This window comes from Pelodiscus sinensis, chromosome 5, assembly GCF_052426305.1.
Source record: "Pelodiscus sinensis isolate ZL-2025 chromosome 5, ASM5242630v1, whole genome shotgun sequence".
Lineage (NCBI taxonomy): Eukaryota > Metazoa > Chordata > Testudines > Trionychidae > Pelodiscus > Pelodiscus sinensis.
Genome location: NC_143056.1, coordinates 78,279,795 through 78,856,510, shown reverse-complemented (window position 1 = coordinate 78,856,510; position 576,716 = coordinate 78,279,795). Strand labels below are relative to the sequence as shown.

Here is a 576,716-nt window from a genome sequence, read left to right as displayed (position 1 = left end):
GATAGGCACGGGTCCCTAGTTTGGAAGATCTAGGTTGGTTCAGATGCCCTATGGGTAATCCCTTATGCTGGAATTTTCAAAGATGCCTAAGGGAGTTAAGTGCCCAAATCCTGTATGAATTATGTAGAAACTGGGTTCCTAACTCTATTAGGCTCACTTCAAAATCCCACTTATGGCTTCTCTGTGCTTTGTGACATGGGGTTTGCAATACTTCCCTATTTCAAAATTGATGGCTGGTGTTTGTATACTACAGTGATGAGGGCTATATAAGTACTTATATAAATGGATATATTTTTACTTCTTCTTCCAGTCCTGATATGAATCAGGGCACCGAGCCACTTATGAAAATAAAAAAGGAGGGGGGAAATCCGTTAAGTTAAATATTGTGTTAGGAGTCCTTTATTCTATCTGGTTTAGGCAGCCTAAATTTTTAATCCTTTAAACACCTTAGAATATGACCTAGAATGGGATTACTATGAATCCTTGTAACAAAGTATCTTGCCTCATCGTCAGCTGCTTGGGACTAAGCAAACTTGATTGCAGAATGAGCTTCACATGAGGGTGATCAGGCAATTCCTCATAAAGAGCAGAAGGTGGCTGCAGTAAAGCAGGTTTCAGGGGTGATAAAGGTGAAATATAGAAAGTGCTAGAAGGACACCTCGTCTGGGCAGGAAGGATTTGAAGAGATCTTGGCAAAATGGAGAAATCCCACTAGCAGAAAGACTTAAGGGAGAACCTGATTAAGCAAGGAAGATACTAGGAACCCCAGAGGGAATTTAAGAATCTGAGTAGAAAGAGGTACAGTGAAAATTTAAATAGACCTAGTGGTTCCAGCCCAAATCATGTGCTGAGTAGATGTGGGACTGGATTTTGCTAGCGACTCCTGAAAAAGTATATATAAGCCTCTCATAGTTATGGAGACTAGCACAGAATCTGCAGGCTAAGCCTTGAATACAGGTTGAGGAATAGCTCTGCCGAGGGTAGAAGGATTTTGTTTTACAGGCTTTTGGGGACTTTTATTTAGACATTTGTGACCCCAAGGAGGGTGGACTTAAGATGATGACCTGGCACAAGGGCCAAATCGTTGGAAGAGAAGTCACTTACAGGAGCAACTGTTAACGGGGCTCAAGAGAAGTAAGTGGCTACAGCAAATCATGTGTGGTCATGGGTTGGTGAGTGGACTCATGTATCTAAATTTGTCAACTTTGGTTTGAAATCCTCATTGCATGACATAAAGATTAAACTTTAATTAAAAATTAATTCCTGGAGACTCCAGGACAACTGTATTTATAATCCTAAGGACTTTCATTGTGTAACTTTTTAAAAGATGTTCTAAACCTAGAGAGAGGCATGATTCAGGAAGGTTTAAATGAAACACTCCCCTTGGAAGCATAGTACTTTGTTATCTTGCCTCAGTTTCCCTGTAGGTTTTCCAAAAACTCATGGCCAAGAGTAATTAAAATATTAGTTCCAGTTTTAGGGTTTAATGCATAAATTCCTTCTATCAACTCTGTTCTGGTGGACTTCCCAGTTTCCAAATCTAATTTCTGTGGCTTCAGACCCTGGATTTCTTGGCTCCCATTTCTCTGTAGCAGCAGAAATTAGCTAGTGTAATTCAGACCTATGCTTTCTCTGGAGAGTCTCTTCCCAGCCCCAATACTGGGTTTAAATTTCTTCTCCTTGGGAGGATTCTGAGTCTCAGTTCTCTCTCTGTAAGGTCTCATCCTTGCCCCAGACGTGGACTCAACCTCTTCTCCATGGAGGCTGGGTAGCCATAGTTACTGTCCTTGAAACAGTGTTTCACTTTTGGCAGGCTTCTCCATCCCAGGAGTGTTCAGTTTAGTTCTACCCCTTGAATGAAGTGACCATGTTTCCCTAAGCTGAACTCAGGACACATGGTAAAATTACTGTAATTGTCTTTGAACTTGTTTGACTATATCATACACATGTTCAGACTTACATCAAGTTGAGTGAGCCTCTATTAAGAACACTGCATGGCTGGATTCTTTTTATTTACTTACCTTTATAACTTTCCTATTCCAAAGGGGAGGGAGACATGCATACACTTCTGTACATCTCTCTCACATGGGGGAAAGGGGTGGAAGGAGGTGATGTCCTGACCTAATCCTGCCTTCTTGGTGCTGTCCACACTTGGCTGAGCTCCTAGGACAGACTCACCTCTGCTGGTACCTGGCATGGCATCTTTCTGGGGCAACATGTGTGCTGGGTGGGTATGTAGGATCACATGTACCCCTGCCCAGATTGCTGTCAAAGTTCACACCAGCATGTGGCCATCAGCAGCCTTTTGACACTTGTGTGGGGAGGGAAGGAGAGATGGAAATTGATTCCGGCTTCAGGGGAGGTGGAATGATATTGCAAGAGCTTATCTCTTCTCCCTCTCCTCCCCTGCCACTACCCTCATATGCCTGGAAGCTGCATGTCCCTTGCTACCTGCACGGTGTTGAATGGCAGCTCATATCTCCAGGCTGTTGCTGGCCATCAACATAAACCAACTGTTCACTGGCTACAGTGTAGACAGGAAGAGGTTGAACCCCAATGATGCATTGTACCCCAGAGAACCTGATTGCAGGGGGCTTCAGTGAACCCAGCCAGAGGTGGCTCAGAAGAGGAGCATGCTTAGGGGACAGAATAACCTTAAATTTCCTGGGAGCAAGAGCCAGGGTAGGGGGTTTAGTGGGGATGGGGGCAGGTGAACAAGCACACAGAGCTGTTATGGAGTGTACAATTCTGAGGTGTGAATAAGCTGGAAAGTGCTCCTTCTACCCCCCGCCACTTCAGAGCTTAGCTGAGGAATAGAGAAACTTCCCCATGTCAGCATTGTGTAAAGCTTTGGCACATGCTGGGCTCAGTGCTTCCTGGCCAGCACCCTAGGCTGGAGGGTGTGGGGCTTTCCCAGGGTGTTGGCCCAGCAATAGGTAGTAGGGGAAACAGGGAGCCTGCTAGCCAGGCTGTTTGTGAGCTCAGTGCTCTGAGTAGGGACTGATTCTCTGTGCAGTGCTGAGAGCAGGATGCATCTTGCCAGGAGACACATAGTGGGTTTGAATGGGCAAAGCAGGGAGAGGGAAAGCACATAAAGGGCTGATGGATGAGTTGCAGAGGTGACACATTACTAGCCAGTACCTGGCTGCACTCACCGTACACCACAGCTTGCCTGCTAGAAACAGGATGGGGACGGGCCTTGTGGTAGGAGAGCTGGCATACAGTGAGAGCTGTGCTCATGACCCATTGGATGGAGCAGTGAGCTCCATATGCTGTGGCTGTGTCTAAATTGGCACCCTTTTCCAGAAAAGGGATGCTAATGAGACCAGTCGGAATTGCAAATGCCGCGGGGGGATTTAAATATCCCCTGCGGCATTTGCATGAACATGGCTGCCGCTTTTTTCCGGCTCTGGGTTTTGCCGGAGAAAAGCGCCAGTCTAGATGGGATCTTGCGGAAAATAAACCCTTTTCCGAAAGATCCCTTATTCCTTGAAAGTAGGAATAAGGGATCTTCCGGAAAAGGGTTTATTTTCCACAAGATCCCGTCTAGACTGGCGCTTTTCTCCGGCAAAACCCCAAGCTGGAAAAAAGCGGCAGCCATGTTCATGCAAATGCCGCGGGGGATATTTAAATCCCCCGTGGCATTTGCAATTCTGACTGGTCTCATTAGCATCCCTTTTCCGGAAAAGGGTGCCAATGTAGACACAGCCTGTATCTTTGCTTTGCCACCAGTCTTGCACATCCACCTCCATCAACTGCTGCATCTTTACCTCTTTCTCTCCCTCCACCCCATTCACTGCTGATGGGAAGGTGGCTAGTAAGCAAGGACCCACCCAGCAGGATCTACCAGTACATATGAGGGGGAAGATAAAAAATATTAGGCAACTTTCCCATTTTTAAGAAAGTTGGAGGGCATAAATAAGGGACTGTCCCCTTTAAAAAGGCACCTCTTGTCACCCTATCATTGGATAGTCCTCCAAGTATGTAGTGCTAGGCTCCCATTTGACTAAGCTAAGGGCAAGGCTACATTATAGATTCTAGAATCAGATGAATCTGTTTTCTAGTGATAATGCTGAGTAGCTGCCATGTCCCTCTCTAGAAGCAACTGTGTGTCACTGGTGCAAGGATGGTATCTATACTGAAAAGAAAATTCTGAATGTTTTGGTTCTATATAGTTTCTTACACTATACTCATCACCAGACTATCTGAGCACTTTTGAATAGTAAATTAAGCAACATAACTGTCTGTGACCCGCTTTTCTATGTAAACTGCTGTTTAGAGTGTGTGCAGGGGCTGCCCGTCCATATAGGTGAACTAGGCGGTCGCTTAGGGCACCAAGTTAAATGGGGCACCGAATGGTGGCGCAATATCATTGAGGGGTTTGGAGGTGGGGGCACTGATGGCATGGTTCGTCTAAGGCGCCAGTTGCTGGTAGTTAGTCTAGGGCCACCCCTGAGTGTGTGGAACTTTGTTCACTCTAGAAACACATTGACCTTAGATGTTTTGAGTTAGGGAGGGCTGAATGAGTGGAAGTACAGAAGGAGGGAGATTTATCTTAGGGCATGTCTACACAGCAGGGCTAAAGCCGGAATAAACTATTTTGACTTCAGCTATGTCAATTGTGTAGCCTACGTTGCATAGCATATTTTGGCTTTTGATGCTGTCTATGCAGAAGGAAGTCCAAGGTAGAGCACTCTTTCTTCAACTTCCCTTACTCCTCGTAAAATGAGGATTACGCAAGTTGGAGTAAAGTCCTCCAGATAACATAATGTTGAAACAATGGCTAAAATAACTGCTTGTACTGTAGACACTGACTATTATTTCAGAATAATGTCAGGGGCTGCATTTGGGACCATGGCATCCACTTTATATTTCTGATACCCTGAAATACTTTTACTGATGTAGATTCGGTCAAGGTGAAGGGTTCCACCCTAAATTTCAGAACCCCGTTTCCTACAGGTCAGCTCCAATTCTGACACTGGGTAGACTTTTGTGTCACTCGTGGTACGTGGTATTGGTATTGGCAGCCTTACCAATTCTGTTGTGAGGTACACAAATTGACAGCCCATCCTGAGAACATAGCTTGCATATGCTTTGTGTAGCTGCAGGAATGCCTCAGAAGATGTCTGGAATCACCTGGGGAGATAATTCACCACTTTCATGATTTAATTTGTATCTGGATTACTTTGAGAGAGACAGATAGTAGTGCTGCAGAGAGAATAATGAACAAGGGCAGCTCATTATTGTAACCGCTGTCTATTAATAACCAATGTACAGTATGGATCAGATGTCTACAATTAAAAAGTTTATATCCTGTGATTTACAATTTTTCATGAAACTTCCATAACTCAAATGCTTTTTAATGCCTCGTCTGAATAATGGAAAGGCTTGAAAGGGGGTGTGCTTGCACAATAGTTTTAGCTGCGATCACCTATAAATACAAACTGGATCAGTCTAGTAAGATTTGTGATGTGGTGATGGTGGTGTGTTTCTCTCTTTGTTCTTGTTTCTGTAGATTAAATAATACACAACTTCAGTTAATTTCCAAAAAAATTTATACAGCTCAAAGTACAGATTGAATCCTTCTATATGGGCTTGATCATGCCAGACTCTGAGTAATCTCTGAGTTGTGTTGATGGATCAGCCCTCTATTTTGACATCTTGGGCTCTAGTGGTTCAAGCTTCCTTCATTTGTGGTCTGGAAGGGCTCCCCTTACCTGTGAAAGATTTGAGTTGTACTGAAGCTGCAGCTAATAGCGGTTTTGTGACTCTGAATATCACTTAATGGCTCACGTACCCTGAAGAATAGGGATTTACACCCCCATATATTCTTTCTAATTGTAGATGTCAAAATTAGCCAGGTAAATGTGACTTATATAATCTAACCCTTCTGAATTCTTGCCTTAAATGACTTCTAGTGGCAATAGGTACAGGTGGGCAAACATACCTAGGGAAAAACGTGTTAAAATGCTACCGCCTTTTTGCCAGTTTCGGGGCAAAAGGCTCTGTACTTCTGGCATCAAAGATAAAGTTGTCAACATTTTTCAAGTTATTTCAGAGCCTACATCTCATTGACTTTAAATGAGATTTGAGTTCAGAGAGGCCTAGAAAAAATGACCTTAATACTCTTCCCTTCTTTTTCCCACTGTCAACCCTTCCATATGTTGGCACCATCAAGTATTTTGAGAATACAGGTTGAACCTCTATAAACCGGGACTCTCAGGTCCAGCAACATCCATGGTCCAGCAAGACCATGGATAATCCAGGACTAGAGAGTCCCAGTGGAGGGTTGGTGGCTGGGAGCCCTGCAGGGCAGCAAACTACCATCAGGGCAGGAGCTTGTCTCCCCACAGTGGGGCTGCCAGGCAAGCTGCAGTGGGAGTTGCCTGGTGATGCTGGGAGCCCGGGCATGCTGGGAGTTTGGCTTTTGGTATGGCAGACAAGGGGAAGTAGTGACTGGCAGATCAGTGGGGCTGGCAGCAGGGAAGCCAGACCAGTCCAGGGTTGGGAAGGCTGGTAGCAGGGGTGGCAGATATGACCTCCCCTGGTCTGACAAAATCCCTCATCCGGGACCAGTCAGGTTCCGAGGATGCTGGACGAGGGAGGTCCAACTTTTACTGATCATTTTGTTGTTTATAGGAGTAATAGATGGACCTCATAATAAGTGTATTAACATTTTATCTCCCTGGCGGATAAAGACACAGAAGGAAAAGATAGTCTCTTGCTTAATACACATACATAAGGGGCATTGTGACCTATTGGGTTAAGAAGGGGTTTAGTGTCAATGCAGTTAGGTTCTACTCCTAGTTTTATAGACTTCTTTGTACATGGGATCATCCTTCTATGTCTTTATTTTCCTTGCCCTTACATCTTTATCACTCAATTTGATGATACCTGTAGTCATTATAACAATGCCAATCAAATATGTTGATGGTGTTGGCCCATTTGAAACTGAAAAGTAGCTAGAAGTTCAGGTGGGAAATCTACTTGGCAGTAAATGCAGTTGGCCTGCCTAAGTTTTTCTCTGCCAGTATACTATTGTCTTCTAAAACTATAATTAAAAGTGTAGCCAATTAATGCAAATTATTAAATGAGTTTGTTAGACAACCAGCTCAAATCATTAACTAAAAAAGTCTTAAATGGAGGTAATGGCCAATTTCTTGGGGATTATTGCTTCATTAATTATCCCATCTCAGCACTTCTATTTTATTAGAAATAGAAGTGGAAGTGTTTCTTCAGGCAAGCACTGATTGTTAGTGCATGCAATGAGCTCTGTGCATGGCCTTGTTTTTAAAGTGTAGAGCAAGGAATCAGAAAAATCCGAATTCTGTTCTAGCTTTGCCACCGTCTTGCTGTGTGAACTTGAACAAACTTTTTGCTGTTCCTGTTTCCTTCTATAAAATGAGAATTCTAAAACATGTCCACTATAAAAATAAATAACTGGAACAGATAGTTACCCATTGTTCTATTTTAAAAGCATGTTGTCTAAAGAGACAGGACTTAGGAAAGGATGGAAAGAGCAATGGATAGTTATTTTTTCATAATACATATCTGCTAGGTGCTGTATGGTAGGCTTTTCAATGCTGATTTGGATCATTATCAATTGCTACAGCATAAGCAACAATAACTATAAATGTAATCTTCCTTTCTAACAGCAACTGTATTATAACTACACACTGCCAGGACAAGATTAATAGGTTCTAAAGCCTGATCTATTGCTTAACACACTTTTTAGAACTTCACAAAGTGATTTCTGCCTGTTGGTCTGCAATTTGTGACTGAGGCAGCCCTTTTTGAAATTTTGGTTTAAAAGCATAAAGTGGTGGAGAAATTAGTACATCCTTTGGTGATCCATCTTAATTGTTAATTACCCTCATTTTTCCAATTTGCATCTTTTCTCTGATTTGAACGTTTCTGATTTCACCTTCCAGCCACTGACTCTTAGTTTCTCTTTATCTATTAGATGAACAAGCCCTGTGGTAGCACATATTTCTGCTTTTGTAAATCATTATGGACTGCGATCAAGTTGCCTGATATTTCTTCCCTTCCTCCTCCCCCTGAAAATACAACAACAAAAGCTGCTTTGAAGACTCTTATGGACTTGTTTCATGAACCTAAACAAACTTCATAGGAGGGGTACTAAGCCATCAAAGATGAGCCAGAAGCAGACCATGTAATTTCTGAACTAATATAAACTTAAAACAACTATGACTTAACCAGGTGACCCTAGCACTGTTGTGTGCATGTGCTCTTTTGTGATACACATTAGTTAGTTCTGAGAGAGATGGTGACACTCCTTGTTTCATTGAGGAGTTGTTCTAATTTGTATCATATCAGTCCATCTGGTGTATGTGTAGGTACTCCTATAGCAGCAGTAAGGAAATATAAGATTAGAACATACCACAACAGATTATAGGAGTGATGAGCGATCATAAATATGCATGCAAGGGATTCATTCCAGTTCAAGCAATATTATGCTTCTGGTAACGTTTCACATTCCAGTTTGATAGATTACCAATTCTAGAAATATTAACTACATTAAAAAAAAAATTGTAGGTAAGCCTGCTGTATTTTAGACTTCCGGTCATTTATCATTTTTTGTTTGTTTTTGTTAAGCAGTATATCCCACTTGTTCACTCTTTCCTGAGAGAGTTCAATTCTTAGCCTCATATATACAGGAAGAATTTATCCTGGTTTCCAGAGTGGGTATTTGTAGTTTTGCAATCCTAGTGATAGTGTATAGTGGAATGAAATTGATTAGTTGCAGGCATCAGAATGCTAATTCTCAAGACACTGGGATGCATGACTTTAACTTCAGAATTCTGTGAACAAAGGAGAATTAGGTATCCTATAAGCACTTCCCTAGATCTGTATTTGTGCCCTGGTAGGGTCTAGTCTATTTTAGGAAAACTTCCTTAAAGCCTCAAGTATGAAGTGGGATTAGGTTAGGAGAAAAGAAGTAGCCTATACCTTCACCAAACACTGCAGTTAATCGAATCTGAACAAGTTTGCCCTTCTCTTCCTTGTTGCATTACTTTTTATTATTATTAGCTCAGGTCCAACTTGGGCCAGAAGTGAAAGACAAACTTCGGGCTTGTCTATATACTGTGTGGCTACGTCTAGACTGGCATGATTTTCCACAAATGCTTTTAACGGAAAAGTTTTTCCGTTAAAAGCATTTGTAGAAAAGAGCATCTAGATTGGCACGGACTTTTTTGAGCAAAAGCACTTTTTGCGAAAAAGCGTCCATGCCAATCTAGATGCGGTTTTGTGCAAGAAAGCCCCAATCGCCATTTTCTCCATCAGGGCTTTTTTGCGCAAAACAGTTTTTAGCTGTCTACACTGGCTCTCGAGCAAAAGCATTTGCTCAAGAGGGCTTTTTCCCAAGCGGGAGCAGCATAGTATTTGTGCAAGAACACTGACAATCTTAAATTAGATTGTCAGTGTTCTTGCACAAATTCAAGCGGCCAGTGTAGACAGCTGGCAAGTTTTTCTGCAAAAGCGCCTGCTTTTGCGGAAAAACTTGCCAGTCTAGGCACACCCTTTCAGTATTCATTAAAAGTGTGAAGCATTCTGAAGCATCATACTCTAAGTGCCCTGTATAGATCCTCCTGTCCTAGTGATCTTGATGCAGTCTATTTGAAACCCTAGCTCATGTTAATAACCTTCGGAGTGTATCAGCTAGGACTACACAGAAATTAGAGTACAAGACTTTGGAGGTCTGTGGTGTGCATTGCCACACGTTAGGCAAATTCTTGAACAGTATGCTCTCGCAGCTGAAAAGAGAACTGCAGATAAGAGGACTGTGTGTTTTGCTATAAGATTCTCTTCAAATAAGTATCTTAGAGATGGTTGAAATATTAATTGCAGATGTAACCACTTGTTTGTGTGAAGAATTTTGTGAATCAGTCCTAGTTGCTATGAATTTCTTAGGTTTTCTGATTAAGATAATTTATGCAAATAAATTTCAGGGAATAGGTTGTCAATAACTGTTAGCTCTAAGTATTAACTAACCTGCTATCTGATGTTTCCATTCCCTGACTGGATGTTTGGGGAAAAAAGAGACAAACAAATGGGTAATGGTATAATTTGCAGCAGAAACTTTCAGATGAATGAATATTTCTGTTTCAAATTCATTCTCATAACTACTACAGGCAGCCATCCAGATACATGCAAACTCCAAATAGTTTGCAATCCCAAACTAATGAAGAACTGAATTTGCTTTCTTTTATTCACACAATAGTCATAAATCACTTGAGTATCACTTGATGAATTCCAGATTATCATTAATTGTATTACTGTGGTGTTCCAAATATGCTAGTGTCTGGGTAAAGAAATAATTAAAATAATGGGCAAACATTTCAAAAGTATGTTTATGATCTAGGAGCATATAACTCATTTTCCAAAAGGCTGTAATATTTTGGTCTCTTTTTTCATTTGTATGATTTAATAAGCATGTTTGCTGGGTGGCAGTGTTGGCTTGATATATAAGAGGTTAGCCCAGATGATCTAGTAGCCTTCTGCCTTTAAGCTGTATGACTAGGGGTCAGATTTACAATCTTATTTAAGCATTTAAAGATGCAGATAGGTACATAGTAGAATTTACAAGATTTAATTGTAAGGGAAAGTCAATGGAAGTTAGGTACCTTGGGGAGCTAGGTGTCTTTGTAAATACGAGTAGTAATCTGCATCTTTAGGTACTGAAATGCCTTTGTCCAGTAAAAGGTCTGTTATCCGGTATTCAGGTAACCAGAAATAAGAAATGTCAATTAATTGAGCTGTCTCCCAATACAAATCTTCAGTTTAGTAACTGGGGGTATGTCTACACTACCCTCCTAGTTCGAACTAGGAGGGTAATGTAGGCATACCGCACTTGCAAATGAAGCCCGGGATTTGAATTTCCTGGGCTTCATTTGCATAAACTGGGCGCCGCCATTTTTAAATCCCTGCTCGTTCGAACCCCGTGCCGCACGGCTACACGCGGCACGAACTAGGTAGTTCGGACTAGGCTTCCTAGTCCGAACTACCGTTACTCCTCGTGGAGTAACGGTGGCCCTGCAAGAAGGTCTCTCTAACAAAAGTGCAGATCTTTTTGTGGTGCCCACTTAGGCTGGGGCCCTGGGCTGTAGCCACTTAAAACCCCTGCTTTCCAGCTCTGCATGACAAGGGTGTGTGTGTGGGGGGGGGGGGGGGGGGAATGTAGCTCCATGTGCTCTTTACCCCACACCCAGACTGGAGCTGTAAGCACTGGGAAGCTCCATTTGTGCACTTTCCTTGCCTGCAGGCACGGCTCTCCACAGCTCCCATTGGCTGGGAATTGTGGCAGAACTGCCCATGCCACTACAGGAGAGTTATCACAGATAAGCACCCCAAACCCTGTCCCAGTCTTGCTCCCCTCATGCACCCTCACTCCTGCCCAGACCCTGCACCCTCATTCCCACCTCCTGCATGCCAAACCCATTGGCCCCAGTCTCGAGCCCTCTCTTGCACCACAAACACCTTATCCCAAGTTCCATGCCTGGGCCCATACCTCCAGTCAGAGCCCTCTCCCCCTTCTGCACCCAACTCCCTAATCCAGCCTGTGCTCCCTTTCACACTCTGAACCATTCATTTTTGGCTCCATACCAGAGCTAGGGAGCTCACAAAGTCTAACAGCCCAGGCCCCAGAGCAGCTAATTAGTCCTTTCCATATTCTGCACTCTACTTTCATGCAAAAGAGGCAGAGGACAGATAAGCAAGTTGAAATTAGGGATTTATTTAAAAAATCGCTTCCAGCATATGTCACAGGGTCATTACAGTTTCAGCACAATCTCCTACACCTTCTACATCTACAATGATCATTGATGCTGCGGATAATCCGGAAACACTGCAAGATCCTGAAGTGCCCTCTGAATCACACCAAAGAAAGATTAAATTATGTTCAGTGTAGTTTTAGGGTTAAGTGTATTTCAGGTGGTCTGGGTGTATGCCATGCACTGCCCATAGTTTTATATAGTGTCATAAGATAACTTACTGTACAGGAAACTTTACCTGTATGATTCAAGAAACCAGCCATTCTGCAGTGTAGTACTGCTACAGGATTGGTGAGTAACTGTGTTCTATTTTATGTTGTTCATTTTATAATATTCTAAATTTTTGAAAGTTGGCACTCTATTGGTGAGTTATAACTCTGTTTACCAGCGTCGACAAAACTGCTGAGTTCTGTCGATGTTATGTCGACAGAACTCAGCGGTAGTGTAGACACAGGTATAGTTTTGTAGACAAAAGTCCACTTTTGTTGACAAAACTGTGTAGTCTAGACACACCCTAAGTCTCATTTAAATAATTGAGATTTAGGTTTTCCCATATGTCAGAAGCTGTGCACAAAAATGACTGACCCAAAAGTCTGTATACGTGAAGGTGTTGAGGAAGTTCTTTGTACCAACCATCACACATAGTTCAAGCATCAAGTTCAAGTGAGGCTTAGTGTATAGATTGCCCAGAAAACTATTCTGATCTTGAGAACTTGCTGGAGAGGCTTTTATCAGAGATAACTCAACTGCTCCTTTCCTTTCAGTTCATCTGAGATTTGTCAGACTGCTGCAATAGATTTAAAAACTAGAGTGAAGCTCTTGGAAAGAAGCAATATTTTTTCTAATGGATACATAAAGGGTTAAGTGTGTAGCTACCACTAGGTGTCATGCTGGGATTATCTATTGAAGCAGGATTGACTATGTGGGGAAAGTGCTGAATGAGGCAATGGGTCCTCTGCTGATAGGTTACTTTCTATCACTATTTATCTCCATTCCTACAGAAACTCCTCCAAGCAGGCTAATTTTGTGGGCTGTAATCACAGTGGGCATGTCCAGTGTATCAGGAATATTTGTGGGAAGCCAGAATCATTCATGCATGCATCAATGAATTAGAAATGATCAGAGAAGAAGACACAAATCAATACACTCCATGTCTTCCAGGAGCTATGTTCTCTTGACTTTTTAAAAGGCAGGATTGATGGGGAGGGAGGAGTTCTGAGACACCCACAAGCCAAAATGACCTTTTCCTAAAACAAAAATGTGCTGTGCTTCAATTTCCCAGACAGTTGATACATTTTTAAAAATAAATGTGTACTTGTCTGATTACACAAACTCGCAAGGATTTTTTTTTAAACTCCTAATTTACTCTTCTTAACTTGTAAGATGCTTGGGAGAGGAATTATCTCTGATACAGCCCTGAGCACGTTGTCAAATAATTATTGCTGTTCTATCAGTTTAAGTATATTAATTGCCAATCACCGTCGAATTTAAGTCTCTAAACCCAGTAGGAGAGCATAAATCTTGGACTTAACTCTGCTTATGTCATGTCCTGCTTGCACTTATTCCTCTTGAATAACTAAATTCATCAGTTTCAGTCGGCTTGTAAGGGTTGTTACAGCACTTTATATCTTCAAAAAACAGTGATGCGCCAAGTATTATACTTAGTTAAACTTTACTCATCATAGCATAATCTTCGGTTTTAAGGGAAATATTTTGTTTTAAAAAGAATGCCAAGTTTATACTGAATTAATAATAAAACCGCACCATAATTATTAAAATGTTTGTATCTATGGTAAACCAGTGTTTTGGCTCAAACTTTAACCTCTCTTAAACTATTCAAACACAATAGATTGTCCTTCTATATTTTTAAACTCTGTTATTAACCCTTAATGATCTGACATTTTCCACATTGCAAATGACATTATTAGGTTTCCTTCCAAGTAATAGGAAACATAGCATAGACACAGTAAGCCAACCTATTGTCAGAAAATGAATGATGTAAAATGCTCCTTTCATGGTACTTGGTTTTGGGTTAAGCCTATGAAGAGCAAGTACTGAGATGCAACAATATTTAAAGAGGGAAGCAAGAAAAAAGCCCCCCCCCCCCACACACACACTCCCCTAATTTGCAGGAAATGTTCAAGTTTGTTTTGGTTGTGGACAAGTGTTTGGGTAAGTCCTTACTTCTACCTGGCTGGAAACAGTGATCAGTGGCCATAAGGAGTGCAAGCAGTTGTACCTGCGGATGCACAGATAAATAAAGTGCCAATGTCCAGCCAGGAGCTAACCCTTACAAACCATGCCCAACCCGTTAGCCACTTATTGCCCAACTCTGAGTTACACTGATAGTCATAAAAGCTTAAGGCTAGAAGGGACCATCAACACCACCCAGAAGTGACTCACTGATACTGTTTCACCTGTTGTAAAACCTTCAGAAGCTTCAGCAGCCAGAGAATAGGAAGAAGTGAGGAGGAAGCAGTACCTGAGACCCCAGAATGGCAGGGAACAGATGAAGTGAGATGGACCCTGATAATTCTTACAAAAAAACAGGCAAAACTCTATATTTCACTGCCAGTGAGAACATCCCTTCTAGACTCCCCCTAGGAAGATCAGTTAGACCCTAAGCATTTCAGCAACAATATTCCAGCAAAAACCCTGAGAAAGAGACTGCTTGTCAGCACCTGAGCGCCTTTGTGGGTTCACCATTCCATCTCCAGCTGTGGCCATCTCTGAAACTTCAGGGGGAGACTCAATCCTTCTGTCTCTAAACCCCAAATAAAGTGTGTGTAGGGAAAGGGTGGGCTGCAGGTGGTGGGCTGAAACCTGGAAGCAGAAATCTTTAGGAACATAAGATGTGAAGTGAGCCCCTAAGGTACTGAGAACTGCCTTCTTTTATCAAGAGCAGTGGGGCTGACCGCCTCCATGGGCCCCAGGGTAAGATGAAGGAGGCATCTCCATGCCCCTGGAAGGGATGGGACCTCAGGCAGAAGGAGCGGGTCTGAGGGCACAAAGCCCTTAGCATCACCTAGACTGTTGCACCTTCCTCCATGCTCAGTCTTGCAGAGCAGCATTCTAGCGCCCCAGCAGCAATTCATAGGGGTATGGAGCTCCGGCCACTGCTGAAGAAGCAACAGTGGTAACAGGGAGCACTGGACCCTGGGACAGTTGCTCCTTTTGCCCTCTGTCAGCAGGCCTGACCATGAGTACCCCAAAAGTACAATCACACTTAGATAAATGTTCAGCTCTCTTAGAGCTAATTAAATTGTTGCCTGCCCCAATTCTTCTTGGAAAACTGCATTCTTCTGATGATTGGAAACCTTCTAATTTCCAGCCTGAGTTTGTTCATGGCCACTTTAGAGCCATTTGCTCTTTTGAGAGTGACCCCTCCTTTAAATAGCTCTAGCCTTTCTGGTGTTTACCTTTTTGAGACATTTATACAGAGGCGCTTATATTTGCATAGCTAATTCTGTAAGGGAAAGGGAATGGTGTAAAGGTGTTGATTGTAGCTGCATTCACACTAGGGGTCACAATGGTATAATTATTTCTGTAAACAATACCCTGCCCCTAACGGAATTGGTTATATCAATACAGAAACTGCCCATGGAATAGGCTTAAGTGAATTTATTGTGGGGAGGTATTAGTCAACTTCCCTTTCTGAATGATTTATTGCGGGTCAATTCCTTGACTCTTAATGATGCTAATAGGACTTTTGTGGGGGCCATCATTGCACCTTTCTCCACTCCCATGGGAAATAAAAGCAGGGATACTCTGATGGACAATTCCCCTTTTGCAGAATCCTGTGGGTCTTCGTGTGTGTGTGTTTGGGGGGGGGGGGGGGGGGAAGCGTTTCAGAAGTTGTGGGACCAAACAGTGTGTCTTGATTTACTCCTTTCTCTTTCTTTCTCTTTTTAGACTGTATGCCTTCAGGCCAGAGAGACTGTTGCTCTCTGTTTTAAAAGAGCACACCACATCTTGAGAGCTATTAAAATCGAATTAATAGTAATTCAAGAAAATGAAAGCCATTGTGCTCCTATTATACTTTGCTAAAGCATAAAAATTCCTGCAATACAGGCAACAAATTGTAGAACAGAGTGAACCATTTAAATAGGAACAAACCACCTCCCAAGAGGTCCAGGATATAGTTCTGAATAAGCTTTGGGGAAGCTTTAAATTTTTATGATTCTCTGAACCGAATTTGAATCTCTACACTTTTTAGAAATTTACCTTTTTGCTAGTTATTTATTGAGCCAAAAAGATCAAAAGACAAATCTTTTTGTTTCCTAAAGCGATATGTATGGAATCTCTGTGTATGTGAGCATCTCTGCTTCCCTCTGCTGAATGGAATCCTAATATGTTGTGTCAGAGGCTATACGTTGTTGATGCTTGGTGGAGATTCTCTGATAGCAATTGGTGTATGTGAGGAAAACTTCAATTCAGCCCCTTTGAGAGTATGCAATATAATATACTCTTTAATTATAGGGCCGCATACATTATTTTCCTCAAGAGCCATGCTTCATTCAGTACATAGAATGGATGGTTCTCATTAATCAGTAGTTATTGCACATATTTTTTCTTTTTTGTTCAGTGTGTGTCCTCATGCTTTATTTAACTGCACATAATTCAAACTCTGCTCTGAATACAGAGTTATTTACTTCTTTATGGGATTTTTAACATGATCAAAAAATTGTCATAATTAAAGCCAGTCAGGTATTTTCTGTTGGAATAGTTTTCCAAAATATATAGCTTTTATAAAATTGAAATGATCCAGTTCAAGTTTTTGATATGGTTTCCCACAATATTCTTGCCAGCAAGTTAAGGAAATATGGATTGGATAAATTGACTGTAAGTTGGCTAGAAAACTGGCTAGATTGGTGGGCCCAATGGGTAGTGATCAATGGCTCAATGTCTGGTTGACGGTTGGTTTCATGTGGAGTGCTCCACGAATAGGTTCTAGAGCCGGTTATATTCAACATCTTCATTAATGACCTGGTTGATGGGATGGATTGCAAGTTTGTGGATGACATTAAGCTAAGGGGAGAGGTAGATACATTGTAAGGCAGGGCTAGGGTCCAGAGTGACCTAGACAGATTAGAGGATTGGGCCAAAAGAAATCTGATGAAGTTCAACAAGGACAAGTGTGGAGTCCTGCACTTGGGACGGAAGAATTCCAAGCATTGTTACAGGCTGGGGATCAACTGGCTAAGTAGCAGTTCAGCAGAAAAGGACCTGGGGATTACAATTGATGAAAAGCTGGATATGAGTCAACAGTGTGCCCTTGTAGCTAAAAAGACTAATGGCATATTAGGGTGAATTAGGAGGACCATTGCCTACAGATCTAGAGAAGTGATTATTCCCCTTTATTTGGCACTAGAGAGGCCACATCTGGAGTATTGCATCCAATTCTGGGGCCCCCATTACAGAAAGGATGTGGATGCATTGGAGAGGGTCCAGCGGAGGGCAACCAAAATGATTAGGGGCCTGAAACACTTAACTGTGAGGAGAGGTTGAGGGATTTCTGCTTATTTAGTCTGCAGAAGAGAAGAGTGAGGATTTGATAACAGCCTTCAGCTTCCTGAAGGGAGGTTCCAAAGAAGATAGAGAGAGGCTGTTTTCAGTAGTGATGGATGGCAGAACAAGGAGCAATGGTCTCAAGTTACAGGGGAGAGGTCTAGGTTGGATATTAGGAAAAACTATTTCACTAGGAGGGTGGTGAAGTTCTGGAGTGGGTTACCTTTGGAGATGGTGGAATCTCCATCCCTAAAGGTTTTTAAGTCTTGGCTTGACAAAGCCCTGGCTGGGATGATTTACTTGAAATTTGTCCTGCTTTGGGCAGGGGGCTGGACTTGATGACCTCCTGAGGTCTCTTCCAGCCCTAGGATTCTATGATTCTATAATACAGATATTTTTCCTAACACTTTAAAAAAGGAGAATAGCCAGTTGTAATCAAGATGCATAAGAACAAGGAAGTCAAGTTAAGGTTGAACAGGAATTTAATTGTCAGTTTCTGACTTTTGAGTACTTCCCTTCACAAGTTTAATGTTCTCTTAACATATGTGTTTTGTGTGTGTGATTGCCTAGGTTTTTTTTTTTCTTAAATGGAAACTGACAAAGAAAAACTCTATCATCTGGTATTCTATTAACACACAGGCAACTGGAAACATCGGAACACTTAGATTTACCACATAGATCTTAGACATTTGAACTAATGAAGTGATAGAAAAGTAGGCTGTCAATCCGTGTAGACCAGCACTACAAGGGGATGAGACACACACTTTGGCAGAGGTTTTATAGATATTTGTTGACAGCAGAGGAATAGTGGGACTCAGATCTCTTCGGTTCTGTTTCAGGTGCTGGAGGAAATATGTTCTAGTAGTCAGAGTCTTCTGCCCTATCATCTGAAGCTTAGCTCCATTTCTTTAAACTGGTCCTAGTCTATCGTGGGTCTTCCCACCCTTGACTCCTTGTCTCAGCCTCATACTCCTTATTTACTCAAGACTCTGTTTCAACTCCTTGAGGTTCTCATTTCATTTCCAGTCTCCTTTCCCAGCAAGTCTCAGTTCCTCTGTCCCAGCTCACTGTCCAAGAAGTATTTTCCCAATTCATACCACTGACTACTAATGCCAGTCTCTCTCCCCAGGCTTCTCATCAATTTCAGCCTTCCTCAAAACCTCTGTGGCTTCTGTCCCAATCTTTTTGAGATGTTTTGTGTGACCTAAACCATTATTTTCTTGTTTTTTGAAACTTCTAGTGAACACACACACACACACACTCACACACACACACGAAAATATTTGCAGTGCTGCAATTGTGAGAAGAGACTGTCTCCAGGCTATTTGAGGTTGCCACTTAGTCAGATGCATGCTATGGAGGAATAGGTGCATGCTATCGAGGGATAGGTAACACTTCCAAACTCTAGAAGGGAGGAGATAAGGGACACTCTGTTGGCTGCATTGCCTGATAGACTCTCGGGCTATGTCTATGCTGCAGAGCTATTTCAGGATACCAGAAGTATCCTGAAATAGCTATTCTGCATTGTGACGGGGCAGACAGGCCCTGCACTGAAGGGCATGGGGTAGCTCAGGCCTAGCTGGCTCAGAAGGCCCCGCCCTTCCAGCCCTGCTGGGCATGCTCCCAGCAGAACCCAGGTATAAAAGCAGAGAGATCCCTGCTTCCAGGGAGGCCACAGGAAGAGGGAGTAGCCCAGGCTGGGCTTGTGTTTCTGCAGCAGCTGAGACGGGAGTTGCCTCCCCACCCCGCCCCCTCCTTCTCCTTCCGCTGTGGTGCTCAACTGACTTCTACACCGCTCAGCCAGGCCACCGTGGGGGAGCAAGCGGCGCAAGCGACTGTTTGGGCTCCACATTCCCCATGCAGCACAGGCCTCCCCAGAGGGAACAGCCAGCATTTCAGGCAACCATGTCACCCAGTGGGAACAGCCAGCGTTTCGGCGTTACAGACTCTCAGACACTGGGCTACTATATATATGATAGTAGCCCAATGTCTGAGAGTCTGTAATGGTGAAATGCTGGCTGTTCCCACTGGGCAGCGCTGTTGCTGAAATGCTGACTGTTCCCTCTGGGTGACGCTGTTTCTCAAATGCTAGCTGTTCCCTCTGGGAGGCCCGTGCTGCATGGGGAGTGTGGGGCCCAAATGGCAGCTTGCTCCCCCGTGGTAGCCATGCTGCACGTCACCGTCCTGCTCCCCTTTGTCTCCCACCGTGGCGCTCGGCTGACTTCTGTGCCGCTCGGCCAGGCAGCCGCAGGGGAGCATGTGGCACAAGCGACTGTTTGGGCTCCGCGCTCCCCATGCAGCACAGGGTGCAGTCCCCTGAGTGAGAGGCAGGAGGGGGAGGAAGAAAAAAAAGAGACAGAAAGAGAGGCAGGAGGCGGAGGAGAGCTAAGAGAGAGGGGGAGGCAGGAGGAGGAGGAGAGAGAGAGAAAGACCAGAGGCTCAGGAGAGAAAACCGACATGGAGGAGACACCTGAAAATCCCATCTTATGACAGGCTAATTGGTTAGTCATATATAACATAGTAGCCCAGTGTCTGAGAGTCTGTAATGCTGAAATGCAGGCTGTTTCCTCTGGGCAGCGCTGTTGCCTGAGTCACATTCTTTGCCTCCCACCTTGGCGCTCGGCTGACTTCTGCACCGCTCAGCCGGGCCGCCGTGTGGGAGCAAGCAGTGCAAGTGGCCATTTGGGTGCCACAGTCTCCAGGCAGCACCCCTGTGGCGGCCTGGCTGAGCAGCACAGAAGTCAGCCAAGGGCCATGGCGGGAGGGGAAGGAGGTGGGGTGGTGACATGCAGGGCCTGGCCGTGTATGTCACTGCCCTGCTCCCTTTCACATTCCCCTTCACCTCCTGCCATGGCACTCGGCTGACTTCTGCGCCGCCCAGCCGGGCCACCCAAATGGCCGCTTGCTCTGCTTACTCCCCTGCAAAAGCCTGGCTGAGCAGCGTAGAAGTCATCCAAGCACCACGGCGGGAGGCGAAAGGGGATGAGGCAGTGATGTACACGGCCAGGGGGCGGGGCCTGGATAAGCGTGCATCCCCGACAGAGACAGAGTAAGTGAGAGGCAGGAGGGGGAGAAGAGAAAAAGAGAGACGGAGAGAGAGGCAGAAGGTAGAGGAGAGCTGAGAGATAGAGGGGGAGGAGGAGGAGGAGAGAGAGAGAAAGACACGGAGTGAGAGACTAGAGGCTCAGGAGAGAAGACTGACGTGGAGGAGAGACCTGAAAATCCCATCTTATGACAGGCTAATTGGCTAGTATATATGATAATTACCAAATTTCAAGTTCAAGGTCCAAAGCAGGGGAGTGCTACAGCTGTTTAAAACAGAAAAGGCTGCCCCAATTTTTTAAACAGGGGAAAATAAATGGTTTTCCCCAAACTTTGTTCTTCAAAATGTCTGAAGTATCTTTGAAACTTTCCATAGTAATACAGCTTGAAGTAGACAGCCAGCATGGAGAAGTTTAATGCAAATTATTAAAATCTGGCAACATTATAAGTTGCTGATGTCTAGGGTCTTACAATTAGAATTATTGGGAAATCTTCACAGTGCTATCCATCCTGCCTGTAATACTATATCAAGTGAAGACTGTTGAACTGGAGCTACCTGTTTTCAGCTATCCATAACATGCTAGAATGTTAAAGAAATTTAGTTTAAAAATATTTGTGTTGCATTCTCTTTTTAATCAAAATAAACTATGAGGTGAGGCAATTTGAAGATACTATTTTATCTGCAGGAGAAGATGATCCAAATATTTTGATGGAACTGTAGTAACAATTTTGGATAAAAATGACAATAATAAGGTAGCTTGGTGATTCCTCTGTGCTCATTACAATTAGTGAAATTCAATTGCTCTAATTTGCAAAAGCAGTTCTTAATCTCTAAGTAGGCTTGAGTTTTCTCTTATGGAACTTGAAATCTGATTCTAGAAGTAGTGCCAACATAACATCATCTCTTGTTTGTTCAAAAATCTATACCATTAGAGGTCTTATTTCTTGTCTCTATTCAAGAAAGAGGCAAGCAGGAGAAAAATAAGACTGAAGATTCTGAGCTCCAGTAACTTTGTTTTGTAATGCCCCTGAGAGAAATACCCAGGGAAAAAGTAAAATAAGAAATTTCAGCTCTAGGTAGGATGACTCGAAGAGAAGGTGCACAGCTTCCAACAGAACAGTGACATGAATTCTAATAAAGAATACAAACTCTGTACTACAAGGGAATGGAGAACAGGATCTGTGTTAGAGAAAGTAAGTGAAATATTGCAGGATATTTCAGACCAAATTCTGAAGGAAACTGAGACTCAACCAGTTAGCACTCTGACTCTGTGTTTCTAACCTTCTTCCAGCTCCACAGTTATATGCTGTCATACTTCAAATAGAATAAATCCCAAAATTAAATTAAAAGAAAATTGTTTATGTTGCAAAGTAAAACATGCACAAGTGATAAAATTTCAGGGTTAATAGCTTTCCATGGAATTTGAATATTGTGTGTCTCTCCTGTCCACCAAAAGAAGCAGAGTTCGTGAGGGGAAAATAGTATTAGCTCATGTAATTAAAGACTGTACCATAATGTAAAAAAATCCAAAGCGGTTGAATTCTGGTTTAATGAGCAACAGTGGAGCTGGTGCTTCCTAACTCTCCAGTTCTTCAATTTTTAGTCTACATAGCTTTTCTGATATAATTTTTTTAATTTTTACAAGGTAAAGTACAACACATTGTGTTACGTTTGTCTGTAATAATAATCCTTACACCCCATATTAATAAGATCTAAATGCTAAACCACCATGATCACAGCATTGATTTCTACTGTGTGATCTATTGGACTGTATATATATTAGCAGACATCAAAAGAAGTTTGTTTGTCCTGAGGGTTTGGGTCAGATACTGTGTCTGTAAGGGTGATTGATGGAATCTGAACTGTCTAGAACAATCAAGGAAGAAAGGAAATTGACAGGAGGGTTTCAAAATTGGTAAATAACATAACTCATTCCTTACTGAAACTTATATTTTCTCTCCCCTTGTACTCCTTTCCTCATTGTGTAAGTTTGGGAAATGGCTGTAAGTAGGTCTAAAGAGAATCTGAAAAGTCTGAGCATAACGGTATGTCTTCCATGTAATACCTTTTTAATTTTACTTGCTGGGTATAAACAGGATAGGTAGTGATTTTTTTCTCTCCCTCCTTCTCTATTTTTTGAGCTGACCTACCGGTATTCAAAAATATCATGCCAAAACATGCTTTTAGACATTTTGCCCCTCATGGTGCTGACAGTTCTGGTGCTTTGAAGACTCGTATGCTCTTGTGTCACAGTGAGAAATGTCTACGAAAATGCTGCAGTTGCACTTAGTGCTGTGCAGTCTCTTTAGCAATTATTTCTATAGCTGCAGGAAGATTTGGTTCAATTTGAAATCAGTCCTGGTTTAAATATGAATAACATTTTTCTTTGTTTCAGCAGTTTACCCATGAACTCTATCCAGTCAGGAAGGGTCTTCCAAGCTTAGAATCAATTTTCAGCTATTTCTCAGAGGCTACATCTAGCCTCTTGAACCATCTAGATGCACTTTGGATTTAAATACTCTCCCCTAATCTACCTGGTGTTCATTTTTATGCCTGTCTGACTCAGCAAGACAGTGCTATGAACACCTCTGGAACAGAGATTGGTTGTGACTCTTAACAAAATATTGTGGACGTTTTTTCAAAAGTTTGTAACTGAAAATTCACTTAACTCAGCTTTTCCAAGCAGAAGGAAATTCTGCTTTAAACCATTGTAATTTAACTGAACGAAGTACAGAAATCGTTTCCTTACCTGTCAGATCTCTGTAGACTTTCCCTTTATTTTTAGTAGTTTATGTTCAACACAGTGCTGTACTGTATTTGGGGTTGGTTGGTTGGTTGGTTGGTTGTGCTGCCTGACCATGCACTTCTGGTTCCAAATGAGGTGTGTGGTTGACCGGTCAGTTTGTAACTTTGAGATGTCTGTTCTTTTATTGAACCTTAACAGTGGGTTAAGCACTGTAAAGAACTGTCTAAATAACACCTTACTGCGTGGAACCGTTCTTCTGGGAACAGTTGGTAATGGGAGCATGGAACGTCCATACGCTCATGGACCGTGAGGACACAGTAAGACCTCACCGGAGAACAGCCTTAGTCGCTAAAGAGCTTTCACGCTATGGTATTGATATCGCTGCCTTGAGTGAAACCAGGCTTGCTGAAGAAGGATTTCTCACTAAGCTAGCTATTGGTTATAACTTTTTCTGGAAAGGGAAAGCGCAGAATGAGGATAGGATTCATGGAGTCGGCCTGGCTGTTAAGACGAGTTTGATTAAGCAACTTTCAGACCTGCCTGTTGGTATTAACAAGAGGCTCATGAAGCTATGCCTACCCCTTAGTCACAAGCGGCATGCAATAGTTATCAGTGCATATGCTCCAACCATGAACAGCACGGAGGAGACAATTGAACAGTTCTACATCGATCTCAGTTCCATTCTATGCTCAGTGCCGGCTAACAACAAGTTGATCTTGTTGGGAGACTTCAACGCCCGAGTTGGCTGAGACCACAGTCGATGGGAGGAGTGTTAGGCAAACATGGTGTTAGTAAGATGAACAGCAACGGCTTATTGCTGTTGAGCAAATGTGCAGAATATGACCTCCTCATTACAAACACAGTGTTCAGGATGGCAAACAAATACAAGACTACCTGGATGCACTCTAGATTGAAACAATGGCACATGATAGATTATGCCATTGTTCATCAGCGTGATATTCGGGATGTCCTTATCACCAGAGCCATGCGAAGAGCAGAGAGCTGGACTGACCATAGGCTTGTCCGCACTATTTTTAAAATACACATTGCTCAGCAGCACCCAAAGCTCATTCAAACTGCCTTTAACATTGCCAGACTCCAGCAGCCTTCTCATCTGAGGAAATTCCAATCAAGCCTTGATGAAAAGCTGACTGTCAACAGACCATTGATTGGAGGTCCAATTCAGAAGTGGAGCCAGTTTAGAGAAATGGTGATGGAGACAGCGAAGTCAGTGCTGGGTCCCAAGAAACGCAATCATCAAGACTGGTTTAATGAGGACCTGCTTGCCAAGAAGAACAAGGCATTTATGGAGTGGCAGAATGACCCAGGCTCCATCTCTAAGAAGTTTCTCCAGGCCCAGGCTCAGCGAGAAATCCGCAAAATGCACAATCAGTGGTGGGAGAAGAAAGCTGAAGAGGTGCAACACTATGCTGACTTAAATATCTCAAGAAATAAGGGAGTTCTTCAGCTCCATCAAGTCAGTCTTTGGTCTTTCCGAGTCTGGCTTTGCCCGCTTGTTGTCTGCAGACGGAACCACATTGATTAGGGATAAGGCTGGCATTAATAACCACTGGAAAGTTATAAGTTTCAGTCAGCTCCTGAATCGTCCATCATCAGTCCATCAGTCAGCACTGGAACAGATTCCTCAGAAGCCAACTCTTGAAGACCTGGGAGATCCTCCATTTATTGATGAAGTTAAAAAGGCCATCAGGCAGATGAGTTGTGGCAAGGCATCCGGCAAGGATGGAATTCCTGCAGAACTGTACAAGGCATTTAATGTGGAGTCACTTAAGGTTTTTCATAGTGTCTTGACCAGTATTAGGGAAGAGGAAGAAATGTCATCTGATCTCCGTGATGCTGTGATAGTTGCTCTGTACAAGAATAAGAGTGCAAGAGCTGACTGCGGGAGCTACAAAGGTATCTTGCTGCTTTCCGTTGCCAGGAAAATCTTCATCTGCATCATCCTGAGCAGGCTGATTTCGACAGTTTCAGAAGTGAGTCTCCCTGAGTGACAATGTGATTTCCGCCCTAATCGCAGTACTGTTGATATGATCTTCGTAATGAGACAGGTGCAAAAGAAGTGCCTTGAGCAGAATATGAACCTCTACTCTGTCTTCATTGATCTGATGAAGGCATTCGACACAGTTAACAGAGATGCATTGTGGATCATCCTCTGGAAGCTGGGTTGCCCAACGAAGTTCATCTCACTCATCAAGCTGTTTCACGATGACATGACAGGAAAGATACTCCTGCATGGTGTGTCATCTGAGAAATTCAACATCTCCAATGGTGTGAAGCAGGGCTGTGTACTCGCCCCGGTGCTTTTTAACCTGTTCTTCACTCAAGTCCTCATGCATGCTCTCAGAGACTTAGATCTTGGTATTTACAACAGAAACCGTTTTGATGGTTCACTGTTTGATTTGAGATGCCTTACTGCAAAGACCAAGACACTGGAGAGGCTTATCACCGAAACACTGTTTGCTGATGACTGCGCCCTTATGGCACACCAAGAGAACCACCTGCAGACCATCATTGACAGATTCTCTGAAGCATCTAAACTGTTTGGTCTCACAATTAGCCTCAAAGACAGAATTCCTCTTCCAGCCTGCACCAAACAGTGCTCCTCTACAGCCATGTATCACTATTGATGGTACACAACTGAAGGTAGTGGACAGCTTTAAGTACCTGGGCAGCACAATATCAAGTGATGGATCCCTTGACAAGGAGATTACAGTGAAGATCCAGAAAGCTAGTCAGGAACTTGGGAGATTGCGTATTAAAGTTTTTCAGCACAAAGATATTTGCCTGTCAACTAAACTCAAGGTATATAATGCCATGGTCCTCACCTCTCTCCTGTATGGCTGCGAAACATGGACTCTGTACAGTAGGCACATCATGTAGATGGAGCAGTTCCACATGTGCTCCCTACGATCAATCATGTGAGTATGCTGGCAGAACCGAATTAATAACCAAGAAGTGCTTGATAGAACTACTTCCACAAGCATCGAAGCCAAGATCCTCCAGATCCAGCTTCGATGGTCTGGCCATGTTCTCCACGTGGACAAAAGCAGGATCCCGAGGAGGCTGTTTTTTGGGGAGCTGGTACATGGTAGTCACAAACAGGGATGCCAGAGTAAGAGCTATAAGGATAACCTGAAGACCAACTTGCAGTGGAGAGGCCTTCAACCTTGACAGTTTTAACTAGCTGCTGCAGACAGGACTAATTTGTGTTCCCTTATGAGAGAAGCAATGACAAAGTTTGAGGACAACCGCCGCCAACACCTCGCAGCTGCATGTGAAAGATGACATAGAGCTGTGTTCTGTCCTGTCCTGACAACCGGCATCCCATGCCCTATTTGTAGCCGCATGTGTGCTTCAACCTTTGGGCTCCAGAGCCACATGCGTCTCCACAAATGAAATGCACAACGTGTCTTCCTTGGCTCCCGAGAGACAACCAACAACATCAATAGGAGATAGGACACACAACTACCCACTTAGTTAGTACCCAAATGTTGTCTGGCATTATGAAATGTGTCATTAAATGGAATGATGGGTATTCTGTTGATGGTCCTCCTCATGCTGCTGCTAAGCAATTGGTATACTCAGTACCTTGTGCTGGTAGATGACAGAGACTGGGCAAATACCCTTCCCCCCGCCCCCCCTCCCAAAATCACATGCTTATCTCCGATAGCACCAGTAATGAGCTGTATGGTTTATACCCATCAAAACAAAATGCTTATTGTAGAAGTGTGGTTTTGTGTACATACAGATTCAACACCTTCGCTGCAGAAATCAAGATCTTGGCCAGCAGAATGTTGAGTGAAAGCAGGTGTAATTCTGTTTAGCTATGGATGAAGGGTAACCCACATGATCCTAGTATAGTGTCAGGACAAGTGTTTCTATTATGGGTAAAGCCCAGTAGTCACTGTGCTAGCATGATACATATCAAACTTCAGGTTGCTGCTCTTTGCTGTTTTTTTTTTTCCTGCTGTCTTGTAATCAGTGACAATATGGGTGGTGCTGGTTAACAGCAGTAGCTGTATCAGGAAGGGTTTCAGACACTTGACAAAGAACTGCAGGCACTACTCATGAAAACAATGGATTTTGTGCTTGTAGGAATGTGTGTCCTCCTTTGAATTTGCAACTCAAGATTTGTACATGGCCAGTGCTGTGAGGACAGGCTTTAATAAATAGAATTAAAAGTATTCATTGGACTACAATTATAGGTATGTAGGACTCAAAGGGATCTCCCTGGCCAGAGTCCAAACCTCTGCTATCATAAGTATCTTAGTCACAAATCCTGTCCATAAACTTAAGTTAAATCTGTTTGTTGACTGCTCGTTCTACTGCTACTGGGAAACTGTTTCAGAAAAACTTCACTCTGCTGGCAAAGTTCTGAAATTATAGAGCCTTTCTGGAATTTCCAACCTAAATTTGTTCATGTCCAATATATACCATTTGTTCTTGTGCCAACATTGTCAATTAATTTAAAAAAGCTCTTTTCCCTTCCTATTATATTTATAGGAGTGTTTGTATCACCCCGTCAGCCTACAATATTTTGGAATTTAAGTCTGCATAGCATATAAGAAAATAGGCTATACAATAACAGTCCATACAGAATTAATGTATTGTCACTTGACTTAATATTGCATACTGTTTTTTGGCAAGTTTCAGAAGGGTAGCTGTGTTAGTCTCTGTCTGTAAAAACAAGGAGGAATCCTGTGGCACTTTAAAGACTTCAGAGATGCACCTGACGAAGTGGGTCTGCAACAAATTAACAAGTCAAGACATGGTGGTGATGGCATCTGTCTTGTCCCACTTCAGTCTCCATGCTTGAGATTCAGGTTTCATAGAATACTAGGACTGGAAGGGACCTTGACAGGTCATTGAGTCCAGTCCCCTGCCCTCATGGCAGGACCAAATACTGTCTAGACCATCCTTGATAGACATTTAATCTAACCTACTTTTAAATATTTCCAGAAATGGAGATTCCACAACCTCCCTGGTCAATTTATTTCAGTGTTTGACTACCCTGACAGTTAGGAACTTTTTCCTAATGTCCAACCTAAACCTCCCTTGCTGCAGTTTAAGCCCATTGCTTCTTGTTCTGTCCTCAGAGGCCAAGATTTCTCCTTCCTCCTTATGACACCCTTTTACATATCTGAAAACTGCTATCATGTCCCCCCTCAATCTTCTCTTTTCTATGCTAAACAAACCCAGTTCCTTCAGCCTTCCCTCATAGGTCATGTTCTCTAGACCTTTAATCATTCTTGTTGCTCTTCTCTGGACCCTCTCCAATTTTTCCACATCTTTCTTGAAATGCAGTGCCCAGAACTGGACATAATACTCCAATTGAGGCCTAACCAGCGCAGAGTAGAGCAGAAGAATGACTTCTCGTGTCTTGCTCACAACACACCTGTTAATACATCAGAATCATGTTTGCTTTCTTTGCAATAGCATCACATGACTGACTCATATTTAACTTGTTGTCCATTATAACCCCTAGATTCCTTTCTGCCATACTCCTTCCCAGACCGTCGCTTCCCATTCTGTATGTGTGAAACTGATTGTTCCTTCCTAAATGGAGCACTTTGCATTTGTCTTTATTAAACTTCATCCTATTTATCTCAGACCATTTCTCCAGTTTGTCCAGGTCATTTTGAATCATGACCCTCTCTTCCAGATTAGTTGCAATCCCTCCCAGCTTGGTATCATCTGCAAACTTAATAAGCGTACTTTCTATACCTATATCTAAATCGTTGATGAAGATATTGAACAGAGCCTGTCCCAAAACAGACCCCTGCAGAACCCCACTTGTTATGCCTTTCCAGTGGGATTGTGAACCATTAATAACTACTTTCTGAGTATGGTTATCCAGCCAGTTATGCACCCACTTTATGGTTGCCCCATCTAAGTTGTATTTACCTAGTTTATTGATAAGAATATCATGCGAGACCGTATCAAACGCCTTACTAAAGTCTAGGTATACCACATCCACCGCTTCTCCCTTATCCACAAGACTCGTTATCCTATTAAAGAAAGCTATCAGATTGGTTTGACATGATTTGTTCTTTACAAATCCATGCTGGCTGTTCCCTATCACCTTGCCACTTTCCAAGTGCTTACAGAAGATTTCCTTAATTACTTGCTCCATTATCTTCCCTGGCACAGTCTAAGAAGTCTAATTCTCATTTTGTGTTCACATCACATGTGCCCCCTTTGGATTATCCAATACTTCACTAGTGTCTGAATATTTCCAAGGGAGTCACTGCAATGGGAGTGGTGGTTTTTGATGAATGTGTTTTTCTGTATCCTTGACTGTGAAGGGGATCTGCAGGGATAGACAAGGTGAAATCCTATAGATACATTATAATTTTTCTAGTGCATGTAGGTGTCCTCCTCCTTCACTCAGAGCAGTAGTACTCTAAAGCTCCCTGAATGTTACTGTTGTGCTGTGCTCCTTTGCACATATAAGTACAGTATCTAAGAAGATATGAGCTAAAGCATTATCCTCATCTTACTAATGAGACACTTAGGTATATTCTTGCTCACTAGACCTCCCTTTTCCGAGTGGGCGAGAGCAGGATGACACTGTTCAGACATGATCTTTTATCATACAGGATTGGGTTACCCTGCTCCTCTAAGTATTTCTTCTAAACATAATATTTCACACTTGCATTGGGCAGTATGAAGACTTACAAATCTATTGTACACGATGATTTCATCATGATAGAATAATAATTATATTTTAAAAACATGCTTCAAATATTAGTGTGCTTTTAGTTCAGAAATTAGGAAGAAACATGACCTGTATGTTATCATTGTGTAGTAAAACATCAGTACTGTAACATTTTGCAGGTCCACTAGCCGCAATCACACAAACTTATTTTCACTTTTTTAATAAAAGGACAATCAGTTTTTTCTGGTGTTCAACATCTTGAACTCATTAACAAAGAATTTTTTTAAAAAGTGCAAAGCCACCAAATTAAGCACCAGTTGGTTGGCTCATTTTACAGCCTTTCTGAATACACTTGACTGAAATTCAATCTCTGTTCCCTCCATTTTAGTGCTATTTTGTGCTGCTGCATGCTATTCAGAATTGAATGCTAATCTTACAATCATAGTCCCTTGCACATAATGAATGATGGATGGCTGTGTAAATGTTGAACTGCTCAACTGCAAATGCACTGTGAGGTGTCCTTTGCAGCAGCATAGAAAATGGTCCCAAGATAGATGGAGATAGTGAGCATTAGCTACTTCCCTTTCCCATCTTAATTTCCCCCATAATCGAAAAGGCTTTATCGGCATTAAAGGGCACCTCCTTGTGTCTTCCCCTTGCATCCTGACTCCCTGCTCAGACCCCCAACTCCTTTTAGAAATGACCCCCATGTTGGAAAGTGAAGAGCGGCCATGTCTCACGATGGAATAGGTGGTATTTTGCAGATTGCATGCACATCTTGGGATGAAGATGATGCTAAATAGTAATTGTACTTTCTAAGGTCCAGATCCTCTCAAATACTTATTGATCTGTTCATCTCAAGGCATGGCAGTCACCCTTAAAATACATCAACACTGCATGATAGCTACCTCACAATGCACCATCACCATAATTTCCTATTTTGAGGAAATGGAATGCAGGGATATACCGTAGGAACTGCTCGGTGGTAAATTTTAGGTGCATATTGGGTTTTAAATGCAACCGCTGTTTTTGATCCACTTGAAAGTAGAAGTAGGCAAGTCTTCAATTCTGTTCTTGAGGAATTGCTTATCCAATTCTGCAGACACGGGATGAATTGAAGGGATGTATTGCACACAGATGCTTTCAGCTGGGATCAGTAAGTTGGGCTGACTGTTAATACTGAGAGGATAGGTTTCACTGGGATCTCCTAAAAAAGAAATAACCTGATGGATCTTATTGCAAATCCTTAATACTTCAAAAAGCCACTTAATACTTCAAAAAGCTGTGATAGTATATAGCAGAGACAACTTAGCTTTTCATTGCTGCAGTATGCTGCAGTCTATTGCTAAAGTATAGGGAAACAAGCAACATTAATTTGCATTGTATTATGATAAAGTATCAGTGTTTCAAAGTATGTAATTACTGGACCTGGTTTAAAATTTGAGTTCAAAAGGATTATGAGGGGGAAAGGGAGTGAAGCCATTTTGACCAGAAATAAAAAAAAAAAAAAAAAAATCCAAGTGAAGATTCAGGAATTGAGGGGGGGATGTTGACTACTTAATCTGAAATGGTTCTCCCATCCTAATTCTCACTCTGTCAGTTTGGCAAATAGCCAGTAAGAGGAGAGCCTTATGCAGTCTTGGAAACATATCTCTTTTTTTTGTGTGTGGATGTTTTCCCCCTTTCTCCTAACTGAAAAAAATGTTTTGCTGTCATTTGCTGAAGACAGTGGCCTTTGGAAGAGTTATCTATGCATTTGATATTGAAAGCTGAGCTATCCCTTTTCCAAAAGAGAGATAGGAATATTGGAGAAGGAGAGATCCTCTTTTATAATTGCATGTCATTTTGAGGAATGAAGGGAGTGTTGAATGGTAAGCCTTTGCCTTTTATTACAAGAAAACTGCTTTCCAACCTATTCTTAGCCTGTCAAAGCTCCTGTGGCATTTCCCATTGGGACTTCACTGGCAGAAAATTCAACTTTATGCATCATGGGAACATGAGCTGAGCCATCCTAAGTAAAGCTTTTGTGTGTGTGAGAAAAAGAATGAGAGCACAAGAGCAGGGAGGTTGTACAAGGGAGGGTGATGTTTGTGTGTGTTTTTTCCACTGTTACCACCTAACTGCTGGTATTTTTCATGCTGATTGTGACTGTCAGGCCTGTTAACGAGGGGTGAACAAAGGGGGAAACTGCCCCAGGGCCCAGCAATTCAAAAGGCCCCGGAGCCCAGGCTCTTAAAATTACTGCTGGAGTACCACACAGAGTGAGGCCAAGGGGCAGAACTCAGTCTGGGCAGTGCCCCTTCTGTCCCAGGCCCCACTCCTGCTAGACGTGCAGAGCCACCTCTACACCTTCCACAGGGGCTCAGCGAGGCTGTTGGTTCTCCTGATCTGTATTGATCATAAGAATAATCTCTGGAAGTTTATTAATGTTCCTAAACCAGCCATCCAGATGTTGGACATCTTTGAAATGCAGGGTGTCCTATATGCAGATCCAATCTGCAGCATTAACGCAGCTCTGTTTGTAACACTTTCTGATGACTGTGAAAGGATATAACCTTTAACATACGTACATGTGCTAAGTCCCAGATCTGTAGAAGGCTAAATAGATCTGACTCTTAAGTGCTTTCATGGAGATGATTGTTGATTTGAGCACTCTTTCTGAAACGTAGCATTTCTGCAGTAGTGCTAGACTTTGAAACAACTGTCATGAATGGAGATTCTTCAAGAGGAAAATATGGGCAACCGCTGGAAAAAATGGGGTATGTTTCTAGTCAGAATTTGTGATGCTCAGAAATTTTCCTCTGCTTTTTTTAAAACGGAAAAATGTGCTACACTATTGAAAAATTTGGATTGTACAGTAAGAACATAAGAATAGCATAACATAAGAATGTCCACTGGTTCAGACCAATCATCTGTCTATCCTAGTATCCTGTCTTTTGACAGTGGCACAGTGCCAGGTGCTTCATATGGAATGAAGAGAAAAGGGTTATCACTATTAACCCCTTCATCCCCATCATTCACTCCCAATTTCTGGGAATCATAATATTTGGGACACACAGAACACTGAGTACCTTTAAGTATTCTAGCCCTTGGCTCACATCCAGAAAACCAAGCCTCTGATAAAGGGAGAGGTTACTGAAAACCCATTTGACCATATATGAAATTCTTATTAATCCCAAAGGGTCAGACACTTATACTGGGTCAATCTATATTTCAGCTCTTACCCAAATATCACGTTCTCAGCCAATCCTTAGTAAACCAACAAGAGACTTATTAATAAAAAGTGTGTTTATAAATGGTTAATGGATAATATACATACAAATAATTGCGAAATCCTGATGTCAGGCTTGCAGCAGTGATGGGAATAGATTGATAGTATGCAAATATGTCTGATAATTTCTAGATGTTTAAAGGGTCCTCGGATCATAATGCAGGTCCTCAGATCTTTTTAACTGTAAATACACAGTCCAGGGTAATTCACAGGAAAGAGGCAAAACAGTGATATTGCAGAGGTCTTTTGTATCCTTTGTTATGTGTGTGGAAGCTTTCTGTTCCAAGCAAAGCCCACTGCCAGGTGCATGGAAAGTTACAAGCCCAAGATGGAGTTCAGAGTCACATGTCCTTATCATGTGTGCTGAAAGCTTTGCTGACTCACAGGTTCAGCTGTTCCACATATTTCTTCTCAGTTGTCCACAGGAAAGGCTTACTGGGCAGGATGAATTTCTTCACTAGCTCATTTTGAGCAGAATGTTTTTAATCACACAGATTTATATCTGAGATAAATTGTGATCTGGGATATGTACATGGGGGAATACAACACATTGTTGAGGACACACAGAGGCAATATTCATAACTTCAATTGCAAAGATACGTGCCTACAAACAAGATCCTTGTTATAACTTTTCTAGTGATATCTTACCTAACACAGTGTATGTAAGTCTTAAGGAAATGGCGTAATAGTGGTAAAAGTGATCTAAATCGTCACCTTTCTTCTTTACGGCATTACAGTTCCACGCCATAGTAAGTAATTCTGCAATTTTATGTCAGTGCTTTCTGAATTCTTGGGTGAATACCATCTGTCCCTGGTGACTTATTACTGTTTGTTTAGTCGATTTGTTTCAAACTACCTCTTTTGGCACCTCAATTTGTGTCAGTTCCTCAAATTTGTCCCCTAAAAAGAATGGCTCAAGTGTGGAAATCTTTCTCCCAAACTTAGTTCCCATTAAGAGAAACAGTCAGGTTATGTCTACACTCGTGATGGCTTGCACGAGAAATATGCAAATGAGGCTAAATGTGGAATATCCCCGAGCCTCATTTGCATACCTAATGAGCCACCATTTTTTTCAGAAGAGGCTATTGTGTAAGAAGGAGCAGCTACACTGCCCCTTCTTGCGCAAGAAAAGCCCTCTTGCGCAATGCTGTTACACCTATTACTTTTCAGGAAGAACGGCATTGCACAAGAGGGTTTCTTATGCAAGAAGAGGCAGTGTAGATTGTCCTCCTTGAGCAAGAGCTTCTTCTGAAAAAAATGGTGGCTCATTAGGTATGCAAATGAGGCTCGGCAATATTCCACGTTTAACTTCATTTGCACATTACTCGTGCAAGAAGCTGCGAGTGTAGACATAGCCTCAGAGTGTTCAGCACTAATGAAAAATCAGACCATTCAGGCTGCATCTTCCTAGCCTGTGGCAGTAAGCCTTCTAACCCATTCCAAGGCTTGGGCTTTGAAGCCCACGGAAGCAAATAAGGTTCAGCAGCAAAGCCCACGGTAACAAAGCTCTAAACAATTATTTTTACAATATTAGCAAGTCTATTGAACTGGGTTGCAAGGCTCACTGTTCCGCCCTATATAGAGATATAGCCTGAAAGGGCTGTCTTTGTTTTTTCACAACACTAGTGCTAAGCACTCTCAATTCCCAGTCTTATTATTAGGAACGTGCAGTGCTCAGTACCTTCTATAAATCTGGTCATCTCTAACCTCCCAAGTCTTGAGAAGGTATTTGTCTCCACTCTTTCCCCCTACCTGATATTATCCTCTGGTTTTCATAATTATTTGGTAACCAGAGCCACATCTTTGGAAAGCACCTACACCTGTGACTTCATTAGCACTTAACACATGATAAGGTTAAAAACATGCTTTAAGTGCATGTCACAGACTGGCTAACTTTTTAAGGGGGGTTTCAGGCTCAGCCTTGCTTGTAATAATGGGCAGTCCTTCCCATCCAATCCTCACTGGATGTGTAATGGATAATCTTGAATAATGATTGGACCTAGCTGAGAGTCTGAAGGTTTGCACAAACAGCTACAGGAACTCAATTAGGGCACCTGGTTGCATCTATAGGGAGGATCAGGCCCAAATAATAGTAAGCCTAGCAAAGAGAGGATCTGGGTGGTTACTTCAGGTTTCATGTCTTTATAATAGAATGAGAGTGTCAGGGAGAGAAGACTAAGAATTGTACAATGCCTCTTTTGGCAGTAGGGAATGGTTCCATGAGAGAGATGGAGAAGACATCAGGGAAGTTCTGCTGGGAAGTCTTAACTGAAGAGAAGAACTCAGATATACAATCCAGGGAAGAAGGCCAAAGAAGTGTTCAACTGCACAATGAGATACAGGGTAAACTTAAGTAGGAAGAATGTTCGAGCCAGTGGGCGGCAACAATGGTTTAAATCAGGGGTGTGGAACCTAAGGCCTGGGGGGCTGGATGTGACCCCTGGTTTGACTGGACTCAGCCCCTGAGGGACCCAGCCCCTGCCCAGCATTAGGGAGCCTGTGTTAGTGCTCCAGCCCCTCCACTACCCATAGCAGAGCTGGAACACACAAAATCTACTAGGCTGGGACCCCTGAGGCTCTGGTGTACAAGGGCAATTTGTGAAGTGTCTTTTTCTTTCTCAATCAGGGGCCATGTTAGTGCTTTTCACTTGTGTACAGCACTGTTTTTTTTTTCTGTGGGGTAGCAACTCCCAAACCAAAAATGTTACCTATCCCTGGCTTAAATTCATGTTTTCATTTGACATTTGTGGGAGGAGTCCTATGAGCCTGAAAGACAGGAAACCTTAGGGGTAGTATGTAGCCAGGAAACAGAAAAGTCATGAAACCCTGAAGTAAAGTGTGCCAGAAACACTGGGCCTGGAGCCTGGCAGAAGATCTGATGGAAGGTCTTTGTTATTCATTGAACTCTGTTAGCCAAGAAGGGAATGGATGGAAGGATCTGTAAGTGCGCTGGCTGGCAGACCAAGTCATAAGAAGCAGACCATTTACATGAGGCCCTGGACTGGAAAAGCCTGATAAGTACTACACAGCTATGAGGGGACATGCTACAGAGAATCCACACATATATACTGACCTTTTAAATAAGGAGGTTTTTCTGAGCTTGTTTGCCATGTTGTTTGCCTTATCTATAGTCTTCAGACTTTTTCATTGCTCCTTCTCTCCTACAGACCTTCTCAAATCACCAAGGGGGGAAAATGAGTTACTTGACTCACATTGTGCAATGGGTGGGATGTCATTTCACACCAATAAGGGCTCATCTAGACTACGTGGAAGATTCAAAAGAGGGATATGAAAATTCCGCGGGAGCTTGCATATCTTCTTCCAATCTCACTTTCGAAAGCTTTGCTTTTGAAAGTGAAAGTAGTCAAGGTCCTTTTTTTCACAACCCCCCCCTTTTCGAAAAGCCATGTAAACCTCACTTTTTGAGGAAAAGTGGCTTTTTGAAAAAGGGGGAAGTTGCCAAAAATACGTCTTGATTACTTTCACTTTTGAAAGCAAGATCGGAAGAAGATAAGCAAATTCCCATGGAATTTGCATATCCTCTTTCAAATCTTCCGCGTAGTCTAGATGAGCCCTGAGAGTATTGGGACCTTGTTTTGGCAGGAAGGAAAGGGAAAGTTAATACACTTATGTAATAGTGATTACAATTACTGTACAGCAGGTCTAAAATGCAGCTTATGGAAAAATGCCATGGGGACAGGATGGAAAAAGCAGAAGTGAAATGTTATTTCTCAGTGTTTGATAAACTTTCACCTACAATCTGCACTTTTCGCTGCTTTCTCTGTTTTTATGAAACAATAGTTATTGAAATATATATGACCAAAAGTTCCTAAGTGGTTGGCTTTTGAAGGTGACTGCCGTTCAGGCGTTTATAGATTATGGATGCCTGCAAATGGCTCTTTGTGATAGGATGGTTGTCGCTCCCCTTCAAAAATAGTTCAGCAGATAGTCCTTTGGATCACTGTTGCAGTTGCATTTCCCAAGTAGTGTTACAGATAGAATATCCTGAAATATTAAAGAAAGAATTCATTAAGAAAATTAGAGAAAACCAGACCCAGCTTTTACACCAGAGCATTTAGGAAGAAGAAAACCAAAGTGTAAAATAACCTCTGATGCGCTTCATTTTTTGAAGTCCTAGGCTGAGAAACTTGAGTGCCCATTATGATGCTCTAGTCTGACCTGGAAAAATACAGCCCAAAGAATGTCACCTAATAACTTCTCCCACCTGTCCATAACTTGTCTTTGAGTTACAGCATGTCTCTTAATATTTTGACACGTTTTAAAAACATTAAATACACACTTTAGGTAGTATTAAATGTGGGATCCCTGTTCACTATTTCTGTAGGAACAATCATCGTATATAAGTAATAATCTCTAATAATCTCTAACTGCTAAAGAAGTTTGAAGCTCAGTGCATTGATATTGATTAGGTTAGGTTAGGTTGTGAAGGGCCTTCAAAGTAAAGACAAACAGCTTATGTTAAGGAAGGGGAAGACCATGTATAGATCAAAAGAGAAGGGTAATGAGATCAAAGAAAGACGGAGAACTATCTTCTGTAACATCATGCTAAATGGAGATGTGTGGGGCAAGGTTGTATTTGTCAAGGCTGGAGAAATTGATGATTATGTACTAATCCAGATGAGACAAGGTTTTTTTGTGTGCATGTGTGAATAACTAAGGGTATGTCTACACTACCACCCTAGTTCGAACTAGGGTGGTAATGTAGGCATACCGCACTTGCAAATGAAGCCCAGGATTTGAATTTCCCGGGCTTCATTTGCATAAGCCAGCCGGCGCCATTTTTAAATGCCGGCTTGTTCGAACGTGGAACGAGGTGTACAGATAGTTCGAACTAGCAAGCCATTCCGAACTATCTAGCCCGTGCCGCGTGTAGCCGCGCAGCATGGGGTTCGAACAAGCCGGCATTTAAAAATGGCGCCGGCCGGCTTATGCAAATGAAGCCCGGGAAATTCAAATCCCGGGCTTCATTTGCAAGTGCGGTATGCCTACATTACCACCCTAGTTCGGACTAGGGTGGTAGTGTAGACATACCCTAAGAGACTATTTTAGGGATCTTGTATAAAAAGAAATTGCAAGCCATACATATAGCTTGTATGTGATAATTTATATGATAAGGAAAGTAGAAGCATTGTGGACTAACATTCTGATGTGAGAGGAAGTAAAATGTGGGTCAACAATCAGGATAGAATTCTAAGGTGCTCTGCTTTTTGTCAATAAATAACCTAGTTTTGGTGGTGGTTTTTGTGTGTTACTAACTGGACCAACACCCACTTTTTTCACAGAAGCAACAAAACTTTCTCAACAATTTCATTCACTATAACAGCAAGGATAAATCTTGAATGGTCGCTGCCAGAGGTTAGGTTTAACTTTAAAATCTATTTCAGAATATAGAGTAGGCAGATGTAAGAAGAAAACTATGTTTTTAATCTTACAAGATATCTAGATATCAGCTGAGTGTGGGCACTGCAAAAATGAATGCCAATTTTTTTATAAACAATTTTATGAATGATTCCTTGTCTTGGTTTTTTAAAAAATATGCTTTCTGGGAGAATGGAAGGAAGAAGTGCATTGCACAGAATATGAGTCAAGGAATAGAGAATATTTTATAGTAACATTATCAGCTTGAATCCAGCAACAAGATGAAGTAGTAGTGACCAAAAGTCATTACCTTCTGATGGCTGTTCAGTGGCCTCTGTGAAGTGATTTAGAGTCCCATACAGATTACTAAGGACATCTTCATAATTCTGAGTCTTCTTCACAGTCTTGAAAGAATGCCCAAGAAATGGGCTATAAAGTGTGTGTCAAGCTCCTGAGCAAGATAGGTGGGACTAGTTCAGTAGCTTGGTATACAGAAACCAAAGCCAATGGTCATAAAGAGTGTCAGGATCAAGTGCAGGCATGGGACACAGTCAAGGGTCAATGTGAGGTATCAGGGTCTGTGTGGGCATTTCAGGGGTTGGGTCAGAATCCAAGTCGAAGTTTCAGTCAATAGCTGGAGTTCAGCACTAGAGAAATATCACCTTCGTAACAGCTAGCTAGGGATCCTCAGTGCTTGGATGCTTCCAGCTTCGTCCGCTGTGCTTGTATAGGTTCAAGGAGCCAATTTGGCATCACTAAGACAACGGTCAGGCAGATGACTTGAGGCAGAACTTCCCATGGTGTGCAACCTTTGCAGATTGTGAGTGTAAAGGGACAGCCAGGTGGCAATGTACCTAGTCATTCCAAGCAAAACATCTCCAAGTCCCACTGATCCTTACATAATGATCTACCATCTAAGCCTTTTGATGGGCCCTTTCTAGGTCAACACTGAAGCATGCTGGCAGAGCAGCACCTGGGGAAGCTTGTCCGTGTTGTGCTAGTTCAGAGGATAAATAAGAAATTGTTTGCTTTCAGTTTGGCATCTCTTCACCTGCAGCAAAATGTTAGGATATTAAAACAAATACAAAAAGAAATACAATATAAAAAAATCCTTCCCTCAGAACTCTGCATGTGGAACTGGATTTCTGTTTTCTAATCAATTTAATTGTATATGTTTTTTTTAAATTTGACTGAATAAACCCACAGGAATAGTCACACGGTGTTTATTTAGATTATCCCAGAACTAACATTAGTAACCTTGCTATGGGCAAACATACTGCTCATCATATCTACTACCCTGACTCTACTGGGCTTCTTTTGGAGGAGGCAATGTCTGGTAGCATTCATAGACTCTAAGGTCAGAAGGGACCATTATGATCATCTAGTCTGACCCCCTGCAGAATGCAGGCCACAGAATCTCACCCACCCACTCCTGGAATAATCTTCTCACTTATATCTCAGATATTGAAGTCCTCAAATGATGGTTTAAAGACCCCAAGATGCAGCGAATCCTCCAGCAAGTGACCCGTGCCCCATGCTACAGAGGAAGGCAAAAAACCTCCAGGGCCTCTACTAGTCTACCCTGGAGGAAAATTTCTTCCCAAACCCAAATATGGTGATCAGCTGAACCCTGAGCATGTGGGCAAGACTCAAAAACCAGACACCCAGAAAAAAGTTCTCTATAGTAACTCCTATCATCCCACCATTGGCCTATTTACCGCTGATAGTAAAAGGTCAATTAATTGCCAAGATCTAATTGCCAAGATCATGTTATCTCATCAAACCATCCCCTTCATAAACCCATCTAGCTTAATCTTGAAGCCAGATGGGTCTTTTGCCCCCACTGCTTGCCTTGGAAGGCTGTTCCAGAACTTCACTCCTCTGATGGTTAGAAACCTTTGTCTAATTTCGAGTCTAAACTTCCTGATAGCCAGCTTATATCCATTTGTTCTTGTGTCCACATTGGTATTGAGCTTAAATAATTCCTCTCCCTCCCTGGTATTTATCCCACTAATATATTTAAAGAGAGCAATCCTATCTCCCCTCAGCCTTCTTTTGGTTAATGTAAACAAGCCAAGCTGCATGAGGGTATGTCTACAGTACCCCGCTAGTTCGAACTAGCGGGGTAATGTAGGCATACCGCACTTGCAAATAAAGCCCGGGATTTGAATTTCCCGGGCTTCATTTGCATAAGCCGGGCGCCGCCATTTTTAAATCCCGGCTGGTTCGAACCCCGTGCCGCGCGGCTATACGCGGCACGAACTAGGTAGTTCGAACTAAGCTTCCTAGTTCGAGCTACCGTTACTCCTCATTCCACGAGGAGTAACGGTAGTTCGAACTAGGAAGCCTAGTTCGAACTACCTAGTTCGTGCCGCATGTAGCCGCGCGGAACGGGGTTCGAACCAGCCGGGATTTAAAAATGGCGGCGCCCAGCTTATGCAAATGAAACCCAGGAAATTCAAATCCCGGGCTTCATTTGCAAGTGCGGTATGCCTACATTACCCTCCTATTTCGAAATAGGAGGGTAGTGTAGACATACCTGAGTCTCCTTTCATAAGACAGGTTTTCCATTCCTCGGCTAATCCTAGTGGCCCTTCTTTGTACCTGTTCCAGTTTGAATTCATCCTTCTTAAACATGGGAAACCAGAACTGCACACTTCTTTATGTATATGAAGGCCCCAGGCCAATTTGCATAACCCTATAAAACTCCTCTTGCTTTACTGGCAAAGGTAACAAATGGGATTATAGGGCACTGAATGAATTATAAATGAGCTGCAGAAACCTCTGATGAATGAGATTATCCAAGCTGGCGAGCCTTGGAAGGCAGCTACTTCACCCTCTGTTCATTCAGGCTTTCATCCATCAGTGTTAATATCTGAACTCAGCATCTCTGCACTTAACACCACCATTAGCTATAACTGCATACAACCTTGCTATGCAATGATCTTTTGTGGTAGGGACCCAGCTGCTGTACTTTGACATACCAAACAGCAGAACCATAAAGTGAACCACAAAACTTTGTGAGCCAAAGGATGGTCTTGACAGCAACCTTGGGCACTCTGCTCTTCAGAGACAGTAGAAACTCAGTTCTTCAGGTTTCCCATGAATAGCCCTAAATAGAACTAATGGATGTGAATAGAAGAGATGCACCATGAAAACAGAGATAGGACCGCTCAGGGGCGGATATAGGGCAGGATGAACGGGGCGGCCGCCCCACGCATGCGCCATGGCACCACCGTGCATGCGCATGGCGTCACTGCGCATGCGCCGTGGCAAAGGGGGGGCCCGCGGAATTATGCTGCCCGGGGCCCCGCAAAACAGTCATCTGCCCCTGGGACAGCTAAACCAGCTCTACAAGCCAAATACACAGAGCAGCTCTGGAATCCCAGTTCATTCACAACATGCTAATGGACTCAATCATGATATGGGCTGGTGGGGACTCTACCTACTTAATAACCCTGGAATGTGCTAACAGCTCCCTGAGTGGCATCATTTCTGTTTTAGGAATCTATCTATTAACTTTGATTTTTATCTGCTTGGGTTTCAGTACCCATTCTCCAGATACTTAATGATGCTCTGTCTCCCACCCCCCTCCCCTTCTCCTTTCCTATTGATTTCAAGTTTTCATATCCCCAACTCATAACTCTGGTCATCTGAAGAAGTGGGCTGTGCCCACGAAAGCTCATACCATCTACATGTTTTGTTAGTTTATAAAGTTCTACCAATTTGTTTTTTCTGTAACAGACTAACACAACTACTCCCTGAAGCTTATGTTTTCCATGTATCATATTAGCTGCTAGGGTTTCTTTATTTGACTTTTTTTAATGTGATATCAGCTTCATGAAAAGGTACAAGACACTGTGCAAGATTATCAGGTACTCTTAAGAGTGTCTGTCTGTAATTTGGGCATGAGGCTTATTGATTGAGAGTGTGGGGGGAAAAGATGAAGAGAAGGGGAAATAAAGACGTAGATGAGGAAGAGCTTCATGGTAGGGAAAAGACAGGGAAAAGCCACATCACAGGAAAAAAGGAGGACATAATTTCAGGGTGCATGTGCAGGATAGGGGGAAAGGGTTAGGAACTGAACTTCTGAGGTCATGTTGAATTATCTGTTTAATGGAATCTGTAATATTCTGGCCTGGGGAGCGAGGGGATTATTGGGTGTGAGGGAGGAGCATTATGGGCCAGATGTTCAGCTATTATAAGTCCGTTTGGTTCCAATGACACTATACTGATTTACTCCAATTGACAATGTGGCTCCAAGTAAATGATGGAAGACTTTTTTTGGTTTATTTTTAATGAGGAGGACATTCTTATTAAAGTAATGAAGGAAAAGGGAGTTTCACCAGTTGGATGGTATAATTCACAGTAGATATGGCTGCATTATCACTGTGGCACTTTGTATGAGTTTCTGAAACATATTGGGATCCTTTGGGATGAAATGTGCTACTTGAAGGTACAATACCATTGTTGTTCCCAGGTCTACATTTTGACTGCTCCAAATGAAAATCCACAACAGTGAATGTTCTCACCGTCATTAAAATGAAAAGGTTAATGTAACAGTGACATAGCACTTAAATAATCCAGTTGTGGATTATTAATAATAATAATAATAATTAATAATTATTAATTATTATTATTATTATTATTATTATACTATTATAATATAATAATTAATTAATAATCTGGCCCCTTCAATATTCAGGCAAAGGAGTATGATATAAATGTCTAGGTAAAGAAATAGCTTCACTGTCTGGCTGCTTTGCATTTCATAACTGAATCCAAAATGCTAAGAGTGTTCATCCCTAACTCCCCAAAGGAGGAGGCTGGGTAGTTAGTCAACAGGAATAACACACTCCTTTGATCATTATAGACTCACGGGTATTTGAACTGAGGTTTGACCATCATCATTTCTTCCAGCCATTCTGTTTATCAAGCTGGAAACAGATTATTGCTTCATTTTGCATCACTTTGCAATTTATAGCAGTAAATGTTTTCTAATCGCAGCCATAGATGTCAGGCCATAATAATAAAGCAGCAATATAATGAATCCCAGCCTGATCTGCAAGGCTCATAAGGTAAAGCAAAAATAGATAGATCTAGATGCCCTGCCAAGTAAGGTCTCTTTCCTCCCTCTCAGATCCTACAATAAAACAGTTTGGATGCACCAGCAGACATTTCCTTGATTCCAATTTGGCGGTCTTAGACAGGTATTTATTTTTTAAACAAAAATGTGAACATTCATTTACCTTTGATTATTAAGAGAAGTGTTTGGTGTGCATGAAACTATCAAATCTAAAACCAACTTAATGTTAACATTGGGATCTGAATCCAGATTGGTATCTAGTCCCTATCTTATTTCAGAGCAACCTGTAAGATTGAGTGAGCAATTTACTCTCAATAAGCCATTCAATCATTAATTGCATGTGCTTAAACAGCCAACATGAGTGTCAGTTGTGGGGTGGACAGTTGTCCAAAGAGAGTTGGTCTTAATACCAAAAACTTAATTCATACAAGTCACAAAGTGAGGCAGTTAGTTCTGGCTTTCAGCTACTATGAAACACTCCTACAGTTCTGTGTTTTGGGTGTGTGGGGAAGGGGGAGTTTAAAGACATTCCTTCTGCTATTTGATCAAGTAACAAAAATATGATTCTAAAATACTAGTATATGAAGGCAAGTCTACAGGCCTGAGTACTCTCAGGGTTTCCTTTCAGGGGGCTTCTCTTCAAAACCCTATTTCTCACATCTTGAGGTGGGGTTATGATCCAACTGCTCCCAGGCCCACCAGGGGCGGGGAGAGAGCGGAGGGGGCAGTTGCCACAGAACCCGGAAATTCAAACGGGCCTGAGGCTCCAGGCTGCCATGGCTGCTACCACAGGAGTTGCAGAGACGAGAGCCTTGGGCCTTTTAAATTGCAACTGGAGTGCTGTAATATAGTCTGAGTAACTCTCAGGACTGGCTAGAGGGTTGGGGTGTCAGGGTGGTACACGCCGGGCAGTCCTGACAGCTGGCTGCCCCAGCTCCTCTCCTGCCCAAGGTCCCACCTTTTCTAAGAGCACAGAGTTGGACTCCACCCCTCTCACCTGGTCTAGGAGTCCAGTAAGTTGGCCTCCTTGACTACTCCAGTAAGTCAGTAAAACCTTTTCCCTTTTAAGACCACCATTTACTATCTGGTGTGTTTCAAGTAAATGCCGCAAGAATATTACACTCCGCCTATTGCTATGGTATATGTGACCTCTGGTATATGACAGAGAAAGTCAATGTCTTATGGCATCTCTGACTGAATTGGCATGATCCAGTACCTGATTCAGAACATCACATCAGACATCCTTTTGCTTTTATCCTCACAATGTCCAGCCAGCTAGAAAAATGTTTCTGTAGTTAATGGAGCAGGAACAAAAGAAATAGGAATAACAAATAGCTTAAGAATTGTTCAAATAAAATATCTTCATTTTCCCCCTTTATGTGTAAATCTCTCTAGTTTAAGAAAAATAGAATAGCCTTTTCATGCAGACAACTCCAATAAAAACAAAATGGTTGACAGACAAAGGTGTGAAAAGGAACCTGTTAAATGAATGAAACTCTGAAAAACATACTTCAAGGACTATCTCCTAGGCTACATCCCGGAAAAGCTCTGCCACATCCAAGGAACGTGTCTGCTTCTCTGGAAAAAAAAAATTGGAAAAGCAGACATGGTGTTTTGGCATCCCTATGAACCTCGTTTTACGAGGAAGAAGAGATGTTCTGAGAGAGGGTTTTTTCCCCGACATTAGGCCCTGTGAAGATGGACCAAATGTCAGAAAAGCTTCTTTCAGAAGAAGAGCGAGAAAAGATATGCAAATTTCAGCTCTCAATTTGCATATCTTTTTCTGACTTCTCTGTAGTGTAGACAGAGTCCTAGAGAAGGAAGAGTGAATTAAATACTCGAACTCTAAATCCCCAATGAATTTGAGCCCATTATCCTCCCTCAAAAATGTTTTCAAGATTATATTTGATATTCAGTATTGCTTGAATGCTGCAAATATCTACTGACCTCTCAGCACCAGCTCTGTCAGTAGCAGCTGTAGATCTTCAGCATCCATAAAATCACTTCTGTGCTTAAAATGTGAATCTTAAAGATCAAGGACCCCTAATAGTGCTCAGATGATAACATAATAAGTAAAAAGCGTAGGCCAGAAATGGGCAAAAGGGCCTCTGCAGGCTGGATCCGACCCCCCCCAAACAAGTTGAACCAGCCTGCAGAGATCCTGCCGCTTCTCGCTCCCAGTCCTAGGGACAAGGAAGTGCATGGCACTTAGTCAGTACTTGCGGTTGACTCTGAATGCCATGTGCTGGATGGCAGGGAGTAAGAGACTTCGTGCTCCCCCCCACCTTCAGGCCAATCCGGGCCTGGGGTTGGGAGAAGCACCCAAAGTTTCCACCTTCCCTGCAAGGAGTGTGTAAAACTTAGAAGCAGCATGCACTCCTTGCAGGACAGGGCCAGGGTGGGAGAAAACTTCACACTCCCTCAAACCCTGATTGGCCTGGGAGCATGGGGAGTGCATGAAGTCTCCTCCCGCCCTGCAAAGGGTTTGGCACATAGAGAAATCTAAGTGCAGTGCTCCCTTTCAGGGTGGGGGCAGACTTCATGTGCTGCCCCCTGCCCCACCCTGATTGACATGGCGGGGGGGAGGGGAAGAATGAGCAAAGTCTCCTCCCACTAACAGGGGCACGGGCACCTAGAGGGAACCATCAACTGTTCAGAAGAGCTGGAAATTCTCTGGGAGGGTTGAAGATTTCATGTGCTCCTCCACCTCTAAACCAATCAGGGTCAGTGGGTGGGGAAGCACAGAAGTGTCCTGGCTCTGCCCCTTCTGCCTGAAATTTCTGAAGTGGCCCTTGGTCAAAAATTATTGCCCACCCGTGTGTAGACAAATCATTGTAACACTTGAATTATAAACTACCTGTGAAATTCAGATCACAAAATTGTTAATTTAGGTTAGCTAGTTTGAAGATGCACATGAAGCTTAGTTAATATAGGAGGCCCCCGACTTGCAACGCGATTGGTTCTGGAGGAAGCTCTGCAAGTTGGGGGCATTGTAACTCGAACCTGCATTTACGGTAGGCGACATGAGCTATTGTAAGTGTGGGCCAAGGATGTAAGTTAGAGGTTTCCTGCCCCTTCTGGCCTTATACAAATGATTGTAAATGCAGGGGGTAGGAAGTCGGGAGGTCGCATCTTGGGGGGCCTCCTATACCTCTGAAAGATTTTTTTAGCTACAAATCAGTGTTTATATGCTCTATATTGTTGCTAGAGAAAGTAAACACTTTTAAAATTAAAATTAGGTATATTGTAGAAAACAGGAATTTGATAGTAGGATTACAAATAATCTGAGCACTCTCAATCTTTGTAAGGGATCAAGATAACACTATTATGCCTGGGGGAAAAAAATCTTTCAGTTTTGTACTGGGAAGATATAATCAAATGACAAGTTTTCTTCATGGACAAATACAACTAGATGGCTCATTCCTATAAACCCCTGCTCCCAGGTGTAGCCATTGCTCATAGGAGCAATATTTGTTCCATCAACAACAATGTAAATAAAAAAGTAAGTAAGTATTAGGACAATTGGGACTCTCTTTATGTTGAGCATTTATCATAAAAAGTACCCAAAAGATTTCAAGGTGCCAGATAATAATAGGGGAAGATTTAAGTAAGATAACCACAATGGAGGGGGTGAGAGAAACAATGGCAGGGATGGAGGATTCCTTCAAGTGAAATTTTGAAAATAGATGAGTGACAGAAAAATACAGGAAAGGGGCTACAAATGGCAGGGATCAACTGTAGAAGTACATCATGGGGAATGACATTACACTGTCACAGAACTGCCCTTTTACTGTCCTTTCATCATGCCTTGAGGGGGCTAAATGTAGGAATGAGAGAGGACTGTTCATTCTAGAAGGCCCATTCAGTCCTCATAGTTGTTGGTGAAGCTATGAAAGGGAGAATCAATTATGAGAGAGTAGCTTTTGTGTCGCTGTCTGCTAAGAACTGGATTGAAATTGTCTCTAGGATTTTTAAATGAATTACAAAAGCTCCATGAAGTCATTGACAGCTTTTGACAACCAACAAGCTTTGGGGAGAGAATTCCAGGTCAGTTATGTATAGATAGCAAGAAGCAGAGAGAAAGGAAAAAGAACCCTTGATCTTTTGCACATTTCTGCTAAACTTACTTGCATTCAGTGTAGTGCTAACTTTCAGGGCTCCCTGTTAGCCAGCTAAAAGAATTTCACAATCTGCTTCAGGTGAAGCTATAAACCTAAGCTAAGAACTTTTAGTGGATGAGAACACAGTGGCTACGTCTAGACTGGCATGATTTTCCGCAAATGCTTTTAACGGAAAAGTTTTCCGTTAAAAGCATTTGCAGAAAAGAGCATCTAGATCGGCACGGATGCTTTTCCACAACAGCACTTTTTGCAGAAAAGCATCCGTGCCAACCTAGACGCGCTTTTGCGCAAAAAAGCCCTGATCGCCATTTTTGCGATCGGGGCTTTTTTGCACAAAACAAATCTGACCTATCTATACTGGCCCTTTTGCGCAAAAGGACTTTTTTGCCCGAACAGGAGCAGCATAGTATTTCCACAAGAAGCACTGATTTCTTACATGAAATCGTCAGTGTTCTTGTGGAAATTCAAGCGACCAGTGTAGACAGCTGGCAAGTTTTTCTGCAAAAGCACGTGCTTTTGCGGAAAAACTTGCCAGTCTAGACACACAGCCCTTGAGAGAGACTGCAGGGCAAATGTTCAGCTGGTATAAATCAGCATAGTGTATTAGCTAGGATAGCATGATGAGGGTTTTCAGTTCCTATACTCAGTACATAGAGATCACTATCTAGGAAAAAAAATCACCATTTCTTGGCATATTAGCACTTAGGAGGATTAGTAGGGTTTAAAATTCCTTTGAGCATCTAGTATTAGCCACATTCTGACACAGGATGCTCAACTTAGATGGGTCATGGGTGCATTTGGGAACAAGGGCTCTCAAAAGGAGCAACTATCAAACTGAGTACCACTTTGTATTCCTCCTGTGATTGTGGGAATTAATCAGTGCTAAGTCCTGGATATATGAAGAAACCCCTGAGAACTTGATCTCCCTTCTGATTAAGATGTAGTCTTCAGAGACCAGGGACAGTGTCTCCTCTCCCCTTCCCCTCCCCCCCCCCATTACAGGCAGTCCCCGAGTTACACGGATCCGACTTATGTCGGATCCGCAGTTACGAATGGGGCCGTCTCCCTGGTCTCCAGCAGACCAGGGAGAGGAAGCAAAGTGGCGGAGCACGTGGGCAGCGGACAGCCCAGACACGTCTGGGCTGTCCGCTGCCCGCGGGCTCTGCAGCTTTGATCTGCTTTGCTCCCTGTCCCTCTGGTCTGCAGACCAGGGAGAGGGGGAGCAAAGCAGAGCAAAGCCGCGGAGCCCGAGGGCAGCAGGACAGCCACGGCGCTTCTGGGCTGTCCCGCTGCCCCCGTGCTCCGCGGCTTTGCTCCGGACACCTGTGGTACAGCAGCTGGGGTGCTGCTGGTTGGTCCCGTAGCACTGCTCTGGGCGCTACTGGACCAACCCGGCAGCACCCCAGCTGCTCTGCCCCAGGCGTCCTGATTCAGCCACTGCTGGTTAGTTTCAGCAGCGGCTGAATCAGGACGCCTGGCGCAGAGCAGCTTGGGTGCTGCTGGGGTGGTCCAGTAGCGCTGAGGAGCGGCGGCGCTACTGGACCAACCCAGCAGCACCCCAGCTGCTCTGCCCCAGGCGTCCACAAGTCAGCCGCTGCTGAAACTGACCAGCGGCTGACTACAGAAAGCCCCTACCCCAGGCTTACTGGAATCAGCTGCTGATCAGTTTCAGCAGTGTCTGAATCTGGACGCCAGTTCCGACTTACATACAGATTCAACTTAAGAACAAACCTACAGTCCCTACTTTGTACGTAACCCGAGGACTGCCTGTATTTGTAAATTCTATGCTCAACAACTTGAATAATTCTGTCACATACCCCAAAGCTTCATGTGGAATGAAATTATTCAGTGACATTTTAAATATATGTCCTTGTCTCTCTATTTGTGTTTCTAAAGTCTAGTGAATTTATTAGCAGTGAGATATGGTTCACTTTTTTTTTAGCCTGCTGGAAAGTTGTTAGATCAGCTTAAAATTTGCATTGATTTGAAACAAATAATTAAAGTTCATTTAATAACAAATTGATTTGAGCTGAACAGCAGCCGAACAGCTAAGAATACAATAAACAAAGTGAGGACACAAATGAGTTCGGCTATCAAGCCTTTGTCATTCATCAACAAGCTAATCTGAGTCATCCTCACTTACAAAGTAATAATTGCTCTCGTTCATCCTTTGTGCTGCTGTTTGTAGTTTTGGTTGTTTGCTTCCCCCCCCCCCCCCCCCCAGGTAAATTGATTTTTACCAAGAAAGATGGCCAGTTTGTGTGTTTAAATTTTGCTTTAGAGCAACTTGGAGGCAATGCTCTGGCTTATCAAATAAATCATATTTGATTGACAAGATGTTCCGTGTCAGACTATGCTGGACTTGGATTGAATTACTTGCCCATTCTAGCATACATACTGTGATCCAAATAATGGTTGTTCCAACGCTAGAGAACTGAGTTCTTCTTTCTGCTGGAGAAAGAGAATGGCTCATCTAAAGATTTGTTCATACTAAAGTCTGTTTCGTTGAGCTGTGAAGTACAGGCAGTCCCCGAGTTAAGCGGATCCGACTTATATCGGATCCGTACTTACGAACGGGGCTTTTCTCACCCCAGAGGACGCAGGTGGCGGGACCGCCCAGACACGCTGCGGTCCTGCTGCCCGCGTCCTCCGGGGCAAGAAAAGCTGCTCCGCGTCTCCCTGGTCTGCTGGGCCCCCTCCCCCACCAGCAGACCAGGGAGACGCGGAGTACGGCCGTGGAGGACCTGGACGGTGGGACCACGGCGCGTCTGGGCGGTCCCGCCGCCCGCGTCCTCCGCAGCTTTGCTCCGCGTCTCCCTGGTCTGCTGGGGACCCCTCCACCCAGAAGACCAGGGAGACACGGAGCAAAGCCGCAGAGGACCCGGGAGGCAGCACCGCGGCGCGTCTCGGTCCCACTGCCCGGGTCTCCATGGTCTAGTTCGCTCCCCCTCCCCCCAGCAGACTAAGCTTTTCTCGCAGCCGCCTGGGGCAGAGCAGTTGGGGCGCTGCCGGTTGGTCCTGCAGCGCCGCTCCTTGGCGCTACTGGACCAACCCGGCAGCACCCCAGCTGCTCTGCCCCAGGCATCCTGATTCAGCTGCTGCTGGTCAGTTTCAGCAGCGGCTGAATCTGGACGCCAGTTCCAACTTAAGTACAAATTCAACTTAAGCACAAACCTACAGTCCCTATCTTGTACATAACCCGGGGACTGCCTGTACAAAATAATATAGTACCATTGTCATTTTGGACTCAACTTGTGGGCCAGCTGGTTCAATGTCCTGTTTCTTTCTTGAAGCAGGTAGTACTGGCAAAAAAAAGTGCAAAAATTCAATGTAATGTGCAAATATAAAATAATGTATCCACAAAAAAAAATGTATCCACAAAAAATGTTTCTTCCTTTCCCTAGTTAGTTATTGGCTTTTGCCTCCAACCAAGAAGGTTTTTATTCTTATTATTTTTATAATTCTGCCCAATGTAATTGTAGATTTGCTCATTCTAACTATATTTTAAAATATTTTAAACCTATTTATTTATTGTTAAAATTGTATCTAGTGGCAATGAGATCCCCAGCATAATTGTGGAATATATGTTTATAATATATATTTAGCAGCTTTTCATTTGTGGTCTGATACAATGCCTGTTTGCCAGCTTCCCATCAATGTGAGTGGGCTTTAGGTAAATTTCCCGTTTTTGTATAGAGGAGTATATAACGCTAATGTACCTGTTCTGTATAATTAATTTCTAGATTCCTTACATCCCTTCTTAGGCCATGTTTCCATTATTTTTCCTTTCTTAAAATTTCCCACAATTGCTATGATTGGTGCAGCTCCATCAGTCATAGCAACAGTGGGATCTGCAGTGTAGGCAAGCTGCTAGTAATCAATCTACCACTAATGCCATGGAGGAAACATATTAGGGAAAAATGCTAGTGATAATGCACCTTATTCACCTTCTTTCTAAAGGAAAGAATATTAATTTTTTTCATTTTTTGGTTGCATAAGTATTTCCATGTCTCTCATCCCTTTTGTTGCCCATCGCTTGACTCTTTCTGTTGAATGTATATTGATTTTTTTTATTTGACACTTTGAATTACAGAGCATATCCATCATGTAGCTATTCTTTAATTACACGGTACTTTAACTTCACTCCATTGTTGTGTTCAGCAGCATCTTTGGCATTGAAATGAATGAAGGTGGCATTCCTTTAAGTGACAGCAGAATGCTGACACTTGAGAGGATATATACTCGATAACCTAGGGCAGACCTAAACATTTTTTTCCTGTGTACTGGTTCCTAGAGGTAGCTCTGAGATGTCTAACAAGTTTTGCCAGCAAATGTCAAATAATTAAAGAGTATGTATGGGCTCTAGTGGATTGCAGTATAATTGTGCTTAATGGAGCTGAAATTAACTAGTATGAAATCTGCACTTGTTTCAAAACATTAAGTAACTTGCCACATTCCTATGATGTGGCATTGATTATGGCCATCCTCAGTCACTGTATGTCAATGTCGGTGTCTGCAGTTAATATGTTAATGAGCAGAATATCAAAAACTGGCATTAGTAATTCAGTACTGTTGGGTACTTTCTCTTCTGCCAGAAGAACTGAACTGATTTCTCAGAATGGTACATGGTATGTATGGGAAGTACCACTTTTTTTTTATAAGATGTACAACCAAAAATCTTGAACTTGTGGCCATTAAAAGTCCCATGCCACTATTTCAATCCTTTTTTTCATGATGTCCTGACTTAAATTCTTCCTCCCTATGTCCTTCATAAATTTTATATTGTCCCATCAAAGTAATAATATGTGAGAACCTCTGAGATATTTAGGGTTTAATCTTCATGATAACCATATGAGACTGGGAAATATCCTTAGTCCCCTATCTGCAAAATGGGGATCACACACAAGGAAATTAATTGTATTGAAATTATCTCTCAGAACATTGTACGACACTCCTGGGATGTTAACTTTTGAGATCCAACCTCAGTGTCTTAACTAGAGCTAGTTGGAAATGTCTGTGCTGAAACTGAAATTTTTCATGAAATCATTTCAATGTTGACAATTTCTTTTCAAAATGGGAATAGAATAGGGCACTTCAACATCCTTGGAATTAGAAGTTTGAATGTTTGTTTCAATAGAGAATATATTTTGAATTTTTGAAAAGTTGAATATTGAAATGAAGTGTTTATAAAAATGTAACATTTTGACTGACTCAAAACACTTTAAAAATGCTGCTTTTCCTCCCCCCAAAAGGAAAAAATTGGCTTTGTCATAACTCAGGAAAAATATCTACTTTCCCCCACAGAACAGAAAATCCATTTTCTAACTATATATAATTTTTCCCACAAGACTATCCTGATACTTTTTAGCTATGGTATTCCCCACCTTGTCCTAAATTATTTGGTGGTGTTGCTATATTGCATATTATTGGATAGCTGCTATGTTCCATCCCATTGGTGACTTCCTTTTCATGATGACACTTGTATATGTAAAAAATACAGAATCTGCTTTGGAATTCTGAAGGATAACCAACAGTATAAAACTAAAATGTAATACAGAAATTGTTTAAAATTGCGATGTGTTCTAAGTGGAGTGAATTTGAAAAAGGGCCCCCAAAGTGATAAGTCACTATTTCTCTAGATCTTTTTCCTTAGTTTGCAGAATTCCTTCTCTTGGTATGTTTCTGTATGATGTAAACCAAAATGTTTGCCCCAATTCTATCCCAACATCCTATTTTAACATTAGCATGCAGGCAAACAAGACTTTTTTTTTCCCAAAACCAATAATACAACAGCTGCCAATGTGTAAGATACTATGCTTCTGATTTAGCCTGGGGTTTTGCTTCCTTTACATGCATGAGATATAATGAACTGGTCAGGGTAGTGTCACATCTTTCTAAAGCATTTCATTTTTTCCCTTGATCACTTGAGATATGCCTCATTAATAACATGTTGTATTCTGGTATGTAAATGCCTTTTGTTTTTCAGCCACTGCTACAGCTCTTTATCTTTGTGAAACCTTTTGTCTGTAGAGACAGGCAGTCATTTTGAGAGACAGAGCTGCTGAAACCAGTTAACAGAGAGACTTTATTTTCTTTTATGCTGCCTTCATGTCTTTTTCTTTCTTGCGTTATTTTCTTTAATCTAAAACCAATATTCCAACTGGTGTTTCATGTACTGTGTGCTTGGGAATACCACAAAAGGACTCTTTATTAAGAGAACTATTTATAGAAATACTACACCAGCAGCTAGCCTTCCAGTCATGTACACACAGACTGGCTCCCTGGTGTCACCTTCAACCTCTTTCCTTTTGCAATCTATGCTCCTTCCTCCTGGTTCCATGAGGACTGATTCAGCTGGAAGTGTCTGCTCTTTCTGTATGGTGAAACATAAGGTAGTCCTTGAAAGTGATTATTTTTTCATGTGATAAAACTGATTCACAAGGGGCAGCAACAACAGAGGTTTTCCACACATTTCCGTGAAAGAGTTTGAACACTCACCTCGAGGCACCACGTCTAAAATGAATCCTCTGGACTTCACATCTATTCACACCTTTCCCTTCTCCATTGTTGGGACAAGTGCAGCAGCTGTGGTGCTGGTTTTTGTGATGTAGATTCCTTATGACAGAAATCCCCTCTTTTGCACTGAGATACTACTAGTGTCACCCTAGAAATACCATGAATGAATGACAGATGATGTACAAAATGTTAGTATATCTCACTGAAAAGCAATCTGATAGTGTTTGATCATAGTCAATTTGAACACAGCGGTGACTATGGGACTCTGTTACCATTCTGTGTGCCTCTGTTAAATACTTAGTACATCTTAAGTTGTGTGCTTGTGATGGGATTTTCGAAGGTACCTAAATGTTCAAACTTCATTGGACTTCTTCAATTATCCTAGCCATTCACAGTAAGGATTAGGTATAGGGTATTTGTAAGGGATTCAGCATACACTGGACATTGCTGTCAAGAGGTTCAGCACTTGAATGTCATTAATTTCCAGGAAATGTCCTCCATTGAATTATTGCTATTACAAATTGAATTTAGATCACCAAAGGTCTTGTGTTATGGGAGCTGCAGTTTCAGGTTTCATACAGGCAATATGATGTGATAAAACTGGCCATTCAAATTCTGTGGCTTTCTCTGAATTCCATTCTTTTTCTTATTGATATTTGTTTATTATTGCATTAGGGAAACATGCCTTAGGATAGCCTATGGCCATATTGATTTAATATGATTTTTGTATTGTTAAATAAAGATTGTGATTTGATTTGTGATGTGATCTCATCCAAAGTTGAGAGCTATTTGAGTTGTCCTTGCCAAAACAGTTACTTCCCACCATCATTTTCTACTGATGATGATGATGAAGCTTGAATTACTTTAGAGGAGAAGTGATCTTTTAGAGCAACACAAAAGCTGTCTTAATGGCACTTCTCTTTTAGGCTCTAAGACTGAGTGGGCCAGTAAATCCAGTGCACCACAATCAGTGACTCATATCAGGCATCAGGAGAATCATAGAACTGTAGAGCTGGAAGAGACCTCAGAAGGTCATCAAGTCCAGCCCCCTGCTCTAGGCAGGACCAATTCCAACTAAATCAACCCAGCCAGGGCTTTGTCAAGCTGAGACTTAAACACCTCTAGGGATGGAGGCTCCGCTGCTTCCCTAGGTAACTCTTTCCAGTGCTTCACCACTCTCCTAGTTAAATAGTTTTTCCTAATATCCAACCTGGACCTCTCCCACCACAACTTGAGACCATTGCTCCTTGTTCTGCATCTGCCACTACTGAGAACAGCCTTTCTTCATCCTCTTTGGAACCTCCCTTCAGGAAGTTGAAGGCTGCTATCAAATCCCCCCTCCCTCTTCGCTTCTGCAGATTAAACAGACCCAACTCCCTCAGCCTCTCCTCATAGATCATATGCTCCAGCCCCCTAATCATTTTGGTTGCCCTCTGCTGGACTCTCTAATGCGTCCACATCCTTTTTGTAGTGGGAGGCCTTGAACTGGACACTATACTCCAGATGTGGCCTCACCAGAACCGAATAAAGGGGAATAATCACATCTCTGGATCTGCTGGCAATGCTCTTCTTAATATAACCTAATATGCCATTAGGAGGAACTGTAGTGATCCCATCTTGAATGGCTTTGTGAAAATCCTTGCCTGAACTTTAAAAATAACTTCCAATAAAAAGAAATGCAGGGAATGGGTCAGACTTGTTTGTGGGTATTAGCTGTTTGCACACACAACAGGAGCATGCTGGCAAATGAATGGCTTCAGACTGCAACTGCTGCAGCCATTTCTGTGAATTGTAAATATGCTTTGTATGAAGCAGTATAAAGCACTTTACAGAGCGGGATGCAGTCAGAAGTTAGAGGCACTGCCTGGTAAAGAATGTTGTTATAAAAGTTTTTTCTTGTCTTATAGTTAATAACATTGTGTGCCCTGGAAACTGAACACATTCAAGTCCTATTTTTTTTCAAGCATTTGGTGGTGATTATTTTCATTTCAATTAGCTTGGATAACGAAATTAGACTAGTGCCTTTTGCATTCACTTCTGTTTATTTCAGATCTTAGTTGTCCTCCACTGTGATATCTTATGGCAAGGGTTCAAGCAAACAAGTTAACTGGAAAGAATTAAAGAAAAAAACAGCAAATTTTAAGTAAATATTAAGTGATTGTAGAACATGTTTGAGGATTAGTGTATATATACTAGAAACCTTTTGAGAGTTACATTAAATTGTTCCTGGAACCTTTGTGTGAAATCAAAGCAATCAACGACAGTTTAAATATTACATATGCAATGATCACAATGAACTGTTCCTGACTGATCTGTAGATGAAAAGTTTATTCAAAAATGTTATGTACAAATAGAGGTCTAATAAACATACAACCTAAAAGATGCGTACAAAGATTGGGATTCTGCAAAGACTAGAAGACTTGGGGTGTCATTTTTTTGTTGTTCATATAAAGTCCTCAAGAGCTCTCTAGAAAAAAGGGAATTGAAAAGAGAATTGAATATAAGGAGAAGGCTTTAGAAATTGTTTCAAACAACAAATGTATGAAAAGCCTGATGTAAACAGACAGTGAGGCAAAAATCATCCAGTAAAAATGCTATAACCTATTTACTAATGCAAATTTTCTGGTAGAGCTATTTGAAATTTTTTGTACTAAAAAGACTTTTCTGTGAGATTTCTTCTCATTAGAAAACTTCAAACATCTTCAGAATGTGTTTTGTTTCTTACAAAATAATCCATTATTTAATCAATATTTTAATCAACATTTGTTGAACTCATGCATGAAATCATCTTTCATTTACTGGAAACATGATTTTAATAAAAATGTTGATTTAAAAACATTTAAAATCTTCAGGGGTAGCCGAGTTAGTCTATAACAGGAAAAAACTTAAAGAACAACAAATGGTCTAGTAGCACTTTAAAGACTAACAAAACATGTAGATGGTATCGTGAGCTACAAAACTCATTTTTGTTAGTCTTTAAGGTGCTACTAGACCATTTGTTGTTTTTTAAGTTTTTCCTGTTACAGGCTATTTGTTGTTTTTTAAGTTTATAATTTAAAATACCTTTTTTTTCCCCCACAAAATGTATAAAATGGATCCATGTCCAGCCCTGTCAAATAAAAACAGTTTCAAAATTTAGCATAGAACACTTTCTCCCCTCTTACCCCCCCCCCCCAGATGCAACCCACCTGACTTTTTGGGGAGTGTTTAAGAATCAAGCATAAACGATTTCACTGTATATTGTACTAATTGTACATAATATTTATCATTTTTTTTATAAAACTTAAATTTTCATGATCCAATGATGAACCAAAATCAAACTGGAAGTGCAGCTTTTAAAGGGAAGATGATACTTTAAAGATCACACTTATAGGGAATAAATGAAAAAGTCAGAGAATTCAAGAAGCATGGGGGCGTAACAGATTAAAGATTCATCTATCCAAATTCCAACTCCATGTGGAGTATCATCAGGTCAAGGGGGAGGAAAGAAGAGTAGGTATCTGGGGCTAGTGCCCTGGAAAGTTGTGCAGTCTTGACAAGTTCTTTTATGTATGTATTTATTTTTTAACACATTTGACTTTAAAACTATTTCTACCATAACAGCAGATAATGTTGTGAATTCAGTATGGTATCATGTGACAGGCTCAGGAAGCATGAGAGAACAGAGTGGAGCAGAACAAAGCTTTCTTTAGAAATTAATAGTGAATAACAAACACTGCAGGAAAAATTATGAAAAAATGAATTGGAATTTATATTTAAAGTAGAATATTCTTTGAAACCTACCATTAATAGTTCTAATTAGCATTTGTGTTAGGGTTGCCAGATACCTTCACAAAAAATCCCAAAGAGGCAGGGAAAAATTGGTTGAAGATCAAAAAAAAAAAGAGACCAGACTTAAGCCAAAACAAAGATGTTGCTGTGCCTTTAAATTACCACGTTCCTTGCTCTCCCTGCCCTCACAGACACTGCTGGCCTTCTGTCCAATGAAAACAGAAAGCAACGGACATTTTACGTGTCCGGTATTCTATTTTTTTTTTTTTTTTTTTTTTTTACTGGATGGAAGGCCAAAATACCGAACTGTCCGGGTGAAAACCGGACACCTGGCAACCCTAAATTGTGTAGTATTTATTTCATAGCCAGAGGTCTTAACAAACAGCTAATTATTCCTCATTGTAGCTCTGTATTTACAGGGGTATTATTACCCATTTTAATAATGGGGAAGTAGAGAAAGACCTGTTACTACAGAGGTATTGGGTAACATTTGTCAAAGGCAGGATTAGATTTTGGGCAGTTCTGTTGTCCCCTCAATTTATATCTTGCTAAAACTGCTCGCCCAGGCCACTTTCTCTGAATACCGCAGCCAAGTTTGTCCTGGAAATAGCTGAACACCTTTGAGATCCGCACACTGGGTAATCAGCTGCTGTATGAAGTCAATGGAATTAAGCCAGAAAATAATTTGTCGGTTTGTCACTTCTAAATTGGCATACAAGGAAAATTCATGGGTCATAAAAATGCCCAACTAGCTCCACTGATGTCCAATGGAGTAAATTTGCTTGCTTTTTTTAATCATAGCTTTTTGTCAGTATTGACCTTTCCTCTCCCCCATTTTCCCAAAAGGCCAAAGCATAACAAAGTGATGATAACTTCCTTGGTATACCCAAAAAGTGGTGATGGTCAATTCATTTTTAAAGCAGAAGTTATTTTTCTTTCATACACTCATCTGTCTTCTACTCCTGTGTATCTCAGTGGTGATCGAGGGCACTGTAGCATTTTCTCCCTAAATCCACCTGTGCATAGATTTTGAACCTTCAAGTTGATTTCCATTTTGAACATAGGCAATCTGAGCCTGAATACACCTCCACTGTATACCTACTGTGACCATCTTTTGCTTTATTTTTTCCTAAGGTATTTGTGTTAATTTCATGAAACCAGGGCTCATTCAATCAGTCCCATGCAATTCTAGTTGTTAAAAGAAAATTTTCCTGCACAGTGCTGAAATTCTCCCTCTGACTCAGAGATCCCCTTTCCTTCCTTCATTTTGGTGAGTCATCCTGAAGATTTTTTTTTAAACAGATTAGTTAGGATTGCCTAAAATGTGCACAGTACTTTTAAGGAAGTACAGATTGTATGGAAGAATGGGTGGGACATGCCTATAAAAGTTCTTATTATGAAGGCTGTGTAAGACTAATCTTCTCTTCACATAGATATAGTTCGACATTAAATATATACTTAGAGGCTGATCCTGCATGAACTTACTCACATGATCAATCTGATTCCAGTGGGACTAGTCATGGGAGAAAATACTACGGACTGAATCTCTCTAGTCTGAAAATCTCAATGAGGGCTCTCCTGGTCAATATTATGAACCCAGCTAATTCCTGTGTCTTCCATGCTGTGTCCACATTGTGATAATCTAAACACCCTCAAGGCTATACTTCAGGCAAGTTATTTGAAGGTATTCTGTTACGCCCTATGGTTTTTTTATGATATTCAAGTACAATGGCACAAAAGATAGCAACCACTTTTTGATTGTTGTGGAACGCATTATTACTAAGTGACAGACAACAGTGTAACAGGCTGAGATAGATTATATCAGTAATGCCTGCAGTTTTGTGAGTCCCAAAGCAAAACTGTATGAGCCATTTGTGTAGGTCATAATGTGAGTATGACAGGTGACATTTAAATGTCCAGTTTCCATTCAAAGTGATTTGAAAACTCTTAAACGAAATACATTGGCTGATATCCCAAAACATTAATTAGTAGAAGGCAAGATTAAAAGATGACTAATAAATGTGAGAAGAGAACAGTGTCTGCCTTTGTTCCCGTTTTTCTCCACCCAAACCCCTTTCACTATCACTTGTGTGACCTGGAAACATCTGAGTTGATCTGAGCTGTCATTTGTTTCTAGCTCTTTTCCTTGCGGAGTTATCCTTGGAAAAGCAGCCATTGGTATTGATCACTAATGCTAAGAGTTTGGCCCTGATTTTCATTAAAGGTCACAATTTATCTGCAATTTCCCCTTCTGTTTTTCTCCCATGCCAACTTCCCAGGGCTTAAGTTTGGGTCCCATGAAAATGATAGACATGGGTGGATTCATTTTTTCAGGGCACTCCTTGCTAATTTTATTGCTATCTGGGGTGAGCTGCAGCTGCTGGCAAAAGCCTCCACTTAGCTAATGGTCTGAAGTTTGGCTGTATGCTGTGCTGGGTAACTAGTGAGGGAACTCTGGCTAGACAGTGAAGCCACTCAGTAGCGTGAGGGAATGTTAAGTGGGGTAACTGTGGGATGGAATGCTAGGTATACTCTACTTTCTAATCCCATCTCTGACGCTGTCTCCTCTTAACCAAGCCATTTATCCTCATGGCCTTAGTCTTTCCATCTATAGAGCATGTTATTTTATCTGTTGTGTGTGCATGTGCCCTGTGCGTGCAGAATAGGAGTTGTGTTGCTTAATTAGATAGCATTTGTAAAGCTCAGTGTAACTACTACAGTTAATGAGGACACATGTACAACCTTTGAGAAGGACACAAACCCGTAGTTCATTTAGAAACTGTCCCTTCAAAAACTTGCTTTGACTCCTGCGCAAACAGCTGAGTTCTACTTTTCCCCACTGTGATAGCAGAAGTACATGGTGGAAGGCTGAAGAAATGATACTTATCTTTGGGCTGTTATTTTGAATGTAAACAAATCTCTAAGCTGCTTTTGTTTGACAATCATTAGCTAGTATGAGAAGAATTTAATTAGGCTGTAATTTTGGAAAGTATTTTCATGCACATATCAAATTTATAGAAGACACAACGCACAGGACTATGAACATCTACAAATTGAAAACATCTTCCAACATCTCTGGAGGAGTCCTACCATATGTCTTTTTCAAAGATAATATTTAGCGCTAGATAAAACACAAGTCTTTTGTTCAGAATAAGGATTAATGTGTGATACCAGTGTGCATTAGCTAACACATGCCAGTTAACACATATTAAAACTTAGGGTGGATGCTTCCATCAACATTTGCTAAACTGCTCAAGTTAAGTTTACAGGAAACCTAGGCTCTAAGCGCAACGTAATATCTGAATTTTAGGCCCATTAAGATTCTGATCCAGATCTGAGATTCATGGGGAAGCCCTAAATAAGTGTCTAAAGCAGGTAAATTGAAACTATAGACCCTTATGCCAAGAACCCATGCACTTGATTTGATAGTGACCTCGTTGAGATGAGGGTTCTTCCCAGAGAGGCAGGGATAGTAGAATGAAGTCCTTTTCTGTTCTTCCCAGGAGTAGTAGGTGAGGTCTATCTCCAATCACCTGTATTAGCCCCCCAGTACTTGTCCCTGCAACTGCAGCCTCTGGTATATCTGTGAGAGTGGACAGATTGGTTCAGCTGTTCTTTCTTCTTCTTGCCACAAACATATGTCAACTCTACCATCATCTTTTTAATTTCAAGTAACTGGATCCCAAAGTCCTGCTCATCTCATCCCCCTGGCATAGTGGCATCAGTTAAATAGCACTGTGAAGCACCACATAAATACTAAGGGCCCACAAGTCCAAGTAGCTGACATGGGCTATTGTACGGGTATCTGTTTGCAGTGTAGATGTACTCTCAATGGTTTGCGTGACTTTCCATCCCCCAAATAGGTTTTGTACTTGCTTCTCCCCACCTCTTTTTAACCAGAAGAATAGTGAGGGGGCAGATGGAATTGCTGGTTTGTCTGAGTGCCTCTGTGTGGGAAGATTTTGTTTTACTGGTAATTGTCTTTGTTAGAGAGCGCCTTGAACGAGTAAAACGGTTCATGGATGCAAGTGTGTTTCCTTCACTCTTTTAAACCTATCATTCTTCTTATTTGGTTTTCCATTTTCTTTCATTTCTTCTGATTCAGGAGAATTTTATCTCTCACAAGTTTGTCCGTTTATTTAATCTACAAGCAATTGCAAGCAGAGTTCTAAATCGCTCCTCTGCTCCCTGTTCCATTTGCACTTTTGCCCCTACAGATTGAACTTTGTCTCTCTAAGTATTTTCTCCCTGTGAGATGATCTTTTTTTTTCATCTCAAGAAAATCTTATGCTACAGTTACAGTGGCATTCAAACTTGGTAATACTAGCTAACAGTAATTTTATTCCCAACTGTAAAGTTTGTGGAAATAGCCAATATGTTATCCTCCATCTTCAGATGAGATTTTCCAGTGGCTTAACACCCTTGAGATTTAGGTTTACTCTTTCCTGGTACAGTGTGCACATATTTTAGTTGGTAATTAAAATAGAGGCTCAGCTATCATGCTAGAGGGTGTGGGGTTTTTTTTTGTTTTTGTTCTTTGAAATGATATTCCAATAGAATGAGCTCTTGATTCTGGTTTTGGGATAGGAGGTATAGAGAAAGCTTCACATCAATGAATTTGGGGATGAGAGGGAATGACCCTCTTTAAGAATTGAATACTCCAGAAGGGTAGCAGAGTTAGTCTGTAACTGGAAAAACGTAAAGAACAATAAATAGTCTTGCAGCACCTTAAAGAGTAACAGAACATGTAGGTGGTATCATCAATTTTTGTGTGCACAACCCACTTCTTCAGATGAATGGAGCTATTAAAGGTCCAGTTTCTAAATTAATAGGGGATGGGGAGAGGGGGATGGAGGGGAGAGGAGGGGAAAAAGGGAATAAATAGCCAGTTAGAATGTCCATGCTATATGAAGCCGATAGAGAAGGTACTAAATGTTCTTAAGTGTACTCATTGTTTGGGTTTTTTTTAATGTCCTTAGGATGTGGTCTGTGGTGGGCCATCCAGTCAATGTCTTTATTCATACCTCTGTTATAGGAATCAAACTTGTAAATGAAGTTAAGTTCTAAGGCTTCCCTGTGGAGTTAGCTTGTGAAATTGGCCTGAAACAATATGGTGACTTTGAGATCCATTAATGAGTGCCCAGGTAAGTTAAAATGTTTCCCAACACATTTCTGTGTGTTGCCTTTTCAGATATCTGATTTGTGTCCACACTCATCAGTCTGTTCCTCCCCCCCCCCCCCCCCAGCCTACTAAGTACCTGGCCCTGCTAGTTGTTTCAAGGCATCATATAGGTGACACCTATATGCAGGCTGTGTTGGGAACATATGCAGCATATTCATCAGCACTCACTGGGAGACAAAAAAAAATCCGCAGTGGAAGCGTCATAATTTGGTTTGACCCATGTGTAGGTCACATGAGGTGCACTCCATATCTCCTGTCTGCAACAGTGCATTGCTCTGTGGAAGTGATCTCTGAAGTATATAGATGGTGGGGGATGTTGTGGCTGGGGACTGGAAAAAAAATGGTGAGGATAAATCTAATGGATCCCAAAATCTGAGCAGACACCCTCAGTGTAATGGTTTAATTCAGGGGTGGGGAACCTAAAGTCTGGGGGCTGGATGCAGCACCTGACTTGTTTGGATCCAGCCCCCAAGGCTCAGGGCTCTCACCCTTCACCCCTCCACCCCCGGCAATGGGAGCCCACATTGGCACTCCAGGCCCACTGCTGCCTCCCTTCAGGGCTAGAGCACACAAATCTACTAGGCATTTCCCCTAGGCTCTAGTATGTGAGGGGAATGTAGGGTATGTCTTTCTCCTCAGTTGGGGGCCACATCAGTGAGGTTTGGTTTGGTTTGTATGTTTTACTCCTCACTTGTGTATGGCCCTTGGCTGACTTTTCTGTGGGTCGGCAGCCACCAACCCAAAAAGGGTTCCTCACCTCTGGTTTAATTGAATGCCACAGCTACTCTTAAATCAGCCAGGTAGAGATGCTCTTTGTTCTAGCTCTAGATGGGAATGGGATTTATCAGCAGCTACTTGTTACGGAGGCTGTGTCTACATTGGCGCGATTTTGCGCAAAAACATGCTGCCTGTGTACACTGGTGGGGAGTTCATGCGCAAGAACACTGACGTTCTAATGTGTGAAATCAGTGCTTCTTGCGCAAGAGGCCAGTGTAGACAGGCAACATGAATTTCTTGCACAAGAAAGCCCGATGGTTAAAATGGCCATCGGAGCTTTCTTGCGCAAGAGAGCGTCTACACTGGCACGGATGCTCTTGTGCAAAAGCACATCTCTTGCGCAATGGCACATGCCAGTGTAGACGCTCTCTTTCGCAAATATTTAAAACACAAGAACCCTTGCGTTAAAGAATATTTGCGCAAGATCATGCCAATGTAGACGTAGCCAGAGAGTAAAAAGGTTAGTCTGCACTCTGATCACCCAGATGCTTATTAACTGCCCAGAGGAACTGACTGAGGTACCAATCAGACTGACTATGATAAGGAGCCAGTTAGCCTATCAGCCCTAAATGTGATACAGAGGCACTGGAAAGAGATGCTGGGAGAGGGTTACCTGAGCCTAATTATGCAGAAGTCTTTGAGGCGTAGGACTCTGTTTCCCTCAGGTTTTGAGGACGGAAATTTAAAATGAAAAAATTCTGGGAGTGTCAAACCACTTCACTCATCCCAGCAAAAATGGAATAAAGTCATGACCAGCAAAAATGGAATATATGTCATGTTTGTGGGGTGGTGGTGGGTTTTGGGGTTTATTTTATTTTATTTTATTTTTTTTGGACTAGGCTTGTTCGCACCAAAAGCGTGCGAGATGCTTGTTCCAGGATAACCTTGTTGACTAATAATTGCATTATTGACTGTACTGAAATATCTTTTTTATTGTCTTTTTGAAACATGTTGTTTTCACATTAGTTTCTTTCTTTTTCAAGATTTTGATATATATGATTGACTTTTCCTTGTAATAATAATGTTTATTTGGTGATTCCTTCTAATAGAAAACTATATTTTGTCTTTCTTAACTGCTTTCCCTTCTAACAACTAGAGAGTTTGGTCCTCCACTCCCCATTGTCATATATTGTGAATAAGTAAACTTCTTTCTCCTTTTCTGGAGGATCTGGACTGAAGATGATTCAGTTATATAGTGCTCAGTGAAAATTCTTTCGGTTCATCTTTTTTAAACTTATCCCACTGATATTTTGGGTAATTTTCTGGTAGATTGGTATTTCTTAAACTTTCCAAACCACAAACCCAAGTTACAACAGAAAAAAAGGTTTTAGATCACATCACCTGTCAAGCCACAAGGAAAAGGAAGCTGGAGACAACCCCCTGAAATTGTTCATGACCCCAGGTACATAATCTGTGTTACCAGATTATTCTTTCCCAGCTGTCTGAAGGGTCTAGCCAACATGCCCAGGGTCTAATTGATCACTATATTTAGGGTAGGTAAGAAATTTTCTTCTGGGAAAGATTGGCAGACACCCTCAGGTGGTTTCATGTTCCTTTATAGTAAGGGTCATAAATCACCTGTAGGTTTAAACTACTGTAAATCATAGATTCTCTGTAACTTGAAGCCTTTATATTGTGATTTGAGGACTGCTGTAACTCAAGCAAACATTAGGGACCAATTGCAAGAGTCAGTGGTAAGGCCTACACAATGTGCAGGAAATCAAATTTGATAATCATGATGGTCCTTCTGAGCTTAAATATTGAGTCTGTCACTTCATGGTAACCTATAAAAAGGCAAATCTTATCCTTCCTTGGGAAAATTTCCAGTTTAAATCAGTTATTTCTGAAGCTGGATTGAGCTTAATTAAAAATAACCAAAATAAAAGATTAACCATCTCCCTTGTCTCCTAGAGATTGCAATAAAGTCAAGCACACTTTCATTGAAAAAATCTTCAGTAGTGAAAATCTGATTATGGTAGTTGCTTTCCCTCTTCTCATTTAAATCTAGCCCCTCATTTTTGGATCAAGTTCATGGTTCATGAACATTTTTTGTTTACTATTAGTTTCCTTTCTGTCCTTTCATATTATCTCTTCTTTCTTGCTGAAAAAGCCTTCTCTTCCATAGCTTTTTTCGTGTCTTCTCATCTCATCCTACCAAGTTTTTTTGCCACTTAAATAGAGCTGGTCAGATAATAGAATCTGAACCCAAAGGGAAATTCTGATACTTTCAGAAAAGAAAATCTTTGAAACTGGGACAAAAACTTGACATTTTTAATGGGACAAATTCAAAAAAAAATGATCGAGACATTGAAATGTTTCATTTAGCTAATGGAGGCACACATAACATACAAATATATTAAATGAGAATGAAGAAAAATAGTCCAATTTTTAATGTTTAAAAAATGTCCAATGAAAACTTCATCTAAATAGACATTCTTCTACAAAATGATTTCTGATTTTGACTAAACAGTATTTTCAACTGACTATGGTTTTTAGTTTATTTCCTGCTACCTTTAATTCTAAAGAACCTTGGGAACGTGAGTATGAAAGCTGCCCTACAAGACACAATGGTCTTGTATTTTAAGTGCCTTCTCTCTCTCCTGGTACCAAACGTGCTCTGAAATATCCAGAGAGAGAACGTGTTCCTTTGTTAGGAAGCTCTATATGCAAGCCTGGATAGTTATGTGATTGTGAAAAGGGGTGGAGTGAAGCCAGTCATAGTTTCTAATATCTCTGATACTTACACGGCTTATTTAGAAATTACATTAAAAGATTATGTGAGAGAGGGGGACTTTTTGTAGGCTTTGAAATTCTCTTTAAAGCATTAGGACAAGAAAAAGTCTGAAGCTTTACACAAACTCTTCTGTGGGGGAGGGAAGAGTCCAACATAGTACTTTGTTGAAAAGGAAAGTCAAAAGTGTTTGCTAAATCTTTCACAGCTATTAGGAGAGAGAAGTGTTCTCAAAGCTTTAGAAGTCTCTCTTAAAAGTCCTTTGTTTCAGTTTCAAAGGAAGTTTAATTACAAAGGAAAGCTTGAATTCTCCCTTGAGGGGATAGTATTTTTTTATGGCATAATAATCTTTTTAATGTAGCAATCCTCTTATAAATAAGAAATCTTCCTGGTTTTGGAGCACATGGGCACTTTTGAAATGTACACACTCCCACTGGGCAATTCATGAATGAAGATTGATATATTCATGAGGCTGACATCTGTTACAATGGAATATTTACAATTTTGGCTTCCTATTCTTGTCCTCAAGAGATTGAAGAATGCTGACACAGTCTTTATACCAGTTGTGGATGGATAGAGATTTTTTTTTAACTTGTAGGCAATTACCTGTTACATCCATAAAAAAATCTAAGAACAAAATGATGGTGGTTTTAACAGTTAAATGGTTCATTCTGAATACTTTACTTCATTTTTATCTTTTTTTCACTGTACTACATAATGCTCATCACGTATTGAACGGTATCCAACATTGCTGGAAACACTTGGCTTGTGTCTATACTGGCATGAATTTCCGGAACTGCTTAAAATGGAATACTATTCCGTTTTCAGTTTTTCCGGAAAAGGAGCGTCTACATTGGCAGGCTGCTTTTCCGGAAAAGCCCGTTTTCCGGAAAAGTGTCTGTGGCCAATGTAGACACACTTTTCCGGAAAAGAGCCGCGATCGCCATTTTCGCAATTGGGGCTTTTTTTCCAGAAAAGACTACTGGGCTGTCTACACTGGCCCTTTTCCGGAACAGTGTTCCAGAATAAGGACTTATGCCTGAGTGGGAGCAGAATAGTTTTTCCGGAATAGTGGCTGATTTTGTACAGTAGAGCGTCGTTGCTTTTCCGGAAATTCAAGGGCCAGTGTAGACAGCTCGCAGCTTATTCCAGAAAAGCGGCTGATTTTTCCTGAATAAGTGGCTCAGTGTAGACTCAGCCTTGGTTACTTTCTTTATAAGGTGAGGAATGGCTAATTCTGCTGAATGCTTAAAATAATGGTATTACCATTTTCAGAAACCTCTGAAAATGTTAATCTTCCTTTCAAGGCCAAATCTTGGATGAGTTAATACCAGCAGTTACATATAGTCACTAGCCATGTGCCGCATATGCAATAGGATTTAGCTATTATTTTTGGCTAATTATTACTCTTAATATGATGCCCAGCGCATAAATTCTGGCATTCCAATAAAGTGGAGCCAAAAAGTTATCAGAGCTTGGGACAAGAATCCAGATACTTCTCTGAATAGCTGTGCATTAGAAAACCAAGTTGAAATTTTTCAGAACCTAGCATTCTTGCGAGACTTCTTGGTTTCCGCTGGGATGAAAGTACATGTGCTGACTCTAATCCTCCTCTCACCTTAAAGATAATTTAGGGGATTTTTAATCTGCTGTCTAATCCCTTCTACAGTCATATAGACCCATGCTGAGGGAGGTAAACATCACACAAGATCAGGCCACATTATGGCATTGTCTAGACTATGAGTTAAATGTGGGTGGTTTTTTTTTTTTGTAAAGTTAAACTAATTTGACTGAGAGCATGATTGGGGAAAAAAACCAACAACCCAGCTTTTTCTCTTAGTATAAATAAGGCCTTATGAAAACATATCCACTGTACCATCAAGAAAATACAGCATTTCCATTCCCTGGGCTGGCCTTAAAAAATAGTATAGCAAAAAGGTATGATCCACAACAAATATTCAGGTTTTAGGAAGAGGCCTTCAATGACTAGGAAAAGGTGTGGCCTTATTTTTATAACAAACAGCTTCACTATTCTCTCACTTCTTGGGTCTTGGCCTCTCTCTCAAATCCATTTTGATCATTGCAACTGAAGCTATGCAGGTATTTTGATAACAAATAAAAAAAGAAAATATAATTAAAAATGAAATTGTTGTGATTGCGATGTAGTTCCTGACTGCTACCCTTGTTCTTCTGTGCACATTTGTAAAATTGTAACTCTTTACAATTTTGTGAATGAATGTCATACTTTTACAACAAACGCTCTGGGAAATCGGTAACATTTTAGTTTCATTAACATTTTTCTAATGTGGAATTTATCTTCAAAGGAGCCTCCTAAACTGGGTCTCAGTGAAGTTTGTGCTGGCTCTGCATTAGTATATGAAAGTAGGTACTTATGCATATAATTATCATATTGTGCCCAACAGTTTGGCATATGTTAGGAGCTTCATTTAAAAGAAGCTTGCATTTTCTGAACCTTCTGCTCACCCAAAGAGAGAATAAAGTATGGGCAACAGCACTTGCTGATTCTTCAAGATCTGATGAGAGATGGTTGTATCCTTTCTGGTGACATGTCATTTAGGCAAAAGATGCTGGTTTGTCAAAGCCAAATTGTTTCATCAAAAAATATCTGTCTTTCATTGGACAGGGAGAGAGGAGAAACAAAGAGAGAGCTATCTCCCAGTTTGTAGTCTGGTGGTGAGGGTACAGGCCTATACATTGGAGAATCCAGATTCAAGTCTCTTCCTTGCCTGGTTTAGAGTAATCTGGGATGAAAAAACAGTGCTGAGGATCAGGCAAAGCCGTGATTCTCCTGCATTCTGGCTAGTCTCTCTCGCCTTAGGTGCCCACCCTCCTTACTTACCTCACCCTCTGGAATGGAAAATCTAAGATTTCACTCTGAAAAGAAATTTTCACTAAAATGTCAGTGTTTGCAATATTTTTATTGTTTTAAAAATTCCAGTGCATAATGAAAACAAATTATTAAGCATCAAAAATTGACATAAAACAGAATTGATATATAACAGCTAGCTCTAGGCATGATGTCTAAAACAGAATGCCTGCAGGCTTATGAGATGGCAGTCTTGTCTCTGGGCTCACTGCCAAGCTCAACGTATAGAATGTATTATAAATATGCCTCTTGTGATACGGTCACCTATCTACTAAAAACTATGCTTTGGTGACATCAGCTAATCAGTCATCAATGAGTCTAAAATAGACTGTGAGATTTAGATTTAGGACACTTTTAATGTGCAGTGGTGGTAAATTGTCATCTCTTATATTTGTCTAATCTATAACTACAGCTGCTAATTCTTCAAGAAGGACATCTTAACCACCTGTTCATCTTTGATTTGTGAACAATAACAAATGGGCCTATTTATTTGTGAATGAAGAGAGAGGTGATGCATAAAGAATAAAACATGTGTGATGGAAATTCATTCTTAAAAGGTGATGTGCACTGCTTGCAAAAGCTGTACCTGCCCTAGACAATAGGATGTTGTTCCCCTATGTGTCCAGTGTAAATTAAGCCAGGTCATACCTCTGAGGACAATGCAAAATACATTTACATACAGGTAAACCAACTAATCACCCTATATATGAATGGGGTAGGGCTTAGATTACTTAAAGTTCATGACAGGGTATGAAACCATGAATAGATTTTGAGATGCACAAATGAAGGCATAATGTCATTTTGGCATCCATCATGGAGCAAGAGATAAGGTACAGCACCATTTGATCTTTTAAAGTCTGGGTCCTGTTTCTGGAGACTGAGAAACATACTAAGACGAGGATTGTAACTTGCTGAAATTTGTAGTAACTAGAAAGTTTGCTATGGTTTTGTTTTAAATGAAATTGTCATCTATTAATCATTATTTAATTATGAGTTCTTTGTTTTGTAATAAACCAGGTGTAAATATATTCACAATCTTTGTACTATATATAATACTATATATAAAATAAAATGGTAAAATTCTCAGCTTAACTAAGCTTCACACCCATACAGTGATTAATGAAGGATAAACAAAAGAAATATATTTAATCAAAGAGAGGGCCTTGGATTTTTAGTTCCCAACTTGGAAAGAAGACATGTAGAATAGATTATTTTATCCATTATATATACTGAAAGCTGATGAATAGGACAGTACTTCAGTAAATATAGTGAAAAAGGAATAGCTAGGCTTGAAATGTGTTTGTGTGTTAAACCAGATTTTCAGGCTTCATTACTTACTAGTATGTTAATATATTTAAAGGCTTTTAGAAGTTTTTAAGCTTATTTTCTGGAAGTTAGTATTTTTATCAGTACTTATCCCCTAGATAATATAGTATAATTATGACAGCTAAGTTTACTGTAAATATCTTGGATTTGATTTCTGGAGTAGCTTTTTGTCAGTTTTTTCACTACAGGTTGAACTTTTGTAGTTGGGCACTGTCTAGTCCAGCAACATCTGTGGTCTGGTATGATTTTAGTTAGCTGGATATCCACTTACCATGGGTGTGGCCAAGTTTACCACAGTCTCAAAGTTTGCTTATAGCATCAGTCCTGACTCTGTGTTCTGTGCTGTTCTTTAGCTCTGATTTATTCCTAAATGTCTTCTAACAACCGAGTAAGCAGTGGAAGTGTTGGTAATGCTTCTAGACAATATTGGCCTTCATAGTTTGGCAAATTCTCTGATTCAGCACCAGTCAGGTCATCTGAGTGCCTGACTAGAGAGGTTCAACCTGTAGTCAATAAAACATTTAGCATTGTATTTCATGGTGCATAAAGTGTGAAGATATGTGAGACTGCAAAACGAATGGTGCACCCTGTGTCCAAGGGAATAGATACACAGTTAATGAAATGATAAATGAACAGAAGAGAGTGAAGGAAGAGTGGATATCCATAGGACAAGGAGTAGGAGATAAAAGGAGGGGGGAGGAAGGGAACATAACAGAAGTAACTAGTTGTGGAAGAACAGACAGAGGGATGGAGGCTCCTAAAAGTTTGGCAGAGAAGTTTTTGAGATAGGAAGACTAGGTAGGCTGCTTAGAAGTAAGGTAAAAGATAGAACAGGGGTTCAGATTTATGAAGAATAGGGAAGTCAGAACAACCATGTGAATACTCCGCTACCAGAATATGCTTAGCACATAGCCAAAAACAAGCCAAAGTACTCATCAGCCATTAAGTTAAAACAAGACCTAATAATCAAGGGAAGTCAACCATTAATGGAAAGCAGGAACATGGCCTTTTCATCCTATAGCTATGGAGACATCTGAATTTGGCAGCAGCAGAGATTTGTGACTGCAGACAATTGGGGCCAGAGACCTGCCAGCTAGCCTAAAAGTGAAGGTGCATGCTCCTTTTGACTCCAGACCTCTACATCATCTCCCTTCAGTTGCTCTCTTATGCCACCAATGTAGGCCATGTCATACTCTCCATGTTCATTTAGGCAGTCTCCCTGTGTGCTAACGTAAAGAATTGGATTTCAGAAAAAGAAGCTGTTTTTCCAGTAATTCTAATGCTGGGAGGAGGCATGTTTCAGGAATTCATTATCATATTGAATTCTTCGCATAAAAGACAGAGAAAATCAATTACCACAGAGGGGTAAGATAAGGGAAACTAACCTTAAGCCTGGATGAAACCCTAATGCTTTAAAGATGAACATTAAGAATCAGACATCAGAATAATAGTGTTCTCCAAATCCTTGTACAAAGGGAGATATTGTTCAACTGACATTGTTGCTGATCTGGCAGCGTATAGGCAGTGGAGTAAGGTTTGCTTTACATTGTGACTCACGCAAAATATAACGCTTGAGGGGAAATTTAGGCTTTACCCAGAGTCCTCTGAAGTCAATGGAAAAAAATTGAGCTGAGTTGAGGGTCTTTGGATCAGGGCCTAATTTTGCTCCAGTATAAAATTTTAATTTTTTCTTTCTCAGTTTAGGGTCTGAGAGTACTTCACTGATAGAATAAAATATTCCTAAAATACACTGTTTTGACACACATTCTCGAAAGTAAGCTCATTTGAAAGAATATAGAATGGAAACAGAACCAAAGGGGATGTGAACAAAAAGTGTTTGTGTTTAATTAGAATTAAGGCTTTAAGTAATTTTACTTTATTTGCTCTACTCTACTAATGAATACCTCTAGTGATGCACGCTTCAGAACTGCTAGAGTAATATTTAAATGGCTTGAACACTTAGGAACCCCAAGAAGCAAAATTCTACTAATTCATGGTTAGAATGTTCAAAAATGTATGCACCTCAAAGAAGTTCTAATCTCATTTTAAGACAACAGTGTGTTTGGATAAACAGATGGTGGTTCCTAAAACAATACAGATAATATCTGTCAATATGATAGTCATTGGCTTCAGTATCATATCACAACAAAGTTTCTGGGCCCTCTAAAACAGGATCATAATGTACTGTAGGGGTATTTTTTTCACTTGAGTCTGGTATTGTTGTCCTACCACACTTGGTGATAAAACAAGAGAAGCAGTAAAGGGACTTTAGCTACATTAGGATGATGACATCTAGTGGAATACTTTGCAATTGTGCTTTTACATTTTTTTCTAAAGCCGAGGAGAAATTCTAGAGCACTGTATGATTATGTGTAATGGCTGTTGATAACTAAGCGGGGAAGAAGTTGCTTGTGGGCAGACTCTTAAAAGTCACTGCCCTCGCAGCTTGGCTCTTATAGAAAAGAAGTTCAATCCTGAGACTAATATAGTGCCAGAAAAATTTGATCATTTTCTATTTTTTTATTGGATATTATCTGTAGTGATTCCCACTCCCCCCCCCCACCCCCAAATGATAAGTTTTTTAGTAGGCGAGTCCCAGTGTTGTCCTTTCCAACTGAACAAATGGTGTTTCTGGTAGGGTGGCAAACTTGGACAAAGAAGTCTGTGTCTCTTTCAATGGAACTGATTGTGCAATGCCATCCAATGAGAAGACCTCTGTAGATAGGTATAGAGACCCATTTATCAGCTCACACTTCATTCTCAGTTCTGTTACTTGCTCACATTCTTGTGGGTAATTGTGCTGGAATGTGTATATTTTGTATTGCCAAAGTCACGAAGGGGTTAATGTACAAACATCTGCAGCTAATTATTTAAATAGAACAGTTAAATTAATTAATTAGAACAGTTAAACAGTTAAATGAACAGCAAAAGGCTGCAGCTCAGGCAGAGAGGCTGAACGCTTACACTAGACAAACTCAAACTAAATCTGAATCATCAAACACAGAATCATCAAACTAGAAGGAACCTCAAGAGGTCATTAAGTACAGTTCACTGCACTCATGGCAGGATCAGACATCAGTTTGTCTATCCTGCTCTTAAAAATCTACAATGATGAAGACTGCACAACTACCCTAGGCAATTTATTCCAGTGCTTAACAACCCTGACAGTTAGGAAGTTTTTCTTAATGTCCAACCTATATCTTCCTTGCTGTAGTTAAGGCCACTGCTTCTCATCCTATCATCAGAGTTAAAGAGAATAATTGTTCTCCCTCCTCCTTGTAACAAACCTTTAGATACTTGAAACTTTTTATCATGTTCTTCCCCCTGGCTATGTCTACACTGCAGGTTTTTTGCGCAAACCAGTCGTTTTTGTGCAAAAACCCGTGGAGCATCCACATCTCAAGCGCATTTTTGCGCAAGAAAATTTACAGTAAAACCGCAGAAGAGAGGGCTTTTTGCAGTGTAAATATACTTCTTTCTACAAGGAATAACTCCTTTTTGTGCAAGAGTTCTTGCACAAAAAGGTGTGTATGGAAAGTCAACAGGGGTTTCTTGCGCAAAAAGAGCCTATTAGTAAAAGCCCGGGTACTCGGATTGCCATTCACAGAATGGCCATCAGAACTTTCTGGCACAACAGCGTCCCTGCAGTGTGGATGCTCTCTTGCGTAAAAGCACATCACTTTTGCGATGTGCTTTTGAGGTATGGACGCAAGCCTCTGTCTTTTTTCTTTTCCAAAGTAAACACAATTCCTTCACTCATCCTTCATAGGTCATGATTTTTAGACCTTTAATCTTTATTGTTCCTCTTCTCTGGACCTTCTCCAATTTGTCTACATCTTTCCTCACGTGTGGTACACAGAACCGGGCACAGTACTCCAGTTGAGGACTAATCAGCGCAGAGTAGAGAGTCATGTTTAAAATACTCCTGTTAATACATCCCCAGAATGATGCTTGCTTTTTTGACGACAGTGTTACATTGTTGAGTCACATTTAGCTTGTTGTTTTCTGGCTTCTAGAAGCCTTGCTTCAGTACTCTGGTCTATGTAGTCTCTTCCATTTTGAATGTGAAGGTGATAAACTATTGGAACAATTTAATGAAGTCAAGTGAAAGAGATAGTTCCATGTCCTTTGGGGGATATAGAACTATCTCCATCAGTTGATGTCATTAAATTGCCATTCGGTATCTTCTAGAGTTCAAACTGAAATTATATTTCAACATATCATGCTTGATGCAAGAATCACTTAATGAAATTCTGTGGCCTCAATTGTGTAGACTAGATAATAACAGTGGTCTCTTTAGTCTTAATACCCAGAAAGCTGAAAAAAGAAAGAAGGTGATGAAGTAAGGAGAAAAGTTAAATGGAAAGAGGAGACAAAGCATTAAAGGAGGATTACAAAAATGTTAAATTTTATTTTCTCTTCCACGAATATATTTCCCTTTGCTCCTACCAGTATGCAGCACACACCTTACATATCCTATTATCCATCTACAGTGATTCATCATATCTCTCACATATAGGTTTCCAGCTAAGATTTAGAAGTTTTTGATTCTTCTTGACAAGAATGTTTGAAGGGAACTTAAATCCCAAACCCAACAGGCCCTAATATTTCTGTCGTCTTTCTCTATCCAAATGTCTGTAGCTATTGCTTCTCTTTAAGAAGTTATATATATTTTCCTCTCTCTAAATTTCATGATCAATGCTGCTCATTATTCTGACATTAAGGGAATGAAAATGCAAAAATCCAGTCGGGAACAGAGCAACAATGACTCTTCTTTTTTTGTTTGAAGAAAGCATTAATTTTATTTCAATCAGCCACAATCAATTAAGCATAGTTTCCAGGAAGTGGCTTTTAACCTGCATAAAATCTAGAGTTAAACTGGTTGTTACCAGAGAAATGGAAGACATTGTTTAAGGTTTGTTGATGGTATCTTTCATAAAGTGAAAATTCTGATGTGTGTTCCTAATGCCATAAAGATGTATCATTTGGGTGGATAAATATAACTGTGATTATCGCTCTCACCTTTGCACTTTTAAATTAAGTGTTAAAACCCTAGAATCGGAATTTTGATGACATGCAGTATCAAACATAACAGCCCTTCAAAACCTTTTGTTTTTAATGTAATATTTGTCCTTGTGCAGTGGGCCACCGTAGGGCATAGTAACCACTTTTGTTCTTATGTTGTTTTGTTTTGAGGATTTAAGTGGAACTTAATTAATGCTATTTAGGCCTCTTGCTGGCCCTCTGGTCAGAATAAAGACAAATAAGTGGATCTTCAAGAAGGAATTGAATGAGGAGAAAAATGGTGTTTGGTAGTGTGGGCACAGGAGGCTGTTTTCTACAACAGAGCAGCATGGGAGAGTGAACAGAAAGAAGGGAGGAAGGAAGGCTAACATCACTGCAAGTGGTGAAGGAGTGTTAGGAGAAGATACCTGAGATTTAGGCCAGTGTGGGGTGTGCAGAGCTTTGAAGGTGAGATTTGATCATCATATGGATGTGGATGAATCAGTGCACAGATTTAAGGAAGGAAGAGTAACATGGTTTGACCAGCAGACAAGGAAATTCATAACAGCAGATGTCTTTTGGAAGGAGGAAGTCCCAGTTTGCTTTTTTTCCTACTGCTAGAAACTGTCATTGACTCCTTGGGTAATCTCGGATAATCAGTCCCAGCTGACTTGCCTTCCAACTGCTAGTTGTGATTCAGGTGGAGACAAACTTAACAAAGGTGTTTGGCAAGGTAAAGTAAATATCTGGGTAAACAGGCACTTCAGCAAGATGCAGGCTGCTGTCAAGAAATTATAGAAGAGGAAAGGAGCTAGGAGGGAGTTTGTACTCCTGTTAGGGCCGGGTAGGACTGATCAGTGCTTTGTGATAGGGCTGGCTTCAATTTCTTTGCAAAGTTCATTAGACTTAAAAAGGGCAATAAACACTCAAGTTATTTTTCATCTAAAACACAAAGTAAATGGAAACACAAAGGCTGTGTCTAGACTGGCAAGTTTTTCCGCAAAATCATCTGCTTTTGTGGAAAAACTTGCCAGCTGTCTACACTGGCCACTTGAATTTCCAGAAAAGCACTGATGATCTCATGTAAGATCGTCAGTGCTTTTCCGGAAATACTATGCTGCTCCCGTTCGGGCAAAAGTCTTTTTCCAAAAGACTTTTGCGCAAAAGGGCCAGTGTAAACAGCACAGTAGTGTTTTCCGCAAAAAAAGCCCTGATCGCAAAAAAAGTGCTTTTGCGGAAAAGCATCCTGCCAATCTAGACGTGCTTTTCCGAAAATGCTTTTAACGGAACAGTTTTCCGTTAAAAGCATTTTCGGAAAATCATGCCAATGTAGATGTAGCCAAAGGAACCACATAGTTAGAACTTTGTTAGAAATCTTAATGGAGTGGTCACTAGAAGCATTTTTCACTTTCTTGTTTGTAATAATTTCTGAAATCACTCCTTATATTTGAACACTTTTAAAACATCATTTTGATTAAATTGTTTTTCTTTATTCTGACTCAATCTAGTAATGTGTTTGCCTTGAGAAGTGGCTCACACCAATTAAAGCAACATGCTGCTGTGAACCAACAGACCTTATTCCTCCTCCTGATTATTCTGAAAGAGAGCTGCCATTTCAGGGCAGAATGTCTTGGAGAAATGTGGGACTGAGGATGTGCTAGGGCACTTGGCTGGCATTAACCCCATCAGCCGGAGACCAAAGTATAACTGTGTGGTATAAACAAGCGGGCTGCTAGAATCAGAGTTATATATGCTTATTCCCCACCCCTATCCCCTCATTGTATGCTGGCTAGGATTGTCCAGATAGGAAGTTCCAGCACCAGAGCATTTTTAGGCTCTCAAGGTTACAGGACAAGAGAGACCCAACCTCTCACTGTTCTGAATTTTACTCCTGGAGCATGACTGCTCCTTAAGACCCATCTTCCCTTTCCAAAGACAAGTGACTATTGTACTCCTTACATCTGGTACTTTACCCTCCAAATGGAGCCTAGCCTTATGCAGATGGATCCAGTCAGCATGTTAGTATTAATTTTATATGGACCTCCAGGCTGAGCTCTGGAAACAACACTATAGGGCCTAAGGAGGAATCTATAGCAAAGCTGTTATTAGGGAGGATGGGCTATGATGTGCTATACTCTTGAAGCAAGCTTCTTGCTGCTCTGATCCATTACCAAATGCTCCAGTTCCAGAATGGTGTTAAGGAACAATGGCAGGGAAATATGCAAGTTACAATTTCTTCCACTGAATAATAATCATTTTTAGTTACACGCACTGTAAATAATAAAAAATGCAGAATAATCTTCTATTATGTTGATTTCTAAGTGACTCTCAGAGGCCGTTCTGCCTGTGGCACAGTGTAGTCAAACCCATTATCTTACCATACAGCGTGATAATGACAGAACACACGCAGTGCAATGTAAACTTACAACCCAGTTCTAGGCAGACACGATTAGTCTGTCATCTTTTCCAGCAGCAGCAATGAAATCAGTAAAAATAACCTTATTCATATTTATTAGATGACTTTGCATTAGCTGAAGAAAGGGAAGCCTTGTATGGACTTTACTTTGGTTTGGTTTGGTTTTTCTTGTTTCACTAGCTTGGGTTTCAGATAAACCCAATTCACATAATCTTGAAAATATGACCTTCAGAGAGATTTTTTTCCTCCTAGAGAGTTTGTACGAGAGAGTTTTGAAAACAGATTTTGAAACAGATTTTTTTTTTTTTGGAGGATAGAGAATGAAGTTTGCCCTACTAAATACCGGTCCAATCATAAAACATTGGCCCTTCATGTGGGTTCAAATCCAGGTCCAGACAAAGACTGTTTAGTTTAGGTATTTACATGTCCTCTATTATCATGGTAAATAAGCATTTCCTAATCTTCAGCTAATTTAACTTCAAAACTCCCCTGTGAGGTAGGGAAGATTTTTACTTATCACTATATTGCCCATGATAGCCCTGGAAACTTGTGGCCAAACAAGACATTGAACCTGTGGGTCATCTTATTCCCCAGTTTTGCTACTTCATTCTCTTCCTGGAGACCAGGTTATCGTGCTAAAAACTGACATGATGGGCAGGCCTTTGTTCTGGTCTTTAGATCTGGTGTGAATGTTTTCCTGCAGAGCTTCATGTTCCCATTGCTTGAAAATGTGTTTAATTGTATAATCCCATTGCTGCTCTGTTCTTGTGTGTTCATTGGACATGTGTGTATGATTTAAATTGACAGTTGTGGAAACTGAAGCTCTCTGCTGACAGGAGAGGGACAAGAGGACAAAACATTTCCCAAGTGTTAGCCTTACCCTGACTGAGGGGTAATCAATAAGGGAATGAGGAAGAGAGTTTTAGGCATGAGGAAGAGAGTTCAATCTTCAGTCTCCATGGGCTGTCCTGTACTAAGTCTGTGTGCTGAAACTGGCAATGCATGTGTCTAAAAAATGCTGTTTGTCACGATTCCCCTTACCTCTCACGTAGTGGTGAACCCTCTAAGAACTAGGTCAGACAAGTTAGTCACTAAACCCGTACCCTTGAACATATGATTGTGTGATAGATGGATACATTGGAACCCATTTCCTATGTCATGACTCCATGGATTACCTTGTTTGCCTGAAGGAGCCTCCTTGTTTTCCTGCATCCTGAAATATTTTATTTTTCCTCTAGATCCTTCCTGTAAACTTCCTTTGTTGGACTGTCCTCCTACTAGCCATCTCTACCGAAGAGTGATCTATTGTTTCTTATGGACTTGGTCCTATAAACAAACAAACAAAAAAAAAGATGTGAAATAGAGTCACTTTGTATGACCTCTTTTCCTGTTAAAATGAAGCTGTCCCAAAGGCAGGCTTCCTTCTTTTTCCTTGCTATGTTGTTCTCCTCTTCTCTAATTTCCTATAAGTTTGTTCTTTTTGGAATGTCTGTATAGGCAAACTCCTGGGCATGGGATCTTGCCTTATTAGAGGTCTTTAACATACCATACGGTGTAAACAAATAATCCAAGCATGTAACTGGATTATGATATCTATAAAATGTGTTTGCCTTGGTTCCGAAGATGTATGGAGAATAGGGCACATGGGAGCTATCCCAATCAAATTATTGCAAAGGTAGACACGTTTATAGTTACCTGTGCACAGTTCTACATAGCCATTAGTAAGTACAAGCCCCAAATGTAAAAGGAACTCTTTGACTGCAGTCCTACTCTTTGGAAGGTAACCTATAAAATCTGCCATTCCCAGCCATATAGATGTAGTCTTCTTCAAATAGAAGTCTGTTACTTAAGCAACCTGAATAAAATCTCTCTATCACATAGTGATATTTGGCCTTTATTTTGAACATTTATATTTGAGCTTGGTTTAAATTATTAGGCTTAGTTTTTTACATTTCCCAAAGTTACTAGTGGCTTCTGAAATCCTTATGAAGATGTGATCTGAGTGCAATAAGGAAAATTCTCTTGAAATCTGATTCAAATTTCCTCTGTTCATAGAGTGTGTAGATCTGTGAGTTTGGTTTGACTTGATTCTATGGATAATTTCTAGCTCCAAAGCTCAGATGAAGTCAGACCTTCTCCTGGTTTACAGTAAAGTTCTTAATTATGAATGCCATCAATTGGCAAAACAAATGCAGCCCCTTCAATAAAATCTCCACAACCAGCAGTAAAATGGAATAATACACAGCTTCTTCACTGCTCGAGGTTACATTGCACTGCAAGAGAGAGCACTGTTATACTGTCTGAATATTGAGTGATCTGATGGGCTGAACTCTCTTTAGGTGCATCATAATATGCATTAAATCTTCCAAATCTAAGGCACACACAGGGGTTGGGGCAGAGGGGAAACAAATAAAATAGCAGGGCTGGGAAAGGAGACTGTGTAGCCCTCAGGACCTGTAGAAGGGAAGGAATAGTATTTTCTGTAGAAGCATTTTCAAACCAGGAAATTGTCAGTTTGACACAGTTGGGGGAAAAGTTCCAAGATTTTACCCTGAAACAGGGCTGGAGAAAAGGGAAACATTTCTTTATAAAATGATGCTGTTGCCCATGTTCAGAAGAAATGGGCCAGGATAAGAACTTTCCATTTGAATCCCTTTGAATTTCAGGGGGGAGGTTCTGAAATCTTTGATCAGAAGCCATCCTTTACAGTTTCTGTGCCAAAATGGGGTTGACATTCTAGTTCGGGCACTTCTGAAATTTTGTCAGATGTTACAAGGTTTTTGCTATTTGAGAATGGCTAACACTGTTCAAAATTCACTAGTTTTCATCAAAATCTGATGAAAATTGTGTTGGCTGTGAAATTACCTGCTATGAGATCCATAACCAAACTTTCACCTTGACTCCAAATCCTTGTCTAAATCTAAAATAGCTGTGTGATGGAGTGTCAGGGAGCCTCCGACCCTGAACCCCCATCCTCAACCAGATGTGACTTTCAGCTAGCCAGTAGAGTAGAAGATTTTATTGTTTCACAGAGACACAGCACAGCATAGCATAGGATCAATGTTAACACAAGAGCCTTATTCCTCTTGAGGGGAAGGGGCTTCGTCCCTTTCCTTGGTCTAAAACATCTTGCTCATCCTAGCCCAGCCGAGACTGACCCAATTCCCGGGCCCGACTCCCCAGCCTGGTGGTCGTCCCCACATCTTCTTTTGTCTCTCCCTCTGGGAACAGAGTTATCATCTGCTCAGGCTGGAACTTAAATGTCTATGGCCAATACACATGTGGAGTGAGTCATTGGGAATCACACATCACACAATACAGCCGGCAAGAACACTGGGTTACAAAGGAGACAGCACCCCCACTACGTCACAAGCTGTATGTCCAAAATGTTGTGTCTTTATGTTTGTGGTGTATGTAGTGGTGGTTTTGTGGTTCTATTTCAATTGCAAATGCATGGGGGAGAGGGAGAAAGAAGAGAGTTGGGAAAGAAGCAGTCTTGAGACATGTTGAGATTAGAGGGTCTTACAAGAAGCTCACTCAGCTTTCTCTGTCACAGGTAGTTTATATATACAAAGTAGGGGTCTGCGTCCCCTCCTTACTATGCTCACCAACCCCCTCTCTCTGGGGGGTAGGCAACCACAGATCTCCCCATGGCCACTGAAGAGGGCCAGGCTGTTGCTGCACCAGCCCTGGCCCCTTCTCCCTGGTTGCGGCCGCACCAGCCCTAATTTATGCAAATTAGGCATGGGATATTTAAATCCCTGCCTCATTTGCAATGTCGACCTGCCTAATCTGTCAGCAGAGGGATGCAGATTAGGCAGGTCGACATTGCAAATGAGGCAGGGATTTAAAAATCCTGTGCCTAATTTGCATGAAAATAGCTGCCGCATTTGCCGACTCAGCACTTTGTTGGCAAAAAGTGGCAGTCTAGAGGGCGATCTATCAAGAAAGAAAGCCTTTTTCGACAGATCCTGTAAACTTCCTTGCAGACTGCCACTTTTTGCCGGCGAAGTGCTGAGTTGGCAAAACGTGGTGGCCATTTTATGCAAATTAGGCAGGATATTTAAATCCCTGCCTCATTTGCAATGTCGACCTGGCTAATCTGCATCCCTCTTCCAACAGAAAGATGCAGTCTAGACATACCCTAACACCCTACCCCCACTGTAGCAGGCCCAGTGATGTTGTTAGATACGTGGCTGTTACCATTCCTGAACCTTTATTTCTAAAGATTCTGCTGTCTGTAGCAAATGGCAGCCGCTTTGTGTGAATCCAGTTCATTTAGAAAGGGCTCGTGTGGTGCCTGCTGTCTCTTGTAGACTTTACTTTGTTTTACCAAACTCTCACAAATTCAGTGGATAAAAACATCTGCTTATTCTTCCACTTGCTAGTACTGTAAGTTGGACCAGTAACATTAGCTGGTTAAGATGAGACATCCAAATGATCATTTCTTATCAACTCCAGACCACCCCCTTTTGAATACGTGCCAGTCAGTCATCACCATCCACTGGAACTCCCAGTATGTTTTCTGCCTAATAGACCATATCTGTGCATGCACTCTATCTTTGTGTGCCAAGCTGAGCACACTGTCAGTGTTTAAATGACGAACTATAGTTATTTTCACAAGAATTCATAAGTTTGGTCAAGGTGTCTAATGTTTCACGTTCCTACCTGAGTGTTCATGGTGAAAAGTTATGGATCCCACCAATGAAATAAATGACTGTTTCTGGAACACAACCACAGTATGTGCTCTTGTCACCATTTTGTGGCTAGTCCGCATCAGAAAAGTGCTTCTGCATTGCTCTGTTAGTTCAAGTAGAAATTGCCACTTTTACTTCTGAGATCTGAGCTCAAACTTCATTGATGGTTAGGGGAGTGTTTAAAGTTACAAACTTGTTGCATAACAGAGAAAATGTTGCATAATGGAAGACAGAAGACACAAGACAAAAAGCAAATATTGTCAAGTCATTTCAGAATTCATTTGACATCGTTGGTAGCAATGAAGAATACATCTACAAAATGTCTTCTAAAATAATAATTATATGTGGCCTTTCATAGAGTATCCAAAAGTGCTTTAAAATGTTAAATCTTTAAAAGTCATGGGCTATGTTAAGATTGGCATGATTTTCCGCAAATGCTTTTAACGGAAAAGTTTTTCCATTAAAAGCATTTGCGGAAAAGAGCGTCTAGATTGGCACGGAGGTTTTTGTGCCAAAGCACTTTTTGCGGAAAAGCGTCCGTGCCAATCTAAACGCTGTTTTGTGCAAGAAAGCCCCGATTGCCATTTTCGCCATCAGGGCTTTTTTGCGCAAAACAGTTTTTAGCTGTCTACACTGGCCCTCTTGCGCAAAAGCATTTGCGCAAGAGGGCTTTTTCCTGAGTGGGAGCAGCATAGTATTTGCGCAAGAACACTGACAATCTTACATTAGATCATCAGTGTTCTTGCACAAATTCAAGTGGCAAGCTGGCAAGTTTTTCCACAAAAGCGCCTGCTTTTGCAGAAAAACTTGCCAGTCTAGATGCAGCCATGATGTTGCTGTGTCAATTTGCCCCGTTCTTCAGAAGGATATGTAAGTCCCTATTTAACTCAGGCAAAAAACCTCATATAATAACACTAGCTGCTAGGAAACAGTGTATTATAGCATTTCTGGCACTTGTGCTTTTTTCTTTGGAGGGAGATAGTAATAATTTCTCTCTTATTTTTTCTCTCTCTCTCATTCTCTGGTCTAACAGGGAAAGCTAAAGATAAACAAGGTTGAGAAATGGCTCAATTGTCTGTAATGAAACAAATGCTCTCAGTGGACACTTTCATTTTATAGCTATTACCCTTAGGACCCTCCTTATTTTCTGAACTAGCTTTTGCTGATGATTAAAGTCTTGACTGATGATTATTCTCTGGGTTTCTTTGGCAGGATTTATGGCTTTGAAGTGACTGCCTTATTTTCTGCTCAACTATTTCACTCCTCTTTTCCCACCCCATCACCTCCCCAACCAAAAGGGGCGGGCTGAGGTGGAGTATTGGAATTTGAATCATGGCAGCTTTACCAGTGTAAATGTCCTCTAACCGAATTGAATACAAAGGCAAGCCAGGGAACCAAATAGGTTTACCATGTTTTAGATGAAGGTGAAGGTTTAATGATATTGTTTGTGAAAGTCTTTGTTTCTTTGTTTTACATTATTGGTGAAAGATTTGAGCAAATTTACAGTGGGACTATATTTGTTTATTGTAAACACAACAAGAAAGTAAAGATTTCTTTCTGGCTTGTCTTTAGTAAGATTTTTTTAAAGTGAAATTGAGCATGCTACATAGGGCATATTAAATAACTTCAGTGACTTGATTTGCGATGTGCACCAGAGAAAGTTCTCAGATGATTTATAGTAAGGATCTTCTTTTTGATGTATCAGATGGAAATGATTTAACTCCATTAAACCCAGAGGACTCAGATGTGAACTTGCATAAGTCAGAGGCAATGTCCCTAGAGCAAGCTCACTCTTCATCTTGGTCAGGGAAACTAGGTCAGTTCTAACTGTCCATGGACAAAACACATAGTGGATGTGGGGAAACTGAGGCAGGGAAAATGAATGTTGGTAAAAATGATCCTGATGTTTTGATGATCACTGGAGACCCAGATAAGTGTATCAACTGCTTGGAGAAATGCAGGGGAAATGAACACCAAAGTCTATAGCTTCAGTTGGTTAGTAAAGATGTAACCGAACCTAAAAGGAGTGAGGGTACACAGTCCACCTCTCCTCAACAGATGTAGAATGGGACTTGGCTCAAAGGGAAGTGGGGAGGTTATACCTCAGCAAGAGTCAGGGACCTGTCAGCTGCACAAGGCACAATTTTAAGAACACATTTTAAAGAAGCTAACCCTACTGTGGCTTTTCACCCCAGTTACAAGTACTGGAGTCATGACATCATGTGGCAAGCATGAACTCTGCCCTATTTATTCCTTTCCTGTGGATATTTGCATGATGTAGATGGGAAATGACTTATGATTTCAAGATACTGTATATTGGTCTAATCATTAGACTTTCACTGTATGAATATATAACAGTTCAATCCATAATGGGAAATAGCAGATGTTCCCTCACAAAGAGTGGTGTAAGAACTTCCCCTTGATGCAATGTTTTCCTACACCAAAGAAAGCTTAAGAAAACATGGAAATAGTGGGTAAGCATTGAAGGACAGAGTCCAACTAGGGTTGTGACGCACAACAAGGGAACTGTAACTGACTTAGCATCAGACAGAGTCTGGGAGATGAGTACAGAAATGGGGTGAGGAAAACGGAAGCCAGTAGTTAGGAAAGGGGGGTGAGGAAAACGGAAGCCAGTAGTTAGGAAAGGGATGTGATGAAGAACCAGCAAGGAGATTGGGACTGCCTGGATAAGGGGACCGGGCTGGAGACTAATATTGGTGGGTATTGAGACAAGGGAAATGAGTAAAGGAGGGTGAGGTACTGGAGGCCATGGAGCAGGAGAAGGACAGATTGGATGATGACACAGAAAGGAATGTACTGGAACTTGCAGCATCTGGGGGAAGTGGAAACAGCTGGGAAAGGAGACTGATGCTGAGAGGGGACACTGGGCTAAGGCAGAGCCAGGCCAAGGTACAGGCTAACCGGGATACCTTCTGGGGCCATTGTAGGGGGTGCCCCATTATAGGGTGGGACCACACATGTGCGGGGGGGGGGGCGGAGCTGCACATGTGTCACACTCCCGGGGGTGGCACTGCGTTCCCGGGGTCTGGGGCGCACAAATGGCTTGGGCCAGCCCTGGGCTAAGGAGTATGAAGGGACACTCCTAAGATTTTCAGGACAAGAAGTCTAGAGACTGAAGAATGGAGACTGGGACTGGTGAAGTGGGGAGAGTGGGACACACAGTCATGGATGAGGAAGACACAAGTCTGGGAAAGAAATTTTAGATAATGGGGTAGGAGGAGTCATATTGAAGGGGAATGGACATAAGAGTCTGTTTTCACCCAATATTCCTGGGAGATACCATTCCTCTGCCAATGGCAAATCTCCCTAATTCTGGTCTAGACAATCTATTGCTGATATCAATTAATACATTAGTTCAAGTTCTTTGCTGGATCTAAGACAGGGATGGAATAATACCATCTTGCAGGCCAAATCCAGTTTCCCAGAGTTAGCCCCTGGCAGACTACCACCACTATATTTACCTGGCTTTCATAGGTATGGGAGTGGCCCAGGACACTGCTTCACACAGCTCCCATTGTTCAGGAATGGTGATCTGCAGCCAAAAGGAGCTGCCGCCACTTGTAGCTGCAGAGGCACAGGTAAATATAGTGGCAACAGACCACTAGGGGCTAACCCTGGGGAACTGCTACCACTTTATGGCGCACCCCTGATTTAAGGGTTCCAAGCCTGCTGATAACTTGTGTGGGCATCTGTGTGATAGCACATGATAGAATTTTTCAGATATTTTTTCTAAAACACTATATTTGTGTGGAATTACCTGTGTTAAACCATATTACGGTTGCAAATCAAGGTTTTAAAAGATAGGAAATTAAAAATTAAGGTTGCCTATACAATCATACAGAAGATACTTCAGGAGCACTGCCATGTTTCTTCTACTCAGTAGCTATCTCTCACATCCTTCTCCATGTGACAAATCTACAGGGGATCATCTATGTAGGTCAAAGGGTAGGTGTAAATCTCCACATTCATCCATTCTTGTTCATCCTAACTGAAACTGCCAGTGAGGTTACTTTTTTGTTGAGTATGGTGGCCAGAGATGGCCAAGAATTTTTAATGAGACATGTCATCAGAAAATGCTCTTTTGTCAAATCAAAAACTGTGGGGAAGGGTTGCTGTTCTCAAATTTCCCTCTTGGGGAAGAGGGAATAGAAACACATTGTTTCACTCTTTTAAAATAAAAGGGTCTGATTTGTGAAAGTCAAAATGGGGTTTTTGTTTTGCAATTTAAGGTAACTTATGGGATTTAGGGTGTTTTTTATGTCAAAACTCATAGATTCTATGGCCAGAAGGAGCCATTATGATATTCTGGTCTGTTGGCATGAAGGTCTGTGAGTGCCACTGATTAAGCCCTGTTATGTGTTTTCTCTAGATATGATGTCCATGGTTAACATTTTTACCATTAAGTGGCAAAGTTCAAGGACAGAGGAGCTGCAGTGAATGCAGTCTGTGAATTTCAATCCTATGCGTTTACTCTGTGCCCTTGGAGAGATTACTTTTCAGCTATTGTCTGACACATCGTGTGCAGGGACATTCCTGAACACAATGACAGATTCTTATTCTCCTTCAGTTAACAACCCAAATGACTTCTCTTTTTCACCCCTTTTAAAAATAATCACACAGAGATTTTCCTGTCTCTCTCTCCCACACACCTCACCAAGCATCCCTGCAACAACTGGCTAAGATGTTGTTGCAGTATTGACAAGATACGCATAGGAGAAAGGGAATTGATTGACTTCAGCAAGAGCATGGTCTCCAAATGAAAGATGGGACAAAAGGGAGGTGAATTTTGTGGCACTGTACAAACACGTTTTCTTAGTTCAAATGTAATGGAATTTGTATTACAGATACAGCTAACAGCATTAAGTTCATGTTATGACAGAAGATTGCTACAGTAGTGAGCCTCTAAAATATGGCTCTTACAATCCAGCCATTACTTGCAAGTAATGTAAGTTAATGTCCCAGGACAAAGCAGAGAGTCATTTGTGTTCTAACTAACCAGTCATTAACCATGGTAATGGCCACTTTTGGGGAGAGGATTATTGCTGTTATAACCATAGCCAATATCATACAATAGCAATCCCTTCTACTTTATTTTCTCTTTTCGTGTTTGTCTTTATGGACTGTTGCTGACCAATATGTCTACTTTGGGTAATTGGTCATTTCTCTAAAGAAAAAATACTAATTTTCTACATCAACAACGACAAGATGACAGATAGTGTTTCTTTCAGTGGGGGCTTTACAGAACAAATTATTTGCACCATTTCCTTGATGTGCACTGTAATTTGGGAGGAAGAACTTCGAGATGGGGACTGGGTGCCTCTGTGGCTTATTATTAATATACCTTCCTCCTCATCCTTCTAGAAATTTAACTTCAAATGACTTTTGGTGGCTATGACTCAGTACATGTGGTTTTTTTAAAAGACTATGTAATTATATCATAATTTAGATCCTATGATCTAGAGAGATACTGGATTAGATTATCAGAGGTTCTGCAGGTTAGGATTGAAGTACATGACAGAGATGGTTTTGGGAAGACTAGAATAGCAGAAGTGTTAAATGTCTTTACACCAAAGAGATGTGTAGACATGCAAGTTTGGAATAGTAATGGTTCTGCAGTCCATTATTCAGGTGGATTTGAGGTGGGAATACAAATTCTATTACATTTGTACTAAGAAAAGATGTTTCTACAGTGCATTTGCGTTATAAATGGCTGCCGTAAGCACTAACAAAGATGTTGAAATCTTACTTGCATGTTGGTGCATTATGTTAATTTGCTATTTTTTTTAAAAGAAAAGCACTACAGAAATGTATGCTAATATTAAATAAGCCAAATATTAAATATTTTAGGAATCATAGAATCATAGAATACTAGGACTGGAAGGGACCTCGACAGGTCGAGTCCAGTCCTCTGCCCTCATGGCAGGACCAAATACTGTCTAGACCATCCCTGATAGACATTTATCTAACCTACTCTTAAATATATCCAGAGATGGGGATTCCACAACCTCCCTGGGCAATTTATTCCAGTGTTTGACTACCCTGACAGTTAGGAACTTTTTCCTAATGTCTAATCTAAACCTCCCTTGCTGCAGTTTAAGCCCATTGCTTCTTGTTCTATCCTCAGAGGCCAAGATGAACAAGTTTTCTCTGACACTATCTCTTATTTTCTTTGACATTATCTCTACTTTTTTGCTCAGTTTTTTTTGTGTCTTCTGGAATTTTGAAAGTGTGTCATTTGCAGGCGATGTTATTTCCTCCAGACCCCCTCTGTTAACCTTTCAAGTATTTCTAGATTTTTTTGGTATCCATCCCTCCCTCCCCCCCCCCATCTCTTAGCTGTTGCTTAGGAAAGCTACACATTTAACTTTTTCCATATAGTCAATGATCTTCTGCTCTTGGGAAATACTCCCGTTGATGGATAAATCAACTTTCTGAAGCTTGAGGGATGTTTTATGTGAATGGGTTGCTTGGTATTTCTGCCTCTGCTCTCTTCTGGCTGCAAGCAGAAGGAATGAAATTGCGTCTCAGGTTCTGTACTAGCAAAGGAGATTCCCTTTTTTCTTTTTTTCAAGTCATATGCTTTTGGAACAGGAGAATCTGAAGGGCCTTCCCTCATCATCGAGTTTCAAGCAGCCATTGAGGCAGCAAAAGTGACAATTATAGAATTCTGGGTGGTAAAAGAAATTGCTACAATTTTGGCAAACACTGTAGGTAAAAAAAAAAAAGAACAATGGATTAAGTTGAAACTAAAACTGGCAAAAATGATTAATGGGTCTCCAGCTTTCTTATTGTGATATGATCTCTGCAGCCAATCTGTGAGTCTGTTGGGCTGCCTATACCTAAACATTCATATGCCCCTCATCATTATAGTGCTGGAGCAACTCGTATAACAATGAATTTATCCTCACTTCATGTCATGGATGGATTTAAATACATTGATGCACAGATGGTATTTCCCTTACAGATGTGTTTGCTTATTGTCCTAAATGTTAAACTTAATGACCACATTACTGAGAGTTGTTGTACTGCCTCACTAATGCAGGGAAAGATCTGAGATGGTCTGCAAGATAAAATCCCATCATACTTTAGAAATGGTCATTAGAATGGAGTAGGTGTTTGCATTTATGGTTATGATCTCACAGATGGATTTAAGTTGTGCAGTTTCCTGTTCTTGTTAATTGTGGGATGTAACAACAGAATTTGAATGGTTTGCAAAACTGGATTGTAAACTATACTGCTCTGTGACCTTTTTAATGTGATGATTTGAATATTCTCACTTTGCATAGTTTGGTCAGACAAGTAGATGACTGGCATTCTCTTCCCATTGAAAACTTCTATCATGTGTAAACAAAAAGGGAACATGTAGTCAATCAGAGCAGATGTAAAATATTTAAGTATTACTATCATTTTATAACTAGCCAATTAGCCCCTCATAAGAGGGGATTTTCAAGTCTTCTCGCCTGAGCTCTCTCGCTCCGTCTTTCTCTCTTTCTCCTCCTACTGCCTCCCCCCCCCCTCAGCTCTCCTCCCCCTCCTGCCTCTCACTTTCCATTTCTCTTCTCCTCCTCCTCCTGCCTCTCTCCCCCTTTGGTCTCTCCCTGACCTCCTTCCTCTTCCCCTTCCCCCCCGCCGTGGTGCATGGCTGAGTGCTGCCTGCTCAGCCGGGCTGCCGCGAGGGAGGGAGGCAGGGTGGTGACGTACATGGCCAGTGGGCGGGGCCGTGTACATCACTGCCCCCCTTTCCCCTCTCCCATGGTGGCCCAGCTGAGGGGTACACCACTCAATGCAATGGCGGGAAGAGGAAGGGAGAGGCGGTGACGTACGCGGCCCCACCCTCTGGCCGTGTACGTCAGCGCCCCACCCCCCTTCCAATCCTGCTGCTTGCCGCCCGGGGCCCAGCTGAGCGCTGCTCCCGCTGGGACTAGGGTTGCCAGGTGTCCAGTTTTCTACCAGACAGTCCAGTATTTATGCCCTCTGTCCAGTAGAAAACTTCAGAAAATACCGGACATGTGCAATGTCTGGTATTTTGTGAATTTCCAGCTGGGCGCTGGAGGGAAGCCTGGCAGGGGCAGGGGAGTGACTGGGAGGCAGAGCGCAATTGGCTTTGGGAGCCCTGTGGTGGCGCGCAAAAGCCAGGTCGGGCAGGGTGAGGTGGGGGCAGGGACTCCCAGCCACCACCCCCTCACCCGGCTTTTGCACAGGACCAGAGGCTTCCAGTGCCAATCGTGGCCCATCTCCTAGCTGGGAGCCTATGGTTGCGAGAAGAAACTGGGTGGGGGGACTGGCTCCCAGCCGCACCCCCACCCCCACCCCCGCCCAGCCTGGCTTCTGCTGGCAAGTAAAGGGAGCCTCTGCTGGGGGCATGGCCAGAAGGACTATGGCTGCGGCCAGTGGCTACACCCCCCTCCCCCACCAGGTCTGCTTCCTGCCCCCCTTCCTCCAGGCCTCCCCATCCTTCCCTCCAGCCCCAGAGCCCCCGAATCCCCCACAGCTCTGCTTTCTGACCCCCTTCCGGCCATCCCCTCCCTCCTCCCAGGCGGTCCTCTCTCCCCCGGACAAGCATGTCCGTTTTTTTAGCGGGGTCTACCTGCCAACCCTAGCCGGGGCCCAGCTGAGCAGCGCCAGCACGGCACCGCTCAGCTGGGCCCTGGTGGGGGAGCAAGCGGCAGCAAGAGGCCGTTTGGGTTCTGCGTTCCCCATAGGTGGAGAGCGCAGACCCCAAGCGGCCACTTGCTGCCCAGGACCCAGCTGAGCGGTGCAGCACTGCACCGCTCAGCTGGGCCTCGGCGGGGGATGGGGAGCGTGAACTCCAAATGGCTGCTTGTTGCCGCTTGCTTCCCCGCCGTGGCCCAGCTGAGCGGTGCAGCGCTCGGCCGAACTGCCATGGAGGGAAGGGAAGGGGGGGCAGGGCGCTGATGCACACGGCCAGGGGGTATAGCCATGTACGTCAGCATTACAAACTCACAGACACTGGGCTACTATATATATGATGTAAAAAAGAGCTAGATTCCTCCTAATACAAAAAAAGACATGCCTTCAGTCTGAAGTCAGTTGTAAAAGAATGGATTCTGGAGGCTGCATGAACCTAACATTTTTGCTAACACATTGTGTAGTGTGCCTGAGTTTGATACAAAGTGCTATAATTCTGGTGCTTATATGGATCAACTGTCTAGCAAATGTTTAGTGACATTTCTATAATATTTTTCATTCAAACATCTCAAAAGGCCTGCTTCATTCCAGTTCTACTTGATGGGAATTGCAGATGCTCAGCAGCTGTGAAAATAGGCCCTACATAACTATACAAACAAGCATCACTTTCCCTCTGATCACCTCCATCCAGTCTAGCCTCTCTTCACACAAGCACCCACACTTGGAGCCAAATTGTGCACACATCAGCAATAAAGTTAATCTGGAATAACTGAATTGTAGATCATATGACCCTGGTTTCAAAACCAGTTAAATGAACTCCCATTTTGCCCCTCTTGAGTGGCCCAAATGAAGAGTTTAGGGAAAAGAGGAAGGACTTTTCCTATTAAACAAAAGGAAGAAAATATATGCAGCAGTTCAGTGATAAGAGAAACACTCTGATTGCAAAGGGGAGTTTGAAATTACCACCACAAAACTGCCAGTCCACATGAGGAGTAAACAGCGAGTGAGTACTGTACTAGTGTGGCATTTCACGGTTGCAGTCTTGGCAGCATTATGTGAACTGGCATAGGCAATGAGATCCTTCCTCAGCAAGGATTTCAGAGCAGCTCCTCTGCCAACATTTCAAAGCTGCTTATTTTGTCCTGGAATTTTATGACAGCAGGAGACATCCCCTTCTCCCCTTACTACTGCAAGTCACTCAATTCTCAAGTCATTAAAACAATTTCTACTATTGACATGAAACTACATAAAAAAGCATGCGCTCATCACAGCCTTTTAGTCTTCGTTGGCTGAGAGACAGAAGTCTGCAGAAAGGATTTCTCAACTAACTACAGAGTCACTAAGAAACCTTCCAGGACCTAATTTGCCACATTTCCAGTGTGACCTAGAGCCAGGCTAGCAGGGCCCTTCAGCAGCTCACAAATCCAGCTTGACAGTGAAAGGCTGACTGAGCTGGGGAGACAATATGACCATGGCTGGTAGCTACAGGGCAAGAAACACTGAAGTGAAAGAACATCTCTGCACACATTCCCCACCCCCTCACCTCCACTGACAGTATGGGAACAACTTTTAAAATAACCAGTTGGCAATCCCCATCTGCTTTCTCTATCTTTTAGATGCAGATGTGGGGGGGAAATAAACACAAGAGACAGTGATAAGTACATGAAAACTAGGAAGCTGCTCTCTGATAGTAAATTGGCTGGAGTGCTGTGGTATGGATGAAGCACACATTTCTTGCTGCACAGTGCTGTCTGTTAGCTTTTACACAGGCTGCTCATTAGCTTTGCCAAGAGCAGCATGTTGGCTCAGCCCCCTGTGTGGTGTTTTGAGCCTATTCTTAGAAGGAGCCTTAAAATGAGGGAGTTTTCCATTGTTCTGCATTCATGTAAGAGATCTCTTACAAACGTTGCAGGGCCTGAGTGCCGTAAAGGAACTTGTCTAGCCTGCTGATCCTCCCTCTTATTATTGTATTGCAGGTGGAGCTGAGCCACACATTTCAATACCTGGATTGAGTATTTGAGGTCTCATATACATTTTAGTGTATTGTTAATCAGCAGGCTGACCAATATGTTAAAATTATTAGGTTTGCCTGACTGTGGCATTATGTGTGCGTACATGCATACTCCTAAGAAGAACCATGTTCCCTGTAAGCTGTGTACTTCTGAGGTCACGCAGAAGAGTTTACAATGCCACCCAGTTGAGTAGCAGAGCACCCACATCTAGGTTTTTTTGTTTCTACTGCTGGTGCATGTTCACATGTGTCTCAGTGTAGATAAAATATGTACAGGCAGTCCCCGAGTTACGCGGATCCGACTTATGTCGGATCCGCAGTTACGAACGGGGCGTTCCTCTCCCTGGTCTCCAGCAGACCAGGGAGAGGAAGCAAAATGGCGGAACACGTGGGCAGCGGACAGGGCTGTCCGCTGCCCATGCACTCCGAGGCTTGGCTCTGCTTTGCCCCCCCCCCCCCGTCCCCCTGGTCTGCAGAGCCAAGCAGAGCCAAGCTGCGGAGCGCGCGATCAGCTGACAGCCCAGACGCGTCTGGGCTGTCAGCTGGCCGGGCGCTCCATGGCTTGGCTCCGCTTTGCCCCCCGTCCCCCTGGTCTGCAGAGCCAAGCAGAGCCAAGCTGCGGAGCGCGCGATCAGCTGACAGCCCAGACGCGTCTGGGCTGTCAGCTGGCCGGGCGCTCCATGGCTTGGCTCCGCTTTGCCCCCCCCCCGTCCCTCTGGTCTGCAGACCAGGGGGCGGGAGGGGGGGCAAAGCAGAGCCAAGCTGTCCGCTGCCCGCATGCTCTGCGGCTTGGCTCTGCTTTGCCCCCCCACCCCACCCCTCTGGTCTGCAGACCAGGGGGACGGGGGGGGGGGGCAAAGCAGAGCGAAGCCGTGGAGCACGCGGGCAGCGGACAGCCCAGACGCATCTGGGCTGTCCGCTGCCCGCGTGTTCCGCCGCTTTGCTCCCCGTCCCCCTGGTCTGCAGACCAGGGGGACGGGGAACAAAGCAGAGCAAAGCCACGGAGCCCGAGGGCAGCGGGACAGCCACAGCGTGTCTGGGCTGTCCCGCTGCCTCCATGCTCCATGGCTTTGCTCCGGACACCTGTGGTACAGCAGCTGGGGCGCTGCCAGTTGGTCCCGTAGCGCCGCTCTGGGCGCTACGGGACCAACCGGGCAGCACCCCAGCTGTTCTGCCCCAGGCGTCCTGATTCAGCCACTGCTGGTCAGATTCAGCAGCGGCTGAATCAGGACGCCTGGGGCAGAGCAGCTTGGGTGCTGCTGGGTTGGTCCAGTAGCGCCGAGGAGCGGCGGCGCTACTGGACCAACCCAGCAGCACCCCAGCTGCTCTGCCCCAGGCGTCCCCAAGTCAGCCGGTGCTGAAACTGACCAGTGGCTGACTACAGGAAGCCCCTGCCCCGGGCTTCCTGGAATCAGCCACTGATCAGTTTCAGCAGCAACTGACTTGGGGATGCCTGGGGTTCTTAAGTTGAATCTGTATGTAAGTCAGAACTGGCATCCAGATTCAGCCGCTGTTGAAACTGATCAGTTTCAGCAGTGGCTGAATCTGGACGCCAGTTCCGACTTACATACAGATTCAACTTAAGAACAAACCTACAGTCCCTATCTTGTACGTAACCCGGGGACTGCCTGTATTCCAAACATGAATGGAAAAAGCTTAGCGGAGGCCATTGTTCCTAAGTTAAAAAAGTGTTGTTGTTTTTTTAAGTTTTCTATCATTTAAACAAACACATTTTTTAAAAAAAATTGGGTCAACTTGAATTTTTGTGTGCGGAGACTTTTAAAGTTTTTAAAAATGGGGAGAACTAACTGTTTTATTTGAACAGACACTATAGGTATGTCTACACAGCAAAGAAAAACTCATGGCTGGTATGTGCAGAACACTTGGACTGAGGCTACAGAGTTGTTTTATTGCAGTGTAGATTTCTGGACTTGTCTGGAGCCCAGGCTCTAAGACCCTTCCACCTTGCAGGAGCATCAATCCAGGTTAAACGATCTAGAAAATATTGTGATCAGGCAAGAAATGGATTTTGGTGCAAACATTTCACGTAGATTTGTTTTCAGTGAGGTTTTCTCAGATGAGTCTTAGCCACACTACTTTTCCATCATTCCTACATCTTGTGCAGATCTCATAGCTAGAGACTACACGTCAACTGTACCTGAAATATTCCTTGACCTAAATGCTGTCTAAGATCAAGTGATCATTTATATTTAGCTCACTGGAAGCAACTCTCTTCAGGTTGGACCTTCTTGACCCAGCACCCCTGGGACCAAATGAGGGAGTTTGCCAGACCAGGGAAATTCACTTCTGCTCCTCTGTTGATGGACTCTGGGATCTCCAGAGGTCCATCAGCAGACCCAGCAGGGCTGTCCCCTTGGCCACAGGGCTCCCTTGCCCCCTGCTGCTGTGCTCCCAGCTCCACGGCCAGTCCTGGGGTTGGGGAGGGGATGCCAGGCTCCCAATTCTGCTCCCTGCCACTAGGCTCCCAGGGGGTCTCAGGTACAGAGAGTGCTGGACCAGAGAGGTTCAACCTGAAGTGTATTAGGTCCCACACCTGAAGGGTGTTAGCCCTGGGTACGGTTGGCTTATTCTTGATTGTTTTGGATTGTATTTTTGTTTTGTTGTCTGTATTTCCTCTGAATTATAGAGCACATGCAAAGCAGCCTCCTGTCAAGGAAGCCTGAATATACAGTATAAATAAATAAATGATTGCCCCAAACAGTCATGAATAACTCTTTGCTTTTAGTGCATAATTAAGACTGAGTAGGGCTACTAACACAGTCAAATAATAATGCCACATTTTAAACAATTTTGCCTACTTCCATCAAGCACTTACAATATGTCCAAATCTTCTGAGTCTGGCACTGCAATTTTGAGTTACGAATTTCCAGTGAGCTCTTTAGAAATCTAATTAGTAACAACCATTACTGTCGGCTTATTCCTCTGCATTAGACAGTAAATAAGCACTATGTGTTTGCAAAGTAAACTCTAATAAATTCAGAATATTAACCGCGGTGGTTCCCTTTTTCTGTCCCTTCCCCAAGGCCCTCTGATTCATCTGCTGGATTGAACAGTTCAATAGGCTAGAATTTCACAGACAACCTCCTTTACTGTACACGCACACACAGTTCCCTTGTGCTACCTTTCATTTTGATTTCTGTTCCCCCTTTTTCTGTGTACACACGTACAGGAGTGTTTTCGCTCAGAGAACTGCTGCATGGCTGCTCTTCAGTCTTTTACTACATTTGTACAGTGGCCAACAATATGGTGTCCTGAGTCAGATCACCTGAAGGCCAATAATAAAACTGCATACTGGGATTTAGCTGCTTATTTTTAGACAGTTAGGGACAGGGAAAGATACTTCATACTTCTTCCTCTCAGTTTCCTTAGTTAGAGGATATCAAAGTAGATGGATATTATATTTAACTTTGTTTCAGTAACTTCAATACATAAAACCTGGAGATTGGTCCATGCATCATAATCCTTTATAATTTATATTTATAAAACAATTGCCATAGAATCATAGAAAATTAGGACTGCAAGAGACCTCAGGAGGTCATTTAGTCCATCCCCTGCTTGAAGAAGGACCTACACCAACTAGATCATGCCAGCCAGGACTTGTCGCTTTGGTTTCCATATACTCTACTTATGTCACAGAACACAGTCTGTAATTTCCTATTGGGCTCTTGGGTTAAATCATTGCCTTTTGCTTCAGTTCTTTAATTAACAACTCATTCATGGGATAATGTGGCACCACATGAGCATATGCATTGTGATAACTCCTGAACCAGTGGCCCTCAAACTGTGCTGTTTTAGGACATTGTCTCTTAGGCACGTGTACATAATTCATCAGGGAAAAATAGCAGCGCACAACATTCTCCTGTACAAAAAAAGTGGGGTAGAAATGTAACCTAAACATGTGGTATCATCTTTGTGTGGTAGGTAGTTCTATGTAAAAGTTGGCTTCTAGTGAGAGTATCTTTTTTTGTAATAGGTAGCATATGCTAACTGACATTAAATTACAGTGATAACGGTTGCTGCCTACAGTCACCCAAAGAGAGAAGGTATTCCAGTAAGACTTGTTTCTTCAGATCTGACCTTGTAAGGTATCTCAACAAAGTAGATTGATGCTGGCTGTCTTTGTTTGGCTCTCTTTGAGGGGATTTTCTGTGTAGGTGTCATGCTCCAAACACTGCTAAATCAGGAGATTTTGTGAGGGTTTTCTGTGCTGTAAAATTGCAGATGGTGAACAAATGGGCCCAATATTCTGCTTCTGACCCTGAACAAATGTTCTGAAAATCTGAAAGTGAGTTGTCATGTGATGACAGCGTATTAGATCATAGTGACTTTGTGCCAGATGGTGCTGAGATGCTGTGAGAAGGAAAACCATGTTCCTTTGATTTGTGCATCAGATTCATCTTTGAGCAGAGAGGAGCTTGTGTTTTGCCCTGACAGAAGACTGGAAGATACATAGTGGGAGACAGCTTCTTCATTAATATTCTGCTTACTGAAGAACTACTCTATGAAAATTTGACCTATGTTGGAACAATGTAATCAGACAAGCTGGACATAGTCTGTGAGATACATTCACATCACTGGGTTACTCTGACCCTGGTTTCCATTGTTCCAAAGAAAGCATAATCACTGACTTGACGGTCAGTGTATCAACAGCATGAGGTGACAGGAGACAAAAGGAAACCTCAGATAAAATGGTGTCTGTGGCAAGGACACTTTGCAAATGCAAGATAAATAGGTGGCCAGTAATTCTTTTCTTCAATATTCTTTGTGCTGGCATTGCAAGTTTCATAACCACTACACTCTTCGTTGGCATCACACTTTGCCAAGTCTTAGAAGGTGTTTATACATTGTTCATCTAAGAGAACTAGACACACACATAAGAAATGAATCCTCTAATTCCATCATCTCACCATGCTTGTCAAAGTAGCACTAGCCTCCTATTGAAAAATCATTATCAACATTGGGAAATATAAATAATAGAACTCTTTTCCAAAAAACAGGCAGTTTAGAGTACACGTGGGCAACTGCTGTAGCTCTGGGACAGGGATGGGCAATGTGTGGCCCATAGACCAGTCACGATTCACTAGGGTTAGCTAGTGTGGACCACCAGATGCTTTATTTACTTGTGTGTCTGTAGTTACAGCTGCTCACAGATTCTGTTGGCTGTAGATCAATGATCCCAGCTAATGGAAGCTGAGGGAAGTGGCAGAAACCAGTGCTCCACTTCCCGCAGCTCCCATTAGCCAGGAACAGTGATCTGCAGACAATGGGAGTGGCAAATGGCCCTACCTGTGGAAACACAGATAAATGAAGTGTCTAGTGGCTTACCAGGGCTAACTCTGGAAAACCACATCCACTCTGTGGGACACTTACTGCGACCCCTGCTTTTGTAAGTGTGATATCAACAGCTTTCCTCAAAGCTCGGTTGTTTTACTGATATTGTTCAATGTGCACCTCAGCAGCCTGCTGATGTACATTTGCAGAAGTTCATCTGTGATGACAACATCTGCTGCAGCTACCAAGCTCAGTCCTTCTCAGAAACTGACAAGGTCTTGAATGGTGACACAAAGCTCATGGCAGACTATTGTAATTGATGAGGCTTGGCATCTGCTCTTCTCCAAGATGATTTCTCATGTGCTTCATCTCCACAGCGCAGGCACAAACGCCAAGTTAAATATTTTCCACAACGGCCAGCACCTGTGTCATGGTCAAACTTGTTTTCCTTTCTACCTTCCTCCAGGCATATTAGACAGAAATATGTACTATATAACAGATTACCTATAGTTGTATGGTCTGGACAGGCCTTTGATCCTTTTAAAATAGAAAACTGCAACCAAATCCCTCCCCTGAGAGATTGTGATGCCTGTGTAAGAAAGAGGAATAATTCAACTGGATTTGCTGGATTTGTCACTTCAGAACATTGAATTGCCCTGCCTAGTTTCTAATCTGAAGTAAGGAATTTTTTATACTAATCTGTAAAAATCCTGTCCGATTCCTCCACACAAACACCATCTAGTCTCTTAAGTAGGTATGGCCTGCCTGGCAGAGAACATGCTGGGGCAGCAACACATACAGAGAGAGAGAGACTACAGTGACATTTGATAGTGTTAATGTACTGAGTACCCAGGTTTATTTGGGGAATTCAGCACATATATCTACAGCTCTTTGATTTACCGTAAAATAACTTCATAGGTCACCTTTAAAGAGCTCAGCTGGCAGTTGCTATGGAGCAGACACAGACACACACACTGCAGAACTTCTCCTTAATAGGGGCCATCCTGACTATTTTATAGATGACACATTCTCCACATTCTTCCACAGACAATGGTTGGAACTCCAGTGAATATTAGAGGCACCTTGCAGAATTTGCTGCATTAAATTATGTCTATACTGAAATTAAACACCAGCAATTAGTCTATCAGCTGATTCAGGTTTGGGCTCCAGGGCTGCAAAATTGCAGTGAAGGTGTTTGGGGTTTACACCACTAGCATATGGTTGTCCCTTAGGAACATTATGCCAGTAGAAAATTAATTGCTGTTCCATTCTCCCATGTGTCATCCCATCCCATTTCTCTCCCTGTCCTGTCCTCTCAATCTGCACCCCATTGCCTTTATGCCATGGTTCCTGGAACATGTGGCATAAGAGGCGACACAACTGCCTCCTCCACTCCAGATTTATGCCGGTGGAGAGTTCTGTTGTGCTAGGGGAATTTTCCTCTGGTCTCTCCAGCCATTTTAAGGTCCTTTTTGCAGCATGTAGTGGGATTAGTAGACTGGAAAATCTGGCTTGTGCTGGTACTACCATTATCGCTAGAGAAACACTTTTTTGTAACACCATCCTAAAGAATGTTTAGAGAGTGCTTTGTTGTAGGGGACATAAGAACCTTACACAGTCAAATGTGTAATTTGGCACAGATGTGTAAGTTAGATCAGTAATTATTATTGTAGAGCTGATAGCCTTGCGGTCTTGACGTGCAAAAAACCAGAAAGTTGCCTTAAGGTGCGTAAAGAGGTTATGTGATGTGATCCAATGGGATGTGATTACTTTGCATTGCAGAAGAAGAGAGTTAATTGGAAACCAGCCAGTTGCCAAAATGGGAAATAATAATTATCATATCCCAGGATCTAAAAAGTCCTTTATAAATATAAATGAATGAATTCTCATAACACCCCACAATATAGAGAGGAAGAAATCAAGACGTGTTTATCCAAAGTGGGAAATAGGACTTTTTCTCCCACTGGGATTCCCAGTCTTGCATCTTCATGACTAGTCTATTCTTTTTTGCAAAGAAAAGTTATTTGAACTCCTCTGGCTCTGTCGAACCTGTACAACGTGGTAAAACGTTATCACATTTGTGGGGTAGGTGAGAGATTCCCCACTATTGCTCTGTTTATAAAGCTTTTAAACAGTCCCTAAATTAGATTTATTTGTCCTGGATGAAAATTAAAAAGCCTGTGTAACAGAAGGGCTATACACATTTCTGTGCTCACAGGGTGAACGTTACTTAGACACATCAAAGTGTAATTATATTGGAGAAACCAACAAATGGTATCACAGATGATACAGCACTGTAAAAATGTACTCACCTCTTACTACCATTCTTAATATCTTCTGCTTTGCACACTGTTTTGAGAAATCCTCTAGTTGCCCCCCAATGTCTGTCTTTGGCAGTCTGAGTCCTCACCATATTTTCTATCTTTTTTTTGTTTGTTTTTAATTATCCTATGGACCAAGGGTTCTTGGATTATAGTTTGAGACCCGGTTCATAAAAATACAGCAGTGAAGATCTCCTCAATTATTCTTTTATGTAAGGGAGGTATTGTTGGTAGGAAAAAAAAAGATTACTAACCACTGCAGGTGTCATTATTAAATCCATATCATATTTTAATTGTACCAGATGGGAGAAGTTCAGAGGTAAGACAAAGGAAAGCCCGCGGCAAATAAATAGATTTTAATTGATTGTAGCTAAAACTATGACATGCTTTTGAACTGATATCCTCCCCAGCAATGTATACATGCAATTTGATTTTTAGGCTTTCTATTATTATGGTTTTGAAATATTCAAAGTCCTTTGCATTACTAGGAATTCGGCAAAATATTTATTACATGTTTTGTTGGAGAATTTAGCACCTTACCCCATAATTTAGCTTTGAGCAGACTCTTTATTTAACATTCATTTGTTGTTCAAAATGTTTGGACAAATATTTCCTATAGACTTATTTAAACCTCTTTGAGGTTCAAGATATTCATCCTGAAGATATTGTCAACTGGTTGCTGTTTGAGACACTTAAATGACGTGGTGATGTTCCTACTTCCTAATTGTATGACTCTTCTTGTAAAGAGGAGGGAAAACAAAGATCTTACAAAATGCCCACAAACATTTATTAAAGTGAATATTTGTGAGACTTTTCCTTTAGCATTGTTGAAAAAATTGTGCACTATTACTAACTGACATTGAATAAAAGGCTTGTAAATACCATTGAACTGAACCCAGTGGTGTTTTCCAGAAATTATTTTCCTTTTTTTTTCCTTTTTGCAGTAAGCCAGCTCTATTTCCCCCAAAATGGTTACTTATTTGGGTTCCACTTCTTAATAATTTGTCCCATTTTTCTGTTTACTTACAAACTTTGTTTTAATTTTATTTAACACAAATTCTGTCTGACAGAGATACCTAGCTCATGCACATTTCCAATGAAGGATGTGTTTTAGAGACAAGCCTGAAGTTTGTAGTGAAATAAGAATTGTCAAGGACTAAAAATGAACTTCAACTCTAATAATAAATTGTCATTGCAAAGGAGGCCAGAGAAGGTCCTCCACTCCTCAAAAGGCCTGTTTCCATAGCTCTTGTAGCCCTTTTATTTATTTTAGAAGCTGATTATTTTGTCAAGTCATCTGAACTTGAAGCAGGAGACTCTGTGCCTGTATATCATCTACCTTGCATATCCAAAGGCTTGGAGATAAGCACAAAGAAATGCAAAGTGAAATACCTTGTTTACTTCAGGAAAAAAAAACCCATATAAGATACTTGACTTTATAATATTATGTCTTACTGTTGACTGTATGTTAATTGTCAGCTTTTATTAAACCTGTGCAATACAACAAATTACTATTTCAGTCAGTAGACCGACATGGTTAATAGCAGCAGTGGCCTTTTTAAAACAAAAATATTCCTTTGTTTCTCCTGTTAAAATCAAACCTTTAGAGGAGAATTTGTAAATAGTCTATGCCAGTGACAGGCAACCTAGGCTAGTGATTGAGCTGCATCAGTGACTCTCCTTCATCTCAGTGGGCCACAAGACAAGCTTCCGGTATAGGATTGTTTTGCTAACTGCACTTGCATACCTAGAATTTGTGAATTGAACTATAGCAACATTTTGACTGGATGCAGAGGGAGTGCACAAGTCTTATAATGTTATGTGCCGTCAGCATGTACCTCACTTCATGTGCTCTTGTGTTAAGTCCATGTCACTTTTGTCATACCGGTAGGAAAAGAAGAGGAAAGAAATAAATGAGAGAAAAAAAGGGTATGTCTACACTACCTTCCTAATTCAAACTAGGAGGGTAATGTAGGCATACCGCACTTGCAAATGAAGCCCGGGATTTGAATTTCCCGGGCTTCATTTGCATGAAGCCGGCCGGCGCCATTTTTAAATACCGGCAGTTCGAACCCCGTGCCGCGCAGCTACACGCGGCACGGAGTAGTTAGTTCGGATTAGGCTTCCTAATCCGAACTAGCTGTACTCCTCGTGGAATGAAACCTAATCCGAACTAGCTACTCCGTGCCGCGTGTAGCCGCGCGGCACGGGGTTCAAACTGCCGGCATTTAAAAATGGCGCCGGCCGGCTTCATGCAAATGAAGCCCGGGAAATTCAAATCCCGGGCTTCATATGCAAGTGCGGTATGCCTACATTACCCTCCTAGTTCGAATTAGGAGGGTAGTGTAGACATACCCAAAGAGAAGAAGAATTTGGCAACACTACTTGTGAGCAATGATAAACACAATATCTCGTGGACCACACACAGAATCCCAATGGAACGCATGCAGCTCTCAGGCTGTAGGTTTCTCACCTCTGGTCTATGCTGATGTCTACCTTGCTTAAAGCCTTACTGGCTTCGATGGGTAAACAAGGCAGGCCTAACTTCTTCACATATCCCACCAACTGCCTGTCTTAGTCTGGTTCCCTCAAACCACTTCTCTGAAAAAAATCTCTCGCATGAGAGAGTCCCTTTTGAAACTGCTGTTGGCCTTTTCATGTTGGGTGTGTGCAGGCCTTTTTTCCTGTAGTAGTGTTGTTACTTAGCAACTCTCAAATGCTTGCAGAAATGTGGCCTGTTTCTTTCTTGCTTGTTTTTCTTACAGCCTGCTATAAACTCAACTGATACATATTCATACAGTAAACCTGGAATAATCAGGTCGACATATGGTATTCAGAAATGACTACAAAACACCTCCAATTCCCTCATATGCATTATAGTATACATATACAGAGATAAGCCTGAAACTGACAGTCAATATGCTGATGAATATAAAATAGTGTGAAACATCCATAGAACTCCCAAATACCACATCTGGCTTCTTTTGATTGGGGATAGGAAGGTAGTTGTGGATTCTTAGGAAAGTGGTGGAGTTTATATTTCATATTTACTTCATATTTAAGTCAAACAATGAGATTCATATTTGTAATTCTCTCTTTGAATGTTTGTGAGTATTGCCAGTTCCATGTGGTTCTGAAGCTGATGTGTTGTGTGTAAAGATTCTAACCCTTTGCCCAAGTATGAATTATAGCTTTCCGATTTATGTTTGGGCATCAGTTCTGAATTAAAAATGGGCTATTGGGATGGCTAACAGAGCCTGCTCATGGATTGTTTGTCAAATTGAGTATAGCTCCCAAAAGAAGTTCAGGAAGGGAGGAAATACTGTGTTGTGGTTAAAAGGCCAAGGCTTGACATAATAGTTTCATAGATTTTTTTTTTTATAGCCAGAAGAGACCAGTAGATCATTTGGTCTGACCTGATGTGGAATATAGGTCATGAAATGTCATCTCGTTACTGCTGTATTGAACCAAGTAACTTGTGTATGACTAAAACATACCTTCCAGAACACTATCCAATCTTGATTTGAAGATTTCAAGAGAGGGAAAATCCACCATTTTCTTCAATTGTTTGTTCCAAGGATTAAACACTTCTTTTGGTTCATGTTTGCATTTCTTCATTAGGTTAAAAAGCCCTTTCATACCAGGCATTTTCACCCCATTAGGGTACTTATACAGTGCAATCAAACCCTGTCTTCTCTTTGATAAACTAAATGGGTTGAACTCTTCACAAAATACTTTGTACTGTGAGACTAGTCCTTGATTTTTTTTTATGGCGTTCTGAATCCTTTCCAATACTGTGGACACCAGAACTAGATCAGCTGAGAACTGATCTCAACAATGCTACCATATACAGAGGTAAAATTTAGACCCTACTTCTACTCATTGGTCCCCTCTGTACATCTCAGGATAGCATTAGCCTTTTTCCCTCCACCACATCTCATGCTCAGTTAAGGAGAGCTGGGTTGATTTTTTTTTCTTCATCTTTCCCTGGCAAATCAATGAGTTCAAATTTTCAACCTGACCTGCCTAAAGTTAGGCACACACATGCATAGCTAGGCGTGTAAAGTTGGCCTGACTTCTCAGACATGCTGAATGTGTGTGGAGGGACTATCTAGTGAAACACCCATGGCTGGCCTGCATTACCTGACTCAGACTCTCAAGGTACAGGCTGCAGGCTTGTGAACTTGTGATATAAACGTTCTGGTTCAGGCTGGAGTCCAAGTTCTGAGACCTTCTCTCCTTTGCAGGACCCCAGACTGGGCCCAAATGTCGACAGTGCAGTTTTACAGCCCTGCAATCTGAGCTCTGTGAAACCAAGTCAGCTGACCTGGGCCAGCTGCAGAGGATTCTTTACAGCCTAGATGTGTCCTTACAGCATCTATTAAAGTAAATGAACACCATGGATGAGCCTAAATAATGAGTCTTATTATTAAGGCACCTAAATATGTATTTGTGTGTCTAACTTTAGACAGCGAAATTTGAAAATACATAGTTTTAGAAACCTCTTATCTCTGGACCTTAGTGTCCTCTTTTGCAAAATTAGCTGCCTTTGTAAGAGTGTTGTAAGAATAACCTGACTAATGTTTGTAAAGTGTTTAGATACCTTCAGACGTAATGTGTAATCAAAAGGAAAGTATTATTAAGCTGTATCTTCTGTCTTTACAATGCATTGTTTGGGTTAGAATGGCAACAAAAAGTTGCAGCAAGTACTGGATAATCATGGCTGCACACTGAAATGTCTAAAATCTGGTTCGTTTAATATTTGCATTTTTGCCAGTAGATTTATGAAGTAGCTGGTTATTAGGTTAGTACTATGCATACTTGTTTATTAACTTATTCCACATTGTGCTTGCAAATTGCCTAGCCACAGAATGCAGTACAGTGCTTTAAATAATGAGTGTCATTGCAATTTGGGAAAGTAGAAAGCATCCCATATGCTTGTCCATTTTATTTACCACTGAAATTATTTGGCACACCCAAAACGTGGAGTACAGAAGCCACTTTTAGTACTAACCAGAAGTGATGCATTCTCATGGATACTTGGAAAGTCTTCTTCCCTACATTACCCCACTTTCCTAGTGCTATGTAAAGGTGTTTTTGAAACTAGAAGTTCTCAATGTTTAGCTTTTTCCTAGAGACACTAGCATCTGTGTGTGTGTGTGTGTGTGTGAGACTCTCAGGTGTAGAGTTTGATTCTGATCATCTTTCATCCTTGATTGATCAGCTGTTTGCCACAATTGATTGATGGATTGATTCAATAAAGTAAAATAATATTAAGAGTTTTGCTGCTACTGAGTTAGCCTTATTTTAAATATTTAACTGTCAAGACTTTAGGATATTCCAGATATGTTAGGATAAGACTTTCTCACATGAGTGTGGGGGTATGTCTACACTACAAAGTTAGTTCAAACTAACGGACGTTAGTTTGAACTAACTTTAATAGGCGCTACACTAGCGCTCCGCTAGTTCGAATTTGAATCGAACTAGCGGAGCGCTTAGTTCGAACTAGGTAAACCTCATTTTACGAGGATTAAGCCTAGTTCGAACTAGCTAGTTCGAATTAAGGGGTATGTAGCCCCTTAATTCGAACTAGTGGGAGGCTAGCCCTCCCCAGGTTTCCCTGGTGGCCACTCTGGCCAACACCAGGGAAACTCTATGCCCCCCTCCCGACCCTGGACCCCTTAAAGGGGCACGGGCTGGCTACGGTGCCCGTGCCAGGTGCCCGTGCCAGGTGCAAGCCTGCCAGCACCCAGCCAGCAGACCCTGCACCTGGCACGGCACAGAGCCACCCACCCGATGTCCCCCAGCCCACCCCCTCTTCCCGGGACCAGGCTGGCGGCTCCCGGGAGCTTGCCCTGGACCGCAAGAGGCGGGCACCTTCCTGGGCTAGTGCAGACATCGTTGACCTCGTCCATGATCTCCGCACTAGGCACAGGAAAGTGGACGTCTAGGGCAGGAGAGCTGCCAGCCTGGCCACCCAAGAGCAGGTGTGCATGAAAATCAAGGGGGTCCACTGAGACCCCCGACCCTGAGCCCTGAGCTTACAATGGCCATCCTGGGTCAGACCAAAGGTCCATCTAGCCCAGTAGCCTGTCTGCCGACAGCAGCCAACCCTAGGGACCCTGGAGGGGATGGACCGAAGACAGTGACCAAGCCATTTGTCTCGTGCCATCCCTCTCCAGCCTTCCACATACTTTGGGCAAGGACAGCACTCCTACCCCCTGGCTAAGACTACTCCATGGACCCAACCTCCATGACTTGATCTCACTTCCCTTTAAACTCTGTTCTAGTTGTAGCCTTCACAACCTCCTGCAGCAAGGAGTTCCGCAGGTTAACTATTTGCTTTGTCAAGAACAACTTTCTCTTACTAGTTTGAAGCCTGCTACCCATTCCTTTCCTTTGGTGTCCTCTAGTCCTTCTTGATGGGAACTCAGGAAGAACTTTTCTGAATGCACCCTCTCCACCCAACCCCTGCTTTTAGAGACCTCTATCCTGTCCCCCCTCCGTCTCCTCTTTTCTAAGCTGAAAAGTCCCAGTCTCTGTAGCCTTTCTTCATCTGGGACCTGTTCCCAACCCCTTATCATGTTAGTTGCCCTCCCCTTTCCCAGCCTTTCTCTTCCCCTCTCTCACCTCCTTTTCCCAGTCTCCCCCAGTTTTGTTCAATAAAGACAGAGTCAATGTTGGAAGAAATGTTATCTTTATTTTGTACATCAATAAGAAGGGGGGCTAGGGAAGGGTAAGTGGAAGGAGGTGAGGGAGGAATGGGGTACGAGCCCCCGATGGGGAGGAGTGGGCTGGCTCTGTGGGCTTCTGGGGGTGGAAGCTCTCCTGCAGCCCCCCAATTATCCCGTCTCCCCAGATGGCAGCCTGCGGCAAGTGCAGCCGGGCTGATTGCCGAGTGGTGTGATGTGCCCAGTGTGGGAACTCCGGGCACTCCAAGCCAGAACTTCTTTGCAAGCGGGGCACCCCTTAGAACTGTGTGTCCAGGGTGGGGGTCGGGACCCTTTAAGCTGTTTCTGGACACATTCTGGCGTGAATCCTGCCAGGAATTGAAGGCACATGTTACCTCAAGAAGGATGTGGTGTCAGGTATCAAAAGTGGGTCCATCCTGGGAACGCAGACTGGGACAGAGGGCAGGGCAAGGTTTGTGTGTACAGCCCCAAAAATCCATGGATATCCCCTTTATAACTATGGGTATCCGCATTCACAGATGTGGATACAGATATCGACAGTTCTCTTTTGCAGATATGGATACAGATACAAATTTGTGGATATCTGATCTATATGCATGGGTTTCTGCATCCGTGGATGTGAATCTAGATATTCGTGGATCATTTTACACACATGGATCCCAATTGTGTCTATCCACACAGGACTCTAATGGTCAGGTTGGTTAGTCATCCCCCTATGTGACAGATACACAGGTATATGTCCTTGTGCAAGACCTCTCCCTGTGTGGGGGGGGGGGGGAGGGAGAGTGGGGATGTCACCTCTCTTTGTGAACCCTAAAGCCTTAAAGATAAGTTGGCAAATGAAAAAGAATCTACTACTCCATATTTCTTTCTTTCTAACTGGCTCAGTCAAGTTGATGTTAATTTGCATGTTTGCATTATTGCCGTGGAACTTGCCTGAATACAAGTAATTTTACCAGTTGTTCCATATTCAGCATAGGGAAATATGGTCACTCTAGCTTTATTGCTTTGTGATTCAAGAAGGTGAAAGCAGGGAAGGAACAGCAATCACTGTCAGTTTAATTTCAGAGCACAGATTTTGACCTTTTACTCCACACCTAATGACACCCCCTTACCTCTCAGAATCCCTTCTCATAAAATGAACTGGCAACATAAAGTGTTCTGAATGCAGTAAATTGTATTTGCTGCCACTGCTGGTGCTACACCTATGAGATTTTTTTTTCTGCTCTGATGTGAAATTCAGTGCTTTTTTTTTTTAAGAGCAATTTCTGAGGCAGAAATTGAGAAGTCAAGTTTTCATGCCTCTGCTTTTAAAACTCTCTCTTCCCTCACCTCACCCCACTCTCACTGCATGTAAAATGCATCTGAATGTTATCCTTGCTCTCCCCTGATTGATCCATCAAGTAAGCTTGTCACTGTATGGTAACACAGCTAAAGCAAAGGACAACATGTTTGCCTGAATTATTGTCTGATCTGCTGGCTTTCAGTTTGTCTAGCTGGGAGTTCTCAATTTTTTTTCCACTGTCTTTCTTAATTCCACCTCTTAATCTCTTTATAGTACATTTTGTCCTTTCCCTGGCTTTGTTTACCCAGGCAGGTGATGGGAGTCACTCCAGCAGGGACACTGAAGACATAATGGTTCATTGCAGAGAGCTGAAGGCAGTGGCCTTGAAAGGCATCTACCTCATTTCTATTCCCTACTATGGTCAGAGTAGTTTTTCTTGTAGCAAGAGTGTTTGCTGATAGAGTCCAGCAACTAAGATTTCTAGCCTGAATGTATCCCTCATGAAAATTACTTGTTTGTCTGCAGTGGACTTATATCAGGGATTAATTTAGACATTTCTCTTTAAAGTTGTTTCCTGATCCTCGTTTTTCTGATTTCCATGCAATATATGAAATACTGAAGCACTGCTTTAGAGCGCCTTTTTATTTTCAAAGTGATACATACAAAAAATTGTTTACAATTTGGAGTTAAACTGCAGGTAGCAATAGGACAAACTCATTAAAAATGTGTATGGAAGTTGGGAGTTCATCTGCTGCTTTATGGAAGGAGCCAAACACAAGATTTGTCTGCAGTGGAAATGAAGGCTTTTGTACAGTTGCCGAAAGGGAAAGCCTTCTCAAGTAGAAGAGGTGGGAGGAAAGAGCTGGTTTCCTTAATCCAGTTTTGTCCATCCAACTTCATCTTTTGACCTTGTGAGGGAAACAGAAATCCCAAGAGCCAATGGTGACATACAAGCCAGTGGCGTGGCCATTATTTATTACCCACCTGAGTGTTTTCACAGGAGCTGTGATTTAAGGTAAAACTGCTAAACTAGGATGCAATGTTTCCTTGGGAGTAGAGGATCTGGGATTTCTGTTAGTAGCCAGTGCTATGGGCTGGACATGATAGGGTAATGCTTCCAGGGGGCTCCAAGAGGGCTCAAGGACAGTGCTGGAATAACTTGGAGGAGACTGGCTGAAAAGTTAAGCATGTGCTGTGGAGTTGATTCGGCCTGGTGGAGAGAGACAGAGACTGTGTCGTTCTGATGACCACCATTGCTGACTGTACTGTTCCCATACACATTGAGGAAAAAATTATTTTTTTCACATTGGCTAAGAGCTAGCTGTTACAGTGCATAGCGTCAAGGTGTATGTAGAACTGAAGGGTTCAGCAAGAAATTAAATACATAGAGTCAGGAATAAAATGGAGCTACAGAGCTACATTCAGTAGAGATTTGCCCTTGTACATCCTTAAGGGGATGAACTAGAATCTGAGTTCTGCTCCAAACTTCCCTGAAGCTTAGGAATGTTGACTTTTACGGTTGTTGTTTTTTTTTTCTGGGGGGAGGGGCACTTCTACAGCACAGTATTAGGGACAGGAGATCTGGCTTCTTTTCCTTACTCTATTAGTTACAAAGCAAGACCAGAGGCACTTGACCTCCATGCATAGAGTGGGGATAATACTCCATTGATGTATTGAAAGGCTTCTTTCTTTATCTGTAAAGCTCTGATGGAGGATTCTGTATACATACAAGCTGTAATGCACAGGGGATAGCACTTGCTGTTTGTGTTGCTTTATATGTCCTGTTTCACAGAAGGAGAAACTGAATCAGAGTTAAGCAGCTTACCCAAGGTCACTCCATAGTCGAGATTAAAACTGAGAAGCACCTGCCTTTCTGTCTCAAGCTTGTTCAATTAAACTCTCTGCCTCTTTCAGTCATGTGTAGCCTTTGTTTGGGCCAGATGCTAATAAGCTTGTTCATGCTGAGTAATACTGTATTCTGCAAGTAACCCCATTAGAACTAATGCGGCTATTTAGAGTAAGCTACTATCCAATATGAATAAGGATGGCAGGATCTAGCCCTTTCTTAATTTTGACAGTTTTCCTATGTTAATGAGACTGGGCACCTATGATGATTGGTCCTATGTTAACCAGACTTCACAAGGCCTTCTCAGCAATTGCAGTATTTCAATCCAGCGTGTCAGTGTACCATCTGCACTAGGTAAGTAAATCTATATTTTTTTTACTCCTTGTCCTTGCAATCATGCCCTAGGTCTCCCCACCATGCTGTGAGACCACTTGGTCTGAAGAAGTCAACCTTGGACGATAGGGCACGGGTTGAACATGATACAATATTTTACAGACAACCATTCAGGTCTTCCTGTCCAGGAAGGTGGAGCAACAACAAAAGAGTTAAGCTAGGGATTTCAAACTCTCAGCCCACAGTTGCACATTGCAGCCCAGGAGTCCTGGCAGGATGGGGAGGAGGGATTTGTTGGTTCCCATCTGCCAACCCCTGCTCTTTCCCCCACTACCCCTTTCCTCCCTCCCCCATGACATCCTGTGCACTGAGGGCCTCGGATTACTAAGGGGTGTGTCTTGGCAAGGGGCAGCAGCAGCAATTGGGCAACCCTGCCCTCCCTGAGGTGGTGTGCACTCCATCTCTCTGCAGTTCACTTGGTGAGCACACTCACTTTGCTTCCCCCACAGTTTCTGGCAATGTGGAGAGTGCAGAGACAAGCCAAATGCTGCTGCCACCCCATTCCAGGACCTCCCAGTAATCTCTGAGACCGTGTCCCTTTGAGGACAGGGATGACATGGGGGGGAGAAGGTGGGGCAGTGCCAGGAAGGGGGAGGGTATGGATGAGAATGAACAGCCCACCTTCACCTCCTACTTTTGGGTCTTTTGGGCTGGATTGTTCAACTTCTTGGGATGAAGGTGGCCTGTTTGTGACCTCTCAGATAAGCCTTTCCCACTAGAGGGTTTTTGATTCAACACTCAGTTGATTTTCCTCAGGGTTAAGGACAACAATGTGCTGCGCTGAAGGAAAATTGTGAGGAGAGACTGCTGTCTGTGACATCTGAAGCACAAGCCTGAACTAGGGAATGGATGAATCAATCTGAATAATACAACAAGCAATATGGATTTTAACAACCTATGCCTGTACCGTCAATCCCCCTCTATTGATAGAATCACCACTACTTTGATCATATCTGCACCCTCTTCTCCTTAAAATGCACTGATTGTGAGATGTCTATAAATCCTACTGCTATCCTTACCTCTGAGGCCCTTCCTGGTTGGAAATTAAGCACGGGATTGTGAATTTTTCTGTTGCTTTCATCCAGTTTTTCAGACCCAAGGAGTCCACACACTTGAAATAATGTTTATTATAGCTCTAGCTGGTCAAATCATTCATTGCAAATCATGTGCGTTTGTGAATCTCTCATTTTTTCTGTAAGTGCATCTTTTTGCTAACAGATTTATATGACTCTCTCTGTGATTTGTAAATACTTCCCTTCTAACAAGTAATTCCCAGCCTGTGGGCTGGAAACAAACTGTGATTGTGACCAAGCTGTTTGTTTAGTTTCTGTTGATTACTTGAGGTAATGTTTCATTCCCTGACAGGATAGGAAACTTTTTAAGCATGAGAACCTTCTCCAGCTGCTACAGCTCATTCGATGCTTTCTTAATTTTAATTATAAGCAATTTCTGTAGTCATATTAGGGCCAACAGTCAGTGAGACAGGAATTAATCTGCATAGTCCCAAAGAGGGGAGGGAGCAGTGTAGGGAATGGGAGAAGTTATTTGTGGCTGTGAAATACTCTTGCTATTGAGATATAATGCAAACCATGAAAAGATGTGAAAGACACTGACTGATGGTTCTTAGGGGACACAGAACTATGAATCACCTACTTGCCCCCTGGCTCTAGTGAGAGTGACATTTGCCATGTCAGCTGCCTATCGCTGCCAGTCTTTTAGTCACTCAAGTCTTCTCCTCTAAATTATGCTAACCCAGTCTTGGTCTTTCAGGCTAATCAGAAATGCATGTCAGTATTTGAGCCCCCTTGAAATCTCATCCCTTGCACTCTCAGAAATCCCAGCTCTTCTGCTCCCAAGGGAACATTGCATCTCATTTTCCCCTTAAATCGCAGCTCCTGTCTAAACACATAGTACTTGTGAGTACTGAGAATAAAACAAAAGTAGGTTGACTTAAGAAAGAACAGTGATTCAGGTAGAAACTAGAGAGGGTGATATAACCAACTAGTTACAATACAAAATAAAATCATAAAGCACAAATTAGAGCCTATGCTTATGGATACTTACCTTTCCTAGATAATGAACTAATCTCCTCCACCCCCAATTTCAATCTGTTGCAGAGGTGGTTGGCTTCACTGAAACCAGGATCCAAATGTTCTGTTCCACAAGCGACTTCCTCAGTGTTAGGATGCGGAGGACCTCTCCCACTTCTGCGTGATACTGATACAGTCTTTTATTTTTAGTCATGTACAGGGCCATCCCCTGTCTGTTGTAATGATCCTTTTTACCATGAATGTTTTTGTTTCATTTGTTTGTTTTTCTTTAGTTTTCCATGGACTTGTGTGTTATAACAGTGGACAATAGAACAATTCATTACAGAATCAATTATCTATGTAGATGTGACAATTCCCCCTCACATGCCTGGGCCATCACAATACATATGATTTCCAGGTGGCTCTTTCACTCCAAGACAATAAGGACATAATATCAGAGTAGGTACCTTATTTCTTAAATATCACCTAAGCATACACCTCATAATCTTTATAACTGATGAATGACAAACTTTTGGTAGAAACTTCATGTGCTACCATTTACAGATGAATCAAATGAAGGTGGCATAGTTTATATAGTGAGTTTGCCAGGTCTGAAATGAGTTGTTTGCAAAGAAGAGGGAACCCTTTGCCAATGGCCATTGTGTCACGTCCTGTTTACACAGTTAGCAACTGGCTAACTGGGTTTGTAATCCAATAGCAGTAAAAGTTCTTAAACCATCTCCTACATCAGAGAGAACATTTATTTTATTTTCCCTTACTTTTTTTCCCTTTCTGTTCCCCCATTTTCCAGGTTCTTTCTAAGAGATATACCAAAAAGGAGAGAGTTAGATTTACACAATACGCCTGTTCTGCATGGCTTATTTTGTATGTGTACGTGCATGCATGCATGCACGCAATGTTATATGCGACATACTGTCCCATGCAGAGCAACTGCACCTATATTTCCACTCAGTGGACTAGCAAGGGCACCCAATCTGAGATTTTCATGTCCCCTGCTACGACCGCTTGGGTGGTGAATTATATCTCCCTCCTTACTATGTCAGTTATTTCTAGGCTAGACTGTTTCCTGCCTTCACTGTGTAATTCCCAGCAATGATATTCTGCTTAAACAGACCTGGTGGTGGTTTCTTCAGAGATTATTAACAGTTGAATTGCTACAGATATAAGTTGCCACACAAGTGTGGTTTTTTTAAAGTAAACCTACTTGATTGATAAAGTAAAATTCTCTGCATTACAGAGAAAACACATTAAAAACAATGAAAGTACCTGCGCTCAGGCTAAGAAATTATAACCCTAACCCTAACCAGTTCATCTCAACTCTCACATGGAAGGTCAGTCTTTCAACACCTGATCCTAGGGAGCTTCATTGTGGTTACGAGTACATCAGCTCAGAACAAGCACACAGTCTTATGATGGCAGACTGACCTGCAACTGCTGATATGTACTTACTATCTTTTTCTTGGTCTACACTACATGAAAAGATCAAAGTAAGATGCACATCTCCAGCTATGTAAATTGCAGAGCTGGAGTCAACATATCTTACATTGTGTTTCCATGCTGTCTACACAGTGGGGGGCTGACAGGAGCATACGCTCCCATCGGCCTCCCTTATTCCTTGTGAGGAGCCCGCATACCAGAGCCAATAGGAGCGTCCTTTGATTTCAATCTAGCAGGTCTACACTACACCTGCTCAGGGGCAGATGACCATTTTGCGGGGCTAGGGCAGCACAATTTTGCGGAGCCCCACTTTGCCACGGTGCATGCTCAGTGGCGCCACGCACATGTGCGGGGCTTCTTGAAGCATGGGGCCCGGGGCGGCCGCCCCGCTTGCCCTGCCCTAGATCCGCCCCTGCACCTGCTAAATTAAACCCTGGAAGATTGACTGCGGCAGCTTCAATCTTCCATGTAGTGTAGACTTGCCCTTAGGTTGGGAGCAGGCAATAAAAAATGGCAGCCCGCAGGGTTAGTCCTGTTGTATCATGCAAGCAAGGTACTAATAAACTTCAACAGGCCTTTATTTAACAAAGGTGAAACCTCTTTACAAAGCTGCTGCTGCATCCCTCTGTTGCTCTCACTCAGCCCTCCTCCCTCCTTCCTGTTTCCTGTGCTTCCAGACTCCCAACAGCCAGTGCTCCCAAGTCTAATAATTACAAGCAGCATCTAAAACACCACAAGTCCCTGGTGAGGTGTCACCACTATGTTTACCTATGTCTTCACAGGTATTGGAGGGTTGCAGCTCTGGCTGACTGTGAATCACCACTGAAGACCAATATGAGTAGTGGGAAGAATCGCAGACCAGGACAACACTTCCTGCCACTCGCATTGGTCATGAATGGTGATTTGCAGCTAATGAGAACTGCGATCCTCTGATACCTGTGGAGGTGCAGATAAACATGGAGGTGGGGGCCTGCCAGGGACCACATCTGGCCTGTGGGCTGGAATTTGTCCAACCCTGTCTTAGATATTCATATGGCTCCCATTACTGCAGCATCTGAATCTCTCACAACCTGATGTCTGTCTGTCTTCCTGTCTCTTTTCCTTCCTTCTGCATCTGAAGAAGTCTGTTGTAGCTCATGAAAGCTTATGATCTAGTGCCGTAATAAATGTGTTAGTCTTTAAAGTGCCACCAGACTCTGTGTTGTTTTCAATCTTAAATGTGTTTATCTTCACAATATCCCAGTAAGGGAGGAAGAACTACTAGTCCCATTTTACAGATGGGGGACTTGGGCCCAGAGAGACCAAGTAACTTGCCATGACAAACACAAGTCCATCAAAGCACACCACAGAAATGTGCAGCAGTACGGCCCATGCAGCTCCTTAGGCAGGATAGCATGTTGTTGCCCTTCACTGAGGAGATCACTAACTATCTGGCTGATTAGACAAGCCCTAAGAAACATCCATTGTTAAAATACGAATAAGAAGTAATACTGCACTTCCTCCAGAAAGAGAAGCAGTAATTAGAACTTAAATTCCTGTATGGAGGTTGTGTATGGGGACAGACTCTGATCTTTAGCTTCAGAAGAGGAGAACTGTATTAATAGATGTCATATTTGTCACTTACTCGGAGCCATTCCCTGCAGAAACCATGGGACTAAAACTAGTTCAGAAGTACATTTCCTCACCAAGACCCAGAGTTCCTTCCCCTTCTGCTTGATCTAAGAGCAGATGTTAGCTCACAGTAGTAGCTTTTGAGTCTTCAATCATTTCTTGAGCCAGGCATTTCTTGTTACCCACCATCAAAAAATGAGAAGGAAGAAAACCACTTTGGATCAAATGGAAGCCTAGAAGTTAAGAAGAAGGATTATTTCCCTGCTATGCCTTTCTCTTTCTGCCTCAGTCTTTGTGCTGCACTTCCTCCTTTGTTCAGTGAGAATTCAGAAATCAGTGGCAAGAGATTACTGGAATACAAAGATACATACCCTGCTTGGATTTTTTAATTTGTTTTTTGTTTTTAATTTAATTAAGTAATTGTAACAGGTCTGAGAGACAAGAATGCCAAGTAATACAAGACTTTAAAAAAGTCTAAAAGCATCAGATGATTAACATTTAGTACTAGTGTTTTGTGCATACTGATAGAATTCTACACCACTTATTTTTCTCTGCTTTAGTCTTTTCTCCACAGAAAAAACATACACAAAGAAATATTGATGGTGCAGAATGACGCACATTTAAAATATGAAATGTGGGTCAGCATACAATTATTGGTATTCTGTTGTCCATTAGCAAAGGGCAGGCTTCATTTACACACTGAAAACCACAAAGACAAATGATTTTGCTAAGTTGCACAGAATTATTAAGTGATGGAAGGGTATGTCTGGGGAGAGGTGTACTGAAGAAATATGCACTAGACAATAAATAATGTCTCCATTTCAATCTTTCCACCTACACTCCTTATGGTCCTGCCATTTGGTTCTTTCTATCATTATTGCTTCTCTGTCTTTGTAGTTGAACAGCTTCAAACTTTTGAAAAGCTGTGTAAGTTAGAGGTATAAATATCTGAAGAAAAACAACTTGTCAAGCTCTGCCCACTGAACTGCATTTTTGGATCTGGCAAACACTGAGGACATACAGATCATTTCCAATTGTCCTTCCCTTGCAACCTTTTCCATGTTAGTTTTAAAGATGTATTTGGAGTACAGGTAGGCTAGCCTCATTTGCTCCTTCCTGGGTGTACTTGAATGCAACAGCAGCAAAGGAGCAAAATCATGTGAGAATGAAGTATAAGCAAAGGAGGAAAATCAGTTTTACCAGACATCTCCCTATGATAAAGAATCGACGTGAATTCTTAGTTCATTGAAGTCAAAGGCAGTTTTGGCATTGATTTCAGTGTTATCGGATTTCATCCTTTGTCTTGCTTGTCTGTACACAGAAATCTGGCCATCTGTTTTTAGTGCAAGGAAATGGGGGTACATCTATCCAGCAACTAAAAGCCGATATCTGGCCAGATTCCTCTGACCTGGGCTAGCAGAGTCTGGGTTGGCTGTAAAATTGCTGTTCAGATGTTCAGGCTTGGGCTCAAGCTCTGAGATCCCATGAGGGAAGGGGGCCCCAGAACTTGGGCTTCATCCCAAGCCCAAATGTCTTACTCTTACCAGCAGTTTTCATTCTTGCAGCCTTAGCACTGGGACTGAAGTCAGTTGACCTATACAGCGCATGTTTTTGCCCAGCTCTGTGCCAAAGTAAAGCTTATGTAACTTAAATTCTCGTGAAACTTTTGGGATACTGATTTAAAGTGGCGATTATACAGCTGCAGAACTCACATCTGGGTCTCAAATCCTAAGGGTATGTCTAGACTACAAGCCTCTTTCAAAAGTGATCGTCTAGACAGCCTCAGGGTTTTGAGTAAGCAATCCAGGCAATCTAGACACTCTCTCAAAAAAGCCCTGTTTGTGTTCAAGAATGCCTTTTTTCAAAAGAGCTCTTTTGAAAAGAAAAAAGGTGTTCTTCCTGGTAAAAATAGGTTTATCAATATTGAAAAAAATGCTGTGTTATTTCGATTTAATTTAGAAAGAATGTGACGGCAGTCTAGATACAGGTAAATATTTTTCAAAAAAAGTCACTTTTTTTCAAAAAAACTCAGTAGTCTAGATACACCCTAAAAGTCAGGCCTGTGCACATCTGGATTTTTTTTGGCCATTACAGAGACTAAAGGAAAGCCAGCCATGAGGTTTATATTTGGATGTAGATGTGGCTGCTGAATCATCCCCAAATCCAGATATATGGGCTATGGTTTGAGCTCATCATATTTGACATTGATTTCTAATAAAGAACACATAAGTGGCAAGAAAAGTTTACTACTTTTTATCACCCTGCCTTGATTCACTTTCCCTCTTTCCTGTAGAAACCTCACTGTATTTTCAAATTGACTTTGGGGGAATTAAAGACATTCAGCCACTTGCAGGATTGAGCCCAAAACAGTGACAAGTGGGACATTTAAAGCACATTTCTTTCGGTTTCTTTGAATACTAAACTCTTTTAGGTAGCTTCAGAGGGGTAGCCGAGTTTGTCTGTAACTAGAAAAACTTAAACAAATAGTCTAGCAGCACTTTAAACTAACAAAATATGTTAGTCTTCTTTCTCTTTTAGGTAAGGTGCCTTGAAGGCTTTGGGTATGTGCCCTGTGGTGATCATTATAGATCCTATACATTAAAATTTATATGACCTCATTAAAATTTATATGATCTTATTGCTATTTTGACAGCTAGAAGAACATCCTCTAGGCTATGTCTAGATTAAATCTCTCTTTCGAAAGAGGAATGTAAATTAGACAGATCAAAATTGCAAATGAAGCCGGGATTTGAATTATCCACACTTAATTTGCATAATGGCAGCCACATGTTCTTTTGAAAAAGGGCTTTTTGAAAGTGAAACCTCCATCAAAATGCAGTTCTTTCAGAAAAAAAAAAACCCTTTTCGAAAAATCCTGTACTCCTCATTTTACAGGATCTTTTGAAAAAGGGTTTTTCCCAAAAAACCCCACATCTAGACAGCGGTTTCACTTTCGAAAAGCCCTTTATCGAAAGAAAGCACAGATGCCATTATGCAAATGAAACACGGGAAATTCAAATCCTGGCTTCATTTGCAATTTCAATCTAATTTACATCCCTCTTTCGAAAGAGGGATGTAGTTTAGACATGCCCCTAATTCCTCACTTACAGTAGTACAAACAAAATTAAATTAAAAAAGGAAAAGAATTTCATTTAAAACATTACCAGAATCAATGTTTCCTTCATTAAATAATAGTATTCCCAGCTGCCGATTTTGTGTGTGTGGGCGGGGGGGGGGGGGGGGGGAGATTAGAGAGGGAGGCTGAAAGCATAAAATCTCCTGCATCGTTTCATGGGACTTTTATTTCTAAGAAGTACTGTATAGTATTGTCTCCTTTAATTCAAGCTGAAAGGATCTGTGATGTTGGAGCAGGATGATCTAAGTTCTAGTCCAGCTGTGGTCATAAGATTTCCTTTCAATATAGTAATAAGTACCTACCTTGCCTCTCTCCTTATATATTATATAAATTCTTGATATATGAATATGAATGTCTGTCAGCTGCTCTCCTGGCTTCTTTCTTGCTTTTTATTGCAGAAGGGCAGCTGTAGTAATGAGAGATGCTCCATCAAAGTCAATGTCACCATTCATTTCCTTAAATACTTTAATAGTATAATCAATTCTCCTTGATTCTGTTGCATTAAGACAAAACTACTTTCACCTTGTCAACTAGACAATGTAATCTAATGCACTAGCTGACACCACAAAATTTTCTAGCGTGGATTACAGTGGTTTAGGGAGACAAAATGACGTTGGAATGAGCTGAAATTCTCAGAGAATGACCTTACCTAATGGCTTCTAGCTAAATAGGAAAATGGTTTCCACACCTAGAACAACCAGAATCTGTGGGGAAATTAACATATAGAATTTGAATTGTTCTGGAGGCATGAAGGACTAGCAGTTTTAGGGAAAAGTAGCTGATACTTAAAGGATTTCTTCTAAAAAACATTAGCAGTAATTTTGGTGACACCACTCAGTCAAATATGTCAGTGTTCACACACATTTTATTTACATATAATATAATATAATATAATATAATATAATATAATATAATATAATATAATATAATATAATATATAGACTCTGTCCCCTTTTTGTCCTAGGCAGTATCAAAGTAAATTTAATGATGTTGCTATACCAAATTTTATATGAAGTGTTAATTTGATCTTTATTATGTCATTTGCAGTGTTAATGTTCATAATGCCCTGGCTAAACTCCAATCTCAGTAATTATATTCTGATGTTCCAAACTCTCCTGGTGGTTTCAGGAAGAGTATTTTTCTTTCTTTTTTTTGCTCTGCAGCATGAGCATGGCTGACCACTGTTAGCCACCACTGGGGTATAACCTGTAATACTGCTGTCACATGCTTCTAGTCTATAGGGTAAAGGTTGAGGAGACCAAGCATCAGTGTCAGCCTCAATTCTAAAATAACCTAATATGGTGTTTCTCAACCTTTTTTTTTATAAAGTACCCCTTTTAAAAAAATAAGTACCCCCTTATTTTTTTTAAATAAATAAATAAAAATTATAAGACCCCCCCAGTACCTACAGTTTTCAGACAGACACCTTTTTTTTTTCTACCATTGCAACACATTTGTTTAAACATCTTAATCATAGCTGGGCGGGCAATGACATTTTTGGGTGTAAAAAGTACAAAAATAATAAAGCGCTGTAAAACTTACAACAAAAAATCAGTTTTCTCCAAATTTCAGTTGTATTGATGTACCCCCCAGAATTCTCTTAAGTGCCCCTAAGGGTACTCGTACCACTGGTTGAGAAAACTGACCTAATACAGACAAAACTTCAGTGATGGTAAGTTGCACTAAGTTTCACTTGCTGAGTCTGGTAATTCCTGCTACTCAGCTAACAAGCCTGTAATTAGTCAGATGGGCCCTGATCCTGCAATCATGTACATGGTTGCTTAACTTACTACCATCAGTAGTCCCCTTGATTTTCAGTGTAGTTAAACACATGAAAACTTGTTTTCAGGATTAAAACCTTGGTTAGTGAGAAGGAAATCTCATAAGTCTTTAAACATTAGGAAATTTTGTGTCTCTGTGTCAGCTACAAATTATATTTTTTTAGTATCATCCAACTACTAAAGATCTTTATACAAAGGAATTATAAGGCATAGTCATAGTGTGTGGCTGCGTCTAGACTGGAATGATTTTGTGCAAAAGCAACTGCTTTTGTACAAACTCTTGCCGCCTGTCAACACTGTCCACGAGTATTTGCGCAAGAACACTGACTTTATAATGTACAAAATCAGTGGTTCTTGTGCAAATACTCCGACGCTCCCGCTCAGGGATAAGCCCTCTTGTGCAAGAATTCTTGAGCAAGAGGGCCAGTGTAGACAGCCACATTAATTTCTTGCGCAAGAAAGCTCAATGGCTAAAATGGCTTTTTCAGTGGTTGCCTCTTTACATTTGCAAATTAGTAATTTTCTTCATCTTTCCTCTAGCTGCTTCAGGCCACATCTTCTTCCTTTTTGGCAAATAATTATTTAATTTCTTTGTTCTTTTCTCCTCTCTCTCTTTTTTTTTTTTTTAAACTGTCTCTGAAGAGCAAGCTTTTTGCAGTAGTTAATTCCAGATGCTTCAGAGAAAGATGGAAGCTCTCCATCCTGGAGAGTTATACACCTCCCACACCAGGCAGATAGTGCATGGTATTCATCCAGTGGCAAGAGCGTTTGGTCTGTTTTCTGCTACTTTCAATATTATTGTCATTTTACAGGTCCATAAACTGAGGAATGTAACACATGGATAATTACAAACTGTGCAATTTGTGCTTCCATTATTGTGCTCAGTACTGCAAAGAGGCCCTTGCCTTGAAGAATTTAAGACAAAGCAAAATCACCCACAAATCACATAAGTGCTGGTGGTCATTGTGACAACTGACAATATCTATAGTATCCCGAAAAAAATGTATGGAATTAAGATAAACCTTATTCAATATTATTGAAATGGGATTAATATCTTTGGGGAACACTGTATTTAAATGCAATTGTTATGCATTGTTATAAATTCCAGTCACCAGACTTCGAAGCTACCGCTTGGAGAGACAGACACATACTAGCTGAAATTGGGTTGTTCGGACTCCAACAGACAAAAAAACCAAAACATTTTGACTGAAAACCAGGCTTTTAAATTGACTCAGGGTTTTAAAAAAATCTCCCTGATTCAGCAAACTATTAGGACCCCCTCCATGGAGGTTCCCAGTCCTTGGAGGATACTTTCAGGGACTTGGTCTACTGAAGCCCTATAAGGCTATGTGCTTGTTCTGAACAGAAACACTGATGAACCGGTAACAACAATGAAATCCCTAGGGTGAGGTGATGTCTGATAAGCTTATTTGTGTGTGTAGGCTATTTTATTGTCTTTAAAATGTTTTCTCTGTAATGATTTTTATCTTAAGAATAGGGTTGCCAGATGGTTTCAATAAAAATACCAGACACACTTGACATTATATTACAATCTACATTACACCTTATTTAGAAAATACCGGACATTTATATTTTCTCAATTTGTTTCCTGAACAGAGAGCTCCAATACTGGACTGTTCAGTTCAAAACCGGACACCTGGCAACCCTACTTAATAAGATCAGCTTAGAAATAACTGTGTAGAAACTTATAGCTGTAGCAACACACTGTTGTCATCTCTTCTCTGAAGAGAAAGAAAGCAGTTCTGTTTAGACAAAGACTGCCTTTGGTGGGAAATGTAGAGTGAAGGCAAGAAACTATGCAGCCAGAGAATATCCAGATCAGAAGGGAGAGAGACAGGACTTCATCTAACAAGGCAACAGCTGGGGTGTTGGAAGCATGTGTGCTTTTGCTGGACCACTGAGGGGAAATACAGTTTCAGTTACACTGCAACAATCAAGGTAAGAATTAAAAAAATAAACTTTTTTTTTTGTTTTGTAATTGAATCATAACCCTTTTGGTAGGGAGGAAGTGGATGTGGGAATGGGAGATTTACACTGCTAACCTAGGAAGTTTGCTGCAGTGAGTTTCTCTTTAGTACCTAAACATGTTTGGTTTTTTTCCCCTGGGGGGACAGAGGGATCATCCAGGTTGCATAAACAATATCTGCAGTACCTTTGAAGTCAATGCATTGTAATCGAGATTTCAGACTGTGTTGCATTAGCTGCAGTATGGCAACTGTTTTATCAGCCTTAGTCCTAAGTACTGATATGGGAGAGGAAGGCAAATGGATAATTTATTAAATTAACAAGATTTTAATAAAACAATTTTGAGGAAGGGAATCACATTCATATCAAACTGTGAATGACTTGTGAACATGAATTCATTCCTAACTCATTATTTAAAATCTAATGTGAGGGGATTTCAAAGTTGCCTGTAGGGTCTTCATGTAGCAACTGCACTGAAATGTGTGGTTTTGTACTGTTTTGTTTTTTGTTTATTTGCTGTAAAATGGGCTATAAAGAATTTAATCCAAAACCATGGCTAGCATTCTCTGCAATATGCTTCGCAGTAGGAAAAAGAGATGAGGGTATAAAACTCAGCTGTCATTAGTTAAATTCTCTTAAAGTTAAATTTGCTTATGTACAGGACCAGCACCTGGCTTGATGTGATTACCTAAGAATCTCAACCTTAAATTTAAAAACAAAGAAAAAAGTCAGTTTGTGGCTGTGATAGTTGCAGATATGGGCTTTAAAACATGAAGTGAGTGTACCTATAAGCTAAAGTGTGTGTTAAAAAATCTTAACAAGAACCCTAGGTTTGCTACAGATTGAACTTCCTGGTCTGGAACTCTCCGGTCCAGCAACATCTGTGGTCTTGCTGGACCCCGGACATTGCTGGACCAGCAAGTGCCCAGACCAGAAAGTTCTGGCTCAGCAAAGCAGCCCCAGTGTTTCAGTGCCCAGAAGCCCCGGCAGCCGCATAGCAACCAAGCCCCAGTGACTTGGAGGCTGTGGAGGATGTGGACAGCAGAGTCCCAGCAGCTCTGGGCAAGCAGAGTCCCAGCAACCCCAGGGCTCGCTGTGGAGCCATGAGCCCAGTGGCCTGATGATCATATTTTGTTTCCTTAGCATTTGCATTACCATGAGGGACTTTTTTCTGGCTTGTGTAGGCTTTTACCCCATAAAGGAGCACTATTTTGATAGTCTTTCAGTTGAAACATTGCAGAACTCAAAGAGAAACCATCACATACCGTGGGGTCTTTCAGAAATACAAGTGGCAAAAAAGAGAGGTTGAATCTAGCCACGAGTTCCAAGGTGGCAATGGTGACAGTACAGGAGACATCCTGCCAGATGTGTTCATTAAAAAAAAAATTACAAACAAACACAATAACCTCAAGAAATTATCAGCATAATATTTATGGAGGCACAGCTGCTCTCCTTAACACCTTTCTGCTCCATCTGTATTATGACCTTCTTATAGCTTCCAATTGCAGTGAGTGTACAAGAGCTTATTATTTCATAACCTTCTGAGTACAGAAATCTGGATTGTTTTTTAATTAGCATTTTAATTGCTCATCAAAGTAATTGAAGACAGTGTTGGAAAAATGGAACATTTGCTAATCCCTTTGGTAACAGTCAACACTAAGCTTTTCCCAAGGTCAAGCATTGTGCAGTTGTGATAGAGGGAGCTTTTCTTGCTGCTACCTTACGGGCTCATAGCATCCTAACCAGATCCAATAACCTAGGAGGGGGATATGTTTTGATTATGCCCTGCAGACTGCCTTTGCTTGTGAAGGGATAAAAGAAGAGGAGTCATTTTGTACGTAGCTACCTAGATAAAATTTGCTTTAAGAAGATATATTACTCTTCAGAATATAAGAATGGCCATGCTCGTTTGTACCAATAGTCCATCTAGCCCTTTGTCCTGTCTTCTCATAGTGTCCAATGCTGGATGCCTCAGGGAATGAACAGAACAGGATAATTCATCAAGTGACCCATCCTCTGTCATCTAATCCCAGCACCTGGCAGTCAGTGGTCTAGGGACACTCAAAGTACACGGTTGTGCCCCTGAACAACTTGTCTAATAGCCATTTATGTACCTGTCCTCTATTATTTACCTAATTCATTTTTGGACCCACCTTGGCAAAGAATTTTACAGGTTGACAGTTAATTATGTGAAGAAAAAAATCATGGTTTGTTTGAACCTGCCACCTATTAATTTAATACAGTGACCATTAGTTTTTCTGTTATATAAAAGATTAAATATTCATTTTCACTATATCATTAATGATTTCATAGACCTCTGTCACATTTCTATCTCCAGTTCTGGTCACACCATCCCAAAGAAGATATATTAGAACTGGAAAACGTGGAAAAAGGCAACAAAAAAATATTAAGGGTGTATATATAACAGCTTTCAGATGGAGAGAATAAAAAAGATGGGGACAGTTTAGCTTAGAAAACTATTTATCTCTCTCCATTGTGAAAGCTATTTATTCCTATCTTGAGCCAGTTACTAATTCATGAGAAGACCTTCCCTCTTAACCCTGACTGCTTAATTTGTAAAGGACCTTTAAGTCAAAGGCTTTCTAAAACTCCAGGTCCCTTATATCGACTGGATCAACTTCATTTGCAATATCAATGTCTGTCATAGCCACTGATTGAAAAATGTGGGGAATTAAAATTTAGGAGGCTAAGACTGGTTAGGCAGTTATTTTAATTTCTGCACTGCTCTTGGCCAGTGGGTGAGCTCCAAGGGAGCTTACTCCTAGGGTTATCATTTAATTGTACATATCAGTATAAATTAAACTAAAACTCATTTCTGTCCTGCTTTGGAGAAATCAGCAGAGGGCACTGATTAGGAAATATTCATATAGATTGGGTCACATGGACTTTCAGATTTCAAGGTGGGAAAGGCCTATAAGGCTTGTGGTGTGGGCATTATAAATATATGTTAACAAGATTGCTGAGCCCTCCGAATTTTTTTATAAAATTCCATCACTAAACAGTGAAAGATCTCAATCTCCTTGGAGGCCACTTTTTAAATTTGTGTTTACAGTTCTTCTCCATCTCTAATTTTTATGATTAATCTTGTGATTAACTTATTAACTCCACTTGTGCTATAAGATCCATTTGGGGAGAAGTTAAGCTGACTCTCAAGAGAAATCATTGACCTCTAAGAGCACAGAAATGATATTTTCTCCCTTACCATTTTAAATGTACAATCCTGTGTAATTCATGCTGCCAAAGGATTTCTTTTTCATTGCAGTGGAAGTAATATCCACTCACAGCAATGGGACCATGAGTGGTAGGGGGATGGAGGGGGGGAAGGGTGAGGTTTGCCTTCTCAAAAATAAACTCATTTTAAAATGCTCTTTCCCAGAGTATTGAAGACATTTATTTTTATGATTTAAGTATATACCCTTTTTCTAATTAACTCCAAGGGAAACTGCCTAGTGACTTCAGTAGGAACAGGTTTGGTCCTTTCCCCAAGTTAGATATTATAATAACCATATTTGTGCATCACTGTGGAATGGAAATCACAATCTTTTGCTGAAAAAAACTCAGGCCTCTAATTATTTTAACTAAAAAAATCTGTATTTGCTGTTACTCCCTGTACATCTTTTTAGGCCCATTCTTTCCAAAATTGACCCTGAATTGGGGTATTTCAAATTTTGAATGCCTGATTTGAGATTCCTTGAGCCTAATTTTCAGACATGTTGAACTCAGTGAGAATGGCAGGTGGTTGGCAGCCATCAAAACGGGGCCCAAGGTGTTTCACGTCATGTACCCCATAAAGCAGTGACTGTTTTTTGGAAATGTAGGCCACAGAGTCTTTTTCGTTACCCATTTCCAAGAGGGCAATTGATCTGTCACAGGCAGTTTATTGCACTAGCTCTGGTGAACCCTGAACAGCCATACCAGCTGTAATAACGGTCACAGAATCTCAGAGGGCTAAGGAAAAAAACATACTGCTTAGAAATTCTTTAATTTTTTTATTGCTCATAATATCTCATTGAGCTTTTTATTCCCATGAAATGAAAGTTTGCCAGCCAGCGCCCAATAGACTTAAGAGACAAAGCTGTCTTCCTAGATGATTTGAAAGTTACAAATGCAGTCTGCCATGTTTGAAATAATAAAAACAGCCAGAGTCTGACCTACTAAAATACCTCATACTTTTCACTGCCAATGGGGGATCCTCGGTGAGGCAGAGGAAATTTAATTATTGACAGAGCACAAAGAAAACATGTTTGTTTGCCCTGTTGTAATGGGGACAGCTCAGCAGGCTTGGACCTGAGTGTGCTATATCCTGAATGAAATGCAGGCTGATGTGCTGCAGTACTGGCAGGGGGTCTGAACCATTTAATTATAAGGAGTTATTTTTACTTGTTAACATCAGATTTTTTTTTTAAGTTCAGAGACCAGAATATTTAACTAGCACTTTATATTTCTAAAGCGCTTTACACCCATTAAACAGTTAGCTGATACCCCTGACAGGGCAGCTTGAGTTTAAAGCACAACCACTCTTGCGGGAGCTTTTTGGAATAGGGTTGAGAGGGCAAGAACTTAAGTTAACTTTCCAGTGAAGATATGCCTTTGTGACTTTACCAGTGTCACATCAGTGGGGAATTTTTAGCACAGGAGGGATTAAACCCTGGGGTTCTTTGGAATTTCAGTGTAGAACTCTAACCACTGGATCATCCTTTCTCTATAAACTTGACATGCCCGATAATTCTGCCTTGTAAGTGATGATCTTCTCAATATCTGTATACTCTCTCTTTTTTTAAAATTAGGCTGATATTAATTTAGACACAAAGGAGTGTGGCTCTACCTCCTCTGTTGAAATTGCCTGGAATAATAAAGGAAACATAAAAGATCCATATATTTAAGAGTCTTGACAGACTGTGCATCTGCAAAATGCAAATACCAGAGATCTGATAACTAGAGCCCTGGAGATTTGTGGCTATCTCCTTTCTATCTGTGGGTATCCATATCCATGGAAATGAATACAGATATCTGCGGGTCATTTTTGCAATCGCAGATACAAATGTTGTGTCCCCACAGAGCTCTTCGGATAACTCATGAGATTTGCCATGAGTTTTCGCGACTAGAGTACCTGTTTGAATTGGCCCAATCATTATCACCACACAATTGTTTGCACTATGTGGAACAATCTAGGTCATCTCAGCCCATGGCCCAAGGAATAGATATGTCTACCTAATAAAAAGTGACTGTCATAAATGACATCATGCAGTGTTGTTGTCACAGTGTTTGTCTTAGTATAGTAGAGAGAGGAGGTGGGGAATGTAATACCTTTTATCAGACTGACTTCTGTTGGTGAGAAAGTCATGCTTTGGAGCTGTAGAGTTCTGAAGACAGCTTTACTCTCTCACCAACAGAAGTTAGTCTAATAAGGTGGTGAGACAGATTAAAGATATTATCACAAATGGTATTGTTGACAAACTTAGCAGAGAGGCAAACTATCCTATAGGTCACATGTGGCTCATTAGGAGGAGCCATATTGAAGGACGAGTCAACTGCTATTGTCTGTGTTATACCTGCTCATCAAACCGATGACTTAAGTCTATTCAGCTTGTATTATTAGGACTTAAATTCATTCTCTCCTACCCTCCCCCAAATCGGAAATAATTAATTCTCGTTATTCCTTTTGGGTGCTTTTGGGTTGGTTTTTTGTTTGTTTGTTTTGTTTTTACAGGGACTGGCACCTCTCTTGCATTCCTTCTAGTAAATTATAGTTTTAAGGATAAGTGTTGAAACAGTTATTTAAAAAAATCAATTAACACTTATGAAAAAAAAAGTAGCATCTTGTGATTTGATGAGCACACAACATGTTTTTAACCATAAGGAACTGACTGATTTTCACCCTCCTATTCCCCATGACAGTTACGTTACAGCCTAATCACAAGAAACTTTTAAATGAGCCATTAGTATGAGAGGAAGGGGAGAATAAAGGAATTGGTTTAAAGACTTCTCTTTCCCTGTCCACGTCTTCATGGAAGGAGGCCCTGCTTAGACTGTGTGCAAGGATGAATCAGAAACCTCTTTTTCAAAAGGAATGAGTGACTTGACCTGAAGGACCAGATCAGTTGTGTCAGAGCTAGTAGTGGACTCTCAAACGTCTATATGGACACCAGAGGGACACTGGACACTAAAAGGAAACAAGAAGCCATATGTACCTCATTGGTAATTTTCCAGAAAATACATTTTCACGTGACTTGGTTTTTTGAACCCACCAGGTTTCACATAAATATTTTGGTTCTTGACAAACTTCTGCCAAACACAGGCAGGGTTCACCTGTAGGGCTGCTGAGAAGACAAAGTCCTGCAGCAGGGAATCAGGAAGCCCCAAGGAGTGCCCTGAATCTCTGAGAAAATCACCCTGACATGAGGATCTCAGGGTTTCTAGGCTCCTCATTCTATGATGGAAGACTTTCCTGAACAGCAGAGATTCCCCATGTTGCCCTGTCTCCTGAAGTCAGGGCATGTGGGAAGGTCTCCTTGGACGTGGGGCAGTAAAGGAATCCCCTGGGAGTTGGGACAGCTGGCTTCTGTGCTTTGCTTAAAAAAACTCCCTCAAATTGAAACATTTTCTTTTTTCCAAAAGTGATTTTTGGGTAATTTCTTGTGTCTTGGAAATTGTGTACGCAGCGGTGCTGTAGCCTCATCAGTCCCAGGGAATTAGAGACGCCTTTTCACCGGAAATTTTTACATTTCCTGGAGGGAGGAAATTATCTGATTTTTCAACAAAATCTATTTGGAAACATTGGAATTTCCATTAGAATAAAAATGGCTACACTCAGCTCTCTAGTTAAATATGGCTTGCACCAATGAACTGTAAATCAGTATTGAGAAAGGCAACATATTCCTCAGTCTGTTTGGTTCAAGACAAGCATAATAATTCTGTAGAGAAAGGTAGACAAACATTGCATCTGCAGCAAATTCAATTTTAAAAAACCAGTGTTCTTTTCTTGGGTGGACAATGGGAGCTTATTTATGGTAAAAATGGTTCTAGCTCCTCTATATTCAGAAACAATTGTATTTTTTGGTGTTCTTTTTTCTTTGTTTAATTCCTGGAAGATATTTGGGCTTGCCTAGAAGAAATTTGGGCTTGCCTAGAGTTGGTGAATGTTGTTTTGCCAATTTGTTTTGCACGTTTCTGCATTCCACTATGGTGGTTCTCTTATGATTTCTCCCTCCACCTAGCTCATACCAAAAGCTGCTGCAACTTGAAATATTAGAAGTAGGTTTTCATTTGGCAGTAAAAGGGGGAAGTAGGGGGAAATAGATGGATATTCATGCATGTAAGGCTGATTCATTCCTGGTATCTCAGTAACGATTTAAAGTTTACAAGACCAAATCCGATTTCCTTATATATTCTTCCAAAGCTGGTCTATTCTCTCTAGAGTCTCTTAATCTTGACAATACCATCATCGTCCCTGTGACACATACATACCTGTCCATCTTCCATGCCTCCTTTTCCCTAGTTCCTTTATATATAGGTCAAGACCAAATGTTGTCCCTTTTTTGCAAAACTTAAAGATCTGAGCTTTATTCCCTCATGTCCAGGCAGCTATTTCTCTTCTCCATGCCCTTATCAGCTTGAAAATTATAGCCTCCTCTCTGACATCCTTGCCACGCACTGTAGCCCACTGTAGTTCATCCAAAGTGCAGCTGCTAAGTCCAATTTTCTCGACTGTCATTCTAGCTATATCAGCCCACCCTCTTCTCCCTGAATTCCTTCAACATCAAGGCCTCATATACGTTCCTTCCCTACTTACTGTCCTTGTCCTTTAGCTCATTTTCCTACTTCTTGTCCTCTGCTTCACTGATCTGGTGACTCTCAATGTCTTGTGTTCATTTTTCACAACCGTCTTCTTGCTGAGTAACCATGTTTGCTTAATGATGTTACCTTTGTCTGTTACCCCTCCTTGTCTCTTTTCTGTACTACTGAGTGCTCAAGGACACTTTAAAGAATATTCAGTAGTAATCATAGGAGAATTATACCTTGGTGAATTAAGCACAGAGCTATAACCCGTGAGATGTGTGTTCTTTTGACCACTGCTGATATGTCTACACTGCATCATTATTTTGAGATGATTAGTGTTATTTCGAAATAACAATGCGAGTGTCTACACAGCCATTCTGTTATTTTGAAATAACGGACGGCTTATTCTGAAATCTGTAAACCTCATAGATACTCCACTACTTCTATTTCAAAATAGACCCTCAACTAGTCCATTCTAAGTTGTTCCTCCCCAGTGCCTCCTGGGGCTCTAAATCGAGATATCAAGTCTACATTAGGGAAGCCCGCCTCAGACTAATTTTGAGGCTTCCTTCCTGTGTAGATGTGCTATTTTGAAATAAGTGTGAAGTGTAGACATACCCTACCTTAGGCAAGCCTCTGAACCTCTTGTGCATCAGTTTCTTTGTTTGTAAAGAAGGAAACCTGCGTCAGAAAGGACTTTCTGAGGCCTTACTACATAATACTGGTAAAATGCCTGATAAATGTAAGATGCAGCAGGTATAGGATCTGGATCTCTGGATTTCCCTTGAGGCAACTACCTCCATGGCAACACCTTACAGCTGTGGCAGGAAAAACGCTAGGCAAATCATAAGCATTGCAGGCTCAGCCACCACAGTCCCAAACAAAGGGTCCAACGATAGGATATTTGTGATTTTGCCCAGGCAAGCTATTTTAGTTGGGGGAGGACACAGGAAGTTTGTCTATGTAACTTGGCATATCCCCAGTTAGCTTCTGCTATAGTCCCTGCTTTCTCACAGTACTCTTGTTCTCTGGTGGTTTTTGACCTTTACTGTACCTCCTGGCTCTAGTACCCACTTTCTCATTTGGCCTTGTCTCCTGTGTATGACTTCTGGTTCCTAGTCTTGGCCTTACTTCCTAGTACCAACTCTCCTGACTTTATCTTAATGTTTGTAACCCCTGATCAATTCATGACTCCAATTCCTGGAGCTGAGTCTAGCTCTAGCTAGCTCCTAGGCTGGTTGTCCATCACCAAGTTTGACAGCAAGTTCAAGTATTAATAAGGTCGGGTCAGTGGTAGAGCCTGGCTCAGAATTCAGCCCTGTGCTCAATCTAATATATAGATACATATGGGAAAAATGTCCAGTAGTATTACTTTTACAAAAAATATTGTTGTCATGGAAGTTGCATGAATTTGGATAGGTCAGATTCGTCAAAACAAAAGGAACCTTTTTGCAATTAACATTTATCTTTTCTGGGACTAATTTGAGCCACCTATTTCCTCTTTGCTTGATGCTACTCACTGCCCCACAAATGGCACATTTGGCACTGCCATGGCCTCATATCTGCTTTTAAAAATAATCCTAATCAAATTAGAGATGGCATAGCATTTGCCTTGGATAAATCTTTGTGGCCTTGGTGTGAGCTACGCATGTGACTGTCAAAAGTTCATTGGATTAAGTGTCCCTGCAAAAGGATCTGTGTCTGATTAACACTGATCTTTGCTGGATGGGATCTGGAATACTTAGGTGTTCATTATAGATCACCCTCCAGTTGTGGGAGGTAGATCAAGAGCACCGTACTGCCAATACCAAATAATGGCAATGGATGAGGTAGTAGATGCCCATGTTATACCAATCAGTACTAAATTGACTTTCACCTTCTAGATATACATCATTTAAATAGTAAAAATCATGCTATGTGTATATTTTTGTGTGTTAACTATAGGTTAGTGTCTGAACAGACTTCTTCAATTACATTTCATATTATCTGAATTAAATCTGAAAGAAAAAGTTCAGGGGAAGATGCTCTATTACCAATTGTCCTGAATTTACCACAGGACTGACATTTTATGGTGTGAGAATTCCAAATTCTGTTTAAAAATAAAAAATTCTTGCCATTCTAGTTTTAGAGAAAAGCTAGAAAATATGAATCAGACACCAGAAAGCAAATAGCAAAAGCCCTCAAAGGTTATTTTTATCTATTTATTTATTTTAAAAATCTCATTATTTAAAATCCAATATCATGATATTTTGGAGCCTGACTCATGACTTTTAGATATGTTATTGACAATAATGCAATACCTTTTCCTCCTCCACATGAAGCACTTTGCATTGTGAGAAACCAGTCACCAGCTGTAAATCTCAGATGTGTCAAGGGAAATAGAAATATTCCCCCAACCAGGGTCAGCCAGCAGGCTGAAAACATGATCCAGGTCATCTTGCAGTGTAAGCCACCCCCATACTGAGTCACTATCTTATCATTATTATAGTGAGCTAAGAGAGTTATTGCAGTGTCTATGAAACAAAACAGGAGCTTCACATCCTTGGAGACAAACAATAGGATACCACTAAAGGAATGGATTTGTAAAGAACAAATCATGTCAAACCAACCTGATAGCTTTCTTTAATAGGATAACGAGTCTTGTGGATAAGGGAGAAGCGGTGGACATGGTATACCTAGACTTTAGTAAGGCGTTTGATACAGTCTCACATGATAGTCTTATCAATAAACTAGGTAAATACAACTTAGATGGGGCTACTATAAGGTGGGTGCATAACTGGCTGGATAACCGTACTCAGAGAGTAGTTATTAATGGTTCACAATCCTGCTGAAAAGGCATAACAAGTGGGGTTCCGCAGGGGTCTGTTCTGGGACCGGATCTGTTCAATATCTTCATCAACGATTTAGATAATGGTATAGAAAGTATGCTTGTTAAGTTTGCAGATGATACCAAGCTGGGAGGGGTCGCGACTAATCTGGAGGATAGGGTCATAATTCAAAATGACTTGGACAAATTGGAGAAATGGTCTGAGGTAAATAGGATGAAGTTTAATAAGGACAAATGCAAAGTGCTCCACTTAGGAAGGAACAATCAGTTTCATACATACAGAATGGGAAGCGACTGTCTGGGAAGGAGCACGGCAGAAAGGGATTTAGGGATTATAGTGGACCACAAGTTGAATATGAGTCAGCAGTGTGATGCTGTTGCAAAGAAAGCAAACATGATTCTGGGATGCGTTAACAGGTGTGTTGTGAGCAAGACATGAGAAGTCATTCTTCCGCTCTACTCTGTGCAGGTTAGGCCTCAATTGGAGTACTGTGTTCAGTTCTGGGCACTGCATTTCAAGAAGGATGTGGAAAAATTGGGGAGGATCCAGAGAAGAGCAACCAGAATGATTAAAGATCTAGAGAACATATGAGGGAAGACTGAAGGAATTGGGTTTGTCTAATTTAGAAAAGAGAAGATTGAGGGGGACATGATAGCCGTTTTCAGGTATCTAAAAGGGTGTCATAAGGAGGAAGGAGAAAACTTGTTCATCTTGGCCTCTGGGGCTAGATCAAGAAGCAATGGGCTTAAACTGCAGCAAGGGAGGTTTAGGTTGGACATTAGGAAAAAGTTCCTAACTGTCAGAGTAATCAAAAACTGGAATAAATTGCCCAGGGAGGTTGTGGAATCTCCATCTGTGGAGTTATTTAAGTGTAGGTTAGATAAATGTCTGTCAGGGTTGGTCTAGACAGTATTTGGTACTGCCATGAGGGCAGGAGACTGGACTCGATGACCTGTCAAGGTCCCTTCCAATCCTAATATTCTATGATTCTATGATTCACCTTTTTCATTGCTTAAAAGGTTCAAGAGTAAAGGAGGAATATAAATTTATAACCAGATAAGAGAAGGGAGAGGGCTGCAGGAGAACAATGAGGTGGTACAATTTGTTAGTGTTACAGAGGAGAGGTCATCAGACTCAATTTTCTACTTCTCTGGAGGTATTTTCAAATGCAGATTATATGAAATATATACAAATGGAACCTCTGTAGTACAGCCTCCACAGGACCTCACCAGAGCCAAACCAGAGACTTTGCCAAACTTCAGGAGTTCAATATTATCTAGCAGCAACGCCAACACTTCTGCTGCTTACTGGGCAGTTAGAAGACATTTAGGGGTAAATTAGAGCTAAACAGCACAGAACACAGAGTCAGGACTGGTGGCTGTAAACACACTTTATGCAACCCCAGGGAACTTGGCCATGCCTATAATAAGTGGACATCTGGCTAACTAAAATCATGCCAGACTAAAGAGGTTCAATCTGTATATATTTAATATAATTAACCCACTGTGTTTTATTTTTCCCTTTAAAATTCTTTTTTTCAAACATGTTTCAAAGGAACCTTTAATTCTACTCTTCCACCGCCATTCCGCAGATTGTGTCTCTGCTTGAGTGACTGATTGAGAAAGTAAAAAGAATTCCATTTGCAAAGTTAAAATTGTCCAGAACTACACATGAACCATCTACACAAAGATTTGACCTGAATTGAAGGGGACAACTGATTAGAGACACTTACCTGCTGGCATCATGTAACGGCAACAACAGGAAAAATGAAGGATATACTTGACAGAGACATTACCAACTGTTTATTTTCAGAGCTCATTTTCCCAAACATTCTTCTCAAACTCTCTCCCAAATACAAAAAATAAGAAAATGTCTTTGGGTCTGGCCAAAGCTCATCATCTAATAAACCATCTTGATAATCTTTAAAGGGCTACATAGTCCTGTATTTTGTTTCAGCTACACCAGACTAACACAGCTACATTTCTGTCACTTGTGTACATAGGCATTCAATACATATTTGACACACACAATGTGTAATGATGGCCAGCCAGAGATTCCCTATCAGCTATCAATAGTAATGCTCCAAAGCAACAAGGTGTATATTTTGTTGCAGAGTCCTTGGCTTCTCTGACACACTAATGGAAATTCTCAAGCAGAGTAAGATGTATTGAATCAATTTAAATTTTTTATTGAACAACAGTGTAACAGAGACATAATATCTCTTTTTTCCCCTGGGTAATCACAGTGGGTATAATCTGAATAAGTTTATTTTTTTTCAACCATCAGTCCTAGAAACATAGGGCCAGATTCTCAAACGTTCTCAGTATCCATAATTAGGACCTGAGTTTCAAAGGTACTCACTTAAGATGGCTTAAATAAAATGGTCAGATTTTCAGAAATGCTAATCAGCAACACTTCAGAAGAAGAACTGGAGCTGCTCAGAGCTACTGAGATTTTTCTGAAAATCTGGCCCCTCATTTGGGACCTTAAATGGGACCGGTGCATTCTCAGCTGCTTTTAAAAACATGACCACTTAAATTCCAGCATTGTTCATTATTTTGCCACTCATCATTTGAGTGGCAATATTTTTTTTAAATGATACCTTAGAGGTCAATTCAGTAGCCCTGGAAATTCATGGATATGCAAAGGGCAAAACACATGGTTCTCTGTTATAGGACATACGTACTTATGAGTTCTACCATCTTCCTGTCTCACCACTGCTTCTAGATATCAGCTAGAGGAAGAATGTGGTAAACCCAAATATCTATTATATGTGCTACAATATTACTCTTTAAACTGCAAACAAGTTGAATCTCGAGCGTCATGACTTTCTTTGATTATTTTCTTTCTCTAACACTTTGCAGTATCATGTCAATTCAGTTTTAAAGTTCTAATTGCTTAGGAACAAATTGCTTCCTGAAAATCTATAAACACTCAAAAATCAACTGTAAATATGTGCATAGCATGTTTTCCTAAGAGCAGAATAATTTACAAATAACTCATTGTTTAAATTGAATGATGAATTCCAGTAATCCACAGATCAAGCAAGCAAGCAAACCAAATAACACCTTGTTAATAACCATTTTTTTTTCTAACAGCATTGCAGAATATGTTGTATAAAGCCTGTGTTCTTACTTGGATTTTTTTTTTTAATGGGAGAGGGTGATTTGAGTTTGTCTCCACACATTTATACATATGCTCCCTCTTTTCCAGCCATAGGCGGGTCTGAGTATTTTAATTCCTTAATCTTTATTTTTATTATGTATGTATCTATAGTGTCTAGGTACCCTAGCTAAAAACCAAAACCAAAGCCCCATTGTGCTAGGCACTGTACAAAACCAGGACAAAACAGTCTCTGTCCCATACAGCCTTATGTGGAAATAAAATCACAGTTGTCAATGTCCTCTTACTTAAGAGTATTTCCACGCATGTACACTGGAGGCTGAATTTGTTCTCGAGTGTTAATTTGCTTATAATCTGTCCACTTTATTTCAGAGACACAATGTTGGTTATTTTCAGGAAATGTATAGAATTTACTCCTTCCATGCAGAATACTCCTTTTTGGAAGAGCAAGTTTAAGGCTTTGGACTATACCTGTGACACAGATATCCCTATACGCATCCCATCTCTGAGATTCATCTGGAGTCAAACATTCAAAGTTTGCGGGAGAAGTAGGGAGTTACAAGAATCTCAAGAACAGTTGTAAGGAAGCAGCTCTAAGCTTCATCCATTATGGGTGCTTTTGGACCATAGGTGAAACTAGAGCTTCAGGGGATGCTGCCACATCTCAGGGGCAAAGTGGCTTCCATCATATATAAGGTTTAGTTTGGTTCAAGCACGCCAGGTTTGCAATTTGTTCTAGAACCCCAGGTTTGAGTGGTGGTAGAAAGTCTCATTCTCTTTCTTCCTGGGTTGTACCTTCTGTGCCACATCTCCTAAGAGCTGCCATGAACAATATTCTGCAGGAACAATGTGTTGTGGAAAACACATAAGACAAATTGATTAGGTAGAAAGGAGTCTGATGTTAAGTGTAGGAAAAAAGCACATTTTAGGATCACTGTTGGTAGCAATGAAGCAGGCTCACTCAGAGATATGAGTCCTGTTGCCTATAGCAACAGATAACTGCATTAAGTGCTTTACCAGTAAACAACCACACTATGTACACAGTTACTGTAGGAACTGTTGGTAACGGAATAGTTCTCCCAGAAGTGCATTTCAAAATAGCAGTGTAATTAAATTTAATAACAATAATTGAACGTTCCTATTCCTCCTCTCCTTGCCCACAAAGAAGACGACACAGAGTAGTTTAACAGGAATATGGCATATTTAATTCATTTATGTCCTGTGGTAGGGGATTATACTGTTATGACTTTATTAATCACTTATAAATGGAAGGTAACAAAGCAACATATTGTCTTTTTTTCTACACTGAAGTCACTGGAAAGAGTTCCATTTACTTTAATGGGCTTTGGATCACAGCCTTAGTGGTTATGAAAGGTAACAGATTGACAGTTCTGGAAACTGAAGTCTTTTATCACACAACAAGTATGACACAGTCACCAGCAGTGCAAGGGTCCACATATAGACCCATTGTAATACAGCTCATCCATAATTTGAAAGAGAGTGAAGAGAATTTATATTGCCACTGCTTAATTCTAAACCTTCCATGGATATGTTGCCCCCACGCACATCTGTAATTATGGTGTAGATTTGAAACATGGCTTCCCTTATGTTCAGCAACCTGTGTGCTGTACATATGATGTAGTTCTGTTTTTATGGGATACATTCAAGAGTGGCTCCCTTCATTGGAAAAAGTGCTATGCTAATGATAAAGGAAATGTAGGTCACATGTTTGGGTTTCTTTGGTAGCATTACAGATTAATATCAATTTTGTTGTTAGTCTATAGGTTAAATGTGCTAAATCCTGAACTCTGTGGTCCAACAACATATGTGGCACAGATCACAAATGGTACTGGACCAGAGAACCCCTAAACTGGAGAGAGGGAGCCCAGGTGGGGAGCCTCACCAGTGAGGCCAGTGGCAGCTGGGGACCCCATCCTGAGTAGCGGCATCAGCAGAGTTACCAGCATTAGGTGAGCCCCATTCCCAAGGAGCCCCAGCCAGCCAGCCAAGGCAGGAGCAGGGCTGTCAAGTTCTATCCCCAGAGAACCTTGGCAGGGTGCAGCAGCGGCTGGGGAGGTCCATATCTAGACAGCTTCAGCCAGCCTGCTGCGCCCAAGCCTGGAAGCAGTGGGCCTGCAGTGCAGTGACAGTGGGGCTGGAGTGAAGCCAGCGACAGGGAAAGGCAATGGGCTGGGAGGCCGGTGGTAGAAAACCTCCCCTAATTCCCTCGTTCAAGATGGGTCAGGTCCCAAAGGTGCCAGATCAGGGAAGTCCAACCTGTACATACAGGTTACATCTAATGCAGTTTCATGTAGTTTACAAAAAAAAAATCAGAAAAAAAGTTAGAAGAGTTGATTAATTTTTCAAATAATTAGCATTAATATAGGAGCTCCATTATGTCATTGAAAATATGAATAAGGTGAATTAAGTCCAGGGTAGAGATAAATGGAAAAATATCAAACAGGCATTTTTGACTTAATGGTGCCTTAATACACTCCTTGTCCAGGCAAAAGCAGTCAGACTGTTAATTAATTTCAGTTAGTGAGAATACTTTATACAAAAGTGCAATTATGCCTAAGGCTAAGATTTAGTTAGGGATATTTCTGGTAAAAGTCATGGATAGGCCTGTGGCCTTGCTGCTGTGGGGGGTGGGAGGGCTGATCCAATGTTGGGGGGGTTGACTGCCCAGTAGCTGCTGCTCCTAGGGATCACACTCCTCTGTTGTTTGAATGTTCCAGTCACATCAGTCCCTGTTCTGGCAATCATCACAGGCAGCTGCCTAGGGTTATTGAAACAGCGGCTGGTGTGGCTGGCTTTGGGAACCATCGGAACAGCTGGTCTGGGTTGCTCCAGCAGTGGCTGGCACAGCTGGACAGGCTTGGGTGGCCCTGAAGTCAGCCATACTAGTGGCTGTGGAAGTCATGGAGGTCACCAAAAGTTACAGTTTCTATTATTTCCATAACCTCTATGAAAGAATTGAGAACTTAATTATAATCCAAATAGCAAACTTGTATAAATGTATTTCTTGTTTGTGATGACTGTGCCTCTGTACAAGCCAACAGAGATTTTCTAACTGCTCAGGGATTCACATCCAACCTGGAATTTCAAGCTTCTTCCTTGCTTGCTTGCTTGCTTGCTTTCACAGTATAGCATGTGCTATATTTCTGTTTTTATGGGATACATTCCCTCCTCTTGGAAAATATGCTACAATCCTGTTTACAAGTCCAGTATTTTAGGTGTCCTTGGCAGCATTACAGACTGCTTTTAGCATAATGCTTACCTCCAATGTGTGTACAGATATTACATGTAATGAAATGGAATAACTCTACCTGGAAAGGTGAGAGAGCAATGTCTAGTGCTTAGAGAGGGGGACCCTGAATGAGGACACTGATGACTGATACCAGGAGACCCTAAATGATCATTGGACTTTATTTCTGGCTTCTAAACTTTGGGAAAGCTTGTTTTCTTCTTTGTTAAAATAAGACAATAATACTTTCTCCCTTTTTTCTAACATTGTCTGAGATCTCAAGATTGAACCTGCTAGACAATTATTTTAAATTGTTATAATTAATACACTTTCTGCATATGTTTTTTTTTAAGGCAGAGTAGTGTCACTGGTTCTGCATGATCCATACTAGGAAACACTTGACATTATTGGTAATGTGATCAAAAGTGACTTAGGCACATTTACTTCAATGAGGCTCTGCCTAAGTGCAGTCATGTGTCTGCACATAGTGAACTGGAGGATCGGGCTTTAATGGCTATGTCTACAAAGTAGCTGTGCTTCCGAGTGTAGGCGGAGAGTCACAGACCTGGCCTAACTCAGCAGGAGCTAGCATGCTAAAAATAGCATTTGGTGTTGTTGCACTGCCCCAATCCTAGCCTTCCTGGGGTCTCAGGTCTAAGCTTGAATGGCTAGCCATAGTATCCACAGTGATAGTAACTTGGTTGCTCAAGCTGAGAGAATGCAAGTTTGTCTATCTTCATTGGGAATCATACTTGCCTGCTGCAGTGTGAGTATACCCTATGATGCACAATGGAGCAGAAGTGTGTTAGTACATTAACAGAGTAGGCCATCTATCCTCCAGCCACCCATCCACTAGAGGATGATAACCTTCCTATTTTGTGGAGAGGAAGGATGAGCCAATGGTTAAGGTGCTGACATAGGGACTCAGGATACCAGTGCTGAATTTCCTGTTCTGCCATCATCTTTGACATTCAGGGTGTGTCTAGAGTACATGGCTCCGTCGACGGAGCCACGTAGATGAGCTTTCTAGACATAGGGAAATGAAGTGGTAATTTAAATAATCGCCACTTCATTTACATCAAAATAGCTGCTGCGCTGTGCTGATCAGCTGTTTGGCGGCATAGCGCGGTAGTCTGGATGTTCCGTGGTCAACAAGGGAAGCCCTTGTCGACCACCCCATTATGCCTTGTGGAATGAGGTTTACTGAGGTGGTTGACAAGGGCTTTACTTGTTGACCACAGAGCGTCCAGACTACCATGCTGTGCTGCCAAACAGCTGAACAGCACAGCGTGGCAGCCATTTTGATGTAAATGAAGTGGTGATTATTTAAATTGCCGCTTCATTTCCCTTTTTCTGGTACACTAATATACATGGCTCCGTCGACGGAGCCATGTAGTTTAGACGCACCCTCAGGGCCTGAAATCAATAGCAGCCTTTCCATAGATTTCAGTGCACAAGGTCATAGTCTATCTGGATACGTTGACCCTGCAATAGAATAGCTGTGATTGCTCCAACTCAGGTCCTCACTTCAGTCTGAGCCCTAGAAACCTGAGTCAGCTGAAATTGGCTAGCTATGGGTGTTTTATTGCAGTGCAGAGATACTCTCTCAGTTTCCATGTGTATAATGGGGATAATAACACTTCCCTACCTTTCAGTGTATGGGGATTCAAACTTGTATGAATCTTTTGGGGCACTCTAATAATGATGACCATGTAAGTATCTTAGCTGGATAAGAGCTAAAAGCTAATGGAGCAATTTCTTTAGCTCTAGTTGTCTGTGCTGCAGAGCTGAAGGTGTAGTGGGTTCAAATGTTGATGATGAATCATGCTGGGAAACATTAGATTGCATAAGAAGGTACCATTTTTCCTTAGCTGATTATTTAGTGGGGAATTGAGGATAAAACTTTTGGTCTAAATCAGTAATATACCTTAGATGCACAAGTGCTTGTGAAAGTGCACTGTTGTGGCTGGCACATTATACGGTGCAATCCTACTTTTAAGCTGGCTTCTGGAACATGCTCTACAATCTCTATGTACTTGTCCTCAGATCCTTTATCTGGAAGAGCTGAGGATGGTGCATAGAATTGGGACCAATCATTTTACTGTAGCTTTACTGTCTTATTTTTATGAATGTGCAAAAGCTTTATCGGTCTCTCTGACAGAACCATCACCAGATAGATTATTTATTGTATGGCCCTTTTGCAGCACACTTCATAGCAACTGAAAAATTATCTTTTGAGTGAGTGCCTGGATTTAATATGCACATCTAATGAAAGATTTTGGAACAGCTTGTTCTATCATCATCGATTAAGAACATATTATTAAATGTCTTTTATGCTAAAGTTTTATAAAGATCTATTGCATGATGTAGCTGAATATTGGGTTTTGAAGGCATAAACTTCAGTTTGGCTCACTTGTGGAGTCTCTGATCATTTCATTATTCTGAGGCCTTTTGTAGTGACAGGGTAAATATACACAAAGTAGTATGTATTTACAAAATAACTGCATGTGTTGTCTTCCAAAGCACTGAGCAGACTACATGATGATTACTTTGGGAGCTACTAAATGAAAACACACAACAATATTCAGGAACATGTAATTACTCATAGGATTTGCTTATTAAAACTCTATCTTTGTGAAAATAAGAGTTCTTTTCACTTTTACATTACCTTGTATTGGACAATCTTAAACCCCGTTACAAATGTGGCTAAATTTATCCCGTCTGTAACCCCATTCACTTTAATGTTATAACATTAGAGATTATAAGTGTCACAATAGTCCTATGCAATCGAGGGGGAGTATTCTACTCATTTTTCTCATGGGGATATTGAACCACAGAGAAGTTAAGCGATTTGGACACCGTGAATGAGAGGTAGAGATGAAAACCGCACTCAAAGCCCTCTCGTCTTGAACACTAGTCCAAATTCATATCTCATATATAAATACAGTTCTGGGTTATTTATGCATTGTAAATTATGGGAATATTAAACACATATCTAAATAACTGACAAGTGGAACTTGCTCTGTAATAATGTTACATCCTTTTTCTATTTATCTGGACTTCTATCCATTTCTCACATGCCTTCTTACAATACAGCTGTTCATATAGGGTACACAATTCTGCACACTTTCTTTCTGAAGAAAGATAATCACTCACTCAGAGTAGGCCATTTTTTTTGCCGAAGGACAAATACATCTGTGTGAATTTTATATGTTGTGCAGCATGTCTTCTAGCAGGAAATGTGATTCAGACATTTTCAACATGTAGGCAGTGCTGAGCTGTGCAAAAAGCAATATACAACCAAGACATTCAATTGCATATTAAGGCTTAGTTCCAGTAATGGCAAGTCCTATCTTATACACAGTTTTCTTTTTTGCTAAGATCTATGTTACAAAAATAATTCAGTCACCTGTGGAAGCTACAAGGATAAAAATGAACTTACATTATTAGGCACATGCAGCTACTTTCTAGTGGACAGGGAAGAGCATACATTATTGACACAACAAGCCACAAAACACTCAGACAATTACATTTTACACTTTTGTGTAGTAATGTTTCAAAAGAGTGATTTAATAATTGATTTGCTCTGATGACTTTAAAAGAGAGTGAATCCGCTGTTGGATAGTTAACTGAAGCACATGTGAGAGTGGCAAATTTTAAAGTAACTTATGCAATGGGGGAGTTAGAAAACCTCCAGGAAAGTAGCTGTATTAGGAACTGTCCTCATGTCTTACTAACACTATGTTGCTGTTTCAAGCACCTTTGTCAGGTTTTGGCAGAGAAAAATGGCAATGTCTGAAGCAGAGGAGGGAAAAATTGGCAATGAACCCAGATGAAAATCAGACACACAATAAGAGATTGGACATGTGAAGTGCTTTAAATGAGACCATTTCAACAACACACATTCTGAAGATGTCTACTCACAGGAAAGTAGCTTATGCTACCTGAGTCAGTGACAATGTCTGACTGAGTGACAATTGGATTAAGAATAACTGATTGTGGTGAAGTGAGTGCTAAGATTGATTAGGCACCTAATAGGCAATTATTTTAATACACTTCAGCAGCATCCATATGCTTAAGCAGTATCACTGAGCAATTGTTTATCGTACAATGGGCCTGAGAACGTGGATATGAAAGATGTATATTAGTCCACATTATGTCCTTTATTTCCATTTTGGAAACAGCCTCAGACTGAATAATTATGGCAGACTGTCTAAAGAAAAAAGAACTTGTGTGGAACATATTCATCACAGAAGGGGAAAGTGCAAGGTCTTTAACTCCAGGAATGAGGACTTGAAGTGTTTCCATTGAGAATTTCATTTTCCAAAAAGCAGCAGTACTCAATTGCCTTCAGATTGTTACACCACTAGAAAGCATGGAAATAGGACACGTACTACTATTTTGAGATTGGATCAGTACTTTTCTATAAGTCACTTGGCTTGTAGCAAAATACCAACATTCTTTACATTAGTAGTAGTAGTAGTAGTAGCATTATTATTAGCATTAATAGTATATTTGGTGTATAATACGTTGAGGCAGATGACATCTCTGCCCCAATCTGGTAGGTGAATATAATTCTATTCACTAGGACAACAGAGAATTACAAGGTTTGTTATATGATGAGTAATTCCTGGGCCAATGACAGATGGTGTGGATGATCTCACAAGTACTTTTCATCCACTGCATTTGATATCTCAAAATGCAGGAGTCTTTGCAGGTGCTGCCTTTACTGGGGTTCAAGTTTAATAACGAGGTTCCTAATTTTGTTTGTTCTCTTGGCTGGAAGCATTACATGGCCTGCTGAATAAGAAAATGTGAGGTTCTTTGCCACTGAAGAAGGATGGAACCTTGCTGCAATTCTTGGTATTCTTGAGCAGTTACCTAAGTGCCTTCTTATCTCCTTGAGTAACTAGGTAAGCAGAGAGAAAACACTCTTCAATTTCATTGAGAGGGAGAGATCTTTGTTCATCAGGAAATTTCATGCTTTTTGTGCCATATTTTTGACAGACTTAGTCATACATGAATATACAATTAATGAGGATCTTCTAAATTTGAATGTGGCTTAAATTCCGGTGGGGGTAAAAATTCTACCAAGAGGCAGCTTCTAGCAAATCAAAGAAACTTTAGGGCAGCACTGGGTGAGCGGGGAGGGGAGCTAAAGTAGCCCAAAATGTGGATGAAACTGGCTGTGCTTGGGGCATTAGGAAGGAGATCTTAGTGAGGCAGGATATAGTTACCTGACCTGGAATTAGATCAGAACACTGTTAAACACTTCTGTTCCTTATTCAAAGTGCTACTTCAGTGACTCCCCTTTTTACATCTCATCCTGTACATAGAATGCTAGCAAGGTGAGTAAATCATCAGGAAACCTAGCCTTAATGTGCTGATTTAGCTATATTCTTTCTGCTCCCTCTATGGTGACAGGTGCTTGAAAGAGCAGATAGCTCAGAGGTAGACAAAAATTCCACTATATCCAGCATTATCTGCTAACTGTCTTCTATTTATGAAACTGACCTCCCATGAGGTTTTCCCTAATTTTAGCAGGAGCTGCTCAGTTGAAGCTTACAAACTTCAGGCAGAGATACAATAGCAAGATGGATAATGTGTAATCAAATAGTAGCACTTAGGGGAAACCTGTGGTGTCCTCATGCCAGCATAATGACCTTGTGTTTATTAAAATAAATATCCCCAAGCAAGGCACTGCCAAGAAGTTTAACAGCAGAAATATTTTCCCATCTTCCTGCTTATGAGTTAGCTTAGTTTAAAGGTGCCATTTACAATTGAGAGCAGTCTGTGTTCATAGCGGTTAATGTTAATTTAGTTGTGTATGATAAATAACTGCAGGCACAGTACATGGAAAAGTGGTTTAAAACAAAATTGAGAAGTTTTCCAGTTGGCTCAGAAAAGCTGGTGAAGCTCTCTGCATTATTAACACCAGTGATTATAATAAAAATGTTTAAGAGTAAAAATGAGTCAGTTGCAAGCCTAATGCTGGTTTATGGGTACATAGCACTGCTCTGTAAAGTACTCCAGTTAGGAAGGACCAATCAGTTTCACACATATAGAACGGGTAATGACTACACATGAAGGGAGCTGGGGGAGTCATAGTGGATCACAAGCTAAATATGAGTCAATAGTGTGCCATTGTTGCAAAAAAAGCCTGGGATCCTTTAACAAGCATGTTGTAAGCAAGACACAAGAAGTAATTCTTCTGCTCCACTTCACATTGATTAGGCCTCAATTGTAATATTATGTCCAATGCGGAGAAATTGGAGAAGGTCCAGGGAAGAGCAACAAACATGAGCTATGAGGGTAGATAGAAAGAACTGGGTTTGTTTAGTCTGGAAAAGAGAAGGCCGAGAAGGCACATCATAACTTCCAAGTACCTAAAAGGATATTACAAGGAGGAGGGATAAAACATGCTCTCCTTAAACATTGATAGGACAGGACAAGCAGCAATGGTCTTAAACTGCAACATGGGAGGTTTAGGTTGGACTTTAGGAAAGACTTCCTCACTGTCTGGGTGCTTAAGCACTGGAATAAATTGCTTAGGGAATCTGTGGAATCTTTATCATTGGAGATTTTTAGGAGCAAATTAGGGAGACATACTTCAGGAATGATCTATATGTTACTTGGTCCTGCCATGTGTGCAGATGACTGGATTTGATGACTTCTTGAGGTTCCTTCCAGTTCTAGTGGTCTATGATTCTTATAATAGATGGAGCTATACCTATCTCATAGAACTGGAAGGGACCTTGAGAGGTCATCAAGTCCAGTCCCCTGCCTTCATGGCAGGACCAAGTATCATCCCTGACTGTATCAGAGGGGAATCTGCAAAAGCAGTGAAGGAGTCCTGTGGCACCTTATAGACTAACAGATTTATTGGAACATAAGCTTTCGTGGGCTAAGACCCACTTTGTCAGATGCATGTAGTGGAAATTCCAGAGGCAGGTATAAATGTACAATCAAAAGAAAAGCGTACCAATCAAGAGTAAGGCTAGAGATAATGAGGTCAATTCAGTCAGGGAGGATGAGGCCCACTTCTAGCAGCTGATGGATTTGCCCCAGATCCCTAAATGGGCCCCCTCAAGGATTGAAACCACAACCCTGGGTTTAGCAGGCCAATGCTCAAGCCACTAAGTTATCCCTCCCCCAAAATGTCCAAAATGTGCCGGGGTACAGCAGGAATATGAATTATGGCAAAATGCTAGACTGATCATGTGATAATTTGTGTCACTTGACTGGGAGTAATCTAAGCACCCAGAGGTCTGGATCTATTTGCCTACTCTTGATACTGGTAGGAAATTATTCATCACAGTGATTTTACTGATCAGGGAGGAGGGGGTGGGGAAGAACCTTTTCACAACACTAAAATTTTGTGAGATAAAATTTCAGTTTTGCTAGCACTTTCAGGACTGTTAGAATGATGATGGTTCCCTGACTGTCAGCTTGCATGGCTTTGGTGACTCACTTTTGACCTGTAGCTAGTAAATGAAACGGGCAAAAGATTTCTTTCAGGGCTACCAAGGCTAAGTGTCCTGATGCTCTGCCTTTCAATCTCCCCCTGCCTCTCCCTAGCTCTGAGACTGGAGAGGCAGAGAGCCCAGACACTCACTCTCCTTCCCAACTCTTTGCTTCTCTGGGACCCAGACCTGGATAGGGAAGGCTAAGTACCATGACTCTGTGCCTCTACAGCTACACAGCTGGTTATGCAGGCTGACTGATCAGACTTGATGCATCTGTGATGTCTGAGATCTGGTCTGCATTAGGAATTTATTTCAATATAGCTACATCTCTTAAGGGTGTGGATTTTTCACATCCCTAAGCAACACAATTAAACTGACCCAAACCCCAGCACAGATTAGCACTAGGTTGAGGAAGGAATTCTTCCCATCAACCTAGCTTCTTCCTCTCAGGGAGGTGGATATTATTTGCCAAACACCGGCATGGGCACTACCTATGCTGAAATACTACATTTTAAATGTAGATATATCATCAGTGCCTCACAATCATTAAGGAGCATATTCTTAGAATACCCTTGTGAGGGAAGGATGTATTATTCCTTCTTCAAAGTGGGCACTGGAATAAAAGAGAGGTGCAGTGACTTGTCCAAGTTCATAAAATAATTATATTGTTGGAGCTGGGAAATGAATCCAGACTTTTTTTCAGTTCCTGTGCAGTCTTTAACATTAAGGCTATCTTCCCCACCACCACGAAGGATCCATGTTTTATATGGAAGCCAAGAAAGCTAAGAATTGGTTAAATTATCTGATCAATAAACAAGGTCCTTCCAGGAAACTAGTTTCATTTGATTAATACAGCAGGTCAGGTAAGAGCTTAATTGAAATTCAGCAGATATTTGTATTGCAGGAGCATTTCTTAATTGCAAACAGTCCTGAGTATGTGACTCTGTTAGAGAAAGACTTTATATAAGAACCAGTGTTCAATTGCAGTCTGACAGTGACCCTGATTGCATTGTGATCTATTACACCAATCTGCCAAGGATGCAAAGACTTAGCTGATTAACACCATATCCGTTCAGATTTCCATATGAAATTAAAAGGTTAATTAAGCCAGAGAGAGATAGAAAGGAATCTGATGAATGGGCCTTGAAGTAGAACTTAGGTCATGGAACATAAATCCTGTTTCTTCCAAAGAAAAATCAGGGAGGAAAGTGAGCATTGTCAGATGGGTTTTAGTAAAATAGGAAGAAAACAAAGCTAACTCTGATAATATGCAATGATTGCCATGAAAATGTCAGGATTTACTCAGAGCTGGCAAACAGTGGTATCTGAGATACTGTGTATCCCTCCCCTTTTTGTATGTCATCTACTATATATTTGAGAGAGCTAGTTTGTTTATGCATCTCTGTCCTGTCTGTCAGTTCAAGAATTCCTCCTAAATGTCAGGAGTTAAGACCACCACATTTGGTAAACAGCTTCTTTTTATAACTTAAGTTAAGGACCCAAACAAGTCTGGATAAATCTTCTAGTAGTATATCAGTGAGATAACTATGTTGTGTTTGGTAAATATTCATTTTTAATAGTATGCTTTTGCAGTTGGTTTTGAAGTGCCTCAAATGGAGTTCACCATAAATATTGATAACTTAGTAATGCAGAATAATGGATTGATTATATTACTGTTTTGGTAATGGGCAGTATTAGCAGATTTTGTTGATCGTCCAACTATAGAGAAAGAACTTGTCCAAAAAGAAGTGAAGGTGACAGATTGGAGAGGTACAGAATAGATTATAGTTGGATACATTCAGTTTTCCTCTCCAGTAGCCAGTATGAAGTCTTGTATTTTTAAGTCCCCATTTGTGGCTAAATTTAGAATCTGGAATTGAAGGTAACACTTACAAGAGGAGATATAATATCCTGGAATGCAGCCATGCGGAAAAGCATTTGGGGGTAATGTTCATTTGGTTATCAAACATGAAGTCCCGATATAATGCTGTAGCAAAGGAGGTGAAGGTAATCTTTTGATGTACAAATAAGATAAAGGCTCTTCCAACCCCATATTTACATGCCAGTGAAAAGTTTAGCCTGTTAGTTTGCCTGTTCCCATGGAAGTCAAGGGGAGCCTATGACCATTTCCTGTTTGTGGGACACTAGTGACAAATTTACTAATTTTGAACGGCCACTTGCAAAACCAGAAATGTTCTAATCCCTTTGAGCATGTGACTTGTAGCCTTTGCTGCTCATCTGCCTCTTCAGCTGATTTGCAGCTTTTTGAAATATAGACCATTTAATCAGAGGAAAATCTTTGTGAAAACTAAGTTGGCATGATTGATAACACTGGGGATTTTAGTCTGTAACTACAGCCAAGTGCCTAGACAGTTTTATTGATGTATTATCATGACGTGAACAAACCTCAGCAGGAGAGGCAAGGACATGTTCCTGTGTTTATTGATCTGCAGTCTCCTATGTAAAATACCACATTTCTGAATTTCCTGAGTGGTGGTATTGATGAAATTTCTACAGCAGAAGGTCTGAACTGCAGGCACCAAATTGATATATCGTGTCAGATTTGAAACTGAAATATCCTCCACAAAAATAAATAAGCAAATAATTTTTTAAAAAATGGAAAGGTTTGTGCAATATCTCACTGCCCCCATTCAGGTCTTGCTACTGGAGAAGAGCTGAAAGAAAACAAATATCCAGGCAGACAGCCAGCTGGCCCTGAATGCACTTCCAAAGTGTGTTGAATATACTCACTACAATGTATGATTATGTTGTATAATGGAATCCTACATGGGAACTCAGAAAATGGTTGTTTATCATTATTACCTGGCCCTCCTCCCAAGGGCAGAACTGTCTTCCACAATGATCGGCCCAATGCCACAGCAACTGCATGAAGGGCCAAAGTAATTTCATTCCCCAAAACACTAGGGCTAACTTCTGTTTGTGTGAATAACTGATTCAACCAAGCAGGCTAACAATAGTTCCTTTCTGGCTTTATCCAAGGTACTTTTGTGTTTGAGGCTTTGTTATTGTGGTGTAGAATGTGTATGTTAAAATCCATTTGTTTGTTGTTTGCAGGCATGCTCAGAAATGTATTTTGACAAGAACATGTATAATGACAGTGAATTTTAAGCAAATAGAGAATATTCACAGACAGCTTTCAACTTATAAATGTGAGTATTGTAGCCAACACTTGATTAGGAAACTATAATTTCTTATCAGGAGCTGAAGCCATGAGACCTATGCACGCATTCAAATTAATTGGAAATGCTAACACTTGTCAATTTCACCCACAACATCCTTTTATCCCCAATGGGGTTTGTGGGTAAAAAATTTTGCACATTGTTAGGAGTTAGATATCTGAAAGGGCTATTGTATAACCATTAGCAGGAGTTTTTACTTGCAAAGTGCAGAAGCAAGCTATGGCAAACACAGATAGAGGCTGAGCGCTAGAAATATGTCCACTTAATGACATACAGTAAATGTTAAATCAATGAAAGTAACAAAAAGTGTTGCTCTCCCTGTTTCTTTGGAACAAAATTGTATTTTGGTTCATGGAAGAATAACCTCATATCAATACTTGAGATGTCTATAACTTTTGCCTACGGTTACCAGAGATTGCTCTTAGCTGCTAATTTGCAATGCAGATCAAAGAGCACTTCAACTGCAAGACTTCAGCATTTTGCCAATAGCTTAAATGTTCATTTAAAATAATGTTTAAGAAGTGCTCAGCAGAGAAGAGAATATAACAGAATTCATTAAGGGGGAACATCAGTGTAATATACAAGATACTCTAATTGCTGCAACTAATTACAAAAAATAATAAATACGTAAAAAGGATGGGTTCAGAAGTGTCTTAAATATATTGAAATAGGATTAACAATAATACAAGAAGATGACTACTTGACAGATGTAAAGTATGTTTCAGTGAATTTACATCACTCCTTGAAAAATTTAAAATGTATTGTAAAATTTTTCCATTTCAAACTTCTCCTTTCCAGTTTCTCCTTGGATTGTAGGTGTGGAGATCTTACTTAGAAATGAGTCCTATTGACTAATGTAAACAATGGAACTGTGTTAATCATTTCTTAAAATTCACTATTTTAATACATATTTTAATCTAGAAAATACATAACTGTATAACATTTTAAAATATTCAGGTTGATGGATTTTTGTTTTGCCACTTCTTTGTCTATGATTCTTGCAGTCTTCCATTATAATCCCCACAAATGAATTTTAAAATGCTTATGATTGACACTGTTTCCAATATCACCTGTTCCTATTCATTTTCCTGCCTGCTTTATTGTTAATATAATTACAGACAGAGTCAAATCTAAATTGTCAAAAATCGGAACAATCTGGATTTTTGATTTCCAGAGATGAATGCTCTGGAAATTTCGGAGTGTTTAGCTGATCTGAGAGAGATTTAAAGAAATTGCCACTCGAATCTAGTATCAGAATCAACTTGAGGTCCAAGTCCATCTATTATATATTTAAGAGAGTTTGTCTGGGGGTGAGCAAGTGAACTGCTCAAAAACTCCTCCTAAAAGCTAAGAGCTAGGACCACCGTATTTTGGCATACAGCTTCCTCTTATAACAACTTAAAGCAAGGTAATGGTTTGATTGTGCAGTGGGGAGGGGCAGCACTGAAGCTTCTCCCCCTTCCTCTCCCAATTCCCCGTTTGTGTGGTAATGCATAAAACAGAAAAGAGACATAATCACCAGCCAGGTGAAAGGGGCTCTCTGTGGGTGCCCTCCCATTCAGGACTGCCCCAACCCCAAACCTCTGACTCCCCAGGTGTCCTTTAGAGTTGGGTGCGGGGCCGGCAGCTGTCCCCTCCCTCGATTTATATGATAAAATTGCTAGCTCATCAGGGACTGAGCGGAAAATTGCACAGCTGGCTGTGTTCCTCATTCTGGCTGGGGAACATGTGGGCAGAAGAATCTGGACCTGCTCCATCTGGGGGACATGAACCCCTGCCCTGGCTTTGCCTGCTGGGGCCACAGGAGCCATAGAGAGGCATTTCTCACATGGCCCCACGCTGTTGTGGTAAAAGAGTGATGGACTCGTCCTCTCTCCCCAGGGCACCCTGCATACTGAGCCCCTCATCCCCAACCCCACCCCAGAACAATGATTTAAATGAAGAAAAACAAAACTTATTTGAGTTGAGGACCCGAGCAATGCCAGGTACATTTTCTAATCTCCAAACAAAATAGTGTTGTTCAGTCTTGCAACATTTTGTGTTTTTCTTAGGGTCTATCTACACAGCACCCTAAACTCGAAATAAAATATGCAAACTGTGTTATGCAAATTGTGTATCTTATTTTGAATCCATTTTGAGATTTGACGTGTCTACACAGCACCAAATTTCAAAATAACACATTATTTTGAGCCATTCCTTATCTGTCGTACAATGAGGTTTATCAGGATGGCAAAATAGCACAAGCCCAAATATTTCAAAAAAGATTTTGAAATAAGAGGCAGCTTGTGTAGACGTGGGGATGCAGTGCAAATGTACCCTTAGAATCAGCTCCTGGAATCATGATACTGCATAATAATTTTTGTTAGAATTAGTCTAATTTTTATTGTTTCAGATAAAACTTGAAAGTGGCCCCAAATGTGATTAAAGGGCTCAGATACCAGAAGAAAAAGAACGCAACATTAAAAATAATAAATCTCATTTCTGAATATTTTGGTTTGCTAATGCGGGTAAGGACTTCCCCCACCTCCAGGATTTGCTACTACAACCATTTACTATGCCGCATAGTTTATTCACAATAGAAGCCTCATTGCTTATCCCCAATGATTACTCTTTATATTATATTTGCATGCAGTTTAATAACAATATTCAGTCAGTAACCATGTCCTTAGAAGGTGCTGAAATATCCCTCCTACTCTATCCAAACAGGTTGAAAATGGAAACAAAATAGTGAGGAGACAGAAATTAAGCCATGTCAGGAAATTGTTTTCTGTGCAGACAGGCTCTATTGCATAAAGTGTTAGGGGCTTGTCCGTCATTCCACACCAATGATTTTTAGAAGCATTAAACATACTCAAGTAAAGGTTTTTCTGCAAGCAATTTCGGTTAAGCCTGATACCTTATTTGATGTGTTTGACATAGAAAGATAGTTAAAGGTTAACTATAGAGCTTTATTTTATATAAATAAATTGTTTAACGTCCCAAACCAGTAGCCAAATACAGGAATAGGATTGAACAAGTAACAAGGTATTACATTTTAAAACAGGAGAGTTGAAAATCATGCATGGGCAGTAGTTGGTAGTGCACACTATAATGGCGCTGGTTTTTCCTTCTTACCAAAAATCATTCATGATGGGTTACAGTTCCTCCTCTATGAAGGCCTCAATGACAGGTTCCAAATATCAACATTTCTCCTCAAGTTCTACATGAGACCACTGGGAGAGCTAATGAGAGGCCATGAGGTTGGCTACTAACATAAAGTGTACAAATGATCCTAAACTATCTGACTTCTTCTCGACTGAGACCACCATTGCTACTGCTAACCTATAAAACTGCATTTAGGAAATGGACTGTTAGATGGAGAGTGGCTGGCAAAAGTTAAACCCAGGCAAGACAGAAGTGATGATGGTAGAAAAGGGAGAACACCTCAAAGAACTGGGCACAAGGCTGTTTCTGCCTTCCGTCAAATGTAAACACTTCCTGTTCGTCACAGGGGAGCAAAGCTTTAGAGTCCTTTTTGATTTCTCACTGTTTCATAGCTCCTGTTCCCAAAAAATTCTTTTCCCTCTAGTTTGCTAGGAAACTTCATCACTGCCTGGAGCAGGACCTAGCCACAGTAACCTATGGATTTGTTACCTTCAGGCTGGATCATTGAAGCTGCTTGTGAAGATGGCATATAAATTCTAGCTAGTACAAAATACAGTTACCTACCATCCACATGGCTCAGGAGTAAATGGATCAATTGAGAGCCACATTAAAGACCTAATCTTGTTGTATGAACCATCATAACAACTACAAATGTTTGAGACTATCAGAACCCGGGAAGAAACTTGTGAAAGCTGGGACAAATCAATATCAAGGGGATCGTGATATGCTAACAATCTTCCAGAGAATATTAGGCAAATTCAGAGTCTATCTTTAAGAAATGGTGTAAAGTCTTTCTCTTCGAGGAAACATTCCACCATAAATAATGCTTGGAATACCAACAACCCTTTTTATTATTGACTCTGTACCAATTCTTGCACCCCTTCCCCAAGAAAAAAAAAAGCCTACCTCAGGCAGAATTGACCCCCAAAAGTACAATACTTCATGAAGTCCACAAGGAGCTTCATTATTGCTATTGATTTTACATGGAAGAAACTCAAATATTGTACAATTTTGAAGAAAATAAATGAAGAGAAAACTGGTTTGTTCTTTAAATGGTTGACTTCACCTTGATTTTGAAGGAATACAAAATTCTGAACATATGTTTGGAGACACATATTGTACAAAAATTGGCCAGATTATTATTGTAATACCATGTTTATATGGCACCTTTATAACCTGCTGCAGACACAATCCAGGGAAGTTTATACAAAGTTATTTGACATTCAAACTGAGCAACTATGACATGCATTCACTGAGAGAAAATATGTATAGAACTTTACAATGTTATCTTTACACTGTTTCATGACTGTTTCCTTACTGGAGTATGTGGAATAAATAGTGACTCTCTGAAAGTGGTGCACAGGGGTTCCAGTGTTGTCTTTATGATTCAAAATCAAATTTGCCATTAAAAAAAAATCAACAAAACTATTTCCTAGTAATTTTTTCATAGCTTCACAACTTCTACTTTTGGTTTGGAGAATCAGGATTAATTCTTTACTTCTCATCTATCATCATCACCAATATTAAAAAGGAGAGAAGCAAAATCATGCTTGTTCCATTCTTCCATTATGCAACTCATTCCAAGTGTGCAACTCCATTATACTACATTGTGGTACAGATAGAACTAGGGCTGTGTCCAGACTCAGGGTTTTTTTCGAAAAAAGTAGCCTTTTTTCGAAAAAACTTCACCTGCGTCTAGACTGCAGCGGCGTTCTTTCGAAATTAAATCGAAAGAATGCGGCTTTTCTTTCGATGGTGGTAAACCTAATTCCACGAGGAAGAACGCCTTCTTTCGAAAGTGCTCTTTCGAAAGAAGGCGTTCTTGAAAGCAAACAGGCTTTTTAGAAAGAGAGCATCCAGACTCACTAGGTGCTTTCTTTCGAAAAAGCGGCTTGCTTTTTCGAAATTCCGCGTGCAGTCTAGACGCTCTCTTTCGAAAGAGGCTCTTTCGAAAGTATCTTTCGAAGGAGCCTCTTTCGAAAGAGGCTTGCAGTCTAGACATAGCCTTGGATACTAACTCAGACTTCTGCATCCATATAACTGATGATGTGTGAAGAGGAAATAATCCACCTTGACTTTCAGATTCTCAGTAGTATTTGCAGGGCTGGCAGTGAGGAAAAAAATCTTTAACTTTTAAATGATGAGACCAGAGTGTTAGTAAGGATACAGTAAAGCCCGTGATGCTATTTTAGAGCACCAGTCTCTCTAAAAATGAGTCCCTTATAAACCTGAAGTCTGCTCACCCAGAAACAAATAAAGGGTGTTAAGGCATATCAGAGATTAACTCTTCAGGAAGTAAAAGTGTAGAGCAGGGCTAGAATTGAAATAATACTGAAAATCATATGAGGAAATGTAAAGTTGTGCTGGGGAAGAGTCACATGACTAATTTCAGTGGATAAAAATTAATAATTGCCGATTTGTTTATGAAATTCCTCTTCTAACTCCACTTGGTGAGACTTCGATTCAGTCTCTATTTCTTATGGGACCCATTGTTCCTCATTAAAGTAATAAGAATTACCGGAGTAAGGAACTGACTTGGCAGCTTGCCTCTTCCCAGCAGTCTTGATGGGAGTTCTCAGAATGGGAGAATGTAATAAAAGATAACACAGAAAAGACTCATAGTCCTCTATTGGAAATCCAACCATATGGTCCAATCTTTTTTAAAGGTTAAGACTTTTATTGCAGAGGTAAATTGGATCACAATTTTATTTACTCAGCCTCCTCAGCAAACACACATCTTACCATGATCAACCCGTTACTGTAATTTCATCCATAAAAGCTTCAAGTATAATTAAACATAATCCAGCAAATTGACTTCTATGCTATTCCAGGTTCTGTTCTTTTCTTTTTTTTATGACAAGTTGTTGACATCTTGGAGAGGAAGCCTAGTCTATCCGTGTTGAAAGCTGAGAGTCTGCCAAATACAGGCTATGAGAAAAGAAAACATCTTTGTTACCATAGCAACAATAAGGACCTTCCCCATGCCTAATAATTTAAAAAACACTCAATCTCTCTCTTCTTTCCCCACAACTGTTTCTGTAATAAATTAGATATAAAACATTAATCTTAAAAATTCCCATGTCTTGAGTGAACTGACTAGTGCCTTTATGAAAGTAGAACAACAAAAATCAGTGTGTTAGCCCAAGGGAATCATAATTATGTTAATTATCTCAAAACTATTTAAATTTATCTCTATATGATCATGATTTTATACAAAAAATTAAGACTATTTGAGTTTTCTTTTGTTTCCTTCTTTAACCCCTCTGTCTCTCTCTACAAGAAACTAAGCCAAAAACCCACACAGCTCGAATACTGTTAATGAGTGTCAGGTCCTGATCAGAGGCACATTTCACTGACATCCAACGTACATCAGTTGTCATGGCAATTGAATACGTTTCTTTATTAAAATTATTGTCTTTTAAATACAACAGCCTTTCTTGATGCTGCTATTCTGCACTGACCTCTTTTTGCGAAGGAGAAAGCCAGTGACTTGCTGACTGCCATGAAGTTTACCACAGGTTATGTGAAGGGCCTCATACTACCCTTTACTTGCATGTCACCTGTACTATCTGTTAACTGTATGCCTTTAATTTGTTTTGGAGCTGCATGCACAGAGAGGGGGCTGTCTCTGGATGTAGATTTTCTGTTTTGAATTGGCTTTAAACATATTAAAGACTTGCAATTATAGGGTATGTCTACACTACAGCGCTAATTCGAACTAACTTAGTTCGAATTACTTAATTCGAACTAAGTTAATTCGAATTAGCGCAGCTAGACTCAAAAACTAGTTCGAATTAGTATTTTGCTAATTCTAACTAGCATGTCCACACAGAGTGGACCCTGAACAGAGGTTAAGGATGGCCGGAAGCAGTGCCGGCAGGGCATCAGATGAGGACTTAGAGCGTGGAGCTGCTGTCTCAGGCTAGCCGAGGGCTGTGCTTAAAAGGACACAACCCCCACACCGGACAGACAGTTCTCAGGGTTCCCCACTTGCAAAGCAGTCCTGGCTTGGAGTGCCCTGAGTGCCCACACGCGAAACATCACAGCACTCGGCCATCACCCCGGCTGCACTTGCCACAGGCTGCCATCCAGGGGGAGGGGACAATCGGGGGGCTACAGGAGAACTTCCACCCCGAGAAGCCCGCAGAGCCAGCCCAGTCCTCCCCATCGGGGGCACGTACCCCATTCCTCCCTCACCTCCTTCCACTTACCCTTCCCTAGCCCTCCTTCCTGATGTACAAAATAAAGAAAACGTGTGGTCACAAATAGAATCTCTCTTTATTGAACAAAACTGGGGGAGACTGGGAAAAGGAGGTGGGAGAGGGGAAGAGAGAGGCTGGGAGAGGGGAGGGCAACTAAAATGATCAGGGGTTTGGAACAGGTCCCATATGAAGAGAGGCTAAAGAGACTGGGACTTTTTAGCTTAGAGAAGAGGAGACGGAGGGGGGATATGATAGAGATCTATAAAAGCAAGAGTGGTGTGGAGAGGGTGCATAAAGAAAAGTTCTCCATTAGTTCCCATAATAGAAGGACTAGAGGACACCAAAGGAAAGAAATGGGTAGCAGGCTTTAAACTAGTAACAGAAAGTTGTTCTTCACAAAGCAAAGAGTCAACCTGTGGAACTCCTTGCTGCAGGAGGCTGTGAAGGCTAGAACTAGAACAGAGTTTAAAGAGAAGTTAGATCAAGTCATGGAGGTTGGGTCCATGGAGTGGTATTAGCCAGGGGGTAGAAATGGTGTCCCTGCCCAAAGTTTGTGGAAGGCTGGAGATGGATGGCACGAGACAAATGGCTTTGTCACTGTCTTTGGTCCATCCCCTCCAGGGTCCCTAGGGTTGGTTGCTGTCGGCAGACAGGCTACTGGATTAGATGTACCTTTGGTCTGACCCAGTACGGCCATTCTAAGCTCAAGGCTCAGGATCGGGGGGCTCAGTGGACCACCTTGATTTTCATGCTAACCTGCTCCTGGGTGGCCAGGCTGGCAGCTCTCCTGCCTTAGATGGCCACTTTCCTGTGCCTAGTGTGGAGTTCGTGGACGAGGTCCACGATGTCTGCACTAGACCAGGCGGGTGCCCGCCTCTTGCGGTCCTGGCCAGGATCCCGAGAGCTGCCAGCCTGGTCCCGGGAAGAGGCAGAGGGCTGGAGGGCATCGGGTGGCTTGCTCATGGTGTGCCAGGTGCAGGGTCTGCTGGCTGGGTGCTGGCAGGCTTGCACCTGGCATGGGCACCGTAGCCAGCCCATGCCCCTTTAAGGGCTCCGGGGCCGGGAGGGGGGCATACGAGTTTCCCTGGTGGTGCCCAGAGTGGCCACCAGGGAAAGCTGGGGAGGACTAGCCTCCCACTAGTTCGAATTAAGGGGCTACACAGCCCTTAATTTGAACTAGTAAGTTCGAACTAGGCTTAGTCCTCATGCAATGAGGTTTACCTAGTTCGAACTAAGCACTCCGCTGGTTCGAATTAAGTTCGAACTAGCGGAGCGCTAGTGTAGCGCCTATGAAAGTTAATTCAAACTAACGTCCGTTAGTTCGAATTAACTTTGTAGTGTAGACATTCCCATATTTAATAAATGAAAATTGCAAGCCTTCAAGTGCCAAGAGGGTGAAACTCACTCTAGTGCAAATGGCTGACCCAAGATCTATGCAAAGCTAAAGATTCTAGTTTCAGTGAGACCTAAGTTACATCAATCTTTACTGATCCTCTGTGCAGAGATGAAATTCACCTGGAATAACTATGAATATGGAACATTGTACCATACACCTCATCTCTGCAGATCACTTTGAATCAAATGCCAATATAATCCATATTAATACTGTACACTCTAACAGAACTACTTAGAATAAATGTGTAGCTGGACACACTGGAGTGTGTAATATATCTGAGATTAAAAAATACAATCTTCAGGTGAGCCATTATTAAAGAAATCCCTTTAGCTGTCTCAATTAATTTGTCTATCAGATGTGTTTCTGGTTCTTACATGTGTTTAAAAATGTCAGATTTAGTAGACAAAATTGAATTTGTAAAATCATCTCTCTGCCTCAATTTCCTCCTAATTTCTATGGTATATCTGAATTGCTTAGGCTGTGTCCAGACTCAGGGGTTTTTTCGAAAAAAGTAGCCTTTTTTCGAAAATACTTCCCCTGCGTCCAGATTCAAGCCGCGTTCTTTCGAAATTAATTCGAAAGAACGCGGCTTTTCTTTTGATGGCGGTAAACCTCAATTTACGAGGAAGAACGCCTTCTTTCGAAAGTTCCTCTTTCGAAAGAAGGCGTTCTTCAATGTAAATAGGGCTTCTTCGAAAGAGAGCATCCAGACTCACTGGATGCTTTCTTTCAAAAAAGCAAGCCGCTTTTTCGAAATTTCTCCGTGCAGTCTAGACGCTCTCTTTCGAAAGAGGCTTGCAGTCTAGACATAGCCTTTGTGTGCCAATCAAACAGAAATAAAAATATCTATTGGCCTTGAAAGCACAGTCTATTATGTAGAAGTCCAGCTGGGCTCTTTTGGATTTTAGAATTTCTCACCTGTCCTCATTAAACACTAAAGTCTTGGCGTGGAACTAAACTGGCCAAATGAAATACAGTTCTACTTTACTCTGGTTATGTTGGCTCTGTAATGCTGATTGCAATAAAAGCTCATTTTGTCAGTAAACTAAGGCACTATGTTACAGTAGGGAGGTGAAGAGCTTCCAGTGCAGTTGATATGCTCCACTGCAGTTTTCCAGTGGTGACAATGAGAAATACGAATTGAAGTATAGTGTAACGTACTAGACATAGATGCACCACTAAGCTTTACTGGATAGGAAACCTTGAATTTTCTAGATTTGGTTCTGAGTAAGGTTGTAAATCTTCTGAGTTTTTCAACCATTTCCATCCTGACACAATTTGTTTATAACACATTTCTTTTTCTAGGGCAGAATGGAGTCTCCAGGTGTAATACTTGCACTGAAAACCCAATAAAAGTAGCACTTGAAGCTCAGTAGTTATGGTGACACAACAAGGTGTATAGAAATAAATGTAACCATCCTAACTAGGGTTTTCAAGCAATTAAAAATAATTTTAAAAAATACACCATTAAACAATAACAGAATACCACTTATTTAAATATTTTGGATGTTTTCTACATTTTTAAGTACATTGATTTCAGTTATGACAGAATACAAAGTGTAGAATGCTTACTTTATATTTCTTTTTTTATTAAAAATATTTGCAGTATAAAAATACTGAAGGGACATGTGGTTCTTTAGCACATCTGGCTCATAAATATCATGTAACACCAGCTATGAAAGTGTCATGTTCCCATTTTCAGGTGATTCTGTAAACAAGAAGCAGGCAATATTATCTCTTGAAATTTGTAATCAAACTTGTTTGTCTGAGCAACTGGCTGAACAAGACATAGGACTTGTAGGCTCTAAAGTTTTATATTGTTTTGTTTGAGTGCAGTTATGAAACAAGAAATACATTGGTAAGTTCAACTTTCATGATAGTTTGCAATACAGTACTTATATCAGGTAAATTGAAAATACATTTTTTTCATTTTTATACTGCAAATATTTGTAATAAAAATAAAAGTGAGCACTGTACACTTTATTTTGTGTAATAGAAATGAGTATATTTGAAAATATGGACAAATATCCACAAACATATATATATTTCAGTTGGTATTGTGCTGTTTAACAGTGTGATTAACCATGATTAATTTTTAATCACAATTAATTTTTAAGTAATCATGTGAATTAACTGTAATTAACCAACAACACTAATCGTAGTGTATTTACAAGCTAAAAAGGGAGATGGCCCAGTCTAATTCTATATCTTCGAGGGCCAGACAGCTAAATAGCCAGCATGCCTTTCACCCCTCTCATTGCAGTAGTGAAATCTATTCTTGACCTTGTCAGAAACCTTCTGCCTTCCATGCACACCTAGCTCTGAACAGAAGGGCAAGAGAAGAGCTGGGATACTCCCCCTTCCGCTAGATCTGCACCCAGAATTTGATTTCAGCGGCCTATTTGTCACCCTTTGCTTGGGCTTCTGAGCTCTTTTAACACATTCCTACATTCCTTCTACTGAAACGTACTTACCAGGCCTGGAGTGGTAGGGCTACTTGAGCCCAATATTGTGTTTCAATCCCTCTGACCCAGTGTAACATTTGTATAGCCCACCACAATCTCTCTATGCTGTAAATCATAGATATCTATAGAAATTTTGCTAATGAAGAGGGATAAAAATTATGTACTGATTATATAAAACAGTTCTTCACTTTTTTATTCTTATAGAACCATTTTGTTACTTAAATTTTTAAAAAAATCTACTTTGACTTAAATATGCCTCTTCTTTACTGTTTTACCATCACGTATCTTGGACAATAAAATTAGATCGGACAGTATAACTTTCTTAGTTCGAGTTTCCACTCTCTATGCCAGACTGTAGTGTGGTGACTCCACTGAATACAGTGTTCTTACACTAGCATTAAATCAGAATATTAGACTGTTCAATATGTTCCTTTTCTACTCCATTTCAGTTTCTGGTTCTGATGCACAAGCCTGATGTTGATGCTTGAGTTCACAACACTATGGGGAATAGATGATTACAGGAAAGAGAATATAAAAAAGTAAACAAAAAAATCTTCTGTTCACATGAGTTTAGTTAATATTAGATCTTTGTTCATATTAATTGAAATTATTTTCCCTAATTATTAAAAGTGGAAGGCAAGTGTCCTTCAACCAGTTTATATTTTGCAGCTGCAGCCACCTTCATCGACCTCCTTTTTTTCAGTATTGCCTGTTATAAGAAATATAGTATTTCAAATTCAGTGAATATATAGTTCTGATAGACGTAAGAGTATATTTGCCTTTTACTTGAATTGGTTATGATAGATTCATTTGTTTCTGATTAATTTGTTTCATTTAACCCAAAGGACTTCAGATACTGTGGTTTAGTAGAATAGACTGTTTCTTTTATGTGTACCATCATCAGGATTTTCTTGATGCTTTTTTCTTTGTTTACTGCACCAGATTTTGGTGTGCTGTGTTTGCCTTTTCAGGGGCTGCTGTTGCCTTATGTGGATATGAAGTCTTTGTAGTCACTGAGCAACAAGGTGACTTTGACAATGTGTTTCCCTGAGTCAATTTCATATCTCTTGGGAAATAGTTTATAAACATGAAATGTTAAATATTATACATGAGCAAAATGTGTATAGAGTTAGAATATTCATTCTCTGTAGAATGACTAAACATTAAAATAGCTCTTTCAGCCTCAGGGCTGAAGGCCTTTTTTGTTTGCAGTTTTTTCTCTTTTTTAGAAGTGAAGGACACAGAAAGGCTGATCTTCAGTCAGGCTGTGATTTAATCACATCTCAGCTTCAGAAACGACCCTGGGATTTTTTTTCTGACTCTTATCCCTATGGCATTGAAGAGATGGATAGGGTATCTCTGCTAGAACCCATGTGGAACTCTTTTCCTTTCAAAATTGAAATGAAAACTCCTGGAGTGACTAAAAATGATGAATAATAACAACATTGTACCCATGATCCTCGGACAGACTTATACAACAGCTCCTTAGAATTCTGGATAATAAGGTCTGATAAGCTCTCAACTACTGGGGCAGAATTATCTTCTAGATTAGTGTTTACATAGAAAAGTTCCACTTATTCCTAAAAACATTATTTGCTCATCTGCTTCCCATACGGTTCATTCCAATATTTGATACCCTTCTTGTGAAAATTCTAGGGTAGAGAATTCCAACCATGGTTTTTCTGCTGGGCTATTTTAGGTAGTCAAAGATATTCTGCCTAGGTGTCCTAGGCTAGTTTTTATTTTAAGACTTAGGATCCTCTCCATGCAGACACTTTTTTTGAAAATAGTATCCAAAGTCTTTTTGGTTGGTAATTCTTATCAACATCTTTCTCTTTTTCCACAATCTTTTCAAAAGTGCTGTTATTAATAGTTCAGAGAGCAGCAGGCTGGTTAAAATGTCTTGTGACAGATGCACATACAGTAGATACACTGCTGACCTACCACATCACAAAGCACTCCCTGGTAACCATGTCTGTTCTCCTTCTCATGCTTGTGCATGTGTAAACAAGAAGAATTAATGAACCAGAATGTTAAACCTCAGGAAATAAATGGTGTTCTGCAGGAGGTGATTAGATTTGGGAACGTATCTTGTACTTTTCTGATAATGTGTAAAATAAACAAGTAGGCAAGAAAGGTTTATGAAATGCAGCACATCCTTCTCCTTTAAATTTCAGCATTTACATATATTAATTATCCTATTTCAAGAGGAGACCATTCACTTAGACCGTAATAGAAGAAATGTTGTGTGCATACCCCTTATGGTGAAAAGGTCTATGACTGAAATGTGTGGAGATGATAACAAAGAGCTCAGTTATGTGGGTTTGCTCAGTTATGTGGGGCTCAATACTTCAGCTGAGGAAATCCCAAGGGGGACTTGAGGTGGTGGTTTTGGTGGCTGTAAGTAGTGTTCTATGTGCTTTGTTCAAACTATACCAATGATCCTCCAGAGAGAGGTACTTGAAATTCAACCTTTTCTTATGATACTTAAGCAAAATGTATGGATACTGTTCATTTTTGTGGAGTACTTTAAAGATCTTCAATTTCCTCAGTTGTGTAGTCTTAGATCTCCTTCAGAAGATGGCACCTGTAAGAGCACAGTATTCCTGACTCAGAGGCAAAACGTTGACCAAAATAGCCAACATCCTTTCCAAGCAACTATCTGTGCCCGCTTCTAAAGACAGACACTTTTTCAGACCCAGTATACTTATTTAAATTGCAAGTTTCCCCGGGTCAGAGATGACTAGTAGAGCATGATATTTAGTGAAACTGCCTACGTCAGCAAAAAGCCAGAAGGAAATGAATAAAACCAAGCCATGCATATACAGATGTTGCATCAAATGGAGGCACGTGACTGGTTGAATAGAAAAAAGCACAGAGCCAGGGAGTCTTTCAGTGGATGAGCACAGATATATAACAGGAGACTAGATCGCTATTTATTCTTTCTATAGAAATGATCCCTTTTATCTCTAGCTCCAGAATGTTGCATTTGTTGTATTTTAATTATTTCTGTAACACTTGTCACCTGTGTATCTGAAACCCCAAACATTACAAGTGACTGCCAAATGATTTAGGTCTTCCAAATACTACAATGAACTGCAGTTGTCAACCTTATTGTCCTAATTTTAATATGTCTTCTCCATTAGAAATACTGGGATCCTCTCTCTACTGGACATTTTCTGTTTTTTTTATAATTATTTAAACATAAACATTATGAACAGATCATTGATGCCCAGAGCGCTCTCCTCTGTCCCTTCAGCCAGATGTTGCTAACACAAAGCTGAGTTTACTATGAACTCAGTAAATAGTTTGCTCTCCTTAACGAGTGACCATGTGGGGAGTGACTTGTCTCTGTCTCTGCATCATCTGTCCTTAGGAAACTATTTCTCTGTGAAGTCACCTCTTTTCCTGTGGGGTTGGCATTCAAATAGTTGTCTGTCAGCTTTCTCTGGGCGTTGTGCCTGCTGGCTTGTCAAATACCTCCTGTGCCTTCAAATCACTATTCTCTCTTGTGTAATCGCTTCATATGACCTGTGCCACTGCCTCCGCCCCCATGACTCCTTTCGTTCACCCCTTCTGCTATCTCCCTACTGGCTAGATCCTCACTGGATTGCTTGTCTCCTGGGCTCATCTGTAATACTTCTGTGTTTTCTTTGTCTGATGGTAGGTCTTGGTTTTTTTCCCCATGGGGTCCCCATCCTTCTGGCTGTATTAGGTCTCCTAATTTGGGTCTCCTGATGGAGTATTTCCCATATGCCAGCAATACTTCTTATCTTTCTTATGCATCAGGATAGTGTGACCCTGTGCCATTAAAATTCTCTCTCTCTCAAAACAAAAAACCTGCCAACTCTCTTTAACTCATTTGCTTCCCTAGGGCATGTCTACGCTACAGCAATATTTTGAAATAGCAATGTGAGCGTCCACACAGCAAGCCCATTTTTTTTAAATTGTTTTGAAATAACAGGCATCTTATTCCGGAATAAAAAATCCCCAGTTCACGAGGAATAACACCTATTTTGAAATAGGGTGTGTGTAGATCACATAGCTGTGCTTATTTTGAAATAATGGGCCTCCAGAATAAGATGCCTGTTATTTCAAAACAATTTCAAAAAAACGGGCTTGCTGTGTGGACGCTCACATTGCTATTTCAAAATAATGCTGTAGCGTAGACAAGCCCTAGGGAAGCAAATGAGTTAGAGAGTTGGCAGGTTTTTTGTTTAGAGAGAGAGAGAATTTTAATGGCACAAGGTCACACTACCCTGATGCATAAGAAAGATAGGAAGTATTGCTGGCATATGGGAAATACTTCTCACAGCTGGCCTGACAGCCACTCTGTCCACAACCCTCAGAACTCTATAGTTTCCCTTTCCCTGCAGCCTTTAAAGGTGCAGCCACAGGAGAAACTTCTGGTGGCACAACACAAACCTTCCAGTCCTGTGCCATACACCACCACCCCAGTGTACACCAATGGCTGACCCCTGTGCTCTCATCAAGCCCCCCAAGGCTGCTATTGAGCTGGCATACAGCTCCCGTGCTCCTACCCCCCAAGGACAGAAGAAGAGGGTCCCTTCCTGGTCTTGTGCAAAGAACTTGGATCACATTGAGATCTGGGGAGAGGAGACTCTAACTTCCAGGATCTCTGCACCAGATGCAGGAACACAGATATGAACAGCTGGACTGAAGCAATCATAGCCCAGAAGGGCTACATGTGCACCCAAGGTCAGGTGCACATGAAAATCAAAGAACTTAGGAAAGCCTACACCAAGGCTGGGAATGCAGTTCCCACTCAGGAGTAGCACCCCAGACCTGCCACTTTTATGAGCAGCTGCACTGCTTCTTGGGAGGAGGGTCAGTCCCTTCCTGCCCCCTTATTGTGGACTCTGGCCAGGAGACACCCATTGTGAACCTCCCAGAGAGTGGAAATGTACATGAGGAGGAGGAGGTAGAGGTGGAGAAGGAAGATGAGGCCAGCCAGGACATGATGCCTGCAAGTCAGGAGGTCATCCTGTTCCTGGAGCCAGTATACCTCTCCCAGGATGTTGACCAGGGTTCAGGAGAAGCCAAGGAAGGTCCATGAGGTGAGTTCCATTACTTTCCCTCGACACATGCAGGGAGAGGCGGTAGGCAGTGAGGAGCTGCATGCTCCTTTTTCAGCCTTCTTGGCTTGGGGATCACACAGCAGCTTATGCATATGGGTGCACATGGAGCACCAGTCTGGAGCAGACAGCTGAATGAGGCTGCCACAAAGCAACCTTTGGCTCCTGCTCACAGGGTTTCTAGAGAGACCTGCCTTACTCTCAACACCATGATGGAACACCTTCCCACCACAAGCCACCACTGAGGAGGCTGGGGTCATGGACAGACACAGCAGTGATACACGTGGCACACAGTCATGCCTGCAATCTCAGGGCAGCATCCACTCCCAGTCAAGTGCATTGAGGTGGAGAACACCAAGCCCCTGCATGGGAACCTGCCAGAGGGAGGAAGACGAGGGGACCCCAGTAGCATCCTCCCTGGGGCTCTCACACACACCTCCCCCAACATCCTCCCCCTTTCTTCTCCAGTGGGAAGGGATAGAAGTCCTCTCCCTTGGGGTGCCACCACTGCCAGTGTGTGAACAGTATGGAGGGCCAGCATGGAGGGAAGACAAGCCACCGCATCATCCCCCTCCTGTCGCAGGCTCCTGGCTTGAATGGCACATTCACATGTCTACTTGTCCCCAGGATGTTGGGGTCGCAAGGCTGCCCCTAGGACATCTGTGCCCCTTCAGGACAGTGCCCAGAGACCTGAGACCTTTCAGTGTTGGGTCAGAGATGAGGGCAAGGCTTCATGCACAGTGTCTCCTGGGATGACTGCTCTTCTCTCTCTTCTTCACAACTGGACCAGCTGAGGGTGAAATGCATCCACCACCTCCCATGCCATCCTTCCGAACCTGAAAGAGCTGCTGTCACAGACGACCCTGTGAGGATCTGGACCGAGAACACATCACCTGCCTGCAGGCCTGCAGTGGTGTCTTGAGCAGCAGAAGCAGAGGTGGGATGACAACTTGTGCCATACCACCTGGCAGAAGTTATCCCAGCAGAATGTGCACAGCATACATAACTGCATCTATTACTTTCTTGCCATGACTGAGCAGTCCAGCAGCTGCCCCCCGCAAGACCTGCTCCTTCCCAAGTCCCCCCCGCACCCACTCCTGCTCCTGTTCTTGCCCCATCACCACCCCTACCCCTCCCACTTCTCCCCCTACCCCAGCCCCCAGTGGCTGCTGAGGGCCCTCCACATGAGGCGGTGAGACCACCCAAGGCAGGCACCAGTCCCAGCGTCATCTCTGAGCCTCTCCTACTCCCTCTTCCTGCCCCCTTTCTTCCATCCCATGTTCTTTCCCCAGCCCCTCCCCAGTTATATTTACCCCAAATTTAAAAAAGACTTTATTATTCCAAAACAAAAAATCTGGTTTATTTGATCTGCAGGGGAGAGGAGGTAGGGAAGATGGGAAGGGAGGGGTGTGGGAAGAAAGGCCCAGAGATGCAATGCAGGGGAGAGTGTCATAGCTGCCCTTGTCAGAAACTCTCCTTCAGGGCCTACTGGATGAACACAACCCTCTGATGGGCTTGCTGGATGGCAGCAATGCACAGCTGCTCAAAGGTCCTGGTGAGTCACTCCGCCTCTGTCCCTGACTCTGGCAGGAACATCTCCCCCTGGTTTTTGCACAGGTTGTGCAGGACTCAGCAGGCCACCCTCACCACCTGGGAGATGTTCCATTCACCAAGGTCCAGGCAGGTGAGGAGACACCAGAACTTCCCATTCAAATGGCTGAAGGCATCCTCTACCGAACATGGGTCCTGCTGAGCCTGGCATTCAACTTTTCCTTAGTGGTGGTGTGGTCCAGATGTCCCATGTAGAGTTTCATTACCCAGGGGAGCAAAGGGTAGGCTATGTTGCCCATTATGCACATGGGCATGTCCATGTCCCTGACCCTGAGAAGGTAGGAAATGGAGAGGAGACTGAGATACGGCTGTAGATGCAAGCCACTGTAAGCATGAACCTCAGATAGCTTCAGGCAGCAGCTACAGGAAGTGACTGCTATCCTGATTCCCTACCCGGAATGCTTCTGGGGGGCTTTAAATGTGATTCAGTCTCCAATCAGTGTGGATGAACTAGTTCAACGGGCATTTTATTGTGGACATGCTATTTCAAAACAGTTGTTTCAAGAGTTATTCCAAAATAGCTTATTTTGCAATAAGCGTGTAGTGTAGACATACCTTTAGGGATCTGACCTGCCAGTTCTCTGAATTTGCTATGGCATTGCATTTCTGCATTCTAAAACTTTATATTATTTTATTCTGTTGTCATCCCTGGCTATTTTTTTAAATTCGATGTTCCCTATTCCCAAGGGCTACGTCTAGACTGGCCCCTTCTCTGGAAGAGGCATGCAAAGCAGGCAAGTCAGAATAGGGAAATCTGCGGGGGATTTAAATATCCCCCGCGGGATTTAAATAAACATGGCCACCGCTTTTTTTCCAGCTTGGGGAAAAGCCGAAAAAGAACGTCTAGACTGGTGCGATCCTCTGGAATAAAGCCCTTTTCCGGAGGATCTCTTATCTCTTATCCTCTTGCAAGTAGGAATAAGAGATCCTCCGGAAAAGTGCTTTATTCCAGAGGATCGTGCCAGTCTAGACGCTCTTTTCCGGCTTTTCCCCAAGCCGGAAAAAAAGCGGCGGCCATGTTTATTTAAATCCCGCGGGGGATATTTAAATCCCCTGTGGATTTCCCTATTTTGACTTGCCTGCTTTGCATGCCTCTTCCAGAGAAGGGGCCAGTCTAGACGTAGCCAAGGTGTCTTGTCAATAAAAGTCCCTTGAGGTATCGTGCACCCTCTGACTCTGTTCCACTGATTATGGTATGTTACTGAGATCCTTGGTATCCTTCTGCTTCTTATATAAGATCTGGAAACAGAAATTGGCCAACAGTATGATGATGATGGATGTGTCCCACTAAGTTGTGTGCCTATGCAGTTGCACAGCTGTTTTCTGATCTCTGATCAGAAGTTCAAAGCTCCCGTGCAGGCAGGGAGTTCATCTGACTTGGGGGGGGGGGCGGGGATTTTGCTGAACAGAGCTAGCTGCCTGCTTAAGACAGAGCAGCTCCCAGAGCAAGTAAAAAGGCAGATAAACAGGGAATAAGTGGTTGGGGGGAGAGGGAGGGAAAAAAAGGCAAAAGGAGGGATTAAGTAAGTAAATGGCTGGGGAGGTTTGGAAGAAAGGGGAGGAGAGGGGAGTTTGGTGAGTCCCATCTGTGAGAGTAGAGAGAGAAGCAAAAACATAGCACTCTCAAGCTTCCTAGGGAGGGGGAAGTAAGGGACTGACTGCATGGGGTGTGTAGGGGATAGAGAAGGTGGGTGGGTGCTGGCGTCTGTGCAGTGAGGTGGAGGCAAGAAGCAGTTTAAGACTGCAGAGAGTCAGACACCCCTATCTGTCTCGATGCGCTGGAGTGGGGTGTGAACTGCATGGAGTGTGTGTGTGTGGTAGGACATTTTCATAATTACATTTCAAAAAAAGTTTACATAGGTATTAATGGCTTAAGGTAAGGAAGAAAAATTATTTTACAAGATTTTTTTTTTGGAGTTACAGATATCTAAAACTCTGATCTTAATGATTTTTTAACATCCTGGGTTACTTATTAATACATGGTAAATTGAGAGGGGTCATGCTAGTGGTTTTCAAGTACCTAAAAGGGTGTTACAAGGAGGAGGGAGGAAAATTGTTCTCCTTGGCAATAGGAGAACAAGAAGTGATGGGCTTAAACTGCAGCAAGGGAGATTTAGGTTAGACATTAGGAAAAAGTTCCTAACTGTCTGGGTGGTTAAACACTGGAATAAATTGCCTAGGGAAGTTGTGGAATCTCCATTTCGGGAGATATTTAAGAGCAGGTTAGATAGACATCTATCGGGGTGGTCTAGACAGTGATTGGTCCTGCCATGAAGGCATAAGACTGGAGGGCAGGAGACTGGACCCGATGACCTCCCAAGGTCCCTTCCAGTTCTAATGTTCTGTGATTCTATAAATTGTATTTCATTAAGGCCAGATCTTTGCTAGGTAGAGTTCTGGCTCTTATGAGTCAGAAGTAGCAAGTACTAGCTTGAGCTGTTAGAAAGATTGATGATACATGTATTCCAAGGATAGTGTATTTTCCTTTTTTATTTATTTCATATTAAATATCATAAGCATTGTTCCTTGTTAAATATCCATTATGGTAATATATTTTCTTCCACATCTATGGACTGCTTAAATACATATTTGTGTGTGTGTGTGTGTGTGTGTGTGTGTGTGTGTGTGTGTGTGTGTTTTGTTTGTATTGGTGGTGCACATCCCCACACATAATACCTCAATATTGGTGGTGCACATAAGAAAATTCCATCTGCCCAAGGATAGAAAATGTTAAAGGGAACATTAGTGTCCCAGTAGAATCTAGTTAACATTGCCTTAGAAGTAGTTGCATTGGTTCGACAGGACTAATGGTGTGAAATTATGTTTGTGTAGATAGAGCAACTCAGTTTAGCAAAAAAGATGCACAAAGGCATGTATGAAATAAAAAATGCCATTTTATGTACTGTGTATGCTCATTCATAAGCTGATTTTTTTGGGGGGTAAAAATGTAATCCATCAAAGAGCGGGGTTGGCTTATCAATAGATCTAAATGGCATTGCAGATCAGTGGTTAGCAAACTTCAGTTCCCAGCCATACAGGGTAAGGTGGGGCCAACAGGAGTGGCAGGAAGTGGAGGCCAGTGCGTCCTGTGGTCCATGCTGCTTCTCACAGCTCCCATTGGCTGGGAACTGTGAACCGCAGCCACTGGGAGCTGAGGGGCTCTGTGCCTGTGGACACTCCAAGAACACAAAACATCCTTGCACACCAGTGGCTTACCCGAACTGGGAACTGATGTTTGTCAACTTCGCTAAACAGTATTTTAAAAGTTGGAGTCACAAGAAACCTGCAGAAGTTTTAATAAATTTATTTGAATGTAATCTAAGAAAATCCTGTTATAATAACTGAACAAATGTGCATTCACATACCTTCAAAATTACAGTTCATGTTTTAAAGTCTCATATCATTCTAATGCACTAATTTAAAAAAATATTAAAATCCTTCAAAGTCCAAATCAGTTTCCAATTCACCTGTTATCAAACTCAGCTTCAGTCATAGCTGCTCCTGCATCATCATCGCAGATGTTAGCAGTTTCATCCTCAGACTCAGATTCCTTATCAGTCTCATTGTGTCATCAGCAAATATGGTGTGATGTTGCTGACCCACCAAGCACATTGTGATACAACGTTTCCAAAATGATTTTTCTGTCATTTCCAAGGGAATGGACTTGCATGCATCCTTGACCTACTGGGCGACCCGATTGATTTCAAGCTTCATAAGATTCCTGCCTTTTGTCAACTTCACTGTGCCTGAGCACATGCAGTCAGACCACATTTTGTCTAGCCTGTCCTTAAGGGGTTTATTAAGGCAGACATCAAGTGGTTGTAGAACAGCAGATAAGCCTCCAGTTATTACAGACAAAGTAGTTTTCATTTTTTTGGGCCACATATTTCACTTCATCTGTTCTGTGTGCCTTGAACATGTCCCAAACAAGCATAGACGGTTTCTTGAGAAGTGCTCTGATTTCTCATTTCACACTTTCTCCAGCAATTCAGTAGTCCCACTTTCATCCATCCATATCTTTTCATGTGTGCGTACAATGACACCCACAGGAAATTTCATTATTTTTAGGCAAGTTTTTCTTTTAAAAATAACAACAGGAGGGAGCTTTGAGCCATTGGTCAAACATGATAAAACCATTGTAAGTTGGAGTTTTTTGTGGTCAGTAGTTGTAATTAAAATTGTCTTTTCACCAGCACCAGTTACCATTCTGTTGCTCAGGATATCAAATGTCATTGATGTTTCATCCATATTTCCAATTTGTGATAGCTTAAATGCATATTCCTTTCAGTGTTTTATAATTCTGAATATAATATAAAATCTTTGGAAAGATTCATTTTTTTCTTCCAGATCTCTCGGCAGCTTTTGTGCTATCTTTGTTCGCTGATGAAGACAGGGACTGTGATGGTTCATGAAGCGAGTACACCAACTGGCTGATGCGACAAATATTGATGACTTTACTGACTTGTATTTTCATCTTGTGACATTTGCAGAGAATGCAGATGAATTCCAGTTCTAGTGATACCCATTTTGTCAACATTCACCAACCCAGTCATTGAGATCTTTCCCCAGCCCAGGAAATGAAGTGCAACTCGTTGGAAAATTTTCCTTGCTTCTTCACATGTCTCTTATATTTTTCCTTCATTTCTTACCTGCTTCTTATTGATACAGAATTCATGAGCAGCAGCACAATTATTATTTGCTTCAGCATATTCAACACCTGTAAATTTGAACGCTGCATCACAAGGAGACCGTTTTCTTTTGATTTCACCTCTGTTCATTTTAAATATTAGTGTGAAAATCTTAGAAAATAATTTAATTGTAGGACTTTATAAAGGAATGTCACCTGCTTCATCACTGACAAATTATAATCATTCTTATTCTCATGTTTCTGTCAAAGCAGTTCTGTAGATTGGCTTGTCTTTGGTAATAAGAGGCTATTTAAATTTTATTACAGATCTCATTGATTCTGCACATTGTATTTTCAGATTGGCTGGAGACCTAGGAAGTCCAGTGGTCAACATGCATGAATAGATCAAATTACATAGTAGCAGACTGACACCAATGCCATAGTATTATCATTCATTGTATTTTTTCTAACTGATTTGTAAGGTCTGGCATTTTGTGTAAAGGACAGGACAAATTTCATGTAGACACAATTTAAATAATAAAATTTTAGCACTTTTTTTTTTTAAAGAAGTCAGTTCAGTACTGACATTCTATCACTGGTGACCTACAATAGGGGTCTGTAACCATTTGAGGCAGCAAGGCCCTCCCTACCCCACCATGTCCCAGCCCAGGACCCTAACAGTGGCAATGCAGCAGCCACTGGACTGGCGGGGCTCCAGAACATAATGTGCTCTCCAGGTCGGTGGATCACTGTGGGTCTGAGCCACAGCGCACTGCCCACCTGACCTCCATTTCTTCAGCCATCCTAGGGTCAGCTGTCCCTGGGCCACTTCCCTGCTCCCCCTGCGGACCTACCTGGATTGGCTTCTGTTCCTCATTGTCAGCTAGGAACAGAGGTGCCAGCAGGGTGTCCATCGGCTCAGGATCTGAGATAGGCAAAGGTCCAGGAGGGCTGGCCTACTTGGCGGGGTCTCGCACAAGCCCTGAGGGTCCCGGCAGATCGGTGGGCCCGGGTGGTGGCCTCTGTTGTTATGTCTTGGGGTCTAGGTTCAGCAGTAACTCGGATGGTCTAGGCCTGGACTCAGGGCCTGGTAGTGGCCTGGGCAGCCTGACTCAGTCATTCACCGGAGTATGGCACAGTGGAGCCTTTATACAGTTGGGCTGGGGAAAAGCCTCTGTCCTTCTTGGCCGTTGGGCTCTACCTGAGCTGGGAGCTTCCCTTTTTATACCCCTAGCTCTCACTTCCTGATTTCTGTATGCGGGGCTGGGTGATTCTGGTACCACCCACCAAGGGATTTCTGTGGGAGTTTCCTCCTCTGAGTCAGCGAGAGTCCACACTGACTCACTACAGAGTTAGCAAATTTTGGCTTCCGGCCCATCAGGATAAGCTGCTGGCATGCTGAGAGATTTGTTTACCTGGAGTGTCCACAGGCATGGAGCCCCACAGCTCCCAGTGGCTGCAATTTGCTATTCCCAGACAATAGGAACTGTGGGAATCAACTCAAGCTGGGGGATGTGCTGGCCACCACTTCTGTTAGCCAGGAGCAGCAAATCACAGGCACTGGGAACTGTAGGGATCTATGCCTACGGATGCTCCAGGTAAACAAAATGTCCCAGAGTGCCAGCGGCTTATCCAGACAAGCTGGGAACTGAAGTTTGCCAACTGCTGAAATACAGGGCCAGGTTATGACAGGTCATAGTGTTTTGCCATATGTATTTTTTCATCTCAGGGATTGGTTTATAAATGAACAGACTAATGAACGAGTATATATGGTAGTCTGTGGTCTGTTTTTCTGTCCATAACTGCACTTCAAGTAATTATCAGGAAGTCAGGCTGGCTGCAGAGGGGGGTTGCTGAGCAGATTCTATCTAGTCAGTCTGAGAGAAAGCAGTTTGGTGATCCAGCTGTCATTCTTTACTTTAATAAAGTTCCTTGCTGTTTGCTGAAGAGTGACGGTGTTATTGTATACCACAGAGACATGAAATAGTGTGTTATCTGTTGCCACTACTTCTTTTCTGAGCAGGCGTGTGTGGGGCGTTGTTTCATGGTTTCTTTTCATTCAGAAGTGCTCATGCATTTAGAACCTCTGTCAGGATTCTGGTTTCCACTATGTGTTTTGGAGGGTCATGCTTTCCTCTTCGTTCAATGTCAGTAGAAAAATCTGATCAGATGTAGCATCTAGTTTCAGAGAAATGAAAAGCCAGGTTGTGTTTTGAGGAAGGTCCCTGTAAAATGATTGCCTGGTAGTGATGTACCTGGCACTGTGCTGTGGCTGATTAGTGCCAAAAATATAACTGATACCATCCAGTGAAAACAGATTGGTTCAGGATAGACCAGAATATACAAGTATATACAGAGAGTGAAGTGTAGCCTTTTTACTGTTACTTAAGAGCATTGTGGAATAGCTGGAATTTGAGAAGTTTATTCAGCTTATCAGAGGTTGATAGAAAGGCTGTTGGAATTGCAGATGGCGACTATGTAGTAAAACCACTCCCTGACTGAATCAGAACCGTGTGTCCAGGTGCACTCTGCTCTGACAATGTATAGTCTCTTTAGGGAGATGGTTGGAGCCTATGCTGCTTGAGCAAGGTCAGAATTCTCTCCCTGCTATTACCATGAAGTTCCAAGGCATGTGTCATAGGGTGTGTGTAGACTACAGAGTTTTGTCGACAAAACTATACCTGCGTCTACACTACCGCTGAGTTCTGTCGACATAACGTTGACAGAACTCAGCAGTTTTGTCGACACTGGTAAACGTCATTTTACGAGGCATAACACCTTCTGTCAACAGAGTTTTGTCGACAGAAGGTGTTATTGCATGTAGGGTTGTGTCTAGACTACAGGGTTTTGTCGACAAAGCAGTTTGCTTTGTCGACAGAGCTGAATGTGTCTAGACGCTCTTTGTCGACAGAAGTTTTGTCAACAGATACTGTCGACAAAATTTCTGTCGACAAAACCCTGTAGTCTAGACATACCCATAGTGACAACCATGAAGCTTTAGGTGACTGTGGTATTATTACCTGTTACTCCTTCACTTACACCCCACCACCACCACCACTTATCCCCATCTTATAATTTCCCCATACTTCTGTGTGGCTTAGGTAAATTTTGGGCATTACACCATCAATTGTTATATGACAAACAGGTATTTCAGCAGCTGCCATTCTGTTGGGTTAAATTTCTTTTCATTTTCTTTGATGTACTCTGGATGTCAAATTGCTCAAATTGTTGGTTTAGATGTTTTCTTCCATCTCTCACTTTCAGCATTGATAATCATCTATCCTTAGATGGAGCCTCAGTCACCTTATCCCCTCTGTGGGGTTTCCTTGCAGAGAACTGTTGTCTTTCTGCTTTCAGGCCACTTCTTCAAGATATCAGCACTTATAAAGTCCTGGAGACTTTTCCTTTGTCTGGTTTCATTACACCATTTAGTGCCTTTACATATCAAGGAGTGCCTTCACATTTTGAAGTTTTCCTGAAATATCTTCTTAAAACTGTAGCATGTTACCAAACTCTACGACTAACATACACATTTGGCATTATATTTTTTTAAAGTGTATATTGGGGTTAGTTTCCATTTCTTTAACTTTGTAATGTTAGCAGGCACCTTAATGGGATAGTGACAGTTGTTTCTGCTTCATTGAATCTTTGCATTGCAAAGTAAAATAAATCAGTTACTGAAGTAAAAAAATGGATGACAGTGAGATTACAAGAAACTCTTGACAATAGACAAATTGACAGTATCACTGAGCTTGATAAGATATTGTTGCTAGTTTCATCTGATTCAAGTGTAATTAAGCTATAGGAATCTTTTCTCTTGTCAAAATGTTTAGGGCTTCTAGAGGACATGATGTATAGACTTTCTTATAAAATTTGAGGCATATTTTTATAGAAAAAAACAAATAGTCAAATGCAGATTCCATGAAAATATTTACTATAAGTAAAGTGATTTGTGATTATCTTAACAGTCAAAGAGCATTGGATAATACACTGCAGGTGATTATTCTTCACTTGGAGTGGGAGGATAGACAGCTTCACAGAAAATGAACTAACGTCTTTCCTATGTACAAACTTTCATCATAATATGGTGATCGCTGCATTATTAGCCCAGCTGAGCTAGTTTATAGCAGGCACACTATGGTCTTTTCCATACAAGAAAAGTTCTGATCAGTTTTTCATATCCCTGTGTTAATCTGGAATCATTTTTCTAAGATATTGAAAACAACTGTTCCTCAAATTTGTACTAATTATACTGGCTATTTTCATGTGGCCTGGCAGAAAAATGTCCCAACCCTGCTAATTAATCGTGAATTCTCACACACTCATAGGTCTTCCATGACAGTGATTTCATGATACAATTCAAAGGTAACATAGAGAGAACCTGCAAATTACCACTGACTTTCTGTGGTGATTCATAGCAGGATCAGTTCATCCACTGATGTGGGCTTTCAATATCTCTCATTCTGGCATGTCAGGCAATAGACGCTAGTCAAGCGTTGTCTATTTAACCTGGAATCTCACCCTGTGGACACCTGCTATTACCTCTTACAGCTGCTCTACCATGAGAAACATTTTACTGAAGATGGAAAATTGCACAATATAGGACCAGACATAAAAGGCACAGTCTGCTCACTTTTCATAATCTTTTCCCCCAACTTTTGCTTTTCTGTGTGGTTCTAGATTAATTGGTTTAACCCAGAATGCACAGATAGTCTGACCTCCTGCCCAGTTCTCTTCATTCCATCACTCCAAAAATATCTTGTAACATGGTTCTTCCCCCTTCCAGCCCATGAAACTTAAAAGTTCAATACCGTATCTTTATCAGTATTTTTAAAACCACATATCCAGAGCATCTTATATTGTAATCCTTTTAAAAAAGCATCATTTTTAAGATGGAGATGTTGTTTGAAATCCCAGACACCTGCATGAAATATTGATGATTTTTTTGTCAGTGCAATGCTCCAAGCATGGAGTTTGTGAGCAATGGAGGGTATATCTGTGCTCTTTGAGGACTTGCTTAAATATTATTTGTCAATTGTCTCTTCACATGCACTGCCTCTAGTCAAAGAAATGTCAATTCAGTCCCAGGCAAGTGAAGATGGGCTGCTGAACAAGCACTAAAGAAGTCAAAGTGATAATAAAGGCACATCAGTGCCCTTATCTAGTCATAGTAGAACATTTACCTTTAGCCCAACACACATGGCAGGGATATATTCTCAGTTAAAAAAATGAACGTATGTGCTTGTGAAGAAGACGAGGCAGAGAAAGCTCCTACTTCACCATTAAAAGACTTATTTCTAGTGTTTATTTCTTTTTTGCCTGAAAATTCAACATTTCAAATATGTGCTTTAATTCCAATTAAAATTGGAACAAAATTACATATTTTCATCATTTCTGGTGACATGAAAATTCTAAAACAAAAAATATGGTTTGAAAAAAAATCATTTCCAAATGTTTTTTGTTAAAAAAAAATTATATTGTTTTACATTACTCTCATTCTTTTTACATTATGTTATTACACGTAGGTAGTAGTGCAGCATTATATCATGCAGCACTATTTTTGACTTGTCATAGTATGACATCCAAATTCTCAATTAATGTTGTTTTTGTAATCAAATGGGATAGGTGCACCTTAGTAGTGATTAAAACATTTTCTTTTCTAAATCAACGTATTACCTGTTTATGTTTTAATGAAACATTCTGATAATTTAAAATTTTATATAGCAAAGATATAGTCGTGATGGGTTGAATCACAAAATCCTCTTTGGATTGTCCCCCATTGTGTTGATCATGCTACTGACACCTGCCTTTTTGCTCTCTGGGGCTCCCGACTACCCTGTCTGTCTTGCTGGGCCAGAAGCTCCGGCCTTCACCAGCAAAGGTACAAAGTTGGAGTAACCACACCCCTGTAGAGCAACACAGATGTTGAACCAGTTCAGGAGGGCTCAGACTTAGCACCCAGGAAACCAACCCCCAAAAGGACCAAAACCCCAATAAATTTGTCTTATTAAAAGTTTTACACAGGGTAAGTTCAAAAGGTCAGGACAGCCCTCTTTATCAATGAGAGACATGCACAGTGGTTGCTCCCCCCTCTCCTGGGTAACAATTATTTACACTGAGCTTGGTAAGAAACAAAAGCATTTTTATTAAGTATAAAAAGTAGGATCCAAACAATGATGGTATCTTTAACCATTCTCTGGGGGTATGTCTAGACTACATGGCTCTGTCAACAGATCCATGTAGATGAGTTTACTAGATATTTGAAAATGAAGCGACGATTTAAATAATCGCCGCTTCATTTACATCAAAATGGCCACTGCGTTGTGCCGATTAGCTGTTTGGTGGCCCAGCGGGGCAGTCTGGACACACCGCGGTTGACAAGGAAAGCCTTTGTCGACTGCTCCGGTAAACCTCATTTCATGAGGCATACTGAAGCGGTCGACAAAGGCTTCCTTTGTCGACCGCGGCATGTCCAGACTGCCCTGCTGTGCCACCAAACAGCTGATTGGCACAGCGGCCATTTTGATGCAAATGAAGCAGCGATTATTTAAATCGCAGCTTCATTTTCCTATGGCTAGTAAACTCATCTACATGGCTACGTCGATGGAGCCATGTAGTCTAGACATACCCTGTGAGCTTTAGAAGTAGCCAGCACCAAGACAATTACTTAATGCATTTCTGTGCAGCAACTAGGAAGAACACCTGCAGTAAAAACCTTGTAAGAGAAACATCATGAAAAGAATTTGTTACACATACAAGACATAACTACTCATTTGTCATCACTAAATCTTATATGGTTATAATTCCAACTGATGATTTGTTGGTCTGTTGTCAGATGGCCATGCAGACTCCATTCCTCCCCCACACCTCTCCCCATCACAGTTATAAATATAGCTACGGAATCCTTGTCTTATGACCCCCATTTTACATTTTCTGCTAAAGTCAAGAGAAATTATTTCAGAATAGCTTTAGGAAAAAGAAAATGGTGGGTTTTTTTTGTATCTTGTTGTGTGTACAGCCAGGTATCTTGGAGAGAGAGAGAGACAGAGAAATGAACATTAATACCTGCAAAATGCTTCCAAAATTGACCTAAAATAGCTTTTTTAGATCCAAAAATATCCATTTAAAGTAATTTATCTCAGGAAATTCCACATCTAGATGTGAGTGCTGCCCTATTTCAAGCCATGTAATACATCATACTTTGAAAGCAAGACATCTTTAGGTCTAGAAAGGAGTTGGAACTTGCCTAGGGGTGAATCTTAACCATCCTAAACTTTGGACCGAGGCAAATGCAATATTTGAATTCAGCACGTGGAAACATCTCCCTTGCTGCTGGAGTTTGCTAAACCCTGAGGAGCTTCACCCTTTTTTTAGTGTTAAGTCACAGACAGAATAGGTGATGTGGTTAGTGGTATGTTTTAAATAATTCTATCACACGGATATTGCCTTTCTGTGTGTGATATAAATACTAAACAGGATCCTGGGTATACCTGGAAGTTGCTATGACCATTACTTGTAGGAGGTTTTGAAAAGAAGTCCCGTATTTTTTATAAATGGTTATGTGCATAACCACTCCAGATTTTTTTAAATGAGCTATTTTGAGAGCTGTCAAGGTTTGAGAGCTCTGAATTTTCACAGTGGATCTGTAGCAAATTTCCAATCCCAGGTGTTTCAGTAATTGTGGTACACTTGAAAATTCACATTGTTCAATGGCTCTTCTTTGTTCAAGGGTCCTCAGACTCTCATTCACCTGTAATATAGTCTACTGACAGTAAGCTGCACTGTAGAGAAAAAAATAAGATTATCAACTGGCTTGAGAGATCCAAAACAGATTTACCCTCTACACTCTATCTTTATCATTTACAGTGTTTCTGTTTTGTATGCATAAAAAGGAATCTTAAAGTGGAAGTAAGATACAAGTTATGAGACTAGTTTTCATAGACTCATAGAGCACTAGAACTGGAAGGGACCTTCAGAGGTCATGAAGTCCAGTCTCCTGCCCTCATGGCAGGACCCAGTACCATCCAAACCATCCCTGATAGATATCTATCTAACCTGCTCTTGAAATGGTAAGTCCCCTTATTTTCAATTTCAGAGGGGTAGCCGTGTTAGTCTGTAACTTCAAAAACAATGAGTAGTCCTGTGGTACCTTAGGCTATGTCTGCACTGCAAGAGCAATTTCAGGATACCGGAAGTATCCTGAAATAGCTATTCCACATCTATTGAAGCAGCCCATTATTTTAAAATTGATTTCAAAATAATGATAGGCTTATTCTGATGTCCCTGTAACCCTCATTCCATGAGGTTTAAAGGATGTTCCATAATAGTGCTTTTTTTTTTAATTAAAGATATCACCAAATTTTGAAATAAGCTATTTTGAAATTAACTCGAAATAGGCTATGCAATTTGCATAGCGCAAATCGCGTAGCTTATTTTGAGGTAGGTTGCTGTGTAGACACACCCTTAGAAACTAACAAAATATATGTAATGTTTATTTATTTATTTTTGTCTCTAAGGTGCCACAGGACTATTTCTTATTTCTCAGGTATATTGATGCTTAAATTGATAAAAATGTATTACAGTCACTTCAAACTGCTTTCCTACTATCGGTTTCAGGTGAACAAACTATTCAAATTGCTCCATTCTCTTCTAGCCTGGATTAATGCATTAAACTTTCTTTGATATTTGTGTTAGTTCTATTGAAAGATTACAAAACTTTAGTCTTTGCAGACTTAAATTTAGACTTGCTGTTCATTGGGAGCTATCATGATTCATTGTACCAGTACAAAATTATAATTTCAGGTACACTTGTGTATAGTACTAGATTTCAAGGCCAAAGGGGAATACTATTATGTAGTCTGACATCCTGTATAACACATGACAGAGAATTTCCTGGAAATAATCTCTATGGCATGTTTTAGAAAAAAAAAGTCTTGGTTTTAAAATGGTCAATAATGGAAAGCCCACCATCACCCTCTATAAATTATTCCAGTGTCTTGAGTACCATTGCAGATAAGGCATATGTTTTTATTTCCAGTCTGAATTTGTAATGGTTTTACTTGGATATTGTTATACCTTTGTCTGCTAGACTGAAGATCTCATTATCAAACATTTGTTCACCATGTAGTTAGTTACTGACAGTGATCAAGTCATTCCTTAATCTTCTTTTTGTTAAACTAAATAAAGGAAGCTCCTTGAGTCTATCACTAGAAGGCAGATTTTCTAATCCACTTAGGCATTCTCCTGGCACTTCTCCGAACAGTCTCCAATTTATCAACATTCTTGTTGAATTGTGGACACCAGAGTGAGATACAGTATCCAGCAGTGCTTGCATCCATGCCACATACAGAGGTAGTATAATCTGTCTTCCCCTTGTTTTTGTATGCAAGGCTCACATTAGTCTTTTGCCAATAGCTTCACACAGGCAATTCATGTTCAGTTGATTATCCACTGAGACCCCTAACTCACTGCTTTGCACGATTGAGTCTCCTATCCTGTAAGTAGGGTCTGCATTCTTCATTTCTAAATATAAACACTTATATTTAGGCACATTAAAAGGCATCTGCTTGTACTCAGCTTACCAAGCAATCTAGGTTGCTCTCTTTCACTGCCCTGAGGTCTTCATTCTTTACTGTTTCCTAATCTTGGTGTCATCTGCAATCTTCAGTGACTATTTTGTTTTTTGGAAGTCATTGATAAAAATGTTGGTCTAGGACCAACAATCCTGCAGAACCCCACTAGAAGCAGAGCAGCTGAATGAATCCCTGTTTACAATCACATCAATTAGCCAGTTTTAAATCATTTGAGTACTGTGGAAGAAAACATTGTCCTCACTCTGAGTTTGTAAGCAACAAGTAGCCAGAGGCAGTTTTATTAAGAGCTGCAGCAAGGGAAAAACTGGTTCGGACGGGGGGAAGCCCCCCCGCTCCGAGGCAGATCTTCGAATACAAGCAATTATGAAGCAGTTTATATACTGTCTATTAAATATAATAACAATAACAATTAGTCTCCTTCCCATTACAAACACCAATGGCTAACAGTTATTTAGTTCCACCCAGATGCTCCTTATCTCAAGGTCCCTACCAGAGTCAGCATTCTATCCTTATCTCCTTATGGAGGCGAGAGGCGAAGGCAGCGTCTAATTACAGATCTCGCGTTGTCAGGCCACAGACTTAGCCTGACTCTTGCTCTCTTGTTAACAAGACCAAGATGGCTGCACACAAATTCCCTTATTCCCTTTTCCTGCCTCCACAGTACCATGTTAATTTTGTATCACTCTAGGGGTTTTTTAATGAAAATGTCACATAATACCAAATAAAAAAAGTATGGAAGTATATTACATTACAAAGTTGATTTGAAAAATGTATTATTTGAGGGGGGAAGAGGCAGAGCGGTGGGCTCCATGATGGTCTATTTTCCAAAATTGACACTGATTGACATGAATTATATTAGTTTCCTTTAATTCCCTTTTTTAATAGAGTCCTATATGAGCCACTCCATTATCTTGTCAAGGATCAATGTCAGACTGACAGGCCTATAACTACAATGGCCATCCTACTTACTTTGTAAAAGTGTTGATACATTTGTTTTCTTGAAGTCTTGTGGAACTTCCCCACTATTCCAACACTTATTGAATATCAGTAATAATGGTCCATTGAGTAACTCAGCCATTTCTTTAATATGCTTGTCTACATTGGGTCATTTACATTTTTTTAACTTCAGTAGCGGCTGTTTAATAGCTTTATGAGTTACTACCGGAGTGAAAAGTGTCATCATCAGCATATGAGAGTGTATCATCTGGCTTTTTCCCCCCCAAGTGCCTAATAGAAATATTTATTGAATGCTTCTGCCTTTTCCACATTACCATTTAAAATTCTACCATTTTTTTCTTGTTATGGTTCAATACCATTGTTAGGATTCTTTTTTCATATAGTTAAAATAGATATATGCTTGTGTCCCTTTATTTTCCTCATTTACTTTCCTTACTTAAACCTTTATCTGTTTCTAAAGGTATATAAATATAGCTGCCTTCACTTCCCCACTAATCCAGGTCTCTCTCTTCTTTGTGGGGGAAGGTCAATATGGACTTTTGCCTTGATTTTGTTTTGGGGATATCTAGTAAAGTATACTTTAAACAATTCCAAGTTATTCTTCTCCTTCTTTTTAAATTATTTTTTCCTCTTTGCTGATGTTACTTAGAATTATTTTCAGCTTTTTAAAATAGGCTCTTTAAGAGCACCATATATGTATGACTGGTTTGGATGGGGACAGGTGAGCAAAGCCCACAGGTAAGTGCTGAATGTGCGGGACTGGGAGATGGGTTGGAAATGGGGGGGACTACGGCCTATAATGGCAAGGAGAAAGGAGAGTCAGGGTACAACAGGGAGGCAAGATCAAATCAGTATCTTAGATGCCTACATACAAATACGAGAAGTATGGGTAATAAGCAGGAGGAACTGGAATTCCTAACAAATAAATACAACTATGACATCATTGGGATTACAGAAACCTGGTGGGATGGGACACACGATTGGAATGTTGGTATGTAAGTGTACGGCTTGCTCAGGAAGGACAGACAGGGAAAAAAGGGAGGAGGGGTTGCCTTGTATATTAAAAATGTACACACTTGGACTGAAGTGGAGATGAACATAGGAGATAGCTGTGTAGAGAGTCTCTGGGTTAAGCTAAAAGGGGTAAAAAATGAGGGTGATGTCATGCTAGGAGTCTACTACAGGCCACCTAGCCAGGTGGAAGAGGTGGATGAGGCCTTTTTTAAACAATTAACAAAACTATCCAAAGCCCAAGAGTTGGTGGTGATGGGGGATGTCAACTATCCAGACATATGTTGGGAAACTAACACAGCGGGGCACAGGCTATCCAATAAGTTTCTGGACTGCATTGGAGACAACTTTCTGTTTCAGAAGGTTGAAAAAGCTACCAGAGGAGAAGCTGTTGTGGATTTGATTTTAACAAATAGGGAGGAACTAGTTGAGAACTTGAAAGTGGAAGACAGTATGGGGGACAGTGATCATGAAATAATAGAGTTCATGATCTTAAGGAAAGGTAGAAGGGAGACCAGCACAATTGAGGTAATGGATTTCAGGAAGGCAGATTTTGATAAGCTCAGAGAACTTGTAGGTAAGGTCCCATGGGAAGCAAGACTGAAGGGAAAAACAACTGAGGAGAGTTGGAAGTATTTCAAAGGGACGTTGTTAAGGGCCCAAAAGCAAACAATTCCGCTGTGTAGGAAAGATAGAAAATATGGCAAAAGACCAGCTTGGCTTAACAAGATCTTGCATGATCTCAAAATAAAAAAGGAGTCCTATAAAAAATGGAAACTAGGACAAATAACAAAGGATGAATATAGGCAAGCAACACGGGAATGCAGGGGCAATATTAGAAAGGCAAAGGCACAAAATGAGATCAAACTAGCTACAGGCATAAAGGGAAACAAGAAGACCTTTTATAAATACATTAAAAGCAAGAGGAAGACCAAGGACAGGGTAGGCCCACTGCTCAGTGAGGATGGAGAAGCAGTAACAGGAAACTTGGAAATGGCGGAGATGCTCAATGACTTCTTTGTTTCGGTCTTCACCGAGAAGTCTGGAGGTGTGCCTAACGTAGTGAATACAAGCAGAGAGAGGGTAAGTTTAGAAGATAGGATTCACAAAGAACAAGTTAAAAATCACTTAGGAAAGTTAGATGTCAGCAAGTCACCAGGTCCTGATGAAATGCATCCCAGGATACTCAAGGAGCTGATAGAGGAGGTATCTGAGCCTTTAGCTATGATCTTTGAAAAATCATGGAAGACAGGGGAGATTCCAGAAGACTGGAAAAGGGCAAATATTGTGCCCATCTATAAAAAGGGGAATAAGAACAACCCAGGAAACTATAGACCGGTCAGTTTAACGTCTGTCCCAGGGAAGATAATGGAGCAGGTAATTAAGGAAATCATATGCAAACACTTGGAAGGTAATAAAGTGATCGGGAATAGCCAGCATGGGTTTGTGAAGAACAAGTCATGCCAAACTAATTTGATAGCTTTCTTTGATAGGATAACAAGCCTTGTGGATAAGGGAGAAGTGGTGGATGTCATATACCTAGACTTTAGTAAGGCATTTGATATGGTCTCGCATGATATTCTTATTGATAAACTAGGCAAATATAACTTAGATAGGGTCACGATAAGGTGGGTGCATAATTGGCTGGATAACCGTAGTCAGAGAGTTGTTGTTAACGGTGCTAAATCCTGCTGGAAAGGGATAACAAGCGAAGTTCCACAAGGGTCTGTTTTGGGACCCGTACTGTTCAATATCTTCATCAATGATGTAGATATTGGGATAGAGAGTACTCTTATTAAGTTTGCAGATGATACCAAACTGGGTGGGGTTGCAACTTCTTTGGAGGATAGGGACATAATTCAAAATGACCTTAGCAAGTTAGAGAAATGGTCAGAGGTAAACAGGATGAAGTTTAATAAAGAGAAATGCAAAGTGCTCTACTTAGGAAGGAACAATCAGTTCCATACATACAAGATGGGAAGTGACTGTCTAGGAAGGAGCATGGCAGAAAGGGATCTAGGGGTCATAGTGGACCACAAGTTGAATATGAGTCAACAGTGTGATGCTGCTGCAAAAAAAGCAAATATGATTCTAGGTTGTATCAACAGGTGTGTTGTAAGCAAAACTCGTGAAGTCATTCTGCCGCTCTACTCTGCACTAGTTAGGCCTCAGCTGGAGTACTGTGTCCAGTTCTGGGCACCACATTTCAAGAAAAATGTGGAGAAATTGGAAAGGGTACAGAGAAGAGCGGCAAGAATGATTAAAGGTCTAGAGAACATGACCTATGAAGCCAGGCTTCATGAACTGGGCTTGTTTAGTTTGGAAAAAAGAAGATTAAGGGGGGACATGATAGCGGTTTTCAAATATCTAAAAGTGTGTCACAAGGAGGAAGGAGAAAATTTGTTCCTCTTGGTTTCTGAGGACAGGACAAGGAGTAATGGGCTTAAAGTGCAGCAAGGGAGGTTTAGATTGGACATTAGGAAAAAATTCCTAACTGTCAGGGTGGTCAAATATTGGAATAAATTGCCAAGGGAGGTGGTGGAATCTCCCTCTCTGGAGATATTTAAGAACAGGTTAGATAGACATCTGTCAGGGATGGTGTAGACAGAGCTTGGTCCTGCCTTGAGGGCGGGGGGCTGGACTCAATGACCTCTCGAGGTCCCTTCCAGTCCTATCATTCTATGATAAAACACTAGAACTGGAAGGGACCTCAAGAGGTCATCGAGTCCAGTCTCCTGCCCTCACGGCAGGACCCAGTATCACATTCTAGACCATCCCTCATTAATGTCTATCTAACCTGCTCTTAAATATCTCCAGGATTCCACAACCTTCCTACACAACTTATTCCGGTGTTTAACCACTCTGACAATTAGGAAGTTTTTCCTAATGACCAACCTAAGCCTCCCTTGTTCCAGTTTAAGCCCATTGCTTCTTGTCCTATCCTCAGAGGCTAAGTAGAACAATTTTTCTCCCTCTTCTTTGTGACATGCTTTTAGATACCTGAAAACTGCTATCATGTCCCCTCTGTTTTCTCCTTTTCAAACCAGAACTAGAAACTTCTTTCTACTTTGCTTGTGACAAATTTGATCACTTGTTCCTGGGCTATCGCTAATTTTTAGCTCTCTGATCAATTTGTTGTATCTGTCAAGACAAGGTCTAATGTAAAATTTTGAGTTAGGTAATTATTATCTATAATATTTAGAAATTCCAAAGATGCTTTAGTACTGGCAGCATGAGATCTCCAGTAAATGTCACTCAGATTAAAATCCCTGTGATTATCCAGAATTTTCTCCCCTACATTATAAGTAGTTGTGTAACAAGCCAGGTATCCTGTTCTCTATAGTAATTAGGCAGTTTGTGGCAAACACCAACTAGTATCCCATATTGTGCTTTTTTCTGTTAGGACGTTGTTTTCTTCCCAGTTGTCTGTGACTCAATCTTAAATGTTTATGGGTCAAACAGGTAATGGGATTTCTGACACACAGCACTGCTCCCCTCTTTCCCACTCAATCTTTTCTAAGTAAGTTATAACCATTGATTTTTACATTTCAGTCATGTGAATCATCCCACAAGGTTTCACTAATACCAATTAGATTGAATTTATGCTCATAAATGAACTGTTCCAATTCTTAGTTTTGTTACAAAAGCTTCTACAATTGCTATATAGGCAATTAAAGAATTTCTTAGCTTCACCTTCTTTGGTCCCTTGATGATTTTTTTCTCAGTATCTCAATACTGTACTACATGAGAGATTATTTCTTGACTCTTTTACTCTTCCCTTTTTGTTATGAATTTAATGCTTGTCTTAATACTCTAGCCCACTTGACTGAGAAGCATGCTTCCCGTCTATTAGGTGAGGGGCATTTGAAGTATACAACATCTTCTGTCCAAGAAGGTGGACCAATCAATATTCCACAAATGTTCCACAAAACTAAAATCCTCTACCTTATAGTCAGCAGTTCACTTCCAGAATCATCTGCCCTCTGTTTTCCTTTACTCAATGGCCATTGTTTTCAGAAGCCTATCTTATGTGAAGTAATCTGATATCCTGGCTCTGGAAAAAGAGCACATAATCCTGTTTTCTGTGTCTCTTTGACAGAATGTTCTTTCAGTTCTTAGTCAAGAATCACCAACAAGGATGATCTGTCTTCTTTGGCTGGTTAGCCGTCTTTGCAGGTAAGCTTGAATTTCTTACAAGTTGGGCCAAGCAACCATCTGCAGGTGCTTCCTGTAAATGTTTTCATTCCCTGGGACCCATCTGGATCTGCAGAAAGATCTTCCATGGGTATAGAATCATAGAATACTAGGACTGGAAGGGACCTCGAGAGGCCATTGAGTCCAGGCCCCTGCCCTGATGGCAGGACCAAATACTGTCTAGACCATCCCTGATAGACATTTATCTAACCTACTCTTAAATATCTCCACAGATGGAGATTCCACAAACTCCCTGGACAATTTATTCCAGTGTTTGACTACCCTGACAGTTAGGAACTTTTTCCTAATGTCCAACCTAAACCTCCCTTGCGGCAGTTTAAGCTTCTTGTTCTATCCTCAGAGGCCAAGATGAACAAGTTTTCTCCCTCCTCCGTATGACACTCTTTTAGGTAACTGAAAATGGCTATCATGTCCCCCCTCAATCTTCTCTTTTCTAAACTAAACAAACCCAATTCCTTCAGTCTTCCCTCATAGGTCATGTTCTCTAGACCTTTAATCATTCTTGTTGCTCTTCTCTGGACCCTCTCCAATTTCTCCACATCTTTCTTGAAATGTGGTGCCCAGAACTGGATACAATACTCCAACTGAGGCCAAACCAGCGCAGAGTAGAGCGGAAGAATGATTTCTTGTGTCTTGCTCACAACACCACTGTTAACGCATCCCAGAATCATGTTTGCTTTCTTTGCAACAGCATCACACTGCTGAATCATATTCAACCCTTAGATCCCTTTCTGCCATACTCCTTCTCAGTCGCTTCCCATTCTGTATGTATAAAACTGATTGTTCCTTCCTAAGTGGAGCACTTTGCATTTGTCTTTATTAAACTTCATCCTATTTACCTCAGACCATTTCTCCAATTTGTCCAGGTCATTTTAAATTATGACCCTATCCTCCAGATTAGTCGCAACCCCTCCCAGCTTGGTATCATCTTCAAACTTAACAAGCATACTTTCTATACCCATATCTAAATCGTTGATGAAGATATTGAACAGATCCGGTCCCAGAACAGACACCTTTCGGAACCCCACTTGTTATGCCTTTCCAGAAGAATTGTGAACCATTAATAACTACTCTCTGAGTACGGTTATCCAGCCAGTTATGCACCCACCTTATAGTATCCCCATCTAAGTTGTATTTACCTAGTTTATTGATAAGAATATCTTGTGAGACCGTATCAAATGCCTTACTAAAGTCTAGGTATACCACATCCACTGCTTCTCCCTTATCCACAAGACTCGTTATCCTATTAAAGAAAGCTATCAGATTGGTTTGACATGATTTGTTCTTTATAAATCCATGCTGGCTGTTCCCTATCACCTTGCCACTTTCCAAGTGCTTACAGATGATTTCCATTATCTTCCCTGGCACAGAAGTTAAACTAACTGGTCTGTAGTTTCCTCGGTTGTTCTTATATCCCTTTTTATAGATGGTCACTATATTTACCCTTTTCCAGTCCTCTGGAATCTCTCCCGTCTCCCATGATTTTCCAAAGATGATAGCTAGAGGCTCAGATACCTCCTCTATCAGCTCCTTGAGTATTCTAGGATGCACTTTATCAGGCCCTGGTGACTTGCAGGCATCTAACTTTTCTAGGTGATTTTTTACTTGTTCTCTTTTTATTTTACCTTCTAAAACGGTTGTGACTACTTTCTTCCACTATTTGATCTGAGGAAGTGGGTCTGGCCCACGAAAGCTCATCATCTAATAAACCATCTTGTTAGTCTTTAAAGTGCTACATTGTCCTGCATTTTGCTTCAGCTACCCCAGACTAACACGGCTACATCTCTATCACTACCCCCTTCCCATTAGCATTCACTATGTTAGGCATTCCTTCAGACTTTTCGGTGAAGACCAAAACAAAGAAGTCATTGAGCATCTCTTCCATTTCCAAGTTTCCTGTTACTGTTTCTCTCTCCTCACTGACCAGTGGGCCTACCCTGTCCTTGGTCTTCCTCTTGCTTCTAATGTATTTATAAAAAGTCGTCTTGTTTCCCTTTATTCCCGTAGCTAGTTTGAGTTCATTCTGTGCATTTGCCTTTCTAATCTTGCCCCTGCATTTCTGTGCTGTTTGCCTATATTCATCCTTTGTAATTTGTCCTACTTTCCATTTTTTATGACTCCTTTAGTATTGATTGGAAATATCTAGCTATGTAGACTTCTTAATCCTCTCTCTATGATGGTCACACAGAGCCAGCCTATCCTCATCTGTCTCCCACCAAATGAAATGCTGCCTTGATCTCTTGTCTATGAACTGCTAAACCTCTTCTCTGAATTACTCTCTCTCTCTAAATCCTTTATGGCCAGTTCTGTTCATCCTTGAACTTTGGCTGCTCATGTTTCCTGAAGTTGGTTGTCTGGGAAAACCTCTGATTTTTTAAATTATTATTATTATTTCTCCATAGCATCTCTCTCTCTCTCTCCTTCTTTTTTTTCCAATTCAACAATCATCTCTTCCAGCAGAGCCACCAGCTTGATGTCTATTAACAGGAAATGATCTACATGGTGCTTGATCCCTCCACAAGTGCAGGAGACTGGACTTGATGACCACTCGATGTCCCTTCCAGTTCACATAGTCTATGATTCTATGAAGTATCTTCTGTCTTCAAGCAAGAAAGCAAACATAACCATTTTCATTGCGGATCACTGCCACTGATGCATCACTAGCCAGCCTAGAATGGAAAATAGAACTTGAAGGAAACCCTCTCACATTTCCTCTCCAAAGTCTCTCTGGAACTCTCCTATTAGTTGTTCATGGATCCTGAGCCTTATTTTATTTTTTTTTACCAAGTTCAGCTCACCTCTGTCTTCTTCACCAGAGAGTGATTAACCAGTCAGAGACTTTGCCCAATAGAGTTATTTTTTATTTGCACAGGTGTAACTGAGCTCAAAATTTAAGGTTAGCAATGTTATATTATTGTTTAGCCAACCTCTTTAGCAAAATAAGATTGGTCCCTGTTAAAATGGACTTTGCCCATACCTAACACTAATCTCCATCGTACCAAAGTCAATGATTCCTTCTAACTCAAATTGTCATTTATCATCATTATTTGTTTTTTTAAATGCAGGCCAAGTTAATTTAGATTACTTTAGAGAATAAGAGTTCTTGAAATATTGTATTGAATGATTTTATAATATCTAGTTATTTTACAGCTACTGCTTTCTTTCAGTTCTCTAATTTAGTACTTCCATTAAAGATGAAATCAATCAAGTTTGTCCAATAAAATCTATTCTGTAATAAGCCCCAATGCTGTCTATTGTTTATGGTTTTGTTATGCTCTAGAAATTGTCATTTGTTTTCTCTTAATATTCCAATATTTTTTAGCAATAAAAGTAAGGTTTATGGGATGATAGTTGCTGCCATAGTGTTTCCACTAGCCTTACCCTCCCCCCCCAAAAAAAGAGCCTGCAGAAACTATTTACACTCACATTGCTTAGTCAGCAATATTTATTTGCAAAGGCTGAAGCTAAATGAACAGCTGGGGATAGAGATGAGGAGAAATAAAGAGTAGGTATGTTTAGAATGATGTCACAACCAAAGAAAGATAACTAAAAGCCACATTAACCTTTTTCTACAGCAAATGAGACTGGGGGAAAGGGAGAGGGATAGGGCTGTGACTGAGCTTTGCAGTTTTCTTTTTATCACGTCTAAATTGTATCTAGGGATGTCTTGTCTAATGGAAAGACAAATGAGTGTTCATTGAAATTCAAAAGAATATCTTTACATGCTGTTCTCACTCCCTATAAGCTATGACCCTATCAGAACAAGCGAAATAGTTAAGTGTAAGAAAGACCTTGGACAGAGGTAGCACATTGGCTGACCATGGAGGCAGTCTCTCAGGAATATATTAGTGGAGCTATTAAGCTTGCTGCTAAAGTAATCTCCTTTTACTAATGTTCTGACCATGTCACCCCCAGCTTACCACCTCAAATCTCTTCTGACATCCCACCTTTTATCACTTTAAGTTCAAGTTTTTTGTCCTCGCCTTCAGATCTCTTCACAGTTCCTCTAATGCCATTTTCATCTCAGAAACGATTTCTTCTTAGGCTTACCCTTTACAAGCACTCTCAGTTCTATCAATGGTCCCCTCCGTTCACTTTATGCTTTGCAACTCCTTTCATGCCTCCCCTGATGCTTGGAATGTCATCCCACTTGTGGTCAAAGTGTCCTTCCTCTTTCTGACCTTTCAAATCCTTGTACACTGTTCTTGCAAAGACTTTCGATATTTTTTACCTCAAACCCAATTGTTTAGCAAGGGGAAAAGGGCCTATTGTGAGCTTTAAATGCTCCAATCTATAACATGTGGGGGCATAGTTGTTACTCTGTTTACTATTTATTCATCTTGCTTACATTATACATTTCTTGGGACAAAGCTTATACTCCCTTCTGATTTTTCATGGTGCTCTATGATTATACACTATTACTAAACCAAGGATGGAGAAAATAACTTTTGGTGGATAACTTGATTAACAAATTTAGCCAGATTATCAAATTGTGAAACATTCTAATGTATTTGATATTTGAAATAATAGGGAATTTCATTGATCCGCAACTACCTATTTGTAAATCATTAATAAAAAGCCTCTTTATTCTTAGTTTAATTTAGCATTGGTTAATTGTATCAGTGAAATGGCATTATTTTTCTTTATGAATTTAATATTTGGGTACATTTTGCACTTTACAGAGTTGGTGGCTTACTCTGAAGTTTGAAATTTGATGTTTGTGAACATCCAGAGTCTAATATTTGCTTTTTAAAAAGTGTCCATGCTGGTAAGGCTCATTCACCAGCATACTTACATAAAGCAAACTCCAAAAGGTTAGGAATGTGGTCAGAGCAAATGTGTTTAAAAATTTAAATGACTATTTGCACAAAGTGATTGTTAGTATATTCCCAGCTCTACTTGATCCCATGCTTTGGTTGCTATCTGCCTTAAATGTTGACATATAGGAAAGAATAACTTCAAATCACATGAGTGTCACCATTCAAAATACTACCGTGAATCTGTTTTCTATCTGTCTATGGCCATGATTTGTGGATGCACCTAAATCCATGAGTCTGCATCCCTATTTAGGATAACACATTGCTTATTCCCAATGATTTAGTCACATATTTAAAGCTATGTGCATTCTTAAGAGCCATCTTATATACATGTGCTTTCTTGAATTGAGACCTAAATGTGTGTCCCCTCATCGTCATAGTGCCTCAGCATCCAGCTAATATGCCAGGTAGTTTATATAGCTAAATCAAAATGATTGCAGATACATTTGTTCAATCAGTCATATGTGTGTGGAAAATGACTTAGTGCCATTCCAGAAAGCATCAATCTCTAAGTCTGCGGGACTTTTGTAGATAATCTGTACCTATTTATGTGTATATTTAACAAAGTCCACTCAGCAACCATCAAAGTTGTAAGAAAAAATCAATGAGTGGCTTACTTTTCCTAGTTTTTTGATAACTAACAATGGAGCTAATTCAGCAAAGTGCAATTCATGTTACTTCATTGTAGTTACCACTTGGGTGTTCTCTGTCCTAGACAATGAATGAGTGATATAGAGTCCCTCTTGGATATTGCTAAATCATCTATTATTTACTAACTGTTATCATACAGTTTGTTCTTATGTCACTATTCCCCCCCCCCCCCCCGCCCATTTAAATAAGTAATAGTTTTAAGAATTCTGGGCGAACAAAGCAAATATAATAGAAGTCTCACCACTCTTCTGTGAAAAAGGCAAATATTAGATTACCCCTTGTAAATGTGAAATAAAACAGAGAGAGGTGGGAGATAAGAGAATTTGCTCAAGGTTAAACAGTGAGACGGGATACAACAAGAAATAACCACGGTCTCGTCTCCCATTCTTTTCTAACCATGCCACCGAGTTTGTCATTCTCCATTTGCTTTTGAAAGCCTGAAATGGGGGGAGATTTTGAATAAAGCTCCATTTGGTCAAAGTTTGCCCTATATTGGGACAGAATTGCAGAAGCAGGTTTTGAAGAATGGCACAAATAAAAGAATAGAAGATATTATTCTGAAGATAGACCTGCATATACTGTTTGTTTTTATATACAGCATCTCATTAATTTATATATAGAACTTAAGAGGCACACAGGTGGGGGCTTAGCAGTCAACTGCCATGGGGCTTGGTGATTCAAAAGGGCCTGAGATCCTGGCCACCACTGTTAATTTGAGTCAACTTTCACAACCTCTTCTACTTAAGCTTAAAGTGGTTCAATGTTCAGCTGCTTAGCCCTGTCTGTCTGTTCCTAAACAAATGTTGTAAGCAGCAGTGGCAGACAGAGCCCCATGCCCTTTAAATCCTCGTTAAAGCCCCAAGCAGCACACTCCACATGGCACTAAGGACTGGCTATTGGGGCAGGGGGGAAGGGGCACACAGGGCACTATCTATTTGATGCAAGATATCAAAAATATGAGGGCCTATCCTGAAAGTTGATGCATGCTTCTGTTGTTGTGCAACTTCTCAACTGCCTTTGACTCCAGGTGGTATTCAAATGCTTGAAAAATTAGGTCCTAAATGCTCTGCTTGGCTATCCTTGTGTACTTTCCAAAAGTACACACAGGCCTGTCCTTAGGTCTCGAATTTCTCTTTTAGAGATTTTGGTCCTATGTTTTTGAAATAGATTAACATACAGAAGGGCATGGCAAATTGTGACTTAAAAAAAGATGAAATAACACAGATAATAATATATAGTGCTCTGTGTAGAAGCAAACACGGAAATTGAAACAAACACCACACAGCCCTTTGTTTTGTATTCTCTAAAGTGCTTCTGAAGTCTTTTCAGTCCATGGTAATAAATGTTGGAAGTTGGTATGGTAAAAGAGTCATTCTGTTTTGTCAGGCAAGTGCCTCACATTCTGAATGCATTTGGTGGCAGAGGGGAAGAGACGCAAAAGAGAGAGTAAAAGTATATAGTGGTCTAAAGAAAGGACCAACCCCTAGACTTTTGTACAGTAATTTGAGTCAACTTTCACAGCCTCCTCTACTTAAGCTTAAAGTGGTTCAACATTCAGCTACTTAGCCTAGTCTGACTGTTTCTAAAGTGAGTGTTGTAAGATGGGAGAAAGATATGTAACACAAACTGTTGGTGAATCCGTCAGTAATCTTACTCTTCTTTGCAGAACTAATACCTTAGATAGGTACAGTCTTGGTTTTGGATTTATAGTAATTAAAAATTTATTAGACTTTTTCTGTAGAAGTAGAAATCTCTTGAAAATCCATAAACAATTTCTGAAATTGTAGTTGGAAAAGGTATTCTTGACTTGCTATCCTAAACTGCTTTTAGCATTGCAATGTGCTTTTAAATTGCTGGATTTTAATCCAAAAGCATTTTAACAGTGGGAGAAGTGTCTACGGTTGTCCAGGATACCTCTCATATCGTTGCACAAAAGAATATTTTCAGAAATATTTTCTCTTTGAGTTGCTATGAAAAGCAACATTAATAAAACAAGAGTCTGGTCAGTTTCACCACTGTTATTCAGGGGTGAGCATCAGTGAAACTGATTTAGTTTCAATCAGCAGCTGCTAGGGCTTCTGGGGTTTATGGCTCTATGACAGGCACCCTGATAGGCTGCTGAGGAGGTAGGGAACCTGGAAGCCCCTGCTCCCAAGCACTGAGGCTCCCAGCTCAGCCAATGCTTCCAGCTCCCCTTTAGCATGCCTGTTCTGCTAAACAGTATGATGATTTCAGCAAGTCTGCAACTTCCAGCCACAAAAGTATTTTAAATCTGAATTTTTTCTAACCAGATCTAGAGGGGACTCTTCTGTATAGTTTTGGAACAGATCTTGAGGCGGGAGGCTCCTCTGAATAGTTTATATTATACTTTGTTATATAGTTTAATATAAAATACAATATAAATGTTGTTGAAGTGGTTTGATTTAGATAGGTCAATTGATGTTTATCAGTCAAAGACAGATGAATGCAAACAGAGGTAAATGCATACCAATCTGTGGGAAACAGCCTTGCAGCTGTAATCTGTTCAAAGTTAGTCACAATTCTGTGAGGTTTTATAGCCTCCATGTTTATTTCTCACTATATTCTGTTATTAGTTGTGTAACATTTATTGTTCTCCCACAATCAATACATGCTGTGCAGGTACTGTTATTAATTTCTCAATACTTCTTGTTTGCAATACAAAGTTCATTTGTTTGTTAGTAATTCTTTTAGCATAACTGTTTAAAGTTTTATCAGAGACTGGTTCAGGTTTAGTACCTAACTCAGTTCCTCCAGTTATAATACTTGATTATGTAGTTAAACCAACCAACACAGTTGAAAAAATAGGTTATAAAAATGGGGCATGCCCTAAATACGTTTCTGTTCCTTTCAGGGCATATCACATAAATTCAATAAGCTCAAAGTCAAGTATACCTTTAGTTCTCTTTGACATAACCAAAAGGGATGCTGGGAGCTCTAGGACTATATGGGGACAAATGTAAGATCAATGTCTTATGAACTATAGGCAGGTTAATCTATTTTCTTGGTTGAACTTGAATATGTTACTGAGTTTCACATTACCTTAGTTGGCCCTTCTCTTTTTCAGGAGCTAGTTTCAATCAAGAGCTAATCCCTGGTGTTAGGAGGAATCTCTATAGAATCCATGTGGTCCCTGCTTTCCTTTCTCTAAGCCTTGTCCCACCTTCCTCTACACACACACTCTCTCTTTGTCTGCAGCTTTATTTGATTGAACTCTATCACACATGAATATAGAACTGAGTAAAAAACAAAAAATGTTGTTTGTCTTTTAGAAAATTAAAATATGCCATGGGATAGGCTGCAGAACTCCAGATACACTGAGGACGGCATAGAGAACAAAATAGAACTAGTTAGGATCACAAAGCCTAAGCGTTTGCCAAAGGTTCATTTTTACTCCAAAGTTTGGAAGTAAAAAAAGTGTTTTGTACACTTCCTTGTGCGTACACAGTCCCCCTATGTAAAATGGAATTTCCTGATTAACTCTGAGAACTGGAAGTCAGGGCTGCCACAGATACTCTCTGAATTGGGGAGAGTCACCTAACTCCTTTGGGTTTCAGTTTCCCCATCTTTCAAATGGAGAAATGTACGTGATTTGTAAAGGCATGTGAGAAATAATTGTGAAATACCTTCATTATGTTCTTAAATAGAAAAAAATCTTTGTAGCACAGTTCTGGACTCTTAAATACCTCTCCCCCTTCACAAAGTGTTTTATTTACAGAAACTCATCACTCTTCAAAAGACTACAGCCTACAGGATAATAAGTACTTTAAGAAGGAAAAGGAATGGGGGGAAGAGGCTATTCTCATGATGTTTCTCATGAACTCAGTACATCTCACAGATGATACTAAAAAGCTATTTGATTTCTCAACAAAAATGCGAAACTCTTTGCTGTTTCATACATCACTAAATAATTTAATCTTCATTAATCTATTTTGGGATGTCATGATATTTATAAAATGTGCTAAACTCAGTTGCAACTGTTAGTAAAAACCATAGAAAATTATTATTTTGCTACGATGGATATTTTCAGATTCTCACATTCTGCTTTTTTAAATTAATGTAGCTGAATGCTTATTAGCATTAAATCCATCACATTCTGATATTCCACAATGAGGAATTAGGGCATACAATCTTGTTGTAACCTGTTATTAATGATGCTTAGTGTTTACTATTAAGAACCAGCTCTAAGCCTACACAGAATTTGTTAAATTAAAGTGATACTCTGTGACCCTAATATGCCATTCTCTGATATCTTCAGTAACTGCAAGTAAGTATTGTCCATCGTAATTTGCCTTATGCAACCACAGTGTTTCCAGTTTCCACCATATGATGAATTAAAACACTCAGTCTCTTACACATTTGCTGTAAACATACGTGTCTGAGCCTGTATTTATCAAAGGAGAGGTTGGACAAGAATCCTAATGTAAGCCTCCTTCTCACTTCCTCTCCTGTCCCAGACAATGTTTTCTGTCTGAGTGCTCAACCCTCCAGCTGTTCACTAACTCCTCTAGGGAAGTCCATGTCAAGGGGTTCCCGAAATACTACCTCACACCTTGCCTTCCAGAAAGATGTGCACACCGTCCTGAGAAACAAGATCTCCGCCTCCCATTGCTGCTGTTCTGGGTCTGCAAAATTTCATATCCCAGGAAGAACTTCTGAGGCTCTAAGATGGCTGGTACCCACCCTAACTCAGCCCAAAACTTCTGTGTCCACAGAATTTCCATAAATAGATAATTTAGTCTCCAGCAATGGTGCAAGTAAACCAGTACAGTAAGTGACGCTTTACCATTCAGATATTTATTGCCTCTATGCCATAGCGGAAACATACATTGTGTGTCCACTGAACACTGCAGCGCTCTCCAAGGAACTGCAGCAGCAAAAGGACCAGAATATGAGGTCACTGGGCAGTTTCTTGAAGGTATCTTTTCTGGCACTACTGTACACTTTTCCCATAGCCCTTCCACACAGTTGTCTCCTGTATGGGTTCTGTACAGCCCTTCCAAAGGGAGGGCCTGGAGTAGTACAGCAAGATCAGAGGAGCTGCTGGCATGGGACTGCACAGAGGTTCCATGTCTTATTCCTTTTGCTGTTGTGGTTCCCATGAGAGTCCTGCAGATCAGAAATTAGTATCCAGAACTGAGGGAGAACAGAGCCTACCCCCCAGGAGTTTGGGATGGGGAGAGAACAGAGAGAGGCCCCTGGTTGGGGAGAATGCCAGGGAGAGATCACATATCCCCTTTAGCTGGTGCCCCCCTTGTGTTCTTCCCATGAGTCACCTATGTGTACTGGTTAAAATTTACTTGTACCACTATTCTCTCCCCCAAATACCATTTTGCCTGGGACACAGCCAGTCTTGTTTTTGCAATGTTTTCTAGGTTGTTGCATAGACATTTTAACATGGCAAAGCCTTCAGGCCATTTTTTATATTTGAAGAGGACTATCTGAGATTGTAGAGGTCCCAAAGCCCCAGAACGACTTATTCAGATAACTCCAAGGGCTTATTTACTAGAATCCTTGCTCCTTTGTGCCCAGCCTGTCCTGCCCTTCTGTCACCTCATCCTACTATAGCCCCTATCTCTATAATGACTAGAAAGCCCAAAATGGTATTCAGGGGAGCTAGTTTTACCTACCCTGTACCTGTTACTTCTGCTGCCTCCTGCCCTTTACTGTCCTCCTTCATCCTTGTCAAGGCTTCACAGCATCCTTTCCCAAGATCCCTCTAGTGGTGCCAACCAACTCCTATGTCAATGGCACTGAACTCAAACTGGAACGATGCTCTAGACAAGACTCAGTGAATGGCTCAAGTTATGCTTCATCCTTTGCAGATAAAAATGAAAATTCCGGGAATTAAGTAACACATTTGTGTGCCTCATTCCCAAAGCTTCAAGTTCCACTGCTTGATAGAGCAGAGACTTCATAATGAACTGATATGTTCACTGACCCCACAGGATGAGAAAAAAACCTATTATTCTCCTTCTCAGTTGTGCTAAGGCCAATATGTACCTTCTAGCCAAGTAAAGGATGAGTGAAAGCAGATACATTCACAATTAGTAGAAGATTCAAGCCAGCTTTTCCATTCCTTCACCAACTGATGGAACCACTCTTCCCATACCATCTTATAACCCAAGTTTTTCATTCCACCTTTCTGCCACCTTCACATCAATCCTTCCAAAGAAGGGAAAGATGGACTGTCACCATCCTTAAGAACATAAGAATGACCAAACTGACTTGGACCAATGGTTCATCTAGCACATTATCCCGTCTTCTTGTAGTGGACAATGCCCTACTTTTTTTTAAAGAGAAGAGACATAATAGAACAACTTCATGTGAGCCATCCTCTGTCATTCAGTTCCAACTTCTGGTAGGGATTTAGGGATATTTGGAGCACTTCCAGATCCTCCATTTATTTAAATATTTTAATCCAATTATTGTTTGTTCCTCATTACAGCCCATGACACTAAATTCCACATAATGGCTGTGTATTGTGTGAAAAAGTAGTTCTTAAACCTATTAATTTCTTTGGGTTACCCCTGGTTCCTGTAAACTATTGGTCATGTGAAGGGGGAAATTATATTTCTTATTTGCTTTTTTGACACTATTTTATATGCCTCCAATATAGCTCCCTCTTAGTCATCTCTTTTCTAAACTGTACAATCCCAATAGTTTTAATTGCTTCCCCTATGAAGTCTGTTCTATATATCTAATCATTTTTGTCGTCTAATTCTAATACATTTTTTAGATGTGGTGACCAGATTTGTACACAGTATTGCATGTATGGGCATGGTATTTATATAGTGACATAATATTATTTAATGCCTTATTATTTCCCCTTTTTTTAATAGTGCCTAACATTGAGCAGATGTGCCTAACACTGAGCAGATTCAAAATGACTCCAGAATCTGTTTTCTATTCTGTGCCCTGAAGGCATGTGTTACATCCATTTTTCCTTTCTGGGCCATACAGGTACTATATGGCCTTTCTTCTGCCCTGGCTATGCTTGGTTCTGTCACTGTTCCTCATCCACTATGGAATTTGCTATAGCCAGAATGCTTAACAATTCTTGTTGTTCTACCCCAAGTCCTGTGGCTGTTACTGCAGTACAGCTCTTCATCTTCTCCAGGGTGTCCTCCTCCAAAACTTCTCAGAACTCTCCTCCTTCTCCAGCCTCTCCAAACCACTAACCCTCCTTAATGTTATTATCCTCCCCTGACCTGGTCACAGGAGTCCTCTCATTTACTGGGTGCAGGAACTAACTGTGATGGAGCAGGTTCACCAGGTAAGCCCTTCTGCCAACTCCCAGACTTGAGACATAAACCCTTTTTCCTCTGTCCTAACTCACTTGGGGTATCACAAACTGTTCTCAGTGCCTCTCTGTTGAATCCTTCAACTACTGCAATCCCTATTAATGTTTCCTGCTTCCTCCAACCCTCTTTTCTTCCATATCCTCCTTCTCTTTCTCTCTACTTGAATGAAGACCTTGCAAAAGACAGTCAGAGCATTCCTGCGGATATGTCTTCTCTAGTGCTTCAGTGTATTCACAGACTCTCCTGACTCAGTAGCATATTGTAACTTTCAGCTAAGTTTGATGGGGTCAGGGACCCAGCCTACTTACAATAGATTCTGCTAAGGAGAATGAGCCATGCAAGCTGCACCCAAGAGTTAAGAACCTCATTAACTGAAGAGTTGTTACATTGCTAGTAATTTGGATGCAGTGTTCCTTTGGTGATGGCAAAGGACCTGTCTCCAGAAAGGGGTCACTGGTCAAGAATACTTTTTCAATCAGGAGCTTGGATGGAGGAGACAAATAGACTTAGATCTATTTGTCTTAGGCTGAGAGAGTAAAGATTTACTTGCTCCCCCTTTTCTATCCCTTTTCACCTAGCTAGGTACTGTGGTGAAGTCTTGCTTATGTGCCATGTTTGATCTTTGGCTAACTAAAGTAGACTCCTTGAGGGACACTATTCACTATATAAAAGGCTCATTGAACTTACTGAAAGCCCTTTAGAGAATTGGTTGTTCCACAGGGGGCTGCCAGAGGGCATGCAGGGTAATGTGCTAGCCTTCATACAATGAGTCACTCCAGGGATGAGTGTCCTCTGTAACATCAACATCATTTGTTTGCTTTGGTTGGAGGATCAGACTCATATATTTGATGTGTTAATATTGTAACAGGGCCAAGTTTTGCTCTTAATCTGCTTAAAGCCCGTCTGTGTCTCTTAATTACACAAATGTAATATGTCATAGTCATAGCTCCATGGAGGGCTGACAAAACTATAAAGTGTATCTCACCGGCTGCTTTCACTCCACTGGAATCCAAGGCCAATACTGATATTTTTGCATGTATTTCAGTCACAGATTTTAGAAATGAAACTGGTCTATTAAAGTATTCAATGCTCTCATTGTCTCCTAGTTCTAGATTGTCTCCAACTGTGTATACTTTTTATTTTCAGTTTTAAGTTACTAAAATCTTCCAGTCAATGAAGCATTGCATCGCATTTAGAAAACTATCAGGTTTTGCCAATGGAGTGAACAAAAAGGGAATGCTGCCTAAATCTGGGAACAGTCACATTCACTGCAGGGTTATTTTCTATGAGTAGGATTTCCAAAAGCTCTTAACACAGATCTAACTTTGCTCCCACTGAAGTTTAATGGTAAAACTATCTTTGACTTCAATAGGAGCAGTTAAGTCAGTGTAGATAAAGCTTGAAAATCCTGTTGCACATGCATACTTGTCCCGTACACTTTAAGTGGTCAGACTTCTACCATTTTCCTCAGTGAGATTATTCCAGTTAGTTAGAATTCACTGGTAGAAATTTGGCCTGCAAGTCCACCTACATTTTTTCTTCATTTGTTTCTATTAGTAAGAAGTAGTATATAAACTGGTGCAATTCTGGAGTACCACCCCAAAAATTCCTTCTAATTGCTTCCAAATCCTTTGGTCCACATTGGAGGAGGTGAAATCTTCCCATTTTTGTAAGGAAGCAGCCTTTTGGTGACAATAGTTGCTGCACAGATTCATGGCCCTCTGTAAACCTATAAAATGGTTTGCCAGACTCAAAAATTGACTCTTTTTCCAGAAAAGCATAATCTCTTTCTCAAAAGGGAAGGAGAAGAAAACAACAAGCAAAGAAACAAAAAGTACTCAGTCAAAATTTCTTCTTATCTACATATGAAAAGTTTTTTTTCTGTCAGTTTTAAGATACAAGTGCCACAATAATAAAAATGTCCTCTTTTTGTTACATTGCGATTTCCTCTCCACTCCCCCATTGATGTGTCAAGTGGGAAGATTTTGTTTTTTAGCACAATACTGCTTGTCACTTATGTGCAATCTTCAACAGTCTATTTTAATGTCTTTTTTCTCCTTTTATCTTCTCCAGAAATGAATTTCTCTTTTGCAAGAATTCAAGATTGTTTAGTAATGTGGGAGCCAAACAAGCCAGCATACAATTGGATACTCTGAACATCATGTGAGTACTATGGGATTATTTTAATGATGATCATATATGAGTTTAGGCTAATGGTTTTGACTGGTTTCATCCAAAGAATTTATGGTGAGAGATTTAAAAAAAAAAAAAAAAAGCATTTGACTAAAAGCAGCAATCAAAACAATGTGAGAAATTCTTTCATAGTTCAGGCCTTTCTGTTGCATACACTGTAATTTTGACACATGGAGACTGCAAGCCATAAACCAATCCTTTTCTGGACCTCTGACAATGCTGTTGACTTGTCTGTCAACTGAAATATGTCTGTAAGGCCATAAATTTCTAGACACATGGGCATCAGTGGGATTTCTGTCTCTTCTAAGGGTGTTCTCTCTTAGTCTGCCTCATAAACATTAGAAGATGCAATAGATAACCTCAGCTCAGGGAGAATCCATGACAATGCAGTCCAGAATTTATGATGTCATAAAATGAAGCACTAGAGTAAATTACATATAGCCTGCCTGGACAAAGTCTAGATAGATCTCACTATTATTTCTCTTGCCCCAAAATAGCATCATCTTGACCTTTATGTACGTGGAATATTGCAACTATAGAGTGGCAGCCAGGGATGTTAACTTTGATTAAACTTTTCAACTCTGAAGGACCCTAAGTAATATTAATTACCTTCTAGGTTTAATGTACTAATACACCAGGGAAGGAAAAAAGGCCATTTATTCTAAGTCTCACTGCAATGTGCACTAAGCCTGGTCAATCTGGAATAGCAAAATCATCTTAGATAATACTGTTAGTGGATTTGTAATTCTTGTTTTTCTTTGGACTTCTCTGCTTTTAAAGTCCTTTCGGTTTAATAAAGATCCAGTGTAAAATTCTGATGGTAAACACTATTAGCTCTCTTTGAACACTGCAAAGTGTGTGTGTAGACTTCCATTTGAATTTTGAGTGATTGTTTGGTTCTACTGTGTTCATAGGCTTGTTTACCTCTCTGCTGTGCCTCTGTTCCCCAACATTTCCCATAAACATTTGTGAGAATAGGGTGTTGCTTACCCTAATACTTGGTGTAGCAGGGCAGCTGCCATGTACTGGCCCTTTAGGAGCCAAACCCCAGCCTGGAGCAGGCCCGGGGAGTTCAGCCCAGCTGGGCGGCATTGGCCAATTAAGGCCCAGCTGGGAGCTATAAAAGGGAAGGGCTGCTTCAGTAAAGGCAGTGTGAGCCTGGCTGCCGAGGGAGCAGAACGCTCCCTGGGGCTAGGGCAGGGCTAGAGAGCCAGGCTGGGCCAGGGCGCTCGGACAGCCAGCCTGCTAGGCCTGCTGGAAAGACACCAACCCCCGGAAGGGGGGCTCAGAGCGAGTGACTTGGGCACTGCCGGAGGGCAGTGTGGCGAAGAGAACGACGTGATCAGAGGATTCCAGAGGGGAAATGCCACGTGAGCGGAGGCCCGTGCGGGCGGAATGGACTGATTCCGGGGACAGATGACGGACCCCCGCTACGGTGGTGAGTGACCCCCTCACACTTGGGAATTAGATGTTTGTCATCTGAATACCTAAATTCTCTTGAAAGGAAAGGATTTTGTGCATAAGCAAAGAGATTCACTGTTGCTGTTCACTGCTTATTTTCTATTAGTTATTCTTTTGTTTAAAAAGCTCCAGTGTGGGAGTAGAAATTACACTGTAAGACTTAAGTAACCAGTTACTATTCCTAAATAGTGATTAGCCAAATTCTAGGGTGGGAAGACAACAGATATGGTTAAATATGTTCACAAACATGTTTCAAACAATTATGAACAGTAAATCAGTTCGTACAAATTGGTCCATTTGCAAATGGCTTATGGAAAGAAATAATAGCTAAATTCATTGATGTTCCTTTGCAACTAGTTATTCAACTAACTTCGTGGTATGCAAATTCAGCCCTTTAATTAGGAAATTGAAGATGTCTATAGTTTCATGATAAATGCAAGATTAGATTGCAGAGGAAAGCAAATATTTTCATGATTCTCATCAGTCTATCCAAAATGTTTCTGTTGTTCAATAATGTCTTCAAAAGATCAATGTTAATGTGGTTTAAGTTCAAAACATTCATTGTTTTGGACAGAAAACAGGTTTTTGAAATCTGGTATGTTCACTGGAAATTGTCCCTATAACATTTTTTTAAAAAGTTATCTTTTAAAAAACATACTGCAGTGCTGATGTCTCACACTTGATACGCTCTTGCACTTGGATGAGTGAAACTGATTAGAGAGCAATTAAAAAAAACCACCCTATTGACTACGTGTTATTGGGGTGGTGGCTTGAACAAGAAGCTTCTTGATCCTCTTGCATAGCCGTATGCTGTAGCAATCCATTCATCCTTTGCCCTCTGGTCTGCACAGGGTTTATTTTCTCCCACTGCCCATTGAGGAGCAAGAGAATAAGAACAATGCAGAGATAAAGAGGGGCCTGACCCACCTCTGCATCAGCATACACAGCAGAGCCAGGGCAACAGTGACAGCATGCATAATGGGTGGAGCAGATTGCTCACTCCCTATGTGCAAATTTCTGCCTCAGGCAGCGCATGTAGATGTACTGGTGGTAGCTTTAATCCTGCTAAAGTGATTAAAAATAGACATAAGAATGCACTTAGGTTTCAGCATAGGTTGACAAGCATGTGTGTGTCCAGAGGGGTCAGGCAGGATTCTGCAGTCTAGGCTGAAGTCTTTGTCCCCATGCAGGTCCCCTCACTACCAGCTGGGAGATACTTGTTGCTCTGTCCTAGGCAGGGAGCTGCTGCTGCTGTAGCTAATGGAGAAGTGTACCTCCCTCAGCTAGGCAGCTCTCTGTGCAGCAGCAGTGGGCAGGGCTCATTAAGCAGCTTAGAGGGAACCTGTGGATACTATGTAGACAAACTGTAAGTAATGTCCAAAAAAATGAACAAGATAATTAAACATACACCAGTGTTGGGATTTTCAACAACACTCCGCATTGACTTGACGTTATTCACAATTCAATAAACGTGAAACTTCCAAGTGGCCTAACCCTGCTGCCATTGAATGTTTTAAAAAGTCTTTCACTTTTAATAATGTGGGTGGTAATAGCAGGAACCTGTGTAAGAAATGGCTTCAAATGGTTTTTTTTATGTTGACAGACTCATTTAAAATTAAATGCATGGGGGGGAGGGCAGAAGTAATAGTGAGGGGTGTCTCGTAAGAGAAATGGATTCTAATTAAAAACATTACATTCTGTATTGGTACATGATGCGCTGCTATTCATGATTTAATTTAAAATGGACACGACACAAAGCACAGAAATGAGCAACAATATGTTTAAAAGGACACATGCAAAAATAATCTCTGTTTACCAAGGCTCCAGCTTGCATGCGAAAATACAATTTAGCTGTGATGATAGAAATTACACTTCAATCAATATGCTCTTTGCTATTAATCCATTTTTTCCCTTTACTCTGAAGAGGCCTTAATAATATGTTAGACAAATCATACTGTTTAAAAAGTAATTTGAAATAAAAGTGCCTTTGAATTCTTGCAATTCTGACATGAATTTTGTAGGAATAATAATATGTTCTCTTGCTGTTAATGTATGGATTCAAAATTGTATATGTGCATTAACATACTTTTTTTTTGGGTCTGGTTATTATAAGCAATTGTTGCTGAAGAGACAGAGTGAAACACTTCATACATTTTCTAAATATCAGAGATGTATCCAAGAAGCTAAGGTTCTGGATATGAACTGCTCCAAAATCAGGGATTGTAGGGAATTGCTTTTCTTTGGAGTGAGAAGATATTCAAGGAGTTTGAAACAGGTTGAACCTCCAAAATCCGAGATTCTCTGGTCCAGCAACATCCTTGGTCTGGCAGGACCACAGATGTTGCTGGATCAGAGAACTCGGGTGCCCGGGAGTGTGAACCCTGCCCCTGGGGAGCCCGGGTCAGGTTGTGGAGAAGTGGGAGCAGCAAGCTCCATCCCCAGTAGGGATCCCCGGTTGAGTGGGGGAGAAACGGGGTCATACAGGTTGAGAAGCTCTGTCCCTGGGGAGTCCTGGCCAGGCAGAGCACCAGCAGGACTGGTGAGCAGCAAAAGTGGGTCAGTCGGCAAGACCTTTTCCTGGGTATCCCTGGGGTGTAAGGCAGAAGCAGGACAGCCAGCAAGCCCCATCCCCAGAGGTCCCCAGTCGGGTGGAAAAGTGGAATAGCAGTGGCTGGGGACTTCCATAATGGAGAGCACTAGCAAGCTGGAGCCCAAGTCCAAGCCCTGAAGCTGGAGCCCAGTGGCAGTGAGGTAAGAACTGAGCCAATTGCAGGGTGGGAGAGCATCCTGGGATGCTGGTGGTGGGGCACCTTCCCTCCTCCGGCAAATTCCCTCATTCAGGATGGGTCAGGTCCTAAGGGTGCTGCACAAGGGAGATCCAACCTCTGCAACTGTAAATTATCCCAAAATTCCAGTGTGTTCAGATCCCAGGAACTTTCTTCATATAAATAAAAACCAAAGAATCCTACCTCATTTATAGATTCATTACTGAGGGAGGAAAAGATGCCATGATTTTGTATGATTCCTGCAGTGACTTGTGACTTCCAGCTGACATTTTGTGTTATGATTCATCTAGCAGCAACAGAATCACACAGCAATTCCCACAGAGAGTTTACTTTGCCTGTCTTTTGTTTCTTATTTTCTTTAATTTTCACTCAGACTGAATCTATATTTGTGGCTGTTACCATTTTACCACAGGGTTGCAGTTTGCATCCAGCCATCTCCAAGTGCTATATAAACACTTACTCTTCTCATCCGGTAGATATTTGAGTTATTTTCCATAACCTTCTGCCTATAAATCCAGATGTCTTGTTAACCTCAAATCCAACTGTAAAAATTGTTTGTGAGAGAGAGGGAAACTGGGAGTTGGGGTAGTGAACAAACGTAAAGTGTTCTCAAAAATAGCCATTGCTTGAAGCTGGGTTTAGAATATTAGAATAAGTCCTGAGGAAATGGAATGTGATTAGGTGATGTAGGAATAGCACAAGCATTTGATAAATATATTGAAGCATGCAATTGATTGCATGGGCACATACTTTCCTCAGTTGATCTAAATGAGTCTACCTCCATAAACGGGGTGGATGGGTGTGTATCGTGTATATGTATCTATATCTAGATAGTCATAACTAAATATCTATATCTAGAGAGTGGTCTGAATTAAAATAGGAACTAAGTGAAATGTCATACAATTTCCACCCAAATATAATGGAATTAAGTGGCTTGGGTAGTTCAGATAAACACTCCAGTTTTAGAGGCTTATCACAATGCAAACTCAAACTCTCATGAGATTTGCCAATGTTTGCAACAGTAAACTCCACATTTGTAGGTGTTTGTGCTTCTGAATTCCTGGCCAGTCCTGCCATTAGCTTCGACTTAAGCTGTAACTTCTGTCAAACACTGTAAAGACCAATATAGCTGTTGCCACACAACAGACATTTGAGATTAATCAAACCAGCTATGTGGTTTCAGACATTCTTGCTGTTGCACACAAAGAACCTGACAATGGATCACTTCCATTTGCTGAAATGTGTCTAAACTAATCTGGAAAAGAGAATCAGAGAGCTGCCACAAGCTGTCTCAGGGCAAGAATAGTGAAATACTTCAAATATCTCCTTGGTTAAGACTGAAAGTAGCTGATCTCAACATAGTTTCTTTTTACTCTGCAGCAAAATATTTTAGTCGGGATTCTGAGTTTCAGTTTGAGTGAACCAAGTATCAAAGCAGTCATAGAAGGCATTTCTACATTCAGCATTTTTAAGCATATGGGACTGAATGAACTATATGAAGAAAGAAAGCGGACCTGGCCAGAAACCAAGAATTCCATTCTGTGGAAAATGTTGAGGTTTCACTGAGTATTTCAGTCAAGTCTGTCTCTAGTCACTATCCAGACTATCTGGCAGAATACGTGGGAAGTGCTCCTGGAAGGCATTAAGAGTTTGAATGAGTAGATATTGGCTGCCAGCTACAGGATCTCTTGTCTGGAACCTACAGGAAGGGCTTGGGTTCCCCACACACCAAGGAAGGGGATAGAAAACTTTCTCTGAAGGGATGCAAAGTCCATGGAGCCCAGAAACCAATGGAAAATTTGCTGTAAGGTCATTGAACTATAGTTGGGTTGGACTCTGGTACTCCAGAAGGGGTGGACTAACATGTGACTTGGCTGAAGGGCCAAGTTGCAGGAAGAGAAATCATAGTAGTGATAGAGCAGCCAAAAGTCGGAGAAGCAGCCAAAAGTCGGAGAAGCAGTGTGAGGATACGGTTGCTATGCTATGCCTGACCATGAAGTGGCTCTCCTGCAGTGACTAGACCCAAAATGGTACTGTACCTACATCAGTTAGGTCAATGCTAAATATAAGATCTAAACCTAGGAATCCTGCTTCACTGCTCTACAGGATCAATGCTCTCCAAATGCCTGATTTTTATATAGGCTTTGGATGCTCTCCAAGATCTTTTAGAAAAATACACAGAATTTTGAAAGTTGAAAATATTGTATAGAACATAAAGGCTAGCCATAATAAAATACACATTTTACTAACATTAGTTGATTTAAGGTGATGTTTATGTGTCTTTGATTGCAAGAAGTTTGGTCAGAAATTGAAATGAATCCTAGATTAATAAAGCATCTTGCTAGGACCAGAAGTTTATCTTTTGTGTAAATCAACAGAGCTCCAATCACTTCCATGGAACTCGGCTAATTTACATCCACCTTGGGTCTGTTCCTAAACATTATTCCTTTTTGTAGGGAACCTTGCTGGGAACTGAGAGAACTCTCTGCTCCATTTAGTACATGCAGTGATGATGCACCATCTTAATGCTATAAAGCATAGCACTAGATTTGTGGTCTATGATAGAAGTTAGGTCCTGCTGTGATTCATCACAATAAACTCTCATGAATAGCACTGTCCAAAGCTGTGTGTTCATTTCAGCTGTGGGAATTGAAAGAGAAGAGTACCTGAATACAAAAGTGGCTAAGAGCAGTTTTTCACTGTTGGAGACCAGCCACGAGTGCAGGAGAAAGAAGTTTGCGCTGCCATTCACTCCCTGATTCATGTGCTCCAGGGCTATGGGTGTTGCATTGGATTCAGGTTTATATCATGCTGCAAATCATGATGTTTGTGTCTGGTTCTAGAGTCAGAATGCCTGGTGTTCTCCTATCCAGTGTTTGCATCTCATTATAACACAATTATAAGGACATGGTCTAGACTAAGTAAGTGGCTTTGGGTTCTGGTCTCAAACCTTTCATCAACACACGGTGTGACCTTGGCTAAATCCATTGTCATAATTTTCAAGCACATAAAAGGTGGGTAATGACATTTAATACATCTAGAACTGAAATGTTCGACTGTGAATGCTTGCTATTACTATTTGCTTTATGATTAAATGGACAGAATGGTAGGGAAGGGAAAAATGTTTTGTCTGAAAACAAAACACCAACTTTTCTCTCTTCCCCATTCACTATAATACCATTCAAAGCCACCTACCATGTTTCAACTTCCATTTCTCAAATTAAAACTTTCAGCTAGTATAGCCAGCAGGTCCAAATTTCCTGCAAAAAGCTCTGCCTACCTACAAATCCAGGAGTGCTGTGCTTTTGCAATTATCAGTCTGCGGAGTGTTGTGAATGGGCACACACACGGAGGGCAGACATAGACAAACTTCTTTCTGGCTATGCCATATTTTTTATTAGCTAACTTAATTCCCAATGTCCTTATAACATGTTTGGGATCTAAAAATACTATAAAATAGATTTAGGTGCAGTACTTAATTCCTGCTGATATGAGGTATTCCTCCTCTTTCCTCTACACAAACTCTCTTACTTTTGGATATGATGTTTTGGTGTGACTTCACAGTCCTTTAACCTGATATCTGAATAGTCCACAATGTGCAGTATCCTCAACTTCCAATAGACACATCCAGGAGGCTCACAAACATATGGAATAAAGCACCTGAGAAAGTTCACCTAGTCAAATTATATGGTGGATTGACCACTCTGTAGTTTAAGATGCTAGGTGGTACAACCACAACAGACAATACTATGTTTGCACTGCTTATGTTTTACTTCATCAAAATAAATGTCTGAAAAATAGAATCTTGAAAACTATTATGAATTTTTTTCAAATGCCACATGTATGCTTTCTAGTTTTTTAGCATTTGAACCTGGTGCCATTTTCTTTGTTGGTGCATGTGATCACAGTTGGAGTAAGACATTTCAAAATATAATTTTATTCATCAAACACCAGCAGTAGGCTGGGCACTTTTCAAACAATTGACACTTTATGGTTCCTACCCAGGGGCTTGTGTCATGGTCTGTGTGTTTCTGTCCAAATTGCTCAACTGGCTGTTATCCACGCTGGAGCAGAAGAATTGACTGTGGTCAGGTGAAGTAAGCAACATTTTGTACAGGTTCATGTCCTTTCAGAGCACATGATGTAACATTTAGGGTCTGATTTCCTCTCCACCATCCCTGCCTTTAGTCTCTGCTGAAGATCACATATCACCTTGTGCTGTTCATAGTGTGAACTGCTGTTATTATGTCAAATGAAGTCACAGAATGTTCTGGTTTAAAGGTCCAAGGCTGGACAAGGCTGCTTCCTGAACCTTCTTACTGTTTCCGACAGCCAAATGCATCAGCTTATCCCCTGTTCAGTTCTCCAGGAAAAAGAGAGCTGTGTAGCTGCTCTGAGCATTTGCTTGTATGCAGTGTATGAGGAACAACTTCAAATCTAATAATGTTCATGTTCAGTCTCATCTGTAAAGTGCCTTATCATGTGAACAACATCCCAAGGCGCTGAACACTTTGAAAGGGATTATACATGAGCTCAGCTAACTGCAGTATTAAAAAGAGAAAGTCTTCATCTTCCCTTTAAAACACTGTAGCAAGTGAACATCACTGACTGAGGAGATGAAGTTGCTTTGTAGATAAAAAGGGGCAAGCTGTGCAAAAAAGCCTCATTTACCAGAAGAACAATAGTAGTAAAGCTTTGAAATAACAAGTGACTGAGAACCCAAGAGAACTCTAGCTGACATAAGGGTAGAGGAGGGGGTAGGAAGCCTGTGAAATAGGACAATGCGAGGTTAATGGAAGGAATTATGGGTAAGAATTAACATTATACAATAAATATTTTGACAAACTGGCACTGTAGCTCATCCAAAAATGAATGTACCACAAAAATGAAATGAGCATATGATGGATTATTGAGCAGGAGTGCATCTTATGCTGGAGGTGCAAAGCTAGATCCATTTAGAAGGACGTTCTAAACATTTCCTGAGCTGACAGAAATAAAACAAGAGGTAGAGAACAGTTTGCACTAAAACACAGTACGAACAATATTGTAAGAGAGGGGAGCTGGGTCCCCAGGGTGAGACTTGTGGAAGGATGATCTTTTACCCAGCGGACAGGACATTGATTTTCAAAATCAGCAGGGCTGAGCAAGACTGCGATTTCGTTCCCCCTGCCCCCACTTAAGTTTGTTGATATAAGAGTTTTTCACAGGACAAAGTGTCTTGTTTTTTTTTTTTTTTTTTTTTGGAAATGGGGTCTGGGTGGTCATAGGCCCAGGCCTGGCTGCTGAAGAGACCAGAAAGTCAAGTGCAGTCATTCTGACTTTCTTGGGTGAGGGGGTTTTATTTTTATTTTTTGCTTTTTCACCATTGGGTACCATTGTTAGGGTTTTTGCATGGCTCCCGAATGAAACAAAGTGGATATTTTTAGTGAAGAAGATAAAAATTCCAATAAAATTTCCTGGCTTTTCTTTTTATCATGAAGAAAGTCAACTATTTATCCCAAGAAATGCCACTGAAAACTAGAAAACATGATCTTCAAAATAGGAAACTAGGGTCCAGATAAGGTTTTAGACATCATGCTTTCATTTTTGGAAAGCAAATATGTAAAAAGGTGTGCATACTGTTTTATTTTTGTTTTTCTTTTAGTGTTAATTTTTAAGATATATTTGGTTCAATTTTATTAACTGATTTTATGAGAAAAAGAAGTATTTTGAATCCATGGTTATGATTTCCCTCTTTGAATTAAATAATAAAATAAAAATTGGCCTTCCAAATGCTTGCACCTCCCAGATTTCTTCAAGAGTTTTTGAACTTGACAAATAAAATACAAGGTACTTTTTGGCATGTACTTTAAATCCCAGATAAAGCAAGTATTTGAAGGAGTTTTTTAAAATAATAGATTTGACTAGTTTGAACTTAATTTCTGAAATAAGAATTAATTAAATGCAAATGGTCATTAAAGTTGAAAATTAGCAATGGATGTTAGAATCAGAAGAAAATATTTGTTGATGATGGAAAAGTAAAGTAGCAAAAGGAATTAAATTTAGGAAAGCAGGAGGCTCGTTGGGCCCAACAGTCAACTTGTTTTATGAAGCTCTTATTGTTGTCTATGACATTTGACCATGATACCATCATCTGGGTTTCACTTACTATTCCATTGATTAGGCTATTGGTATAAAAAAAGCAATGGAGAGGGCAACACTAGTTAAAACAGGAATGAAATTAGAATTTTTGTCCAATACTTGTTGTACTATTTACTTGCTGTATGACTAAGTTCTACTAATATATTATCCTTTTATAAAAATGATATAGTTATATAAATGTTGCAGAGCTGTCGTGAAATGATTGCATTTCCAAGATTAAAGGTGATACAGTATATCTGTGCAAAGTACTGTTTTTGTTACTGGCTGACATGTACCCACAGCATTCTATTAGGCAGAGTTGAATTGCTCAACTGTGTACCATATATTGTGTGTTTAACTCAAAAATTAGAGGCCTATGCTTTCAAAGTAGGAAGAACATTTTTGTGTGTCATCTCTGAGAGTATCTAGATAACCATTGTGACAGATATTCCCACCCCATGAAGTAACTTTTGGTTAAGCGTACACTATTAGCAGTCTCAGAGGGGTAGGTGTGTTAGTCGGTATCTGCAAAAAACAATAAGGATAGGGAAGAAAAACATCAACAGCACAGGAAATGAGCAGATTTTGATAGCTCTTCAGGGTCCCTGAGTCAAACCCACTGTATCAGGCAGGTTTGAGTTCTCCTGCCAGCTGCTTGTATAATGACAGTCCATAAGCAGGGCTGAAACTGACCAGAGGAGGCATTTTACAGCGGTGCTGTTGAACTTAGAAACCCAAGAAAGGGTGAAGGACCAAGTTACCAGGAGAGACTATTGCAAAAAGCAGAAGGGGGCACCCAATGCTACGTGACACTTTCAAAAATCTAAATCTAGACCCAAAGAGATGCACTTACAATGAGTGAGAACCCCATAACAGGGGCTATCGGCACATCTACACTGGAGGGCAAAAGTCTTAACTTCAGCTACGTCAATGGCATAACTGAAATCGAAATAGCTTAACTTAACTTTTGGCATCAGGTACATCTACACAGCAAGAAGTCGAAGGAAGAACACTTTTCCTTTGACTTCCCTTACTCCTTGTGGGTATGTCTACACTACCCTGCTAGTTTGAACTAGAGGGGTAATGTAGGCATACCACACTTGCAAATGAAGCCCGGGAAATTCAAATCCCAGGCTTCATTTGCAAGTGCGGTATGCCTACATTACCCTCCTAGTTCGAACTAGGAGGGTAGTGTAGACATACCCTGTGAGATTTTGGTTACAGGAATCGGAATAAGACCTCCATCTCAAAATTATTTTGACATAATGGTTTGCTGTGTAGACACACACTTTATTTCGAAATAATGTCAGTTATTCAGAAATAACAATTCTATGTAGATGCACCATAGAAGACTGGTGACTTCTGGCAAGATTTTAACCTGTCTATGGGATATAATTCATCATAGTATTTTTCTGAAATATGTTTTACTTTACAAACAGATTTATTTGCTTAGAAATGGGTGTTTCTCTTGATGTCAAAATGAGGTACAGGCAGAGTGGCTTGCCAGGTATATCACAGTAGAAAGCAAGAAACTGCACAGCCTTACAATTCTTGGTCAGGAGGGAAACAGATACAGACCTCTGTTCAAAATTGGTGACAGTGGGGAGCTGGAAACCTTAAGTGGTTCCTTTGAGGCACCATGATGAGGGAATATAAAGGTGCAGTTACCCTGAAATGGTAACAACTAGAGCATGCGACCTAGTTATGATATTCATGAATTAAGACCTGGAATGGTTCCCTGCCAACATTTTAGACTTGGAATGGCTCGAGCAACAATGAGATGCATATCTATGGTATGTTACAATAATTCATTAATATATGTTGTTAATAACAGCCCTATTACCTTTGCATGTACTCAGTCACCTTTACATCATGTCAACCAGGGACACAGTATTTGAATGAACTGTGTCTAACAGTGGGGAAAAAATGCTTGACATGTCAGATATGTTGTGTATAAAATATTCTAAGCCAAGAAGGAAAAGTGGCATGTTCCATTCTAGAGATGGGTTAATACAACCAGAGGTTTTTGCAGGAATAGCAATTAATGGCAGGACTCAGGAGACTGTTTTCTCAGTTTCCTAATTGAAAGCATGTTTGATTTTTTGCTTTTTGTGTTTGTTTTTTTTAACGAACAGGCTCAATACTTAGGAGAAAATATGCAAAAATTGTTTTGCAGCTCATCTCCATTTAGCATTTTAATACCTCACAAATACTGCATTTGCTGGGGTTTTTGTATTTATAGTTATTTATCATATATTTAATCAGGTGAGAGAGATTTGATATCCAAAAACAAATAACTGTTCTGTACTGAATTTCCAATGGTGGTACAAAATGGGTTCAGGCATTAACATCACAAGCTTGTTGTACCAGCAGCACCGAGACTGTATCCAACCTTGTTCAATGGAAACCACCTGCAACCCTGACCCCAATATATACTTCTGCAGGTTATGGACTGAAGGTTCAACTGCTAATACTGACACTGCTGTTGGTATCAACTTAGCCACCAACATCAACAAAGCCACTGATTCCGACAACTCTGCTTCATTCTACCAAAGCGGGAACAGTACCTTCTTGGAGTCAGAGATCTACAGCTGAGGTTCCACCATCTTCATTTTTGAACCCCTCAAACAGAGACATCAGTTGTCAACTGGTTCCTGGGATGACATGAGAAACACCTTCAGGATCCTTTTATCCTCATTATGCTAGACCTTCTGGAATTCTTTTCTCTCACAAGGACACCAACTATATGTATTACTTCATACAAGAGGATCTGCTAAGACCGGGATGGGGAACTTGCCTGGATCCGGCCCCCCAAGGCTCAGCACTGCTGGTGCTTCGGCTCCTCCCCCCCCATCCACCTGAAGAGTTGGAGCACACAATCTACTAGCCTGATTCCCTCCCTCCAGACTCTGATGTGTGAGGGGAATGTGGAGAGTGTCTTTCTCCTTCTCAGTCAGGGGCTTCTCACTTAGCTTCTCACTTGTGTGCAGTCCCCAATTTGATTTTTCTGGAGGCCAGCAGCTCCCAATCCAAAAAAGGTTCCCCGCCTGGGTTCCCGCTAAGGTACACGCCAAGAATGTGACTCTCATGCACTTTCTTAGAAGAGCTGTGCACAGGCTTCTCAGCTGCTCCAGGGCAGGCAGCATGGCAGGTGATGAGCATCTGAGCAGCCACAATGCAGTCCTGTCCCTAGCTTCAGCCCTTACCCGGGTGGCTGCCAGAGCTGGACCATAGGTCATGGTACTAAAAATAGCACCATGGCCTTGGCCCAAGATCAGCTATACCATGGCCCCGGATCTAGTCCTGGCACATAGGTCAACTGCTTGCCATATGGCAGCACCTTGTATGTCAGGATTGGAGTCAGGGTCGTGGTGCTATTTTTAGTACCATGCTCCCAGCCCCAGGAGTTGCCAGGCAAGTCCCACCTCAGCTGCTCCCAGGGTGGGGCCACATGGTAGGCAGTTGCCCCACATGCTGGGACTGGAGCCAGGACCACCCATGGTACTATTTTTAGTACTACAGTCCAGACCTAGAAGCTGCTGGGGCTAGAGCTGCATGGCAACTTCTGGGGCCAGGACAACAGTACTAAAAATAGCACCATGGTCCTGGCCCCATCCTCTGCAAACTGGGCAGCTGCCCACCACATCGAAGGCAGAAGGTGAGGGAAGGGATGGGGGAGAACTAAGGGAAAGGTTGGGGGTTGTGCTGTGGTGAGAGGAGGGGTTCAACAGAAGAAAAGAAAGGGGAAGGCACCAAGAGGCTGGGTGGAGGAGAGACAAATGCTAGTGGTCAAGAGGAGACAATGAGGGGGAAGGACAGGAGGGGGAGGGGAGGAAAGGTGTCAGTGAAGATGGGAGAAGAAAGGGGACAGGTTGATGTTGGAAAAGGAAAGGGGATTGTGGGGATGAAGCAGAAGAGCAGACACTGGGAGATATTATGGGGGCAAGAGGAAGGAATAGGAGAGGGTAGGAGTGGCTCCTGGGAGAAGAGGGCTGAAAGGAGAGGTGGGCTTGAGGAAAGGAGGGGATGGAGTAAGTCGTTTGTGAGTTTGCAGAGGGGCATGAGGAGAACTGGAGCAGAAGGTGGTGAGGAAAGAGGGGAGGCACCAGGAGGGAAGAGGGGTAAGGCAGGTGCTAGGGGGATTGTGCTTTATCGAATTCATAATACAGACATGTTCAACTGGAGGCTTTGCAACTAAGTACTTGGAGTTAGTGATCACACAGTTGTCTGTAGCTAAGAATTACCCAGGGAAATTGTTGCATAATGTATAGAAATGTTACTCAATATCTATTCTGAATAAAAGAGGACTATGAAAGTCCTTGCCCTACAAGGACTTTTATCAGTTCTTGTTTCTATATGTACAAAAAGGCAGAGAAAATATTTTTCTCTCAATACTTCGGATGACTTTGTTAGAAGACATAAAATGAAGTAAATACCATAATACATCACCCTTCTAAGCTGTTATTTTAAATAGATTGTTTTTAAGTAAATTATTTAAGAACCAGATCCAAAGTCCAATGAAGTTAATGAAAAGATTCCCATTGACATCAAGGAGTGTCAGAATAGGCCTCAAATGTCCTTTGTTTTCTTGTCTGCTTGATTTTTTTTTGTGTGTGACATTTAAAACTGCAAGAAATTCATTAAACCCGTCCGGCATGTGCTTAGCTTTACACAAATTCCTTTGATAACCTTTCCATGCACATACACAATTCTTTTCTTTGAGGAAAAATAAGAACTCTTGTAGCTGAGTTGATCACTTGGATGATACAATCAAGTACCTTCGCACTCTGGCACAAAGCAAAGAATATTGTCACCTTTCTTATAAATTATTTTTATTAATAGACATTCAAGCTTTGAAGAATGCTTATGAGTGGATCAAATCAGACAAGGGAAATCTGCACTTGATTCATCAGAGCTTTAGCTCCAATTTATATGTCCTGTGTTCAGAACAAGTATTCCATGTAACTGCTTTTTCTAAGTCTGCTATTTATCTGTAATAAAAAAAGCTGTTTAGAATTATACTGGATTGACTTCACCTCTGACCCAAAATAAAGTATAGCCCTGGGACACAATGTGAATGGGTAGAAATATTCAATAAGCTGTTGTCTAGGCGTGCGTGGAGAGTGTATACTACATACGCTCAGAAAGGCCAATTAAACACAGTTCCGTGAAAGGAGAGCCAGATTTAATTGAGGAGGAAGCCCTGGTAGGGGTCTGATAGAGGTCTATAAACAGAAGAAGCTGGCTACTGAAAACCTTTCAGTATTAATTTTTTTATTTGACTTAATAGTAAATAAACAGTTGAAGTCTCGCACCTAGTTAATTATCCCTTGTTTTAGTATATTTTTTTCTGTAACATTTAAAAAATATTTTTAATATATTTGTTAATAACTTGGGTGCCACAGTGGCACCCATCTGAACAAATATAAAATAACCTCAATATTGATACACAAAACAAAACTCACTCGGCTCATGGATGGAAAATCTTAGCGGGAACGCTGTTCCCCACCCCGTACTAAGAGGACAGTAAGCACTACTCAGGTTTTCTTTCTTCAGTTCAACCCTTTAAAAGATTTGCAGTGATGGCATTGTCATCTAATGAGTCTTCTTTCTAGCAAAGGAGTCCTTTCCTTTACAAGAACTCATAATTGCCACTAATCTGGTTTTGTTTTCTATGTCCAGGTGCCTGGTTTTTCACAAGAAAGTCTGGTGAAAATGGGAGCCTGGCAGCGTATGGTCAGATCTACTGACTGGACACCAAAAGCCTGGTTACCTTGGGCCGGGGGAGGCACACTGGGTCATTAACTTTCACCAGCTCCTGCTCAGCCAGGGCTGTTTCCTACTTGCAGGCAGACTCCTTGTCAGGCTATATCATCTCATTCCCAGCCAGGATGGTGGGGAGAGAGATTGAGATGATTGAACAGGAGGATAGGAGAGAGGAGCAAGCAGAGGGGCAGGGTTTTGGAGAAAAGAGGTACACCAGGGGACAGGGCCTCACAGGAAGGTTCAGGGCAGGATCTCTCAGGTCTGGTTACCAGCAATTAGAAGGGAGCCAGCCCTGCAGAATGTCTGCCCATCACTGTACCTCTCAGATCAGAGCAAATAGAGGTATGGTTAAGGCAGGCATGGGGAGCTTCCAGTTGACTGCTTCATTCCATCTAGTCCATGACAAGTCTTTGAGCCATAGTCCAGAAGCTTCAAGCCTCAGTGTCCCTCCATGCAGCTGGAGCTGAAATTGCTGCTCCACCTAAAGCAACAGGGACATGTGGCTGAGTCAGCAATCAGGAAGCTCCATGTGCTGCCCTAGCCCCAACCACCGATTCCACAGCTTCCATTGGCCAGGAACAGCAGTGGGAGCTGTGGGAGCAGTGCATGCAGGCAGGGGCAGCATGCAATGCACACAGCTGCCTGGCTGTGCCTCCAACCAAAACACGTTGACTGCTTCCAGCAGCAGCTTGGAGCCAGGGCAGGCAGGAAGAAAGTCTTAGTCATTCTGCACCACTGATGACAGTTGCCTGAGTTAAGTGCTACCCAGTCAGAGTCTGGACCCTGAGCCTCCCCCTGGCCATATCCCTACCACAGCCCTAAGATAACTCCCACACTCTAAGCCTCTTGGTCCACTCTCACAGGCCAGAGCCCCCTCCTGCACACTGAACCCCTCATTTCTGGCCCAGCCTGTCTGAAGGACTGGGCCATGAGCACCATCTCAGTGAGGGGGGGAAGCCCTAAGCCTTCGTGTCTTCTCAGTAGTGCTTCATGTAGCCCCTGACCATTTTTTTTCCTGTGGGTCAATGACCTTGGTAGAAAAAGGTTCTTCTACCCTGGCCTAAGGCATGAATACTGTTACAGAACCAAATGTGCATGGGTGTGTGTAGAACCTAAAATGGAGCACCCATAGGGGGAAAAACCTCTTAAACTGTAATTACTATGAAGGTAAATTAACCTCTCCTTGCCCACAGAATTACAGTAATTACTTTTTATGGGTATATTCCAATATTTAATTGCCATCAATTCTTTGCACAATTTTGAAGGTCTATTCAATTTTTACCATGCTAACTCTTGATACATAGATGTTAATCCTAATGTCCCCTAACATTCTGGACTCAGAATTTAAGTCCAAAAGTGCAAGGCAAATCTTTGCTCAGGGAACTAATAAATATGTGTGAATCTGTGTTAAATCAAACATACACATTTTCATATAAACAAGAAAATTGACAAATAGCTTAGTTTACATGCATTGTATGACTGGATTAAAATCTTGGCTTGCACACATTTTTGGAATGTTTACAAATACATAAATTGGATATCTTTCAAATCAAAGAAATGTAAATCAGTATTTTATATACAAAATGCAACTAAAAAGTCATTATCTATGCAGTGATGAAATGAAAACTAATGCATGCCTACTGGAAAGCTGACTCAATATTCCAGAATTGGTTTTCTCTGACAGTATCTCAGGTAAAGCTGGTTAGAAATTTTCTGGTGGAATATTTTCCTATTAAAAATGCTTATTTGTTAAAAGTTAAATGTTTCACCAAGATCTGTCAATTTTTATTAAAATTCTGAGGGTTTTGGGGGTGGGATTAAAATGGACATTCCATAGATCTGAAATATTTTGCTTCCTTGTTTACGTTCCTTTTTGGAATGTAATATACTTTTAATTTCAATTTGTTTTGTTTTTGAAATTACTTTTCAATTAAAGTATTTATATTTCCTATTCTATATGAATCAAAATTAAAACAAAATATTATGATCGACCTAAAATGGGTTTCATTTTGTTTCCTAGGAATCTTTTTGGGAAAACAAGGTTCTATTTTGGAAGGGGATAGGGAAATCAAAATTGTGGCATTTCCTGCGATACAGAAAGTCAAGTATTCTCCAGCTGCCAGTTTAGAGGGACTTGATGGGTGTGTCTAGTCTACACCCCTCTGCTGACAGAGGGATGTAGATTAGGCACATCACTATTGCAAATGAAGCGGGCATTTAAATATCCTGCGCTTCATTTGAATAGAAATGGCCACTGCTTTTTGCCGACTCAGAACTTTGCTGGAAAAAAGTGGCAGTCTATACAGGCATCAGTCGACAAGGAAATCCTTTTATGACTGATTCTGTCCCTCTGGCAGCAGAAGGGTGTAGTTTAGACACACCCGATCTCAAAATTTAAAAATTCACGTGTCTGAGATTCTAAAGCAACAGCTGAATAGATTTCGAAATCCCAATTTACTGCAGCGCTTACAGTCAGTAGCTCATCACTACATAACTAGTCATCAAGGAGGTTAACTTGAGTTACCTACTTTCGAAAGTCTTAGGCTAGATGACTAAATATTTGTTCCTTGAACTGTTGTCTTCTTGCTTTACCGTTTTTTGATGTTCACTTTGACTCCATTGCACAGGACATGATCAATTATAATTTTAATAGGATGTTTTTACATTGCCCTCCTCCCCTGCATCCTTCTGCCTCGAGTTTGACAGCTGGTCCCTTGACACCTCCCCAAACTGGTCAGACCTTATGAGTAAATGATGACAGGCAAACTGAGACACGGTATGGGATTTACCTCTTCACCCAGCTATCTTTCATGCTGACAATCATTTTTCATTCCCAGAAGAGACTGTCAGTTTCTTGGCTGACCGCTCAGGCTTGCTGCATTACAGCTGCATTTGTTTTTATTTTTGAGAAGTTTAGGAGATAGAAATGTGAAATGAGTGACCCTCTTCATTCTTCACTTTGAAGAAGAATAAAATTGACAAACTTGTGTCACTTTCAGAGTTCAGCATTTTTCTTTCTTTCCTCCTCCTTTCATCTGGAAAAAATGTTTGTCATTGTACCATATTAGAAATGAGCAAATGCAGCACAGAAATATTTATGGATATTCTTGCAAATATAGCCTCTCCATTTTCTACACTCACATTTCGAATCTCTTCAATTGAGAGTTTTTCGAAAAATGGGGAAAATGTATAAAAACACAAATTAAGACTTATTAACAGGAAAGGAATAATTTATGTATTGAAAATGGAATTCTCTTTGTACTTAAGTCATCTAATCAAAGAACAATACTACAGAAGTTGTCCAATCACATGTAAGAAAAAAGAATCTCAAAAAAAACTTTCATATAAAATATTAAGTGTTAGCCATCGGTTAAATCATTTTTCCAGGGATTATTAATAATAAAAAAAAATCAGTCCATGAATTCTCTGTGAATATGTTAAAAAAAAAAATACCATTGGAATCAGAAAATTGCTTCCGTGAACTCAGAGCCTGTTCTCATAAGGAACCCATCCCAATTTTGGGGATCCCAAAAGTGAAGGATATACAGAATCCACACACAGGCTTATCTGAAACAAGAAATGAATATGGAGTGATTTCCTATTCCTACTTTGATGGAACATTCAAATATATGATAGCTTCTAGTCAACAAACATGCTTAACAGTCTGTTAGGGTATGTCTACACTACAGCACTATTTGAACTAACTTAATTCAAATTAGTTAATTTGAACTAAGCTAATTCGAACTAGTGCATCTAGACCTAAAAACTAATTTGAATTAGCATTTTGCTAATTCGAACCAGCATGTCCACATTGAGTGGACCCTGAACCGAGGTTAAGGATGGCTGGAAGTAGTGTCGGCAGGGCATCAGATTAGGACTTAGAGCGTGGAGCTGCTGTCTCAGGCTAGCCGAGGGCTGTGCTTAAAGGGACCCGACCCCCACTCCGGACAGACAGTTCTCAGGGGTTCCCCGCTTGCTTGTCTAACTCGATGAGGGACAGCAAAGCAGTCCTGTCTTGGAGTGCCCTGAATGCCCACACTCGGCACATCACAGCACTCGGCCATCAGTCCGGCTGCACTTGCTGCAGGCTGCCATCCGGGGGGGGGGGGGGAGAGTCAATCGGGGGGCTGCTGGAGAGCTTCCACCCCGAGGAGCCACCCCAGTCCTCCCCATCAGGGGCTCGTACCACATTTCTCCCTCACCTCCTTCCACTTACCCCTCCCTAGCCCCACTTCCTGATGTACAAAATAAAGGACACGTGTGTTCAAAAATAGAAACTCTCTTTATTGAACAAAACTCGGGGAGACTGGGAAAAGGAGGTGGGAGAGGGGAGGGCAACTAAAATGATCAGGGGTTTGGAACAGGTCCTGTATGAAGAGAGGCTAAAGAGACTGGGACTTTTCAGCTTAGAAAAGAGGAGACTGAGGGGGCATATGATAGAGGTCTATAAAAGCATGAGTGGTGTGGAGAGGGTGCATAAATAAAAGTTTTTCATTAGTTCCCATAATAGAAGTACTGGAGGACACCAAATGAAATGAATGGGTAGCAGGCTTCAAACTAATAACAGAAAGTTCTTCTTCACAAAACAAATAGTCAACCTGTGGAACTCCTTGCTGCAGGAGGCTGTGAAGGCTAGAACAGAGTTTAAAGAGAAGTTAGATAAAATCATGGAGGTTGGGTCCATGGAATGGTATTAGCCAGGGGGTAGAAATGGTGTCCCTGGCCTCTGTTTGTGGAAGGCTGGAGATGGATGGCACAAGACAAATGGTTTGGTCATTGTCTTCGGTCTATCCCCTCTGGGGTAGTTGGTGTTGGCCGCTGTTGGCAGACAGGCTACTGGGCTAGATGGACCTTTGGTCTGACCCAGTACGGCCATTCTTATGTTTTTATGTTCTAAGCTCAGGGCTCAGTGTCGGGAGTCTCACTGGACCACCTTGATTTTCATGCAAACCAGCTCCTGGGTGGCCAGGCTGGCAGCTATCCTGCCCTAGATGGCCACTTTCCTGTGTCTAGTGTGGTGGTCATGGATGAGGTCCATGATGTCCGCACTAGACCAGGCGGGTGCCCGCCTCTTGCGGCCCTGGGCAGGCTCCTGGGAGCCGCCAGCCTGGTCCCTGGAAGAGGCGGAGGGCTGGGTGGTAGCGGGTGGCTGGCTCGTGCCGTGCCACATGCATGGTCTGCTGGCTGGGTGCTGGCAGGCTTGCACCTGGCATGGGCACCGTAGCCAGACCGTGCCCCTTTAAGGGCTTCGGGGCCGGGAGGGGGGCAGACGAGTTTCCCTGGTGGTGCCCAGAGTGGCCAGCAGGGAATGCTGGGGAGGGCTAGCCTGCCACTAGTTCGAATTAAGTGGCTACACAGCCCTTAATTCGAACTAGTTTATTCGAACTAGGCATTAGTCCTCGTAGAATGAGGTTTACCTAGTTCGAATTAAACGCTCCGCTAGTTCGAATTAAGTTTGCCTGTGTAGCGCCTATTAAAGTTAATTCGAACTAACGTCTGTTAGGGTACGTCTAGACTACATGCCTCTGTCGCCAGAGGCATGTAGATTAGGCCACCAGACATAGTAAAATGAAGCAGCGATTTAAATAATCACTGCTTCATTTAAATTTACATGGCTGCCACGCTGAGCCGACAAACAGCTGATTAGCTGTTTGTCGGCTCAGCGCGATAGTCTGGACGCGCAGGTGGCGACATCAAAGGTATTTGTCGACCACCCAGGTATACCTCATCCCAGGAGGCATACCTGGGTGGTCGACAAATACCTTTGATGTCGACACCCGCGCATCCAGACTATTGCGCTGAGCCAACAAACAGCTGATCAGCTGTTTGTTGGCTCAGCGCGGCAGCCGTGTAAATTTAAATGAAGTGGCGATTATTTAAATCACTTCATTTTACTATGTCTGGTGGCCTAATCTACATGCCTCTGGCGACAGAGGCATGTAGTCTAGACGTACCCTTAGTTCGAATTAACTTTGTAGTGTAGACATACCCTTAAAATAGTGACATATTGATTGTCATTTTGATTATCATACTCAAAAGTACAATTGTGAGATCTTGTACTTTTGAGTATGGCCTAATCTCTGTCTACATAGCAGTGTTATTTTGGAATAACGTCAGTTCCGAAATAACGTAGAACATGTCTACACAACAAGCCATTATTTCAAAATAATAGTGCGCTGGAAGACTTCTTACTCCAATGGCTGTAACCCTCATTTCACAAGAAGTAAGGGAAGTGGAAGGAAGAGTGTTCTTCCTTCGACTTCCTGCTGTGTAGACAGCGCCAAAAGCCGAATTAAGCCATTTTAACTTCAGCTACATGATTGCTGTAGCTGAAGTTGCATAGCTTAATTGGACTACTGCCCTGCTGTGTAGACACACCCCAGCAGTCTAGATGACTGAAAGAAATTTGTTAGCAAGTTATTCAGTAATTGCGTACTTCCCACTAAAATACCGAGAAATGTCCATTGTGGGGACAGAATATTGGACCACCTCTGGTCTGGCAAGGTATTCCCCAATAGAGTGCCTGTATAATGTCGATATCTACTACACAGAATGGGAGGTGGGAGAGGATAAAAGGAGGAGAGAGAGAGAAAGTGTTCAACAATGTAAACTGCAAAGGTGTTCAGTTGATGGATGTCTCTGTCTTGGCATCACTGAAACTCATTCTGCATTCAGTTAGTCACAATACAATTTTTATAGCTTACAATTATCTTTTTTTATTGTAGGGATAAGCAACCACTCATTAAGTTAAAAGGAAGATAGTAGTTTTGCACAGTAAAACAACCTTTGAGTTCATACCTACTCTGTTCAGAATCTGGAAAAATATTAAATGCTTGTTTCTAGATGTTTCTTTGGTCTCTTTTAGTGTAACTACATAATATTTTAGTCTGTTTTCATTCCACACTCATTGAATAAGTCTAAAGAGTTTAGTATATTGGAGGGGGGAGAGAGGAGATGGGGGACAGTAACCTGTATGGTAAATAAAAAGTTAAAATTCTGCCACAGACCTGCATCCTTGCTGCACCATTGCAAACAAATAATAATCCTGCCATCTCATTATGGTAATGAAGCTGTGCTTCATTTGGGGTAATCACTGTATTGAGGAGGAAGACTGAAAAGTACTGGCCTGTCTATTGGACCATCTCTGTTTTCAGACCTAAGTGTAGCTACTTGCAGCACTGGGATATCAGCAGAACAGAATCTCTCTCTGTCTTGCAAGAGTTACTAAATGAACATCAAACAAATGTTCAGTTCAGTTTAGCTGATTCCTAAATATGGTTATAAATACAAATATTAAACTTCTTAAAATAATGAATGGTATTTGGAATATTTTATTCTGATCTCAGTAGTGTTAACAGATTCTTTTGATTGCCAATTAAGACATCAACTGGTTAAGCTCAGGTTTAGTTAATCAGACAATGTATCTAAGAGGAAACCGAAAAGGCTAATTACCAATTTTGGGATACTAAGCCAACCTGCCTGAAGGGGTCTGAGGTGTACTGTGACACCAGGTTTGTGGCTATGTGTAGACTACGGGGAAGATTTGAAAGAGGATATTCAAATTCCGTGGGGATTTGCATATCTTCTTCCGATCTCACTTTTGAAAGCAGAGCTTTCAAAAGTGAAAGTCGTTTAGACGCAGCTTTTTTCGGTGAACCCGTACTCCCCCTTTGTCAAAAAGCCACGTAAGCCACCCCTGTTTATCCCATGTTACAACTTTTGTGATTACTTCAGTCTCCATTAGATATCTTCCCTGGAACCAGTTGTCTACGTGATAACATTTTCATTATACCCTAATACACTATATATTTCTAGCATTGGTTTTGACCTACATTGAGATGGGCTACATTCCATAATGTCTGCCTTTTCATGTTTTCACCTTTTTAATATTTTTATCTATTTTTCTCTTTTTTCTGGTTTCCATGATAATCTATAAATTGTCGTTGAAGTCTCTTAGAAAACTCTGATTGTCTATCAGCATAAAAACAATAAAAACAGCCTTATCTGATTATAACAGAAGTCAGTTTGAAAAGCAGTTTAGTTTATATAATTTCTTTTAGCATTACTTTTTTGAAGAACTTTATGAATGCTCTTTATCATAGCTATAATAAATATTTAGGATTTAGAACCTATAGGCCAACAGTTGGAACTTGGGAACGCTTGTACTGAGAACCATATGGAGGCATGTAAAGAGAACCTCAACTCTAGAGCTGACAAAGCATTGGAAACAAGGAAATGACATATATGCAAATTAAGGTTGAAAGTGAGCTGCACAGTTACATGTTAGTTATATGTTTTACTGATTTGTTTTTAAATTGGGGAAAGAAATAGGGCAAAAGGTAAAGGAGTGATATCTTCAAGAACCCTTAGGTAATATAAAATGAGTTTTTCTTTTATCATCTGAAGACTCGCTAGCCTAAATATATGCTTCTTACCGTATGCTTAAACAAAAAGTGCCACTTGTGTTCAATTATTGTTTGTATTATCTGGTTTCCAAAAGCCTCAGTTAGGAGAAAGGTCCATTTGTGCTGGGCAGAACAGTTAAAATCTCTGTGGGTGGAACAGTTTTCAATTAAAAATAATTTCATTAAAATTGTTGCGGAAACACTGGACTTTCCTGAAAATATTTAAAAGTACGAAAGATGAAAAACACAGTGCTGATTATCTTATTTTGTTTTGATAATGTCAAAGCATCCCTAACTTTGGGTACTAGTACTGTTTTCACTCTGTTGTTTTGATGAATTTTATTCTGATGTATTAAAATAGTATTTCAATAATATTACAGTTGAAAGATGCATTTTTATGAACATAAAATGATTAAATGCTATTGAAACATTTCAGTAGTGTGTAATTTCATTTTGACAGAAATATATCAATAAACCTGAAAGAAAATCAGAATTCCCGTTTCATGGAAAAGTAGCATTTTTGCAATTTTAGCAGTATAGAGTAGAAGAAAAATCTTGAAACAGAATTTACATTGACAGTGTGCTTTTAGTTGAATGGTGTTTGTCTTTATGGGCATGTGTGTGAATGTAAAAATCTAAATTTCCTGACGCATGGAGATTGAAGTTCCCAACTATTTGTGGTGTTGCTTATTAAGAAAATGCATATTAAAGCACAGCTTATCTACTGAAGGCTTCTGGACTAGATTGACAAGATGCAACAGGTGGATTTAGCAAAGACTGTGTGTGGGTAAGGGTAAATGATAGTCAATGGCAGTGACACAGAATGGACTTGGATGATGGTTGAAGCACTGCTGAGTGACCCTCATAGTTTTATGACCAATAAGAAGCAAATTAATCTCAGTAAGAAATCACACTTTTCCTCCCTATTTGCAATATATCTTTCTCAGCTATCATTGAATTTTAAATGTAGAAATGAAATAAAAATTCAATTTTAAAACATACAAACAAGCCTACCTGAAAATATAACTCTCCAGTCAGGAGATTCAACTCTCAAGGAGATACTTTAATATTTTGTGATCAACTCAATATGAATCATTTGTACATTTGTGTATGTCTGCCTCCGGTGTAGCTGTTGCTTGTAGGTGGCTCAACATCATTGAATTCTCTTGCTCTACACAATATGTGTATCCCTTAAGCCAGTTGTTAAGCAGATACCTTAGGCTTCATCCTAATGATGAAGTTTAAAACTGATTAAAATTTATTTTAAGCACATTGGCCTGTGCGGTAACGAGGGTGAAACTCAAAAGGATTAGAGACTAAAAAAAGGGCAATAATGATCAAAACTCCTTTAGAATCTAATCCTATTCCAATCCAAGTAATTAGCAGGTGAATAATTGTGCACGATACAAGAGAAAACAAATTACATACAGCCAAAAGTAGTGTTTTGAGATTTTTTTTTTTAAGAAAAAGCTTTTCAAGCCATGTTACTGAATCTCTGTCCTATGCCATAGGAATGCTGTTGAAAGGATGCCCATTGATATTTCTGAAGTTCCCACACAAGCATCTAAAAAAAAAAAGGAAACTGCCTTCGGCAATGGATTTAACTGTAGAAGCATGGAAAAGTAGTATGACTTCTGTTTTATTTATGTGCATCTCATTTTGCAGCTGAGGGTAGGTTAACACTAACAGCCTTTGAAAGTGTCAGCAAATATTTGTTTCATCAGGTAGTGCAAAAACTATAAATACTCAAAGAGCATGTGGAGGGAATAGAATAAAAAACAAATCAATCTGGCGTTCTAATTGAAATCTGATGAGGCAAAACTGTTTAATTATTTTCCAGGAAGAAAGGACTAACTATTTTTGTTTGATTAATCTTAGTCATCTTGAACTCCATAGGATGAAAATGAGCAATGATTTTCAGCCTCCTGGTGAAAACTGCCCTAACTCTCTCATGCTTGGGAATAATGTCCCAATGAAAGATGCATTCTCTCAAGGAATGTAGTAGAACTGCTCTGTTTTGCTTTTGTAAAATTTAACTGGATAAAGTACCAGAGAATATACCATTGGGAACTGAGGATAGACTAAAGACGTTGTTCTCCAGTGTCCTTCATCCAGTGTGGTAATCTACACATATGCAAAGTGAGGGCAAATTGGGAATCAAATGCTGCCTCCAAAAGTAAGTGGTTGGAAACTTCACGACTTGGTAGCATTGTACAGCAGCTTTGCTCAGATTGTGGTGAATTTGGTTCCAGGTGATCTGGTAATTTTGAGGAACTTCTTCATGACAACAGAAAAAAAAAGCTATTTGTAAAATGAGTCAGTCCTGAATTGTGAAAGATAGTTACAAAAACTTTGCCATAACTTTTTTTCTTCTTACACTCCATTCAAAGTGACTAATAATTATCCAGATGTGCTTCTTGTATAACTGGACAATGATTTGTATTCACTTAGTTAAGTAGACTCTCTGCCAGATGTGGGGATTACATTTTAATTAAGTTTATTTGGAGGGGAAGACAGAATACATTGAAAAAGTTGTAAATGTAATTAAGAAACAGTCTCTCATTTCCACGGCAGTTCCAGTTCTGTTAATACTGGTCCAAAGTTGATGTATTTGCTTTGTTTTAGTAAAGCAAAGCTAGGCAGTAAAAAACTATCTTTCAGGCCTGAATTTATGGCCAGCAGGATCCAGAAATGTCTTACTTTTCTGTCAAAGTCTGATGGTGAATATCTTCTTATCCTGCTGACAGAGGAGGGAGATGGGATAGGACAATAAGTTGCTGAATAATTGCAAGACCCTGTGTTCTCCATAATTTTTTTGCACCCTGAGACTTGAAACTATCAATATATTTATACTTTAAACACATCACTAGCCTATCTAAACAAAGATGTTTTCAAGTAGCTGAAAATATTGGATTAAGCAAAATGTTAATAGATATTTTGTTTTATTATTACCAAAGACATAGTATTGCAGGTGTCACTGATTTCTAGTTGTCAGAATCTTATTTTTAAGTCAATTTTCAAAGTAAAGTTTGCAATTATAATACTGTTTTTTAACAGCACATTCAAATGAAAGACATCACATTATTAGGACTTATTCCTATAAGTAAATTTACATTACTGGACCCAGGAATATCTAATCAAATACACGTGATGGGTTAAACTTTTAAATCTGATCGCCTGGAATGCTCAGTTCAACACTTACATCCTCAACAACTCAGTTTAGATGAGTAAATGTCACCCATCATTGCTAGATATCATAATCTAGTAACTGAAGTGTCAAAAGCAGTCTGAAAAGAAAGAGGAAATAAATTCCAGAAATGTATAATTGTGGAATATGCTCATTCACTACTTTGTCTACAGAAATTACTTTTCACCTTAAGGAAACACACATAAAATTGTGACTTTATCTGCAGTGAAGAAGAGACACTGTTAGTAGTAGCGACTCCTGTATTCCATCTCACAGGCAGTACATTGCACTGAAATTGTGCTCTGTCACAACTTGCTTAAGCACCAGGGAGATACTATATCTGAAAGACTGGTCTGATGAGCTTTGTTAGCCTATGGCTCTGATTTCTGTGATAGTGACTCAGTACCATGGTCCTTGCAAGTTGTTCTTGTTTCTGAAGCAAAATCTATTAGGCTATCACTCTATAAGTGGTGTTTTGCACATCTATTTTATTCCCAAGTATGATTATTTTAACAGCAACTACATATGCCTGTTAAAGGAAAATTGATTATTTTAGCATAGTGTATGGTTCATGCAATAATGTATGAATTCAATACCCAAGATTTTTTTTTTTTTTTATGTTTCAAAAATAATCTAATACAGTTTGGAGCTCCCTGGTGCAGCACCTTGGGACCTGACTGGTCCCGAAAGAGGAAGATTGTCAGGATATCGGGTAGTCAATTCCCATCCTCCTACCACCAACCCTCTAGGCAGACTCTTCTCCCAGCTCTAGTAGGACTATCAGCCCCCCAGCCAACCTTCTGGCCCAAGCAGGCTGCTGACCCACTGCTATGGGTCCAGCAGGACTCTCAGCTGCTGGCTACTGTGCTGCAGATCCAGTCAGACTCCCATCCTCACCAGGGTTGCCAGCCGCTGGTTTCCCTACTGCAAGTGTGACCAGGATCCTGCCCCCAAGCCTGCCGACCCAGTGAGCTGCAGGCCACTAGTCCTTTGGCCTCCAGCCCAGCAGGGCTTCTGGCTGTCAGGCTCCTTGCTACTGCTGGCGCAACCAGGCTCCCATCTCTAGCAGGGCTCCCTGCCAGGGTTCTCTGGTCCAGACCAGAGAATCCCAGTTTAGAGAGGGTCAAACTATACAACTATTTCATTTTTAAACTCAGATGGGTGGCTCTCACTAGTTCATGGGCCAAATGCACTGCTGATGTAAGTGGATGAAATTCCATCTGAGTTCATTTTATAAAAATGATGAATTTGAGGCAATTAGTTCAAATCCAATGTTTAGACGTTTGCCTAATCACTTTATTATATGTCAATGATATCAAAACAATTTCTAATGATGAAATCAATAGTCTGGAGGAACAACATTGAACAAATAATGATGATCTTCTTTTGAAATTTTTAAAACATCCTCTAGAATTTAATAGAGAATTATGGCACTGATCCAAAACCCAGATAATTTAATAGGCTTTAAATTAGACTCTAGATGCTTCATAAATAATTCCTTATATTGGTTTAGAATATTATAAGAAATAACATCTTTACTATTACATTTGATAGGATTTTTGTGGATATTCTGGGGAGGAAATGATAACATAAGCAATGAGTTTGAAAATTTCTCTATAATCCTGCAAATGTAAGCATGGTATCATTACCAAGAGTCATGGATCTGTGGTGCATACTCCATCACCAACAATTTTGAAATCAAATCTGGATGGTTTTATTCCTAAAATATATCGTCTAGCAATTATTTTTGGGAAGGTGTCTGGGCTATGATAGACAGGAGGGAAATTTATGGGAGGAAAAGCATCATGTGACTGAAAACACAAAGTGAACTAATTTATTTAAATTCCATATCCCACACTGAGTGAAATACAAAAACTAAAAGCAACAGAACCAGTGATGAAAAAAGTTGTTTGGTTTTAATACTCAAAGGAGTTCTAATTTAAAACAAGTGAGGATATTTGTGAAGCACCACATTTATATTGTCAATGTCTCTTAAACCTAGCATGTCAATATTTCAGAATACAAAAATCCTGAAGAAACAATTTCTAGAAGTGCAAAGCTTGCTACCTGGAAAGCTTGGATAACAAAGAGGAGGTTTTGTTCATTTTCTCTCCTTATTTTCTCTTCTGTTTTCTGATTTAGATGATATTCTGATGAAACTCACTTTACAGCATAATGCATAATTTTGACTTTTTCCATGAAATCCTTCCCAATCCAAATAATCTTAGTTTTATCATGCAGACAACTTAAATACGTATGACATGTAACCTACATTGATTAAGGTCAACACTGTATTAAGTTTCAGAAATTAATCTGATCACTTTCTTAATGTTTCACATTTGGCATTTTTGCCTTTCTTTGAATTATGTATAGTATTGGCTTCAGAAGTTGAATATTGGATGAGGCAGACCAAAAATTCTCTATGCTGCTTTAAAATATTATAGAGGTTATATCAAAAGGAGTAATAGTGACCTCAAGAGACACTAAAACCCTTAATATTTTAGAACTACTGATTCAGCTAAGAATGAAAACAGTCTAGAGCTTAAAATATGAAGGTATGAATAGTTAGAGTTGGAGAAGATTGGGTTAGGTAATTTAAAAAGGAAAGAAAGGGCTTTTTAAAAAGAGACTTTATGCTTTCTTTAATGACACTCTGATATTTTATTTATTTTAAATTGTAGACATAAAGGTCAAATTCAGCCTGTATTTAACTCCTCTGTGAGCTTACACATCAATTGAATTTTATCTTGAAGCTTTGTCTCCACTCTTAGTAGCATAAACGTGCATCCCATGTCACATGCCCCAAGTTGCTCCAGCAGTGGATGGTGTCTCTGGTCCTAAAGTCAGATTCACAAGCTGCTATGGAAAGTCACAATCTATGACTTCCGTGACCTCCATGAAATAATCACAGCCTTAATTATAATCTAATATACTAATATAATTATTATATGGTGGTGTTTATGTGACCATCATTTATTTGTACTGTTATATATGTCTAGGAAGTGGGTTTCTTGTTTGGGATAATCCAGGATGAAGTTGATAATGGGGTGGAAATTATTGAAATCCCTGTGGAATTCTTCAAGGGTCTGCTTCCCATGGGTCCTTATAATGAAGATGTCGTCAGTGTAGTGTAAGTAGAGGAAGGTTTCTAGGGATTGAGACCTGAGGAAACTTTGTTCTAGGTCAGCATTAAAAATATCAGCATACTGTGGTACCATACAGGTGCCCATAGCAGTGCCTCTGACTTGACGGTGTAAATTGTCCCTCAATCAAAAACAGTTGTGGGTGAGGACCCAGTCATATCTCCATCACCAGATGTGCCTAGACATCACTGGAGATTCTGTTTCTGACAGCTAGTAGTCTATCCTCCTGTGGAATATTGGTGTAGAGAGCTTCTACAAACATGGTTGCCAGGATGGTGGTTTCAACACAAGCGATCCACTTCTAGGACACTACAGGACAAATAAGGGATGGAGACATAAACACCACCATATACCAGAAACCTACTAATACACTGTTTTTACCTACATGCCTCTAGTGTCCATTCAGGATACATTACACAATCGAGTGTACAGCCAAGCCCTAAGGTGCAACGGGATCTGCTCCAGTCCCTCCTACAGAGACAAACACCTACAAGATTATTATCAAACATTCTTAAATATCCACCTGGAGAAGTGAAGAAACAGATTGATAGAGCCAGACGATTACCCAGAAGTCTCCTCCTTCAAGATAGGCCCAAAAAGGAAAATAACAGAACACCACTGGTCATCACCTACAGCCCCCTGTTTAAACCCCTCCAGTGCATCATTGACAAACTACAACCTATCCTGGAAAATGATCCCTCAATCTCAAGGATCTTGGGAGAGAGTCCAATCCTTGCCCATAGACAACCCCCAAGCTGAAGCAAATACTCACCAGTGACCACACACACCACATCTCAGACACTCACCCGTGAAACCTATCCCTGCAACAAATCCCATTGCTAACTCTGTCCACATATCTATATTAGGGACACCATCCCAGGACATAACCTGTTTAGCACAATTGAAAGCATCTGCATTTATTTTTTCCACTGAGAAAAAGATTCCAGATAGATGGTAGGATTTGACAGTTCACTTAGGACCCTTCAGACCCCTATTGGATCAATGTAGCTATCAAGGGCTGACCACTGTACCATTTAATACACTGTTCATGAAAGGTATAGATATGCATCAAGCATTGAATTTTGTCAGGCTTCTGAAAGATTAAATTTAAATTCTGTCCTGGAAATTGGGAATGCCTGTCAGTTTGGATTTAAAACTGATTTAAATTTCAGCTGCTGAAACTTCTGCTGTAGTATTATAGGAAGCCTGACTTAAAGCTGTTAACAAAATGATAAAATTATGAAGCAAAGTGACACACAAATTTTGAGAATATAATTTCTATACCATTTGGTAAGTTTATTCATCTTTCTTCAAAACTAGCAATTTCTGTCAGAGGATAGAACTGCATTTGTTCTCTTAATGGATCTAGTGTTTATGAAAGGTGTTGAACTAACAGTCCTCAAATTCAGGTGTGGCGTGCACAGTACAAGCTTTCCTATGTTGATGTCCATTACAAAGGCTTAACTCTGAGTTTGTGTGATCAATTTTGGAGTTAAAGAAAATTTCATTATTATATCTTTTCAGTTCTTGGCCTCCAGGCTTAGAGTGGGGAAATTGTGAAATTTGGTGTAAGAGTACAAAACATGAAAGCATGAGGTGAATTTTTTAAAGGGGATACTGCCAATCTGAATGTTACATTTTCACCTGAAAACTTTGTACTTATTAGTTCCAAGTAAACTCTAAAAACGTTGACCAAAATAAAAATATTCAATTTATTTTATCCATTTACTTTTTACAGTTAACAGCGCTTTATGGGTTGTCAGTTTTTCTAGATGATCTATGAGTGTCTTTGCCAGTAGTGGTGGCATCAAATCTGAAACCGAAAATCCAGCAGTAACAAGTGTTCATAGAGAAAAGAGTGAGGAGAAGGACTTTGATCTAAGTACCATGCAATGTTGCTTAAAGGTCTCCTGAAAAAATCTTTCTAAACATCAGTTGGGAACAGAAAACCCCGTAACAATTTTAAAAATTAATTACAAACCATCAGGATGTGTTGTTAAAGCTTCCATATAATAAAACTTGTTTATTTCTTCAGAGAGATAAATATAGTAAAGTTGACAGTACCACTTTAAACTCATCAGCCTGGACAATAAATAAATTAAAAATAAATTGTTTTTAGTTTGAAGGGCATAGTCGAACTTGATTGATGTCAATTGGACTCTTTTCAAAGATTTTTACTGTCCTTGGTACAAATGTTGAGGAGTGGAGTCCTTGGTACAAATGTTTTCCCACCATTCCAACACAGAACAGCTCCAATGAATATGGCTTAGATACGTTTATCTGCTGTTATCTAACCTAATAAGAACACATTCTCTAATGTGATGTCATCATTCATCACTTGCTGTTAAAGTTGTGCAAAAGTGATGTTGCTGAATGAATAAAGGAAGTGTAATTTAACCTATGCATGAGTATCCCATCCTGACCCAGAATACAGGCTGTTAAAAATACATGCTCTAGAGTCTATTTGAATAATTAATATGGAGAGTTGAAGCACTTGCAACTTAGATCTGTTGTAAATTATGTTTTATTTTTTATTCATCATTTTGGTATGAATCTATTGAATGATCTAATTGCTGCCCTCCATTCCCCTCTTTCTCATCCAGTGTTTGTATGCATAAATTACCATGTCATGTCTTAACTTAGGTCCTGATTCTGCAAACTTTTACTTGCTTAAACATTTCCTACTCATATAGTTAAGTGAGTCACATGGAAATCCCATGCAAATTTTTTGTAGCTACCTAAAGTTATTTCATCTGTGCTCTCTCCACTTCTCTGTACGTTTTCCTTTAGAATGATCAGCTCCTGCCAAGATTATTCTCTTTTAATCCCCTTTGGGTTCTTAGCTAGATCTTACAAATAGCTCCTTGCCTTTTCCATATGTTTCATCCCCCACTCCCAAAACTCCTCACAGGAAATCATTATTCCTTTTCTCTACTAACTTTATTATATTTTGAAAGACACTCTTCTCTTTAATCTTTCCTATTTATTTTTCCTCACACCAATTGGATTTTAAAATCAGTGTAAAGGAAATGGCACAAAAATGAATAAAGCCAGCTTCTTTTCATGGATTGCTTTTACTAACAATAGGAAGAACACTATAGGGACCAACTAAAATTTTTCTCCTGATCATAACATTTAAAGTTCCTGGTAGACAGACCATGGCCAAAGCTAAATAGATGCACAATATTCTGTGCTTCAGCCAATGAGGCTTAGTTTGAAAAGAGAATGTGATGAAGCCAATGGAACAGAACATGATGTATTGGATTATAGTTCTCTCTTTTTTTATTTCGTTTAGGCTGCATCCTGAAAATCACTTCATTGACTTATGGGTGCTATTAATTCCTAGGATGTTTATACTTCAGTTTAGCATTAGAGAGACAAATGATAAAGGTTGTTATAATGAGTTAATACTAGCAAAGTGTCTTTCATCTCAAAGGCTCTCAAAGTATTGTACAAGCTTTGCCAGTGGATGTTTGGAAAAATCCTCAGAGTGCAGCAACTGCTTTGTTTGTACTACACTACCTCAGGGAAATATTGTAACTTTTTAGTGGTGCCTATGAACTCTGTTATGGTTACAGGGCAAGCTGCACTTTAGACCCTGTTTATAAACAATGTTAAATGAACAGGCCAGGCCCAGCTGATTTTGGCACAACTTAGGCCTGGTTTACAATGGGAAGTTACAGCTCAGTAAATCAGCTCTCAACACTGTCACCCCTGAGGTGTCCGCACTGGCAAGGCAGTTAATGTGCACTAACTCCACAATTACTGCATTCTAGGTAAATCACCATGTTGAGAGGTGGAGAGCTTTCTACACAGTGCTGGTGTGAAGGTCAGTCACCTGTGCAAAAGGTGGTGTACTACAGCACTATGACTGGCTTCCAGAACCTGTCTCACAATGCCCATTCTCACTTCTTTGGCCATCAATTTGAACTCTATTGCCCTGTCCTCAGGTGACCAACCCTCAGATCTGTCCTTTACATACCTTGGGAATTTTGAAAGTCCTCTTCTTGTTTGCTCGATGATGCATGGAGTGTTCTCTCTCCTTTCATGGTAATCAGCCACGTGGATCTCATCAAAAGCATCATGCAGATGCTGGGTGATCCAGGTTCTTTGGCAAAGATGCTTTGTTCTTTGTCCCATGAAGGGTAACATTCTCGTGGCATTGTGGTGTAAGGGGGACACCTGAGTTAATGACCATGAAGAGCCCATGGTGATCCACAAATGCCTGGAGAACCATGGAAAAATATGCCTTCCAATTAATATACTTAGGCTAGGTGGTCTGGTGCAGGAATTAGAATCTGCATGCCATCAATTCATCTTCTGCAGTTTGGGAAGCCCATCGTGAAAAGCCATCCACAATTTCACACATTGTCCAGACACACGGTCTTTCAAAGCAGATGAGATTAAAGATCCTGAACACTTCCATGAACACGAGTTCAGCGATTGACTTCCTCACTTCAAACATATTGGAGATCGATTGGTAGCTGACTGTGGTAACCGGCTTCCACAATACATTCACTGTACACTTCACAATTGGCAAGGTAGTTCTCATTCTCGTTTCCTTGTGATGCAGGATGGGGACAAGCTCATCCTACAGTCCCATTGAAGTGGCTTTCCTTATCCAAAAGTTCTGCAGCCAGTGCTTGTCATCCCAAACGTTCATAATGATGTGATTCCACCACTCAGGGCTTGTTTCCTGAGATCAAAAGGGAGGTTCCACTGGGGTCAGCACCTCCATGAATACCACAACAAATCTAATACTGTAGATACTATGCACGGCAAGATCAGTGTAAGTCTCCTCATTGTCACTTTGTAATTTAAGGAATAACTGGACTCCCATTCATGACGTGTTAGTGAAACCTATCAGCATTTTCTTCAACAGTTCATCCATTCCAGCAGATGGAAGAGGTAAAGCATGTAGCCCAAAGCCATTGAGTGATGGTTTCCAGAATGTGAAGCGATGCATCGGCAGCTGGCAATGTGGACACACAATTTTCTGATTTGCACTGAGAGCACTGCCATCCTTTACATCTGTCCATGCAGGCAAAGTTTTAGTCCTCTTTCCTCAAGAGTATGTGACAATGGCTGATTACGGTAATTTACCTAAAGCAAAGTGGTCTTTATTCATTAGTTGACAGCTAGAGAAAAGGGTTCTAAAAAAGTCTAGCTACACATTTCTCCTTAACCTAAGCCTTAACTTTTCTTTGCAAACGTTAGTAAATTCAGTTTAGCCAATTTATGTCCATCTATAGGTTGGTAGATAGCTTGCTTGCTGCAACTTCTTTGTGTCTCTCTTTCTCCCTCTGTTTCTGTCAGCATCACTCCTCTGGGAAGCTGCTGAAAATCCAATCAACCCTCTTCTTTCCAAGACTAAGGATATGTATAGACTACAGGGTTATTCTGGCATCCCGGGAAAACTCCACCATGTGGTGTTTGTTTGTTTTTTGCGGAAGAGCAAACGTGCTCTTTCGGAAGCCCTGTCTTCCTCCTCCCATGAAAGCTCTTCTGAAAGAGGGGCTTTTTCCAAAATTTGGCTCAGTGTAGAGCCAAATGTTTTACAAAAAAACTATTGGAAAAAGGTACACAAATTGCAGAACGATAAATCCCCGCAGTATAGACATAGCCCCACATATATTTAAAATTGTACTGTCCTTTTTGGTAATAAACTCCCATGGGGGAAGAGTAAACTCTTGGCAGGGTGGTTGGAACTAGGAAGGGTATTCCCCAATTGATAGCTTCACCATTGTTTTCTCAGAAAGCCCTGATATTCTCTAGGTTATACTATATTTCTGCTTTTCTTTTTTTTCCCCCTTTCCTGTCAGTTTCCTTTGATTTAACTCATTTTGCAGTCAAACGAGATTCATGTGATATTTATAAAAAATACTGATAATTCTCACACTCGACAGATACTAAACAACAGGAAAGAAATAACAGGATGTGAAATGAATAACATTATCACCAAATGGAAATATATTACAGGAAAAGAATTTCAGAACAGTGCTTTACATTTCTGATGCTTTACATTCATGGCGACTTTTGATAAGCACTTACAAATGACTGACTACTTATTATCGATATTTCTTTTCTGGGGAAACAGAGGTATGGGAAATCAGTGGCAAAGTAAAGAAAAAAAAAACAGATCCTCTTCATCTTCCTATTTAGTCACACAAATACCCTTCCTTCTCCACAAGGTGCTAGTATCAAGCAGTCTAGACTGGCTCATCCACTTGAATACCAACATCAGGGCAGACTACTACACACCAGGGCAAAAATCCCAAATTGGTTGTGAGTTCTATAATTAGACTTCACCAACCAAGCATCAAGTATGAACTCCTCAAGCACTACAACAGCTTTAACATAGAGTCACAGTCTCCTTGAGTACTCTCTTTATCTGGTCACCTAATCACATCAATATTTAGGTTACTGCCAATTGGAAAAGACCTGTCACTTACCTAAGGTCAATTGCACCTTATATCTAACACCAAAGACAATAATTACTTTACTAAAGATCTAATTAAAGCAAGAAAAAAGAAATACACTTGCAAGCTCTCTATATCTCCTAGGGTCAACGGGGGCTAAACAGCTGGGGATCCCTTGTTTATGTTTAGAACACCTGCCCTTTCTAAGTCCAAGGACCATAGAGTGGAGGTTTCTTCCTGTTCAGGATTTGAATTCCCTTTTCTCAGTGTACAAGCTGATCAGACAAATCCCCATGTATGTTGTCTCTTTGTGGATGTGAAGAGAGCAATTAACAAATCATTTTGTCTGATGTTCCACAATGGTTTCTCTGGTGTCTTTAGCCCTTCTTTTGTTGTGTAGGGGGTAACATCTCCTGTGGTGAACTAGTATTTCACATTTGGGAGTGCATCTCTACTGACTGTGGGGATTTGGAATTTCAGAGGAAACACTTTTTTTCCCACAATTACAGAGCAAATATTTAAATATTATCTTACAATATGGGATACAGATATTTCAGAGATTTAGACAAACCTAATACTTATTTTAATAATTCTGACATAGAAGTGGATCAGACTGGTTTCCAGCTATTCATTGGTCAGTGTTCAGCTGAAACCTTGGGGCTTTAGTCTGAGCTGTCACTTGTTTTGTCAGCATCACAACTAGCATTCAGTCTGCTAAAGTAATCCCCCCTAAAAGATATCAAATTCCTAGTTTATGCCTCAGGACAGAGTTGTGGTGATTCATATTGTGAATTCTCAGGTACATGAGGAATTGTTCTGGATCCGTCCAAAGAATGTCATTTGTATACAGCCTGGCAGTTTTACTTTGTTATGGGCTGATTTTGGTTCAGCATTTGTAAAAGACATGAATGATTATCAGAAAGCAGATATAAAATTTTGAAGTATTATATTATCTAAAATGATAGTATCTACAATGGTTTCCATTTAAAAAGTGATTACCTAGACTGGGAAATATACTATTATCACAGATAATCCTTCATAAATGATAAACTTTTAATGATGGACTTCTACTCATAGGTGTGTGCAGCACATTTCATTAGGGCGTGCACCCAAAGAATTGTTTTAAAATGTTCTCTTTGACCCCAATTATCCACGCCTCTGACCCCCATTAGCCACACCCTCCAACTCCCATTAGCCAGGCCTCGGGAGGTAACATACTCAGGGCAAGATGGACACATGACCAGAAGTAAAAGATGTCATGTGACCCCCTCTAAGGATTTTTCCCAACATCCTCCTACCAATAGAGCAGTGGTCCCCAACCTTTCAGGGCTGCCGGGCGCGGCACCGTGCATGCGCCACGCACCCAGGGTGCAAGAATGGCTCGGGTCGGCCCTGGTCACTAGGCAGGTGCACATAAATGTCATGGTGCCCGTGGGCACCACATTGGGGACCACTGCAATATGGATTGTTTTGTCCTCCACCAAATTGCCCTCATGCAACTATCCTGCAATTGCATTTACCCAATGTGTGTGACATTAACTCAGGGGCAAAGAGGCTGGGGGAAGTGTTCCCTCTAAGAGTTTCCTCCTATGAGCAGAATGAATTTTGTGTTGTGCACCAGTACTGAGTTCATGGGGCTTGTTTGGATGTGTCACTGTGGCACCCAAGTTATTAATAAATATCTTATAAATCTCTACCTTTTCCCTCTGCTGCCATATCTCCTCCCCTTGCTCCATCAGCTCCACTGGTGCCTGCTGCCCTCAACCCCTCACCCTCCTCTGCTGGTCCTGACTCCTGCCCTTCTCACTGCCCTTAGCCTTCCTGAGACCTGCCCCCCTCCACCAGCCCTTCTCTCTTCTCTGTGCCCACTCCTCCAGTAGCCCCACTCTGATCATGTGAGCTACCCCTCCTCATCCCTTCTCCTAACACCTCCCTCTACATACCTACCCTGCCTCTCTCCTCTGGTGCTGGTCCCTCCCCTGCAGGTGTCTGCCCTTCTGCTTCACCCCCAGAATCCCCTGGCACCTGCACTTTCCCTTACCCCAGCATCTTCCTGGTGCCTCCCCCATCTCTCACTGCCCCTGACCCCCCTTTTCCCTCTTTTTCCCTGATGCCCCCACACACACTTGGGGGTAATCCCTGGGGCTTCCATGAGTAACCTCTACTACTGGGGCCACTGAGACCCATCACAAGAGAGGCCTACAAGGTGTTCTCCAAATAGCTTGTGCAGGCTGCCCCAGAGGGCCCAGGTTGGGGGGCCTTGCCAATTCACCTCATACATCAGACAGTATCCAGTGTTTCTGGCCATATGGTTTCAGAGCAAGACCCTCTCGCAAGGGACACATTAAACAGGCCTGGCTGGCTGCCCAGGAGTGTATGTATCTGTGCACTGGAGAGATGGACATTGCCCATCAGGGCAGCGAAACAACAATTTTTCTTGGCTGGGGGCAACTGCAAGGCAGCAGCCTTCCCCCCTCTTGCAGGAGCCTACCTTCTGATCTGCCCAGGGGATGTTAACCCTCCCCTTGACTCTCCCACAATCCTGCTCCTGGGATTCTCCCCTCCCAGGGCACAGGTGAAACATTCCCCAGCCCAGTGCCTTCTCATGGGGGTGGATGTGAGCCCAATGTGTCTGAGTCTACAGGTGGGCTGTGGAGCCGAAGGTCTTTTCCCATGGGGACTAGGTGACGTCCCTGGGGTGGGTCTCTTCTCTTCCCTTGGCCCTGGCTCGGCATCTCTAAGGGATCGCCCCACCACACTCCTGCTCCACATCTCCCTCCTCCAGCAGCCCTGTCTGTGGTCGAGCAGCTTTGCCCCCGTGCCCTGCCCCAAGTCCAGGGGCTGGACGAGTCCCTGTGGGTTTATCCTGCCCTCCCCCAACCGGCCTCGGGCAGAGGTACCGAGGGAGGATGCCCATGTGTGCCTCCCACCCCTGGGAGCCTGCAGCTGTGGGAGGGGAGTGGAACGGGTTAAAGCCCCACCTCTCCACCTGCCCCCACCACAGACCCGCTCTACCAGGCAGCGCTAGCAGCTGGGTTGTCTCCTCCCTACCTCCCCTGGTTGGCATTCAGAGCCTGATTGCCTGGAATTATCTACCCCCCACTGGAGCCTCTCCCCGAAACTTTCAGGCACTGGGCAGGGCCTCACCTGCCGCAAGTCCGCCCATGCCAGGCAGCTTTCCTGTCCCAGCTCTGCCGGTCTGTGGCCTCTATGTCTCCTGCACCACCACCCCCCCACTTGGGCTCTGCGCAGCGTCCAGGAGCGGCTTTCAGGACTTATCCCCCTCCTCCTCCAGCAGTCGCCAGCCAGAGGACAGCCCACTGAGAGAGCCCCGGGGCGCAGGCAGGCGAGCGGTGCTGGCAAGGCTGGGAGCCCAGCTGCTCCCCCTCCCCCTGTAAGTGGCTCTGCTCTGCCACTGCCAGAGCCGCACCGGGGTGGCCGGCAGTGGGGGTACACAGGCGGGGGGGAGGGAGTTGTAGGTGGCACACAAAAGGTGTTGCCGGCTGGAGGGGGCACACAGGTTGGGTGGGAGTTGTAGGGGGGTGTACAGGAGGGGATGGCTGGCCGGAGAGGGCCGCACTCACCTGAAGGCCTCCCGCTTCATGGTGTGTGGCCCCAGCTTTTCAGGTGCCTGTGGGGCTGCCGGAGCATGCGCAGGAGCGCCGAGGCATGCTGGGCTGTGCAGCTTTTGATGCCACGGCTGCCAGCGTCTTCTTGTGGGGGCGGGGTATGGGCTTGCCCCGTCACACCCCTCCTCCTCCAGCCGGCTCATCTGCCAGTCTGCCCCTGCATTAGGGTGTGCCCAGGCACACCCGGCACACCCTGTGCACCCACCTATGCTTCTATTATAGCTGTTTCAGGAGTAGCAATATAAATTGTATGGTCAATTTTGTAGAATAATACTACAGCTGTATTTGTCTACTGTATTGAATATTAGGACCGGAGTTTTTCCAGTCTAATTGGACATCAAATCAAATTACAAGGGTAGTGTATAGTTACATTCAGGCAGCTTAGAGTGACTAAAATTTATTTAAAAGGAATAAAACCTCAGGTTCCTTATGGCAGGATTTTCATATGCTATTAAATAACTGAATTAAAGAGAAGTCCATATAAATTCTTTCCTTTTCAGTACAGAAGTTACAACTAGTGTGATCAGACAGGAAGTATGGAAAACCAGGATCATGGGTGGGGAATAATAGGCTCGTCTATAAGAGAAAAGCCACAAATATTGTCCCTATAAAACAGGGATATCTGGTCACCCTAGTTGCAAAACTATAGATGATAATACTTGAGAGTCCCGGCTTCAAGAGCACAGATCTTCTCCTTAACAGTTTAAATGGTTAGATGGATGAAGTGATTAGGAGAAAAGATTAATACTTTGCCCATTGTTCAAATCCAATCTTTCCTTCAGGTTTAGAACAGTCTGGTTGACTTACTTTTAACAAACTTCTGGTGTTCTGAGCTACAACCAAATGCAAAATTGCTGAAAAACAAAATAGGAAATGAAATTGGCTCTATACATGAAATTCAGATCCGGTCCCAAATTCATTCGAGATTTAGATCAACTGTCATGATTTACCTTATCTGAGAAGCCTAACTCGAAATACTCCAGATGTCAGAAGGAAACCGCTTTTTCTGACCTTTACAGTTTATTTGTAACCTATTACCTGCTCATCTGAATCACTGTCTGTCAGCCGACGGTCAGGGTAGGGTGTGTGTGTGTCTTCCTATACCTGTCCCTTATGACTGGCTGAAGTTCTTTTAAATTGTGCTTGGTTCTGTTACAGCAACTGAAGGAGTCAGGTTAAAACTTAAACAGTTATAGGTTTATTAAAGAAGTTTATAAATCATATGGTTACAATGGTTATTGCTCTCTTTCTTAACTGCTAGCAAATATAGATCTTAAAAATGGTTACAAAGAAGATAAAGATAGAAAAATAGAAATAATAGTACCAAGTAACAGCTTAATCTTTAAAGAGCTCTAAGTCTATGTGTACACTTAAGACAGAGGACCACATCCAGGTACAATTTTTACCCCCTTCTGTGCCTCTTGAATCCAGCGTGTCATGCCAGGGCCGGTCCCTCGATTCCTAGGAAAGACGAAAATACGAGGTGGGCGTCCCCATGGAACCTCGGGAGGTCAAACACCTAACCCGACCAGCAGGTAGAGGGTAGATTGACTCTCAAAGTGAGTGTGCTGCTGGACCCATCTTTATACCCATGGGGTTACGTATTTCTCTTTCTTATCTGTGATGCCAAATGGTGCTGGTCTGTCTTTTGTGAGACCAGTTCTTACAAGGGAGTTGTGAACTTAATTTACACTTGTAAGAGAGATAACTAAATTGGAATTACTGGGGGATTCTTTTCTCAGTGGGAGATTCCTCTCCCAGGGACTGTGTGTGATCATATCAATATGGGTACCAGCCGGGGCAGTTCTCGCAGCCTCGAGGTCAGCTTATTGCCTTAATCGCTCTCTCCTCACATCTATATTTTCAGCTTCTCAGGATCAGATGAGCCAGCATAGACTATGCTGATTTTATTGCTCTTTCTCTGCCCTGTATGCTTCAGGAACCTCAGAGAGGCAAATAAGATGGATGTGGGGGGGGGGGGTCTATCTGGCTACACTGTCTTAAGGGGCCTTATATAAACACAACATAAGAATCTTTGGACATAAGAATATCTTGTTAATTATTCACTTCATAATATTTTTCTCCTTTTCTCACACTACCTTGAATATTTTTAAGTTCAGATGGTCTTCCAGTGGCAGTTTCACTGAATAACAATGAATTGTTGGCAAAGGAAACAACTTCCCCTTTGCACTACCATGAAAACACTCCCTGCCTGAAAAATAAGGAAATTTTAAAAGTCAGAATTATATATATCGACATTTTACCTCTTCAAAAGACTTTATTCGTCACTCGTGGTTGGTATACTCCAGCTGATCATTAGATATGCAGAAAGTGCAGTGGGAAAGAATTGGAGTATCTTCAAAACAATACTGTTTGACTGTTTAAAAACTTACTCTTCTTCCCTAGGGAGAAGACAGAAGCCCAGAAAATCTTTTTTTGTGGGCATTTTAGACAAAATGGTTTAGTAAATATATAATTCATGAGGGGAAGGGTGAGAGAGCAAGCACTATTTTTGAAATATTTTAAAATCTGCAGAGTGCAATAATGTGTATGGGAACAAATGACCTCCTTTGAATAGAATTGAAAGAGACAACCTTTTTCTCTTCTCAATATATACAGCATTCAGTTTTCCCCCTTATCCTGTGTTAAGTACTTAAGTCATTTTTCTCTTATTCTCTTAAACTTCTGTGCTGGCAGAAGTCTTTTTGCGGACATCCCTAGAGATTAACTCCTTCTAATTATCTATAGACAGGCACAGCATAGGCAACTGCTGTGCACATTACCTTCACACTGCTAGTATGTCTCAAACCTGATCTGGAGATATCTGCTCTGGAGGGCAAAGATGTCTCTGTGGTCACTTTGCTGGATGGTTTCTTGATGAGCACATTGACTAGGAAGTGTACTGAGTACAGCTGATCAGAAAACAGGTTTTTCTGTTCTGTGAATAAATATGAACACTTTTGGCAAGTGGGAAGGGAAAAAACTCAAATCAAGATGAATAATGAAAATGTTTATTTTGTGCTTGCTAAAAATTTCTGGGAAAAAATCAGATTAATCAGAAAGTTGTCTTTCTATAGATTAAAAACATTTTGTTTCAATTTCAATTATTTGTTTTCTCCATGAAAAAAAAAAGAAATGAAAAACTGAAGCTTTCCATTCCAAAAATATCAAAAAGGGATATTATAGCATTTATAAAACTATTATCTATGTTTTAAATAAAATTTCATTGAAATCAGTACAATTTCATAACATACTCTGTTTAGAAGAAATGACAATTTTGACAAACATCTGGTTTTATTTAAAAGAAGCTGACCAGTTGTAATACTAAGACTACTCAATATTTTTCACTGAAGCTGTAACTTCAAAAACTAATTGGATACTAAAAATTTGCTTGGTCACTACAGGGAAATTAGAGTAAAAAGCTCAATATCACACAGAGTCTCTGGAGCTAGGCCTAGATGTAGCCTATAAGTAGTCTAAAGAGTAAGTAGTCCAAAAGGCCATACAGTGATATTTCTAGAGAAAAAATATTAGGCAGAAATAATTTCTATAGTAGGAGTAATTTGGACCCAAAGGTAAAAATAGATTAAATGTTTATTATGGCAAAAAGAAAAAACAAAAATATTTCCACCAGGAGCTATTTAGTTCTTGGATAAATTCTTACTTCTACTGAGTCAGAGTAAGTAATTGAAATAAGTATATTTGATCCTTCTAGTCCTAGCCTAATTCTTCAATGTTTCTTGGGGTGGGATGTGTATGTGAGTGAGCATATTAAGGGGTGTGTGTTTGTGTGTGTGTAAAAATTATACGTCTAAGTGACTGTCACTTTATTCTGTGGTTGTATAGTGCTTAGCACAGATGGGTCCTTGTACAAGACTGAATCTCCTTTGTGGTACTATAAAAAAAAGTATTTCTGGTGTGTGATTTGGCTATAAATGGAACCTGAGTTGGACAGTAAAAGGTATATCATCCATTGGTGGGAAAATCACTACTTTAAAAAAAAATCTGAGTTACATTTCTTCCTGAACCCAACCTGCTACAAATAGCAGCCTAAAATCTCTGGTACTATTCAGTATTATTGGAGGCAAGGCTGAGGGAGGTGTACATTTAATCACAATGCTACTGAGGCACAAGTACCTGATGCACAGAATAAGCGGTGTGTGTTATTAATTCTCATAAGACTGTACATTTTTTTGCACATAAAAGGGCCTGTTGAAGGATCTCCATGTTCTTTATAAAGTTAGCTAAGCATTATGAACAGCTTCTCATTTTCAGAATGAGAAACCAAGACACAAAAGTTCAATGACTTGACAAAGGTCAGACCATGGGTGAGCAGAATCAAAATGCTGATTGTAGAACACTGGACTCAAAACCTGACATCAGATAAAATCCTGTGCTAACTCATTTAGGTACTATCTCTGTGCAAAGCCTTTGCCATTTGAATATATATGAAATATATATGAAACCAAGCTTGAAAATTCAATGAGGTTATTTTATTTAAATGTTTTAAATCAAAGTAATCCATGTGTTTAGTGTGACACACTATGTTCTCAGATATTTAAAAGTGCATGTATAATTCTAAAGTTTCCTTTTTGAAACTTTTTTAATAATATTATTGTGATTTAAAATTTTTAAGTGCAATTCAAAATTTTAGCCCATGTCAAAATGCTTAAGGCTCACTTGTAAATCATTTAAAATTAGGATTAGAAAGATAGTAGGTTGAAGAAACTGTGAATATACACAAATCCTGTCACATTTTGTGAATAAAATCTTCATCATTTTTTTTTATTATTCATCCAGTTCTAGACTATAAAGAATGTGCCTGTCAAACACTGCGGTTTGAGTGATACCAGTAAAATACATCATTTATTATATATATAGAATGGCTTTTTTGTTGCCTGTTTCTTTCTGATATTATAAAGTTTACAGGAAGATGGCAAGTTTTGGGAAGCAGAGATAGTAACTTCCTATATGTTTGCACAAAGGCGCAAAGAGCCTTCTAATGAAGGTCTTTCATCATTTTCTCAATACAAGAGATGTTAAATAATAAACTCTCGTTTTAGTTGGGGAATACCAAATGGCAGAGCAGTCAAATAGCTAATAAATGATAAATGGTTTATATCCTACCAAGAAGATTTTTATATGTTGCAAATCACTAGCTAAAATCGTTATGTATAAAAACATACTTGAAGGTTTCCCCAATAAAGCCATTCACTGTGTATTTTACTTCATTAAATGACAACTGCTTTAAAACAAAATTATGTATCAGAGGAGTGAGTAAAGTAGAGCTGGGCCTCGGAGGAGTGGCAGGGCAAAGGTGTTCAATTTTGTGCAAGTAGAAAGTTGGTAGCCCTACTCTGGATTTGGGAATCTGGGCCTGCTTCCACCAGATGATGGCCTTTATACCCACTTAGGGCGTTCCTTGTTTTGTGTCCTGGTATTAGGACTGGGTTTTTTTAAGGAAATGTATACTGACCACGTTTCAAAAGAGACATGAATTTTGGTGCCTCAATTTTTGAGTGCTTATCTAAACATAATTTCATGGGGCCTAATTTTCAAAACTTTCTTAAAGTCAGGCCCTTTTAAGGCATTTCAGGTTCTATATGTGACAATAGAAATAAGAAATCACTAGCCAATAACCTTTGCAGGGATCTGGGAAAAGCCAGAAGATAAATCATTTACTGACTAACACAGTTGGAGGACACACGAAATGATGATTATCTCAAAACACTACAGAATATGAGTTTGATTCAGATGGTAATTTTGAAGGGTAACACAAAAGCGTAAGCTATTAAAAAAGAATTAACTTGGAAATGATACTCACAACATTAACTTTAAACATTTTTTCACTGACATAAGTACAGTTAGACTCTGTTTTTTGAGTACATAGCCCAATCAGACTTTAGAGGTATGTAATTCTGAGACACAAGATGGATAAAAGTCATTTTGCTAGTACTAGGAATTCTAACCAGTCAATCTAATACAAATAATAAGTGCTTCCCTAAGTAAATTTGTTCCGCCTCATTAGTTAAATGAGCTTGTTATTTGATAAAGTAAATAACACTTTGTCCTTCTATAGTGCCTTTTATCCCAAGTGTTTCAAAGCATTTTGTGAACACTGCCTTATGATACCCTTACAAGATAGATATTCACTCTAGTTAACAGAAAGTGAAACTGAGGCATGGGTAAGTGATGTGACAGAGAGAGAAACCTGAAGGACAGGTGTAATCCATGCACCTAATATATCCAGCTTAGGCTGTAGAGCTCCCTTGTTCTTTTTGCTTGCTGTAAGTGGTGTAAATCCCACTACCTGGGACAGTGAACCACACTAGGTATGTGAAGTATCAGAGGGGTAGCCGTGTTAGTCTGAATCTGCAAAAGCGACGAGGAGTCCTGTGGCACCTTATAGACTAACTGAAGTGTAGGAGCATAAGCTTTCGTGGGCAAAGACCCACTTCGTCAGATGCATGTAGACATCTGACGGAGTGGGTCTTTGCCCACGAAAGCTTATGCTCCTACACTTCAGTTAGTCTATAAGGTGCCACAGGACTCCTCGTCGCTTTTACTAGGTATGTGAGTTACACAAGCACATCTGTAATAAAACACAGCTATATAGGAGTTCTATAAACAAGAGTTTCCAGTCTTTCTGGTTGTCCTATGAAATGTTACACACATCTGCCGAGAGGCTCAAGTTGTTTTACAGTGATCCTTCTTAGCAAGATTTAAGGACTAAAGGCAGTCCCCGAGTTACGTGGATCCGACTTATGTCGGATCCGCACTTACGAACGGGGCTTTTCTCGCCCCGGAACTCATGGGCGGCGGGACCACCCAGATGCACAGTGGTCCTGCCACCGTGTCCTCCGGGGCGAGAAAAGCTGCTCCGGGTGTCCCTGGTCTGCTGGGGGGGTCCCCAGCAGACCAGGGACACCCCGAGCAAAGCCTTGGAGGTGGCGGGGTCCCACGCCTCCAAGGTTTTGCTCCGGACCAAAGCTGCAGAGGCGCAGGACCCCGCTGCCTCTGCGGCTTTGCTCCGGGTGTCCCTGGTCTGCTGGGGACCCCTCCCAGCAGACCAGGGACACCCCGAGCAGACCAGGGACACCTGGAGCAAAGCCTTGGAGGCGGCGGTGTCCCCGCCTCCAAGGCTTTGCTCAGGGTGTCCCTGGTCTGCTGGGGACCCCCCCCCAGCGGACCAGGGACACCCGGAGCAAAGCCTTGGAGGCGTGGGATCCCGTCGCCTCCGTGGCTTTGCTCCGGGTCTCCCTGGTCTGCTGGGGGAGGGGGGCGCAGCTAGTGCACCCCCCGCCCCCAGCAGACCAGGCTTTTGTTGTGGACGCCTGGGGTAGAGCAACTGGGATGCTGCCAGGTTGGTCCTGGGGGGACCTACCCGGCAGTGCCCCAGCTGTTCTGTCCCAGGCTCCAGATTCAGCCGCTGTTGAAACTGATCAGTGGCTGATTCCAGTAAGCTGGGGGCAGAGCAACTCTGCCTTGGGCTTCCTGTAGTCAACCCCTGGTCAGTTTCAGCAGCAGCAGCTGAATCTGGAACCAGTTCCGAGTTACGTACAAATTCAACTTAAGAACAAACCTATAGTCCCTATCTTGTACGTAACCCGGGGACTGCCTGTACAAGCATCCAGCTTCCCTGCCTCTTTCACAGCATCTTGCTCATTTATCACTACTTAATTTCTTGCTTTACAAGCAGGCCTGTTCTGGACTTAGCTCCCACCATTAGGCAGAGTTCTAATGCTTTACTATTCAAAAGCCCACTTTCTGTACTGTAAGTATTCATATGAGTGGTTTGACAATGCTTCCGGCTGCATTGAAGCGGTCACCATTTGATTCTACTGCAGCTCTCTTTGGTATCCAATATTTTAATGGAGATTGTCTATTTAATTAGACTTACACTCAGTAAGAAGTGCTATCCTTTGTTCCAGCAGCTCCTTAACAATGTTTAAATATACAGCTAAAAAGAACTATTCCCTTGTTTTAAGAGAGTGTCTTTAATGGTAAACATTCACATTACTAAATCCATCTCTCCTTTCTGTCTAAATATGTATTTTATCATATGCATTATTCAAATACACAACAATCAAACTGTGAAACTGGTTCATTGCTTACTGTGACCAATATAAATTTGCTGTTTCTTGAATTTAGTGTGCCTAAAGCACTGTGTGCAAAAACTGGTTGTATTCATCTGGCATAAAGTAGACTGCTTCCATGCCGTCCCCTAGTAGACTCACATTTTTAATCTGCTAGCACAGTGGCTACCTTTTTTTAACTGAGGAAACCATCCACCTTGATTAACTATGTGGCTGATTTGGCTGAGAGTAGTATGGTTTTTACATGTTTGGCAGAGAGTAGGTACTTTGTTATTGGTTCACTTGCTATAGTTGAGAAGCAGACCCGCTAAAATTAGATAGGGGAAGAATGAGTGAGTGAAAACACAAAATAAAATACAACACTGTTTGATTTGGCATAGTGTCTCACATAAAAATTCATTACAATATTATTTACCAAGTTGAAAATTAGCAGAAAATAAGAGGCATAGGCTATCAAGCAGTGAACATTTACAGACATTTTAAAAAAAATGGAAAACTTGCTGATGAAAAATCAGAAAGGGATGCAGGGGAGAAGGTTCTTGTACCAACCACAATTAAATAATTGTTTATTTAATTTTACTTGTATTGATTGTGGAGTCACAGAAGTGTCCCAGTTCTCTTAAAACAGCTTTGTTTTATTTTGAAAAACAATAGGTCTGCAGGAGAAAATACATGCTACTATATGGTCAAATTTAAAACTGAGATCAGTATTGAAATGTATCTTAAATAGAAATCCAGTGGAGATTGTTAAACCTATATGCATTTTGATAAAAGTCTTTTATCTATCCAAGGGACACAGAGAAGAAGGGCTAAATAGTTAAAAAGCAAATTCTTTCATCAGCCTTTACAGGTTATTAAAAAAAATCCTGGGTAATTAGAAACTGCTAATGTACATTTCCTCCATCCCCCATTAGGAGATAGACTGCATGGCTGAACAATGGGATGCCAGTGCCTTTCTAACATTTGTCATCTTCAGATTAGCAATGTTTAGCTCTTAAACGATCACAAAATAGCAAAATATTAATTGTGTTTCCTGTAATAGCTACAATCCATCTTAGGCTGTCTTCAAAGAATGATTAAATTCAAATGTTAGTCCTTGTGGCTATATTCAAATATATCTTCACTCTGGATCCACTCAGTTTTGACCGATGATGCCAGTTTACGAGCTAATGCTTGTAGCATCTGTCACCCAACAATGAATACCTGTACAATATTAATCTATTTCTACTAATATGACAGTATACCTGGCTAATTATAATGCAAAAGGGGATACTGATGACTTTATTTGTCAAGGACACTTTAAAATAAATAGATTGCAAATGGAATTCCTAATTTATAATTGAGACAAGTATATTTTAAAATGTACCTAGAAATATAGTTCACCTAAGCTTCAGATTGAATAAACCAGCTCAGGAAGTGATTCCTAGGTAACATTAATAATATCTATAATACGAATACAATATTGGATTTGGGATCTTATAAAATTCCATAGCTAAGGCCAGGCTGGGTCATTGTTGAACAGGAAACCTCTGTGGACACAGATGCTGCTTATGTTGACTCAAAATCTGGTGCTCTGTCTTAATAAGCCAATATTCAATCCAGTGTTCCCATGTGATGACCTGCTTCTGCAGATGTCATATTTTTAAAAAGTAAAAATGGTGGTCTTGAACACATGATGATTAAATATTCCACTCTACTTCTTTTGTAAGAGTGAGTTGTTATTTTTGATCTAGTAAAATTGCAGTTTTGATAACAAGTCTGTCTAAATCCATCTTGTAGCTTTACATCAATAAGTGTTCTATTTGAGAGTGTTGGCCATGTTCCTGAGTGCTGTTAATTACTGAGTTCTATCCCAGAGTTGGCTGCACTTTGATAGCAAATGAAATGGCTCAATTTATTGTATAGTTTGTTAAATGTTTAGGTTGCCTGTCAAAGTGTGTGATATGTTCTGGCGGTTTTTCAGACCCCTGCCCTATGTGAAAACCATCTTCCCCTAAACCAAAGAAAGAAATTAAAATAATACTCATACACGTTTTAGTGGATTGACTCTTCCATGGACATTATTTTTTACTTATTTAATATTACCATATTAGAAACATACAAGTTCTCAGAAAGGACTGATGTATGCAGTGCCTTCTTGCCAATTCCTTAGGAGCATACTGTCGAGATCCGAACAGGGGGCGGCCTACCTCTTGTTCCCTCTCTAATTGTTGAGTAGGTGGAGGATTTACACAGCATTGTAATGAGTATGCACAGAAATTCCCCATTTTTGGAGCACAGAGTTCGTAAGAAGATTTTCAGAAATGCCTTTTCCTCTTCCTTATAGATAAGTGGAGGTGACTTCAGCAATACATTTCCCATGCAACCCACAAAGCAAATAGCAACTCTTCATGTCCATCATATGGCATGATAATACAAAAGCATAACAATGATCTCAGCAGTGTTAAGATAGAATGAATAACTGCATGGCTTACATGAGGGTGAGATATGCTGATCTGTTGTTACAACTGATCTTAAAGTTTGAGGTCACTGTTAAGGTTCTGTCTTAAGGCTAAATATTGCTTTTTCTCTCTCTGTGTTGGAGACAGAAATAACAACCTTACATGGAGCACTGGAGTTCATTCTTGATAGCAGTGTAGCCAATGTAGAGATGGAAAGGAGTGCACAGGTCTTTTCCTGTAGCTTCTTATTCTGTGTTTTTTAAGCTTTTAGATGGATGCCACTAGTTTATGTTCCTAAATAGGGCTAGGAATAAGTGAATAAAATAAAGCTATCAACATTTTAGGCAGACAGTCAGAACATATGTCCAGGAAGTGACCTAAAAATTATCTCCCAGGGGATTTGGTAGAAGCCCCATCAGTTTAGTTATTCAAAAGGAACTGGATAAAGGATAGGAGAATAACTTATACTGGCAGCAGGATGGAGTAAACTGTGATGTCTTAACAGGTCTTCCCTGTCTTTAATATCTGTACTTCTGAGAATACTCTCAGGAGGGGACAGAGGATAAAATGGTGAAGATTTTAAATTTCCCATCTAGACAAATTTCTTGCAGTGGCTTAATGTCCAAAACAGAAATAAGTAAAACTAAATGACTCAAGAAATAGATGTCAAAGTATACTTAGGCAGCAACAATTCATTTTTATTCAATTTCCACTATTATTTTATGTTAAATAGTTAGCACCTTCAAAACTGAAATGTGTTTCAATACTGAAACTATCCAAACACATTTGCTAGGCAAAACTGGGTAGCCAAAGATGTTTGAATATGGCCTTGACTATGAAAAAGTGCTGGGAAAGGATTTCATTTTTCCTATTGTAGAAAAATCAAGGGCAGAGCTAAATCACCAGATGGTAAACAGATTAACATTGCTTCTAATGATGTTTGTTATAGTCTACTCTATGTTGTTTGCAATTTTATGGTATTTGGCTTTCCAACAACTATTTCATTCATGTGTGGAATCCATTATGAGCCCATATAAAACATCCCGTTTGATGTTCAAGCTATAGCAGTGAGAATTTACAGGAGTTGCAAAAACAAGGCTTGCATTTTGTGAACAATGAATTTGAAGGACCTTCTGTGATGCATTTATAGGAAAACCCCTTGCTTGATGGCCGCTAGTGGTTTATGTTACAGGTGAATTGATGGAGCAATATTTGGCAAAGTTCACTGTGTTTTTTGGATGGAGGACTTTAATTTTCAGGACTGTAGATGTCTAGCACTTTTCATCTGCAATAACATTTATAAAACAAAGAAAGTAGGTAACAGAAAAGAATGTGCTATCCTAAGTCAGTTAAGAAACTGTAGCAGAGTAGCATTTAGATGGCATATACTGTATTCCTGTACTTCCAGGTGTTTTTCTACATTACGTAGTTTCAATCAGCATCCTGTTAGGGAAGACTCACACAAGCTTCTCTGCATTGCAGATCCAGAAATTATGATTCATGTTGGTGGCAAGGCTGAGTTGCATCAGGGACTAAGAGGAAAGCAGCATCAGGTGTGTTTGAATAAATAGATTCCAGGTGGTATCATCTCTAAATATTGGCTGCAACAGGGAACATAAATTTTTCATGATCCCAGTGGCGGGCAGTCTAAGAGATGAAACATTTTCATCAAGGTTGCAAATATCGAAAAGTTAAATGTGATGCCAAATATACGTGCAACAGTTGTTTCAATCAGCAAAAACCATCTTAATAATTGCAGAAAGAAACACACATGAAGACCCCTCCTCATACCTCCATCTCATATGTTCCCCTTTTGTCTATCCCACTGTAAATCCCAAGGGCTTCTGATTATGAAGGGATTTCAATGCCATATAAAAATAAAGGTCATAGTTCAATTGCAACAGTGAGAATAGTATAGAAAAACAAGGACTTTTCTAGCTACAGAGCCCTAAAGAATCCACACTGATTTGTGATTACACTGGTACTAGTAGAAATACTCAAATGTGCATTGCTGTCTCCTCCTCCACCCCCACCCCCGTTCCCGCCCCAGAAATGTGTTGGTACACAATGCCTTATCAAAACAAAAATGAGCAATTGAATGACCAGTCTGAGTGTTCTGGAAGCCTTTTTCCTAGTCATCTGGGTTGAGAATCTGATTTTAATGTAAACTGGAAGTAGCTCCACTAAACACATGTATATAGTGTAAGTAAGATCTGAATTTGACTTCGGTAGTCTGCCTACTGAGTTACATGGATTTAGGTCCCAGTGACATTTTCAACAGTAATCTTAGTAATTATCTTTGCTTGAGAAAACCTGTTCCTTACCTATCAGAGGAGTAGGCATGTTAGTCTGTATCTGATGAAGTGGGTTTTTGCACATGAAAAATTATGCTCAAATAAATCTGCTATTCTAGGACTTCTTGATTTTTCTGTTTCTTTCGTGTTCACAAAATAACCAACCAAAATATCCACAACTCACAAGCCAACAACTAACTTACATTATCCCGAAGCAAACATTTACTTAGAATCATAGAAGATTAGGATTGGAAGAGACGTCAGGAAGCCATCTAGTCCAGAGTCCTGCTCGAAGCAGGAACAACTCCAATGAAATCACTCTAGCCAGGGCTTTGTCAAACCTGGTCTAAAAATCCTTTAAAGTGGGGGGGGGGGGGTTCTACCTCCTTCAAAGGTAACCCATTCCAGTGCTTAACCATCCTCCTAGTGAAATAGTTTTTCCTAATAGCCATCCTAGACCTCCCTCATGAGACCATAGCTTTTTGTTGTGCCATCACTGAGAATAGCCTGGCTCCTTCCTCTTTGGTATCCTCTTCTGGTAGCTGAAGGCTGTTGTCAAATCCACCCTCATTCTTCTTTTCTGCAGACTAAATAAGCCCAGTTTCCTCAGCTTCTCCTCATAAATCATGTGCTACAGCCCCCAAATAAGTTTTGTTGCCCTCTGCTGGACTCTCTCCAATTTGTCCACATCCTTTCTAGAGTTGGGACCTCAAAACTAGATGAAATACACCAGTGCCAAATAGAGGGAAGTAATCACTTTCCTCTATCTGTTGAGCATGTTGACCTGTTTCAATGGCAAATCTTTAATACACAGTTGCTCAGTAGGCTTGGGGAGCTTCACTCCCTCATACTGCTAGTGTCTTCCATTAAGCCTAGATCACGCTATGCTGGAGTTGATCAGGGAGTGATGATAAAATTATATGGGACTAAATCAGAAAATTGTAGTCCTCGACACTTGTAGCTGGATAAAGTAATTCCTAGCCCATCCCTGACAGGTGTTTGTGTAACCAGCTTTTCAAAATCTCCAATGATGCATATTCCACTATTTCCCTAGGCAATTTATTTCAGTGTTTAATTACCCTGACATGAAGTTTTTTCCTAATGTCCAACCTAAACCTCCCATACTGCAATTTATGTCCATTGCTGCTTGTCCTATGCAAATTTTCTCTCTCCTCCTTGTAACGACCTTTTATGAAGGTGAAGACTGTTATCGTGTCCTCCTCTGTCTTCCCTTGTCCAGACTAAGCAATCTTTCCTCATATGTTGTACTCTCCAGAGCTTTAATCTAAACTTTGCTATGATTATTAAAATTGGTGCTACCAAAAAGCAGAGCAGATCTTTTTAAATTAAATCTCCTAACTGTACATTTGATTTATCTGAAATAGACCAAATTTGCCGATGGCATAAATGCAGCCAGAATGTCCTCTGTCACTTTATGCTGACATAAGCAAAAGTTGAGGTGATCGGAATTTACTGTCAAAAAGTGGTCACATTGGTTTTATAAAGTATGGAGCTGTAAACAGTCAATGCAACAGAAAAGTTAGATGGAGTTTTGTGATGAAAGGGACATAGGCAGATCAGCCATAATGTGATGTGATACATGGCTGGCACACTTACAATGGTGGGCCTAGTGCAAGCACTGATGCCTTTCTGTATCTCTTGTTAAGTTATACAGTATACAGATTGAAATTATGATCTGCTAGACATATAGATATTCTAGGATAATCGTTCGCTTGGGTAAATAAAATGCTGAATTTCTCAACAAATCATACCCCCATCAAACTCTTTCATTAGCTTTATTGCCCATCTCCTACAGATATGAATCTGACATCTGCTACAGTGGGCTTTGCTGACCCAGACTGAACAAGAGGTTAACTATACCAGTGTCTCTCTTATTTTCCAAACTATTGTATCCTTTTCAGGTATTTGATTAATCTTGTGTACTCCCAATTTTCACCTTACTTAAAAACTACTGGCTTACAAAATCAGATGTAAAAATATCAGTGTTACTGCTCACTATTACTTAAAAAAAGTTTAGTTTTTCATTGTATCATATAATTATACAATAAATAAATTGGAATATAAATATTGTGCTTACTTTTCAGTGTATAGTGTATATAAAGCAGAATTTAAAAAAAGCGTTGTGTAAAATTTTATTTTGTACTGACTTTCCTAGTGCTTTTTCAAGCTTGAAGCTTTAATTGTTTTCTTGGCTGAGTTCACTGATCAGTAAATTATTTGAGTAGATCCTCCCTCTATAGATAGCCATGGAGAGTGGCCTAGTCTGGAAGAGCCTCTAATTTCAAGGACAAAGGAAAGGTCCGCCATTGTGCAGATGATCTTAAATATTCATATTCTTCCTTAATTTGAGCAGGATCTGCAAACTCATGGTCAGCAGGAGTTGCAGAAATTGGATCTATTTTTCCTCCTCAGTGACCTTTCTAAGAAATTTCTCTTTGAATACAAATCTTAAAATGTATCAAGATTTGGAATCCAAATATCAAAGCATCCATTTATAGTGTGCTTCTGTCATTAAACTTTTTAAGCAACAAATAATTATTTGGTTTTAGTTATTTTATTTCCTCGTTTAACCCCCTCCCATCATTAATACTTACTTGTTTGGTTAGTTAGTATCAGTGTCCCTCCACTCCCGAAAAAGAACAACTTAGTGTAAAGAGATGTTCATATCCCATAACCATTCATATATGTGCCAAATTGTTTAGGATCACATATTTAAGAATTCTGTTGAAAGTGGTCTCATCTATCTATTAGTCCTTTGGGCTCCTACTGGAGCATAGGGCCTCCACAGTCATTCTCCATCTCTTGCGATCCTTAGTGATAGTCTTGATTTGATCCCATGTTAAGCCACTGCTTTAACTTTGACAAGGCAGCTTCATCACCGTGTTTGTTTGGGACGTCCCCTTTTCATCTTTCCCTTTGGATTCCATTCTAACGTTTGTCACATGATACATTCCTCATAGTCCTTACACGGGATATGGTCTGCCCATCACCATTTTCTTTTCTTAATCTGGACCTCCATTGGTTTCTGACTTGTTTTGGTCCACAAGGTTTCATTTGGCACTCTATCATACCACTTTAGCTGGAGAACGTTTCTAAGGCACTTATTGGCAAATGTCTGAATTCTGTTAGTGTTGCTATGTACAACATGCCATGTCTCTGAGCCATACATAGTTTGGTTCTTGTTGAAATGGCTCTTGTACCCCAGACTAGTTGTAGTATGGCAAAGGCTTGTTGCACCTTTCTTATTCTTGAAAGTGGTCTCATACTTAGGTCAATCTAGAATACAGAAATAAAATTACTGCAACAAGACCAAGTGAGACCACTTAAAATTCTGGACCCAATTTTCTTCTAGCATGGCTTTTTGGTATTTCAGAGGTTACATTAGAAGAGAATTTGATCTTCTGAATCTTAACGTTCAAGGTTGAATCAGGACCTGTTTCTTCTTTTGTGTTTGTAGAATACCTAACACAGTCAAGGTGCTGTTACAAATGGGAAGTTTAGGCACTACTACATTATAAATAATCTACTAATTTCAGCTGTTAGTATTTTATTTTACATTTATTAATTGTAAAATCAACTTAATGCTGATGGGAGGGAGCTGCTTATGTATAAATCAGAAGTAATGAAGATACTATAAATGCCCAGAAGAGATTTTGTTTTTTGTTTCCCCAATGGGTACAGATTTAGTGAATAAGTTTATATGCAAGTCAGCATCTATGCATCTACAGTAATTACTATCTACAGAGAGAAAATATATCATATAAGTAATTTACAGTGTATCTCTGATTAAATTCCATAGTCTTCTGTTCTATAAAACAAGCTAATGTTTAGTTCTTCAGGCAGGCAACACTAAAAGCAAAACTAGCATAAAAGGTGATCCATGATTATTAAAAATCATACCTATTTCTATAGATTTTGGAAATACCTTTTATTGTTTCACTGTCTCTAGAGATATGAATGTTCTCTCAGGGGAGGCTATTGCTGTTCTGAATTTTCCCAGCTGTGATTGTGGTCTGATTGTGCAGAATGCAGGAATGCAACTTCCATTTTGAATGCATACTGTTGTGGGGATAGAACTCAGCCAAATTATTAATTCTTTTAAATATCCCATGTTGTTTTTAAATCAATAATCCTGTTTTGCAAGGGAGAGGGCCTGAGTGACACAAAATAGTCTTGTCCCTAACTGCATGATTCTATGATGATTAATTGAGAAGTTATTAAGAGTTTGTTACAAATGTATGGATCATAGTACACTTGAAAGAGCTTTGGCATTTATCATGACTTACAATAGATCTATTCCTTTACATTTTTCTGATAATTAATTATAGCATTGCCACATTCCCCCATGCTTTATGAAAACTGGCTTATTAATATGAATATGCATAATTTGAAGATGCATTAGGAAAAAATCATCATGTGACATAATTTTTAAAATTACAATCTACTAAATGTGTGTGTTCTATTTCTGTGAATTTATCATTCTTGTAATTGAAGTTAGCAATATGAAGTGTGAATCTGTTTGTAACTCTAAATGAGGTCCATTAGTGATACTCTGGAAACATAATGGAACTCAAACGGACAATCTGTGACTGACTTTGTTTTTCCTTGTAAGCTCAAACTGTGGTTGGTCCTACAAAGACATGTGACCATCGTGCTAGAATCCATCTCAAATATGGCACTTTTCCATGGGGATAGGGACTGTTAAATAATGGATTCTCACTCTGGTGAAAATCTATTTAAGGAATGGAAAGCACTCAGTCACCTGGCTTTTGAAGTTCTCCACCCTTAATCACTTAAATCCTACTTTTTTTACTCAGTAAAAACACTTTTGTTTATTATCAAGCTCAGTGTAAATAATTGTTACTGGGAGAGAGGGGGAATAAACCACTGTGCATATCTCTCTCTCATCGATAAGGACAGCCAACCTTGTGATCTGTCTCTGTGTACAATTTTATATGGAGCAAGATAGACTTTATTTGGAAATTTGTTCCATTTTGGAGGTTTTGATCCTGGGTGTTATCAAGGCCCTATAGATGAGCCCTCCCTGATCTCTGTATGTGTTGTTCTGCTGGTGGACTCTGACTCCAACTCTGTGCCTTGTCTTGGGGAAACTAGAGCTTCTGTTCCATCAAGACAAGAGGTGGAGCACCCAAGAGGGCACGTAAGTGGATTCAGTGGCACGGTCAGCACACTGGATAATAGCCCGAAAGAGGCCTTTGTGATCAAACCCATCACAAGCATCATATGGACCAGGTCTAGAGCTATGCTGATTTACACCAGTGGAAGGTTATTTTTCAAATTCAGGTTTATAAATTTAGCATTGGTTAAGTTATAAGAATGGAGAATGAAGTAATCTTTTAGCCACAAGCAGGCTGACTGATGGGGGAGGAGGGAAGCAAAATGGATAATTGCCCTTATGCCCAGTGATTCCAAAGGGCCTGGAGCTCATGTGATCACTATTGCATGAGCGATGACAGCTGGAGCCTGAAACCCTTTAAAAAGCTCCCTGGAGCATGCCACCCAGTGCTGAAGGCTGACTGGGGAGGTGGTGTGATGGGGTGAGGCAACCCCATCACTATCCTCAGCAAGGGACTCTAGACGTGGGTGGGGAAGTGCGGACCCGCTGCAAGCAGCGGCGAGCCGAGCACTGCCGGACACTCCCGGGGCGGTACCGTGCGGCATCGCAGCTCCGCAGCTGGGAAGTGAGGTGGCATGCGGACAGCCACCTCGACCCTTGACGTCACCTGATGTCATCGGCTCAACGAGAGGGGGTGGGGCACTGGAGCCGGTGGGGCAGCCGGGGCAGGAGACGTCACACGCGGAGGCGGGGAAGGCGGTGTGTATAAAAACGGGAGGGGGAGCACAGACAAGGGGTGAAGCAGGGGCAGGAGGTAATGGGAGCTGGGGTGAAGGAGCGTGGGAGGAGGTTCCTTTGGGGAGATGGCCGGAGGGCACCCCAGAAGCAGAGTTGAAAGTGGCCCAGGGTTGGGTTGCGGAGCCCGTGAACAGGTGAATTTAGGGGAAAACCCCCACCTGTTACCGCTGGGAGTTTCACTCCTAGTGTTAGGGCCCTGGGCTGGGGTCTGGGACCATGGGTGGGCCCAGGCCCCCCTCTCTGCCACCTGGCTGCGCTTGCAGTCACGCAGACGGAAGTGGAGACCTTATTGAGTGAGACTACTTTATGGATAGGCCCAGACCAGGAGGATAACCTGGAGCAACCCAGGAAGGACAAATGTGTAATAATCCGGTGTAATACCCGTATAAAACTATGCACTTATAACAGGGGTGGGGTATGGCATGTTCTGGGAGACATTAAGGGGGGGCATGGAATAAACCAGGTGGTTCTAAGGGACCTTCCAGGAGCACAAAGCTGCCAACCATCTTTCCCAAAAGCCCAGTAATACTGTCCCCCCTCCTCCTCCCCTCAGGGAGGAGACTATAAAAATGACATGCCCTGCTCCCTAGTTCAATTCATTTCTCCCAGTTCTCCTCTGATCAAAGAAAAACTAGCATAGGAACTGTTTCCAATTTAAAAACATACACACTGTTTTCCTTGTCCCTTCTAGCTTCCTGCCAGTTCACTTCCTGCTTGTCTACCATTCCTGGAGACTCTCTAGGACCCACTCTGTTTTAAACCCTTCCAGGCAATTTAATTAACTGAATGGCAGAAAAGTGTAGTACTCCTCCCATTCATCACACTATGTCATCCCCAACCCAAGCTGGGGGAATGATGAATGTTGACAGTTGGTATATGTACCCTGTGTCTTTTTCTAATTTAGACAATAGTTTACTCTGCAGTTTTATTCTGGGTAGCATCAGTGTGTGTTACGGCATGTGGAATTTCTGAAAACTCATATGAAAAAACTGCTTTCAGACCAATCTTTTGTCATCACAGTTTCTATAAGATTGCCAAACAACTTCCTGTCTGCTTTTAAAATCACTTTCTTATCACTATTAACTGTATATCTAATCTTGCAAATCTCATGATAATGAATTTGTGCTGTTTTTAAAATAATTTAGTGGTATTTAATGTAATATGCCTTTGATGTTGACAGTTGATACATTGACTCTATCTTTTTCTAATTTAGGTAATAGCTTGGCAGTTTTGTTCCAGATAGCATAAGAGTTTGACAGATCAGTTGCCAGCTAAAGCCAATGCCCCTAAGCCTCATGTGAATGCTGGCAATTACATAGCTGGAACCAGTCTGGTTCACCAGTTTATTGGTGGTGTTAAGTTAGATATTCGTGAAAAAATGTACTTCGTGTTCAGAGTGTATGGAATGTTTGTAAATTGATACATGAAATAATCTCACTTATTATATCTGTATCTCTTGTTATGATGCAATATTTAAGTGCTTGGTTTGTAACTGTAAAGCACAAGACAGGACATGAGGATTAACAGATGTGAAATATTAGTTTATCACAGGAAGTGTTCATAGACTCATAGACTTTAAGGTCAGAAGGGACCATTATGATCATCTAGTCTGACACCCTGCACAGTGCAGGCCACAGAATCTCACCCACCCCTCCTAGAATAATCCTCTCACCTTCAAATACTTTGAAGACCCCAAGATACAGAGAATCCTCCAGCTGTGATCTGTATCCTATGCTATAGAGCAGGGGTCTCCAAACTTTTCAGCCCGAGGGCCGCATTAACTATCAAACAGCAGTTCGGGGGCCGACTATACACTTGAGGTCCAAATAAAAAACAATCAAAACATGGATGTTGTTTTTAATTATGTATTTAATATTATTTTATTCAGTTATTATTTAATAACACATTGATACACTACACATCAGCACCTGTATTAGTGTGAATGGTGAAATTGTTTCCTGGATGCCAAAATAGCAGACATTTCTGGCTTTAGATTTGTTGTCCCTAACATCAACAGTGACCTGAGATTATCATCGGACAAGTTTGTTCTCAAATTGTTCTTCACATATTTCATTCTTGAAAATGTTTGTTCACACAGGTATGTTGTTCCAAAGATTGAAAGGTACCTTGATGCAAAAGTTTTGACATTAGGAAAGTCTTCCTTGGGCAAAAACTGGTAAAAACCCACCAGTCCTATTTTGAACTTGTCCCTAAGGAGGTCATTTGCTTGCAACTCAATGACTTCCAGCTGCAGTTCATCTGGGCAACTGGCCACATCTGCTTCAAATGGGTTTTGAAACAATCTCACTTCTTCTGCCTTTGAATCCAAGTCAGAAAACCGCTGCTGAAACTGCAGCTGGAGGTCTTTGATGATCTCGCATGCAAATGACGTGGGGAACTCAGCTGTTGCTTCAGCCATGAAGACCTTGCACTGATGAAAGTGCGTCAAGTTGTTGGCCTGTACTTGTTCCAAAAACAAGACAAGTTTGGATCTGAAGGTCTTTAGGTGGGTGTATAGATCAGAAACTAGATTTTGCTCTCCTTGTAGTTTTAGGTTCAGAAAATTTAAATGACTAGTTATGTCTGCAGCAAAAGCCAATTCCATACCCACTCTTCATCAGACAGTAATGGCTGTGGCTTGCCTTTACTTTCCAGGAAGTCACCTATTTCCTTTCTTAACTTAAATACTCTGCTCAGAACTTTCTCACAACTTAGCCATCTTACTGCTGTGTAATATGGTAAATCTTGCGATTCTGTGTCTGTATCTTTCAACATGTCTCTGAACTGTCTATGGTTGAGCCCATGTGACCTTATTAAATTCACCATCTTCACCACAGGATTCAGTACACTGCTAATGTCCACATATTTAGCACACAAAGCTTGCTGGTGAATAATACAGTGCAGGAACATTGGTTATATAATGTTTTTCTCATTACACATCTGCTTCACTTGTCCAACCAAGCCTTTCTTTATGCCACTCATGTTCTTTCCTCCATCAACAGTCAGGCAACTGAGGTTAGTCCAGTCCAAGTTATAATCAGCAAATGTTTTTTTCAACTCATTGAATATATCCTCTCCGGTAACAGTGCCATTCATGCTATGTAGGGAAGCCAGCTCTTGTGTTATGTTCATGTCTTCATCCACACCTCTAATGAACACAAGTAGTTGAGAGGCGGAGCAGCTGTCCAGCGATTCATCCATTGCAATTGAAAAATGGCGAAACTTGCTTGCATTTTTCGCTATTTGAGTCACAATGTTTTCACCCATGTCTGCAACACGGCGGGCAATGGTATTCGCACCCAAAGCTACATTTTCAAATTGTTTTGACTTTTCTGGGCAAAGTTCCTCAGCCACTTCCAACAAACATTCCTTCACTACTTCACCATCTGTAAAGGGTTTGCCACTTTTAGCCAGGACGTAGGCAACTTTATAACTGGCCTTAGTTAAGGATTCATTTTCATTTGAGGATTTACTGAACAATGTCCTCTGAGATGTGAGTTGATTTTGTAATTTAGAAAATTTTTCGGCACGGACTTTACCCTTCAACTGTACATATTTCTCCTGATGTTTGCTTTGATGATGACGGCGCAGGTTGTATTCTTTCATCACAGCCACGGTTTCGTTGCAAATCACATACAATGCTTTCTCGCCGGATTTGATGAAGAAGTATTTCAAACTCCATTCTTCTTGAAATTGCCGACACTCATCGTCTATTTTTCTTTTCCTCTTCTCGGCCATCGCTGGGCACTAAAATAAAGTGAATTCAACATGAATAAATAATGAAACTGAAAGTATCTTGCACACAATATTGCTCAAAAAACCTGATTATGCGAACTAATTTTGTCGCAATAATAGCTGCAAATGACCCGAAACAATTTTTAAAAATTCTTATGATTTCTTAAGTTAAACTTACCTGAATATAGTGTGCAAATATATCCACTTATGGTAGAGAGATTGTTGCTTTTAATGTTTCCTCTTCAGAATATTCGCCTGCGAATCCGTTTCTCCCGGAAGGGGGGGGGGGCTTTTCCCCCTGCTCTCCCCTTCCTCTGCACGCTGTCCTCCCCTCCTGCTTGCCACCGCTCACTCCTTCCCCCCCCCGGGCGGAAGGGATCACTTTTTTAAAGTTCCCGCCGGGGTTCACGTTCCCCCGCACGTCGCCGGGCGGGCGTTACCACCACCACCCATCCTGCCCCCTGATTGGCCGGCTGCCCTGTCAGTCTGGGCGGGGGAACGCCGCCCGTGCTAACCCCCGCCCCCTGCGCCGTTTGCTGCCGCGCGGCCGCTTGTCAGCGGAGCGGCCCGCTTCTCCTGCCCTGGCGCGGCGTGAGTACACGCCACACACCCCTGACAGGCCCCCCCCCCCCCGCGGCAAGAAGGGCCCGTTCAGCAGCGCCCCAGGGACGGGCGGGGGTCGCCTCGTCACACCGGCACGCGGAAGAAGGCGGGGCCAGACGAAAAGGTCTCCACGGGCCGGATGAGAGGGCCTCGCGGGCCGCATCCGGCCTGCGGGCCGTAGTTTGGAGACCCCTGCTATAGAGGAAGGTGAAAAACCTCCAGGGCCTCTGCCAATCTACCCTGGAGGAAAATTCCTTCCCGAACCCAAATATGGCGATCAGCTAAACCCTGAGCATGTGGGCAAGACTCATCAGCCAGACACCCAGAAAGTTCTCTATAGTAACTCCTATCATCCCTCGATTGACCTATTTCCCACTGATAATGAAAGGTCAATTAGTTACCAAGATCATGTTATCTCATCAAACTGTCCCCTTCATAAACCCATCTAGTTTAATCTTGAAACCAGATAGATCTTTTGTCCCCACTACTTCCCTTGGAAGGCCGTTCCAGAACCTCACTCCTCTAATGGTTAGAAACCTTCATCTAGTCTCAAGTCTAAACTTCCTACTAGCCAGTTTATATCCATTTGTTCTTGTGTCCACATTGGTATTAAGCTTAAATAATTCCTCTCCCTCTCTGGTATTTATCCCTCTAATATATTTAAAGAGTGCAATCATGTCCCCCCTCAGCCTTCTTTTCATTAAGGTAAACAAGCCAAGCTCCTTGAGTCTCTTTTCATAAGACAGGTTTTCCATTCCTTGGATCATCCTAGTGGCCCTTCTTTGTACCTGTTCCCGTGATCCCTCTTAAACATGGGAGACCAGAACTGTACACAGTATTCCAAATGGGGTCTCACCAATGCCTTGTATAATGGCACTAACACCTCCTTATCCCTGCTGGAAATACCTCGCCTAATACATCCCAAGACCATATTAGCCTTTTTCACAGCCATATCACAATGGCAGCTCATAGTCATCCTATAATCAACCAGGACTCCGAGGTCCTTCTCCTCCTCCATTACATCCAACTGATGTGTCCCCAGCTTATAACTAAAATTCTTGTTATTAATCCCTAAATGCATAATCTTACACTTCTCACTATTACATTTCATCCTATTGCTCTCACTCCAATTTACAAGATCATCCAAATCTTTGTGTAAGATATTCCGATCCTTTTCTGAATTGGCAATAGCTCCCAACTTTGTGTCATCCACAAATTTTATCAGGACACTTCCACTTTTGGTGCCAAGGTCAGCGATAAAAAGATTAAATAAAATTGGCCCCAAAACTGATCCTTGAGGAACTCCGCTAGTAACCTTCCTCCAACCTGACAGTTCACCTTTCAATATGACCCGCTGTAGTCTCCCCTTTAACCAGTTGCTTATCCACCTCTCAATTTTCATATTAATCCCTATCTTTCTCACTTTGTCCCTACATGCTCTAACCTCAATAAGGTAGCTTTCTTTACCGATCCCTCCCATTTTCCACTCCTTATACGCTTTCTGCTTTTTCTTAATCACCTCTCTGAGATGCTTGCTCATCCAGCTTGCTCTAACACACCTGCCTATAAATTTTTTCCCTTTTCTAGGGATACAGGCTTCTGACAGCTTCTGCAACTTTAACTTAAAATAATCCCAGGCCTCCTCCACTTTAAGGTCCATAATTTCTTTAGTCCAATCAACTTCCCTAACTAATTTCCTTAGTTTATTAAAATTAGCCCTTTTGAAATAAAAAACCCTAGTCTCAGATTTATTTTTGTTTATCCCTCCATTTCATTTGAACTGAATTAGCTCATGATCACTCTAGCCAAGGTTGCCCCCTACAAGCATTTCATCTAGTAGGTCCTCGCTATTCACCAAAACCAAATCTAAAATAGCATCCCCCCTTGTTGGTTCAGCAACTACTTGATGAAGGAATTCATCAGCTATCACATCTAGGAAAATCTGAGCCTTGTTATTATTACTAGCACTTGTTCTCCAGTCTATATCTGGAAAGTTGAAATCTCCCATGATTATGCAGTTTCCATGAGTATTTGCTTCATTAAAAACATGAGAGGTCTCTATCCATATCCAAATTGGATCCTGGTGGTCTATAACACACCCCAAGCACTATCCCAGAGGAGGATCTGATGGTTTTCTTTCCCAATGTGATTTTTGCCCAAACAGACTCTGTCTTCTCCATTCCATCACTTTTTATTTCTTTACAATCTACCTCATCTTTGATATACAATGAGACTCCACCACCCTTATTTCTGTCTTTCCTAAAGAGCACATACCCTTCAATACCTGTATTCCAGTCATGCCTAGTATTCTACCATGTTTCTGTTATTCCTATAATATCTGGTTTCACTTCCTGGACCAATAGCTCTAGTTCCTCCTTTTTGTTACCTAGGCTCCTCACATTGGTGTACATCTTAATTTTTGCAGTTTGGCCTCATTCACATTCTTTACCTAATCTGGCACAGACGTAGTGCCTCCAATATGACCTATTAGATTAGTATCCACCCTACCTTTCCTCATGTTCATTCTCCTACCCCCAGCTATTTCCTTTCTTACTTCGTTTTCCTCCCTCTCTGTGTTAAAATCCAGCATAGAGATTACCTGGATATCTCCCAACGGTCTCCCCCAAATTCCTAGTTTAAAGCTCTCTTAATCAATTGAGCCAGCCTCCATCCTAGAAGTCTATTTCCCTCCCTACTTAGGTGAAGTCCATCCCTAGAGAACAGTCCTCTGTCCATAAATGCCTCCCAGTGACCATACATCTCAAAGCCCTCCTTATAGCACCACTGCCTAAGACATCTATTGATCATCATAATCCTATCACATCTTAGTTGCCTTCTCTAGGAACAGGCAGAATCCCACTAAAGATCACCTGAGCCTCATTTCCTTGAGTGTCCTCCCCAGCCTAGCATAGTCTCCCTTAATAAGTTCCAGCGAGAATCTAGCCGTATCATTTGTTCCTACATGAAGGCTGATCAATGGATTCCTTCCTGCTCCCTTAATAATCCTCTTCAACCTCAGTTCCACATCCCGTATCTTAACACCTGGCAGACAACACACACTTCTATTCTCTGGATCAGCTCTGGTTACAGGCCTATCTATTCTTTTCAATAAGGAGTCCCCAATCACATAGACCTGCCTTTTCCTAGTGACAGTGCGATTCTCTGGTCTATCTCTAGCTTCCTCTCGCTGCAAGTCCTTGCCATTCCCATTTTCCCTTGTAATCCTCTTTAACCCATCCTGTATCCTCCTAATGCTCATTATTGGTGTTGTCTCCATTAAGACTTCCCCTTTATCTATGGGACTAGCCACTCTTCTCTTCTTCCTTACCCTTCCATCTTCATTATCTACCTGCTGTACCCCTTCTTCATTCTCCAGCTCCACATACCTGTTCTTGAGCTCTATTTTTCCTTCACTGACCCATCTTTTCCTCTGCCTGGTTCTCTGAGTCACATGCTTCCACTGTCCATTTTCTTCGCCCAGCAGTCCCCCCTCTGAGGCCCTTGATCCTGCTTCCATCTGCATATGTAAGCTTTCCCCTTCAGCCACGTCATGCCTTTGCTCCATCATCTGCTCAAAACCCCTTCTAAACTTGACCAGAGTTTCCACCTGCATCTCCAGTCCTCGGATCTTTTCTTCCGTCAGCTCTATCAGGCGGCACTTCATGCAAACAAAACTCCTTTCATGTACCCCCTCCAGAATCATGTACATACTGCAGCTACCACATCCAATCATCCTCCTTGTGTTCTCTACTACTTGGGCCATGGCCACTACTGCCTCTGTGTTTTATCTAGTTTCTCACCAAAATCATATTAGTCTGTGAAACACAAAAACAGACCAAAACACCCCCTCCACAGCAAAAACAAACCCCAAATAAGTCCCATTATCCAAACTCCCTTTACAAACTCCCCCTTAAACTCCCCTGTTTACTGCTCTGTTTGCTGGCTCCTGTGCCACTGCAGCTATCTATGTTATCTCCTTCCCAACAAAAGAAAGGTTGTCAATACCAGATGAACCATTGTGGAACATCAGAGGAAAATGATTTTGAATTCCTCCCAGCAGCTGAACTTACAATTCAGAGTCGAAGGAGGGAAGGAATAAAAAGCTCTGACAAGGAGAAACTATCTTTTATGCTGCTTGGAACTGAAGGGCAGGAATTACTAAGGATAAATGAAAGGTCCCAAATAGTTGGCCTGGATTAGTCTTAAAGGACATAGCAAGCTTGCTTATTCTAGATGCTTCTATTATTTTTTGAAATGTAAGACTGTAAATCATTTGTGAGTATATATATTTACATGTTTTAACCTTGTTAATTACTCTTATTTCCTTTATTTTAGTTAGATACTTATTATAGAATTGGTTACAAGTGTTGCCTTTAGTCTTTGAGATTTAAGATGCAATTGACCAGAGATCAGTGCCTGATCCTTTGGGACTGGCAGAAACAAGAATACCGTTGTGATTTTTGGTGTAAGGGACCATCTATTGGAAACTTGCCTAGAAGACGAGATAGATTGGCATACTCAAGGGGACTATCTATGACTTTCTGTTTAGGCTAAAATAGTGCCGTGGGAGTTTATACTTGATACTTGGTTGGTAAAATCTAAGTATAGATTTGGGGGTTTGTGCCCAGCTTTTTAACAGTCTACCCTGATGTTGGCAGCCATGGTTTGAGTCTCTGCAGAACAGCTTAACAATATCTTCCACATACTCTTTCATTCTTTTGATTCTTGTATTATATGCAGTAACAATCTTGGTAGAAACCTGTGTTGGTGCAGCAATGCCAGTTGCAATTTTGGATGAGAGCCATCACGTTAGCATTCAAATCAAATGTTGTTTTTGTGGGGTAGGGGATGAACAAATTCATTTACATCTCCATCACTTTGCATGTGACATAACTGCAAAATTCTTTGTGAAATAACTGAGTCTTCCACATCACACATTACCTTAATGAGAGTGATGATACATCTAGTCAAGGCTCCTGGTTTTAAAACTTACTAATAACCATTTTTTACTTTACTACTATAGTGTGCTATTTCATCAAGTGCCATGTCTCTCCAGATTTTGCTGAAGTTATAACTAGCCTGAGCCACAGCATGATTTCCTTCCACAAACTGCTCATGAATTTCAGGGGCATAATTTGGCGGAAGCTTTGCATCACTCATGTGTGCAGATACCTTGCAGGCATAACTGGTGCACTGAAAGGTGAAAAAATAGCTGTAGTAGCTGCACAACCAGTAGAAGATGCAAGTCCCCATTGCTTTCATGTTCTGCTCTAATGAAATGCATTAGGAATTCAATGATTTCTATGTAAACAACCTAGAAGGGAAAGGTTTGGGAAGTTGCTGTTTCAATGCAGAATCTGAGCAATACATCTTGGCTACGTCTACACTAGCATGATTTTCTGGAAATGCTTTTAACTGAAAAGTTTTCCGTTAAAAGCATTTTCGGAAAAGCGTGCCTAGATTGGCAGGACGCTTTTCCGGAAAAGCACTTTTTCCGGAAAAGTGTCCGTGGCCAATCTAGATGCGCTTTTCTGCAAAAAAGCCCCGATCATCGTTTTCGCGATCCGGGCTTTTTTGCGGAAAACACTACTGTGCTGTCTACACTGGCCCTTTTCTGAAACAGTTTTCTGGAAAAAGACTTTTGCCTGAACGGGAGCAGCATACTTTTTCCGGAAAAGCACTGATGATTTTACATTAGATCGTCAGTGCTTTTTGGAAATTCAAGCGGCCAGTGTAGACAGCTGGCAAGTTTTTCTGGAAAAGCGGCTGATTTTCCGGAATAACTTGCCAGTGTAGACACAGCCCTTGAGAGCATCACCGAGCTGGGAAGGTGTTGTTGGACTTGTTGTATCATTGTTTGAAACTGCTTTTTTGGCTTTCCTGGGGTTTGCTGTTGGTGAGGTCTACATCATAATCTCATTTTCCTGTAAAGTGCTTGCCACGGCAGCCTGGAAGTGTCTCCATTACCAGCTTGTGGTCCCTTACTCCATAGTTATGTACCTTTAAGCAGATTGCTTGTGGTACCAGACATCTGTGAGTCTATGAGGTTGTCTTTCAGATCTCTGTCTTCCCAATTCCTTCTAATCATAGCCGAAATCCCTATGGTATGGGACAACCATCCATTCTGAAGATTGTTTTTCCACCAAAAGTCCTCTGCATATGTGTGTTGAATCCTTTTGACTTTACAATAGTTTGCATCATCAAACGTCAAGACACTACAATCTTGGCCATGTGTCCTAGACATCGTACTGATGTTCATTTCCGGGGAAACTGTACTCCATTTAGCAGTACGGGGCAGTAGATGCTACTCTTGGCATGGTAGATTATATCATCATATTAAAAGCTGACTATGCTAGTATTTGCTGAATTTTTCAACCTCATCCTCAAATTAAGAGGTTGGCTAACATCTTAAAATTATTGATTGTGAATCAAGGGGGGCAATTTGTTGGCATACCTAAAAATACTAGTTTCTTTTTTTTCCCTTTCTCACAAAGTTAGGTATAGGGTGTCTGTCAAGCTAGTATAAAGACACCCTTTGTCCATATCTTATTGCTGTAAAACATGGTAAAAATAAGCTCTTTTTTTTTTTTTTTTTTTTAAGAAATGACATTGTATAAGCAGGTCATAAATCACACATATAGACAAAACAACAAGCAGAGAACATATTTAAAGTACATTTTCCACATTAAATCAATATAGTGTGAAATCAATGTATAATTGCACACATGTTAAAGGAGAGTAATTACTCTGACTTTTTCAAGATATTCCTGAAGGCAATTTGACATGCTATACAAAAACATCCATAATTCTCAAAGTTAACACTGTGCAATTCTGCATCCCACCATAAAATTCCTAGATTTTAAGTCTCCTCCCAGTCCAGTATCATTCATGGCCTTGCAGAGCATTTAAATCCTGTAGGATTTCTGAGTTCCCCAGTTATCCCCTTGTCTGGCATGTCTCACATTCTTGTATAGTTTCTATGGTTCATTTCCTTCCCTTATCCCAGTATCTCTGTGATTTTGAATCCTGCCCCCACCCATGAAAGGATTTGTACTCAGTTATCTTTGGATACTTGAATAGAAAAATAATGGAATACAGAAATAAACATTTCTGTAGTATGTTAATAGAAGAATTTCTCCAGCTCTGGATTTGTTCTGAAGCTTCAGTAGCTCTTTAATAATTTGAGCATGAGAAAATAAAGCTCTGTAGAAATTCCAATACTAATCTCCTTCACCATGATTATTTTGCTGCCTTAAAGAGGCTCTTCCTCACTTCCCAGAATAATACTACACAATGTTAGTGAAGTAGCAGCAGGGTTCCACTTCAAAACAAATCTACATTTGCAAGGCCTTTTGGTATTCATATGAATTTACATGCTGAAATCTGAATGCGCGGCTGACGAAGTCTGGGAGTTCAGTGATTAATCCAAATGGTGAGATTGTTCCATTCACCCCCACAAAACATAGTCTGCATCTTCAGTTTCTTATGAGGCTTCAAACCAGATGTCTTTTCATTTCCCCCACATAGTTAAAATAGGAACCGTATTGTCAAAAGAGCCACTGCCTGTCAATTCCATAGCATCAGGTGAAATGGGATAAAGTATAGCTGTTCCCTTGTCAATAGGGTTGCTGACTGGACAGTGGGAAGCAGAGCAGGGCAGGGCGTGGTCAAAGAGGGAAGTTGTCCCAGAGCCCAGTGATTTAAAAATGCCTGGGTCTTCAGGCCACCACCTCTGCTACAGCAGCAGCTCTTTAAATTGCCACTGGAGCCCAGCATTGCATGGTCCCAGTGGTGCTGGGGGCTGGATGACAGAGGCTAGCCCTCCAGCCCTGCCTCTTCTGCCTGAAGCCTGTTGCCTGTTTCTTGTTTCCAGCCACTGAATTGTACATTAAAAAGACAGTTGCAATACACAATGTTATTTCTTAATTTTTTTTAGTTTTCCACATAGGAGAATGTTGTAGGTGCTGCACCTATAGCATGCAGCCACAAATAGGAGATCTGGGCCATACATGATTGTGAAGAGGAGGGGAGGTGTCCATAACACCATTTGCCTATTATTATGTAGTCCACATTATCAAACAGGTTTAAGAATCTTATATTCATACCTTACTCTTAGTTCTTCTTAAAAAAAAATCAAAATTTGTCCTCCCTGAACACCCTTCCACTCTGACAATAGTATCCTTATTCCTTGTCGTCTTCACTCCAGTATACTGCAGCTAAATATCCCCTCTGCTTAACTCCTTTTGCATTAAATTGAGATGACTCATTTTTATACATGTATACATTTAGTCCTGACTACAGCTTGTTTCTCACCAAACAATTAGTATTGCAAATTGTAAAGTATGCAAAACCACTATACCAGTGCCTGCTCTATAGAGACCATGACTCAGAGATGGAAGAGAATTGCTCAAGGTTCTGTTGTCATTCTTTGTCTTTATTTCTGCTTAGAGTCATGACGGCAGGAGGTTAAGCAGCTGATGTTTCATCATGTGCTGAGATGTTGCCTGTAATGCACTCCCTTCCTGATATGCATGTATTATTTTAGCCTGACAAAATAAAATAAATGGTAAAGTTCAAAATTAAGAAAGAACAGGAGAAGTGGAGGAAAAACAGCAATAAATAAGGACATAAATTGGAAAGGTCAAAAAAATTTACTCTGCTCATTTAAAAAAAAAGCAGCTACATCTGTCAATTTTCAAACACATTGCAGAAAGTATTATCAGGTAGGAAAAGTATATGTTCCATGAACAGTCTTGTCTTTGGGCCAGAAATCCTAGTGTGAGATATTTCAGTCCTAAGAGTATAGAGGCTGAAGTGCACAGCAGTACCCAGAAAAGATGTTGTAATAAAGGTCTCCCCAGACTGTTTTTGATAGTTGTTCTGGTGGGGATGAAAGACCCTCACAGGACTTCTCAAATAAGTAAAGAGAATGATGGACATATGCTGGGCATAATTTTCTCTTGTAATATAAAGAGATTTGAATGAACAAAGTTGCATTAAATAATGACGAGCATGTAGATATTCAACCAATTCATCCTAAGTCATTGTAATACAGGAAATCTTAAGTATGAAAGATGGTTTGACAGAAAATCATGGTTTAGAAAGGAATATTCTGAACTATATTTTGCTACAAATCATTAACCCCTTTTAGCATCTAGAATTTCTTGTTCGCCTGAACTTCATGTTTGAATGGGATAATGCATGGATGAAAAATAATTCATTTATTTAGTAGCTTAAATTTCAATGTCTTAGGGCCAGATCATGTAGGTAGAAGCCATGGGGAGGAATGTAAGCACTCATAAGAGGTGACACTCCTAAGAGTTCTGCATTCTTTCTGCCTAATGAAGGGGTGCACAATAATATGATGGTGGTTCACCAGGGTTAGGACCTGGCGGGCTGCCACTACCAGCATAGTTGCAGGTAACAGTGATCACAGCTCCTATTGGCTGCAGATTGTTGTTCCCAGCCAATGGGAGCAGCTGGGAGTGGCATGGACTGGGACACCACTTTCCACAACTCCCATTGGCCAGGAACAGCCATATGCAGCCAGTGGGAGCTGTGTTTGCTAGTACTTGCAGCCGTGCTGGCAAATATAGCAGTGGGGGAGTGCCAGGCACTAACTATGGCAGACTGGATCCTGGAGCCTAATGTATATGTTGACCCTCAAATCCATGCATTCCACTATAGGAAGGGGCTGTGTAACTCACACAAGTAGTATGGTTACTGAGCAATGCAAGTGGTACCTAGACCACAACAACAGTTAAGATCAACAGACCTCTACAGCATGGGCTGGGAGCCAGCTGGGTAGAGGTTCCTATACTGTGCTTCAGAGGTCCCAGGCTCAAATCCACCTGGTAGTGGTTACAACTGCATGAAACCATGAGGGAGGCCATCCATCCTGGAGCTTTGGGGAAGTTTGGATTTGGATCAAAACTTTGATCTGAACTTACAACCAGTCTTCTCCTTTGTCATGTGCTGAATGAACTGTAACTCCAGATCCAAACCTCACTACCCCCAATCACCCTGAAATTTGGGTAAAGTTCATATCCAGATTGTGACTGGAGCTTGTAGCTTCCCCAAACTCTGTCTCCATGATGTTGTAGAGGTTAGTCTGTCTGTGGTCACTACAGGAGACACTTCGCTCCCTTGTGTGATGTCTTCTGATACATGTTTTGCTGCTTCTTTACATAGATATGAGATGTCATTTAAGTCTACTTTGGGAAGCTTTTTTGCTATTGGTTTAATTCACCTCTCTGCAGAGGGCCAACATAAGGCAGAGGCATTTAGGGCTTAAGTGGAACTAAAAGCTTCATAGGCCTTGAGCTGGCTCCCTAATAGGGATGAATGTCACTGTATATAAATGTAAGACACATTTATTTATTTATTTATTTATTTATTTATTCCATTATCATTTTATTAATTCTTAAGAATCAGGATTTTTTGTTGTTTTTCTTTTATTTGTTTTTACTCTTGTGATACCCTGGGCCAGTGTTTGATTTCTGTATTACTGCACTTCCTTAGAAATCGTCAGTGGAGCAGCATGAGCTTCTCTCTTCCCTGACAAGCTGGGAAACGGCAGGGCCAGCAGGGAACGATACGGCCAGTCACATCTCATACCCATCTCATCTGAAGGCTGTGAGCAAGGGCTCATTTTAATGCTCATGTCAGCTTGACATAAATGTGGATTACTGCATAGCTCTGTGCAAGTGCAAATAAAAACTGGAGCCCTGCTGAAACTGTAGAATCCTCATCCTTAGAGTTGTGTGCAGTGGAAAAGTTAATGGTATTATTTTTTGCCTGAATTTATTTATGGGGAGGTGTAATGTGGTGGAAGAAGACGATCTGGAAAAGGGGAAATGGAAGAAGCAAGTAGGTTTGCCTCCTGAAATCAGCATAGCAGCTCAAGAATACCTTTTCTTTCTATCACTAAAGACTTCTCATCCAGACAAATATTATGTCATCTTGCGGCAGCTACTAGCAGGTATGTTTGCCAGAAAGACAAGATTATCAGATTAATTGTCACCTGACTGATACCCTTTCAATTGCATCACAGGATTCTGCCAAACATATGAGCTGAGGAGGATAATGTGTGAGAGGCCCTGTTTAACAACCTAGTACAATGGCAGAAAGAAACCTGTCTGTCTATATATACAGCAGAACCTCCCTAACTTAAACTTACCGTTGAGATGTGAATTGATGAATTTTACAAATAAGTAGGTTTAATAATACTTAGAAAAGGATGCACCTCCTAAATCCGGGACTCTCTGGTCTGGCAATTTCTGTTACTGCACCAGAGAGCCCTGGCACCTGGGAGTGATTATTGGCTGGGAGCCCTGGCCAGGCATGGCAAAAGCAAGGCAGTGGATGAGCCCCGTCCCCAGGGCATGGAAAAAGCAGGGCAGAGGGTGAGTCCCGTTCCTGGGACCTCCTGTGGGATGTGACAGAAGCAGGGCCGATGGCAAGCCCTGTCCCTGGAGAATGCTGGGCAAGCAGGGGAGAAGCAAGGGCATGATGGCTGGGGAACCCCGTCCCCGGAGAGTTCCAGACAGCTGAAGGCAGTGGGGCCAGAGTGAAGCCAGCTGCAGAGAGGGGCAGTGTCCTGGGAGGCCAGTGGCAGAAGACCTCCTCATGGGTCAGGTCCCAAGTGTGCTGGACCAGAGAGGTCCAACCTGTATTTACGTAGTGCCTCACGTATCAAAAAGACTTTGCAACCAACAACTAATTAATCCCCATAACACTGATACCGGCTATGTCAGTAAGCACTTTTATTCCCATTTTACAGATGGGGAAACTGGTTATTTGACTTTCTTAAAGAAGCCTGCACTGATAACACTGAAATTGGGACTATATATCTCAGGTCTCCGGGATCCCAGGCCTCGGCATAAACATCTAAGGCATGCTGCCTCTTGAACAGTTCACTAAAATAAGAAAGGCTGTTGTATATCACAACATTCACCTTGATCATTTATTTGAAGAGATGTAGTTAATTTTTAATTATTTACTATCATATTTATAGCAGAATAGTAAATATTCAGGGGTGTATCTTAAATCTTAGTGATATGTAGTTTCACTACAGCTCTGTCTTAGCTATTTAATCTATGCTGAGAAGTAAAGAAAAACTGTCCTGGTGTTCTTGTGTGGGAGAGTTATGGACTCTGTGAATAAGCAATATTCTATTATAGCTCCTTTCATGCGTATGGAATTCTATCAGTAATAACAAAAGCATAGCAGCTGAATTCGTAGACTCTGTTTTATAATATGATTCTTCTAGAGATGATCTGCAAGACCCTCTCTTGCATCCTTTCAGTTAAAATAACCTCACATGATGCACTTTGATATGCAAGTGTTTCCTGGAAGCTGCTGCAAGTATTTGATAGGGCAGCTGTTTATAGTTTGCCTGTCTTCCTGCAAGCATATTGTAACACATTCTTGTCTTGCACAGTTGACTTGATACCATCAATGCCATCCCTTCATTCATTTGTTGCACAGTGACTCTAGCCCTCTCCCTTTGGCAGCCCCCTGACCTTTTGGTCTCCTGGAGCAGCATTATCATAAAAATGAAACTATTTGCCTCGTGAAAAGCAAACTGCCAGCCCTCAAACAAGGAGTTTTATGTTGTGTCAGAGACTTGTATTGGTTTTTGGTTTCAGTTATTTCCCAACTAGTTCATGTAATAAACTAAGGTATAAATAAACACATGGAAACTACCAATGGGTATGTGAGCTTTCTATCTGACCACTATGTGTCTATGAAACTGTACGTTCCTTACTCCATCCTACACATCTGAGGTTTAGTATTTTGTTTCTTGGTTTGCTCACTTTTAGGCTTTTAGATCCTTGGAGCATGAACTGCTTTTTCTTCTGTGTTTGGAAATTCCCTTTCACACTATGGATAATAAATACTACAATCTCTAGAATACATAATTAACCACATTTACCAAGTGGATACCTAAAGTTAAATACTGGAAATCCTTAAGAGTCTAGGTGGCTGGATTTTTTTAAGATTAAACATTAATTTACACAGGAAAATGTTGAAGATCCAGTCAACTTTGAAAATTTGGGGCTTGAGTGCCTAAACTTAGACACTTAAAATCCATATTTAGACACAAATAAAAGTGACCTGATTCTCAGATGTGCTGAGCACCTGTGGTTCTCATTGATATGACTGAAAGCTGCAAATGCCCAGCACTTCTGAAAATACATCTTGATGATAAGACTTTTGACATTAGTCCTGTATGCCATTCGCAAAGGCAAACTAGAGAAATGTGATATAGAGAAAATTGCTATAAGGTGGCTGCATGCCTGGTTAAAAAGCACAGTGCAAGTGTAGTTATCAATATTTTGTCAGACTTGTATGATATTTCTAATAGGGTCCCCCAAGTGTCAGTCCTGTGTCCAATACTAGACAATAATAGAGTGGTGAGTATATAATAAAATTTGCAATAGTTACAAACCTGGTAGGGGCTGCAAGCCAATTAGAGGACAGGATTAGAATTCAAAATGATCCTGATAAATTGGAAAACTGGTCTGAATTCAACAACATGAAATTCAATAAAATTAAGAACAATGTACCTCACTTAAGAAATAAAAACAAATGTGCTACTATAAAATACCTGGCTAGATACTGCTGAAAAGGATGTGGGGATTATAGTTGCTCATATATTGAATATAAGTTTACAAAGTGATGCAGTTGTGAAAAGGGGAAATATCATTCTGGGGTGTATTAGCAGGCATTTTGTATGTAACACTCAGGAAATATTAGTCCTGCTCCATTCAGCACTGGTGAGGCCTCAGCTGGAACATTATGTCCAATTCTTGGAGCCATTCTTCAGGAAAAATATGGACAAATTGCAGAGAGGCCAGAGGAAACTAACAAAAATGATCAAAGGTTTAGAAAACTTGACTTCTGAGGAAAGTTTAACGATAAACTGGGCATGTTTAGTCCTGATAAAAGAATACTCAGTGGGGGCCTGATTACAAACTTTAAATATGTTAAGGACTATTATAAAAAGGACCTCTTCTTTCAAATGTTATGTTCAATGCTATATTTCTTGGTCAAAGTTGGACGTCCAAGCTCTCCACCAGTGAACAGCGTCACTGGTTAGATTGTGCATATCTCCAATGACCCAGAGAATTTTCGTGTTGGGCATTCGCAACAAAGTGGTGCATAGTTTGCAGACTGCCACAATCACGAAGTGCAGATGGCAACAAATTCCACTTATGCAGTAGACAACTGAACCTGCCCTGACCAATCCTAAACCAGTTTAGGACATACCACAGTCTCCGGGGAAGATCAAAGCCTTTCTGCTCAGTGGTGGGAATAAAAAGGACTGTGATCAGTTGTTCTCTGTGCTAGCTGACGATAGGACAGAAGTAGTGGATTTAAACTGCAGCAATGGTGATTTCGGTTACATAATAGTACCAACTTATTGACTCTAAGGATACTTAAGCCCTGAAATAGGCTTCTGAGAGAGGTGGTGGAATCCCCAGCATTGGTAGTTTTAAGAACAGGTTGCACAAACACTTGTCGGAAATGGTCAAGGTTCACTTGGTCATGCCATAAAGCAGGGTGCTAAACCTGATGATGTCTTGAAATTCCTTCCCTCCCTACATTTCTTTGATTCTATAAAAAGCAGGCCAATTTTATTAAGATGATGAAGAATAGATGTAAGTGCCTAAGTGTAGGCACCCAGGTTTGCAAAGGTTGCCCTTTAATAATAAGTTGTTGGTTTCTAAAAATGTCCATTTTCCAGCCCCTAAAATTTCTGCAGAATTTCATTCAATAATTATGACGAGTTGGGGAGTTGGAAGCAGCTTATGTTCTATTAGGCAGGCTATTTAATTAATATGTTCACAGCTGGGATAGGAGAATGTGGGTCATGTCTCCATTAGAACACACCTAATCAAATAGTTGAGATAAAAGGGTCCCTTTTTTATAACATGTTCACTTTCTTGATGTTCATCTGACAGTTTGTTGGGCTAGAGTTAAAGAATATGGTGCAGGTCAGCCTATGCACTGTGGTGGTGTTTTTCCCATTGAAGCCAAGCATAGTCAAAGCAACAGGAGTCAGTTTTAATGAGACTGATGCTGCCTGGGACAGATATGGGCCATAAATTAACAGCAGAGATAAAAAGAGACATAAAGGGATCCATAGAGGAAATAAAGCACACTTGGCTGACAAAATAAGGTAGCCTCCTACTGAGGGCAATCACAGGCTTTCCAAATGAAAAGGCCGAGGCAGTAGAGCTGTTGTCACCAAGATTGGATTTTTGAATGTGAATTATAGTATATTTATTGGGTCACGGGGAGGCAGAGTGAGGGGATTTTCTGGGTTTTTGGTGTGATATCTCCCATCCATGCCAATAGTTGGGATTGCATCAAGGTGTAAATCACCTCATTGTGATGACGAGCACAGAGCATAAAGGAATACATGCTTTGGAAGGGCCTGCATTTTGAATCCTGACTGGAAAACTCTAATGTGGATTCCTGGAGGTTAGTAATTAAAACTAAGCATTTTGAATGCAACACCACTCAGGAGAACTGGGCTCCCCTCTCTCAGTGGGCTGGCACTTTGTTGTACTGCTCCCTTTCACCTTTCATGTGCTCTCTTTCATCATGAACATTTGTAAAGAACAGGCTCTGCAGACATGTTGCAAAACAAATAGGTAATTGAAAGCTCCCGGTGCCCTTTGGTGCCTTAATCTTTGATTATTCTAATGTTGGTAATCATAGTTTTTCATTATCCACAGAAGCAGCTTTTATGATGAGAGAAAATTAAATTGTGTGCTGGGATGCTTGCCATTGGAGTTGTTAGCCTCGAGTTTCTATCACCTACTTGTATTTGTCCTTTCCTGGGAATAGTGACGATATTTATTTTAGGGACGTATTTTTGCTAAAAGAAAAATATGAATCATTTGGCATTGCTCGTGTTTTTGAGCTCATTTTTGGGCCTGATTAGAACAATATCAACAAGACAAACAAAATCTATTCTTATTCATTTTCCTCGTATCCTAATTTTGAAAAAGGTTTGGTAGGTTAGTAGCTATCGCCATCGCATTTGCGTGCCTTACAATTTATCCTCACAGCACCCCCCTGAGTCATGGAAATGTTGTTTTCCACATTGTAGAAATGAATAACTAAGGCAAAATAAGATTAAGGGCCAGATTTCAAAAGTGCTTAGCACCCACAAATTGGCCTGACATTGAAAAGGTCTCAACACCTCCATATCCTTTTGGTGGACCTGCTGCATTGTTAGTTCTTTTGCCAATCTGGTGACTTGCATAGGTGCTGAGCTGTAAAATCCTGGTCCTATGAAAGTCAATTGTAGTTTTGCCATTGGCTTAATAGAGCTACATTTCATCTAGGAATGATAACCGAGGCTCAGTGAAACCAAATGATATATCCAAAGTCACACAAATAGGCTGCAACAGAACTGAAAATTAGATTCTTAAAAGTCATGATAATTACAAATAATAAAAATTTAAGGTTTTTTTCTTTCTTGTTGCCGAAACTTTAGAATATATTTGGGTTATTTTCAAGTTTTTTGCACAACCATGGGGCTCAAAACTTGCTTTTCTTCTGAAGTAAAATGAAATAAAATAACTACAGGACCTGGAGCTTTAAGACAAACACACATATAATGAGATACGTGATAATAGCATGGTAACTGGAAATACTTATTTAGTAATTTGTGACTGGTGATTTTATTTTTAAAAATCTGCTTTTTACAAGAAAGGTCTGTATGTATCAGAATGTTACATATCATGGATACTATGATTGAAACAAATTGGATATGTTAATTATATATGTTGTAAAGTGTATCTGTGTACATGTGTGCACACGTGTATGTGCACACAAATCTTTTTTGAACAAATTGTTGGACAGTATGACAGAATATCAATAATAGAATGAGACAGTTTCACAGAGCTTTGATAGCAAAAAAGGAGTCACCAAAGACAATCAAACCTTCAAACCTTTAAGTTTCATTCTGCTGTTCTGCAAAATTTATGTGACATGGTCCCTCCTGGTTATTACCACAGATACAAAAGGAAACCAATGATCTTTTTAAAGACTGCAGCCCCCTCTTCTCCTCCCCCCCCCAATCCCTAGAAGTCATTAATTTATTTATTCCATTCTCTTGCTCACTGAATTGATAGTTATCTCAAGGGAGATAACTCCAGCCTTGACTTTGTTGTGCTATGGATCAAATAAATTGTATGTTTCCAAGATCCCCTTTGACTAGGCAAGAGCCATGAGCATGGCATTCTCTCCCCCTCCCCGACCACTCCCCAGTCTGCTGAACAATTAAAGTTTCATGCTCTAAAAAGAAGCAGAGCTCTCTTCTGGAAGATGTAAATATTGCCAAACTTCTTAAAACATTGCAGGTCATTTCTCTTACATTTTGTTTTAATCCCTGGTTGCCTGATACTGCCTTATATACACAGTAATTGAACATTGAAATCCCAGTTTTAAGAGACTACAGGAGCAAACCAATAATCTAGAATCTCTGTCTTGCAGGGTTTTAGAGACTGTGATAATCTAAAGCTCACCATGGCACTGTGCCATCTGTAAGCAAACACAGCTCTGTCTGTCTTGGAAAGGAACGGGCTGCCTTTTTGGCTTAGTGAATGCATAAATGTCTCTGCTTCTCAGAGTGTGTTAGGTTCTAGGGCCCTGCATAAATGTGCAACACGGCTTTGTTTACTCGCTACCAGTCTCACAATGTGAGTCTTACAAGATGCTTAACAGATGTGGAATAAGTTTAAATTACAGTTTCAGGAATGGAGTGAACATAAATATTTTCCTGACTATTTTTGCAGTGAAACTATATTCAACACCAATTCAGCTATGCCTGCAAATTGCATCTATCCTCAGCCACAGGTAATATTTGTAAAGTGGACAAGCCATGGGTTTCTGCATATCTTAGGGATTACCTATTCTTAGACTTCTTTCAATGTGAAGAAATACCACTACAATTGTTAAAAATGTTAACATTTAAATTGACCTTGAAACTCCCTGTGTGTGTGTGTGTGTGTGTGTGTGTGTGTGTGTGTGTGTGTGAGAGAGAGAGAATCTGTGTATGTCAGCACTCAATTGTCGGAACAAACTGTCTTACAGATGCAAGGTCAGATCTTTAGCTAGTATAAATCAGCTTAGCTTCATTGACGTTAATAGAGCGATGCCGATTTATGCCCACTAAAGACTTGTCCAACAGGGGTGTGTGCGCCCAGGAGTGCACACCACTTGCATCTCTTAGCACAAGGATGGAGGCACCAAGTGACTCTGGACATCAGTAGCACCAGAGGTGATTTTACTCTTATGGCCTGTGAAAACTGATTTCTTCCTATAGCCATTTTGGAAATCCCTTGTGCCAAGTACAGCTACCTGATACAGGGTATTAGGAGAATAATGAGGGAAGTAGGATTTGAACTAGGGAATAGAGACCCTGAAAATACTATGAAGTATTCTCAGAGTTGTTACTTAATTATAATTTTGGTAAGCATTTTCCATGAAATGTCCATTCCTGTATTGATACACTAACCATTACAACTTTCAGAACAGATACGAAAGTTAGGAAAACATTTAACACTCATCTTTCTAACATGACTTAAGTGATAGTTAGTAGTAAATGCTTAATTACACCTTTATGATATAAACTGTTCAGGAGAAATGACTCTGGTTGATTTTCAATGTACTGTAAAAATGTAAATAGATATTGTCCTTAATTTTAATAAGCTCTTTGTCTAAATTCAGTCAAGATAGCTTTGAAAATCTTTGTGCACACAAAAGTTTACATTTATGTTGCTAGTTAGATAATTTAATCAACTGGTGTAGTGATTAATACTTTGAATAATTAATTTAAACAATGTACTGTATATCTGCTGAAGAAGGTAGAGCACAACAGAGGAAGATTTACTTTAAAAACATTCTATTACTAATATTTAATTTTACCTTCATTTAAAAGAATTTCAGTAATAATAACAGAGTTTTGTATCCCCAATCACTCTAAATTATACAGATTTATATGTGAATGGGTTTCACCATCTCTGTCTCACCACAAGCAATAGAGCACGAGGTGGTCTGCCGCTCTCATTTTCCTTCCTTTCCTGCATCTTTCCTCCCTTCAGATGTGTCCAGAGCCCCCTGTACCCCAAACAGAAGAAATCTATATTGGAAATTTTTTACTTTGGTGAAACAACATATTTTAGCAACATTTGTTGTAAAAAATTCTCTGACAAGCTCTAACAACCAAGGTGCTTAATTCACCAATCACTTTTCCCATCAGTTTATAATCATAATTTTTGCTCAGGTTTTCATTGGCCTGCACAGTGTTGACCTTTATTTTTCTCCTTATTAACTGCATTGTATTCACAATATATTATCATAGAAAAACAGCAAGAATATTGTTTACATGGCCAAACAGACAAGAAGTGGAAAAAATAGGTTTAGTGTTGTGGCTGGAATGGGAGAAATATTTGGAAGAATTTTGTTTTAATCCAGGTAAAAAGTTTCCTTGTTATTTTATTTTTCTGATTCAAAAGAAAGATTCCTCCTTTTAAAGCAAAATATATTGATTTCTTAGGTATGATGTGTAATTTTCACATCTGACTTGCCTCTCCTCTGAAAATGGTGACAAGTGGATGAATAGTACCAAACATGGAAGTCATTTTTTGCAGATGTTGTCATTAAGCTTTATTACTATCTAAAAATAATCCATTATGTTATGTTTTCTCCAATTTGGTTTTGTATCTATAGAACTCTTTAAAAATATTATAGTTAATGTTGAAAGTAAATTTCAGTGGAGTCCTGTCAGCAACATAAAATCCTAACCCCATTCTATTTTCTTTACAAAAATAACTTCTGGTTTTTTAGGACACAAAGGGTTAGAATGTCTAGAGATGAAACATAACACAAGAGTTCTCAAACTGGGAGATACTACATGAATTAAGCCATTAGCCTCTGCTCCAAATCCTTCTTTGCTTCCAACATTTATAATGGTGTTACATATAGTAAAAAAGAGGTTTTTTTATTTATAATGGGGTCACATATAGAGGCTTGCTATATGAAAGGGGTAACTAGTGAAAAAAAATTGAGAATCATTGACCTAATGTATCCAGTCTGTTCCCCTTGAGCATATGTGAAGAAACCTTCCTGTGAGAGTACAATATATATATTTAGGATCTGGAAGAACTATCTTAAGGGGAAAGGATTTTAAAAAAAAATGACTAGTATGGGTAAGCATGATTTTTGGAAGTCATATCAGCTGAAATACGTTTGACGAGAATGTATACCAAAGAGGAAGAATATTATTTAGGTCAATATATATGCATATAGTAATGAGACAAAGTGAATAAATGGGTGAGGGGAGAGGGAGAAACATGGATATCAGGAATAGCTTTCTGACAGTGTAGTCACTTTGGCTTTGGAATGAGGACATTAATAGAATTAATATCAGTTGGGACATTTAAAACTAGACAGGACATAGTGTTAGAAAATGTGCTGTTGAAAACAGCCCTCCTTCAGTTGAATGATGAATAATTATGTAGAAGAAAGAGCTGATCCTGAAATATCCTACATTCTCTTACATGTAAAACATTTCAGGTAAGATAAAAAATGGTGATTAAATGAATCCACTGCTATTAAAGTTACTAAAAGAATTCAGTAATATACAATATTAGGTTCCTAAAGAACAAATTGTGTGTGCGTTTTTGTTTAACATTTGCAGGCAAACAAGCCTAAAACATAATTACACTGCCACCTCCCACACAATATAAAAACCCTAGCACATCCCATGAATAGATAATTTCAGATTTATTTGATTTCTAGCTATTACAATTTGAACCTTGCTCTTCAGTTTGGTATGCAAGTTGTAAAATTGACTTCATACCAATTAATGTTCCTTTCCTGGGCTTTGTCAGCACAGCTAAGACAGTGGTATGTTGTGAATTTGCTGCTCTGTGCTGGAGTTATCACCAGGGAGGAAAGGGAAGATGCAAGCTTGTTGTTTTTTCTCTAGTATTTAATTTTTTTTGTTTCAGTAACCATGAAGAAAATATAAGCAGCAATCGAAAGGGCTGGTTTATATCCATGAGTTAGTCTTGTACGATCACTCCCTGCAACAAACAATGTACTTGTAATGTAAATTTTCTATTTGTTGAGAACAGGTCAGTGAACTCTACTGTACCCTTCTGCCAGGTAGAGCCAGCAGCAGCAAGGGCTGGTTTCAGTAACTAAGGGTTCCTCTCCATCCATCCAACACAGAACTGACTTGACACCCCGCCCAGGAATCTGGGATACTCACACACCACCCCTGGGTGCCTCAGAGGGAGTGCTTCCTCACTTGCAAACCACAGTCTGAGCGTAGAACTTTTAATAAAAAGGCAGGGAAGTAACTTGGCATTAATTTGGGAAAACACCAAAACGTAAATAAACATAAGCCATGAGTAAAAGTCCCACCCCAAGTAGGTTGAGCCACGTCCTTTCCCTCACTGGTTCGTAAGTCTAGCAATCTAAACGGACCCTTCACATGACCAACCCTTCTCTGCACCCCACTCACAGTTGGTGCCCTTAGTGCAGGTCCACAGTTGAGAGGTGCATCCACAGAGTTCACCTCCTGTCCTGGGTGGGAGGAGGTAAAGAGGCACTCACTGCATGGGCCACTCACCATACTCCTGCTCAGGGCTCTCAGACACTTCCCTTCTGGCCACCCGTTGCACCTTTCTGCTGCCCCCTGCTGGCTACTCATCACTTAATTCTGCCACTGCCCTGCTAGCTGTCATTCATCATCCACTGACATCCACTTCTTGGCTGTGTCTTCTGCCCATAAATCTTAGCAAGCAGGATAGAAGAAGCACATGCACGTGTGAATTCTTTTTAGTAATTGTGCCTATTGGCTGTCCTGCAAAAACTACATCCCACACTTTATGAAATACCACACTTAGAAAATGGATCATGAATTCTAAAATAACGTGGATGGTCTTTCCATGGGAAAACAACTGTTTATGAACACCCAAAATCAACAAGTTTTTCAGATGGTGCTTACAACCAAAATATTGATCCATCTCTGGGGTGGCATCTCTTCTTTCCCTTACCAGCCTCTTCACCTCTCCCCTTGGTGGGAAGAGCCTTGGGTAAAATACCACCCATCTGCCACATCTGAGCAGTCAGCCTTCCCCTTAGAAGGGGGTTGGGCTTGTAGTCTTTCCCTGGGGTAGGGAACCCAGCCTCTCCTGGAGCTCCTTACTCCCCTGCTGTCTCTTAGCTTAGTAGCTCTTGGTGTTTCTGGATGTCTCTCTCCTCCCTCTTCTACCCAACAGTGGAGGCTTTAGAAAGTCTCAGGCAGGCCTGAAGTGGAATCAGCTGACCCTAATTGGTCCAAAATAGCTCTGTCCCAGCAGGTCCTAATCTGCCTGAGACAACCCCTTGTCAGCTGCTCCTGCTTGACCTACAGTAACCCACTTCTAATTAACATGGGAGTTGGCAAGAGCTGCCTTTTCCCACTCTATTGCAGCCCTCTGGTTTAACTTTGTCACTCTGGGAGATGCCAGTAAGGCTGACACTGAGTGAACCTTCTGTGCTCTGCTTCCCTACAAAGGTTGTGATCAGAACCCATATTGCAATAATAAAGACATTCTTGCTATTGTATTCTGCAGCCCTGTAGTCTCATTTGGATAATTGGTACTATGATTAACATTAGGGAAAATAAAATTAAAACAAAAATCCATTATAATTAATTTTCATAGAATGTCTTGGAAATCTTACAGGGAATATTATTGGCTGACATCTTTTCTATTTATAAGTAGAATATCACAAACATTAATGCATTTCCCCAACAGAGACTGTGAATGGAAAATTGCTATTGCTAGGGTGTCTCAATGGATTCACTCTCTTAGCGTATGTCACTTGACAATATAAAGATTGATGTCCATATGGGACGAGCTCAGTGCCGAGTCTTGCATCACAGCCAGTGGGGGAGACATCTCCATGTCTTATGTGTTAGAGTTGCTGAGCATGGACAATTTGTTTCTATTTTGAGCCTCATCTGTAAATGTATACAGGACACGAAGCAAGCCTAGTTACAGGACGAAGGGAATTCTGCTCTTAAGTTCATTGATGTTCTACAGTGGTAAAGCCAATAGAGAATTATTCCACATTTATTGATATTTACCCATAACAATTTACAACAGTGGGATGGGAGTGCAGAGTTCTCAGTTCCACACACTTCTTCTTCAATCTTACAAAGTGATGAGCACTTTGGCCCCAACCTGCTAAAATGTACACTTGGGCTACATCTACACTACATGCCTCTTTCAAAAAAGATTGCATTATGTGGACTGAAAAAAATCTATCTGCTTTTTCGAAAAAGAGCATCCAGATGGCTGGACACTTTAAAAAAAAAGGCACCTGGACCCACTTCTGGCAGGGCATGGGGGCAGCATTTACTTCCTGGTGCTACTACATGCCCTTTGCAGACACGCATGCTTAAAGGGACCCCCCTGGACAGCTGTTTCTCTGCTGCTGGCTTGCCTGTCTCTGAGGGACAGCAAAGCTGCTGCAGTGCTTGCTCTGGTTGCCCTACTTTCTGGGACACTGCTGCAATTTGGTTTTTTTGGAGGTTTTTCTGATTTTGAACCCTTCTTCCACGACAGGGTCTGATAATCCAGACTGCACCAGATGCGGTGGAGTCCGGGCTTCCCCACTGCCGAGAATGTATGCCAGGTCCACATAGTATGGACAATAGTTTGGGGCTGCCCCAGAGTGGGAGCTCTCATCTCGGGCCTTTGCATACCCCTGGTGCAATTCTTTAACTTTGGCCCACAATTGGTCCTGGGTGCGGGGGTGGTGCCCTCTCTTGGCTAGTCCCTGGGCCATGCAGCCATAAATTTCCTCATTCCTGTGGCTTGCAAGGATTTCTCCTTGAACCAGAACTCAAGGAGGCTCTTGATTTCTGGCCCTGACCATTCTGGTGCCCGCTGTTTGGAGCCCCTGGGTGGGTCTTCAGAAGTCTCCCTGGAAGGGCCATGGGGGTCTTGGGGCTGTGACATGGCTAGGATGCTATAGGACAGGAAGAGCTGGGTGCTCTGGCTGGCTTCCTGCCACAAATGGCTGGAGTGGTGCCTGTCCCTTTAAAACATGGCTGCAGACAGGAACAATAGAAGCTCAAGGCATGCAGATGGATTGTTCACCAGGGCTTTTCCTTGGTGCCTTTTTTTTCCGAAAAAACTGGCTCCCTGCGTCCACCCACACCTTTTTTCAACAGATCTTTGTCAAAAAGGTGTTCTTACTTGTAAAACTAGGTTTACCACCATTGAAAAAAACTGTCACATTCTTTTGATTTTAATTTCGAAAAAAACGCGGCAGTAGTCTAGACACAGGTAAAGTTTTTTTCAAAAAAAAAACCCCTATAGTGTAGACACAGCTTTGCTTAACTTGACGATCAGTGAAACTGCACACATATACACTTAAAGGTAAGTAACTGATAAAGTGCTTCACTAGATCATGTCCAGAGAACTCACTAACTTGAAAGACTGAGTCTAGTAATAATTTTAGCATCTCAAGTACATCTTTTAATTTAGACTTGTGGGTCAATCATTTTATGTTAAAACAGTGGATGTCAATTCCATTTCATAAAACATACGGGGCTCGTCTACATTGGCCCCTTTTCCGGAAGGGGCATGTTAATTTCAGAGGTCGTAATAGGGAAATCCGCGGGGGATTTAAATATCCCCCGCGGCATTTAAATAAAAATGTCCGCCGCTTTTTTCCGGCTTTTAGAAAAGCTGGAAAAGAGCATCTACACTGGTCCCGATCCTCCGGAAAAAAAGCCCTTTTCCGGAGGATCTTATTCCTACTTCGAAGTAGGGCTCTTTTTCCGGAGGATCGGGGCCAGTGTAGACGCTCTTTTCCGGCTTCTCTAAAAGCCGGAAAAAAGCGGTGGACATTTTTATTTAAATGCTGCGGGGGATATTTAAATCCCCCGTGGATTTCCCTATTACGACCTCTGAAATTAACATGCCCCTTCCGGAAAAGGGGCCAATGTAGACGTAGCCATGATGTTTAGAAATTTTGTTTGTCCTGCTAACCAAACATCTTTTTTGCAAAAATGTTATTGCTGCATCTATTTTCAGATCTAAACCTTTTCAATTTGGGAAGAAGGTTTGTCCTAACGTTAGGCTATGGAGTGTACTGATACATTTCTGCAGAATACTTCAGCTTCAATGAACTAGCATATTTTGGTGCAATTTTGTTTAGATAAATGTGTTTTAACAAGCTGTAGCTTCATGAGTTTATAAAGAAAAGGTAGCCACTTCCTGTGCCAGCTATATTCGGCATCTCAGGAATGAAGGAGTGGGTAAATGAGATGTGTGGCAAAACTGAGTGCTGCTACAACTGATGATATCTTGCAGTTGTAATTTATACCACAGTTGGAATGATCAGCATTGGGAAGCTACGACTGTCTGCATTGTGGGCATCCTGTCACTACAACCAAATATCGCTGGCCACTGTTTATTACCTTAAACATCTTTATTGGCATCCATTTTTCTTACTTGTCAGTTTCCTTTATCTTTATTGGCATTCATTTATCTTACTCATCAGATTCTTACTCGTCAGTTTCACTGTAGTGGGAGGTTTCTGTTTGGGAGTTTCTTCCCTCACTTGGCATTGGAGAAACTATACAAGTGCAATTCTCTTCCTATTAAATATAATTACTTAGAATTAAAAAGATCAGTATGATACTAAAACAATTGCAGTTCAAGGTTCCCTCTAAGCTGCATGGCAGCACAGATAGCCTGACAGCTGCTAATCAGCCCTGCCCTACCAGGGTCTCAGGACTCCACGCACAGAGCTGTGTGGTTGGGGCAGGGGCACGTCTCTCTCAGCAACTGAGAGCTGAGGGAAAAGTGCCCTTATTCCAACCAGTAAGCTCTGTGTGGGGAATTCTGAGTCCCTGTCTGGGTGGGGCTGATTAGCAGCTGTCAGGCTGTTCTATTGTGCAGCTTAGAGGGAACCTTGTTGCAATTGATAGCTAAACAAATATTTATTGTAATTTAATTACTGAGGAAAAACATGTACTTTAGTTGATTAATTTATCTTCTGCCATTTTCTTGACAGGGTATCATTGAACAGATGATAATTTATTCATAATCTGCTAATATTTGCGATTTTCTTACTCTTTGAATTGATCACAACTATTTGATAGCCATGTTCTGTATCAGGACTGAGAATGCTTAGACTAGTGATATGTATTACTGTAGCTGACTAAATGAGGTCACAAACCTTTTTTGTAACCTGAATCAGGCTATGCCTACTTTCTGATATTTTGGAGACTGCCAAAAAAGGGTTCCTGTGTGAGAATATCTTGGGCATACATGATGATCAGTCAGTTGTAGCTGTGCATCACTGCATGTGAGCTGGAAAGCTCCCATTGAGGTTTGCAGATGATCAGTATATGTCCTGAAGTGATTTGAGCACCTTTTTATAGCTCACTCTTTAACTTCACATACTAGCAAATAGTAACAGTAGTCAGACAGTTAGCCAGGTTTTTTACATTCCAGATATTTTATTTATCTCGGTGTTTTGTAAAAGTCACAGAATGCTACATGTGCATATTTTTGAAAAATACTGTACTAGATCATACAGTGCATCCTACCAAATTGATTCAACAGCTCAATATATCCCTCACCTTACTGTTTGCTTCAAGTTAACTACGCTCTTGTTTCAGGTGCTCACTCGTCATGGCATTATAGTGACAGGTTAAAAGAAAACACTTTAAAAATAAGTATAGTACAGAATATAAATCAAATCAGAAAACTATAAACCAAACAGGAGTCCAGCAGTTCTTGCCTAATTCATAATCAGATTGTAAGTAGCCCGGCTTTTATCCCCCCAAGAGTTGTCGCTCATCAAGTTGTAAAATCAAGGTGAGACCGAACATTGTGCACTTGATCAGGAAGTCATATTAGCAAACCATTAGTGTTTTAATAACAATATATAATATTATGCCCCATGTAGACATAAAGTTCATAGAAGAAATGTGTGAGATACTATAGAGGAAGAAAGAAATGGGAGAGCACATCTTAAACTGTCCGAACATCAAAAATTGCTTCATAATTTACCAATATTTCTCTTCAGGAATGCTGAAGAAACTGCATCAACACTATTGGCACTTGTAGAAGTTTAAATTGAGATATGACAAACAGTCTTTGGAAATAAAAAAATTTTCAAAGCTTTTTAGCACAGAAAAAGAAACTAAACTAGGCTGTATAGTTATGAGTTATTTACATTATTAACTGTGGTGGACAGAGATTTAGCCATTGATACAAATAAGACCTGTAATTCAATGTTTTCACTTAAAACAAAATTTAAATACAATTGTTAAATAGTTGTATGGATGATCCATGTAACATGTCTCTCAACTATAAGGCTATGAGTTTTGAATTTGAAGTATATATTATTATGATAGCTTATTATATTGCAGTAGGTTCTTGAGGCCCTAATCAGGTCCTTGTATCCCACTGTGCTAAGTGTTGTACAGACATATCCTTGCCACAGAGCTTACAATCTTAGTTTAATGACAGGAAGCAAAGGCTGATGAAAGAAAAAAAACTTGGTGGAAAGAGAGGGAAGGAGTGGGAAGAAGCAATGGTTCTGTGATAAATGGTTTTGTGATAAATGGTAATGGTTCTGTGATAAATAGTGAAAAACCCATGTCTGAATTGACAGTCTGAGGTTAATTGTCAGTCCTAAGCCTCAAGTAACATGAGCAGAACTTCTTTAGTGACTCAGAGGATTTCAGACTCTCCTAGGGTACATCTGTTATTTCATGTATAGTATTCATTCAACTAATCCATTTATAGGGCCCTGTTGTGAGCCTTCCAGTTCCTGTGCAAAGAAAGCATTAAACAGGAAAATAAAACAGAACCCTAACTAGCCCAAACACGGAGCCAAACAGCATTTCAAACAAACAAACAAAAACACTTGGCACAAGGGCAAACTGAATTTTCATTAGGCAAACTGTCTACAAAGAGATCATTTCCCTAGTAAAACAAATCATAAGGAATAAAAGATGCAAAAACAAGGGAAAGTCAAAAATTGACTGAAATGGATAGGCTTAAAACATGCCCTGTAAAAAACACTGTTGGATTCCTGTGTAACTCATAGGGGTGAATTCCCAAAGCAAAGAATTTTGGCTAAGAAAACATTTTCCCCAGCACGATGACAGTGGAACCTAGGAACCAAGTACAGATTACTCTGCTCAATGTAACTGTTAGGTAATTAAATAGGGGTTTTAAAGAAAATACATCAAAATGGTATAGCTATAGGAAAAATAATAAAATTCTACATGTGCTTTCATGGAGGGTCACAATTACAAATTACTATTCAAAAACAACAAATGGTCTGGTAGCACTTTATAGACTAACAAAACATGTAGATGATATCATGAGAGTTCGTGGGCTATGCCCACAAAAGCTCATGATACCATCTACATGTTTTGTTAGTCTATAAAGTGCTACCAGACCGTTTGTTGTTTTTTAATTTTATCCTGTACAGACTAACTTGGCTGCTCCCTGAAGCTTCCAGAATTATTATTTGTTTGTCAGAAAGCTCATCTTCAAAAAAAAAAAAGGTTAATTTCTATAATTCCAAATATTAAGCAGTGTGATTGTAATGACTTGAATCAAATTTGTTATCTAAACCCTGGTAACAGTTCAGTTTTGGCTGTTAAACTCAGTTTATTGGCATGTGTACACAGTTAATGCCTGATTGTAAAAACACAAACAAATGCATATATCACCTTGTTTTTAAATGAAGTCTTTTATCCCAAAATATTCACCATTCTCCCAGTATTTTACAAATTGGAATTATTTCACTTACCAAAGATAAACAGAATACGACATCTGGTTAATATGTACAATATCATTTCAGTCCTGCATAGACTTTGTACTTAGCAGTGAGTGAAAAACCAATTGTAGTTGCTCTGAAAGTTTTAGGGAGAAAGAAAGTATTACAAAAACTGGATTTGACCAGGCCATGGAAGCTAACATAATCAGTTTTATAAAAAAAGACATTGATTTTTTTTTTTAATAACTTGCAGCTGGATGGAACCTGTGTATGTAATATACCTTCCCACTCTACCATTGTGAACTCACATTGAATGGTAATAATAGAGTCATTTAACTAAAAGGAATGAAGGCACAGTAGTGCAAAACTAGCGAGTGAGAGGAGAATCAGGCTTATAGCACTACAGTATTTATACAAACCAATACATTTAGATTAGAAAAGAGAAGACTGAGAGGGGACATGATAATAGTTTTAAGGTACTTAAAAGGGTGTTACAAGAAGAGAGAAAAATTGTTCTCCTTGACCTTTGATGACAGGGCAAGAAGCAATGGGCTTAAATTGCAGCATGGGATGTTTAGGTTGGACATGAGGAAAACTTCCTTTCAGAGTGGTTCAACACTGCTGTAAATTGCCTAAGGAGTTTGTAGAATCTCCACCACTGGACTCTGAAGATAATTAAGGCATCTATCAGGGATCAGGGCCAGCTTTAGGAAGTGTGGGGACCAATTGGAACTGTTCTGGCGGGGCCCCCACCCACCCACCCAGGATTTTTTGTTGAGCAAAAAAAACCCAACAAAAAACACACACACAACAAACCACAACCACACACAAATATCACATCAGAAATAGATCTGATCAAAATGTACTGTATATCAATATAGTTGAACATTTTAAAAAAATGCCATCCTTTATTATGCAAAATTTTACACAAAATTAAATCAGTTGCCTTAAGTGTAGGTCAAATATTTTCAATTGCAAACTATCCAATTTTATCAATAAAATTTAAAGTTTGATTTTTAAAAAGTTACCATAGAGCGTTGAAGTTTTCTGTTACATTGATTTACTATCTAAATAGCAAAAACAGAGTCTTTGTTCAGAAAGGGTCAGTTCTGTGGTCAAATTCCAGTCCTTAGTGATTTCAGCACCAATGATTATAGTAGGTAATATGGTAGCTCACCACCATTGCCTCCTTTGCACTGCCCTTCAACACATTGCCAGCATGTTGAGTCCAAGGTCAGTCTACATCAGATTTTATCAATGAATTTTGCTCGAGCGATCACTAAGACAAGACAAGGGCTCTTAATTGATTTTAGTCAGCTCTGCCTTTAAAAACTGGATGTAAAGTGTGAGATATAATTGAGGACTCCCAAATAGACTCTACACCACCAGAAATAAAACCTGTTTCCATTTCTGTGACTTTCAGTTAGATGTGACTCACTATCCTCTGCTTAGTGTTCAAGTTATGGTAGACCCTAAGCCAGGTCATATTAAGTTCAGGTCTTTTACCTTTTAATCATACAATATGGATAACATTTCATTCTCCCAGCTCCAAGTCTTAAGTGAATTTCAACCCAAAAGAGCCAAAATTGATCACCTTGACACAGCAAGTGTGTCTACTGATCTCTGTGGCAAAGTAGGTTGTCTATATAAATAAGGTCTGCTCGTGAAGCCTTTTCCTACAGTTGATTAACAGATGGCAGTAGATAGCTCATTCAGACCACTGGCTGATAATAGTTAGTCACCCTGACCAGTCATTAACCATAGTCATGGACTCACCCTACTCTCTATTGTCTCTATGATTCTGATGACCTGTGACAAAAAAGGAGGGTGGAACAGGAAACTGAAGGGAGAGACCTCTCTAAATTCACCAATCAAAGAGCAGTATTGCCAACCCAAAAATCACAAAGAACATCTACCTAAAGTTATGAGAATGGTCTACAAATCATAAGATTTTTTAAAAATAAAACATGTTGGATTTTTATTGGCCTTTTGTTTCTTGAGTATTTAGGGTTCATGTTTTAAAGCTTTCCTCCTTAGCTGTAAGGCCCAGAAGTATAGAGAACTTTTTTAAAATGAAAGCTGAGATTCCTATATAATCAACTGACTCCAGGCCTTTAGAAAAACACCTAGGCTGTGTCTAGATTGGCAAGTTTTTCTGCAAAAGCAGCCGCTTTTGTGGAAAAACTTACCAGCTGTCTACACTGGCCGCTTGAATTTGCGCAAGAACACTGATGATCTAAGGTAAGATTGTCAGTGTTCTTGCACAAATACTATGCTGCTCCCACTCGGGAACGTGGAATGAGGTGTACCGGTAGTTCGAATTAAAGAGCCTAATTTGAACTTCCTACTCTGTGCTGTGTGTAGCTGCGGGCACGGAGTCCGCACTAAGGGGAATTTAAAAATGGTGGCACCCGGCAAGATGCAAATGAAGCCCGGGATATTAAAATCCCGGGCTTCATTTGCAACTTCGAATGCCTACATTAGCCACCCTAGTTCAAACTAGGGTGGCAATGTAGACATACCCTCTCTTTCCACCCCTTCCCCACCACCCCCTCACTTCCGCCCAAGCCCCCCACTGCTGTCTCCTCTCCTCCTCCCGTCTCTGCCCAAGCCCCTTCCCTTTCCCTTCCGCCGCCGCCGCCGCTGCCTCCTCCTCTCCTCTCCTCTCCTCTCCTCTCCTCTTCGCCCTCCGCCCAAGCCCCTTTCCCCCGCCGCTGCCACCGCTGCTGCACAAGCCCATTCCCTACCTTCTACCTTCCACATTGCAGGGCCGGAGTCTGCGCTTAGGCCCCGGAGGCCAAACCCACAGCCAGCAAGGCCCTACAATGTGCCTCCCATGAGTTTTAAAATCCTGGGCTGTGACATCACATCATGCCCGGGCGTCCTCCCTGCCCACGTGCAACACCACACATGGCCAGCAGCAGGCAGTGAGGAGGAGTTGCGCACTGCAGGGACGGTCCGGGGCTGAGGGGGATGATCTGGGGGTGGGGTGGGGTGGGAGGATGCACAGGGAGCCCGGCAGGAGGGTCCGGGACCTGCTCCAGGCAGAGCCAGGGAGAGACCCAGCTCTGTAACTTGCCAGCACTTCCGGGTTCAGGGGCGTGGGGCCCCCTTAGGCATGGGGCCCGATTCGACTGAATCGGCCTAAGGCCAGCCCTGTCAGGGATGATTTAGACAGTGCTTGGTCCTGATGTGAAGGCAGGAGACTGGACTTGATGACCTCTTGAGGTACCTTCCAGTTCTAGAATTGTATGATTCTATTATCTCTTTGTGTGTATGTGTGTACGCAATATAGGTGTGTATATATTGGGAATAGGCCTGAATGGGCCTTAAATTCTGGGAAAATTTGGCTCTGGATAAAAATTCTATGGATCTGGCTCTTCTTCAATATCTACTATGTATTTTTAAAGCGCTTGTGCATCTGTGTGTCCATCTGTCCATATGAGAGTCTGTTTATTCAAGAACTCCTTCTAAATAGTAAGAGCTAGGACCACCAGATTTGCTATACAGCTTCACTTATCATAACTTAAAGCAGGGCTGCTCAACTTTGGAAGCCCCAGAATCACAGTGATACTCACAGCACGCGCTGAGGGCCGCAACTAAAGTGTGATTGCATATATATGTGCAAATAGCTTCTTTCACACTGATGTGAATGAATACAAAGCACTTCCCACAGTGCCCTAGGATTCCCAGCACCTCTTCCCTGGGGGTTAGAAACATCAACACCCTGTACCTGTCTGTTTCAGCCAGCCCATCCACTTGTGTCTTTCAATGCTCACCCCACCTGGGAGATGCCTTGTTGTTGTGGAGCATGTTCCCAGTGGAGGTCATGTTCAAAGGATCCCACCTGTGTGAGCATGAATCCAAACAGTACCACGGGCCACAGAAAAACAGGCTGTGGGCTGCATGTTGAGTAGCCCTAACTTAAAGTAAGATCAAGGTTTGGTTGTGCCAGGAAATGGAATGTGGGTAGAATGCGAGTATTTATCTTCAGATGGAAAGGAAAGGGTGTGAAAGCAGTTATACTCATGAATGACTACAAAGGGGCTGCAAACTCCCCAGCCTTGGGGAGCAGCTACTGGAAGGTAGCATGGTCCTGCCACCCCAAGTTACCCTGAGAAGAGGCTACTGGCTGCTGCGCAGCCCCCGCTGCCCTGACTGCCCCCAGCCACTGTGGTGTGGCCCCACCCCGGATCCTAGGCTGCCCCTGAGGAGCAGCTGCTGACTGGCCTTCATTGCCCCCATTGTCCTAGGCCAGCCCTTGGGAAAAGCTGGCAGGTGCCCTGATTAGCCACCAAGCCTCAGGCCAACTCCCTTCTTCCCCCATCCTACCTTGAGCCACCCCTCAACAAAAGCCAGTAGGTTGCCTGTGGAGTCAGCCTCTCTCCGGGCTAGCCCCAGGGAAAAGCTGGCAAGTGGCTTGCGTAGCCCTTCCCCCCAACAGCCCCAGGACTGGGCAGTGCCTGGTAAGTCTTACAGTATATAATAAAGCCAAAATTTAAGACTAGAATGAATCAAGTATAGAAATTACATGTTAGCACTGGAAAATATAAAGTGTATATATAGTTAATATATTGTTAAAAATACATAATGCAACTTTTCTCAGCTTGTGTGATGAAACATTGACTTTTTAGATATGTTTTCTTATTTTCACATTATCTTAACACAGAGGATTATTATTTGCAATCAATCCAACAAATGATTATTAATCGATATCTTTTAAATTTGTCTTCATGCCTGTATACTTTTGATGATGCTGTATGACACTTAAGAATAATTATCCTCCTATTGACAGTGTCACTGTGTATACTTCAAAGAACAAACAAAAGAAAGCATTGCTGTATTTCATTTCTGATAAAAGGCAGGGTACACATGTAAAGCTAGCTTTCACGGGCAGAAATCAATGGGATGACTTTGGATGCTGAAAAGTTTATTGGTCCAGATGCTTGAGTAGTATTTTGTTTCACCACTTTCTGGGAGACATGAAATCTCTGTCCAGATAAAAATGGTCCTCCTTGGTTGCAGTTTGGGGATATGGTGAAAGCAAAATGAATTTCTTCCCAGTGGGGGGGGGGGGAGGGCGGGGTGCACACCAGCAAAAGGGGTGCCACATGACCCCACATGTGACTCCCCACATGACTCCACTCTCCCCCCAGATCAGTGCTCCTATGCTTTTCTTTTCCACTCCCCAACGCATTATACCTAGAGAGACCAGGGCTGAGGAGCAGTGCAACAGCTACGAAGCTACTGACATTCTTCTCCTTTCCCCTCTGTGCCCCCTAGCTCCATCTTCACCCCTATACATCCACAGAGCTGTGTATCTTTTGGTTCCATATAGTGGCAACCCTGCTGGAGGACAGAGGTAGGGATTCTGCACCTTTCCAAACTGGTAGGGGTAACAGCAAAGGAGCAGAATGCTGCAGCTTCTCCAGCTGCCATACTGCTTCCTTCTCCTCCCCAACAGTCAGCTCCATGAAGGGCCTACGGATGGTACAGTGTCTATAAATAGGTTAGTGGCACAGTGGACTGTACCACTTGAACAGCTTCCATCATTTTCTTACTGATATATCGAACTGGCCTATACCAGCTTAGTTTCACCTCATGAAAAATGCTTAACTCTCTGGCTCTGATCCAGTAAGTAAGGATGGTCAGAAATGTTTTGATGAACTGATTTTGCCCCCAAATCCTGATTTGTTAAAACTAAAACTGTATATGGAAATAGGGTTCATTTCAGCAAATCTTCCCATTCAAAAAATGTTGAGGAAAAATGTTGAAAAGCTGTCTAAATATTATGTTCTGATCATTTCAAAGTATTTTTTCAGGTTTCCACTTAAAATAAGTTTTCATTTTGAAATTAATTTTATTTCACTAAAAGAATGGGAAAATGTTAAAAATGTGGGCGGAAAGCATTGAAAGTTTCAAAATCCTTGTGATTGAACTGAATTGATTTAATATTTTTGGTTTGGAATTTTTTTTGAGACACTGACCTACTTTCCATTCAGATATGTGATTTTTTTTAAAAAAATATATCTTGAAAAATTTTAATAGGACAGGGAAACAGCTGCTGTAATGAATAGACCTATTTAAGTCAGTAGGACTTACATGCTTATACTTAACCTAATGCTTAAATGCTTCACTGGATTGAAGACAAAATGCTGTGTGTACCTTAAAGGACTGATCACACTAATCAGAAGAGCTAACAGTATCAAATATGAAAAACTTCAGTGTTTAATATTGTAGCTAATCCATATGCATCCCACTCTTTTGGACATATTCCACCCCTACCACCATTATAGCTAAAGGTAACTCTTCTTCAGCTCCAGTGTTTTGAGGTCTGGGCTTCTGAATATTCTGAGGCCAGGTCATCCTTACAGAGATAGGTTGACGTAGGTCAGCGTATGCCAACCTTTCTCTGTAAACATCTACACTAAAGTGTAGTTCCTGCCAAAGTATCTCGCTGTCACAGAGTTTTGAGGGGGATTCTCTGGAACTGCTCTGTAGGTGCCCGAACAGGTGTCTGGGGTAGCATGCCTTCTCTCCCTGAGCAGGTTGTTGCCACAGCATGAAGCTTTCACAGCTGTGACCATCCTGGGTGTGACCTCGGAGCAGTCAGCGTCTCCTGCCACACTGTAGTGAGTCAAGTTGGGCAGGGCTCCTTGGAAAGCCAGAGGACCCTGCACCCCAACTCCAGAGTCATTAGTGACTTTCAGCCACCATGTAGAACAGAAGGTTTATTAGACAACAGGGGTGCAGTATAGAAGAGAGCTTGTTAGCACAGGAAACAAGAACATTCAGTTAAGTCCATTTTGGGGAGAAGCAAGTCCATGGTTCAGGCCCTCCCCCTGACCCACTTCCAGCTGCCTGGCTCCCCACATGCCCATTGTTCCTCTGCTGGCCTTCCTGAGCCAAGTCATATCCCCTGGTCATATCCCCTCCTGGGGCTTAGATTACGAAGAAGCAGGCTATAATATACGTAGTAGCCCACACAAAAGTCACATTCCCTTATACCCACCACCTAGACGTTGATGCAATACACTGAGACAAACACAGTATTCATGTAAAACAGTAAGATTCACCTAGGATCACTTACAAAATAAAAAGGGAAAATCCCCACTTCATCTCACACTCCCATTATAACAGCTTAATAACTCCACCTGCACAAAAGGTATAGTACTTAGGTTAATGTAGTTTCCGGTGGATACTGCATTGCTTCTGTCCACAGGTGCTGCCTTTCAGAAGGCATCCCACAATCACCCACACTGTGTGGACATGCAAAAGCAATGTAATTTCTGGGGTGGCAGTATGTTGACATAACTTAGTGTGGATTAATTTTATAGCATAGGCTTGCCCTGCGTTCTATTCCCATTTATGTCCCGAGTTGCCATGTATTTGTTTCAAGCTCAAGAAAGGCAGAAGGAAATTTGGCTATGAATCACTCAGTCTCCATGAAAATACAGTATAATTTTATGGAGAAGTCTGTATAAATGTTGCCATGTAAACTAAAAAGTTGGATTGGAAGGAAGTAATTTTTCAGAACCATTCTGACTTCAGCATGGGGGTGCAGCAAAATGTTGCTCTAATGAGGTGAGATGAAAAGGAGAGAAGAAGAATGGAAGTCCTTATTAGTGAATCACAATGAGAAGCTGACTAGAAAAAAGTAGTTCCAAAAGTATTGTTGTTTGAAAGCGAAATCAGCAACTCTCATTTTTGAGAGAGAAAAAACTGTTTAAGCATTCATTATCTAAAGATTGCCAATCAGTACCACAATAAAATGTGCAGGGAGCTAATGAAACCTTTGTTTCAAATTGTAAGTGACATTTTTGAAATTCCAGAGACCTTAAGTGATTTTTTTCTGTTAATTACAATATAGAAGCTCTGCCATTTCCCTTCTGCAGCTGTACGCACTGGTCTGCACTGTTGCTTTAATCTGGGACCTATTTACCATGCCTTTCAGGGGTTGGGAAGTAGTAACTCATCACTGAAACTCATCCAGTTGTTTGGATGATAGATTTCACGTGTCGCCCTCTGATCCCTGAGACTTGGAATCTTCCATAAAAAAGTAACCGCATTTTAACATCCTTAGTGCCAGTGTCCCCTCTTCCCCCTTCACCTATGCTTTATGAAAATTTGCTTAGGAATATGAATATACAAAACTTGAAGATGCTTTAGGCAAAATGCAACATATGACATTACTGGTTTTAAAGTTACAATCTTCTGAATGCCTGTGTTCTGTTTCCATGTACGTATCACAGGAGTGGGCAATAATTTTTGAAGTGGCCTCGGGTGGAAGAGCGGGGCCTTAAATAGAAACAAGTGAAAGGGCTTGCACCTCCCCTGTAGCTCACAAGCAACATGGTGGGCTCGGGAGCTGCAAGCCCTTTCAGTTGCTTCTATTTAAAGGGCTCGCGCCTTAGCAGCCTCCAGGAAGGATACAAGCCCCTGAAATAGAAGCACTTGAAAGGGCTCGCAGCTCCCACCCACCCCTAATGTGTTGCTTGGGGTCTGCCTGGGAGAGACAAAGCTCTTTCAAATGCTTCTGTTTAAAGGGCTTGTGCCTAGGGTTGCCAGGTGTCCAGTATTGAACCGGACAGTTCGGTATTTTTGTCTCCTGTCTGGTAAAAAAATTCAGAAAATCCTGGACACCTAAAATGCTTGGTATTTTCTGTTTTTTTTTCCTGGCCAGGAGATGAAAATCCTGGGCTGTGTGGTTCAATACAGAGGCAGCCTGGCAACCCTAATGCTTACCTGGTTCCACAGGATGACAGGTGGCCACTGGCACAGGATGACAGGTGGCTGCAGGCAGCCTGTTAGGGCCAAAAAGCCTCACACATGGTTTTTACAGGGGCCACGGTAAGGGTTTTTTGTTTGTTTGTTTGTTTGTTTTTTTTGCTTAACAACTCTCAGGGTCAACAAATTTTTTCCTGGTGTGGTTTTTGTTGTTGTTGGGTATTTTTTCTGAAACCATTTGACAACCCTATAAGTTGCGCCTGACGGGTGGTTGCTAACACATTGCCTTCCCAGCAAGCCCATTAAATAGAAGCAGCTGAAAGGGCTCACAGCTCCCTACACCACTGCTAACACATTCTGCTAACACATTTTCTGGGAGGTGGGGAGGTGGGAGACCTTTTAACTGCTTCTATTTAAAGGGCTTGCACCTTCCCTGCAGCTACTAACATGTTACCTGGAAGCCATGGGGAAGGCACAAGACCTTTGAATAGAAGCAGTTGAAAGGGCTTGCACATTCCAACTCCCAGGCAATGTGTTAGGGAGCGGAGCTGGGAACTGCTGTGTGAGCTGGATAAAAAAAGCTAGGCAGGCCAGATCCAGCCCTGACATATAATTTTTGTATGAGATGTTAGAAATATGAAGTCAGGATGTGTTTATAAATCTGAATGTGTTAAGGAGGGCCATTACTGATACTCCAGAAACATAATGATTCAGTACTCAAAGTAACAATCTCCGAATGGCTTTATTTTTCTGGTAAGCCCAAACTTGTGTTTGGTCATACAGAGATATGTGGCCAGGCCACCTGATGCTGGAACCATTTTGGCTCTTACAGTTTCTCTACTCAAAGAGAGAAAATATTGAACTGAACACAAAGAATTCCTACCTTGGGCAAAAAAGGCTATAAAAGGAGGGAGACCAAACAATATGGTGGTTGCTAGACATAAGAAAATCCTTCACTTACCATCCAAGAACACCTGTTGGAAACATGTAAGATTAAAGAGGGGGAAGGATTGGGCCCAAACTAGGAGGCTACCTATCTATTGAAAGAGATGATTAGAATCCCTGTTAGGGTACGATGTTGCATATATAGTAAGTTTCTTAGTGTATTACGATTAGCTGACACTTTTTATTTTTTGACTTAGTAACTCATTTTGATCTGTCTGTTTTCACTTACAATCACTTAAATCCTACTTTTTATACTTAATTAAAACACATTTTTTTTATTATCTAGCCCAGTGTAAATAATTACCTGGACGGATGGACAACCACTGTGCATATCTCTCATTCACAAAGAGGCCTGACTTCATGAGCTTTCTCTATGCACTTTTATTTGGGGGTTTTGGTGCTCTTTGGGGCTGTGATCTTGAGTGCTGTCAATGGCTTTATAGTTGCACTCTTCCAGAGTTAGCTGTTTCCACATCTGTGTTGCTGTGCTGGGATGGTCTGTTACCCAAACTCTGTGCCTTGGCTGGGGAATACCGGCACTTCTGGCCCAGCAGGACAGGGTGCTAAGAGCACCCCAAAGGATAGAAAGGCTCAGTGGCATGACCATCACACAGGATGACAGTCCCAAAGGGACCCCTGTGATTCAATCTCATCACACTTGGGACTTGGAGTCGAGAGTTAAGGGCTGTTTTTTTCTTAACTCTTTTTCCCCCCTTCTTACCTTAGTTTTCAAATTTGCAAAATGGAAGTAATACCATGTGAGTTCTAATTAGTGTTGTTCAGTGTGTAGAGTTTCTCAAATAGAAATTACTACATAAGAACTTAAGAACGGCCGTACTGGGTCAGACCAAAGGTCCTTCTAGCCCAGTATCCTGTCTACCGACAGTGGCCAGCACCAGGTGCCCCAGAGAGGGTGGACCGAAGACACGATCAAGCAATTTGTCTTCTGCCATCTCTCTCCAGCCTCTGACAAACAGAGGCCAAGGACACCATTTTATCCCCTGGCTAACAGCCTTTTATGGACCTAACCTCCATGAAATTATCTAGCTTCTCTTTAAACTCTGTTATAGTCCTAGCCTTCACAGCCTCCTCTGGCAAGGAGTTCCACAGGTTGACTACACGCTGTGTAAAGAAGAACTTTCTTGTATTAGTTTTAAACCTGCTCCCCATTAATTTCATTTGGTGTCCTCTAGTTCTTCTATTTAGGGAACTAATAAATAACTTTTCTTTATCGGCCATCTCCACACCACTCATGATTTTATAGACCTCTATCATATCCCCCCTCAGTCTCCTCTTCTCTAAACTGAAAAGTCCCAGTCATTTTAACCTCTCCTCATATGGGACCCATTCCAAACCCCTAATCATTTTAGTTGCCCTTTTCTGAACCCTTTCTAAGGCCAAAATATCTTCTTTGAGGTGAGGAGACCACATCTGTGCACAGTATTCAAGATGTGGGCGAACCATAGTTTTATACAGGGGCAGTAAAATATTCTGGGTCTTATTTTCTATCCCTTTCCTAATAATTCCTAGCATCCTATTTGCCTTTTTGACCGCTGCTGCACACTGCGTGGAAGTTTTCAGAGAACTGTCCACGATAACTCCAAGATCTCTTTCCTGATTTGTCGTAGCCAAATTAGCCCCCATCATACTGTACGTATAGTTGGGGTTATTTTTCCCAATGTGCATTAGTTTACACTTATCCACATTAAATTTCATTTGCCATTTTGTTGCCCAATCACTCAGTTTGGTGAGATTTTCTTGGAGTCCCTCAGTCTGCTTCTGTCTTGACTATCCTAAACAGTTTGGTATCATCTGCAAACTTTACCACCTCACTGTTTACCCCTTTCTCCAGATCATTTATAAATAAGTTGAAAAGGATTGGTCCCAGGACTGACCCTTGGGGGACACCACTAGTTACCTCTCTCCAATCTGAAAATTTACCATTTATACTTACCCTTTGTTTCCTGTCTTTTAACCAGTTCTCAATCCAAGAAAGGACCTTCTCTCTTATCCCATGGCCATGTAATTTACACAAGAGCCTTTGGTGAGGGACCTTGTCAAAGGCTTTCTGAAAATCTAAGTATACTATATCTACTGGATCCCCCTTCTCTGCATGTTTGTTAACCCCTTCAAAGAACTCTAATAGATTAGTAAGACAGGATTTCCCTTTACAGAAACCATGTGGACTTTTGTCCAACAAATTATGTTCTTCTACTTGCTTCACAATTTTATTCTTCACTATTGTTTCTACTAATTTGCCCGGTACTGAAGTTAGACTTACCGGTCTATAATTGCCAGGATCGCCTCTATAGCCCTTTTTAAATATTGGTGTCACATTGGCTACCTTCCAGTCATTAGGTACGGAAGCCAATTTAAAGGATAGGTTACAAACCACAGATAATAGCTCAGCAATTTCCCATTTGAGTTCTTTTAGAACCCTTGGATGAATGCCATCCGGTCCCGGAGATTTGTTAACATTAAGTTTTTCTATTTGTTCCAAAACTTCCTCTAATGACACTTCAATCCGGGACAGTTCATCAGATTCATCACCCACAAAGGACGGTGCAGATTCGGGAATCTCCCCAACATCCTCAGCCGTGAAGACTGAAGCAAAGAAATTATTTAGTTTCTCCGCAATGGCTTTATCGTCCTTGATTGCTCCTTTGATAGCTTGATCATTTAGGGGACCCACAGGTTTTTTAGCAGGCTTCCTGCTTCTAATGTACTTAAAAAACATTTTGTTATTTCTTTTTGAGTTTTTGGTTAGCTGTTCCTCAAAATCTTTTTTTGCTTTTCTTATTGCATTTTTACACTTGATTTGACAGTGTTTATGTTCCTTTCTATTTATCTCACTAGCATTGGACTTCCACTTCTTAAAAGATACCTTTTTGTCCCTCACTACTTCTTTTACATGGTGGTTAAGCCACGGTGACACTTTTTTAGGTCTCTTGCTATGTTTTTTAATTTGGGGTATACATTTAAGTTGGGCCTCTATTATGGTGTCTTTGAAAAGTTTCCATGCAGCTTTCAGGGATTTGGATCTAGTCACTTTGCCTTTTAATTTCTGTTTAACTAACCTCCTCATTTTTGTGTAATTCCCCTTTTTGAAATTAAATGCCAGGGTGCTGGACTGCTGAGGTGTTCTTCCCACCACAGGAATGTTGAATGTTATTATATTATGGTCACTATTTCCAAGCGGTCCTGTAACAGTTAATTCTTAGACCTGATCCTGCACTCCACTCAGGACTAAGTCAAGAATTGCCTCTCCCCTTGTGGGTTCTTGCACCAGCTGCTCCAAGAAGCAGTCATTTAAGCCATTGAGAAATTTTATCTCTGGTTCTCTTCCTGAGGTGACATGTATCCAGTCAATATGGGGGTAATTAAAATCCCCCATTATTATAGAGTTCTGTATATTGGTAGCCTCTCTAATCACACTCAGCATTTCAATGTCAGTATCACTGTCCTGGTCAGGTGGTCGGTAATATATCCCTACTGCTAATTTCTTATTATTGGAGCATGGAATTACTATCCACAGCGATTTTATGGAACATGTTGATTCACTTAATAGTTTTATTTCATTTGATTCTACACTATCTTTCACATACAGTGCCACTCCACCACCCATCCGGCCTGCTCTATCCTTTCTATATATTTTATATCCCGGTATGATTGTGTCCCACAGATTTCCTCATTCCACCAGGTTTCGGTGAAGCCTATTATGTCAATGTCCTCATTTAATACGAGGTACTCTAGTTCACCCATCTTATTAGTCAGACTCCTAGCATTTGTGTACAAGCACTTTACAAATTTGCCACTGCTTATTTGTGTGCCCTTCCCGGATGCATTGGATTCATTTATATGCGGTTGTTTGTCTGCTCTGGCCCATGGTTTGCCCTCTCCCCTTCTCTCTTTCTGACTACAGCCTAGAGAATCTTTATCAATAGATTCTCCTCTAAGAGAAGTCTCCCTCCGATTTACGTGCATCTCCGCACCAATTGGCTTTCCCCCATCTCTTAGTTTAAAAACTGCTCTACGGCCTTTTTAATGTTTAGTGCCAGCAGTCTGGTTCCACCCTGGTTTAGGTGGAGCCCATCCTTCCTGTATAGGCTCCCCCTCTCCCAAAAGTGTCCCCAGTCCCTAATAAATCTAAACCCCTCTTCCCTACACCATCGTCTCATCCAGGCAGACTCTGAAGCTCTGCCTGTCTACCTGGCCCTGCACATGGAACTGGAAGCATTTCTGAGAACGCCACCATAGAGGTCCTGGATTTCAGTCTCTTTCCTAGCAGCCTAAATTTGGCCTCCAGGACATCCCTCCTACCCTTCCCTATGTCATTGGTACCTACATGTACCACGACCACCGGCTCCTCCCCAGCACTGCACATAAGTCTATCTAGATGCCTTGAGAGATCCGCAACCTTCACACCAGGCAGGCAAGTGACCATACGGTTCTCCTGGTCATCACAAACCCAACTATTTATGTTTCTAACAATCGAATCACCCACTACTAACATCTGCCTCTTCCTAACTGGCATTCCCTTCCCCTCAGAAGTATCCTCAGTGTGAGAGGATACCACAACATCCTCTGGGTGGAGGGTCCCAAATACGGGATGGTTTCCCTCTGCTCCCATTGAATGCTCTGTTGCCTTGAGACTTTCATCCTCCTTAAGAGCACTGGGGCTCTCAGACTGGAGGTGAGACAGTACTACAGTGTCCCGGAAAGTCTCATCAACATAGCTCTCTACCTCCCTTAGCTCCTCCAGTTCAGCCACCCTGGCCTCCAAAGCCCGAACTAGGTCACTGAGGGTCAGGAGCTCTATGCACACATAGGTCACCCTCCCACAGGGTGGAAAATATTGTTAAATAATTATCATTTCTCAGCTTAGTATTTTGACACTAATATTCATCCATCAAGAGACATAATATAAATCACTCCACATCTTGTGCATTATTATTTCTCACTGTTTTCAGGATATATGTCACATCAGCTTCAAACAACCTTGAATGTTGTATTATGTGCACACTATATTCTTCTTCTATGTGAGAGAATAGAGGTTGCTATTTGTTGCTCAGTATAATTTATGTTTATTGATTACAGTGACTCCATTATTCCAAGTGGCATATTCTGTTTTTACAGCTTTAAAAAAAAAACTATCATCAATATTTTGAAGGCACCGTTGCTTTCTGTGGATCCAACAGATTGTGCAGTTGGGAAGTGAGGTACCAACTGAAACTGTGGCAGCTGAATTAATTTGTATGCCACCATACTGTGGCAGTTTTGATACACTTTGAAGAAGTTGTTGAGTGGTACGTGTAATAAAGTCACATAATTTACTTAAGAAGTATATTGCTATAATAAATGAAATTCCACATCATGATTCTAACTGCATTAATATAAGGATATAATATATCATGCATTAGAGGAAGTACAATCCTTTACCTTAAAGTTAGAGACTATTTACCACTGGCACTACCAAAGATGCACAATATATTGTTGTTATTTTTTAATAAACTGGAAGGAATATCATGTATAAAATTATGGATACTCACCAGATGGCAAGCTTACAGATGATTTTTTCAAGTTCTGTTTGACTGTTTGGAGAAAGTGAGGAGCAAATATTTGGTGTTAATTGTAGTGCAATTCTTGTTACGGTGCTCAAAGACAAATCAGATGCATTCTGCTTTAGGTTCCTTGAGAAAATAATTTCCTGTTCCTAGATGAAAAATGGTGCCTACATGCACACAATCAGAAACATTACATGATGCCATAGCAATACATATGATTTATAGAAATATTGTGACTGTGCAAAAGTTTCAGTGATGCAAGTAGAATATTTACATAATATTGTAATTACTTCAATTAGACACTAATTGTGTAAATCATTAGTTGTATATAAAATGTAAGTTACATACACTCTATCTTCTCTACAATTCAAAGAACATTATATATATACAGTGAAAAGTTCTGTAAAATCTTATCTCCAAGGCCAAGCCCCTCTCTTACACGATCTTTTAATTTATTCCTGGTCAAATTTGCTTGAGCACTTTTCAGATTTTAGGAGCCTGATCCTGCTATCAAATTACAGGTATAGGAATGACTCTACTGAAGTCAATGAATTTACATGTAACATGCAGTGGAAATACTTGCCTGGTCCTTTGGGAGACATACATTGTTCAAAATGGGCTTCTCTGTATTTAGGGTTGTGATTTGAGCTAGATGCCCTTTTTCAGCTGAAACTTTCTTCAGAAAAAAATTGCAGATTTACTGCCACTGAAATATTATTATAAGAATTCATGACAATTTGGCCAAATTATTTGTTGAGGGAAAAAACTAATCAAAATCCGCCCTCCCCCCCCAAAAAATATAATTTTTGTTTCAAGATTTTCTAAGGGAAACATTGCATTTTTTTTTCCAAAATGACTTTTGGGTTCTAAATTTCTTTTGATTTTTATATAAAGAAAAATCTAATAAAACAGTCTAGAATATTAAAATTGACATTTACTATTTTCAGATTGAATAAAACATTTCATGTAGACAACCTGAAATGATTTCTAACAAAATTGATTCTCTCTCTCTCTCTCACACATACAAAAGTTTTGGTTTGTCCCGATGGTGTTTTTTCTGTCCCAATTCTTTGCAGTTGCCAGTGAATCAAAAATTATTATTATTAACACAATACTATTTGTATTTGTCTCAATGTGTTATTGCACTGAAAAGGTACTTGCACCCTTTGGTGCATTAATATGTTAAGGTGACCATATGTGCATGTATGTATTTGTGAACTGCCTAGAAAGTATAGTTTGGATCCTGATCTGAAGTTTTCCAAATTATAAGGAATTGAGTCTGTATTATTTTGTACTTTGTGTAGTTATTTATATAAATGCAAAGTGTCTTAAAATGGGTGTAAAATGTCAAAAAGTAGCATTTTACACACACTGCACTAGTGTACCTGGCAACCAAAGGTGGAAGGCGAGAGAATGCTTTCTTCAGAAAAATCATTGTTTGTACTCTTTCTGTCAGACACTATATAGCACTAGTGTGTGCACATACACACACATGTGCATACACTTACCTTTAGTATTCTAGTTTCTTCTCTGTGTGCGAAGGGAACACATTTTCTAGTATTCAATTTTGAAATAATACATGCAAGTTAATATTGTCTTTAATTTTATTAATGTTATAAATTTGATTTAGTGTGGCTGCCTAGCAACCTGTTTAACCTGAAGTAAAAAAGTTTTTGTCTCAATCAGACTAATTTCATTTATGGCACAAGCAAGCAAATGGAAGTGATTAATCTCTGACAACTTTTAATATTTTCATTAACGTTGGTACACACTGAGAAAAAAAATATTATCATGTAACTTTATGACTAGTGCAAAATACTTAATTTGGAAGACTTTCACTTGTTAATAATTTTTTACCTGAGTAAGGTTCTTTTCTGCTAATGGAAACAGTGGGGCCATAACACTGCAATTTTTTGCAGATGGATCACATTTTTTACCCAAGAATGTGTGAGGCATGTAAGAGAAACACTGAGGCACAGAGATTGCTCGATGAAGTTGGTTTTTGATTAAACTCCCAGTTTCATTGACAATCATAGGAGTGTGCAGTTGACTTCAGGGAAGCCAAGACTTTACCGCTCAAATCTTGATTTCCTTTTCTCTAGATCTGAGTTGACCTGACTTGAGAAACTACACAGGTGAACTGAAGATTTGGTTTGCTTCTTTAGATCCATGGATCTTTTATTTAATTATTCAGTTTCTTTGAGGAGAAAGTTGATTGTGTAAGCAAATGTTTCTACTTTTGCAATAACTTGTAAGAACATTGAGTTTCTTTACAAAGAGTTTGCATGAATAGTTCAGCATTATTAGCCTCTCGTGGTGTTTACTCACCATTTGCTTCCAGGTGAGGGGTTTTTATAGGATAATAACAATAAGAATCCAATGTACTGCTTACTTTCCTTTTGTGTATAACTATTTATCCACAAAAAGGACATGTTTGTAAGGCACTTGATTGATTTTGAAGAAAAAAACTGTATAAAAGGCAACACATAAGCCTTTGCAAACTTCTATCAATATTTAGTGGTGAGTTGTGTCTAATGAAAGAAAGAGCTGTTCAAAGGATAATGTCGGTTCTTTCATTCAATAAAAGGAAGTGGTTTATTTTAGTTAAATATGGTTTGTTATGGAGATTTAATTATCTCTGCTGGTGTTTAAGCTTGTTGTGACCCACACTAATTTTATTTTTCTTTTGAGGCTGCTCTGGTCTTAGTACATCATTAAGGATGAAAGACAGTGTTGACGACAACCAATAGACTTTACGTAGGAAACAGCCAACTCATTTTGCCTTGCTTTGAATGCTACTGTAAACTTGCAGGCTTCACCCATATTCAAATGCTGTTTGATTTTCCTTCTGCTTGTGAGAGACAATGGGAAAAGAAATGGTAAGAAAATATCACAAATAGAGAAGAAAGAAAATATGAAAACAAGGAAAAAACTATACAGAAGACAGAGGATAGAAAATACAGCACAACATAGTGCAGATTGAAAACTCATTTCAGAGAGATTGTAAAAAAGGAGGAGAGGAGATGGAAGAAAAAAAGTAATATAAAATAAATACAGTTGCCCAGCTCCTTCATTACATTTTAGTCCAGTGTCATCATGGGAATGGAAAGCTGAGGTTTTGACTTGGATATAATAAATCAAATATCAAAATAATAATAAAAAAAAGACTGAGAACACATCAGTGGCAAAATCTTGAGTCTGTATTTACTGCCAACGTGGGAGTGTGTACCGAGATAGTAGTGATCAGAAATTTATTAACACTGAGTAACTCTAAGTGTATAATGACAAGTTTCTCCAAGCTTTGTCGTTGTTCTGAGATAGAAAAGCTAACGAGAGAGCTTGTCAGCATCCAACTGTGGTCAAATTCATCTAAGTACATCAGCTAAAGAGGTTATGGTACTATCTTGAGGAATATTGATAAAGGAAGCATTGCTTTTGCAAGTACCTTACTATGACAGATTTTTTTGTAATATCCTAAATAAACTTTATTGAATTAGGTTTAATACCTTTATATTAAAATTGTGATATTATTGTGGGATTGTATGTAACTTTTTAAAGGACATTATTAATGTAAATGTTAGAAACTTCATAAAAACTGTTTGAGAAAGCATGTGTGAGGTGGGTTTCATAGGAGGTATTTGAGAGGTCTTCTTCCTGATGGAGAAATGCACAGAACCTCTGGTTTATGAAGAGTCAAAACTTTAGGGAAGGATTGGAAAGATTTGGAGTATGAAGGTCCCATAAGATAGTGTGCTACAGGTTGTGCCCCCCAAAACTGTCATTCTCTGGTGCAGCAACAACAGTCTTCCAGAAGGACCACGGTTGCTTCTGGATCATAGAGCCCCAGAGCCTAAGGGCAGTAGAGCTAGCAACAGGGTCAGCAATGCAGCTTGGGACAGCATGATACTGGGGCTGGAGCCCAGTGGCAGCTCCTGGGAGCACAACGCTGAGGCTGGAGCCCTGCAGTGGTATGGGGCTAGAGTCTCCTGGCACCCCTCAGGAGTGTGGTACTGGGACAACGCAGCAGCCCCTGGGAACATGGGGCTGGAGTTGGCGTCCCATAGCAGTGCAGGACTGGAGCACGAAGTCGGGGCCAGATATCTGTAACAGGCCCCTGGAGCACAGTGTGGGGGCCCTGTGGTTGCCCCCATATGCACAAGGACAGAACTTTATGGCAGCCACCAGAGCCTATGCTGCCCAGAGAGGCAGCAGCAGCTGAGCAAGCAGCCCAGCCAGGTTGTGGTGAGGCAGGGCAAAGCTGGGTGCTTGCTGGGGCAGCCTGACAGCAGCAGGTGAAGGGCCAAGGAGGTCCAATCTGTAGTTCTGACCTTATGTTGTTATGAACTCGTGGCCACAAAAGAGATTCCTCTTGTGAGGTGGGGAAGAGCTTGGTTGGGCATAGGCTTGAAAGACTCACCTGACAGAACCCATATTGCAGACAGTTGCGGTGATCTCTGGTAATCTTGTTAGCATACATGTAAGTTCTTTTTATATGTGTGCTCTGTAGTGCTTGTACCTTAAGAATAAAGTAAACTTGCATAGGAAGTGCTATAATGTAATTTGTAATGTATTAATTCCATGGTGCATTGGCTATGAAGGGAAACATGAAGTAGGCCTGCTTAGGCAGGCTGTCTTTTCCTGGGAATAACACAATGAAGGCAGAGGATTATTCTGTCTGGAAATACATAGGTCAGGAGGCATGGAGAGGGTCGTGGATTTTCATCTAAGGAAGGCAATGACTAGATGGCCAGAAGCCTGAGAGTGGGTACCGTTGAGGGCTTATTAAAAGGAAATACAGATACAGTTGCCCTGAACTGCAATAGTTGCCATTTTGACCGGCGCAGATAACCTTGCTGCTGGTCATCAGTTTTCTCAGATGAACAGGGCTTATACTGTTATGATTCAAATGGTGATTAGCAAGCAGTTAAACATGTCGGCGTTGGAGGGTAGGATTGCACTATCGGTGGTAGGAGGAAAACAAACTCTGTGTTCATTCATTCCCTCCTTTCTTGGCCAGAACAGGATTGTTCCCGACAGAAATATTTTGTACAGGTTGCACTTTCCTTAACCAGGACTCCATGGTCCTGCAACAGCCATGTTCTGACACAGACCACAGATGTTCCTGGACCACAGAGCCCAGGAACAGAGAGGTCTGGCTGTGGGGTAGGATTGCTGGTGGGGGTACTGGTGACTCAGCCGAATGGGTGGCACTGCGGGGAGTTTTGGCCCCAATGGCCACCATGGAGCTCCAGTGGCAGCCAGGGAGCTCTGGCCCCAGCCCCAGCAGCATCCAGGGAGCTCTGCCCCAGCCACAGTCCTGACTGTGCAGCTCCAGCTCCAGGCTCAGCCACAGAGCGAGGAAGCTGTGGAGTTCTGTCCTCGCTGCTGAGGCTCTAGTCATAGAGCCTGGTGGCTGTGGAGGTCTGCCCCAACTGCAGAGCTCCAGCCCTATCTGTGAGCATTGGCCATGGCGCTCTGGCCCCGGCAGCAGCAGGACAAGTGGCATCTAGAGAGCCCCAGCAGACTGAGGCAGCAGTGGGGACAAGCTAGAGCCCTAACACTGTGGCAGAAAGGGCCAGGAGGGGAAGGACCTGGTCCAGCAAATCCCCTTGTTCAGGACCAGTTAGGTCCCAAGGGTGCAAGACCAGTGAGGTCCACCCTTTAGTGCTTTGTCTAGGCTACTTGTAAGTGTCTGAAGCAACAGGGCTTCCATCATGCTTCTTTGGATACTATTCTGATGTTTAATATATCTTCACATTCAGAAAGTCTTTTTTTCCTAAGATGAAACCAACCATATTTTCTTTAAGTCGTCATATTATTTCTAAAATTATGTCCCATGGAACATGTTGACTGATTATGCTTACACTTGCAGTACCTTATGGCAACTTCTGATTATCGTTATATAGCCAAGTTATACGTATATATTTAATTTAGTCATTCCCATTGAATCAATCCCTCCATCCTTTTAATTACATGTATTTCTTTCTCTGAATCCCCATCCAATTTCCTTGAAATGTCTTCAGTTTTGGCAAGCCCATCCCAAGGAGTGCTCAGAGAATGAGACAACTTCATGACTGGGGGAGTATACTCGTCAGAACGGTAACAAAGCAGCTCACAGTGTCACAGTATCACATGTGTCCTTGTCTAGCAGCAGGTGCTGTAAAGTTAAACACATTAATTTAAAATTAAATGAATCCCAGTTGAATTGTGCTGGTATATCACCCATGAAAATACAATTATGTTGCTTTGGCTCGTGGAAAGCTCTTCATCATCATCATGTTAAAGTATTTGCCCAATTGATGAATAATTCATGTTCCTTTATTAAGAGGATATATTATTGATGGAGGGGGGAGGGATGCTAGGACAGGGAAACATAGAGATATAAGTGTTGAGATCAGGGGAAGTGTATCGATTGAGTCTAACTCTTAGGGTTTTCCAGGGGTTCTTGAAGTGTGGAGAATACAACTATATCCAGCTTAAATCTTCTAGAGGTTCCAGGGTATTTGCTTTTGTGGGGTCCCAAGTCTATGGGATGGGGTAAAAAATTAGGGGTTCAGAAGTACAGGAGGGATTGAAGCAGAGGGTTGGGGTGCAAGGTCTTGGAGGAAGTTAGATTGTAGGACGGGTCTCAGGGCTATGGCAAAGGGGTTGAGGTGCTATATCTGTGAGGGATTTAGGTCCAGGAGGAGGCTCAAGGCTGAAGCAAAAGATTGGTGTGCAGGGCATTTACCTGGGGTAGGTGCCCTTTTGGTGAGAGGGCAGTAGGTGGATCAAGAACCACACACTGCAGCTCCGATTGGCTAGGATTCCCAGCCACTGGGAGTTGTGGGGGCAGAGCCTGCAGGCAAGGGCAGCATGGGGACTTAGATTTCCCTGGCACTTGCAGCAATGCAGCTGCTTCCCAGCAGGAAAGATGGCAGTGCACAGACACAACTTTCCCTCCACCATATAATGTGCAGAGGCTTTAGTGTCTGTATCTCAGGTTCCCTGATTAAAGGGGCTTCCCCAAATGATCTATGTTTTTGGTGACCCAGAGATCTTTTTTTCAGGGGCCCTGGGCTGCATCCATTAAAGCCCCTTTCTTAATCCAGCCCTTCATATAACCTAATGATATTGTGTACAATGGGCTTGTTAAGTCCTGAACCTGAGGGGTTCTGATCAGCAAGAAATCCCTGAGACTTCAGCGGAGGCTGAAATTGCTCAACACCTCTCAAAATTAAGCCTATAGTGGAGAATACATTGTACTATAAAAGAACCATACTGTACCATGTTATATGAACATGTGTCCAGATACAAAATGAGAATTTTCATTCAGGAGCATGATGATAGTGTGTGCGTATAATGTGTCAAACCAACTCTGCTATTAACTGATGTACTTTGATGCATTCCATCCATTAAGGATATGAGATGCCCATTAATGATAGGGATGATAGCTAGGGATGGTGAAGTAGGGATAGGAACTACGACCTTCAGCACCAAAAGCAAGGCAGGGGAATAAACCCTTTAGATATGACTATAACAGATTTTTATTTGCTTGACAGTCAATAAATGGAGACATGATCACATGAATTATTTCAGTGCATGACATGAAAGATAAGTCTACACTCCACATAGACACCATGCCAGCTGACATGGGTTCGTGGGGCTCAGTCTAGGGGCCCCACCACACAAGACCCTAGAGTTTTTGGGCTCTGAGCTGAGCCCAAATGTCTGTGCTGCAATTGAACTGCCTCAGAGGCATGGACTAGCTTCAAGTTTTTAATTATACAGTAAACATGCACGAAATGTGCATGTTCTGTTTGTACCAATGTCATTCTTACAAATGGCTGCCAGTTGAAACTCTTAGCAAGTATCTCATAGTTTGTATCATATTTTTATGTCTTCTTCATCTTTGCATAACTGGTTATCTTGAGTGGTGCGCGAAAATGCTTGGTATAAGTTAAGACCAAGAAATTGACCATCATGGAGACTCCATCAAATACCATTTTATTACACCCACTTTTTGTTTAGAGTAAATTATAACTAGAAGTTGCACAAACTCATTTTGGGATATGAAAATCTAGATATGGTCACCATTCAAAACTGAAGTGTAATTCAGTAATATCTGAAATACTTCATTTATTTCTGGAGTTGGTCAACTCCATTTAATAGTTTCAATATTTTTCCAATCAAAAATCCATTTTTGAACAAAAAGGTCATCACATGTTCATAACTGGGAGAATGTGGGTCAGCTTTTTAGTTACTTGGAAAAAAAAATCTAACCAACTAAGAAATAAACAAAAAAGGACATTTTTTCACGTTTTTCCTCTGCCAATTTAAATTTTTTTGTAAATGTAATTGAAAATTTAACTAATTCCAGTTATTTATTTTCTGGATGTAGAAGGAACCTGGCTATTTCCACTGTTATTTTGTATTGAGGTAGCCAATTTTCACTTTGGAACTATCATTATTGTAATAATGTTTCTGCTTTCACAGCTTAGCTGATAGCATCACTGATGGTTCTCAAAAGAGTTTGTGCAAGATGATGCATAGATGATCACACCCTATTCCCCTAAAAATGTATAAGCCCTGCAGGGCTCAAAGGAGCACAAAGTTATGGTCAGAGAAAGTCAGCATATAATGGCTCAAAGCTGAACAGGGACCAGATATGTTGAGTGTCATTTTTTAATAGTTACTCTTCTGAATGAGACAGCAGTCTAAATTAATGTCAAGCTTGTCTATTACTGATTAATACACCTAACAATTGTCCCTTCATCTTCTCTTGTAAGAGACCTGAGCTAAATATGTTTGCAATTTGTAGTAATCCTTTCCAGAGCTATGTTCTAGCATTGCCATTAAGTATTTTTCCCTTTGCTTTTTAATGATGATGATTACATGCACACAATTTACAAGGTATTGTACACACTTAAGCTGAAAATAGTGAGCCTTTATCTTTTGACAGCAGAAGGGAATTACTGCACATTTAAATAGCCTTCCTATTTTGTCCAAATAAATGATTCATACTTTTGATTTATGATGTCTTTTGTTGCTTTCTTTGAATGAGATCCTTAGCATGTGAGAGACAGAGAAATTATATGTTTTGGTGAATGAAAGATACTATCAAATACAGTTCTTCAATCTTTTTTATTCCTTTCTGGATGTTGTTCCTCAAGCACGTCAGGCAAAGAAGAAGGAATAAACAAGGGAGTCGGGAGTAAGTCAATGTTTGGGGGACTTTTAAAATAATTATTATTCTATGTTTGTTGTAATGTTATACTAATAATGGCTCAAATCCTGAAATGCTTACTTAATACTTGGGCGCAAACTTCCCTTGTCTTCAGATCAGGATGTGGTCCACATTAAGTAATTAATATCCTAGTTTATTATTATTGTAGCAACATTTGTGTGCCCTTTATATTAGCCACAGCAAATACATGTCCATAGTAATAGACAGACCCTGTCTCTTTTAGTTGAGATAAACAAGACAAACAAACAGTAAGAGGGGAGACAGGTATGTATGGATTGAGCCATCAATTGGCAAATCTCATCTTCTATGAGGCCATGGGTGAGTGAGTAAGTTACAGGTGAGAAATAAAAACTCAGCGATTCACCAGGGTTAGCCCCTGGTAGGCCTCTGCCACTATCTTTACCTGCAACTCCACAGGTATGGGCGATCAAAACTACGATTGGCCAGGAAGGCAATCAATGGCCAACAGGAACTTTGATCCCTGGTACCTGAAGAGTCACAGGTAAATATGGCAGAATGGGGACTCTCCAGGGGCTAACCCTGGTGAACTAGATCCAGCCCATGGGCCAGTATTTGCCCACCCCTGGACTAAGCCAATCCTCAATCAGCAAAACCAATCACGGGTGTCATATAAAAGTCCACCGCTGGTGGGTGTTGTGTGCAGTGACTTGTTCAAACTTTCAGAGCTGGGATTAGGACCCAGAGATCAAATACTTGCCCTAATGACTTCAGTCAGACCAGGATTTCATCCCAGATGTCCAGATTCTTCTCCCAAAGCCCTGGTGTTCAATGACTTTATTAAATCTCAATATTTCAAATTAGTAATAAATATGTTCACACCAGAATGTAACATCACAGCAATGGTGGGGGTGATGTTGCTAAGAGTTAGAAATGGCGACAGTGCAGTCAGACACTCATGGCTGATCTGTCCAGCTGACTCAGGCTCAAAGGGCTCAAGCTGCTAGTCTGTTTAATCGTGATGTAGACATTCTGACTTGAGAGCTGCAGCCCAAGCTCTGGGACACTCCCTCCTAGAGCCCAGGCTGAGCCCAGATGGCCACACTGCAGGTAACAGCTCCTTACCCTGAGTGCCACAAACTGGAGTTACCTGGCATGGGCCAGAACAGGTTTTAAATTGCTATATAGACATGACAGAAATGTAGCCGTCTTAGTCTGGTGTAGCTGAATCAAAAAACAGGACTACAAAAAAAGTGCTACATAGTCCTGTATTTTTAGTTTTCAAAGGTGATTACAAGAAATACCCCTGAAAAGTATATGGGTCTCTGATCATCCTTGCATTGCCAATCACCTGGTGATAAGGTTACACCCACTTAATTTGTTTTCCCAAATCCCCATTTTCATGTGTAAGTATGGGATTCCATGAGCACATTAGCTGCTGAGAACTTTAAATAAAGGAGGAAAGGTATCCATGTGGAACGTGCAAAGAAATAGAAAATTAAATTACAATAGTAATGCACTGAAATTTTCCCTGAGCCAAATAAAGCGGTGTGAGAGGTATCAGTTCACTCTGAGTAGGGTGAAAGGTTTCTTTTCAACAATATTAGAGGCATCCTTCACATATGAGCTCCTCAGCAATGTGATGGTCACTATAGTAGGATTGCAATGGGGGGCCACTCTCCATCCTTTCTTTTGTTATAACTTTTTAGGCTTCAGTTCCAAATATGTTGTCCATCACTCATGCACCTTGCCCATCTCTCTGCACTGTAGAAATAAAGCAGGGAATAGTAACATCAAATGTATCCAGAGGTTTGGGAGATGAAGTGGCTTAAAAACATAGTTTCTAACTAGTTAGAAAATGTATTATATCCAAATGTGGCCTCCTTTTTTCAATGTATAATACTTTCCTTTTCTGCTGACTCAAATGTAGCTGCGGGGAGGAGAGGCAGTGGGGATGCTGTAATCACTGATCTAGGAAACCATCCAGCGTTTTCTTCCATAACTTGTAACTCTCAATAATCCCTAAACATGCACAACAGTGTGTGTTCATCACACACCACACCTAAGTTCATCACACATGCAGCTGGTATTGATGGTGTGCTTGTTCAACAATTTTAGTGAAGTCTAATAAAAAAAATATGTGGAAGCTTGTTAAGGTCTATAGACACATTGTTTTGCATTCTGTCGGGGGAGGACAGAGAAATAGCAAAATGTCTCTGATTTATGCTTAATTCATCTTAAATTGCTCTTCATGTCTGTAGAAAGCACTTAGGAGATGGCTGGACTCACATATCCTCTCATTCCACTGTGCTGAGAGGAAATGTCTGTACATTTTGAGAGGTGTAGGCAGATGAATGAACAAACTTTCCTAACTTCAAGATTTTAACCTAAGTATCAGAGGTTTGTTTGGAATTCCTAAATCTGTCAGGTCAGAAGTTGTGATCGTACCAATAACCATGGAAGTGATTATGAATTGAAGGGGACAAAGAGAGTTTAGAAAAATAGGGGGCAAAAAAGAGGGTCACATCTGCATGTTTTAATGTGTGTGTCTGAGAGTAATAAATCATCTTGTGTGTAGTCATTCATACCTAACAGTGCTTTAGACATACTTTACAAATGTTGGGCCAGATTCTCAGCTTGTGTAAATCTATGTTGGCGTGCCAGTTTGTCAGTTGAGAATCAGTCCATTGTCTACGGTAATTAATTCTTTATGATGTAGACAAGTATATTATTCTTATTTTATTTTCTCCTCTTGAATAGGAATAGAAGGGATTTTACCTTTACATTTGGCATTGGTGTGACTGCTGCTGGAATACTGTGTTTTCTTCTTGGGTCCTCATTTCAAGAAATATGTTGATAAATTAGAGCAGACTCAGAAAAGAGACACAATGGTGAAAAAAGGTTTAGAAAACACACTTTATAGTGATAGCTCCAAGGCGCTCAAGCCATTAGCTTAAAAATCAGAAGGAGATAAGGTGACGTACTAGAATGTTAAAGATCCTCCTTAAGCAAAAAAATTATTAATAATGGACTCTTCAATCTAGCAACCAAAGAATAACACCACAATCTTATATCTGACCATTGAAACTAGACAAATAGAGCCTCAAAATAAAGCATGCGTTTTTAACAATGAGGATAATTAACTGGTGACTTCTCCAGCGCTAAGATTTTTAAAAATAAGATTTTACAAAAAAAATGACATTCTAGAGATTATTTTGGGGGGACGTTCTATTATGTGTGCTATACAGGAGATAATACTAGATGATTCTAATGGTTCTTTCCTGCTTTAGAATCTGTGACTGTATAAGCTGTGGGAGAGAGATTAAATTATTTTAGCATTATAACAGACAGATTATAAATTAGAGCCAGATTTATAATTGAGGACTTCCCAAATTTGTGCTTCATATCACACCCCGCAGTAAATTGTGATGGGCCTTTTATCAGATGCCCTGTTCTGATGGGTGGGGAATCCAGAGTTGGAGGATTGAAGATAATGTGAGGAGAAAAGGAGGAAGAAAAGGACATGCCACAGAATTGACAAAAGAAAATACGATATGTAAATTAAACTGTAGGACTCATTGCCACAGAAAATCATTGAGGTCAAGGATTTAACAAGAATCAAAATAGAATAGGATTTTTATATGGATATCATGAATATCCAGAGTTGTCATTATTAATAGCAACAAAAAAGTGTGGAAAGGATATTAAACCTTATTCTTTAGGGTTTCAGTCAATCTCTAAGGGCACATCTACGCTAGGAAATTATTTCTAAATTACTCCTCAAATAACTATTTCAAAATGGCATGTCCACACTACAGGGAAACCTCAACATTAGTCCAAGGCAAGCTCCTTTAATGTGGATGAGCTACTTTGACTTGCAGCCCCAGGAAGTACTGGGGCATAATTACTTTGAATGACTCTGGGGAGTTATTTTGAAATAGCAGCAGTTGAGCATCCACTCTACCGCTATTTCAAAATAACTATTTCAAAATAAGCATCATTCCTCATGGAAAGCAGGAGCTATCATTTCAAAATAACCAGCCAGTTACTTTGAAGTAATGAGCTTGGTAGTGTGGACACTCAGCTTGTTATTTTGAAGTAACTCCCCTTATTTCAAAATAACTCCCTAGTGTATACCAGGGCTAAGTAAAGAGATCAGGATGGCACATAATGTAGGGAACTGATTAACCCATGTCTGCCTACTGTAGGGTCTTACAACTACTTTTAAAGCTTTAGGTAATGGCTTCTCTCGGCTACTGGCTTCTCTTAGCTACAGGACAGTGGACTAGATGGACCTTGAGTCTGATCCTGTCATACGGCTATGGGGATGATATTGTCCCAGGTGAGGTGGGGTGGTCCACCGCGCTCCTATCATGCTTATCCCCACTCTTTTTCTCCCCAGCCGGTGCTTCTATTCCCACCCCCAAAGTCTGTCTGCTCCTTCCCTCTAGTCTCCTTGTAGGAGTCTTATAGGTAGGACAGCTCAGTTCAGTAGACACTCCGTGACCCAATGGTTAAAGTCTATAATTTGCCTCTATTGGCAGGGCAATACTATTCAATAGTCCATTCATGACCCAATGGTCACAGTCTATTTGTGGGGGAGTAGACAGGGGAAAGGTTTACATCCCCCTTCAGGGGGGTCCAGGCCCTCCCATTACATTGGACGCCAGCCCAGGGCCCTGTTAGTAGCTTACTCTCACAACTGAGTCAGCGGGAAAATCCGAACTGCAACACACTGACTCCTCGACAGCAGCTCACTCACCCGGTAGCTGTTGCTGCTCCTGGGATGCTTCCTGCTTCCCTGAGTTTTGGTTCACTGGTGAGTTTCTGTTTCACCACTTCACTCTGTGTTCTGGCTACTTCCCCTTATTTCCCAAAACCAGCATGGTCTTCTAGAGGTGTCTGGTCTCCAGCCTGGCTGGCAGCATCCTGGCTGTTGCTGGGGCTTGCAGGGAGTTGGCTAAGTTGCTAGGGCCTGCAGGGAGTTGGCTAAGCATGCTGGGGCGGGGCTTGCAGTTGCTGGGGCTTGCAGGGAGTTGCTGTAGTTGCTGGGGCTTGCAGGGAGTTGGCTAAGCATGCCCTTGCCCTCCAGCTGCTAGCCCCAACTGAGCTGAGCTGCTCCCTTTTATAGCACTGCAGCCAGAGCATGCCCAGTAAGGTTCAGGGGCATGGCCTCCTCTGCCCTCAGAGCTGAGTTAACCCCATACTGCTCAATGTGGGGGGAATATGCCCCGTCACAGATCCAATACAGCAATTCCTATGTTCCAATATTGGCAGGCCAGGACTGCTAAGTATGTCCTCCTATTGCTAGCTATATATCAAAGCTTGCATTTATTTTCCCTTATTGGTTTACTCTAACCCCTCCCAAGTAGCTTTCTCTTTTACCTAGTAAACCTGCTATTTGTATAAGTTCAGCTGTTTTGTTACAAACCGTTGTGACCAGTATCCCAGGAGAGCCAAATGAGGTTATTCAATTAGGGTCACACTGCCAAGAATGAGGCAGTCAACGCCCAAACCTGCTGGTTATTCCAATACTTAGATTTACCAAACCAGCATAAAACAACATCTATATTACCTCACTGGTTGTCCAGGACCCAACAACACAGTTTCCTTAAAGCAACCCTTAGGCCTCAAGCCTCCACCCAGACACTCAAGTCAAATATGATGAAGATAACTCATTGGGCACATTACCTCCCATGTTAATGCATAGTTCAGATATTACCCCAAACACATTATAGCCAATTCTGATTAACTAAACTAAAATTTATTTTAAAAAGAAAAGACACAAGTACTGTTCTGTGAGCAGATTCATAGTGGAAATGGTGAGCTTTGTAGTTGCAAAGAGTTCTTTCAGAACTAGTCCATAAGTTATTGTCCAATGTCCATATTCAAGGTACAGGTTGTACCTCCCAAAACCAGCAATCCCTGGTCCAGCAACATCCATGGTCCAGCAACATCCATGGTCCAGCATGACCTGAAACAGAGAGCCCAGAAGCCTAGTGGGAGGAGGACTATCCAAAATCAGGGCCAGGCGGAAGCAGCAGGACAGGGTAGGGTTGAGGCTAGTGGCAACCCTGAGCAGCCTGCAGCAGTGGGCTGGAGCCAGCAGCCGCCCTGCCAGCATCTGGCACTAAGGCCGTGTCCAAGGCAGCCCCCACAGCACAGGACCAGGAAGTTGACAGCCGGTGGTAGCGCGGGGTTAGAGCCAGAGCCCTGGAAAGTCTGCAGAAATGGGGCCAGAGCCTGTAGGCTGCCATAGGACAGGAGTTTGAGCTCTCAGCAGCCTGTGACAGGAGGACCGAGGACGGGGCTGGTGGCAGCCCCAACAGTCTGTGGCACTGCGGGCCAGGCCAGAGCCCACAGGCTGCTGCGAAGCCGGAGCCTGAGACCTCAACAGTCCCTGGGAGCCCTTAGCAGTGGGGCCAGGCTCGGACCCGCAGAAGTGTAGCATGGGTCTGGAGATGGAGCCTGTAGCAGCCTGCGGGCAGCCTCCAACCAGGGTAAGAATCACCAGTAATTATTTATACAGATTAACATAAAACAATTGCCTGTCATTTATAGATGATTTATTATGCATTTTAAAGAGAGATTAATGCAGTATAGACAGGAACCATTTGATTACCTTGTTACCCTCCAACAGTACCACATACAAACACACAAACCCACAAATATTATTTATCAGTATTTCTGATAAAGGTTGAATATATTTCTTCAAGCTGCTCATGTTTACAATTCTCTTCCCTCTTCATTGCTCCCCCATCCTCCTATTCAATCATTCTAAACAGAGCTGAGGAATTCTGGTTCTGCAGGCCTCCATCAGAAGACAAACAGCTCCTACACCCCACCGCATGGATTTTAGGAATGTTTATGAGGAGAGGACGTATCAGGAGGGCAGCAATAAAAGTGAAATTTCATATGGTTTCTGCTCTTTTCCCTTATCCAGCAATCCCTGTTGTCCCCCTCAAATTCCCAGGATACAATCTCCTAACTGCTGTGAACTTCCAAAGAAGGTTGTCAGGGTCATGCTTATCCTTCATTTCTATCCTTCTCCCTATAACTGTTCCCTAGAACCATTTGCATAGTAGCTTATGGTAACAAGTGATAACTACATGATTGGTCCCTTGCAATGTGTGTTAACTACTTCTGCTAGAACAATCTGTTAGCCCTGGTCTACATAATGCTGTGAATAGCATTCATGCTACCACTATACTATTTCAAAATAACAAGTGGAGCATTATTTAAAAAAAGGGGCTGGTTATTTTGGAACAAGAACTCCTGCTTTCCATGAGCAATAATGCTTATTTTGAAATAGTATAGTGGTAGTGTGGATGTTCCACGGCTGCTATTTTGAAATAACTATTCCCCAGAGTCATTCAGAGAAATTACTCCCCGGTATTTCCTGGACACGTTATTTCAAAATAGTTATTTTGTGAGTTATTATTTTAAAATAAGTTATTTCAAAATAATTTCCTACTGCAGACATGCCCTTACACCCTGTACAATACTCTGAGTATGGTTAACTGACCTCAAAAAGAGGTCTGTGAAAGCTGAAATACTCATGTCTGTCACCAAGGGTATGTCTACATTGCAGGGCTATTTTGGGATACTGGAAGTATCCAAAAATAGCTACCCCACGTCTACGCAAGCTGCCCATTACTTTGAAATATTTTTTGAAATAACAGGTGTCCTATTTCACCATCCCAGTAAACCTCGTTGCATGAAGGATAAGGGATGGTTCTAAATAGCACGTTATTTTGAAATTTGGCACTATGCAGATATGCCAAACTTCAAAATAAGCTATTTCAAAATAGATTCAAAATAAGATACAGGCAGTCCCCGGGTTACATACAAGATAGGGACTGTAGGTTTGTTCTTAAGTTGAATTTGTATGTAAGTCGGAACTGGTACATATTGTAGGGGAAACTCTAGCCAAACATTTCTCCAGAGCTCAGTTTTATTCTCCCACACCTCACTTCCCTCAGTCCTTTATTCTCAAGCTGAGGTGTCTGCTGAGAAAAGCCGCTTCGCGTCTCCCTAGTCTGCTGGGGGGAGCGCTAGCTTCGCGTCTCCCTAGTCTGCTGAGGGGAAGCAGCTAGTGCGGGGTTGCCTCACCCTGTTTGTACGTAGGGATCCGATGTAAGTCAGATCCATGTAACCTGGGGACTGCTTTACACAATTTGCGTAGCAAAAATTACGTATCTTATTTTGAGTTTAGGGTGCTGTGTAAATGCACCCCCAACAGAAGTGGGACCAGTAAAAGATACATCTCAGTCACCTTTTCAGTCTAGGAATTAGAGATGATAAAATGCCTTACGCTTAAATAAATTATATTCATGTACAATTGTTACCAGTGAAAAATCAATGCTTGCCAACAAATATTTTTGCCAATCATTTTTGTCTTCTATATAGACATTCTACAGATCTGCAAGGATCAATATGAGTAATTATTGGCAAATTTTGGACTTCTTACTGATGATTAATGTATGTTTTTACTTCATTGTTGGATGTTACCTTTCTTGAACCATTGGATATCTTATAATACTGTCTTCCATGAATATTTCTTGTTGATACTAAACATCTTAAGTTGAGGGGAAAAGGTTAGTGAATCTTTCAGACTCTTCTGAGTTGTTTTTTTTAATGGTGCGACATATTAATGCTGCCCTACAGGGAAATAATCAAAGGACTTTAATATAATACTCTGATTCAGAAAAGAAACATGACAGCCGTACATTACTGCAAATTGAATTTAATGAGCTTCTTAGTGCTACGCGAGTGACTCTTTGAAACAGAAGCTATTCAATTTAGATCATTCTGATTATAATTAAATCATTTTACATTTACCACAGGGGCAAGTTTAATCTTAATTAATTAGACACTTTTACAAAAAGGTGATTTCATATCATCTCTATATATTTGTTTAATCCATTATTAACACGCTCATATATATCATGTAAATAAATGACACAACTTCCTCTGGTGGAGATTTTATGTACCAGGACACTTCCTGTTCTAAATCAGGAGTAGAGCTGATATCCATGGCAAAGTCTACATACCTACATTTTCCACGTAGTGGCATTTGAGATATCAAAGCACTTATCTAGAGTAATTCATGCCATTTTTTTTGTTCCAGCATCCAGCCCAGAGTGGAAACAAGCTAGGCTCTGTCAGGGTGGGTTACATTTATACTTGGAATAGTTAATAGTTGTAATTAGCTTAGACAAATGACAACTTTTATAAAGGATGACTCTTGTACAGCAAGGTAGGAAGCATAAAAAATCAGTAAAGAAAAAGTCTGGGCAGGATTTAGGGTTCAGGACATGGTTCAGGGTTAGAGTGCACAGTATAGGAGGAAGTAACATGGTGGCACGGGCTGGAGAAGTAGTTTGGGTTGTAGGGCATGTATATGGGGCAGTTCCCATTTGGTGGTGGGGAGGAACAGGTGGCCCAATGCTGCCCTATGCTGACTAGTAGATATGACCCCCATAGCTCCCAGTAATCATGACATTACAGTGGCCCTGAGCTCTTGTGTGAGGCCTGTTAGGAAGCTACATGACTGCATAGCTTAGAGTGAACTTTGATCCTGAACTAATCTGAGAGAGGTAGGGGGGTGTGTGTGTGTGTGTGTGTGTGTGTGTGTGTGTGTGTGTGTTAAGAGGACATATTTTAGTTAATTTAAGAAAAATATTTTCACATATTAAAAAAAGTCTCTAATGTTAATAGTGTTTTGTGGATGACATTTTTGATTGCAGGCTAGGCTGTTGGTTTACATTCAAACATAATATAAGCCATAAGGAGGCCTGTTAGAAACCAGAACTTTTACATTTTGTTTTTTAAGATGTTTGTAACTTAAACTTTGCATTAATTTAGACTGTTTTCGCCTTGCTTTTGTGAGATTTTGTGGAGTGATTTTATGCTAAATTATTACTAGTCCTTAGACATGAGTTAGACTTTATGAAAAGCTGCTCCCTCTGACCAGGAAGCATAGTCTCCTTTCACTCATGGCAATATTATTATTATGTATCACTTGCGTCATAAACACAGAAAAACAAATTAATACTTGTCCTAAAAAGTTTACAATCATCTCGCTCTCTTCATACCTTGCAACTTTTACATAAGGGCTGGATTTTTTTTCTCGGAAAGGAATTCTCTGAAAGGATTTATTTTGGGGAAGTTCCATGATTTGTGTGACACAAGAGGTCATCTTTTTCATTTGAATTTTAATTGTATATAGTGTTGGTAAAAGAGGCTATGCTGACAGCTCAGGAGAACAAAACATTCTCTTTATTCCCAGAACAGATATAATTCAGAAAAGGATAATGCAAATTTCCCCTTGCAAATGCTTGTTCTTTTTATAGAAGGACAACTTCTTCATGGTGAGTGTTTTTTTTTTTCTAGGGTTCACCTTTCTGGGAAGTGACACCCAGATTTATTTAGGCCTAGATTTTTTAAATTGTTGTTAATTTGGGGTTCCTTAATTCTGAGTTGCCCGATCCAAGAACCCAGGTATCATTTTTCTGACCAGCAACAATTTCATTTTGAGGCAATGGAAAAGGTGCCCATCACTGCAAATTAGGTTCTAGATATTTCAGGTTGTGTTCTTGAAAGTTAAACCATACAAAATCATCAGTTGCTTTAGGAAATGTTCTCTGTAACATCCTGAAAATTGAATAAGCCTCTTATTTTTAACAGTGGTACGTCCATGTCCAAGTGGGTATGGTGAAAGGAAGCCTGTAGTAATACTGCTCATGCTGTCTCTCTTTTTTGATGAACAGAGGACTTCATCTACATTGCTGTCAATCCAGTATGAAACTCAGATATTTTTACAATTATTATTTAAACTCTGTGAATCATTCTATGATGTGTCATCCTATGCGCATTAAATAGATTATGGGTTATGTGTAGCTAAAGTGTTGAGGTGTGATACTTCAAATGCATTGCTAACACTTTGTGCCTCTGGATCATTTTGTACAGATATTTCTGAGCATGTGAAAAACAATGATTCAGACTTGGGCAACAGTTTCTCAGACACAACTCATTAGCTGCAAATTTCAAGACCTACACAAAGTAGAGTAAAGACATGTGAATGTTATATCAGATCAGGTGACTGACCACATCCGGTATTGTCTTTCAGCTCAGGAATAATATCTGATATATCAAAAGAAGATGAATATCCATTTACACAACCTCTCTCCCACATCTGAAAACAGACAGACAAAAATCCAGGGCCCATACTGTTGTATACTGTTGCTGCTGAGAGCATTTGTTTTCCTCACCACAGTAGAAATCAACTTTTACTAAGGTTCCTTCAAGATTGGGTCTGAGGAATGTTGGGGAGGGAGAGCATTGAATTGTTGCTTCTTTTGTGGTACTTTACCCTTGCAGAGAGGACTAATTGGCAGTACAGGATTGTTTCATTCAAAGCACACCTCAGAAAAGGAGTATTGCCTCTTATGAACAGGAATCACTCTTTGTATCAACTGTGTGTATATCATAATCATACCCATTAGAGGTAAAAATGATTGAATTTTCAGGACCCTATATTTTTTCAAGTCAGAAAGAGGAAGCAATGTGAATTAATCTTTTCCTTTCAGCAGTGTTGTTTATTCTGCAGAAAAGCACATTACTGTTAAAGATTTTTAATTAATTAATTCACTCATTTATTAAATGTCAAGATTCCTATTTAATAAATGTAAACTGTATCTTCTCATGGAAAGAAAGGATACTGTAGACAACATTGTAGCTGACAGGCTTTCCCTTTTAATTCCTTGACTAGCAAATGTGCTAATTTTTTGTTCATTTTCTATAGATGGAAAATGACAAGATAGTAGCTTCTTATATTCCATACTACAAATTAGGGCTAAGCACAAGGGGTGCGTCTAGTAGCCAATGAGAGAGTCAGTTGCATGTCAGCTGAGACTGGATGTGTGGCAGAAGGGAAAACAAGGTATTGTGTTCGCAACTGATGTACAAACCTCGATCTGTGGCCATCTGGTCCATTTGTATGTCCAAAGGATGATGACATTGGCAGGGAGGGTCAGTAAAAAGTCTCTTCATTTTTTCTCTCTCTGTCTCTCCACTAACTCAGTGCAGAGATTGAACATCTCCACTGAGATTGTCAACAAAGCTATTATTCCACTCATTGGTCAATATATGTTCATTTTCTGCTGACTGCCTGGGGAATCGATGCCGATCTTTTTCTCAGGTTCATTTTCCCAGGGACAGTAATGTCTAATCTTCAGTTCATCTGCATCATGCAAACATTCTGATTACAAGGGTTTCAGAATGCTGAAATAATTATTCACCTCTGTGGAGACTCAAGGACAAAAGAGGCTGATACAATGCATTCTCTTCTTAGTGCCATTCTTAAAGAGAAGTGCTGGTTTTTGTAAAAAACAAACATATTTTCCCCCTTCTCCCTTTCATTTTTTTTTTTAAAAGAAAGTAGATCTGTGGCTTGACCCTCTGAATGGAACTTTAACTGAAACAAAGGTAAGGGAAGCAAATAACTAACTTGAAGTGTTTCCCTGAACCCAGTCTATAAGGGTTACTGTGACAGTAACATAAAAAATAATGTGCACTCTGTGCTCTCTGGTATTATTTCATATTGAATTTCTTTGCTAAAACCTCTCTCTCTCTCTCTGTCAGACTAGTGTAGTGGCTTTGTGTATATATGTGGAATGTCGCCCATGAGCATCTCACCCACAGGGAACATAAGAGATCTACCAAAGCTAGCTAGGAGAGATTTCCTTTAATTCCAATGGCAGAAGCCTATGGTTTGAAAACCAAAGACGCAGTTCCTATATCAAGCTGAAGACGCATATATAAGGCATTTGTCTATTTGCTATGTATGTATTAATGACATTAAAATATGTAGGAAAAAATTCATGCTTCTGAAAATTAAAGTTGTAAAACTTCTTATGTCAATAGGAGAAAATTGAATAGTGCTGGACAAGTTCAGCTGAATATTTAATACCAAACATATGTAATTTATATGAGAAGCATGATGAGATTCTATCTGACCTAACCAGCAGCAGGTGTCTAGCTTATATTAAGGGAGGTGCACAAGCTAATATTTGTCTGTCCGATATCTTTGTAATGCTAAGAAGTATCAGCTCCTAAAGGAACAATATAATAATAATAATTGTACAAACGTTTCATTCTATTTGCAGACTCCAATGCCATTTACAATGCTTTATCACAGTATAATAGTAATTAGCCTGAACTCCGGATAATCAGTATTGTAGAATGTTACTAATTTAAATATTGTTTATCCAGATACCTGCATTTATGATAATAAGATAATATCTTAACATGAATTAGATATAGAATAAAGTGTTCTAGGCATAGATAGTGACATCTAAGTATATATAAATAAATCATGTGATTTAGATAGTACAATTGCTAAGGAATAATTATGAAGCTTATTTTCATACCCTGACACATTAGGATCATTTGGTTTAAGCCATCTTTTTTCCCCCCTCACAGTCAACATAACATTAGAGACTGGTTTGTCTTGATAAGAGAAACAATTTGCATGTGTCATTCATAGTGCAAAAGATGAAATTTCAGTCTTCACATATATAAATAATATTCATGCACACATTTTTTTTTCTTTTTGTCTGAAAGTTTCTTTCACAGAATAGAATGATGAGAAATTCAGGCTTGTCCACATGTGAATTTGCTCTGAAATGACTAATTCACTTGTAATGCACACTTAAAGTGATTTGTGGACACATATTTCAGAATAGAAGTAACATGTTTTTATTTAGCTTGTTAGTACAAAAAATAACCTAAAGCTAAACAATTTAGATTTCCCAGAACAGAAATAAGAATGTCCACATAGAATTTGCACTGAAATAACAAAATGTGAATTACACTTGAATTAGTTATTTCAGTGCAAATGCATGTGTAGACCAATAGACTTTCCTGCCAATATTTATCTACATTGCATTTTATTGATTTCTATTCCATCTTGCTACCCAACATGACAGCCTGTTATTGTTATCTTTTGTAGTTAAAGGGGATGGAACTGTTAACCATTTGAGTGGGAAAACTCCAAGGGAAAAATTCTGCTGCAGAGAATATAAATATTACTAAAGGCCATTCTCCATCTAGTCTATGTTATTTGTCGTTTGGAGGATGCTCTATTGCCAAATTTTCTTCTTGTTCAGATATGAAAATGAGTTCCTCATTGCTTACCGTGAGTGAATATGGACCCATCACACTGCCTTTCAATATAGATAATCATTTGCACATATGTGTAAAGTGGATTTAAAATGCTCCCATTCTTGATGGTAGCACTATACATCTGCATTGTTTTCACTTTGCACAGGTGTTACTGACAACACGAAATGCTAGACAATAGAGAATCTCATCCAACATGTATGCATCTTTCGGGGGGGGCGGGGGGTTAAACTAATATTATTGTGTTGTGGTCTGCTTTGTCTTTTCAAAGGGATAAAGGAATAGGTGACATTTCACACAGAACAAAGATATGCCAGAGAGAAATCACCGGTGAACGGCAGTATCAGACGGAATAGAGACATGGAAAATATATAAATAAATCATCTAATTCAAATCAGCAGTGAGAAATGGTATTCAAAAATAATAATGTTAATAAGGAAGTGGTCAAACTGTGCACCAGTCTAAAAAAGTAGTTTATAAGCCTACCTTTGATTCAATTAATCGGTTTTCTAATTTTCCACATCACTGAAGATTTTGGAAATTCAGTATTTAAAACTCACATACTACTCACCATAAAGACATCAAGGGACTAAGCATCAGAGAGGAAGAAGAGTGTTTATGCTAAAGGACAATATTGGTACAAGAATAAATTGCTATAAACTTGACATGAATAAATTTACTATGAAATTAAAAAGGAATCTATTACAGAGGTGACATCCTGAAACAGCCTCGCAATATAGAAGTAGTCAGGGCAAACAACCTAACTAGTTTTAGGAAAGAGCTTGTTAAGTTTATGTGTGTGATTATTTGACAGTGTTGCTGAGATAGCCGAGGACTGGATGCCATAACAAAGGAGGTCCTATGTCCTGTATTCCCATGCTGCACATAAATGCATTGTGAGTGTTTATTACAAATTTTCATGATTTTTACATTCCATTCCACCATAACGCTATGTCTACACTGCCCCCTCTTGCGCAAAAAATATTCAAATGAGGCTAAACATGGACTATCGCCACACCTCATTTGCATAATTAATTAAGCTCAGTTTTTGCACAAGAGGGTTTTGCGCAAAAAGGAGTCATCTACACAGTTCCTTTTTGCGCAAAAACCCTCTCTTGTGCAAGAGCCATTCTTCCTGAAAAAAAGCGGAAGTGAAATGTTATGTTTGAACCTGTAAATAAGAATATGAAAAAGCTTATCTCTTTATATGCCAGGACATGTCTCCTGCAGGAACTGAACACTAGCAGAAGGCCTAACTGCTGCTGTTAGGTCCCAAGATGACACCCTGAGATCTGGTTCTAGGCAAGATGGATTCCTCCCTTAGCTGGGACATTGGTTTGATGCTCTAACAAACCTTTTCAATCTCTGATTTTTATGATTTTGTTATTTGAAAAAAGGGAGTTACCAGAGAGTTACAAAAGTGAGTTTGGTTTCTCAATCTCTCTCTTTCTCTCAGGGTATGTCTACACTACCCTCCTAGTTTGAACTAGGAGGGTAATGTAGGCATACCGCACTTGCAAATGAAGCCCGGGATTTGAATTTCCCGGGCTTCATTTGCATAAACTGGGTGCCGCCATTTTTAAATCCCTGCTCGTTCGAACCCCGTGCCACGCGGCTACACGCGGCACGAACTAGGTAGTTCGGACTAGGCTTCCTTGTCCGAACTACCGTTACTCCTTGTGGAATGAGGAGTAACGGTAGTTCGGACTAGGAAGCCTAGTCCGAACTACCTAGTTCGTGCCGCGTGTAGCCGCGCGGCACGGGATTCGAACGAGCAGGGATTTAAAAATGGCGGCGCCCAGTTTATGCAAACGAAGCCCAGGAAATTCAAATCCCGGGCTTCATTTGCAAGTGCGGTATGCCTACATTATCCTGCTAGTTCGAACTAGCGGGGTAGTGTAGACATACCCTCAGTTACTATAACTCCGAAATATACACAGAAAAAGGGATCAAAAAGGGGAGCACTCAACATTATGCAGAATAAAAGAAAGTTTACAGCTGAAAACTAATTGAATAATTTGCATGGGTGATTATTGAGAATGCCCTTGTTGAAGTTTGAGTGCTAAGAAATAAATGTAATCCTTTGCTCTTCATATGTAGAAAAGAGAAGTAAGAGTATGTTTAATGCAAGCTTTATAACTGTGACAATTCTGGAAGCATGAGCTGTTAGGTAGATCAAGAGAATATTACCAATAAAAATAATGGGTTTAAATCCAGCTAAGTCTACTACAACCTTTTGACATTGATCTTGTGTCTCCCTAAACTAACTTAGGAAAATATGATATAATTGCATAAAACCCAGCAAATATATGTGTGTATGTGTGTTGGAAAATTCCATAAAATATTATGTTGTTTTTATTTTAATAATATTGTTGTATAGGATTTTGGATAATCTACATTTGTGATTTCATACATACATGCAATTCTGGATTTTCCAGCTCTCTAACTCAAATCTGCATTAATCAGAGATGATAATACCATGGAGTTTGTCAGTTTACACCAGGGCGATCCAAGAGCAGAATGTGGCCCGCTATTTCTGTAGGGAATATCAAGGTGTAGCTGTTGCCTCTTATGCTATTTAAATATAAAACAGGGAAGGTTGAGCATGTTGGCCTTTCCAAACAGCATACTCTGTGTGGCAGTTCTGGTTGAAAGATGAGCCCAGTGAGAGTCATATTGAGATGTCAACGTTTATAAAACAGAAAATGGAAGCTGGTGATGGATGACATTCTCTTGTCAAACTGCCAGAAAACATGGCCCAATCAGAATCTGAAATGCAAGAGCCACAAAGCGAGCCAGAGTGATTGGATGACAGGTCTTGATTGAAATACAGTGGAGGGTGGTATGTATTATCAACACCCCCTCCTCCCATTAAAAAATTTAGAAATCATGTGTCTGGTGTTGATGGATGAGAAGTCAATCTTTCCTCAAAAACTTGCTATACAGAAGCAGCTGGAACAGCGGGATCAGGAGTTAAGTTTCTGAGAAGGCAGCGGAAGGAGAAATGAGCCATCAAGTATTTGTTTTGAGGTTAAGGATATTTAAGTGCTCACTTTAATAGCATTTTCCCAGTGCAATATAGGTGACATTGAGAGCCAGCTTCAGGAAACTTGCTATGGAGACTTTAAATTCAATTGCATTTTCTCTGTGTACCTCAAAGTAAGTTGTTCTGAAAATCAAAAGGGGATGCATACAATGGTGGAAATTGGCTATGTGATCTTGTTGAGTCTGAAAACATATCTAAAGAAAACAGAACAGGAATCATACGCAAGAAATTGAAATGAATGCACAATACCTTGCTTCAGAACAGTGTTCCATCTTTAACCACTGAAACTGGAAAGAAAGGATGGAATAGTCTGGCTTTTCAAAGCAAGACAATTTGATATAGCATTCCACTTTTCCTATAAAAGGAAGTATATGATCTTTGTCATGCCCTGGAAAGCCTTTCATGTTCCAGCCCTTGCAAAATGTGAAATGTTATCCCCCTCTGACATAATGAAGATTACCTTTTCCCTACAAACCAATATAGTTTTCAGATTATACTTTTTATTCCCAAATATTAAATGCACTTAAAACTACATCATATATCTAGCTACAGTTTAAAATTACTGATATCTGAGTTATTCTTACCCTTAACTTAGTAATTTAGAAGTTATCTTAGTTGGTGCTTGAAGAATTAGGATAACCACCACTATGGAATATTTTTAGATGTTTTTCAAGGTGGATATTGGAATTTGAATTTTACTCATTTCTTGAAAGAAGATCCCATAGTCTCTTTGCAAATAGGTAACATAATAAAGCAAGACACTGTGGCAAGATCTGACCTCGATTTGTTTTTAAAATTAATAGGCATCTGTCTACACATGACCATTAAAAAGTCAACAGTTCCTGCCTGGTATTTTCACTGCCTGAATTTACTAATCCTTCACTGGGGTTATGTCTACACTGACAGGTTCTTGTGCAAGAACAGCCTTTCTTCCGCAGAGCATCCACACTGCCCGCCCACTCCTGCATAAGAAGATTTACAGTAAAGCGTGGTAAAAGAGGGCTTCTTGTGCAAGAGCTATGCTCTTTTCTAACAAGTGTAAGCCCTCTTGCATAAGTGCTCTTGCGCAAGAGGGCAGTGCGGAGGCGCAGCAGGGGTTTCTTACACAAGAAAGCCCTGTGGCTAAAATGGCCATGAGAGCTTTCTTGTGCAAGAGAGCATCCATGCTGCCATGGATGCTCTTGTGGAAAAGCACATCTCGCACATGGCAGTGTGGACGTGTTCTTGCGCAAGAATTCTTGCACAAGAACCCTTGCACAAGATGTTCTTGCGCAAGAACCTGCCAGTGTAGACATAGCCTAATAGTGCAAATTAGGTAGTAAATTAAACTTGCAGATTCCCCATTGCTGAGTGCTTAGTTTCATGTGCTCAGTTACATTGGTCAAGTAATACTAGAGTAACTGTAAAAAGGATTTGCTATTATTGTGGTAGTGTCTAGAGCAGGGGTTGGCAACGTCTGGCACGCATGCCATAAGTGGCACGCAAGATGGTTTTCAGTGGCATGTACAATGAACAGTCTCCCCCTCGCCACCACCACCCGCAAGGGGGAGCCCATGCAGGCGATCTAGCATTGCACCCCCAGCAAGATTGGCATCAGCATCAGCTTCCTGTCGGGGAGAGGGGAGCAAGGGGGAGCCCATTCATTGTGCACGCCCTGCAGATGTGAGACGACAGCTCAGGAAAAGGAGAGAAACAGTCTAGGCATGTTCGTGCACTGTCACCACTGCAAGGCACATTTTGCGGCATTACGTCTGTGTCATCTCCTCTTGTGGAAGTGGAAATAATGGATGCCAGCTGAGCTGCCCCTCACAGCAGTTTGGCCCCATCCATTTCTCCACCTGCAGCAGCAACTTCATGGCACATTCCTGGCTTTGTCACAGCCCCTGGGATAGGAGCCAATCACAGCCAGTGAGGGGGTAGGGTGGAGAAGGAGGCATACACGTGCACTGAAGGACAAAGTCTAGCAGCTTAGCTGGCCTGGGAAGTCCCAAGGCTCTCCACCAGATCTGGCTTGTGGGGAAGTGAGCATGTGCTGCTCCTCCCCTTCCTCCAAGAAAAGCAGGAGCAGAGCCCAGGGCAGGAGACCAAGCAGGGCGCGTGGTAGAGAGAGCCCTCTTCACCTCTCCTGGGAGAGTGGCACAGCCCAGGGCAGGAGGATTAAATCTTGGTATGCCACTTTGGAAAGGTTGCCGACTTCCTGGTCTAGAGGCTACTGTTGTAAAAGGTATTGTAATCAAGCAGGCCCTACCCCAAACATTTTACAGTTTAAATGCACATGTTGGACTATAGATGAGTGAAAGGAAGTATTGCTATTTGCCATTTTGCAGATGCTGAACTGAAGCACAGAAAAACTAAGCAAATTTCCCAACTTCACATAGGAAGTCTGTGACAGAACGAGGAACAGAACACAAGATTTTCTGAGTCCCAGCCCAAACCATTAACCACTGGCATGATAACTGTGGATGAATGGTGATTTTACAGTGGTCACTATATGTATGAACTTTTAAAATAGCATAGAGCTTATCATATTGTCACAACATCTCAGCTAACTTGAGTTCATGTTACAAAGTTAGCATGGTTATTTCACACATTGTTCACTCCACATTAATAGGTGCCAGTCTTGGTCATATGCATTAATAAAGAGCAAGAAGACATAAATTGGTTTTCTGGAGACCAGACCTGAAAACCTTAGATTAAAAGGATATTTTTTGTGTTCATTCAGGCAAATAAAGTATCCTTTCCCCCATCACTTTGGCATCCTTAATAACAAAGGAAAATGATGAATATCATTATATCAACAGGATTTAATATCTTACTCTAGTCAGGGAAAATATGTGATTTTGTTGGGAAGTCAAAACTGCATCTGATCCATTTCTAGTCTTCATTTATGTGCATTTGTCAAAGGCACTGTGTAACTTCCTTGCAGGAGATGAAATACTGATGGCAGATACATGTAATAAAAGATTTGAAATTCATTTAAGCTCTAATAAAACAATATTGAAAGATGAAATATACCTTCCTGTTCCCTGCTGGCAGGTTGACGCTCATAATTTTCTATTAACCATAATATATATTAGAGGATCATTTTCTAATAACCTTTCTTTGGCTCTCCTTTTTGCTTTTGTTTCAAATGTAAGTGGTATATCTGAAATGTTAATGCTAATGTGGGAACAACTCCTGGTCCATGCACAGATTCTGAGTAAAGGGACTGTGTGCAGGGGTAGTTCTAAAGAAAACCTTGTCCCCCGTACCCTAGAATGTCACTAATCTTTGTACCACTGCTCTGTGTATATTGGTGGAGTAGTGCAGCATGTAATATGGCTTATGAATTGATGTGAGCCTGTAAACATGTGGATAAACCCCTCCTCACTAAGCTACTTCCTTACTATGAATTTTCCTTGTTTGTAATGGCAAATGGTTTCTCCCATTTTGAATAGAAAAGTGACTCCCCACATAGGCAACTGAGTAAATGTAACAAGAAATATTATTTGTATGCTATACCATAGTGCAGCTAAATTGTGGGTTGGAACCCCAAAGTGGGTAGCGACCCTAGGATTGGCTTACTGGGGTCAAAGCTGAAACCTGAGCCATACCACCAAAGGGTCAAAGTCAGGACTTTAGTCCTAGACGGTGGGGCTCAAGTAGCCTCAAACTTTGCTCTCCCTCTGTCCTTTCTGGAGTTGTGTGGTAAGTTTTGTTGTCTGAAAGGGGATGCAGTGCAATGAAGTTTGAGAACCCCACCTTAGTGAACATGTTGCTAATAATGAACTGGTTCCTTTGAGTTCCATTTAACAGTCAGGTTTTAGAACAATGGGTCCTAAGGAATACAGCTCGCCCAGTAGAAACTACATCAGGTCAGTAGCAATCAACAATGAACAGAGGAAACCAACTGATTAATTCTAATAGAGTTCATTAATATTTCCTGTAGAGCAAGCTATGATGATAAGGGCAGTATCAAACCTTATTCTCCAGGATATATAAACTGATGATCTGTAGAAAAGAAGGTTGATACTGTGGTGAAAAATAATTTTTCTATGTTAAGCATTGCAGATTAGGTACTGCATTCTCTGCTTCCCTGGAAATGCTTAGTATTAGCCACTGTTTGAGGTACAAGATATGATGTGCCAGTAATGAAGACCAGCATGACAATTCTTATATTTCCTAGGAAAATAAAGCAAATGTTAGTGTCTTGGATAATAAGAACAGATTTGTCTTTCAGTCTATGAGACTTCATTTGCCTTTAAAGTCAGACAGGATCTTTGTGACCATCTAGGCCACAGAACTTCATCCACCCACTCCTGAAATAGACACTGAGCCACTGCCTGAGTTACTGAAATCCTCGCATCACACTTTAAATCCTTCAAGTAACAGAGATTTCACCATTTACAGTAATTTAAGACAGCAAGGGATGTCGGCCCCATGCTGAGGGGGAAGGTGAACCCTCCCCCAGGGTTTCCGTCAATCTCACCCAGGGGAAAATTCCTTCCCAACCCCAAATCCTCAGCATGTGAGCAAGATGTACCAGGCAGCTATCCAGGAAATAATTATCTGGAGTAATTTAGAGCATACCTCATCTTGTGACCTGTCTCTAGTCATTAAGGATTTTTGCTATTGGCAGGTGTCAGTTGGCCCCACGTGCCGTCATAGGCAGTCCCATCATACCACCTCCTCCATAAATTTATCAAGCTCAGTCAGTCGGGATTTTTCCCCCCTGCCTGCTCCCTTTGAACTTCACTCCTCTGATAGTTAGAAACCTTCGCCTAATTTCCAGCCTCAAATTGTTGATATCTATTTGTTCTTGTGTCCACATGGGTGTTTAATTTAAATAACTCCTCCTCTCCCTGGTATATTTATAGAGAGCAGTTTCATCTCCCCTCAGCCTTCCTTTGGATAGGCAAAATAAGCCTGGATCTTTGAGTCTGCTCTTTTAAGGTAGCTTTTCCTTTCCTCAGATCATCCCTGTAGCCCTTTTCTGCACATATTCCCATTTGAATTCCTTTTTCTTAAATGTATCCTATCAAATCTCCTTCTTTAGGGAGGATGTCCCTTATTATAGAGCACTGTGTCTGATACATAAGCCTGGTGTCATCACCATTTTGGCTTTTAAACTGGGCGAATATTTTTGAACAACTAGTTTATTCACTGAAAAAATTCAGTTTCAGGTTGACTGAAATTATTTATGAATTTGACAACAAATAGTTCAATAAAATGTTTTTGGTGTCATTTACAAAATAACCAGAAGAGGTGAGGTAACAGGAGAGCTTGAGAGAGACCTTCTTTATGAGACCTTATAACCTGGTAGTAGGGCACTCATCTAGGAGGGAATAGACTTGAGTTAAAATCCCTGAACCAAAGTGGGTATCTGGACTTTGTCCAAATATCCTGGAGAGCCCCAAACACAGAGTTACTGAGTATAAGGTGGAGCACCATTACCACTATGAATCCGGACCTTTATGAAGTCATGAAGCATCTTATTTATATGAATTACATCTACACATTTTTTTTTCAAATTGGGGCATCTTTCTGTAATTTGGACTCCTGCCCTAGTAGGTTGAGAGTTACAGCCTAGAGGTAAGATAATGTGGCTTATCTATAAAAATGAATGAATTAAAACAAAAAATAATAATTGAAAATATTTCTTTTAAATAGTCACACAAATCAATGCTTTTTTATGAGGGGATGAATTGCCCTTGGTGATCATTAATTAATTAATACTGTTATCCATCTTGAAGGAAGAAAAGGTCTTTACTCATTTTACAACAGGGAAAGCTAAAGGACAGAGAAGTTGATAGCACTTGTCCAAGGTCACACAGACAGTTATTGGCAGACGTGGAGGTAGTTCTCAGGAGTCCTGACTTCCACACCCCTGTTTTAACTACTAGCAAATCTGTCTCCCGTAAATTTAAGCAAGTAATAATCATCAGTGTCATATACAAAAAATGAAATAATAAAAAGGACAATTAGTCTTTTTAGTATACTTTTCCAAACATTGCCAAACACCTTTTCTATGAGATGATTCATTCTTTGTCTGGAATTTGAAAAAATAATATATTCTGGGGGGAGGGATGGTGTTTTGCTTTTTGAGACATGGATTATTTTAACAAGGGATCAATATCCTTCATCTCCTTTCTTCAAATACTTTTACCACAAAAGGGAAATTACATTTTCAGATAGAAACCCTCAGTATTTGGACAGCTACCCAGCCTGTATAATTAACACAGATTTACATAAATGTGTACCTTCCTTGGAATTCTGATGTCCTTCAAAGGAACAAGAAGTCACACATGGATGAGCAGCCTCTAATCACAAGCTCTCTCGCGTGCTCTCAGAACATTGTAAGGGGATTGTAGTGCAAAGGCTGTCCTTGAGAAAAGCGGGCTTGGTCAGATCAACTGTAGTTTTTCAGGAATTTCGTAACTGTCAACCATCTCGTTCTTAGACACACAAAAAAGCCTTGAAAAGATTAATGTGTAGGGGGGATGGGAATATGCTACAGTCCTGTGATTTATAGACATTCAATAGAATGAAAATATGTGTTCTTTAAGCAATGCTGAGGGCAACATGAGAATGGTCTCTTTCTGCAGATGTCTAGTATCAGGTACAATTTCCTGCCCCAAATACCCAAATGTGCAAAAGCCACCTGCTATTGCCAAGTGCAGAGACATTCTTGCCAAGTTCCATGAAGCACAAGTTTGTCACCATTTAAACATTGGCAGATTGGCCATGGGCTATGGTGGCTCATTGGTTAGAGACAAATGGATACCCTGCTTCCAGCAGAAAACCATTGAAGAGGTGACAGAAGCCTGGAACTCTTGTACAAGCACAGGGCAAGGCAGGAAAATCCTTACACTGGACGCTGCTGAGGACTGAAGGAGTTCTCACTCCCTGTTGCAGCCTTAGAACTCTGGCAGCAGGACACAGCTTTTCTGGTTTGGGACTGCAGTAGAGGCAAGGAAGGAGCAAACAGGTTGCTTGACCACAGTAAAGATGTGAGTAGACTACAGGGTTTTTTCAAAAAAAGTGGCCCTTTTTTAAAAAAACTTCCCCTGTGTATAGACTGCTGCCATGTTCTTTCGAAAGTAAATCGAAAGAACGCGGCAGTTTTTTCGACCGTGGAAAGCCTTGTTTTTCAAGGAATAAGGCCTTTTTTCGAAAGTGTTCTTTTGAAAAAAGGTGTATGTAATGCAAACTGCTTTTCCAAAAGAGAGCATCCAGACTGCCTGGCCGCTCTCTTTTGAAAAAGCATCTTGCTTTTTCGAAAGTACTGGTTATATTCTAGGTGCTCTTTTTCAAAAGAGGCTTGCAGTCTAGATGTAGCCTAGGAGGATGGAATGAGGTGTAACCCTGGGTGGAATGGGATGGAGAAACAGAAGAAAGGGAAGAACGGGTGGCAAGACCACAAGTGCAAGGGGTGAGGAGGGGCCCACCAGTTGCTGTGGCCGCTCAACCCAGAAAATCTTGATCTCCCTCTGCATTTAAGAAAAAAAGGCTGTCAAACCTACATAATAAAAATCATTGATTTTTTTTTAGCTGAGTTGTTAAAAAATTTTATGAACTTGTGATTCAATGGGCAACTCTATTTCATCTGAGGCTATACCCCCACTATATATTTAATGAGTTGTGTGGTGCCAGAGAGAGCCTCTTTTTGGGGAGATATAAAACCAAGATCGTGTTCCTTCATATGGATGGATTAAAGGTGCTGCAATTCTTTTTATAAAGAATGGGAATGTTACTCTAGCTAATTCTTGGTTAAATCACAAATCTGGTAATATTTTTATCGACCTACATAAAAACAAAACAAATCAATGAAAATAAAACCGGTACTTCAGACTGAAGGAGTTCTTTTTTTTCATTTCCTGTCCTTAATAATGTTAAATAGTGATAGAAATGTAGCCGTGTTAGTCTGGGGTAGCTGAAGCAAAATGCAGGACAATGTAGCACTTTAAAGATTAACAAGATGGTTTATTAGATGATGAGCTTTCGTGAGCCAGACCCACTTCCTCAGATCAAATAGTGGAAGAAAATAGTCACAACCATATATACCAAAGGATACAATTTTAAAAAACATGAACACATATAAAAAGGACAAATCACATTTCAGAACAGGAGGGGGATGCGGGGGGGGGGGGGGAAGGAAGGAAGGTAAGTGTCTGTGAATTGATATTAGAGGTGGGGAGAGTGGGATGTTTGTGAGTTAATGGTATTAGAGGTGATAATTGGGGAAGCTATCTTGGTAATGGGTAAGATAGTTTGAGTGTTTGTTCATTCCTTCTCGGAGAGTGTCGAATTTTAACATGAATGACAGTTCAGAGGATTCCCTTTCAAGTGCAGATGTAAAAGGTCTTTGTAGCAGAATGCAGGTGGTTAAGTCATTGAGAGAGTGTCCTTTCTGGTTAAAATGGCAAGAAACTGTTTTTTCTTTGTGATCTTGTCTGATATCTGTTTTGTGGGCATTAATCCTTTGGCGAAGTGTCCGAGATGTTTGTCCAATGTACATAGCAGATGGACACTTTCGGCACATGATATCATAAATTATATTTCTGGATGCGCAGGAATATGTGTTCTTGATCTTATAACTCACTTGGTTAGGTCCAATAATGGTATCAGCAGAATGAATATGTGGACAAAGCTGGCAACGGGGTTTGTTGCAAGGGAAGGTACCAGGGTTGGTATTAGTGTGTTAATACTAATACTAATGGTATTAATAATGTTAGGTACAGATGCTGTCAAAGTAATATTGCTAAATTTTATTCCAAATGCATCTTAATTTCAGTAGTGGATTAGGAGATTTGCACAGACCCAGAGTGAAAATGTTCTTGTGTCCATCATTTTATTTACTTAATTTTATTGTTATTACCCCCCTTTTCACACAGGTCACCAGGAGAGCAGGAACAGCCCATGAAATTTGTTGATAAGAATTATCCTAAAAATATGGGACGTCAATGAAAAAAAGAAGTGAAATCAACTTTGGCAAAGAAGAGAATTGTCCGGTGTATGATTGACCACAGGTAAACTGAAAGTTGTCTTCTACATTCACTTTGAATATATACTGACATAGTTAGATCTCATATCTCCATTACAAATATCACTGTGTTTACTCAAGTTCTTGATCACTGTAGCTATATTTTTTTTTTAGTTTCAAGTAGTGAAAAATGATTGTGTTGCTGATTATTTATTTCCGTAATGAGTATCAAATTGACCCTTCACAATTTTTTGGGCATTTCACTGGGAGCTGACAGAACAAGAGGTTGACATGCTTAGGATTCATCTGCATGAATCTTGCAAATTCACTCAGTTTTACTGACAGCATTCTGTGTTCTCTATCTGGGTGCCAGTTGTATCATTAACATAAAACAAAGTGCTCTGGAAAGTTGTCTTTTTTTGAGAGTAAGGATTTGGCAGCTCAGTACTGCAGTGAAATGAAGATGTTCTCTGTTAGCATGACATAGAGGATACTGCATTCTAATCAAGAAGGGGAAGTAATTCAAAGTCATGTGTAGTGTTTTCAAATCATATGATTTCTTCTAAGATCAGTGATAATGTCAGAAACGTGCCCGGGTAGATGCTGTGCCAAGAAAAGAGTAATACACACATCCCCATAGAACAGGGAAAACTACAAACTAGAATTTCTAAACTTTGTTTAGTATTAGATCTGCAGTAACCAGCATTACACATAACCAATGAGACTGGATTTCACTTCAGTCTTAACCTGGATGGTTCATTCGGTAAATATGATTAATATTCAGCAACATTCAGTAAAACCTAAACATAAAAACCTAGAAGATTCAGGTGGTAGCCGAGTTAGTCTGTACAGGGTAAACATAAAAAAGCAGACCATTTATTGTCTTTTTAAGTTTATAAAAACCTAGGTTTTGGGTAGGGTCTGGGACATGGTATAAAAACAAACATGATTATTTTGGGACAAACAGCTTTTTCTGAGTTAGCATAGCATCAAGAATAATGGAATCATGGTCGATGATCTAAATGTTATGGTAATACAAATAAGTGAAAACAATGTAGTAGACGTTTCATCCTTTGACAAAAGAAACCTTTTAAGACAGTACAACTAAGGCTTCACTGTCTTACGGCTTGTATAATCACTTACCCTGCACATGCTATCCACAGGTGTAACACCAGCTCATAATAGGAGTCATTTCTATTTACTTTGCACAGATGTGAATGACTATTCAAACTTTAAGGCAGGGAGGGATCAGGCAGAATGATTGTTTACTTGCAATAGAGTGAACCCCAGTGGAGTGTGCGTGTGTGTATGCACGCGCACATGTGTACTAAGCAATATGAAGGAGGCTGAGATAGTGAGCCCAGAATCCACTCCCTTCACTAAAGGATTCCAAAAATGGAACACACATTAAACAAATTAATGGAGAAATATTTTAAAGTAATTACTGGAAAGTGAGGAATCACTATAAATCAAGACAGAGTCCTAATGGCAGCAGTCTGGTAAAGGCATTGCGGGGTGGGGGGAGAGACAGTGAGAAACAACAAACAACCCTGTTTGGAATCAATTTTATGTACCAATGGTTTCTTAAATAATGTTCTGCCATCCACATAGACACACATCTCACATAATTATGTAACAATGAAGCTGAGAGCAAAAGAAGATAAGTTGTTTAGCTCATGTAGCATATAATACTGTTAAATGTTTATACATTCTGTCTGTATTCAGTGGGATATTTTGGCAACAATGAGTCTCACCTATTCTGGACTGTTATAAGAGACTTTGGAAACATCAATTAATGTTTTAGCACAATAAAATCAAATATTTCATTCCAGGGGGTAGGGATGAAGCTGAATAAATATTAGCTTTATATCAGATGGCTTGGAATGTAGGTATGGTAAACAAATCCCTAAGAATGATGACAGTTTCAAGATAATTCCCAAAGCTAAAGACATGAGAAGAATGAGGGGGTTAATGGAGAGGTAACTGATTTTTGTGTGTGGATCTTTCCATCCTTGTGGAGAAAAACAACAACATTTTTTTCCCTTGAGAAAAAGGAGCAACATAGTTTATCCTTCAGCTACTAAGAAGATTTGAGGAGGCATAGTAATAATTGAAATACTAGGTGGCAACAGTTTATGCTTGTAATATTTAAGATAGAGTGAAATAATGAAGCCAAATGAAGTGCCCCACATCCCAATTCACTCTTAGCAGGTTCTACTGTAACTATAAAGAAAACTGGGTTTTGCAACAAATTTCATGTAAAGAAATGCAACTATGAACGGATTTTCACATCCGGCATTTAGTCAGAGCTACTTCAGCAATAGCTGTATATTATAACAATATATTGTTATAACCATGTTCCTTCATAACAGCAACGTGCGTGTGCGCGCGCACACACACACACACACACACACACACACACACACACGAGTATTATTTTCCTTATGTGGGTTATGCTAAGGGAAATAAATATTTTAAAACTTCTTTTCTAGAGAATTTTCATATCTTCTGAAAAGCAAAGAAAATTAATTCTAAGTTCCCCTGAAAAATGAAACAACAAAACACTTTCTTTTAAGAGTTGGCATGTGACTTGGGAAGATTTCCTCCATCACATGAGTGTTTCGGAGAGCCCTTAGGCTGAGTTATATCAGTCTGTTCCATCATCTCAGAAGATAAAGAAGTGTGCTAGAGGCATTTTGCTCTGAGGGGTCATATTTAGCATTGACTCACAAAGCCTGGGAAAACAGCCTTTCTCCAGGGAAGAAAGAGCTAGAACTCCAAATATTCTTTGGGGAAAAAGAATACCTCCTTTCAGCAACATATCAATACATTTAATTCTCAATATATTTCAGGTTATGCCTGAAAAACTAATTGTTTTGTACTCTGCCCAAGTCCTGAATGTGTTACCAGGTCACCTTTTTCTTTACTTAGGCAAAACTGTAATGAACTTCTTTGAGAATTTTGACTGAATAAGGATCTGAGATCAGGCTTTGACTGTGAGTGGGTGCAACTCATCACTGTGGTATTTCCTGCTGACTTCCCTGTTGATTCACACTTTATACCAGTGTCCTCTCTTCTGGTGATGTCTTGCCACTATCACTTCTGCTCTAGAAACCCATGTCACTCCTCGAATGACCTTGTTTTCTTCATGACATAGCTCTCCTGCTGTGCCACACTCCATATTTCCCCTTCTGAGGGGACAGTATCACATTCCTACAATCCAACAACTTCCTCAGTGAACAGTAGAGGTTGGGGGACCCTGGGCTCACCCACTGCTCTGGGCCCTGGCCCAAAGACCCTTTGATGGCTGATACTTTCTGCATCCCCTCTGATTTCTCTGTAGATGTTCCTGGACCACTTCTCTGCAGTCCCAGTACCCTCTTAGTCGTAGCCTCAGAGCATCAGGCAGCAGACCCCTGCAGTCTCCCAGGAGCTGCCTTCAGCTCGTTGGGTCCCTGCTGCAGCACTGCTATGTCCAGGATTCTTCGTCAGCCTTTTGCTTGCAGCCAGTGTTTCTCCCTCCTCAAGTGCCAGGGAGTGACTACAGCTGCTTTGAACTGCAGTTCTTATATGGGTCTGTCCTGATCTGATTGGCTGCTCCTGCAAGGCTTTCTGTGATTGGCTGTCTGCTGTGCATCCTCCTTAGGGGTCTATTAATCCCACTGTGAAGTAGGCACCCATCACTATGAGTGTTGCATTGTAAGACAAGCAGAAGTTATGCCATCAGTTTCCAGTAAGCCACAGAAGCTAATTGTTAGTTCAGACTAAATATTCTCTATTTATTGGCATTGTAAACTGGCTAATTTATTCCAACAATCCACAATGCAACATTGAAAAAAATAGTTACAGATACTCTCTAAGGGTATGTCTACACTACAATGATAATTCGAATTAACTTAGTTCGAATTAGTTAATTCGAACTAAGCTAATCCGTACTAACGCATCTAGAACTAAAAAATAGTTCGAATTAGCGTTTTGCTAATTCGAACTAGCATGTCCACATTAAGTGGACCCTGAACCGGGCTTAAGGATGGCCGGAAGCAGTGCCGGCAGGGCATCAGAGGAGGACTTAGAGCGTGGAGATGCTGTCTCAGGCTAGCCGAGGGCTGCGCTTAAAGGGTCCCGACCCCCACCCCGGACAGACAGTTCTCAGGGGTGCCCCGCTTGCAAAGCAGTCCTGGCTTGGAGTGCCTGGACTACCCACACTGGGCACATCACAGCACTCGGCCATCAGCCCGGCTGCACTTGCCGCAAGCTGCCATCTGGGGAGAGGGAGCAATTGGGGGGCTGCAGGAGAGCTTCCACCCCCAGTGGTGGAGGTAGGGGAGATCCAGTGGATGACGATAGGGAGGATAATGGTGGGGCAAAGTTTCCAACTAGCGCTGGTTGTATGCAGTGAACTGCAGTGGCTGGTGAGTGCGGGCAGGCACCAGGCAGCTGTTGGGCAGCAATGGCAACACATAACCACCTTTACATGCTTCCCTTTCTGTTGTCCTCCTCCTCCTTTGATCTTCATCCACCTGCTGCTCCTTCACACCCATACACCCTTGGTGGAACGCATCCCACTCCCAAGCATTGTGTGGAGAACCAGCCACTAATCAGACAACTCAGCTCATGAACACCATGGCTGGTAGGTGCCTTCTTTCCCCTCTTGCCTCCCACCAGACCAGTACCCCCAGGAAAGTCCAAGACCCTCTGGCCCAGAGCACTGATCAGGAGGAGCCAAGCCTTGCATATACCAAAGCCTCACACAGTACTGGTATTGGAGAGCTTCTCTACCCCTCAGCAAAGCTCTAAAGTGTCCGGGGGAAAGCAGTTTTCAGTGCCTGAACCCTGCATGCTCCACAGCTCTCCCTCTAGGCAGGGGATTATTACCCTCTTCATCCACCCCCACCTGCCCTGCATCCTGTCCCCAGGACAAAGAGGTGCTCCATTCTCTGGGCATCCTCTGCTCAGTTACCTCTCTGGCTGAGTTTCCTGAAGCCCGTGCAGTCAGGTTCCTTTGGCCCTGGTACACCAGGCATCTTTAGAGCTTAACCCCTTCCTGCCTGCACTGTAGTTGGTGGAAAAGAGGCAGCTGAATGATGTTGGTGGCCAACAGCAATGTGGAGTTATTAGCTGCTTTTCAACACTGTGCAGAGAGGAGGGGACAAACTGCTTTTAGCCACAGAGGAGGGTTGGCTGGGGACAAGAGATGAGCCCTGTGAGAACACAGAGCAGATCATCCCTTCCCCCCTCCCTCTTCCTTCTCTGTAGCTGGATGCAGCTTCATCCCTTTCCTCCTGTACAATGTCAAAAGGCTGTTCGCGGCTACACTGTGGTGTGAATCCGGGCAGAAATATGTATGCAGGCATGTGACCTTTCATGCGCCGCCCCCATGCGTGTTGTCTACATGGTGCCAGGTACTAGGAGAGGCAGGTCTGTCCCAGTGGCACAGCCATGCATGAAGGTGGAGAGAAATGTGTCATCTCTCCCCATTTATGTGAGGGGCTTAGGTGTGCGGGTGTTATATCTCCCCATGAGGGAGGTCCTAAAGCCTTAAAGATAAGACTGTAAATCAAAATAATCTAACCCTGAAATATTTCCTTTTAATGTAGGCCTGCCTAGTCAACTTAACATTAATTTGAACATTTACACCACCTAGCTCTGACTGATTGCCTTTGAACTGTCTTAAATACAGGTAATTTTATCAGGTGTCCCATATTCAGAGTAGGGAAATATGGGCACCCTAGTTTGTAATGAATGTTGACAGCACTTGAGCTTTTTATATTTTGGTTTGTTACAGATTTCTTTTTTAAAAAAATCTGAACTCTTATTTCTCAGATTGTCACTGAGAAAAGTGAAATAGTCTGATGGTGCTTCAGATGTCTTTCAGTTATATAAGGATTGTTAGATCAAAAGTTTATATAAAGTAAACATCTAAAGTAATCTTTTTGTTGACAGACTAGCCAACAGAAATCTAATAGACTTCTTTGTTCTGAGTGTTTGTTTGTTAGCTAGTTAATTAGTTAGCCAGCCAGTCACATGAGTCAGCATATTGGAGGAAAAATCATGGACTAACTAAGCCAAGCAATAACAATTTTTACTTGTGTAACATTTGAAAGTAAATATTATTAATTAAACTATATAAATACATGAAAGGTCCTCTGGATTCTTCCAACTATTCTTTCCCCTCTCATTCCAGATTCTGATGTTCTGTCTTCTTAACTTGTTACTCTTCAGTCTGCCTTGGTATTTGCCAACCCATAGTGGGATGTTGCTGGATATTTGGGGGTTTGTGTTGGAAAAGGCAGCCTTAGTATGTGTGGATGAAATTCCAGTGAATTTGACATCATGCCTCAATTTGGCCCATGTTATTTCATACAGTACATTGTTCAGTGGTAGGTTTCAGATGTCAGCACCCGCCCCCTCTTTTTCCCCAGCTATCTCCATGTAATTTGCTCTCTGTCATCCCAGCCCCGGTGGAGGGTGGGAGAGAGTCCTGCCTCCCGGAGTTTCAGGCACCAACAGTTGTGGCCCACAGACAAACTCCTCACTTCACCAATACCAGCATCTACCCCTCTCCTCTCCTCTAGTCCTCTCCTGGTTACAGGGAAGCTACTGCAGCTGTGGGAAAAGTGCCCCTTCTCCATCCAGGCAGCTCTGTGTGCTACAGCCCTGAGCCACTGAGCAGGGCTCATTAAGTATCTGTGTGGCCGTGCTACTGCATAGTTTTATAGTGAACCTTGGTCACCACAGTAGATGCTACTTGATACAACTAGCATCTCTCAAAATGTCTAAGGGTATGTCTACACTACAAAGTTAATTCAAACTAACAGCCATTAGTTTGAATTAACTTTAATAGCGGCTACACATGCAAACCGCTAGTTCGAATTTAATTTGAACTAGCGGAGGGCTTAATTTGAACTAGGTAAACCTCATTCTACAAGGACTAACACCTAGTTTGAATTAAGTAGTTCGAATTAAGGGCTGTGTAGCCACTTAATTCGAACTAGTTGGAGGCTGGCCCTTCCCAGGTTGACTTGGTGGCCACTCTGGGCCAAACCAGGGAAACTTTTCTGCCCCCCTCCCAGCCCTGGAGCCCTTCAAGGGGTACAGTCTAGTTACAGTGCCCGTGCCAGTTTTAAGCCTGCCAGCACCCAGCCAGCAGACCCTGCACCTGGCACGGCATGAGCCAGCCACCCACTGCCACCCAGCCCTCCGCCTCTTCCCAGGACCAGGCTGGCAGCTCCCAGGAGCCTGCCCGGGGCCGTAAAAGGAAGGCGCCCGCCTGGTCTAGTGCGGAGATCGTGGACCTCATCGAGGTTTGGGGGGAGGCCTCCAACATCCATGACCTCCACACTAGGCACAGGAATGCAGCTGTCTAGGGCAGGATAGCTGCCAGCCTGGCCACCGAAGGCCACATGCGAACCCAGGAGCAGGTTTGAATGAAAATCAAGTTGGTCCAGTGAGATCCCCGACCCTGAGCCCTGAGCTTAGAACATAAGAACTTAAGAATAGCCGTACTGGGTCAGACCAAAGGTCCATCTAGCCCAGTAGTCTGTCTACCAACAGCGGACACCACCAGGTACCCCAGAGGGGATGGACCGAAGACAATGACCAAGCAATTTGTCTCGTGCTATCCATCTCCAGCCTTCCACAAACAGAGGCCAGGGACACCGTTCCTACCCCCTGGCTAATAGCACTCCATGAACCCAACCTCCATGAATTTATCTAACTTCTATTTAAACTCTGTTATAGTTCTAGCCTTCACCGCCTCCTATGACAAGGAGTTCCACAGGTTGACTATGTGCTGTGTGAAGAAGAACTTTCACTTATTAGTTTTAAACCTGCTGTCCATTCATTTCATTTGGTGTCCTCTAGTCCTTCTATTATGGAAACTAATGAATAACTTTTCTTTATTCACCCTCTCCACACCATTCATGATTTTAAAGACCTCTATCATATCCCCCCCTCAGTCTCCTCTTTTCTAAGCTGAAAAGTCCCAGTCTCTTTAGCCTCTCTTCATATGGGACCTGTTCCAAACCCCTAATCATTGTAGTTGCCCTTTTCTGAACCCTTTCCAAGGCCAAAATATATTTTTAGAGGTGAGGAGACCACATCTGTACACAGTACTGAATATATGGCGTACTATAGTTTTATACTTCCCCTCCTCCTTCTTCCCCTGGCTTCCCCCTTCCAGCTCCCTCCTTCCAGGTTTCCACCACCCCTCTCCCACCCTCTCTCCTCCCCTCTCCCACCTCCTTTTCCCAGTCTCCCCAGAGGTTAATCCCCCCTCCCCCGTTTTGATAAATAAAGAGAGTTTCTATTTTTGAACACACGTGTCCTTTATTTTTTACATCAGGAAGGGGGGCTAGGGAGGGGTAAGTGGAAGGAGGTGAAGGAGAAATGGGGCACGAGCCCCCGATGGGGAGGACTGGGGTGGCTCTGCAGGCTCCTCGGCGTGGAAGCTCTCCTGCAGGGCCTCCTGGATCCTGACAGTCCCCCAAGTGACCACCCGGATGACAGCCTGGGGCAAGTGCAGCCAGGCTGATGGCCGAGTGCTGTGATGTGCCGAGTGTGGGCACTCAGGACACTCTGAGTCAGGACTGCTTAGCTGTCCCTCATTGGGTTAGACAAGCAAGCGGGGAACCTTGAGAACTGTCTTTCTGGGGTGGGGGTTAGGTCCCTTTAAGCACAGCCCTCAGCTAGCCTGAGGCAGCAGCCCCACACTCTAAGTCCTAACCTGATGCCCTGCTGGCACTGGTTCCGGCCAGCCGTAACTTTGGTTCAGGGTCCACTCAATGTGGACACACTATTTTGAATTAGCAAAACACTAATGCGAATTAGTTATAAGTCTAGATGCACTAATTCGAATTAGCTTAGTTTGAATTAACTAATTCGAATTGTTAGTTCGAATTAGTGCTGTCGTGTAGACATACCCTAAGATATTTCTATTTACTAGTGATTGTTATTAACAGGTGAAAATTATTTTTTAAAAATTGATATTGGAGTAGGATCTGGGATCACCACCTGGGTTCCAGAGTTTTAGATGATGTACAAACATATATGAATACACAGTCCTTGAACCCAAAGAGATTACTACTCAGAACTGATCACAAAGAGATTACTACTCAGAACTGACACAAATCTGATATTAGGAATGGCAACATACAAAAACCTGTAGGGGAACACTTCAATCTTCCTGGACACACAATTGCAGATCTAAAAGTAGCCATCCTGCAGCAAAAAAACTTCAGGACCAGACTTCAAAGAGAAACTGCTGAGCTACAGTTCATCTTTAAGTTTGACACAATCAACTCTGGATTAAACAAAGACTGTGAATGGCTAGCTAACTACAAAAGCAGCTTCTATTCTCTTGGAATTCACACCTCCAGATCAGCTGCTAGAAGTGGGCCTCATCCTCCTTGATTGGATCCACCTGGTCATCTCCAGCCTGATCCTGGCCTGCATATTTATTCCTGCCTCTGGAAATTTCCACTACATGCATCTGACGAAGTGGGTCTTTGCCCACGAAAGCTTATGCTCCTACACTTCAGTTAGTCTATAAGGTGCCACAGGACTCCTCATCGCTTTTACTCAGAACTGTTGTCACTGTACAGGAGATAAGAAAATTTAAAATATTACAAACAGAGAACATAATTAATACCATCCATTTTTGTTTCTGGGTGACCAAACTCTATTTCATCTAGATTACACACATGGAAAAGTAGTCGCTGAAAAACAGTTGTGTGGCTCATTTTAAACAGGTGCCACTTCAAGTTTCAACAATACACCACACAACTTCCATAGCCCGTGTAGGCCCACTGACAGGGGAGACGTGGGCAAAAGGGGCAGTTACCCTGAGGCCTGGTGATTCAAATGGGTCCCGGGCTTCCAGCTGTTGCCACTGCTACTGCTGGTACCCCGTGCAGCTTTGAAGGCTTGCAGGAAGCATGATGCGCTGTGGGTGGCACCCTCTAGTCCCACCCCTTCTGCCTGAGGCCCACCTATTTAGGAACATGGAGCTGGCCCACACATACATCCCTGGTCAAAAGCCCTCAGAGGCTGCCAATTTACCTGAGTCTGTGTAACACATTTTACAACAAAGCTATTTTATAGATATTTTGGAGTATTGTTCATTTGGATGTTCATTCATTGTGACTACTTTTCATATGTGTCTGCCTACAAGTTGCCTCTGTTACCCTGGCTACATCTAGACGACAAGCCTCTTTCGAACAAGAGCATCTAGACTGCAACCACTTCTTTCAAAGGAGCCGCTTTTTCGAAGGAGAGCACCCAGGCAGTGTGGAGACTCTCTTTCGAAAAAGCCCTGTTTGCATTCAAGAATGCCTTTTTTTGAAACAGCACTTTCGAAAAAAGGCATTCTTCCTCGAAAAAGGGGTTTACTGCGACCGAAAAAACTGCCACGTTCTTTTGATTTAATTTTGAAAGAACACAGCAGCAGGCTAGACGCAGGTGAAGTTTTTTCGAAAAAAGGCTGCTTTTTTTAAAAAAACCTCTGTAGTCTAGACACACCCCCAGAGTGCAACTGCATAGACCTTAGAGAGAGAGGGAAATTCTGGCTCCTATGTTTTATAATCCTCTAAAAATTACTGAAAATAGATGATCTGTCCACAATAATCTCACTATTTCAAGGCCCACTGTCTTGGACTTTCCCAGGGAAATAAAGAGCCAATGTGTTCAGCAGAGTGAAGAGAATCTCCTCTTCTCCACATTTCTAACTTTGCAGGGTAATCATGGATTTTTTTTAGAAACTATTGGGTACATATAGAGCCTACAGGATATATACCTCATTGATAAAGGATTACTGATTTCAAAAGGAGGACCTCTGTTAGCTATAACATTAGGGAAATCCACAGTGAGGGGCAAGATTATGAAAAATGTTCTAGCATGTTATTTTACAATGCAATGGTTTGAGGCTGTTCAGAAGGTTAGAAGTACACACTGTAAAGACAGATTACTGAGCAGAGTGCAGTTGAGGGGTTTAAAGTTACATGATAAATGTAATTTTACATGATAAAGTACCACATATGATCTGTGTTGTTGTAAGGCAGGGGAAGGCCTTTTTGGAAAATTACTTTAACTGGCTCAATTGCTATATTTGATTTAATAGATTTGGTTTAGAAGTGTTTTTTTTTCCAGTTTTGTAGCTATTACTAATGGAGCAATACATTTAAATTATCTAGTGCATATTGTATTTCTGTGCACTGAAGTTAGGCTTGAGGAATTTCTTTGTAAAGAAAATTAAAAACAAACCAATAAATACAAGATACGCCATTCTCATTTAATATTGGAAGTCTGTGATGAATTGTACAAGGCAGCCTTCTGAGCAAGACTGACATATGGCTGGTAATATCCTGTGGGGAAATGTACAGTGTAGCCAGGTAATAATATCCCTACCTGGGAAGTAAAGGTCACACACAATAGCAAATGCCAAGAAATAATCATGGATTTTTTTAGAGCCTACTGGGTCAGTAAGATCTTGGCAGATGTATGTATTTCTGTAGCTTTGCAAGAGTGTGGGACAGGGAATAAAAGGAATTGAAGGCAAAGTGCAAACAAGTGTTTTGCAGGCCTGAGCTAATACAGTTTGCTCTTCCAGGAAGATGTTTTGGCTTAACAAGTTCAGTTTTATCATTAGTTTTCTTTGTAATTATAGAATAATTGGCCTGACTTGCAGAGGTGCTCATCAGTGACAAATACAGCTATTGTCAACAAGAGCTAGAGATGCTTAGTACCTTTGAAAATCAGTTCTTATTTCCTCCAAAATAGTATGTGACATATCTTTTAAACTGACCATATATTTAAAATTGTTTTGCAACACTGAAGTGCCCAAGGGAAAAGTATGGATACAGAACCTTTTCCCATTAGGTCACTCTTTTGCCTCCAGCAAAATAGTAATAAAAGTAAATGGCACTGACTGTTGTTCAGTGACTTTTGTTAAAGGGTTAGTGGGGCTCGCTCCAGTTTCGGCTGGGTGGATGTTCACATCACAGAAATAACCATTATATATAATAGGCCCTAGCTTGGCCCTTGCTGGTAGTCTCAGCAGAGAGCCAGAATGGATAGTGAGGCAATATCTTCTTCCCAGTGCTTACACATATTTGTTGAGTCATATTGGCAGGAGGTGGCAGGCGGGAAATTAACAGTGCCTTTGGCTATGCTATGCTTGGATAAATATAGAGTTTCAGTGACCAAGGCTGTCAATCCAGCACCTGTCATGAACATTATTAATAGCTCAGCTATCCTAATTGCTTTTGTAAGCATATTAATTGACATATACACCATTACTTATATACAAAAATATGTGAATGCTTCTGTTTGTGTATGCAAAACATAGCATTACTATCAGAGAACTATTATCTTTTGCCTTCAGTTTTGATGACCAAATGCTTTTTTAGTCTGAAAGTTCAGTTTCTGTTAAGCATTCATCTAAATCTAACGAATATCTTTACATCCTCCCTTACAGAAATCTATTCTAAAGTCTTTCTGCCTTGACTTTAAGCAGAATATCTTTGCTCTCAAAAACCTAACCTACCATGGAATGTTTGTGTGGGTTTTTTTTTTTTTTTTTGGGTGGGGGTGAGATTGGCAGAGGGGAGGAAAGAGGATGGGAGGACGTGACTGGATAACATAGCTCTAAAACAACAACCTTTCCTATCCACTTCCATCCAGACTGTCTTCATGTCACATTCAGAATGCTTCTGCTAAGATCATTTCTTTAGCTTGTGTGTTAAGCAACACCCCCCTTTTATTTTAGTCTCTACATTTGCTAAGGTACTTATCTTAACTTTCAAGGCCCTTCATGGTCTATTGCCAACCTACTTATCATATCTCATTCATTAACTCCTCTTCACCATTGGAAGAATTTACCAAGGGCTGTGGTGGATTCTTCATCACTGACAATTTTTAAATCAAAGTTGGACATTTTTAAAGTTATGCTCTAGTAATTATTTTGTGGGATTTCTATGGCCTCTGTTATAAAGGAGGTTAATCTAGATGATCACACTAGTGCCTTTTGGCTTTGAAATTTATAAATCTGTTACTGGGTCATGATGCCTTCCCACCCACATGTTAAATTTTCAAACAAGCAATTTTGTGATTTCTGCTATCCTGCTTCTCATGCCTTATGAACATTTGGAAAGCTACCTCATTATCCTCTTTAAAACTCTTTCTTACTGTGATGTCTTAAAAAAACAAACCTTGAAATTGATTACGTCGCTTGTGTGCTGAGAACCCTGACTATTATTATGTTTTGGTAGTCCCCTGCCTGGCAGTATCCATTGGCACTCTCTTGTCTTATGATTAGATTGTAAGGTCGTGGGGCAAGGACAGTTTATTCATTCTATTTGTACAGGGCCTACCACAATAGGAACCTGAGCCATCACTAGCACCCCTACCAATTTCAGTAATACAAGTAAAAGATGTAACAGTAGTCACAGATGTCAGTGGCAGACATTTTGTATTTGTTATTTTCCAATAGGATGTGAAGACTCCCTATGTTTTGGGGATAGAATTAAATTCAGATTATCTTTACTTAGAGGAAATTGTCTCCAATGTCAATCAGAAAAAGAAAATCCAGGCTGTCAATTAAAGCTCCCTGACATTCCAAAGGTATCTTCTAATTCAGATAGACAAAGTATCATCTGTCAGACTAAACCATATCTAAAATGCTGAGGAGAGGTGAAATATCTGTTGGTTTATACCATAAGTTATATCTCAATCTCTCAATATAGGAATCAAAATTTCTTGGAATTTCGATAGATATGATCTCATTTGGACCATCTTAAAGAATTGGGGTGGGCAAAAGGGCCTCCACTGGCCGGATCCATCCCACCAAGTGGGTTGATCCATCCCACAGAGGCCCTGCTATTCCCCCGCCCCAGGCCAATCAGTGCCTGGGGGCAGGGAGGGAAGCATGCAATTCCCCTCCCGCCCTGCCTCTGCCCCGCATGGAATGTGCAGCGCTTAGAAGTGCCATGTGCTCCTGGCAGGGTGGGAGGAGACTTCATGTGTGGAAGGGAGCATGTGAAGTCTTCTCCTACCCTGCAAGGGGCTGGGCACTTAAAGTCAACCGCCAGCTGCTGCTCAGCTGCCAGTTGACTCTAAGTGTGGCATTCCCTTGCAGAGTGGGGGCAGGGAGTGAGAGACTTCCCATTCTCCTCCCGTCCCCAGGCTCTGATTGACCTGGGGGCACGGGAGAAGTGCACAAAGTCTCCTCCCACTGTCAGTGGCATAGGTGCCTAGAGAGAACTGTCAGCTGTTCAGAATATCTGGCAGTTCTCTCTTCAGGGCAGTGGGGGAAAAGACTTTATGTGCTTCCCCATCCCCAAACCAATCAGAGTCTGTGGGTGTGGAATCATGGAAGTGCCTGAGGCCTCGCCCCTTCTGGGGTGGCCTGAGGCCACTTCAAAACTTTCTGAAGTGGCCCCTGATCAAAAATTGTTGCCCACTCCTATTATAGAATAAGTAGTAACAAGGGCTTTCGGGGCCTTTTCTAACTCTCCTGAAGTCAGTGGAAATCTTTCTGTAAAAGTATATCTGATTTGCTTTCAGTTATTTCTCTATTTTAAAGTTTTGTATAGTATCAATACCCAACTAAAGCTCTTAGGTTTAATCTGTGCATCTCCACATTACTTGTGCTTGTGAAGCACTGATAGTGTCATTGGCAATTTCATCCCACTACATAAATAGAATGTTATATTTTACTTATTATGTTAATCTAAATTGTTTCTCCTGTTTTTGACCAATGGAAGGGAGTTTCTTCTAACTCACTGTCTGTAAGACTCCTTGTTAACAATATTTGATTGCTATTGTACAATTCTATGATTCTTTGAAGCACATTCATGGGTGTTAAGCATTCTCAGTATTTCTCAGGCTTGGACCATAAGATACCTGTGCTTACAGGTGTGCTAAAACAGATAACAGTCACAGCTGATCCTGTGGTGTTTATTTGGTGTGCTGTCAGTCCTATCCAGTGTTATCTGTGTTACAATGACAATCACTCATGAGATTAATTCAGTAACCATAATACTGGAGCAGTGCTACTAATTCTCATACCTCAAACTTCTTATGACAAAGACATAGATTCTTGGAGCAGGGGGAAATGATCCTCCTCCTTTACCCTTACTCAAAAGCACCATTTGTATTTGCCCTTGATGCTGTGGCATCCAAAAAAGTTATAATTCGTTTTCCTTATTTTCAGTTGTCCTCACTGTGAGATATACCTACCCTACCAAGAACATGTGGGCTCAATTTAGCTCTTGATATGCAAACTTTTCCCCAGGGCAGGCAATGTCTGCTAGTTGTGTTTGTAACTGCTGTTCTCTCTGATGGAGACGTATTTTTCTTTCTTGGTGTTGGCCAATCTGTCTTGGGTTGATAGTTTATCCATCAGAAGTTATTATAGCTTCCCAATGTGCCTTTTTTCTTTTGTAGAATCTTACATGTTGATTCTAATACATTAATAGGAGCTATTTCTCTTTGTACCTCTGATTTTGATCTTTTAATCACATGACTTTCCTTAGGAATCTGGGGGTTCTCCAAATAAAGGCATCAAAAGTGTTTTTTGTGTGACATTTTGCTTTTTATCTGAATCATGCAATGCACTTTCTATAGTTTAAATCATTTGGCCTTTAAACATACATAGGTAAGCATTATTATCCCCATTTCAGAGACAGAAATATGATCAAATGCTAAACAGGAAGTCTTACAAATGAAATAGCAGAATCGAGGAAAAAACCCATCTCGTATCTTCCTGTACTATAATTTTCTAATGGGAACTTACATTCTATAGGAGATTGGTAATGGGTTATGAAGCTTTTCACTTATTCATATCCAGCCTGTAAATGAACTTATTTTATAACTTCTTAAATCAGAGCTTATGGAGATAGGGTATAGTATTAGAATAAGAAATGCAGAGTCTTGGGCGAATTAGAAAATTTGAGTTTACTCAATAGTTTAAAAAGGGCTCTCTTTATGTACTTTACAACTAATTCCTTTCTGTCTTTTCTTTACCATGAACCATTCTGCATAGTCCATCTTATGAGAGACACAAACTCATTACACTCTGATGGATATTTAGGGACTTATGTGAAATGAGTTTCCAGTCTCACTCCAATTCCTAAAGGAAACATTTAAACATCACAGGTGACACTAGGTGGGATACTTATTGAAAGACACACCAGAGAAGTTAGGGGATAAATTGGACATGTAGGCTGAACCACAATTTCATACTTAGAAGGGTTCCAAGTGCCAAGGTTGAGATGCATTTGCAGGGCATTGTTCAGGGATGCTTGCACTGCTCCAGCAATGCTGTCTCTTATGAATGGAGTAAAAGCTTGCCTTGTTTGGCAATTAAAGTACACCAAAGATGAGCTTTATGCCCCAGAGATGCACTGAACCTGTCTTGTACCAGGCACTTGGCCTAAGGCAGAGATGGATCCTCTCCTTGTACCCACAAGGCTGAATCTCATTCACTGCATTGTTAGTCTGTAGAAATCTTCATCACAAACCGTATGTGAAATATAAGATTTTATTATGATATAGTTTATTTTACAAAGATATTAATATAGTAGAAACAGTGTGCTAAGTACTGTACAGACATGTACAGAAATAAGATCTGTACCTTGAAAAGCTTACATTGATGGTAGACAGGGTACAGTGTGATGATATTTGTAAGGTACAGTGTTGTGAGTTTTGTAGGATAGAGGCAAAGTGATTAAAGATTTTCCACTGTTTATCATGATTAACACAAGATGATAGTTTCAAGAAGCCACATAAAACAACAAATCAACCACTCCACCTGATTGAAGGAGGTGCTCCTGCAGCATTTTCCCTCCTCAGTGGTTTAGCAGGGTAAATCCAGGGCTTGTTTTAGACCATGTGCTGATTGCGTGCATGCTCACATCTCATTTCACTGAGTCCTTTGCACAGCCTGAGGCTGGTTAAAACCCAGTCAGCTCTAGCCCATCTTGAGCAGAGCAGAGCAGAGGAGAAGAATATATAGAATAAGATTCTGCAAAAGATATTTCAGTTTCTTTCTGAAAGGGAGCTTGCAACATTAGCAGTGTGCTCCCCCCCCCCCCCCTTCGCTGTGGAGTTTCACTCGAGGGATTGCACAGGCAGATTAAAGAATGAAGCATCTTTTCTGCTGTTCTCCAGATGGAGTCAAGTCAGGGTTGGTTGGTTGGCTGTTTGTTTATTATCATTTTAGTGCTTTGAGGAATTGCTCTTTCATTGAAACAGAATGCCTTCAATTATCTTGGAGGAGCTAAGAACCCTCTGTGAAATAGAATGTAGTCACAAGGGGAGAGGGTATTACATGAGAGAGAGAGGGAGGGAGAGAACCAGATTTTTAATTTCATTCCCATTCACTATAAAAAGCAGGTAGGCTAGGAAGGAAGGGAAGACAGAAGGTCATTCAGGCTCTGAACCTCCCAGCTTGTTGGGCAGTGTGAGTAGAGGGTATCAGAAAGGTCTGGCACTAGGTGTATCCTTTGCTGAGTGTTGGTAAGTTTTAAGTGCCTTACATATCTATTCTCTTTTTGCACAAGAATAAAGGATAAAATGGGGGCAAGCTGTAGGTGGAAAATGGCCTTGAGTGAGGAAACATGGATTTAGATGTTCCTCATAGTAATAAGGTACATAGTCACTCTCCTAGCTCTCCTACATGCTGTTAGGCAGCTGCAACTTGGCACCACCCAGCAGCAGTTCTATAAATGCAGGATCTTCTTCCCCTGCATTTCCATCATTGCTCATCGTTTTTAGTTGGCTGTTACTCATGCAGGCAGCACTTTATACCCAATCTGACAAGGATCAAGTTCTCACTGTGTGTTCGTGCTGCTCTCTGAGGGTATGTCTACACTACAAAGTTAATTCGAACTAACAGATGTTAGTTCGAATTAACTTTGATAGGCGCTACACAAGCGCTCCGCTAGTTCGAACTTAATTCGAACTAGCGGAGCTTAGTTCGAACTAGGTAAACCTCATTCTATGAGGACTAAACCTAGTTTGAACTTACTAGTTCGAATTAAGGGTTGTGTAGCCCCTTAATTCGAACTAGTGGGAGGCTAGCCCACCCCAGCTTTCCCTGGTGGCCACTCTGGCCAAAACCAGGGAAACTCTATTGCCCCCCTCCCAGCCCCGGACTCCTTAAAGGGGCACAGGTTGGCTACGGTGCCCAGCTAGCAGACCCTGCACCTGGCACGGCTCGAAACAGCCACCCGATGCCCCCCAGCCCTCCCCCTCTTCCCTGGACCAGGCTGGCGGCTACTGGGAGCTTGCCCGGGACCGCAAGAGGTGGGCACCAGCCTGATCTAGTGCAGACATCGTGGGCCCCGTCCACTACCTCCGCAATAGGCACAGGAAAGCGGCCATCTAGGGCAGGAGAACTGTCAGCCTGGCCACCCAGGAGCAGGTGTACATGAAAATCAAGGTGGTCCACTGAGACCCCCGACCCTGAGCCCTAAGCTTACAACGGCTGTCCTGGGTCAGACCAAAGGTCCATCTAGCCCAGTAGCCTGTCTGCCGACAGCGGCCAACCCTAGGGACTCTGGAGGGGATGGACCGAAGACAGTGACCAAGCCATTTGTCTCGTGCCATCCCTCTCCAGCCTTCCACAAACTTTGGGCAGGGACACCACTCCTACCCCCTGGCTAATACCATTCCATGGACCCAACCTCCATCACTTTATCTCACTTCTCTTTAAACTCTATTCTAGTTCTAGCCTTCACAGCCTCCTGCAGCAAGGAATTCCACAGGTTGACTCTTTGCTTTGTGAAGAACAACTTTCTGTTACTAGTTTGAAGCCTGCTACCCATTCCTTTCCTTTGGTGTCCTCTAGTCCTTATATTATGGGAACTAATGAAGAACTTTTCTTTATGCACCCTCTCCACCCCACTCATGCTTTTATAGACCTCTATCCTATCCCCCCTCCGTCTCCTCTTTTCTAAGCTGAAAAGTCCTGGTCTCTTTAGCCTCTCTTCATATGGGACCTGTTCCAAACCCCTGATCATTGTAGTTGCCCTCCCCTCTCCCACCCTCTCTCTTCCTCTCTCGCACCTCCTTTTCCCAGTCTCCCCCAGTTTTGTTCAATAAGGAGAGATTCTATTTTTGAACACAATTGTCCTTTATTTTGTACATCAGCAAGGGGGGCTAGGGAGGGGTAAGTGGAAGGAGGTGAGGGAGGAATGGGGTATGAGCTCCCGATGGGGAGGACTGGGCTGGCTCTGCGGGCTTCTGGGGGTGGAACCTCTCCTACAGCCCCCCAATTGTCCCCTCTCCCCAGATGGAAGACTGCCGCCAGTGCAGCCAGTCTCATGGCCGAGTGCTGTGATGTGCCTAGTGTGGGTACTCCGGGCAATCCAAGCCAGGACTGCTTTGCAAGCGGGGCTCCCCTGAAAACTGTCTGTCCGGGGTGGGGGTCGGGTCCCTTTAAGCACAGCCCTTGGCTAGCAGCTCCACGCTCTAAGTCCTCATCTGATGCCCTGCCAGCACTGCTTCCGGCCATCCTTAAACCCGGCTAAGGGTCCACTTAATGTGGACATGCTAGTTCAAATTAGCAAAACACTAATTCGAACTAGTTTTTTAGTCTGGATGCGTTAGTTCGAATTAGCTTAGTTCGAATTAGCGCTGTATGTAGACATATCCTGAGACTGAAGGGTGCTGGACACTGGAATAAATGGTAGCTCATAGTATAAAATACTAGGCATTTTAATGTTGCAGAGAGTGATGAAATCCCAAAGGAAAAGCCACAGCATAAAGGGAAAAGAACAAAACTGTGTGCAGGCTAGATCCTGGTACAAACTGCAGTAATGACTTCCAGGTGTCATACTGTCAACCTAGCTGTGAAAGTAAGGAAGAGGCAGACCAGAGCAGTTTCATGTCTTGAGCTAATCAGTCTGTCTGTTTAATATAACATTTGTCTGTAGTATCCTCAGCCCCAAGAAGGTCTGTCACTTGGAAGAGAGGAGAAGCTTTGTTCCTCCCTACCTCTCACTGCTGATGGAAACTGTTTTTGACTTGGTGTCATCACAGTGTAGATACAGAAAAATAAATGATGAAGTGTGTCTTGAAAACTCCCAAGTCTACAAACAAAGCGGGGGATGGGGGGAGATATTTACTTTCTTTGTATGCATGAGCTCTGAAGCAGAGTCGGAGGGTTTCTGGAGATGATGAGGATGATTTGGTTTTGATGAATTCCAAACTGTAAGGGGTCTGAACTTCAGTAAAGTGCTCCTGACATTTTGTTGCACCATGGCACATGAGGGACTAACATTCCACAAGGCTTTCCCCGCTTGGAACCCTCCCTCACTTGCACATCCAAGATGCGTTATAAGCGTGCTTTGGTATTTTGTGTCAGGAAGTAGTGTGTCTGTATGGAATGTATGTGTGTAGAAGTTACTTTTTCTGTGCCTTTGCACATTTGCCTTCCTCCATACTTCACAACATGAAGAACATGTGGCACAATTGGTTCCCATTTGTTCTAACTCCAGCCTTGTCTGGAACTAGCTGTGAAAAGCTGCCATTGCATGTAAGTGGCTATTTCTGGTTCTGTTGGTTCATCAAAACCCTACTTAGAAAAGAAGAGCTAAGATTTAGTTTCGCTGGCCTATGGAGAAAATGCTGAATGTTCCGTGTACCATATAAATATGCATGCCCAGAGACACAATGTAATTCTGTTTAATCACTTGCTGATTTATTTATTTAAGAAAAATGTCATGAGACATTTCAAAAATAGATAAGGCCATTTCCTCAGTTGGTGTGCTTTGGCATGGTTCCACAGAAGACATTGAATCAGCATCAACATATACAGGATGAGGATTTGTCTCGTGTGCTTTTTAAAGAGAAATGATGAGTAACAAAATAGACTCAATCGGTATATGAATGGGACAACATGGGTAGCGAGCTTCCAAGCATACTACCCCTTGCAATATTGTATCACAAGTCTGAGATGTAGGGACCACCTCTATATAATGCAGCCAAGAGTAATAATAATTAAAATAATCTCCATGACTGTCCCATTCCACTTCTGCTAGGAGGACCAGCAATAGTGACAATCTAATTCTAGCAGCTCTTATGATGTTTCTGAACACCTGTTTGCCAAGAATTGGGCTAAGATCCATGAAATAACAAGTGAAAAAAAGTCCTCCGTTGTTAATATAAGGTTTGTACTCAGATCAAAGCTGTCAGACAGTTTCTATGATCTCAACAACTACTTTGATTTCTACTTACAGAATAAATGAGTCATCAGTTGAAACGGCATTGAAGACCAACTGGTGAGGCTCATGACCATATGTATATCAGCCTGTAGAACAGGCACATATATTCAGAGCTACATTTGTTTAATTTGCTGGTTTAGCAGACTCAGAAGGGACTAATTTAGTTCAGGGATTAACTTTATAAAACCTTTAAATGGAAAGTCAAATGTTAAATATATCCCTTACCAAATTGTTTCCTGTTGTTATTTCAGCCTGTATGAAGACAAGCCATTTCTCCTTCCTACTTCCAGAGCACTGAGTCACAAAGCTTCTGAAAACACAGCTTGCTTTTCTATTCCCTTTTTTCTTTTCAGCAGACAACACACTGATACCTTGGGTTTTGTGTGCAATGTGAGGTGTATTAGATGGGTAATACCCAGCACAAGTTAGCTGAGTTGGTTCAAAAATTTTCAGACACCTCAAAACACATGTATGCAATGGCCGAGAGCTAAACCTGAGCACATTGGAACACAAAGATGAGAAAGGGTGGATATGGCTGGAAGAAATGGAGACAAATAGACTATGTATAAGACGAGTAAGACATAAGACTAGCTGAGGATGCGTGGGGCAGGCAGTGGATGGTGAGAGAAGTGAGAGATCAGTGTACTATGAGAACTGGGTGGATGTATCTATTGAAGATTATCAAGTAACAAGGTTGGCAATATATATGCAGGTCTCATCAGGGCTAGGTAGATGTGGCCAATGGAATGAGGGGTGGGGCATGGGGTACAGTGGGCTGGGCATAGCAGCCTCCCACTGCTCCCTGCCATAGGTCAGTCACAGAGGGGCAGTCACTTATATATAAGAAACTAGCACGTGGGTACGTTACACTTACAGGAAAGTTCAAAAAATTAAATCTATGTAATAGAATTTTTTATTAATGTGCTGGCAAAAGGGAAGTCAAAGAAGAGTTTTAAATTTGTAGAATTTCACCTTCAAACATTATTCGTTTTATTGAATAATTTCATTGATAGCAAATTTGAATCAGAAACTTGTAAAGCTTCCATTACTCTTTTCATAACTAATTTCAATTATTTTGTGATTTGGAGGAGTAAAAATTTTCTTTGCACTTAAATGACAGTTGAATAGGCGACTTGATATTAATTTTGTTACCAAATACTTTTTATGAACTGTAATCATAATAGTTGTGACATTTTTCCGATGAAAAACAAAAAATAATATTTAAATCTTTTCACCCAGCTTATTTTGGTGTAAAAAGTAGTGCATTCAGCTAATTTAAGTGGCAGGATTTCTTGTGCAAAATTTGGTGTCTATAGGTAATCGTGAAGTATGATTAGGTTAAACTAACATAATAACATTGCTGTTGGGTGATATATGTATAAAAAACATTGACTGTTGTTCTCTTTTGTCCATCTGAGCCATCTTTATATCATGTAATAATGTGTCTGTAAAAAGTTTGGTTGTCTGTAATGTTTTCTATACTGTCCATGAAAATCATTCAGTCAAAAAAGCTACTATTGTTAGGAAACAACTTGAATACCTCATGCAGTCTGGTCAGCCCATCTCAAAAAAATATATATTAGAAATGGAAAAATTCTAGAGAAGAGTAACAAAAATGATTAAGTGTATGAAACAGCTTCCAAGTGAGGGGATAGACTGAAAGAGTTCATCTTGGAAAAGGAACAACTAAGGCTGATGTTCATGAATGTATAGACCTCTATCTTGGAGAAAGTGAATAAAGAAGTTTTATTTACCCCTTCATCTAATACAATGAAATTCATAGGAAGCAGGGTTGGTTTGTTTGGGGTTTTTTTTTAAGAAAAAAGGAATTAGAAAAATTCATGAATAATAGGTCAATCAGTGGCTGATAGCCAAGATGATCAGGGATGCAAACTTACGCTCTGGGTATCCCTAAACTTTTGACTGCTGGAAGCTGAGACTGGACAACAGAGAATGGATCACTCTGTAATCACCCTGTTCTATTCATTCTCTTTGAAGCCTTTTGGCAGTGGCCACTGTTGGAAGAGAGGATGATGGGTTAGATGGACCATTTGTATGACATAGTACGATCATTCTTATGTTCTTATGCTATGAACAGTTATCTTTATTTATGGCTACAGAGGCAGCGTTGTGGGCAGGGGTAAACTGACAAGGTGAGATTTACTCTGCCAATATTGCATGTAAAGAGACTGAAATGATCACAAGAGCCTATGTTTTCCACTTCCTCACTTAGTAAAATGTTATACCCAATGCTCAAAGTGTTCCCTACACATACAGGTTTGCATCTGAAACCACCTTGTACAACTGCAGGCTATCAATTGAGAATTTAGTTAGCAGAATAGTGATTGCCCATCCAATAAAAGCACATCTTGCTCAAGTACACAAGGGCACTTAGATTCTGGAGTGCAGGAGCAACAGCGTTTCTTGGCAAGTACTTTGATGGGAGTTTGTGTCTGTGTCTATCTCTGCTTTCCAGGAGCTGGCACAATAAATCCAAACTGGGATTAAGAATTCAAACCCACCCAGCTAAAACCTCTTATTTGAAGTATCACTGCCTGCCTTCCCTTAGGTTGTGCATTTCATTAAAGTATAATAATAGTTTTCATACTGCATTGACACATGTTTCAGACTGCTTCTTGTGAGCTCGTGGGTAATTTGCCACACTAGCAGTTTGAGGTCAAAGTAAGTCATGTCAAGTTACTAATGGTGTCATGTTACTAGCTAACTATGTCACTTTATTATCAGGTGCCTAAAAATCCACACAACTAGGCATGCAAAGCGCCAGCTCAAGGTGATGTCATGTAATGTTAAGCTAACTCTGTCTTCATTACATTAACTCTGTCTTCATTGCACTGTGACTATAGTGGAACATTATTTAACAAACTTGGCATTTTTTTTTCAAATTATTTGACAAACTTTTATTTCATGTTCACATATGATTAAATCTAAGCTCCACTGAAGTCAATAACAAAATTCTCATTTACTTCAGTGTGGCTCAACGTTGATCCCTGTTATAACAAGACAGTGAAATAATTTGCAGGTGAGATATGCAAATAACTTGTTCAACAAGTGAAATGTTTCAAATAAAATAGTAAAATAATATTTTTATTCCTGGCTGTTCACCTCTAAAGGCAGTCAAACATTTCCTACTCAGGAAGGAAGGAATAAGAAAGGAAAATGGTTTGGGATAATCACCCAGTTGTAAGTAAAAACTCAAATGCAATGCCTGTCTGATATTCTGTGTGCAACTGCGGCGAGGAGTCCTGTGGCACCTTATAGACTAACTGAAAGCATAAGCTTTCGTGGGCAAAGACCCACTTCATCAGATGCATGTAGTGGAAATTTCCAGAGGCAGGTATAAATATGCAGGCCAGGATCAGGCTGGAGATGATGAAGTGGATCCAATCAGGGAGGATGAGGCCCACTTCTAGCAGCTGATCTGGAGGTGTGAATTCCAAGAGAGCAGAAGCTGCTTTTGTAGTTAGCAAGCCATTCACAGTCTTTGTTTAATCCAGAGTTGATTGTGTCAAACTTGAAGATGAACTGTAGCTCAGCAGTTTCTCTTTGAAGTCTGGTCCTGAAGTTTTTTTGCTGCAGAATGGCTACCTTTAGATCTGCAATTGTGTGTCCAGGAAGATTGAAGTGTTCCCCTACAGGTTTTTGTATGTTGCCATTCCTAATATCAGATTTGTGTCCATTGATTCTTTAACGTAGGGACTGTCCAGTTTGGCTGATGTATATCGCAGTGGGGCATTGTTGGCACATGATGGCATATATTACGTTGGTAGATGTGCAGGAGAATGTACCAGTGACAGTATGGCCGATCTGGTTAGGTCCTGTGATGGTGTTGCTAGTGTATATATGTGGGCAGAGTTGGCACCGAGGTATGTTGCAAGGATTGGTTCCTGAGTTCGAGTTATTATGGTGCGGTGTGTAGTTTCTGGTGAGAATATGCTTCAGGTTGGCGGGTTGTCTGTGGGCAAGGACCGGCCTACCTCCCAAGGCCTGTGAAAGCAAGGGATCATTGTCCAGGATGGGTTGTAGATCACTAATGATGCGTTGGTGAGGTTTTAGCTGGGGACTGTAGGTGATGGCCAGTGGTGTTCTGTTGGTTTCTTTCTTGGGCTTGTCCCGTAGCAGGAGGCTTCTGGGTACATGTCTGGCTCTGTCAATCTGTCTCCTCACTTCCTCATGTGGGTATCGCAGTTTACAGAATGCTCGTTGAAGATCTTGAAGGTGTAGGTCTCTGTCTGAGGGGTTGGAGCATATGCGGTTGTACCTCAGGGCTTGGCTGTAAACAATGGATCATGTGGTGTGTCCGGAATGGAAGCTGGAGGCATGCAGGTAAGTATAGCAGTCGGTAGGTTTTCAGTATAGGGTGGTATTGATGTGACCGTCACTTATTTGTACCGTGGTGTCCAAGAAATGGACCTCCCGTGTAGATTGGTCCATGCTGAGGTTGATGGTGGGGTGGAAGCTGTTGAAATCATGGTGAAATTCTTCCAGAGTTTCCTTCCCATGGGTCCAGAACATGTGTGCAACTGTGGCTGGTACAACACATCACATATACCACATGTAGGATTTTCAAAAGCACTCGACGTTGGCCTAACTTCTATTAGTGCTAGACCAACTCTTAGCGCTATTGAAAATACCAAGCCATATTTTTGGGGACTGAGTGAGTCCCATAGGATATAGTGTTCATGGTACATTTAGGAAGGCAGTGTGACCTCATGGTTAGAGGAGGCTGGCTTGGTGTCAGAAGACTCATGTTTTAATGCCAACTCTTGTCAGAAGGCAGCTCTAAGCTCTCAGGGCCAGATTCACAGGGAGGCTATGTGTTTACATTACTTAACCTTTATGCACCCTGCCACTAGTGAAATTCACAACCCCAAGTTATGCACCCAGGCTCCTTATACATTGCTGAAGAGATTTAGGTTCTTCAAAAAGGAATCCACAACAGTTGCTTGTTTGCCAGTGTAGGAAATCCTAGAAGAGAAGTGAGGCCTAATTCCAACCTTTCAAAGGGAGTTTGGTGCCTAAGTCTTGACTGGAGGGAGATGACTCCTTCCACTCAGTATTTACAGTGGTGAATCTTCTCCTGGAGGTAGAGGCCTAATGTCCATCTTTTCTTAAGAAACACCAAGGAGGTGGTGGTGTCCTCCTTTTATTCAATCACCCAGTGGTTACAGCACTCACCCAAGACCTGGAAGGCAAATGCTCATTGATGTGACCCAGGGACTTGAACCCAACTCTCCTACTTTCCATGTGAGTTCTCTGTTGACCTCTCCATTTACTGTGCATGGAACTTAGTCTGTAGTCCAGTGTCAGGGCCATCCTTGGCATACACAAAATGTGCAGCTACATAGGACACCTGAAAATGTGTGCTTGTATACCTGTGGCTGCAGCAGGGCTTCTTCCCGCCCCCTTCCCTATGTGCTCACAGCTATCAGGTGTCAACTAATGAGGGTTCTCTGCTGCCAGACTTGGGGCAGAGAGAAGTCCCCAGCTTCTGTAACTCAGCTCCTGCGGGGGGGCGGGAGCATGAGTGAAGAAACATGGGGGTAGCCTCAAGCCCCTGGTTCGAGCCATGGGGAAGCCCCAGACCACCAGCTAAAACCGCATGTGTCGGAGGGAGGGAGGAAGGAAGGAAGGGTAGTACCTGAACCTCAGAAGAAATCCCATAAGGTCTATGATATGGATGACCCTGCCCAGCATTTGGGATGTGGGAATCTAATATTCCATTCTTTTTTTACAATGATCATGTCAATGAGATCGGGTAAAACAGATGGGGTAAGCAGGTGAATTAGGCACTGAGTTGCTCAGTAGCATTAGGACTGTGGCAGCTGTGCATATGCCCACAAGGAGAAATTCTGGCATCTAGAGAACTTCAGCACTGGAAAGTTTGATGGCAGCTGAGCAGGAATTTTGAGGATCTACATTTTGGACTCAGGTCTGTGGCAATTTGATACCCAGATCACCCTTGGGAAGCTAGCCCTTATTTCCACATCTGTACAATGAAAATTACTGTTACTGTCAACCTTTTTGTGAGGCACATTGGGAATTTTTAGATAGAGAAAGATTGTAAGTCCAAGGGGCCATTTATGACTTATTACTGTTATTTTATTTTCTTAATGCTAATACATGGACCAAATATGGAGGCAAATTGTTCCCTCATGTAAACATATCAAGTCAAAGAATTTACATTGCATTGACCCATTAAGTTATCTGATCTCTACCCAATTCCTATGTGAATGGCCAGGGAATAGACAGTTTCTGGATCCTGGTCTCAGCTACTGTAAATGAATATTGATCCACTGAAGTTTGTGCCCATTACCTCAGGTGATAATCCAACCTGTATCATTAAAACCACATTTGTATTGCATTCTCTGGTAAAGGTCTTGGGACTTCCAGGAAAGCTGAGCACTCATATATCCGAATAAAGAAAAGGAGGCTTTATGTACATTACACAGCTTTTAACAACTTGGTCCTGTCACTAAAAATTGGGCAACATTGCCCTCACTTTTGCCAACAAAATAACTCCACCTTCCATGAGTGGAATCTTTGTTGTTGGCAGGACAGCGCTCCTGCTGAGAACACATTGTTTATACTTGCCACTTGCTGCTGCAAAACTTTTGTCTTGGGAGGAAAGGTTGAAGCTCTTGTGAATGACAAAAGTTTTGTGCTTAATTGGCAGTGTGGACAAAGCCAGAGAATGATTGTTACTCAGCAGCTCTAAAAATCAGGACTTTAAATAACTTCTCATAGATGTGCATTGTGCATAAACGTAGGCTTAATTCTGCTCTGTTTCACAATGCAACCCTACTGTATCCACTGGGGTTGTGTGACTGGATAGCATATGCAGGAATAATGTATGTGTGTATGTATAAAATGTGTGCTTGTATGGCATATTTGATTATCAGCTTTATTCTGAATGTTCATTTTGTACTCAAATAAAATTTGTACATTTCACTTCATCATATCCTTTTGTATTCCCTGGGTTTGAACATAAATTTGTGACAGGTGGCATCTAGAGAAGGAATAAAGGGATGAAGAGAAAGGGAATGGCTAATGACTCTGGAGAGGTTGTGGGGGGCAGGACTATGTAAGATGTTGGTTGTAGAGGGTAAGTGGAGTTTGAATGCCAATTCCCTTGAACTGGAACCAAATAAACTATTTTGGATCTTGGACTCTTTCTAGTGAAAAGAAGTAGCATTAACAGATGTCAAGACCAATTGAATTTTGCCTATGCTGTAATCTGTCCATCCCCAGGACACATGTTATGCATGAGGACAGCAGAGAAACATTTTCTTTCTCCAACTGTAAGAAGTTTTCACACAAGCATTGGGAATACTGTTGATTCTCTCCATTGCTTATTACAAAAAAAAAAGTATTATACTAAGGTCAGTTTGCAAGTTCTGTTACTCTGGACATGCAGGGGAAAAAAGGAAGAAACTCATGGGGCAGAATTCTAAAACCTGAAGTAATGTAAACTTCTGTTACACTTGACATTTGAGCTTTTCCAGTGAGTTCTTTGTCTACAAGTCCATTCCTGCACATTACTGTCACTTCTGCTTTCACTATGGAACATTAACTCTGTTTTTGTTGCTCACATTTAGTGATATTAGATGGAGCGTGGCATATCCAGGCTGATAACCTAGCATTTTCTTTCTTTTTAAACACATGCGCGTACACACACACCTACCTTTCCTTTTGCTGAGCTTCTGGTTTCCATGTAGAAGAAAAAGAAAGTAACAAGACAAAAATACATTCACATCTTCTTCGCTCATGGGGATTTTCTGCTGGGGAAGTTAAGGGATTTATTTGTGCAATGCTGAGCATCATCTAGCTAGCTAGTTCTTTTTATATGACCCCTATTGCTCACAACTCCATTTCACAGGACAGATTGAATTGTTCTGAGAATCAAAGACTTTCTTCATTATTAATCACATGATCTGTAATAGGATGGATATGCCTCAATATTCAAATGATTCTAAATGTAGGATGGTTGGAGGAAAATGTTTTCTAGGTTAGTAAGAATGATGCAATGAATTAGCACAATGATTTTTCATGTGTAGTGACCTGATTATGGTCTAAGACCAGGGGTGAAGAGCCTAAGGCCTAGGGGCTGGATGTGGCCCCTAGTTTGCCTGGATCTACCCCCCCCCCCCCAGGTTCAAGGCTCTCCCTCCAGTATTAGAGAGCCTCCCCCCCACCCCCCACACACACTGTTCCCTCATGGGGATGGAGCACACAAAATCTGCTAGTCTGGGCCCCCCAAAGCTCTGGTATGCAAGGGGAATGTGAGGAGTGTCTTTTTCCTTCTCAGTCAGGGGCACCTCAGTGAGGGTTTTGTTTTGTTTTGTTTTGCTTCTCACTTGCGCACGGCCCCTGACTGATTTTTCTGTGCATCAGCAGTCCTTCACCCAAAAAAGTTTTCTCACCCCTGAAGGACACTAGCTGTATCTCAACTTAACACACTGTTTGCACACATCACAAAACTGCTGTGCTATTTAGCATGGTTGCCAATTACCTATCTCAGTTTAAAAAAAAACACACCTCAGATCTTGCATCTAGAGATTAAGGTACATTGGCAGAGCTGTCTACCTGGTTGGAATTGAATTGGCCAGGACAGGATTGGATTGTGTGGGCCTGGAATGTTCTTGGTCTGGTTTGGGATGAATCAAAGTTGGATTTGGAAGTGAGTGCTGAAACTTACAAGGTTGAGTGTATATGCCTTGATCTGTTCAAGGTTCTCAATGCCTGATATTTATGTCAACTGGCTTGTTAATTAGCTTAAATGAGTGAAGCTGGTGCGATGGACTAGAACAGGGTATTTGATGTGAAGGTTTAGGAATATTGGCCTCACTTTCTGGCTCCTTACTAACTCTGTGACTCCAAATAAACTGGTTAACATGCCCATGCCCCTGTTTACCCATCTATAGTATGGGTATACAGACAGTCCCCGAGTTACGTGGATCTGACTTACGTCGGATCTGCAGTTACGAACGGGGCTTTTCTCGCCCCAGAGGATGCGAGCGGCAGGACGCCCAGATGCACCGCGGTCCCACCGCCCGCGTCCTCCAGAGTGAGAAAAGCTGCTCCGCGTCTCCCTGGTCTGCTGGGGGGGAGCAACCCCAGCATACCAGGGAGACGCGGGGCAAAGCCGCGAAGGATGCGGGCGGGACCGCGGCGCATCTTGGCGGTCCCGCCACCTGCGACTCCCTGGTCTGTTGGGGGGCGCAGCTAGTGCGCCCCCCCCCCCAGCATACCAGGCTTTTCTCGCCGACGACACCTGGGGTAAAGCAGCTGGGGCACTGGCGGGTTGGTCCCGCAGCACCGCTCCTCGGTGCTACTGGACCAACCTGGTAGCACCCCAGCTGCTTTGCCCCAGGCGTCCCCAAGTCAGCCGCTGCTGAAACTGATCAACGACTGATTCCAGGAAGCCCGGGGCAGAGCAACTCTGCCTCGGGCTTCCTGTAGTCAGCTGCAAGTCAGTTTCAGCAGCGGCTGACTTGGGGACGCCTGGGGCAGAGCAGCTGGGGTGCTGCCCGGGTTGGTCCCCGCAGTGCTGAGGTGCGGCGCTGGGGGGACCTACCTGGCAGCGCCCCAGCTGCTCTGTCCCAGGCGTCCAAATTCAGCCGCTGTTGAAACTGATCAGCGGCTGATTCCAGGAAGCCCAGGGCAGAGCAACTCTGCCTCGGGCTTCCTGTAGTCAGCCGCTGGTCAGTTTCAGCAGCGGCTGAACCTGGACGCCAGTTCCGACTTATATACAAATTCAACTTATGAACAAACCTACAGTCCCTAACTTGTACGTAACCCGGGGACTGCCTGTAGTAATATTTTTACCACATAAATTCTCCTCACAGGTGGTTCTGAGAGTCATAAATAATGTTTGTAACAAGCTTTAAGATATCTTGATGACAATATCTGTGCTTAAACTGGAAAGAGGAGAGTGAGGGCACTTTGTGTAGTATAACAGCCTATTAGGCAGTGTTCAAAGTGGAGTATGGGGAAGGGATTTGTAAGAGTGATCATGCTTAGAGAAGGCAATTCTTTCCCCCACCATAGTCTTAAATTGATGGAATAGTCCATAAACATTGATCTATTTTAGATAAGAGTTAAGACTCTGGTTGAATGCCCAGATATCACAGTGATAGGCACGCTAGAATGCTATATATTAGATAAAGCAATGTGGAGGAAGTTTGAACTCATTCTGTCAGTGTTGTAAGTCTTCTGTTGAACCTAAGTATGGCTTGACTTTGAATAGAAAAGCCTCAAGTTTTGCTCTGATTCCATGCATGTCTCCTGTGCCTGAAATCACTAATACATTAGGATTTCCTTATATCCACAAGAGAGTCATTCATTTCGTGAATTGCTAATTCTTCATATAGAACTGCGAGTACCCAGAGATTTTAGAGACAGCCAAGTGTATCTGAGTTTTATTAATTTCCATGACTGTATTGAAAATTATCCAAAATATTTTGTTCTAAAATGTGAGTTTCATATCTGCACACCCCTTATATGCCACTGCTACAAATTAAACTCACTTGTTCATTAGGAATGGAGCCAATGCAATCATAATAGAAGGTTTAAGTGACGGACTGATGTCCTGGCTTTAAGCTACCTCTTTTGTTGCATGTCTTGGCACATTTTCAGCACCCCACTTACACTCAGGTATCACTCCCCAAATTAGTAAGACCCCTGAGAGTCATCAGAATTTATTACTATTATGATTTGTAGGGTGGTGAGGATGTGAAGCACACAACTGGGAAGTTAATTTGATTTTATGGTAGGACTTTCAAATTGTTCATTTGCTAGTCACAAGGAATGTATTCTTACATATATAACATTGTATAATTCAAAATAGAGGAACAAGCTAATGACTCCTCCTTTAGAAATGCCACAGGCGTATGTTCCTTATTAAGACATTGGTCATCTAGTAGAGCAGACTTTCCACTTTTTTAGCTGTTGGATCAAAATCATCAAATTTACTGTTTCGTACAGATGTAATCTGTATCAATACCATAAAACTCATTCAAAGTTACTAATTCAAAAACAATAAAAAAGTAAATATTTTTCAGACCATGAAAATATTTTGTGGAGCTGCTTAAATAGTTTTAAGATGTTTCTTCCCCTAGAATATTTTTATGTCTTAGATATTGTTCACGTTTATACATTTTAATTGAGTGTTAGAATTGAAGTAATTGAATGAATAAAAATAAGTTTCAAAAATTGGAAACTGAAATTAACATTGGATTTTTTTACTTTTTTTTTTTTCATTTTTTTTGACCAGGCCTAATATTGTGTGTGCGTAAAAGCAGATTTCCTTCACTAATTGTTTCAGTGTAATTATGTCCTTGTCCTCAAAAGAAAGCAGCAGAACAATTTCAAAAGATGAGCCTGGATACTTAAATTATTAACTATTAGACATTAAAAACCATGGACTTGAGAGACACTGATTTTATGGCTCATTACAACATTACCCTACTAGGGTGCTGACTTTAATTGCCCACTTCATTATAAGTGGTCTCTTACAGCATGTGTGAACCCTTTATGCTTAAAAAGCGGTTCCACCTTGTATTACCTTTCCCGGACCAGAAAACCCTTGTAAAGTTGGAAAGCTTCTTCAGTCCACACACCAAATTTGGACCAATAAAAGATATTGTCACATCGCTTGTCTCACTAATGATGGACTAAGTCATTCCTGTCTTTTTGTTCTGTTTGTGTAAGCCTAGAATATGTCTAGGACTCCTAGGTGCCATTGCAATGCAAAATAATAATAATAATAATAATAATACATTATTATTATTTATTATGATTCATTATTTATTATTAAATATACTTAAATAATGACTCTGAGTGAAAGATGCATGGATGGTGGTGGGAAAAAATAGTTTCCTTACATTCAATTGATATGGATGGAAACAGTACAAGCAGAAGCAGGAACAATACGGGGTCTGGGGATAGTTATACTGCTGGGAGTTATTATATTGTTGACAGAGGTGTAGATAGCTCTCACTATTCCCTCAGTGGTATGCAGTGTATGAAAGGTCAGAGAGGAGTGATCCAAACATAATATTTTGTTATCTTTAATAAAAGGGCATCAACAATTTGGGTTCTCATCTTTATCTTAAAATCTATAAAATAATTTGACCCTCATTTTCTTAATCGGCTTTTATGTAATAATGAAAAGTATAGCTCAAGTGAGTGCATTATAGGATAGAGTTTGTGGAAGTGGTGGAGTTGAGATGGGGAGATGGGACCCTGTAATCCATGACTTTAAGGATCCATTGGTCAGTTCTCCACCTATAAAGCAACAGTCACAGCAATAGGTCAGCTCCAGGGCAAAAGACCCTATGTAAACCTGGTGTTAGTAGTCTATTGGTCCTTGGACTCTCTCAGTAAAGTGAACATGTTTTGCAGGAAGATTAAGCTCTCTTTGGGCATGTCTACACAACAGAGTTATTTCAAAATAACTCCTCTTATTCCAAAATAACAAGGTGAGCATTCACACCACAAGCCCATTATTTCAAAATTATTGTAAATAACGAGCTTGTTATTGCTGAATGGATTGAAGCAAAGGACATTTTCCTTGTGTATTTTATTAGTTCTGACTGAAATTCAACCCATGCATAATGCCAGCATGAGGACTAGGGGCATGAACCAATTAAGTGCTCAAAAGTTCTTTCCTGTTTATCTGAAACAAGGGCATCCAAAAGAGCTTTGAAACCTCATAGAAAATCTTCATCTCTGAGCATTTTGTTTAGCACTCATTGGTCACATATAGTAGCACTTGTGAGAATGGGAGTCTATTTAATGTTTCCATATGGATGTGTTAGCAGCTGTTGTGCTTGCAAAGTATAAAAATTTGGAAACACATAGGTGGCAAGTGAAAGCTGAAAATGTGTCCTCCTATATCTGAAATTTATATCTCTTAGCCCCCATTCGCAATACCCATTTCCTCTTAAAGGGAGGAAATCATTCTACCCTGATAGGTATCTTGATCATGCTTATTACATGGCAATTCTCTAATGCTGATATATAATATGTTTCTGATTTCCACAAATGAACCACTAGCCTACAGCTGGACCACTTTCAGCTGTGTTCCCTTAAGCTCCTATCAGCTAATAAGCAGAACCTAGGCTGCTCTAGACATAGCCCTACCAAAACCTAGTGGGGGCAGTTGCGGGAAGAGGGAAATCTTGTATTGCTATTGTGAGTTGGTACTACCTCTTTCATGAAGAAGGGATGGATGGGTAGACAAAGAAATTCAGTCTCAAGTGGAAAAATATTTTTTTGTGGCACTTATTTGTCAGGAGTAGCTTATAGTGTCTTAAAGAAGAAAGAAGAATAAAAGTATCCATACAGATTTTTCCCCCACATAGATATATAGACTTTAAGGACATGGCTAGGACATTGTTTTGAAACTGAAATAAAAACTCCCAAAATAACTATTTCAAAAGTGCGCGTCCACACTAAAGTGAAGCCTCAAAATTAGTCCGAGGCAGGCTTTCTTAGGGTACGTCTAGACTACAGACTTTTTTCAGAAGAAGCATTTCCAGAAGTGCTCTTCCGAAAAAACTTCTTCCAAAAGAGATGGTCCACACTGCAAAAGGGCATCGAAAAAGTGATCTGCTTTTTCAAGAGAGCATACATATTGAATGGACACTATCTCCCATTTAAGTTGTGATGACTATGGACATGGTGGTCACCAGGGCACCTGTGCTTTTTCCTCATTGCTCTTCTTTCAAAAAAAACTCCCTCTTCTGTATCCACACACACCTTGGAGATGACTTGGAAATGCTCCCTCATAAAGGACTTGTGTTGTGGGTTTGGGGATTTGGAGAGGTGCCCTGAAGGTAGGGGTTGGAATCCATACATACCTGTGTGCAGCAGTTCAGCAGAGATGCTCTCCAGTTTGTTTTGCTAAGTTTCATTCCTTTCTCATTCACTGGGTTGTTCTTTAACGAACACCAAGGCGTTCTTCTTCGTAGAGTGGGGTTTACCAATATAGGGAAAAAACTCTGTTTTCTTTCGATTTTCTTTTGAAAGAATGCAATAGCAGTCAGAAAAACAGCCGTTTTTCCGAAAACCTCCTGAAGTGTAGATGCACCCTTAATGTGGACACACTACCTTGACTTAGACCCCCCAGGAAGCACTGGGGAGTAATTACTTTCAATGACTCTGGGGAGTAGTTATTTCTAAATAGAAGCAGTGGAGCATCCACATTACCCCTATTTCTAAGTAACTATTTCAAAATAAGCATTATTCTTTGTGGAAAGCAGGAGTTGTTATTTCAAAATAACCAGCCTGTTATTTTGAAACAACAGGCTTGATAGGCTACGTCTAGACTGTAAGCTTCTTTTGAAAGAGGCTTTTTGAAAGATACTTTCGAAAAAGCCTCTTTCGAAAAAGAGCATCTAGACTACAACCAGTACTTTTGAAAAAACAAGCTGCTTTTTCAAAAGAGAGTACCAATGCAGTCTGGATGCTCTCTTTCGAAAAAGCACAGTTTGCATTACATAGCGCCCTTTTTCAAAAGAGCACTTTCGAAAAAAGGCCGTATTCCTCATAAAATGAGGTTTTCTGCGGTTGAAAAAACTGCTGCATTCTTCTGATTTACTTTCAAAAGAACGTGGCAGCAGTCTAGACTCAAGAGAAGTTTTTTTGAAAAAAGGCCACTTTTTTTGAAAAAACCCTGTAGTCTAGACACACTCATAGTGTGGACATTCCACTTGTTATTTCGAAATAACTCCCTAGTGTGGACCAGGGCTAAGATGAGAAGGGACTACTGTGATCAATTAGTCCTGATTATTACAGGCCACAGAATCTCATCCACTCCTGAATAGACCCCCCTCTGGCTGAGTTACTGACGTCTTTAAATCACAGTTTAAAGACTTCATATAATAGAAAATTTTCCACTGACCATAGCTTATGTCTGCAAATGACCCATGCCCCATGCTGCAGAGGAAAGCAAAAACCCCTGGTTCTTTCCCAATCAAACTCAGGGAAAAACTCCTTTCTGACCCCTAATATGTGAATTTTTCCCTCCTATTTTTTCCCATGGGAGAGGATGATGAATCCAAGCATTTAATAAATGTTCTTTAGTTGATATTGCTGACTAAGAGAGTTAGTATTTGAGAGTATGGAATAATCACAAAGTTGAACAGGACAATTAGCTGGTGGTCCTCTACGGGGACCATATTTTGTAATGTTATGATAGCTGGAATAAAATGATCAATAAATATGTTGGGTTATGGCAGACCTCTTGATGTTATACTGTCATAATTTCTGTGCATTAATTACTATAAATCAGTATATGTTTTAAGTAGAAAAAATTAATTTAACTCAGTCTCCTGGCTCATTAATCTTCAGTGGTGCCATTTAGGATCAAATGCCTCATCATTTGCAGATGACACCAAACTGGGTGGGATTGCAACTTCTTTGGAGGATAGGGACATAATTCAAAATGACCTTAGCAAGTTAGAGAAATGGTCAGAGGTAAACAGGATGAGGTTTAATAAAGAGAAATGCAAAGTGCTCCACTTAGGAAGGAACAATCACTTCCATACATACAAGATGGGAAGCGACTGTCTAGGAAGGAGCATGGCGGAAAGGGATCTAGGGGTCATAGTGGACAACAAGTTGAATATAAGTCAACAGTGTGATGCTGTTGCAAAAAAAGCAAATATGATTCTAGGTTGTATCAACAGGTGTGTTGTAAGCAAAACTCGTGAAGTCATTCTGCCGCTCTACTCTGCACTAGTTAGGCCTCAGATGGAGTACTGTGTCCAGTTCTGGGCGCCACATTTCAAGAAAGATGTGGAGAAATTGGAAAGGGTACAGAGAAGAGCGACAAGAATGATTAAAGGCCTAGAGAACATGACCTATGAAGCCAGGCTTCATGAACTGGGCTTGTTTAGTTTGGAAAAAAGAAGATTAAGGGGGGACATGATAGCGGTTTTCAAATATCTAAAAGGGTGTCACAAGGAGGAAGGAGAAAATTTGTTCCTCTTGGTTTCTGAGGACAGGACAAGGAGTAATGGGCTTAAAGTGCAGCAAGGGAGGTTTAGATTGGACATTAGGAAAAAATTCCTAACTGTCAGGGTGGTCAAATATTGGAATAAATTGCCAGGGGAGGTGGTGGAATCTCCCTCTCTGGAGATATTTAAGAACAAGTTAGATAGACATCTGTCAGGGATGGTGTAGACGGAGCTTGGTCCTGCCTTGAGGGCGGGGGCCTGGACTCGATGACCTCTCGAGGTCCCTTCCAGTCCTATGATTCTATGATTCTATGATCAAATAATAGTGCTTCAATCAAAGCTCACACAATCCAAAGCCTCTCTGTACCTAGAATTCCATTTATTAAATCAGAACATCCTTTCTCAGCTCATTTCTGATTAGCAAAATAATCCCTTGCTTTTATATAGAAATTTCTACTCTCTGAGGACAGTGTATAGACTGTTTATACAAACTTCTAATTTATTGCACCTTCAGAATTCATTCACCTTTGAGTAGAACTCAGTGGCACAATTTCAGTCTCACCATTTAGTGCTACTCAGTGATAGGATGGAGTTCTGAGCATTGTAGAGTCACAAAATACAGTGACTTGGAGATGCTCCCTCATTAGGGACTTGTGTTGTGGGTTTGAGGATTTGGAGAGGTGCCCTGAAGGTAGGGGTTGGAATCCACACATGCCTGTGTGCAGCAGTTCAGCAGAGATGCTCTCCAGGTTTTTTTGCTGTTTCCTTCCTTTCTCATTCACTGGGCTGTTCTTTAACGAACACCAATATTGGTATTACCTTCATAATGGAAAAAGCAAATGTGAGCATCTTGTATTTTAATAACCAGACTGATGTTGGGTTACTTAGGGAGAACAAAGTACTCATCATTTCTTGGGATTTGGTGCAATAATAACAATCAGTTGTCCTATAGTACCTGCAACTAGCAATCTTATTGTGCTTCATGATAATGAATGAAACCTCAGAGGACCTATATGAGACAGGTATAAAATGTAACTTTTATCCAGAATTCTCATACAGGGATAGCAGAGATACCCAGTTATTTCCTGTTCTAAACATAATTATGTGGAAACTGAAGGTACTTTCAATGCCAGTGATTGTGTTCTGTTTATGGATGTGGATACAAGATGGTATTCACAAGGGCATGTAGACACCTAATTGCCACTTTAGGCACCCATAATCCATGCTCACCTGCTTCTTAACCTGGTAGGTACCAACATCCCTCTTGTCTAAATTTCTATTGGTAAAAAGTCCATCTGGGACCCTAATTTCTGCCTGTGGACATTCACACAGCCATTTCAGTCCTGATACCACTGAATTCTTTGGCACCTAATTCTTTCCTAAATTGAATTGGGATTCATAATATAGGCATTCCCCTACCTAGTATAGCTGCAGGGCCAGATCTGGTAGACGTATGTAGAGTCCACTTCAGCATTTATGGATATGGAGTAGGAACTATAACCCAGCTCTACTTCTGCCTGTGTGAGTGCTCTCACCATTGGGCTAGAGGTATTCTGGAAGTGATCTACTTTGTATAAAAGCTTCAGGAGGTAGCCGAGTTAGTCTGTACAGGATAAACTTAAAAAACAACAAAGGGTCTGGTAGCACTCTATAAACTAACAAAACATGTAGATGGTATCATGAGCTTTTGTAGGCATAGCCCACTTCTTCAGCTGTATATTATGCTTAACCAATAGGGCAGAAACTTGAACTTTGAGTGTATCCTAACAATTGGGCTATAGAGTTTATTTGTCTGTTGCAATGATACCCAGAGGCATCATTGGTAGGTGAACATCTGGTAGGTAGGAGACCTATGTTCAAATCTCTTCTCTTCAGCAGGCAGAGGAGGGATTTTAATTTTTCTCCCATAGCCAGAGTGGGCTATTGTCATAAAGGGTGAAACCCCTCCGGCTCTCAAGTTTCTTGAAAAAAAGCTCATCTGGCTTAGATACCTAGGAGTGAATCTTCTCCTAAAGTTATGAATCACAGGTGCAGGAAGGTGCCTCATTCACTCTGAAGGGTGGTATTTAGACTACACCGGTCTCCTTAGCATTTCTTATTACCTTGCTAAAGGAGCTCCCTTTTTAGCATGCTGTTTTCTGTGAATCTCCTTTTTGGGCGCCTAAATCTTCCCAGCATCCTGCATAGATCCTGAGCACCTAACTTGAGATTATGAATTCCATTTGGCAGGAGGATGCTTAAAAATTAGGTTCTATGATGCTCAACTTAAGTCCCCCTCGTGACTCTAGCCCCTATTAATTGTGACTTCTCTCGTGTCCGTGGCAGATGGGGAACATCCTACTCTCCTTATAGCAACTATCCCTCTCTTTCCAACTCTTGTGTTACTCATACTGTGAGCAGTCTTAATAGAAATCTGAGTTTGAAACACCCCACCAGACTGAGATGCAATGACTATACATCACCTTCAAACAGAGCCCACTCCTGACTTCATTATAAATGATGGAAGCAGAGGCTTAATGCAGCTCCTCTTTCTGTACTGTTTAGAGTGACCCAAAATTCTAGTACTAAGAGGTTAAACTGTTTTGTCACGCATTGCCTTAGTCTTATTTTCAATCTTCATTTCTTTTTTTCATTGTCTTCTCCTCCAACATTCTACTCATGTAGATTAATGCATCCCAGAGGAAGTTTCACTATTCCTTCCTTTGAGTTGCTGCGACTCAGTTTCAAATTCCAGCTTCATTGGACATCGTCTGATTTACACCCCCAGCCACTACAGCTGTTGGATGATCAATTTGGCTGCAGAGCCTACTGAGACATGTGCAAAACCTACTTTTACTTGTGATTTATGTCATTTGGGACAGATAAACAGCTGGTAATCTTCCAGAGAGTAGATCAGCTACAGTTTTACTCCAGTGAATGATGGCATTTCAAGATTTATTCGCATTTCTTGCTCTTTTTTCACTTTTCTTTTTGGTTTTGCTGCCTATTATGGGAAATCTCTTACCTCCTATATATCATAGATAACAGTCCATATGAAAGCTTGTGTCCGCTAGTGCGCCCAGAGTGAGTGATAATTGATTCCATTACAGATCCCTGTAGTTCATGTGGAGACGATATACAAGTCTCAGGGGTTAGTAATTTGGCTTAGTGTATGTGAGCCCTGGCATGCAACCTTTATAATTACTTACTAGTACAGTGTTTTCAAAGGTCTGAGAACTAATTTAATGGTTGTTCAGTATATCTAGCAGGAAAGTAAAAAATATTTATTATTCCTATATTTTTTTAGATATACATCTTTCTGTCAATATATATAAAATGCACAATACATTTTAATAGATTGTAAATGATTATTTTATTTATGTACAACTGTAGATTAAAAGCTAGCTCTGTTCATTTGTTAGTGGCATTTTAAAGTTGGCAGTCTAATTCTTTACAAAAAAAACTAAGAAAAAACAAAACAATTGAATGCCATCATTTTAAAGATTTAAAAGAAGCTAATACTTTTTTAGAAAAGTATTGACCCTGGCAATGATGAATAGAGTAATTCCTGTGAAGCACTTTGAGATCCCTACCAAGAAAAGAGGTGCTACATAGGTGTATGTTAATTATCAGCATAAAGCATTTTCACTTCACATTCTAAACTATATAATGGAAATATGATTTGCAAATGTTCTACAGTTGCTAATAGTCTTCCCCCAGCTTTTCAGACTCGTTACTAAACTTGATGTGAATGAATTCATATTAAAATTAAGAGAACTGTAGATCTAATTCTCTTTTTGACTATGTCTGCACCTGGAACTACGGGTGCGATTCTCAGATCCCCTAAACATACTTGTGTTAGCTCTCGTCGAGCTAGTGTGCTAAAAGAAATAGTATAACAGTGGTAGCATGGGTACTAGTAAGCAGCAGCATGGACTAGTTGTCCAAGGAGGGCCAGTGGATTTGCAAATTAGCTCATGCTACCTCTCACTCCTGCCCATGATTACTGTGGCTACATGACTATTTTTAGCATATGATGACAGCTTGATGACAGCTAACATGAATATGTCTTTGAGATCTGAGAATTACACCCTTAATTCCTAAGGCTGAATAACTCTATTAATCTAGTATAAGGTATGAATATGGTCAGTATCTCATTATGAATTAATGGCACAACTTCTTATTCTTTCTTTAAACACTTAAACCACTTCCTTCTCCACCCCATATGAAATTAAACCTGAAAAAGTGTGTTTTCATATCACTGAAGTGACCTGCATATTTGTAATGTCTTATCATGACTAGTCTTTCACCAATCTGTCTGTTGCTGTTACATTTCAACCTTTAGAGCACTGAATTTTTCATTTTTCTAGCACAGTAAATTCTTATGTATGTCTACACTACCCCGCTAGTTTGAACTAGCGGGGTAATGTAGGCATACCGCACTTGCAAATGAAGCCCGGGATTTGAATTTCCCGGGCTTCATTTGCATAAGCCGGGCGCCGCCATTTTTAAATCCCGGCTAGTTCGAACCCCGTGCCGCGCGGCTACACGCAGCACGGAGTAGCTAGTTCGGATTAGGCTTCTAATCCGAACTAGCTGTACTCCTCGTGGAATGAAGGCTGTCTTCTCTTGGGAGGTAGGTGTGAGTGGTATCTGCCAGTATCCTTTTGTCAGGTCGATTGTAGATAGGTACCGGGCTTGTCCCAGTCTTTCTAGAAGCTCTTTGGCTCGCAGCATGGGATAGGCATCAAATTTGGATACCGAGTTGATCTTCCTAAAGTCGATACAAAAACGGAGGGTCCCGTCATGTTTGGGGACTAGTACAATGGGGCTGCACCAGCCGCTCCGTGATTCCTGTATCACCCCTATTTGCCGCATCTTCTGCACCTCCTCCCGCACTGGCTCCCACAATTTCCTTGGTAGGGGTCGGAGGGCCTCTCATACCTTGACCCCCGGCGTAGTCTGGATGTGGTGGCACGCCGCCGTGGTCTGCCCTGGCTGTGCCGACAGGACCTCTTTGAATTCTTGGAGGAACGCCCGTATGTCTCCCTTCTGGGCGTCTGACAGGGTCTCGCCGAGGGTGGCCCCGGCTCCCGGCTGGGCCAGGTCCCCTCCCCAGGGTCCCAGCTTGGGTTCTGTCGGTTGGATGGTGGCTAATATGCTTTCCCGGGCTGTCCATTTCTTTAGTAGGTTCACGTGGTACAGCTGGGTGCTCTTCTGTTTGTCGGTCAGCCATATCTTGTAGTCCACGTGGCCCACTTGTCGGATGACCTCATAAGGGCCCTGCCATCGGGCCATCAGCTTGGATTCAGCCATCGGCAACAGGAGTAGCATCCGATCCCCGGGGGCGAAGGTGCGGACCCTTGCTACTTGATTGTAGCCCCTGGCCTGCTTCTCCTGGGCCTGTCTTAGGTTTTTCCTGGTGAGCTCTCCCGCTACCTTGAGCCTTCTCTGCAGATTAAGTATATACAGTATCGTCCCCCGTACCCATGAGCCCTGCTCCTCCCAGTCTTCCTTCACCAAATCGAGGATGCCCCAGGGTTGCCGCCCATATAAGAGCTCAAAGGGCGAGAACCCCGTAGAGGCTTGTGGGAGCTCAAGTACGGTGAATAAGAGGGCTGGCAGAAACAGGTCCCAGTCCCTGGGGTCCAACCCCACGAATTTTCGGAGCATTAATTTCAGAGTCCGGTTAAAACGCTCTATCAGCCCGTCCATTTGGGGGTGGTAGACCGTGGTTCACAACTTTTTCACCCCCAATAGTTTGCACAGCCCGGTCATGAATCGGCCGGACACGTTTGTCCCCTGGTCTGTCAGAATTTCGTGGGGTATTCCCACCCTCGCGAAAACCTTCACCATTTCGGCTGCGAGGACCGGCACCTTGGTGCTACGTAGGGGGACGGTTTCCGGATAGCGGGTCGCATAGTCCACGATGACTAAGATGTACTGGTTGCCCTTCGTGGACCACTCTAAAGGTCCAACTAGGTCCAGCGTGACCAGTTCAAAGGGGGTGTCTATTACCGGCAAAGGGACTAGGGGGGCCTTAGGCGCTCTCTCCCCCCACCTTCTGGCAGTCTGGACAGGACTCACAAAAGTCTTTGGCCTCTCTATATATTCCCGGCCAATAAAAATGCTAGAGGATCTTTTGCAGGGTCTTCTCCACCCCCAAATGGCCAGCCCACGGGCTGGCATGAGCCAGGTCCAACACCCACCACCGAAATCGTGCCAGCACCAACAGTTGGCACGTCTCCCCCAGCTCGCCTGGCCGGGCCACGAACCGATACAAACGGTCGACCCTTACCTCGAACCGGGGTCCCGCTGGTTTCGTCCTGCCGGCGTCGGGGTCCTCGCTGGCCTACTCCCATGCGTGCTTCAGTGAGGGGTCCTCGCGCTGCTCACATAGGAAGTCTGGTTCTGCTCCGATTTCGCTCCTGCCCTCCCGGGTGGGCTGTGTCTCGGCGGCCTGAGCCTCCGTGGGTTTTGGGCGGGTACCCGGGGCCTGGGTGTTTTCGGGGCTTATCGGCCCGTGGTATCGCCCCCACTGGGCCATCAAGTCACGAAACCCTGGCCAGTCCTGCCCCAGGATCACGGGGTATGCCAATCTCAGGGCAACCGCCACCCGGCACCGGGCCTGCCGCGGCCCTTCTCGGATGGTCATCATTTGGGTGGGGTAGTGTCTCACCTCCCCGAGTATACACTGCATTGCCACCATAGGACCCCGGTCGCTAGCCGGTGCCACCAGTCCCCGTCTGACCAGCATTTGTTTGCACCCACTGTCCACTAACGCCCAGGCCGACTGCCCATCCACGCTTACCTGGACCGTTACCCGGGGTGGGTCGGGACACAGCGGTGGTCTTGGGGTTGCCCGTACATGGCCGTAGGAACAGTCCATGAATGGGCAGTCTCTACGGAAGTGTTCTTCCTGGCCGCATTCGAAGCAGGCCCCCTGCTTCCCCGGCTCCGGTGGTCGTGCGACTGTCTCGGTTGGTGGGATGCCGATGGCGTCCTCCGGGCTTGGTGGTGGCGTCTGCCCGGCCCCTTCTCCCCATCACCCTCAGGGGATGAGGGGAGCGGTCCAAGCCCCCCGTCCTCGTGTGGGTCTTGCTCTCCCTGTGGCCGCTGGAGTTCGCCCCGGAGCCTTGGCGCCCCTTGGGCTGGTTTCTTCTCCCTCCACAGCCATGTAGTTCTTGAGGATTGCCGTGGCCTCCCCTGGCGTTGTGGGTTGGTGCCGCCGTACCCAGACTCGGCTGTCAGGCGGCAGGATCTGTAGAAATTGATCTAAAATGATCATGTCCACCACCTGCCCCGCGGTCTTACGCTCCGGGTCGAGCCACCGGGTGGCGGCCTCCCTAAGCCGCTGTACTATGGCCCTCGGTCGTTCGCCCGGATGGTAGCGTTCCGCCTTAAACCATTGTCTGTGGGCCTCCGGGGTGATACCGGCCTGGTCTAAAATGGCTTCCTTGACATTCTGGTAATGCAGCACGTCCCTTGCAGACAACCCCCTGTAAGCCCATTGCGCTGGCCCCGTAAGGTAGGGTGCCAGTAGGGTCGCCCAGTGCTCCTCAGGCCACCGTGCGGCTGTGGCGACCCTTTCAAAAGTAATTAAGAATGCCTCCGGGTCATCTCCTGTTGTCATCTTGACTAGCCTGAGTGGCAAGGCCAGGGCTGCGCCCCCGGCGCCCTCCCCCGGCGCTCCTGCTGCCCCCTGCTTCTGCCGTTGCTCCACCAACTCCCGCACCAGCTGCTGCTGCTCGGTCAGCTGCTGCAGCAGTTGGGTCTGCTGCTGTTTCTGTTGCTGCTGGTTCTCTGCCAGCCATTCCAGCAGCTTCCCTATCTCCATCGTCGGGCCCCCTTGTGTCCCCGCTAACCCTCACATTCACCTTATTTACACACCCTTTTCTTTTTTTTTTTCCTTCTTACGGGCTCCGCCCGGGACCCCCCTTCATGCCCAAGTTCTCCACCAGTGTAGCGGGGTCCGTCTGGTGCCGCCCTATGGCCCCCACCTCCTTTGAGTCTGTTCCCTTAAAGTTCCGCCTCACGTTCGGCGTCTCTGAGCTGTGGTCTCGCCCCCGGCTTCTGTCCGTCCCCAGGGCGCATCACCAGCCAGTGCCATGCCCGTCCAGGTGTGTTGTTTGCGGCCGCCGGGCTCTGTCTGCCTGGGCAGCCCTGGGCAGCCCACTGCGGCTGTTGCGTCCCCCCCGGCTGCGGGCTCCCACGGATCACCACGGCTCGCTGGTGTCTGGTCTGCGGGCGGCCGGTGCCCTGCAACGGCTGCGCTCCGCCTGCCCCAGCCTCAGCGTTAGCCTCCTGGCTGAGCTGAGGGCGGGGATCGGCTTCCCCGTCCCAGCGGGGAGTGGCTTCCCCGCCACATCTACCTTGATACATGTCCTACCTGCTATTCAGGACTGCAGTTAGTGCACTTTACCTGGAAATACTTGGTATATACTGCAGCTGTGGTTTATGTGGCTGTATACAATACACAACAGTTTCACAATCACTTGCTCTACCTAATTTAACAATTAGAGATTAGCAGTAATGAGAGTTACTTGCATTCATATGTAAATATACTACTTAGAATGTGTCCTATATAAAAAGAAAACAAAGAAATTCAGACTTAAGGTTGATACTTTAAAACACACCGTACTTTAAACTCATCCCAGGAGGCATACCTGGGAGGTTGAGAAATGCCTTTGATGTCGACCACGGAGCGTCCAGACTACCAAGCTGAGCCAACAAACAGCTGATCGGCTCAGAGCAGCAGCCATTTAAATTTAAATGAAGCGACGATTATTTTCCTGCTGCTTCATTTTCATATGCCGGGTAGTCAGAGGCATGAGGCATGAGGCCAGAGGCATGTAGTCTAGATGTACCCTTAGTGAGAAATGAGCTTCCCTCTCGTGAGAGTGTATAGGACAGTAGCTATACTGCACTAGTTTAAAGATGCCCCTCTGTTTTTATTTTTTGAGTAATTCTTTGCTTATTTTGTGCTTCTTTTTAAGTAATTCTTAAGTTTCAGGTAAATCTTGTAGTTCCTCATTCTTTTAGTAAGTTATTTCTGCTAGCATTAAACGATCATGTAACTAATATGGGCTTGTTTGGGAAGTAAGGTGTGGGATATTTCAAATTATTTTTTTCAGCTTTATAATCAATTAATAATATTCATCCATCTGTTTCTTTGTACTTCCTGCTTCTCTACTTATGCAAATAAGACTGTTAATTAATCTAGAGGCTGGCAGACCAATAAGGGGCCTTTTGTGCAAATGTGTTGAAAGCACAGACTTTGTGTTTCCTCAGTTAGAAGGCTCCTACAAGGCTTAACACTGAGTATGAAAACATAGGAAACATCTAGCATTAGTTCTTTGGAACAATTTATATGAAAGGTGTATGTAAAATGAGCCAGGAATATATGTAATGTAACTCTGCAAGGGTTTGGATCAGTGAAATTAGATCAGGTGCTCATTATAGAGCAGACCACAGAGGCTGTTGATGAGGTTAACAGAGTATCAAGGCCACTTTACTGTGGAACCTTGCAGTCACATCCAGGCATGGGTAGGTTTATATGATAGTTTCTTAAACTCAAGCAGCCGCTTTTCCGGAATAAGATGCGAGCTGTCTACACTGGCCCCTTGAATTTCCGGAAAAGCAGTGACGATTTACTGTAAGAAATCAGCTGCTTTTCCGGAAAAAATATGCTGCTCCCGCTCGGGCAAAAGTCCTTTTTCCGGAAAACTGTTCAGGAAAAGGGCCAGTGTAGACAGCACAGTAGTCTTTTCTGCAAAAAAGCCCCGATTGCAAAAATGACGATCGGGGCTTTTTTCCGGAAAAGCGCGTCTACATTGTCCACGGATGCTTTTCCGGAAAAAGAACTTTTCCGGAAAAGCATCCTGCCAATGTAGACGCTCTTTTTCCGGAAATACTTATAATGGAAAACTGTTCCATTTTAAGCATTTCTGGAAAAAGGTGCCAGTGTAGATACAGCCAAGCAGTTTACACTTCCCTGAGCCAAACCATGCTGCCTGCTGGCTGTGGCTCCCCAGGCAGGAGCTCCCTAACTGCCGCTGCCAGACCCTGAGCTCCACAACTTGGGCCAGAGCCCCACAGCCGCTGCTGGACCCAGCGGGTCTGGAGCTCTCTGGCTGCAGCCAGGCCAGAGCTCTACTGTCACTGTCAACTCCTGCTACCTCCCAGCCACAGGGGGCAGATCTCTCTGCAGCACTGCCCGACCCTCCACGTCTGCCCTTCCCCCCCCCCCAACATAGGACTCCCAGCTGAGTCGCCACCCTTCCCCACCGCTGCTCTCCTGCCTCATGACCCAGTTTCCATGTACCTGGGCTCTATGGTCCAGGAACATCCCTGGTCCTGGTTAAGGGAGGACAACCTGTACATGAGAGGAGAGAGAGATTGGAATCAGTAATTGGAAGTCAGAACTTGCTTAATTTGAGTCCTAATCCAAGCCCTGATTTGTTGTGACTTAATGATATGTCCTCTATTGCCGTAACACCTCACAATGTTCAATGTATTTAAAATACTTGTCAGGCATTGAAGTGTTATTTATCCCCATGTTACAGGCACAAGAAGTGACTTGCCCAATGTCTGTGGTAGAAGAGGGACATCCTAGGTTATCTCAAGCCCAAAGCTAGAACCCTGACTGTTGGACAATCCTTTCTCTAAAACATAAGACAAGTTGTTTTACCTCACAGTATCTCAGGTCAAATGGAGGTGATGATAATGCTCACTTATTTCAGTGCAAGTTCTCAAGGTTTTATTAGGGCTTGTAAAGTGTTTTGAGAGATCCTTGGGTGAATTACATGGACTACACAAATGTAAAGGAGAATTATTCCCCTCCTGGAGTTTGACTTTGATTGTGCTACTGTAACTTTATGATAATAAGAACCTAAGAACTTGTATTTCTATTTCCAACAAATAGAGTCAATCATGAATTCTCCTGTATGGGCTGGCTGCGTATGCATATTCTCTATGCTCCTGTTACACCTACATAGAATTGATTTCTAGAACCAATTAGAAATTTCTCCTCCTCATGATTTTTTTTCTCTTATATAATGTTAAAGTATAAAAAAGAAGCATATCATGGATGGATTTCTGCATAGATATATAAGTCAATGGGCTCATAAATGTGTGTTTGTGGGCAACATTTGTCATAAAATATTTGTGTGTTTTAGATATAACAGAAAAATTACCAGAGGAACAAAGGGATTTCCATACCAGATCAATCTGGTCCAGTAATCTGTCTCTGATAGTGCCTAGTATCAGCTGCTTCTGAGGAATATTCAGGAATCTCTGAGGTGGATGCCTATGAAAAACAAACAAAACTTATTTGAAACCTTCATCAGTTGGATGATGCCCCGAGTTATGAAAGCTTATATCCCTGTTTTTTTTTTAAAACAAAATTACCTCGTGCAAACATAGATGTTTTCATGTAATGCATACATATCTAAACTTTCTTTTTTTACTATTACAAAACTCGGCCTCAGTTATCTCATGTAGCAGTGAGTTCCACAGATTGAAAAAAGCACTGTATTTAAATAAAAAAAAGTTTTCAGCAATTTAAAATTTGTTGCCTTTCCTTTATAATTGATCATGCCCCTGGATTTATATTGCTAGAAAAGGTAAATATGACCATACAGTTTGCTTTTTCTGTACTAATTGTTATTTTGTATAGCTGTACCATAAGGATCGGGCTCAGTGGCTTAAATACTTGATACTTTTTAACTACCTAAGATCCCTGGCATAATCCCTCCAAAATTCCAGGGAAAATGCATATTCTGTTCCATCTGTTTGAATTGTGCAGCCTGGTTCCCCCACACATTTCACCAGCTCTTTGATCTTGTCTAGGAGAAGGAGCAGAGCCAGTGGCCCTTTCTCTCTTCATTGAAGTGGTTTGCACTAATACAGAGCCAACTGACTGGAAAACATTCTATCCTGGAGTTCCACTAAGTTGAGCAGATGTACCTCACGTCTGACATGTGCTAGTAATCTTGTTCCAAAACAGTTGGTGCTCTAGCTCTCATCACAACACTGTGGTTTGTAACCTCTCATTTAAATCTGCTTCTGGAAGATAGCTAATGTGATGTCAATATTTAAAAAGGGCTCTAGAGGTGATCCTGGCAATTATAGACCGGTAAGTCTAACATCAGTATCGGGCAAATTAGTTGAATCTATAGTAAAGAATAAAATTGTCAGACACATAGATGAACATAATTTGTTGGGGGAAAGTCAACATGGATTATTTAAAGTTAAATCATGCCTTACTAATCTACCAGAGTTCTTTGAGGGCGTACAGATGTGGTCTCCTCATCTGAAAAAAAAAAATATTGGCACTGGAAAATGTTCCAAGAAGGGCAACAAAAATGATTAGGTGTTTGGAATAGGTCTCATATAAACAGAGATTAAAAAGACATGGACTTTTCAGATTAGAAAAGTGGAGACTAAGGGGGATATGATAGAGGTCTATAAAATCATGACTGGTGTGGAAAAAGTGAATAAGGAAAAGCTATGTACTTGTTCCCATAATATAAGAACTAGGGGTCACCAAATAAAATTAATAGGTAGCAGGTTCAAAACAAACAAAAAGAAATTTTTCTTCATGCAACACACAGTTAACCTGTGGAACTCCTTGCCAGCGGATGTTGTGAAGACTAGGACTTTAACAGGGTTCAAAAAAGAACTAGATAAGTTCATGGATATTAGGTCCATCAATGGCTGTTAGCCAGGATGGGTAGGAATGGTGTCCTTAGCCTCTGGGAATGAACGACAGGAGAGGGATCACATGATGATTCCCTGTTATGTTCACTCTCTCTGGGGCATCTGGCATTGGCCACTGTCAGCAGACAGGATTCTGGGCTAGATGGACCTTTCTCTGACCCAGTATGGCCCTTCTTATGGAATAACTAACGTTATTCCGGAATAACAAACAGCATGTCTATACTACAAGTTTTTATTTTGAAATAATGTCAAGCTGGAGGACTTCTTACTCTGACTCATGGTAACCCTCATTTCATGAGAAGTAAGGAGTAAGGGAAATCGAAGGAAGAGTGTTTTTCCTTTGACTTCCTGCTGTGTAGTCAGCACCTAAAGAGGAATTAAGCTATTTTGACTTAAGCTCCGCAATTGACGTAGCTGAAGTTGTGTGGCTTAATTCGACTTTAGCCCTGCTATGTAGATGTACCCTTAGTGAAGTCAAAGAGGGGGAAGAAGAGAAGTTACCCTGAGTAAGTACTGAAGACACTACTCTACATTATAGTGAATAAAATTAGTGGATAAGAAGAGTTGGGGTGAGAAACACATTCAGAGGGAAGGTAGTTATCTGTCTGCTCATCAGGATGAGATCATTGGAGGGAGGAGGAGGAGAGAGAGAGAGAGCACCTGCCTGACAATACACTGAGTAATATCCACATTAGATGAGATTGTTCTCCAGATGGAACACATGTACAAAAATCAAAAGTTCAAGGGTGGTGTGTGTGTTTTGTATTTATTGCTTTTATTTTTAGTAGCTGAAATAGTCTCTTAGGCAAGGAAGAGAAAGTCAGATGAGAATGTTAAGGTCAGAATATGAGTAGTAAAATAATGTTGGGCATTTCAGAGCTCCCACAGCTCCAATCTGAGATCTAAAGACAGTTGCCTCAGCAGATTAAAACCTTCACATTAGATTCAGTGGGTAATAAGAATCATGAAAATAATGCTTTTTTTTTTGTTTGTTTGTTTGTTTGTTTGTTTTGTTTCCTCCTCTCTCTGTCCATCCTCACACTAGCTGGCTTGGAGAACACTTCCAACACTTTATGAAACAAACTTCAGCAGAGATTTTAGAGAAATTAGCATATTTTCTGCAGCTCCTTCATCCAAAACTAAGAACCCCAAGAGGATTGAATTGCAGAATAATTCAGGAATGCAGTGATCACTTAATACAAAGAGTCATTTGCTGATGAGTCTCCTGAGGAGAAGGGCATTTGTAGAAAAAGGGGCTCAGAAGACATATCCAGACCAATGGGCATTCTCATTTCAGAAGAATATTTAAATAATAAAAAACCAATTTAAAATGAAAAAATGCTAGTGTGAAGGACAGCAGAGGACATTTGCAATAAGGAGAAATTCAGTTAGTAGAACTTACTAATTTCTGAATGTAACTCATACTTTATACAGCTGGTACTTAGGTAGGGAGCACCACTTCTAAACGAATATCCTGATTCTGCAAATATTTACCTCTAGACAAAGACTAGACTTTTTTTGGCCACAACTGTGGCACAGAGGGCCTAAACCTGCCCTAACTAGAAAGTTCTGGTGTGGGGGAGTCCTCTACAAGTACAGACCTGTTGGGTCTACCTTGTCACCATTTGGTCTTCCTCCAGCCTCAGTATAGCCGGTATTTGGGGAGGTACCAGGAAAAATGGCATAGCCCCTATTGATACCAGCTCCCACCATCAATCTGTTAGGAAAGGGATTTGGTGGAGGCTTCGATAGCACATCCTGAAGTTACCATGCTCAGAAAAATTAAGATGATAAATTGTGTGGACTGGCAGTCAGAGACAGGGAGTAACTGTAAGTTGAGGGAAACGCCACACCCACATATGAGGGGATAGTCTCATTGGACATGGGCGGGGCTGATTCATCACCTGTGAAGCTGTGCTGCTGCATGGCTTAGAGGGTACACTGTTCAGCGCTGTCCCCAGCTGGGCCCCCTACTTCCGGGCCCCGCTACCGCTGCCCTGGCTAGGCTGACAGCTCTGCTTCTGCCAGCTGCTGGCCTCAGCTGGGTTGCCTGCCGGCTTACCATCCCTGCTATCCCTGGCTTTGGTTGGGCTGCCAGGCCATAGGCTCTACCCTAGCCCTGTGGGTGCAGGCTGCCACAGGCTCCACCCCCATTGCCCTGGGCTCTGGATCCAGCCCCAGCCCTGTTGCTGATGCTGTCATCCTGCCTCTAGACTCCCAGAGCTCTCTGGTCCAAGGACATCCGTGGTCCTGCTGGAGGTTCAGCCTGTATATGTATGATAACGCTTTGCCCTAGAAAGCTCTTAGATGCTATGGTACTGAATTCATTAAGAATTAAAAAGATAGATTTGTAGAAACTGAAAGCATGCAAGAATATATGGGAGAGAGACAGGTGTGTTGGCCATAGTGGAAGAGAGGATTGAGTAAACGTTATTACCTAACAAGTCCCGTCCACCTCTTATTTCTAGGGTTTTCTGAGCAAATCATTTTCATATTTTGAATTTACTTTCAGATTTGACATATTAAGTTTATAGAAGTGCAGCTTTTATGGACACTGTTTTTAAAATCACAGAGAAAAGAAACAGAAAAAAAATCTTGGTTTCTAATCATCTGAGATTTTTTTCTGAGTCATCTGAACTTTATTATAAATGGCCAAATTGAACAGATTCTTTCATTGCATGTTTGTATTTATTTTGTGCCTTAGAAGTAGGGCATCACATGTGGTAATAGTTGGTTGCAATCCTGAAACTGGATTTGAGTGATCAAGAGTCACATTAGCTGAATGAGTTGTTCATTTCTTCTAATGAATCAACTGATAGACTCTTTTCATAGTAGTATAATTTATTCACACCAGACCTTTCGTACAAAAATTTCAACTCAATACTGAGTTGAATGCCTAACTTCATTAGTCTGGCTTTATCTCTGAATCCAAAGCACTTTTTATATAGCACTTTCTATGCATTAAAAAATATATCAAAAAGTCCTTGCCATTTTTGACAATAACTTAAGCATCACTGGCCTCTCTCTCCGAATTAAATAAAACATGAAGTGCAAACTATGCAAATGTGTTTTGTCATTCTCTACTCTGAAATGCCTCTTAGCATTTCATTACAGTAAGCATGATTAGGTTAGTATATTGGTTTTCCTATAAGAACCTATTGTGCATAAGAAAAACTGAATTGTTCTGTGCCTAGGAAAATTGTCTTATTTTATCTCCATGGAATGACATTAACATTGACAATTATAAACATATAACCTCACACCGCAATATTATAACAGTAATTCTGATCAAATGTATGGAGAATATCAGTGGGTGAATCCTATTAGCTCTTTTCTAAAGTTACTATTGTAATGGGTACAGTATGAAAACTTGGACAGAATAGAACTTTTAATATTGGTGGCCCAAAAGGCTGCATGTCTTCCAAATAGATCCTTGGAAAAGGATAAGGAAGTGCAGAAGTAAGTTGCTGTGAAATATCTTCATAGTACTTCTTCCTTATTCTTTCATTGAAGAGGGAAGGCGTGAGAGGTGGTGATAGGAAATGTCTCATGAAAAAAGCAACACCATCCAGCATCATTAGGATTTGAACCTACCTGGCATCAATATTATCTGCAGATTTATCAACTTGACAGGGGTAATGTAGAATAGAGCCAATGTGCTACATACTCTCCCTGATAGCAGATGTTCATAGAAGAGGGATGATCTTCTAATTAAAGCACTGGTGTGCTACTTGGGAGAAGAGGGTTATTTTCCCAACTTTGCCACAAGCTTCCTATTTGATCTTGAGCAAATCACTGAATTCACCATCTGTAAAATACATATATCATAGAGATTTCCTTCCAACTTTAGTCTCTTTGATTTTAAACTATTCATAGGAATAGCTGTTTCTTTCTTTGTGTGATACTTAGCACACTGGTGCCCTGGTCTAATTTGGAGGACTGAAAATGCTACTGAAATATACATAATAATAAAAGGGATACCAGAATTAAGGATTGATTTTTTTCAAAGATTTTCACCCTCTGGAATGGTTTGAACCAAAACATTCAGGACCATAGAGCCAATCTCTAAAAGTGAGCTAAAGGAGTTACTCCCTTGGCTAGCAGCAATAGAAGACTGTTATTCTCCAAGACATAGGTCATGGACTGGTGATTTATGAAACAATGGAGAAATAGCAGAACTGCAGGGCAAAAGGAAAACTGGGAGGTGCCTCCAAAAATCATCCTTGATATGGAATCTGAATAGGCGGCATCTAAATAGAATAGAATAGAATAGAATAGAATAGAATAGAATAGAATGTGGCAGGAATAGCAAAAAAACTAGGCTGATTTCTGCAGTGGCCTTTTTGATATACTGGAGGTAAGTGAGAAGAGAAGCAGAAAAGAGGACTTGGAGAAAGAATATATAAAAAAGAATGTTAAAGCTGTTGCAAAGAAATAACTGCCTGGAATCAGCAATATCAGAGATGTAAGTTTGAGGGACGAGGAAAAGGACAGACAGGATATAATATGACATGGAAATTGCATTACCTGGTGAGAGGGGGCATACTGCAATTATTGACTCTGGTAGAGAAGAGTAAGAGGGAGATGATGTTGTGAGGAAAGACAGAGATCATTATTAGTGTCTAGCTGTAGAAATAACAACCAATACCCTTAAAATAAATGATCAGGTACTCTCACAATGAAATCTGTGGTAAATTATTTCCAGATTTGCACACCACCACCTGAATCCATCTAGGGACAGACTCCTTTGCTTCATGTGGTAGAACTGCTTTTTTCCTTCCTCAGGTGTCCTAATTCAAGTCTCAGCTGAGGAAATGTGCAAGGTGAGCCATACATGCAGTATAATCCAGGGATGGAAGTTTGGTTGATTGCTCCCATCTACTGTGATGTTTGCCCTCCTGTTTGCAGACAGTAAGGGTTATTGGCTACTCAGCTGCTACAATGTACAACAATATTTTTCCTTCCTTTCCTTCTGCTCCCCCTCCCCATGTAGTCACACAGGCAAGTCAACCATAAAAGGTGAACCAGTTCACTGAACTCAACAAAAAGCTCAACTTAGTAAATGCATGGCCTCAGGCAGTACTCCTGATGGCTTTTTCCTCTTTGTTGTTGTTGGTGGTGGGTTTTTTTCTTTTAAACTCAGTTGCTTTTTTTGTGTCTGTGATGGATGATGTGACACAAAGATTCTAACAAACTGTGAATACAAAACATACAGGGGGGATATCCTACCTTTGTCAACCACTGTGAAAGGGAGTTGAGTGCATATGTGTTCTTGCACAGGAGGGTGGGGGTTACATTCTCCAGGGAGTCTTTTTCATATCTCAGAAGATATTTATGTAGGAGCTAAAACAACAAGGGTCATCTTATCTTGTGGTATTTCAGTTTATGAATAGTGAAAATTCCATGGAATGGATCTCAACTCATTTTATCTCTTACAAATGGCTCTCTGGAACAAGAAAAGCCACTGGAGAAACATGCAAATGTATAATTGCAGTACTTCCGTGTTACACAATAATTGACAAATGCAGATTTACTTAGGTTCTCAACAAGAATTCCTAGCCACCCCTTTTTCACACTTCTAGTGATATTTCCCTGGTTCATCTTTGTAGTAATAATATATCATCATTTTATCACCCTTGTAACTGAGGCACTAAACAAACAGGTAAAAATAATTGAAAATACTTTTTACTTGTATCAGCCATCTGAGAAACTGAAAACCGTGTACAAATAATTAAGCCTGAAGACATCCCTCAAGGAAAAGAAATGTTGTTATCCCCATGTTCAGCCAAGACTAAAGCAGAAAAAAGAGAAATTACTTGCTTGAGGTCTCATTTAGAGTCAATTTTGGCACAAACAGCAATAGAACCTTTCAGTATGGACTACTAGTGTCCTTCTTTAAAGACTCATATCAAAGTTGCCCTACATGAAATTACTGTAAGGTGGGTGCACAACATGTTAAAAGACCATATTCAACAAGTAGTTATCACTTTTCCTTTTGTCAAACTGGGAGGACATATTTAATGGGGTCCTGTAGAGGTCAGTCCTGATACTATTCAATAGTTTAATTATGACTTGGATAATGAAGTGGAGAGCATGCTTATGCAATTTGTAGACTTTACCAAGCTGGGAGGATCTGCAAGAACTTTGGAAGATAGGGTGTATCTAGACTACAGGGATTTTTCGAAAAAAAACCATGTCCCTTTTTGAAAAATCTTTATCTGCGTCTAGACTGCCGCCGCTGTCAACAGTAAATCAAAATAACACAGCGGTTTTGTTGACAGCAGTAAATCTTATTTTACGAGGAATAATGCTATTTTCGACAGAGATCTGTTGAAAAAAGGTGTATGTGGATGCAGAAAAGTTTTTTCGAAAATAAAGGCCTCCAGGAAAAAGCCCTGGTGGATACTCCTTGCCAGACCTTTCACCTCTATTGTTCCTGCCTGTAGCCATCTTTTAAAGGCACAGGCATACAAGAGTAGCATTGTGGCAGCAAGCCAGCTCCAGGCAGGACCCTGACTGACTGCTCGGCTCTTCCTGATAGGCCCATTACAGCCATGTCACAGGCACAAGCCCCCCGAGACCTCCCTGGCCTTTCCAGTGACATATCCCCGCACCAAGCCAGAAGCATCAAATGCCGGACACCATCATGGTCTTGCCCCGAGATCAAAATCCTCTTGGAGCTCTGGCCTGAGGAGGAGTCTCTGCAGGCCCTGCAGTCCAGGAGGAGAAACGTGGGCATTTATTCCCGAATGGACGATGGCCTTGCTAAGAAAGGCCATCACCCCCGTATACTAAACCAAGTAAGAGCAAAGGTCAAAGAGCTGTGGCAGGGGTATCTTAAGGCCTGTGAGCACAGCTCCCGCTCTGGGGAAGCAGCACACTATTGTGCATATTATAAGGACCTAGACCGGATCCTGGGGGCAGGGGAACCCCTGTCTCCACAGAAGGTAGTGGATTCTGGGATGGAGACACCTGTGCAGCAGCAGCCACAGCTCCAGTATGACATCCCTGAGAACCAGTAGCTCCAAGATGAGGAGGAAGACACCAGGAGCATGGTGACCCTCACACAGGAGCTGGACACCCAGACGCAGGAGGCCTCACAAACAACTTCAGACACCGGGGAGGGAACATCAGGTGAGTGCTATGAGGGTCCAACACTCCCAGGGAAGGGGAGGCAGGAGCAAAGTGGATGGTGCAGTACTGTAACGTGTCGTGCTGATCACAGCCTTGGAGGGGGGCCACACATGGCCGACTGCATGGAGGGCCATCCTACCCCCCCACCTGCAGACAGTGATGCCAGGTGCAGGCATGGGTTGGAGACCCTGGGACGGCCATGCAGCTCCAGGCCTCTCAGCAACCTGTGGAAACCCCAACTGTGGCCTGACACTTGTCTGTGCTGCTTGGCCATAGTTTGTGTGTGTGAGGGGGAGCAAGATGGTGGCCTGCACACCTTCTGGGCTCCAGTGAGGCTATGGCTGCTAGCCAGGCCACACCACACCTTGCTGAGACCACATCAGCATCCCCTGACCTTAGGACATGTACTGACTGCTAAGAAGGAGGGCATGCCCTCTCAGGGAAAGCATGAGACTGCATGACTGATGACTTTTCCCTCTTGTCCTCTACAGCCAAACCAGCTGTCCAGGAGGGGTGCGCCACACGTGTCCCACCACCCAGATGGCTGCATGGAAGTCACCAGCACTGGCGCACATACCTGGACCTGATGTGCCAGCACATCTCGGCCCTACAAGGGATGCAGGACACATTTACACTGAGGATGCAGGGAGAGGGAGAGTGGTGCAGTCGCTTGCTGGACGAGTTCATCCAGCAGCGTACTGCAATTTGTGCTGCTATCAGGGAGGCGATGGCCTTCCCAGGTTCTGTCCCTGTTCCTGCTCCTCATGCTCAGCCTCGTGCCCCTCACCACTTGCTCTTCACCCCCCACCATCCCAGCCCCCAGTGCAGCCCCACTTCCTGCCCAGCCCCCTACTGTCCCAGGCCGCATACACGGCTGTCTCCGAGCATGTCTCCATACCTAAGGTGGCAGGACCTATTCATCCAGGTGGTGCTCTGAGCCTCCATCCCCCCTTCCAGGTTTACATCTCCCTTCCCCCCTTTCAGGTTTACATCCCATTTCCCACCAGTGAGAGTGAGTAAGGGAAGCACTTTAGTTTAACAAAAAGTTTATTTTTCATTACAAAAGAGTTATACTGTTTGTAACATACAACTGTACAATAAACTAAAAGCATTTTGTAAACCACACCTGTCACTCTTCTCTGTATATGAGTACAAAGTGGGGCAGGGATGGGTTTTGGGAGAAGGCACTGGGGGCATGGAGCAAACCCACATTTGGAAGGACATAGGGAAAGTCATCGGGCTCCTTGGGAAAATCTCTCCCTCGGGGCCTCCCGAATTCGCAATCCCAACTGGTGAGCTTGGCAGATGGCAGCTGTCCAGGGTTGTTTAAACTGCCTCCCCTCAACATTAGACAATGTCCCCCACCCTGGGAGGAAGGCCTCCCCTTTCTTCTCTACCAGGTTGTGCTGCACACAACAGGCAGCAACCACCTCATGGATGTTGCGTTCCCCCATGTCCAGGCAAGTGAGCAGGCATCTAAACCTGCCCTTCAGATGCCTGAAGGCACATTCTACCTGCATGTGAGCCCAGCTCAGGTGGGAGTTAAACAGTTCCCTGCTCGCATCCAGGTGTCCAGTGAATGGCTTCATGCACAAGGGGCTACGCCGTGTCAACCACGATGCACGTAGGCATCTACACATCCCTGACTGAAAAGTTGCGCTATGGAAAGAATGTCCCAGCCTGCGGCCTGTGGTATAGGTATGAGTTCCAGAAGATGTGGACATCATGTGCCCGGCCCGACCACCACACATAAGTGTCAGTGAATTGTCCCCAGTGGTCGACCAGGGCATGCAGCACCATGGAAAAGTAGCCCTTTCTGTTTATGTACTGGGCTGCTCGATGGGGTAGTGTGCAGATCGGGATGTGAGTCCCATCAAGTGCTCCAGAGCAGTTCAGAAATCCTTGCCCCGCAAATCCGGCCACAATAGTATCCAGGTCTCTGAGGTGGACAGTCCTGTGAAGCAGCTCTGAATTGATAGCCGTCACCACCTGCAGAAAGGGACAAATACAAACACACATAACAGGAAATTAGAGGAGTTGTCTGATCTGATGAGAGGTGCTCCCTCACCCTCCCCTCCCAGACCCCAATAGCCCTCCTCAGGAAACCCCCTCCCACTCTTCCCACCCCTGTACCACGGCAGGGTGAGGCCAGGAGGGCGTCTACCACTCCCATCCCATTCCCCATTCCCTCTGCCCAGTCCTGACCATCCCCCTTGTCCGCCCCCACCATGGACTGTCCCCAGAGAGTGACTTACCTCCATTAAGACGGCCCCAACAGTAGACCTCCCCATGACAAACTGCTGTTCTACCAAGCGGTAGCTGTCACGAGTGGCCAGCTTCCAGAGGTCAGTAGCGACCCGCTTCTCCAGGGGGATGGAGGACTGCAATTGGGTGTCCTGGCATTGTAGGGCAGGGGCAAGCCAGGCACACAGCTCTTGGAATGTGGATTTCTGCATATGGACGTTTTGGAGCCAAGCTTGGTCATCCCACTACTGCATAACAAGCCGGTTCCACCAATCTGAACTGGTATCCAGCCTCCAAACTCGCCTTTCCAGGAATAAGTTTGGGGGCAAGGGCACTGGGGCTGCAGCCCAAGTGAGGGGCTTAAAGCTGGGTTCTGAATCCAGATCTGGCATGAACATCGTGATTGTCTCATAAAGATGCGGCAGAACTTCAGGAATCACAGTGTGGGGCCATTGCCTGCCCAGGGGCAGCTCCAGCTCTATGGCAAACAAACAAACAACCCAATTAAAAGCACAAAACCAATCAGGAAAGTAACTGCTGTGGTGTCCAGAAAGCAGGGCACTCAAAGCAAGCACTGCAGAAATTTTGCTGTCTCTCTAGGAGGTAGGCAAGCCAGCTGCAGGAGCAGAGCAACGGCTGTTCGGGGGGGTCCCTATAAGCACGTGTTTCTGCAAAGGGCATGCAGCAGCACCAGGAAGTAATTGCTGCCCCCATGGCCTGGCAGAAGTGGTTCCAGGTGCCTTTTTTTTTTTTCAAAAGAGTGTCCAGCAGTCTGGATGCTCTTTTTCGAAAAAGTGGATCACTTTTTCGATCTGCGTAATGCAATCTGGACACTCTTTTTCAAAAGAGGCTTTTTTTCGAAAGTATCTTTTGAAAAAGCCTCTTTCGAAAAAGGCTTGTAGTCTAGATGTACCCAGGGAGTTAAAATTCAAAACAAGTGCAAAGTATGATATTTAATAAAAAAAATCAAATACATAAATTACAAAATGGGAATAAACGGTGAGATGGTAATCATCTGAGACAATCTGAAAATCATCTGAGACAAGGAAATGAAAATGAGACAAAATGATGTAGTTGTGAAAAGGGATCCTATCATTTTGTCCATATGCTGGTTTGGAGCAACTGCCCTAGGACTCACAATTTGGGGGGCCCTGCAAGCACCTGCATGGCCAGGAGGACTAGTGGGGGGCCTACTGCTGGTAACACAGATCATGCCCACTCCCTCAGTCACTGGCAGAGGCAGGAAACAGAGTGACACCGATCCAGCCCACTCTGCTTCTCTGGCTCCCAAGAGTATCTCTTGGGGAGAGAGGGCTGGAGGAAGGAGTGGGACCACTCCCCATACTAACCAGCAATGGTGGGAATTAGAGCAATGTGTCTGGTTGCTGTTTGTGCAGAGTGGGCCGGGGTGGTGATTAGATGTGAGAAAAGAAGACTCGGGGAGATCCAACAAGTCTTCAAATCATAACATCACAATAGATTAGCACTGGAAAAGACCTCAGGAGATCACTTAGTCCAGTTCCCTACCCAGAGCAGAACCAGTGCCAACTAAATCATCCCTGCCGGGGCTTTGTCAAGCCTGGACTTTAAGATTCCCTAAGCAACACACCCCTGAGCAACTCATTCCAGTGCTTAAACACTCTGGGTATGTCTACACTACAGAGTTAGTTCGAACTAACGGATGTTAGTTCGAACTAACTTTCCTAGGTGCTACACTAGCACTCCACTAGTTTGAACTTAATTCGAACTAACAGAGCGCTTAGTTCGAACTAGGAAAACCTGGCACGGGCACCGTAGCCAGCCCGTGCCCCTTTAAGGGCTCCGGGACCGGGAGGGGGCAGAAGAGTTTCCCTGGTGGTGCCCAGAGTGGCCACCAGGGAAATCTGGGGAGGGCTAGCCTCCCACTAATTCGAATTAAGTGGCTACACAGCCCTTAATTTAAACTACTTAATTTGAACTAGGCATTAGTCCTCATAGAATGAGGTTTACCTAGTTCGAATTAAGCGCGCCGCTAGTTCGAATTAAGTTCAAACTAGCAGTTTGCCTGTGTAGCGCCTATCAAAGTTAATTCGAACTAACTTTTGTTAGTTCGAATTAACTTTGTAGTGTAGACATACCCAAAGGAAGTTGTAGAATCCCTACCATTGAAGGAAGAATAGATTAGACCTGTCATGAATAATTTATGTCTACTAGGTCCTGCCTCAGTGCGCAAGTCTTGACTTTATGTCTTGTTGAGGTCCCTTTAAGTTTTACATTTCTATTAAAATAAAATAAAATGGTATATATATATATATATATATATATATATATATATATATATATATATATATATATATATATTTTAAATTGTAGTTATTTGCAAACAACCTGCCAAAACAAATGTTCTATAAGGTCTGTGGGATGATGTGCCAGGAGTAAATTAGACACTCTCTAGACCATCATATCAGAGGTTTGGTAACAGACACTTTAGAAGATGTTCAAACCTAGATATTCATCAAGATAATGGACCATGTCCGTAGCTCTTGGAATATACCTACTGTACACTCTTGTCTGAAAATTCCAGCAAACCAGTCTTCAGTAAAAGTGGCTCTCTGGAAGCTGCCAGTATATGAGTATGATACATGAAACAGCAAACCAGCACTGGTCATTCTAGTAATCAAAATCCTTATCATTCACCAGACGGTTTGAGTGATCAGAGATAATGACTCCAAATAAAATAGAAAGGTAGATAATGCTGTTTTCCCACTTTGGTTTCTTTCCTTCTATAGCTGCTTCTCCTCCTCTCTCATTTTTCTTTTGGTGGCATTATTTTAACTTTCCTTCATTCCCTCAAAATTCTCTTCAATCACCCACTCTCATTTTCCCCTCCGTTCTTCTGTAGAACTCCCCACAATCTTCCCCAGTAAATCCCAGTGTCCATCCTACAAAACATGTTTCTTTCTCTTTAAATTTCTTCTCTCTCCCATGGCCATCTCACACTGTTCCTCTCACAGTCATGCCTCTCCATATGGTTTATTTTCCAGTCTGCAATTCTACTTTTCTTCGACTTTCATGTATGTCCTCTTTACTCCTGACAGTGCCATATTATTTGTTTCTCAATAGTACCCCTTTATCACTGGCCTCCTCACCTTTCCATAGTACCCTGACCCCCAAATCTTCTTTTCTTCTCCCATCTTTTCATCAGTCCACTCTTCTCCACACATAGCAGCTCTGTACTCTCCTGTGTGTGCTTATCTTTCATGTTACGAAGACCTTCCTTCATTTCTCTTCTTTTTCACTAGCACAGTGTATGCTTCTGATCACAAGGATTTAATGTGGGGAAAGATCCCTGCTGAGACCTAGTGCATGTTGCACAAAGAATGTGAATATTCCACTGCCCTCTTAGCTTGATGATTTATAATTTCTTCCCTACATCCATACCCACCCCCAGAACAAACACTGTTTTCCTCTTACAGCAAAATGTTAAGGAATTTCACTGGGCAAAAACTAACATTTTTCACTAGACTTCACATCTGGGATAACTGGTTGTTTTTTATGCCTTAACCTGAAGCTTTTTGGTTTTGTTGTTGTTTTCATTATTGTCACCTCCTCACATTTGTATCAGTGCCACCAGTGCAATGAAAAGGGTGCCAAGGGCCGGGGAAGAGAAGACTTTGTTTCTGAGCATTAGTCTGTCAGTATTTGCGCAGCATTCGCCACCTGATAAAGCATCTGGCTGAGTGCTGCTTTTCTGTGCTTGCAAACCTTAGACTCCCAGGTGGATGGAACAGGTGGAGATCTTAGGGATTTCAGCTGACTCCAAGGCAGGTGATGTGATTCAGGCCTGTCACTGTGTATGTGTGAGGAAGGGAAGTGAGTTTATGGCTCTGTAGCAATAAGTACTACTCTGTGTGTCAGGAATAGATAGCATGGCACTGTAGTCAAACAAATCACAATGATCTCGTTAGAGCAAGAGACCTATGAATCCTTTCCCAGGCTCTACTACAGATTCACTGTGTGAATTTGGGACCATTTTTTCTGAGTTTCCCCATCTTAAAAAACAACAATAATACTTAATTTCCTTTACAGAGTGCTGTGATGTTCAAAAAGAGATTTAATATCCTCAGGCAAAAGTGGCTATATCACTGCAGTTGTATTTGTATGTTGTTTTGCCACTTCTGTGTTTTGGCTTCTTGTACCTGGGTTGACGTGCCCTTTAAACTGAGCCTAAAGATAAAAGATTGATGGCCTTCCTCTATGGAACCATTGACAGAGCACTATGCTGACTGTAAATACAAAGCTTGTATAGTCTATGGACAGAGTGTGATAAAGGTGGAGGCAAAACTTCTGGATTGTGTTATTTTTGGAGTTTGACACATTGTATTAGTAACAAAAGGCTTTGAAAATATGTTCCAGATTCTTGAGTCCCCATGGAAACTCAGTCACTCTGGGTATGTGTACACTACAAAGTTAGTTTGAACTAACAGACGTTGGTTCGAACTAACTTTCATAGGCGCTACACTAGCGCTCCGTTAGTTCAAACTTAATTCGAACTAACGGAGCGCTTAGTTCGAACTAGGTAATCCTCATTCCACGAGGAATAAGCCTAGTTCGAATTTACTAGTTCGAATTAAGGGCTGTGTAGACCCTTAATTCGAACTAGTGGGAGGCTAGCCCTCCCCAGGTTTCCCTGATGGCCACTCTGGCCAACACCAGGGAAACTCTATTGCCCCCCTCCCGGCCCCGGACCCCTTAAAGGGGCAAGGGCTGGCTACGGTGCCCGTGCCAGGTGCAAGCCTGCCAGCACCCAGCCAGCAGACCCTGCACCTGACATGGATCAAGCCACCCACCCGATGCCCCCCAGCCCTCCCCCTCTTCCCGGGACCAGGCTGGCGGCTCCCGGGAGCATGCCCGGGACCGCAAGAGGCGGGCACCCGCCTGGGCTAGTGCGGACATCATGGACCTCGTCCACGATCTCCGCACTAGGCACAGGAAAGTGGCCAGCTAGGGCAGGAGAGCTGCCAGCCTGGCCACCCAGGAGCAGGTGTGCTTGAAAATCAAGGTGGTACAGTGAGACCCCCGACCCTGAGCCCTGAGCTTACAATGGCCGTACTGGGTCAGACCAAAGGTCCATCTAGCCCAGTAGCCTGTCTGCTGACAGCAGCCAACCCTAGGGACCCTGGAGGGGATGGACCGAAGACAGTGACCAAGCCATTTGTCTCGTGCCATCCCTCTCCAGCCTTCCACAAACCTTGGGCAGGGACACCACTCCTACCCCATGGCTAATACCACTCCATGGACCCAACCTCCATGACTTGATCTCACGTCCCTTTAAACTCTGTTCTAGTTCTAGCCTTCACAGTCTCCTGCAGCAAGGAGTTCCACAGGTTGACTCTTTGCTTTGTGAAGAACAACTTTCTGTTACTAGTTTGAAGCCTGCTACCCATTCCTTTCCTTTGGTGTCCCCTAGTCCTTCCTTATGGGAACTAATGAAGAACTTTTCTGTATGCACGCTCTCCACCCAACTCCTGCTTTTAGAGACCTCCATCCTGTCCCCCCTCCATCTCCTCTTTTCTAAGCTGAGAAGTCCCAGTCTCTTTAGCCTCTCTTCATCTGGGACCTGTTCCCAACCCCTGATCATTGTAGTTGCCCTCCCCTCTCCCAGCCTCTCTCTTCCCCTCTCCCACCTCCTTTTCCCAGTCTCCCCCAGTTTTGTTCAATAAAGACAGATTCCATTTTTGAACACAATTGTCCTTTATTTTGTACATCAAGAAGAGGGGCTAGGGAAGGGTAAGTGGAAGGAGGTGAGGGAGGAATGGGGTACGAGCCCCCGATGGGGAGGACTGGGCTGGCTCTGTGGGCTTCTGGGGGTGGAACCTCTCCTGCAGCCCCCCAATTGCTTCCTCTCCCCAGATGGCAGCCTGCGGCAAGTGCAGCCGGGCTGATGGCCGAGTGGTGTGATGTGTCCAGTGTGGGTAGTCCGGGCACTCCAAGCCAGGACTGCTTTGCAAGTGGGGCACCCCTGAGAACTGTCTGTCCGGGGTGGGGGTTGGGACCCTTTAAGCACAGCCCTCGGCTAGCCTGAGACAGCATCTCCACGCTCTAAGTCCTCCTCTGATGCCCTGCCGGCACTGCTTCTGGCCATCCTTAAGCCTGGTTCAGGGTCCACTTAATGTGGACGTGCTAGTTCGAATTAGCAAAACGCTAATTCGAACTAGTTTTTAGTTCTAGATGCGTTAGTTCGAATTAGCGCTGTAGTGTAGATGTACCCTCTCTGATCAGTTCAGTCTCCATCTCCACTGCTGGAAAGGCAGTCCAGAGGAAAAGTCTGCTGAATGGAGCTGAATTGGAAATGTCAGAGGCTATTGGATGGGAAGGCAACTTTCTACTTGATGCCTCCCCACCTTCAACAGGGTTGCTAAAGGGGGAATATAACGTGCAGTCTGCTTTGCTCCTTGCATATTCTCATGTCTTTGAAGTTTCAATCTTTTGAGAGTCCTGATCTAAACAAAAAACAGGACTATGTATCACTTTAAAGAATAACAAGATGTTTTATTAGGTGATGAGCTTTCGTGGGCGAGACCCACTTCCTCAGATCAAATAGTGGAAGAAAATTGTCACAACCATATATACCAAAGGATACAATTAAAAAAAATTGAACACATATGAAAAGGACAAATCACATTTCAGAACAGAAGGGGTTTGGGGGGGAAGGTAAATGTCTGTGAGCTAATGATATTAGAGGTGATAATTGGGGAAGCTATCTTTGTAATGGGTAAGATAATTAATGTCTTTGTTTAAACCTAAGTGTAAAGTGTCGAATTTAAGCATGAATGACAGTTCAGAGGATTCTCTTTGAAGTGTGGTCTGAAAAGGTTTTTGAAGCAGTATGCAGGTAATCAAGTCATTGAGACAATATCCTTTCTGTTTGAAGGCAAGAAACTGTTTTTTCTTTGTGATCCTGTCTAATATCTGTTTTGCGGGCATTGATTCTTTGGTGAAGTGTCTGAGACGTCTGTCCAATGTACATAGACATTTTTGTTCCAGCTATACCAGACTAACACGGCTACATTTCTATCACTCTTCTGATCTAAGTGACACATATGGCTTCTCTAAGAAGCCAGGGAGAGGAGCATCTTAGAGATCACTTAGCAGCAACCTTTCAAGGCTGTCATCCTTCCTGGATTTACCAAGATAGCCTCTGAGTGGCCCAGTGACCTGTTAAATTCAAAACTTGTGTTATCCAAATAATGCATTCTTATCATGATGCAGAATACTTTTTCAGCCACATAAATAAGTTAACATCTCATATTTTTTCATTATTGATGATGAAACTAAAGTGAACAAGGCAAGAGGGATTTTTTCTATTTCTATTTTCTATTTACTTTTTCCAGTGTCCCACTTTTTTTCACTTTTCTTTTCCCCTGTAGTCAGCAGTTCTTTTTTTCTTCCTGTCTAGTCAGCTTCAACATAGCATCCTAGATTTTACAGTTGCAAAAGACCCATTAGGTCATCTTCTCCATCCCTAAAGACCCAGTGTTGGATTTATTCCTTCTAGTTTATACTCTAATGTTTTGTTCATTCTAGTTTGAAATGTCCCAAGTGGCAGTTTTTTCACCCCTTCCTTTGGGGGAGGTTATTCCACTGTTGTATAGCCTTCATTGTCTGGAAATATTCCTGATCTCTAACTCCATGTTACTGTTTCTCAGCTCTATTGATTTATGTAATGTGCCCAACCCTATAGAATGTAGGTGTTAATTTAAAATAACATGACAAAACTTATAAAGTCTTTCCATTACATACAGGCACATTGTATGCCTGCACACTCTAAGACTGATGCACAGTATTACCATACTCCTTCCCAGCTCACAACGGCATGTGTACTTTCTTATCTTTCCTTCCTTCCAGGGAGGTATGTGCAGGGGTGTTAAGATGGTGGCGCAGGATCCGGAGTGGCTGGATTTTTAAAGAAGCCACACCAGCTCGAACCATGAGCCTATCAGACACCTGAACCCCCTTCCCTGAGCCCATCACATCGCCAAACTCCTGAACCTCCACATCACTAGTCTTCTACCAAAACACTCCTGCACCATCCACGCAGTGCAAATCTGTGCCCTGAGCCCATCACGCTCGCAACCCCTCTGCCCTAAGTCCATCATACATACCAACCCAAACTCCTGCACCCCCCACATCCTCAAGCCTGTGGCTTGCTCCAGCACCCAAACCCTCTACCTGACCCCAACACTCTCCAGCCTGCAGCCTCGTCCCTGAGCCAGCATCCCCTTCTCCACCTCCTCTTGTACCCAAATTCCCTCCCAGCACTTCCCACACCTTCCCATCCCCAAATCCCTCATTCCCACCCCAGAGTCCACACCTCCTGTCTCAACCCAGCGAGAGTGAATAAGGGCTGGAAACAGCAAATGATGGCAAGGTGTGGAATGGAGAGGGTGCGGCCTCAAGGAAGGGGTGGAGTCTTAGGGAAGGGATGGGGTAGATCTTGGCTTGCCCTGATATTTAAAAAGTGATTTTGGGTATAAAAAGGTTGGAGACCACTGGCCTAGCCCCTCCTGAGCTGTACTGGGCAATACCCCTGATGTAGTCTTGTGCAACTGAGTCACCCATTGTGTGGTGCTTGGGCTACTACAATTGAATTGTAAATTCCTTAACTACAACTCCATTGCTTTTTATTAATGGCCATGGGCTGGGGTCCTTTGTATGTCCCTAGCTGATGTAAGGCATATTTCAATAATAACCATTCAGCAACATCTCCTAACTCCATACATACTAATGATATACATACTTGGGCAAAGCAACAGATTTCAATAGATCATGAACTTTTCATATATCTTGCATGGCATGCTTATATGAAATATCACAACCATATATGAATGCTGAGGCACAGTGTGTTCGTTACATCTCCCCTCCTTTTTCCATCCTATAATGTCCAAGTAAATATCTGAGTGGGAGCTAGCATTGCCTGAAGAAGCTCTGACTCCTGTGGAGCAGCTTCAGGGGGAAACAGTCAACGTCTTTACTGTTCCTGCAAATGCCAGGCAAAGGAGAGTCACTGGAGCAACACTGGAGCAACATGACTATGCAGGACAGCTCCATCCTCCACCAATCTAGAGGATTCTTTTCTGTGCATCTCTAGCTTTTGTAGGACTAGAAGCTCTTTCCCTCTGTCAACTCAGTAGGTCTGTAAATCCATACCCTTTGAAGGTTGCTTCTTAGAAAATTCAGAGATATTTCTCTCTGGTTCCTTCGCTTGTTCTCCCGTCTGAACCAAAACCAAAGTGTGCTTGGCAATCTTCAGCAAAATCAACTGTAAGAGCAGAGTAAAAATTACATGTCAGAAAGAAGACTCTAAAAGTGCTCTCATTTGCAGAGGGAGTGAGAACCTTAGACCTCACTTGGAAGTCATCCGGGCATGTGGGAAAATAACTCGACATGAAGAAAAAAAGCTCACCTACAAAGTAGACATTGTAGGCTGCTATTCTTCCTACATCAAAATTAGTGTGAATGTCTCACAGGGAAGTACCTGAGGAGAAGGAGGGAGTCAGGCATAGTGCAGGGAGCAGCACATTTTTGTATGATCAACTAAGAATTCATATCAGATTTCTGGAACCTGTTCCGATGTTCTTTTCGCTACATACAATCAAACAGATTACCCCAAAGAAATAGTGTTCTTACAGTGTGCCTATTGTCCTTATCCTCAAAGTATTCTGCTTTCTCACCAATGTAAATCAGGAGTAATTCCATTGAAATCAGTAAGATCCCTCAAAAGCAAAATCAATGTGATATCATATTCAGGTCCTTTGTTTTTAGAAAATCAGAGATATTCTGAGGTGCTGTTCACCCGTAACTCCTTGCGACTCAGCACCTCTGAGTGTGTATCTACACTGCGGCACTATTTCTAGATAAATCCAGTATAACAAAATAGCTGTTCCGCATCTTGACAGTGTGCCCGTTATTTTGAAATATCTTTAAAAATAATGGGCGCGCTATTCCGACGTCCCTGTAAACCTCGTTCCATGAGGATTAGGGACATTTCAGAGGATTAGGGACATTTTATTTCAAAATTTAGTGCTGTGTAGACCATGCCAAATTACAAAATAAGCCATTTTCAAATATACTCAAAACAAGCTATGCAATTTGCGTAGCTCAAATTGTGTAGCTTATTTCCAGCAAAGTGTGTGGTGTAGATGCACCCTGAATGTCAGACCAATAGTGCACTTATCTGCAGCCATTTCCAGGAAATAGATACCTAAGCAGTCTGCAAACTTGTGAATTCACCTTATTCCCTACTTAGCTTTCCCCCTCCCTCCCCCCTCTTTGTTATAATTTAGCAGCAGCCAGCAGGAAACTACGTGTGTGCATAGAGAACTGCACTTGATATTTTTATGTCACCTTTTTCCAGATAAGAATAAATAAACTGCAAAATGGAATAAAAGAAAGACAAGAAGGAGAAGGTTCAATTCTAACATACTAATTAAATCTTACAAGACAAGCTTATGCACTGCAGGACTCAGATAAAACAAAATACCACATAGAAAGTAATTGTAGTTTTGTTTTCAGAATATAAAATATTAATGCACTATCCTCAAAGTACATTCAAAGGTGTGATGGACTTCATAAAAATTTTAATCAGATCCATCTTAATCACTAGGTACCCTTGGAGACCTATTTACATGCAGCAAACTGCGGTGTTTTAGGCTTGAGAGGATTTGTGTTTCTGCTAAGAAAAGAGTAACAGACACATTTGCAGAATGCCATCACTGTCTTTACTGATATACGCAGTTTTTAAATAATAGTTTTTAATGTTTGATTTTATTTTTCCTGTATAAATTAAAACTTGTGATCGTATTTAATGTTTCCCCTGGTCTCTTAAGGCATTTTTCCTTTGGTATGCACAGCTTTTTTTTTCTTTCCTCCTTATGATTTGAGGCTATTCAAAATTCATGTTAAGAGCAAACGCAGTAAATACATATTCATTTGTTAAACCATGATATCTTTGTACACCTGTATCACTGATGTGATCACAATCTGCAATATCACAAATAATTTAGGCCCCAAAATTAGGTTGTTGTAATTTTATTTCTGTAGGGGGAGAGGGATAGGTTTTGGACTTCAGGGTAGATTTTCAAAAACTGAGATAATGAGAAATATTATCAGCTTTCTGGATTGTAATCTTATTTTACTTTGATCTCCATGTCGGAATATGTGTGTGAGTGCACATGTATGTGTGTGTATGGTTGCCTGTTTGTGTGAGAGAGAAATATGTTCCCAAAGAGCTGGAATCCATATCTTGCAGCATTATGCACCAAACAGAAAAAGTGAATCTGACTGCTATTAATGTTATTTTTTAAAAAATTTGTAATTATAACAATGGGATGTGGGCAGGGCTAAAAGAAAGGAGAATTTTAGATATCTCATTATGAGACACAAAACTCTTTCTTCTGATTCATCTATTTACAGTATGCTCACCACTCTAGAATTTTCATTAGAAGCTCTTGGAAAGAGGCACCATGGAGCACTTACCAGTACTGTGAAATATCAAACAACTTTCAGGCCCTATGAAATAATACAAAGTGAAGATCTAGATTCTAGATCTTGGCTTTATGGTTCATTTGATCTATGAAACCGTCTACTCCCTTCCATGGATCCTGTGGGCATCCATGTAGATTGCAGAGGATGATGAGAAATGACCAAAAAGAGAAGGCAGCAGCCTGAGTTGGAGGTATATCATTTCCCTTACTCAAAGAGCAAAGGATCAGTAGATGGAGCTACAAGGGCATGTGCAGGCCTGGAAGAGCAGTGCATGAGATGTGGGCAAGAATATTGGAAGGTTGATGGGAAAAAGATGCTCAAGAGAACAAGGATAAAATAAATGATATATCCGTAAATAAAAGCCTTTTCACATCCTCTATTTGGATTGATGGTGCAAACACATTCTCAATGTACTGTGTGGGGCAGAGATTCACATGGATATTTATCAGAGACTAGTAGAAAGGTCAATACAACATTGGATTTCAGTATTTTATGAAGAGAAGAAAAGAGAGTGCACTTACATGGATAACTTGGAGCTGAAGATTATATACATTGGAATAGGTTTGCTTGGTGCTTGCCCATTAAATTAATGCCCATATGATTAGTAGACTTATGCGTATAATTCTTAGTTACATCACAATATTGCAGTAGCATGTTTGTATTTTATTCACATTACAAAGTGTGCCAACAAAAAGGAAGGCTTTGCTGTGTTTTTAGAATAAAATGTTTTCAGTGTATTCAAGATATATGCATTGCACCTGTAGGCAGGTTGCCACAACAGATAAATGATCTCTCAGGAAGTTTAAAAGCAAATTACAACTAAATCAATGGTAAGGCTGATTGCAAAAGACATGAGATGGCTACATTTTTTCCTGTTTCTTGCCTCTGTTACAATTAAAATACAATGTAAACAGTAAACATTCTGCTGTTGGATTCAGAAGATCATAGGAATTTTTACCCTCACCAGTCTCTGCAGATTTAGAGAGTTACAACGTCTGGCATAAAATATAATTTCATACAATTTACTGAGCTTACTTAGAGACTAGTGTGTGTGTGTGTGTGTGTGTGTGTACGCTCCTGTTTCTTTCTCTGCTGAAATCTGAGTGCACGACTGAGGCAGTGGCCTTTCACTTCTGATCCTTGTGCAAACAGTGCAGGGAAGAGGATTAAAGTCTGCGTTTGTGTCCTGGGTTAACATTTCTGTGGGCTTAGAAACACTTTGGGCCAAGGCAAACAAAACAAAGAAAACTACTACAAACCAATGATGGAAAATAAATACACTTGTATTTGATTCCTCATCTAATTGGGTCTTAAATGAGCTGCCCTATTAGTTGGTCAAAGCAAAAACAAACAAACAGAAAACAAAAAACTCCACCAAAACTGTCAGCACAGCTATGGAAGTGGGGAGAAAATACATTAAAGAGGGATTAATATTATTGGAGGGTTCCCCCCATTTCCTTCATTTGTAGAGTGCTTCAACAGGATGTTCATACTGTGTTGTAGTGGGTTGACTCATCTATGATGTCTTGACTTGCTGTTGAAATCAATGTGTTTGTTGTAGGATAGAGGATGACTTATAGGTGACTGACCCCTTGATAGATCACTGGTTCACTGCATTCATAAAATTACCCTCTATGTATACCTGTAACTGGGCAGCTGCCTCCTCCTGGGTAATAAAGTGTTAAAACAGCCCTGGGAGAGGGGTCTTGCTCCAGCTCTGGACAGAGAGGGACCAGGACCTAACTGCTTTCTAGCAGAAGTGCCTTAGACAGAGCAGTTCTGGGGAAAGGCAGGGCAAGCCAGGGGAGCTCGGCCCTGAAAAAACCCCAAGTTGAAGTCCAGTGGCAGACCCAGGGAGGAAGTAGGGTTGCAGAGGAGCAGTCACAGCAGGAATAGTTGGCAGATCCAACCCCCTTGCCAATGATGGGTGGCCAATTCAGACTGAAGTTTCCCCCAACAGGAAGAGGCTAGATGACGAATGGCAGTAGGTCACAGACGCAAGATGAGATTGGGGGAAATTGGGTTCCCCAGGAGAGGAGGAAACGCAACATGGGTTCCACCATCAGGGCAGTAACCAGAGTAAGAGGCATCATGGTATGGGAGAGATACACAGCCTGATCCAAGGAGACATTAACAGGTGCAGGTAATGGACAGGAATGACACCAGACAGCATATAGTGTTCCAAGGCTCAGAAAGAGCTAATTCTTGGACTACCAACAGGAGGCATTGTGGCAGTGAGTCATGACATGCTACAAGGTTGCTCTTTTTGCTCTATAAGTAGATACCTTTGTTTAATGGTGCTAGTTTCAGTGTTTCACACTTAAGGCTGGTCACAGCCCACATTTAATGTGCAGGTATGGGGCCATGGGTTTGCATTTTATGGCGGAGCTGGATTGTGCAAGGAGGAATTGGGAAGGATGTTAGAGAATTAGTGTGCTTCTGGAGCTGACAGAGTGGTCTTTCATAGAGAGAGGCTGTCTCAGGATATTCTTCTGAGTCAAGTTACTTTAGGTTCCTCAATCTGGTTTGGATGAACAACTGTGCTATTTTGCTTGAAACATCCTAGAGATGAAAAATATTAGTGATGAGCCTTTCTATATCACTGGGCCTATGCTAGTTTCATCAAATATAATGGACTCTGCATTCAGATGAGATCTAAAACTGGGGCCCTGGCCATATTTTAACCATCCCATGGTTGTTTCCCTCATAAGCTTCAATAGATTTGTAAGGCATTATTTATAAATTCATAACTATTGTGTGGTTCTGTTATGCAGTTATTGTGGTCCACCTCAGTGGCGGGAGAAGTGATTACATTTTTTATGAGTCTTGAAAAGCAACTGTGGAATCCTTTAATATGAAAAGACACAATATTGGGCTACGTCTACACTACAAGTTTTCTTGGCAAAAAATATGCTAATGAAGGTCTCATTTTCATGAATCGAGATCTCATTCACATATTTTCTGACGATCTCTTTTTGAGCTGGGGTTTTTGTGCAAAAACAAGCAGTGTGGATGTTTTCTTTTTGCGCAAAACCCGCTTTTTCCACAAGATCCTTATGCCCCCAAAAAGGAGGTATACCGATCCTGCAGAAAAAGGGGTTTTTGTGCAAAAACAAAACATCCAAGCTGCTTGTTTTTGTGCAAAAACTCCAGCGCAAAAACGGATTTGCAGAAAATATGCAAATGAGATTGCATCCCATGCAAATGAGTCCCTCAATAGCATATTTTGCCTCGAAAACTCATAGTGTAGATGTAGCCTCAGTGTTAAGAGAGTATCAATCACGGTTCTTAGTATTATTGCTGTTAGCTGGCAATGTTGATTTTTAGATCATAGAAAGCATATCCTGGTTATGAGTCATGAATATGAATTTGGCTGCATCCTAGAGACTAATAATAATAATTCCATAGCACTGTAATAATTAAATAGCACTGATATCACTGACATAGAGTATAGGGTAACTATTAGTCGCTTTTGAGGCACAGATAGTTTACATTGCGTGCCCAAGATCTCACAGAGAGTCTTTAGTGGAGATGGGTGGAAACAATGTCATAGTTATCAGAGAAATGGATCTCTGAACCCACGTGGTCTCATTGAGTGCGTGCATGCTCCTCTCATGTCTCATGCTGCCACCCAGCTAAAACTCTCACCCCAGGTTGTGGTTTATAGTTTGTCAATGCGAAAACTCATGTATCTCAACGGGTTTGACCTATGTTATGATTCTAACATTCTGTTCCCTCTGGGGGCAATAACAGTGGTAACCAATGAGCATATAGCCTCTTTTAAGCAAATCATCATTCAACAAAATAATTTAACAGAAAAAGCATTCTAAGTACAGTAAACCAGTCTGTGAGCATGTCTATTTTGCAGGTGTTTAATTGTCTTCCACTTGAGGACCCTGGAAGCAGGGTCAGCAGGTTTAAAGGCATTTTGGTGGTGCCTACAATGCCAGGAATCTACATCCCTTCCCTCTAAACTCCTCCACATCACTCTCTTAGCCAAACTCCCTCCCTCCCACCTCCCTAAGGCTCTGGTAGAGAGTTTGGGTACAAGCTTTGGACTGCGGGAGTGGACTGGGAGGGAGTTTGTGTGCAGGCTCTGGTATTGGCTAGAATAGTGTTTCTCAACCTGTGGTATGAGTACTCAAAGTCTGGGGGGTACATCAACACAACTGAAATTTGGAGAAATCCAAATTTTTGTTTTAAGTTTTATAGTGTTTTATTATTTTTTACTTTTTATACCCAAAAATGTCATTGCCCAGCTACGATTAAGTTGCTTAAACAAATGTATTTTGCAACGGTAGAAAAAAAATTGTGTGTCTGAAAACTGTAGGTACCGGGGGTACTTATAAATTTTTTTTTTAAAAGGGGTACTTTATAAAAAAAGGTTGAGAAACACTGGGCTAGGGGATTGGAATGCAAGGGGGTGCAAGAAGAGGTGAGCGGTCAGGCTGTGGTGCTGGGTACAGGCTGTGCCTGGAGCAAAGGGTGGTTGTGCTGGAGGAGGTGCATGCTGTGGGAGGGATTGGGGGGGTCAAAGGGAAGTGGGAGAGAGGGTGCAGGTTCTGGGAGGGAGTGGTGTTTGCGAGAGAGTGTAGGGGGAGAAAATAGGAAACACTGCACTTACCTAGGGCACCCTCTGTGGCAGCAGGTCGGGGCGGGGGGGACGACAAAGGTCTCCATGCATTTTCCCAATATTTTCCCCCTGGCTCTACCTGCCACACCTCTTGGCTCCACCTCCTGCTAGAGTGGCTTCTGGATGCTCGCTCTGCCACTGCCACGTGCATCTCTTTTACCCTATGAGGGTGAGGTGATATCTCCATACACTTCTCCCAGGACTTGCCCAAGGGCAGCAGGTGAGGTCAGGGTGAAGAGGATGCATGGGGCGTGGAGCACGCAGAGGTGGCCAGGCAGGATCAGGGGAGAAATCCAGTCCAAAACTTTGATGAAGCAGGGTCTCAGGCATATTTTTGATGTCCAGGCACTACAGGTCCATTAACTCACTGCCTATTCCTGGAAAGATGAACTCTTCCAGAGCCTCTCTCTGTGTCAGTTGGTCTCTCAGGGAGAGCTCACTGACACCCCCCCCCCCCCCGGACAATTCACTCCCCTTTACAGAAATCAAGTCACCTTTTACCTACTTACTAGCCAATTAGCCCATCATAAGACGGGATTTTCAGGTCTCTCCTCCAGGTCGGTCTTCTCTCCTGAGCCTCCGGTCTCTCACTCCATCTCTTTCTCTCTCTCTCCTCCTCTTCTTACTGCCTCCCCCCCCCCCTCAGCTCTCCTCTGCCTCCTGCCTCTTCCTGCATGGGGGTGTGGAGCCCAAATGGTCGCTTTCGCCGCTTGCTCCCCCGCAGCAGCCTGGCTGAGCAGTGCAGAAGTCAGCCAAGCGCCACGGTGGGAGGCGAAGGGCGGTGGGGTGGTGACATTCATGGCCAGGGGGGCGGGGCCTGGAGCTGCTGTTATGCCGCACATCACCGCCCCGCCCCCCCTTCACCTTCCGCCGTGGCACTCGGCTGACTTCTGTGCCATTCAGCCGGGCTGTCGCGGGGGAGCAAGCGGTGCAAGAGGCAGCTTGGGCCCAGCACTCCCCATGCAGCACGGACCGTCCAGAGGGAACAGCCAGCATTTCAGGCAACAGCGCAACCCAGAGGGAACAGCCAGCATTTCGGCGTTACAGACTCTCAGACACAGGGCTACTATATATATGATAGGCCTTTGGTTTTTGAGAGCTGGGTGTTACTGAATCAAAGCTTGCTGCTTCTGGGAAGATGTGATCTTTGAATGTAGTAGTTGCCCATTGTCTTTCAAGTGCTTGTATCAGAATGTCATTGTGATGTTTCCCTGTTCTTCTCAAATACCACAATATAAAAGTTAGATCAGTATAATCATGCAGGAAATTCTTAGACGATAACTAAGTGCCTCTCTGACTCACTTATGCTGTTCATAAAATTGTTATATTGCGCCATTCATAACATTATTGCCTCCACTTCTACTGCAAATTAGACCAATGGTCTCTTAACTTCACCATGCCACATTGCCTCCCAAGTAATCTTTTGCCAGCTAACTAGCTGCCATAGTTTGTCTGAGTATAATAATAATCCATTAATCTATGAATGAATACTTCATTCCAAATAGACCTTTGTTTTGTGGGTGAAGCAGGAAGACAATGGTTAACGTTCTCATTGGCCATTTTCCTGCTGGCTGTTGGAAGCACATAAACAGTCTAGATTCAAGCAACTTGCTGCCTCTAATTGCTTACAAGTTCTTTTCATTAGTAGGTGTTTCAGTAATCAGTAGGAATTTACTTGGAGTGAAAAGGGGCTAATTCAGTTACGCAAACCATAATGAGAGTTATTCAACCTGTCTTCCTCTTTTCTTGGTTTAAGATTAAGCACAAATGAAGGTCAGGATGATTCACATAACCTGCATGCTCCCAGAAGCTTGACAGTTCCATAGTAAACCTACACTTCAGAAGGAATCTTAAGCTATGTTTATACTGCACTTTCACACCTCTGACTGAAAAACATTTTGCTGATGAAAGAACCACAGCTCTGACAGACAAAGTTTTGCTAACAAAAAGTATTGGTATGGACAGCACTTTGTTGGTGGGAGACTCTCTCTTGCCAACAGAGTTACCACTCTTGATTGGGGGTGGTTTTATTTTGTCACAAGAGAGCTTTCTGTTAAATGATATTTTGTCAAAAGAGGCTCTGAGTAAATTTATATTATTGGAGGACATAGCCTTGAATCTGTGGGAGAAAAGCAGTCTCTCACATCTGATGAATGAAAGGGGTAGCTGGTAACAGAGTAGACAAACATTAATAACTGCCTTTGATAATTATTTAAATAACATTCAGTGATTTAGATTTAATCACACATTGCAATGCACAATAAGGACAATTTTAAAATGTTAACTGCATAATCTTTGATTTGTTACTCCAACTGCACCACCTGCTACTGACCTTGAAGTTTCTGAAGCTGCCTCTTCTAGCCATAGGGCCTCTCATAGGGCAACAGTTACACACATATACGATAGTAGTATTTCCCCCCAATGGCATCCAGCTAAAAGAGCTAAAGTGACTCACCAATGGTCAACACATAAAGCAAGTCTGAGGAAGGGAGTATAAGGGTACGTCTAGACTACAGGCTTTTGTCGACAGAAGTTTTGTCGACATATACTGTCGACAAAGCTTCTGTCGACAAAGAGCATCTAGACTACATTCAGTTCTGTCGACAAAGCAAACTGCTTTGTCGACAAAACCCTGTAGTCTAGACACAACCCTAGATGCAATAACACCTTCTGTCAACAGAACTCTGTCGACAAAAGACATTATGCCTCGTAAAATGAGGTTTACCAGCGTCGACAAAACTGCTGAGTTCTGTCGATGTTATGTCGACAGAACTCAGCGGTAGTGTAGACGCAGGTATAGTTTTGTCGACAAAAGTCCACTTTTGTCGACAAAACCCTGTAGTCTAGACACACCCTAAGACCTGACTCTCAGTCCCTCTGCTCTAATCAAATTCTCTTTCTTGCTTAGTGCTAGAAAGAGAGCTCAAAAGTCCTGACTCCTAATTATACAGCGTCACAATCATTCCCTTTCAAATCATCTCCTGGTAGGAAGCAATTAACCATAAGTCATTTTTCACTGAAATAATTTGTTTCCTCATTCAATGCCTTGTTCTTTGTGCTACCCCACAGGCAACTTGGATTCAGTCCTCTTTCTTCATAGTTTACTGGGCCATTGGGATATTAGTTGATCCCATAGAAAACATCTCTTTTGGTGCACCTGGATTACTGATATTAACAGAACACTGTAAGTGTTGCTCGAGTTGAATGAAAATTAGGCACAAACATTAGGACATTTAGAGGGGAAAAGAGGATTTGCCAAAACTAATGTAAAGTAAATATATTTTTTGGTTTATGTTCTCACTTTAATTTCAATAAAATTAACCTGGGTGAGATTTCTTTCATCTGTAGGTGTATGTAGCTTTCTCAGTTCTAGTTTTTTAAAGCTCTGTTACAGCCATGTAAGGATCTTAGTAACTCATATCCCACTACTTAGAGCTTAGTTTATTAGCACCTGGGTGCTGCCCTATATCTGCTAGTTAAGACAGGTAGTTAGTACCTCTATATTTAGGAAATCTTTCTGAAAAATTAAGTCTGTTCTGGCAGCAGCTGGGAATGGAGACCACTGGGATTGAAATCTCTAGTAAACAGCAAAACTAAAACATGACAGTCTATTCCTTCCCCTGTTGTTTTGTTGTACAAAATATTCCAATAACATATTTTCCTGGTGTCTGGAGGCCAATTTGAGACATTGTCCCAGTTGTATCCAGAGCTTTGACAGGTTACCTCTCTCGACAGTAAAGCCAGAAGGCACTGTTCACCTAACTACTGTCAGATCCTGTATCAAATGTATACTGCCTCTGCCGGGGCCTGACATCTCATTTTCCCCCTCTCTCTCCAGGACAGACACTCCAATGCCAAGTCTGCATAAAAAATAGCTTATGGTGTGAGATGTTTGTATCATAACTCTATACTAGCAGGTGTCATGAGTTCCCACTGCTGAGTTTCAAGCCAAAAATGAGGGAGAGTCTAATACCTGGTGCTTCAGAAGTTGGCAAACTGAAATCACTCTGCATGTAGCCAGTTGTATAGTGCTTCTATTTATTTTGTATAAGCCAGTTTATGCTTCCCTAATTAGTCTCCTTTCATTGTTCAGAGGAGTGTATGTATATATGTGAAAATTTTCCTCCATAAACCTGTTCGAGCAAGATTTCATTGCTGCATGTACAGCTTGCCTTTCCTCATGCTCCCACAAAGGCAGGTGGTTTGTCACTGCCTTACACTGCCAGCTTCTCTGATCAGAGACCATGCCAGTTTCTGTATCTTATAGAAAGCTGAGCTTAGTCAATCCATTACCTATTTATCACCTTGGTGTCTAAGCACCTATATTTTCTTGTGCCCATTAGAGATGGCAAATCTGTTATATTATGATACTGTGAGGTTTGGCCAGTTATGATGCTTCTCAATGTGGATGTCATTGAAGATGTTTCAAGATTCAGACTTAGGTATACCTAATGGTGACCTGGTTGTGCCTTGGATGATCTTATCACACTTGCCCCAAAGCTTCCCCCTGGTAGAAGAACCTACAGATGGGGGGAAAAAAACAAAATAAAAAGGTATAAGGTTCAAATGTAGGCGATGAGCATTCTCACATCCAGGGAAATGGGGTTTCAGCCTTTCAGAGGGTAGATGTCTATAAATCTTGTGGGCCCTAAAATATGCTGGTGGATGGTCTTTCCACCCCACTCCCTGGGATATCTTCCTCCCAGGGAAAGAAAGATCTCTTATAAATAAATGTGGTGAGAGTTCCTCATCTGGGGTATGTCTAGACTACGTCCTTCTGTCACCAGAGGGATGTAAATTAGACATACCAAAATTGCTAATGAGGCAGGGATTTAAATATCCCATGCTTCATTAGAATAAAAATGGCTGCCGCTTTTTGCTGACGTGGCACTTTGCCGATAAAAAGTGGCAGTCTAGACGGGGATCGGTTGACAAGGAAAGCCTTTTCCGACCTATCCCTTATGCCTCGTGCGAGATGGTTTACAGGATTCATCAGAAAAGGCTTTCCTTGTCGACCAATCCCTGTCTAGACTGCCGCTTTTTGCCAGCAAAGTGCCATGTCGGCAAAAAGTGGCAGCCATTTTTATTCTAATGTAGCGCGGGATATTTAAATCCCCGCTTTATTAGCAATTTCAGTATTTCTAATTTACATCCCTTTGGCGACAGAAGGATGTAATCTAGACATACCCCTGGTGAAAATCAAAATAGGTTCACTTAGGTCCTGGCAGCTATTCCAGGTTATACCAGGTGAGAATTGGCACACACACCTAGGCTACGTCTACACTGGCCACAATTTCCGGAAAAGCCATACAAATCAGGTAAGTCAGGATAGGGAAATCTGCGGGGGATTTAAATATCCCCCTCGGATTTAAATAAACATGTCCGCCGATTTTTTTCCGGCTTGGGGAAAAGCCAGAAAAAAAGCGTCTAGACTGGCGCGATCCTCCGGAATAAAGCCCTTTTCCGGAGGATCTCTTATTCCTACTTTGAATACTTTGGAGTAGGAATAAGAGATCCTCCGGAAAAGGGCTTTATTCCGGAGGATCACGCCAGTCTAGACGCTTTTTTTCCGGCTTTTCCCCAAGCTGGAAAAAAAGCAGCGGACATGTTTAGTTAAATCCGCGGGGGATATTTAAATCCCCCGCGGATTTCCCTATCCTGACTTACCTGATTTGCATGGATTTTCTGGAAATTGTGGCCAGTGTAGACATAGCCCTATACTTGATTTTTGTATATATTTTATAAAATATAAAAGATCAAGTGTTCATAAAAAAGGAATCTATGTTCCCCTTGAAGAGGAGAGAGGACAAACAAAGAGTTCTGGTAAATTAGTAAGTCAGTTCCTGTCCAGACAAAAAAAGCACCATGCCATCAGAATAGCTCTAGCTGGAGGCTGTGGCAAGGCATAAATATTAGCTATTTCAAAATTTACCAAAGTGCTAAAAGTAATGCAATGTGACACCCACTACCTTATTGTAGCCTTTTATTTTATTTACAGTGAATTTAGTAATGTATTACATCACTGTGGTTTTGCTCTGGCAGCTCCAGTTTCAAGTTCAAAGTGAAAGTTACTTCTGCTACTTGCTTCACATTAAGAGCTGCTAGAAACACATGAAGATCAAAGATAGTAACCACACACATGTTCACAAGTACAAGGTTCAATCAGTTTTATAATATTTTTGAAAACTGATTATGTTTATGGTTATGATGATATGGTTAGGTTAGGTTATGATTACGCATGCATATAGAAATCCTATGAAGACCTATGTGTAAGTTACAAATATAATCATAATCACATCATTGATGATATTATTAGGATCTGATGGATGCCTAGCAATTGTTCATCAGTAAAGGGATGATTCTTATTGGAATTTCCCATAGGTAATCCATTTTACCCCATCTGGGAGTTCTTTTTTGTCGTGTAGTTATAACTACACATAATGGGAGTGTCTAGACTACAGGGTTTTATTGACAAAAGTGGACTTTTGTTGACAAAACTATACCTGCATCTACACTACCACCGAGTTCTGTTGACATAACTCGGCAGTTTTGTCAATGGCGGTAAACCTCATTCTGCGAGGAATAACGCCTTTTGTCGACAGAGTTCTGTCGACAGAAGGTGTTATTGCATCTACACTGTCCTTTGTGTCTACGCTCTCATGTCGACAAAGCGGCTTGCTTTGTCAACAGAACTGGATGTAGTCTAGATGCTCTTTGTCTACAGAAGCCTTTGTTGACAAAAGCCTATAGTCTAGATATACCCCACGCATGCATATGAATGTGTCAAACCTTCTTTTTTCCTTCTCTCTATACCCTCCCCCAAGAATATTGGGGTATTCTATTTTTCATAGATTGTGTATAGTTCCTCTTACTCTCATTGGTATCTATGCATAACATGTATCCTGTGGCCACGATGAATGAGAAACAGGCATTACAAACTATCTTGTGATTTTGAACACTACATTGCAATCAGCAACATCACCCGTTGGAACATCTGTCTCATAATCATGTATCATAGAGCCATTCTTTGGTCGCTTATTTATTTGTCAAGCACATTTATTTGTCAAGTTTATGGCCTAGTACAGCTAAGCTGACATCTTTAATTTCGTTAGACTGTAGGCCAGTGGCCACCAACCAGTCGATCAGGATGTACTGGTAGATCTTAAAGCCTCTGACAGGGGATCCTGACTGGTGTGCCAAAAGGCTATCAAGTGCTGGCACTTCAGCTGGCCTTCCCCCCACTGCTGCTCAACTCCTGCCCTTTGCCTTGGAGCTGCCCCTTCCCCTGGGGAGCCTCCTGCTTTTGTGCAGGACAGGGGAGGTAGAGGAAGGGCACTGATGTCAAGGTGCCCCCTCCCACTCTGTATCCTATCTCCACAGAGCAGAGTGGACAACAGGACCTGGGATGGAGTTTGCTGGTTGCTTTAGGGAGTGGTCCAGGGTGAGGGCAGGTGTGAGTCTGCTTTAGCCCCACTGCACCCCCAACTAGGAGCCACCAGCAGTGCCCAGCTGGAGACCACATCCCAAACTCCTACCCCAGTCATAAAATCCCTTTTGCACCCCAAGCCCATGCCCTACACCTGAGCACCCCTTCATCAAAATGCCATCCCAGAGCCTGCACCTAGAACCCCCTCCTACATTCCAACTGCCTGCCCCAAGAGCAGCTCGGAGCCTCTCTCACACTCCAGATCCCTTAATCCAAGAACAGAGCCTGCACCCCAACCCTCTGCCCCAGCCTGATGAAAGTGAGTGAGGATGGGCAAGAGGGGGAGGATGGAATGAGTAGGGGAAGGGCCTTGGCGAAGGGGTGGGAAGGAGGCGGGGCAAGGGTATTTAGATTTGAGAGAGGCCTTGGATTGCACATAAATTCAAAAAGTGACCTCATGCTAAAAAAGGTTGGAGAATCCTGCTGTAGCCCTTGCTCCCCTCCCTCACTTTACTTAGATATCTAATGAATGTTTATCACTTCTCAACCTGATATTTCTATGATCCTACACTTAAATCTACTTACTACGCAATGATTATTGAAGACCTAGCATATGACTCAGTTATAAGATCACACACCATACAATAAATGAATGCTAAAATGAACCAATTGGCTACCTTATTCTGGAATGTTCAAGCACCAGGTACCATTTATACCAGCCATGGCCAACCCACAGCTCGTGAGCTGCATGTGGCTCTTGGCCCCCAAAAGTGCGGCTCGCGAAGCTACTCCTATGCCCCCCCCCCCAACAACCTCCTGGCTTCTCTTTGCTTACCGGGTCAGAACGGCGGGGTTTTAAAAATGGCGCCTAAGATGGAGGCCATCTTAAAAGGGCAGCTTCGTTTAATTTTTTAATTTTTTTTTGTTTTTGCTCAACAATTCTGTTTTGAGGGCTGTTTTGCTCTCTTTGTTAAATGGGTTATACTATAACATAATAGAGTACTTTGCCTTGTTGACTGAATAAAATGCTTACTACCAATGACATGAAGGAGGACAACAGTTCCAGACAATAGGTAAAAGTAGAGGCTGCTGCTTAATTTTCCATATTAATAGGCCTCTTGGTATTTGCATTATAAGCTTCCTCATTCTGCCATTTTCAAGCTTTTAAAATATTAAAAGCTCTTTTCTGATCCTTCCCAGAAAACTTTTGAGAATCATTGTATGCAGAAACAGCTTGTGCCTGTGTATATTCTCCCTTCACTTTTAGTTAATGGGTACCAGCATAGCAACAGGATGTTTGCTTTTAACAGTTCAGCATCTCCATTCCTCACCTCCGAGAGTTGCATATCCTTTTTAAGCATAAAAATGAAATTCTGATGGCATTTTTTGTTTTTACCATTTCCTGTCCTAAGCACTGAGATAGTTTGGTATGTTATTATTAGGCTGGTACCTAATCTCAGCATAGAGAGCCTGTGTTGAAGTGGTGGGTGAATTGATCCATATGTATATACACTGTATTATAAAGATAATACTTTTATAAAGCAGTCTGGGATCCTTGACAAATGCCCTGAATATAGAAAAGACAGGATAAGAGAAAAGACAGCTAATGTCTCTCTCTAGACCACCTTCTGTTGGTGAAAGAGACAAGCTTTTGATCTACACAAAACTCTTCTTGCAGTATGAAAGATCTTCAAGACCTGAAGAAGAACTTTGTGTAATGTAAAAGCTTGTCTCGTATATCAACAGAAGTTGGCACGATATATTACCTACCTCACCTTGTGTGTCTAATATTCTGGGACCAGTGTGACTACAAAAGCACTAAATATGGAAGATCATTCTGCTAGTGATTTCAGTCCTTGCTACTGGATTTAGCAAGGAAATTACACACTAGGGACTCTGATTTCAGGAGCTGGAATATGCAGTAGCTGCAGGTATGTTCTTGGAAACAAAGGTTCTGGAATATGTTCTCACTTACCCTGTGCTGTAGAGTAAGCAAACAAAGGGAGAGAGGAGGAAGAGAGAAAAGCTGAGCACTACTCTAAACCAGGGATCTTCAGTTCACTGTACTGACCCAAATTGTCAGCTGACTACCATCAATCGCTTTCTGTGATTTAGGGGCAAAATACAATACTTACAAGACATTAGCTCTTGGCTGAAGAGCAGCTGGCTCAAGCTGGACCTAGGCAAGGACAAAGTGATACTGATCAGGAAGGGGAAGTTTATAAAGAATTGGCCAAGATTATGTCATCTTGTCCCCTTGAAAGCAAATAGCCCCTATTTGTAAAAGTCTCAGGCCAGGTTGACTTCTCATTAAACTTGGGTGACCTGGTAGAATTAATTTTACAAATGCCTTCTTTCACCTCTATCTTGCTAGGAAACAGTGTCCCTTCCTTCTGAACAAGGACAATCCATGTGTCCGTTGCCCCTGTGTTGGATTAGTATAACTCACTGACGCTGAAATTGAAGACAATTAATAGATATCAGCTGATACAGAATGTAGCTGCCCATCTTCTCAGAGCATATTAGTCCCATGCTCTAAGCCTTTGTGGAGACAAACCTGTCACATCCTTTGAGCTCACATAGCCTAGGAGTTCTGTCAGTCTATTCCAGGTCCCAGTAGCCTGAAAACTCTTTCTCCCATTCCCAAGTCCATCATGAGGTAGGTAAGGGAACCCGGGCCCATCTATTCCACTGTTTTCTAGATAAGGGCCCTCAAGCTAGCTAAGCATGGTCAGGGTTCTCGAATTCTGACAGTGCCTTCAGCTTCTTCCAACACTCCCCTGGATTTTGCAGGTTCCCTTGCTTATTGTTCAGTTTGTCCCCTCCTGAACTGTTGCCTCTCGACAGCTCTCCGGTAGTTTGTCGGCAGAATCATCTTTCTCCAGGCTGCTCTCTCCTCTGTAAGCCACCCTGCCTTCTGTTTCCCAGCCCTGAGGCTGGCCATGCCTTTGAGTACATACACCCCATGACAGCCTTCCACTGCTCTATACCAGTTTCTGCTTCCTACTTAAGGTCTTGGTCTTAATTATTGAAGTAATTAATGGTCCATATTGCAGCTACATCGAAGACCAAGTTTCAGGATATGTCTGCACTGTGACAGCTGCACTGGGACAATGAAGATCACAAAGCCCAAGATAAATTTCAGTCTATAAAAGTAAGTGTGTGTGAGTGCTCAGGAAAACATTTTCTTAGTTCCATAGTTGGATCCTCTTAACAGTCTTCCAGAGGAGAACAATGCAACGTTGTGGCCAAAAGCGCTGCTGCCATCACTTCACAATAGACTGAATAAATAGAGGAATCTCAGGAGCAAAGAGGTTATTTTACCTCTATATTTGCACTGGTGTGACTGCTGCTGGAATACTGTGTTGATTTCTGGAGTCCAAATTCCAGAAGAATGTTGGTAAATTGAAGAAAGTACAGAGAAGAGTCACTAGAAAGCTTACAGGAAAAGAGTGGTGATTAACACTTTAAAACCCTAATGACACTAAAGAACAGAATATGATGAAGCCCCAGGGAAAGTAAATGTTTTATACTTATCAGCAGCTTTGTGCGCAATGTTGTTGTAAAATGGCAGAAGTGCTGCAGATGCAAGTAAAATTCATCCAGCAGGAGTCTGTGTTCCACTTAAGTACCCAAATAGCACTTAAGGGTACTTAAATTGTGCCTATAGGCATGGTATTGGCCTTCTGTACATGGGTACTTTTTCATCAGGAATGAGCATCTTAATTCAGCTCTATACTGGAATAAGTCAGCATGGACATCACCAAGCCACCTGTGCCTTCCAGCCAACCAGCAAAGATGGGGAAAAAATCAACCATGGATTTGTCTCTCCTGTCTCCACTGAGATCTAGGAAGCTACCACAACTAAGCCAAAGCAAAATGTTTTATATACACCTCCTGGGTAGCAGAAAAGGTTTGAATGGTTTGTTTGCATGTAGATATTTATCCCTATTATAAAGGGAATATAGGATCAGTTTTTGCCAACCTTACTTAAAATTAATAGTACACTATTTTTTTAAATATCAGATTGGATTAGATGAAACTACTCAAAGAGTTATTTGTAAATTATCTGTAGATATGATTTTCTGCTTCCTAGCCAGTTTTGCTTTCTATATCTCCTATACTAAGGCCTGATTAAATCAGGAAACATATTTTCAATCTAAACAAACAAACAAAAAAAAAAAACCCTGACATTTATGTTCACAATAGCTCTGTTCTTAGCTGGTTTACATTTGAGTCCTGAACTTCCTGACTCTTTTTTTACATTTTGCCTTAGGATGTTTTTACCTACTGGACCATATGGCTCAAAGACAGCACTGCTATCAGAGAGACGAGTTACATTTTAACAATAGCTCTAAAATTGCTCTGCATCTATTGATGTGAGTGAGACCTTGAATATTATTTTAGCTTAGAGTTTATAATAATTTTTCATGATTTAAATAATTAAAGCCCAGTGAAATTGGTTGGGGTACTTGCTTTACCAGGTTTAGAATCAAACCCCATAATGGTTTAGGCTTACTCACAGTTATTTATTATATACATTAGTAAGAACACTGTGTCACAACCTGACCCAGGTACTCTGTACAGTTGTAGTCTGTAACAAATGGAACCAGTGACTGGGTTCCACATGATCTCAAGCCAACTGGGTGTGGATAGAGTTTAGTCACTGTTTCTGGCTCTGAGGCCTTAGGGCACACTCTCAGGTTTAGTGATAGAAATGTAGCCGTGTTAGTCTAGGGTAGCTGAAACAAAATACAGGACTATGTAGCACTTTAAAAACTAACAAGATGGTTTATTAGATGATGAGCTTTCGTGGGCCAGACCCACTTCCTCAAATCAAATAGTGGAAGAAAATAGTCACAACCATATATACCAAAGTATACAGTTAAAAAAATGAACACATATGAAAAGGACAAATCAAATTTCAGAAGAGAAGGTGGATGCGGGGGTGGGGGGGGGGGAGGTAAATGTCTGTGAGCTAATGATATTAGAGGTGATAATTGGGGAAGCTATCTTTGTAATGGGTAAGATAACTAGAGTCTTTGTTAAGATCCCGGCATAAAGTGTCGAATTTTAGCATGAATAACAGTTCAGAGGATTCCCTTTCAAGTGCAGTTTTAAAAGGCTTTTGAAGCAGGATGCAGGTAATCAAGTCCTTGAGACAATGTCCTTTTTGGTTGAAATGGCAAGAAACTGTTTTTTCTTTGTGATCTAATATTTAGATATCTTTTTATGATGTCTTCCCTGAGCATGTCAGGTGCCAGTTTCAGACAGCCTAGATCCTGAAAACTGATGCCAGAGTCCTCACGAGCTGCACATTTGCTTACACATGCTTCACTACAGTTCCAGTGTGTCCTTCTAGTTTAACCTCTTATGGGGACAATGTGGTAGGAAAGCAAGGAACACAGGTTTAGCAAAGGAACTTCTTATCCATAATGACTTCTTTCTTAAAGTTCTTGAGCGTTATAGATTGTTGAAAATAACAACATTCTTGAGATGCACCTTCCTCATGACTGATCTCACTATTTTACGAGTCAGAGGCTTGTCAGAGTTCTAGACTGAGCAGCGTCTCCCCTGCCCTCTCTCTCTGCAAGTTTCCCTTATGTGTGGCAGTAGCTGGCCTCTACTCAGAGCAGCACTTTTCTCATAAGTAGTTCTCTCTTTTGCCATATTCTCAGGACTGGTTCAATGCATAGGCAAATGAGATGCATGTTCAGGCCCCAATTTGGGGGGAGGGAGGCTTCAATTTTATTTTATTTCTTTTTACTGATGTGGGAAAGAACATCACTTGCTGGATTGAGTGGCATTGCTGACAGCTATACGAGGTCTCCCAGAAGAGGAGGAGATGGTAGACTGTTTCCACACTCCTGGAAGAGGCGGGGTTTCAGTCAGAAGGAGCAGGTGGGGGCAGAAAGCCCTCTGTGCTGCCTATAGCCCCCTCCCCAGCCCTAAGCACCACCCAGAGTGCACCACAACACATGCCCCAGGGATGACAATATAGTGCAGTAGCAAGTATGAAAAATAACATAACAGAAATGAACGTTGCCCAATTTTCCATTTCTTTCCTTCCATCTCTTCTCCTTCAAATTAGAGAATGGGGCCAATAATGTGTGTTTGCTGAGGGCCAGTGGTGGGTGAATCCAAGTCTGCATGTGCTCTATTCAGATGTTCTGGCTCTTCAGTAGAAAAAATGGTTCCATGAAGTGGCCAGTAATTGTGAGACAATCACAGTTGATAGCCCTAGATTGCTATTCTGGGTCAGTCTTTTGGGGATATTTTAAGCTCTTTTCCTAGGTAAAGCAAATCTCTGGAATACTGTCAATACAACAAGCTGTCCTCAGGCAAGTTTAGTCATGTGCTCAACACACACTACAAAATGAAGTTCATAATCTTATATTGACAAATTCACTCGGACATAAGATACTGTTGCAGTAAGTTTTTGTTGGTTTTGTCTGTGAAACTGGAGGCACAGAGCTGCTACTGTGCACTGAACTTATTCTTTTGCTTTTTGCCATCCATTTGTGTAATCCATCTCCTTTGTATGCACTGAAACACACACAGAGCTATGGCCAGATTGAAGTGCATTTATATATTTATAAATAAATGCACTTCAATCTTGTAATAGTACTGAGTGTCTAATATAATATGAAGTATTCACAGGGGCAGGATGAAGTCTGCTTCAGTCTCTTCATAAATAAATAAATAAAATTTAAAAGTCTCAGCAGCCCTGGAGTAAACTTCACCCCTCTTGGCAGAATCAGCAGTGGAACTGATGAAGTACATCTTGCATGCATGATAATCTCATCTGAGATTCTTCAAACAGGGTCACATTTCTGTCAAACACTTGGCTGGAGTGGGGAGCGGTGAAGGTGATGGGAGGAGCTGGTGAGGAAATAGAAGAAAACTTAGTTAAGGGGAGAAAAAGAGAGACAAAAATGTCCACTATTAGCCATGTGGAATGTCTGAGACAGTAATGCAGAATGGGGATGAAAAGGAGAATGCATGTTCCCCATATATCAAAAAAAGAGGTCGTGCTACAGGTTGTCCCAGAGACCATTTCAATTGCATTAGTAGTGCTGAGCTTGACATTAAATGTCATGTTCAATTGCAGCTTATTTAAGGTGATGTCTGTGGCTGTAGGAGTGGTGAAAAGGCAGATGAATGTTTTATCTAATAATAACTGGGAGATCAATGGGAGTTTGTCCAAACACTGCTGAAAGGGAGAGTGAAAAAATGCATCCACAACTTTGTTACTAAGCTGCGTTTTCCTGACTTGAATCTTTGATCCAGTTTGACTCTGTCTCTTTCTCTTTTAATCCCATTAAAAAAGAAATACAAAAGCGTGCAGGAGAAAAAAAAACCTTAAAATATCCTGTAGGGAACAATCCTGTGTTTGCAGGGAAATGGACTGCATAATCAAATAGCTCTTTTCCATCTTTAATATCTGCAGTGATATAATACGAAATAAGAAAACTACAGCTTGCTTTTCCCCCTCTAAATAGGATCTTGCTGCAAATAATTGATCAGAACATATTTTGGGCTCCAGCCATTGCACATCACAAACAAGAGTGTGTCAGCTTGAAAGATTTCATCATCTTTTTTTGCATCCAGAGTGCAGTGACTGGGCACCATTTTAGTCCCTGTTATCTCTGCCACTCAGTATCCCCACAGTCTTTAGTCACTCTAAAGATGTTGGGATGATAAGGTGCCATAGCACAATCCTAGAACTGAATATCCAAATTGGTTGGGAGTGCAGGAACACATAGGTTTTTGTCTACACAGCAACATTATTTTGAAATAACATAGTCTGCATCTACACAGCCAGCAGTTATTCGACAGAATGTCGAAATACTGTCGTGCTGGAGCTGAAACAAAATACAGGATTGTGTAGCACTTTAAACACTAACAAGATGGTTTATTAGTTTATTAAACCATCTTGTTAGTCTTTAAGTGCTACATAGTCCTGTATTTTGTTTCAGCTACACCAGACTAACACTGCTACATTTCTATCACTATTCTGTCATGCTGGAGGACTTCTTACTCCGAATCCTGTAACCATCATTTTATGAGGAGTAAGGGAAGTTGGAGAAAGAATACTCTGTTTCAAAATAAGTGTTGTGTAGACAGCACCAAAACTCGAAATAAGCTATTTCTAAATAAGCTATGCAATTAAAGTAGCTCAAATGTATAGCTTATTTCAAGTTAAGCTGTATTGTGTAGGTGCACCCATGCTGTGCCACTGTATGAGATTGAACAGTGCATATACTCCAATGCCATGCTTGGTGACTCTGAGACTCTGTCCTGATGGTGTGGAATGGGGCAGTCTACATCCTTCCAAAGAGTGGGATAATTGAATCCTTGGAATACATTTGTAGTGCTGGTTCTTTTCCCAACTCTAGTTTCCTCCTTTCATTCTTATGATGTTGAATCAGCTCATGAACTATTTCTTTATTCCTTCCTTGCAAACAGTTTCCAGGACATGCTGAAGATTCCTACACATTTCTTCAAATTTCAGCTCTCAGCACCTATTTCAGAGCTTGTATCTTTGTTTATGCTGGCATGAAGCAGAATTAATTATACAGGCAGTCCCCGAGTTAAGCGGATCCGAGTTACGTCGGATCCGCAGTTACAAACGGGGCACTTCCTCTCCCTGGTCTCGAGCAGACCAGGGAGAGGAAGCAAAGCGGCGGCGGAACGCGCGGCCAGCTGACAGCCCAGAAGCGTCTGGGCTGTCAGCTGGCCGCGCGCTCCGCTCTGCTCCCCCCCCTCTGCAGACCAGGGGGAGGGGGAGCAGAGCGGAGCAGAGCAGAGCGGCGGAACGCGCGGCCAGCTGACAGCCCAGAAGCGTCTGGGCTGTCAGCTGGCCGCGCGTTCTGCCGCTCTGCTCTGCTCCGCTCCGCTCTGCTCTGCTCCCCCTCCCCCTGGTCTGCTCCCCCTCCGCTCTGCTCTGCTCCCCCTCCCCCTGGTCTGCACGGGGAGCAAAGCCGCGGAGCACGGAGGCAGCGGGACAGCCCAGACGCGCGTGGCTGTCCTGCTGCCCGCGGGCTCCGCGGCTTTGCTCTACTCTGCTCCCCGTCCCCCAGGTCTGCAGACCAGGGGGAGGGGGAGCAGAGCGGAGCACGCGGCCAGCTGACAGCCCAGACGCGTCTGGGCTGTCAGCTGGCCGCGCGTTCCGCGCTCTGCTCTACTCTGCTCCCCTAGTCAGCAGCTGCTGAAAATGACCAGTGGCTGACTACAGGAAGCCCCTGCCCCGGGCTTCCTGGAATCAGCCGCTGATCAGTTTCAGCTGCAGCTGACTTGGGGATGCCTGGGGTTCTTAAGTTGAATCTGTATGTAAGTCAGTTCCGACTTACATACAGATTCAACTTAAGAACAAACCTACAGTCCCTATCTTGTACGTAACCCGGGGACTGCTTGTATTACATTTAATATATTTCCATCTGAAAGCACTATGGTTTGCTTTCTTGGTGATAGATCATATAAAGGATCACCTAAGCAGTGAAGACCTCTAGCTTAAGAGCCTAAATCCGTAAGAGCATAAGAATGGCCATGCTGGATGTAATAGGTTTACACTCACTGCCACAGAACCTCCTGCTGGACATCCTGGGAATTAGCTCGGCCGTCCAAGAGAATCCTCTTCTAGGAGCATCTTGTCTGTCATTGTTTACTTTGTCCATCTCCAACATGACAGGATCTACATGTCTCTCAGACCATGGAATCCCTTTCCCTGGGTTTTGCCTTCTGGTGGTGCCAACTCTCTGGGTTTCCTCCCCTCTGGGGAACTGATTAGGCCTGACCCCACCATTTTCCTTAATGGCCCACTACAGTCCCTAGTCTGCCCCTCAGGGGCAAATGCAGCAGGGCAGATGGACCTGGTGTCTATTTCTCTCCAGGCTGCCCCTAAGCAGCCCTGCTATTCTCTCAGGTCCCTTTATCAGGGTGTGGGTTCGGGTGGTAGCCAGGATGGAGTGCCACTGGCTCTCAAGCCTCTCTCCACACTGTTCTGCCTGTGTTACCGGTCTCCTGGAGGTAGCTAGTCCTTCTATCTCCAGAATTGGAGAGAGACTGAGCTCCATCTGCCATGCAGCCCTTTTTATACCCTGATTGGGTCCCTTAAACATACTTTCTATTGGCTCCATTTCCTATTGTGCAGCTCTACTTTCTGGCATCCAGAAGCTTAGGGATACTCAGGGCACGGTTTGTATCCCTCATCATTTTGATTTATAGCCACAAATTGACTTATTTTACATGAACTTATCTAATTATTTGTTGGACATAGTTATACTTTTGGCTTCATATCAACTCTGGCAACTCATTCTAAACATTGCCTGTGCACTGTGTGACCAAGTAGTTCCTTATGTTTGTTTCAATTTCCCATTTGCCACCTTTGTTCGGTTTGTCTTCATACATCCTTCCATGCAAGTTGATATCACACAATTCCATTTTGTTGCAAGCACAATGTTTCCATTTTTGGCCAAAGGGTTTTCTTATGGGGCTGGCCCAGCACATTTTGGCTCTGCTCAATGGTTGTTTGTGGTCATTAATGTGGGTTGTCCATCTATTGTCTTTCCTGTGTATTTTATGACCCAGCTATCTCTGCTTTGTGTTATACATCATCTATATTACATCAGTCACTACCAAATGCCTTTGAATATTCCCATTTGGCATGGGAATACTCTGTTTCAAAATAAGTGTTGTGTAGACAGCACCAAAACTCGAAATAAGCTATTTCTAAATAAGCTATGCAATTAAAGTAGCTCAATTTTATAGCTTATTTCAAGTTCAGCTATATTGTGTAGGTGCACCCATACTGTGCCACTGTATGGGTATGTCTACACTACAGCGCTAATTCAAACTAACTTAGTTCGAATTACTGGCAGTCCTCGAGTTACGCGTTATGTCGGATCCGCAGTTATGAACGGGGTTTGCTGCCCGTCTCCCTGGTCTGCTGGAGACCAGCAGACCAGGGAGACAGGAAGCAAAGCCTCTGAGGACGCCGGCAGCAGGACAGCCGTGGCTTTGCTCCACGTCTCCCCAGACCAGGGAGCCGGGGAGCAAAGCCGGGGAGCACACGGGCAGCGGACAGCCCAGACGCGCCATGGCTGTCCCGCTGCCGGCGTTCTCCGCGGCTTTGCTCCCCGTCTCCTTGGTCTGCTGGTCTCCAGCAGACAAGCAGACCAGGGAGACATGGAGCAAAGCCGCGGAGGACCTGGGTGGCAGGACCGCGGTGCGTCTCCGTCCGCCGCCGGCGTCTCCCTGGTCTGCTGGGGGGGAGGGGATGCAGCTAGTATGCCCCTCCCCCAGCAGTCCAGGCTTTTCTCCGGACGCCTGTGGTAGAGCAGCTGCGGCGCTGCCGGTTGGTCCCTCAGTGCTGCTCTGGGCCCTACTGGACCAACCCGGCAGCACCCCAGCTGCTCTGCCCCAGGCGTCCTGATTCAGCCGCTGCTGGTCAGTTTCAGCAGCAGCTGAATCAGGACGCCTGGGGCAGAGCAGCTGGGGTGCTGGTGGATTGGTCCAGTAGCGCCGAGGAGCAGCGCTACTGGAGCAACCCAGAAGCACCCCAGCTGCTCTGCTCCAGGCATCCCCAAGTCAGCCGCTGCTGAAAGTGACCAGCGCTGACTACAGGAAGCCTGTGGCAGAGTTGCTTTGCCCTGGGCTTCCTGGAATCAGCCGCTGATCAGATTCAGCAGCAGCTGACTTGGGGACGCCTGGGGTTCTTAAGTTGAATCTGTATGTAAGTCGGAACTGGCGTCCAGATTCAGCCTGTTGAAACTGATCAGAGGCTGATTCCAGGAACCCCGGGGCAGAGTAACTGGGGGGGCATCGGGTGGCTGTCTCGAGCCGTGCCAGGTGCAGTGTCTGCTGACTGGGTGCTGGCAGGCTTGCACCTGGCACGGGCACCGTAGCCAGCCTGTGTCCCTTTAAGGGGTCTGGGGCCGGGAGGGGGGCATTAGAGTTTCCCTGGTGTTGGCCAGAGTGGCCACCAGGGAAAGCTGGGGAGGGCTAGCCTCCCACTAGTTTGAATTAAGGGGCTACACAGCCCTTAATTCAAACTAGTAAGTTCGAACTAGGCTTAGTCCTCGAACAATGAGGTTTACCTAGTTCGAACTAAGCGCTCCGCTAGTTCGAATTAAGTTTGAACTAGCGGCACGCTAGTGTAGTGCCTATCAAAGTTAATTCGAACTAACTTCTGTTAGTTCGAATTAACTTTGTAGTGTAGACATACCCTATGAGATTGAACAGTGTATATACTCCAATGCCATGCTTGGTGACTCACAGAACAATATCTTTGTTACCCCAAAAATATTCTCACTGGAGATCCCCCACTAATATGGGTTTATTTCCACTAAGTAGAACGAAAGAGGAGAAAGCAGCCACCAAAGGTTTAAGCTAAAGAAGATAGAGCTCGCTCTCTCTCTCTCTCTCTCTCTCTCTCACACACACACACACACACACACACACACGCACAGACAAGCAAGCAAGCGCTTACACCTCCGTTCATTCACTCATTCACACCCATTCATTCCTGCCCTCAGATACTCTCACACTTACACAGACATATGGGTTGCAGAAGGAGCCAAGGCATGTGGATCCTGGAGGGTCTGTCTGCTCATCATGGCTGGGGAAGCAGGTCAGTAGAGAGAGACAACGAAGAGGAGCTTCTCAGGAGCAGGGGAAGGAAAAAGAGAGAGTCTCATATGTGCTTCTTCTCTTTATATAGTGTCTGAATGGCTCCTGTGACTCATTCACCTTGTCATCAGGGAGCATGCCCAGACCGCCCTTTGTCCAGCAGAGAGCATGCCCAGACTGCGATGACTCATTGCCATGTGGTCCATTGTTCCAAGCCTTCTTCAAACACACTCACACTCTCTCTCCATTCACTCAGGGGAGAATGCAGCTTAGAGAAAGTTACAAGCAAGGTGGCTGCATGTTACAAAGTTTACAAAGTTGCAATTTACAGTAAATTTGAGAGTTACACAGATTACAAAGATTGACAAGGATCACAGTAAGTTGCAGTTTAAAACCTTAGACCTTACAGTTTTGTGTAGCTTTAGAAAATCCATGTATATAAATCTAGTGAGCTCAGGCCGAGGCTTTTTTTATGCAACATTATCCGCCCCTAAATTAGGGTGACCACACAAAGGTGCCTCTGCCCATCCATATTAATATTTCAATTACTAGGACAATTTTCAGATTTTTTCATAAAGATAGAGAAAACGTACTGTATATCAAGAAAGGCAAAATGATAATCAAACAATAGAAATGTATATTAACAACAAAAATGATAATCAGAGAAAAAAACCTGGCCAAAGGCATTTTTACAGAGATGGAGGTGTAGCTGAAAGTTTGATTGGAGATGGGGGAGAGTTTAACAATAAAAACAGATAATACAAATGTATATCAGTAAGAAAACAAACAAAATGGTAATCAGATCAACAACAAAATAAACTTGATGTATTGCGGACTAAGGCTTTTTTACAGAGGTGGGAGTGTGGCTAGTAATTTGGTTGGAGATAGTGGAAGTAGGGGAAAAATGAGTGTACACTAGGTATTTCTCTTTTCCCAAACACAACACTGCTAGCACAGGACACCCACAAGACAGACACAGAACATAGAACACAGAGCATGCACATAGTGTTTCAGTTGCTCTTCAGCTGGTAACAGTTCTCCTGATGTTCTGTGATAAAAACTTGCACAAAACCTTAAGCATTTTAAAAACTTCAACTTTTAAAATGCAAGAATTTAGCCCTCACAAGCACTGCAAAAGAGAGAAAAAAAACATAAGCACTGGGTTATGGTAGGGTGAAGCAAGGAACTGGGGTGGTTCCTCCCACATGGTTAAGCTGCCCTCAGCAGGCCCACTTCTCATGAGGGCCTCAGTCACTTTGAAAATCTTTCAATCCCATGATACAACCGCCCCTGGGGCCCATGAATCCACTCCCTTGGTGCCCAGAGGAGGAGGAGGAGGGGAAACTTTGTCAGGAGGGGGGGTTCTTCCCTTATTCACATAACAAAATACCAGACATCTGGAAGGGGGAGCAGGCATATCAGGGTTCACACATTCTCTACTCCAATCATCCTTTTCCTTTAATGTACGTGGAAAGGGGAGCAGGTGTATCAGGGTTCCCACATGCTCTCTACTCCATGGCACCCCTTCCCTCTACTGTTCCAGGAAGGGGGAGCAGGCATATTGGGGTTCCCCCACGCTCTCTACTCCATGTCATCCCTATCCTCTGCCTCAGACCACAATCTCTTTCAGCCCTAGCTCACAATCCAACTCCCTGCACCTCAAACCAGGGGCCTAAGTCACAATTACCTTCTTTCCCAAACTCCCTCCTAGACTCCACACTCCCTCCTACATTCCCATCTGTTAGCCAAGCTTCCTTCTCATCACAGAACCCCACATGCTTGGAGTGATCCCCATAAAAATCATTGCCCACCCATGCTCTATCACTATTGCTCCCATGGGTGGTCTCCAGTGAGAATATTTTTGAGGTAACAATCTTATACATGTCTTTTGATGGCTTTCTGCACATTTTTCTTCCTCTGCTTGCATCAGTTGATCAGCTTACTACTCTGTATAACATTGCTGACAGAACAGTGGAGTTAAATATTTCTTTCCTTTTCTCTATAAACAGTTCACCATCTGTTAGAGGAATCTTTATTTTGTTGACACTTGCCCATCCCACCTTTCTCCGCCTGCTACATTCCCCTTTGAGTGGGTTATCTTTATTTAGCTGCTGACCCAAGTAAATATGTTTGTGAATCTTCTTGATTACATTCACATTTACGGTGATGATTCCTGGTGAGCAATGCTCAATTCCATATCCACTTCATCTTCAACATGTTGTTTTCCAACCCAATATCCTATGAAAGAGTTTGCAGTTGCCCCAATTTGTTCTCCAGCTCTATTGTGCCCTTTCCAGAATCACACAGTCATCAGTGAAGAGAAGATGTGTTAACAGGTTTCTATAACTTCTAAGCCCTTCTTCCCTGTTCAATTTCTTGAATAGCAACTCCAAACAACTGCAAATGACTTTGGTGACATTATTTCGTCTTGTCTGACTCTTCTTTATATAATAACAGGGTATGCAACATTGAATAATGTCATCTGTGTTGAACAATTCCTGTTAATTTCTCTCAGCAGCTCAATTTACCTTGGGCCATTTCCAGTTTAGTTGAGCACAATGAGTACAATATTAATCTCCACCGAATCAAATGCTTTTTTTAGTTGATAAATGCAAGAAACAGTGGTACTTTGCATTCCTTGCATTTTTCAAAGAGCTATCAAACTGCATAGATCTGATCAATTGTTGAATACTTTTAGCAGAAAACAGCTTGATCTCTACTTTTATATATTTCAAGATCTTTATTAATCACATTGAATATAACACAGATGAAGACCTTTTACACTTGATCAGAATGTAACTGCTCAATTCTTCTAGATCACCTTTCTTCGTCAGAAGTTTTGTATTCAGTTATCTAAGATTTAAACAAAATACAACAGGAGAATAAACAGATTAGTGGGTGGGTAAGAAAGAGGAAAAGAAATTATAATAGTGACAGGAGTATATGCATAAATTACTCAGAACAGTGATCTCGATAGGACCAAGCAGTACCAGCCTAATGTACTGGTCAGATGTCATATGGTAATGGTCTATAGGTATCATAACAGCGGTAGGTTTCAAATAAGGATTTAAAATAGGAAAAGGGTGGTGGCTTTTTGAATTATGCATGGGCGTTTTTCCCAATTATAAAGGATGACTTGTGAAAAAGCATGCGGGTGTTTTGGGCAAAGGTGTGATTAAACCCAGCATCATTTGGGATGGTAAAATAAGGTGCTGACATTGTGACAGGAAGTTAGACTTGAAAAATAGGGAGGTGTTTATGATTCTGTATTAGGGTATCCCTAAAATATGAGAATGAGGAGTTTGCACTTGATGCATTGTACATGCAGTTTACAATGGAGGTACACAAAGGTGGGGGGAATAAGGTAGTCAAACAAAAGGTAAGGGAATTTCTTGAAGGAATGTAGTTTGAATAGACTTAGTTGAGAGGCATCAATGCCAGAGATAGGGAAATTACTGTGATCAAGATGTGAAATAAAGGCCTAGATAAAAGCTTTATGTAAATATATACAATCTGCTTTTTGAGAAAAGGCAAGATGTAAACACAGTCTGATGTCAAGGGGTAAAGGCTAGAGCCTGTGAAACATCTGTGACAAAAATGATTTTTTGTCAATGTATGCTGTTTCATTGAGGCTGAAATGTTTCATGAAGGTGTATTGCTTCCCACAACTTTTGTTGGAAAAAAATGAGAGGGAGAGATAGGGAGAATTGGTAGCTAGGGTGCTGTGTGGGATGTGGCAGACCCAACTTCAAGCCCTTGATTAGGAACCCTCTAGAATGAGAGCACTACTCTGAATCAGATAGCAGAGGATCCCAGACCAGTACTTTCACTGCCAGGCAACAGAGTGCCATGTAAATACAATCTCTTTTGTACAAAAAAGTTTTAAAAAATTTGGTTTCAGTCCAATTGTAGTGAAATAGAACTGTATGCAGTGTTATTGTTGCTGTGGTGGTCCCAGAATATTGCAGAGATAAGGTGGTTGCGGTAATCTGTTTAATAAAAGGTGGTTGAGGTAATGTGTTTGATATTTAATAAAGATACCTTGAATAAAGATACTATCTTACCTGCCTTGTCTCTCTATGGAACATACTGGTCATTCTCCAATCAGCTGTAGGGAGGGCTGGGTCAATGACAGCATCCAGATGATGAGATTGAGTGACAGATAGCTCTTATTCACATCTGATTTTCCCCAGACTGTCAGATGTGTATGGGGACATAGATTAGGTATGTATAAAATGGTTCCAAAGAAACAACAATCTTATTTCTACTAGAAACTTTGTCCATTTCAATATCTGAACACTTAAATGGGCTCTAGCATATCCAGTTCATTTTCCTCTCCATTTTGTTGCTTATTCTCATGGTCTTCTGGGAATAGGACAGGGCAGGAGCAGCTGAAACACCTTGGGCATGTCTACACTAAGGAGTTATTTCAAAATAAGTTATTTCAGTAACTCCCAAAATAACAAATTTGAAATAGCACTATTCTTCTTCACAAGCAGGAGTTATTTCAAAATAACAGGATTGGTAGTGTGGATGCTCGCCTTGTTATTTTGAATAAGGGGAGTTATTTTGAAATAACTCTTTAGTGTAGATTTGCCCCATTGCAGAGGCTCAATGCCAGGTATTTACAGCCCAAATCATGAGCAGGATAAGCAGAAAGTACTGGAAATTTAATAGGATGTGATTTCCAGACTAGATCTAGTGCTGGTACATTTACCTGCCTTAGGTACCTCTGCCGTTTTCTAAATCAGCTGAAAGTCAGATCTTCCCTTTTTTTTTCTTCTTCTTCAGGGCCTGGACGTCTGCGCTTTCCTTTTAATATCTTAATGGCATCACTAATAAGGGCACTGTAAAAGATGCACCTCCCTTGTCCTGATTTCAGTGTTGCTTATTAATAACAGCTATTAGGAGGGAAATACATAATTACAAACTCAGATCATAACAAACTTTTCATTTAACCTTTCAGGCCTGATTTTTCAGAAACAAGCTTTAATTATTGCGCCTGCAATCATTAACTGAAGGTTGAAATGCTAGATTTAAATATCAAACTACCTGATTTCAGTTGTAATTCAGGTACTTATGTATTTAATTCTCATCAAACATGTACTAAGTTGTAAGTGGTATTATTTCTGGATGTAGAATCAAACACAGGGGTAAGGTCTTTCAGGACATAAATCTTTCCATTCCTAGTGATTAATACATGACATGTCTAGATATCTCTAGTTACAGTACACAGCTTCAACAAGGCCACTTGATTTATTTTTAAAGTGTTTCTAAAATCTCTTTCTTCTTCACATCTTTAACGATAAAATTCCAACCATGATTGCTGAAAACACCATGCAAAATATGTATTTAGCTCTCAGTGGAATTTATTCTTTAATAAGGATTTTAACCTGACAAGTATTATATTACTGTGGCATTTGATAAAGCTATTACAATTAAGATATTTTAATAGCTAACCATCTATCTCTTATAACATGTTTCTCACAGGAGAAAGAAATGGGGAAGATTTTTATATGGAACTAGGAAGAAAAGAGAAATCCCCTTACTAAGAAAAACATTCCTTTTCTTTTTCCTTCCTCAGTTGGGGAAGTCATACACATTTACCCCCTCCTTCCTACCCAAGTGTTCCATAAACATTCTGTATAGGAAAGAACAACAAATGGTCTGGTAGCACTTTATAGACTAACAAAAGTTTTGTTAGTCTATAAAGTTCTACTGGACCATTTGTTGTTTTATTCTATTTAAGGAGAGTCAAAACAGGTTTTTTTTCATGTTGCTGGCTGTCCTCGTGGAAGATGTGTCAATTTTAATTTCTCGCTGTAGAAAGACAGTGAAATTTAACAAAAGTCTTCCAGATGGGCTCCTGCAGGTTGTGCACTTAGGCTTCTCTCCTTCTGCCCAACCCAGCTGCAGAAGAAGCCGCTGAGTTGCAGAACAGACAGAGTCAGGGTGCTTAGCATATTTACCTCCCGGCCCTGCAGCCCAGCTGTAGCTCTTTGGCTTACTGCCTGGGTAGCTCTTGTCAATTCCACTTCCAGTTTTCCCATACAAAACTCAGATTTTGCAAAAATAACAGTTTCTGTTGGAAAAGTCTTGTCTCACAGTAGTTCTAAGGCAGTTTCTCTCCCTGCTAGGACAGGATTTCTTCATATAAATGCACATTCTCTAGCAATTTGCCCAGTCTACAACCAAATTACGCAAATAATGGGAATTATGACTTGGGAAACTATTCCACATTCTAATTAGATCTCACAATACCTAATAGTCCTCTCATTTATACTAATTTTAACTCCACTGTCATCAGTTGAGCTACTCCTCATTTATACCAGTGGAAATAGATTCTTGTCCATGATTTGGAATTTTTGCTGATATTCAGCATAAGCTTCTCTGTTATAGAACCTTGGTATGAAAGCCATACAGAAATAAATGCAAATGTTACCCTTAACATAGTGTAGCTACAATTTCACCCTATTTTTTTCAGTTTAATCTCATTACTCCTAAAAGAAGAATTCAGGTGAACCACAAACTCTTACCCTTGCTTGGGATTCATCCTACTATGGTTTGTCCATCATATGTTTTCTTAAATACTCCCCACGATCTCTGTTCACTTACAGTATGGTGCAAGCCAGGAGTAACTGCAAAGAAGTCAATAGAGCTACACCAATATAAGTGACAGCAGAATGAGGCCCTTTGATACATGATATAAAGTTAAATGCAAATAAATTTATTTTTACAGTACTGACTCATTACATTCATTGGATCATATTTTGAAGCAAGGTTTACATTTATCTATTACATTTATAGTGATTGAAAAGTTTCTCTTTGCTGAATAAATTGCAGAGCATAGTTACAACTATATCATGAAAAAAGTCATACTTCTTCATTCTAAAAATGGCTTAATAAGGGCACCAGTACTTACATGATGAAACATAGTAGCAAGGTAAATAAGGAAAAAAATCCGCTGCCAAAAATGCATGATGTCTCATTCACATTGATTGTAGCACTTTGTCTTTACATGCAATTCCTCCAAAAATGGGGATGATAAGATAACTTGCAGTATTTTAGGACATGACATGAACACACACAGAAGAGAGTGAAAAGAGAATGAGAACCGCCTTCTGACTCGTGTAATGTATTTCAAATAATGTCAATTAGTTGCCTACTTATCAAAGCATCAGCCTTCTTCTGAATCACTAAACCTAAGAATCTAAGATGCTTTAACTTTCTTTGTAAGCTTCCAGTCATGTATGTATCTATAAAATTTTGTAGTCAGGAAATTCTGGTTGTCCTGCTTCACATCTCAGAAGTTCAGAAACCACAAATCTTACTGAAGTTATTGGGACTACAAGTGTTCGGCACCTCTAGAAATCAGACTATTCACAATTTTCTTGTGCCAAGTGCTGTATAAGGGAAACAAAGTAGTTCCCGCCCCAAAGAGGTAAGCTAAGTAAATAGATAACTTTCGTTTTCCCACATTGTTCACAGCCTTTAACTAGGGCAAGCTATTACATCTCAAATCTTTGCCAAATTTCAATTTACGTAAAACATTCTGCTTACCTGAATTCATTCCATAGTTTCAAGATGGCTTATGCTAGGGAAATACAAACAATAAGGTTCTGGAATAATGATGATGATGATTTGTTTGTATTGCAGAAACATTTAGCATCTTCAACTGCTTTGTGTAAAGTGCTGTTCAAGCATGCCAAGCTGATGGTCTCTGACAGAGAGATAATCCAAGTGTAAAGATAACTTTAAGTTGTCTTCATTGCACATTTGGGGAGAATTTCAAAAGCACCAATAAGAATTTAGGTTTACGAATTCTACTGATTTTCAGTGGGATTTGTGCTCCTAACTTTCTACAGTGTTTTTAAAAATCATCTTCCATATGAAATATTTGGCAAGACTCAATTTTGTTCTCAAATATTAACACATTTTCCATTGATTTCACAGGGAGTTGCAATTATCATATATATAGTAGCCCAGTGTCTGTGAGTCTGTAACGCTGATGTACACGGCCACGCCCCCTGGCCATGTACGGCAGCACCCCGGCCCCCTTTCCCTCCCTCCGTGGTGGCTCGGCCGAGCACTGTGCTGCTCAGCTGGGTCGCGGCGGGGGAGCAAGCGGCCATTTGGGGTCCACGCTCCCGGCGCCAGAGTAGCTGAGTGACATTTAGATGTAAACTGGAAAAAAAGTAACAGCTTGATAGAAAGTAATAATTAATAGGAACATAAAGAGAAATGGGAACAACAAAGAAATCAGAGTGCACAAATGTGCCATGGTAATATGTGTTACTAGTGCTCAGTCTATGAAAGAGCAAGCAGCTGAGTTTGAAACCATCCTTCCCTAACTCATTTCACACGGGAGCGACACTAGCTATTTAATGGAGGTTCTGGGTGGGAACTGAATATAGAAATGGCTGGTTTTCAGCAGAGCTATGTGAAACATTTTGTAGCTGTAGCAGTGCAGGTAAAATTCAACCTCATTTATGCTTTAAATGTAAACCAAGATCTAAGTAACACTATCCATCTTACAAGCCCAAGGTGAGTCGAGAATTTAAAAGCCACAAAGATCTAAACTGTGTCATATTTTCAGTAGGGGGAATGCACTAGGTGGTTTTGATAAAAGAAAGATTTAGGTAAATTCTTATCAGGTTAGAAAATTTCAATTTAAAAAAAATTGTATTTCTATACATCGTTACGTGGCTCGGTTCCAAATGTAACAAGGCCTCCAACCCATCTGTATGAAACTTTCAGCCTAGTCTTGTTATCACAAATTAGAACATGGACGCATTAATATTTTTTTCTTAAAATTTCTCACACAGCATCTTTATTTCTAGGGCAGCCATGTGACATTTTGCATCTACAGGTACTACAGTATCTCAACTTGAATATGCTCTGGGAAAAACAGAGTAGGTTTCTTACAGTGCCTCAATAAAGTGATCAGAGAACATGTCCTCTGAACCTAGTCCAGCAAAGCACTTAAGCACCTGCTTAACATTATGCAAAGCACTTAAGCACCTGCTTAACATTAGTATCTTTGAAGTCAATATGATAACTCACAAGCCTAAAGTTAAATCTTTTCTCAGTCAGAGCCACAAACTGGTATATGCATCCTGTGGTCACTATAAAATATTATGCTGCACAGGAAGAAAAATTAGTGACTGTTGTAACAAAGGTACTGTTCTAGAGTTCTATGCTGGGGGAAGGTGTTTGCGTTAAAGTGCTGTGCAAATGATTTATATACCATTTTAGGCTAATAGCACCAGTAAAATATTGTTACCCCTAAAGGTTACTAACTACAGGTAAACTATGTCTTTACATACTAACATGTTAACTATGTATGTAGAAACTATGTTGCTAGCTAGTTACAAACTCATTCAAATATACTGTTGTTTGGAGGGTTTATGTATGTTTTTAAATCCCTCCCCTCTTTTGTCATCTGCCACTTAACCTTTTTTCTACTCTCCCCATATCTTTGATTTTTGTTTCCACTTTAATTTTTTTCACACTTCTGCTTGTATCTATATACAAAAATAGCTAAATAAATCATGCAGCGTAAATTTTTTAACTAAAGCAAAACAAAAGAACCCCAATCATCTTTGTATTTTCTGAAGAGTGATATTAGAGAAGAACTGTTAGGAAAATCCTACTCTGCATCCAAGTAAAGCAGCCAACTATGATTACACTCTGACTGCTAGTTGCCTGGGGACAAATACATTCCATGATTTTGATGAAGAGTCCACACTTTTGGCTGTGATTTCTGGTTGCCATAAGTTTAGCCTCAGTGGGGCTCTCTGTAGGACATATTCTGCTTCTGAAATTAGGATAACAGTTAGTGGAAACAGATTCAAAGTGGCCGGTGTTCAGGGAGATAGCCACAAGAAAATTGTGAGCTGAATAAGAAGACAATCAGCCTCAGCAAACAGAATTGTCAGCCTGGTAACTCCCATGTCCAAGGGAATGAAGTAGGGCAGCAACAAACTTCTCTGAAGGTTTATGAGTGCAAGCCTCTTCTTCTCTGTAATTTGTTTCTCCATGAACCCTTCCCCCCTCCTTGCCTGCTGTAGAATTTCCATGGGCTTGAAAAGGCAGGAAAGTCAGAAGCCCCAACTGCCATGTACTGCATCACCATTCTAGTGTATGAAGGTTCAGGCCCCAGTGTGCTGTAAATATGACAGAATTACCCAGAGCTGTGTTACAAAGTCTGATATTAAAAAACAAAAACAAAAAACAAAAAACCTAAACCATTCATCAAATGTTCCACATGACTTTGGCAGGTATGACAAAAAAAATCAGCTACAAGGAAAGGCTTAGCAATCAAAGTGTCCAACATGAAACGTCACTGTGACTCCACGAAGGAAGGCTCAGAAGGAAGCTGAGAGGAAGGAGGGAGGACTCATGTAGCTCTTTTATCAATCTGTGTGTCCTGCTAATGCTCAGCTGATTCAGCCTCTTCCCTGTTGCGAATTTACAAAGCTCTGGGGAACCAGTCTAAATTAGAATACATATCTCTAGCTCTCATATCTCTAGCTTCTTTTGATGTCAGTAATTTCCCTGTAAAAGATCTGTTCCTTGCAATCTATGGTCCCAGAATCTCTGCAGTGCTGTGTTTCTGACTCTACCCTAAGCTCTGTACCTGGTATGCCCCCTCTCCTCCTGCCCCCCTCCATCAGGGCTTGTGAGGGGGGCCTGAGAAGTGTGGGGCAGGAAATCCTCCTTCATCTTGATTCTGGATCTTTTAGAGCCCTTTTTCATCTCTGTGGATTTTTAACCTGACATAAAAGAGGTCACAACAGTGATGAGGATTTAACCCTTAAACTCCTTGTCCGTGTCTACATTGGCGCAATCTTGTGTAAAAGCGGCCTCTTTTGCACCAAAACTTGCTGCCTGTCTACACTGGCTGCGAGTTCTTGCGCAAGAATGTTCTAATGTATGAAATCAGTGCTTCTTGTGCAAGAACTATGATGCTCCCGCTCCCGCTCAGGAATGTTCTTGTGCAAGAGGCCAGTGTAGAAAGGCAACATGAATTATTTGTGCAAGAAAGCCCTATTGTTAAAATGGTCCTCAGAGCTTTCTTGCGCAAATCTTGCAAAAGAGTTCTTGTGCAAAATCATGCAAGTGTAGAGGTAGCCCTTATAACCACAGGTTCAAAGATCCTGGCAGATCAGACTCAACTCTTTATTTGCCTGAGATGAATAATCCAAATTCTAACCAGAGTACAGGTATTTCTGATTAGAAGTGACAAAATTAAGTTCTGCCTGCTCTGCAGGTGCATTAAAGGTCTCATGTTATTTTTTGTAAAGATAAAGGATAATCTTCTTTTTCTCCCTAGTCTTATATAGTACACTTCCAATAATCCGGAACCTTTGGGACCTAGGTGGTTCCAGATTATCGGATATGCCAGACTATCAGGAGGTACTATAAACTGGTTCTTTATATAAACAGTAGTTACTGTATACAAAGTGTTTTAACCCTTTTTGTTGTAGAACAAGCACTGTCCAGTGTCACACAATGCCAGTGGCAGATTGACTTGGTCCCATCCGGTTTTCCTCAGCTCAGCTGATGTCACTGCTGCCTTGTGACTTGTTCTTTGCCAGAGCTCACTCACTAGGCTCTTGCCATTTTGATGCCAGACTATTGGAGTTTTACTGTATTATGTATTTGTAAAGGTGCAGTTAAGCTGTGGGGGTGGGAGAGGCAGGAATTTGGGGCAAGTGTAAGAGTACGTCTACACTTCAAGCTAAAGGCAAGTTAAGCTACGCAGCTTCAGCTACGTTAACTGCGTAGCTGAAGTCGAAGTAGCTTAGCTTGGCTTTTGGCACTGTCTACACAGCAGGAAGTCAAAGGAGGAACACTCTTCCTTCGACTTCCCTTCCTCCTCTTGAAATGAGGGTTACAGAAGTCAGTGTAAGAAGCCCATGATTTCAAAATTATTTCAAAATAATGGGCTTGCTGTGTACACGCACACTCTGTTGTTTTGAAATAACATGTGCTATTCTGAAATAACCGTGCAGTGTACATACAGCCTTAGAGTGATAACGAATGAAAATGATTGAGTCCTGCAGCAACGCAGAGGAAAATTTCAGCCGGAGAGTGACAAAATGGTGGGACGTGTGTTCCTCCTTTGCCTAAATGAGTGAACCAATGATTAGTCACTGCCCTCCAATTAATAATTGGGCTATTTTTCAGTGATACTGTACATCCAGTACATCCTTTGAAAAATGGTTTGGGTTCCTTTGGAGCAAAGAAATCTCTATGCAAAATCTTTATAATAGTAAACTATGTTGGTGTCTCGCCTTCTACAAGGCATATGTGCATCATTCCATTGTCTACTTAAATGAGTTTCATTATGCCATTTGCAATGGGTATCGATTACAGAGAATACTAATGCTACAAAGTGAATGTTAATGTTTACAAAATTACTAGTTAATTAATATTATATAAAAAGGATATATATAAAAGATTAAAATGCAAACAGGGAAAGTAAAAGATAAAAGGAACATCATTGTAATGTTTAACTAGAAATTGTACTGTTGTACCATCCAATATATCTAGTAAAACTATATACGTTTTGGTGTTTAATTCCTACAGTAATTGAAGGATTAAAATGCCTGCAGTAAATCGAGAACAAGGGTTAAGAATCTAGTATGAGAAGTCAGACAGTGGTAGTTTAGAACTTGGATATAGCTTCTCTAAAATAGTGCAGAGTTGAAGGTAGCTGATCAGTTGGAGAGTGACAAATACACGGGAAGTTAGTCACCTGATCAAATCCAGTCCCAGTAGTAAGCAATAAAAGCAGGCTGCGAGGGACACAACCTCCATCGTAACAGCTATAACTAGGTGTCAAATAAAATGAACTTACTCACTTCTATGTATTGAAGTCTGTGCCAGTCCTTTCAAATCCAAGAAGAAAAGAAACAGTACAGAAATGGATGGAATAAAGCTAGCAAAAGGAGCATCAAAATTAATACATCTAAGATCAGGACAATAGGCTTGTGATTAGATGAGACTGCAACAATAATAAACTGATCACAGGTCCCGTCATTTGTGGTGTAAATGATCTTTAGCTGCATCATGCTAACAATACTTTTTAGTAGACCATTCAAACAAGTACCTTAAGATTCCGATTCTCTCAATTTTTATCTCCCTCTCCCTTTTTTTTAATACAAAACCTGTCAATCAGTTCTGCTATATGATCCATCAACCTATCCTGCTGTCCTGGTAATCTACACCATAATACAAATGGTTGAGGTCCCACATGAAATTAAAATTACCTTTATAAAGTAAAGTTTCTGCCCACGTAACCTACTACAGAGGAACACTCAAGTGGTCAATAGTGCTCCTTTTCCCTCTGGTTACTTTTTGACGCCAGTGCCTTTATGCAGGTTTCCTTCAACAAGTGGGCATGTGCGATCACATTTACTATATCTATTTAAACAATACAAATCATTTTTGCTCCCGAGTGTCCATTTTGATACCTGTTTGATAGAATTCTTGTCCCTGGGTGTGGTGTGATCTATGTGGGTAGAGTCCTGTAAAGTTCATGAACTCATTGGTATGGATGATGTTCCCAGAGATAACATTCTTTCGGGTTTGTCTCCAAGCCATAATGATGTTATAACTTCTCCCCTACCAATTCACAGTCCAATTTTATACATTTCCTGTTGGCGGGTGGCTGGAGAGCAGCAGCTACTGGCCAGGTGCACAGCTCTGAAAGCAGCACTGCCATCAGCAAATGCACAGGGCGGCAATAAAATGACCTCTCCACAAGTAGCCTTGTAAGCCTCTTTCGGGTTAGACTCCCAAATTAAAAAAACCTGGGTACATTTGTATACTTTTAGCCTATATAATAGGGCTTTTTAATAGTCTGGGGTAAAAGTACACCAAAAACGAGATTTCTCAGGCCATGAGTCATTTTTCATGGCCCATGATATGTTTTTCATGGCCTAGAATTTCATAGGGCCCTAGTTATATGTTGGATTCACACAGATCACATTGCCATGTCCCATGCCTTCACAATAAATTTGGTTTCATTAACTGAAATTTAGTGTTTTTCCCTCATAGCATTCCAGTGGTTTTAGGCAATTAGTGGCAGAACATCTTGTCCTAAGTAGTACTGGAATATACTGCTCCCAAGCAGAAGCATCCACATGTTTTCTGCTTATGGGCATTGTGTCTTTTGGACAGAGTAAGTTGATTGGCATAATGGATTTTATCATCCTTTTTATTTCTCAAAATTCTAATGTTATACACTGAAGAGCTCTGTTTAGTCCTAATATAGTGTGGACCAAGCTATTTGTATAAGTTGTACTGTGATACAGCATGTCACAGAAGCATGATCCAGTTTCCTACCTCCCAATAATTTGTTTGCAGTGACAGCGTTGAGTTGGGCAGATAATGAATTCAATTCCTGCTGGAGGTAGTGATAGTCTTCTGGCGTCAGTGACTTGGGGTAGGGAGGAGGAAGTGCATGAAGTGGCCATCAGTAGCGAGGAACATTAGAGAATGATAGCAGTGTTTTGCCAGAGTAACCACCTGGCTGCCCTCTATTCAGATCATAATTGAAAAAATCTTGTCTTCTGCCACAGCCCCTGAAGTTTTTGACAAGTCTCACAACTATATTTCCCCAAGCTGGATAAATGTCTTCCATCTCGACATGCCCCCAAGAGCATCAACTGTAACCACAGTTGCAGCTATTGCTATTCTTTTCTTTCTACTTTGGCCTTTCTTGCTATTATACTGTGATATGTCTGAGTTGTTAATTCCAAACCATCATCTACTTTAGAATCCTGCCAAAAGAACAATGCCAACCTATTCTTTGTGGCAGTAATTAAATTCTTTACAGGCAGATTATTACAGTAAATATCATTTGAACAAGTGGCCATCATTTCTTACCCACACTGAAGCCAACCATTCATGTTAACTCAGAAGGATGTCTCCTGGCTTTTGTTTGAGCTTGACTACCAGGGTAATGCAAACATGTCCAATCTGTAATATGTTTTGGAGCTGAGATATAGATTCATTAATACTCTACTATTTTGTAGACATGAGGAAGGAGAATTTCAGGTGGGTTTATTTCTTGTCACTTGTGCTACCGTACCCTATTAATCAACTAGACCACCTTTTATATGAACCACACAATTTTTGGTACTAAATTCAACTTCTTTATTTCAGTGGATGAAAATGCATCTTCCTTTTCCAGTTCCTTATCTGAGACAGTCTGTGGTGTTGTTGTTGTTTGATGTTTTTTAATCATTCCAAGTTAGAGTTATTCCCATCTTCCTCTCATGGATTTTCATATCCTTCTGGCATGTAGTTCCAGTTGTCTCCTTTTTTCTCTTTCAAATGCATTACTGTCTATTTAAAAGATCTATAGGAATTTTAATCTCCTTTTTCTTTTCTCTGTTTCACTCTTCATTATCTAAGCAAGGTTCATCCTATTCATCTCTTGTCATCCCCATAAGGGGAATTTGGTTAAGGAGGCTACGAAGCACATGCTTTTTCAGGCTTCAGTGATCCCATCTGTCTCCTGAATGCAGGGGACTCCACTTTTGGAGTCTCCTGTTACTTTCTATCATGTATGCTGAGACTTGCCTTGTTTAGTTCCTCCCTTGCTACTAGGTATGCACTCTGCTTCTTGCTTCTGCCAAGTTAGCTTCTGTCTGTTTTCTTTGCTTTATCGGATCTGATTCCTTCATGTTTTCTTTTTTCTTTTTCAGTTATGTGCTCAAGATGCTTTTAACCCACTTACATTTTTTAAACTGTAAACCTAATTCCACATTCTGTCCTTTCTCCTTATCAGGGTTCTCTTTTACTTCCTTGAGACCTTTTCTCATCTCTTTCACTCTATAATTGAGGCCATAAACAAGCATTGCACTGCTATGCCATTCATCTTTCTCCTTTACTTTTTTCCTACCTTGGATGCATGCAGTATACATTTTTTACACCATGAGCCAGGTTCTTGGACTATGACCAACATAACTGAACCTGTTCCATGTTCAGCAGTATATTAAACAATGCAAATGTCTTTTATTATTATGGCTCCTATTAACAAGCTTTTTAATCTCCATGGTGTTTAGCCTAATTAGCATATTAATTTATTTTTTCTTCATATTCCTTATTCAGAAGTATTTTTTTCTTTGTTCTTGTATTATTTATTTGGGCTATCTTGTTTTTCAACTCTGCCCCCCCCCCCCCTTCACCCTCAAAAAGGGGTTTCATGCTAGAAAATTCTTTCACCAGGTACTTTGAATGCTAACTTGATTCTGAATTAGTAATACAAGATATAGTATGTTAAACATTTGATTGTAACTTTGCCTTAAAAAATTTAGAAGGAAAAAGAAGAAAATCTAACAGCAGCTCCTAGCTGGTACCAGATAGAGACTGAAATCAATACATTGTAGTTAAACTATTAGTTTTGGGGTGTGATACAAAGGAAGTTACTGTGGTAACAGAGTTATTATGTACCATGTCATCTAAGGTGCTGGACTTCAATGGGATACCTCTAAGGCAGTGTTCCCAATATTATTTGGCCATGGAACCCTTTTGAATTTGAAAGAATTTTACAGAAACCCTGACTGTGCGCAGAGCACTGAGTAGTGACATCATCGTCCCCACTCTCTGGCTAAACTAGCATTATACAGGGACACTTATCATAGCAAACACAAATGAAAATTGTTTTCAATAAAATTCATAAATGAATGAAAATTTCATTCCATTACAATAATGCAGGTTGCAATGGAATTTTCTCACAGAACCCCTATTTTCACTTCGTGGAACCCTGGGGTTCCACAGAACACCATTTGGGAAACACTGCTCTAAGGAAACCTTGGGTAATGCAGGAAGTGCTGCTTGTGATGCAAGAGCTGTCACTTTTCCCAATGAATTGAAGTGGAATTGATGGCACATTGCTGACCACGTGTGGTTGCTACAGATTGCAATTCCGTGGCACTTTTTCTGGGATTATTGGTGCTCCACTTTCAGGACAATTTCTAATCCTGATAGATAATTATATTCTAGTTCCCTTAATAGTATAGATTCAGTAATGATGAGTATGACACACTGAACTGTTAAACAATTGCATTATTTTCTCTCTAGGGTAGCTGTGTTTTAGTGGTGAGTTGATAGACGTCTCTACTTCAGTAATGTGGGACATTTTAAGATGAAGCTTCAGTTTCCCCATCTTTAAAGTGAGGTAATAATGCTTGCAAAAATTGTGGAGTGCTTATAGAGATCCAGTCCTCTATAGTTACCGGAGATGACCAGAATATATTGCACCATGAAGCTTAATAAGTATAGAAGCTGCTTGGCTAGAGGGCTGTCTGCCTAGTCCATGCCTTTTAAACTGAAGGTGATGTAGCATGGGTAGTATGAAGTACTTTGGAATCCTTCAAGGCTCTAGGCCTTGATGGTTAACAAAAGAAGAATCATCCATCTCTCTTCTCTTCAGAAGGATAAAAAGTTCTGACCCATAAGAACCATATGTGCATCATGCCAGGTGTCCTAGTTGATTATTGTGGAACCTGCCAATATAATTCTGAAAACTCTTTGTTCCATGTGTCCCTGAGTTTCTTGTATCTTTTGGGGAGTTTGCTTGAAGTATTTCTGATTCTCCTGTCTCAAGGACATGCTGCAGATGGAGTAATATCTTGCTTAAATAATTTTCTTTGAAATTTGATTTGATGAAGGGCCATCCCCATGCAATTCTTTTGTCAATTACAATGAATTTAATGACAGAGAAACTGATCCAGAAAAAAAGAATCCTTCTCCTCCAGTATCTATAATAATCCTGGAAATAACACATACATTTTTAACAATGAGAGTAATTAACCATTTGGAACAATCTGCCAAGGGTCATGAAGGATTCTCCATCACTTTCCATTTTTAAATCATGGCTGAATTTTTCTTCTAAAAGCTGTATGCTGCGAATTATTCTGGAAAAGTTCTGGAAATGTTCCATGGCTTGTGTTACAGGAGTTCAGATTGTATGATCACAATAGTCCCTTCTGGTGTTGGTATCTAGCAATTATTTTCATAAACCATGTATGTAATGTGAGAAGTTGCCAACAGAGATGGGCAACCAATGGCGGGGCACAGAGGATCACCTGCCCCCCAGATGGCCTGGGTGGGAAGGGCCAGACAGCAGCTTGTAGGAGACTAGAGGAGGGATCCAGCCCCCCTGCACTCACTGGCAGATGCAGAGGAAACTGAGCAAGGCAGCCCCAGATGCTTTGCTCTCCCAGCTGCACTGTTCCAGAGGAGTGGGCAGGCCTGCGCCCTCTGCCCCAGCCACACCACTCCTGATCTGCCCAAATGAGGTAGCCTGGGGACTAGCAGGGCCACTGCTGGAAACAGAGGTCCACTGCTCCCCACCTGCATTCACTGGCAGAAGCAGGGTAAGGAGAGCAAGGGGGCCCCAGCTGCTTTGCTCCTCCTGCAGGAAACGGAGCAATTCAGCAAGAGAGAAATAAGACTGGAATCAGTGAAACACCAGGACAGGCTGTATTCATTTTTTTTCCTGTCCTGAGCAGAGTACCATAGATCTTACCTGGAAAGAGTCTTGACATTTCTGACTCCATATTTCTAGTCTGAAGCAGTTCAGATAAACATCTGAACTTTCCATGTACTTATCTTATTATAGTTTCCGCGCACAAATCACAGCTACATATTTTTACTCAGATTTTTTTTCATTAAGAAAAACAACCGAAAGGAGAGAAGCAACGCAAAATCTCCATAAGAGACCAATGTGTGTGGCTCCTCTGTAGAAGACTATAGCAGCTCCTAGATCAAAAGAGTTCCTATCTCTGCAGCCATGCAGCACTCTTAAAAATGGGAAGCTGCATTATAACAGTACTGTGAGCACCATTTTATGATTTACATAAACTACCCTATTTATGTCTTTTCAAGTGAATTTATTACCAGTGAAAATCAGGTGAAAATACCATACAACTTGTATGTGCTTTGTGGCTGCAAAGCTGCAGATGCAAATAAATGGAAGTATTTTGCAAAGTAGAAATTGAACGTGCATTTCGGTGCTTTGGAGATGCCATGCTCATGAAAGTGCTGTGAGTTCCATCAATAACTAGAAGCCTAGACTATCTTTTTATTTGAAACAAATTACAGTCCATGTGATTCTAGCTTCCTGCTAATTCTCCATCAAGCAATAAAGCAAACCGTGAAGACATAAAATATCATATATTCATTAAGTAAAGTAAATATGACACTTTCAGGGTTGTGCCTTTAAAGCATTATAGTGAAAATGGTAGACACAAAGAAAATTTAGGGAAAAGAGGAAAAGAACAAGGAATGCTGTATCCAAAAATAGTCAGCTTGTCACATCATATAGGAGGCTTTTGGAGTGTGAAGCACAGGGACACTATTTTGTGATTAAGTTTGGCAATAAGGGACAAATTTTTAATGCTATTTATGTGTACCAAGAAGCAGCTAGGCAGCTCTTGGATTTTTCAAAATCATCTCTGCATATAGATTCTATTGAAATCTGTGGGAAGTAGGCATCTTCAAATATCCCACTGGGCACCTACTTCCATCTTTAGGCACATAACTAACTATTTTTAAAGGATTTGTCCATACATGACTGGAAATAATCCCAGGGCTCTAAGGAAGCTTTGCAACAGCCATCATTCTTCATTGGCTGGAAAAACATTGATAGTGATCCTAGGTCAAATGCATGATTTGCCCTATGAGATGAAAAGAGTGAGCATGGATAAAGGTCCAAAAGTAATGTGTTGGACTCCTCACAGTATTTGAGTGAAGCAGGATACAACAAACATAAAAATGGTTGGCTTATAGAAATCTGGATCAGTACTTTAGAAAGCTGGGTTGATAAGGATAGGGGTGAGGGACTCATGGCTTTTTCCATAGTGCAGTAAAAAATCTAACAAGGAGAGAGAAAGCAGATGAAAAAGCTTGGCTGAAGGAACACAGGCACACAAGTAAGCAATGTTACTCATTTTTGTGGTGTTTATTGCAATTTTTGTCATATTTGGCATTTGTTGTTAAAGGCCCAGCTCCAGGAGTCAAGTGATTAATAAGAGCTCATGGGTTAGGTTGGTTGGGGTGTTGTTGATATAAGTTTCAGATCCTTGTGGCTGCAAAGAAAAGCTTGAAAATATCAGTTGAATGGACCCTAAAATCTCAAAACAAAAGAAAAAACCCAAAGTTTACTTTAAAACCTCTTAATAACATAAAGTTTACTTTAAAACCTCTTAATCTCATAGTCCTGGGGGACATCATGATTCCACGTAAGCTGGTTAGAAAATGGGTCAGATTGGGAAAACAACAAAAATGTTTGAAAAAAAAACCCTTTTGTCAGTGTTGTGTTGGGTCATAATTTCTCAACCAAGTCAATCCTCTCAAGGAAGGCAGTTGTGAGTGGAGCAATTTGTTGTGGGAATCCTTGTCTGCTAATTTAGGGGGGAAAATATGGATAGACTCCCTTAAATACAAAATTCCATTGTCTGAAAACCACTGCTTTAGCTATATTCACTTAGGGTATGTTTACACTTGTACCCTCTTTTGAGAGAGGGATGCAAATGAAGATATTTGAAATTGTAAATAAAGCCGGGAATTAAATATCCCATGCTTCATTTGCATATTTGCATTATAGCTCTATTTTGAAATAGCACTATTTCAGAATAACAGACGCTGTTAAGACACGTTTTTTTCAAGAGAAAACCCTTCTCTCAAAATAACTCATTGTATGAGGAATAAGGGTTATTTTGAGAGAAGCGTTTTCTCTCAAAATAACCGCGTCTTAACAGTGTCTATTATTTTGAAATAGTGCCATAACGAGACTATGCAAATGAAGCATGGGATATTTAAATCCCGGCTTCATTTGCAATTTTGAATGTCTTCATTTGCATCCCTCTCTTGAAAGAGGGTGCAAGTGTAGACATACCCTTTGTCCATAAATCTTCAATAATGTCCAAGGATCTCTGAAGAGAGAGTGCTATACCAGTGCAGAGCCCCACTGGCTGCAGAAAAGTTCACCCATGGTGAGTATGTTGCAGGATCAGGTTCTACAGTTGTCTGTGCTCTATTCCTAAGGGTTGAATGATGTAGTTATTTCATTGCAGATGGCTGTAAAAATGCCACCACTGACTTGCTCATGACTGTGTAAAAATATGAAGGTGCTTGAAAAGCCACAGGATGCCATTACTTGTCTTGTTTTTAAGTTATTTTAAATTATAGATTTAGAGGAAAGTGACATTGGTAATGTGCTTTAATGAAACATAATGCTTCCTTCTGTCACTTTTTGACAAAGCCTGGAAAAGTGAACAAGAATGACTGTTTCTGAGAATTGACAATCAACATTTGGGTAAATGAGGATGAACAGAATTACGCTTCAATCTTGTGTCAATAAAAATGACAGACATTTAAAATCAATTCCATGACATTTCCAAAAGGGATGTAATTGACTATTTTAATCTGATTAAAGATTATCTCTTTTAGCCAACAGGCAGGTATCAGAATTTGAAATGGGAAAAATATAAAAGAGTATCTAACTACTAACAAAAAGATATTTAGAATTTGTCTTAAAGTAGCCACTAATTTTGGGTGCCTAACTTTAGCCACTTTGGTTGTTGTTTTCAAAGATGCACTCAATTGTTGAAGAAATCACTGTGAACTGAGAGTGCTGAGTTTCTTAGATGTTCAAGTCCTAGATGTTTCATGTTGAACATCCAAAAGACAGTGGTCAATTTAAAACATTGGCCTGTACTACTATTACTGGTATTTAGACTGTTTTATAATTTCTAGTCAAACCCTGTGAGAATGATAAAGTGCTCATCTATTTGTAAATTGGGGGAAATGAAATGAGTTGTTAGTAGAGCTGAAGACAGAACCCAGGAGTCCGGACTCCCAGTCCTCATTCATAAAGAGTAGCATATTCCTAATCTGTGTTTGCTAATCCATTTACCAAACAATAATTCTGTGTTAGCACCATGGTTCATATCTGTGTACATCTGGTTAGGGATTCTTTGGAGACACTGAAAAAACAAATCATCCTCTGAGCCTGCCTAGGTAGTCTTCGGCTAGCAGCTCTTAAGATATTGACATACAGAAGATAAAGGGACATCTGGAATTCTTCTAAGTACATGCTCAGGCACTGAAATGGTATCTCTCTTTTATAGTTGTAAGAAGGATGTGTAAACAAAATGTTGTTTGTGTAAATACTCTGCATATCAGTTGCCAGTTCTCTGGCCCAGCAAAATTATTTCACCTGCTTTTCAATGGGAAAAGTTTTATAACTGTATGTTGAAAGATTTCCTGTCTCTCTGAAAGAGATGTTGTGTTTACACTACTTAAGCGTTAGTTCTGTATTAGTTAGTTTGAGGAATGCGGGTGGAGGCAGACATGCAATTTTTATATCTTTAAATGAAATCTAATGTCAATCTGAACTCTGAACATAGTAAAAATTTAAAATCGCTACCCAGAACAACATCCTAAATCCTGAATACTATTACATTAAAAATGCAAGTGCTTTCAGAGCAAATAAAATATGACAGTTAGATAGTCCAGAATAAAATGTCCAGAATTACCAGCACAAACCAAACTTGTATATAATCTCCTGTGTAGAATCTCAAGAAGATTTATCCACCTTTGCTTAGGTCCATAACTCAATTAATTTTTGTTTTTCTTTATTTAAGTCATTGCTCTGGGGTTGGGCTCAGGATGAGGGGTTCAATGTGCAGCCTGCCTTGGGGAGAGAAGATACCCTAGCCCTCTCTCACTGCAGCAGCCAGGGCAGGGTGTGGAGGGTGTAGGAGTCTGGGCAAAGGGTGGGGGGTGCGGCTTAGGGCAGTGGATGGTGATGCAGGACTCAGGGCAGGGGCAGAGGGCAGAAATATGGAGGGTTTAGGAGTCAGGACAGGAGGCTGGGGGCAGGGTCAAGCCTGGGGATTGGAGTGGTGGGGATTCAGGGCTGGGAGTGTGGCCACCAAGCTACTTAGGTAGAGGATGCCCTTGCTAGCCCTGGGGAATGAGGACAACCATTCTGCCCGAGTGACAGATCCCCAGGGTGAGCTGGGGTTGCACTGCCTGGGCAGCAGATCCCCAGGGGCTGCGCTACCCAGTTGCCTGAGCTGTGGGGCTATAGCCTGTGTCACTGTGGCTGTAGGTGCCAGCTCAGGCTCACCAGAGCTGGGGCCTTGCTTCCCCATCCCCAGCTGTCCAGAATGGGGGCTGAGGGCAGGGGGAAATGGTTTGGGCTCTGGCAATGGGGACCAGAACAGGAGTCATTTACCTTCACCCCTGCCTCCTGCTGCCTTAATGGGGTTTTAGCTGCCCCAGTCCCCAGTCTGCCCCCTTGCTGCTCCCTGTGATCCTTTATACAGTATAACTTATTCCTGCTAGCAGCTCCCTCCCTTTCCATGTTATGAAAAACAATCACATTTCAGGCACATTCCATTGTCCTGGCAAAACCAAACCCTGACCTTGCTTTAAGTTACAATAAGAGGAAGCTGCATACCAAACGTGGTCATCCTAGCTCTTATTGGAGCCATTTTGGAGGAGTTCTTGGACAGACAGAAGATATACAGACACACTGATTCACTTGCTCGCTCACTCACAGACAGACAAACATTTTCAAATGTATACTAGGTTAAATCTACCAGAAGAAACTAGTACATAGAACCCAAACTTTCCTTGCTCCTTAGGTCAAACATACCTACAGAATGAAGGAAATTGAGATATGTACCCTAAGGATTAGCTAGTAAACTATGGTAAAATGTCATAGAATAGATTTACTAGATACTGAGCCACTTACAAACATCAGTATACAGATGCAAAACAGTCTGTGGCTGTGTGGAGAGAGATAATTGGATATTCGGAGAATGGAATTAACAGAAGAGATGGAATATCCCACCCTCTTTATTCTATGCATTTATCCATGCATCAATATCAATGCCACCTTTACATACTAATAGTACCATTAATATTCATCACTGTGCTGTTTTAAATTTGCAGATAAAATGAATTGGCCAGTAGAGACAAAAAATACACCCCAAGTACAGTTCTGCACTATTTATTTCAATTACAGGTCTTTGAGGAAAGAGCACAGCCATTGCAAAGAGAAAAGGTTTCTAAGAGGAGTTTCAGATGGAACTCATAGAAAGTTCTGATGAATATTTAAACACAGCAGCTGCTACTTGAAGAATGAATCTGTTGAATACAGTGATACTACAGTATCAGAGGCCAAAGGAGGCCTGGTATGGGGGACAATTGGGTTTCCTCTGAGACTTTCCAAGAATGAAAACACTCCCCAGACAGTTGATTAATTTGAAGAGACATTTTGATTCTTCCAAAAAATCAGCTATCCCAATTTAGAACTGGATTCTAAGGGACACAGTATATGGAACAGCACTATGGGGGTTGGGGGGGGGGGGAGAGGGAGAGACTGTTGAGATGGAGTAAAGTAAAACAGTAAGGATTGTTTACCTTCCTCCCCATAGCTCTACAGCCTCTTTCCTAGGTGCACTATGCATTAATATAAGCTTGGAAAATGTGGGGTGAGGCTCACTTTAAGAGAATGCACTTAGATATGAGTTTAACAAGAGCCTGAGATAATTATTCCAGAAGAGTGTAAGTATGAGTTTTGCAATCTCTCACAACTGCTTTCTTGAGATAGGCAGCATTAGAAAAAACTTTCAGAATGTGTGAGATTCATTTTCTTAAGCGTGTATGTTAAATGACAATTTACTGCTTGACCAAGGTGACCAACCTGGAGGCCCAAAAGTATTTGCTCATACATTAATTTTCATTGTGCCTTGTTTCCTTTTCTAAATGGCTGCAGAACTAGATGTTGGTTTGGCTACTCACCTGGGGCAAGACCTCTTCTTCAGTGATTTCCATGTTTTTACAGTAATATTCAAATGTGTCTGAATATTACTGTTAAAACATGGAAATCACTGACGACGATGTCTGTTAATTATGGCAAGAAGAATGTAGCAAGTATTGTATGGGCAACACACATTAGCCAGTTGCTAAACCTTCCTCTTAACCGATAAGCCTCTAAAGAGCAGTCAACATCAACATCAGCTGAATCGGTTTAATCCTTTGAGGAAAACAAATCAAATTGGAGACAGCGTTTAAAACACCTCTTACTTCCTGTAAAGAATTATCTAACTTCATCTCTATATAGTGCCTTTCATTGGTTTACACTGTAGTTGTGTCCCCTGTCCAGAATATAGCTCAAAGGTGCACACTACTCACAGTGGATAAAATATGATACTGAGAGCTCAGAATTAAAAGTAGTAAGCATTGTAACTAGGTTCTTTTTTATGATGGATTTTCTGAGCCTGACTCTCATCACACTATGAAACTCATCATGTGTTCTACATAGCCATTGTTCTTCATTTATTTTGTCACTCTTTCATTGCAGAATAAATTAAAGTGAAGATAAGACTGATTTCCAACACACACACACACACACACACACACACACACACACACACACACACACACACACACACACACACACACACACACACACACACACACCACCAGTATAATGTAACCCAGCATTTGAAAACCTCATCTATAAATTTTTCTTGAAGGATCTTTTTTGGAGTGAACCCCACATGGTCAAAACCTCGTGGCTTAACTCCTGTCACTGGATATTTAGAGTCCATTTCAACAGTTTAATCACCACTTTAAATCATTAAAATGTAACATTTGGAATTCACCAAATAAATTGTGCTATTTATGGCCTGTATTTACCCATTAGTCATAGTCAAACTACCCAAAAGATATGCCTAATGACAAACTTAAATCAGCAAATTGGGTTCCAGTGACTCTGATGAAGCTCAGTCGGGGACATTTCACTAAATATTTCAGGGCACATTTCTAATTAATAAAAATGTTCTCCGCTTCATCCCTGTAACAGCAAGAGTGGCAGTCTCTAAAATAGGTAAGTGTCTCTTCTTTGCTTTAAAACTGCCACCTTCAGTTTCTCTTAATATCATATGGGAAGCCAAGGCAATTTATGAAATATAGCTATAAAGTTACTGTAAGTAAAGGGGTTTGTAGGATAAATGCTCACAGGAGGGGAATGGGCTATATGGACATTTTTACTTGCATGCCACTAATTCAATTCTTATACAAAAGGGCATAATTTGATAACTGACTCATGTCCTACAGTAGGTATAATTATTTGGTGATTAAAGTTCAGTTTGTAGTGGACTCTATCTATGTCACAAAGTTAAAAAACAAAACCCAAAAGCCTAAAACCCACAAAACAACACGCACACTGTGTGCACATACAAATTCACATTTCAGTCATAACAGGCACCATTCTTGTCATTTTCATTAGAAAGGCTTGAATGGATTGATCCATGAACACTGAATAAACATTCTTGTTTCTAAAGGAAGCACTGTAACTGCCTGGACTGTATCCCTGTAGTGGATAAACAGGAGGTCTTCTGTTTGTCTAGCCCATAGCTTTCCTCTGTATAAAGTTAAAAACAAAACTGTGGTGGTCATTTCTATTCACCTTGTATTCTGCTATATGAATACCTAACTTTATACTTAGACCACCTATACAATAAAACTTGTTGCTCTAATTTTCACTGCAAAGCTCTAATATGCTGAGGTTTAGAGTTTGTTTCCCCAAAAGATTTCTGTTGCTCTAATGATGTTGGAACAGAGAAAAGTGAAGTCTTGATGCTCAAGGATCTGCATAGGAAACATAATAAGCCATGGAAACTAGCAGAGATGTAGCCAACTGCAAAGTAGCACAAGAAACCTTCTGAATTATTAATAGGACCTATTATTACTCTGCCATCCCCTCCCCTGGAGTAAAGCAGTAGAATGTTATTTGAGCATATCCCTCCTTTATCTTGACAGCTTAGTGTAAACGTTGGTCTCATTTGTACTGTGTTTGGCCATCTAGCAGATCTCAAAAGTTGTTCTGGTTTCTTTGTTTGGGAGCTAAGAAGGAGTTTCTTAAAAGAAAGGAAGCTAAAGTTCTCATAATTGTTGTCATAATTTTTTCCTTTCTCAGGTTTCCTTCCTCTCCTTTATTCTCTGCTAACTGGAGGAATTAAGTTACTTCATAACAATAATTTGTAGGTTAATGTGCTTCTCCAGGGGGAACTCAGGGCATTCTTGTAGTGTTTGTCTAGAAAAAGCACTTGAAAAGTAAATTCAAAATGAGCCAAACTCAGGAAAATATGGTCCCCAAGTAAAAAATTGGAGGTTGTGAAGGATCCCCTTCCAGCTTTTTCATGCTAAAAGAATAAAGCCAAGTAAAATATGCTGAATGTTAAAACAGTTATATGAAAGTGGTATCTTCTTGCTCCGTTTAACTAACCACAGGTGAACATAGATTTTTGGATTGTAGGTGGGATTTGTAATGACTGCAGATAGAATTTTTTTTCCCCACTTTAAAACAGAGCAGACTAGTGGGAGAGAAAAATGTGGTATCTGTCAGTGGATTTGATTGAGCTCCTATTGAAAGCTTTCCCTTGATTCCAATAGGAGTTAGAGCAGACTCAATGTCCTTTTTAAGGGGTTTGAACACACTTTTAAATTTATCCTGTCCTCTTATCTATGGTTCACTGAGGCTTTGGGGTTAAAATGCCACTTTTCATTCCTGGTCCCTTCTGGCCCATTTTAGATTCCTAAAATTGAGACGAAATGTGTGTTCAAAATTAAATTTTTTATTTTTTATTTTTTTTACAACTTTCTTATCAAATTGGCCTAGATGTTATAATATGTGTGGGCAAATTGTAACTTGACATCCCTGCTCAAAAATGACAATATCCCGGTTTTTCCCTTCCACCGATACTACATTTTTCAAGAGGGCAAATCATAGAATACTAGGACTGGAAGGGACCTCGAGAGGTCATCAAGTCCAGTCCCCTGCCCCCCACGGCAGGACCAAATACTGTCTAGACCATCCCTGATAGACATTTATCTTACCTACTCTTAAATATCTCCAGAGATGGGGATTCCACAACCTCCCTGGGCAATTTATTCCCGTGTTTAACTATGGAAATATGACCTCTCAGTCTCCTCCTCATTCTTATCTTTTCTTTGTCATGTCTTCTCTCTTCTACAACTCAAAGCTCATCTTTTACAAGATGGACACAAATGTTAACCTTGTGATCTTTCTGAGAGACAGCTCATCTCATTATCCTCATACATTTTGTATTGTCAGAACTGGAGTCTATATGGTCCCCAAATTAGAAACAGTGTTTTCTGTGATGTTTTTCCAACACCAAACATGCTGAAAACATTCACTTGTTCAGGAAAGAAATTTTTGTTCTGTAGAAATAATAATTACTAAATATAGGGTTAATCATGATGCCAGAGAATGGCTACAAAATCCAGCATGTATCATGCTCTGATTCACATGTAGGATCAGTTATTATCTTTTAAAGGTACAATGCATATACCATATTTCTGAAAGCACGCAAGAGTTTAAATAGTGAACTGAGAGCCATAAGACACATTCCATCTCTTCTGCCTCTCCAGTCCCTCCCTTCCCTCCAAAAAAGACCCCCAAAAGTTGCAGGTTTCCTTTTAAGGAAAGAATTAATTTCCTTTTTAGAATACCCTGCAGCTTTAATAAGTTAATTACCTGATGCACACAATGATCAGTAGATCAAACTCAGCTTACATGTGTGTATGCATGCTGCGTTCTATCAACATGGCAGGAATTGGGCAGCATATGTTGCTGATCTGCTGCCTAGCAAGAGTGAATTTGTCCATTAATGTCCTACATAAATAAAGCTGATTGTGATTGATGGGCTTAGACATCTTGTTCCAACATATGGTGTTGGATTGTCAGGTATTCATATTTTAATTATTTACATTTACAATTAGTTCTGATATAGTCGTTTCTTGTAGCACTTGAGATTCTGTGGAAGATTCACGACATTAAGCAGGTGATTCATATTTGATGTTCTGGAATGTAAAATTAAATTACTAAAATAAATATTCTGTGGTTTTATGAAATAATTTATCTTTTAAATATTAATATATATGTATCTTCAGGATGAGACATAAAATCTAGGCCTTGAGGCCACTGTCTGAGCACATTAAAGATTCTATGGTATTTTTAAGAATGTTAATCCCACTGTCTTGGCCAAATTACCTCTTATTTAAGAGTCATATTCCGATTCCATTACAAAAAATCTCTTCTGTCTTTTCAAACAGAAACCTATGTGGCTTCATTTTCTGCAGTGTTGCTATCTGCTCTTCACCCAAGCTTTGCCTAAGTTTGGTGCAATATACAGGCAGTCCCCGGGTTACGTACAAGATAGGGACTGTAGGTTTGTTCTTAAGTTGAATCTGTATGTAAGTCGGAACTGGCATCCAGATTCAGCCGCTGCTGAAACTGATCAGTTTCAACAGCAGCTGAATCTGGACGCCAGTTCCGACTTACATACAGATTCAACTTAAGAACCCCAGGCGTCCCCAAGTCAGCTGCTGCTGAAACTGATCAGCAGCTGATTCCAGGAATCCCGGGGCAGAGCAACTCTTCCTCGGGCTTCCTGTAGTCAGCGCTGGTCAGTTTCAGCAGCGGCTGACTTGGGGACGCCTGGGGCAGAGCAGCTCAGGTGCTGCTGGGTTGGTCCAGTACTGCGGCCGCTCCTCGGCACTACTGGACCAACCCAGCAGCACCCCAGCTGCTCTGCCCCAGGCGTCCTGATTCAGCCGCTGCTGAAACTGATCACCAGCGGCTGAATCAGGACTCCTGGGGAAGAGCAGCTGGGGTGCTGCCGGGTTGGTTCAGTAGCGCCAAGGAGCGGTGCTGTGGTACCAACCGGCAGCGCCCCACCTGCTCTACCACAGGCCCCGGGCTTTGCTCCACATCTCCCTGGTCTGCTGGGGGTGGGGGCACTAGTTGCAACCCCCCGCCCCTGCAGACCAGGGAGATGCGGAGCAAAGCGGCAGAGGACCCGGGCCAGACCGCGGCGCTTCCAGATCAGCGCTGCGGTCCAGCCCGGGTCCACCGCGGCTTTGCTCAGCGTCTCCCTGGTCTGTAGACCAGGGAGACGCTGAGGAAAGCCACGGAGGACCCAGGCCGGACCCGCGGCGCTTCCAGATCAGCTGGAAGCGCCGCGGATCTGGCCCGGGTCCTCCGCCGCTTTGCTCCCCGTCTCCCAGGTCTGCTGGCTCCCCCAGCAGACCAGGGAGACGGGGAGCAGCTTTTCTCGCCCCAGAGGAGGCGGGCGGCGGGACCAGGCATCCCGCCGCTCCAGTCCTCCGGGGCAAGAAAATCCCCGTTTGTAACTGCGGATCCGACATAAGTCAGATCCGCGTAACTCGGGACTGCCTGTAACTGTGAAGGAGGGAAAGGGCTTCTGACACCAATTAGCAGTCAGTCAAGGAAGTGATAAGTATTCTTTGGTGTTAGAGTCACCTGTTGACAGTCATCCCTGCCCTGCAGTAGTCTGTCCCAGCCTTCAAGCTGGGCCACAAGTAGAGATGATAAAACAGTTAACCGATTAAATGCTAATTCTTAACAGTTTAACCATTTAACTTAGGGCCTGCTGCCTGGTCATGAGGTCCTGCTGCTGGTCCTGTGGGCTGCTCCAGCCCAGCATGGCTGGCCACCACTAGACTTCACTGGGAAAGGCTGGTTAACCTTTTAAGCAGCAAGCATGCCAGTAAGCACATGTTTTCCAGTTAACTATTTAACATCTCTAGCCACAAGATGCATTCGCTCATTCCAAGGTACACAGAGATTCCAACCAAAGCTGGTTCCATTTTTCAAGTTCACCTGGCCAAAGTTCCAATGTCCAGATGCTCCAGGATATGTGGTTTTCCAAGTGTTTTGTCTCTGATATCAGGTATAGACTTTTCACCTTTTTCAGGGGTATGGATAGGGGAACACAGGCCCACTCTCCCCATCAGATTCCAATCCAGGATCCAAAGGTTGACACCTAAGTCCTGCCTCAGCATACTCTACATCTGTTTCCCTAGATCACTTCCTGCCACCCTCCCCCTACATAAAAGAACAGCAAAAACATGTAAACAAAATACATCAGACAATGAGTCTCCAGCTTTTCCCTTCGCTGGTCTGGTAGATAATCAATAATCAGGGCCCCAAGCATTTGGACCTTCTGTAGTGCTCCCTTTGCAGAGCCTTGGGGCATAAATATGCTATTCTCCACTGGCTAAAGACAAATTTCTCTCTTTCCCTATTGAGCCATTCTCCTGCGTGTGCACTCTTTGCAGATGTGGCAGGACAGAACTGTCTAAGCCGAGAGCAGCTCCTTAACCCTCTCCTCTCCAGAGGTGGTTGGTATACCCTCTTCTGAGTGTGGGCAGCACATTTTTTGTAGTCCTTTCTAAAAGTGTAAAATGAATTGTTGTGTGGGGCCTTTTGGTTCAAATATGATCATGACGTCACAGGTTCGTTTGGTTTCTGTGACCTGGAGGGCGACTGATCAGGCCAGTTTGCACTTTGAACTATCTGTGGCACAGTGAAGAAGAGATGCTGCTGTGAGTTACTGGATTAACAGCAGACATGCAATTGTTGTGACATTTACTCTACTGGTACGTGTGCTGTACCTCAGCAGCTCTCCTTTGCTCAAACTGTTGCTCCAGTATGGATGAGTGAAGTCTTCCCAAAACTGTGGAATCAATATTGAAATGTCTCAAGGATAACTTGAGGGAGTCCTTGAAACATTTATTCTGGCTTCCCTGAGAACTCTCCCCTCCCATTAGCTCGCTGTAAAAGATCTTCTTTGGCAGTTGCTCATCTGTCATTCTGCTGACATGGCCTGTCCATCTCATCTGCAATTTCATCAACAGAGTGTAGATGCTCAGAGTGCCTGCCTGTATGAGAACCTGAGTATCTGGAACCTTTTCTTGCCATTTTATCCTCATCAGTCTCCTCACAGAGCCCATGCAAAAGCAATTTATCTTCAGATCACGGCATCTGTGTGCCAATCAGGTTGCACCTGTATATATCAGAGTTGAAAACACAAGGGCTTTGTTGACCTTCATTTCCCTTTTGTTGACTAATACCTCTGTGCTCTCACACATTTGTCCATAGTCTGCCAAAGGCCATGCTTGCTTTGGCAATTCTGGCTCTGGTTTTCATTGATATGACTTGCATGTGACCATGTACTGCTGAGGTAGGTGAACTTGTCCACGGACAAGGGTTTGACTGTTCACTGTGAGAGTAAGCTCCACATGAGGCTTTGTAGTACAGGCTGGCTCATCTCTTCTGTTTTCTTGTTGTTATTTGTGAAACCAAAGCTGTCACAAGCTGGGGAGAAATAATCCATATTCCACTGTCTGTTAGATTCAGATTTGGCATTCAGGGAACAATCATCAGCAAACGGAAGATCACAAACAGTTACTTCCTGTACCTTCATCTTTGCTTGTAGTCTCATCACATTGAAGAGCTTGCCATCAGTCTGGTATCCAATGCCAATCCCAGTGTCACAGTCAAAAAAGGCATCTGTAAGCATGTCCAAGAACATCATCCTGAAGAGGTTTGGCGGCATCACAGAGCCCCAGAAATTAAAGTAGAAGCAAAACATGACCAATCATAATGTCCTATGGTGGCTATAGTAAATACAAGACCTAGAATGATGATAGCTGGTGAATGTCCTTTAGTTCAAGTGCTGTGACTGAGGTGAGGGGGGAGGGACAATAGATCTTGATTTCTATCCTCTTTGATAACCATGTATGTAGTCATAAACTTATGACTTATGATAGTGGAAGAAAGACATGCTTGTTACTAAAATGCAAACCATTTCTGAATTTTCAAAGACCTCATTTTTAACAAATATTCTTGAGAATACCCGCAGAGTAATAGCACCAACAACTTTTGGCAAGGCAAAGCACAGTCTCTAGCCATATATATATGGGGATGATGTCATAGGGTGGTAGCTGGAAGCAGGAACTATTTATCCCAAGAAGATTGTGGTAGTTGATAACTATTATTTTGGTGAAAAGGTCAAACAAAAAAGTTGAAATAAAAAAATCATTTTGTGTTAACCTGAAATTATTTTTTAAATATTATTGGCTAACCTGAAAAAAAGTTTGAAAAATGGTTTTGGGTTGAACAAAACATTTTGGTCAAACTGAAGTAAAATTCTAAACAAAAAATGAATTGGAAAGTTGAAGCATTTACATTTGAAAATGTCAAATAAAGCATTTCAGTTGTCCTGAATTTTATATATATATATTTTAAAGGTGAAATTGACTAGAGTCTGCAACATGTTTTAATCAACTTATGCACTTCAGCAGGGAAAAAAAATGTTTAAATGAAAATTTTCACACAGCTCTACTTGCGTGATTAGACAAAAGGGAACCTAGGACCTTCAGACTTCCTTGTTCACTGGTACAAGTATTAGCCACAATCTGTGCATGGCCCTTTCCTTAATCTTAATGCTATTTGGGAGCTCAATGACCCATTCACTGATCCCAAGGAAATACCTAGCCTTATGATGTTTATCATTTTTTTGTAAGGAAGATAAAAAGTATAGATTATTTTTTATGGATAAAGCAAATTCAGTTCTTGGATGTATGAGGAATTGCTGAAAGCTGAATGCCAAAGCACACTAGCTATTTCAATCATTTATTATTATTACTGCTGTTACCTGTGTGAGCTCTCCGTAGTCCATCCCCTCTCATCCCGAGACATATATTGCAATAGCATTTTATTCCTTCTTTAGAAATCTGTGGTGATATGAAAACCCTGTGCTACTGTATGGTCCATTGCCATGGTTCACACTCAAGCAAAGCTAGTCTTCTGGAAACATTTAGGGAAGACAGATAAGCAGGCACATTTATCACTTTTCTCATTATCACAACATCCTTGGCCTTTTGCCTTGAGGGTGTATCTTTAGTTATTATAGCAGAAACAGACCAAGGCCCACTCTGTGCTCCCAGGCTCATCTAAGTGTAAACAGTTAAAAACTATGGTGACTTTTCTATCCAGAGACCCTTATTCCAATGACAACAATGGGAAATAATAACCAAGTGCAGTCAGTGATGAAACAGAATGGAAAGAGAGAATCACAACACTGCCCCACTAGCTTTAGAGCCTGAGGGGTTTTAAACAATTGTTTTAATCATTTAAGGGAATTTTTTTTCCAGAACACAAAATATGTAATTGTTGAACAATGACAGAAGGGTTTAATGATGTGTTCCTGCAAATAATGAAACATTGAGGAGTTTAGCGTGAGACCAGTTTGTGTCCCAAGCTCCCTTGAACCTCACCCTTCTGCAGTGGCTGTCTATATGATCAATAGTAGTGCAGTAGAGAGAGCTGCTTCTGTGATCCCACTGTGTGTCTTCCTCCTATCCCCTTTTATTTGATTAGGGCATTGGTTGGCTGGCAAACTGGGGGCTGTACACTATTCCACCTAAGGCTGAGAAAGGGCACACTTCCCATGAAGTGACAGAAAACTGTAAGCAAGATTCTGAGTAATAATTATCCTTTGTATTTTGATGTGTTGTTTCATCTGAGAACCTCAAAGCACCTCAACATTAAAGGACTAAACTTTACAACAGCCCTGAGGGGTAAATATTTATAATTGATTTGCACATAGATCACATGTGTCACAAAGGATGAAATTCACCTTTGACTGGAGCATCCATGCAAGGCCTATGCACCATTCAGACTCACAACTGGGACTTACGTGAAATGCATTTCTTATTCATGCCCTCTGCACAGGGATGAATTCTCTCCCCCCCCCCCTCCCACACACACACAAGAGATCAAAATACAGATTTTCAAAAGTGGCCACTGGTACACTTACTTGCAGAGTTGGTGAGCACCCAGAACTCTACATGGAGTGAAAGGAAGTGGCAGATGCTATGCATTTGAGGAAAAGAGGTGAAAATATATTAAATCTGCCCCCCACACACAATATTACTATTTTTAAATGATTTTTAAACGATCTTTGCAACTCCCTTTGCTTTCCCCCCAAACAACATCCGCTATATTAGAGTAATCTTATGCTCAGAGTTAAACTGAAAAGGAAATTTCTCCTCCCAGAGCATAGAGATGAGACTGCTTTACGCTAATGTGATTTCTACCAGCGTGCCCACAGGACAATACTTCTCTGTCTGATGATATAAAAGCTTCTGTCATGCTCAGCATGTAAGATAAAAAGAAGGTGTCTGTTTCATGCAATTGCTTCTTTACAGTTATTTTTGGGCAAAATTGTGTAGAGAGACGAGCACATACTAGGTCAGCCAGTATCCTTTCAAGTTACTTTGATAGCACTTCCATGTCCTTAACAGACGGTGAAAAAAAATGAATAAATGAAATTATAACGCTACCTTTTGTTTTCACACTGTCTTGAAAAATAGTAAGAATCATAATGGCATGCTGAGTATGTCTGGCAGTAAGCAAGGCCCTGAAATGCTGAAAACTGCAAGTCAATTTGTCTATTGACTATGTTGCAGAAGACAAATAGTGGCTGGGGGGGGGGGGGGGGGAGGGAAAGGTGGGGCTTGTCCATTATATTGCACAAAACTTATTATTGGTATCTATAATTATTGCTATATATAACAATGTGAGTATAGCACTCTCAGTACAGGAAGTTTCAGAGTGATTTGGCAGACACTGGGCCTGAACCCTGGTTGAGGACAATGAGGCTGTGGCACTGGAGAGAAAGATTGTACAGGGGTTAAGCTGCTGCTTTCTTAGGACCTAAAAGACCCAAGATCAATCCCCTGCTCTGCTAAAGGCTTCTTGCACAACCTTGGGTGAATCACTTAGCTTTTCCATGGCCAACAGGAACTCTGATCTCCTGTACCTGTGGAGACATAGGTAAATGTGGCAGTGTGGGGGCCCACTATGGGGTTAACCCTGGCAGACTAGAATTGGCCCACGGACCATTTTTTGCCCACTACTGTTCTAACTATAGGCTACAAGGTCAGTATCTCTTGCATAATGAATATGTAATTAATTATACAAAGTGGATGAACTCCAACAAGAGAGATTGAAAAAGACAGACTCACTGAACAGCCTGGTGGCTAAGGCACTAACCAGCGATAGGACAGACCAGATTTCAAGTTCAAATTAGACTGAGCAATAACCTGAACCTGGATCGTCTACATCTGACCCTGAGAACCTGCCCATCAGGCTATTCTGGAATGAGTCTTTCACTTCATTTTGACTACAATTTTTCTCCTGCACCAGAGAAACCTTTCTGATTTAAAATTTTGTCTAAGCTTTTTGTCTTTTCTGCTAATGTTTTCAATTTGGACGAACAGGTATTTTCCAATGAAAAAGTATTTTGTTGAAACATTCCCTACCAGCTCTCAATTTAATCATGACAAAAGAGAGCCTGCCATCAGATAACCAAGTTAGCAAGTTTTCCAGGTTTATCATTGTGAATAGAGTATTAATAACAGTAATATTACCATGAAGGAGTGATTTTTTTTTTTTTTTAGCAGATGAGGTCTTCCAAATTTCAGCTTGGTTGTCATCTTCATACGTGTTAAGAAACCCAAATCTAATTGTCAATGACTGAATGAAAGCAAAAATTATTTTTACTTAAAATCATTGATTTCAGGAGAAAGACTCTAAATACTCAATGTTTGCAGTCATATTGAAATATCTGACATTGCTGTGAGGAAGTAAATGTCAGGTGAGAAGAAAGATGTATGCTGCATGGCCATGTCTACACTCAGGAGTTATTTCAATTAAACCGGGCGAGTGTCCACACTGTCAAGCCTCTTATTTCAAAATAATTCCTGCCTGTGAAGAGGAATAAGCTTATTTTGAAATAGTTATTTCGGGAGTTATTATTTCATAATGATTTAAGTTATTATTTCATAATAACTTAGTTTGAAATAACCTGGTAGTGTAGAAATTACCCAGGGCTTCTGCATGTCTGGTTGCCAAATATATTCACTTGAACTTCACTTGAAGTGGAGGTATGATATCTGTGTCAGTTATTGATGGAGAACAAAATACAAGATAAAATAGAGGTATATAAAATCATGAGTGGTGTGGAGAAGGTGAATAAAGAACAGTTATTTATTAGTTCCCATAAAAACTAGAGGACACCAAATGAAATTAACAGGTTGCAGGTTTAAAACTAATAAAAGAAAGTTCTTCTTCACACAACGCTTAGTCAACCTGTGGAAGTCCTTGCCAGAGGAGGCTGTAAAGGGTAGGACTATGACCCAGTTTAAAGAGCAGATAGATAAATTCATGGAAGTTAGGTCCATAAAAGGCTATTAGCCAAGGGGTAGGAATGGTGTCCCTGGCCTCTGTTTGTCAAAGGCTGGAGATGGATGGAATGAAACAAATCACTTGATCATTATCTTTGGTCCACCCCCTCTGGGGTACCTGGTGCTGGCAACTGTCGGCAGACAGGCTACTGAGCTAGATGGACTTTGGTCTGACCTAGTACGACCATTCTTATGTTTTTATGCAAAATGTTTCCTTAGCAAGAAATTATTAGTGGTTCATTAAAAGACCTTTCTGCCAAATAAGGAACAGAGGGTGATACTTATTTAAACACTTGTGAGCACAGAGGGCTGCAGGTTTCTAGCTTAGTCACTTAGAAACGAAGGAGCGGGGTTCATGTGTCACAAAAATGAGAGTATCACTTCCCACTCCTTAAATCCTTTACTTAGGAAGAATAATGGGGCCCTTGGGAGTCTTATATTAGAACTACTCAGCCCAGAAACTTTGGATCCTCCACCACTGCCATGAGCTTCTCAAATCTGTCTCAGTAAAATGAAGTTTTATATCTCTTTTATATCTTTTGCAGAAACGTGAGGCAACTGAGCCTTGGCATATTGTAACTTGTTGTTTTGATTACAGCTATGATTAGACAAGATTAGAGCTAGGCTACCTATCCTGAAGTAATAGAAAATGACATTGCATACTATAGCAGGAAATTTCCTGTCCTCATTAAAGAAAGCATGCCCAACAAACTTCAAATACATACTTGATATTCTGGGTCAGGATTCATATTTGTTTATTATTACTATTAACATAGATTTGGAAGGGTTTTCAGTACTTCACTGAGCAAACAGGCAAGTGAATGGGTTAAACCAAGTTAGACCTAGCCAAGAAGAGGGGAAATGTAGGGTACTTCTACACAGCAGTGTTATTTTGAAATAACCTCACATCTATACTACAAGCCTTTATTTAAAAATAATATCGAGCTGCAGAACTTCTTACTCCAACTCATAGTAACCCTCATTTCATGAGTAAGAGAAATCAGAGGAAGAGTGTTCTTTCTTTGACATCCTGCAGTGTAGACAGTGCCTAAAGTCAAGTTAAGTTATTTCTACTTAAGCTACACAATTGACGTAGTTGAAGTTGCATAGTTTAATTTGTCTTTATCCCTGCTGTGTAGATGTACCCCTAGGTCATAAGAAAGAATTTTTGACTGAATAAGTTCTGGCTGTGAAAATCCAACTTTTGCATCTTGGGTAACTTACTTAGAATCCTAAATGGTTTTCAAACATGACCCAGGGCTAGAGTTGCATAAATATTCAGATGCCTAGAAATACACATAGATGAATGCATGGTAACTGAAACTCTATACCTTGGGAAGGTTGCTCTTCACCTGAATTGTCATGGCTTCTAAAGGTGCATCTATACTGCACCCGTAGCTCAAAATAATATAGGCAATATAAGCTATGCAAGTTGTGTACCTTATTTTGAGTCAAATTTGAAATAGCTTATTTTGAATTTTGGCGCTGTCTACACAGCACTTATTTCAAAATAAATTGCTATTCCGAAATTTCTCTTACTCCTCGTGGAATGAGGTTTACAGGGACATTGAAATAGTGAGCATGTCATATTTTGAAATAATGGGCATGCTCAAAAGATGTAGAATAGTTATTTTGAGTAGTTATTTTGGGATACCTCTGGGTATGTCTACACTACAACGTTAATTTGAACTAACTTAGTTTGAATTAGTTAATTCTAACTAAGCTAATTTGAACTAACAGATCCAGACTAAAAAACTAGTTCGAATTAGCGTTTTGCTCATTCGAACTAGCATGTCCACATTAAGTGGACCCTGAACCGGGCTTAAGGATGGCCGGAAGCAGTGCCGGCAGGGCATCAGAGGAAGACTTAGAGCGTGGAGATGCTTTCTCAGGCTAGCCGAGGGCTGTGCTTAAATGGTCCCGACCCCCACTCCGGACAGACAGTTCTCAGGGGTGCCCCGCTTGCAAAGCAGACCTGGCTTGGATTGCCTGGACTACCCACACTCGGAACATCACACCACTCGGCCATCAGCCCGGCTGCACTTGCCGCAGGCTGCCATCTGGGGAGAGGGGGCAATTGGAGGGCTGCAGGAGAGCTTCCACCCCCAGAAGCCCGCAGAGCCAGCCCAGTCCTCCCCATCGGGGGCTCATACCCCATTCCTTCCTCACCTCCTTCCACTTACCCTTCCCTAGCCCCTCTTCTTGATGTACAAAATAAAGATAATGTGTCTTCCAAAATGGAATCTGTCTTTATTGAACAAAACTGGGGGAGACTGGGAAAAGGAGGTGGGAGAGGGGAAGAGAGAGGCTGGGAGAGGGGAGGGCAACTAAAATGATCAGGGGTTGGGAACAGGTCCCATAGGAAGAGAGGCTAAAGAGACTGGGACTTTTCAGCTTAGAAAAGAGGAGACTGAGGGGGGACAGGATAGAGGTCTCTAAAAGCATGAGTGGGGTAGAGAGGATTCATACAGAAAAGTTCTCCATTAGTTCCCATACAGAAGGACTAGAGGACACCAAAGGAAAGGAATGGGTAGCAGGCTTCAAACTAGTAACAGAAAGTTCTTCTTCACAAAGCAAAGAGTCAACCTGTGGAACTCGTTCACAGGTTCGAACTAGGCTTAATCCTCGTAAAATGAGGTTTTCCTAGTTCGAACTAAGCGCTCTGTTAGTTCGACTTAAATTCGAACTAACGGAGCACTAGTGTAACGCCTATGAAAGTTAGTTCGAACTAACGTCTGTTAGTTCGAACTAACTTTGTAGTGTAGACATACGCTCTGATATCCCAAAATAGTGCTATAGTGTAGATGACTAAAAGACTAAATTTAGTGTAAAAGACTAAATTTTCAATATATTTTCACTAAAGATTAGAGGCCTGCAGACAATCCTCATATAATACTGACGATTTACTTTACTACATTCATCAAAGGATTGCTTAGAAAAAAACATCTCCTTAACTGCTTATCTGTGGAGTGAATAAAGGCAGTCAGAATGCACTGGCAAAGTAGTTTTTAAACACAGATTTTTTCTCAGGGACATTTTGGTTTAATTATCAGATTTTGTTTTAATTATTACAGTCTGAGCATTACAATTCTATTGAGAGGGAAAAATGGAATCTATTATTTCAGCTGTGTCAATGACAGTCCAATAACTGATCATGATGATTGTTCTCTTTTTATTCTCAGGCTTTTTTCCTGAAAAGAGAAACTATACTATATCAATTAGGATTAAATGTTTTCATGTTCATACTGTGCAATGTTCTCAGAAATAATACTTTCTTTCTGATTTAAACTCACAACCATTATTTGAACATTTATTCCCATTTCAATCAAGTTGAAGTGCAAAAAATGCAAGAATGGAGGTTAGGTTTCTGAGAGTCTTCTATTGTTGCTCCCACTAACTCTTAAAGTTAGTAAAATGAATACAGGATTGATTTATTTGCATTAGAATGATACCTACAGGCCTCAATCAAATATCAGGAACTCCTTGTGCTATACATTGTACAAATAATAGAAAGTTAGTTCCTCCATCAGAGAGTTTATAAACCAGGTTTATGACAAGATGCATCAAAAGAGGCAAACTTCAGGTAAGGTGTGGGGAGATGAAATTATGGTATAACACAGATATTTCATGTGAAAAGTAGTATTCTCAGCTCAGCCTGCCCAAGCATTATTTGCTACATAGCTAAGGAATACATGATGCTCTGAATTGGGCGTAGTGATGGCATCAACTATTGTAGGGGAATTAAGAACCAGTAAATTCAAGACTTGGGCTTTAAAATTTATTTTATTTTCAATGTTTTAAAATCAACACTATTGTCTTTATGTAAGTAAATAATTATAATTAAGTAATTTTACACTTGTCTCCCAGTTTTCTGGACAAATTTTTGTGGCTTTACTTTTGCCTGTCTTTCTTTTCCCTGTAGCAGCGTTAAAAAGTCCATATGAACAAAAGGGATACTCACCAAACATAAGGTGGAAGGAAAGTGTGAAGCCAACAACACAAACAAGTGCTATCAAATGTGTAAATTAAGCAAGCTGCAAAGGAAAGCAAATAGTCTTTCAATGGTTTAGTCTAAATAATTTTAGGTTTACTAATTATAGTTTCACAGAGATGTGATTTTTAAATTGGTGTCATTTTAAAGGTGAATTGCAAAGTTTGCAAAATAAACTGAAATATAAAAGTCCTACAAATTATATTATAAGATTCAAGAGGGAACTACCTAGGTATTTTATCTGTATAATCGGTTATTGCCTAATTCTGGACAACGCTGAGTACCTTCAACTCCCAATTCCTCAGAATATTTTCTAGTTTACAGTTTGAACCATTTTTTTCAACCAACTTTCCAATGTGATTTTTTTTCTCTTTTTGTTTGTTTGTTTTCCTTATCTCTTAAAAAATAAATAAAAGGAAAGACCCAAACATCCAGTGTACCACCAGTGCATCCAAATCCTTTTAATCATTTGGTTTGGTGGAGTCCTTGTGAGCCCTCTAGCTATTCTACAATGTCATCCTTTTCAATTCAAAGATGGATTACTTGGTCAGAGACATAGGGTATGTCTACACTATCCCGCTAGTTCGAACTAGCGGGGTAATGTAGGCATACCGCAATTGCAAATGAAGCCCGGGATTTGAATTTCCCGGGCTTCATTTGCATAAGCGGGGCGCCGCCATTTTTAAATCCCCGCTCGTTCGAACCCCATGGCACGAACTAAGTACAGGCAGTCCCCGACTTACGCGGATCCGACTTATATCGGATCCGCAGTTACGAACGGGGCTCGCTGCGGAGGACACGGACTGTGGGACCTCGCGGTCCTGCCGCCCGTGTACTCCGGGGTTTTCTCCGTGTCTCCCTGGTCTGCAGACCAGGAAGACGTGGAACAAAGCCGCGGAGGGGCTCGGGCAGCGGGGCAGCCCAGGCGCGCCTGGGCTTCCCCCCTACCCGAGCCTCCCCCCCGTGGTTTTGCAAAGCCTCGGGGAAGCCGGCAGCGGGACAGCCCAGACGCCCCGCGGCTGTCCCGCTGCTGGCATCCACAGAGGCTTTAGTCCCCGTCTCCCTGGTCTGCTGGTCTCCAGCAGACCAGGGAGACTGGGAGCAAAGCCACGGAGGACCCAGGCGGCGGGACCGCGGTGCGTCTCAGTCCGCCGCCTGCGTCTTCCTGGTCTGCTGGGGTGGGGGGGGGGCGCAGCTAGTACGCCTCCCCCCCCCCCAGCAGACTAGGCTTTTCTCCAGACGCCGGTGGCAGAGCAGCTGGGGCGCTGCCGGTTGGTCCCGCAACGCTGCTCTGGGCGCTACTGGACCAACCCGGCAGCACCCCAGCTGCTCTGCCCCAGGCATCCCCAAGTCAGCTGCTGCTGAAACTGACCAGCGCTGACTACAGGAAGCCCAAGGCAGAGTTGCTCTGCCCCGGGCTTCCTGGAATCAGCTGCTGATCAGGTTCAGCAGCAGCTGACTTGGGGACGCTTGGGGTTCTTAAGTTGATTCTGTATGTAAGTCAGAACTGGCGGTCAGTTTCAGCAGCGGCTGAATCTGGACGCCAGTTCCAACTTACATACAGATTCAACTGAAGAACAAACCTACAGTCCCTATCTTGTACGTAACCCGGGGACTGCCTGTAGTTCGAACTAGGCTTCCTAGTTCAAACTACCGTTACTCCTCGTGGAATGAGGAGTAACGGTAGTTCGAACTAGGAAGCCTAGTTCGAACTACCTAGTTCGTGCCACGTGTAGCCGCGCGGCACGGGGTTCGAACGAGTGGGGATTTAAAAATGGCTGCGCCCCGCTTATGCAAATGAAGCCCGGGAAATTCAAATCCCAGGCTTCATTTGCAATTGCAGTATGCCTACATTACCCTCCTATTTCGAAATAGGAGGGCAGTGTAGACATACCCATAGGCAATAGAAAGTGAAGGCAACAGTTATCTTGTTTGGATCTAATGAGGTTTCATAGGGAAGAAAGGTGATTCTAACTGGAGGGTTGTGCTAACTTTTCCTCCTTTTATATTTTTATTTAATGGTTTGACATTCTATGACAATCATCATTTCTGACCATTTTCCCCCTCTGAAATCACTCTGACACAGATCAGTGCATCTCAATATCAATTTTTTTTAATAGAGCAGCGACGTAAGGCACTGACAGCTGGAAATCTTAATTGGTCCGATAACAGAAAACATAATGACTATTCACAGAGTCATTTATTCTTTCTGACCTTGCCATTCAATGAAAAGTTAAATGTTCATTATTATTTGGGAATATTAAGGATACTGAGAGAGGGATATGGAAAATAACGTTCTTGTGAGAAAGAGCCAAATAAAAAATATGCCTCAGTTTTGGCTTGGAGGAGACATCACTCAGGGTTTTCATGACCATTTTAGCTGTAGCCTTGACTTCTTTTTCCATAAGAATTCTGGATGTCTTTGTGGATGACTGCTAAGAATCAACTGGATTAAACCCATCAAGTTATTTAATTAAAAACATAAACATAAAAATGACCCCACTAGGTCAGATCACAGATACATCTAACCTCGTAACCTGCCTTCTGACAGTGACCAATACAACATGCTGCAGAAGGAATGAACAGAATATGCAGTTGTCATCCAGCCCCTGTTGTATACCCCCAGCTTCTGGAAACCATTGGCTAGTGACACCCAACACATGGCACGGCATCCCTGACCATCTTGTCTTATAGCCATTAATGGACCTATTCTTCAATTTACTTATCTAGTTCTAAATGGCTATTAGCCAACATGGATAAGGAATGGTGTCCCTAGCCTGTTTGTTAGAGGGTGGAGATGGATGGCAGGAGAGAGATCGCTTGATCATTACCTGTTCGATTCACTACCTCTGGGGCACCTGGCATGGGCCACTGTCGGCAGACAGGATACTGGGCTGGATGGACCTTTGGTCTGACCCAGTATGGCCGTTCTTATGCTCTTTTTTTAACCCTGTTATAGTTTTGGCCTTCATAAGACTCTCTAGAAATGAGTTTCATAGGTTGACTGTGCTTTTGTGTTTAGGACTCCTCCCTTTTGTTTCTTTAATGCCAGTTGCCTATTAATTTCATTGGTTGACTCCTAGTTACTTTGTTATAGGAAGGAGTAAATAACAGTTACTTTCTCCACATCAGTCGTGGTTTTATGGATCTCTACCATATACTCTTTTACTCAACTCTTTTGCAAGCTGAAAAGTCCAAATCTTTTTTAATATCTCATCATACAGCAGTTGTTCCATACCCCCTAATTATTTTTGTTGGCCTTCTCTGTATCTTTTCCAATTCTAATATCCTTTTTTTAAGATGGACTGATCAGAACTGCATGTAGTCCTCAAGGTGTGGGTGTACCAGGGATTTATATAGTGGCATTATGATATTTTCTGTCTTCTTATTCATCCCTTTCCTAGTGTTTCCTAACATTTGGTTTGCTTTTTTGACTGCTGCTGCACACTGAGCATATTTTTTCAGACAATTATCTACAGTTACCCCAAGATCTATTTCTTGAGTGATGACATCTAATTTAGACCCCATCATTTTGTATACATAGTTGGGATTATGTTTCCCAATGTGATTACTTTGCGTTTATCGACATTTAATTTCATCTGTCATTTTGTTGCCAATTTACCCAATTTTGTGAGCTCCTTTTGCAACTCTTCATAGTTAGCTTTGGACTAAATTATCTTGATTAATATTTTAACATCTGCAAATTTTGCCACCTTGGTGTTTAGCCCTTTTCTAATACATTAATATATATGTTGAATGGCACTGGTCCCTATACAAATCCCTGAGATATATCACTATTTATCTCCATTCTGAAAACTCACCATTTAATCCTACCCTTTGTTTTCTGTCTTTTAACCAGTTGCTGATTCAAAAGGGTACTTTCCCTCCTAAGAAAATTAAGCAATCACAGTATAAGACCCTAAAAAGGACTTTGTCCTAGTGCATTATATCCACTGTATCACCCTTGTCTATATGCTCGATGATAACCTTATTAATTCTAACAGATTGGTGAGGCCTGATTTCCCTTAGCAAAAACCATGTTGACTCTTCCCCAGTATATCATGTCCACCTGTATTTCTGATCATTCTGTTCTTGTTTCCACTGATATCCCTGAAGTTAGGCTTATTAGCTTGGAGCCTCTTTTTCAAAATTCATGTCACATTAGCGATCCTCAATTTTTCTGATATAAAAGTTAGGACCCTGGGACCCTGACCCCTGTTCCATCTACTATCTCACCCTTTGAGGGCTGTAACGGGGCCCTCACTTGCAAAGTTTTTAGCCCAGGGCTTTCCTTGCCCTCAGCATAAAGAATAGTGTATTGGGGTGAAGCCTTGGGCCAGTCACAGCTGAGTAGTAAGTCCTCTTCTAGCCCCATGGGGATAGGGAGCCATTCAACTCTCCCTGCTCAAGCTCCTCACCTCCCTCTGCAGCCTTTAGTAGGGCTGGAGGTTCCTCCTGTTCCACTTCTCTGAGTCTCCTTATCACCAGGTTGTTTGCTCCTCCTCCACTCTCTCTCCTTCTCCTTTTGCCCTAGGGAAGGCTTTTAAAGAGGCCCTGTGGCAGCCTAATTCAGCTCACCTGGTCCTTAATTAGTTTGCAGCTGCCCTGTCTCAGCTGCCCCTTTTCCCTTTTAACAGGCTTTTTACCCTTCCCTGTCACAGCTGGTTTAAATGATAGGTTACACACTACTGTTAGTATTTCTGCAAATTCATGTTTGAGATTGCTCAGACATTTTGGATGAATACAATCTGGTCCTTGTAACTTAGTACTGTTTAATTAATCTTTAAAAACTCCTCTATGGACATGTCAATCTGTGACAGTCCTTCAGATTAATACATTTGTGGCCTGAAACATAAATTGCTCTTAGGAATATAAGAATGCTCATGTTGGGTCATATTCATGGTCCATCTACCCTTGTGTCCAGTCTTCTGATAGTGCCCAGAAGACACTTATCAATATCTTAGTATGGCTACAGCATAGAATCAGTCTCAAAATTATCTGTTTCTTTTAAATATTCCATCTCAAATCCTTCTTTGGCAGATCTGTTTCAGTGGATTGAATTCTGAAGGACAACTACAAACTCTCTGTCTATATATAGTCTTTTTATTATTGCAGTATTACTAATTTTGCAATGAAATTAAAGAAAAGCAAAAGACACATGCAGGGATTATTTTTGATTGTATTCCCAATATTAAATCAACCTCTAAGATCTGGGTGCTGTTCACTAGTAGCATCATTTCAGCCCTCATTTGATTTTCTTCTGGCACTCCTATGTAGTTGTATTCCAGTAGTGAAGAGAATGAATGTTTGTGTGTATTTATACTGACGTGTGTGCACTAATTTATGTAGGTGTTTAACAAAACGTCTGGTGTAGGTTTTCACCTTATCCATTATTCTTTCTTTGGGTAAAAGAGCCTATCTTCCAGTCCATCAATATTCATCTCATGGTTTCTCTTGATCAATTACGGTACGTCTAAACTACATACCTCTGGCGACAGAGGCATGTATATTAGGCTACCTGGCATAGGAAAATGAAGAGGCGATTTAAATAATTGCAGCTTCATTTACATTTAAATGGCTGCCGCACTGAGCTGATCAGCTGTTTGTCGGCTCAGCGCTATAGTCTGGATGCTCCGCGGTTGACATGAAAGGCATCTGTCGACCTCCCAGGTAAACCTCATCCCAGGAGGCATACCTGGGAGGTCGACAAATGCCTTTGATGTCTACCGTGGAGCATCCAGACTACCGTGCTGAGCCAACAAACAGCTGATCGGCTCAGCGCGGCAGCCATTTAAATTTAAATGAAGCGGCGATTATTTAAATCACCACTTCTTTTTCCTATGCCGGGTAGCCTAATCTACATGCCTCTGTTGTCAGAGGAATGTAGTCTAGATATACCCTTACTGTCCTCTGGGTCAATGGAACTGGACTTACTAGTGAAAGGTACAGGCCTTGTATTGTGTAGGAATTTTCACAGCTGCCCTTGCTTCATCATTTGCTAAAGGAATGTCAGAGATGGAATGGGAGAAAAATATCAATGTGTCATCCATAGATATTAGCATGGAATGTTGAAGTGTTGTTATTTATTAAGACTGGGAATTTGGAATCTAAACTGAGATACCAAGTGAAAATACATTGGACTCTATAGAGGTCCGATTCGTGGCAGAAACATCTCATGTTTTTTAGTTGCATTGACAATCTTGGAGGCCGCAAAGATTTTATTAATTCAACCAGTGCAAGGCAGTTCCCTTTTAACTTGCCTAATAGAACTGTTGCCTACAGCCTCCTGAGTGAGCCTTGAATACAGTAATATAGAAGACATGTACATGATGACCTGAATTAGAAAGGGCTCCACTAAATAGTAATCTCTGAACTAATTTTGAGATGTATTAATATAATGGATTATAAATACATTCCTTCACCTTCAGAAGAGTTTGATGCATCTCTGGATAACTTTTGTTGGAAGTGATGTATTGCTGATTATTTGGCAGTGTGATTTTCAGACAGTGTTGTGATGCTATAAAAAGTCAGCACTGTGCTTTTTTTATAAATCAGGCCTAATCCCACAAGCCAAATAAGCACAAGCATAATAATTCTTGGATGGGAGATTTCCAGGGAACCTATGTTGTTAGAAGACTTGGTAATGGTGATATGGTAGGCAATATTTTTGCTTTTCAGTATGTATGAACCAATTTATAAGAACTATATTGGTAGAATATGGTCCTGGAAATGAATTTAGAGAAGATTTTGACAACTTGTGGCCATTAGAGATCCTGTAAAATTCAGGGTTGCCTTAGCCACATTTGAATTGGCTAATTACATTCTGCTACTCTAAACATATATAGTGAGTCTGATTCTCTGTTGCCCTGAACTTTGTGTAGTCATTTATGCAGTGCAAAGTGAGTGTGGAAGTGCTACCAACTCTGCAGTGGGTGAGTATTGCATTGCTGTAAGTGTTAGGTGCAGGGTAATGAAGAATCGGGTTCACATTTTCTATCTTAAGTGCTGTCTCATGTGCAGCGTTAAACAATTCTATCCCAGAGGTAGCTGAAAAAAATTATGAAAATCTAATGAAATGTGACTACACATGTGTAGGTGCTCTATCAGGAGAAAGAGCAGAGATGGCTTCTTTCCCTCACATCTAGCATACCCATACATGAGGCATCTCTGAGTTGCCAGGCACCTCTGAAGGACTAAAGAGTGCATGCTACATTCTCCTAAATATAGGCTGAACCTCTCTAGTCCAGAACTCTCTGGTCCAGAAGCATCCGTCATCTGGAATGATTTTAGTTACCCCAATGTCCACTTTTCATGGGTGTGGCCAAGTTTTTTACAATCCTATAAAGTTCTACAATCTTAGCTCTCAGTGTTCTTTGCTGTTATTTAGCAATAATTTTCCTCTAATTTTCATCTAACAGCCCTGTAAGCAGTGGAAGTGTTGGTAATGCCGCTAGATAATATTGATCTCCTGTGTCTGAAAAATTCTTTCTTTCTTAACTGGTCAGGTCCTGAGAGTTCCAGACTAGAGAGGTTGTACCTGTAGTGGCATATTAATAGGCTTGCACTATGTCCTGAGCAGCTATTGAAGACATTGGTCCTTTCTAAGCTACAATGAATCCCATAGTTCTCCTGAAAGATTGTGTAATTTCACCTCCAACATGGACCTTTGCCTAATAGGTCAATTAGGACTTAAAGGTTTATTAGCCAACAATAGTTTGTCCCCAGTGGTCTAACATATTCTTCCTGCACAGTCAAAATATCTCTGAGTCCTTCAGTTCTCTCTCTGCAATCTGTTTTATGTGCCTCTGGCTGGGAAAGTGAATTTGGCCTTTGGTTTGAAATACTTTGTAATACTTCAGGAAGCAAAGATTTATATTATTGTGAGTTGCAATTATTATAATGGTATGTCAGTTCGTTTTCCTATGTGGATGAGTTTCTTTGTTTTACACTTCTCCTGAAAAGGCCGTACAAAATTTATTTGATAAAATCCAGGGGGAGTAGTTAATTCTCTAGGGGAGCAGAAAGAAGAACCTTTCACAGACTCTTTTTTTTTCTGAAATGCATCACTGATGTGCAGTGTGAGGAACAAGTAGTAAATTTAATTAATAATGGATTTTTTCACCTCTCAGCCTCCAAAATGGAATGTTTCTCCCATTTTATAGGGTTTTATTTTATTAGCCACACAAAGAGAAATAATGGTTCATTTAACTATGTCAAAAACAATCTAAACTCTCTGCTATTTACTTTCCTTTCTATAAATTTTAATGCATTTTTAATTCCACCCCACTGGTTGGTAAACCAACCATTGAAGTTATTGCTGCCCTGTAATGTATTTCAGTCATTTCTAATAAACCTGGACTTTAAGATGATTTATTATTATCTCTGTAAGCTATGAAAATGTATTCACTGTCTGCACTGGAGTTGGAGCTGCAGCCCTTTCATTACTTAGAGTAGATTTTAATGTACAGTCAAACAAAAGTGACCAAATGTAATACAGGCATTTTCGAACTTTGCAACTCTATTTGAACAGAATTCTATATAACTCAAAGTCACACTATAAAATAATGCAATCCAAATATATAGGTTTTGTGGATAACAGACTAAAAGGCAATGGGGTTATAAAATATATTTTTTCATATTTTTCTTATTTCACAGAAAATATTTATATCACTGCAGTAGTCTGTAATCTCTTTCATCTTCAGTCAGTCTTGTTGTTTTTTTCTGGTAGTGTTCAAATATCATTTTAAATAAAATCAGAGAAGGAATACTACACCTTAAACAGGAACATCAGTAATTGCAAAGTGGTAGAAAGTAAAAATAATCAACTAAAATGGCAAAGTTCCACATTAAATATTGTATCATCAGATGTACAATTTATCATAGAGTGATAGACTACTAGACCTGGAAGGGGCCTTGAGAGGTCATCAAGTCCAGTCCCCCTGCCCTCACACCAGGACTAAGCACCATCTAGACCATCCCTAACAGATGTCTCTCTAACCTGCTCTTAAAAATCTCCAATGATGGAGATTTCACAACCTCATAAGGGAATTTATTCCAGTGTTTAACCATCCTCACAGTTAGGAAGTTTTTCCTAATGGAGAGCCTAGACTTTCCTTGCTGCAATTTAATCCTATTGCTTCTTGCCCTCTCATCAGAGGTTAAGAGAATATTTTTTCTCTTTCTTCCTTGTAATACCTTTTTAGGTCCTATTATCATGTCCCCTCTCAGCCTTCTCTTTTCTAAACTAAACAAGCCCACTTCTTTCAGTCTTCCCTCATAGGCTGTGTCTAGACTACATGCCTCTGTCGTCATGTAGATTAGACACACAGGCAAAGGCAAATGAAGCCGCGATTTAAATGATCGCGGCTTCATTTACATTTACACGGCTGCCGCGCTGAGCCGACAAACAGCTGATCAGCACGCTAATCTTGACGCTCCCCTGCCGACATCAAAGCCCTTTGTCGGCAGCCCTGGTAAACCTCATCCCACGATGCTCAGCGCAGCAGCCATGTAAATGTAAATGAAGCCGCGATCATTTAAATCGCGGCTTCATTTGCCTTTGCCTATGTGTCTAATCTACATGCCTCTGACGACAGAGGCATGTAGTCTAGGCACAGCCATAGTTCATGTTTTCTAGACCTTTAATTTTTTTTGTTGCTCTTCTCCACATCTTTTCTGAAATGTGATGCCCAGAACTGGACGCAATACTCCAGCTGATGCCTAATCAGTGCAGAGTAGAGTGGAGGAATTACTTCTCATGTCTTGCTTACAACATTCTCATTAATGCATCCCAAAATGATGTTTGCTATTTTTGCAACGTTTGTCACACTGTTGACTCTTATTTACTTTGTGGTTTATAGATATAATCTTTCCTGATTGGCACTTGCACCACAAGCATAATTCACTGAATTATTAATTCCCTGAAGCCATATTAGAAATTGTTATCATTATTTGTTGTTTATTTATTTGTGTTTATTAAGTTTACCTAGAAACTTTAAGAATGGGTCCCCATTATGGTAAGTACTACCAAAATGGAGAATAGTCATTGGTCTATTCCTTTTGGGTACAATTATCAGCTTTCAAAGAGTTTCCTCCAAAAATGTGCTCTCATCTAGAATCTTTCTGTTCCTGAAATTGTCTGCTTCTTGCATCTCCAAACACAGCATGCATTGTAATCTCTGTGTGCAAATCATTGGCTACTCAGCTGGTGATTTTGATTGGCACCTGAGCAATTTTCTTTCAAGACACCTTTCTCAATTCACCCTGAGTTTCCCTCACTTTCAGATTTCTCAGGTACATTGGCAAGATAATGTGGACAAGCTTGTGCAGACATAACTCCTGCTGTTAGTCTTTCACTTTCTACCAGTACTAAGTATATTTTATAAGGAAAGGTCTGTCTTAAAAAAAACTAAAGGGTTCATTTATTCAGGCCTTTGAAATGACTTTGACCATAATTTCTTGAGATGAGCTATTCAAGTAGCTAAGTGATTTTGTTTGAAATTTCCCTTAATCTTTTGTTATAACTCTTTCTGTCTCTGCATGGCAAAATACACACATTCGTATTAAGCAGTTGCTCTGTCTGACCTGTTTACCGGAATCTGCCTAATTCAAAGATTTAATTATTCAAATTTGCCTTACCATTCAGTAGAGCAGCTCTTTTTAACAGAGCTTTCCCTCCATCATCTTTTCCCAAGGCTGAGATAAAGTATATCAAGGGACCAGCTTGGGAACAGCTAGATTAGGCCAAGGTGGGTATGTGTATGTGTGCAAAGATGTCATTTCAAGGCCCCTTCCTGACTCCTATATCAAGCTGAGTTGTGTGTTCTTTCGCTGGAAGATCTGGGCATCATGTGGGGAATTAAAGGCAAGGGCAACCAACTCTGTTTCTTTGTTGTTGTTGTGGAACAAATAACTGCATTTCTCTGTGACTCAGTTTATGTATTTTTAAAAAGTAGGTAATGACAGTGTCAGAAAGGTGTTGTGAGGATTATTTTATATTATTTGCACTAGCAGTATTCTGTATGCTAATCCAGTATAAACTGAAATGCATCCCCTGCTCATAATCTAAAAAAAGATGAATTCAAGTTTAAGAAGCATGTTGAAGTGCTAACTACTGTGATTCATTCAAATGACTACCAATACCATTTCATGAAATTCCACAATTGCTACACCACATTTTATGGTCATAAGCCAGATCACTGGTGGAAGTAACCTGGCACACATTTTATTGATATATGGCAGCTCCAGTCAGTTGGCTTTTAATAACGGTTATGAAAAGTAAATGGCTGGCTATTTATTTTCTACTGCAGACCACAAACCTCATGAATGGATATTGACTGTTTGGATTCTTATCTTTACTACTAATACAGTTAAAATCTCCTTGTCCGTGACCTGAGGTATTGTTTCCATTATCAGATTGTAGATGGGATGGAAAATTGGCATTTCTGCTTCCCAGATTCCTTTCAAGTACACATCCTCAGATTTGTGACATTTACATTTGCTGAATTCATTCAGAATAAGGCCTGAAATTCTAAGAAATGGTGGGGGAGATAATAAAAATGTAGGTAATAGGTGGGTAAGCACAGCATGAATGATTAAGTACTGGAAGGAATGACTTACGAGCAAAGATTAAAAGAGCTAAATATATACTGCATAACTTAGCTAAATGATTAATTGAGTTGGGCAGAAGGGATCTAAAGGAGAGATATAATCATCTGCACATCACATCACCAAGGGCTGAGTGTGCCATTTAGTCACAGCTCTGATTTGGACAGTGTATGAGTAAAAGAGAGGAATACACTGCACCATTCCTTGAGAAACTACAGTGTTGTAACCTGTTTTTTTCCCCTGACATGCTGGTCAAGCTTCATAGCTGGGGTGGAATAGAGTAGGTGCATGAAACAACCTTGCCTCCTTTGAAATGATTTGTGTCTCAAGAGGATAAGAGAACGAGAGAGCACTTCCTGCCCTTCCTTGAATGCAAGGACTCTGGTTGTATGTGCTCTTTGTATAGGGTGCAGAAACAGGAAACATTGAGAGGTATTTTTTGCTCCTCCTCTCCCACACCACCACAACCAAAATTACATACATACCCATGTGTGGCACCGGAACAATCAAGCCCAAAGTACCAGGCAAAACAGCTTAACAGAGAGATCTTACCATTTCTGCAATAGCCTTCTGATTGGTTAGAACAGTAAGTACTAGAAAATAGATGATAGGGAGTAATTTGATAGTGACTCAGAGATGCCTGAATTATTGAATTGATACTTTCTGAAGATAGAAGTGGATCCAGACATCTGAGCCTCATTGAACATAGGTAAATTTAGGACCTAAATCTGGATCCAGATTATGCAGACAGCACATATATATAGTAAAACTGAGATACTACGAAACTTGATATGAATTTCTGAGCTCCAGCCCTTCCTCGCCTCTGACATCTGTAATTCTGTGAACAATTGCCACTGCTATAGCACCAGCTCTGAGCATCTCAAAGAAGATGATCAACATGAATGAATTAAGCATCACTACACTTTGAAATAAAATTTCTCCATCTTGCAGATAGTTGAAAAGTGGTGCAAGTGATATACTGCAGGCCTGAAGATCAGTTCAATGGTAAACATGGGATTAAAATCCACTATTGCCAACTGTCATCTCCATAGTCTCACCATAAGTAAACACAACTACTGAGCTTCCCTATTTAGCAGATATTCCTGAAGAATTCCAAATTCCAATTCCATTGCTTCTTTATTTATGTTAGCATATTGTTCATTGCAGCATTTCCAGAGGACTTTGACTATTCATTCTGCATGTTGTGAGCTGCAGGTTTTGTTGTTAATAGTTTCCATCTCTGAATCTCAGGCAAAATTACTTCAAAAATTAATTGACCTCTCCTCCCCCTTAAAACTCCTGTTGAGCTTCAGCTATTTGCTTAATTTTTGAAATGACATTTATATTTTGTTTGGGAAATAGGATAGTCTCTTGCATTCATGAATTCTTTATACCGATTGAGTTTGCTTGTTGGATTTGTTTAGCTTGTCCATATTTCAAGGTTAAATACCAAACATATTGCTCACTATTACTTTTTTTATTTTACTGATGTGCATAGTTTGATCTGGCACTAGAGTTTAAATTAATTTCTATGACTAGTTTAGCTCAGGCTTTTTTCCCGTCTTTTCTTTTTGTTGTTACTGTATGGCTGTCATGCTCATTTTGATAGGGATGAAGAAAACACATAAAAAATGAACAAGTCCTCAGTAAATTGATGAGTTGTAGAGGCCTCCTTTGATCCAGTGTACTGAAATATTATATTCTTGAAGAATTAGTTTAGCCATAAGAAATACAGAAATGAATAGTGCACCCAAATCAATCAGAAAAACGTAAATATCTCAAGAGCAACTGGAAATAAAAATGGATAGGCTTTTACAAAATGATGATAAACAGGAAGATCAATATGACAAGCTTGGGGTTTGCCTCCATTAAAAGCCTAGGTCATATCTCAGGTAACAGATGTCTTTAGAAATCACTCTATTTTCCTGGTCTGCAAATCTAGATACATGGATTCATGTAAGATTGCTTCCAGCTTATTCCTTTTTAAGGATGGTTGTTATTGTTGATGGGGTTTTTCTCGTGTGTGTGTGTGTGTGTTTGTTTGTTTTTGTTTTTGTTTTTTACTTTGCATTGACTGAAATTCACATTGGACCCGGGGCTTCATAGCATCAGACAACCCTAACTGACAATGTCTCTGTCTCCAGAGTGGATGTTTCTGTTTTGAAAGCACTGTATCAAAGATATACACAAGTCATTAAGACACATAAAAACTCAGGTGGCAGGTGGGATAAATAATCTATTGCAAATGAGCAATGAGGGAATAAATTCATCCCACATCTATCATCTTCAGTGTATCTTTTGTTACACGTACACATACTTTGCCTGGAGTGAGAGAAACAACTAATATTGATCCCTTTCATATATCTAGGGATATGAGTCAAAAATTTGTCAATTACAATATTTCATGTCCCAGTGTTTCCAGCATCTGCACAACATTTGGATTAACTAAAGCTGCAAAGGTGCCTCCTAGGTTATAATATAAGATTGTCATCCAGACTCAGAAAACAATATGAATTTATTAAGTCCTCTAAACTCCTTTCTGGACCAAGAGATTATCTTGGTTTTGTTTTGTTTATAAAGGATTTTCTTTTCCTAGTGTGTTGTGAAGTCTCTTCAGTTTGAAAGTCCTGCGCAGGGATAGAAATAAACTCTCACTTCATCAAATGTGTGGCTATCTGGCAGTGCAACTGAAAATCCTTTTCACACAGACTAATTTGTATCATTTGAGACTACTGCAAGCCCCCTAACCCTCTCCAATATGTAGAGTATGCCAAGATCTGATTGTGTAATAGTCTATTGCCTTACAATATTTTAAGCCATTGCAGATATAGCTTGTTTTTCCAGTCATCACAAGTCCTTGTTTGTTAATGGTGAAATACACACACGGATATATAGCTCCCAAAAGTGCACATACAATTAGAGATAATGACTGAATGAAGATGCCTGGCTGGATATCCGTGCAGAAAAAGTGCTTGGGTCACAAAATTAAAAACAGGTATGTGGCGAAGAAAGAAAAAATAAAATATTTTCCTTTTGTATTTTGCTAGTCTTGAACTTTTCCTGAAACATCAACATTTGAAAAAAATCAGCCAGCACTACTGATTAGTGTCCGGGCAATGGATATAGCTATAGGTAACAATATTGCAAGATCTAATAGGTCTTTTCCCATCCTTATTTTCGCTGATGGTATGAACAGTTCATTCATTCTAGGCACATAATTGCATGAATGATTTAGTGGGAAACCCTGGGTTTCTAAAATGTGTTTATTGGAGCTAGCATTTGAACTAGTGACTATGATCCAACAAAGCCCATTGCTTAAAATTAAGGTCACGAACATTCCCAAGGCTGCAGTGAAACTACTCATCTTCTTAAGTGCTTTGCCAGGTTGGGACCAGTATTATGATAAAGTAGAGTGAAACTTGGTTTAGGTCCCTAATGTTAATCCTTTGACTGAACACTAAATTTAATTACATTTTGCCATTCAAGTCATTGTATGTTTCATTCAAATGATTTTAGACAAAAATGGCTTGAGGGATTCCTCCCTTCCCCCCACTTCTGATCATTGTATGTTTGCACCCCATAAGCTTACTTTGTGTCTGGAGTACAAACAAATGAAAACATTACAACGAAAACCCAGTCACAACTACTGAGCATCATCTGGTTTATAAAAGAACCATAATTTGGATCTGCCTTTGCATGAAACTGGGCTCAGTTGTACTCAAAAAGTTCACAAATCTTTTAACAAACCAGGGCTAAGTTTTAGGTTTACAGAGAAATGTGAAGCCAGTCAAATTTTACTCTTTTGCATACAATTTTTTTTTGTATTATGATTTTTTCTATATTCAAAATGAGAAAGTTTGTTTAATTTTAATGGACTCAGAGGCCACATGGAATTGGTTCTCTTCAGGCCCAGCCTTAGGGCAAGGTGAGCATGGTTGTTGCCTTGGGTCCCATGCTGCCCAACTGCTGGCTGGTTGTCCTGGCTGGGACCCACCTGGGCACATGGTGCAGCCAACCACAGTGTGCCGCCTTGGGCCCTGCCAACTCTTTGGTCAGGCCTGTTTCTCTTTCTTGATTGGAATATTATTACTGTTGGAATCGTGAGTCCGGTGATAATAAGTACAGAAGATGAATCACATATTTTGTGTTGAGAATAGCTTCCAGTATTTAGCCAGTGAACTCATTTGTTATCATATTTGCCAGCTGAATTAAAGGGAATCACCACCTTTCCCTGAAGCATTTACCATCTCTGTATTAGGTGCTCAGAATAGCACCACATTGACCATGTTTCTGGGCTTGCTGTGAGGAATAATATTTTCACAATCTTTAGTATAGGAAGTAAAACTTTAAAACACAACAACAAAGTTCATTTCTTTGGTGATAGAAATGTAGCCGTGTTAGTCTGGTGTAGCTGAAACAAAATACAGGACTATGTAGCACTTTAAAGACTAACAAGATGGTTTATTAGATGATGAGCTTTTGTGGGCCAGACCCACTTCCTCAGATCAAATAGTGGAAGAAAATAGTCACAACCAAATATACCAAAGGATACAATTAAAAAAATGAACACACATGAAAAGGACAAATCACATTTCAGAACAGAAGGAGGATGCGTGGGGGGAGGGGGAAGGAAGGTAAATGCCTGTGAGTTAATGATATTAGAGGTGATAATTGAGGAAGCTATCTTTGTAATGGGTAAGGTAGTTGGGGTCTTTGTTCAGCCCCCCGCGGAGAGTGATGAATTTTAGCATGAATGCCAGTTCAGAGGATTCACTTTCAAGTGCAGATTTAAAAGTCTTCTGAAGTAGGATGCATGTGATTAGGTCATTGAGACAATGTCCTTTCTGGATGAAATGGCAAGAAACTGTTTTTTCTTTGTGATCCTGTCTAATGTCTGTTTTGTGGGCATTGATTCTTTGGCGAAGTGTCTGAGACGTTTGTCCAATGTACATAGCAGACGGACACTTTCGGCACATGATAGCATAGATTATATTTCTGGATGCGCAGGAATATGTATTCTTGATCTTATAATTCACTTGGTTAGGCCCAATAATGGTGTCAGCAGAGTGAATATGTGGACAAAGCTGGCAACGGAGTTTGTTGCAAGGGAAAGTACCAGGGTTGGTACTAGTGTGGTATGTCCTGTGGTTGTTGGTAACTTCATCTTGAGGTTAGGTGGCTGTCTATAGGAGACTATGGGTCTGTCTCCCAGAGCTTCTTGGAGTTTAGTGTCCTGTTCCAGTATAGGCTGTAATTTACTGATACTGTGTGGGACAGGTTTAAGTTGGGAGCTGTAGGTGATGACAAGTGGTGTTCTATTGTTGGTTTTCTTGGGTCTGTCTTGTAGTAGATGGTTTCTAGGTATTCGTTTGGCTCTTTCAATTTGCTTTTTTATTTCTCCGGGTGGGTAGTTGAGGTTTATAAATGCTTGGTAGAGATCTTGAAGTTTCTGGTCTCTGTCAGTGGGATTAGAGCAGATGCGGTTGTATCGAAGGGCTTGGCTATAGATGATTGATCGTATGGTGTGTGCTGGATGGGAGCTGGAAGCATGTAGGTAACTGTATGAGTCAGTGGGTTTTCTGTAGAGGGTGGTGTCTAATTTTCCATTGTTGATTTGTACTGTGGTGTCCAGGAAATGGATCTCTTGTGTGGAATGGTCCAAGCTAAGGTTAATGGTGGCGTGTAGGTTGTTGAAATCTCTGTGGAATGTCTCCAATGTTTCTTGGCCATGCATCCATATCATAAAGATGTCATCGATGTAGCGTAAGTAGAGAAGGGATAAAAGGGGATGGGGGTTGAGGAAACGCATCCAGAAATATAATCTATGCTATGTCTCAATGACCTAATCACATGCATCCTACTTCAGAAGACTTTCAAATCTGCACTTGAAAGGGAATCCTCTGAACTGGCATTCATGCTAATATTTGACACTCTCCATGGGGGGCTGAACAAAGACCCCAACTACCTTACCCATTACAAAGATAGCTTCCCCAATTATCACCTGTAATATCATTAACTCACAGACATCTACCCTTCCCCAACTCTAATATCATTAACTCACAGGCATTTACCCTCCTTCCCCCCCCCCCCCGCATCCCTCTTCTGTTCTGACATGTGATTTGTCCTTTTTATATGTGTTTATTTTTTTTTTAATTGTATCCTTTGGTATATATGGTTGTGACTATTTTCTTCCATGATTTGATCTGAGGAAGTGGGTCTGGCCCACGAAAGCTCATCATCTAATAAACCATCTTGTTAGTCTTTAAAGTGCTACATAGTCCTGCATTTCTTTGGTGTTTACGTCTTGAATGGCTTCCTTACTCTGTTCCTATGTCATCCAGAGAAGAAGTGGAATAGGGCAAATTATTTCTCAAAGCTTCTGCCCTTCTTGAAAGGAGGAAGCCATATTGCAGGGCCCTGGCATTATTGAATATGGTGTCCCTTAGGATTACCCCTCTGAGCCATGGATTTCTATCTGAGAATGATAATAAAGTTGATGAATGGCCTTCATTGTGGTGTTTTTGAAACTGGTTTTGCCAAGTCTCAGACATTCCAGGAAGCAAGCACTCTCAGTGCTTCATATAACAGGCCCATTTAAGGAACATGCTAAGTGATTTAATTCAGTTCAAACTGAGGTAGGAAAAAGATACAAAACACTGTTAGGGCAGACTTTGCCAAGTAATAGACCATGCCAACATCCTTTTGTTGGAAGGATAGCATTTTATATAACTAATTGGAGCAACTGATTGCTCTGCATTTAGCGAGCCTGTTGTTCAATTTATTAGGGCTGAAAGCACAACAGCGAATGATAATAAATCCCTGGAGTAAAAGAAGGTGTAGGCAACTCTGGGAATATTTAAATTCTCTTTTGGCTCACAATGCACATTTTCTGATGTGCTCAATTCTGTTTAATGACAATGTTCATTTTTCCCCAACATTAATGGTGTTGCATTTTATTGCTTTCCAGAAAGGTTGATCAATGTCTCTCCTCACTCAGATGGGTTGGCAGGAAACAAAGTGTTCTTTTTAAGGTATTTTGGGGGACGTGAGTGAAAGGATGGGGAGATTTAATTGTAGATTCCAGGTCTAAGAAATGAATTTGATTTTTTTTTCAAATGTCATCTCTTTGGACGGCAATTCTCAGCAAATGTGGACAGCAATGATTAGGGTATGAAATTGTTTAATAAAAGAAGTGGTGCAATCTACCTCTTAGTTTCTTAGTTGAAGTCAATAAGGAGGGACAGGGATTCTTCCAGGGAGTAAAAATAGGATGCTACAGCAAGTGGTATGGGTGATTTAGAAGATGAAATTTTTTCTTTCTAAGTCCTTATAGAACCAGAACCTGGGCCCCAAGGATGGTGGTGTGCAGCTTAATGTGCCACATTTCACACAAAGTGTAAATCTGTACCTGTGTGTTGACCAAATTCCACCTATAATAATGATATTCTGTTCATTTAGAACCCCCTTTCTGTTTCAATTGAATGGCATTTTAAGGGTCCTGGAACGTGAGGAGACTACTTCACCTTGCACTGAAATGGAACCTGTGGGAGATAGCAGCTAGAATGAGAACACTAGTCACATTGCAACAGTTAAGGAAAAATTAAGTGAAGAAAAGTCAATGTCCTTCAGCAAGAGGCAAGTGTCTTTATTACAGACACTCACTGTTACTCAGTGGAATTCACTCTGTAGGTAGAATTTTAAAGGCTCAGGGTTGTGTGTATATTTATAATTTTTTAAAATACCTTGGTACTTACAACACTGCCCTCTATATAAAAAAAAATATATGCCCCAGCACTTGATCTTATGGACAATACCTCAACATGCAGAAGCATTCAGATTATGAAAGACTCATCCAAGGTCTTATCTCATGTCATCCTCTTATCTTGTCTTGTTACTGGAGGGATATACTGGGAACCAGTGCACTACCCCATTAAGTTGGAATACCATCAGGTGGGCTAGAATAGGCTGTCCATCTTCCTTCAGATTTTATGAGCTGAATATTTTGATAGTTTCATTTCTATTTCATTACCATGCAAACAAAATGAATTGACAGAGAAAGCAATCAGCACATGATGCATCCTCTGGAACCTCTAATGTAAAATGTTGGCTGCTTCTGCACACATTGCCAATTATCGGAGGTACTCAAAAAGGAAGCAATAGCCTTTTGTAATATACGCAGCAGGACATTATGGCCCATGGCCCACATGCCTATTACTGTGTGAAGTGTGGGCATAATATGTTTGAATATTTTATAAATCAGTCATTCTGGTCACAAATTACATTCATGCCACCTAATAACAGCAAAGAATACATGCTTCTGGACATACTGTCTGGGAGATTGCAACTTTTACCCTAAAGTTTAATGAAACACATGCTTATTTGTGTCAGTCTGTTCTCTTTCACTATTCCTTTCTACCTGCACTCCATTCTGTTTTGCACACAGAGTAGTTCTCCTAAAACTTTGTTTTACTGATGGGTCTGGAATAAGTATATTAAAGAATCCAGAGTTGAATGCTATATGAGGGGGATACCAGAGACTGTATTAATAAAGACTCAATTAACTGATTTCACCTTAAAATGCATGAGTGCAAGACGGTCCCCTTCATTCCCATAAGGGACATGTTTCATTTGTCCTAAGAAATTCTTCCCACCAAAAGTATATCTACACTACAGAGTTTTGTTGGGAAAATGACCATTTTTCCAACAAAACCTGAGTTACATCCTCACTGCAATCGTGTTCTTCTGAAAGTAAATCAAAAGAACAGAGGGTTTTTTCCAGCATTGGTAATCCTCTTTCTATGAGGAAGAAGCCTTTTTCTGAAAGAGTTCTTTCGGAAAAAGGCATGTGTGGCTGGGGAAGAGGGAGTTCTTATGAAAGAAGAGGAAAGAGAAAAAAGCACAGGTGCCCTGGTGGCCACTCCGTTCATAGTAATCAAAGCTTAAATGTGAGATAGTGTCCACACTGAATGGATGCTATCTTTTGAAAAAGAAGATTGCTTTTTCGATGCGCTTTTGTGTGTGGACGCTCTCTTTTGGAAGAAGTTTTTCAGAAGATCTCTTCCAAAAAAAGGTTATTCTGAAAGAAGCCTGCAGTCTTGACATAGCCCAAGAGTGCCCAGCAGGCTATCCCATTATAAGAAGTCTCAGAACTAGCTCTCAGTGGTTGACTAAACTCAAGAACACAACATGTATAACTGCTGAGAGCTGCTTTTCCAAATTTCATTATTTTTTTTAAAGATGTGCTCTAGTTCAAGCAGGAATTAATTTAGGGAAATCCTATGGCATGTGTAAAACAGGCGGTCAGACAAAGTGATAACAACACTTGACCTCTGAAGCTATGCAATTAACCATTTAATCTCTGAGTATTTTATACATTTAGGTGAGACTCAACAATTTCCAACTGAAAGAGCTACAAGTCCTGACCTAGTTCTCTCCACTGTGTGGGTAAACAACTGCCCGAAGAGGGAAAAGATCTTTAGTTTTGAAAATAAATCTTTAATCTCTGTTTTTCTAGTTCAATATGCCGACACTGCATAGGCTATGCTATGATGTGTCAATTCTTTTTGTTCATCTGTTAGTATCTGAAGAAAAATGACTTCCTTGATTTTAGTGTTTAAAGGGGGATGTTGATGCATCTATTTAAGTACTTATTTGGCCCCCATCACTACATCATCTGAACATCTCCTAAGTATTTGCCTGGATGATGAAAGGTTGATTACAAGCAGCCCACGTGGATTTACTAAGAGCAAATCATGCCAAAATAGCTTGTTTTCCCTCTTTGAGACAATAACTGGTGTGGTGGGTAGGAATAAAATGATGGACCTAATATGCCTGGACTTTAGCAAGCCTTTTGGCACAGTCCTGCATGACATTCTCATAAGTAAACTCCTGAGTGACATGATTAATCCATTAGGAAAGGCTGGTTATGAGCTCTTGAAACTCCCTAGAGGTGGGAGGAGCCACTATCACTCAGACTGTGGCCCTACCCCTGTTTGGCTTTTTTGTCTTCTGATGTCCAGTTCACGTTCCAATCCCATTTCATTCTAGGCCCCACTCCTGCTCAGCTCCCTTCTTGCTCAACTGAAAACAAAGAGTAACTATTAATGGAATGATGCCAGGTTGGAAGGAGATCTCAAGTGGCATTCCAACGGGATCTGTTCTGAGTCTGGTATTAACAGTTTTATTAATTACTTGGACGTACAAATAAAGACAGTACTAATAATGACCCAGAACTTGGGGTGGGAGGGAGGGGAAGCTACAAATACTTTGGATAAGAAAGCCAAAATTGAGAAGGATTTTGGTAAATTGGACAAATGGACAATACATCACAAAATGAAATTCAACTAAAAACAAAAGCAAGGTGGTACGCTTAGACAAGGAGAACAAAAAGCATAAATACCAAATCGCGGAGAGCTCATTTGGCAGCAGAAATACTGAAAATAATTTGGGAGTCAACACTGTGATGCTATTGCAGAAAAAAGTAATAATACTCAGTGCTGCTTAGCCTGGGTTGTAGTGCTGCTTAGGCCAAAAGTTAGAAAGTATAGCAACAAGGATGAGCAAAGGGATGGAATGCAAATCATACAAGCAAAGGCTGGAAGAACTTGACATGGGTAGTTTCAAAAAGAGCAGATTAAGGATAGGCATGATAATTATTTTCAAATATTTAAAAGGCTAACATACAAAAAATGAAGAAAAACATTTTCTCTTGCTTCAAAGAGCAGGACAAGAATCAACAGGTTCAAACTATATAGAATCATAGACTACTAGGACTGGAAGGGACCTTGAAAGGTAATCGAGTCCAGTCCCCTGCCCTCATGGCAGGACCAAATACTATCTAGACCATCCCTGATAGACATTTATCTAACCTACTCTTAAATATCTCCAGAGATGGGGATTCCACAACCTCCCTGGGCAATTTATTCCAGTGTTTAACTACCCTGACAGTTAGGAACTTTTTCCTAATGTCCAACCTAAACCTCCCTTGCTGCAGTTTAAGCCCATTGCTTCTTGTTCTATCCTCAGAGGCCAAGATGAACAAGTTTTCTCCCTCCTCATGACACCCTTTTAGATACCTGAAAATGGCTATCATGTCCCCCCTCAGTCGTCTCTTTTCTAAACTAAACAAACCCAATTCTTTCAGCCTTCCTTCATAGGTCATGTTCTCTAGACCTTTAATCATTCTTGTTGCTCTTCTCTGGACCCTCTCCAATTTCTCCACATCTTTCTTGAAATGCGGTGCCCAGAACTGGACACAATACTCCAACTGAGGCCTAACCAGAGCAGAGTAGAGCGGAAGAATGACTTCTCGTGTCTTGCTCACAACATACCTGTTAATGCATCCCAGAATCATGTTTGCTTTTTTTGCAACAGCATCACACTGCTCACTCATATTCAGCTTGTGGTCCACTATAATCCCTAGATCCCTTTCTGCTCTACTCTTTCCTAGACAGTCGCTTCCCATTCTGTATTTGTGAAACTGATTGTTCCTTCCTAAGTGGAGCACTTTACATTTGTCTTTATTAAACTTCATCCTGTTTACCTCAGACCATTTATCTAATTTGTCCAGATCATCCAGAGCAGTCGCAACCCCTCCCAGCTTGGTATCATCTGCAAACTTAATAAGCGTACTTTCTATGTCAATATCTAAATTGTTGATGAAGATATTGAACAGAGCCGGTCCCAAAATAGACCCCTGTGGAACCCCACTTGTTATACTTTTCCAGCAGGATTGTGAACCATTAATAACTACTCTCTGAGTATGGTTATCCAGACAGTTATGCACCCATCTTATAGTAGCCCCATCTAAGTTGTATTTACCTAGTTTATTGATAAGAATATCATGTGAGACCATATCAAACACCTTACTAAAGTCTAGATATACCACATCCACCGCTTCTCCCTTATCCATAAGACTCGTTATCCAATCAAATAAAGCTATCAGATTGGTTTGACATGACTTATTCTTTACAAATCCATGCTGGCTGTTCCCTATCACCTTGCCACCTTCTAAGTGTTTACAGATGATTTCCTTAATTACTTGCTCCATTATCTTCCCTGGCACAAAAGTTAAACTAACTGGTCTGTAGTTTCCTGGGTTGTTCTTATTTCCCTTTTTATAAATGGGCACTATACTTGCCCTTTTCCAGTCTTCTAGAATCTCTCCTGTCTATGATTTTCCAAAGATGATAGCTAGAGGCTCAGATACTTCCTCTATCCGCTCCTTGAGTATTCTAAGATGCATTTCATCAGGCCCCGGTGACTCGCAGGCATCTAACTTTTCTAGGTGATTTTTAACTTGTTCTTTTTTAATTTTATCTTCTAAAACTACCCCCTTCCCACTAGCATTCATTATGTTAGGCATTCCTTCAGACTTCTCGGTGAAGACCGAAACAAAGAAGTCACTAAGCATCTCTGCCATTTCCAAGTTTCCTTTTACTGTTTCTCCATCCTCACTGACCAGTGGGCCTACCCTGTCCTTGGTCTTCCTCTTGCTTCTAATGTATTTATAAAAAGTCTTCTTGTTTCCCTTTATTCCAGTAGCTAGTTTGAGCTCATTTTGTGCCTTTGCCTTTCTAATCTTGTCCCTGCATTCCTGTGTTGTTTGCCTATATTCATTCTTTGTAATTTGTCCTACTTTCCATTTTTTATAGACTCCTTTTTTATTTTTAGATCATGCAAGATCTCGTGGTTAAGCCAAGGCGGTCTTTTGCCATATTTTCTATCTTTCCAACGCAGCAGAATAGCTTGCTTTTGGGCCCTAAACAATATCCCTTTGAAAAATTGCCAACTCTCCTCAGTTGTTTTTCCTCTCAGTCTTGATTCCCATGGGACCTTACCTATCAGCTCTCTGAGCTTACCAAAATCCTCCTTCCCAAAATCCATCATCTCTATTTTGCTGTTCTCCCTTCTGCCCTTCCTTAGAATTGTGAACTCTATGATTTCATGATCACTTTCACCCAAGCTACCTTCTACTTTCAAATTCTCAACCAGTTCTTCCCTATTTGTTAGGATCAAATCTAGAACAGCTTCCCCACTAGTAGCTTTTTAAACCTTCTGAAATAAAAAGTTGTCTCCAATGCAGTCCAAGAACTTATTGGGTAGTCTGTGCCCTGCTGTGTTATTTTCCCAACATATATCTGGATAGTTGAAGTCCCCCATCACCACCAAATCTTGGGCTTTGGATGATATTGTTAGTAGTTTAAAAAAAGCCTCTTCTACCTGACTCTTAGCATGACATCACCCTAGTTTTTAATCCCTTTTAGCCTAACTCAGAAACTCTCAACACTTCCGTCTCCTATGTTCATCTCCACCTCACTCACATATATTCGTTTTTATATATAAGGCAACACCTCCTCTCTTTTTTTCCTGTCTATCCTTCCTGAGCAAGCTGTACCCTTCCATACAAATATTCCAATTGTGTATTATCCCACCAAGTTTCTGTGATGCCAACAATGTCATAATTGTACTTATTTATTAGCACTTCCAGTTCTTCCTGCTTATTACCCATACTTCTCGCATTTGTATATAGGCATCTAAGATACTGATTTGACCTTGTCTCCCAGTTTTGCCCTGACCCTCCATTCTCTCTGCAATTATAGCCCATGCTCCTTCCCATTTCCGACTCATCTCCCAAGTCTCCATGTTCTCCACTTACCTGTGGGCTTTGCTTATCTGTCCCCATCGAACATAATATCATAGCAGAGTTAGATTTAATCTCAGGAGAAATTTCTTAACTATAAGAATTGTAAGGCAATAGAACTGCCTAGGGAACTCGTGGAAGCTTTTACAACAAATCCTAAATTTGGGCACAGGATTAGTCTTGATGATCCCCGTGGTCCTTTCTAACCCAAGGTATTGTTAGTCCCATTTTAAAGGTAGAGAGAGAGAGAGACAGACCGACAGACAGAGACTTGCCCAGGTTCGCAAAGGTCATCTATGAGGGTATGTCTACCCTAGCCCCCTAGTTTGATCTAGGGAGGCCAATGAGGGCAACCAAAATTGCAAATGAAGCACGGGATTTAAATATCCCACGCTTCATTAGCATGGTCCTGGCCGGTTGCCATTTTAGAAATTGACTAGCCCGAAGTAACTGCCCTACATGCAGCAGTGAAACAGGATTCCTAATTAAAGCCCAAAATCAAATTAGCTGGTAAACCTCATTCCAGGAGGAATAACAGCTAATTTGATTTAGGGCTTTAATTCGGAATCCTGTTTCACTGCCGCGTGTAGACGTGGGCAGTTACTTCGGGCTAGTCAATTTCTAAACTGGTGACCAGCCGGGAACATGCTAATGAAGCACGAGATATTTAAATCCCACACTTCATTTACAATTTCGGTTGCCCTTTTTGGCCTCCCTAGATCGAACTAGGGGGCTAGTGTAGACATACCCTGACAGAGTTGGAAATTTCTTCAATCCTACTCTGATTCTTTAACAGGAGAACCACCCACCTGTAGTGAAAAATAGAGAGATTCTTCACAGATACAGTAAATCCTTGTTAGAAATCAAGAAAACCTGTGGTATAAGACGATATTCTTTCCTGAAACTAAGGATGGTCTGAAATTATTATAAAGCATTTGGAGAATTGGTCACTAGCACAGGAAGATTATAATTGCCTTGGAGAGACTTCAAGCTAACTGTTCAGAAACTTTATGGTGAGCTCTTTATTAAGTAAGAAACAATGTTCAGGGCAATTTTTAGCATTCAAAATATGTAGATTTATTCAGTCGTAGCGGCTGAGTAGCCTCTGAAATACACCAGGAACGAAATCCTCATTTCCTAATAGTGCAGTGTCTTTCGGACTGCCAGGTACTGTAATACTATGGAGTGGGCAGCATCTGGTGCTTTGTTATTACTGGACAATATCTCCTCTCTTCAGTATCATTTCAGCCAGTGGTATTTACTAATGCTGCATTTTCTGCTCACTTGCTGTGGACGGGGTAATACAGCTATACAATATCTTGATTTCTTGTGACAGATGGAAAATTATCATTTTTAATAACCCATCTGTATCATCATTGGCATGCCCTCATTTCTTTTATCTGCAAAAGCTAGTCCAACTCAGATTGTTTAAAAGATTGTGATATGGCATCTTCACAATTTGTACAGCACCTTCCAACAAGAAGGGCCCCAATGTGGCCCACAGAGGTGGAGTGGAGATTTTTTGTCAGAAATGGATCCTTAAGTATGAACTCCTGAGGATTGCTGAGAAATATAGATGCATATCTCTGGATTTAAACACTGATTACAGACCCCATAGTATGGCATTGAACACTGCCTCCTTAGGCTATTCCTAATTATATGTATCAATCATTTCATCTACAAATGAATTTCAACTATTTCTGTATTGAAATATTGCTGCCTCTTGGCTGTGGGTATTAATGCTAAGTTGGACTGTTGTCTTGGTGTTGGCTCAGAGAGAAGACCATGCTAGCTGTTAAATCACTGATACCACATGCAGCAGTTCATTGGGATTTGTCTTGTGGTCTCTTATCCAAGCACAGGCCAGACACAGCTTGCTCAATTTGTGAGGTCTAATGAGATCAGATCCTGAAACTTTATCACTGCAGACTCTTTAATGTGATGCTAGTGCTGTCCACAATTAAAGTATTTATGAAATTTCACATTCTGGGGTGCACTTCAGATTAATAAGTGGTTGTGTCACTGCTTATCCTTAAAATGCTTTTTTGCTGCAGCTCCCTGTTCAGATGCTCTTAGCGTACACGCATGCACACTGTGTCTGTGTGTTGAGTAGCCCTGGTTTAGCAAATGTGAATTCAGCAGACTGCTTGTTATATCTCAGTCATACCGTGGTGTTCACCAGCTTTGGTTACTGCTAGCCAAGTAACTCCAACACACACCCAGTCCAAAAATTCCCCCTGTCTGCCTTGAAATGTACAGCCCTCCTCTGGAACATTCGGAGGTATAGCAAGGTCTGTTGCTCCTTTAAAAAGCCAAAAGCACAGCAGTCTGTTCCTGTAATGAGGGTTAATCACTTTCGGTATGTCTACACTGCGGATAATGAACCAGCCGTTATTTCAAAATAGAATTCGAAATAACGGGCTCTCTATTCCAATGTCCCTGCAACCCTCATTCCACGAGGGTTAAGGGACATTTTGGAATAGCAGTTTATTTTGAAATTAGATAGAAATGAGATACGCAATTTGCGTAGCTAAAATCGCGTATTTTATTTCAATCTACGGGTGCAGTATAGATGCACCCTGCCAGCTAAACGCAGCCCTGGGTTGATTTAAGACAAATAAAACACGTTTATTTAATCAAAAAGAGAAGTTTCAAGAGCTCAGTGTATAGGAGATAAAAAAGAAATGGTTACAAACAGATACAAGTGAGAAAAAAAAACAGTATACGGTGACTAAGACTTAACAAAAACATAGTTCTGGTCAAAAATAAGATTTTTACCAGACCTTATTTCAGCAAGGTGGATGACCACTCCCTTGCTCAAGATCCCCTGTGACATACAAAGTGCTTGGATTGCTTGTTAGGGGAAAGGAAACCTGGATTCTTTGCCCATCTATTTTATAGTCCAATGAACATCTCACAGTTCAAAGCAGTGAGGAAAAGTGCCATAGAGTCTGATGGAGAAGGATGAATTTTGTTTTCATTTTCCTCTGGTGATTTCTACAATGCAAATTGATCTGTCTCCACTCCCTCTCATCAACCCATGAATGGATACTTCACTGTGTGATTGTCTATTGTCTGTGATTCTGTTTAGATGGAAGCATCAGCCTTTCCTTTCTCTGGGGAAAAAAACTGTTTACTCATCCACCAGAACTGTCTGATTCAAACACATTTTAGTAACATCAAGCAGAGGGAATTCATAACTTTCCTTACAATGCATTTTACAATTATATTAATAGCCAGTTTTCATGCTGTAACTCACAAGACGTATTTTGTATGAATATTACTGCAACAAGGATGTAAGGTGTGCGTACAGGGGCACGTAGGATGACGTGAATTTATTAAAATTCCAAGTTCCTGCCCAAACCAAGAGTACTGTTCTATTCTCTGTCCTTACATCTTCCTCCTACTAATGATTTATCGATTTGGTCCTATTTGTCAGTATAAAAATTTCACTTTCAACTATCTAATGCTGTGTTTTCTAAACATGTGGCCTAGTGATTAAAAAAAAAAATTATGTTCCCTGTGTTAATTTTTGGCACAAAGAGTTTTATCCCTGTCTTCATTTCCTGTACTTTATCAACATAGTAGCAGATTTCTATGAGGCACAGACATCCTCATGTGACAGTGGGCAGTATCAGGCATGTTCCAATTTGGAAGCTGTTTTACTTGTTATTTAAAATGGAAATTACTTTATTAAAAATAACTTGGTTTGCTTCAGTTCATCTGTCTCTATGAAACAGCAAAGGCACCTGAGTCCTATTAATACTTGTATTATGCAGCACATTTGCAAATGTTATAACTCAGGTGAAATACCGTCACAGGAACCACATATGTTGTTCCTTCCTCAGGTCTCATTCCCTGTGTATGTCAAATGATTAAATGATCTTCAGGTTTCCCCAACATGTTTGCATCCAGAATCCTTAAATGTCGATTACTCAGGCAAGTAATGGAGAAACTGATTCCTATGCAAAAGTAAAATACCCTTGTATAATTCTTTTTTCTATCTCTTCATTACCTCTTCTGAATCTGATCCATCCTTTTATAATAACATTTAAAGAACAGAAAGAGAGAGACACATAGCTTATACATTTCCTCCTCATGAGCTTTGCCCTCTTCCCAGCTATATCTAACAGTACCTTTGTGGCTATTCGTGGAATGGATTAATTATTTGTAATCATAATATTGAAGATTGTGGTAGAATTTTTTTAAAGTAGGTTGGATCATTTTGTGGCCATAGCAACAGTGTAGTTATGGTATGCAGGCTAATAGAAGACAATCAAATCTGAAGCTTCAGCTCATTCTCACAAAGGTCATGAATGAATCTGTTCCCTCCCCCTCATCCAGCTCCCCATAAAACCAATGACATTAACTGCCATAGTCATCAGCAATGCAGGCTGGGCTCACAGAACTCTGCTTCAATAGCTACGTGCACTGAGGGAATTTTTTGCCTCCTGCTCCTGCAGCTTCAGTTTCAGATACTGCCAGATTTAGGATACTGGATATGATGGGCCAGTGCTCCAATGTGTTATGGCAAATCTTATATTCTGCTAGGCATGTACTGCCTTTCCTCCTAGTTAATAAGAAGAGCTCTGGTTCCCATATCCCTAGGCTGATTGAATCTAACATGCATCTCTGAACAAAATGTTTAACTCAAAGGACATTTTGCCACATTTTAATTCCCATTATTTCAGAATAACATTTCCCCTAGTCACCCCATCACTTCTCCATTCAATATTTCTACAAGAGAATGACTTTGACTGAGACAAACTTATACAACAGATGAACCTGCTGATTTGGAATATAACTAAAATAATCATTCTGATCAGTGGCCTAATAGTTCATTACCCATCTTTACCAGAAAAAATCTCTCATGCACCAGGATGCACAAGGCTTCATTAAAGCCTGTGTCATGCTGAGATTTCATTTGTTTGAACACCAGCATGGGCTTCTGTTCCGCAACAGCAGTAACATTTATTTCATTTGTTCTGATGGGAGTGATAAGGCAACATATTGGCAGCCATGGCAAAAAAATGCTGTGTTTTCAACATATTTCCCCTATGTCATTGAGGAAGAATATGGAAAAGAATATTATGTTGTACCATTGGCTTTTGACTGACTCTTTGAGTACCAGACTTCACAGTATTTCCTAGGTCTCTCACAAATTAACACAGGAAAGATTTATTTTATTTACTATTCACTTGGATATATATAGATATAGATATTTTTTAAATGAAGTTGAGTGACTTGCAATGTCCAATGACTTGCAATGAAATAAAAATTATTTATACTCATCCCAGATATCAGTGATTCAAAACTGTTTTTATATCTATTGGCTGGCCAACTGATGACCTGAGTTGGTGAGATCCTTATTTACCTAGGGCTATTGGAAGAAAAGAACTAAGAAACCATGAGGCATTTAAATGATCATCACACTAATGTGGCAACTCGATGATAATCTCACCAAACCACCATGATTACTTCTTCTCCCAGGAGATGGTTCTTCCATGTCAGGATAGAGGAATATCTACAGGGTTTTCTGTAGGATGCTCATTCAATTGCTGCTTTTTCTGTGGAGAAAGTATTTCAGTCACCAGCATTAAATTCAGTAACATTAGTTTCTTTTCCAGAATTAGTTTGTGAACGCTTTTCCTTTTTTTAGGTTTATTTAGTTATTTGTTAAAAAGCATCATTATTCCTGATCCATTCACTGTGGACCCATATGAAATGTAAACTAATGTTGTCTTTGTGGTGATAATTTCCCTGGGTCATTCTTGAATTGATATCCAAATTATAAGTGCCTGCATGGAGCCAATAGCTCAGGTTTGTTTCCCTGTGTTTTACCACAAAAGTCCTAATCAAATTCTGATTACTTGTTTTGTACTGTAGATTTTGAGACAGGATCCCATGAGAGTGAAACTGTTTATGACAGCTACATTGTATAATTTATTGAAAGGCCAGTTATCCTGTTAGAATAATCACTGTATCATATCCATTTCCATCACAGTAGTGATGTTACTTTTTCTACCCATCTTATCCTTCTGGGCTGTACATAGTTCAGTTTCCTCAAAAAATCTAGGTCATTTGTTTGACTTAGGGAAACAAAAAATAAATTATTGTTTCTGTGAAGAAAAACACAGGAGCAACACCTGAGCTACTTTAGTATTCATGTACCCTTAAATGGGAAAATAAATAATAGTTTATAAAGGAATAAGGCAATGTATTTCATGCATGAGCAGAATAATTTTAAGGACCTCTTTATGCATTCTCAATATCCTATACAAAACCTCCATGGCTATATGTGAAATTGCAGAGAGGTAATAACAGTAAATGGACCCCACCCACCTGAATCAATTGATGGATGATTCATTAATCAGATTGGCAAACCTCTGCAATTTGCATGTCAGTGGTTGGCCTCTGTTTGCAAGTAATTCCCATTCCCACCCTAGCTATTTGACACACAATTATTACTTGAAGAGTTAGGAAAATGTGAAATGTTGCATAAAGGACAGTCACACTTGGAAATGTTTAAATACTTTTGGCCCATTCCAGTGAGTACCAGTAGGCCTCAAGTAGATTCAGTGAAGTGGCAAGGGGGAATGAGGGTCTTCCAATAATTCCTGCATGTGCTTAGCAGCCAAAGGATCAATCTTTTCCATGCTAAAAAGGAAGGAATGTTATTGAGCAGGGAAGGGATAAGGGAGCTGTTATCATTCACAGAATTTTTAAAAAATATATGCCTGGGTTTTAATCCAGTCATTTTTTTTTCAATATAGTCTTATTGTACCCAGCTTTTTGAAGTTTTTCTGATTTCATGGGAATGATTCTTCAGGCTTGTGAGGCATGAGAGCATCCAGAATGACATCTGGTTCTGCCATATAACTCTATGTTGTGACATGCTGCTATAACACCATGATTGAGCTAGTTCATCTGTATCTAATTTATCTTTAATCTAGTTTTATCTAATCTATCTCTCCAATCTATCTCTGAATTTCATTGATAATCTCCATAATCCCTGAGTGGCCCGGCATAGTTACATGAAGATTTTCCTGCAGGATGAAACTATTACAGGCGTGAACTCTCCTTATCTGTTATACTGTTACAGAGCAGAAGCTCAGTTGTTGGAAAAGAACTACTTCAGAGCCCTGTAGGAGAAATTTCCCAAGGATTGATTTAGATCTAGGACAGACCAGCTGTCAGAGTTTATCCAGAAGATTAAAAGAGCAGAGCTCAGATATGTGAGTTAAAAGAGCAACTTCTCAAAGCCCAAACAGTAGCAATTGTTATTGTATTCATTCAGCTGATAGTAATTTATAGTGCAGTTTAAGTATATTTTTGTTTGCATTGTGAACCTGATAAAGTCAGGACAATAGATCAGGACATAATTTGTCTTGGAAAAGTGAAGTCATGTCCCAATGGATGCATGAGTGACTAATAGATTAATAGATATGTGACCTCATTAGTATTGACTCAGACCAAGTTAATCCTTCATTTCGTGCTGTAAATGGCAAAATCATGTCAAGCAAATGTATTTACTGCTCCATTTCTGAATGAAGGTTAAACAGCTTGGCCAACATGTAATATATAAATAAAATAAAGACATATGAAGATATTGTGCTGTTCTCATGTAGTGTGTATTTCAAATAAATAAACCCAGATAAAGGCTAAGGAAGAGCTTAGGGATAATGGTAACTTAACAAATGGGACTAAAGGTATGGAAGTAGATATTACCATATCCGAGGTAAAAGCCAAACTTGAACAGCTTACTGGGAGTAAATTGGGGGTCCCAGATAATCTTCATCCAAGAATATTAAAGGAACTGGCACATGAACTTGCAAGTCCATTAGCAAAATTTTTTAATAAATCTCTAAACTCAGGGGTTGTACCATTTGACTGGAGAATTGCTAATATAGTTCCAATTTTTAAGAAAGGGGAAAAAAGCGACCCGGGTAACTATAGGCCTGTTAGTTTGACATCTGTAGTATGTAAGATCCTAGAAAAATTTTTGAAGGAGAAAGTAGTTAGAGACATTGAGGCTAATGGCAATTGGGACAAATTACAACATGGTTTTAAAAAAGGTAGATCGTGCCAAACCAACCTGATCTCCTTTTTTGAGAAAGTAACAGATTTTTTAGATAAAGGAAATGCAGTGGATCTAATCTACCTCGACTTTAGTAAGGCATTTGATACAATACCACATGGGGAATTATTGGTTAAATTGGAAATGATAGGGATTAATATGAAAGTTGAGAGGTGGATAAGCAACTGGTTAAAGGGGAGACTACAGCAGGTCATATTGAAAGGTGAACTGTCGGGTTGGAGGAAGGTTACTAGCGGAGTTCCTCAGGGCTCAGCTTTGGGGCCAATTTTATTTAATCTTTTTATTGCTGATCTTGGCACCAAAAGTGGAAGTGTCCTAATAAAATTTGTGGATGACACAAAGTTGGGAGCTATTGCCAATTCAGAAAAGGATCGGGATATCATACAGGAAGATCTGGATGATCTTGTAAATTGGAGTGATAGCAATAGGATGAAATTTAATAGTGAGAAGTGTAAGGTTATGCATTTAGGGATTAATAACAAGAATTTTAGTTATAAGCTGGGGACACATCAGCTGGAAGTAACGGAGGAGGAGAAAGACCTCGGAGTCCTGGTTGATTATAGAATGACTATGAGCTGCCATTGTGACATGGCAGTGAAAAAGGCTAATACGATCTTGGGATGCATTAGGCAAGGTATTTCCAGTAGGGATAAGGAGGTGTTAGTGCCATTATACAAGGCATTGGTGAGACCCCATTTGGAATACTGTGTGCAGTTCTGGTCTCCCATATTTAAGAAGGATGAATTCAAACTGGAACAGGTACAAAGAAGGACCACTAGGATGATCCGAGGAATGGAAAATCTGTTTTATGAAAGGAGATTAAAGGAGCTTGGCTTGTTTACCTTAACCAAAAGAAGGCTGAGGGGGGACATGATTGCACTTTTTAAATATATTAGAGGGATAAATACCAGGGAGGGAGAGGAATTATTTAAGCTTAATACCAATGTGGACACAAGAACAAATGGATATAAGCTGGCTAGTAGGAAGTTTAGATGTGAGATTAGATGAAGGTTTCTAACCATTAGAGGAGTGAGGTTCTGGAACGGCCTTCCAAGGGAAGTAGGGGGGGGGGCAAAAGATCTATCTGGCTTTAAGATTAAACTAGATGGAGTTATGAAGGGGATGGTTTGATGAGATAACATGATCTTGGTAACTAATTGACCATTCATTATCAGTGGGAAATATGTCAATGGAGGGATGATAGGAATTACTAGAGAACTTTCTGGGTGTCTGGCTGATGAGTCTTGCCCACATGCTCAGGGTTTAGCTGATCACCATATTTGTGGTTGGGAAGGAATTTTCCTCCAGGGTAGATTGGCAGAGGCCCTGGAGGTTTTTCACCTTCCTCTGTAGCATGGGGTAGAGATCACAGCTAGAGGATTCTCTGCATCTTTGGGTCTTCAAAGTATTTGAAGGCTTCAATATCTGAGATATAGGTGAGAGGATTATTCTAGGAGGGGTGGGTGAGATTCTGTGGCCTGCACTGTGCAGGGGGTCAGACTAGATGATCATAATGGTCCCTTCTGACCTTAAAATCTATGAGTCTATAAAGGTCTGATAGGGTTCATTATGGAATAACAGAGAAAAAGCCTTGTTGACCACTGTATTTCATCAACATACTACAAAGAAAATAGAGGACAGAAGGTCAAATAAGATGTAAAGGTTTTAAGGGAAAGGGAAATCTCCATGGAAATCAGTTTTTATTTCACATGTTTTGTGGCGAGTTATGTTTTGTTGTTTTTATTATGGTATTAGCCACCCAATAATCATCTTACAAAAGAATTTAAAATCTATGACAACATACCTAACTAAAACTCACGTATTTTGAAATTGATATGCAAATGGTGAGAAGGGGCATGGAAGGAAAGAATTGCCATTGCTGTGATTATTACTGCAGCCTCTAGTAAAATCATGACTAATTGCTTCCTCTGTCCTTCATTTGATTCTTGCTATAATAGGATGCATCCCCATCCCAATCAGAAGAAGACTAATGAGCTCCTCTGGGCTCAATTGCTACCAAACAGACACACCTATAGAGCCTGTTCCAGCTGGAGGGAGCACACTTAAAAAAAGAAAACTGGTCATAGAGAGCTAGGGGAGTGGCTGGACCTAGGTTTCTCTGCTTCTTGCTGCTATTGGTGGGGGTGGGGCTTAACTGCTACATATTGTGCCAAGCTTCACCACTAGTCCCTGGGCTGTTTCTTGGGGGAGGGGCTGGTGGGATGGGTGAAACAGGCCCTTGCACTCACTGGCGGTGGGAAGTGGAACAATGTGGCTGGGAGCCAGGTTCCTCCACTTCCCACCACAGACAATGAGTGAAGGGGAGGCCTGACATCTCCTGCTGGTACCAAGGCCTACCAGGCCCTTGGGCCCCATGGGGCTCCCCAAAGTTTGGGGTCTGGGATAGTTGGACAGCTTTTGGCTTCTTGCCATCCAACACCATCACAGGGAGGGCATGTGACCCTTTTGTGTCCTGCCCTGGTGTGTTGCCCCTGAAAAGTTGTGATGCAAGGTATCAAGAAAAAGCTAATAACTACTGCTCATTAATATTGTGTAGTGTATATATAGAGAACAAATTCAAAACTGTGGAAATTACTGAAGTGTATCTGCTAGGCAGGCTACTCCACCCTAGACAAAGGAATGTGGTTCAGCGTCCTGTAAGTCATCTTCAGGGCCTGTTAAGAGACAATGGGATTGCAAATCACTTAGGCTATGTCTAGACTACATCACTCTGTCAGCAGAGGGATGTAAAGGAAGCACTTTGAAAGTGCAAATTAAGCTGGGATTTAAATATCCTGCATTTCATTTGCATAATCATGTAATGGCACTCTTTCAAAAAAGTGCTATTTCGAAATTGAAACCGCAGTCTAGGCACAGTTCTTTCGAAAGTAGAAGTCTTTTTTGAAAGATCCTGTAAGATCCTCAGGTTTACAGGCTCTTTCAAAGAAGGCTTCTATTTTTGAAAGAACTGCGTCTAGACTGCAGTTTCAATTTCGAAATAGCGCTTTCTCGAAAGAGCTCCATTATGTGAGTATGCAAATGAAGCATGGGATATTTAAATCCCAGCTTCATTTGCACTTTCGAAGAGCTTCATTTACATCCCTCTGCCGATAGAGGGATGTAGTCTAGACACACAAGACTATCAAGACGGCAGGGGGAAAATATTGTAGGCAACAGATCAGTTTGCATTTCTGCAAACACCAACTAGCATAGAACTTCCTGCATCAGGAAACTCCATTTCACCTTCTCCACAGCTTGGATAAACTTTTATTTGGTGGAGAATAATCTTAGATTAATCCATTTTAAAGGTCTATAACACAGGGCAGAGAACCCCAATTTGTCTTTCACTCAGAAAGACAAAGTAGTGAAGCACTTGGGACAATGTAGGAGATCCTAGGCAGAGGCTGTACACAAACTATCTTGAGCGATGCTTTAGCTTGTTTTGCTAACTCTGTAGCCTCTAGAAACCACTTTTTCCACTTTTTTTCTTAATAAACTTGTTTTACAGTGATGTTTTTGATTTAAAGTCAATGTTAACTCCAGTTAACATGGCAAGCTTCTGAGCATATACCTATAAAGAAACAAACAAACCATAATATTTCTCTGAAAGGTTCAAGAGAGGACTGGGCATTGCAGGCCATATTGTTTTGGAAGTGGAGTGGGGTCCTCTTGTTAGGCATAAGCTGAGTATGGCTGTGGCGTACCAAACAGGCTGCTAGAATCAGAATTGCTGAGTCAGAACGGCTTAACCCACAGACACTCAGCACAGACTTCTATGCTGGCTGGGAACTTCCAGACAACAGAACCATGGTATCAGAACCTTTTAAGGCACTTGATGTTACAAGGCAGGCAGTGACACAGCCTCTTACTGGTCTGGATTACAGCCCAGAATGAGACAGGGAAAAAGAGCTGATAGACCCCCACTGCCTATAAAGACTTCCTAAAAATGAGAAATGCATCAATTTAAAAGAGGGAGAGGCTCCACTTGTGTGTGACCCCCCCTTCTCTCCTCCCGGAGAAAAGCCCAGCCTATCACACTTGCAAGGAACAATATTGCAGAGGGGGGAAGTGAGTTGTGCCTGCAGAACTTCATTGTCAAGAATTTTTCTCTTTGTCAGCCTTGGGGCCTGTTTCTCTATAGCTCCCCATGTAACTGCTTTAAAAATAGTGAAAATGAACTAAATGGATTTTTAATAGGTTGTTTGATATTTCTTCTAACAAAGGCTATCACTGGAGCCTTGATACCGAGCACAAAGCATGTCTTATTGCTCTTACTTTTATCTGCAGGTCCTTTAGGGCCTCATCTAATGCCTATTGAAGTCAGTGGGGAGACTCCTGTTTGAACAAGTTCTAATCTTCTAATGCAGTTTTTCTCAAAGTGGTCCACGGACCCACTCTGGACCGTTCTGGTTTGTTTACGCTGCTTCCCACAGCTCCCCTCGAAATACAGCCAATGGGAGCTACGAGGCTCCATGGCTGCAGAGCTGGTAAGAAAACAAACTGCAACAGCTATTTTAGAGTAGGTTTGCAGACCACTCTGAGAAACCCTTTTCTTGTGGCTATCAAATGAAAGAAATGTGAATAACTGAAGGATTCGGTCTACCTTTCTTTTCTCTTCACTTCCTCTCTCCCCAATATGTGGAAGTGACCAGAAGATTTTACCTACTGGCAGCTGTTCAGTGGTTCCTATGAATTGACCTAGTGGATTCCAGGTGCCACTGTCCGAGTTTCTTTCCATGCTTTATAATTCATCACAACTGCTACCAGTGGCTGCATAAGAATTGAGTGGTTATGGAGAATGATTTATCCTCTGGCATCAGGAAGTGGTTCCTCTATGTAGAGGTTCAGTCATATTGGCTGGATAGCATGGGGAAAATTTTGCTGTCTCTACCTGTGCTCCTCTTGTTTGGATAAACAGAACACCAGAAAGCAAATGTATGAGGGTATGTCAAAAGCTAGGGAGAGGAGAGAAAACATTGCAACTTGCATTTAGATAGAGGGAGTCATGTAAATAAATCCTCACGTGGTACTTAATGCATGGTTTTTCTAGTCTAGTATTGAATATAACCAATATAAGTCCCTTGAATCGTATATGTAACTCAATGGAATACTCTTTGCTGTGTATCCCTGTATGCTGCAGGTCAGGATTGAGGTGTAGCAACAATGAATCATATGTAAACATTGTTTGACAGCACCTGTTCCCCACAATTATTCAGTGTGTCTCTCAGCTTCATAAGCCCTTCATAATTAGGAGCGTAAGGGTTTGTCATTATAGGGTGTAAATTCTAGAGTGCGCTAGCATTTTGCAAACTTAGGCCTGGTCTAGACTGGAGGGGAAGGTTGACCTAAAATAGGTACCTTAAATCCCTATCCACACTGCCAGAGGCTCCAGTCAGATTCCCTTATTGCTCACAGAACGAGGAGTACCAGATGTGGGTGGAAGCTGCCCTCAACATTCAATTTAGGGGTCTACACTAGATCTGCTACATTGAACACTAGACGATCAGCCTTTGGAGGGTCGATCTTCTCTGTAGTGTAGACATGCCCTTACATGGACTCTGCTGTCATGCACAAAAAGTTCCTACTCTGTGTGTTGTTCATTTGGTCTTGTTTCAAACAACATGCTACTGTGCACTAGAGTTTATACCCTTGTAGTATGAACTAATGCACCATGTACACAAGCCTTACGTCCCACATTCAGAAGTAACAGAGGCCAGGTCTTCACTGCCTGAGAAAGTTGACATAAGATATGCAACTCCAGCTACAAGTATAGTATAGCTGGAGACAACATACTATTTTCTGCAGCTTCCCCATTGCGGGAGGTCGACTTACTCGTCGTGACCCTATGAAGTATGGGAGTAAACAGGGGAACCATCAGCAGTCAATTTAGCAGGTCCTTACTAGACCTGCTAAATCAAACCCCTGAAGAATGATCTCTGGATCTACACATTGATCTCACGCTATGTGTAGATCTGGCCTTAGGCATGTTGATCATATCTCCTATTGGCTTTCAAATGGGCTAGTTTCACAACAGGGATTTTGAGTCAGATATGCCATGCCTGTTGCTAGTGGAATTCTCAACACTAAGTTTGACACTTAGAGCCCCTATATAATGCATGAAGAGAGTTAGGCACCTAAGAATGGATTCCATGAAAGCCAAAATACTGAGTGGAAAACTGCCTAAACTAACCGAACAGAAATGCAAAGAAGAAGGGTGTAGAAAACACCTAACTCCAGCCTAGAAGGAAGCACTTTCTTCTGAATGGGATTCACAATGTACACTAGTAGTTAGGTTCCTAAGCCAGGATAGACAGACCTTTCTTATTGAATCTAGCCCTAATTGCCTAAGATATTTTTGGGAAATGGGACTTCTGAATCATTTACATACTTTAAAAACATTTATCTTAACTTCATTCACCAGTTTATAGACTTGTACATGCATAGAATTTATTAGAGAATTTATAGAATTTCTTGCCATTAGATATTATTTCTGAAATAAGGTTGTTTAATGATCTGTAGTTGGTTTCATGCATGCAAATGAAATAGATGTAAATGAATTGCAGACAAAATGTACTACAAATAAATCTCACAACTTCACATTTAATGAAAATCTCACTCTTACTACCCAGCAAGCTAAAGGAGCAGATCCTCTGGGTCCACTAATAGAATAAGCAGATGGAATATATTTGGCTTGCTGACAAACATGTTAGATCACCAGTCAACTAAAGAACCTCACTCAGTGTCAAATATTCTGATATTTTATAAGGGTTAAATTGTACATTGCCATATTTTTAATCTTATCTTTGGTCCATGATCAAAGGGTAGGTGTAGGGTTAATATTAATAATAATTCAGTCACTAAATAGACACCCACAATTGTTTCTTTAAAGTGACAGTTTAAATAGTAACTATGGGTAGTTTTTTGGGGGTCTTTTGTTTGTTCTTTTGTTTGTTTGTTTTTGAAAGTTTTCTTGATGGTTTTACAGAAACTTGTTCTACCCTTGGATTTCTCCCTCAGTGGCAAAAGAGGGAGCTTTCAGATATCACCACCACCAAACAGCAGGAATGAACATCTGCTCCCTTCATAAACTTATATTAGAAACATTCCTGTATAGAAGCATCCTAAGCCCCTGAGTATAAGCTTGAGTGTGGCCATGGAATTGTCTAGGCCAGATGGTTTAATTAAATTTATTTATTTATATCACAGCGCCAACTTTTTAAAACATACATGAAAATATATTCTCAAAAAGGGAAAAGGGGTATGGTTACATTAATTTAGGGGACTTAACACTGGAACAGTTTAGGGCTCTTAAAATATACTAGTAACATACATCTAAGTGTAATGAATAATCCATGAAGTTTAATTGTTTCTGGAAAATTCAATGTGCTCATAACTAATGGCATCTGATTTACAGGGAATTCATAAAAGGAACATAGAATAGATCCAAAGACACCTGCCTTACAAAACAACAGAAATTAGAGATGGAAAAAGATCTGTTAGCTCATCTAGTATATTCCTTGTCTGGTTCAAAATTCTTCTCTATTCTCAAGCACTTTGGCCAGTGCAGTGATTGGGGTCTTCCAAAGCCCCCACATAAAGAGATTATGCCACAATTTGATAAACTTTATTGCTAGGATATTTTTCCTCAGCTTTATCTCATTAAATCTCATTGAAAATGTCAGCTTTGGAAAAAGCTGCAAGTGGGGCAGAAAGTAGAAATCCACCTCTTCAGCAATATGGACTGTGGAGAATACATTGGATCTGTATACTGATCAATCTACTAGCTGATTCCTTGTTAAAACTACATCAAATTTAAAGACTCAGTTTATTTTTTTTTTCAATGTCCATGATAGTAAGGATCTGAAAAGAACTGCCTTACTCTTTGAAAATACAATTTTCCCCTCAGGAAAGATGGAGTTGTTTCATTGAAGATTCAAGTTCATGTACACAGGAGAGAGGACTTTCTTAGCACCCTTCCTTAACCTGTAAAATTCACTCGTAGAGAAACAAATAATGACAAACTTACCAATTTCAAGTATGAATGCAAAGATCACTTCTCAAATCTTACTTTCCCACAAAACATTGCAGCAGCTTAGTAGAGGAATTTACCATAGTGCAGAGAAGGAGAATGCAAGGGAAGTTTTTAACATGTAGAATAGATAACTTTTTTTGGTTTTGTTTTTACCCAGAGAGGAATTCACATACAGCAATGATGGTTGCATTGGGACTGCCCCTTAAAACAGAATATAATTATAAAACATCAACATCTATCTTTATCAACACTACCAAGATTCAAGATTATTACAATGAATGGGCAAAATAGTTGGAATGAAACAAAAACCATATTGAACCTTAACTTAAATGTTAGAACAAATCCAGACTTATTTTGTGAAGTTTGAAGAAAAAAAAATCACACTTCTTCTCTTGTTTATTTTTTTTCTAGTATATGAAGCAGAAATAGAGGAATTACACTATCTTTATATTTGGCCCAAGTAACCATTTCAAATTTCTTGGGGAAAAGCAGATTTTTAAGAAACATTGAGCCTAATTTATAGAGAAAGTACTTTAAAGCAGTTAAGCAATAGTTCAGTTCACCTGTTACTTCTTGACCATGAGTGACTTTTTAACAGTTCTAATTCCTTGATGGGCAAAATAATTTTAAGTGGTATTGTATAGGATTTAAAAACAAAACAAAAAAATACAAAATAGAATTGGCTGAATCCCAAATGGGTATGCACGCCAGTAATTCTCTTAATCCATCATATTATATATGGAGATAATAACTACAATGTCATCACAAAATGTGATTTATATTTAGTACTGAGTGAAACTAAAAACTCTACATATAATACGAAAATACAGATGTTTATCAGAAACATACCCTATGGTTTCTGTAATGATTGTGACTCTGACTGTTTCAATGTTGAGTATACTGCTAAATAGAGTATATCCATGGGCATTCTTTTGTGAGTTAGTCCAAGTTGGTTGATGCTGCAATGAGTCCCACATATTATGCACTTTCTCTTATTTATTAAGCCAAAATTTCAATACTGCATTAATATGCTACATCACACATTGCTTATTCAGGGTCAGCTAATAACATGAAAAGGCACATTCAACAAAGTTACAAGAGCCCTCCCAATCATTCATAAACAGCGCAACACCATGCAAATTTTTCATTCCCTCAAAGAATAATGAATATGCTACAGCCTTTGTTAACCTGAATAGAGAGTTGCCTCAGCGACTGAAACCAAAAATCCACTGGTTTGGATAAACAACTAAAGAAGTTTATTAACTAGAAAAAGATAGATGTGTAGTGATTATAAGTGATAAAGGTATACAAATCAAAATTGGCTACAAAAGAAAATTTAAGTTTAAAACCACAATGTCATTCCTAGACTTTATCAAGTTTAATAGGATTTCAAAGAAAAAGATGTCACCTAGAAACTTTCAGCAGTCCATGCTGCTTAGAGAGCATTCCGATTAGAACCAATCCTCTAATTCAGTGATGATTGATTGTCTTTAAGACAATCTTGCAAAAATGTGTTGAGATGTGTTCCTCACTTCTTGTGAGTTTCTCCTCTCTTTGAGGATTAGCCCTTCCCCATTCCTCCACCGCTCCACCAGGGTGTAGACAAAAGTGTACCCTGTGTACAAGTGTCTTTCAGGTGAATTGTAAATTCCCTGTTCACACGTGATGTCTGAGATATTTCAGGTATGTTATACAAATCTTTGTTTGCAGTCCCTTCTGATGGTGAATGGTCACTTGAGTAGCTAATAGTTTTCTAAAACTATTTTCGGTCCTTTGTTAACACTGAGGTTATGTCTACATTACCAAGTTTTGTCAACAAAACTTATGTCAATACCCCAAAGTTGACAAAACAAAAATTGCCAGAAGGTGTTCACACTTGCTCCTTCTGTCCATAAATCGTGTCCACACTGGGGGCAACATTATGCACAATGTGTGCAATGCACTGTAGTTATGTATCTTACAGTGCCATATTATGGGAAGGCAGAACTGATTCCTGCACATCTTGGGATTCCCCCTCACTTCTCCCAGTCTCTTCAGCTACCAGGAATGCATCATGAATAGCTCTGTGAGCTCTCCCTATTCAGGAATATCAAAGCAGCACAATAGCCTCTCTCCAACCCTCTGCAGCAGCAGAATGCCTGTTGCTTTGTTCCTAGTTCCGGGAAGAACAGGAGCAGTCCAATGATTTGCTGTTTGTTTCCCAAAGGGAGCAGCTCACTCAGCTGTCAGACACCTTCTGGAGCTTTGAGAGAGGACAGGGCAGGGCATGCCTGCTGGATAGTAGATCAAACACAGAGCAAAGCAATCAGGGCAGGCATTGTGGGACACTGGCTCTTTGTCCACAATAAAGGGAAGGAAAAAGGAAAAAAAAAAGAGAAAAGTTTGTTGCTGCCAAACCTGAGTATTTTTACCCACAAAAGTCCCATTGTGATGTGTACATTCGTATCGTTTTGTTGCCAAAAGGCATATTTTGAGGACTAAACTTTGTATTGTAGACAAAGCCTCAGGAGCTGCTGCAGTGGTCTCCAACCTTTTTAACCACAAGATCACTTATTCAATTTAAGTGCAATGTAAAATCTACCTCAAATACCCAAATACCCTTGCTCCACTTCCTTCCTACCCATTCTTTAAGGTCCCACCCCTGCTCCGCCCCCTTCCTCATGGCATCACTCTGCTCACTCCACCCCCCTTCCTTTCCCATCCTCAATCACTTTCACCAGGCTGGTGTAGGAGATTGGGGTACAGACTCTGGTCTTAGGCCAAGGGGTGTGGAGTGTGGGAAGGTCTCTGGGCTTTGCCCAGAGCAGGGGATTGAAGTCCAGGGGTGGGGGTCAGGGTGCAGGAGGAAGGAGTTTGGATGCAGGAGGACTCACATCTGAAGCAGGAGGTTGGGTGCAGGAGGAAGTTCAGAACTGGGACAGGGGTTCAGGATGGAGGTTCTGGCTGCTCACCCTTTAATTGAGATGACTTCCAAGTGGTGGAACAGTGGAGTTAAGCTGGCTTACTTCTGCCCTAGCCTTACACCACTCCTGAAAGCATCTGGCATGTACAGCAATGTCTCCATGTGCTGCTCCTCATCCACAGGCACTGAGCCTACAGCTTCTACTGGCCACAGTTCCCTGTTATTAATCAATGGGAGCTGCAGGAGTGCTGTCTGCCGGCAAGGACAGCATGTGGAGACCCCCTGCTCTGCCTCTCTCAGGAGCTGAAGGGACATGCCAGCCACATCCAGGAGCAGCAATAACCACAGGGATAATTACTCCAGCCATGATAGGTTAGGCGTTTTAGAACTCACTACTCAAATAATTAAATTTAAGCATGAGAGAGAAATGAAAATGATGAAATGCACAGACCAGTCAAAAACCTAAAATAAACCACTTTGCAAGCAGTCAACGTAGTAACAACAACCCCCCCCCCCCCATTTATGTATTGCCTCTGGAGATGAGAGTGAAGGACAGTGTATGTTTATGAGAATGACAGACAGGGTGTGAGAGTGACAGATTTTCATTGCCAAGCTCTCTCTAGCCCCTTCTCTCTGTGTAGAGAGAAGGGTACAGGAGTGAAGGGAGGGAGGACATTCTGACATCAGTGCCCCCCCCTTCTTCCTCCCATGCCCTGCACAGCAACAGGAGGCTTCGGGGAAGGGGAGGGGCAGCTCCAAGGCAGAGGACAGGAGCATCATGACAGTAGGTGGATGGGCAACTGAAGTGTCAGTGCTTGATAGCTTCCTGGCCAAACCAGTCAGGATCACCTGTCACAGGCTCCAAGATCTACTGGTAGATCCCAATCTACTGGTTGGTGACCACTGAGCTAGAATGTGGGCATTCCCCAGAATTCTAGGTTTCAGTAACAAACATACAGCAAAATCTCATAACTCTGTATTGATAAACTATATCAGGATAATGATGCTCAGCAGATTTAGTTTTTTTCAAATGATACCTCAAAAGGTATGCTTTGTACAAAATATAACCATAAAAAGAGTGGTAAGCATAGGATACAGAGTGTCACACAGGATACATGGTGTCAGATATGCTCCATCTAAGAGAAAAAACATTGGCAACGTGATCTGTCAAATGATCATCCAGTCATTTCACTCCAAATATTTTCTTGCACAGGACTTATGGGGACAAAGAACCCTTCTCCGTTTGTATGGATAAAGCCAAGTTGCCCAAATGAAGATTCCTTTGGCATTCAATACGTCTTAAGTTTAGAACTCAAATAGCCTCTCTGATAAATACAGATAACATGATGATTGGAACTATCTTAATCCTCCCATCTCTAGCTTCCCTCCCCCTTTACTTGAATATGAAGGTGTGACCACCAGATACTGTAGATCCAAGCATGCAGTGTTGCATCTTGATCTGAATGAAAGGTTTCCTGGATCAAGATGCAACATTACTTTCATAGTCCTGTATTTTCTTAAGCTACATATTTCTCTCTTCATGGAAAAAGAAAATTATCTTTGATGGAACAAGATTAATGAGGAAGATTTAATTTCTTCTCTCTTAATAAGAGACTGAGGGTATGTCTACACTACCACCCTAGTTCGAACTAGGGTGGTAATCTAGGCAACCGGAGTTGCAAATGAAGCCCGGGATTTGAATTTCCCGGGCTTCATTTGCATCTTGCCGGGCACCGCCATTTTTAAATGTCCGCTAGTGCGGACTCCGTGCCACGCGGCTACACGCGGCACGGACTAGGTAGTTCGGACTAGGCTTCCTATTCCGAACTACCGTTACTCCTCGTGAAATAGGAAGCCTAGTCCGTGCCACGTGTAGCCGCACGGCACGGAGTCCGCACTAGCGGACATTTAAAAATGGCGGCGCCCGGCAAGATGCAAATGAAGCCCGGGAAATTTAAATCCCGGGCTTCATTTGCAACTCCGGTTGCCTACATTACCACCCTTGTTCGAACTAGGGTGGTAGTGTAGACATACCCTGAGAGACTTACCCTCTTTTGATGTTTATTTCAACTCTTCACGGTTCTGGTTTATTTTGTGTCCTCTTTGACTAAGATTTCAGATTGTGTTTTAATTCTATGCCAATTATCCCTGCTTAGAAGGTTTAGTTTCCATTTTCATAGCCAATAAATAAAATTAAATTACTATTACACTCTTGTCATTTCAGAAAGCTCTCTCTAGCACGTGTTTAATTGAATTGAATTGAATTGTGTGTCCTTATTTTTTTTCTTTAAACTTTTAAATTTTGGCAAATACAAAACAGACTAGCTGACCATCAGATAAGTTCAGTCAAGCTGCCAGAGTCACACTTCTCAACTTGCTGACACCAACTGTTAGAAAGTGAAGTTAGGAGAATTGATAAAAACAAAGATCTAATCTGATTTTTCTTGACTCAGTAACCTTTTCTGTGAGTTCCACCCTTGAATTCCAACCTGCCTGAAGAAAGGCAAAGTAATTGCATTGTGATAAGAAGAGCTGCACAGAAGGATTTGCCTGAGGCTTAGAAGACTGAATGTCCAATAAAACCCAAAAAAGTCCATGAGCCCCAGAAGACCACTGAGGCTGGATCTGCTGCAGGCTAATGAGCTTAGAGGAAAGGTCAGCCAGTTGTGGATGTGCAAACAGCAGACCCTGCCTCTTAGCTCAGCATTTGAAGGATTCTAGCAGCCAAATGTGAGGGATTGGTGTAAGTGTTTCTGTGTTGCTCTAAGATGGTTGGTTTTTTTTTCCCCGTCTTCTATTATAGCCTCCTTACTCCCTAAACACCTTACTATGTGGCTGTGCTCCAAGTGCAAATAAATGGATTCTAAAGTGAGCCTTCTGCACAATTGCTATGGGATCTGTACAGTGTGTTTGTCACTCTGTGTGCTTTAATCATTACATTACAATGAAAGGGAGGGATCTCAGTATATATTGAGTACAGAAAAAATAATCCTCTTTTCCACTCTATGATGTGAGGGGAGTTTTCAGAATTAATGGGAACATGGAGGAAGCTCTCTCCTCTCTTATACTACAGCAATCCCCAAGTCTCAGCATGACAAGTGGGGCCATTGGTAATCATCCACATTTAGAAATGCCCTCATCTCTAAGGGTACATCTACACAACAGCATTATTTTGGAATAACTGATTTTATCTTGAAATAACAAAATGTGTGTCCACACAGCAAGCTGTTATTTTGAAATAATGTCAAGCTGGAGGATTTCTTACTCCGACTCCTGTAAACCTCATTGTATAAGGAGTAAGGGAAGTCAAAGGAAGGAAGTTCTTCCTTCGACTTCCTGTTGTCAAGACAGTACCAAAAGCCAAGGTAAGCTATTTCGACTATAGCTACGTAATTGACGTAGCTGAAGTTGCGTATCTTAATTTGATTTTTGCCCTGCTATGTAGACATACCCTAATTTAGGAGTGGAGCCACATCAGCATTTGCATAGCTTCAATTAGGAAAGCACAATGATAGCTTCAAAGTGCTGTCATTTTTCATCATCCCCATTCCATTCCAAGATCTTGGTGTTTTTTTTGACAATCTCTCAGCAGTGTGTTTCACAGGTGGTGATTATACATCGATTGTAGTTTTCCTTTTTGTTTGTTATAAATGTGGCAGCAATCCATTTAGGTGAATACACTATCTCTTGGTTATGGGACTAGGATAATAGGAGACACTAATGAGATATAATGCAAAATATCTATTACCCATTTGGTACATGCTTCTATTTCATAATCTCTCTTTATGACCAGAATATTTTCTCCCCACCTCTACCCCCAAGATCTGGCAGTGTCAACTCCTGAAGTGTTGCAAAGTAGTTACACCGAGGAACTAATTCTTCCATACCAATCCACTGGTTCAGACTTGCCAGGATGTTCTTATGGTCTAAAATTGTATTCATCCTCATAGCCATTGGATTGAATATGTATTACATAATCAGCTGTTACAGAAAGATACTCAGAGGATGCTGATGTAGTTGTCAAAGAAACTATATAAGAATTCTCTACATTGCTGTATTTGAACCATGTGGAAAGTGGGGGGTTTCTATTAATACCTTACTAAATGCCATTCAGCTTGTAAATATTTTTTTTCATGGATGAAAGAAAGAAAGGGAGGCTCTTGGTGCTACTATTAGTTATACTTTCATTCTCATCAGCAAATCCACACCTCCCTCCCCATTAATATTTTTTTCCAAAGGGCATGTCTACACTAGGAAATTATTTCAAAATAATACCTCCCAAAATAACTATGGGTATGTCTACACTACAGCACTAATTCGAACAAACTTAGTTCAAATTAGTTAATTCGAACTAAGCTAATTCGAACTAGTGCATCTAGACATAAAAATTAGTTCGAATTAGCGTATTGATAATTCGAACTAGCATGTCCACACTGAGTGGACCCTGAACTGAGGCTAAGGATGGCCGGAAGCAGTGACGGCAGGGCATCAGATTAGGACTTAGAGTGTGGAGCTGCTGCCACAGGCTAGCCGATGGCTGCGCTTAAAGGGACCCGACCCCCACCCCACACAGACAGTTCTCGGGGTTCCCTGCTTGCAAAGCAGTCCTGGCTTGGAGTGCCCTGAGTGCCCACACTTGGCACATCACAGCACTCGGCCATCAGCCCGGCAGCACTTGCCGCAGGCTGCCATCCGGAGGGGGGAGTCAATCAAGGGGCTTCAGGAGAGCTTCCACCCCGAGAAGCCCGCAGAGCCACCCCAGTCCTCCCCATCGGGGGCTCGTATCCTATTCCTCCCTCACCTCCTTCCACTTACCCCTCCCTAGCCCCCCTTCCTGATGTACAAAATAAAGGACACGTGTGTTCAAAAATAGAAACTCTCTTTATTGAACAAAACTCGGGGAAACTGGGAAAAGGAGGTGGGAGAGGGGAAGAGAGAGGGTGGGAGAGGGGAGGGCAACTAAAATGATCAGGGGTTTGGAACAGGTCCCATATGAAGAGAGGCTAAAGAGACTGGGACTTCTCAGCTTAGAAGAGAGGAGACCGAGAGGCGATATGATAGAGGTCTATAAAAGCATGAGTGGTGTGGAGAGGGTGCATAAAGAAAAGTTCTTCATTAGTTCCCATAATAGAAGGACTAGAGGACACCAAATGAAATGAATGGGTATCAGGCTTCAAACTAATAACAGAAAGTTCTTCTTCACAAAGCAAATAGTCAATGTGTGGAACTCCTTGCTGCAGGAGGCTGTGAAGGCTAGAACTAGATCAGAGTTTAAAGAGAAGTTAGATAAAGTCATGGAGGTTGGGTCCATGGAATGGTATTAGCCAGGGGGTAGAAATGGTGTCCCTGGCCTCTGTTTGTGGAAGGATGGAGAGGGATGGCACGAGACAAATGGCTTGGTCATTGTTTCAGTCCATCCCCTCCAGGGTCCCTAGTGTTTACCACTGTCAGCAGACAGGCTACTGGGCTAGATGGACCTTTGGTCTGACCCAGTACGGACATTCTAAGCTCAGGGCTCAGGCTCGGGGATCTCAGGGGACCACCTTGAGTTTCATGCAAATCTGCTCCAGGATGGCCAGGCTGGCAGCTCTCCTGCCCTAGACGGCCACTTTCCTATGCCTAGTGCGGAGGTCATGGATGAGGTCCATGATCTCCGCACTAGACCAGGTGGGCGCCCGCCTCTTGCGGACCTGGGCAGGCTCCCGGGAACCACCAGCCTGGTCCCGGGAAGAGGTGGAGCGCTGGATGGCAGTGGGTGGCCGGCTCGAGCCGTGCCAGGTGCAGGGTCTGCTGGCTGGGTGCTGGCTAGCTTGCACCTGGCATGGGCACCGTAGCCAGCCTGTGCCCCTTTAAGGGCTCCGGGGCCAGGAGGGGGGCAGACGAGTTTCCCTGGTGGTGCCCAGAGTGGCCACCAGGGAAAGCTGGGGAGGGCTAGCCTTCCACTAGTTCAAATTAAGTGGCTACACAGCCCTTAATTCAAACTAGCTAATTCGAACTAGGCGTTAGTCCTCGTAAAATGAGGTTTACCTAGTTCGAATTAAGCGCTCCGCTAGTTCAAATTAAGTTCTAACTAGCGGAGTGCTAGTGTAGAGCCTATCAAAGTTAATTCGAACTAACGTCTGTTAGTTCGAATTAACTTTGTAGTGTAGACATACCCTATTTCAAAATAGTGTGTCCACACTATGAGGAAGTCTTATAATTAGTCCTAGGCAGACTCCCAAACGTCCCATCATTTCAGGTATTGTCACACTCACTACCGGATTATCCAGCTATGTAGACTCTCCCCTCAAACCAACACTCCCAGCTATTGCTGAGATACCACTGACTTCCTGAGAAAACTACAAAACATTGATAACCTCCCTGATAACACCATCCTTGCCATCATGGATATAGAAGTTCTCTACACTAATATTCTACATGAAGATGGATTACAAGCGATTAGAAACACTATCCCAGAGGATACCACAGCCAATCTGGTAGCAGACCTATGTAACTTTGTTCTCACCCACAATTATTTCCAATTTGGGGACAACTTATACCTCCAGATCAGCGGCATAGCCATGGGTACCCTCATTGCCCCGCAGTATACTAACATCTTTATGGCTGACTTAGAAAAACGTGTCCTCAGATCCCGTCCCCTTTTACCCCTCCTTTACATACACTACATCAATGACATCTTTATGATCTGGACCCATGGCCAAGAAACACTGGACGCGTTCCACAGAGACTTTAACAACCTACTCCCCACCATCAATCTCAGCCTGGAACATATAACATTAGCGATCCATTTCCTGGGCACCACAGTACAAATCATTAATGGAAAATTAAATACCACTCTCTACAGGAAACCCACTGACTGCTACACTTACATACATACCTCCAGCTTCCATCCAGGACACACCATACGATCCATCGTCTATAGTCAAGCCCTTAGGTACAACCACATCTGCTCTAATCCCACTGACAGAGACCAGAAACTTCAAGGTCTCTATCAAGCATTTGTAAATGTCAATTACTCACTGGGGGAAATAAAAAAACAAATTGAAAGAGCCAGGCAAATACCCAGAAACCATCTACTTCAAGATAGGCCCAAGAAAATCAACAATCAAACATCACTTTTCCTCACTTATAGCCCCCAACTTAAACCCCTCCAACACATTAACAATAACCTACAACCTATACTGGAACAGGAGACTTCACTCTGAGAGGCTCTGGGGGACAGATCCATAGTCTCCTATAGACAACCACCTAACATCAGGAAGATTCTTACCAACAACCACAGGACATACCACATTGGGTACGTCTAGACTATATGGCTCCGTTGACGGAATCATGTAAAATAGTTTACTCGGCATAGTCTAAGAAGTGGGGATTTAAATAATCCGCTCTTCATTAAAATAAAAATGGCCGCTCTGCTGACGATCAGCTGATCCGGCACAGCGTGGCAGTCTAGATGCAGTGCGGTTGACAAGGGAAACCTTTGTCAACCTCTCCGGTATGCCTCGTGAAACAAGGTTTACCGGAGCTGTCGACAAAGGCTTCCCTTGTCAACCACGCCGCGTCTAGACTGCTGCGCTATGCCGGATCAGCTGATCATCGGCACAGCACGGCGGCCATTTTTATTTTAATGAAGCGGGGATTATTTAAATCCCTGCTTCCTTGACTATGCCGAGTAAACTATTTTACATGGCTCCGTCGGCGTAGCCTTGTAGTCAAGACATACCCATTAATATCAACCCTGGAACTTTTCCTTGCAACAAATCCTGTTGACAACTTTGTCCACATATTTACTCTGGTGACACCATCACTGGACCTAACCATGTCAGTTATATGATCAAGAACTCATATTCTTGTTCGTCCAGAAATGTAATTTATGCCATCATGTGCCAACAGTGTCCTTCTGCTATGTATATTGAACAGATTTCTCAGACGCTTCACCAAAAAATTAATGCCCATAAATCAGACATCAGACATCTCCACAAGGAAAAACCAGTTGCTTTTCATTTCAACCTACTTGGACATAGTCTTAACGACCTTATTACATGCATCTTACTTCAAGAGACCTTAACACTAGTTTACGGAGGGATACTTCAGAATTTTCATTCATGCTTAAATTTGACATTTTATGAATGGGCCTTAACAAAGATGCTAATTACCTTACCCATTACAAAGATAGCTTCCCCACTGAGGAAGTGGGTCTGGCCCATGAAAGCTCATCACCTATTAAACCATCTTGTTAATCTTTACAGTGCTACATAGTTTTTCCTTCTGTTTTAGCTTCCCCACTTATCACTCCTGATTAGCCATTCATTGACACATAGATAGCTATTCCCTCCCTCCCTTCCTCTCTCTCAAACCTGTACTAAATCTGATTTGTCAGTTTAATAATGTGTTCACTTTTTTCATTGTATTCCTTTGGTATATATGGTCATGCCAATTCTCTTCCAGAATATGATCTGAGGAAGTGGGACTGGCCCACGAAAGTTCATCACCTATTAAATCATCTTGTTAGTCTTTATAGTGCTACATAGTTTTTCTTTTCTTTTTTTGTTTTCCCTTAATGTATATACACTACCTTGATTTAGAGTACATCTACACAGTGGGGCTAAATCTGAAATAAGATGCTACACGAGCTACGTCAATTGCGTAGCTTAAGTCAAAATAGCTTACTTTGGCTTTTGGTGCTGTCTACACAGCAGTAAGTCTGAGTTAGAGCACTCTTCCTCTGACTTCCCTTACTCCTCATAAAATGAGGGTTACAAGAGTCAGAGTAAGAAATCCTCCAGCTGGACATTATTTCAACATGATGTCAAAATAACTGCTTGCGTGTAGACGTGGACTATGTTATTTCAGAATAAGGACAGTTATTTCAAAATAACACTGCTGTGTAGATGTACCCTAAGTGACCCCTTTGTATGAACTGGTTCTAGATTGGCAGCCTTGGAAAATGAAGTCCTGCTTATCCATAAACTAGGCATCACCCCTTTCCCCCCTGAAAAGTACTTGGCTGGAGAGATCACCTATAGAGGTAAGATGTAACCTGATAAGTCAAATTAAGTCACCACTGAGGCTTTTGAAATAATAACTCCTGAAATAGCTAATTTAAAATAAGCTTATTTCCCAAGGAAAAATGGGCTATTATTTTGAAATAACCAGCCCCTTGTTTTGAAATAACAGGCTTGGTAGTGTGGACCTTCTACTTGTTATGTTGAACTCCCCAGTGTAGATATGTCCTGAGTGAAAATAAGTGGTGGCCATTTTGTAATTGACAGTTAAGCCCAACATTCTCTATCACAAATGACTGTCACTAGATATTAATGATTTTCTGATAATAATTGGCCTTGCTCTGCACTAGGACCTTATTCTGAAATATTCCCCTCACCAAGCAGAGTGTCCACACTACCAAGCCTTTATTTCTAAATAACGGGCCACAGAATTCAAACTCTGTACTCCTGCTTTTCACAAAGAGTAACGCTAATTTCCAAAATAGTAATTTTGAAATAAAGTTATTGTGGGTGCTCCACTGCTGCTAATTCGAATGTATTGGCCTCCGGGAAGCATCTCAGAGCTCCCTAGTGCTTCCTGGGGCTCTAAGTCCAAGGTAATACGTCCACATTTACAAAGCCTGCTTTCATTCATTTTGATGCTTCTCCGTAGCGACGACACACTAATTCGAATTTGTTAAACCAAGAGTCCTTAAGTCAAATTTATTAATTTCAAAATAGTTTCCTTGAGTAGACCTGGCCTAGGAGATCCAAATTGGTGATTTTCACTAGGAAATGTCCATAACGCAGCACTTTTATTTGGGTTGCTGTTGACACAAATCACTGCATTTATCACATTCACTATCTACCCATCCCTAGGCTTTTGTTTTGTTTTGTTTTGATTTTTGAGTTTTTTTAAATTGATGGATTTTGAAGAAGGTAAGCGTTTGGGGTTGTTTGTTTTGTTATTTGCCTGATTTTAAGTATAGACAGGATTATAGTTGTCACTGACAGTTAAAATAATTTCAGGAACAACATTTTTGCTCCTAGTTCTCCCTATAGAAACTCATTAGCTCCTATAGAGTTTTATGGGGGTAAAAAATGAAGGCAGAGTTTGGATGTATAGTTGTAATGCAGCATGACAAAGTTGCCATGCCAACACAACTTTGCCTGCCTGATGTGGCGCTGTAGTACCCTTTTGTCCCAGTTTCCTCCACTGTCTTTTGGTCAGCTCCACCTGTGAGAGTGTCCTGGCCCTCCTGCCAGACTAGTTTGCCAAAGAGTCCTTTGCCATATTCTAATAAAAACATATATAGAAAAATAAACTTTCAGATCATCTGGTAGCCACCTCATCATAAGTTTTCCTCTGCTGCACTGGACCACCCTCCTGTCTAACCACAGCCTTCTGGGCCTCGATCGACAGCATGATCTAGGGCCTGCCACACACTTCCCCTCAGTCAGGAGTTCAAGCACCCTATAGCTCCTTAGGATCCCCTCCTGGCAGGCTTCTCACTCACCGCTGTAGAAACTCCTCTGTTTTGCTTCTCAGACTTTTTCAGGCTGCTTCAGAGAGAGTGAACTCTGTTTCTCTCCTTCAATAGCACTCACCCACCTGAGAGCTAGCTGACCCACAGCTGAACTTTTTCTCTAATTAGGCCACCATCCAGGTGCACCAGATTTGGTTAATTTGCCCATCAGGGCTATATTTACCATTTCTTCTGGTATGTGTGTCACTTAAAGCTTCTGCTTTATATGTTAGTATTAAAATAATTTGCTGCCCATATTTTTACTGAGGGCTCCCACAAAAATAGTAAAACCCATGCACCTTTTTGCTTGTGCTAAGAGAAAAGAGGGGGTCTAAGGGTTCTATGCACGTCTTTCCCCATTTTTTCACAAGTGCAATGCAGAATAAGGAACGCAATTGTACCCTGCTTCTTTTCCTGAGAAGGTTCCTTTCATCTTTCTGATTTATGCTCGGGTAGGCAGGATCTGACTGAAAACAGGGCAGATGGCAATTTGGATGACCAAAGGGAGATTGCACGGAGGTCATTTTCCTATTTTAATTAGGAGCATAACAGCTTTTGTAACTGCTGGATTAACGTTGCATGTAGTTTTGCCATAAGGAACATGTTTGAAGCAGAATTTGAACAAGGAGGGGGTGGTTGCCTTGCCTTGAGAGATGCTTTGTTACAGTAACAGAATAGTAATCAAAACCACCTGTGATCCTTGTTTGGCTTCTGTTGTCACCTTAGCCCACTGGTCAAAGTCCATCCATGACTTCTGTCACTAATATCAATGCATATAGATTCTTGGGGATGCTCTCATCTCTCTGTGTACTGCAATGTGTTATTACTCAAGCAGTCAGGTACAAAGGCTCTGAAAACAGACATAAGCATATTTTAGAGCTGGTGAAAAGTGCCACACAGGATAATGAAGTCCTCTGTTTATCCATAGCATGAACTTCTCACAAATTTTGAATCCTCTCAGTGTGCCTCAATCTTGTTCCTGAGGGAACATGTCTAGGGTCTACATTGACATTTGTTTCTCTTTGGTCACTATAGTCCTTGGCCTCACCACTGAGAATTTTAGTCAAATTTTAGGTTCAAATTATGTAGCTTCTTGTGAGATGAACCATCCATGTCTGATGGATGGTTCATATCACAATAGAAACTGAGCTTCTGAGTTCACAGAGATCACCAGATGGTAAAAAATGTCTAGCTTGGGTCAGATTTAAGTAACTGACTTTCAAGTGAAAACTTTTGTATTCTATTGTCATGCCTGCAGCAAATTTAGTGTCCCATCGCCACCCCTTACACCTTTTCTGAGAACACAAGAGATTTGGATAGCATAGGCCTGTCAGTCCTTTTAGAGTAAACAAACAATTTATTTGAGACAAAATTAGAAGTAACAGAATAAAAGAAACCTCACTTCAACTCCTGTACTGTAGGTGAGATTCAAGAGAATCACATAGGGTATGTCTACACTATCCCGCTAGTTCGAACTAGCGGGGTAATGTAGGCATATCGCAATTGCAAATGAAGCCCGGGATTTGAATTTCCCGGGCTTCATTTGCATAAGCGGGGCGCCGCCATTTTTAAATCGCCGCTCGTTCGAACCCCGTGCCGCGCAGCTACACACGGCACGAACTACCGTTACTCCTTGTGGCGCCCCGCTTATGCAAATGAAGCCTGGGAAATTCAAATCCCGGGCTTCATTTGCAATTGCGGTATGCATACATTACCCCGCTAGTTCGAACTAGTGGGGTAGTGTAGACATACCCATATATAGTAGCCCAATGTCTGTGAGTCTGTAACGCTGAAATGCTGGCTGTTCCCTCTGGGCAGTGCTGTTGCCTGAAATGCTGGCTGTTTCCTCTTGGTGGCGCTGTTGCTGAAATGCTGGTTGTTCCCTCTGGGCGGTCTGTGCTGCATGGGGAGCACGGGGTCCAAACGGCTGCTTGCTTCTCCACGGTGACTCTGCTGAGTGGCACAGAAGTCAGCCGAGCACTATGGCAGTAGGCGAAGGGGGGCGGGGCGGTGATGTACATGGCCAGGGTGCAAGGCCTGGCCATGTATGTCACTGTCCTGCCTCCTTTCACCTCCCTCTGTGGCGCTTGGCTGACTTCTGCGCTGCTCAGCCGGGCCACGGGGGAGCCCAAACGGCCACTTGCTCCCCCGTGGTGGCTCGTCTAAGTGGCGCAGAAGTTAGCTGAGTGCCACGGCAGAAGGCGAAGGGGAGCGCGAAGGGGGGCAGGGCGGTGATGTACATGGCCAGGCCCCACCCCCTGGCTGTGTACGTCACCGCCCCACCCTGCTTCCACTCCCACCGTGGCACTCAGCTGACTTCTGCGTCACTCAGCCGGACCTCCACAGGGAAGCAAACAGCACAAGGGCCGTTTGGGCCCTGTGCTCTCCATGCAGCACGGGAAGAGCGGTGTCCAAATGGCCGTTTGGGCTCCGTGGTCCCCTGTGTGAGCACCGGGAGGGGGAGGAGAATAGAAAAAGAGAGACCGAAAGAGAGGCAGGAGGCAGAGGAGAGCTAAGAGAGAGAGTGGGGGGGAGGAGGAGGCAGTAGGAGGAGGAGAGAGAGAGAGAGAGAGAGAGATGGAGTGAGAGACCGGAGGCTCAGGAGAGAAGACTGACCTGGAGGAGAGACCTGAAAATCCCATCTTATGATGGGCTAACTGGCTAGTGATGAAATAATGGCTGAGTGTCTGCCTACAGGATATTTTGGGTTTGGTAGTCTTTGTTAAAGGGATTGGGACTGTCTCCCCAGATGCAATTTTTGTAGATGTTTTTAGAATTAAATTCAGCACAGTGGAACAACTAAGGCAACAGTGCTTAACAGATACCACTTAGACTCAAAAAAGCCACCTCACACCTTTTGAAAATCTCTAAATTTAGGTAATTAGCTGAAATCCTTTGTCCCTATCTTTTTATCATGTTGAGTGTTGAACACAGAAATGAGGAGATTGTGCCTCTGTCCATGAGGTAGATATGTGGTTGGTAATTCATTTCTGGAGGTTTTTGGTACAGTATTTTGAAATTTGGTGTTATTCCAATTTGGAATTAAAACCAGGATTTTCAAAATTCTCCTAACATGTTAATGGAGCAGCATATGGAAGAAAGTCTGGCAAGTGGGTGACCTGGAGTCACATATCTTGGAAGTCCAGGGTTCCCCAAATCCAAAGCTATCTAGTAGGGGGGCTACTGAGGCAGTGGTCAGGCAAACTAGGAAACCAGGTAGGAGCTTCCTGACAATTCAGCTGTCTCCACAAAACATTTTAGTTTTTACAAACTGACAAATTAAAATTAAAAATTCCTCAATTTTTTTCCAACTAGATCTATGAAGAGCCTTAAGCTCACTTAAGAATATGAGTGAACCTTCACACCCATATGCTTGTTTCCACAAAAATAATCATGGATAAAGGAAAATGAAAGGGTGACCTTTGAGGGGAAAAAGAGACTGACACTGCTCTCCTCCAGTAACATGACAGCATTTTCAAATGTTCATAGGCCTGATTAGACAATGTGGAGGAGTGCTTGATGGCACTCATGCCAATCTGGAATAACTCCACTGAAGTCTTTGGGTTTACTCCAGTTTCACATCTGTGTAAGCACATTCAGAATCTGGCCCAGGCAGTCCAAAGGTGAAGGCACCAGATAGTACTTTTTTGTGTTTCACTACAAATAAGGCAAACATAAAAAAGCCTCTTAGTATCTTTACATCATAGCTTACTCAGCTAGGGTATGTCTACACTCCCACCATAGTTCAAACGAGGGTGGTAATGTAGGCAACCGGAGTTGCAAATGAAGCCCGGGATTTGAATTTCCCAGGCTTCATTTGCATAAAGCCAGGTGCCACCATTTTTAAATGTCCGCTAGTGCGGACTCCGTGCCGCGCGGCTACACACGGCACGGACTAGGTAGTTCGGACTAGGCTTCCTATCCGAACTACCGTTACTTCACAGTGAAACGAGGAGTAATGGTAGTTCAGACTAGGAAGCCTAGTCCGAACTACCTAGTCCGTGCCGCGTGTAGCTGCGCGGCACAGAGTCCGCACTAGTGGACATTTAAAAATGGCGGCGCCCGGCTTTATGCAAATGAAACCCGGGAAATTCAAATCCCAGGCTTCATTTGCAACTCTGGTTGCCTACATTACCACCCTTGTTCGAACGAGGGTGGTAGTGTAGACATACCCCTAGAGAGACAAAGTGGGTAAAATAGTACTTTTAATTGCATCAACTTCTGTTGGTGAAAGAGAGAGGCTACTAAGCTTATGCAGAGCTCTTCTTCTGGTCTGGGAAAGGTACTCAGAGTGTTACAACTAAATACAAAATGGAACTGATTGTTTGGCACAAGTCATTAACATGTATTATAAGACACCATTCAAGAATCTATGACCTGTGAGTTTTGTGAATGATGATTGGGAACATTTATGATCTGTCCTGTTTACTTCAAAATTGGTAACTTTATCAACTCCACATATGCCAAATATCGCTCTGCAGCATCTGGCTGTTAAACTGTCTAATCTCCCTGGGTATGTCTACACTACCCCACTAGTCTGAACTAGCGGGGTAATGTAGGCATATCGCACTTGCAAATGAAGCCCGGGACTTGAATTTCCCGGGCTTCATTTGCATAAGCGGGGCGCCGCCATTTTTAAAATCCCGCTCATTCAAACCCTGTGCAGCACGGCTACACAGGGCACGAATTAGGTAGTTCAGTGGCAAGAGAGAATTTTTTTGCCCTCAGTGGCAAGAGAGAATTTTTCTCCATCTTTATTAGGCAGCCTTTCAAGTATTTGAAGACCAATATCATGTCCCCCTTTAATCTCCTCTTTTCAAAACTAAAAATAATCGACGAGCGGTCCTGTGGAACCTTAGAGACTAACAAATATATGAGCTTTCGTGGGGAAAACCCACTTCATCCAAAGACTCTGAGTAGATCTTAATTACTCTTGGACCTTGGAGGCATGTATATATATGTTGGATCTACAATGCAACACCTCCTTTTCCCTATACCTGTCCCATACCTCAGTATTAGTTCTCCATTATTATAGCTGTCCAATTTTTTTTACCTCTTTAAAATGTCCTTTTCTGTAAAAAATTGTTTCAATTTTTGACAAAAAATGTATTTTTAAATGCATATTTTTCAATTGTTGTTCAAATATTGTTCCCCTTTTCTGCTTTTCTCTCCTATTATTTTCGACTCCTTGCCTCCTTTTAAGCAATAAAAGGGGGAAAGGATGTAAAATAAGTTAAGAGAAAAAAAGAGTGAGAAAACATAATGAAAAATATTTGATTTTGGTTTCAAAAACATTTTTGTATTTGGGTTTAGTCAAAAAATCAGGAAAAAAAAGCTTTTCATGAGCCCTGTGACCAGCCCATCCATGTAAGGGATGGTGGGGGGAAGGTAAATGTCTGTGAGCTAATGATATTAGAGGTGATAATTGGGAAAGCTATCTTTGTAATGGGTAAGATTCTTTATTCAGACTCAGGTGTAAAGTGTCGAATTTAAGCATGAATAACAGTTCAGAGGATTCTCGTTCAAGTGCAGTCTTAAAAGGCTTTTGAAGCAGGATGCAGGTAATTAAGTCATTGAGACAATGTCCTTTCTGGGTGAAATGGCAAGAAACTGTTTTTTCTTTGTGATCCTGTCTAATATCTGTTTTGTGAGCATTGATCCTTTGGCGAAGTGTCTGAGACGTTTGTCCAATGTACATAGCAGACAAGGTATATATGGTTGTGACAATTTTCTTCCACTATTTGATCTGAGGAAGTGGGTCTGGCCCAAGAAAGCTCATCACCTAATAAACCATCTTGTTAGTCTTTAAAGTGCTACATAGTCCTGTATTTTGTTTCAGCTACACCAGACTAACACGGCTACATTTCTATCACCACACTGAGTAGGTTCTTTCTAAGTATATTAAATACAAGAACACAGTTTATTTTCAATCTACTTTACAATATTAGATTTACTTAAAACTATGCTAGAGCTATCTTGCCTTTTGTTTTATTATAAAACATTTAAAGTTAATTACTGATGTGGAAAATGATCTTTTGAGTTTTGTTTGTTGTTTTGTGTTAACAGCCATCAGCACTGTAATAGAATAAGAGAGTGTCAATATATCTCAGTAAAGAGCTCTAAAGTTGGCATCAGATACTTCAGAAAGACAGATGCTCCTGAAGCAAACCAAATACTTGACTGTATTATGTGAAACTTTTGTATGATGTCTCAGGTATTTTATAGTGAAATGCCTCCAAATTATTCTCAAAGTAAAGCATTGTCAGCATTGGGCAGAATGTAGTATTTCTATTTAACCTGTGGCTCTGAGAGTTTCATAGAGAGAATTAACTATGAAACTCAAATTAACAATAAAGGGATGATTCACTTTTCATTGAGGCTTTCCACTCTGGAATTCTTTGTGCACGTTTTCCCACCACAGTATACTCACCTATCTTGGATGTAGGAAGTTGAGTTTCAGTTGGCGTCTCTGCCTGATTTGGACCAGGGAATTGAACTTGGGTCTTCAAGTACCTCATCACTGAACTATTGGGTATTCTGGGATGGATCTCTCTCAAACCCTGTTCTTGATTGTATTCCACTTTGTATAAATATACAAATATTTATTTGAGAGGGGAATTATCCTCCTATGTCTTCAGCATCCCACTTGAGTTCCATAACCACCAGGATATAGAGTCAACTCTCTCATGCCTTCTCTGGCCCAGTTTACTTAACTGCTTGATTTTTCCCCCAAATGTAGATGGGGTCTGAGGTACCTGTGAGTCTTTGCCACTCCTTCCAGTCTATGGCATTGGTTCTTAGCTCTCAGAGTTAATCTTTCTCTTCAATCTTATATTGATAGTCTTTCCATAATATCCTCAGTCTTCCACATCCTTTCTTGCTAGTTCTCTTCCTCCCATGATTTCTTGGCTCCTTGTTTTTTCTCTCATTTTTATCACATGTGCAGTCCACCTCCAACATGCATTCTCTATATCCCAAATTCATCTTCCCCCTAATTTTGGTCATGTACATTCTATCTATTCTCCTCTTTCCTGCAATTCTCATTACAGTAGCCAATTAGCCCGTCATAAGACAGGATTTTCAGGTCTCTCCTCCATGTCGGTCTTCTCTCCTAAGCCTCCGGTCTCTCGCTCCATCTCTCTCTCTCTCTCTCTCCTCCTCCTCCTCCTCCTACTGTCTCCCCCCTTTCTCTCTCAGCTCTCCTCTGCTTCCTGCCTCTTTCTCTGCCTCTCTCTTTCTCTTCTCCTTCCCCCCCCCCCCCCGGCCTCTCACTTGGGGAACCGCGGAGCCCAAACAGATTTGAAAAATCTAAATGCCAACAACTCTCATAGCTATAAGCAAGAGTTGCAGATGTGAAACAGATTTCATATTTGGGGTCCTTTTAAGGCTATTTAACAATGAAATGCAAACAGGATTGGAATGTCTCCATTGCTGGTTATTAAACATGCAGGTTTTGAATTATAGCTATTAGGATGGAGGCATTACTCAGAATACAGTTCAGTTCCTGTCCTGCACACACAGAAAGCTGATTATTTTCATAGGGTAAAATGCTATCCTGTACAGAAGACTGATGTAAGGTATTATGTTAATTCTGATGGAATAAATGAGTCCAGAGCATAAAAAGTGTTAACATTATCTGGCCATTGTACAACATTAGACAGTTAAACATGGTTTGGGATTTTGAGTTTGCAACTTTGGCTTATGGACCACAGACAACTTGAAAATAGAGCTTAAGTGGCATGCAATTGACCCCAGATCTTGGAGATGAAGTTCGAACAATTTACAATTTAAATGACACACTGCTAAGCATACTAAAAGAGCAAACTAATATTGACAGACTGCTTGATGCAGAGTCTTTGGGACACTAATTTTTAAAATACGTGATCCTCACTACTTTCATGTCTGAAGAGCAAATGAGGAATCCTAGAATGATAGGAGGCAACTTTTAGAACAGATTTTCCTAGAACTTTGGAACCTGAAAATGCTTTTCAATACAGTTATTAGATTCTATACATAGAATCTGAGCTGGATGGAAGAGAAGTAGAGAAATGGCACCTAAAGTGAACACTTTCTATTAATATCTGAAAACAGGTCTGCTATGAACATAAATAAGGGACTCAGTATGAGGGTTGTATTTGAACTTGATGCTTAAAAAGTGAAAGTACATTTGCAATTAAATATGACTCACAGAGCATTAAAACTCTACAGAGAACTAGTTTAATTGTATTATTAAAAAACAATAAGGTAAAATCCCTAATACAGTAAACTTCCGATAATACGGCACTTTTAGGACCCAGATATGAGGGGCCTGGGGTGGGGTGGGGGAGATGCCCACCCTTCTGATAGTCCGGCTCTGCCCCAGGCGTCCCCAATTCAGCCGCTGCTGGTCAGTTTCAGCAGTGGCTGAATCTGGGACACCTGTGGCAGAGCAGCTGGGGTGCTGCCAGGTTGGTCACGTAGCGCCACCCCTGGGCGCTGCGGGACCAATCCGGCAGCACCCCACCTGCTCTGCCCCAGGCGTCCCCAAGTCAGCTGCTGCTGAAACTGATCAGCAGCTGACTCCAGGAAGCCCAGGGCAGAGCTGCTGTGCCCCAGGCTTCCCGGAATCAGCCGCTGGTCAGTTTCAGCAGTGGCTGAATCGGGGACGCCTGGGGCAGAGCAGCTAGGGTGCTGCCGGGTTGGTCCTGTAGTGCCGCCCCTCGGCGCTGCTGGACCAACCCAGCAGCACTCCAGCTGCTCTGCCCCAGGCATCCCCAAGAGCAGCTGGGGTGCTGCCGGGTTGGTCCCACAGCCCCGAGGGGCAGCGCTACGGGACCAACCTGGCAGTACCCCAGCTGCTCTGCCCCTGGCTTCCCCGATTCAGCTGCTGGTCAGTTTCAACAGTGGCTGAATTGGGGAAGCCGGGCACAGAGCAGCTCCAATTGTTCGGCTGCCCGGAGCACTTCCGGGTTCCCGATGGTGCCGGACCATCAGGAGTGCCGGAGCATTGGATGCTGGACTAATGGAGTTTTACTAATAAAAGGAAAGCTTCCTTCCCTCAACAAAAAAGGAATTCTATCCATCCATCTATCCCAAGTACCATATCCAGATGGTGTTCAGGATTTAGACAAAGTCTCTGGATCCCTGTCACTGGAGTGAGTATGGTCAGAATACCTTTAAGAATGAGACTGATGACAATCAAGACCAATGGCATCACAGTGGATTCTGAAATTCCAGGAAATGGTGGATGTAGGTAAAGCTCACTCCTTTTAGTCTCATATTTATACTCTGTTGGTTCCCCCTCCTACCTCACAAGTCTTTATTTTAAGGATCCCAAAAAGGCGGATGGACAATCAGCACTCTTCCTATCATCTCTTGTTTAATACTGAGTTGTTGATGCTCCCCTCTAGTCATCCCTCAGTGCCAAACTACACTGCCTCCGTGTTACATTTTCAAACATTCTATCATGTTGACCCATGTTAACACACATACCTGGGCTCTGCAAAGATTCCTCATTAACTATTTTCAAATCCATCCACAAAACTTTCTTTTGCCAGGGTGCCAGCAAAAAAGTTGATGAGGCAGAAGCCATGGCTTTTTATGCTGATGAGTATTGTGCTGGTTACTCAAACTTCTGTGTCCATACATTCTCTCTTTTCTTCTTCTTAGTTTAAGGTCCTTGGGACAGGGATCATTTTTTTGTTTTGAATTTGGACAGTTCCTAGCACAGAGAGGTCCTGAGCTATGAGTATGGCTTATAGTCACTATGGTAATAATTAAGGGTATGTCTACACTACAAAGTTAGTTCGAACTAACGGATGTTAGTTCGAACTAACTTTCATAGGCTCTACACTAGTGCTCCGTTAGTTCGAACTAGGAAAACCTCATTCCACGAGGATTAAGCCTAGTTCGAACTAGCTAGTTCGAATTAAGGGGTGTGTAGCCCCTTAATTCGAACTAGTGGGAGGCTAGACCTCCCCAGGTTTCCCTGGTGGCCACTCTGGCCAACACCAGGGAAACTCGTCTGCTCCCCTCCCGGTCCCGGAGCCCTTAAAGGGGCCCGGGCTGGCTACGGTGCCTGTGCCAGGTGCAAGCCTGCCAGCACCCAGCCAGCAGACCCTGCAACTGGCACGGATCGAGCCACCCACCCGATGCCCCCCAGCCCTCCCCCTCTTCCCGGGACCAGGCTGGCGGCTCCCGGGAGCTTGCCCGGAACCGCAAGAGGCGGGCACCCGCCTGGGCTAGTGCGGACATCATGGACCTTGTCCACGATCTCTGCACTAGACACAGGAAAGTGGCCGTCTAGGGCAGGAGAGCTGCCAGCCTGTCTACCCAGGAGCAGGTGTGCAAGAGAATCAAGGGGGTCCACTGAGACCCCCGACCCTGAGCCCTGAGCTTACAATGGCCGTCCTGGGTCAGACCAAAGTTCCATCTAGCCCAGTAGCCTGTCTGCCGACAGCGGCCAACCCTAGGGACCCTGGAGGGGATGGACCGAAGACAGTGACCAAGCCATTTTTCTCGTGCCATCCCTCTGCAGCCTTCCACAAACCTTGGGCAGGGACAGCACTCCTACCCCCTGGCTGATACCACTCCATGGACCCAACCTCCATGACTTGATCTCACTTCCCTTTAAACTTTGTTCTAGTTCTAGCCTTCACAGCCTCCTGCAGCAAGGAGTTCCACAGGTTGACTCTTTACTTTGTGAAGAACAACTTTCTGTTACTAGTTTGAAGCCTGTTACCCATTCCTTTCCTTTGGTGTCCTCTAGTCCTTCTTTATGGGAACTAATGAAGAACTTTTCTGTATGCACCCTCTCCACCCAACTCCTGTTTTTAGAGACCTCTATCCTGTCCCCCCTCCATCTCCTCTTTTCTAAGATGAAAAGTCCCAGTCTCTTTAGCCTCTCTTCATATGGGACCTGTTCCCAACCCCTGATCATTTTAGTTGCCCTCCCCTCTCCCAGCCTCTCACTTCCCCTCTCCCACCTCCTTTTCCCAGTCTCCCCCAGTTTTGTTCAATAAAGACAGATTCCATTTTGGAAGACATGTTATCTTTATTTTGTACATCAAGAAGAGGGGCTAGGGAAGGGTAAGTGGAAGGAGTGAGGGAGGAATGGGGCACGAGCCCCCGATGGGGAGGACTGGGCTGGCTCTGCGGGCTTCTGGGGGTGGAAGCTCTCCTGCAGCCCCCCAATTGCTCCCTCTCCCCAGATGGCAGCCTGCGGCAAGTGCAGCCGGGCTGATGGCCGAGTGGTGTGATGTGCCCAGTGTGGGTAGTCCGGGCAATCCATGCCAGGACTGCTTTGCAAGCGGGGCACGCTTGAGAACTGTCTTTCCGGGGTGGGGGTCGGGACCCTTTAAGCACAGCCCTCGGCTAGCCTGAGACAGCATCTCCACGCTCTAAGTCCTCCTCTGATGCCCTGCCGGCACTGCTTCCGGCCATCCTTAATCCCGGTTCAGGGTCCACTTAATGTGGACATGCTAATTCAAATTAGCAAAACGCTAATTCGAACTAGTTTTTTAGTCTGGATCCGTTAGTTCGAATTAGCTTAGTTCGAATTAACTAATTCGAACTAAGTTAGTTCGAATTAACGTTGTAGTGTAGACATACCCTAACTGTTGTTAATTAACTATTAACAATTATTAGCCCAGATTTACAGATTAGGAACTCAGATACAGAAAAACTAAGTGACTTGCCCAAGGTCATACAGAAATGCTGTGGATGTGTACAAAACTGAACCTCCCTTTCCTGAATCAAAGGCTAGCATCTTAATCAAGTGGCATCTCTTAAACTAAAAATCAAATTACACTCTGGTTTGAGAGTTACATTTCTGTAATGCTCTACACTTCTAATTGCAATCTATTGTAGGACAAGAGAAACACTTTTGTGGGACTTGTTAATATTCTAGCTGTAGGAATTTGAGGGAAACGGTGTAACCACTCCAACTATTGTTTGGTATGTATAGTACAGCTAACATGCTACCTCCTTAAGTGCCTAGAACATAACTCTATTATCATTCCTCTCTCCTATGCTTTGCTGGAGCTTATTCTTCCTTCCATCTTCTGTTCATAATAAACCTCAATCTGCTTGGGGCATCCTGGAATGGGTTTCATTTATAATAATGTATTTCTTCATATTTCTTCACTAACCTATTAAAACAATCAGCAAACAATGTTGAAAAAGTGTTCAGGATTTAGTCTGGTATTGGCATGGTAATGAGACATCTTCTTCACTTTATATCATTATCACCCAACTGTGAGGTCAATTTACAATGGTCCTGTGCAAGGGAAGTGACTGACGGCTGTTCTGATGCTGTATTTTGCATCCATTTCATCCTCACACTACAGATATAAATGGTGACACAAAGTGCAGGCACCAGTAATCTGGACCTTCTGTATTTTCACTGTAGTATACAAAGACAACCCAGTTAATAAAATATATTTCTGTGGATTACCTTCTCTTTTAGTCTTCTTCTATGCATTCCTGGGAAGGCTCAATGCACAGCCTTTAGGATTAAAGCATTCCTTTGTTCTGACTGGTGGGAAGAAGGTTTGCCTCTGTAGGATGACTTTCAGCACTAATAGTTTTATTAATGCAACACTATACTGATATAGATTTTTTTATATATAAAACCCACACAAGTACTTTCAAGAGAATGACAAAGAAAAGAGATTGTAGCAAGCAATGACTATTTGTACCTCATTGTGCAGCAACACTGGTACTTTTCAAATGTAGCATGAAGAGCTGACAGTCATCAGTCTGAGTCATGTATAGTGATATTTTCCCTTATCTTCACTTCTTGATGTGAAACAGCTCATGTTTCTTTCCTCCCCTGCCCCTCCACTTTGCTATCCCAAAATATAACTATTATATGATCTGGGGCACCTAGAATAAATTAGTGAGGTATCTGGTACAAATAATCATGACTGTTGTGGTGCATGGTCTTTTCTTTCTACTAAAATGTGAGATTCTATATAAGTTTTAGGATGAAAAAGATGAAACCAAACAAAGGAAAATTTAGATTGACAAAAAAATTCATAATGGTGTGATGTTTTCAGCTTAAGAATGGTTACCCTAGAGAAGTGATGGACGTCACTTTGATCAAGTTATCTGCTGAATTTGCATCAGGAAATATAAATACCAGAGACTATAACATAAACAATATTCCTGCAGTGGTTAAGAAGGCAAATGAGTTATTGTCTCATAGTTGAGGGCCAAATTTTTAAAAAAGCGACTTCTAAAATTTGTGCTTGTACAAGTTTTCATGACTAAACTCTTGTACATGTACAAACTGCATCCCAGCTTGTAAAGTTGGGTTGTTGGATTGAACTAATTTACAAGGGCAGCTGAAGTTTATGTGAACTAAAGCATGGAAACTTGAAAGTACAAAAATACCTACAGATGTTGGACAGCTAAGATAAAGTGGTTCTCACAATGAAGCCCCACAGAGTTCTTTCATCTCTAACTTCTGACTGTTTCCTTTTCATCATTGCCTTGCATATAATTTGCAAGGAAGTTTTAAGGTTTAAACCTGTTGAAAGTTATTTGAATTCTAAACATATTTTTATACTGCATTGCATGATCCTCAAGTCTCTCACTTTATAATAATAATTTATTGTATAGCCTTTCCTCATGGATTCTCACAATATTAAAAAGCCACTGGTTTTCTTGTAGATTACAACAGACTGACTTGTTTTTCTTAAAGAGAAGCCATAATAAGATAAATTAATTAAATCAGTGGCTTAAGTCACTTTCAAGAGACAAATAAACTGTTTATGCTCATATAGGAAACAATCTATGAGAATGAGGTGCAGAAATAATATAAATTCATTCTGAGTTATATATCCAGAGCTTTTGGTAATTTCTCTGGCATTTATTTTATACTGACCATTAGTAGATGGTCAGCCCTAAAAGCAGATGGCTGTACGTGAGACAGAACTATTTCTCTGATCCTAATGATAGGGATGCTATTACTGAGATCAATAAATTCAAAGCTCAGTTATTGTTAGGCTCACAGGGACACAATTGCACATTTATGAGATATCTGTTAAATGTGTTTTTTCCCGTCAGCACCATATCTTGTTCATTTGGGTGGCAACTGAAGTGCGCTGTAATATGCTGAATTAAGTGAAGGGCTAAATGAAGCAATTAATTCCATTCTCTCCAAGACAACGAAGATATCACACAGAATATAGAGTAGCTGGATTTTCAAACTTCCTGCTACTTGAGTGAGAGAATCAAATGTTATCATTCAATGTCTATCCAGGAGCCATTCCCCAATCCCACTCTATCTCACTGCGTACCAAATATTTGAACCTGCATATGGACCATCCAGTTGTGCTGCATATTGGGGAATTCTGTAGAAGCAAGGAAAGAATCACATGCCCAAACTCTGCTCCCTTTTTTCAATAGATCTACATTGGCTTTCCAGCTGTAAATTGGAGAAAGGATTTATTCTTTCTTTCTCAGTGATCCTGAGAACAAACATACCTCAGGCATGACAGCAGTCCAGCCATAGAATTCTACAAATCAGTCTTCATTTGTAAAACATTATGTAGGCCCTGGAGACTGCAGGTCTCAGTATGTATTGATCATCTCTAATCCAAGTGGAAGGTTGCTCAGCATGGTATGTTGAGAGCTGGAGTCCATCAGAACCTCAGAGCCATACCGAAAGTAAGAATGCTTGCAATCTGTTTCATCCCATGTCAAGAGGATGTGGCTTTCCAGCCCTGAGGCAAAATGATAGTGCCGCCTTTCGTGTTCCTGATCTGATGCTTCATGTTTACTCTTTGAATTTGTGGAAAGGCCTTTTGTATATTTTTTCCTTTGGATAGCCCTGTGCTTTTCTAGCCAAATAAGAATAATTTAAAGATAAATTAGTTCAGATGTTTCCGATTTAGAATCTAAAACTAAAGCAAAAGTGTTATCAACACACACACACACACACACACACACACACAATATGTTTGCAGATATTCAGAGCTGGTGTTTCAGTAATAGAAATAATGGAATTCAAACTTTCTCAACATTGTGGCTGCCCAGAGCTAGGACTTTGATTCAAGATCATTTCAGTTTTTTTGGTTACCATCTGATTAATCTGATAACCAATTTATTTAATCTAATCCATTTTAACCTAGTTCCCAGTCTATATCGATGAACAGTTATCTCTAATTTAGCAACTTTATAGGCAGACGGGCTTCCTGATCTGAGTGGGCTATAGAGAATGAATTCCTGAACTTCTCTTCTCACTCCTACAAGTAGCCCTTAGTGTCAGGGCTGGTGAACTTAAAAGTGAAAATCAGTGTGGGAGGTGCAGAGGAGAATGAATGCCTGTTGAAATTGAAGTACACTCTTGCTCCTGAAAGAACTCCATTCAGATCAGGCTGAGGTAATTAGCAAAGCTGTGGAGAAAAGTGAGTTTGCACTGTTACTATCCTTGCTGTACTGGATTTTTACTCAATAGAGAAGTTACAATTTAAGGATTACAACATTAGGAAGGGGTTAAGTTTACTACATTTTTTTCCTTTAAGGATCAATGAATAATTGATCCTTTTTGCTTGGCTGGGTTTTGCTTTGTTTTTATACAATTTCATGGGGCAACTAAATACAGCTTCATTGAGGTGTAGGATTTGTTTGTTTGTTTGTTTGTTTGTTTGTTTTTGAGAGAAAGAGAGAGTGAGAGAGAGAGCTGAAAGCAAAGCACCCTAAGAATTTTAATAAACTGTTCAGTGCAAATCATGCACAATCTAGTGGACATCAAAAAAACCCAGTACTTTACATTCTCCCAGCTGCTCTTTCATTGGCTTGTGGCCATGCCTTATATATTTGGAAAGAATGGGGTAGATGTAACCAAAAGTGTACACTGATATATTATCCATCAGTGTCTTCTGCACTGAAACATACAGAGAGAGAGCTTCTTGATGAGACAGCATAAAAGAACAAGCCCTTTAGGAGGCCTTTACAATCCACAGTTGTTCTTGTAAATGAACAACTACTATCTACTATCTTTTTCTCATCTTTTGGGTTCTATCATGTTAGTATTGGCAGACAGCTTTGGAAAGAGAATATCAGTGTTCGGGGCCTCTTGGACCTGTAGGAAGTTCTCCTATGCAAATGCAAATAAGGCCCTTCAACAGTGCTGCGGCAGTGCCCACATTCTCCACCACGCACGGCTACATCTCCCGGGCAGCAGGATGGTTAAGTCCCAGAATTAGCTGATGACAAAAGGGTGAGGCCCCTGCTTCTGAGGTCCCAGGCCTAGGAACTCCAGTCTCTTCTCTAAGTCTAGTTCTTAAGTTTGAGGTGTGGCCCCAAGAGTCGATTTCCCCCTCCTCAGTGGAAGCTCCCTTTGTGCCAGAGGGAGGAGTTGGAGGCATGCGTGGTTCTGTGGCTGACCCAGTAGACAGCTCTGGCTCAGGTCTGCAGACAGCTAAGGGAGATTAGAGAGGCTACCAAAATAAAAAACTCTATAATAATGGGGGATTTCAATTATCCCCATATTGACTGGGTACATGTCACCTCAGGAAAAGATGGAGAAATAACATTTCTCAATAGATTAAATGACTGCATCTTGGAGCAGCTGCTTGTTACAGGAACCGACAAGAGGACATGCAATTCTCGATTTAGTCCTGAGTGGAGCGCAGAGCAGGTCCAGAAGGTAACTATTACAGGACCGCTTGGGAATAGTGACCATAATATAATAACAATTAACATTCCTGTGGTGGAAAGGACACCTCAGCAGTCTAGCACTCTGGCATTTAATTTCAAAAAGGGAAATTAAACAAAAATGAGAAGGTTAGTTAAACAGAAATTAAAAGGCACAGTGACGAGAGCCAAATCCCTGCAAGCTGCATGGAAACTTTTTAAAGACACCATAATAGAGGCCCAACTTAAAAGTATATCCCCAAATTAAAAAAACATAGTAAGAGACCAAAAAAAGAGTCACCATTGCTTAACCACCATGGAAAAGAAGCAGTGAGGGACAAAAAGGCATCTTTCAAGAAATGGAAGTCCAATCCCAGTGAGATAAATAGAAAGGAACATAAACACTGTCAAATTAAGTGTAAAATTGTAATAAGAAAAAAAAAGATTTTGAGGAATAGCTAGCCAAAAACTCAAAAAGAAATAACAAAATGTTTTTTTAAGTACATTAGAAGCAGGAAGCCTACTAAAAAACCAGCGGGTCCCCTAGATAATGGAGATACAAAAGGAGCAATCAAGGACGATAAAGCCATTGCGGAGAAGCTAAATGATTTCTTTGCATCAGTCTTCACGGCTGAGGATGTTGGGGAGATTCCCAAACCTGCACCGTCCTTTGTGGGAGATGAATCTGAGGAACTGTCCTGGATTGAAGTGTCATTAGAGGAGGTTTTGGAACAAATAGAAAAACTTAACGTGAACAAATCACCAGGACTGGATGACATTCACCCAAGGGTTCTAAAAGAACTCAAATGGGAAATTGCAGAACTGTTAAGTGTGGTTTGTAGTCTATCCTTGAAATCAGCTTCCATTCCTACTGACTGGAAGATAGCTAACGTGATACCAATATTTAAAAAGGGCTCTAGAGGTGATCCCGGCAATTACAGACCGGTAAGTCTAACGTTGGTACTGGGCAAATTAGTTGAAACAATAGTTAAGAATAAAATTGTTAGACACGTAGACGAACATAATTTGTTGGACAAAAGTTAACATGGTTTCTGTAAAAGGAAATCATGTCTTACTAATCTACTGGGCTACGTCTACACTGGCCCCTTTTCCGAAAGGGGCATGTTAATTTCACAGGTCGTAATAGGGAAATCCGCGGGGAATTTAAATATCCCCCGCGGCATTTAAATAAAAATGTCCACCGCTTTTTTCCGGCTTTTAGAAAAGCCGGAAAAGAGCGTCTACACTGGCCCTGATCCTCTGGAAAAAAAGCCCTTTTCCAGAGGATCTCTTATTCCTACTTCAAAGGGCTTTTTTTCCGGAGGATCAGGGCCAGTGTAGACGCTCTTTTCCGGCTTTTCTAAAAGCCGGAAAAAAGCGGTGGACATTTTTATTTAAATGCCGCGGGGGATATTTAAATCCCCCGCGGATTTCCCTATTACGACCTGTGAAATTAACATGCCCTTTTCGGAAAAGGGGCCAGTGTAGACGAGCCCTTGGAGTATGTATACACTACAGCACTAATTCTAACAAACTTAATTTGAATTAGTTAATTCGAACTAAGCTAATTCGAACTAGTGCATCTAGGCCTAAAAAATTGTTCAAATTAGCATTTTGCTAATTTGAACTAGCATGTCCACATTGAGTGGACCCTAATCCAAGGTTAAGGCTGGCCGGAAGCAGTGCCGGCAGGGCATCAGATTAGGACTTATTGCGTGGAGCTGCTGTCTCAGGCTAGCCGAGGGCTGTGCTTAAAGGGACCTGACCCCAGCCCCGGACAGACAGTTCTCAGGGGTTCCCTGCTCGCTTGTCTAACTCGATGAGGGACAGCAAAGCAGTCCTGGCTTGGAGTGCCCAGAATGCCCACACTCGGCACATCACAGCACTCGGCCCTCAGCCCGGCTGCACTTGCCACAGGCTGCCATCCGGAGGAGAGGGGGGTCAATCGGGTGGCTGCAGGAGAGCTTCCACCCTGAGGAGCCTGCAGAGCCACCCCAGCCCTCCCCATCGGGGGCTTGTACCCCTTTCCTCCCTCACCTCCTTCCACTTACCCTTCCCTAGCCCCCCTTCCTGATGTACAAAATAAAGGACACAAGTGTTCAAAAATAGAAACTCTCTTTATTTAACAAAACTCGGCGTCGGGGGGGGGGATTAACCTCTGGGGAGACTGGGAAAAGGAGGTGGGAGAGGGGAAGAGAGAGGATGGGAGAGGGGAAGGCAACTAAAATGATCAGGGGTTTGGAACAGGTCCCATATGAAGAGAGGCTAAAGAGACTGGGACTTTTCAGCTTACAAAAGAGGAGACTGAGGGAGGATATGATAGAGGTCTATAAAAGCAGAAGTGGTGTGGAGAGGGTGCATAAAGAAAAGTTCTTCATTAGTTCCCATAATAGAAGGACTAGAGGACACCAAATGAAATGAATGGGTAGCAGGCTTCAAACTAGTAACAGAAAGTTGTTCTTCACAAAGCAAAGAGTCAACCTGTGGAACTCCTTGCTGCAGGAGGCTGTGAAGGCTAGAACTAGAACAGAGCTTAAAGAGAAGTTAGATAAATTCATGGAGGTTGGGTCTATGGAGTGCTATTAGCCAGGGGGTAGGAATGGTGTCCCTGGCCTCTGTTTGTGGAAGGCTGGAGATGGATAGCACAACACAAATTGCTTGGTCATTGTCTTCGGTCCATCCCCTCTGGGGTACTTGGTGTTGGCCACTGTCGGCAGACAGGCTACTGGGCTAGATGGACCTTTGGTATGACCCAGTATGGCCATTCTTATGTTCTAAGCTCAGGGTCGGGGGTCTCACTGGACCACCCTGATTTTCATGCAAACCTGCTCCTGGGTAGCCAGGCTGGCAGCTCTCCTGCCCTAGATGGCCACTTTCCTGTGCCTAGTGCAGATGTCGTGGATGAGGTCCAGGTGCAGGGTCTGCTGGCTGGGCGCTGGCAGGCTTGCACCTGGCACAGGCACTGTAGCCAGACCGTGCCTCTTTAAGAAGAGTTTCCCTGGTGGTGCCCAGAGTGACCACCAGGGAAAGCTGGGGAGGGCTAGCCTCCCACTAGTTCGAATTAATTGGCCACACAGCCCTTAATTCGAACTACTTAATTCGAACTAGGCGTTAGTCCTCGTAGAATGAGGTTTACCTAGTTCAAATTAAGCGCTCCGCTAGTTCGAATTAAGTTCGAACTAGCGGTTTGTATGTGTAGTGCCTATTAAAGTTAATTCAAACTAACGTCTGTTAGTTCCAATTAACTTTGTAGTGTAGACATACCCTTAGAGTTCTTTGAAGGGGTTAACAAACATGTGGACAAGGGGATCCAGTAGATATAGTATACTTAGATTTTCAGAAAGCCTTTAACAAAGTCCCTCACCAAAGGCTCTTGTGTAAATTACATGGCCATGGGATAAGAGGGAAGGTCCTTTCATGGATTGAAAACTGGTTAAAAGACAGGAAACAAATGGGTATATAAATGGTAAATATTCAGAATGGAGAGGGGTAACTAGTGGTGTCCCCCAAGGGTCAGTCCTAGGACCAATCCTATTCAACTTATTCATAAATGATCTAGAGAAAGCGACAAGCAATGATGTGGTAAAGTTTGCAGATGATACTAAACTGTTTAAGATAGTCAAGACAGAAGGAGACTGTGAAGAACTTCAAAAAGATCTCACAAAACTGAGTGATTGGGCAACACAATGGCAAATGAAATTTTATGTGAATAAGGGTAAAGTAATGCACGTTGGAAAAAATAACCCCAACTATATATATAATATGATGGGGGCTAATTTGGCTATGACAAACCAGGAAAGACATCTTGGAGTTATTGTGGATAGTTCTCTGAAAACGTCCACACTGTGTGCTGCAGTGGTCAAAAAGGCAAATAGAATGTTAGGAATTATTAAGAAAGGGATAGAAAATAAGACACAGAATAACTTACTGCCCCTGTATAAAACTATGGTATGCCCACATCTTGAGTATTGCATACAGATGTGGTCCCCTCACCTCAAAAAGATATTTTGGCCTTGGAAAGGGTTCAGAAAAGGGCAACTAAAACCATTAGGGCTTTGGAACAGGTCCCATATGAGGAGAGGCTAAGCAGCTGGGACTTTTCAGTTTGAAAAACAGGAGACTGAGGGGGGATATGATAGAGGTATATAAAATCATGAGTGGTGTGGAGAGGGTGAATAAAGAAAAGTGATTCATTAGTTCCCATAATAGAAGAACTAGAGGACACCAGGCGTGTAGTCAACCTGTGGAACTCCTTGCCAGAGGAGGCTGTGAAGGCTAGAACTATAACAGAGTTTAAAGAGAAGCTAGATAAATTCATGGAGGTTAGGTCCATAAAAGGCTATTAGCCAGGGGGTAGAAATGGTGTCCCTGGCCTCTGTTTGTCAGAGGCTGGAGATGGATGGCACAAGAGAAATCACTTGATCATTATCTTTTGTCCACCCCCTCTGGGGCACCTGATAGTGGCCACTGTTGGCAGACAGGCTATTGGGCTAGATGGACCTTTGGTCTGACCCAGTACAGCCATTCTTATGTTCTTATGTTCTTAGCTCCTGTCTCTTCACTGACCAGCTCCCTACTGAGCCAGGCTCCTTTCTTTTATCCTCCCTCCAGGCCTGGCATTGGCTACAGATATAATGTGGTGGGCTAGTTAGGCAAAAAGGCTTTGTTTAGCCCTTGCATTGCCAGGCCCTCATCTCACTCCCTCATGAGCCATTTTGTGCTAGCCATGTTCTACAGCGTATTTTAAAGGTGTAAGTTGAGAGGTACTTCTCCAGTAGAAAATGTGGCCACAACCCCAGAACACCATCTGTACTTGTGTGATTTCAGTAAGGCTCCTAGATCCTGCTTAGATACCTTACAATGCCTGGCTAATAATTGTATAGTTATCACTGCTGTCAGTCATTCATGTTAACTAGATGTTATTGGAATGAAGAATTTATTTTGTTCATTTCTAGCTCCTGCCTGAGCCACCTCTGCAACAGGTTACAGAGCACTTCCCTCATAAAATATCCTTAGTATATGGTTTGGCATAGCTGATGTTGCCTTCCCCTGAAAACAGTGCACCAGATTAATTACACAGACTCAATTACCTCCTTGTAATGGTAAATTCAGCACCAAGGACAGCAAAGAACAGCTGCCACAATGTTGGGCTTCCCTGCATCATAACTGACTGTCTTCCAGTTCGCACACCTCATGCTGTTTTGCCACTCGCAGAGATCAAGAAGAATGAATAAATCAGAATACTACAGCAGGAGCACCACATACTGGGACAACATCATCCCTCCAGGTTACTTTTATTTAAGCTGCTAGTCAACTTTAATGCAGCTACCTTTTGCTTTCATGTGGCATCATGACAATACCCGTCCACACTCTGATTCAAACAGGTTTAATTAAACATTGACATTCTACGGTCTCTGTGTAGGATTAGCTGTTATTTGGTTTTCCTTCTGCCATTAGCGGAATATGTAATGAGTACCAGTGAGGTGTGGAAATAGTCCTGCTGATGAAGCAACACATTTTATTATTCATCCATGGCTTCAGGTAACAGAAAATGTCTCCCTTCTTCCCTTTTGACCCATGGTATATTGCCTCTAGGCACAAATATACTGTGAAGGTTATCTCATAGCCATGGAAGTGATGTATAGCTCCAGTTGAATTATGAGAAATAGCCTCCTGACAATTATTTATTCAATCATCGATAAAACAAGTGATTAGAAATATACCATGATAAATTATTTTTCTCACCACCACATGCCCATTTCCATTCATATTCACAAGGTAACATTGTTGAATGTTAGGAAGAATTATATGCAGAATAGAATATTAAGGGCACATTCAAGCAAGTTAATTTCCAGGACGTTAGTTTTCCAGAATTTCCAAATTTCCAATTAAAAGTTCATCCAGTATCTCTTTGATATCTATAATACTGCCTCTAATTATGGTTTTATCATCACTCATGAGCTAAATAAGGTCAGGTATGATTGGTTTTTAAATGACAGACATGCGAGAAAAAACTAAAGGTGATGGACTATTAAAGATGCTCTTGTTCTTCTGCTTGGTCAATTCTGCACCAAAAATAAACTAAAATAAAAATTCTGCACACAATATTTTTCAAATTCTGCAAAACTCTGCAAATTTTATTTGCCAAAAATAAATGTGGAGGCTCCAGCATGGCAGTGGGAATCACAGGCTGCCTGGAGGTAGGCGATCATGCTGCTGCACTCATCCTGGGAAATTGTCTTGATGGTAAGGTTGTGCCTGAGCCTGACACAGTGCAAGGACTGGGCCACCTGTGGAAATGCCCCAGGGCCCTGTCCCTCTGTGCCAGGTACACTAAGTGTGGGTGTGCAGGCTCAGCCAAGCTTAATTTGTGGGATTGGAAAGGTTCTGTGAGAGACAATCTGGGCATGGGTGGCTGATTGTGGGGGTGGAGTGGGATACACAGAGACTCATTGAGGGGTTCTGGGTGAAAGGGTCATGTGACTCTTCAGTTGGGTCCAGATGGAGTTAGCTAGGGCTCAGCAGGGGGTTATGGCTGTGGAGTGATGGGACTTGGTGAGGGGTCTGGATGGAAGGCGTCTCTAGAGAAGGGGATGAGGTTCAACAGGGGGGTCTGAATATAGAGGAGTTCAGATTCTCAGGATCTGGGCAGATGGGGGAACAGCCCATTCAGTTGCTGAGGGACTAGCAGTTGAGCCCTATGCAGGGTAGGACACACAGGCTAGGTAGATTCCCAAGCCCCACCACCCAGCCACTGCACTGGTTTACTCTCTACAAGCTGGTGCAGGTACTTGAAATGATGCACCCATGCTGCAGGGGAGGGGCACATGACTTCTCTTACAAAATCCTTTTGCTTCCCTTTCAGTCATTTTTCTGAGAGGAAGCAAAGAAATCTGTGAAAAAAATGAATTTGGCAAGCAAGTAGTGGACCAGAATTCCCCCAGGGATATCTTTGCTCTGTGTCACCATGGATCCAGTGCCCTAACATGTTGTGAGGGGAACTCATTGTGCTGCTTAGAATGCTAGATTCCTGAGTGGAGATGGCTGGGAATGAACTGACAAATGACTTTCATTTAGAAAATGCTGATATGCCAAACCCAGAATGTTCCCTAGAAACATTCTTGTGACTAATTTCTGCCAAATTACAGACAGGGTTCCAGTGAAATCTGGCCTACTCTGGTTTACTTTGGAAACCTGCCTGATTTCATGCCAGCTTATTGGGTGGGCTGAGAAATCCAGCGTTGCAGGGTCTACAGCCAATGTCATGTGAACTGCTTCAGAATTGGGGATCAGCCTGGCACTCCTGAGAGACTTAATTCTGGATTAGGTTCTCAGGGCTTCTAGATTCCCTGCTCTGTGATGGGGAACTTCCTGGGGAGTTGGATCATCTGAGAGGTCCTTAGGAGTGGAGGAGTCCCTGGGAATTGGACAACATGAAAGACCCCCAGAATGATCTAAAGCAAATAGCTGCTCAGTTTCATTGTGAATAAATAATATTTTTGCTTTCCAAAATGAAATTTCAATATGAAATATTAACATTTCAAGTTGCTGTTCTTTTTCCAAATGTCAAAATTGTCCACATGATGGACACTCTGGTTAGGTCTATACTGCCCCCATTTTGTGCAAAAAATATGCAAAGGAAGCAAAGCATGGAATATCGCCACACCTCATTTGCATAATTAATGAGGCTCTGTTTTTGCGCAACCCCCCCCCCTTGCACAAGAACCGTTCTTCCGCATTTTTTTAGGAAGAACGGCTCTTGCACAAGAGGGGGTTTTTGCACGAAAAGGAGCTGTGTAGAAAGGAGCTGTGTAGAGGCTGTGCAAAAGCCTCTTGTGCAAAAACAGAGCCTTGTTAATTATGCAAATGAGGTGCAGTGATATTCCATGCTTTGTCTCATTTGCATATTTTTTGCACAATACAGGGGCAGTGTAGACATAGCCCCTAAGTTTTAGCCATCCATGGGGGTCATTAAAGATACTACAACATTTTTTTTTATTTTTCAACAGTTATTCACCTGGTAACCAAGCTAAAATATAATTTTGTAATTATGTTTTGCCTACCAAATTGTCCAAGCAAATACCTCTAGAGACAACAGTTTTAGGTTCCTGGGAAAAACAAAAATGCTACTTCTTGCCGGCTGTTAAGCAGCACTGGTAAACCTCTACCACTGAAGGGTATGGTTCAGTTGTTGGTGAAGAGATTTCTACATAACAATTTTGGACATATTTTGATGAAAAGTTCTATATGAATACAACTTCTGGATCTTGTTGTATATATGTATGACTTAAAAGCCTATAGCTGCTTTCATATTATAATGCCAATAAAAGATGCATGGGAGTCATTAGCTCACATGAGCCAGTCATTACTTCTCTAAGAAATTCTCTGCACCTCTATCATTGTAGCTTATATGGGAGTATTACAGTGAGATGTAATGTAATTTCTATTGTAGCTGGTTACCCATAGTATTTTGGGAAAAAATCAGTTTAGGGCGACTGATATGTAGCTGTGATTAGAAAATATTAATATAAACTGCTAGAAAGAAAAAAAGCTTCACTGAGCGCCGGTTGAAATGACTTCACAGTAATGCCTCCCTGACCTGTTGATTGTGATTTAGAAACGTATCTTCCCACTGACTTGGGTTTTTCCCCTTCTTATCTTCAGATCAGAAGATTAGAAATACATACAATTTCCCAAGTCATGAACTGAAGCTATATATGGGGAAGGAAGAGAAGGAAAGATAAAGTGAATATGTCAAGGGTAACCCTGTGAATGCAACAGTCTCTGAGGTTCCTGAATTATGACATTGTATGGTCTAGAAGCTAAAACAAATATTTCATTGCAATAACATTTGGCCTAGTAGTTAAAGTAGTGGCATTGCCTCTGTAAGTTCAGGAATTAAACTTCTGGGTTATATAGCAAACTTTGAAAAAGAGATACTAGTCAAAGCAACTGCCCTCTCTTTATTTGAGTTTGTGCATATATAACATGAGTACAGCAAGTAGAAAATGGGTGATGACATATTTGAGAAAATCACTCTCCTTACTTTTTGTCAAATTCAAAATTCTGACAAAAATGTATTCACATGTTCAGTTTTATCAACCCTCTGTCAAAATGAATTTAATACTTTGACAGTCTGAACACTCAGGAGAAATGCCATTCAAGAACATTAAATGAACACCTCAAAAAAATCCCACATTTTTTTGCTCTAGAATTTGGGTGGGAGTAAATTAATTTGTCCTTTTGCATTCTCTTTTTTTATAATACTCTAGCAAATGAGTTATAATGGAAACAGCAGATAGGAGGTTGATGGGAGAGAATATTCTTGGAAAATATATTTCAAACTTGTGCAAGCTTTTATTCATTTTTCACCAAATGCTTGAGTTCTCTGGTTCAAAACTGCCATAACCAGACTAAATTAATTTAATAGAATTGGCCACTATGAAAGATTCTTTTAGCTCTGTCTCCACATCACTTTTGATCACTCTTGAAAAGGAGGGGGCAAGCGTGTGTTGGAAGTTTGGATAGCTACTGTATGTGCTCTGCCTGTTCTCTGGGTGAAGTGCCCTGTAGTCTCCAGTACTCTAAATCCAGGAAATTTCACCATTACAAGCACTGCCCAAGTTACAAACATCTGATTTGTGAACATCCATCCATACAGACAAAAGCTCACCTGCAGCCTCTGGGGAGCAGGCAAGAGTGATATGAGCATGGGTTGGAGGGACCAGGAGACAGTTGCATAGTCAGCAACTGGAATGGAGTGGCACTTTGAGGGGGAAACTGCCACTTCTCTCCAGCTAATGACTTCATGGCTGCTCCCTTCTCCTCTAGAGTCCTCCGGTCCTTGCTTGTGCCACTTTCTGCCTCCTGATGAGTGGGGGCTGGGTGCAGCCCACATGGGCGGGAGAATGGCTGGGGGTTCTGAGGATTGCTAAAGCTGGCACAGCACCTGTGGGGAGAATTGCCCAGAAGTCCTCTTCGAAATCTCCACCTACCTGCTCATCCTCCTCTACTTAAGCCTGCCTTTCTTTAAGATCCAGAGTTCAGGGTCAACTAAGAACACATACAGTATTTCTACTATTTTTCAGTGTAAATATACAGTATTCCAGTTACATTTGTGGATTATCCTGGGAAACTAACAACCATTTATAACATTATTTCTATGGAAAATTGCATTCCAAATTCCAAACAACCAACTTACAAAAAAACTTTTGGAACATAACCCGTTCGTAATTTGGGGACTTTGTGTACTCAAATTGAGTATTTTTAAAGTAGAGATATTAAAACCCTTTGTGCAGTAGCAATTGTTTTGAGAATCCATTCCAAGTTGGCAAGGAACTGTGAACATATAGTTTTAAACATTTCAGGCTGCACTTCTACATCGTTAATTAATTGTGAACTTAGAGCTTGAAATGTAGCATTCATTATTGAACAATTTTAAAAATGAAACTTGCACAACAAAACCTGGGAATTCTTGTTCCAGCATTTTGAAATGCCGCCTGAGCAATGACCTCTGTATCTCTGACTTTCTTCTCCATAAGGATACCCGGTTCTCCTAATTGGACTTCTCATTTAGGCCATGTCTACACTAAGAGATTATCTTGCATTTATTAAGTTTGACTTCTGGGCACCTGATTTTACAAATTCAAAGAAGTGACTTTCACTACAGGGAAGAATCAAATGTAGTCTGAGGTAGCACATTCACATTAATGGGGCCTACATCAGACTCAGAGCCCTAGGAAGCACTCTGAAGAGATGTGGAAGGTGTCCCAGAGGCCAATTAGTTTGAATTAGCAGCATTGGAGCATCTACACTAATGTTATTTCTGACTTACAAGTTCAGGAATAGCGTTACTCCTAGTGAAAAGCAGGACTACAGAGTTTGAATTCCATGGCCCCTTACTCCCAAATAACAGGCTTTGTAGTGTGGAAGCATCACTTAGAAAATTGACATGGGGGGATGTAATTTCAGACTAAGGTCCTAGTGTAGACCAGGCCTCAGTAACATCTACTCTCCCTTCCTGATCCTGTGGCCTCAGTGGTGGCTTGGGATTTCTCCTCTTCTTCTCTGACTGATTTCAAACCCTCCCCCCCCCCCCACAAACACACACACTTGATTTTAGTCCTCACCTTCCCTCTTCCACCAACTGGCTTTACCTCTTTTCTGTTAATCTCACTTTGATGGTTGGCTTTCTTTTCTCACCTTAACCCTATATATTTATCCTGGAGATTTAAATGTCTTTACTGTACTCTTGTCATTAATGAGATGAGACCTCCATGACAAAAATAAATCTCCTCACTCAGTCACCACTTTTGGGTTGATTCCTCCACTAACTGTCCTCCTCACTCTCTTAAACTGCTAGTTGTTCAGGTTCTTTAATCTAAGAATTCCAGATAGGGTAGAATAGCAGTCAGTGAATTTTAAACTTATTAAATGATGGCTCTTTTCAATTCATGAAGCCTTCGCAGACCAATCTTGATTCCGAATTAATTACTTTATTTCATTGGCTGCTAGTATCTTTACTTACATTGTCAGATGCATTACACAAACACAGCAGTAGATCCAGAGTCTGGAGGGTGACAGAAGCATTTCCAATCCAGGGAGCTGACTTCACTCTCAAGGCTTCTCATTGTTTGTGTGCTCTGCACTGTGCTTTATGACAGTTCCTCTGACTAACACTTCACACAATGAATAATAATGTGTCATAGCTGCATCTCATCAGACCTTCACTCTCACTCCTACTTCTTAGCCTAACAAACTCCTCTACTCCCACACTGGTGCGAGACAAAGAGCCAACATATATTTACATTCAACCAAAGCAAGGAATCCCTTTGCATATCACCTACAATCCACAGGCCTCATCCCATTAGTAAGAGTAATTTTCTTATAACAGTGGAAGTGGAGGGTGCTCAGCAGTTTTTTTTTAATCAGCACTCCCATGGTAAGGGTGAGCACAATCCAGAACAAACAGAGTGGTTGTTGGTTCATTGCACTTGGGATGCATAATGAAACAGGTGTTGAGGATTTTTTTTAAGAGCGGGAGAGTGCTTAAAATCGTATGTTCCTTGCATCCACAAATAGCTGCATATACTTCCAAGTACATTGAATCTTTTTGTTTGCTGCCAAAGGCAAAATACCTCTGCACACTCTTCCCATACCAAGTTCTTTTGCTGACCAGAAAGTAGAACTACTGCATTTTAATCCCTTGTGCACAGTATCCCACCTCATCATTCTGCATGCTTATAATGTGCTAATTATATTCTGCTAGAAGGAAATAAGATGAACACCTTCAAATGACAAGAAAGGCTGGGGCAGGGGGGAGGAAAGACTCACCATTGTCCTCATATAATTAAGATGACTTGAAAGTTACTGATTATCATTCAGAAACCGCAGGATAGGCTATATTAGCAAACAAACCAAAAGCATTCTTGTTTCACAGAGTATCCAGGATGCATAGACATTAAAGGGAATTAAGTACCTAACTCAATTAGACACTTTCGTAAACCTGCAAATCTGTGCATGTAGCCACCTAAATCTACTCTATATAGGAGTTTGTCTGTCTTTCTGTCCATCTGTCTATTTGTTCAAGAATTCCTCCTAAACAGTAAGAGCTAGGAACTCCAAATTTGCTATACAGCTTCCTCTTATCATAACTTAAAGCAAGGTAATGGTTTGTTTGGGTCAGGAATGTGGGATATACCTAGAATTGTGATGATTATCATAAAGCCATACAGAAAAGAGACTGAATTACCAGACAGGTAAAAGGGGCTGTCAGGGAGCACTCTCACCCCTGCCCATCCAAGACTGCCCTGAACCACCACCACCCCTCAAGTGCTCTTTAGGGAGCACAGAAGGGCTGATGCTCCCTCCACTTGATTTGTATGGGAATATTGTTAGCTGATCCCCTTCCTCATAGAGCCAGGGGAAAGTGCATGCCTTGCTGCATTCTTCACACTGGCTGGGGAGCATGGGGGCAGATGAACCTGAACATGCTCCAACTGGGGCACATGCACCCCTTCCCCGTCTGTGACCACTGGAGCTGCCACAGCTATAGGAAGGTGCTTCTCATCTGACCCCAAGCTGCTGCAGTGAGAGAGGGTTGGGGTTGTCCTCTTTCCCCAGGGCAGCCTGCATACTGAACCCCTCAACCCCAGCCCCACCCCAGAGCAATAATTTAAATGAAGAAAAAAATTAATTGAGTTAAGTACCCAAGCAACTCCAGGTAAATCATCTAGTACCTTTATAAATATGATATAAAGGCTTCATTTAGGCTAGGTCTACACTAGGGGATAAGTTTGAATTAAGATATGCAACTCCAGCCACATTAATTGTGTAGCTGGAGTTGAAGTATCTGAAACTGCATTTTGGTACTGTCCACAAAGCAGGATGTTGATGGGAGCACACTCTCCCTTCGACTTCCCTTAGTGCTCATAGAAGCAGGACTATCAACACTGATGGAAGTGCCCTTTCAGGTCCAATTAGTGTGTCTTCATTAGATCTGCTAAATTCAAAACCCAAAAGATCTATTGCAGCAGCTTCAGTCTTCTCTGTAGTATAGATAAGCTCTTGGAGAGGTAAAAGAGTTAACAGAGGAAATAAGTGAGTTTCTTAGTTGCGATATGTCAGATTTGAAAGAAAATTTTGAACCTAAAAAGAAACCCAATTTTAAATGTTGCTCACTATAACCCTGATCTTCCAAAGGGCCACCTCTTACATAAAATAAGGTGCATAAATGTTTTCAGGATCTATATAAGTCTAGAGATGGGAAGAGATAATCTCAGTAATAAATTCAAGGACTGGCCCACAACTACTGTGGCTCTAGTCTTATCCTTATTAATCAAATTTTTCATTGTAAAGATCAATGTTGAGTGATTATCACAAGTCAAAAGCTAAGTGATGGACTTGGTTTTTTTTAAAAATACCAGATGTTTGGAATGTTCTTATATAAAACTGATCTCATGCAATTGTGTTACTCCTGTGAGATCTTGTAAATAAAGGTTATACAAAAATGCAAAGGTAAGCATTCTGGAGATAGGCTCACACAACAAATAAACAAACAAACAGTAAAGAAAGAACTTGGATCTAAAGCTGTGCAGGAACTAGAATTTCTATTTCACCAGAGATATTGCAAATTTCTAAATTTGTTTTCATTCCAAATTGGAAAGAGAAAGCCCCATTTCAAAATTTAAATCAAAACATTTGGTTTTATGTTGTTGAAATGGAATCTTATCCAAATGTTTTCTTCTCTTTTTTCCCCCAAAATAAAGATTAATTAAAATTCACACATTCCTCTAAAATGATAGAGTGATTTTGATGAAATAGCATCTTCCAATTAAAAGATATTCTGATAAATTTTTTCAACCAGCTATACATCCTAGTTTTGGGAAAAGCTCAGAATAGATCTGAGCTCTACAATGAGTCAAAAAGAAGATTGGATTCATATTCACCTGAAATTGGGGAAAATTCTGATCTGGAATCAGACATGAACATTACAGCCCAGTGTTATGTCTAATGTAACCTGCTTGGTTTTGGGTGTCAGCTTGGAGAACTTTAATTAGGCCTGATTTTCAGAAAGTGATGAGCTTCTAATTGGAGACACCCAAAATCTCTAGCACTTCTGAAAATTTGAGCCAACATGTTTAGTTTCCTGAGAAGCAGTAGCATTCCTTCCCATTGTCAAAAGACTGTAAGTGCTATAGTATATGGTATTGTCAGTTCATTCTAATCTACTACACAGCTCTGAAGTTTATCAGCATTGTAAAATAAATTGCACACTACTGAACCAATGAAGTGGAAACCATATATAATAGCAAAGAAACGCAATTCCACTTTTTATGATGTACAGAAAAAAACAGTTCCTTCATGGAGTGAGAGATGCTCAGATTCCTACTTATATGAACCAAGCTCAGACATTCTCACATCTCAGACTACGCTTTCCTGCATTTTTGTGTAACCAACATGTGCAAGTTTGTAATATTTGTGTTTCTTTCTTTGCAGTTGTGGATGCCCTCTTCATTACCAGAAATCATCCCCTTACAAGGCAGCCCTTCTCTAGATCTTGAAGATCAGATCTGATTTGTTAAGGTAGGAAAATGTGTCATGTTGCACCAATCACAATGGGAAAGGAAATGGTGGAGACAGTAAAGGTATGTCTACACTACCCCGCTAGTTCGAACTAGCAGGGGTAATGTAGTCATCCGCAATTGCAAATGAAGCCCGGGATTTGAATTTCCCGGGCTTCATTTGCATAAAGCCGTCCGGCGCCATTTTTAAATGCCGGGTAGTTCGAACCCCGTGCCGCGAGACTACACGCGGCACGGAGTAGCTAGTTCGGATTAGGCTTCTAATCCGAACTAGCTGTACTCCTCGTGGAATGAGGAGTACAGCTAGTTCGGATTAGGAAGCCTAATCCGAACTAGCTATTCCATGCCGCGTGTAGCCGCGCGGCACGGGGTTCGAACTAGCCGGCATTTAAAAATGGCGCCGGACGGCTTTATGCAAATGAAGCCCGGGAAATTCAAATCCCGGGCTTCATTTGCAATTGCGGATGACTACATTACCCCTGCTAGTTCGAACTAGCGGGATAGTGTAGACATACCCTAAGGGAAGAAAAAAAAAGAGTATTAAAATAATGACATAATACATTAAAGCCTTATGTATTCTTATCACTTTCACAAACCTGGACTGAAGAGGTTTCCGATCCTATTATCTATGGACATACATTGTAGAAGGACAACAGTTCACAACAGCTAGTTCCTATTATGTCTTTTTAAAGAACCTTGTCTTAGCAGTATCAATATGTAACCCACACACCTCCTAAGTGTGGTGTCTGTCCCATGCAATGGTACTAAAATCAGTTAGAGATTAATGAGACTGCCAGTGGCTTTTAGCTCATGCAATAGAGGTTCATGCATTTGTAACAGCAACAGATCCTAGGCTTCGCAGGGCAGGATCAAACTGAACCTCTGAAGCTAGGCCCTCAAACTTCTGGCAAGTGGGCCACCTACAGGTAAGAGCATCTTTGTAATCCAGCCGGGGAGACCTGGTGGCCCAGGAGAGCATTTCCACACCCATCATTCAAGCCTCACCTGTTCCTGCCACTGCCTTACCCTCTCCCACCCCATGCCACCCATCCCCCAAATGAAGTAGTATGAGTGAGCCCACCAAGCATGCTCTGCTTCCCCATGGCTCCTGCTGCTGTGAAGAATGTAGCAGGTCCAGCTGCTGCTGCCACCCTGCTCCAGGCCCTCCCGGTAATCCCTGAGGCCAAGTCCCTCAGGGGATGGAGTGCCATAGGAAAGGGTGGGGCAATTATGGGAAGAGTGAGGCTTGGAGTACAGGTTCAAACATGCTCCAGGCTGCCACATCTCCCATGCCAGATGGCAAATATGCTCCAACTGTAAATGGCCCACCGCCTGGGAATTTGCAACACCTGCTTTATGGCATGAACTAAAAGCCGCATGGCAATTAGCTAAGACTATACATGACTCATTTATTTCCAGATGATATCAGTGCCACTACATGGGACATACATATACACCTATATTGAGTATATTCTCCTTGCTCTCTCCAGAGTGTATGTTCAAATATTTTCTCTACAGAATACTCTGTGTGTTTTATTACACATAATCTATATTCTAATCTTAATATGTCTATCTAAAACAAAGCTAGTAGCATGATTCCAGAACCTTCTTTTAACCTCTGTGAAACCCAAATGTTTTAAATACATTGTAGTTTCAGGAATATATGTCAACGCTAAAGCTAATTTGATTTCTGAACACTAGAAAACAATGCTGCCTATATTTGAAGAAAAGAAGAGAGAGAAAATAAAATAACCCATTGTGGAAATGGGCTGTGTTTCTCTTCCTGAAGAATAGCTGTTTTTTTTATCTTTTTGACTGTCATGGATGATCAGGCATTGTAAACACGAGGCCTAACTTTTCTTTCACTTACATAGCTATAAAAAAGGAGTAAACTACATATTATGAGATTTCCTGTACCTTCTTCTGAAGTATCTGTTACTGACTCCTCTCATTGTTCTGATCTGGAATAACAACTCATTGTAAACAATTGTTATGGGAGTGGAAAAACAGAAAAGTGAAAGAATAAGCCAGCAGTGCGCAACCCATGCAGTCGCAGCTCTCTTCCTGGGAGGTCATATCCAGGCCAGCCAGTATTTTCTTTTCCTGGCTCTGGAGGTTATGAATGAAAAAAACGTTGAGCACCACTGGAATAAACTACAATATAGGCCAATGTGGGAAAACCCAGAGCAATTAAGATTAAGACTGTTCTGTTAACTATATTCAGAGCCTCATGTCTTTCTTCATTGTTAATACAATAGGGCCAAATAAGACCAGCACTCAGTTTTCAATGAGTGACCACTCAGACAATGAACTGCTAAAGTACAGCATGGTATATAGCATACATAGATCTCAAAGTGTTTAACAAAATCAAAAGCTGGCATGCCCTAGGAACTAGCATCACTGTGTCTTGAGGCTACATCTACACTGCAGCCTTTTGTCGGCAGAGATAATGCAAATGAAGCGCTCATTAGAATTTGTCGTGCTGTCACTTGCATATTCTCTGCCGATGCTTTTTGCGAAAGAGGGTTTTGTGCAAAACCAAGCAGTATAGACGGGGCCATTTTGTGCAATTCCCCCCCCCCCCTCAGCCCCCGCCCTTTTGCGCAAGATCCCTTGTGCTTCAAAAAAGGAGGTATACAGGATCTTGAGTAAACGGGTTTTTTTGCACAAAACAGCCCCATCTGCACTGCTTCTTTTTGCACAAAAACCGCTTCTACAAAAAGCATCGGCAGAGAATATGCAAATGACAGTGCGACAAATCCTAATGAGCACTTCATTTACATTGTCTCTGCCGACAAAAGGCTTCAACATAGACTTAGCCTTAGTAGTGTGAAAAATCCATCCTAGTGTCCAATTCATTTATTGATGCTGCCTCCAGAATGGTGCTGTTAGACAACAGTGTACTGTCCACGTACATTATACTTAGGTCTGACTGAATTTGATTATTTTTGTATTGACAGATAATATTGATATTTAGCTTTAAAAATGAAAGTAAATTTTCACAGTTTTCTACAGTTATGGAGTTTGAGCATTTTATATGTATTTATTTAATTTTTCACAGTTGTAGGAAATTATGGGAAAGTCAAACAGTTATTTCATGACAGGCGATGTTGAAATAAAAAATGTTAACGAACAAATTGTCAACATCACATGTCAAAATATACAAAGTACTTATCCTTAAATCAATAAATCATACACTAGTTTTGCACTTAATTTGCTAGTCCATTTGTAAAGAAAGCCTACTTCAAAAGTCTAAATCACTGGATTTTGACTCTAATCATTATAATTGATGGAAATATTTTTCATCAATTTATGTGTATACTAGGGATGTTAAATTGTGTTAAATTAAGTAATTGTGTGACCACTGAAAATTTCAGCAGTTTCGGGAGGCAGGCAGCTCCCCAGGAGCCGATGCATGCAGGGAGCTATCTTTTAAGCTGATTCCCCATGTGTATCAACTCCTGCCTGCCCTCTTCTCTCTACTGTCTCTGATACAGCTTGCATGTAATGGTAAAGATTAACCAATGAACCCAGGCTCATCGGTTAACCACATATATTGTTACACTTTCACATCCCTAGCGTGTACGATGAAATAGATATTTATCAACATTTATAATTAAAAATCTAATATTTCCAAGCATAAAACCACAATTTAAAATCTTAAAACTTGGACGTGTCTACACAAAGTATTGTTTCATTTGCCAAAGGCACTTTTGCTTGTTGAGGTTGAAGTATATGCTAAGTATTCCATTTTTAAAGAGGACCCTTATTTCTGTAGAGAGAGGGAAAAGCCTCTGAAAAAAAATGTCTTAACTATTGGAAAATACTACTTATTTTATGTTGAGAAATCTCAAAAAAGCCAAATACAATTTTGTCTGACCTCCAAAAACTGTGATCGCCTATTGGGCTTAGAACATATTGATGAAATCTCAATTCAGAGGTTAATTCATTTTGAAAGTTATAGCACCTGAATATTGAGGCTTAAAATAAAAGTATCTCTAAACTACTGTGAAGTGTAACAACTTTCAGCAGTGAGTACTTGAAAAGAATGTAGGAAACTTCACCTAGAGCAGATGTGTAAGGCACAGTTATTATATACTTATACCATGACCATTTTTCCTCTTGGCAGGGATCCTCTCTATCTCTGTCAAGTTCTTCACACTCCTGTTTCCTCACTTTTTACCTTTCTTTGAGGGCTTGTACTGCTGCCTGCAAAGCACAATCTTTCTGGGTAATGGGGACAATGGAACCAGCTTATGTTCCTGCATCCTTGCCTCAGAATTCTCTGTTAAGCAAGAGACAAGACAGCAGAATTAGACCCACATGTGTATTTCCTGCTTGGCACTGCAGAACAACATGGCTGCTTAATTGTCTTCTTATGAGTATTTTTAGGCATATTCAGTTAAGGTTCTATTCCGAAATAAATAAGAATTGTGTTTTCCAGAGAGAATACATTCTTAGGAATATAAATTAAGATGTCTGAAAAATCCATGTCTATGTCAATATGTCATTCTTGCTACTTTAAAAACATTGTCACTCTTTAAATAAGAGATCATTCCCAAAGTACTCTATTGTTAATGTCCATGTCCATTTCTCTTAGGGTATGCAAACTTCTGAATGTAATTTAAAAGATGTTCTTCCTTTTTTTCACTCTACTGACTTTTAGAAAAGCAGATACTCATAAGATGATCCATTAACATAATATTAAGGGCCAAAATAGGGTCCCATGTACACCTACATAAATCTCCATTGAATTCAAAGAAATTACTCCTCCCTGACACCAGTGAAAATGAAATCAGTGGAGCTCTGTCTCAGTGAAGGAATCTACTTTTGTGTGACTCATACTGTAGGTTCAAGACCTGAGGCTGTGAAAGTGACAAAACTTTGAAGTAGGAAATTTAGAATGAAAACATTTGACATTTAGTGCCAACCCATTTTGTGAATCAGAACTTCTGTTGATTTTTGTGGAAAATAGGGTCATTTATGAGAGCAAATTTATCAATTTTTGTCAGAAAATTGTCAAAAAATTACGTGTTATAAGAAAGTTGCCAAAAACAAAAAACAAAAACACAAACACCTTGACATTTTTCAAAAATTCAGACTGAAATAGAAAAACCTTTGTTCTTATTTTTTCTTCTGGTTGTGTGTGCATGTACAATTCTAGTTGTTTGCTATGACTGCCACTGCAAGATGTCACTTGTGTACTTTGTACCTAATGCCTGTCCAACTTCATACATAATACTTTGCCCTGCTCTTAAGAGGAGCGCCTAACCTTTTTATGTCTAACTACTTGAAGTGAGTAAAGATATTTATTTGGAAACTGGACCTTTAATATCTCCATTCATATGAAGAAGTGGATTGTGCTCACAAAAGCTCACCATACCATTTACACATTTTGTTAGTCTCTAAGGTGCTGCTAAACTATTTGTTGTTTAAGTTTTTCCAGACTAATATGGCTACCCCTCTAAAGCTTTTGGATCACCTTGTTTTTTTTTCATTTAAGACACAGGCATGAAAATAGCTTATCTTTTGTCCAACATGATAATAGAAGCAGTAAAGTTGGAGCAAAAGTTATTTAAAAAAAAAAAGAACTTTCTGAACAAGGATGTTGAACACAGAAGAGAAAGAACCTACAGAGATCAGACACAACTCCAAGTCACATGAGAGGTAGATATTTTGTATGAAATGTTGGCCTCACTAA

General features: G+C 41.3%; 1 long non-coding RNA gene across 1 annotated transcript; it reads left to right on the top strand.

Moving 5' to 3' along the window:
* The first annotated feature begins 204,283 nt into the window (after nucleotides 1–204,283).
* On the top strand, nucleotides 204,284–571,017 carry LOC149524340 (uncharacterized). The gene is made up of 3 exons (XR_016349564.1): nucleotides 204,284–204,378; nucleotides 347,755–347,889; nucleotides 570,930–571,017. It is a non-coding gene; the product is annotated as an uncharacterized LOC149524340 (long non-coding RNA).
* Nucleotides 571,018–576,716: the final 5,699 nt, after the last annotated feature.